The sequence below is a fragment of the Argiope bruennichi genome, chromosome 11 (genome assembly GCF_947563725.1).
Source record: "Argiope bruennichi chromosome 11, qqArgBrue1.1, whole genome shotgun sequence".
Classification (NCBI taxonomy): domain Eukaryota; kingdom Metazoa; phylum Arthropoda; class Arachnida; order Araneae; family Araneidae; genus Argiope; species Argiope bruennichi.
Window position 1 is genome coordinate 13,492,710 of NC_079161.1, and position 515,550 is coordinate 14,008,259.

The 515,550-nt window shown below is 31.0% G+C and overlaps 3 protein-coding genes across 3 annotated transcripts; 1 reads left to right on the forward strand and 2 right to left on the reverse strand.

Annotated features, from left to right (window-relative positions):
* Window positions 1-32,794: 32,794 nt before the first annotated feature.
* LOC129957325 (potassium channel subfamily T member 2-like) lies at window positions 32,795-398,410 on the forward strand (the record flags this gene model as incomplete). Its single annotated transcript, XM_056069596.1, has 29 exons — window positions 32,795-32,889; window positions 137,911-137,990; window positions 174,500-174,599; window positions 211,980-212,063; window positions 257,169-257,217; window positions 283,027-283,086; window positions 285,179-285,253; window positions 306,704-306,787; window positions 311,027-311,121; window positions 321,334-321,517; window positions 326,308-326,472; window positions 330,459-330,595; window positions 336,194-336,257; window positions 339,380-339,488; window positions 339,583-339,691; window positions 349,430-349,579; window positions 353,597-353,823; window positions 359,868-360,162; window positions 368,600-368,705; window positions 377,435-377,607; window positions 380,604-380,675; window positions 381,680-381,814; window positions 383,553-383,664; window positions 387,651-387,752; window positions 389,515-389,598; window positions 392,110-392,241; window positions 393,512-393,632; window positions 395,885-395,969; window positions 397,818-398,410. Coding segments are annotated over 29 exons (3,537 nt in total), but the record flags the coding sequence as incomplete, so codon positions are not given.
* A 14,333-nt stretch (window positions 398,411-412,743) lies between these two features.
* Window positions 412,744-424,428, reverse strand: LOC129957191 (putative aldolase class 2 protein RP493). The gene is made up of 4 exons (XM_056069390.1): window positions 424,045-424,428; window positions 423,772-423,934; window positions 421,231-421,475; window positions 412,744-413,482 (listed from the first exon to the last, which is right to left on the reverse strand). The coding sequence occupies exons 1-4, from the start codon at window positions 424,294-424,296 to the stop codon at window positions 413,339-413,341; spliced, it is 804 nt and encodes a 267-aa protein (XP_055925365.1). The 5' UTR covers window positions 424,297-424,428; the 3' UTR covers window positions 412,744-413,338.
* Window positions 424,429-432,951: 8,523 nt separating this feature from the next.
* Window positions 432,952-459,271, reverse strand: LOC129956917 (cysteine dioxygenase type 1-like). The gene is made up of 5 exons (XM_056068953.1): window positions 458,878-459,271; window positions 443,842-443,959; window positions 439,923-440,046; window positions 437,684-437,853; window positions 432,952-433,124 (listed from the first exon to the last, which is right to left on the reverse strand). The coding sequence occupies exons 1-5, from the start codon at window positions 459,102-459,104 to the stop codon at window positions 433,077-433,079; spliced, it is 687 nt and encodes a 228-aa protein (XP_055924928.1). The 5' UTR covers window positions 459,105-459,271; the 3' UTR covers window positions 432,952-433,076.
* Window positions 459,272-515,550: the final 56,279 nt, after the last annotated feature.

The following is a 515,550-nucleotide window of genomic DNA, read 5'->3' on the forward strand; positions in this document are numbered from 1 at the left end:
AAGGGAATATGTAACAAAAATAAAAATAGTTATTTATATTAATAAACCAATTGTTCTTGACAAACAGAAAACAAGACACTGATATTTCTAATGCCATTTGTCGAATTATATGGATAAATAGTAATTTTGACATTTTTCAATATTAGAAGGTTATAACTTAAATCGATAACGAAAAAAAGTAAAATTACTACCCAAAAATAAAAATAAAAATGAGTTTTAGATACGTCTTTTAAAATTCCTTATTATAAATAAATGAGATAAAAATAAACCATTATCTTTCTACATAACTAAACTTTGAAATGGCGCCAGAATAGAAACGAATAAGGTATTTCTAACAAAATTAATGCCCAACAACTTATTTCAAACAATTCTTCAACTTGATCGATTATTCCATATCGCATGTTTTATGCAATGGCATGATGCCACGGCGAAAATACGAATCACAGTTGAGGATAAAAAAGAAAGAAACTAAATCGTTTTCAGGAGACCCATATGTTTTCCTTCGGTCAGAACAAATTGCTTCGCGAGCGAATTTCTGTGTGCGTTATCGACCCATACAGTTCTGGCAGTGAAACTCGAAAAATGACTCGGATTGGCGGTGATTCTTATTTTGTATGAAATTGTTATGAATCGCTCAATTGCATCTGAAATAAGATATATTAATCTAGCGGTAATATAACCGTTTATTTTTGAAAATGAAATTACTTATTGAAAATTGCACTACAAAATTTGATCTTTGATATATGTGTTTTTCCCCAACTCAATAATATATCTAAGAGTGTAAATAACACAAATGTTGCATAAAATAAATCCATATTTTAATAACTTCTATTCATATTCTTCTCTGGTTTATTTCATATTTTGTTTTTCGCACATATGGATACGTACAACAGAAAATGCACGAATTTGCGCGAGACATGAACTTAACAAAGCTGATCTCCGTGACTAAGAAATAAATGGGTAAGAATAACTTTTTATTATGCAGGGTTTACAGGCTCCAGTTATGGGGCTCCTAGTAGGCGGCTCAAGCGCAGAAAGGGACTGATATATGTTTGCCACAATTTCATAAGATTCAGACATTCCATGCTTGGCTATAAATTGCCATTTTAGCGTCCCTGCATTTTTCTTTTTCACTGCGTATCGTATTAAGATGGTGGATATTTACACAAAGAAACATGATAAAATAAAAAAAGGGTCAACATACCGAAATTTGGAAAACTGTAGAAAAGAAATGGCAAATAAAATGTAAAAGAAAAAAAAAACACAACCTCACATTAGAAAGAACAAAGAGCAAAAAATGTCGGAATTAATCTATGATATCAATTTTTACCCTCCTAAGAAAACCACCAAATTCTACAAACGCATGCGCAGTAAAATATAATACAGCGGCATGTTGTTGTCCCGTTGGGACAATTATTTGCAGCATTTTTCAGCCTTTCTACGCATGCGCTGAATACTGGCCGTCTTATAACAAGCTGAGTGTAAACCCGACGTTACATTTGATTATAATGCATTTCTATTATATAATTCGACTAAAAAGAGTTTTTGTAGTCGATAGGTAATTTAAATATTGTGCTTAAAGTTTTATTTCATGAAAGCCATGTTGACATGATAGATATTGGTTTATATGCTAATTAAATTGCAACAAATTTTGAATTTTCCGGATTTGGAATTTACAAAATTGTATCAAAACAAAACCTCATTAGATTTGAAAAGCTGCTATGAAAAAAAAAAAAAAAACTTTTTGAAAATGCATACAAAATTTATAAGTGATAAGAGAATGATTTAATTTAATTATATGAGCTTTTGATATTTTTTTTAATGACTTCGATCGCAAATAATCAAAAGCAACTTTAAAATTGTAAAATCTCAATTATGAAGAAATACTTCAAAACCAAAATCACCTGAACATATCATGAAAGTTTCTCCTGGCATCTTAAATTTAAATAGGACTTATTAATTTTATAAGTACTCCTAAATTTAAACAAATTTCATTGATTCTGCGTTGATAAAAAATTATAATTGTTATTATTGCAACCGATGTCATGTATAAAAAATGTATTAAGTATCTGCATCATCATTCCATAGGAGGGCCGCGGTGGCCTGGTGGTAAGGTCGGAGTCGGAGGGTTTCAGGTTCGAGACCCTATTCCACTGAAGAACCGTCGTGTAAGGGGATCTGTTGCACGTTAAATACGTCATGACCAAACGTCCTCCCGCTGGTGTGGTGTGGTGAGGTGGGTGGCAGCTCAAGTGTCATCCTCGTCATCTGACCACGGTTCAAAAAGACGAGGTCCGTCTCAAAATAGCCCTAGTGTTGCTTCAAACGGGACGTTAATATAACTAAACTAAACTAAACATTCAATAGGAAGTATGGAAGTTCAGTTAGTTCCCTTTTCTCAAATTTTAGTTAAATAATGGCAATCCATTTTTCAAAGCATTATAATTGCCTTGCAATTGCTGCATGCCATTTTTAGCGAATAACATGATACCGTGTAATAAAGATGCTGATTTTTAGTTTTTACTATTGAGCGAACCATTAGCTGATGTACTTACACTAAAACTGCAGTATTACGGCGCCGACGTTACGCCGTTCTTATTTTGTTGGTGTGGCGAAATATCTCTAAGGAATAATGAGTGCAATAATTATGCTGCTTTTTATTTTTTCATTTTCACTAAGGAGCGAACCATTAGCTGAGGGTACCATAAAGTTTTGGCGTGAAATCTGCACTACTATTTGGCCAAGGTGCTGTTGGTATTGTAATGATTCAGCTTCTTCCCTGTTTGACCATGGTGACGTTTCTTTTCCCACGCTCCATAATTAGCATCCAGACAGCAATAGCAGCAATGGCGACGCCCTACCGCAGTGTAAGTGCTTCCAGAAGTGCCAGATGGTCAACCCCTTTAAAGTAAGGGCATCTGGGCAATTAGTGCGAGTCCAGATAAGGGACCCCACCTGCATTGTATTTGAAACAGATGTAAACCTGCATTCATTGTATTTGAAACAGATGTAAACCTGCATTCTTTACATTGTGGAGGGTGGCTCCCCAACGCATTCCCACGGTCGACGGTAGACCAGTGAAGTTGTTGCTGAACTATTCTTGGATAACCGGGAAAATGGTCCGATGTGAATGAGGGTGGGAACAGGATAAAAGTGCGAGGAGATTGGAAGAGAAGAATGGTGGACACTGAGGCAGAAAGCGGATTGTCCGACGAGAATTCCACCCGAAAAGATTCGTTGGATCCCTGGAGCTACGCCTGTTTGCGAGAACGCTACGAGTCGGCTAGCTGTTTCCTTAAGAGGTTTCTCCGAATTATTCGAGGAACTATCCTTGTTGTGTCGAATAAAAATCATTTAACCTAGATGATGAACTGTAAACTTATGTAAATAAAGTTGTAAATAAAGAATTTGATCATAACGCTACCTTTTATTGGATCGAGACTTTACAGTACGGATGAACAGCGAATAATATAATAATTGGTATAATAAATATGCAGTTTTTTACTTTCTCATATAAGTAGTATAGAGAAAGTATAGCAACAGTCAAAAAATTCGAACTCGAGATTTTGACGAATCTCCACGTTTTAGAACTACCTGAGTTCGAAAAACCTATTTTTGGAAAATGTCCGTCTGTCTGTCAGTCTGTGACAAAGATAATTCAAAAATGCTATGATCTAGACGGTTGAAATTCGTAATACGTTATAACAAATTTGCATATTTCTGTAAAAGTTTTAGTGAAATATGACGGGGAGAGTCCATCTGTCCGACTGTTTGAATATATAACACGATGACTACTACTAGAAGGATAAAGTTCGGTTAGCAGATTTATACAAGTATATTGTAGACACCTAGCAAATTTTGAGCCAAATTGAACAAGGAGTTGACTTTCTGTCTGTTTGGATTTTCAGAAACCTGTAAACGCCATACACAAAACCGAAGAAAGGAGGGATACGAACAGGTTTGGTTGGTTGATGGAGTTTATTGGCGCAAGACCCATTTTTGATTAAACTGCGCCAAACATACGGTAAGAGCTAATCCTATTTTAAAAGTTTAAAAATTTCTTTCTAAATTGCATCATTTTCCTGAACTTGTCAACCTGTAAAATCTACAAAAAGTAATAGCATGGTAAAACAGAAATTAAGAGTTATTTAAGAATCAAATCGAAAAGTAAAAGCCAATCATTTTTTAAAAGGTAAAAAAGGTGGGGATGGGGAACTTTATGAAGAATATCTTTTAATTTGATTTGAGGAGATTGAAAGTAGCGAATTCGTTCATTGTTAAATTGCGGACATTCTATTAAAATGTGAAGAACCGTCATAGTACACTGACATACTGTACGTCGGGGTGCGGGTTCCCCCAACAGCAAATGTTTATGTGTGAGCCGTGTGTGGCCAATTCTTAATATGGTAAGAATGGTATCAAATTTTCTACAAGGCCAACAATCGATTAGATGTTTTATTCTTTTAAGTTTATTTGCCTCTGTAAGATCCCACTGGATTTGCCATTTGAAATGCAAACTGGATTTAACGTGGTTTTTTATATCGATTAATGGAATAGGAGATTTTAATATACTGGTAGCAGATTTCGCTAGATTGTCTGCTAATTCATTTCCCCGTATACCAACGTGAGAAGGAACCCAGCAGAAAAGAACTTTGAACCCCTTGCAAGTGAGATTATCATGTAGTTCAAGTATGTTAAAAGTCAATGGATGAGAGAAACGGTGGAGTGATGTCAGCGATTCCAAGACACTTTTTGAGTCTGAATAAATGATATAGTTATCAGGTGAACTATTTGAAATGGGAGATAATGCATGAAGGATAGCAGTAATTTCTGCAGTAAAAATAGAACATGAAGGGTGAAGTTGAAATAAGATGGTATCCTTGATAAAAACACAAGCAAATGAAGTACATGAAGAACCTTTCGAACCGTCTGTGGATACGGAGAGAAGAAATTTGTATAGCAAACATGCGGGGAAGTCTTTTACTGGTGTACGCGAGAGATATCGGCTACGTAGACCGAAGAATCAGATGACATTGCATGCACACACGCGGTTGCTATTGCTTCTGCGCTTGTTGTGTGCCGCACACGTATCCGCTTCAATGCGATCTTCCTTGTGGTTTCAGCATGATGGAGTCTCCTCAAATTATGGCATTGACGGGCGTCTCCATTTCAGTGCAACGTATGGTTTACGGGGGATCTTGCGGAACGGTATAGTTCAATGGCTCGCTTGTACAAACGCATAATCCACGATTTTTGGAATAACAAAAAATATTGTTCCAAATATCTGTTATTTCAATCATATTATTAATTAAAAATTATTACTTAATATTAAATATAAAATTTATTAATTGTAATTAATACTTAATTTACTAATTTAATGAACGTGTGATTGAATTCATTTATCTGTTTCAGCTTACTTCTTAAATTTTTTTTCCTTCAAAACTGTTTATTTAATTTATTTATTAGAGTGTACCATTTTCTGGAAAAGATGAGTTAAAAATATATGTCATTTCTTTAAAATGTTTACTTTAGTCCTATATTCTACCAATAGATGGCGCAAGCAGTAAACAGAGTACATGTAATCAAAGTCAATGATGTCACGAGCAATTAAAAATGATCTGTATGGAATAGTGCATCATCAAATACGAATACCGGTCACTCCCGTAAAGTGGAACGGTGACTTCGCACTTTCCAGTGAAGCGTCGCACTTTCCGGTGAAATCACCGCTCCTATAAATTTCAGTGATATGCAATTCAATGATACGATACGATAATTCCAATAACCGGTCCGTTCACTTTTCAATCCAATCACAGATTTCTTTCGAGAGCTTCCATTGGACAGATCGTATCGATTGTTACTTTCCATTGAAGTCACCGCTCCGGCAAATTTGAGTGATATCGTATCGATTGTTACTTTCTATCGTGATCCAAAACCTGTAATCGAAATATCATCAGTAAGATCGTATCAAGGATTTGAATCACACCCCTCTTTGAAAAGTATTGATCACTTGTATTTGTGACTTTTTGACATTGGTTACTTAATAACCGCTCTGAAAATATTCGTCAACCCTACTCGCTTGATCGCAAGACTTCACTTGCTTTAAGTACTTCTTCTGGGGGTATGTCAAGGTATTGGTGTATAAACTCCCGTTAACAGTGCTCAGAACTTTGTAACACGCATTATAGCAGCTGCTTGGGAAGTCCAGGTCACACCTGGTATTGTCACTAATGCTAGATCTTCAATGAGCCGGAGATGGGAGTCCTGTATCACAATCCAGGGTCATCATTTCGATCACCTTCTTTGATGAAGATGTTTGTCTCCTTTTTTCTTAGTTTTTCTTAGCTGTATTAAGAATAATAAATATGTTTTCTCATCTTGTTCGTATCCTTCCTTTTTTGTGTTTTTTGTCGTCTATGCCGCACTATGAAAGCATTTTCAACCATGCATTGCTATGTGATTTACCATCATCTAGGGGTATTATGAAAGTTTATAACCACTATACTGATACACCCTATATATTATGCCCCAAAGTGATTTTTTCATATAACTTTTGATAATGACTGTTTTGAAAACAATTATCAAAATGATTTTTTATATAACTTTTGATAGCGACTGTTTTGAAAACAATTATCAAAATGATTTTTATATAACTTTTGATAGTGACTGTTTTGAAAACAATTATCAAAATGATTTTGATATAACTTTTGATAGTGACTGTTTTGAAAACAATTATCAAAATGATTTTTTATATAACTTTTGATAGCGACTGTTTTGAAAACAATTATCAAAATGATTTTTATATAACTTTTGATAGTGACTGTTTTGAAAACAATTATCAAAATGACTTTTTTATATAAAAGTTACTGTTTTGAAAACAATTATCAAAATGATTTTTATATAACTTTTGATAGTGACTGTTTTGAAAACAATTATCAAAATGATTTTGATATAACTTTTGATAGTGACTGTTTTGAAAACAATTATCAAAATGATTTTGATATAGCTTTTGATAGTGACTGTTTTGAAAACAATTATCAAAATGATTTTGATATAACTTTTGATAGTGACTGTTTTGAAAACAATTATCAAAATGATTTTTTATATAACTTTTGATAATGACTGTTTTGAAAACAATTATCAAAATGATTTTTTATATAACTTTTGATAATGACTGTTTTGAAAACAATTATCAAAATGACTTTTTTTTTATAAAAGTGACTGTTTTGAAAACAATTATCAAAATGATTTTTATATAACTTTTGATAGTGACTGTTTTGAAAACAATTATCAAAATGATTTTTTATATAACTTTTGATAGCGACTGTTTTGAAAACAATTATCAAAATGATTTTTATATAACTTTTGATAGTGACTGTTTTGAAAACAATTATCAAAATGACTTTTTTATATAAAAGTTACTGTTTTGAAAACAATTATCAAAATGATTTTTATATAACTTTTGATAGTGACTGTTTTGAAAACAATTATCAAAATGATTTTGATATAACTTTTGATAGTGACTGTTTTGAAAACAATTATCAAAATGATTTTGATATAGCTTTTGATAGTGACTGTTTTGAAAACAATTATCAAAATGATTTTGATATAAATTTTGATAGTGACTGTTTTGAAAACAATTATCAAAATGATTTTGATATAACTTTTGATAGTGACTGTTTTGAAAACAATTATCAAAATGATTTTTTATATAACTTTTGATAATGACTGTTTTGAAAACAATTATCAAAATGATTTTTTATATAACTTTTGATAATGACTGTTTTGAAAACAATTATCAAAATGACTTTTTTTTTATAAAAGTGATTGTTTTGAAAACAATTATCAAAATGATTTTTATATAACTTTTGATAGTGACTGTTTTGAAAACAATTATCAAAATGATTTTTTATATGACTTTTGATAGTGACTGTTTTGAAAACAATTATCAAAAGGATTTTTTGATATAACTTTTGATAGCGACTGTTTTGAAACAATTATCAAAATGACTTTGATTATAGTAAGCAGATTAGCAGTGATATCATAAAACTTTATATAAACTTTAGTCAAAAAACATTTATGTCAGTGATAAGGTGGCTAGGTGAGAGTGAAACGGCTTGATACGGAACACCATCAACAATAGGCATCCAGAAGTTGATTAGAGGGAAAACTACATATCTTGCAACTTGATGGTAAAGGAAAATATAATGATTGCTTAATGAAGTTAATGGAGAAAGAAGAACTATATATTTTTATGAAACGTGTAACAGAGAACCCATTCCTTCATGTTTTAGATTATTTCAAAAAATACCATATTTTAAAAACTTATAAATGATTATTTGGAATTCACATATTTGTAACACATCTTCAAGAAACAAATCATTTCTAACTAGAATGTTATTCTTGTAATACTGAAAATGTCTAGCATATATATCGAAATAAGCTACAACCTAATGAGAATCAGTATAAAAAGCTAGCTTATTCATTTTTGTTAGAAATTAATAGAAAAATGTTGTCAAACTGCATTTATTTATATTATTTTTAATGGAAGTGTATATGCATATTAATTTCAAATACTGAATGAATAATATATAAATTTCCATATTTTCAAGTATAAAACCAATCAAGTGAATTAAAAGCGTGGATAAACAAAATCTGAAACCTTTCAGACCAAAGACATCGACTGCCATTTTCTTTCTTGAGGAGAAAAGTCGGAAACCTGACCTTTGCGAAGATATCTCGCGAGGGGCATTTATTTAAATTTCTTGTTCAGAGTCCTGCGGACGATTAAAGACTCTCTCAGATTTCGCAATGACAGACGAGACGGTGATGTTAAAGGTAACGCACCGGAATGACTGCACGTGGAACTAAAGTGCCATTGGATCGCACACTCTTTGTTTGTTTTGAAGAAAAGTTCGGGGAAATGTCGGAATCATTTGCAGAGTGGAATAACAGAAATGATATGGAAGTCTTTGGAATATTTAAATTCTTTTATGTTACTTGTGTATATATGTCTCAGAAAAATAAAGGTTGCCTCATAGCTATGTGATATATCAAGTAAGTTGATAAAGAAATATATGTATGAAAAATTCTCAAACTTGTCTCTAGTGTTGTAAAAAATCAAATGTGTTGCCGGATTGACATTTAATAATATATTTTCTGAATAAACTGCATACCTCTATCTGAATAAATTATATACAGTGGTGGCCAAAATGGCGGACACTTTTGAAAATTGTTATGTTTTCTAACTTTGTATGCTTATAGAAAATGTAACGTTTCACAAAATGCAAACTCTTACATATCATTTTAAAGAGAATTTAATGCTGGATTCAACACGAAAAGTAAAATTCAAATATTTGCGGTACAAAAAAAAGTTGAACGGCAATGATTATCGAGCTACAGTAGATGCTGATGACTGCAGTGAGTTATCAGTATTTAGTTGGGTAGAATTTATTTTTTATTACATCTTCACACCGATGTTTCATTGAGCTGACGAGAGTCCTATTCCTTCGTTATTGCATGATGCCAGGAAACGATTATAGTCCCAATTAATTCTTTTTTATTTGATGAACGCTTCATATGTCCAAGAGTTTTCAAACGGTGCCGTAAGTTCTCAATAATTTTGAGGCCAGGACTGTTTCCTGGCCATGATAACAATTTAATGCTCTTTGTACTAAACCACTCATTCTATATTTTTGCTGTGTGGCAAGGAGCTGAATCCTGCTGAAAAATAAATGATGCTTTCTTGGGAAACAGATCTCTGAAGGAAGGTGTAAATTTTGGCTCTAGAATAGTGTCAATGTATTTTCTAGCATTTAATGTCCCGTCGATAAAATCAAGGAGACCAATACCATCTGCTGACATGCATGACCAAATCATAAAACTGAATGAGTTCTTCATAGCTGCCTGAATGCACTCAAATTGTAGCTCTTCGCCTATTCTATGTCTTGCATATTTTCGCTATAACTCCCGAATAAAAATATCTGTGTTTCATCACTCCGTATAACTTGTGACCACTGATCATCTGTCCAATGAATGCGTTCCCTTGCCCACTGTAATCTTTTTATACACTGCTGTAAATTGAGATAAGGATTTTTTTCGTTGAATTCTACCTCTTAGTCCAACATCTAATAATCTTCTGATTGTTCTTCAACTGACAATTGTCAGCATCATTCAATTGACTTCTGATACCCGCTGATGACATTCTTCGATTTTGGAGATACAGTCTTTTTATTTTTCTGTCATCAACAGATGTGGTGTACCCTTTTCAGCCATTTCCTGCTTTGATTTTTATATTGAATTCGTTTCCAGATATCGTAAGCAAAACTTTCGAACTCCAGATGTAGTCACTGAACCACCCACCTGTCTTACAATTTCAGCATAGGAAAGACCACATTCATGTAACACAATAATATTAGTTCTCAGTTTAGGTGTCCAATCTACTCATTTGTTGTCATTGTTTCTTGACTAAATAATAGAAATATTTACAAAAATTCCTACTATATATTAAAAAGTTTAACAAAATTTCACATTTGCATTTTGATTACATAAAAACCAGTTTTCCTCCTACAGAAAAAAGCACAATTATGACTTGTTATAACTGTAAATATGATGTCAGCTTCGGCTAGCAGTTATTAACATTTGATTGGTTCCCAGAACAAGAACAGTGAATTGTCAGGAAAGTTAGAAATTACCATCCATTTCATTACTGTGTTTGTTATTCAGATTAAAGTAAGAATAATTTTTTTTTTATATTGCAAATATTTGAACTTTTCTTTTAGTATTGAAATCAGCATTAAATTCTCTTTAAAATGATATGTAAGCGTTTGCCTTTTGTGAAATGTAACATTTTTTATAAGTATACAAATTTAGAAAACAATGATTTTCAAAAGTGTCCACAATTTTGGCCACCACTGTATGTGCAAAAAAAATAGGCATAAATAACAAAAATGCACAAAAAATTATTACAATCAGGGAAAATTTTGATATTTCAAGAATATTATTCATATAGCAGGAATTTTTTCAAATAATTACTTACACATTTGGAATAAGTTTTGCATAAGCAATAATAAAATTCATTAAAGTTTCACATGTCAGATAAATAAAAATGTAGAAATTTCAGCTAAGAGATTTTTTATAATTATTATTCATTTATATTGCATTTTTTCATGTTTTTAAGTTTACACAAGACTTGGAACTCCAGCACAATACAACTCAGCATTTGACATGAGAAATTATACTTCCTCGTTCGAATTAAGACAAATTCGAATCTCTTCGAAAATTTTTAAAATATATGCAGAACTGAAAACTGAAATATGATCAGTCGATTGTTGATCTTTAATTCCCAGAAATGGCTGCAATTTCGGCGAAACGTGTCATTGCTCCATCTTTGATTCATCAACCCTGAATCAATGATTATGCCAGAAAACTGCTTTGACCTGAATTTAAATCTTCCAAAATTTTGAAACATTATGTTGTTTTTGCTTATGGCAATTGTCATAGACAAGCCCGCTGACGAAGGCATTGATTTTAAGCCGAGTTTTAGCGTCTCTTGTTTTAGTTGCGCCCTCTAGGGGCAAGAGTACGTCTTCGCTACTCATGCGTCACAGCTCTATTCTCGGGGCGGACTTCATTCATACATTTGATTCACTCAACCACAGATCGTAATTTAGACCTGAATCAAAGAACGATCACCTCTGATCCAGTATCCCCAGGGGTATTGTCAGATTTATACTTGCATAAGCCACCATAAACCAGGAAATTTAAACATTACATTTGGTTCTGATTATTAGAACAGATTAATTCCCACATTGTGCTAAAGTGAGTTAGTCATTGTATTTTATAAATATTAAAAATGGATTTATTGACAAGTATACAAATTCATATAAGCTAGCTAGAAATGTTTTGAGGCAATCTAGTTTTAATCGAAACAGCTTTTCTTAACGATGCATCGTTCGATTTACTGCAATTTTCTGTTTATCTTTTATTGTTATCAAAGCTTCGTATATGAATCATACTGAAAAGCGGCTCTTTGATGTAAAACTCACATTCTTTAAAGGCACATTTGTTAAATCATATTAATATAAATATGTCTAATATGAATGACGCACCTATTCATTTTGTATCCACCCTTGTCTGTACTATATTCTCAAAGTAATGAGCGTGCGAAAAATTTAATGAAGCATATTCCAGCTATGCGTTTTTATTTTTTTCAGTCATAGGAACAGAAATAAACGCACACAATTTTTATTATAAATGAATATATTCATTCAGTCGCCAAATGAGCTTAAAAAGCTGAAATTAATGAATTAATTATTTCCAGTAGGAACTTTTGCTATAGAATGACAAACTCAAAAGCTACTAATCATAATGAACTGCCACTTGGCGTGACTTTTTCCACAATACACTTTATGAGATTTTCGCTGAGCGAATTCTTAGTAACAATATGCAGAAATGGGGATGAATATTAATTAGAAGTAGAACACTTGCTATTACAATTTTTGGCACGATATATAGTGCTTCATTCTGGCTTTTCTCTTAAAAAAAAAAGAACCAGATAAAAACGAATTCGAATCAGCCAATTATTAAAGGCGAAAGCGTGTCTTTTTAATTTATATTAATCTACTTTCGTTTCTTTGGGGAAAGAACTCCAACATAGACGAAAATAGCGATTCCTTTTTCAGCTTATCTTGTTTGTCTGGCTTCGTAGTTTAAATTGGTTTTATTTTAACCATATGTTCGAGAAAAGTGGAAACTCTATAGGGAGAAATTGAGACAGAAGCAATGGTTTTGTGCTGTCTAAAGGAGTTAAATTATCTTCATAAATCTCATATTGTTAACTTTTTTGTTTTCTTAGCCGATGGATTAAACCCAAATCACCGAACTTTTTAACGAAGGGTTGATTCTTAGAAAATAATGAAAACTATGAAGCTCAAATCACTGAAATTTAAAACGAAAGATTCTTAACGATTAATAGAAACTATAAAAAACTGATTACTGAAATTTTTAACGAAAAACATCTTAATAGATAACGGAAATTATAAAATCTGATGAGTGGAATTTTTTATGAAGTATTCATTTTTAAAGAATATCGGAAACTATGATGCTTAGATCACTGATATTTTTAACGAAGAATTCTTAACGTCTAATGGAAACCGTAAAAATATGATTATTGAAAATTTTAACAAAGGATTCATTCTTAACGAATAACGGCAACTATGAAACTCAAATCACTGTATTTTTTAACGAAAGACATCTTAATAAAGAAAGGAAACTATGAAACACATGTCACTGAAATTGTTAACGAAAGATTCTTAACGAATAATCAGTATCAAGCTCAAATCACTGAAATTTTTAACGAATAAAGAGAACTATAAAAATCAAATAACTGAAAAATTTGATGGAAAGATTCTTAATGAATAAGGGAAACTTTAAAACTCAAATCATAGAAATTTTTAAAGAATTTTAAATGAATGAAGAAAACTGAACGTTGTTTGTTATATGTAATTTTTTATTCTTTTTTATTTGAAAAGTGCAAAGCTCTAAAGCGCTGAATATGTGTAAATTAATAATCCATGATAGAACTGTAATTAATTAAAAAATAACACAAAGGTAATATAGAATTTAAATTTTAAGTGCTGCAATTTGTTTCTGGAGCCAGGAATATTTTGAATAAATGATATTAGGTCCTTAGCTGAATGTGAAAAATGAGGTTGAAAGATTTTCTCATCATTCGTAGTGGTTAACGATAAGTTCGTAGAAAAAGTAGTTTTCTTTTGATGACAAAACATATCAAAAACAAGAAAAGAACAAGGAGCAGAATCCAGATCAATTATTTAATAATTATTTATCGAAAAAAAAAACATTTCCTCTTAAATTCACGCTATTTATTCTAAACTAGCCGCCTTTGGCGACCAGCCGGTTCGCCAATCTTAATGTTCGTTTAAATTTTAATAATTAAATAGGTTGAACCGGAGTTTAACCCCCTTCTTCGCCAAGTTGCGATAACGCGCCAAAGCTGGCAATCTTTATTATGCACTATAATTGAACATCTGCTCCTTTGCTTTTGAACATTTCGCTAAGCCGTTGTTGGCGATTTTAAAAAATTGTGCCAACCAGGGGGTTAAACTCCGGTCGCACCATTAAATATTTTACGCAATTCCAACTTTAATAGATTCTTCAGCAAAATATTTTAAAACTTCAAATTTTGATAGTCATATAATTCACTCATAATATTATAAAGGCCTTCAGTCATAACGTGATATGTATCTCTCTCATTTTCTGTTACCCCTCGTAGAATTTATGCTTTAAATTAAAGTATAAATGATTAATCTCCAATTAATATAATAATCTTTTTTACTGAAACAAAGCATTTTTTTAATAATATGATTACTGATAATAGAGTCACTGAGCGTTTAAACTTTTTGAGCACTAAAGAATATCGTTCTTAATTTATGTAATATCTCAAGAATTTGTCAACAAAATTTTCTCAGATTCATCATGAACAGATCAATTCATTTTAAATGCATCAAACACTAAGAAAATAAAATGAATCGTTTAAAATAATCGGTCGAAAACAGGTTTAAAAAACTACTTAAAAAACGATGTACTTAAAACTATAAGCATATACAAAAAAATATATAACTAACATAAATACAATTTACTTACAAATGCATGCAACTAACCTAAAAATAATTTAAATCGTCCGTTGATAATGGTTGTCATGGCAACAATCGGAACAGAATGCGCATGCGTGAATTTTTTTCGCCAATTACGGTAACGAAAATGCGTGAATTTTTCTACGCCAGTTGGGGTACCGCTATGCAGATAATGCATTTTTAATTTCCTTTATTCTGTGTTATTTTAATTCAAAAGTACTTCAGAATGAATCTGAAACATGGATTAATTAACAATGTTTACTTTTAAATACATCAAACATTAAGAAAATAAACAGAATCGTTTGAAATAATCCGCCGAAAAACGTTACCCCTAGCTTCATTACTGTTGGAAGAAAAAAAAATACTGAAGCCTTACTCATTTGGCGGTGGAGAAAATGGAAGATTTTTTTGGTGGGAAAGTTAGTTTTTAATTAATAATTAAAATTCTAATTAAAATTTCAAAAAAGGGACCCCATGTGCACATTCCCGACCTCTAGGTTAACATGTACCAAATTTGGTAGTTGTATGTCAAATGACCTGGCCTGTAGAGCGCCAACACACACACACACACATTGAACTTTATTATAAGTATAGATTAGTTAAAAAAATTAATTTTATCTGTTATAATCATTACAAATGATACATTTACTAAAATCCGAATTATCGTTAAATATTGTTCAATGACTCTAAAATAAGCAATTTGGCCATTCCGAATAAGACACAAAAGGACGTATTAAAAACAATCACTTGAATGAATTATTTATTTTCATATGCAAATTTTAATTCGCTCAACATTTATCACTATGAAACTGCATATTTATTTAAATATGATAAATAAATAATGGCCAGTAAATAATAAAAATGTATCAAGCTAATTTAACATTCCTTTACAATCTCTCAAATAATGAATGAGATTTAATAATCCTAATTTCGATGAATAAATTATAACATATTCTGAAATATTTTGTTTAAGGCAGTGTCTCGCTGTAAATGTAATTATCGTTTGCATGCCCTGTTGACGTTATCTCGTCTGGAAGCATTAATAATGTGTCCACCTTTTTATTTGAATAGAGATGGCAGCGGTAAATATCTAATTTATCATTTATTTAAGTTTCGTCGCCATCCTTAATGTTCGGAACCGAGAGACTGCATGCGACATAAAGGATGAAAGAGGGCCGCTCTAATTCTTTAATAGACGATATAGTAAGTTTCTTTAACCAATTCGACGAAAGGATTGAAATAAATAAATAAACCGAGCTTAGAATTTTTTTAAAAAAATATTTTGTAAATTCAGATTAGTTTAATTTCTTTTGTTGGAATTAAATTATTTCTTTTAAATAGCTCTAATACATTCATTTTGAGATTCATGACTGTAATCTTCAGGTATTGTATACGCCTTATTGGATATTCTTTTCTACTTATATTTATGTTATTCAATTTTTTTACCTTAACCAAATATACACTGGCCATAGTATCATTATATGTGCTTCAAAGTCGTTTCTTTGACCAAAATTCGAATTGTCAGTGTAGCACCGAAGAAGGATCTATAAATCACATGATCAAAGCCTGTGCACTATGGCGGGAACACAGACTCAGATGGCCAAGAAAGTGGATGTCTCTTGAAATCGAAGAACTCATAAAAATTCCAGTCATTAAATCTTCTATTAGGGACATTTTGTCAAAGATTTTATTTGCTTTAGCTCTCTCGTAATGTAAAATGTTAACTCCCATTTAATATATTTTATGCATTTTTAATGTTTCACAACTTAAATGCTAATGTAAAATGTAATATTTTTTCAACATTATTTTTCTGTACTTATATGCGTTTTCTCTAGAGGATTTTTTATTGTTTGCAAGGGCATGTCATCAAATATAGTTTGTTCCTTCGTGCTAGGTGGGATTACTCTAGCACACCTAGTAGGCGGCCCTATCAAGTTTCTCGCATGACCTATAGTTAGGTCAGGGTATTGCACAGTATGACATGAATATATTCAGGACAGCTTCAATACTAGTGCCCAATGAGTTAATTTCTAAACAGTTAGAGATAACTATAGAGTTCTGACTGTAAAAATGCTTATAGTGACGTTGTACTATTTCAAATTTCTATATATTTTCTCCTTTTAATCAAGTTTCATGAAGGATTCTTTTTCAGAGAATATTTGCGGTTCATCTTTATAATATAGATTTAGACCTAGCCTTTGATATAGTATTTTTTTTCTTTTTTAAATTGTATATAGATTGTCAATTCATATAGCTACCAAACGGTTGGCTTCTAAACCATCAGAAATGGACAGGCTTTAAATGACGTAAATGATTATATTTTATAATGCCTTGAGCCATTATAAAACATAATTTAGTCAAAGTTTTCTATATTTTTGAAAGGCTACTGAAGTCTTGTAGCAAACTTTACAATAATAATTTAAAGTAATAAAAATGCATTGTTTATATTGAGAATTCATTGTTTATGTGGTTGCCATGGAAATGTTTTGCTCTATTTATTATTTCGGTATGCAGTTGCCAAACTTTTTCAGTTTTATATTTCACAAAAGAATAGTAATTTCATTTTCAGTAATTTGTAGTCTTTTAGTCTATCGAAATTCGAAATTGGACTGAATCTAAACCAATAATTTCATTTTTTTAGATTAAAGAAAACATTTTACCCTTTACCTACACTCTATAAACATGTTGAGGCTTTATTTTAATTATTGTTGGTAGTATATTTACGGAAATTCTACCATGCAATTAATAAAGCATTTTGTTATTTAATTTTGTTCTCACTATCAAATCCCCCCTCCAAAAAAGAAAAGAAAAGAAATAATTATCTGGAATTTCATTACAGATCACAAATCTTTCTTTCATATAAAAAAGACATTCATTCAAATCCTCTGAATAAATAATGCTTCATAAGAAACAAAATTCAGAAAAACTGAATAAAAACTTCATTAACAGCTTTTAAATTAATGAACGCTATTTAATTAAGTTAATTTCCGAGGATAAATTATCGTTCAAGCGAATTGTTTTGCTCAAGTACCAGTGTTTATACCTACCACCTACGCTAAATCCAATTATCTGTTGCACACACTGTTGATTCTACCTGGTTTTCAAGCACCAATAATTTAGCGGTTATTTAATTTTACAAGAACTGGCAGTGAGGAATATCTGATTCATCATTCATTTCAGCCTCCATCATTAGTTATTTTTAGTTTAAGAGGATCTTCACATGAAACAAATTGGTCTTAAATATTCACTGAGGCAGAAAGGTAATAAATCATCATTTCATTGTAAACTTTAAATGCCTGCTTTTTTAAAAAAATGCTTCTAAAAGAATTTTTGATTCGCATTTCTTGACTAAATCATTCTTTATATAAAAATAAACTCTTAAAAATATTATTTAGTTTCAAATATGATATATTGTTAAGAAAAAGCTTGTCTTTACTTTTTAAGTAGAGGATTTTCAATTTAAAATTGTATAATAAGGTATGATATTCTAAATCACATAAACAAAGCAGAAAGAAAATGCGGTTGCATATGAAAAAATCAATTTTTTTTTCAGAAAAATTTATACTTTAATGTACAAGTTATATAATTTATAAAATAAAATTTTTAATGTCTATTGTATTGGCAACAACAAAGGCATGGGAACTTCCATTTTACTTTCACAATATTGAAATTATGAAAGTAAAATTCTCAGATGAAATTAGGAATGTTGCTTAAAAGTAACATTCTGTACTTAAAGATTAATGGAAATGATAAGTAAATAAAAAAAGTTGTTGACATGTTTAAATTCATATTCGATTCTTTTGATATATGTCGTATATTTATGCATTTCAATGTTAATATGTATTATAATTATATATTGAAATATAATTGGTATATTTGACGAATTAAATTACAGAAAATACTTTTACATAGAAAAACATCTGAAATGGAATCTTTTTATTTTTAAATTCGCTTATTTTGCGTAATTTTTGGTTGATAGTTAAATTGAATTATACTTGAATATATTCTGCTGAATATCATTACTATATTTGCTTAAAAGTGAAAAGGTATTTCACAGTTCAATATCGTGACAGTATTTCCAAATAACAATTTTCTAATTTCAAAAAATTTCGAGCTCAAAATGTTTTTTTAAAATTTTGGAAATAGTTTCAAAATACCGAATTCTTGCTATTTAATGAAGGAATAATTAATTTTTTTATATTTATAATTGATTATGAGTCATAATTCGTGATATTTTTAGAAAACACTTTTATTTATATTGACTTTTTTTATTAATTCACTCAGTTCGTAATTTTCAAAAATTCCGAAATTTTCTACATTAATGTACATATTGTATAAAATATATCATTTTAACATTTTCTGATTTCTCAGCTAATGATAATTAAAATTAAATTTTGTTTCATTAAAAGAGATGCCATCTGGTGGCGAATTTGAGAAAAAGGAGAAGTCAAGCTTAGAAAGTGGAAAGTAATTAAAATAAAAAGAAATGTTGTTATTTATTTTTTACGTAAGTTTAAATAAGTACATTTGAATTAAAATTTCCATTACTAGTCCCAAATGTATATAAAATAAATTGGAACACCAGATAAATATACTTTATGCATAAGTTTGTAATGAAATTTTTTTATATTACTATATTTTATAATATATATTTTATATAATATAATTAGTTTTATATTTCTATTTTCTATAATAATAATATATTACTGTTTTTTAATTATATTTGATCGCTAACCATATTCCATGGTTATTATAAAAAAGAAACTAGTCGTTGGGAAAGAAAATAAATAGTTTTCTATCAATAATCGCTAATGCGTTGTATGTATTATAGATCACAAATAGGATCCCTCATCTTCCTCCTCTCAATATAAAATAACTAACGGAAAATCAAGATTTACATTCTACGAAGCATCATTATTTTCATTTTTCTTATCTGATTACTACAGAATACAAAAGAAACTGAGTTTTCTATTTTGCGCTGTAGTATTGCAAATATTTATCACTTTTTTTTTAGTCCTTTGAATTACTAGAATATATTTTCTATTCTTAAGAATATAATTGTATGAATTACAATATGATAAAATAATACAACTCGTTGTACCTCCAATTTTAGAAAAATCGAATATTTTCTATTTAAGTTTTATCGAATCCCCTTTTATTAAATTTCGATACATCAAAAATCAAAACTTATTTGAATATTTTTCTTTGAGTTTTCTTTAGAAGGCGAGTTTCTATGTATTGAATAATTTTTTTAATATCAAACAATAAGCTTTCTTTAATAAATTATGCATACCTATTGCAATCAAAAAACACTCTTGGGTTTCGCTCATAAAATACAATAAAAATTAAATAAGAACAAAAACATGCTTCACCGATTCTTATTTCAGTAAAATTCCTGAAACATCAAAAAATTACCTACAAAAACATATAAATGCTTCCCTTTGAGTGAAATGGTTTTTCAAGGTCTGCTTTATGAATGAGTTTCCTAGTTTGATAAAGAATTTTTACTTTAAATTAAGTTTCACTTGAGATAGGGTACAAGTCTTATAAACAAATGTCTTCAAGTATTGGTAGAGAAATTCAGCTTGATAAGAGGAAAATGAGATAGAAAGAAAGTTAATAAAAAGTTAGTTAATATCAATTAATATCGAAAGTTAACATCGATAAAGCAACATCAAAATTAGCAGAAAACGATAATTCTTTAACTCTAAACATTTAATATGCATATTGTTTTTAATTAATAAATGAAGAAAACATTGCAGTATGTGATTCCATTTTTCGAATTTTCTATGCATGAATTTTTCTCCATGATTCTGCAACTTTGATTGTATTATTACTACGGCTTTATTAATAATTCATATTTTACGTTTTGATTTTGAAAATATTGCACTAAACAAAGAAAAATGTCTTAAAACAAAGAAAACGAAACTAGAATTAATATAAAAATTGATAAATAATTGAGATTTGAATTATGAACAAATTTTTAAGAGCTGAATTTGTATTGCGTTTCCTATTTTGTTGAGGATAATGTACTGTATTTACATTTTGACTGTCGGTTGAAAATTCTTTTTCCTTTTAATATTTTTTCTTAATTCTTTTCTTTCATTCCTTTTTTTCAAAACAATGCATTACATACTTTTTACTTTCTAATTGCAATAGTAAATGTATCTATCTGTTATTATATTCCGTTTTGAAAAATTGACATGGAATTACACTATAACTAAATTTTGAGGAATTTTCTAATTAAATATTCATTCAAAATTATTTACTTTATTTATTAACTTATACTCATTATTTTGTCCAAATTTACAGTTGTAATTTATTACTTTAAATTATATGTTCAGTTTCTTCGGAAACTTCAAATGAAATCTATTCACAGAATGTATTCACATTATACGATTTATATTATTTTGAATGAATTTTTCTGAGTAATATGTATTTAAGAATCAAATCAGATAAAAAAAAGACGGAACTCTTACTTGAATTAGTTTTTCAAAACGCACACAAGCAGCTTAGTTTGTTATTTTAAGCTGCAGTTCTTATACGTTTCCCAGTGAAACATTTTTGTGAAAAATATGTATTTATTTCTGCGCAATACCCGGGACACCAGCTGCTACAGAAAGTGTAAAAAAGAATTTCTTGCCATTTTAAAATTCTAATATTTTCATTTCAGAGATATGATTTTTACTTTGAAATCTACAAAGATTGTTGTTGCAAATTCTTATACATTCGCGAACTACTGATTTTTGGAGTAATATTTTAAATTATATGAAAGAAAAAAAATACAATTTTCATTTCCTCCCGAACAAAATGGAATTCTGATATTTTGTGTCATTGAAAAATGTTATGTGAATTTTTCGCATTCACAAACTGTGCTTGACTGAAAAGCATTGACAAATTTGAGTACGGTTTTTTTTTCTTTTTTACTTTCTATGCAATTATTTCTAACTGTTTCATTCGCAATTATTTCAACTTATTTTTTCCCGTTGAATTCGTAATTAATCTCTTATATGTTTATTTCATTTCAAACCAAATTCAACGTGAAATTGATAACACGATGAGAAATTCCGCAACTGCAGTTTGCAACAAAGCGAAACCATCTTCCAACGCAAACAACTATCCGATTGTCGAAACGCAGTTTTCGGCTTCCAACTCACTCTCTCAACAAGTTAGAGGAATTCTCTCACCTTATAGTCTCGAAATTCGACTTTTCATTCGCCCAAGACGACAAGTGAGAATTGGATTTTTGCACAGATGAAACTTTTAACGAGGCCACTTTTGCCATTTTTCGTTTACGCAGTTCAGGGTTACCATATTGGCGATTATAGGGCCAAATATGGGAAGACTGAACTTTATTTGAAGATTAGAAATGATACCAAACGAAGAAATGTTGAGAAATCACAAGAATATGTTCAGTTTATACTGGCCGTAGAAATGATCACATTTGGGAATTATAAGGCCAAATATGGAAAGATTTGACTTCATTTGTAGATTAGAAATGATACCAAACGAAGAAATGTTGAGAAATCACAAGAATATGTTCAGTTCACACTGGCCGTAGAAATGATCACATTTGGGAATTTCGACAGATTTTGCAATACTTGAAGCAACGTTTTCCAATATTTTCATTTGGACAAAAGTATTTTGGCTCCCACTATTAAAATGTATAAGGAAAAAAAAATTTAACACATATATGCAGAGTTAATATATATAAATAAGCGATTTTTTTTAATCCGGTCAATATTCATGAAGTTCTGTTATTTGTATTTAAAATGTGTTCAATTATTCATATGGTAAATTGGATAATTAATATTGTAAATATTAATTAGCCAAGGACGCTGCATGTATTCTCTAAACCATAAAGTGTGAGAGTGAGTGGTAGCACTTGGTTTGTTCTCACTTCGGTGTTTGTAGTGGAATAAACTGGTGCAACTAGGCATAGCTATGTGTCATTATAAATATTAGTTGTTTTTCATCCATGTTTGTGCGAGATATCAAATTGCAAAAATAAATAATAAAAGGCAACCAAAAATAGTAATAGTAGTAATTATCTTATAGGATTATTTCAAGAAAAACGTAAGAATATTGTTACGAAATTTCCAAGTTCGTTTGGATAGTAGGAGTTATATGGTGTGGAGAACACTCAATTAGCAGGCGGCAGTAGAAAATGAAACAACGACGTTTATTTACACGAAGACACACAGGACAGCACAAAGACGACAACTATATACAGCACAAAAGACGATTATCTTCAGTCGAGATGTGCAGCATACAACAGCTTACACAGCAGCATACAAAACAGCATAAACAGCAGCATACAACAAATCTCTACTGTAGACAATAGCGCACAGCTTAGTTCAGCACTAGCTTCACTCCGTCGCTGCTCCGCTTATCTCTGGAAGGCCAGTTCTTTACCGTCGATCCCGACTACGACGACGCTGGTAGCCGCGGCCGCCTCCTTTTATAGATCTCCGGAGGCGGGGCTAGAAGCCTCTCAACCAATCAGGAACGTTCGAGGCGTATCTCGGTTCCTACTGGACGGATCGGGAAAATTCAAGACGTTTTGGGTATAATCTATTTTGACGCCAAAGTCACCAAATTCGTTGCCAAGTCGCCAAATGGTCGCCAAGTTTGTCGCCAAGCTCCGGGACCTCCAAAGCGACGCACGGACTCCGTCCAATAAGGATGACTGTAAAACATTCTTTCCGATGGTGGAACCAACAATGCTGGGAAGCAGCATTACAGATTCGTAACAATATTAAGAAGGTTATCTTCCAATAAGATGGGAAATCCTGCCCTCCCCATAATCCATTTGGTTTGGTTTCTCGTAGGTTACCAACATGAAAAACTTTCACAACGCTGGTTTGGACATGCGGGTAATGCTTTTCTGACATGGCATCCAATATTCCGAGATCACGCGTATAAGGACTTCTTTTTATGGGCTTTGTAACATTCCCCGTTTCCCAGTACTGATAAGACATTTGCAGCCAGCTGTGTCGTCGCTGTTACTTACTAAACTCCTCGAGATAGCCAGATGGTGGATCTTTTCACCTGGGTGGTCTCGCATCTGTTCATAAGCGACTACAATGAAAGACCACATGTGGAATTCCTCGTCCAAGAGGTATTGATGGTACCTTCAAAGAGAAAGGGGTGTCCAAACATCTGGATGCTAGATGTTTCCCTTTCTGAAAGGACCTTCCCACGACCCACTGGCGCCGCTGAGAGAGCATATGGCTGAACCCCGATTGGCCGAAAGAGAGCTCAAATGACCAATGTAAATTAAGAGGCGGAGATGGTCGCCGAAATAAAGTGCGGATATTTTTTTTTAAGAGGAGAGAAGAAAGGAATTGCAGGAGACTGTTGGACTACTTCCACGAGTTCGGAGTCCGTGAACCAATTGAGTTTCAAGAAAGCCTTCGAATTCGACTGTTGTATGTCCTACTACAGGTGTAAATAACTATTTATTTAACCAAAATTAGAAAAAGTTGTTCTTTCGTATATATAGGGCTGTAAAATAAAGAATTGTCTGGAAATTCTGCTTCGTTATTTGATCAGTCAAGATCAAGACATTACAGTTTAAAGGTTGCGTTTATAAACTCCGATTGCCGATGATAATCAATGAACTTAAAGAATGCATTAATGCAGCAGTAAGCATCCCTCACAGTATGAAACTTCAAACTGTGTAGAACGTGTACACACACACGCTTTCAATTCAAACTTAAAAACCTCTTCTCAGTTGCATGGAATGCCCTACCTCACGAATGTAATAGTGGTAACTTTAACTATTTTAAATTGTTATCTGAGCACTTTTTTTTTATTTTCGATTCCAGCGTCAATCCCAAATAGAGAAAGTCCCTTTTATGAAGTATTATATCGCTGCGAGCTTGCTTTTTGGTCCTCGTTTTCTGTTCCTTTTTTTCGTGGCAAGGCAACACAGTACTTCTGTTAATGGGCAAGGCTTGGACTCGTTGACAATAATATAAATCACATTTAAATCTGTTTTATCGTTGATGTTAGAGTAACGAAATCATGGCTTTTTATCAACGACTGTCATTTCTTTTAAAACTCTGTTGAACGATATCTGTTAATCATGATGCACACACTTATATGCCAACAATTAGAAAAACTTATTATAAAGGAATTAAAACTACATTGCTTATAAGACAAAAATTTGTTACTATTTAGACACCACATTGCAAGAAGACTGAATGGATAAATCAAACTTAATGATTATGACTTATTTATGAATAATATGTGTAATGTACTTAATTATATGAATAATGTATGTCCGGCATGCAAAAGAAACATCTATTTCAGATTGCGAGTTTCAAGATAAAAATTATTCAGTTTTATGCTTATGAATTGTGGCCCAAAATACTTCTAGCGTGTAAGTATGGGCGGAAATAAAAAAAAATTACGTATTTTTAAAAGGTCTAACTGTATTTTAAAGTTCTAAATAAAAACGATCCGGCTAATCTTTTTTTCTTAAGAATTAAGTAGAAATCGGATATAACAGAAGTATTAACGCATATTTAAGAAATGTTTAAAATTGCTACATTTAACTTCCATAAAAATAATAGGTTGAAAAGGAATTTAACTGAAGAACATGAAATATTTACCCATTGAAGCAATGTGAGCTCATTGAATATCTTTCGTATATTATTTTCAACAACTTATTTACCAAGCATTACTTGGATTTTTAAAATGTGCCTAATTCTACTCTTAATGAAAGCCATTAATATATTTTAACGTCCTGAGACTACAGTCTAGTACCTCTGAACAGAAGGTAACAAATTGATTAAAAATGTTATTAATTTAGTTCCAAATAAGTAAAATTACAAATTATATGAATTATAAATTATTGCGGCTGTAACGGGCATTTGTAATGAATTATTAAAATCATTATTAAATAAATTCATGCATAATTAGTTATATGAAATTAATAATTCTTATTTTGACAGGTTATTTTCTCTTGACACAGCCTATAAAATCATAATTTTTAATGTTATATTTGTTCGAAACGTATTGTTTCTTTAAAAGCTCTCAGTATAATTAAGTGATTTTACACATCTTTATGTTGTATCCATTCTTTAATTTTACCAAAATAATTTTCATTTTATCAATTTTTCCCATAGTATAAATATTTGTTTCAGTAATGCCGGGGTGGTCGGCTGTACATAAGTTTAAATATTCCTTAAGTTGTAAACCATGGTTAATTTTTCCAGAATTTTATTACTTTCCCTATTATTTTCTCATGGTGTTGTATATATTCGTTAAGTTGTATGGATAATTTTTCCAGAACTCATTTTAGCTATCCTTCCCATGGTATAAATTAAAAAATATAAATATAACATATTTTTATAAAATTAGTAAATTAAAAATAATAATCAAAATAAATCGTAAACATGTTGATGAACATTAAACCTACTGCAGGCAGACAAATGCCCATTTCTCAAAAGCAGTTTCTCAAGTAATCGGTGAAATGTTGATATATTTATTGTTTAGTTAAAAATGTTTTGAACTAGTAGAATTATATATTAAAAAAGGACCTCATAATGCGGACTGGCCAAGATCACAATGTGGTTAAATCTGCCACTGATGAAAGCACAACGAGGAATCAACAGTCTAATTAAAAATTAAAAATTTGGCTTATTTTTCCTTTTGGATCTAGCAGTCGCACTCGAAGCACGCAGCAAAACAAGCTAAACGAATACCTAACCAGTATACTGAGAATGAAGAAAACACAACCGCGAACGTCACCTAGCGGGAGAATTTGAAATCTCATTCCGGTGAGCTTGCGTTGCTTTCATTTCGAAACTCATTCTCCGCGGAAAAGACGCGCGTTCGAAGCTGCTTGTGCCATATGCTTGGATAGTTTGTATCTATTCATCAACTAATCGCTCGGATTTATATTTTCTCCAAAATGTGCGCGACATTTTTAACTGTGATTGTGACGCATTTCTTTTGGATTTACACTCGGTAAACAAGATGTAGACACGGAATTTTTCTCCCCCTGTTCTGGTGTGTTTATCTGTTTTCTCGAACCGAAGTTTCGAACTCTGGAGTCCGGAAAGGAAGCGAAGTATTTTTAGGAGGGTGGACCACTAAAGAATGTTGTTAAAAGCATCCCCGTACGGTAAGGGCAGGCGGAGAACGTTTCATTTGTTTTCCTGTGCGTCTGGCCCCCCTTACCTTCTGTGGATATGTTTTTGGTATAAATGTTCGTTAATGTTGTATCCCGCGCATGCAACTGCTTTGCATGAATTGTTGTTTTATTTTTGCATGCACTCGTTTTAACATTGCATGTTGAGTTTTTGCATTCATTCGACTTTATTTTTGTTGCATTCTTAATTAAATTACATTGACGAGTGAACTATGCATGATTATGAGTGTTTTCATTGGACACTTCTAGAAGTGCTGAGATTTGATCCTCTGTCTTCATGAACTGAAATATTTCCATTTATTTTCTATGAATTTTCGGTGCATATAAAAATAAGAAGTTTTGGAATAAATTAAGATGATCAAAGGAAAGAAAAAAATGAAAATAATAGGATGGACTAGGGATAATTAATCATTAGAACCTTTAAAAAATATTTATTACATTTCTAAACATCTTATAAGGTTATTATTATTCTAAATATCTTATGCAGTTTATTATGAAACCTTTATTACAGTTCCAAATATCTTATACAGTTTATTATAAAGCCTTTATTACAGTTCTAAATATCTTATTTGAACTGTTATTAAAGTTTTATCGAATAATTAAACGTTTTTGTATAAATAATTTAAATCTTTTAAATAGAATTGCCACCTTTTTTATCAAGAATTTTGGAGGTTATTCAAATTTACAAAAGTAAAATTTAGCAAAATTTAGAGTTCTAGGATAAAGATTAAGTGAGACACAATTTTAACTTTTATTTGTATTCTAATATAAACTTTTATTCTGATAATTAAGCAAAATAAATATTCCATTTCCAATTCAATATTTCAAATAGAATTGCCAACTTTTTTATCGAGAATTTTGGAGGTTATTCAAATTTTCAAAAGTAAATTAAACTTTGAAACTTAAGCAAAATTTATAACTCTTGGATAAAGATTAAGTCATATGCAGGTTTAAGCTTTAATGTGTATTTTAATATAAACTTTTAATCTAATAACTAAGCAAAATAAATTTTCTGTTCCTGTTAAATATTCCATATAAATAACTACCCCAACATATTTTAATTTAATTTATCGCAATAATAATAATAATATATATGCATATAAAATTTATCTTATAGATGATACTTAATTTTAAAAAAAATGTACTTAATTGAATGGAATATAATACATTTCTTCAAGTATGTTTTGATGTTTACAAATCTATTAAGAAAATCTATTAAACAAAATATACAATGGAAAAAAATACTCGCCTTATCAAATTATATTTATACAAAGCATTACATGAAGCTGATTTCAATAATTTTTTTGAAACGAATACTTTTATTATTAAATGAAGGTATTTCTATAATCAAGAATCATATCTAAATAGACAATTTGACATAGCAATTTTTGCAAACAATTGCAGAGGAAACTTCGAACGCTACGCAGTTCCAGAATTCATTACAATTTTATGCTTAGTCTATAATGAAGAAAATTGAAATTCCTGTCCCTTTTTCATAGTACATAATTTTCTAACTACGCACTAACTAAAGTTAAACCCGGAAAACTTAAAACTATAATCCGTTGTCGAATTATATGTCAAAGTACGATTAAAAAATTGAATTCCTTTGAAATAAGTGAGTAGGTTTTAACAAATAGCAATATGCATTTAATTAAAAGTTGTCCAGTTTTTAGCAAAATAATACGTGTGAAAAGCTCGTAAAAAGTGAACTTTGAAGGTGAAAATTATCTGCATTCATTATGCTGTTAATGTAAGAAATAGTATGGTAAAATGTTTAATTAAAAAGATAAATAAATTTTTAATTTTAAATATATTATTAGCTTTTATAGTATAATTAGGAACTTCCGATTAATATAATGTCAATAGTAATTATAGATATAAAACTTTGAAACATCTAAGCTCATTTGACTGAATAAAATGGATAAAATATGATTCAATGAAGCATGCTGATTTATGAATTTAATTCTTATGATAAAGTTTAGCCCTATCTATATTTTGCATATTTTATAGTTTTAAAAAAACGAAATTATTTATTCTTTTTCTAGAATCCAAAATATTTCATTTCAACCTATGGATAATTATTATAAATTTCAAATTAAACAGTTCACAATATTTTAAATCGTATTCAACTTTTAAGATGGTATACATAGGCAAAATAATATTATTAAAAAACTTAACACAATTGCCAAATTTTCCATACAACGTTTTAGCCAAATATATTGCTAATCCATTGCTTCAAATTAATTTTTATATCTTTTGACGCTATGTCTTAAAAAAAGAATTTTATTTAAAAATCACGAATTACAAATATTTTTAATTTTTATTTTAGAAATAATTTGTGATTTTTTTAATTTTAAATGCTTATAATTAATTTCTGCCTAGTAGATATTGTTACATTCAAAACATTATATAGAATTTATTTATGCATATTTACTATATTCAAGAATATACGTTATACATATTTTATATGCAGCAGCCAGACACAAAATAAAACTATCCAATCTCTAATTTCCGACACGTATTAAAGTAAATTCATTAAAATAGTCGTTACCGTCAGAAACACAAATTCATAAATCTAATTTTCGATAATTCATTTACATGTTGAAATCCTGAGAATGAGATTTAAATTTCTGGGAAATCACGAACGATAAGCCATGAATATTATTACTGAAATCCAATTTAAATGGGAAAATCGAATCGAATATTTTCTGCTCTTGCCTTAATAGAAAAAGAATACAATGTTTTCCACAGCGTACAATTTATTCATTTTATTCGTCAATCTGATTCCCTTTACAAAATAGAATCCTTATGGAAGGCTCGCTTTGAAAATGCATTTCATCTATGAGCATTACTTGAAAGATGTTTGGAATGCAAAATACGTTATTTTTCAAAAAAAAATATTTATTAATGCATGTTTAGACAGTCTTGTGTAGTCAGTACACATTTCTGCATGTGCATGAAAAGAACTACATTGCATGTGTTGTTGTTTTTTTTATTAGAAAAAGTGTTTGATTTTCCATTTTAATCCCTTATATTTCAAATAATTATTTACAAAGCATATATATTTAACAATAGTCGTGATATCTAAAGAATAGCAATCTTAAACCCACATTCGAAACTGAAATTTTAAAATATATTCACATAATTGATTAATTTAAAGCAATTTTAATTGAAAAAACATTTTATTGTGAACTCAAACCGAATTACTTTACCAAGTAAGAAATCATTTTATATATTCAAATATTATTGTACTAAACAAAATTAATTATGACAATTTAGATCATAATTTGAAATCAAATACCTGCTTTGAATTTATTAAATGTACCTATATTAAAATTAATTAAATAATATAAATAAAATGAAATAATTTAAATAAAAATAAATTCAGTTCAGTTTTGAAAGGCATTGTGTAAATAAATAAATGAGGCAATGCAACGTGTTGCATACATCAATTATAATTAAAAACCAGAGCTGACTCTTGCAGTTTCCACCTTTTTCGCCCTCAAATCGCTGAAATTTATGAAATAGCAATAAAATGTAACAAAAAAAACAACTTTTATTGATTTTCTGCCTTTTTTTCGGACCGCCTATCTAATTAGAGAACTTTTCTTTGCTATTTCTGAACTAAAACAGAAAATGGGCCATCCAATTAGAAAGTAAATGTGCATCACTGTTCATTCACGTGGCAACTAACGTGTTGACGTGTCTTAAAACATTAAAAAGATGAATCCTATATCAAAGATAAATTCAAATTCTATAATCACTGAATGCATTTCTACAATTATAGCAATACTTCAATTTTATTATTTCCTATAAAAATAAATTTAAATTTACTCATTGCCATCTAACGTGACTTTTGAATTACGCGATAATAGAAATTTTCTTCTTTCTTCGAATATTTCTCATTTTAGATTAATAAACTGATGCAAAATGCGGTAATAAAAAAAATTATATTCATTTTTTAAATGTGAGTCAATAACAATGCCAAAAACTGATCTAATTAAGAAGCTAAATAAATTCTTATGTCAAGGGGTTAAGACATATTACAGATTATATTCATTTAATTTGCGCCTATGCCAAAATTTCGGGTATTAATGCAGAGTAAAATTGCTATAAATTCATTCCCTTATAAGCATTAAAACATTTTATCGTTTTTTTCCTAGTCAGAATCAGCTCTTATTACCTTCCATAATAGTAAACCTATGTTGTAGAATTTCCAAGAGTATATTTTGGATCCTTCGTATGAGTCCGTCTGACATTAATCATGCGTGAAAGATGCATAATATTTCTTTTCTTTTGAAATATTTGCCGATTTCATCTTCTAATATATTTCAGCAAAAAAAAATGAAATCCAGTTATAAAAAGTGCGATTTAACCACGTGAATTTTAAAAAAAGTTATTAAGACTGAAAAAGCTTGCTTACTGAATGATTTAGTATTACTAAAATTAAATTTTAAATTTTACTAGGCCTTCTAAACCTTGAAATAAACTTGCCTATTGAGTGACTATTAGATGAAAGCAGCTTATGACGTAGCATAAAACATGACGACATTTTAAAATGAACTCACTTTTTTTAAAAATATTATTAAATTGAAAATGGCTATCTTAATTTTTTAGCTGTAAAATAAAATTATCTTTTGAACAATAATTAATCTGTTGATAGTTCAGAATCAAAGAATGATTTTAAAACAGTTTAAAGTTAATTACTCGGATAATTGAGTTTGTAATTTGTATTTTCGCTAATTTGCTTTATGTTGCGCCAAATATATGATAGAAATAAAACTCACTTAGAACGAAATTATAAATAAAAAAAATGATGGAATAATAGCAATTTAATGTCCTTCAAAATGTTAAAAATTTTTTTAACATGATTAGTAGATCTTAAAAATATATCGGACGCAATTAAAATCAAAATGATTTTAAAATCTTAAATAAATTATGGTGTGATATTGTCACAGGTAATATAAAGGGAGAAAACGAAATTATATAAAAGCATAAATATCGGATAATATTCGGAAGTACTATGTCAGAATATATTTCAAAGGCATGGCATAGTTTCATAAAATAACAATGTGGTTGACAGTCCGAGAATTAGATGATGATTAAAAAAAAATCATTCGCCTAATGCTTCATTTATTCCTGATTTTAAATATGATATTTTAGTCTGCAGATTTTAATTTTCTTCATTCACTGTATGTGTGAAATCAAAATACGAATTAAAAAAAAAATTAAAATCGTAAAATATATTCTTTGGAGTTATCTCAAATATTTATAACATTGACGAATACACAATTAAGATAAATATTTGCAATAGGTATGTTAGATGTTGCTTGTTTTATCCCACTATTCTTATCGCCCTGCATGCTCCACTGTTGCATGATTTTGGTGATGAAATATCCCATCTTCCTGCACTCCCATTTTGAGTCACTCTTAAGTTATGCTTATACTGGATAATCGCTTGCCGATTTTGGAAGCTACAGGATTCGATTCCTTCATGATAAATAAACAATCTAATGATTCGAATACGCATGGGCATAAAGGATCAAATGGAATAGCTTCAACCATTGTCCTATTCTTATTCCTCAATTTTTATCGTCAAAATATTAGCACCATTTTGTGTTCCTGGCTTTAGATTGGCGAATTCCCAATGATATTCACATAGTTATGTAGCTTCCTTTTAAGGCCAGCGATTCTCCCAATGTAAGCGCAGCTTTACTTAGTACTGTGCCGTCTCCTCTCCTTCCGTGAATAAGCAGATTTCTCCTTCGGACTCCTTCAGGCCGATGTTATGTCCAACCGTTGGTTTTTCCGTCGCCAGAACAAAGACCAACTCCGCATGACCTCATCGCCTCCAAAGTGGATGGTGGACAACACCGCATGCAACAACCCTAATGCTGACAAGAAGGCGAGGGAGCGTTGCCTCCCTACTAGCCTCCCCAGGATTGAACTAACGGCTTCGAGCCCTACGGCGGGGCATGTACCCCCACTCTCCCCTGTTAAAAACCTTGGGGTGCCTTCTCTGGTGTTGCAGACGGCGGACAGCCTGGATAACATAGCTCCGCATATTCCAAGGTGGGATTTTCTTTTGTGATTTAGAAAACTACAAAAGCCCTTTGCGCTCGAGAAGTGACTCATGGTCATCATTCAAAAGGGCGCATCATTTTGATGTTTTATTTATTTATTTCAATTTTGATTATACCTACAGAATGGTAAAAATATGTAAATTAACTTTACGGGGCAATTCAACTTGAAAATATTATATGTATTTATTTTTCGGAACAATAAGCAAGTCCTTATAATAGGTGAATGATTTTACATCGAATTACTTATCCGAGTGCGAAGGGTTAATATAAGCAATCGTTTATAGTACTTCAGTGCTTGTGACCAACGCTGAGCACAACTTGTTTCCAGCAATTTTGAAGTCTTAGAATACCTGAAGCTGTATCTGTTGATGAGTCTGAATAATGTGTTCTATTGCTTTAACCACTTGGGGTGGGAAAACGTGCCTAGTACGTTGAGAAGCTTTTGCCACAAAATTGCTAATGGCATTCTATACGCGTCAGCAGGCATTTCACACATAAGTAAAAATCATGTCTGCAATCTAACGACTGATATTGTTAACCAGAACACATTTCACAGAAATACAGTTTTCAATCGAACATTAATTCATTTAGAACAGTGATCTGCAAACCATGGTTCGCGATCCACTGATCAGATTGAGGACGTTTTTAGTAAAAGCCAGCCCAAGAGTACCCTAATTAAGTGAATAACAATATACTTACCTATAGAATTTGTTTAAACAAGTGTGGCTCTAAAAAGAGATTTCAGTCACTGAACTGTTAATAGAGCGTCTGCCGATTAATAAATTTGCCGACCACTGATTTAGAAGATATTCTATAGCGTATCGAATACTTTGTATGGCTTCGCTGCCAGTTTTAATGGACTGTTTTGGCACAAGAATCTGTGAACTTCTACCGCAAGTTATTAAGATTCTCTGGAATATGTCGGTAGGGAATGTCACGAATAGGTTCATTCCTTATTAGAGTCAAAACATAATTATAAGGGTGTATAAAGATTTCTGAATCTCTCTGGAGTTAGTCTCCTATTAATGGCGAACCATCAGCAGAAATAATTCAAGTATTCTATGACTTTCGCATCACTGGAAACATGTTGAACATAGCACTGGTGACTACATTAAAACATTGTAAGCATTTAAAATGAGTCCTTATTTAACCCTTAACTGGGGAGGTCAAATTTAGGACTTAACTAGAGAGGTGCGGTCTAAGAGATCGCATTTCATTTAGACTCAAATTAAATTTTCTAATGAATGTGTTATTATGAAAAACTGCCAATATATTTTACAGATATTTTTCTTGATATATAGATATGTTTTAGAAATTTTTCAAAATATATTGTCATTGAAAAAAGTAAATGCATTGGAACATACATTTTCTTCTCAAATGACATGTTACAATAAATAGTATTCTTTAAAATTAACATATTACTTTTTACTTTTTAAATCATATTAATTTTTACAGTATATGAAGGTATATAGGAGACAATATAATGTAATATTCAAAAATTATATGAAAAAAAAAATGAAAATGGGTAAAATTGACCCTTTTTTTATCGGCTTGTGTGACTTTCATAGCACTGTTTTCTAACGGATTTTAAACATACAGGTTAAGAACTAGTATAAAAATCAACCTATAAATTATGTATATATATCTCTTGGTATATTAATGTATTTTATACATTTTTCAAAATACATTATCACTAGAAAAATTAATTATGTTTGAATTTACATATCAAAATCAGTTGAATGCGAACTTTCATCAAAAAACTCTTCTGTACAATTATCCTTATGACTAAAATCACTTTCTGCTTCGTTTAAAAGTGTCTGGAGCGCTGCTTCATAATAGGATCAGTAAACTGGATGATATTTAGGGCCCCAAGTTTTAACGCTATCTGGTAAGCCTTGTTTATCACTGGGACCCTAACAGGGAGATGCGGTGTTAGAGACCGAGCTCGAAGAAATAACTGAATTATTTTAAAAAGCATCTGCTGAAATCGGTTGAAAAAGTGCACTTGTATTGAAGGTCATAAAACAGGAAGGTACAGGGTCAATCCATTCCATTGAGCTAAAAATAGAATAGGGGTGATAGAAAATCTATCGCTAGCGGTCTCACAGACCGTAGTCCCCAGTTAAGGGTTAAGATAATTATCATGTTGTCATTAATTAATTTCCAGTCTTTGTACAAGGAAATAGCGGATAGATGACTCGCAGCAATATGTTATTTCAAGCAATTAATTAAGGTTGGATATGCTTACATGGTAAAAAATTATTATAGATATGTTAAAAAAATTATTGATATATTTAAAAGTATTGAGTTTTAAACACTAATTTTAGATATTCTCTGAAATAAATATTAATATTCAACTGTTTCTGATTATAAGTCAATAGAGTTTAACTGTTTGAAGCATAAAAACATACAACGCCATCTGTCGGCGATTCTTCTGCGTGTTACTTTTGATTATGACATTGTTCAATACAGATTGGCAACAATTATTCAAATGCAGCAGAAAGGAGCGATCATATTTCGCAAATATAAATTTTGCAAAATTGAATTATTATTTAAATGAATAGATATAGACATGCAATACAAGGATTATGGTAACAGTCTAATACAGATGTAATGTTTCAATTTATCATACATAGTTTAAATTGCTTTTTTATTAGCCAGTCACATTATAACGAAAACAGACTATATAGTTTGTAAGCAAAAATTCCTATTGAGAAATATAAAAATTTTATCTTTTTAAGTGAATGAAAAGGTATTCTTTCCATTTCGATCATCTAGATGTAGGTTTGCTATATATGGGATTGCCATCGTATTTCACTACTCAGTCACTTATTGCTTGCCATTTTTATTGTTCTTTCCCTCAGACAACTATGAGAATCTATTCAACCAGTTTGTTTATCTAAAAGATTATTTAGAAAAAAAGAATACCAAGCAAAATTGAGAAGGAACTATGAAAACGAGAAAATTGGTTGAAGGGTTTGTAGATACAAAGTATATTGCTCAGAAATGCCTAACAAATCAAAGTGAATATATATTTGCCATTCAGGCAGTTGTTTATATATGGAATAGGTTTCTTAACATCAACTCAATGGGCGAATGAAATAAACATTTTAGTAGTGGATATAGCTAGGGATTGCAATACCGGTATACCGGGATACCGAATACCGGTATTTTGAGCCATTTGTACAATTTTGTAATACCGGTATTCACAAGTTTAAATACCGGTTTTTCGGTATTTACTAGAAATTTTTTAAATTGTCTCCACTATATGTTCAAGGATCGCCAACATAGCAAAATTGTATAAGTTTTTGTATTTACGTCCCCCTAACGGGCGAAATTAATAAGCTAATGAATGGCTTAATTAATTGCTTAAATCTAAATTTGCGCAACATGGATTATCCCTTAAAGAAGATATTGTAACCATAACGACTGATGCAGCAACAGTTATGATAAAAATTGGAAAGTGGATTGGTGCAAATCAGCAATTGTGCTATGCTCATGGAATTCAATTAGGAGTAATAAATGTATTGCACCAAAAAAATAAAGAACGGAAGAATCCAAACACTGTAGATATAGAAACTTCGGATTCCAACTTTGAAGAGAGTGAGAGTAATATTGACAATGAAAATAATGACAACGTAATTGTTGAAGAAGATATTGCTAATGAGGATGAAATATTAACCCATCAAGAATTGCTTCCTATAATTTATGAAGTTCGAAAAATCATTAAGATATTTAAACGTTCCCCTATAAAAAATGACATATTACTAAAATATATTCTAACTGAAAATAAAACAGAATATATGTTAATATTAGATTCTAAAACATGTTGGAAAAGTTTACTCCTAATGATGGAACGATTTTTTAAACTGAGAAATCGTATCCAAAAAGCAATAATCGACTTAATTCTGTAAATTATTTTTTCAGATAGAGAATTCGACTTAATATCCAGAACTGTATCAGCTCTACTTCCAATAGAACTGACTATTGAGGTATTATGTCGGCGAGATTCTCATTTATTAAAAGCTAATGCAACAATAAATTTTAGGTTACAGTCACTGAAAGAACAACACACATCACTATCTGAAGAATTATATATTACATTGAAAAATCGCACAGAAGATAGGTATACCGAAATAGAAAATGTCTTATGGTATTTATATCATTATAATGATTTTAAAAATGTAAATGAAAAAGAAGAAAAGAAAATAACCAATTCAAATCTGATTAAGTTAATAGTAAATTTTCTTAAAATATTTTACCCACAAACCTATCCATCTGCAGAATTCGGTTCAGTTATCGAAGATCGTGATGACACTAATGTCGATAATGAAAAGGAATTGTCTCTTGAAGAAAAATTAGAATTAGCGATAAATAAAAATAAAATCAACGAACCAAAATACAATACAAAAATCAGCTATATCCAAAGCCATACGACGAGAAATCGATTTATTTGAAGATGAGGGATTTAGAGGTAAATACTTGGAAAAAGTACATCGCGCATCGCTAACAGAACCACCAACTAGCATAGATGCCGAAAGAGCGTTTTCGACAGCTGGTGATTTTTACACAAAATTACTTTTCAGGTTTAATGACAGTATAATTGATGCATTATGTTTTTTAAGATCACATTTCAAAAATTTGTTATAGTACCACAGACTGAATAGTGATAATTACACTTTTTTTTGTGTTCTTTATATACTGTTTGTTTCTTTACTTTTTTGATTCTTTATATACTGTTATAATTTATAAGTTACAAATTATTTTTGTGATATTTACACTCTCTAATAAAACTGGCAAATACAACAAAGAAACACCTGTGTTTCCTTTCTTTTTCTAAAATTCCTAATACCGGTATTAAAACCGGTATCCCGGTATTAAAATCTAAAAAATACCGAATACCGGTATTGAAATTTTGGTCCGGTATTGCAATCCCTAGATATAGCTGAAGCAACTTTGATTTGTCACTATAATTTTGAAATGACTTGCTGCCAATTATAAAGTTACATGAAGAAAGAAAATGATATAATTAAGTCAAAGTTCGTCTTTAAAGTATAACTGGATTTAAAAGAATTACCTTTATTCTTTTTTATTATTTACTAGCCGCCTTTGGCGACCAGCCGGTTCGCCAATCTTAATGTTCGTTAAAATTTTAAAAATTAAATATTTTATGCAATTCCAACTTTAATAGATTCTTCAGCAAAATATTTTAAAACTTCAAATTTTGATAGTCATATAATTTACTCATAATATTATAAAGGCCTTCAGTCATAACGTGATATGTATCTCTCTAATTTTCTGTTACCCCTCGTAGAATTTATGCTTTAAATTAAAGTGTAAATGATTCATCTGCAATTAATATAATAATATTTTTTACTGAAACAAAGCGTTTTTTTTTAATAATATGATTACTGATAATAGAGTCACTGAACGTTTAAACTTTATGGGCACTAAAGAATATCTTTCTTAATTTATGTAATAACTCAAGAATTTGTCAACCAAATTTTCTCAGATTCATCATGAACAGATCGATTAATGAACAATGTTTCATTTTAAATGCATTAAACACTAAGAAAATAAAATGAATCGTTTAAAATAATCGGTCTATAACAGGTTTAAAAAAACTACTTAAAAAGCGATGTACTTAAAACTATAAGCATATACAAAAAAATATATAACTAACATAAATACAATTTAATTACAAAAGTAAGCAACTAACCTAAAAATAATTTAAATCATTGAAAACAGGTTAAAAAAACTACTTAAAAAACGATGTAATTAAAACTATAAGCATATACAAAAAATATATAACTAACATAAATACAATTTACTTACAAAAGCATGCAACTAACCTAAAAATAATTTAAATCATCCGTTGAAAGTGGTTGTCATGACAACAAGCAGAACAATGCGCATGCGTGAACTTTCTTCGCCAGTTAGGTAACGCAAATGCGTGAATTTTTCTACGCCAGTTGGGGTAACGCTAGGCAGATTATACATTTTTAATATCCTTTATTCTGTGTTATTTTAATTCAAAAGTACTTCAGAATGAATCTGAAACATGGATTAATTAACAATGTTTAATTTTAAATGCATAAAACATTAAGAAAATAAACAGAATCGTTTAAAACAATCCGCAGAAAAATATTAACCCTAGCCTCATTACTGTTGGGAGATAAAAGAAACGGAAGCCTTACTCATTTGGCGGTGGGGGAAATGGAAGATTTTTTTTGGCGGGAAAGTTGGCGGTGGGGAAAATGGAAGATTCTTTTGGCGGGAAAGTTAGTTTTTAATTAATAATTAAAATTCTAATTAAAATTTCAAAAAAAGGGACCCCAGGTGCACATTCCCGACCTCTAAGGTATACATGTACCAAATTTGATAGCTGTATGTCAAATGACCTGGCCTGTCGAGCGCCAACACACACACACACACACACACACATTGAGCTTTATTATAAGTATAGATGTTCCTTTTATTAGAAAACGCCTGTATCAAAGAATAATTATCATTAAATCTTATAATTTAAAGTGTTTTTTCATTAGAGTAAAATAATGATAACCTATCCACTCTTTTCATAATTTTGTCAAGCTTTTAAGTGTTCGCTATCAGTATTTATCATATATGGTAACCCTTTCTATACTGTACCTTAATGCATTCTTTCGTCAGTAAGAATTGTATGTTATCGTCTGTCATGTAGATATGAACTTAGAAGGAATTAGGAATGGAATTTGCCATGTTAAAAATAAGCATTCCTTACTCTGTGCATAGAATTGGTCTTTTTCAATGATTCGTCATGTTTCCTTCTGTAAAACTATTAAGACTTCCCAGAAATCAATAGATTCATAACGATTTTCAAACAATCGATTGTTGTTGTTGTTGTTGTTCTTGCTTATGACACTTGTCAGAGGTACGCCCTCTGTCCAAGTCAGCGATTTTAAGCCGAGTTTTAGCGTCTCTTATTTAGTAGCGCCATCTAAGGCCTTGAGTACGTCTTAGCTACTCATGCATTTCAGTCCTTTTCATGGAGCGGACTTCATTCACTCATCCACGGATCGTAATTTCGACCTGAATCAAAGAACGATAACTTCTGATCCAGTTGCGCCAGTGGTATTTTCTTGACTTGGAGGACTTTGCGGCGACGAGATATTTATACGTGCACCAGCCACTACGTACACGGAGAGTCTTCGGCCGGTAGGTGCTACCTTACAACCCAAGGGATGCGAATTCAACGCCTGTCAATCAGGTTATACCGGACCCAATACAATCGGTACAGATCTTTATCGCAAGTCCCTGGAGATTTATCTAAAGGGAAATTATTTTCCTGTTCTTCTGCCAAATCCTTGCTATATAAGGATATATTTGCTTTTTATATATTTATTGAGTTTTAATCTGTATTGATTTAAAGGTCAATTATGTATAATGGTTTTGATTTGTTATTATAATATTTGGTTTCGATGTTAGTAATCATCCGTTTAGGGGAAAAAAAAATGTATCAGGTTTTAGAATTTTCCTGGTTTTCCAAGCTGTTGCAGATTCTGCCTAGCTCGAAATACAACGATTCTGGTCTCAGAATTAATAACTTTTATCTTAGGGCAGGCGAATTTTTCATTCTAATTTGAAAGAACGAGCCTTGTTACCGTCCTGACTACTTTTGTGCTTGAAATTACAGCAGTATTCTGTAAATGAGCTTGCCACTTAAATTTGCCTTGAGAGTTGTATTTGATGACAGGTTATCGCAAAGCAAATGTAACTAACACGCATTTTTATTTCAATCAGGAGGGAAACTTCATGGTAATAGAGTAAAACGTTTCCTCTTATTTTAACATTTAAGATTTTTAATTTCATTTCAGAGTGAGGATTAAGTTTAATAAGAAAAGTTTAAATTTTTAGCCCTAAAGAATTTATTCGAGAAATCTGTATTACATTTTAAAATTATTTAAAAGGAAAACGGAAAAATTTAGAAACAAAATTTCTTTACTAATTTAAAATGCAACTACTAAAATGAATGAATCTAAAATTATTTATCCTTAGTTTTTAGAGATTCCTCCAAGCAGATTTCTGGTCTCGGCTTCGGAACCGGAGGGTTTCAGGTTCGAGACAGACCCGATTCCACCGAAGAACCGTCGTGTAAGGGGGTCAGTTGCACGTTAAATCCGTCCTGACCAAACGCCCTCCCGCTGGTGTGGAGAGGGGGGTGCCAGCTCAGGTGTCGTCCTCGTCATTTGACCGCGGTTCAAAATGACGAGGTCCGTCCCAAAATAGCCCAAGTGTTGCTTCAAAGGGGACGTTAATATAACTAAACTAAACTAAACCAAGCAGATTTCCTTTACCACACAATGCATTTGCAAGCATCAGAGCATTTATATTTTGAATATTAAGCCTAATTTTCTACTTTTAATCCGGCAAATAAATATATGACATTAGCAATCATTCACCTAACATCAGATAAAAAAATTCGAGTGATGTAAATCTGAATATCATGTGATATAACCGTGATTTGAAATTCTTTCATACAATTAACAGGAGGTCACCCGCATAGCTCAGTCTATAGAATTCTAGGAAATAACTCTATTTTGAAAGAATATTTAGGAAATTTCTTCAGAATTGTGGCAATGGAAAAAAATCACTGTTCCTGATTTGTTTGGGGTTTTCTGGCGCAGGAGACATGAAAAGAGATTTGAAAGTCTTTCATACAATTCACAGGAGGTCACCCGCATAGCTCAGTCTATAGGATTCTAGGAAATAACACTATTTTGAAAGAATATTTAGGAAATTTCTTCAGAATTGTGGCAATTGAAAAAAATCACTGTTCCTGATTTGTTTGGGGTTTTCTGGCGCAGGAGACATGAAAAGAGATTTGAAAGTCTTTCATACAATTCACAGGAGGTCACCCGCATAGCTCAGTCTATAGGATTCTAGGAAATAACACTATTTTGAAAGAATATTTAGGAAATTTCTTCAGAATTGTGGCAATGGAAAAAAATCACTGTTCCTGATTTGTTTGGGGTTTTCTGGCGCAGGAGACATGAAAAGAGATTTGAAAGTCTTTCATACAATTCACAGGAGGTCACCCGCATAGCTCAGTCTATAGAATTCTAGGAAATAACTCTATTTTGAAAGAATATTTAGGAAATTTCTTCAGAATTGTGGCAATGGAAAAAAATCACTGTTCCTGATTTGTTTGGGGTTTTCTGGCGCAGGAGACATGAAAAGAGATTTGAAAGTCTTTCATACAATTCACAGGTGGTCACCCGCATAGCTCAGTCTATAGAATTCTAGGAAATAACTCTATTTTGAAAGAATATTTAGGAAATTTCTTCAGAATTGTGGCAATGGAAAAAAATCACTGTTCCTGATTTGTTTGGGGTTTTCTGGCGCAGGAGACATGAAAAGAGATTTGAAAGTCTTTCATACAATTCACAGGAGGTCACCCGCATAGCTCAGTCTATAGAATTCTAGGAAATAACTCTATTTTGAAAGAATATTTAGGAAATTTCTTCAGAATTGTGGCAATGGAAAAAAATCACTGTTCCTGATTTGTTTGGGGTTTTCTGGCGCAGGAGACATGAAAAGAGATTTGAAAGTCTTTCATACAATTCACAGGAGGTCACCCGCATAACTCAGTCTATAGGATTCTAGGAAATAACACTATTTTGAAAGAATATTTAGGAACTTTCTTCAAAATTTTGGCAATGGAAACAAATCACTGTTCCTGATTTGTTTGGGGTTTTCTGGCGCAAGAGTCATGATGTTGACCATGCTGTGCTAAACAATATGTAAAATTATATTATTTTAAAACAGTCATTGAAGAAATGATGAGGAGAAGCTAAAATGTAATCAAGATTCAAATAAATGGATAAAACTTTATGAACTTTAAAAATAGAGAGTTATCAAGCAAGGAAGATAATGGAGTGTAAGATTTTTGAAAAAAATGTAAACATTGAGTTATTGGGAATTTAACGTTGAGTTAAAAATTTTGGGCATTGGCATTCTGACAATATATGTTGGAAAGAGATTTAACAAAGACATCTCGAACACAGAGGCAGTTATTCACCTAGCAATAAATGAATATGGGTGAATCTAATGTGTCCAATGAGTAAACGAGTTAAAACAGTATCTGCTTTTCTGTTCGCTAATGAGTGCCAAGGTTGCACATGGGGCTTGATAAAATGAAGTTTGTCTCCAGGTCCCACAGCCATTTAGAATAAAAAAGCATTTTAATATGTTTATTTATATCGCTCACAGGAATATTAGTAGCTATTGAAGTAGTCGCCAATTTGGCAGCCTTGTCTACCTCATCGTTGTCCAAAATTCCAACATGGGATGGTACCCAACAGAGTAAAACAGTATAACTGCGAGATGTTAATTTATCAAAAATATCTAAGGCTTTTAAAACCAAAGGATGAGGATGGGGATGACATGATTTTAGAGAAAGTAAAACGCTCAGAGAGTCAGTATTAGTTCCGTAGCCGTTCCTAGCTATAGTTCTTTAACATTAAATAATTTTTGTCCTGAGTCCAAGATTTTGTCAACTTGTATTATTTGCTACAAAACAAATATATAGGGTGTTCATTAATTATTGTCGGGGTTTCCGTACCTCATAACTTTCGAATAAAAAATATTACGCAAAAACTCATTACGTATTCGTAAATTACAACTCAAAGAATTTTATTAATGATATTAAAGTGTAAAGCTTGCACAATTTGCACTTTGTAGGCATTCAGCTGAAGGCGATTATGTATTCTTAAATTCGCTGAAAAAATTTTGACTCGAATTGAGGATGATGAAAATTACCTTCGGAAATGGTTCTTCAGTGACGAATCCACTTTTTATGTGTCAGAAAAAGTGAATAAACATAACTGTAGAATATAGGTCTCGGAGAACCCGCACGATTATCAAAAGTCAAAATTTGTTCATTAATAAAATTCTTTGAGTTGTAATTTACGAATACGTAATGAGTTTTTGCGTAATATTTTTTATTCGAAAGTTATGAGGTACGGAAACCCCGACAATAATTAATGAGGGCTGGAGGGTACACTGATAGGCGGGAGATCTGACTCCTCCCATCGATGACGGGACGTACTTCCTTCGGGGAGGGTTGTACTGTGGCCGGTGACGGTCCTTAGGACTCAACCACAGTTCCCTCCAATGTTGCTGTTGCGGCGGTCTGGTCATTCAGTTTTTATGGTTTAAATCCGTGTGCCTTCGTGGCGGGTCGGAGAGTTAGATGGCTGACTTACCCCTCCTCATTCTGAACAAAATGAAATTTTAACATAATTCAAGTTATTTTATTCGCATTATAAGAGAGTGCAGTAAATATAAGGATTCTCTGCTTTTTTCGCATGCAGGAAAAGACTTTGGATTAGATTTTCTAGAATATTCATAATTTACGTTTTGTTCCGATTCTGAATCATAATCACTTCACAAAATTTTAAAAGTATCTGAGAAAGTTATCTATCATCATCTGCACTATCAGTAAGAACATTTGCAAGAAAATCTGAATCTCTTCTGCTCTTTCTTAAGTTGTCATAGTATTAACAGTAAAAGATTCTGCATTGCTAGCACAGCCAGAATCAATTTGACATCATTACTCCGGTAAAAAAATGAAATGCATTCTTTCATTGATTTCTGCTCTTCTAATATCCATCTTTTAGCTCTCCTATGAAGTTATAGAAAGTAACAGGTGTAAACTTTTATAAATTTTTAGATTCCATAAACAAAAGAGAAAGGACGAGCTCGTAAAGACTCAATGCACATGCTGACGGTTTAACATTACTTTGAAACTTTTAATAAGCCTAAAACTTTTGCTTAGGCATCCTAGCCAATTTTTCAGTTCAGGGAAGCGATAAAAACCTTTCGGCTCTAAGCCGTATTCTCCCTGAAATGTGATAAGAATGCAATATTGTTGAGACAACAGATTTCTTTCTAAGAATTGATCAAGTCGTTCAAAAGAAATTTGGGAATTTCAGCATGCCAAAATTGCGACTTAGGAGATTGAATGTTTAGACTTTCCTGCATCATATTCTTTCCTTAAAAGAAAATTCAATAACTTCCAGAGTAATATGGGACTTCAAAGGACCATTAAGGCCCGTCCCACGTCACTGGCTGCAACATCCTTGGAAAAGTTGATCAAAAATCTGGTCTGGTCTTGGTCTGCCCCACGACAACCTGCCTACCCAAAAGGTTGTAAGAACTTGAAGGTCGCCGGAGAGAAAAAAAATTATTTATTTCTTGACAAGCTTATAAACATCGCCAGAATATGGGGGGTGATTAATAGTATACATTATAATTCATTTGACTAAAAAAAATAATTAAGCACTTAACAAATCAATTCTGGGTTCAAGAGACTAAACTGAAAATTACATAGAGAAAGCAGTAACACACAACAACATAAAAATAATATCAGAATGTCCAAAGGATGGAAGATATAGTATTGTAATGATTCAGCTTCTTCCCTGGGTGACCACTGTGACATTCCTTTTTCCCACACTCGATAATTTACATTCCGGGCCATTCTTCATCAACGAAACTCCCACAGTGTTAAGTGCTTCCAGATTGCCAAATGGAAGACCCTCCTTTTAAGTACGGTCATCTGGCCAATTAGTGCTAATCCAGATAAGGAACCACACGTGCGTTTCCCAGGGAAATAAATCGTGTCTTTGAAAGGCGAGAGTGTCAAACACTCCAGATGTCCACATGTCCTTCATTTTTCCCATTGTGGAGGGTGGATCATCAATGGACATTTCCTACGGGCGACCAGAGACGATTCAGGTTGTTCTGAACGGTGATTGGGTAACAGGGAGTTTGAGAGGAAAATAAAAGGTGAGATTTTTCGGAAGAAGAGAGGAGAGAAGCTTCGTGTGAACTTCTGAGTAAAATTCCACCCGAAGCAAATTCGGTGGATTCCGAGAGCTACCCCTGGAGTAGCCTAAGACGCCAACAGCCTGTTAGCTGTTCTTGTAAAGTTGTTTTCTTCGAAATTGTTCGAGGAACTATTCTTGTTTAATGTTAGTGTTGTAAATAGCATCATTCATTTAACCTAGATTAGAAAGAGTTGTTTTTATGTAATAAAGCTGTAAATAAAGAATTTGATCATAACTCTACCTGTTATGGGATCGAGACTTTACAGTATACTGATGAGAGATGTCAAACTACGTACCAATATCTACCTGGTCCATCTAGAAAAATGTATTTATGACAGTTAAGCAGAAAAATATGATTGCACCTAAACTACCCGTTATATATAACTTTTGGTCATTTTTCTTCTGGAAACTTCACTTTTTTGTGGCTCATCGATGCTTCAAGAAAGGCACTCGTATAAAATGCCAGATATTTTATATGCTTAAGTAAAACATATAACATATTCAAAAAATTCCCATATTTAATATTTTTTTATAATAAGCATTCTATAGAATTCAAGCATTTTATGTAGTTCCTCTGACATATATGACTAAGATTTGTATTTTAGCCAACTTCATAACGTAAATGATGTGGAATAAATGTCTTCTGCTCTAGACAGGTATCGAGGTTGGGCGTAAGCAACCGGAGGGTTATAAAAATATTATGCATATTTTAAATCGTCTGCCTGTCAACTCTTCTGTCTAACAGAGACTATCCGTTACGCGACCCATCCAAACTTCAGAATCAACATAATAAATTTGGTTTTATGCCCGCCCGCTCTGGGGCAAAGCTTTTTCCGGTTGATACGCCCTGTTTTTCTCTGAAAGGGAAGAGTAAAATCTACCTGGAGGCAAATAACTTTGAAAAGAAGAAAGACCTCATTTAGATATATGCCTAGATTATGAGGTATGTCGGTTCTCCATTTCTTCGGAAAAGGTGGTTGTCACGATTGTGGTGGGAAGCAGATTATAGAGATTGCCATGAAATTATCGGGTTTTTTTTTTAACTATAATATAGACATATGTTGAAAATATTTTTGAATGTTGTCATGTCAATGTTGTCTGTTTTATATGACAATCTTATTTGCTGCTTAGAGTTAATTGTACAGAAACTAGAAATCAAAAATATCATCGAATTTGGGACATTTATTTTAGTAAATTATGTTTCTATCTAAATAATTAAAAAATATTGACATGAAAATATTCCTTATCAAATGTTGTTTAAAATCACAATCCGCAACGAAATTCTCTATTCAACCTTTCAGTCTTTCTTTTTTTAACATTTGTCATTTGTCAATATTGGGAATGATTTTTTTTTCTTCGTTTCTTGTTTGTAATGTATTTACTCACGGCATTTCTTTTTGACATATGTCATTACTTGAGTTGCCTTACATCTCAATCAATGTTAATAATCCTTAATAAAACTATTGTATCTCAATAATATATTGTAATTTAGTGTAAAATATATCATCTCTAAATTTTTCTATTTACCCATAAAGATAACTCAAATGTACTTTTTATATTTTCTTTCTAATGCTTGAATGTTCAAAGATATCTTTTTACCTCGTTCGTTGCTGGCTTGATACTTGCCAAATGCGTCATATCAACATATTTTAGAGTCCACTGCGCGTCATGTTTGTGATAACAATAAGATACCATCACAGCATCAGTATATACTGTATCATACAGCTAAATTGGACGATATACACAAATGCCTTTCACTGACAATTCACATTGGTAACTCGAGTATTCATTATTTGGCGAACACAAAGTATAATGTTAATATTATAGGCAACGTAATTTTTTTGAATGTGATCTACTGCATGTGGTAACTTATTTTAAAATAGATGACTACGTTGAAAAGTTGATGTTTAGGGGCGGGGTGGGGGGAAACAGGAATATGACCTACTGCATGTGATAACTTATTTTAAAGTGGGGGGCTGGGATAGCCTGGTTGGTAGGGCGTTCGATTCACGTCCCTTGGGTTGCGATTTCGAACCCTACCGGCCGAAGACTCTCCGTGTGTGTGGTGGCTGACGCACGTATAAATATGTCGTGTCACAAAGTCCTCCATGTCGAGAGTAATACCACTGGGGATACTGGATCAGGGGTGATCGTTCTCTAATTCAGGTCTAAATTACGATCTGTGGATGTGTGAATGTAATGAATGAATGAAGTCCGCTTCATAAAAAGGGTTGTAAAGTGTGTGTAGCTAAGTCGTAATCTTGGCCCTAGATGGCGCTACTTAAAAACAAGGGGCGCACCCTTGGCTTAAAATCTCTGATTTCTAAAGTCAGTGGGCTTGTCCTTGACAAGTGCTATTAGAAACAACTTATTTTAAAGTAGATGACTGCGTTGAAAAGTTGATTTTTTTAGGGGGGGGGGCAGGAATTTATTTTGTTTAATATTCCTTATGTTTGAACAGTTTTCTTTATAAAAAAAGAAACATTTGAATTTTATGTCTAAACCCTTTTTTTCGGGGGGAGGGGGGTAGTTACACTGATTTTTATATTCGCATTCATGTAAATTTTAATGTTATGTTATCTTTTTGAATGTTTTTTTCTCAAATTTTAATCTTTGGTTGAATATTTCTTATGAAACACCTCATATATGAAAACCTAATGGATATTTTTTTTCAAATTTAGTATAATAATTTATCCTAACATTTTCCTGAACTAATGAATAAGTAATCTATTCATTTAGAAATATTTTATAATTGTTCAAATGCTTCATAAACCGAAACAATTTTTTTTTTAATTTCGTGTTGGTTATCAGTAGTACCTGAATATCTCAAGAGTGGATAGAAATAACATCTTATCTTTTAGTTCAAAAACCAGTTAATATAGTTTTTAAGCTATCTGCAAAATATTACTCATATTATTTAATATACTTTTAAACTAAAATATTTGTGCCATATATCTACTTCTGTTTAGCCTGAAAAGCGCTTTTTTCAATTAAAAAAAGTTTTAATTATTTAGTTTATTTTAGTTTCATAAATATTTAATAGAATTAAATAATTTATTAATATAATGTTAATAAATGTTTAATATTGAAATTTAATGCGAAAATTAAAAAGTTTACTGTACAGAGTAGTACAGTAAAAGTCCAGAGTTTTTCAAAAAAATTCATCCCGAATATAGTCACATATCAAAAGAACAATTATCTTAAGTAACACATATCAAAAACCTACTGTCTCTACAATGTTCTGCTGTGCTAAATTTCTCGAAGTATAATATTTATTAAAAGATTTCAAATTCTACTGTAAGAAAAATTATTCAGTTAGTTAAGATTTTTTTTCAATAAACATTAAAAAATAATTAAAATTAGGCAACAGTACAAAGAAGATATTTTTTCTTAATATTTATTTTAATGAAGAAATTTTCCTTCAAATTTTAATTCAAAGTATTGCGAAAAAAAAAGCTATGTGCTTCTTTATAAATATATGGGAATTTTTGAATGGTTTTGAATAATGTGATTAATATACTTTAATTTAATATAAAAATACTAATTTAATTTTTATTTTAAAGAAATGTATTAATCATGGAATCTTGGATACATAACTGGCGTTGAAAATTCACGCATGCGCATTGAGTTCTGATTGTTGACAACTATTATCAGCGGATGCGGACTTGATTTAAATTACTTTTAGGTTAGTTTTATGCTATTGTAAATAAACTGTATTTATGTTAGTTACATATATTTTGTATATGCTTATAGTTTTAAGTACGTCGTTTTTTAAGTAGTTTTTTTAACCTGTTTTCGACCGATTATTTTAAACGATTCTGTTTAGTTTCTTAGTGTTTGATGCATTTAAAATGAAACATTGTTAATGAATTGATCTGCTCATGATGAATCTGAGAAAACTTTGTTGACAAATGCTTGAGATATTACATAAATTAAGAAAGATATTCTTTAATGCCCATAAAATTTATACGCTCTGTGACTCTGTTTTCAGTAATCATTTTATAAAAAAAAATGCTTTGTTTCAGAAAAATATTTCATTAATTCCAGATTAACCCTTTCCACTTTAATTTAAAGCATAAATTCTACGGGAGCTAACAGAAAATGAGAGAGACACTTATTACGTTATGACAGAATGACTTTATAATATTATGAGTGAATTATATGACTATCAAAATTTGAAGTTTTAAAATATTTTGATGAAGAATCTATTAAAGTAGAAATTGCATAAAATGTTTAATTATTAAAAATTTAACGAACATTAAGATTGGCGAACCGGCTGGTCTCCAAAGGCGGCTAGTATATAATAAAACTTATAATTAAAGATAGAGCAATACTCTTAGCTTATATAGGATTATAGCTTGATTACTTCATGAATCAAGTAAACGACTATTCAAACTCAAAACACCGCAAAAGCTATTGTACTTTCAAAACCGCAAATTGTACTTTCTTTCAGTTAACTGGTTTATGTAATTGGTTTATCTCTTTCAATACTGAAATGCCCGAGATGCATGTTCAGTCAAAGCATTACGACCCTCCAATATCTTTGTCTGATATCCAATATTTTAGTTAAGGATTTTTGTTTTTCTGTTCGATTTGAGTTCTTTGCTCTCTCTAAAAGTAGGAAAGGTCGAAATGTTTCCTTCTGCAAATCCTCCTAGTAAAGATTAGGTAGTCTTCTTTTTTATATCAGACCCTTTAAAGTACGAGCTATCATAGAGGTTTTCTAGGAAGGCCTTGAATTTATCTTTGAAGATAAATTAGGGTGTTTTTCTACGTTCTCATTCCGAAGATCTTACTTAGTAGTCAGAGGGTTAAATGGAAAATGCAGGTTTTCTTCATTATGTTTTGTTAATCGTTCGAAATTATGAATATTTGGGAAGCTGAAGAAGTTATTATATCTGTTTTACCTAATACATGTTATTATGATAGTGAAATTAACTGGCTACCTAATACCTGTTATTATGATAGTGAAATTAATTGTCTACCTAATACTTATTATTATGATAGTGAAATTAACTGGCTACCTAATGCCTGTTATTATGATAGTGAAATTAATTGTCTACCTAATACTTATTATTATGATAGTGAAATTAACTGGCTACCTAATGCCTGTTATTATGATAGTGAAATTAATTGTCTACCTAATACTTATTATTATGATAGTGAAATTAACTGGCTACCTAATGTCTGTTATTATGATAGTGAAATTAATTGTCTACCTAATACTTATTATTATGATAGTGAAATTAACTGGCTACCTAATGCCTGTTATTATGATAGTGAAATTAATTGTCTACCTAATACTTATTATTATGATAGTGAAATTAACTGGCTACCTAATGCCTGTTATTATGATAGTGAAATTAATTGTCTACCTAATACTTATTATTATGATAGTGAAATTAATTGGCTACCTAATACCTATTATTATGATAGTGAAATTAATTGGCGAAATAGATGCAGTTGCTGATATTGAAAGTTCTTTCAGAATTTTGTATTGAGAAATATTTTTAAAAAATGGAGATTTATAGAGGGGTAGAAGATGATTGCTAACGTATTTAGGCGATCATAAACTTTCGTGCAATTTAAAATTGAAAAAAAAATCGGGTCACTGTTTGCGATTGTGGACTACTTTGGGTTTTTTCTTTTTCTAATTGTATTTGAGCAAAATTTATCTAGTTGCTGGTGCTAGAGACTGCTATTTTGTTTCAAAAGTCTGTGGAAGACTCTATTAATTAATTTTGAAGTCACGCATTTCTCCTCAAATATCAATCGGCTGTTAGTGACTGCATGATGTAGATGTCGTATGCGATAATGTAAAAATAAAATGTGAAGTGGCATTTATTTTTTTAAAATTTATAGATGCTAGATAAATGAAATTCGGTGCAAACATTTAGCATCTTAAGTGAAATTTCATACCTGAATCTGAACTGTATATGGGTAGGAGTCTATACATTCGCACAAATGTAATTCATAAATGCAACGACTTAATGAAATTCCATATATAATTTTATTACTAGAACCTGTCATTTTTTTTTAATTCATAAGTTTAAAAAAAATATTATCAAAACGCATTTTTAGATTTCTTTAATAAACTACGAAGTACAAAACTCTCATGTGTGGTGTTCTAAAGATAAAAATTTGAATATTCAAGACATCTTCTCAGCTCCACAATTTTATGCGGAACTTATTTTAAGGAGGATGGATTCAACTTCATCATAGAGATTAGGAGAACATTTCTTGAAGAACACTCCCGCTTCTTCTAAAACTCTTCATTGGGATGGAGCTGACAGATCAATAGATAAAGAATCCATTAAAAATTCATAGATGGTCTTAGTATATTCTCTTCAAAAATCAATACCTCTTATGAACTAAATTTTAAAGGTTATTTTTTTTTATCATTATCATAAAGCCGGTTATAATCTAAACGAGAACTTGTTTAACTCTTGAGATTTAAAAAAATTAAACGCTCGTAATTCAGTTGTAAATTGTTTTTAGAGCATTATTTTTAATCGGTGACCTTTAAATACTTTTTCTAATAAAATATGTTTACCTTTATAAAAAATAAAATATATTAAAATGTTGATTATAAACAGAAGAAGAGGGTATAAAAATGTAAATGAATGTGTTTCAAACGAAAAAAAATTAAATTATATTAAAAATCATTGAGCTAAAATAAATTCACTAATTTGTATAGCATAAAGTTTTAAGAAAAAGTATGCGTATCTATTGTGCTAAAAATAGGATATTTTTTGTAACTTTTTTTGCGTACTTATATTTTAATAAAATAGAATTGTAAAGTAGTGCACTTAGCATTGCATACACTTTAAAAAAATTAAGAATTTTTCATATATTTAAATAAAAATTTTAAAAAATATCCACATAAGGCGACTTTTTAAAAATTTTCCTGGACAATTTCGTTTTTCAACTTTTTATGATGAAAAGCTGCTTCAGATTTCAAAATAATAATTCTAAAATAAAACAAATTTGGAAAAACAAAACATTTTTTTCTTTGAAATTAAAATAAAATCTGCATCCATTCTTTTAAAAAATTAAACGTTTCCTTAAAAAAAGTAGTTAATAGAACGTCTCAAATATTTTACCTAGACTTGAAAATCTTTTAGAGATTTCAGAATTCCAGTCATTTTTCCTCATTCATTTATATAAAGATAAATTCGAACCTCAAGCTTCAAGCAGCGTAGCAGAATAGTATATTAGATTTCATTTATTTTTTTATACGTATTATTTTTAAAAATATATTTATAAACATATTGAGTAGAAATATATTTAATATCATGGCAGAAACACATGTAGCACACCCATAAGTGAATGAATTAAAACAATGAAAAGCATTATAGTAAAATAAAATATTTTAAAGCTGTTAAAGAAAGCTCTTGTATTGAAATGAAATCCATATGTAAGAGAAACTCTCGGTTTAAATTTTAAATTGGAGTACAAATAAATTTTATATTAAAATAATACGCTATGTATTTATTGAGAAAAAACAGTACAATTTCGAATAATTTTTAAATAAAAATCAAATTGAAATTTTTAAAATCCTTAATTCATAAGCAGCTATTGTCCAAAAACTAATTGCTTGTTAAATTTTGTATATCTAGTTTTATCGATCTGTTTTATGGAGGATTTTGAGGAACTTCCGCTTTTTGCAATTTACAAATGGTATTCAATTTATAAACAATATGTTTTGAAAAAGGTTTTTGCAAATATCTTTATGTATTTCTATTACTGCAACAGGAACTGAAATGACCGATAAATCAAAATTCCTGCAGTGTATTTGTCATTATAAACCGTATTCATCTCTTATCTAATTTGTTTGGATGAAATATTGCTTTCGTCTCCATGGTGATCAATCTTTTCAGTTCTGACGTGACATAATAAATTGTTTCTGCCTTTTATATTCCGGAAAAGGTTTACATTGCGATTATCATCCATTTTTTAGATAAGAAATATAAATATGCCATTTCTTAGTGATTAATGATTCGCTGCATTTCGGATTTACTGCTTGTATGGACCACTTTTTAAAATTAGTGATTTATCCCTGAGGAAATGGCAGTTTTAGTGGCTCATTATGTTTGAAATAAAGCAACTGCTACAACATTAATATATTTAATAACGCACCAGTAACCCTATTTCATATCTCCCTCAATTCATAACGTGTTGTGTTATGTGTGTATAAAAATTATAAAAAAAAGGCAAAATATCAATGTTAGTTTATTGATTTTTATGCATCTAAAATATCTTTTCATACAATATTTAATGTCTGAAATGAAACTTCTTGAATTTTTTTTTTCATGTTTAACCATAATATTGTTGCGAATCTGTAATATTGTTTCATTGTGCAACTTGCCTACATTTTTTAATAAATTTGGTAACAAAAATGAAGGTTCTGGAAAATGTGAGAATTGTGACTCTATTCTTATTAGGAACCGAGATCAGAGGATACTTCCAGAAATTCCATACCCTATTGTTGGTAGACTTTAAAAGGCGAAGCACTCACATGAAGCGTGGTTAAATGTTAGGGGTATTATCCTATTGCGAGCTGGTGGGCCAAACGCTGTTGTGTTATTGCCGTTATTTAAATAGCAATTCATTGTTTATTTATGTGTTGTAAATGTATACTAGTTTTTTTTTTGTTTCGTTGCTTCGTGTTTTTTGTGAAATAAAATGCGACTTGCTATTATGCAATTTGATGTACGGAATTCAGTGTACACAAATGGACGATTATTATAACAATATTAATAGATTTTGCAACTGTTGAAAAGAATATAAAAGTTATGGGGCATTTTTAGAGTAGATCCATAAAACAGAAAAAAAATGTTTGAGGATTATGCATGTGCATGATTTATGAAATCAACAAAGTAAGACTTTTTCATAAAAACAACTGCTTTATTGTGAATTATTTATTTCAAAGTATTGTAAATGGAATTTATAACTGTCTTGCTAGATTCTCACGGTTTGATTTGGTTTGGTTATATTAACGTCCCGTTTGAAGCAACACTAGGGCTATTTTGGGACGGACCTCGTCATTTTGAACCGTGGTCAGATGACGAGGACGACTCCTGAGCTGGCACCCCCCTCTCCACACCACACCACACCAGCGGGAGGACGTTTGGTCGTGACGGATTTAACGTGCAACAGACCCCCTTACACGACGGTTCTTCGGTGGAATCGGGTCACGAACCTGAAACCCTCCGGTTCCCAAGCCGAGACCTTACCACCAGGCCAACGCAGCCCCCGATTCTCACGGACACAAATTGTTGTTGGTTTGTTTGAAAATGCGAGACTAATTAGATCTGAGAGCGTTCTTCTTCACGATGTGCTCTCATATCTTTAAGCATATTTATCGAAATGGTGAAGATATCCTAATATTTCTTTAATCTTAAATTATATACCCGCACTTATTGATGCTTGCGTTGGCCAACATGTGTAAAGCCTTATACTATTTGGACACTAATTTGGCCCTAGCATGAAGGGAGTATGATATGTCAGAAATATGATGATATGATAAAATATTCTGATACCTTATTCATCGCTTTATTTTAGTGAATAAGAAGATCTTGGCGTTTGAAATAGTATACAGGATCATTGAATTACAAATTGGATATTGAGATCGCAGTACTTTTTTTTATTAAACTATTTTTTTTTAATAAAAAGTAGTTTAGTAGTTGTCAAAATCTTTTCAATATAGGCAAGGAGTTTTGATGAAAAACTTCATGTCTAAAAAATTACTTAATACGTTCTTTTACTTATATCTTATTAATCGCTATTAATTTGTTTTAGTTTAGAAGAAGGCATTACCAGCATACATAGTATATTGGATCATTCAGTTGCGAATTGGTTATTGAGAACGTACTACTTTACTTTTTGCACAAGCAGAAATTTTTCTTGTTGCCAAAAACTCTTAAAGATGGGCAGAAGTTTTGATGAATTTTCACTTTTAACAAATTACTTCATTACTCTTTTTTACTTTCTTCCCTTTTCTGACTTAACGCCAGGATACTGAATTAAGCGAGTTGGCAATGATAAAATATCGTGAACTATAATGCAATGGTCGGCACCTTCTCCTGCACAAAATTCTGTTATAGAAGATTATTTATCCTCTATCAGGAACGTTGTCAGTAGAAGCAATTGTCATATATATACCTCTTATAGAAGCGAGAACTAGCTTCTTATTAGATAACATCCCATCCCAGCATTCGTGGTATTCTTATTCAGTTAAAGCATTTAAATTAATTCGTAAACTTGTGATACCTTCTAATCATCCGGAGGGATGATTCTCTTCTTTACAATAGTGGAAAACTGAGAATGAAGAATTATTAATCATATCAAACACAAGTGACAGAAATATCCACCCACATAAGAATGGAGGTAACTCGAACCCACATCATTATTACACCCTTCAAGAAACGGGAGATTTGTTTAATTACACAGTGTTAAGTTTCTTTTATCAGAATATCTGTGCTTTGACCGTCCATTATCGCAGTTTGATGCAATCACAAAGAAATCGTTCCACTTGCCGAAACATCCAGAGTAGTGAAATGATAGTAGCCACATCAGTCGGAGGTTTGAACTAAGGTTTCCTAATGGTCATCATCGTTCGCGATATATACACTTCAGTAGGAGTTAGGTCCCATAATTAAAATGCAGATAACTCGAACTCAAAATTTAGTATACCCAGTAGGACAGCGAGAACCAACCACTAAATAAAAATTTTCTTAATCCTATATCTAACCGTAAGTTCAATAAAATATAATCACAAAGAATTGTTCAATCCCGCCATGCTATCATCATGCGATATTGTTAATCACTTAACTGTTTTATTTTCTTTACTATCTAATAAGATGGCACCTTCTATTTTGCGAATATTTTCTTATTTTGATTCAAATGGAAATCCATTGAATTCTTGACATATCTATGTATTGGAAGTAATTTTAATATTGAATTATAATCGTTATGAATGGTTTATTTTTTTGCTTACAACTATCAAAATTCGATAAATCGATAAATACGGGCAAAATAGTCTTAACGATCTGAACGCGGCAACAGCAAGGAGATGGGAACTAAAGTTGAGTCCTAATCGTCATACCGGATACGGTACAATCCTTCCCGTAGGAAATAAGTACCGTTCATCTGAGGCGGAAGGGTATAACAACTCCACTCAAATGTTATTACATCCTCAGAGTGGTAAGAACCAACCGCCAGAATAGAAGCTTATCGTCTCCATATATAGGGTGGCCCTGCCATGCGAGTCAAGTTAGTATAAGAAAAAAAAAAATGACAAAAGTAAATAAGATAGAGGATTTATTGAATGCACGTTTTCTATTTAATAGTGCTAACACATTCCTGCTTCCGTAAATACGTTTTGAAAATCCTCAATGAAAAGGGTATCCAGATACAAAATATATTGAAACAATAACGGTAAAAAAAGAGGGAGTGACCGATCCATGTACCAAATTTGATATATTTAAGTCATTGCATTTTTAAGTTGTCGCATTTCACATATTTCTGAAGGGACAGACAGACAGACAGCTAAACTCTGTTTTGGAATTGGCTCAAAATTTGATAAGTATCAACATTTTAGATATTAAGTGTACCGAATTTTATCTATCAGCTCGTGTTTATTTACCGAATTTTATCTATTTTCATGTTAACTGATATTCGAACAGCCGGACAGACAGACAAGATTTCTCTCAACAGATTTTGTTCAAAACCTGATAACAATCAACATATTTGGTACGAAGACCATATACCAAATTTCATCTGTCTTGCTCAAAGCGTTTTTGAATTATTTTTATTACGGACAAACAATTTTTTTTTCAAAAATGTGTTTTCTCGTACTCAAAGAAGACAATACCGTAACGACTCGTCTAATCTCGATTTCTAAAATTTTACGATTATAATACTTTTTTTGTACTTCGTAAATGTGAAAATAGAACTGTTTTTTAAAAAATTCTAATTTTTAAAGTAATTGGAAGTTTTTTTTTATCTATATTTTCAATTTTATCGCGTTTCTAACTGCCGGCATTAAAAAAACACGTGCAAAATAGCAACAACCTAAACAACTCAAACCAAAAACGAAACGAATGTATATTTGAGATTTAAAAAGCCTGTTTCAGTATTCTATTGCAATGAATTAATAATTCGCAGAATCAACAGATACAACGAGAGAAAAATTATTTAGTCTAAAGTCATTATTTCAGCATGTAATCAAAAATGCAAATTAGCAACATGAAAATTCTAATTAGGCGAGAGGATTACGAGACAGGAAGTCAAACTCTCGATATTATTATTTCCTCTCGCGGTGCCTGCAAAATAAAGAACGCAGGCACGATGCCTCCCTAATACTCGCATCCGAGCGAAAGTAATTAGTTCTGGCGCGCATAAATGGGTCGCAGAAGTCCTGAAAGTCAGTTAATAAATGAACTATCGTAGTCTTCTTTCTTTGGTTATTGTAACTTATTTCATTATCTTTAGTGAAAAGACCAGACGATTTTGATAGGGATTATTTATAAGTTGTCGGGAAGGGTGTTGTTCCGAAAGAACAACAATATTTTAAATCCTCAAATTTATTTAACGAACATATTAGAGAAATTTAACTTCCCCGCACACGAGACATATACAAAGAAAAATTTTGTAGACACATCGATTACGTGAGAATTTATCTCAACCTCAATCCAAAAAAAAAAAAAAAAAAAATTCTTTGGAATCTGTTTGTTTATAAACACTAAAGCACATCTAACAGGTATGGTCTTCCTGAAATCTTATAATAAAGATGTCATCCTACACGCACAATATTGTTACAAACCTGTAAATTTGCTTCCCAGTACGACTAGTGTCATCGTAAGAAACACAGGATGTACGATCTGTCCTGTGCGTGCTGAGTGTCAATGAATTCAGAGCTTGGCAACGAACTTTATTCCTTGATTTTTGTGTTATCTTCAACATGGCGACCTTTTGGTGACGTGGCGATAATTTGGCGACTTTGGCGACAAAATGGATCATACTGGAAAGTTCGAGAAGTTTCATGATCCATCCAGTAGGAACCGAGATACACCCAGAGACGTCCTGATTGGTCTGGAAGATTCTAGACCCGCCCCCCGCAACTATAAAAGATGGGCATTCTCAGTCTGCAAGGGTGGTGGTTTTTCTAAAGATCAGAGTTGAAACCTACAGAAAAAGAAACAAATCCACTATGTGCTACAACTGTGCTGGTTTTTATCATAGTGCAAGAAACTGTAAATGCACCCCCAGATGCATCAAATGCAACGGCAAGCACCCTACAAATAGATGTGACATAAGATAGAAGAACCTGTCTGTATCAACTGCCACCAAGCTGGACACCTCGCCTCTTGGCGTGGTTGCAAATCCTACCCAAGGATCAAAATTAATCCGGAGATAAGAAAATCCTACGCAGATGCTGCAAAAAACAAGTTCAGTAATCATCAATCGATCGCTCCTGACCCACCCAAACAAGGAAACCCAACCACCCCTGAAAATATGCCTATTCAAAATCTCTTGGATTCACTAAGAGAAATCAAGTCTATGCTGGCGGAATTTCCTGGCCTTCTCAATGCAGCGAAAAAGATCAAAGTGGCTAAGACAAAAGAAGAAAAGAAACTTATCTTAATTAATGCTCTGTTAGAATAATCACCCAGCTCTTCTCTCTTGCAGCGTTGTTACACCTCCCTTAACCTCGCCGTCTCCTGATTGGTCCTGACAAGTTTCTCCCAGTATCCTGCACCTCATTGGCTCCTGGCTACTAATCTGAACCCCGAAAACCAGTGCTCCCTTCTCCTGGCCTCACTCCTGTGGTGTCATCTTAATAATCTCTCATCATCTACTAGTACCTTGAACTAATAAGAACATTTTTATTCACCCCATAGTTTTATTTCTTGTTAGATTTACGGATGGTGGGGCCTGCGGCCCCAATGAGCCGTAATCCCTCTCAACAAGGAAGGAAGAAGGGGTGGTGGTGTAAGTGAAGTCGAATGAGAAGAAGAGAGTCGGCAGCTAAAGCGAAAATGTCAACCATTGGAGAGACGGTAGAGCGAAGCTCCTATGAAACCCTCTCCTGCTGGATTCTGTCTATCCACTTCCTGTGCTACTGTCGTCTACTGTTGTTCGTCTCTGCTGTATATAGTTGTGGTCTTTGTGCTCTCCTGTGTGTCTTCGTGTAAATAAACGTCGTTGTTTTTTCTACCGACGCCTGCAGATTGAGCGTTCTCCACACCATATCACTTCCACTATCCAAACGAACCCGGAAATTTCGTAACAATATCTTGGGTAAGGGTTTGAAAACCACGAATGCCCAGATTTTGAGTTTCGGAATACAGCACATGAAAATTTTGTGCTATACCTTTTTGCTTCACGGACGATACCAAAATTTGTCACACGCATTACAATTTTAATTAAGTCTGACGGGGGTGGGGGTACTGTAATTAAGAATGAGAAGCTTCAGGTATGATGATTGGTTCTCGCCACCCTTCTGGGTACACGAAAAGGTAAATGTCTGGCTCCTCCCATAGATGACGGGACATAATTCCTTAGATAAGTGTTGTACAGTGGCCAGTGTTGGCCCTTAGGACTCAACAACAGTTCCCACCAATGTTGCTGTTGCGGCTGTCCAGTTATTCAGGTTTTTCAGTGTGTCTTCCGTCGGTTCCCTCCCGCTGATGTGACTTGGTGTGGAGAGCGGGATGCCAGCTCAGTTGCCGTCCACGCCATCTGACCGCAGTTAAAATTACGAGACAAGGGCTATTCCATAATAGCCCTTGTGTTGCTTGAAACGAGACGTCAATATAACTAAATTAAACTAAACTAATCCGCCGGCTCCGTGTGTTTAGTTTTCGGTTATAATTTTAATAATAAGTTCACATACCGAATTTCATTTGTTTATGCTATTGCGTTTATAGGTTATTGACATAAGATGTTTGTGATTAAACGGATCAACAACGGTCAACGCCTTGTCTTTATAATATATCCTTAACATAACTTTAATCCTCGAAATATCTATATGAATTGTTTTTTGTCTTTGAAATTATCATATTATATCGATGTGATAAAATCTTAATTTGCTTGTCTGTAAAGCATATTTCACCTGAATCGTGCTCAAAGAATGTACTTTAAAATAAAATCCATCCCCATTTCTAGAACATCTTATTTAAAAATTATACGATGTTTCAAGCCATTAAGAAAATGCACGATCATCCAATTAAGAAAATTCGTGAATATAGTTTTTTTTAATAAAAAAGTCTTCTGCAGCTGTAAGCAATTAAACTCACAGCTGTGTGAATCTAATTAAAAAATGCGCATCTCCATTTTCGTTCATAAAGCGAATAAATTGCGATATTTATATGATAACCAACTAAATATAGCTCTTTTAATTCAAGTAAATTTTTAAATTATGCACGATGCTTTTAAGATAAAGTTATATTCGATAGAGATAATCCAAGAAGGATGCATTATATGACAATAAAGTACAACTTTCTCATTATGCATTCTGAGAATCTACGGTATTTTAAAATAACAGCTATTTTATCGCGTTCTATACGCCATTGGCTGTAATACCTTTCCATTTTGAAATGAGTCTCCTTAATTCCATGTTGCTATTCTTTTAAAGACGTAATCATAGAGATATTTTTTCTTTATTGGTGTTTATAGGAAAAAGCTCTTCTTCCGATTATTTCTTCTTCTAATTTAATTTGAATAAAGAGAAATTCTCTTTCTTGTCGGAATATCTGTTCTCTTCATTTGTCCCCAACTAATTGAATCTTAAAATTCCTTGTATTTTTCGAATCTATCTAAACATCCTCTCCTCCTCCAAAAAGAAAAAAATAAAGACAGATAAAAGTTTATTGTTTTAACTATATCTATTTGTCAGTGGATTGATCAATATCATAACTCGAAAAAGAACAAACTATTGAGCAAAATCCGGTATGTTATCTTTACGTCAAAATTTGAGACACGTATAAAAGTTTGGATTAAATCTCTTTAAGATGGATTTTTTTTCCTTCCACGGGCCCATGAAAATGGTAAATTTAATCTCTGCTAAATAGAACGTTGGAATTTGAAATATGTTTTTATTTATCACTAGCCGTCTTTGGCGACCAGCCTGTTCGCCAATCTTAATGCACGTTGAAATTTTAATAATTAAATATTTTATGGAACTCCCATTTTAATAGCTTCTTCATTAAAATATTTTAAAACTTCAAATTTTAATAGTCATATAATTTATTTATAATATTATAAAAGCATTCAGCCATAACGTATAATGTATCTCTCTCATTTTCTGTTAGCTCCCGTAGAATTTATGCTTTAAATTAAAGTGGAAATGAATAAACTGCAATATATATATATATATATATATATATATATATATATATATATATATATATATATATATATATATATATATATATATATATATTTTACTGAAACGAAGCATTTTTTTAAAAAATATGAGTACTGAAAACAGAGTCGCTGAGTATTTAAACCTTATGATCACTAAAGAATATTTTTCTTAATTTATATAATATCTCAAGAAGTTATCAACAAAATCTTCACAGATTCATCATGAACAGATCGATTCATTAAAAATGTTTATTTTTAAATGCATCAAAAACTAAAATAAATAAACAGAATCGTTTGAAATAATCTGTCGAAAACATATTAAACGTTCAAAACCAAGTCCGTATTCGTTGAAAATACTTTTCAACAATCAGAACGCAATGAACATGCGTGAATTTTCAACGCCAATTATGGTAACGCAAATGCATGAATTTTTTTACGCCAGTTGGGGTAACGCTATGCAGATTAGACATTTTTAATTTCCTTTATTCTGTGTTATTTTAATTCAAAAGGACTTCAGAATGAATCTGAAAGATCGATTCATTAACAATGTTTCATTTTAAATGCATCAGACATTAAGAAAATAAACAGATTCCTTTGAAATAATCTGCCGAAAATTTCTTCAGCCTATTCTTTTTAGCGTGGGAAGAAAACTGAAGCCTTACTCATTTGGCGGTGGGGAAAATGAAAGATTTTTTGGCGGGAAAGTTAGTTTTTAATTAATAATTAAAATTCTAATTAAAAATTCAAAAAAAGGTACCCCAGATGGACATTCTCGACCTCCGAGGTATGCATGTGCCAAATTTGGTAGCTGTAGGTCGAACAGTCTGGCTTGTAGAGCGCCAACACACACACACACACACATTGAGCTTTATATAAGTATAGATAAACGAAGTATAGAGAAAGTATTGTAATCGGCAAAACATTCGACATCGAGAGTTTGACGAATTTTTATGTTTTCGACTCCTTCATTCCAAAAACACATTTTTTGCATTATGTCTGTCTGTCTTTGTTAAAGATAATCCAAAAACGCTTTGAGCTACACGAGAATTTTGTATACGGTCTTCACAGCAAATTTGTATATTTCTATCAAATGTTGAGCAAAATCCATTCAGAGGAATCTGTCTACCCATATATTAGAATTTAAGTTAATACGGCAGCCACAAAAAAGAGCATAGCTATATGGATAAAATTCGGTATACAGATTTAACATCTATAGAGTAGACATCCCTCAAATTTTGAGCCAAACCCAATGAGGGATTGACTGTCTGTCTATCTGTTCTTTCATAAACATGCAAGCATGATAATACAGAAACGAATGACTTAACCCTATAAAGGGCCCATTTTTTTCTAGTCATATTATGTTAAAATATTTTTAGGCTTGAAATTAGAATAATAAGAAAAGGGCTGCATTTAGCTTATTAGATAAATTTAATTTGATTCATTAATTAATTCGGTTCATTAATAATTAACAAACCAAGGCACGTCATTTTGTGTGAGATAAAGAACTGAAGCATCTAAGTTTCTGTCTTTCTAAAAAAATGTGCCAGAACTGATGCCAATCTACATAATTTCATACAAAGATTGTTAAATTTGGTGGGAAGCATACTTCCCACGGCCTTAGAAAGGGTTAATAAATGAAATTCGCTATGTGATTCGCTATGTCAAATTTTGGTTTTAACTGGTTGTGAAAAGATGATTCTAAAATACAAATTCGTTATTCTTAAAAAATATGCGGGATTGTGGTAGGTAGACGACTCCACAAAATTTGATTTAAATTCAGTTTGTCCCCTATGCTTTACTTTAAATTAGCGTAAATAATTTCCCTTCATTCTGCTTTTACTGATGCACAATATATTTTATCGTTCGCAAAAGGAAAATCGAATATAAATTTTGGATGCTTTATTTTTTTACTAATTCAATCCAAAATTTGATAAAGGTTTCCAATTTTGGTGACAAAATTAGTGAAACAAAATTCTGCTATCCTAATTAGCTAGTTAATCATATCTATAGTCACATGAAAATGCATAGTGTTTGTTAATTAATTTTGGTCCAAAATCTGATATTGATTTCAAAAATTCTGCAGTTAATCTCAAAAATGCAGTTGCTTAAATATATCTAATTTGGTAAGTGATTTTGTAACTGTAATTTTAGTTCTGTGTCACATTTTTAAATCAATCGGTTTGAGAAAACGCGTCTAAGACATAAATTGAATTTTCGGATATAATTAATTACATTGCAGGGATTAATCGCCAAAGTAAATTCAGTGAAAACGCCAAATTCACGCCAAAGTTCATTATTTCATAACTACTATACGCCAATATTATGCAAACTGTTATCTGGAATAATTTGGGAAGATCACACCAGCTGGCTATTTTTATTATAATTGAAGGTATTTAAGTAGTATCAAATCCAGTTCATGTATCTTTGAAAGCCACAATTTAAAAACACAACAAACCAGATGGATGAATTAGTATATTTTACAATGACATTCGAAATTATATATCAGTTTTAGATTTCCGACAAAATTTCTCAAAAGATAGGTGTTTTCCTTTCTGTGCACTTAAACAAAATACCACCAAAAGCAATGAGTCTGTAGACTCTTGCTTTACAAAACTACAGAAAGCAAAACTACAAAAGCAAACAACTACAGAAGCAAACTACTACAAACTACAACTACAGAAAGCAAAACTACTACTTTACAAAACTACAAAAAGCAATGAGTCTGTAGACTCTTGCTTTACAAAACTACAGAAAGCAAAACTACAAAAGCAAACAACTACAGAAGCAAACTACTACAAACTTCAACTACAGAAAGCAAAACTACTACTTTACAAAACTACAAAAAGCAATGAGTCTGTAGACTCCCCTCGTCTACAAAACTGTAGAACTATTTTAAATTTTAGCCACAAACAGTAAATGGGGAGAAACCTAAAGTATTCGATGTTTTTCACTGTACAGAGATAACAAATACAAACTGCGCAAAATATTGAATGTATATGATAGATTAAAGAAGATTTCATTTCCGCTGATTTTATATCACACTAGACAAACATTTGCAGTAATAAACTTTTACTTCAGGAAGTAAACTTTTTTTCTACAGTAATCTTTCTACAACACGAGGATTGTTTAATCCAACATATATAATAATTTCAAATTAACTACGGTTTTAAAAGGATTTCTTAACTGCTCAAACTTTATCTCTACTGTAACTTTAACTTCGGAGAAGCTTGGGTTGTTAAATATCCTTAGGAACGCCGAGGTCTGCAAATTCCTTCCAAAATTATATGATCAAATTCTTTCTCAGGATTACTTTTTCATCTTTTCGGCTTACCTCTGTATTTGCCATTTTCCTTTGGCCACTTCTTGGATAAAGAAATCTTCACAAAAGCGCTGAGGATCCGTGAAATTCTGAAGAATAAAAAGGGTTAAATTTCTTCAATCCAAGTTTCATATATATACACTAAATTCTAATTAATCTATATTCTAAAAAAAAATTCCTATTCATTCAAAACCTGGTTTCACTGTATCCTTAATTTCTGATTTGTAGGACCATATTCTTTTCCCACGGAACAAACCACTATGTCGGCAAATTCTTTTCTGAAACTATACAAGTTCAAGATACTTCCTAACAGTCTCTTTTTCGCGATTTCCGCTGTTATAGTCAGTTTTTTATCCTGAGCTCATCATCGTGTTTAAAAAAGAAACACTGACAGACAGCATATAAAAATTAAACTGTTTTGTTAAATCATGAAAAAAAATTTCAAAACCTTCATCCATGTTTCTTCAAAGTATGTTTCATATAAACATACTTTATATATATGTGCACTTACACTAATATATATATGTATATACAGTACTGCTAATACAATAATTTTACTGAGGAGAGTCTAAGATACTTTCATAACCTAAAAGATAAGAAAAATATTTTACAATCTATGATAATTTTTCTCTTGTAAAGGCTAATTTAAAATGCTTTTCTTACATAAAGAGAGTGACGAAGAAAGGCGTTGCTATGGTAACTGTCTAGCTCCCGATTATATTAATGTTTTCAGTTCGTTTGTGAAAGTGCATTTTCAAATTGTATAAGATATATATTGTCTAGAGAGATATTCTATAAAGCATTATATATTTTTTTTTCTTTTGGAGTACAGAAATTTGAAAACATACTATCCAGTTTTCTTTACCAAGCATTTAAGAAGAAAATTGGCGAACTACTTTTTAAAATTACAGAGTAATCATATGAATTACTTAAATTAAAGGAGTATTACTTTTTCCCAATTTGAATTTATTTTCAACATTTTCATTTTAACTATCATCTTTTAAAGAAACCGAATTGCTATAGAGACACAAATCTATCACAAATATTTGATTTGAAAACAATTTGAAAAGAAAACGTGAGCATATTTACAACTTATAATACTAGTGATTATAAATAAATATCCCAGTTTTACAGGGCTATTAAAAGGAAATAATGCAAAGTACAACCTTGCTGTTCGTCCGGAAACACAAAAAAACTGTTTAAAGTTAAAGCGCGGTGGCCTGATGGTAATGTCTCGGATTGGGAACCGGAGGGTTTCATTACATTATATTACACCGAAGAACCGTCGTGTCAATGGGTCTGGTGTACGTTAAATCCATAGAGGCAAAACGTCCCACTCCAGTGTGGTGTGGAAGTTTGGAGAGTGAGTACCAGCTTAGGTGTCGTTCTCGTCATCTGACCGCGGTTTAAAATGACGAGATCCATTCCAAAATAAGTCCTAGTGTTCCTTTAAAGTGGGACATTAATATAACTAAACTAAACTAAACAGTTGAAAGTTTAAATTCAATATAGTTATAAGAATTTCATTATATAGAGTATAAGTTATAGAAGTTTTTTGTTCAGCACAATTTTAAGTGTGTTCGATTTTGTAAGTCCCTCCAAAAATATGAACAATATCAATGCGATACGACAGTTCGTACTTTTGAGCATATGACGTTTTGAAAATCTTCATATATGCATATCTTAAACCTGTCAACATCAGTTGATACCGGAAAAATAAACATTTGCTGTTTGATCTAGCTCCTCCCCTCTCCCTCCCAAAAGAAATCAAATATTGTCAGACACGCATATCTGCATCAATTCAAACCTTCACACCCTAAGTATGCAGAAAAAATTGTGGGGTTAGTTATCGCAGCACTTTTATATCCTTCGCATTTCTGGAGACATTCGCACTAAACATTTATAACTTCGTTGAATTTATACTTTCAATTATTACTTATGATTTCCGATAAACAGCAAGGCTATAGTTTGCTTTGTTTTCTTTTAACAGATCTGCAAATGAGGCATATTTATTTATAATTGCCTCATTTGCCATATTTAGTTTGCCTCATAATTAGTTTGCCATATTTGCTAAGTCATATGAAGGTATAGTTGAATTTAGTGACTTTTTAAGATAAGCGATATAGAATTTATTTCTTATGAGTATATAGAGCAAATGATTAAGTTTTTCCGTCATAGAAGGTCATTGAAATGGCAGTTTTTAATGGGAACTATCTTGTCATTTAGTAAAGAATGGCTGAATCTGATGGAATGGGATTCATTCGTGGTATGACAATGTATTTTCCAGAATAAGTAAAATGAACAAGGTCAATGTATTTCTGGGAGGGTATAAAGAACATTTTTATTCTTTTGATCAAACTCTTTGGAACATTTTAAATTCTGATCAATATGACAAGAATATTAATCTTCAAAATTAATTTACTGGTAATCTTAGTGTATTTAATTTATATAAAAACTAGCCGCCTTTGGCGACCAGCTGGTTCCTAGGGATTAATGGACGACAAAATTGTCAGCTAATTATTTCAAGTAACTTGATATTAATGACTTCTTCAGAAAAATAATTTAATCTTAAAATTTCGATAGTCATATAATTTATATTATTTTGAAGACTTAAACTTTTTTGTACTATGCATTTCTTTACTTTTGTGCCATTTGCCAAAAAATTTCAAATATATGCAATTAAACTTCTATTACATTTTTTATCGAAATCTTTATTTTCTTACAAATATCATTTCAAATTTATTTAATTTCATGCAGACACGTGCAAAAAATATTATTTTTTTAACATTTAATTTGTAGTCAGAATTAGATTCTTAAACTTTTAATTTGAATTTTTGTCTGCGTGTTGGCAACACGTTGGTGGAAGCTAATTTTGACACACAAGGATAATATGCTCAAGAAATATTTATTTTTTGCGATATATTTTGTTAGGAATTATATTTAAAACCTATTTAAAGATGAATTAAAATTAAAAATAAATTATAGCACAAAATAATACATATCATTGAAAAGATCATTTAAAAAATATTATCATGATATAGAAATTATTTTTGTATTATATCATTTTTGGAAGTTATCACGTTAAAATGGCAAAATGTTGTATCATTTTTAATTAAAATTCTAATTAAAATTTCAAAAAATTATCACCAATTTGCACATTTCTACTCTCCGAAATACATACGTACCATCTAGTTAAGCGGTCTAATCTGCAGAGTGCCAATATAAACACGCATTCATCTTTATTATTAGTAAAGATAATAGAATAAAATTTGGACAATTTCTTCATCATATTATGTGGAATTCCAGCTGCAATAGGCTTCGTTATCTATTGATTTTTACAATTCATTCCTTGATTTTTGCGTTATCTTCCTTTTCGGAGGCTTTGTTGATATAATTTAATTGGAATTGTTTTAATTTCTCTTAAAACATAATTTTCATGTAAGAATAGTGTAACACAAATTGAAATACTTTATCAAAAGTTAGAAAACTCTTATCCACAAATACTTTAATCATCTTTGTTGTTTTTATTTAAGTTAGGACTAAAAATGTATTGACAACACTGTAAATATAATTTTATGTAATCAATACATTGATCATCTCAGCTTTCTCGTAAGTTTTTGATTGTGACTGAAAGTATTCTATTCCCTCATAATTCGAATATTTTTTCAAGCGATAGTTGGCTAATATTTTCAAGCCCACGAAATTTTCTAAGTAGTCTTAAAAGCTAAAGCGCTAAAAGATTGCAGCCATTTTAATACATGATGGAATTGCTTTTTAACTTAAATTCCGGAGCAAACAATATGTTTTATCGCAAATAGAATCTACTATCATTGAGTTTGGCTAAACATTGACGTCCTGTCCATTGATTACTTATTCATTATAAGTCGGGACGTTCACAAATGGAAGGCTATTTAGAAATTGCCCAGCACTGCACATTTCAGTTGCCTTCAATGCGTACTTAAACTATAGAGACTTTATTTATAAGGAAGCAAAATAAATTTATATTTTATCCTGCAAGAGCAAACCCTGTACTTCAGGTTATATTTCGGGTCACGGTGGCCTGTTAGTAAGGTCTCGGCTTCGGAACAGAAGGGTTTTAGGTTCAAGACCCGATCCCACCGAAGAACCGTCGTGTAAGTGGGTCTGGTGCATGCTAAATTCGTTGGAGCCAAACTTTTCCCCGCTAGTGTGGCGTGGAAGTTTGCAGAGGGGATGCCAGCTCATGTGTCATCCTCGTCATCTGAACGTTGTTCAAAATTAAGAAGTCCGTTCCAAAATAGCCCTTGCGTTGCTTGAAAACGGGACTGTAACATTACTAAACTAACGCAGGTTAAATTTGATCGATAAAAAAGCTAAATTAAGGAATATTTCGTGCGACTGTCTAAAATGTAAAGCAAAATTTCATATATTTACGATTAATATGTTGAATTTGCAATTCTGAGTTTATTTTTCACAATTTCGTTTCCTTTATGGGTTTCATTTAGAAAACGATTAAAAGTAAGTGTGTATCCTTTGAGCACATCATACCTTGGTTATTATGAAAACAATATAGAAAATAGCAAATTTCGTTGTCTCTCTATCCATTTGCTTGATATATCTTGCTGAACGATACTATAATCCAACTAAATTCAACACATTTAGAAGACATACATGCCGTTTACAAGGATTATACAAAAAAAAACTATTTAGGGACAATTAATGGAATAAATATTAAATAAAAACGTAAACGCTAAAAAAATATTTTTTTAAGAATTCCAACTTTAACCACTTAACTGTTTCGACCTCTTCGGAAAATGTGTATATAAATTGTCATAAACTTATAGATATATAATAATTATAAATTTAATAAATAAACAATTATTATATAAATATAATAACTGTCATTGAATAAACTCGTTATAACACAAAATGTACTTTTTCTATGACGAGTTACTCGTCAAAGACAGGTAACTGGTTAAATAATAGATAAAATAAATTTGTTTGATATCTGATGCTTGAATTATGCTTATTGATCCAAATAATCCACCTTTATAATCCAAACATATCTACAAAAAATAGTACATTAATACAATTTATGAATCCAAAAAATATTATTAAAAGAATTCGTTTTTAGAAATATCGACACAATTTAATGTTTTTCCCTTTTTGCAATGTTATTAACATTGCAATGTTATTTAAATACTGACCCATTGGAAACATTACAAATAAAGCATCTAATCATCATATTCCGGTAATTTACAACTCGAGAGAAACTGCTTTTACCAAAAACGTATTTCTAATATTCTCCAATCCAAAATTAACTGCTTTATAGCGTCATTTAAAATGCACTTCTTCATTCCATAATGAAGAAATTGGGAAATAAATGTTGCCATAGAAACCGTCCAGACCTAAATTGCTCCAGCATTTTCAATCCATTTGAAAAAATATATTTTTACGTTTGTTACGATGGATTACGACGAAGAGAAATATCATCTTTAGAAATATTATTTTTAAAAAATGATACTTTATTTCTTCAGGGGTACATTGTAGAGAATGAAAAATTCTCCCTTTATTAGGCTTATTTTAAATTTACATTTCTTAATTTGACGATGTATTTTTTTAGATTGTTTTCGAATAAAGAATATTATCTCAAGCTCTTTATAAAATGGTTTCCATAAATATATAAGTGCAGTTGTTAAATATTATAATTCGTATTTTTAGAAATATTTAGTTGTTCATTAATTTTATTCCAAGGATAAATATCGAAAAGTTTATAAACATTTAAAAAAACTCGAAAGGCAATTGTATTTTATATTGTTTTGCATTTTACAGAATTTACATTTTATACATATTATTTATTCTTAAAAAGTAATATAATATAAAAAAAATAGAAGTGAAAATACTACTATGGAATTAGTGATTGGTAAAAAGACACGATTGAATATTTTGACAGATGAGTTTGAATTCTAACATAGCATTTAAACGGATGGAATTTCAATTTGCATTAAAACTCTTATTAAAGGAAAAAAAAAATTGTGCGAAAACAAAACTGATTACATTAAAATGATAATTTTTTGAGTCTGAACAAAAAGTCTATTTTTGTAAGATAATTGTTTTGAAAGATATGAAAATCAATTTCCATAAGCAAGTCATTACATATCTGGCAATGTTTAAGCCTATTTTTATGCTTGATTAACTTTTCTGTTTGAAATCTATTTCTTGATTTCTTCTTTTTCTTCTATCCTCTGACTAAAGTTACGTATCAGTGATATGGGGAATCATCCCCACATCATTTTTAATTAAGTTTTGCAGCTCCATTAATTAGCTAAGCAAAGCAGCTGCAAAATAATTTAATGGAGGAGTCTGAAATTCATACCGTGGCTTGTTTTTGCATTTAACTGTTGCCATTCAACAATAAACAATAGGAGCGATTTCTGTGCCCTGTATGTTAGCAATTTATACATATCGATACTTTTCCTCCTTTTTTTTCTATCTTTTGGATGCAAAACCAATACCAAATGTAAATATCTTATTAGAAGTCGGTTAGATTTCTTAAATCAAATTTTCTTTTTTTTAATTGAAAAGCGAATAAAGTAAATTTTGGATTATCGGTGATAATTAGCTTTACGGATTATCTATCGTTTTAAATCCAAAATTGGGTTACCAAGAACTTCAATCGAAAATTACAAAAAAGTGTTTTAAACGTCAAAATACAAATAAGCAGTTTTTATTTTCACGAAACCAATTTTTTCAATAATTCTGTGCGTATAAGACTATTGTTCATTCAGTCATATATATCAAAATGCCCTCCTATATTAACCCTTTCTAGGGCCGTGGGAAGTGTGCTTCCCCCCAAATTTATCAATCTTTGTGTGAAATTATGTAGGTTGGCATCAGTTCTGATACATTTTCTTAGAACGACAGAAACTTAGATGCTTTAGTTCTTTATCTTACACAAAACGATGTGTCTTGATTTGTTACTTAATTATTAATTAACCAATTAATTAATAAATCAAATTAAATTTATCTAATAAGCTAAATGATACCCTTTTCTTATTCTAATTACAAGCCTAAAAACATTTTAAAATAATTTGACAAGAAAAAAATTGTCCTTTTAAAGGGTTAAATAAAAATTGTTTAACAGCATTTCCGTGTTTTTTTCGAACCGTTTTCCAAATATCGGCTGAATTCACTTTTATACAGATGACGTGCCCACCCATCTTCCACGGATAATCGGGGATTTAAGGCGCATACTTTTTATTTTAGTCCCTAAGACATATCCAAGCTTTATTGAAATGTGACATTACATTCTCTTATACTGCAGCAGATAAATCTATTCATACAGAATTCTGCATTTTACATTCAACTTCATATCTTTAAGACGAGATTTGAAAACCATTTGAAACCATCTTATTTGACTTTGTAAATTTCAAAATAATATTTAATACTCGCTTTTTGGCGACCACCTACCTAGTTATGCTTAAACTTTAATTTCAAATATTTAAATCTCTGTAATATAATAGATGCAACAAATAATCATTGTATATAATATGTAATAAATAAATAATTCCCAAATAAGTACTATTTTATATTACAAAACAATGCTATTTAGATCTTATGTTGGTTGAAGCACATGCATATCTAAAATGCTGTAAAAAATGGCTGTTTGCTGTCTGTATGCTGTAACCAATCAGAGTGCACATTAAACGAGGCGCATTCTGATTGGTTAATTATGATTGCAAAATTGTTAATTAAATTGACAAAATCGGTACAAGTCTAATTTTTATTTGGATTTGGCGACGACCACTGGAAATGAATAAATCTTAATCTTTTATATGAAACCTGGACCTTTTATAAGGATCATGAACCTTCATATGAAATGAAAATGAATGAAATCTATTCAATGGTTGGGACTGATTCTTTGGTATTGCCAATTTCATTAAAACAATCCAGATGTTGATAGTTAGTAGCTGTTTGGTACACTTTACAGTCAGACCTGCAAGAAATACTTTTTTTTTTCAACATATTCAAAATGTTGACGAGTTTTTCTTTCATTATCGAAAATTATTTTTATTCTGCTTGAATTTATAACTTTGGATTTTGTGATTTCTGCAGCGGAAAAAAAAATGTAATATTAGTCTTCGGTGAAAATGAAAAGAACAGCCTTTTTCCCATTGAATATTGCATCCAAACTGTGCATAATATAATATCTAAGCAAACAATTACCAAAAAGCTTTTAACTAAAAGTTTGCTTAACTGTACGAGTTTAAGCAAAAGTGATTTCATATATGGTTTAAAATGGAATACTAAAAAGCCTTTGCTAAAATTTCCTCATAAATACGTTGAAGTATAAAGAGATTTTTAAGGATTAATTATATAGTTAATCAATTAATTATATAATTCATGTTTTATTAATTAATAATTGTTTACATTTATTAAAATCCATACATTTATCGCTGCCATTTTTGTTAAATGAAAGTAGCATCATAATAATATTTAATAGCCTTTGAGTTGCCACTCACAGTATTTAATCGAAGTTTATATCATTATAAAAAAAATTATTAAAAACTTATCTGTAGTAGCTTTCAGAAACAGTGAGATATGTTATATTATTTAAAAAGTATGAGATTTAAAAATGGTTTGAAAGGGAACATGCTTGCATTTTAATCTATCTATACTTGTATAAAGCTCAATGTGTATGTGTGTGTCTGTGTTGGCGCTCTACAGACCTGATCGTTCGACCTACAGCTACCAAATTTGGCACATGTATTACTTGGAGGTCGGGAATGGGCACCTGGGGTCCTTTTTTTTGAATTTTTAATTCGAATTTTAATTATAAATTAAAAACTAACTTTCCCGCCAAAAAATCTTTTCGTTTCCTCACCGCCAAAGCAGTAAGGCTTCAGTTTTTTTCCCCCACACTTATGAGGATAAGCTTAACTTATTTTCGGCCGATTATTTCAAACGATTCTGTTAATTTTCCTCCTGTTTGATGCATTTAAAATGAAACATTGTTAGTGAATCGATCTTCCAGATTCATTCTGAAGTACTTTTGAATTAAAATAAGAGAGAATAAATGAAATTAAAAATTTCTAATCTGCGTAGCGTTACCCCAACTGGCGTAGAAAATGCACGCATTTGCGTTACCATAATTGAAGTGAAAAATTTACGCATGCGCATTGTGTTCTGATTGTTGACAATTGTATTTTCAATGGATACGGACTTGGTTTTGAGCATGTTTCCGACCGATTATTTCAAACGATTCTTTTTATTTTCTTAGAGTTTCATGCATTTAAAACCAAACATTCTTAATGAATTGATCTGTTCATGATGAATCTGAGAAAATTTGGTAGAAAACTTCTTGAGATATTACATAAAGTAAGAAATATATTCTTTAGTGCCCATAAGGTCTAAATACGCAGTGACTCTGTTTTCAGTACTCATATTTGAAAAAAATGCTTCGTTTCAGTAAAAAAATTATTATTAGATTAATTGTAGTTTAATCATTTCCACTTTAATTTAAAGCATAAATTCTACGAGGGGTAACAGAAAATGAGAGAGATACATAGTACGTTATGGCTGAAGGCCTTTATAATATTATGAATGAATTATTATTATGAATCAAAATTTGAAGCTTTAAAATATTTTGATGAAGAATCTGTTAAAAAAGGAGTTCCATAAAATATTTAATTATTAAAATTTTAACGAGCATTTAGACTGACTAACCGACTGGTCGCCAAAGGCGGCAAGTTAAAAATAAAATTATAGATTATAAAAGTATTTCATACATTATATTTTAAATGGTTGTATTTTTATAACCATAAATTATATGTATTTTTTAAAAAGAAAATAATGCTGTGAATATAAGTTCAGCCTAACAAGAAAAGGCAATATACGAGACATAAATCTGCTGATGAATATGCAGAAATTCAGACACGTCTGTAATTCATACATCTGCACATGATGACTGAAGTGCTACTTTTCTTAAAATTGTCATCTCTACTTCTCATAAAAAAAAACTATCAATACCTTCATGATTTGCACATGACATGATGTGTGTCTACGAAATCCTAACTACAATAGTTCACAAAATATGAATGAAAAAAGAAATAATTTATGAAATGAAAAATTTTTTAAATTTTATAGCCGTGAAAAAAAAAACTATTTTCACAACTATGAAATTTAATAAAAAAAATGTTGTTATGAAGTGAATGAAAAAAGGCATTATGTTGAATTTTGCGAGTTCATTTATGAATAAAAATATTGAATTTTGTTATATTTTTCTTAATTTGCTTCTGGTGAACCAAAGTCAAACTATAAAAATAATAACAAATAGTTGAAAATGAAGACGCGATAAAAATGAAAACTGAGCTTTAAAAAAATAATTTTCATGATTCTCGGTTCCTTAAATGGGTCCCATGGCAAAGAAGTAAAATTTCTCCCCTACGGAAAAGCTGACATTTTTTTTTTGAATTCTTAAAGAAATAATATAAGATAAAAGCAATGAATAAAACTATTTTTTATCAGTTTTGATGTAAATTAGAGAGAACTCTCAAAAAATTTGAAAAAAGCAGACAGAATCAGAATGTGGAACACAATTTAATCAATACTCGTACACACGCAACAAATGCTTGTTAAACGGTTGAGCACTAAACAGGGTGTCCACTAAAGTCCATCTATCTTATATTAAATTGAAAACGGCAGACAACTATTGTCAGAAACTTGGTGTCTATAAACAGTCATATGACCCTGCGCTACAAGGGGTTCGAACACAGTACCACTTAGCGGCAAACCTATCTCAGAAATGGCACAAAATACAGGTGAAAAGTGAATTACGAAATGGTAGAACATCTTCGATTTACTATGAAAAATATCTTGTCCGCAATAAGGATGAAGAGCCAAACGTGTTAAACGCGTATTAGTTTGGTCACGATTTTCAACACTTTTACGTCAGAAAAGCGTTAGAAATATAACAGAACAATTAGATATCAGTAGACACTTTTATATTGATCTTGCGATAACTACTACGCCAATGGGTAGATTTTTATTAACCCTTAACTGGGGAGGTGCGGTCTACGAGACCGCATTTCATTTACACTCAAATTAAATTTTCTAATGAATGTATTAGTATGAAAAACTGCCAATATATTTTGCAGATATTTATCTTGATATATAGATATGTTTTAGAATTTTTCAAAATATATTATCATTGAAAAAGTAAATGCGTTGGAACATACATTTTCTTCTCAAATGACATGTTACAATAAATAATATTCTTGAAAAAGCATATTACTTTTTACTTTTTAAGTCATATTTATTTTTACAGTACATGAAGGTATATAGAAGACAATAAAATGTAAAATTCAACATTTATATGAAAAATAAAAAAAAATTGACAACGGGTAAAATTGGCCCTTTTTTTATCGGCTTGTGTGACTTTCTAGGGCATTTTAAACATATAGGTTAAGAACTAGTATAAAAAACACCCTATAAATTCTATATATATATCTCTTTGTATATTAATATATTTTATAAATTTTTCAAAATACATTATCACTAGAAAAATTAATTATGTTTGAAAATACATATCAAAATCAGTTGAATGCGAACTTTCATCGAAAAACTCTTCTGTACAATTATCCTTATCACTAAAATCACTTTCTGCTTCAATTAAAAGTGTCTGGAGAATTGCTTCATAACAGGATTAGTAAATTGGATAATATTACGGGACCCAAGTTTTAGCGCCATCTGCTAAGCCTTGTTTATCACTGGGACACTAACAGGGAGATGCGGTCTTAGAAACCGCACTCGAAGAAATAACTGATTTATTTTAAAAAGCATCTGCTGAAATCGGTTGAAAAAGTGCACGTGTATTGAAGGTCACAAAACAGGAAGCTACAGGGTCAATCCATTCCATTGAGCTAAAAATAGAATAAGCGTGACAGAAAATCCATCGCTAGCGGTCTCACAGACCGCACGTCCCGAGTTAAGGGTTAATACTATCAATGCAAAGGCCGGAAACATCCTTTAGAGCCCACCCTAATCGCCTGAATATCAATGCCAATTTCCTCTTTCTTTCTTTCTTTAGTAGGATTCATTACTCATGGCGTCTTCTTTGTTCAATAGAGACACTCGCCCAGATGGTTTTGAGGGACTTGGAGGTTTTCTATGAATACATAGAATTTCGAGCATACATTTACTTAATAGCCATGAGCTAAGCAGAGACCTATTTTATATAACAACTTAAGAACAAGGATTATGATTGGGTATTTGTGGGTAGGTGAAGATTTTTTCTTACTTTTGAAAGATACATTCAGGCATTGCAGTATTCTGTGATATCTGATCTAAAGTGATCGATCGCTTTATCTTACACGATCGTAAGATCTTAGGAATGAGATGGATATTCAAAGGGTCTTTAAAGTTTTTGAAAATCGCAACCATACAATTGCGCATTTTACAAATTTTACTCTTAGTATTATTGTACTCAAGGTATGTGTACTAAATCAAAGAAACTCTTCAAGTTCTTAATTGATTTCTTCCTTTTATTGTGTACTGTTTTCTAAATAGGAAGTAGGTAATCCCATTGTTTTTCGCCATGTGGCGCTGTGACCAATCTCACTGTGCAGCGCGTGATCAGATTATTATATTTTAATATGTCTAGTTTAAAGCAGTGTAATGGCTCTTGACTTAATATAGGGAAGATGGACTTGAGTGGATGTTGGGTACATCATTAATACTTCAATAGAAACATTTCTAAAAAATTATAAACAACTTCTAGAAAATATTGGTCACAAGGCATTCATTTGTTTCGTGCCTTTATCGACATGTTCATATGACTTTTTAAAAAAGTGCCCAGTGTGTCATCTGTCATGCCTAGTCACCCTGGTTACCTCTTCTTCCGAAATATGCATTCCAGGAGAATAATTGCTTTTTTACTTATGCATGCTATCATTTCGGACAGCAGCAATCACCGGGAAGAGTGCCAGGAAATAACCTCAATACGTGACTGCTTTTTGCTCGGGGGGGGGGGGGGGGTGCTCAACATCATGACTAACTTATCATGACTTTTTCGACGGACGTGAGAGGAATGCGATTGACGAAACATCTTCCGATTGTAGGTATGCTTATATATAAGTAGGTTAGGAGCGTTTTTACTAAATATGAAATGCAGGCGAAATGAGGATTATAATTAGGGTTGAAATGTAAAAAGGGTTAAATATTCCACACATTGGACCAGTTTTTTATTCCAAAATGGTAATGACTTGTCATAATATTAATTAAATCTCTGAAAATGCCCTCAAAGGGATGCATCACATATATTATTATATATGTGATGCTATGCATTCAATAGAACTATGCATTCTATTGAATGCATAGTTCTATTTAATACAGCATTCAAAATATTGCATAGCATTATCCATTATCATTGCACTAATTTCATGACTGTGGACACTTTCTGTGGGATGCTTAGAAGTAACGAATGTACAGAAAAAAATAATCTATACTAAAAGGATTTTAAAAACACGATTTTATTAATGCCGAAGTAGAAATGAATTGCTTAATATATAATATGCAGATTTAAAAATCAATAATAAAAATTACTATGATTAAAATTCAAAATTGCTTGTATCATTTTTATTGTAAAAACTAATAAAAATGCTACAAGCAAATTAGAATTTTAATCATAGTAACTTTAAATTATTTTATGATTTTTTTTGTAATTTATAATTTTATATTTTACTAGCCGCCTTTGGCGACCAGCCGGTTCGCCAATCTTAATGCTCGTTAAAATTTTAATAGTTAAAACTTTTATGTGATTCCTACTTTAATAGCTTCTTCATTAAAATATTTCAAAATTTCAAATTTCAATTCACTCATAATATTATAAAGACCTTCAGTAATAACGTAATCTGTATCTCTCTAATTTTCTGTTAGCTCCCGTAGAATTTATGCTTTACATTAAATTAAAGTGTAAATGATTAATCTGCAATTAATATAATAATATTTTTTACTGAAACAAAGCATTTTTTTAATAATATGATTACTGATAACAGAGTCACTGAGCGTTTAAAATTTATGGGCACTAAAGAATATCTTTCTTAATTTATGTATTATCTCAAGAATTTGTCAACAAAATTTTCTCAGATTCATCATGAACAGATCGATTCATTCACAATGTTTAATTTTAAATGCATCAAACACTAAGAAAATAAAATGAATCGTTTAAAATAATCGGTCCAAAACAGGTTTAAAAAAACTACTTAAAAAACGATGTACTTAAAACTATAAGCATATGCAAAAAATATATATAACTAACATAAATACAATTTAATTACAAAAGCCTGCAACTAACCTAAAAATAATTTAAATCATTGAAAACAGGTTAAAAAAACTACTTGAAAAACGATGTACTTAAAACTATAAGCATATACAAAAAATATATAACTAACATAAATACAATTTACTTACAAAAGCAAGCAACTAACCTAAAAATAATTTAAATCGTCCGTTGATAATGGTTGTCATGGCAACAATCGGAACAGAATGCGCATGCGTGAATTTTCTTCGCCAATTACGGTAATTTTTCTACGCCAGTTGGGGTAACGCTATGCAGATTATACATTTTTAATTTCCTTTATTCTGTGTTATTTTAATTCAAAAGTACTTCAGAATGAATCTGAAATATGGATTAATTAACAATGTTTTATTTTAAATGCATAAAACATTAAGAAAATAAACAGAATCGTTTGAAATAATCCGCCGAAAAACGTTAACCACAGCCTCATTTCTGTTGGGAGAAAAAATAAACTGAACTCTTACTCATTTGGCGGTGGGAAAAATGGAAGATTTTTTTGGCAGAAAAGTTGGCGGTGGGGAAAATGGAAGATTTTTTTGGTGGGGAAGTTAGTTTTTAATTAATAATTAAAATTATAATTGAAATTTCAAAAAAAAGGACCCCAGGTGCACATTCCCGACCTCTAAGGTATACATGTACCAAATTTGATAGTTGTATGTCAAATGACCTTGCCTGTAGAGCGCCAACACACACACACACACATTGAGGTTTATTATAAGTATAGATTATTATTGTAATTTTAAAAATATTTTTAATTTTAAAATGAGTTTGAAAATTTTTTATATATCCGTTCTTGTTCAATATTTTTAATATTATTTCTGTGTCGGGAACTCCCCCATATTTTAATGAAAAAATATTTTTTACTTTTATATGAATTCTTGAAAGAATACTTTAAAAATAATTTTTCATTTAGTTATTTAAAACTTTACTTTTACTTTTGGTTCTCTGATATATTTCATAATTAATTATTACAAATATTATTAAAATTTTTATGCCTTTTTTCTCTAATTCACTTCCAAATGGTAACTTCAGATACTAAACTTCATATCTCATCATGATTTAATTAAATTAAATCTATTAACAACTGTCCAATTTTTAAAAAAATAAAATTTTGATTTGTCAGCGAAATCCCTTAGTTATTTAAAATTTTAGAATTCCATCAAATTAGAAATAAAATAACAAGATCATTTGAAAAATTTCATCATGAAAAACATGAAGTAAGCAAAGTTAAATTAAAGTATGTAATAAAGCATATGTCTGAAATATAAAAGAGCTTTGTTTATTTACCGTCACAATGGTGTTTATTTATGCTAAATTGTTTCTGTGATTGGTGCTTCAGAAAATACCCTAGAATTGCAAAATAATCATTAAATTTCTATTCAAAAGGCAATTCATTTATTTATTTTCAATTCCTCACAGCATATTAAAGAAGTTGTATATTGAAAATAAAAACCGAACGAAATAGAAAGTTGACATTTCAATGTTTATATTGGTTGCTTAGTAATGCAGCTCTAAAATTAGAAAATTTGGAATAAAATATCAAAAAGTTGTGATGATGCAATATTTAAGCTAGGAAACAATAATGAAGTTAGTCTCCATTTGTTTTTTATAAAGCATTATTTGCATAATAATAGCATGTCTATAGAGATTAAGCATACAAAAATTAAATTATTAGGTTCCTATTTCTTATTCTTCTATTTTTATTATTTATTTATTTATTTTTTCTTTGTCTCAGACAAAATTCGCCGCAGAATTATATGTACGAAAGTTTCATTTCTTTAGGGAACAGTAAGACAACAGTAAATAAACGAATTCCGAAAAAAATCCACCAGCCGAACGAAAATTAAACAAATCACCACGAAAAGTCTTTTGAAAGATATTTAATTCCAGTAAGTGGAAGAAGTGCACAAGTGGGATTTAATGAACATTGGATTTCCTTTTGAATTCTCTAATTTGATGAAATCCGAATTTAATTCTATTAATTAGACGTTCTGTTGAAAATTCAAGATTTACAATTTTGATAAAAATCGATCGTTTCTTTCTCTTTTTTTTATGTAAAAACAACTTTATCTTTTAACCCTAACTATAATTATACTATTACAGTTATCTTATTTCATCAGTTAATTAAAATAAATATTAATAATTGAACTCTCCATATCAACAAAAACTAATAACTTTGACAAATCAACTTTCACATTTCATTGGGCTGCGGTGGCCTGTTGGTAAGGTCTGGGCTTCGAAACCGCTAGGTTTCAAGTTCGAGGCTCGATTCCACTGAAGAACTGTTGTGTAAACGGTTCAAGTGCATATTAAATGAGTCGGGGACAAATGTCTTCCCACTAGGGTGGTGTGAAAGCTTGGAGAGGTGTAGCCAGCTCAGATATAGTCCTCATCATCTGACCGTGATACAAAATTACAAAGTCCGTCCTAAAATATCCCTAGTATTGCATTGAAACGGGGCGTTAACATAACTAAACTAACACATTTCATTAATTCTGCATTTCAAATTCAAATATCGTATTTTTACAGATCATTTGAAATGTCACGATCCATTAATTAAAACTTGTGCTTTTGTTTATTAACATAGTATATTCTGAGTATCATAAATTAATAAATATCTATACAAAAGTGAAAATATTTACCACCACATTTTCGTTTGTTTGAAGCGTTTTTATAATAATCATTTAATATTTTGACACGTTCAATGGATCATTCATTCTGTTCCGTTACACTAATACCAACACCGCAATGTGATATTCCAAGAGAATAATTGCATTTTCTTTTATGCATGACCAACATTTCGGACAATGACCGTTTTCAGGAAGAGAGGCAGGTAATAGCCTCGGTACGTGACTGCATTTTGAGTGGAATAATCAACATCATTACTTTTGGACGAATATGAAGTGAGTGGATAGAAGGAGATGACTGTTCCGTTTTTGACTTTTAGATTTGAGTGTGTTAGTATGCCGTGGTGTATCATTCAGCTATATATATTTTCTTTCTTTCATGTAGTGGAAGCACTCCAATTTTTCGATAAAGTATAATTAAAGATATGAAACATAAATAAGAAAATTTGTGTAAGAAATAAGAAATTCCGGTTTTTGGAATAGTATCCAATGGATTTGGAAAACGAGACATAATTCCATTTTTTTTCTCATGCAAAATTATTATAGCTAAAAAGAAAGATAATTTGAAAGATATTGAATTTTAAAACTACCAGAAGGGGCCTGCTCTCACCCTCCCCTCAGAAAAAAAAATTGAAATATGTCTGCGTTTTCAAGTTCATCAGAACATAATTCAAAACCCAATAAGGATACAAGAATAAAATTCCCTATGACCTTGACAACTGTCTTATGGGACAATATCAAATTTTGGACAAAAATCTATCAAATGGAATCTTTTTTGTCATCCTTTTATTTATATTGTATGTTATTTCATATTCACTTCAAAATCAAAAAAAAGTTGTCCAACTTTTCAATAAAAATAAAGCTCAGTAAAATGATTTTATTTTGAAAAAGCTTTTAAAAATACTATTGAATTATGAACAGCGAACTGAGCTTTTGAAAAGTCTAATCAAAGACAAGATTTGAAAATTTTAAATCAACAATAAATAATTCAAAACAATTTTTATTATGTGAAAACAGGATGTTGTTTTTGTTTAAGGTTTGTGAAGCCACGAAATGCACGGGCAAATAATAATTGACGATTTCGCTTTTGAGTCCTCAATTTTTCTCTTTTCGAGTTCTTAGAAAATGATACAGGTTGTCACATTCGGCGACTTATCGCCAACAAAAGTTACAACTTGGCGCGAATGTCTGCCATGGACCTAATTCTCCTGTCTCCCCAATAAAGGGCAGGGTCATAAGAAGTTATCCCCCAAAGAAGCAAAAAAAAAAAAAATCGAAGGGTGTATATATATATATATATATATATATATATATATATATATATATATATATATATATATATATATATATATATATATATATATATATATATATATATAACTTTTTTTTAAATTTCATTTTTAATTTTTCTATCATTCGAAATTTCAGATTCATGATTTTGCGAACGATTTTGAGACGGAGAGAAAAAATACAATTTTTTCTAAAAATTAATGTACATTAATAATGTACATAATCATTCCAAAACATTTTAAATCAGATAATTGCAAAAAAAAAAAAAATGTCCTTAAGAAAAAGTTTCGAAGCTTGAACGATTTTGAGAGGAAACAAACCGTGGATTTTTTAAATATCGAAGCATGCGTAATCTGATAGTTAGTGATTGTTTAAAACCGGTTCAAACTAGTTAATGACTTTAAAAAATAATAATGTTCTCACATGATGACTTGAAATTTACGATAGCAGATTTCAATTGTATATATTTTAGTTTAAATTATTATTTTTTGTAGAAAATGAAATGGATGGGCATTTGTGGAAATTATGATTGATTCTAAGAAACTCTATTTTTTAGCCAAAAGAAGTTTAAACTCAATAAATCGATAAATATTTTAATGCTTTTCAACCCATCATATCTTTTCAAAGGTAGGTTTTCAATGATTCCTTTATTAAAAGTAAATATAAGAATAATTTTTAATTCTGACTTGATATATGCATAAAATGAATGTATGAATTATAGACATAGAAATTGGCACAATGAAACAGGCTTAGTCTTAACACTAATCCTTCCATTATAAAATAAATTTATAGCATTTGCTGATTTACATCATACTAAACTGTTTATTATAGTAAATATGCTTTTATTTTATTATGGCTAACACTTTTCACTTACTAATGTAATTGAATAATAGCGATTTAAAATGTTAAATTCTTTAATCATAAATACTCCATTTAGAATGCAATAATTTTTGGAAAATATTTTTAAGATAGTACTTATATTTTTTTAAAATTATTTATGTAAATAAAAATTAATATGTTCAAAATCACTTATTTAAATCCGCATTTTCCTAACCTACTGTAACATGAAAACAGAATCTGTTATACGAAAAAATGGAACTCGAAATAAGTCTCGTATATTAACTAAACTTTTATGCATATTTTTACACTTATTTTAATCACACCAACTACTACAAGTGTCAAACTTTCAATGCATGATGGCAACCTGATTATAATTAGTGTTAAAGTCAAACTTCACTTTCGTGTCAAAGCACTGGAAGTAATCCAATACCATTTTTTTTTCTCCCTCTTCTTCTAACATACTGATCGCGTTTCACTCTTGAGAGCTCTTGCTTTGTGCCTGCCGCAAGTTTGATACTGTCCGGCATTTTAATGTGGTGCCATAAAATTAATTAAAGTTCCCACTTTTAGTAATACATATGCTCATTAATTTTGCATCCTGAACAATGACGCAGCTTCGATAATTTTCAACATCTGCGGCTGTTAAAGTTTTAATTAAATAGAAATGTATTCTATATGGCTCACTGGATTAGCATTATATGTAAATATGAAATTTAATGTAAGAAATACTAGTCACCTTTGGCGATCAGTTGGTATACTAACAAAAGTGCCTGCCAAAAATTCTAATTAAATTTTTTAACGGTATTCTTAGCAGAAAGTTTTTAAATTTCAAATTTTGGTAGACGTGAAATTTAACTATGAAAGAAATCTTACGTCTTTTTATTTATTACGCTAATTAAGGAATAAAATATTATCACTAAATTTGTATTATTTCATCTAAAATTACAAACTTTTATTGAGAATGTGACTTTAACTATATCTGAAGATAAATCTTATTTGTAAATACAAAAATTTCAAAAATTTATAAAAAGCATGCTTGATTGAAAACCTGCAGAATTTTAAAAATAAGCCGTAACTTCATACCATCATCAACAAAAATTCTAGATGAAATATTTGGAGCAACAATGAAATGAAACTCAAATAGTTTTATATAATGAAATATATTATTGTAAAATAAATTTAGAAATAATTTTAATAATTTATTTAAAACTACTCGCCTGGAGTTACCAAGTGGTTTGCTGGGAATAGTGGTTATATTTGATTTAAGATAAATAGTTTAGATATAACTTCATGTACACGATTCCATCAGATTGTCTGATATTAATGACATATTTTAATTCTCTTAATTAAATTTTATTTATTGGGTACATGAACAGTTTTAATAAAGACTAACTCGTAACACAATTTTCTATTAAAAACATAAATATACGGTTCATTTATAGTCAAACATTCGGTGGTATTATAATTTTCTTAATTGCTTTTTTTTTCATTCTTATTTCTTTTACCTTTTTTATTAAAGTAATATTTCTATTTGTCGAACTAAGAATTTTTTTTCATTCACCGTGTAAACTGCGTAGATATTAAATGGAATCTTTTGCTTTTAATGATGAAAAAAATCATGCGATTCGGCATTTAATGAAACAGTGAAAACAGTTTGAATTTCAGGCCAGCAATGCATTTTTGGAAATCAGCAAAAAATTATTTAAAAAAAAATTCAGCTGAAATTCGCTTAACTAGTAAAAGCTAGTAGCTTAACTATTAGCTTAGTAGTAGCTTAACTATTTAAAGTAACTGTTAACTTGTAGCCTAACTATTAAAGACTTTTTTTAACTTTGTAATAGTGTAAAATTAATTTTTGTTTAATCATATTGTCGGAATTACTTAAAATTCTAATTGAAATTTCAAAAAACTCGCTCCAACGTGTATAATTCCGTCCTTCAGATTATAAGTCAAACCATCTATCCTTTATAGTACCGATACACACTCACAATACACCCATTCATATGTTCTATAAGAATCGATGGAGATAAAATAGATAAATCGTGTTCGGTTTTAAGTCAAGAATAATAATTGTGCAATGTGGATGTTTAACACTTTCAACGGTAAAGACGAGATTTCTCGTCTTTCAGATACTTCCTATTACAGCTTTTTGTGGGATAAAATTTGTCTCTTATACCAGTTTAGACTTTCTAATGCATATCTGAAGATTTAGCCCACAGTCAATTTTTTTAAATTTTTTTATTTTTTATTTTAGTCAAATTTTAGCCCACAGAAAATTGTAACTGGAAGTATCTGAAAGACGAGATATCTCGTCGGTAGCGTTGAAAGTGTTAACTACTAATATCTTAGCAAATGAATAGTTCTTTGAAATCAAAATGAACTCACTATTAAAATATTATTGATGAGAATATCTCCTTTTCGATTTCATAATAAAGCACAGTACTCCTGGAAAACGTCATTGAATCGAAATGAAAATCTATCATGTATTTCGGAAAAGTCGTTATCCCTTTTGAAGGATTTAATTTAAAATATAATACATTTCGAAAATTTCGATGGGTGGAAACGTTAACATACTGAATTTTATGCTCCATGACTATTGAGGTTTTAGTTTCTCGTGAATGAAGTTTATGAAGGGAAAGTCGAAAATCTCGATGATGTTTTTAATGAATCTCTCCGATGACGTTTTCATTCTCTGTTCCTGACTAACTCTTAAAATTTATTCCATTATTGAAGCGTTTCATTTAATAATTCAATCTCTTCTGGCATTGCTGACGGCTAGAGTTGAGTGAAAGTGTAGTTTCTGTAAGCATATGTGAACACTCTGGTATACGTCAAATGTTATTGGTTATCTTTCATCTTTTGTATATTTGCATGTCTTTTATGTTATTTGCATTATAATCCATGTATACGATATCGTAGTACATGCATTATAATGCACTCATGAAAGTGAATTTTGAAATTTAAACCGATTCGTGCATAAAATATAGTTTTATTAATGTTATCGACCACCTGAATAAGCTATTTATGAAAGTACATTCCATTATAAATTTGAATTAGCGTTTATATCAGATATTAACCACTGTTTTAACGTTCCATTATTATTTTTTTTCTATAAGTATTTAAGAAAATGCAAAATGCATATATTTTTATGTCGTATAGCTTCCGCATTGTTATAACTCAACTATGTTAGGTATAATACATTTTTGGGATGAATTGTTTGTAAAATGTTCTAAAACTTGAATATAAATACAATATATAAGCTTTTCCGATTATAAATTAAATATTTTCAAAAAAAAAACATCTATAAAAGCAAAATATACCAGTAAAGTGCCAAAAATTAGAAAAAAGGGCATTTTTTGGCTAAAAAGAGGTATAAAGCAAACCTCTTCTAGTTTAGAGGTTTATTAAATGATTTGCGTAAAATTTTACAGATAGCTTAAGCAATCTATTATATTATTCCTGAACTAAAAAATAAGCTGTATCCCTGTCCATTCTTCAAATACTGGCTTTCGACTGATAAATAATTCGAAATTTTCATTTTTTTTCACATAGTTAAAGCACTAAAACAATCATAAAATATTTCTAAATGAATAGAATTTTTAAATGAATAATTATTTACTAATTCAACTGCAGAACATATTGAGAAATTAATATACCAAATTCCAACAAAATGTATGCTTTATATTTTTAATCTATGAAGTTTTTCGTTAAAAATTTCTATCATATTTTATATTTGAGAAAATATCATCTAAAGTTGTAAAACAGCATTAAAACGTAGATATATGCACATATGAAATAAATGTAACTTCTCAAAAATATGGACTTAGAATCAAAATTCTAAAGGTTTTATAAAGATACCTGTTCAAACATTAAAAATATTAAATTTTAAAAAGTTCATTTTTTTTTTCAAAAAAAAATCGCTTTTTCAACGTAGTTGCCTAACTTAAGAGATGTTTGGATTTTAAACTCTAATTAATTAATACTTTAAAACCTTCAGATAAACGACTCTTCATTTGTTTCACCATTTTGGACATGTATTTATGGATTTCTTGGAATTTTCATTTTAAAATATTCAACATATAATGAGTTGTGGGAAAGATGTAGAATGTTTAGGTTGCAACCAACAATTTTAAAAGTTTCTTCAGATTTATTAATCTTTATTGCAGAAGCTAAGCTAACTGAATACTGAAAGTTTTGAAAGTGGAACGGTATATCATTCGGTATAAAAGGAATGAGAGTGTAAACGCTCCTTTCTTCACTATCACATGTAATAATAGTTACATGAATTCCAAATTGGATATAGTCTCCAAACGTAAATTCTTGCTTCGTTACAAAATTGGATTGAGTATAAATTAGGATTGGGTTGTTATTTGAGTTTGCTGTATCAGGTTCAAGATAATACCGATATTCGGTTGTACTTGAAACTTTTATCTATTTCTCTTACTGATACTTTTATTTAGTATATCGTACCTGATACAGCTATCAACCAATTCTTTTCCCGTCAGAATGAATAACTGATGGGGTATTGGTTTTCACATTTGTGCCGAAACCTATATATTTGATAATGATATAATAATTATTCCAAATTGGGATTTCGTCTTTTCGTGAATACAATTGACAATGCTCCGATGGCTTTGGTTCTTAAAGTGATTGACGAGTGATTAGTAAGTGAAAAGGAAACGTTTTGTTAATATAGTTAGCATAGTTATAATAGAATCAAGGGACTCTTTTGTAGTATTGCACCGTTGCATGCTGTAAAGGGCAATAATGGTTGGGGATAAAAAATATACAGTTAAGAAACATCACAGCGTAACCAAAAAGGACAACGAATTAGGCTATATCAAGTCGAGTTGATTGCACCGTTGCATGCTGTAAAGGGCAATAATGGTTGGGGATAAAAAATATACAGTTAAGAAACATCACAGCGTAATCAAAAAGGACAACGAATTAGGCTATATCAAGTCGAGTTGATTGCACCGTTGCATGTTGTAAAGGGCAATAATGGTTGGGGATAAAAAAATATGCAGTTAAGAAACATCACAGCGTAACCAAAAAGGACAACGAATTAGGCTATAGCAAGTCGAGGTGAATTTATACAGATAAAGTTAAATTTATACGTCATAAAATTTCGTAAAAATGGCGAAAGATTTTCTGTGTGCACAGTTATTGAATGAAGAGTTATATTTTATACAGCGTGTAGATTATTTATCGGAAGCAGATTTCAAACAACTGTAAATAGAGAAATTCCAATTTCGATGCATAGCAATATTTCAAACTTGCGCTTTTGGAAGTATGGAATTTCACTTCTTTCATTCTATTAATGAGATTCATAATTTGATGCACCTTTCTAGAAATAAACTAGCTCAAAGAAGTAGAAATGAGTCAATATTTAATTTGCATTTTTCTAAAAAGATAAGACTCACCCAAACATTATTCTTCAATCATGAGTACTGTTTTCCTTTTTATTAAAAGAAGTTTGTAATGAAGTGAATTAAACAGCAGACGATGTTGGATCATAAGTCACATGCTGAGTATTGATGCAGAATCGAGATGATGCTAAACATCCTCGATCGTGAAACTTCATTTTCGCCGAAGAGGATTAGAATTTTAAAAAAAAGAACTTCCGTTTGCATGAGGATTTTTACTTCTTTATATGCCGGAAGTCACATGAAATAGAAAATTTAAATTAATAAACGAAAAAGAATGCTTTAGGGTAACCTTGTAAAATGGTGAAAGGAATTATGGTATATAACTATTGAAATCGCAAAGAAAATAAATGACAAGAAGTGCAAATAGGCATATCAGAGTTTGATAGTGTTCGGATTTGTAACGTTGCTTCTCAGAGTATTTAGTCTCATCGTAAGAAAGACAGTTTTACGCGTAGCAGTTCTAATGGATGCTGAGCGGGTGCATATGTTACCGTTAAATTATGAAATCCGTTATTTTATAGAATACTTAGTTATTCCATGAAATAACTGATCGTGTCCGTTAGAGTGTAAAACTCTCTTGTATTTACTGGTTTAACTAGTTATTTCATAGAATAACGATCTGCAGCCCGCTAAAGTGTAAAATAATCTATATCATATATCTCGCACGGCAAATACATTTACCTTCCACCCCTACTGCATTTATGAACTACAGCTCAAAGTTTAGGTACTGGTCAGGGATTTAAAAAATGTTCGTGTAAAACCCAGTGTGTCAACAAAAAATGTTTTTGTTTTAGAAATAATGTTCTTTGTCATTCCAAGTGTCATTTTAGTAATCCTTGTTATAACAAAATGATTTTATGGTACGTTTCCATAAATACCATTTATACGCTGCATAAATAAGATAAATGGCTTCTTTTTCATTTTAATTGTCTATCATTAGTTTAGTTTCATTTTAGATAAATTGTTCATTTTACACTTTAACTGTCTCTCATGAGTAAATTTATAGAATACCTAGTTATTTCATAGAATAACTAGTTAAAGTGTCAAATGAATAACATATTACACACTTTTACGGACACGATCAGTTATTTCATGGAATAACTAGGTATTCTATGAAATAACTGCATTATATACTTTAACGGTAACATATATATAATCCTAACGTACGTGGCATATAAATAGAGCTTATTATTAATTGTTGAATGACAGCAATTAAATATAAACAAAACATTATACGAATTTCAGACGAATTCATTCACTGAACATTTTTACATCTGTACCGAATAAAACGATTCGCTTAGCTAATTCATGGAGCTGCAATATATTATTAGAACTGTTCTGAATATTCTTCACAATGTCACCAAAGAGGACATTCAGTCAGAGGAAAGAAGATATAAAAGAAATCAAGAAATAGGCTTCAAACAAAAAGTTCAATCTAGCGCAAAAGTAAACAACCATTACTTGTCTAAAGTAACCGTGCTGAGATTTAAGATTAATGCACAATTTTTCGCCACGCATGTCAAAATCGTGCCAATCGTCCAAAAACTCTCTAAAAGTCTGGTTTATAACAGAAATGTTAACAAACGGTTTTTAAAGTTGCAATCAAAAATTGTCACGATTATATTTGGCGAGAAATCGCTCAATAATTTTTAAGTTTTGGCAACTCATAGCAGTAATCGTTATGACTTACCTTTGGAAATGGATACTCATATCTTCCAAAACAATTATCTTATAAAAATTGCTATTTGTTTTACCTTAAGACTAAAAAAAAAAAAAAAACCTCTTTTATGACATAAATTTCTTTATTTTAATTCTGCAATCTTCATTTTATTTTCAATCAAGACAACAAAGTACCATTTTGTCATATTCTGATAATAAATCTAGTAACAGTATCCATTATTGCAAGGTTTATGTATTAAAATTTATTTAAATATAAATAAAAGTTCTTGTGATTATAAATACTTCCATTGTTGTATGTCTCCTCCTGAACAACTGGAACAAATTCAACCAAAATTTGTTCAGTCGTTCTTTATAACAAGAGAAAGAATACTGTCTCCTTTTTTGTTTCAAAATGCAGAAGTTAATGACATATTCAGTTAGTTGGAAATTAACTGAAATTTCACCATTTCTCCACAGTAATTTCTGGGCAAATTATTTAAAGAATCTTAAAATTTTTTAAAGAACTTTTTAAAGAATCTTAAAATTCAAAAAAATGATTTTTTTTCAATTTTACCAATTTCATTTCAGTGTCATTTTATCTTTCCCATTTTTATAGTTTTCAACAGCAAATTGTAGAGTAGGCTTCGAACTACTCTATTACTATTTTTAAATTTTTCTGTATTTTATTTTTCAAATCTTTGTGGCAACATCTTCTGTTGGTTTGAAAATATAAATATTTGTTGCAATATAATTTTGCTGTTGAAGAACAATCAAAGAGCTCTGACCAGAAAACATAAGCATGATTCTGGAAGAACACTAAAGGAAAAGTTTGAAAATAGACGATTAACTATTTATATCAAGAACAACTCATTCATTTGCTTTATTGATATTGATAAAATGAGCCATCGGTGATTTTTAAAACTCTTCTGGTACAATCAATATTTTAATTTTAATTTTCTTAAAACCGGTCTGAAACTATAAAAGTATTTCCTGTATTATAATATTTTATACAAATGTAGTTTTAACATAATAATATGACACACAAGAGTATTTTACGCATTGGCAACGCCTGGTATATCTGCTAGTCCAATATAAATAACCTAAGTTAATGATAATATTTAAACCCGACATTATTGAATAAGATATCCAAATTCAAGAATAATTGCTCCATTTAATGACCATCTCCCTATTCAATGAGTTACCTTATCTGTCCTTTTAGAGTGCAATAAACAGAGAGATAAATTCGGCTATCATCCAGTTGACGAGACGCGTTTGCTCCACTAATTCATTTTACGACATCAAGAGTTTAGCTCCACTGAATCACCCGCACTGTTCGTTGTATTATTGTGCGGCGCATCAATTTGCGGACGAAGGCCATAATTCCGGATATGATTTGGTGACTTGTGGTTAGGGTGGAGCCACCCTGGGTGGTGCTTTTGTTAAAGCCGAGCTATTTTTAATGCCTTTATGACCACTTTGGAAAGGTGGTGCTAAAATTGACTCGACTTTTAGCGGTCGTTAACTGGGCCAAAGAGTTTGAGATTATTGGATTTCTATGTTACTATTTTAAAGAAAGCGCTTAACAGACTGTGGGGTGAGCTAGCAGACTCGATTACTTGAATAAAGAAAGAATGAAACTATTATTATAAATAATTGATATTGTTTTGTTGAAATTCTTTCTTTTCATTATACATACAAATTCTTGTACTTTAAAAATTAACAGCAAATTATTGCTTCCTCGTAAAAGACACCATTTTCCTACCAATGCTCCACCGGAGTTCATGAAATGATATTAGAAAGCAAAAGAAAAAAAAATGATGCAATGATGGACAAACATAGATAAATAGAACATAAGAAAAAAAAGAAAGAAAACTTGGTATTTCCAATTCAATTAATATTTAATTATGAAAATTCAAATAAATAATTTGAATTATAGAACACATTTAATTCAGAAAAATGTGAATGTTTTAAATATGAATCTGAAGTATTAGTACCTGCTGAAAAGAATAGGAAGGATTGACCGCCATTTGTCAATGATAAGTATATTTCTTTAATGTATACACAAAGAAGGCTAGTAGATGCTATTTTTTGTAATAAAATTTTATATATGTTAAGAATCTGTGCTTTTCTTGCGTTGCGCATTTTATATATTTTTAATTTAATTAAATGTGTATAGTTACTAATATAAAAAATTTTGCATAATTGGTAAAAAAAAGGTTTCTACATACTTGTGCTATTGATTGTAGCAATTATATATGTAATGATATCGATTAATTTAATTTAAATCTTAAATAATTTGCAAACTTTTATCTTGATGTAGCCCATATTACTTATTATTACCATATTCTAAAATTTTCTCTTATTTCCTAATCCCTTTTTTTTATTATTTCTATCACGCGCTCTAATAAATTGCTGACTCTATAATTCTCACCCTACAAACGAAAAGATAAAAAGCTCTAACACCCACGGCATTCTTTCCAAAGATATCTAAGATTTTCTATTTTCAATCCACACTTGTCTAAGAAATCCCTATAAGAATATTTCAGTAAAATAGCAAGGGGGAAAAATTTCTGAGACTTTTATCTTGTGCCCCGGTACGAACAGACGTATCCCACCGTTATTCCTTGTGTTTCAATTATGCCCTCCCGTGGAAAAATAAATTGAAGATACATTTTCAGTTTGTCTTATTGTTGGAAACAAATCTGCAAATTTATGTTACATATATATTATGGAGTATGCTTGGATTCTTGACAATTGGTCTGGCGATGCACAAATAACAAAAAACAGAAGACGTTTGAGAAACATTAGTTTAAGAAATACAGAATAAGAACAAAATCTTGCTCTCATTTCAAAATATTAGTACGAAATAATCGTTGAAGTGTGTAATAAAAAACTCTGTCTTGTCCTTTTCTTCATTTTCTTTATCTTTAAACAAGTGGCGCAGCTAATGGATGCCTGTAAAAGTTAATAACATTTTGAGTTTTAACGAAATGGAATGGAAAAAAATAGTGCAACTGTTTTTATTTTCTCATTTATAATAAAGTCATTCATTCTGTTCATGGAGAATTTAGATGTTTTATGGATGCTTACCTAATGCTAACATATCATCTGATCTCTCAAGTGTTATATATTAACAAATATTGGACATTATATAGCCAAAATTAGAGTAGCATCTTGACATTCAGCAAACTTCAATAGGAGCACACGCTAAAATTTGCTAAGCCAATTTGTCTAATTATAAATTTAATTAAGGAATTTACATTCTATAAAAAGAAACAAGCCAATAATAATGTCTGCGTAATAAATTTTTATAATTAGGGCTAAATCCTATGTACAAAGCAAATATAATCAAAAAATTCCACCTCACTGTATGAATAATCTTCTCGTTTTATATTTCATTTAATACGATTTTTTTCCTTTGAGAATTAATTGATTTATGAGGATAATAATCAGATTGCATACAGAAAACTGTCTATAAAATAAATCACTTCTTTTCGTTTATCCTTGACATCACAAATTCAAAACAGCATTAAATAAATAGTTGATAAAAATCTACATATAAGTCTGAATTTGAATTATATTTTAAATAGATGCTATTTTTTCTTGTATAATTAAAAAAAATTTCTTATTGTATTATCTATTGTAACTTGATTTCCTCTTTGTATAATTTCAGTGTGTCCCACTTTTTCGAATTTTTTTCCACTGTTTTTTATTATTATTATAAAAACCTTCAACAATTAAATACATTAATAAAGGCATGTATTTTTAAAACCTTTTGCATGCTTAGAATTTTTTAAGGGGTTAAATAAATTTTATTATTAATTCGTATGATCCTTATGGAATCTTATAATCGATATTTTCCAAATTCACTTCTTCATGACTCCTCTTGTATCAAATAGAAATAGATTTGAACGATTCATGAATAATAAATGAAGTTCTGGAAATAATGGAATATTTTATTGTCATCGAGAATAAAAATTCGAACGAATATAAAATTTCTCGCCGTCTAAATGACAGGTATTCGATTATATTAATCCATCGTTACAAATATGACACAAGCCAAATTGAATAAAAGCATGCACAAACCCCAAGGAATCGAAACTAAGCACTCAAAGTTATGTTAGTTCTTTTCTCACCCTTTATAATTTGAAACATATGTTGTTCTTGTTACTTATGGCACTTTACAAGCCGACTGATAGATTTGTCAGCGATTTAAGCCACGTGAACGTCTCTTGTGTTTTCAGTATAGGCAACTAGGGCCAAGCATACAACTTAGCTACTTCATGTGTCACATTCGCTTGCACGATCCCTTTTTACCTTTTCACACACCTCACAGATAGAACACAGAAGAAGAACACCCATACCCGAACCGGGACGCCTAGATCACGGGGAAGACGCGGTACCCCTATGCCAGGATGCCAGCATTTGAAACATATAGATGGTGAAAGAATTAAAATTTATTAAAACGGCTTATCATCTGTTTAATCAACCAAATTAACATTTTTTAAATATATAAAATTTATTCCAAAGAGCCAACGTTGGGATTTTAATATTGGAATATTAAAATATATCGGTAGACTCAATGTCTTTTATATTCTTAAAAGTCGCAGTCCTATTTTATCATTTTCTTTCACATCGGCATGAATTATTCATTTTTGACGAAACTAGAGCATACTGTTTTTCAAACTTTTCACATACCCTGGAAGCTGTTTGTGGAGCATTTTTTTAAATTTTGTGATAGAAAATTGTCAAACTTTTGTACGGAACTTTCGCCTTACACAAATATAAATACATTCATAAATAACTTTTGTTTTGAAACTTTAAAATTTCATTATTTCTAATTTTTATAGGTGGTGTATTAAAATATTCAGATTTACGGATTGTATGTCAAATAATATTTAGATCAAAAGTTAATAATTTAACGTTGAAATATATTAATTATATTCTGCATGACTAAATTCAAAATATCCTATATTAGACACAATCATTTTTTTTTTTTACGCTTACTGAAAATTCAGTATACATTGAAACATATGATATTTTCTGAGAAATTGATTGTTAAAAATTTTTAATTTTAACATTTAAAGAAACATTGAAAAAGCAATGCGTCCTTCTTATTCGTATTTTAAGAAATTGAAAAAAAAATAGCAAATTCTAGATATCATTCAAAACTTTTCAACTCCAAAAATCATAAAAAAAATGTAGAAAAATATTTAAAATTTTCAAATTTAATATTTAAATCTTCAGAATTCCAAAAAACTTTATTACATTAATTTTTTGTTATAATCGGTTCAAAGAGGGTTGAAATACGAGCAGAATAAATGGCAATTTAAGCAAATTAATATCTTGAAAGTCTACTTAATTTTGAGATGTATAGATCTTTTTGAAAAAAAATCATGTATAATTTTAGTGTTTGTAAAATATTATGATTGTATTCGAAACTTTAACCCCCAATGGCAATCGTAAATTATCCCAATCTTCATATAAATACCAATTGCACACTGCTCATACTTTGTATTTGAGAGATAACTTTAAAAAGTAATCGTTAGTTTATGAAAACAAAAAATGTTTTATTATTTCGTACACAAATGTAAAAATTAATTAAAAGTTTAGACTTTTTGCCAGCGGTTGAAAAATTTTAATTTCCAATAAATGTTTTTGAATTCTAAAATACAAAGAAAGGATGACTGAGATTTTAATGAATCTCCGAAATTTTTTGAAACGTTGCCTTGTTGTGAAAATGGCGATACAAACACGGTTTGAGCTAAACATATGAAATTTCGTATGTAGTCTTTATACCAAACCTTCATTTCCTTACCATCTTCAAACATTTGCACATATTTCTTACAAATTTTTTACAACATCCATCAAAAGGAAATCTGCCTGTTCGTATATGTGTGAGCATATAACTGAAAAACACTTTGAAATAGACTGATAAAATTTGTCCCATATTTTTTCGTGAGAGTTGTAGAACTGCATTGTATATTCTACAAAATCTATCAGGATATGCGCGTGTGTGTGTAATGATATTTTAAAATTTAATTTAAACTTAATTAATTTCCTAATTTTTAGCTTAATTTAGCCTATATTAACTTCATCATTCTAAAATATTTCCTGATCCCATTCCATTTTTTCTATTTAATTAATTCAATGCGAGTTCTAAAATGGCTGAATCGGCTAAAAGCCGACACGTTCTCACACTCCGAGTGAAGGGATAAAATATTGCTGATATAAACAAATTCCACTAAAAGATCCCTATGTTTCCCTTGCTTGTGATTGACACATGTTAGAAATCCCTATTAAATCTCACAGTATATATTCACAGGGATAAAATTTTCATCAGCTTTTAGTCATTTCGTGTTGTTTCGTTCTGTGTTGTGCTCGTCGCTTATGCTTCTGCAAGAAATCATGGCTCCCAGCACGGAAATGAAACAAAAAATCGAAAGTCTCTTCACTGTCTTCGAAACTGTCTTCTGCTTCAAAACTTATATATAGATGTGTGTGTGTGTGTGTGTATATACACACACACGCACACATATATATATATACACACACCCATACACACACACACACACACACACACACACACACACACACATGCACACATATATATATATACACAGGGTGGTCCAAAAAAAACTTCCCCTATATATGAAAACCTAGCGGCCTATCCGCTCAACCAATCGAACCAAAATTTCAGACATGGTTGTTTGAAGGTATGCGCTGGAGATTGTGATGATTCTAAACAACACTGGGTTCCCGGTTACGGTTACAGTGAGAGAATTTTGAAATTTTCGAATGGCAACACCCAATTTTTCCTTGCGCAAATTGATCAGCGTATTGAAAAACCACAAATGGCGGTGGAACGATTAGCGTGTGACGAAAATTGCCGCCGTAAAGCATTTGCAAAGAAGAGCATTATAAAGGACTAATGACAACACAGAGAGGAAAGAGAAAAAAAGTTTTTATTGGAATGGTAAGTTATAATTACAGGTTTTCAACGTGTTCATCTTCGCAGGCGACAACGCATTGCATTCGGGAGATTGTGGACAACAATGCCGAACGTAACATAAAAGGAGGAATCTGCATAACTTCTCGTGTTATCGCATCTTGCAATTCTGACACAGTTGCAGAATTCCGTTATTCCTGAATTGCAGCAACGAAATGTCATTAGGGACATTGTATGGATGCAAGATGGGGCTCCTCCACACGTCACCCAATGTGTTCAATCAGTGCTGTAACAACACTTTGCTTATAGAGTCATCTCTAGTAACTTTGCAGTTCCGTGGCCACCGCGATCCGCCGACTCATTCCTATGGATTTCTGGTTCTGGGGTTATTTGAAATCTAAGGTGTACACGCCTGGTCCACGAGATGTGTCAGAATTGCAAGATGTGTTGATCTCTGCGTTGTCATTAGTCCTTTATAATGCTCTTTTTTGCATATGCTCGTCAATTTTCGTCACACGCTAATCGTTCCAACGCCATTTGTGGTTTTTCAATACGCTGATCAATTTGCGCAAGGAAAAATTGGGTGTTGCCATTCGAAAATTTCAAAATTCTCTCACTGTAACCTTAACCGTGAACCCAGTGTTTTTTAGAATCATCACAATCTCCAGCGCATACCTTCAAACAACCATGTCTGAAATTTTGGTTCGATTGGTTGAGCGGATAGGCCGCTAGGTTTTCATATATAGGGGAAGTTTTATTTTACCACCCTGTATATATATATATATATATATATATATTCTGTGTGACCAATTTACAGATCAAGCGCCATAAATATGATTACAAAAAAAATTGAAACAAGAAATGAAAAGAAGAAGGTGTCTCCTGGCCAATCAAATAAATTATTAACTAAATATCGCTCAATATAATATCATTTAATATCATATCAATGATCCTGATCTATAAACGAGGAAGATGGAAGAATTATGGAAATATTTTTAGGGGGAACTAAGATTCCTTATGACAAGAAAAAAATCCTTTCAGAAAATTCCATATCAGAATAGAAGACTGTTAAAGGCGAAGAATCCAGCTGTCTATTTGGAGAGTTACAACATTTGCACATGGGTTCGCTCGTCGCTATTGTGCTGTTGTTGTTATTATGTAGCAATTGACTATATGCTTTTATGTTCTTAATTTTATTCTACAGTTGTTCTAAAGAATCTCGGCTGTGCTTTCGTTGACCGTGTCTCTCGTAGAATAAAGCATTGCTTGTCATAAACCGGATTGATGTATTAAATTCCTCGTACAAGTACCGGACATTTGTCATAAGCAATATAAACTTGTTGTAATAATCTTACTAAATCAAAAGTTAAAGAAGTATTTTTGATAGAACTATAATTTAATAATAATACAATGCTATCAAATGAATTAAATGATATAAAAGCCGTACAAAATGTAAATATTTAAGGTAAATGAATAGTAAAGAAATGTAGATATATTTCTTAAAAAATGATATAAGGCACGTGTATGGCTTCTTATCACTATAAAAATTTTAAGAAATAAAATACGGACTGTTATTCCACTCTAAGAGGTATTGTATTTCTTTTTTTTTCTGCGTCTTTTTTGTGATTCAACAAAACTTAAAACGCTAATTTACTTCGAAAATAGTTTTTAATTCTGGGAAGAGTTTTCTTTTTCTGTAATCACTCTTATATTTTTTTATCAGCTTTTTACTGCATAAATTTTAGAAAAAGCACTATAGTTGACATGGGAATAAAAAAACATTAATCCAAAGTTATAAATCATAATGAATTTTGTAACATTTTATTATAAAAGCCTTTTTTCGAGTTTTTTTTTCTTTTTTTTTCTCTCTGAAACACCATTGTTAATATTTTTTAGAATTTTTTTTTTTTTTTTTTTTTTTTTTTTTTTTTTTTTAACATTTCACTCCAAGCTGTAATGTGTCTCAAAAATAATACAAAGCAAAAAATTGATTTTTTTTTTGCATAACTTTTTTTTATCTCTTTTTTATGTATTAGTCATTTCGGAGTTTTTAAGTAACTATGCTATTAATGAGAAGGAAATTTTTGCTTCCATTAAAATAGAAAAAAAAATGAATATTCATGAGCAGTTTGAACTTATTCTACATTTTTGTGTGAGTGCTAAGCATAATAAATCCATATCTAAATTTTTCAGAAAATATATCACATTTATTAAGCATACAAATTATGATCTCGTTTGTTAACTGATGTTAAACACGTGCTTTGAGATATAAATAGGCATGAAAAATTATGTATAAACAGTACAAATTGAATTTTATGGCATTAAAATCCATGCACTTTTATAACCTGATTTTATTCCATTACCTAAGGGGTCCAACTCAACTTAAAATTTGTAGACCGCACTGTGGTGTGGTGTGAGAGTTTTGAGAGGGGGTGTACTAATTCAGGCATTGTTCTCGTCATTTAATTGTGGCACAATTTTTGAGATACTTTTTTTCAATATAATCGTTATGTTGCATCCAAATAGAAAATTAATATAATTAAAGTAACCTCTAGTAATATCCTTATTTTTATTTGAAAATAAATTTACTTAAAAGCAGAGTCAAACTTTTAAGTAACAATCTCTAGATTATATATATTAGCACTGATATCCTAAGGATATGATTTATAAAATAATAATTGAAGGTAATAAATACAAAATGAATACATGTTGTTCAAAACTATACAATAAATACAATGTATAAACATTAGTCATAAATTAATTACACTTAATTAATTCACTTAATTACTGCCTCCCTGTTTTATTTGGTTTGGTTTGGTTTAGTTATATTAGTTATATACCGTTTTAAAGCAACACTACGGTTATTTTGGGACGGACCTCGTAATTTTGAACCATGATCAGATGACGAAGAGGACGCCTGAGCTGGCACCCACACTCTCTAAACTTCCGCACTACATCAGCAGGAGGGCGTTTTGCCCATAAGGATTTTAACGTGCACCAGACACTCTTGCATGATGGTTCTTTGGTGGAATCCTGAATCCCTCCTGTTCTGAAACCGAAACCTTATCACTAAGCCACAGCGGCCTCCTGTTTGAAGGCATATGAGATAATTGAATGATCTGGATATAGCGTCAACATTGGCAGAAAATAAATTTGAGTCTGAAAGATCATCACCGACTACAATACAAATCTTTCAAAGGAAACGTGACCCGTCCCTGGCCATTTACCCCCTCCGATGGGATCTCAAACATGTGAATAAGCCCACCTGTTATTATACTTTCCAAGATGGCTAAACTTAAGCACCATATATCTGAGATACGAAGATCCATATCTGAGATACGACGCAGCAGAATATGCATAAACAATAAATGAAGACAATAATTAAAAAAATACAATAAATACTTTATAAAAACATATACCTTATATATTGCATAGAGAGTATAACAAAAAAACGCAGATAGTACCTAGACATAGTAAGGAAAACGCAATTCTGCAGAAAAGCAATATTTGTGTAATTAAACCCTCGCACCTAATATGAAATATTTAAAAATCTATTAAATTACCTTTTATCCAGAGTTCTGCAGTAATGAAATCTAGCATAATTTGATTAAACACAGCTCTCGCCAATGATTTAGTATCTTAATCAGATGTCGCATTTAATTAGTATTGAAAGTATCCAAATCTGAACACACTTTACAGATTTCTTACAGACGATTCACTTCTTTTCAATGTAATTTTGTCAGTTCTGCGCATCAGTTATAGCTCTACTGTTACGTTCAACACGCACTTGAAAAAAAATTACTTTATTAAAAAAAAACCAAATATAACTTTTTTTATCGTATCTTCTAAAGAGTATCTACCCATTTATTTTATTTTCTCTCTATGTTCATTCAAAGCTGCACATGCGGATTGCAAAACCCCTTTTCCCAAATCCTTTATTGCTTTTGTCATTATACTTCTTCAAAACTTGAAAATAGTTGCCTCTTAAAGAAATCCTACGTTATAAGACGAGATCGAGAAAATAAGCTGCCTCTAAAGAATATAATGTTCGGCTGGATTTGAGCCCACAAATTACTTCAATTGGACACCTACTACTTAGCCTTTCTAAGATTTAGTCACCTCGTATCATCGAATCATACAGACGCATTAAAACTTCATCCTTTTTATCGACTCTATGTCCATGCCAAAGAGATTCTGCCAATAGTATACCATTGCAGGAGAGATGGTCTTAACATCCTAAAACCTCTTCATATAACCTATAATAAAGGTTTTATCCAAGAGAAAGTATCTTGTATGACATTGGCATACAAAAGTTGCGAAATGTTAACTTCTGGCGAAAATTTAATAATTTTACTGAATTCATTGTGCCATCCTAGGATACTGTTTTCGCGATTAATCTATGAAATGTTGTTAGTCATATCACTGACTCTTTGACCCACCCGAAGACATACGGATAAATAATACTGAATGACCGGACCACCTCAACAGCAACACTGGTGGGAACTGTGGTTGAGTCCTAAGGGCCATCACCGGTCACAGTACAACCCTTCCCGAAGGAAGTACGTCCCAGATCTCCTACCTTTTTGTGTACCCTCCATGGTGGCGAGATCCAACCACCATACCGGAAGCATCTCATCCTCATTTCGAAGTGCGCCCTGGGGGTTTATGACATGTGGTTAATAGTTACCATAATTTGAATTTGTGTTTTAGACGCATTTTTTTTTCGACTGATTGCGACCAAAATTTGACACTGAACTTCACCCGCAATCACAAGCATACATACCAAATATTTGATATATTTAAGTTACTGATTTGTCGAGTTATCGCGTACAAATGTTTCTGACCGACAGATGGTTAATTTCTTGTTGGATATGACTCAACATTTGACAAGCGTCTAGACTGTAAATGTTAAATCTGTGTATCAAATTTTATCCATCTAACTATTGTTACAAACTTGTAATTTGCTTCCCATCACGGCTAGTATCACCGTAAGAAAGACCCTTTGTAAGATCTGTCCTGTGCGTCAATGACCTGTGAGCTTGGCGACCATTTGGCGACTAAATGGATACTACTGGAAAGTTCGAGAACTTTCACGATCCATCCACTAAGACCCGAGATACAGCCAGGTACGCCCTGATTGGTCTGAAGACTCTAGCCCCGCCTCCCGGAACTATAAAAGACAGCACCACTCAGAAGCTACGAAGAAGTCGTGTCGTGTGTATCGGAAGAAGTTGTGTGGATCGTCAAAAGTTGTGTGTGTGTGTGAGAGGAGTCGGAGTCGCCGACAAATAAGAGAAATTAGAGGATGAGACAGCAAGAAAGCTGCTGAACTAATGAACTATTAGAGATTAAATGCGCTGCGTCATTAAGATTAATTGACGGTATTTGTAGTAGAAAAATAATTTTGTAACACTATCTTCGCTTTGCTATTATTGAATTAACTTACATTCGAATTGCTAACAGACAGATTTCCTCGGTTGGGATATTTCTCAAAATTTGATAGAACTTACACATTTGGAATAAAGAGTTTATACTAAATTGCATCCGTCTAGCTCAAAGCATTTTTGAGATGTCTTTATCAGCTACAGATAGATATAATCTCAAAAATGTGTTTCTCACACTCATGAGATGTCGAAGACGTGGAGATTCGTCAAAATCTCGAGTTTGAATTTTTTCGATATATTTTCTGTGTACTTCGTCTACTAGAAAGTAAAAACTACTTACAAAATATTTCTTTGAAGTATCCAATCCTTGTTTTGATGACATGGGTTTTCACATTTTAGTATTTAAGGCTGCGTCATTCTTTATGAACTTTGTATACTAGAAAGGTGAAATAAAACTTCTATGTGATTTAATAAATGTTCTTCTTTTGAAATATAATGTCTTATTATTCATTTTACATTATCGGTATTTCTATTAACACTTTAATCGTGTTAATAGAACACATGTGAGTGATAGCATGAACTTTTGTTAGGGTCATACACATCAGTTTTGTATTTTGTGTATGTTCGCTCATGTTGAACTTTTTCGCCAATTTAAAAACAGCTTTTTTAATTTAATTCTTCAAACATATTGCCGGCCCCTGGCGACTTTTAACTGTGTAGATTTGCAGCCATTAAAGTATTGTTACGAAATTTCCGGGGTTCGTTTGGATAGTGGAAGTGATATGGTGTGGAGAACACTCAATCAGAAGGCGGCAGTAGAAAATAAAACAACGACGTTTATTTACACGAAGACACACAGGACAGCACAAAAACGATTATCTTCAGCCGAGACGTGCAGCATACAACAGTATGCACAGCAGCTCTACTCCGTCGCTGCTCTGTCAGTCCCTGGAAGACGAGTTCTTCACCGTCGCTTCCGACTACTCTTGGTCCACGACTCAATTCACCGTCGGTTCACAACTACGACGACTCCACTGGTCCACGAACACTCTTCTCTGTCGCTTCCGACTACTCAATTCACCACTGGTTCACAACCGACCGGCAGCGGCAGGACTGCTTCCTTTTATAGGCATCAGGAGGCGGGGCTAGAAGCCTCTCAACCAATCAGGAACGTTCGAGGCGTAACTCGGTTCCTACTGGACGGAACAGGAAAATTCTCGATGTTTCGGGTATAATCTATTTTGGCGCCAAAGTCGCCAAATTCGTCGCCAAGTCGTCATATGGTCGCCAAGTTTGTCGCCAAGCTCTGGGACCTCCCATGGAACCAACTATGCTGGAAAGCCACATCACAGGTTCGCAAGAGTATTAATATCCCATGTTTTTATCTGACCCGAGTTAGGAAAACTTATACGGTCTTCATTCCCACATTAGGGTTCTGAATTTAATTTTGGATAAAATTTTTCAAGGAAAATAATTCTGTCTGGTGTGCAAAGTCTGTACGGAACAACGTAATAAAATGTGTGGCAATGACATAAAAAAATTAGTGTTTTAAATAACTAAATTAAACCTTTCTAGTCTCAACTTCAAAATTATAGACAGAAATAAATACTTGAACCAGATTCGTCGAAAGATTTAATGACTGCATACTTTGCTTATCCGTATATATAGAAACTGGGAAACTTCAAATTTGTATATAGATAAGTCAACATTAATATATAATCTTTATACTAAAACTGAAATCTTCATAAAATTTGGGAGAAAATACACGAAGGGAAGACCTGCATCATGAAACGCTTGCTGTTGTTGCATTAATTAACCTTCAACTAGCTCAACAGACAGATTTTCTCAGCAGATATTTTACTCAAAATTTTATAGAAGCTACAAATTTGGTTCAAAAACTGTATGCCAAATTTCACCTGTCTAGTTCACAGCGTTTTTGACTTATCATTGACAGACAGACGAACAGATAGATATAAATCCAAAAATGTGTTTTTGGATTTGCCCTAGCTTGTCGAATTCGGTAGATCATCTATAAACGGAAACCTGTATCAAATTTGGAGTAAAATCGGCAAATTGAAGATGATATGAAGAATATAAGCCCTAAACTTGTGAAATTTGGCATTTCATATGTAAACGAAAATTGAAATCATATCAAATTTAGGGTTAAATCGGACAATGAAATATCTTTATCATGCTACGCGGATAAGCCCAAAACTTGTCATTTTGAAGAATATATCGAGAGACGAGGATTTCATCTGCAGCGCTTATATCTTACAGCGACAACCATTTTTGCCCGAATAATTTTCAGCATATTTTCGATTATGTCCAACGAAGAACCAAGCAAAAAAATATTCTGGAATATTGCGATATAAGTTTTTCACATAATTGCATTTACCGCTTCTTCGCAACTAGAAAAATTTCAGAAGGGTAGTTCGTTTTATCCACTTAACGGAAGAAAGCACTACCTATAGTATCTTGGAGTGTACTTTGACCATTAATTCTTAACTTCTTGACATTCCTTGTACACCCGATGGTTAAAAAAGGATTACCTCGCGTCTATTCCTTCAAAGAAAAAAGATTTTAGTTGGGTTAGTTAGGGGTGGGATTATTAATAGGGAGGAAAATAACTATTTTGTAAAAGCGTTTAGTGAAATTGAATTTTGAAAGCGTCTGTAAAATATATATACTTACAAGCGTAAGGATGGTTTGAGGTGTTGAGATATTAAATTTATTTTTGAATATTCATTGACTAGAGAAATATTTGCAAGATGCATTGTGGGAATTTTCGTCAGACTTTTTAACACATCTGATTATTTCTTATCAAGTCTAAAGTGAATATATATATATATACAGGGCATCTCGAAACCCTTGACCGCGGCTTTAATTCCTTAAATATTGATCATAGACATATACTGTAAATTACAAAGTTGCGTAAAAAAAAGGTTTCAAATGTTATGAAATCGGTTAAAATTTTCAGGGGATTAAACTTTAAAAAATACAAAATTTAAATTTTTATACGGACCCCGTTCGAACAAAATCCCAGTGAGTAAAATGTATCCCATCCTGTAGTAAGGTCATGTTCAAAATTTCAGAATTTTATCATGAAAACTCTCAAAGATATGTTAAAACAAAGTTGGTGAAGGGTCAATCGCAAATTAAAATGCAAATGTTTACAGCTTCAGTGCAGATGACGCGACGCAGGAATGTATCATAAGGATATAAAATATGCTTTATATCTTTAGTTTTAAAAACAAATTTTAAAATCTATGCTTCTTGAAAAATACTTTAAAATTTTATATCATCAGTTACAGAATATAAGAAATAGCACAGTCAATGAACTTGTAAAAAAACTTATGTAATATTTCCTTTAAGTTATGTAATCTTTCCTTTAAGTTATTATTTCTACAAATTTTTAATACTTTTTAACCAATAAATAGCAAAATCATTACTTTCTTTGTTAATTTGTGTACGACCCCTAAAACACGAACATCCGACATGATTTTTCCTTCTTTGTGAACTCATATCAAGCATCGAAAAGGGGCTTAAATCAGCATTTATGTAGTTTCAGACCTTTGAGACTTTTAGTGATAAACTGCTGAAATTTTGTAGATGACCTTATAAGAGGTTGGGGCACATTTTACTCGCTGGCAATTTTTTTTTTACAAGGTCCGTATAAAAATTTAAATTTTGTATTTTTTGAAGTTTAATCTCCTGTGAATTTTAATCGATTTCACAGAATTTTACACTTTTTATTACGCAACTTTGTAATGTACAGTATATGTCTATGATCAATACTTAAGGAATAAAAACCGCGGTCAAGGTTTTTGAGGCACCCTGTATATATATAATACTATTTATAAATTATTTATAGCTTATACCAGGCACACACTTTATTATATGTTTGTCATTACTTATTAGCAAATCCTTATAATCTATATGTAATCGTCTACCGCCTTCTGTAACGCTGGGTGGAATTAAAAATAGCCCCACCTTTTTGGCTATTTCATTATCATATTTGAAATCCCAACTTCTGTTTTGGCATTCAGCAACTGAGAAAGATTTTTTTTATCTCGTATTTGTTTTTTGTCATGTATTAAAGAATAAGGATTCTATTTAATAACTGCCAGCCTTAAAGGACAGTTTAAAAAATGTTAAGTTACAATATCACGAAATTTAGAAGATGGATTAACCGGATATTTATGTTTTTAACGGCGCTATTATATCGTGGGTATCTATTAGCAAGGTTCATGTTTCTAATAAATTGAACTCAAGTAAGACAAAATAAAACGAATTTAATATCAGACAATCCTGGACATGAAGTTTTATCTAAATGATTAATCTGAAATTAAATATAATAAATATTCCTGATGAACAGCTGGTGTCCTGAAGTAATTAGTAGATAATATGTGCTATTTCTATGTCAGGTGCGTTAGAATTTTATTCACATAGATATTAGATAACCTGGGATAGCTTGATAGGTCTAGATAACCTTTGTGGCTTGATAATTTTCAAGCTACAAAGCGAGCCCCTGTTAAAATGAGTTAAGACATGTGACTGCGTTCGGGATTAAATGCTTGAAAAATGGTCGAAAATGATTATATTTTTCAATATTTGCATTAAAAAGACTGAAAAAACATCTGTGAACCCAAAATACACCAGTTGTGGCAAACAAGTTTTGAATATTTGGGGAAATGATCTATTTGGGCTAAAAAGTGATGTAAAGCAAAAATTTTCCAGTTTTGATATTTATCAAATGATTTGTTTAAATGTTTGAAGACAGTTTAAGAAATATATTATCTAGTTCCTGAACTAAACGATAAATTGTATTCCGATCCTTTCTTTAAATATTGAGGTTCGCCGGCGTCCTGGCATAGGAGTAGCACATCTTCCCCGTGATCTGGACATCCCGGGTTCGAGTCCTGGTTGGGGCATGGTCTTTCTTCTTCTATGTTCTATCTGTGAGGTGTGTGAATGTACCGCCCTCCTGTAAAAAGGGATTGTGGAAGCGAATGTAACACATGAATTAGCTAAGTCGTACTCTAGGCCCTAGTTGGCTCTACTGAAAAAACAAGAGAAAAACAAGAGATCGGCTAAATTCGGTCAACGGCTCAAATCAACAACGTCTTAAACAGCTGACAGATAAATGTCAGCGGGATTGTAAAACGCCATAAGTCAGAACATAACAACAAAAATGTTGGGGTTTGCATAATATATATATTACATTCTGAAAATTCCTAAAACAATTATAAAATATTTCTAAATGAATATATTTATTTATTCTCTAGTTCAGGATCTGTAGAACATGCTGGAAAATTCCCATACCAAATGTGAACAAAAAAAGGTGCAGTATTTATGAGTTTTTCGTCAAAGAATTCTATCAAAAATTAGAATTTGAGAAAATGGCATCTAAACATGTAAAATAGCGTTAAAATGCATGTAAGTGCTCATATAAAAATCAGTGTCACTTCCCAAGAAATGGACTTAGAAACAAAATCCCAAAGGTTTTTATAAAGAAGCTGTTGAAACATTAAAAATAGTACACAAGAAACATCATAATTCCTCAAAAAAAAAATCGACATCTGAAAGCCACCTAATTGGTCTAACTGAAAATTAAATAAAAAAATTTACAACTGAAAAACTCTTGTCTAAATATAATAATTTTTAAATAGAAAAAGTTTATAATGAGTGCGAAACTTTTATGTTCATTCTCTATTTCATATAAGATAAAACGAAAACGGCCATGGTTTGACAAGTAAAATTTTGTATGCTGTTTATGGAATTTAAACATCCTTCTTGAAATTTAAGATTAAAACGGTAAATGAAGAGAGATCTCCTCTTTGTGCGACAAAACAAAACCCACATTTGTCAAACCTGCTAAAACACTCGCGACTTCATCTACAATTTATATCTTATAGCGGCAGGACTTCGATTACAATTTTAAGATAGCATTCAACGCACTTTCAATTATGAACCTATTCGTTCTAACAAAAATCCGAAGAAAACACTTCATATGGAAAATTGCGATGCGACAAGATTTCTCACATAATTACATTTGCCGCTTCTTCAGAGCCCAGAAACTTTCGGCCGGATAGTTCTTTTCTTTTCCACTTAACGGAAAAAGCGCCACCTACAGTATCCTGGAGTGTACTTCGACCATTAATTCTTTACTTCTTGACATCTCTTATACGCCAGGTGGCTTAAAAAAGATTACTTCTTTTCTTCCTAAGGAAAAGATTTTACTTGAGCTAGTTAGTGGTTACAGTTATTAAGAGGAAGGAAATAACAATTTTATAATAGCCATTCGCTGAAAATGAATTTTGAACGCTCAAACCTGCCGGCGCATAGCTGCGGGCATTTAATATATTTTCATTCAGGCCATTGAAGATGTTGGAAAATATTTCGATGTGAAATTCATTTTCGAATATTCTGCGATGAGGGGGATGTTCGCAAGATGCGTTTGTGCAAGTTGTTGTAGGATGTTACAAAAATTCCTGACGATTTGAATTTTGAGATAAAAGCGTGGAGTTACCCGTCATTTTAATAACGCGTTATTTTTCTTCATAAAATGCAAATCATTTAATCATATATAATTTTTTATAAAGGTGACTCATAGTAAAATCTGAGAGTGTCGACTTTCTTATAAGTTCCAATGAAATTGTATCGTTTGTGTTGAACTTCATCGAAGAAAATTGAAGATTGATTTTACTATCTAACTTTCGTCTATCTAATTAACACTATCTAATTTTAGTCTATAATTCTGAGATAAATTTCATTTGTCTAGATCATTGTGATTTTAATGTACGTGTTTCCAAACATTTGACTAGGAAAATAACTTGTCTAACCTATGGCAGATTTTTTTCAAATATTTGATTCATTCATCATAGAACGGATACACATAGACAAACTAAAATGCTGGCATATACTCAGAATTCCAAAATTGTGTTCTCAAGGAATTCTAAGGGATGGGAACTAAATTCATCTATTAGCAATCATTTCCTGTATATTTTATCTATATACTGATAATAAAGCTCAATGTGTGTGTGTTGGCGCTCTACAGGCCAGGTCATTTGACATACAGCTATCAAATTTGGTACATGTATACCTTAGAGGTAGGGAATGTGCACCTGGGGTCCCTTTTTTTGAAATTTTAATTATTGATTAAAAACTAACTTTCCCGCCAAAAAACTTCCATTTTCTCCACCGCCAACTTTTCCGCCAAAAAAAATCTTCCATTTTCCCCACCACCAAATGAGTAAGGCTTCAATTTATTTTTTCTCCCAACAGTAATGAGGCTAGGGTTATTGTTTATACATTGTTAAACATACATTGTTAATTAATGCATGTTTGAGATTCATTCTGAAGTACTTTTGAATTAAAATAACACAGAATAAAGGAAATTAAAAATGTATAATCTGCCTAGCGTTACCCCAACTGGCGTAGAAAAATTCACGCATTTGCGTTACCTAACTGGCGAAGAAAATTCACGCATGCGCATTGTTCTGATTGTTTTCATGACAACCCCTTTCAACGGATGATTTAAATTATTTTTAGGTTAGTTGCATGCTTTTGTAAGTAAATTGTATTTATGTTAATTATATATTTTTTGTATATGCTTATAGTTTTAAGTACATCGTTTTTTAAGTAGTTTTTTTTAACCTGTTTTCAATGATTTAAATTATTTTGAGGTTAGTTGTGTACTTTTGTAATTAAATTGTATTTATGTTAGTTATATATTTTTTGTATATGCTTATAGTTTTAAGTACATAGTTTTTTAAGTAGTTTTTTTAAACCTGTTTTAGACCGATTATTTTAAACGATTCATTTTATTTTCTTAGTGTTTGATGCATTTAAAATGAAACATTGTTAATGAATCGATCCGTTCATGATGAATCTGAGAAAATTTTGTTGACAAATTCTTGAGATATTACATAAATTAAGAAAGATATTCTTTAGTGCCCATAAAGTTTAAACGCTCAGTGACTCTATTATCAGTAATCATATTATTAAAAAAATGCTTTGTTTCAGTAAAAAATATTATTATATTAATTGCAGATTAATCATTTACACTTTAATTTAAAGCATACATTCTACGAGGGGTAACAGAAAATGAGAGAGATACATATCACGTTATGACTGAAGGCCTTTATAATATTATGAGTGAATTATATGACTATCAAAATTTGAAGTTTTAAAATCTTTTGCTGAAGAATCTATTAAAGTTGGAATTGCATAAAATATTTAATTATTAAAATTTTAACGAACATTAAGATTGGCGAACCGGCTGGTCGCCAAAGGCGGCTAGTATAAAATAAGGTAAAAATATCAAATTTCGTCTTTCTGGTTCATGCTTTTTAGAATAGTCGTGTTCACATATCCAGGAATGACATGCGAATAAAACACATTCAGAATTCTAAAATTGTGTTCTAAAATGAGAAAACAATAAATTCTAAAATGTAAAATTAATCAAATTTTTTGGCGGTACAGCTCTTTCTAGAACTTGTACAAAATAAGCTTCAAATATCAAACGTGACATAATTATATTAATACATTATATAGAGGGTGATCAAGAAATAACAGGAGGTGGTCGGAGTTCTGTAGCGTGTTATGTACTGGACGAAATATAACAAAATTCGGTCACCATACACATTAAAGTATGCGGTTTTGGTTTATCAAGAAAAAAAGTAGTACCAAAAACCGCCGATAGGGGAAATCCTGGCACTGCGAGCTCATAATGTGAGAAAAAGTATATATAACTGCCAATGGAAACAAAAAATAACAACACACCAAATACCAATAAAAAACGTTTATTATAGCAACTTACAAATTTGACTCAAGGTGACCGCCAGCCTGATGTTCCAGTAATTAATTGCATGTGGTACACGAGGTTTCCGATGGTGGCTCGCAACATATCCGCATTTATTCGTTTAACATGTAATGTTATTTGTTCTTTTAAAGTAGGAATGTCAGGAACATGTCCTAGATACCCAACGCTTTTCGTGCTTTCAAGTAGCCCCACAACCAGAAATCATCCTCGGCCGGGTTGCACACCAAGAATTTCTGTTGTTTTAATTCTTTCTACCATTGTTCGTAAGTTAGTTTTGGTCATCGGTTCTCTTTGTAACTGTTTTAACCACCGGTATTCACGAAGAGCAGCACTGGCAGTTTCATCTCGCTGGTAAAACTACTTGACTAATAAGGCACGTTCACGTAATGACAACGTCATCTATGGGCGAATTCTTGCACAATGACTTAAATTCCCACAACCCTTTCTTTTATTTTCGACTAGCCGCCTTTGGCGACCAGCCGGTTCGCCAATCTTAATGTTCGTTAAAATTTTAATAATTAAATATTTTACGCAATTCCTACTTTAATAGGAATTGCGTAATTTTCGTCATCAAAATATTTTAAAACTTCAAATTTTGATTGTCATATAATTCATTCATAATATTATAAAGGCCTTCAGTCATAACGTAATATGTATCTCTCTCATTTTCTGTTACCCCTCGTAGAATTTATGCTTTAAATTAAAGTGGAAAGAATTAATCTTTAATTAATATAATAATATTTTTTACTGAAACAAAGCATTTATTTTTATAATCTGATTACTGAAAATAGAGTCACTGAGAGTTTAAACTTTATGGGCACTAAAGAATATCTTTTTTAATTTATGTAATATCTCAAGAATTTGTCAACAAAATTTTCTTAGATTCATTATGAGCAGATCGATTCATTAACAATGTTTCATTTTAAATGCATCAAACATTAAGAAAATAAAACGAATCGTTTAAAATAAACGGTTGAAAACAGGTTTTAAAAAAACTACTTAAAAAAAGATGTACTTAAAACTATAAGCATATACAAAAAATATATAACTAACATCAATACATTTTAATTATAAAAGCATACAACGAACCTAAAAATAATTTAAATCCAGTCCGCATCCGTTGATAATAATTGTCAACACAATGCGGAATTCAGAGCACAAGGCGCATGCGTGAATTTTCAACGCCAGTTACGTAACGCAAATACGTGATTTTTTTTCTACGCCAGTTGGGGTAACGCCATGCGGATTAGAAATTTTTAATTTCCTTTCTTCTGTTTTATTTTTATTCAAAAGTACTTCAGAATGAATCTGAAGGATCGATTAATTAACAATGTTTAATTTTAAATGCATCAAACATTAAGAAAATAAACAGAATCGTTTGAAATAATCCGCCGAAAAATACTAACCCTAGCCTCATTACTGTTGGGAGAAAAAAAGAACGGAAGCTTTACTCATTTGGCGGTGGGGAAAATGGAAGATTTTTTTTGGCGGAAAAGTTGGCGGTGGGGAAAATGGAAGATTTTTTTTGGCGGAAAAGTTGGCGGTGGGGAAAATGGAAGATTTTTTTTGGCGGGAAAGTTAGTTTTTAATTAATAATTAAACTTTCAAAAAAAGGGACCCCAGGTGCACATTCCCGACCTCTAAGGTATACATGTACCAAATTTGATAGCTGTATTTCAAATGACCTGGCCTGTAGAGCGCCAACACACACACACGCACATTGAGCTTTATTATAAGCATAGATAACATGTCACAAGGTACCCGTACATGCAAATTACATAATGAAGTTTTCGATCGCAGAGCCAGAATTTTCCCTATCGGCGTATTTTTGTACTAATTAATTTTTTCTTGATAATTCGTAACCGCATCCTTAATATGTATGTGGACCAAATTTTCTTATATTTTGTCCAGTACATAACACGCTACAGGGCTTTGAACACCTCCTATAATTTCTTAATCACCCTGTATAAATGAATTTTTAAAAATTTACCAGTATTTTCTCCAATGCTGACTTTTTTATGGACGCTACCACATACTGTATCAATAAAACGAACTTTTGCTCTGATGTATTATAAAGTATAACATTGTGCTATTAAACCCTTCAGATTCCTAGTCTTGCACATTCGATATTTATATGGCTCTCAAATTCCCTTGTTCATAGTTTTAATACGTTGTCCTATTCTAATCTTTCCTTTGGATACTCAGATATCAGATGAAAAGCAAGTTTCATCCAATGTCAAATACATTTCAACCACTTATTCTATCAAAAAATCAAGCTTAATGTTTTGAAAATTGTTGAATTTTAACTGACATTTGAGATTTAGAAAAGAATATAATACATTAATCTGCAACTGTCATTCTATAGATGCAAATGTAGTACCATCTGGAATCTCAGGCGCCATCTCCTTTTATGTTCGAAAAGTCTTTTCTCTCCACCAGCGGTTGTGATCTCCCAAGATATTCTCGCGTTCTCTCAAACAAAGGTGAATTTGCGTTTTAGTCGTGTCTTTTCTCCCAACCAATTGGAAGCAAAATTTGACACTGATCTACAATTGCAGTCAAAATATCATGTACCAAATATGATATATTTAACTCTCTGCGTTTTGAAGTTTTCTTATTTACATACATCTGAAAGTACAAACCGACAGACGTTCATTCCCTTATTGGATTAGGCTCAATGTTTTATATGTATTGTAATGTCCTGATCTAAACTGATCAAATAACGAAGCAGAATTTCCGGAGAATTCTTTATTTTAAGCCCTATATATACAAAGAACAACTTGTTCTAATCTTGGTTAAATAAATAGTTATTTACACCTGTAGTAGGAGATACAACAGTCAAAGTCGAAGGTTTTCCTTGAAACTCATTTCTCCATCACGTCAACACGACCACTCCAGGGGTAGTTTCTCAGACTCCGAACTCGTGGTCGTAGTCCAACCGTCTCCTGCAATTCGTTTCTTCTCTCCCCTAAAAAATATCTCCGCACTTTATTTCGGCGACAATCTCCGCCTCTTAATTTATATTGGTCATCTAAGCTCTCTTTCGGCCAATCGGGGTTCAGCCATATGCTCTCTCAGCGGCGCCAATGGGTCTTGGGAAGGTCCTTTCACAAAGAGAAACATCTAGCATCCAGATGTTTGGACACCCCTTTCTCTTTGAAGGTACTATCAATACCTCTTGGACGAGGAATTCCAAATGTGGTCTTTCATTGCAGTCTCTAATGAACAGATGCGAGACCACCCAGGTGAAAAGATCCACCATCTGGCTATCTCGGGGAGTTTAGTAAGTAACAGCGACGACACAGCTGGCTCTAAATGTCTTATCAGTACTGGGAAATAGGGAATGTTACAGTATCTACAGTATATATGCCAAATCTGTGTACAAACTTTTTACCATTTGAACAGCCGGATAAACTTCTTCTGAATGCATTTTGTTCAGAGAAATCTGCTCATTTAGTATACCAAATTTCATCCATCTTGGTAAAAGCATTTTTGAGTCATCTTTGACACAGATAGACAGACAGACATTTTATCGAAAAAGTCTGTTCGAGCTCAAGAAGGCCTCAAACGTGGAAATTCTTCAAAATTTCGAGCTTGAATTTCTTGACCACTATAATATTTCTCTGTACTTCGCTTATGAGAGAGTAAAAATATTCAAATCGCATCCATGTTTGCTTTCTCGGTATGTAGATGAGACAGAATGAGTTTTATTCTGTAATGCTTTTCCTTCCAATATATTTGGCTTTCCCAGTCGTCTTGTAAAAAACGTTATGTTTCCCAGTCAACAAATGCTCCGTGCCACGCCTCGACAAATGTTTATTTTCCAGTTATTTCATTCAATTCTTGTTCATTGCAAAACATTTCTTCTCGTTCACGCAGATCACGTGTCTTTTGAAATTTTCTATTCCTGACTTTTCATTGGTGCAATATAAATATACGTGTTTATATTCAAAAGCGATTTACCTCGTTATTGGTACTGAAATTACACTTGTGATGTTACTTTCTTCTTCAACAATTTGAACAATTCATTTTCACGCCATCTTTCTACACAAATGAAATCATTCCCACATCATTCGTTTGTGAATTATTAACTCTTTATATTTCATTGTAAATATTTGAGTTTTAATGTTTCTCACACTACATTTAATAAAGTCAAAAATTATTTCCACGGATAAGTCATACTGAAAAGGGAATACAAATATTTTTACAGTTATTCTAGCGGCTTTTGGCGACCAGCTGTTCAGCGAGGAATATGGGTATTATTTGATTTCAGTTAAATCCCCCATGCGACTTATCATAACTTTATTCTCATGATTCGCTCAACAAACTATTTTCAAGCACTCATTGGCTCTATGCCGTGTTAGATTGAAATCTATTCTTCTTCTTATTGTATTGTTACAAAATTTTTTTCTTCTAGAATAAATACCGCCGATAAATCGTAATAATGCAGCGCATTTAATTGCTAACCGTTCATTAGTTCAGCAGCTTTCTTGCTGTCTAATCCTCCAGTTTCTCTACGTGTCGGCGACTCCGACTCCTCTCACACCACTTGCGACGATCCACACGACGACTACAACTACGTAGCTTCTGAGTGCCCGTCTTTTATAGTTCCGGGAGGCGGGGCTAGAATCTTCTGACCAATCAGGGCGTACCTGGCTGCATCTCGGTTGTTAGTGGATGGATCTTGAAAGTTCTCGAACTTTCTGGTACTATCCATTTAGTCGCCAAATTTATCGCCAAGCCGCCAAATGCTCGCCAAGTCTGTCGCCAAGCTCTAAGTTCATTGATCTCAGCACGTACAGGACCGATCGTACAACGGTCTTTCTTACGATGACTCTATTCGTGCCGGGTAGCAATATTATAGGTTCGTAACAGTATTGTATTGTCTTCGTATTGTATTTAAATCTGTTCTTCTTATTGTATTGAAAGTTTGCTGAAACTTTCGTATATCGATATGTCCATATTTGATTGCTGCCATTCCGTAATAGTTTATATATAGAGATGTTTTTGTGTTTAAATGATAACGCTCTTTTTTCTACGACTTATACCTTTTTTCGGATTCATTTCAGAAAATTTCAGCACACATTTAATTATAAAATAATTGCCTTTTCTGAAGGTGTAGCGAAAATATTCCGTACGGAAAGATTTTTTTCCATAATTACATTTACCGTTCCTTCGCCCTCTAAAAAGTTTAACCGTGAATTCATTCTTTTCCTTTTAAAGGAAGAGAACGACACCTGAAGCTTATCGTACCACCATTAATTCCTTACGTCCTGACATATCTCGCGCTTCCGGAAATCTTTACACAAGATTACCTCACTCCTTTCATTATTTCTTCTTTGTTATGAAGAAGGTGTTTGTCTAAGTTCTTTGCGTTGCTGTAATTTATAAAAGACTGGGTAACATTTTAATAATACTGTTTACTGAAACTTAATTTTGAATATTCGGAATAAGATTCACGGTTGTAAGCTTTAGATGTTTTTCTTCTTCTAATGTGATATAAAAATATATTTCGAATTATACTTTGTAGTATGTTTTTAATAAATTCTAAAAACCTTTTTTATTGGCATAGAGAAAAAAAATTCTATATATAGTCATTTTAAATGCAGGGTGATTCATAAAGAAGTATACAGTTACAATGCACTATAAATCAGGAACAATGTTCATATTATATGTCACCTGGAACAGAATTCGTTGGGGTTGTTTTGAGTTTTGTTAGATGTTATATATGTGACACCTAAGAAGAAGCAGTACACTTTCGTTCTAGAGAAAATTTACAGAAGTTTTAAAAATTTGCACATTTTTCACAGAGCAAATTTATCTTAGAAGAATCTTGCATGTGCTGCACTGTGAATCTGAGATGATCTCTTGTCCAAAAATGAACATTGTGCATACCTTTTCACTGACATGTAATATTGCTACATCGACAAAAACTAAGTGCCTTACGATTTATTTAGTTCGTGTCTTTCATTGTTACTGCTTTACAGCGTCTAGAAAGTGTATACTTCTCTATGAAATACCCTGTATAAAGTCTTTAGAAAAAGTATTCATATTGTTACGAATATGTAATGCTGCTTCCCAGCATAGTTGGTTCCACCCTCGGAAAGAATGTTTTATTGTCATCTGTACTGGACGGAGTCCGAGATCACGTACGAGGTTCCAGAGCTTGGCGACAAACTTGGCGACTTCGGCACCAAAATAGATTATACCCGAAACATCGAGAATTTTCCCGGCCGTCCAGTAGGAACCGAGATACGCCTCGAACGTTCCTGATTGGTTGAGAGGCCTCTAGCCCCGCCTCCTGGGACCTATAAAAGGAGGCGGCTGCAGCTGCTAGGGCACAGTAGTCGGAACCGACGGTAAGGAACTGGCCTTCCAGAGATAAGCGGAGCAGCGACGGAGTCAATCTAGTGCTGAACTAAGCTGTGTGCTACTGTCTGTAGTAGAGTTTTGTATGCTGCTGTTGTTGCTGTACGTCTCGGCTGAAGATAATCGTCTTCTGTGCTGTATATAGTTGTCGTCTTTGTGCTGTCCTGTGTGTCTTCGTGTAAATAAACATCGTTGTTTTATTTTCTACTGCCGCCTGCTGATGGAGCGTTCTTCACACCATATAACTTCCACTATCCAAACGTACCCCGGAAATTTCGTAACAATATCCTTTTATCTTCGAATTTCAGCTGTTAATTTTTAAATTCTTAACATTTCTTACGCAAAATTAGATTTGGATTATTTCGCATTTTTTTATATCCGTTTGAATGCATAAAGAAATTTGTTATTTTAAAAAGCAGGTCTCTACTAGAAATAAAGTTAATTATAATTGTTGTTGAACTTAAATTTTGAATTACTGATATATCAATTCGTAGGAAATACATACTTGAAATTTTACGTATAAAAACATGACAACAAAGTTTTACGAAATTTTCCGGGGTTCGTTTGGATAGTGGGAGTTATATGGTGTGGAGAACGCTCAATCAGCAGGCGGCAGTAGAAAATGAAACAACGACGTTTATTTACACGAAGACACACAGGACAGCACAAAGACGACAGCTATATACAGCACAGAAGACGATTCTCTTCAGCCGAGACATGCAGCATACAACAAGACTCTACTCCGTCGCTGCTCCACTAGTCCCTGGAAGACGATTTCTTCACCGTCGCTTCCGACTACTCTTCGATTCCACTGGTCCACGACTCGACTCACCGTCTACTCCCCGGCAGCTGCAGCTCCTTTTATAGGTCTTAGGAGGCGGGGCTAGAAGCCTCTCAACCAATCAGGAACGTTCGAGGCGTATCTCCGTTCCTACTCGACGGATCGGAAAAAGTCTCGATATTTCGTGTATAATCTATTTTGGCGCCAAAGTCGCCAAATGGTCGCCAAGTTTGTCGCCAAGCTCTGGGACCTCCTATAGAACCACTATGCTGGGAAGCCGCATCACAGGTTCGTAACAATAGGCATAGTGTGTCGTAAATCATTTGCATTCTGACATCTTTCAGTAACGATTTTTTTTTTGATTAAGGGTTTTTTAAAGTCTTTGCATATCTATCCTTAATTTTTTAAAATCTTGACATTTCTTGAGCTTTCTTCGTTTCGTTCGTTCGTTTCTTTTTATATCTTTCACAGTGTTTATACAAGTATATTTGTAAGCTAGATAGTTACCAAAAGATGATTTGGCTTGTTTTGGTTTCTTTTAATACGTTTTAAAAAATATATTGCTTTAAAGGACATGCTTTTGCAAAAATCCGAATTCCCTGTCGATGTCATCGTTTATTAAAAATTAATTTTGACAATACTTAGAAAATAGTGTACATTTTCAAATTGTTAGGCTCAATATACACAATAATTAAATATGAATATTGTATAATAAATAATTTGCACCCTAGAATATTTCAGCGCAGGATTCTTTTTTCTCTTTAGCGCTTTCATAACTTCGTCGCTTTTCGAAAATTAATTCTTTACTTCTTGGCATTTCTTTTGTGCCAGGTAATTAGAAAAAGATTACTTCATTTCTTTTGATATCTATTAGTGTATCTAAAGAAGTATGTTGTTTCTTTAGTGTTAGGTAATTAGAAGAAGATTACTTCGCCTCTTTTAGTTTCTTTTCGTTCTTATAAAAACGCCTGCTGTTTTTAAATAACACATTTTGCTGCAAACTGGGCTGTTAATTTAATAATAATGATTTATTAAAGTTAAATTTTGAGTTACATTGATAAAGATTCATAGAAGGAACATTTTGCGCGATTTAAGTAAGAAATGATTAATAGTTTTTTTTTATTAATTAAAATAAATGAACATTTATTATTGAAATATTATTATTATTATTATTATTGAAATATTATTATTATTATTATTATTATTATTGATAAAAATAATTTCAATATATAAATATTGAAATTATTTTTATTATTTATTATTGAAATAAGTTATATAAGTTATGAAATTTTAAGACATAATTTTTATTGTTTATTTAATATTTATTCAATATGTTTTTAAAAAATTGAAATGCCGTATATATATTGAATATTTCATAACTTATATAACTTATTAAATCCATTGAATATTTCAAAATTATATTATATTTTGTTAATAATGGGTATTTAAAATTTAATTTTGAGAGTATGCCGAGATTATTTTTGTCTTCAAAAATCAATTCTGTTATAGAAATTCCTTGCTGCAATGTATAAAGAAAAATAGATACATCCCTATTGCTTTTATAGATTGAAAAGCTTCATTTTATAAGGTCACGAAGAAAAATATTATTCTCTTCCAGAAGAAAATATTTTCCTCTTGAATACGCTTTCCCGAACAATGTCTCAGAATTTTATAAGAAGCGGCAAGAAATCTTTGGTGAATTGAAACTCCGATTGGAAATGACAGAGATATTTTCATGCATTATGCAAAGCTAAAATGCAGTATCCTGTTTGCGAATTGAAATGTTGCCAGCTTTTATTAGTAGAAGTATATTTTACATACATTTTAACTCATTCGAGATTTTCTCTAGCTGTTGTAGAGTTTATCTAATGCTCTTGAATTGAAGTGATACAAGAAATATATATATACACACAAAGAAGAAATTCACTATTTCATAAATGCAGTTCCGATGAAGTATGAAACGCACACTGCTTGCTTCATGGAATAATTCATATAATAAATATATTGCCATGAATATTCTCAAAAGGGCTTCAGTAGAAATTTGCAGTTTTCGCAAAAAATTACCCACTGGAGGTGCCCTATTTTTTCAGCTTCTCTGTCAGTCCTACAAATCTTACAATCATCTCACACTTGTAATAGGGAAAAATTGACGATAAAAGAAAAGATAAAAAATGTAAAAACTATGATTTGATTAGAGTTGAAATGGGTTAAAGCCCATATTGGAATATATAGTAATGTAAAGGCGGATCAATATGCAAAGTTGACGGCACAGAAAGAAGCACTATGCTAAAGAAAGTATTGATATTGGAATATATAGTAATGTAAAGGCGTATCAATATGCAAAGTTGACGGCACAGAAAGAAGCACTATGCTAAAGAAAGTATTGATATTGGAATATATAGTAATGTAAAGGCGGATCAATATGTAAAGTTGACTGCACAGAAAAAAGCACTATGCTAAAGAAAGTATTAATATTGGAATATATAGTAATGTAAAGGCGGATCAATATGCAAAGTTGATGGCACAGAAAAAAGCACTATGCTAAAGAAAGTATTAATATTGGAATATATAGTAATGTAAAGGCGGATCAATATGTAAAGTTGACTGCACAGAAAAAAGCACTATGCTAAAGAAAGTATTGATATTGGAATATATAGTAATGTAAAGGCGTATCAATATGCAAAGTTGACGGCACAGAAAGAAGCACTATGCTAAAGAAAGTATTGATATTGGAATATATAGTAATGTAAAGGCGGATCAATATGTAAAGTTGACTGCACAGAAAAAAGCACTATGCTAAAGAAAGTATTGATATTGGAATATATAGTAATGTAAAGGCGTATCAATATGCAAAGTTGATGGCACAGAAAAAAGCACTATGCTAAAGAAAGTATTAATATTGGAATATATAGTAATGTAAAGGCGGATCAATATGCAAAGTTGACTGCACAGAAAAAAGCACTATGCTAAAGAAAGTATTGATATTGGAATATATAGTAATGTAAAGGCGTATCAATATGCAAAGTTGACGGCACAGAAAGAAGCACTATGCTAAAGAAAGTATTGATATTGGAATATATAGTAATGTAAAGGCGGATCAATATGTAAAGTTGACTGCACAGAAAAAAGCACTATGCTAAAGAAAGTATTAATATTGGAATATATAGTAATGTAAAGGCGGATCAATATGCAAAGTTGATGGCACAGAAAAAAGCACTATGCTAAAGAAAGTATTAATATTGGAATATATAGTAATGTAAAGGCGGATCAATATGCAAAGTTGACGGCACAGAAAAAAGCACTATGCTAAAGAAAGTATTAATATTGGAATATATAGTAATGTAAAGGCGGATCAATATGCAAAGTTGATGGCACAGAAAAAAGCACTATGCTAAAGAAAGTGTTGATATTGGAATATATAGTAATGTAAAGGCGGATCAATATGCAAAGTTGACGGCACAGAAAAAAGCACTATGCTAAAGAAAGTGTTGATATAACTGTCCCCAAATCAAATAGTGTCTTAAAATGGGAATTAAGAGAAGAAATAAAGTTGCAATGGTTTGACAGATGGTATATATCCAATAAAAGGAAGAATAGCTTATGGCTTTCTTTCTAACCCAGAAATAAAAATAAGAAAATAGCGTCCACTGGTAATCCAAATTATATCAGCACATGAGAGATTTTCAGCATATTTACAAAGATTTGGAGGAATGCAGGAAAATAAATGCATCTGTGGAGGAATGTGTACTGTTTACCATTATTTGAAACAAATGCATCGAAATCTCTGAATTAAGAAAAAGTCTGATTGTTGAAAATGATGACTTAAGTATAGTACTGATGGTATGAGATAATCTTAATACACTGAAGGACATGATATTAAAAATGGTCAGTTTTTTACCAACTGTTTGAAAGTTTGAATGTGTTTGAATTTTTTTTGTTGTGAAAAGAGAATTTAGAGGAATATTGGGAATTACGAGGTGATTTTCTTTTAGGGATGGCCTGCTTCTTTTTTAATAGGCAGACAGGTGAACGGGAAGATTTGGGGGGGGGAGGTCCGTGATTGACCACTTTCTGGTTAAGGGCCAACTGCCGCAAAGAGAATGTCAGTTTGGTTAATTGGTCAGTATTATGGACGGTCTATGCTAAAGATAGCAGTTGGTCACAACAAATCCTGCCAATACTGCTACGTTCAGTGGTGGCAGGCCTGTCGGTTGTACAAAAGAAAAAGAAGGACTAGATGTATCCTTGTATTAAGGAATGGAACAGGAGTGTCAAGCTCAAATTCTACCTTGGTCGAATGAACAAGGTTCATGTATATGTAGGTGACAGATAAAAAATTCTCTAATATTTATAGGGACATAGCATTATTTCACAAACAATATACATAAAGGAATAAGGACAGTGTAAAGTTAATATTTTCTCCTTCATACTTGACGTTTTCTTCTTTTTTACCATCTCTGGTATTTTGAAGAATATCTTGTTCGTAGTGGCTACATTCAAAACTGAAGCAAGATGAATGTCAATAATCGTGGATCTGACAGTCGGTTTATTTCCGAGAAATAATTTAAAAAATAAAAGTAACGACTTAAGCTCAGTAATAATGGTGCTAGAAAATCTTAAAATACTGAAAGACATGATATTAAAAATGGACAGTTTTTTTGTCAACTATTTAAAAGTTTAAAAGTGTTTTTCTTTCTTCTATTGTGGGACTCACATTTGGAGGAATACAGAAAATTTTTCAGAAGATTTTTACAAAGCATCGATCTGCTGTTTGTAAAACAGGATGACAAGTGTAGAAGATGACGAGGAAGGTCAACTATTGACCACCTGTGGCTAAGGGAAAACCGCCTCGAAGAGGATGCCAGTTCGGAGAATTAGCCAGTAATATGGATGAATTATGTTAAAGGCAGCAGTCGGCCTCAGCAAATCCTGTCGATACTGCCATATTCAGTGATGGAGAGGAGGTCGGCTGTGCGCAAGAAGAAGTCGGTTTATTTCCTTTAAAAAAATAAAATTATTTTTTGCATTAGTAGTTCCTTCCAGACAAGACAAAAAATTCCAAAGTCAGTTTCTGAGAATTTTCGAATATGATAAGGAAATATTTATACAATTCAGTCGTTCCAATTTCATTGAATCTTCATTGAATTCAGATGCAATAAAACCAGTTTTCCCTTCAAAGTAGCTTAGTAAAAAATAAATTCAGCTTTTGAATTTATTAAATAAATGAATCTCAAAAATCTTACATTATCGTTCTTATGTGTGTTTTATTTTGATCACAGCTCTCCATTTTTATTCATTTCTCACTCGATTTCGAACATCCCGATTACACCAAATATTGAAGGAGAAAAAAACAAAATAGAACGCTAAAAAATTTGCATTAAAAATTCAATTCCGAATGTGTAAGGGTTTTTTTGGGGTTTCTGGAAATGTTTTTTTTTCCCCTATCTGTAACTACTATCTAGCCAAATAACATAAAGTGAAACGGAGAACAAAAATACTAAAAAGAACTTCAAAGTTAACCTTGTTGCCAAACTGAAGGAAAAAGAAACATAGGCTAGCACAAAAAAAGTGAAGGTTCTGCCGTAGCTTAACTCTGTAGCTGAACTCAAAGGGAAACTTTATCTTTCTTTTCAAGTTCTGCGATTACTTTTTCCTGGTGATTCTTTTTTGTTGTTGCTGTTGGTTAATTCTTTCGGTTCCTCGTGACATCTGCTCGGATTCACCGGACATTTTTTTATTATTATTTTTGCCTGGAACATTTCCAGGTTTATTTATTTTTCATATATCTATTTTTTTTTCATTCTTTGTTTGACTTCTTTGATAACTAGACGTATCAAAGTGTATGAAGCAAAATTAATCGTTCATGACTGAAAGTATATGAACACTCGATCGGTCAAGTTTTTATGAGAAAGGAATCGATTTTGCTTCTGATCGATATAAGAGGTAACACTTCTCCAAATTTTTTCGCAGTGGATTATTAAGACGCAATTTCAGTAGTATAAAAATAAATTTCACTGGGTCATTATTTTTTATTTTTTATTTTATAGAAGAATTAATGCATACTCAGACCTATTTTTGTGCATCGTATAGGTTTTGCGTGAAACAAAACACTTAAAAGAATATTCTGAAATTTTATAAGTAGCTATAAAATAGAATGTTTTCAATATGTTGATGAATTTTATTTATTTATTTTGAACTGCATAAAAAGTGAAATATGGAAAATATTTGAAAACCACCTGATATAAGTAAAAATTTATTTTTCGAAAAAAGAACAAAATAAATCATTCATTCAAATATATTTATTGTCTTAATTGCCTGCATATTAAACTACATGGATGAAAATTTTAAAATGTCAATATAAAAAAATTATTATCCGTACACTTCTAATACTATCAAAAATGAATGTGTATTTTGGTGCTCTACAGGTGAGACGGTTTGGCCCACTGCTATCGAATTTGGCACATGTATAACTGAAAAAGTAGAAATATGCGCCTCGGAACGATTTATTTGAAATTTTAATTAGAATTTCAACGAATTCAAAATTTATCTGTATTTAGTTTTTCGGCAATAAATTCCTGAAATATTATTGTTCAAAAAAGAATTTTACGCCGTTTTAATAAATAAAGTAATCTTTATAGTAATACCAATTTAATAAACATGAAAATTTTTGTAAAATTTCAACAATTTTTAAAATAATATTTTTTCCTACTTTCCAAAAATACATTATATATAAATGCAGAGATTATATATATATATATATATATATATATATATATATATATATATTATTATATATATTTTATTTTTGTATATTTTCATGCTCATTGATAAGTTTGGGCATCATAATATATTTTTAACAATCAACCCTATTTTATAAAATAACCTTAACTTCTGATACAAATATAGCCTGTCTCTGAAGAGTGTGACGTAAAAATTGCGTAAATTCAGATGAATCAAATTTTATAAGTTATATTCTGGATCAGAGTTTGCTAGATTTGGCTGCAATATATATATATATATATATATATATATATATATATATATATATATATATATATATATATATATATATATATATATATATATATATATATATATATATATATATATATATATATACATATATATAATGGTATTTTAAACTATTAATTTAGACCATAGAGTAAAATATTCTCTTATTTCGTGATCCAATTCCACTTTCGGTTTAGTTAATTCCTCTGTAAAAAATAATGCACCATCAGAACTACATTTCAATTGAAAGTGATACATCGGTGCCCTTGAAAAGGTGCCATAGGTCAACACATGTATTCCATTGGCGCGTGGCCGGAAATCCTATATTATATAAGACTAGTGATCATTTGTTCATCCCTTTTTAGCCTCTTCTTACTTCTGCTTTTGTGCCGCTTGCGTCTTCTTGTAAATAAAATGCTTTCACGAAATGGATATTAAAATAAATTTTAAAATATAACATGTCTCTTCAACGTCTTCGAACCTGCATTCTGCTTCGAACAAAATATATATATATATATATATATATATATATATATATATATATATATATATATATTGAATATGCAGTTATCGTTATTGTCATCTGTTCTCTATAAAAATTTATTATAATAATCAATCAGTAAATTAATTAAACAATTCCGAAAATAGGTTTAAACAGATGTTTGTGAAGAAGATAATGAGCTCACGGACCATAATGTAAAAACGGCGAACATTACAGAAGTAAGCATTCCGGTTATATAGTCTTATTGCAAATCCAAACTGAAAAGAAAGATCATAGAAGACTGGTGAAGATATTGGTTAAATAATGCCTCAGAATCCTGAAGATGAAAGAATTCGTTAAATACGTAAAGGATTTTTTTTAATTCAAGATAACATACTTTTGAAATTCAACTTAGTCCATTTCCTAATCATCTGAAGTGTTTTAAAATTCCTGATTTAGCACCTCTGGATTATTTTTCTATAATTTTGAATTTAAATAATCATCGCAGTGTAAATTTACAAAAACGGATAAATATTCCTTAAATCATTTCAAACTAATCAAAACAATATTTTATACTAGTAAATTCGAAATCCTACTATTAATTAAATTTAATACATAATAAAAGTAGTTAATTAAAAATTCGGGGGGAAATTTTGACTTAATAAACATTTATATAGGAAATTAGTGTTTCCAAAGGTGCAAAGCTAATTATGCTATTATGAATGAAAAAACTATAAATTACTCGTAAAAATTATATAAATAAGTTACTTATAAAAATTCTATAAATTACTTCTGTGTTTTTGAATATTTGCTTAAGATATATTTAAAAACACTCGTATGAGGTAAAAATTAATTGAAAACCAAAATTGCTTTTAAAATTGATAAAATATAATAAATGATTGGGTAAATATAAGTATAAAGAAATAATCTTCTAGTTGTGAAATATAGCAAATTATTTGTTAAAAGTCTGCTAAGAAATTTTACCTGACTTCTTAACCTTTATATAAGTTTTATTTCTATCCAATCTTTAAACACTGAAATTCTTATAAGTAATATGTTGCTTTTATTTTTAAACATTATGAATAATTAAAATGCAATTTTTTAAGAACAATTAGATTGCCTATTTTATATTTTATGTACTATAAAACACAGATGAAATAATTATACGAAATTTGAACAAAAAATATTCATTATAATTTCATTTATGAAGTTTCGCATGAAAATATGACTAAAATTTTTAATTCTAAAAAAATAGCGTTCAAACATAAATTATGAAAGTATAAAAATGAAAATTTATCTTATTAAAAAAGGAATGTAGAAAATATATTTGTAAAGAAAACTATTGAGAAATTAAGGTTATTAGATAAAATAATATTCAATTTATTAGCCAAAAATCGACTTTCCTACGAAATCTCCTTCCTTTAAAAGATGAAAATTCTTTACATTCACTAGGATAAGATAAAGAAAATTCACGATATTTATATAATCTAAGAACGCTTTAATATTTTCATCGTGAATTTTTTAATTGCCTGAAAATTATTATGTATTTAATGCAGAGTTCCTAAACAAAACAATTTCGCGAATATTAAAATATTAACTGCCAGGGACATCATGTTCGAACTTTAAGTATAACCAGCGCCCATCTCATGCATATTCATCTTCTCAGAAAGCATCTAGGGGGATTAGTTAGACGCAACAAATCGTTTGTTATTTTTTGAAAAAATCTGGATTATTATCTAAAATCGTTATAAATGCAGCAAACGCACTGTGATTTGGATTATCTTAACTATTCCAAACAACCATTACTTTTTAATACCATATTATGGCAGAAAACTGCCAATCTTGCAGTCTTTATAGCTTTCTGAAGTTTAGAAGATTTATTTAAGGATTATAGGATAAGAAACCCTTCTTTGTGGCTTGAAAGACACCGATATTATAAATAACTGCTTCCTAAAAGTTCCAAAAATGACATGAAAATTTATTTAAAATAATGTTTAAAAATTCAGGTCTCAAATAACAAGGTGCTTTCGCTTTCAACTTAGATACAAGAAATGATATGCATAAGATGTTTATTTTAAGTTATGTAAGAACGTCGAAACAATTTTTAATGAGAGGAATTTTTCAAAAATTTTCTTTTTTTTGGATGATTTTGCATCATAGGAAGAGAAACATTGCCGATGTAATTATATAGGAATTGAAATTTTAACTGACTGAAAAGAAAATTTTAGGAAAAAATAAAATCAGCAACTCTGAACCAATGCTCACTATCAAATTAAATTACAAAAAGAGGAAGGCAATTCACGAAATATCGTTGAAGGCCAGATAATTGTGGGTGGATTTCCTTCCTCTTATATATATTTTAAAAAATAAGGTATATTTTTAAATTAAACAATTAACTTTCTTAACATTTAATTCTCCAAGGATTTACTTAGCTTGATATCCATGTATTTTTCATAACTTTTCATCCCAAAATCAATTCATTCAGAATTGCTACATCATGCAATTTATCTTTTAATAGAGATTACATTATCAGTTTCTTCCCAATTCCACATTGATTGACTTTACCGGAATCGGCATTAAAATGCATCAACTGCTGAACAGTGTGTGCTTCGAACTTGCAGTGGTAGGGTTCATAGTCGAGCCACATAACCACTAGACAAAAGTGATCACTCCAGTCCGGAGGTTGTTATCTGGCTTATGAAGTTACCACCACAAGTGCATTATCGTGTAAATAAACCAGTGGGCATTGTCTCCCCAAAATGTTCTCTCATATTCTCTAATTAAGGTGTAATCCCTCATTCCATGCAAAAATTTATAAGCCTTGGGTAAGACAGAGAACGCCTTGCATGACATTGGTGTTTAATAGTTACGAAATATTAACCTTTGGTGCGAATTTAGCATTTTCGCTGAATCTTTTGCGTGATCTTTGCCGAGTATATTGACGAACAATCTCGGATATGCGGTTAGTAGGTATCCGAAATTTAATTTGTGTTTTAAAAACATTTTTTCCATCCGACTGAAATCAAAATTTGGCATACAATTATAACTGTAACCATTAAATCATACAATCAAATTTGATATCATTAAGTCATTTCATTTTTAAGGTATCGTGTTACATATTTCTGAAAAGAAAGTGTGGAATATTGCTCGAATTGCTCGAAATTTGATAAGTTGTACAGTATAGATGTTAACCCTTCGCACCAAAATTCATCCATCTAGCTCTCTTCGTTTTGTAGTTATCGTGCTAACTTACATTCGAGCAGCTGTACAGACTTCCTCTGAATGCATTTTGTTCACTGTTTATTAGAAATCTGCTAGTTGATTGAAGATCAAATACCGAATTTCCTCCCTTCTATCTCAAAGCGTTTTTGAGTTATCAAAGACAGACAGATGGACATAATGCCAAAAATGTGTTTTTTCCAACTCATGGAAATCTAAAAATGTAGACTCGGAAATAAACATTCCATAAAAAAGCTACAAGGCGTCAATGAGTGAAATCAAAGCTATTCGAGCCGGCGTACTGGCACAGAGGTAGCGCGTCTTCCCCGTGATCTGGGAATCCTGGGTTCGAGTCCCGGTTTGGGCATGGTTGTTCTTCTGTTGTTCTATGTGTGAATGTACCCTCCTGTTAAAAAGGCTTGTGCAAGCGAATGAATGATACGTGAGTACCAAAGTCGTACTTTTGGCCCTAGTTGGCGCTACTATAAAAACAAGAGACGCTTCCCCACCGGCTTAAAATCGCTGTCTTCGTAACAGCGTGCTTGTCCATGGCAAGTACCATAAGAAACAGCAAGAACAACAACAACCAAGCTATTCGAATCTTTTTCTGAGAGCAGTAATTCGAATCGTTGCTGGGGGCCGCGGTGGCCTGGTGGTAAGGTCTCGGCTTCGGAACAAAGGGTTTCAGGTTCGTGACCCGATTCCACCGAAGAACCGTCGTGTAAGGGGGTCTGTTGCACGTTAAATCAGTCATGACCAAACGTCCTCCCGCTGGTGTGGTGAGGGGGTGCCAGCTAAGGTGTCGTCCTCGTCATCTGACCGCGGTTCAAAATGACGAGGTCCGTAACAAAATAGCCCTAGTGTTGCTCCAAACGGGATGTTCATATAACCAAACCAAATCGAATCGTTACTAACATATTTATACGAGGTAAATATATTGCCTATTCAGTTGCCGATTAGTTTCGATTGAAGAAATAAATATGAATGCATAAATGAAGTGAAGTGATGAAATTAAAGTTATGGCTTGATTCAAAAAGATGATGACGCGAAGAAAGGTGTATTTACATTATTTGAATGAGTACAAAACGAGTGAAGGAAAATGCTTTGCCGTTTAAAACAAGAACGGAAGAAAACCATCTTCTGAAGTTTTATACGGAAAGAAACTGTAAGTTATTTCATAACAATTCTAATATTACTTATAATAGGGATCAATAACCGTTAAAGATCTTTTTAAATCTTTTATAATTATCCATAAATCCCGCTGTTTGTTAAAAAAAATATAATTATTAATAATATAACAGAGCTCATTAATTTTTTTAGAATTATCAAAAGAATGCTATAATAAAACTTTTTCTACAATTATCAAAACAATACTATAGTTTTTGTATTCTTTTAGAATTATTTTTAAAAAAAGTGTTAACATTTTTTAGAATAATCAAATTTTCATAACTGTGTTTTTTCATCAATATTCAATAATCAAAATTCCGAAATTTTTTAAAGAAAAAATTACTATAAATTCGATGGATAATCGATTTTAGAAATTTATAAAATTTTCAAAATAAAGTAAAATATCAAAAAATAAAGTCTGTTAAAAATTTTACAATTGTCAAAAGAATATCATAATTTAGTGAAAAATGAACATTCATATCAGTTTTTGCTGTAATTTTAAAATATTAGAAGTAACTAGCATTAAAATATCCTATATCCTCTATACAAAGAAATGGCAATTATTTATTGTAAAAGCGTTAAATCTCGAAGAAACGAATGACGGAAAAAGGAAAAGTGAAAAGAATAGATCTTGACAAAAATTAAAATTGATTATATATGAACTCTCTATTTATTTTCATGTTTTGTGCGTTTAATCGTAAACAATGAATTAGTAAAACTCCTATTGGAGACCATATTTATTACTATTTTTTCTTTTATTATTATTATTATTATTACCTTTTATTGGGGGCCTTTATTATTATTTCCATCTGTATAAGAATCGAAAGTTAATTTGACATACTTTAGAGAGACCGAGTGAATTTGTCTTCAAAATTTATTTTTTTATCTGAAAAGCGGACATAAGTATGGAATACGGTCATTCGATCCATAAGTCAGAACACGTGAATTTTCGATAGAAAAAATGAACTGTAAATTTGAATTAACCCTCTGCACTCGGATATTTCTTATAAGGCACCATTCAAAATGTTGCATGATTTCGATATTTTATTGATTTATTTTTTCAATTGTGATTGTTAAATATATATATAAAATGGTAAAAAGACTAAATTAATTTTTAAAATAAATTCAACTTAAAACATATATATACATTTTACAAACATAAATATACATTTACTTTTTCGAGTAATAAGCATGTTCTTGTATTAGGTGAATAATCATGCATCAGATTACTTTTCTGAGTGCAAAGGGTTGATCGAACAATAATATTGAAACAGCTTGCTCCCCAATTACCGATTTGATCCCAAATTTGATACATTTCCATAATTTTGATGCACAGTTAGACTGCTATTAACTGTGTGCAGCTGGTTTACAAATATTTTTTGCATCACTGATCGCAGTGATGCAACGAATTAATTAATTGTTCCTCTGACCTCCCTCTGGCCATTGCTGAAGAGACTCGCCCTGAAACATGACAGAGCATTGCACTTTAATGTCGCTTATTGAGGACAACTAATTTACTACTAATCGTCTGATGAATCGAATTTGAATGAATCGAATAAGAATTTTGAAACGATTTGTTTTAGTATTTACCAATTTGATCCCAAACTTGATGCAAATCTACAACTTTGATGCGCACTTAGTTGTATGCAACTGGTTTTTTTTTTGCATCATAGATTTTAGTGCTGAAATTAATTAATTAATTAATTAATTGTTCCTATGATCATAGCTAGCATTTGCACAGACGATTTTTATTCATTTTGAAACATGATAGAGAATTACACTTTAACCTTTTGACATACGAATTTGTTTATCTTCTTAATAAGGTGACGCATCCTATTTGGAACAATTCCTATAATACTGTAAGGGCATTTGAGACACTGAAGCACTTTTCAGGGATTTTTGCATTTTAAATTACTTAATACTTTCACTTCAATTCAGATTTAAAATTAACTATTTAATAATTCAATGCATACAATGCGAGAGTCATTGTTATGTACCATCACTAAATTTCATCTATTTAGCTCAAAGCATTTTTTAACTCTAATATTTCCAAACAAATATTTTTTTTTAAAAAAAATTCGGATTCAGATGTTCTGAATCGTGGGTGTTTCATCTAAATCTCGAGTCGATTTTTTGCCGATTACAAAATTTCCCTTTGTAGGCTAATTACTCATATAAGAAAAATAAAAAGTGAATATTTTTTCACTTTATGTGATACTAGCAGTCTTTGGAGACCAGTTGGATCGCCGAGATGAATGGCTGCTAAAAATTTCATTTTTTTTTTTCAGCAGCAGATTATTTTTAAATTTAAAATTTTGATAGACATATGAATTACATTTTTTTCAAAAGCCAAACACAGTTCTGTTCATTCAGCTTTACATTCTTACCTTTATACATCTAGTTATATCTGAGAAAGAAAGCAGTACTAGTTTAAACTGCAGACACTTCAAATTTTTTACATCAGTGCTTAATGCTGACTTTGAATTTGAATTTCTGCATGAGGCATTTAAATATCAAAAAATAAATATCTTCACATTTAATATCATTACTGCATTTAAAAATCAAAAATTTAATAAAAACAGGCCTTATAATGAAACTTACTCAGCATGGAAAAATATCCCGAATTTCCATATCTTGATAAAAGGGAGGGGTAAAAAACAGGACAAAATATTTGAAGCAACAATTTGAACGTTTTGACTTTCACTTTAACAATGAAATATGTTGTTCTAAAATGAGATTAAATTATTAAAAAATAATGAAAATAATAGCACAACTGAAAAGATAATTTTTTTGAATTTTAAGACACTGTAAAAATCATTTTTATATTGCAATAATTTTGAAAGTTATCATGAAAAAGAAACCCAATTTTTGTTTTTTTTGTAATTAATCAAAATTTCAGTAAAAAGCTCTGAAATACATATTCGCAGCCTCTAAAGTACGTATGTGCCAAGTTTGGTGCTCCAGATCAAAAGCCTGTCATTTAGAGGGCTAAAACACACACGCGCGCAAACGCAAACACTCATTAATCTTTATTATAAGCAAAGATGCATGCATTGAATATTTAAAATTTGCACCGAAATTCTATATCTTTCATAACATCAAAGATTACCAAACTCAGTTACATAATTCATCGGGATACATTTTAAGCAAACCACTCCATATTCAGAGCCAGACCAAATTTTTGGTGGAAGTATAGTAAACTCCCATTCATATTCATAGCCAAAGAAGGCACCTTTGGGAATTTTAGCAGAACATTGTAGGATATATTTTCTGATAAGCATAGTTTTCGCATTTTTGAGAAGATTCGAACAACTCCACGAAATCCAGATATTATCTCCTTTCATTATAAACGTGACATCTCTATTGCATCAATTTCGAACAATCCTATTTCAGTAGAGTGACGTTTATAGCTTCCCGATGTATAGTAATGTCGAGATAATGTCTGTTTTCATAGTCTCGATAAGATTAAGATCCGATAAAATTATTTGAAATTTAAATTTTCTATCTTCGAAAGGTTTCTGCTTAAAATACAAATGCCCTCCAAAGAGGATAAGTATGCTCAAAATCCCATTTTGCATAAGAGGGCATACATGTATGACGGTAATGTGTCTGTTTCTCTTTATGGGGAGATAAGATTTCGTTTATTAGCATCGTAAAATGAATCGTTTGGTTGACGTCATAAGAGATAAAATTGAATTTTTTGAAAATTTCTCTTTTGCAAAAAATTAAAATTGAAGGATTGATATAGAAAATTTTATGCATCGATGGACTTTTATTTCTCGTATAAAATGAGATATTGCAGTTTGCAGAAACCTTCGACCTCTATGGGTAGACGATTCTCAAAAACGCGTTTTTAGAACTATGCCTATCTTGTTGGGAACACTGTAACTAAAAAATGCAATAAACCTGAAGGATGCAATTTTTTTAAACAAATTTGTAGATTTCTTTCAAATTTTGAACAACATCCCTCAACAAAAAAAAATTGCTTCTCTAGCGCATTCTGTGAGTAGCAAGATAGAAATACAAAGAACAAGATGGATGAAATTTGGTACAAAGTTGTATCATTAGAATTATAAGTGTGTGTCATGCTGAACCTAAATAAGTCAGTCTGTATTTTTCTCTTATATGAAAACTATAAATAAAAGAGTAGAACTGGTGAGATTTCCGAAACTTTCTCGAATTCTCAGTCTTAAAGATACAATCCACTCTTACTCACCGCACAGAAATGTCAAATCTTATAAAATCAAGAATTATCATATACAAAACTATAACCCACCAGGGATTTGATTTTTATTTTCAGAGACCCATGTGAGTTCTTTGTGCCTCTTAGAAACCCGAATTTGTATTTTAAACACCTTTTTCCTACTTCTTGAAACCTAAATTAGATGCGTAACTATATTTTCAGTTAGATCTTATACAACATTTATTTTGGTCGTTATTCTTTCGCATTTTTCATTCGTCTGAGGAGCACATTTTTCACTTATCTTTTTTGCATGCATAAATACCAATATATAGTCACTTTCTTACGGATTTGGTTCAGAAATTAAATTTTTGTAAGCAGAATATATACTTTTATAAATTGAAATTGTGCATCAAATGTTGTCTAAATGATTACATTTTGTAGTAACCGCATTCTCTTTCATGTGTTCAAAGAAAACTGATTCATTCTGATGATTGGATTTTGGATGATTGGATTCTTTCTTTGATTGGATTTTGTTCATAATTTTATGTAAAATTTTATATAATAAAAATAAATTTATGTAAAAATTTTAAATAGAAATTATATAAATTTTATTTATATGAAATTATGCAAAATAATAATTTTTATAAATATAAAAAAGTATTTTATAAAGATACGCGTTTTGTTTCATCTGTTTTACAGTTATCGTACTTTTTAATACTTTTAATTTCTATACTTTACGAGAAAATAAATACTTATATATATAGAAAAGTTATATAATCTGGTAATTGAAATTATAGATGTAATCATATTTTGAACTCAACTGGTAGAAAGGAAAGAACTCAAAATTTATATTTTGTATTTTTCATTATGTTCCTAAGCACGAAAAGCGCCATCTGGATCATTAATAAATTAAAATAGAAAGATAGAGAAATATTGGATCCAAAATGTGGAGATTTGGAAAATTAATAACATTCCATGGTTTGTTAGAAATAATGACATTCGTAAAGATCTCAGCTTTCTTACATTGAAAGATTTCCGTAATAAATTATGAACAAGATTTTTTGATAAATTAAAATGACAACATCGCTATCAAAGAAATTGAACCATGGGGCCCCAAGCTTCCGACGAACGTCAAAAGACCCCATCGCCTTATCCATGTTTAAAGCCTAATTTTTACTTTACTTCGCCCGTTTGATTCTGGACCGATTTTGCCAATTCCCTACGCAAAATTCTAAATTTATTACTTTCTGTCACGAAATATTATTAATAATTATTTTGCTGATCAATGTAATTGTTCGTCACATGCATAATTAACTTCAATACCAAGTCAATACCCATTTTTTTTAATGTCCGGAGACTTAGAACTTCGAATTCAAGAATTCTCTAAAATCGGCAAACCACAAGATATTTTGCAGCATCCGAGATCATCAGAGGTATCGTTTCATGTCTTCACATGTTTTACATTAAAAAAATGCATCAATTTATATAAATTCTAATTATATTCTTAAATAAAAAAAAGATGCAACATTACATCGTAAAGCAACGTATAGATAGATGTGAAATGGATGCTGAAGTCCATAATAATGTAACATAAATTGAATATATGATTTTTTTTTTCGTTTCGCGGTTCGCAAAATACTACTTTGTAATATATTTTCATATTTTATGCATAAATAAATATTCTTTCCTATAAAACAAATGAATTGGTAAAATTTGCAATTTTGTCAGTTCATTCATTTCAGTTTCAAAATATTCAGTTTTGTCTCTATTATTTACTCATTACTTTAATATATTTTTAAATTTAGGAATCATTTTACATCATAGTTTCTGAAAATAATAAAAAGTATGACGATATAAAATTTCAATTTCGAACGAATAAATCATACTTGTGCTTTTTGTTTTTCAGGGTTCGAGTCGAGTTCTATGTGAATGAAAACACATTAAAAGAGCGCTTACAGTTATTCTTCATTAAAAACCAAAGATCAAGTAAGTGTCTTTTTCCATTCCATTGCATGACTGATTAGAATTTTGTTTTATCAATAAGTCGTATATTTTTTTTTTATCTTGACATAATTAAGACGAATCTAAATTCAATTTATCTTACATGATGCAAAAACCCTCAGGGTGGGGGGCATCTCGAAATGAAGATGAGACGCTTCCGGTATGGTGGGTGGATCTCGCCAGCCTGGTGGGCACATAAACAGGTGGGAAATCTGACTCCTCTCCATCGATGACGGGACGTACTTCCTTCGGGAAGGGTTATACCGTGGCCGGTGATGGCCCTTAGGACTCAACCACAGTTCCCGCCAGTGTTACTGTTGCGGCGGTCTGGTCATTCAGCCTTATGGTTTAAATCCGCGTGCCTTCGTGGCGGGTCGGAGAGTCACTGATATGACTTACATGATACGAAAAATTATTTTGCTCATTTATTGTTATATTTCTTCGATTATAAGCGAAATAAAAACAGTCTAGAAATGATGCTTTCAAGCCCACAATGATTGCTTATCTGTTGCTTTATCTCAGAATTAAAAGAAGAAAAATCTTGACTAAGATTCCTTATCTATTTTTTCAATTACTTTCTCTTGGGAAAGTTACTTAAAAATTTATGTTCAAAAAGAATTATGTCGTTAATTGTTTAGTTATTCCACCTGCATATTCTTAACCAGCTGTATGAAACTATGCAATTAGAATTTAGAACCAAACAGTGGTATTCCAAAACATTTCTCGTATACTCTTAAATAAAGATGAATTTGTGATTTAAACAAGTTTTTTCTTCAATCGATTGAAGCCAAAATCCCACACCAAATTATATTTGTGGTCGTAAAATCCCACACCAAATTTCATATATTTAATTCACTGCGTTTATCAGTTATCGCGTTTAGCTGCTACTGAAAGGACACATCAACAGAGGTCCACCAAGTTGTTGGATTTGACTCACAATTTGATATATATCTATACACTATAGATGTTAAAATCTATATACCAAATTTTATATATCTAGCTATCTTCGTTTAGTAGTTATCGAGTTAACATTTATTCAAACAGCCAGACGGACACACTTCCACTGAAGAGATTTTGCTCAAAACGTGATAAAAATCTACAAATTTGGTGTAAAGATCATATACCAAATTTCAGCTGTCTAGTTTAAAGCGATTTTAAGTTATATTTGTATTTTTAAAATGTGTTTTTCGAACTCGAAAAAGTCTAAATTGTGGCGAATCGTCGAAATATCTAGTTCGAATTTTTTGATGATTAAAATACTTTCTCTATATTTTTCCTTTGATTACAATATTTCCTCTCTTTAAAAAAATACAGAGTACAATTTTGAATTAATTAGAACTAAGCGTTACTGTATCTGCCAATAAACAATTTAAATTATTTAAAATTGATCTTAAATATATGAAAAAGTGGTGCAAGTAGCAAGGTTATTAACATTTAATTTGACATAACCTTTAACTAATACTGTTATTAACATTGAGGGCACAATGCTTAACATTCAGTTTCATTAAGGAATGAATCTTCCTAAAAGACAAATTAAGGAAATCATTAATATTGTTTATCATTGTTTCATTATTGTGTTATTGTTTGATCAAAATTTTAAAAGATTCGACGTAATAAAATGCCAAATATTTTCATAGTTTTACAATCCGCATCTGATTCTAAACAAGAATACCAAACGATTTCGATATTAATTTCTTCATAAACAATCTTTTTTTTCATCTGCAATATAAACAACTCTAATATAAATAAACTTATACACTTCGTCAACAAATCTGAAGTTTGTGAAAGGAAATTTATTTTTATTACTTGCAGCTGGCTGCTTCTAATATAACGATGGGAAAATACCTTAAGGAAAAATAATTGCTTACCTAGCTATAGATCTTTTTTTTTTAATTTCTAAATAATTTCGGAACGCGCGGGCTTCAAAGTATAAAGAAATAGTATTTTTATCTATTTCTTTATGGAAGAAAAAGTACAATGGAGAAAAATATTTTCTTAAAGTATATTGTTGTTGCTCGGAGACCAAGTTTCTTTACTATTCGTTAGAAAAAGATTACATGTCTCCATTTTATATCGAAATTTTTTTTAAAAAATGCTGTTAACTTTGTAGACAATATAGGTCTTGACTAAAAATTATATAATTTATTTTTCATGATATTTTATTGGAACATTTATACAGAATTTTATCATTCTTTTAAATTAAAATATTACAATGAGGTCAAAAATTCTATTAAATACTGGAAATATGTTTCTTATAAAATGCATGAACTATTACTAATTCAATATTGTATTTTCCGAATAAGAATAGCCATTATTTAATTGGGTATGGTGTTTTCCGAATATGTTTCTATCGAACGGAACAGGGATATAAATTGCATTAGACGTTGTTGAATCGGATGTAGTGTTTTCCGAATACGTTTCTTTCGAACAGAACAGGAATATATTATAAATTGCATTAGACGTTGTTGAATCGGATGTAGTGTTTTCCGAATATGTTTCTTTTGAACAGAATAGGAATATATTATAAATTACATTAGACATTGTTCTATCGGATGTAGTGTTTCCCGAATACGTTTCTTTTGAACAGAATAGGAATATATTATAAATTGCATTAGACGTTGTTGAATCGGATGTAGTGTTTTCCGAACATGTTTCTTTTGAACAGAATAGGAATATATTATAAATTGCATTAGACGTTGTTGAATCGGATGTAGTGTTTTCCGAATATGTTTCTTTTGAACAGAATAGGAATATATTGTAAATTGCATTAGACGTTGTTCTATCGGATGTAGTGTTTTCCGAATACGTTTCTTTCGAACAGAATAGGAATATATTATAAATTGCATTAGACGTTGTTGAATCGGATGTAGTGTTTTCCGAATATGTTTCTTTTGAACAGAATATGAATATATTATAAATTACATTAGACGCTGTTGAATCAAATGTAGTGTTTTCCGAATATGTTTCTTTCGAAAAGAATAGGAATATATTATAAATTACATTAGACGCTGTTGAATCAAATGTAGTGTTTTCCGAATATGTTTCTTTCGAAAAGAATAGGAATATATTATAAATTACATTAGACGTTGTTGAATCGGATGTAGTGTTTTCCGAATATGTTTCTTTCGAACAGAATAGGAATATATTATAAATTACATTAGACGCTGTTGAATCGGATGTAGTGTTTTCCGAATACGTTTCTTTCGAACAGAATAGGAATATATTATAAATTGCATTAGATGTTGTTGAATCGGATGTAGTGTTTTCCGAATACGTTTCTTTCGAACAGAATAGAAATATATTATAAATTGCATTAGACGTTGTTGAATCGGATGTAGTGTTTTCCGAATACGTTTCTTTCGAACAGAACAGGAATATATTATAAATTGCATTAGACGTTGTTGAATCGGATGTAGTATTTTCCGAATACGTTTCTTTCGAACAGAATAGGAATATATTATAAATTGCATTAGACGTTGTTGAATCGGATGTAGTGTTTTCCGAATACGTTTCTTTTGAACAGAATAGGAATATATTATAAATTGCATTAGACGTTTGTTGAATCGGATGTAGTGTTTCCCGAATATGTTTCTTTCGAGCAGAATAGGAATATATTATAAATTACATTAGATGTTGTTGAATTGGATATGGTGTTTTCCGAATATGTTTCTTTCGAATAGAATAGGAATATATTATAAATTGCATTAGACGTTTGTTGAATCGGACGTAGTGTTTTCCGAATGTTTCTTTCGAACAGAATAGGAATATATTATAAATTACATTAGATGTTGTTGAATCGGATGTAGTGTTTTCCGAATACGTTTCTTTCGAACAGAACAGGAATATATTATAAATTGCATTAGACGTTGTTGAATCGGATGTAGTGTTTTCCGAATATGTTTCTTTTGAACAGAATAGGAATATATTATAAATTACATTAGATGTTGTTGAATCGGATGTAGTGTTTTCCGAATACGTTTCTTTCGAACAGAACAGGAATATATTATAAATTGCATTAGACGTTGTTGAATCGGATGTAGTGTTTTCCGAATATGTTTCTTTTGAACAGAATAGGAATATATTGTAAATTGCATTAGACGTTTGTTGAATCGGATGTAGTGTTTTCCGAATACGTTTCTTTCGAACAGAACAGGAATATATTATAAATTGCATTAGACGTTGTTGAATCGGATGTAGTGTTTTCCGAATATGTTTCTTTTGAACAGAATAGGAATATATTGTAAATTGCATTAGACGTTTGTTGAATCGGATGTAGTGTTTCCCGAATATGTTTCTTTCGAACAGAATAGGAATATATTATAAATTACATTAGATGTTGTTGAATTGGATATGGTGTTTTCCGAATATGTTTCTTTCGAATAATAGAATATAAATATATTATAAATTGCATTAGACGTTTGTTGAATCGGACGTAGTGTTTACCGAATACGTTTCTTTCGAACAGAATAGGTATATATTATAAATTACATTAGATGTTGTTGAATTGGATATGGTGTTTTCCGAATATGTTTCTTTTGAACAGAATAGGAATATATTATAAATTGCATTAGATGCTATTGAATGCAATATGTTTTTTTTCTAAAGTAAAATTTCGAAGCGCACTGTAATACAATGTTTCCACTTATACCAATAAATGATCTAAGGATCATGAACTAGCAATGAATACTGCTAGTTCATGATCTTATCGTGCTTTGGACAGTGTTTGGACTTACATAGAATTTCCCTGGTTTATTTGAAGCCTTTACTAATGAACTGAATCGCCATTTCCGTGAATTTGATTTTAAAAGAAGAAACCAAAATCAGATATATAGAATTAAATCCACATTCCATAGAGAAAGCAATATACAATTATTTATTTACTGGGACATATACTTCAAAACAAGCAGGGAAAGTGCCTTTTCATAGTGTTTACAACTGTACTTGACATAGAAACATAGCTGAAATGTGGAAAACTTATACATTACGGATGATTTTCCAGTTAGCGGATGATACCTTGTAGGCTCGTAGTTTACCAATAAGCTTAGTGATCTGCACATTAGAGAATTTTAATTTAAAAAAAAAAATAATTTGTTTAACACACTAATGAGATGGTTAAATTTTTTCTTCAGATTCAGGATTAATTTTCTCTCATATTTTATTGAAATAGTAAGTCTTTCTAAAATCAGCCCCACACATTGCAAATAACCTTGATTCAATTATTTAATCCAACATTTCAGTCAAAGGATCCATTACTTGATAGACAAGTGTTTCTGCTGCATGATGCCTTAATGTTTGATCCAATTAAACTTTGTATAAAGTTTAGTATTATTAAAGGGCCAGTTGATGGGGGAACAATAAGTTGCAATTGTTTTTGCCGCAGTAGTTGCATTTTCTTGTTTCAATTTGTCACTTTAAAAGAAGATTTTTCGACATGGTTAATGGCAAAATGACTCACTCCATGTAGACAAATTTATGCAAATATTCGAAAATACGAGAATTAAACTGTGAAACTTAATAGTGTGCCAGTTGATGACGGATTAATAAGTTTCAGTTACTCATACTGCAGTGGTGGTATTTTCTTGTTTCAATTTGAAAATTTAAAAGAGGATTCTTTAACTGTTTGATGGCAGAATAACTCGCATTGTGCAAAACAATGGCTTCTGTGAACATTCGAGATATCTTTGCCTAAATAATCTTTTAAAAATATAAAAGACTCGTCGTTATCAGAACATCTTTTAGTATGAATGTTCGATTCTTGACAATGGAAGCTCGTGAGATAAAGATCAGGTACATGATACTACTAACTACCAAGCGTCAACATTGGGATTTGTTTGTAACATCATATAGCTCCGTTTTAATGGTTTCTGCTGTATTACTACTATTAATGGAATCTTAAGAATTTTTGATGAATTCTAAACTAAAAGGAATTAAAAAGTGCGTCAGCAAGCAATTTATTTTCTCAAGCGAAATCTATTTTCGTGTTCTTTTCTTTTGGAAACATTTAGTAGAAGCACGCAACATGAAAAATCTAGCAATTTAGACGAGAAAAATGAAATATCGGAAAATTCAAGATTGTTAGTGATATCTCTATAAGGAATCGAGAACTGCAGAACCTACTACAAAATTTCATGATTTATTATGGAAGCAGTGAATTCACACGAGCATCAATTCTTTCTTTGGAATGGTGATCGCAAAGCGAGCCCTCTAAACGCTAGAGCGGTTTTTTTATCTACTTGCGGTGTGAGATAAATACGTGTGTTTTTCTTTCTATAAGCCACTATTAAATTTTTTTGTTAGTGTTTCATGCTTTCTTGTGGAATAAAGGGTCATTTTCGGTCATCCAACATGTTCAACTTATTTCATCGTAATATTTTCTTAACAATACTAGGTAAGAGCGGGGGTTTCGTTTTATGAAGCTCCGAGATTCACCAGAAGCACTCCAATTTAGGAAATGTTTCCGAATTGTAAATAAAAAAAACCCAGTAATGATACGAAAAAAACTTCCACTAGAACTCAATTTCTTCTCTCCTCACAGCTGAATCGGAAGTAAGAATTGCAGAAGAACATTTACTTCCAAGAGAAACGGCTCTTTTTATGGCTTGAATCACACAAAGTCACATAAAGACCCTGCACGGGTTCACTCACGGCTCCGGAAAAAAGACACCGAACCTCGTTTCTATGGCTGAATGACCCAAGTGAATTATTAAGCAGATGGCATTCTGTAAAAGCAACCTAATAGCGTTGATTTTATTGCAGCTGGAAGTTTTGTTTAAAGAAAGTACTTTTAATTGCCTTTTATAAATATCAGATTACTTCTCTAAGTGCTCTTTTTATCATAACTGCAAAATGCAGATGAGTTTGGAATTTCGTTGCGTTAATTGTATATTCTTTTATGACACAACTCTCAATAATTCTGTCTTTGTTTAACCATAAAAGTTAAAATTAAATGAAAGCAGAAACCTTAACAATTAAAAAAAAATTCAGTAAGTAGATAATTTAAAGGAATAATAATAAAAAGTAATTTACATAATTTCATTAAAACTATATTAATTATTTCTTTCAATCTGGTTACGCAACTGTATTTTATCATGTACGAAGTACATTAAGAATTGCATTTATTAAATGATTCTTTTTTTAAATTTTGATGAATCTGCTTGTTTTAAGATATCTCTGAGGACATTGGCAACACCCTCCTCCCCCCCCCCAAAAAAAAAATTCTTCCAGATCTTCATTTTTTTTTCTGTCTGAGTGTGAATGCTGTTTGACTTAGCCAGCCCAATTTGATGTGTGGTTGCCCCAAATTTTTCTCGCATCTCTTTAATAAAGGTCTTATTCTAGGAAGTACCTTTCATAATTACGAAATGTCAACCACTGGTGTGTATTTAACATTTGTTCTGAATATTTGTGTGAATCTCGCTGAGTTTCTGGCAATGAATCCCTGGCACGAATATAATATTATCTGATAATCGAAATTGAGTTTTTTTAAATGTTTTTACCAACCTATTGAAACCAAAATATGACTAGAACTACACTTGAAGACACAAAATCGTATATCAAATTTCACATATTTAAATCATTGTGTTCATGAGATTTCACGTTTACATGTTCATGAAATAACAGACTTACAAGCATTGAATCCCTCACTCGATTTAGTTCAAAACTTAATAGGTGTCTACAATGTAGATCTTAAATCTATGTACCTAATTTTATCTATCTAGCTCTCCTCGTTTTGTAGTTATTGTGTTAACTTCTATTCGAACAGCCGAAAGACAACTTCTTGAACAGATTAAGATTTGATATAAATATACAAATTTAGTATTAAAACTATATTCCAAATTTCACACATCTAGCTGAAAGCATTTTTGAGATTTCTATATTACAGACAGACTTATAGACGATTGCAATATTATCTCTATATTTATACGAGAAAATAAAAACGAGAATGAAATTTACCATGTTGCCCTTACGCCAGATTTTCAAATTTCTGCCACTTTTTATACAGAGTCCGCTATTGGGAAGTGTGCATGTTCGTCCACCTCTAACCTTGTGAAAATTCAAAGATACACCTAGTGACATCAATGAAATCAAATATATATTGATTTATCGTATTAAAATTGTAAATGTTTTTGAAAGTTGGTTTCAATGCGTCAAAAAACTTACCGTCTGTCGGTCCCTAACTTTGCAAGTATATGAATGATGTAATTAAAAACTATAAGGACTTTAACAAATGAAATTTTATATATAATCTTTAGAAGTGCACAAAATGCCCGCCCTTGAGTCATTTGCGTAATTGAAGAAAATTGCAGTTATACCGTAAAAGCGTTATTTTTTTTACTATAAACTCCATATGATATTTAAAATTAAAAAATATTTTTTAAAGTTTTTAGCACAAATTTAGATTGCATCCAGAACCATTTTAAACTATTATGTACAAATCTGCGAAAGATAGATCGCAAAATGAGACCGTCACATTGATGTCAAGTCTATTTAAGGTGTACGTACACACTAGAAGATTTTTTTTTTAAATTTTAACTTTAAAAATACAGTTTTTTCACAATAGGTCATTTATATATGTTTAAACTCATTTCAGTCAAAAAAATCATATTACACTAATTATTAATATTTAATGAGCTAATTAGCATATTTTTTGAAACATATCTTAAATTCCAATTTGTACAGACACACAATTCTAGTTGGAAATGATGCCTACTATTAGTCTTCATGTTGTCTGCCTCAATCAAGTTATAAAATTATATAGTTTTTTTAACAATTTTTTCATCAACGATAAATAGAAAAAGCGAGATTTTTTGTCATTTTAACATTTAAATAGCTATTAAAAATTTATTTCTATAAATATAACTTTGATGGAGGCACAAAACATTCGCTATTTCATACAGATTATTTTGATATATAAATAATTGTATTTGGTTCATTTCTTGTTGAGTTATGATTGTTTGAATGAAGCAACATAATGGTAAAATATCATTCTTCATAATATGAGTTTAAAAAAAACCGTAACTAGAGTTTTTAATGAAAGTGCCTCAAGAAAAAAAAATTATAACTCGAGAAATATTTCGAATATTGACAACATCTTAGTATCGTTTGAAAGCTAAAGGATCAGAGAAATTATTAAACAATAAAAAATATATTCGATATTTTGAACGATTTTCGAAGTTTCAGGTGTGTACATACATCTTAATAACTTTTTAAAGGGGAATACATTTAATTTCGAATACCGTAGATAATAAATAGTTTGCTCAACGTTTTCCAAATACTTTTGAAGCGCATGGAACAATTTTGTGATCTTATTCAATGACTTAGTTCCTATTGTTTCAGTATGAATTATGAGATTAAAAATAATTCATGGCATGTATACAGTAGCTGAAAAAATAAAATTTTGATCACATTTCGTCTTAAAACTTTTAGAATTATTTTAAAAATCTTCTTTTTTTATTTTTGGAATTTTTTTTCTACTCATTTTAAATTTAGTGCATTATTTTTCTTTCTATTTTTTCTGCTTTTGTGAAATGAAAAAAAAAAAAAAAATGCGACTTCTTATTTTGTACTCTTTTTTTAACAAAATACGACCGACAGATTTTTACAAAAAATATTTTTTCGAAACTTCCTTTGTACGTTTTGAACTCAATTTACCATTTTCTTATACGTAACCGCAATAGGAACGAAAAGAATGTCAAACTGTATTTTTTTTCTCTGAAAACTTTCTTTTAATCCATTCGAAAAGTTAAGAATTCTCAGGGGAGAAGTAAGACAGAAGAAAGAATTAAGACTCACTTTCTTCGAAGAGAAGATTTGTCTCCGTCTAAGAAAGATAAAAATATATAAATAAAACGAAAACGACCAACATAATTGATTTCTTTAACCCTGCGGTCGGAACCTTTTCATTGCTTTGTGACTAAAGAATTCTTGAAATAGACTATAGGATTAAAAAATACATTAGATTTCTGGAGAAAGAATGTAACACACTACAATATTGCAATCATAATTGAAATACAATGAGCTAATGTTGTTATTTGTTTCTTGTACATTGAGAAAAAAATTAAAAAAATATTTCGTACATATCTATAGAAAGAAAAGTATAAAAATTTAAAAATATTTCCTTGTCAATTAAATTGAATTTCATTTTAACCCTTTCTAGAGCCATGGGATGTATGCTTCACACCAAATTTATCAATCTTTGTATGAAATGATGTAGGTTGGCAACAGTTCTGACAAATTTTATTAGAAAAACAGAAACTTAGATGCTTCAGTTCTTTATCTCAGACAAAATGATGTGTCTTGATTTGTTGCTTAATTATTGATGAACCAAATTAATTAATCACATTAAATTTATCTAATAAGCTAAATGAATCCTTTTTCTTGTTCTTATTTCAAACCTAAAAATATTTAAACATAATATGACTAGAAAAAAATGGACCTTTAAAGGGTTCATAAATCATAAGTTATCTTTATTATATAAGCATTTAAGAAAATAGATTCCAAAAAGTAAAATGCAAATATTTGATTGTCATAATGATGCCTATTTTAATACACATCATTTTTTAAAATTTTTCTATTCCTAATATCGCAACTAAGAGAATAATTATTTCACAGGATTTCTTTCAGAAGTAACCAATTTCATAATCAAAAATTTATATTGGGAGCTATTTGTTTAAACATAACATACTTAATTAAAATGGCATAGAAAAAAAAGCAAAATTATATTTTGATTATGTGCAAACTTAAGTTTATTGAACAAGACAAGCCTCCTTGAGAATCCCTTGATATTCCTGATATAATATTACTACATTTACTGACTTTAAAGACTAGTTTTGAAATCCATAGTTTGGACGATTGCCTTTTAAGGGACTATGGACTTTGAAATAAGCAAAAATGGACGAAATAAAATTTTATTTTTATCATTTCATCACCAAATAATGTTTATATTCAACTAAAGTAGTGTTATGAAATGTATTTTTCAATAAAATAAATATTTGAAGGGTTAAGAGGGAAAAAAGTGCATCTTAATGGCTTTTCTCGAAATGATGTTGTGATTATTTAAATATCTTTGAAATGTTTCAGTTGTTTTAAATTTTGAAGAAATGAAATAAAATGGATAAGATTTCGGTTAAATATTTAAATAAGATAGAGTATGCGTTTTATATTTCGAGTCATTTTAGAGTCGAGTCGTTTTTAGTTCAGTAAAACATAAAAACTCTATAAAAATTCAGTAAGTGTTCATAAAAATATTTCTAAAAATTAGCATTTAATTGGAATTACAAAATTATACATAGTGTTGTCCCAAATGATTTTACTGGTAATAATCATACGGTAATGGTAATGGGTAATACGGTAATGGGTAATAAGAAAAAAATAATAATAGAAAAAATTTGAAAATTAAATCGCCTGGAATATTTTGTAATTTTAAAAAAAAAATTATATCTTAATCTTTTCAAAAACAATGGCTTTTGTTTTAGAACCGTTTTAAAGAAATTTGACGAACTTATATTTCATAATCTAATTTCATAATCCTAATTGATTAATTCGCAACAGTGCCTATAAGAGTCCACCGTCGCTTGTTGAGCTTGCACCTGTTAATATTCGATAACTCGAAACTTGCTTTTTGCATTTTTATTATTTTTAAACTTTTCCTTCTTAATGTAGAGGGAGACCATCATTAAAACTTAGAGGTTTAAAGTTGAATTCTGAAAAAAAAAATGACCGAATACGACTTCAATTCATTTACATACTATTATTGACCTCATGAAAACGATTTATAAAAAGAGAAATAATTTATATTTTACCACAAGGATCAAAGATAGCGCTGTAAGCTGAAATTAAACAGTAAAAGCTGGTGTAAAAATAAACATTTTATGTGATTAAGTAATATTTAATCGAGTATCGCGTCAGTAATCTCAGAGCTCGGCGACAAACTTGGCGACATGGCGATCATTTGGCGACTTTGGCGATTAAATATAAATGACTGGACAAATTTAATTAATTAGCATTTGAAAAAAACTGTATTAACATCAAGTGTCGTCCAATACAAGTTTAAAAAAATGTATTTGAACTTGAGTGGATGAATAAAAAGTATTTTATTAACGATTGAAAAATTGAACAAGATATATAAATAAATCTAGGGAGAATGTGAACTAACAGAAGGAATTGAAAAACGTAGCTATTGTTCCAACAAAGATCTTATTTTTGCTTTAACGAGTGCTTTATAAGTAGTGCAGATTACCTAGATAACTTGAGAAATAAAATAATTTTCTGCACTTTAACTGCTTACTCTAGTTAATGTGCAGGTTAGCTACTTAATCTGAAACTGATTTCTGCAATTTAGCTTTAGCACATAAGCAGCATGAAGAAGAATTTGGCATATGTTTTCTTTTTAATTCAATTCGAAACATCAATTCTTCAACTATAAAACATTTTTTTTTCATTATTTATTTAGATTGAGTAGAATAAAGATTAGTTATAATTGAAAAATTGTATGCTTCTAAAACGGAAAACAATATTTTATTTACTGTCGTCAGCTGGGTTTTGTTGTTAATGAACTAGTAAAACTCCATCGGATTTACAAAAGTCCTAGATATATCGTCTGAAACAATTTTTTTTTTGTCAACGTAAACGAACGGTGAATATTTGCATAAATAATATCCTAAAACAAAAATCCTAGATATATGGTCTGAAACAATTTTTTTTTTTTTTTGTCAAAGTAAACGAACGGTGAATATTTGCATAAATAATACCTATTTGTAATAACTAACGGCAAATAAAGGAAGTTCAAATAGATAAGAAAATAGTATGCAATTTTGTGTCTGGCGAAAAAAAAACTATTTTCATTCGAAATGAAAGATTAACGAATGCCATCCATGTTTCAGGTTCAATAAATCTTTTTGAACCTGAATAAATACTTTTTTGAACAAAAATATTTATTAAAATGTTTACTGTAAGTCTTAATCTTATGAATCGTGTAAACATGTTGACGATTTGTCTCTATGTTTGCCATTGTTAAATTCTTGAACTAAGCTAGAAATAAAAAGATTTTCGAAATGTAAAGTTTCTCCAAGTTTACTTCTAACTTATTGTCTCGAGATCTTTGGCATAGCAGAAATAATCAAGTGAAGAAGTGCAGAAATCAGTGATTCGATACGAATCTGTCTTTTTTAGTGTATTCAAAGACGAATTTTGATAACCAATTCAATGTCTTGGACAGTGAATCAAATTTCAAAACATTTTTTTCTTAGTATACAAAGTATTAAAAAAACACATATATTTCGATCTTCAGAACATTCGTTCTTGAAATTTAAATAAATTTTTATACTTCAGATCTCCTTGAATCAGAAAGTGAATGCCTGTTTGTCAGTCTTTGAACATATCTTTCAACGTAGCTAAAGATTCAAAATTTGATTTATGATTTTATCGTCAACCTTATAGGTCTTTATGAAATTCCGAGTGATCTTCATCTTTAAGAAGCCAGTCTCTATGTATATCCGCATTCATGTAGACACGAAAGCATGTAAATACTGTTACGAACCTGTGATGCTGCTTCCCAGCATAGTTGGTTCCATAGGAGGTCCCAGAGCTTGGCGACAAACTTGGCGATCATTTGGCAACTTGGCGACTAATTTGGCGACTTTGGCGCCAAAATAGATTATAACCGAAACATCGAGAATTTTCCCGATCCGTCCAGTAGGAACCGAGTTACGCCTCGAACGTTCCTGATTGGTTGAGAAGCTTCTAGCCCCGCCTCCTGAGACCTATAAAAGGAGCAGCTTGCAGCTGCCGGGGTGGTCGTAAATTGAGTCGTGGACCAGTGGAGTCGGAGAGTAGTCGGAATCGATAGTAAAGAACTGGCCTTCCAGAGGTAAGCGGAGCAGCGACGGGGTGAAGATAGTGCTGAACTAATCTGTGCGCTACTGTCTGTCTTGTTATATGCTGCTGTGTATGCTGTTGTATGCTGCACATCTTGGCTGAAGATAATCGTCTTCTGTGCTGTATATAGTTGTCGTCCTTGTGCTGTCCTGTGTGTCTTCGTGTAAATAAACGTCATTGTTTTATTTTCTACTGCCGTCTGGTGATTGAGCGTTCTTCACACCATATAACATCCACTATCGAAACGAACCCCGAAAATTTCGTAACAATACATATAGCTGGTATTTATTTATCAATAAACTAAATCTGTAGCAGCCTGAATTAATTTCCCTATTTATCATAGGTTCGATGTCTATCTGTCTCTGTATTTATGAGTGCGTGAACGTGGTAACTCAAATACGCTATGATTTAGTCAAATAAAATTTTGCATGTGGTCTTTTTATCAATAGCTATACAAAATTTATCTATCTATTTATAAATCTATTTTTTTATCAATAACTATAGCACAAATACAAGGAAATGCATATAAAATGCATAAGGTGAAAAAAGAAAAAAAGGAAAAGCATTCAAACTTCTTCATTTTACTATAAATTTCTATACATGCCATATTGTGAATCGTATACGAGAAGTCCTGCCTCCCCCCCCCCGTTTTACCGGTTTGCGAGAATATTTATTGGTAATTAATGGACTTGTGAATTATGTTATACCCTGTTTTGAAAATTACGAAAACTCTGAGTAATTTTAAATCCTACTTCAGATACCAAAGAATATGTATCTGTGATACAATTCTTTTCAAATTTCAAGCGAGCTAGCGTAAGACATTTCTATCTCGATAGATTTAACACTATCAATATTGAAATCTTCAAACAACTGTTCAATGACACTCCGATGGACCCCTATTCGTCTGAATGTCCCAGGAAAATTCATCCTCCTTTCTTTAAATATGATTGACTGAATACTTGGGGCGCGTGCTTTGCTCTTTAGAGACGCTCGCCGATATGGATTTGGAGAGAACGTAAGTTTTCAGAAAACACTCAAATATTGTTCCAAGAATATATTTGCTTAGTAGCAATCATTTGAGCGGGATCTCTTTTTTTTTTGTTATATCAGCCCCTTCAGAACTAAGACTATCTTTGCGATTCTTATCATTTTAAATAGACATCCGCAACCAAATTATTAAACTAAAAAGATCATTTCCCGCCAAAGATCAATATTTCGTAAACATTCTTCACTAATAAATACCATACAAAACATTCCCAGCCTTGCCTATGGTCCCCAGTTTTAAGGGGGGGGGGAATAATCTTTATTTGAGAATTTTGGGGGAAATTTTGGAGAAATCCCACCCACTGTGTTTTTTTACTTTTGTCTATATGTTTTTATTAACAATTAAATTAATTGTATTCCAATTTATTCGCAAACTCTCTGGAATTTCAAATAAAAAACTTTTAATCTATTTAGTTTTCTACAGCCAGCTACGGTTATTTATCTATTCCCACAATGTATAAAAATAAAACGCTAACGTATGAAGCACAGGATCGAGCTTATTACTAACTGTCGAATGGCAACAGCCAAATGTAACAAAACGCCGTGCGAATTTCAGACAGCTTCATTCATTGAACATTTTTACAGCTGTACGATATTAATCGATACACTTAGCTAATCGATGGAGCTTCAAAATATTATTAGAAATATTCTGGAGATGGTTCGCCATATCACCAAAGAGAACATTCAGTCATAGGAGAGAAAGTATAAAAGAAATCAAGAAATAGGCTTCAAACAAAAAGTTCAATTAATTGCAAAAATAGGCTTAACTGTTGGCAGCGGCAAGACTTAAGATCAGTGTACGATTTCTCGCCAAATATGTCAAAGTCAAACCATCTTCCTAAAACTCGCTAAAAGTCTGCAATCATGGATGTATACCAGAATTGTTAACAAAAGTTTTTTAAAGTTGTAATAAAAAATTGTCACGATTTTATTTGACGTGAAATCGCTCCAAAATCCTTCAGTTTTGGTTTCCGTATATTAATCTTAAGTCTAGCCGCAATCGTTATGACTTGTCGACGGAAATTGATACTCATATAAAACAATTTAATTTTAAGACAATTATCTTTATAAAAAGGCTTTTTGTATTGTTTTAAAAATTTATCTTTTTAATCATATTGGTCACCAAGGGTGGCTAGTATGTATATATTCAATACAAAATAAAGAGAATAAAATCATATTATAATGAATAGAAGTTTCCTTGAACAACTGCCTTCCATTTGATACTTTTTTTTAAATTATAAGAAATTCGTTAGATGTTTACACAGATTCCAATGACTGCTGACAGTGAGTTCGTTCACAACTTCTAACTTAACGCAGCTTCCTTTGGAGGAAAAGTAAATCTGAATTCCCTTTCATCCAAATAACTCTGAAGAGAGTGAAACGCATCGGTGGGCGAATGGGGAAGCCAGCGAATCGAAACTCGAGGAAATCAAACTTGTTCCACGGCTTCGACTTCAAAGGCCAAGTCAGGAGATCTAGTTTCTAGACAAAGATGGGTATAGGTAAAGAACTGAGAATATTTTTAGAAGTCAGAAAGGCCATGCCAGTGCTGCTTCGATTTGTGGATTTCCTCATGCTTGTATTTAACTTGTTTAATATTTGCAAAGATGAAAATTTGTAATTGTTTTTTCGCTACTCATTTTCTGTGCTTCATTTTTGACATTTTATTTAATTGTATACTTCTGATGAATATATGGTATGTAATCGATATCTGTTTATTAATTAATTGATTATTTTGAATTAATTTCCGATTTAATATAAGATTTGAATTTGCCACTATTCGTGCAGTAAAGTGTTGCCAACCCTATTTAAAAAAAATCTTTTGTCCAGTCATAGTTTAGGGTTAGTAAAAATGGAGCGTTAGTGATAGAGCAATGTGTTTTCATTATTGAACAATATTTCAAAAATAATGAAACGTTTGACGGTTTTGAGAATTGGCCCTCTAGATCGTTTGATTTAACACCACTGGATTTCTTTTTATGGGATTATTTGAAATAAAAGGTCTACGCCAACAAGCAAGCATGCATTGAAGGAGGAAATTCAACGCTGCATCAAGGAAATTTAGTCATATATATGCAAAATGGTCTTGGAACATTTCGACAAAAGAGTGCTTAAATATCAACAAAGCCGTAAAGGCCATTTGTCCTGTGTGTTATTCCATACATAACCCTATCCTGTGTACTTTACGAATCAATAAAAATATAGCAATTTAAAGAAAAAAACTGTGTTTTTTTTATTTATGAAATCTTCAAATCTTGCGCTAACATGTATCTAACCCTAACGCTTTTTTCTAACCCTAAACAATCAACTGTTTTTAATAGGTGTGCCAATACTTTACTGCACAAATAGTGGCAAATTCAAATCTTGCGTTAATTTTGGGACACCCTTTAATAGAAAAGCGCCATTTGGTTATTTATTTCAGAAAAAAAAAATCTAGATAAGATTTTATAATATTTATAATGACGAATTTCTGGATATTAAAATTTAAAGAGCACAAATAATATAAATGGAAAAGTGTTTTGTATTTTATTATTTTAATCGCGAATTTTTTAATCCAACGTCTGGAGGAAGTAGCGACTTGGCTGCGCAAAATCCAGAAGTGCTGTAAAAGATATTTCTCAAGGTCTGAAATACGTTATTTTTCCAACCAAGCCGAGTTTTCTACCTTCGCTTCTTTGCGAAAAGCTACACAATTTGACACTTTTTGTGTTTAACTTTAATTAGTAAGAAGAATTCGGTATTTCTTTTTGCAATTCTTCCCATTTGGTCCAAAATTTATGGTTTTCACGTCAAAACTAAGCAAAAATAACTTTTATCATGCTACACATGCACGCACGCACCCACACACACGCACACGCACACACATGCACATAGATATATATAATATACGGACAATCTTGATGAATATGGTGAGAAATCAGACTTTTCCACAATAATTCATATATTGAAGATCATATACTAAATTCACTTATCTAGCTTATTTCAATTATGAATCATTGCGTTCATATATGAACGAATAATAAATTGTTTGGGAGACAATCCCTTGTCAAACTTAATCTTTGATATACAGCTAGAATTCTATAAATAAAAACCCAAAGCATAATTTCATCTATTTAGCTCGCTGCGTTTCTCACATACGCTCAGGGAATGTAGACTGTGTATGCTATAAAACAATTTAGGGCAAAATATGCTGGACATAATTTTTTTCAAAGATTGCATACCAACTTTCATCCATCTACCATGAAGCGTTTCTAAATCATTATAATCACACAAGTTATTTATTTAAAGAATTTGTTGATTCATAAAACTTTTGAAGTCGAATTCTTCGATGATGCCAGCTCGGTCTTCATAAAAAGAAAATAAAAATTGGCTTTTCACTTGCTAAATAAAAATTTGTTTTTATAACATGTTTTTATTTGCATTTTGGAATTCAATAAGCGGCGTTTAATGTTTATCAAATGCTCAAATTATAACTATATCTAAGCGACAGATTTAACAAAACAACTTTACAGGAATATAGTATACAAATTATTCATATATTCTTGTTTTCACATAATTATTTATTCGCTATTTCCGTTTTACACAAACAAAACAAAGAAAAACATTCAAAATATGTTTATTTCCTTTTTTTAGTGAACAATGATTAAAGATATAAAAGAAAAAAAAAAGAAACTTTTTACTGTTGAACTTGTTAAACTGAAAACGATTTCTTCATCCGAATATTAAACCGAAATAAAGAAAAAAAATTTTGCTTGATTTTTTTTTTAATAAAGTGATGCAAAGTAGCTAGGATAAAAAGGTAAAAGAAAAATGCCATTTTGTAATTTATCCTGTTAGACATAGGCAGTTCTCATTGTGACTATAAATTTTCCTCATAGTTTAGAAAAGCTTCACAGTGCATACTGTTCACAAATTCGGAGCCGAAAACCTGATAGCCCATGGTTTTAATTTCCAGAATCCGTGACGTTTCTGGAAATGATAAATGGTTTTCTAGTTTCGCCTTTACTGCCATTCTAAAATCCAGTTAATGAATGATTTAATATGCAATCGAGTCAGAATTTTGTTTCTAAATCGTTTTCTGAGATTCTGAAACCCTTCGCGCTTTTGGGCATGGATTAGGAATAGTTTATTTCGTCAAAAGAAGGGGGCCGAGAGGAAATATGAAAGGAAAGGTATTTATATTTAGCAATAGTGTCAAAGATTATTCGCTGAACTAGGAGGCGTAACAATCGCTTAGTGAAATGCAAGCATAAAAGTGCTAGTCTCAGGATCTTGAAACATACAATATTTGGATACCTGTTTTATTCTTTCAAATGGCTTTGGTAGCACTTACGACATTCATCAGGACAGTTGTATGTAGGTTTAGCAGTGTTTATCTCAATGACGACACATACTGGCACTGCTTTCAAACGAGTTTGTTGCTGTTGCTTTGTATTCTCAAGAAAATGCTTTGTACTCCGCTCTCGTCCGTTTTTCAACTGAAAAATTGATTTTCTCAACTATTTGACGCACGTCTTTAAGCTGGAAATTCCGGTATTACCGAAACGTATTTACAAAATTGATCGCATCTAAACTGATTATAAGAAACTGGAGACCGGAAATATGGAGTAGGTGCTAAATTGTAAATTTTGTATGATGGGGGTGAGGGGAAGCCAGGCTTCAGGCCATAGAAAACAGTTTCACACCTGCTGTCTTTTTCAGTTTCGTAATAATTCTCCCCCTCGTGCCGCTTCTGATGACATTTTATACATATTCAAGCTATGTATTGCGCTACTTATTATATCATTGACAACATAAACCTCATTACTTTTCAACGTGTACATTTTCCAGATTGGAGATCTAGTATTTATTACGTCTTGATGTAACATTCTATTTACTTTCTCTTGTACGGAGCATCGACAAAAGTATTATAATCGCCAAAGAGTTCGAAAAACATATTTTTAGAAATTGTCTATCTATCTGTGACAAAGATAACTCAAAAAGGCTTTGAGCTATAGAGATGAAATTTGACATTTCTTTACGTTAAATTTGTTGTTCCCTACCCAACTTTGAGCAAAATTCATTCCTAGGAAGTCCATCAGTGTGACTGCTGGAATATAAGTTAACATTACAACAACAAAACTAAAAGAACTAAATAAAGAATATTTTCGGTTCTCAAATTTAACATCTATATTGTAGACACATATCAAATTTGGAGCTAAATTTAACAAGGGGTTGACCGTCTGAACCCAGAAACTCAATTATTTAAAATATATTAAATTCGGGATGTGATTTTACGTCTACAATTGTAATTCTTCGTCGAATTTTGCTTTCAAGAAAAACATGTCTACAGCACAATCTCGGTTTTTGGATTATTTTAACTACATGAGGGATTAAACGTCAAAACATTCGCCAAGGATGGCGAACTAGATTCATTAAAACTGCTAAATTTTAGCCAATGATTAATGCTTCGTAATTATTGTATGCCGAAATCTTGGCGTTCTCTGGGATACCACTTTTTTTAGAAAGTATGCGAGAAAGTTTTAACGAGACCACTCCCGCTGGCTTTATTTTGATTCTGCTCCCTTAATTGTCAATCACATTTGCACAATCACTTTATTTATCCCATTAAAAGATAAAATTTATAAACCGACGTAAACAGATTTCCATAAACTTTACATTATAAAGTTAAATAAACTAAATGGCATACATTTCAAACTCAAATGTTCCTTTTTTGCTTCACGGTTGGAATAAATGAAGTGCAAGCCCAAATAAAATCAGCGGAAATCCTTCGAATGAATGCTCCAGTTACTCAGTTGTAAGGAATATTTTCTTTCCGCTCCACGTAGCTGTCAGGGTATTTGACATGGTTTGCTTTACCATTTTTCATAATCATTATCTCGAGCTGGTTTTAGGCAACGAATCGTTCACTCTCCTCGTTTGAGATGAAATGTGACAGCTATTATATTTGTTGAAAGGGATAAACTTTTCAGATACTTTCGAGAAATTTTGTTATTAGTGCTGAGAATTATTTTGAATATGTATGTCTTAAGATAAGAAGCACCTAATCTGTTGTCATGTTTTTTTCTTTTCTATTTTAATGTTTAATGAGTCTTTAAAATGGAAGCTTTGCTTTTATTTGTTGTAAAGTAAAGATTTAATAATTTATAAAGTTTTCTCACTTCTGTCATTTCACAGTCTTTTTTTTTTCAGTTTATTCAAGCAAGATTATTTTATACAATGATTTACTTTTAATAGATTTCATAGAAAAAGTACATAACCACTACTATAAATTTCCTATTTTGCAGAAGTTTTATGCAATTGGTACTTTCCAGGTCTTTTTGTTAGATTTTTGGAATCTGGCAATATATAATAATAAAATGTGTGTGTGTGTGTGTGTGTGTGTGTGTGTGTGTGTGTGTGTGTGTGTGTGTGTGTGTGTGTGTGTGTGTGTGTGTGTGTGTGTGTTTTATAACTTCGGTTTATTTTATCCAGGAAGGATAATTTGTATAAAAACGATTATAAAAGATGTGTCAGTCTACATTACGACGCAAGAGCAGAAGAATAAGAGACGGAAATTTTTTCCTTGAGTGGTTTTACAATGAAATTAATAGATTGTGCTTCTATAGTATAGGCCGTGTGTTCTACAGTAAACAAATTTGTTTTTTTTATACCTTGGAAGGTGAGAAATGTGCACTTCGGAGATATTTCTTAAAAAATGTAATACAAATTTTTAATTAAAAATTAAGCTAAGTTTTAACGTTTTTTCTTGATAACTTGAGAAGATGTTACTTTCTAAAAAGACATTTTACATCTTTTTAAAATATATAAAAAAAATCTTTTTAATTATACCAATTTAATAATTATGAGTATTTTTGCGGAATTTCGGCAATTATAAAACTTTTTTTTGCCTAATTTTTAATCATAGACTACATTGTTTTCCTAAAATTAAACCCGTTAATCACGTAATTCTCTTCTATTGTAAAAAACTAGGGAAAAATATTTTTTTAATATCTGTGTTTGTGAAGTTTACAAAACTTATAAAAAATGTTAAGTTACAACATCGCGAAATTTAAATAATAGATGAATCAGATATTTGCATTTTTATAGTCTTATGACGTAATGGAATTGTCTCCATGTGGTCAATACATTGAACTAAAATAAAACTATTAAAATAACATATTTTTAATATCAAACAATGTGGCGAAATGATGGCTATAAATTTATATATAAGTGATACAAAATAGCAAAATAATCAAAAAAATATAAAGAAAGCAAATATGAATTGTCTCCTGACGCCGCAGCTATGCTAATAATAAAGATGAATGCATGGCCGGACCGTTTCGCCTAAAACTGGCAAATCGTGGAAATTCGGAAAGTGCATTTTTCAGCGATTTCTTTGAATTTTTAATTATAATTTTATTTAAAATTAAGCTGAATGTTGGCGTTTTTCCGCGGTAAAATGAGAAAGTATTATTGCATAAAAATGAATTTTGCATCTTCTTAAAAATTTAAAAACTAATCTTTTTTAATGATATCAAATTAGTAATCGTAAGAATTTTTGCTGGTTTTGAGTAATTTATAAAAAGAAATGCCTAATTTCCAGACAAACCATCTGTTCACCAAAGTCGGATAGTATTAAATAAGATTGAACAATTTTATTAAGAAAAATAAAGAATGTTGAAATAAAAAGCTGATATGTTGTCGATTATTTATGTTGCTGTAGTTGAAAGCAACAAATGAGTAGCAACAAAATATTTATATAGCAAGTTTGCTGTTACTGGAATATTCAGAAAAATATTATATGTGTGGTAAAATCCAATGAAAATAATGCAACTTGATATTCAAATTATATTCTACTATTCACAACGTATTTAAAAATACCCTGAGAAAAGCTTACAATTCTCATGAGTGCTGTTAAAAAGTCGTAAAAGTGCATTTATAAAGGATATAAAAAGGCGCTAAGTTGCGTATTAAAAGAGTGCGATAATTAAAACATGAAAAAGATCGAAACCTCGCTATTATTTCTGGGAGAAATTATTTAATTAAAAGTAAGAAACTAAACGATAAATTATACGCCATCTCAAGATGCCGAACATATGTGAAAATCTGAAAAGAATAAGCACTTTAGAAGATCCAGAACTATTCTGAATGAGGGGTAGTTAATCATTTAAAATTCCGATTTCGTTTGAAGAACCTTTAACATGTATGAAAAAGACGATAGCAACAGTGTTTAAATATGAACATTCTTTAAAGTATCCTTTTCTTTTCCTTGATGTTGAAGTTAAGCTTCTATTGAAATCACAACACAGTTTTAGAAATTTTTAATAGGCTTGCTTTACTTTAAAATGTACCATATTTGAAAATATAAGAAAAATTTTCTCATTTTGATCGCCGATCATGAAATGTAAAACTAGAATGAAATATTAGAAGTGTTAGATATTAGTTTCTTTAATATTCATTAAAGAAATGAAATGTATTATTAAAAAATGTTTTAAAAATATTTCTTAAAAGTAATTAAAATAGAATAACTATGCTACAATAAATTTGGTATATTTGTAAAGAAATCAGAATTGAGTTTCATTTATAAATAATTAAAATTTCAAAATTTTATTTTTAGAATTTTACTTAAAATTACGGAGAACTTGCACTGAAAAGCCTATTTTCCCATTGCAAACATCTTTAGCATAATTTTGACAGTAATTAAATTAATTAATAAAAATAATTAATTAGAATTTAAATTAAGATATATTACATATATATCCAAGTGTATGTGTGTGCGTGTGTGTGCGCGCGCGTGTGTGCGTGTGTGTGCGTGCGTGCGTGTGTAAAGGCGAGCGCACGTGCATGAATACCAAGTTTGATGGCTTTCCGTGTAACAGTCTTGTCTATACAGTGCCAATGTATGCACACACACACACACATCTTTATTATTAGTAAAGATATACAGAAAGTTAAAAGGATTAAAATATGAAAAGTCCAGATTTAGCAGACTTCCTAAAGAAACCATTCGCACGTTCAAAGATCTGCATAAGCACATCTGCACTTCCTACCCGGCCCCTCGGCAGGAAATTGTCTCTGTCGCAAGATGAGTTGGCATTTGAGCAGAACGTGAAAATAAACATAACACTTTCGGCAATACCCTTGTCTTGGATTAAAACGAAAGCAGAAGCCGATCCTCCCATTCCTATCGCGAGTCTCATCTTAAAATGTCGAACAATGCCCCCTCCCCGGCTACTTTTCAGGAAATTGAACATAAAACACATTCCTATCGATTCTGAGCCCTGGGGAAGGTTCCGTGTCAGCCGAGAATAATAGTTTTTTGGGGGGAAGACAGGATGTTTTCATTTTCAGCTGAATTGCCAATTTTCAAGTAGAATAAGGTGTGAAAATGGGGTAGATGCCAGCTGATCGTGCGTTCATTTCATGAGTTAGTTTTCTTTAATTTGTATTCAATTATCCTAACCACCTGTTAGAGTGACTTTCGATTCGACAGATTTTTCCCTTTACTTTTACAAGCGAACTACTGGCGTCTTGCCTTCTTCTATAAGCTGTAAAGTATTTAACCGCGTGCAATGTTTCTTACAAGGCCTATCTTTCAATAGGATGGTCAATTTAGATTCATGTTTAGTTTTAATTTTTTTGTTATTTATTCATTTTAAATTAATATTTTTATTTCATCAACTTTGTGACAATTTTATTTATCAATTGTGACTCTTGACTCTGCATTTGCGTTTGTACACAATAAAATTGACGTAAATATTCTTTGTTTATAAATATTATAATAACTATGATAACATTATAATACAAAAACGGATGACATAATGCCTGCTGTCTTTGCGCACAATTTTGGAAGACGATTCCCGCTTGTTGAAACTGGGGATTCTGTTAAGGTTTTATTTTGAGATATCTTTTTAAAAAAATAAAGGTAGGTGAGAGATAAAACTAAAAATCATTGATGACATATCTAGGGTCCATGAACTTTCATATGAGATATGAAATGGCGAAATCGATATTGTGCTTGTGGATGGAGAACTCATGATATTTTTTTAGAATACAGAATTTGCAGTATGTTTAAGATTTTTCTCGGAACAGGTGATGGTGAGTGGAAAGACAACCATTGATGACATATATAGGAATCATATAATTTCATGTGAAATAAAAATGTTCGAAATGAAATCATTCTTTCTGCTTGGTGACAGATTTGACAATTATTTTAAATCTGTAAAGGGCATCATAATGTATTAAATTCTGTCTTATTAACTTCACTGAATTTTCATTTTGTTTACATTTTAGAATAATTCTAAAAGTTTTAAGAGGAATCTCTTTTTTTGAAATTTTTTATGCTCGTTTCAAATTTAGCGCATCATTTTCCTTTGTATTTTTTTCTACTTTTGTGAAATTAAAAAAAAATGCGCCTTCTTATTTTGTATTCTTTTCAACAAAATACGACAGACAGATTTTTACAAAAATATTTTTTCGAAACTTCCTCTGTACGCTTTGAACTCAATTTACCATTTTCTCATACGTAACTGCATTGAAAACGAAAAGAATGTCAAACCGTATAATTTTTTTTTCTTCTCTGAAAACTTTCTTTTAATCCATTCGAAAAGTTAAGATTCCTTGGGGAAAAAGTAAGAGAGAAGAAAGAATTAAGACTCACTTTCTTCGAAGAGAAGATTTGTCTGCGTCTAAGAAATTTAAAAAAATATAAATAAAATGAAAAAGACCAATGTAATTGATTCCTTTAACCCTGCGATCGGAATCTTTTCATTGCTCTGTGACTAAAGAATTCTTTAATAACACTATAAGATTAAAAAATACAGAAGAATTTTTGGAAAAGAAGGTAGGAGACACGACAATATTGTATTAATAATTGAGATACAATTTACAATATGTTAATACTGTTTCTTGTATGTCGAAAGGAACATTTCATTTACAATATTTTATTTACAACTGTGGAAGGAAAAGTATGCACTTATCAACTGAAATTAATTGCAAGTTTAAATAACCATTTTTCTATGCAATTAATTCATAAACCTTTAATTTTTTTTATTTTTAATTGTTTCTTTTATAAATAAAGACCCCAATATTAAAATACAAAGATTTGATTGTCATTAGAATGCCTATTTTAATGCGCATCTTTTAAAATTTTACTATGAATAAAATCCTATATATAATATGAAAATTCTATTACTTTTATATTTCACATAAATTTTTTTGTCGGTTAAAATTAATATTTTAATTTAAAAGAATCGCAAATAAAAAATAGAAAATTATTTTGAATTATAAACAATTAAAAAATAATGCAAAGAATTAAATTACATGATTAAATATCTTCTGATTCCAGAAAAAAAAGTGAAATATTTTTGAAAAAAATTTGTAAGATTTAACAATTTTGGGCTAAATGAAATTAAAGTATTTACGAAATATTATCATCTGCACATTATTAAATAAAACGATGTATTAAATTATACATCGATAATAAGTTATCAATGAATAGTTTATTATTTAAATTAATGTGATATTCGAATTGTCAAGAGTAATGGAAACAAGTTTTTAAAAATGTTCTGAAAAAGATGTTACTAATGTACGAATTTAAAATATTATAAAAAATTTCTTAGCAAAATGCTAATAGTAAATAAATTAGATAAAGAAAGTTTTAATGAAAGATATTAGTGTATATTGATTCCTAACTTGCAATCTTTATAGTAAAACATAATTATACTATTTTAAACTAATCCTAACCAATTTTTTTAATTAAAAATTAACAATTAATCGCCCGAAGACAACCCAATCCAAGAACATTCGAAAGATAAATTCCGCAAAATCGCAATCTTGACTTTCTTAAAAGAGTAGTTACGTGACTCTATGAATAAATTAAACCGAAAGTAAATATGACCAATGTAATTGATTCCCTCAGCTTGGCGGTTCAAAACTTTATTGCTTCGATTCTAAAGAATTCTTTCAGTTGCTCTAAAAATGTTTACAATTCAAAATATTTCGAAACTTTTTTCTTGGATCACATCTAGGGTTTGCTTGCAATGTGTATGTTTTAAATGCAATTTCCAGGATATTACTTTAATGAATACAATTACTTTTTAAGAATAGAAATATATTTCAAAAACTAATTACAACGATTTAAAATTTTATTTAATATTCCATTGTTTTTAAAAAATTATCTAATACGTATTAATCTCCTATTCCAAAAAGTTTTTTTTGTCTAAATTTTTAAAAAGAATATTTCTCATTTTTTTTGTTTTTATTTTTTAATCTGAAATTGAAGATAATAATTAAACCGTCATCGTCTGCTATAGACAAAATCGTAGAATGTTGAAAAAATATTTAAAAGATATTTGAATTGTTAATTGAAAGAATTTTGAGTCTACATCATTTAGGAATTATTTAAAAACAATTTTCTGTTCAATGGCATTGTTACAAAAATGATTCTCTCAAAAAATATACCGTTTGCGTGTTTCCATGAATTTGTATGCTATTTTTTATTTGAAATTAATAAAGTTTTAGGATTTAATTAATTATTAATAAAAATTAATTTTATTTAAATACTTAATTTTAATATCTCAAATTCGTAAAAATGAAAAGACATTTCAAAAATATATAAATATTCTGACATAAAAATTATAGCAAACTAAAAAAATTATTTGATTAAATCTCGTTTGATAACTGCAGTATGGAGTAATTAAAAAAACACCTGTCGCCTAATTATGTAATTCTATATTACTTAAATTATTAATTTTCATTTTATTACGAATTGTTATTATTATTATAAAAAGCATTCGTTATATGCTATAAGCATATTCGAAAGAACGTTTCGAAAAGAATTCCTATATTTTCCCGCGCATTATTGAAAAATATGATAGTTTTGAATCATTGCAGTATCTAGATATTTTTTCATTTACGTTATAATATTTTACTACCAAGCACTTGAAAAACATATAAATTATATTTATGACGATGGGTGTTAAACTTTATTAGTGTGCCTCAATTAACAAACGTTTTCGAGCTATTTAAAAGAAGAAACATTGAAATCTATTAATCCATTTGATTCCATTAAAAAAAAATCCCAAAATTGAAAAATTCTAAAAACTAATTACAGTTTGGCCGAAAAAAAAAGAAAAGAAATGCTTCAATGACTAACTGCGGTAAAAAGAAGCACAAATCTCAGACAAAATATTGAAGGACAAGCAACGATATCGGCGACAAAATGTCTGCCAATATTCATTCAGACGACTGAAATCGTATGTGTGCAACTAGTCTTCCTAATTCTTAAGAGATTATTGGCTATTATTACGTATGTGTGAATAGACTCGATGTCGTGTTCTGGCAGTGACGTCACTTTGATTTCTGGCGCTGTTGTGTAAACAGAAAGGTCGTGTAATCCCGACTTATGTCTTTAATAAGCTTTCGTGAGCTTCTCGTTATTAAACTAATCTGCAACATTTTCTGCACTCACCAACAGATGCTGCAGATTTCTTCCAAAAATAATTAAGATGTTAATTTCTTGTTTAAGCGTGGTTTATTTCACTGTGCACAAAGAGAGAGTAAAAAGCAGATAGTGAGTATTTTTCACTGTCAAGAAGTTCTACTTTGAAATATTGAAAAATATCGACGTTTTGAGAAACATCGAAACCGAAGGAATTGATTTTTAGCTATGGCAGTGTGGGATTTGCATGATATTTGTAAAACATGTTTGAGCAGTTAGACATATTTGAACATAAAACATATTTGAGCAGTAAGAACATATTTGAACATAAAACATTTTTGAGCAGTAAGAACATAAAACATATTTGAGCCAAATAGAAGAAACTTCTGAAATTTTAAACTTTGATTTATTTCACCGCGGGAAGCATATTATGTATAAGAAGAGACGATGAAACTGACGTCCATTTACATCGCGATACAAGAGAAGAAGAGACCGAAATTTTCCCTTCGGTGATTTTATAATTAGATTTTAATACTGATTTCTTTGACACGTGTGCTCTTAGGAAAAGGAAGTTTTGGTATCCTTAAAAGAAAGTTGTAAACCTTAAGAATTTTTATCCCATCACTCGGAGAGTGGGAAAATATTGAGACTTGCAGTTTTATAAGCGTATCAAAAGTAATTAAATAAAAATAGAATTGGATCAGGGAATAAGAGACAATTTTAGAATGAATATGGGCTAAACTAGGATAGGAAATTAATCGGAATTTAAATTACATTAAAATATATCATGATATATAATTTTAACAAACTTCATCAAAAGGAAAAAAAAATTCCGTAAAATTCACATTAATTTCTTTAATGTGAATTCTCGATATCAATGTGATGAAAATGTGAATCTTAATGGGAATCACACTGATTTATTAATTTATTTAATTCATTCCACTGATTTATTTAATTCACTTGAGATTCAAAGAAAAAGTGAATAAATTTTTTAAAAAGTACGATCATGCATGTTGCTATTTTCATCAAATTAAAATATTATTAATTTGAATATGAATTATTAGAATTCTCTTTCAGTAAAGCTTTACGAACATATTTGCCTGTTTACACATGTTTACAATATATTTAAAATTATATCTTGATGAAATATATTGCTCTGAAATTATCAAAAATAATCTTAGAGCAAATTTTAGACTGATATATAATTACACTGTTTTAGTTTCGAAATGTATGAATAGGGAAATAAAGCACCTTTATATATATATTTTTTTTAATTTTTAATATTTTCCATGAAAAGAATTTTAAAATTAATGTAATCTTGACAATACCGACGACTTTTTTCGTATTTCTCTGAATGAATGTTTTTAAACTGATTAAAAAAAATTAATATAATTATTCTGTATTATCAGCATTATCTTTGATGTATTATTGCATTCGTTAATAATTTAAAAATTCTCTAATTCTGTATTATTATAAAAGTTCTAGCACATTTATTAATATTTATTATCCATTTGGATGTGGGATTTCTGACAGAAAATATTTAAGTGTTGTATAAAATAATATAACGTTTGAATTCGTTTTTCGTTGTGAAATGCAATCGAGTTTTATAGTTGAATATATAATATAAATAGCTCTTTCGTTTCACCGAATTAAATAAATAACCCGATAAAATTATACCAAGTAAACATCCACATAATATATTTTTTTATTTATCCGAATTTAAATTTAATTTTTTCTTGTTTCTCCACTTTTATTTTATTTATGCAAAATGAATCATTTCCTAGAATTCTCTAAATTGATTTCAAAGTATTTTTAATTTGTGGTTAGAAAATAATTAAGTTTCTTTTTTAGAGTGCCCAAACGACTCGGAGCATCTCAAATAATTGGAAAATCCCCAGGGCGATTCTTAATTGATTCAAAAATAAAAAAAAACACCCCACATCAACGGGTTCGGTGGTTAATTAATGTCGGCAGACTATTTTCTCAGTCTGAAGCTGACTGTTACAGATTTTTTTGAAAAAAAAAAATCATTTGAGATGCTTACACTCTTGACTTTTTTTTTTTTTTGATTATTTGCTAACTAAAATTTTATTTTATAATTCTAAAAGCGAAGAGAAAATTAAAATATCTAATATTTAAAATACCTGTTTGAAAGTAAATTATACCCTTTCTTTACAAACCATGTTGTTTTTTTTGCTTTGCTTATTAAAATAGACATCATTTCTAATGATTTTCCTAATGATGCAGATTAGTTATTACTTTTTTCTTTTATGCTTTATGAAGAGAAAATTTGGTAATCGTTAAAAAATTCGATGTCGGAATTTAGATGGAACTCACATTGCATACTTTCGTGATTCTAAAAAAATCATTTTTCAGAAATATGTCTGCTTTTCTGTGTACATGTTCAATTAAAATTACTTTGAATTATAGAAATGAAATTTGGTAAGTAATCTTTAAGCTTTATTTTTGTCAAATTTTGCACAAAATGTGGAGAACATTTAATTTTTTTAAAGATCTAATGAAGATTTATTGCTCCAAAGAAGATTAAATGTTCAAATGTTTCAAATTAGGGGGGGGGGGTATTGGTAAAATATTTATTTTTCCGCCATAACTTGCAAACAGTAGCCATACGGAAGGGTTGCAATATTGTTTTAAAATCTATATGGATTCTATCACTTGTCAGATTAGATCAGACTCACCCTGTGTTATAAAACATGAATATATGACTTTTTTATTTCTTCTGTGCGATAGATAACAATTTTTCTCTTTCTGAATTTTTTTTTATTATTATTTCTATAAATTTTGGAGCCTTTATTTTATATAATCTATATACTTATAATAAAGCTCAAAGTGTGTGTGTGTGTGTGTGTGTGTATATATGTGTTGGCGCTCTACAGGTCAGGTCATTTGACATACAGCTATCAAATTTGGTACATGTATACCTTAGAAGTCGGGAATGTGCACCTGGGGTCCCTTTTCTTGAAATTTTAATTATTAATTAAAAACCAACTTTTCCGCCAAAAAAAATCTTCCATTTTTCCCAACGCCAAATGATTTAGGCTTTAGTTCTTTTTTTCTCCCAACAGTAATGAGGCTAGGGTTAAGATTTTTCGGCGGATTATTTCAAACGATTCTGTTTATTTTCTTAATGTTTGATGCATTTAAAATGAAACATTGTTAATTAATCCATGTTTCAGATACATTCTGAAGTACTTTTGAATTAAAATAACACAGAATAAAGGAAATTAAAAATGTATAATCTGCATAGCGTTACCCCAACTGGCGTAGAAAAATTCACGCATTTGCGTTACCTAACTGGCGAAGAAAATTCACGCATGCGCATTGTTCTGATTGTTGTCATGACAACATGAAATGATTTAAATTATTTTTAGGTTAGTTGCATGCTTTTGTAAGTAAATTGTATTTATGTTAGTTATATATTTTTTGTATATGCTTATAGTTTTAAGTACATCGTTTTTTTAAACCTGTTTTCAATGATTTAAATTATTTTTAGGTTAGTTGCATGCTTTTGTAATTAAATTGTTTTTATGTTAGTTATATATTTTTTGTATATGCTTATAGTTTTAAGTACATCGTTTTTTTAAACCTGTTTTCAATGATTTAAATTATTTTTAGGTTAGTTGCATGCTTTTGTAAGTAAATTGTATTTATGTTAGTTATATATATTTTTGTATATGCTTATAGTTTTAAGTACATCATTTTTTTAAGTAGTTTTTTTAACCTGTTTTCGACCGATTATTTTAAACCCTTCATTTTATTTTCTTAGTGTTTGATGCATTTAAAATGAAACATTGTTAATGAATCGATCTGTTCATGATGAATCTGAGAAAATTTTGTTGACAAATTCTTGAGATATTACATAAATTAAGAAATATATTCTTTAGTGCCCATAAAGTTTTAACGCTCAGTGACTCTATTTAATCATAATCTAAGTAATCATATTATTGAAAAAAATGCTTTGTTTCAGTAAAAAATGTTATTATATTAATTGCAGATTCATCATTTACACTTTAATTTAAAGCATAAATTCTCCTTGAGCTAACGGAAAATTAGAGAGATACATATTACGTTAGGACTGAAGGCCTTTATAATATTATGAGTGAATTTATGACTATCAAAATTTGAAGTTTTAAAATATTTTGCTGAAGAATCTATTAAAGGTGGAATTGCATAAAATATTTAATTATTAAAATTTAAACGAACATTAAGATTGGTGAACGGGCTGGTCGCCAAAGGCGGTTAGTACCTAAATAAAGGAACGGCGAATTTCTCTAAAACTTTAGCCACTAAACTCACTTCATTGTATCGACATCTTATGAATACGATTACATAAGATTTGCTCAATGAATATAAAAAAGAAATTAAATCCTTGAAAGAAATATTTTAACCAAACGATTTTTTCGGACTCAATATTCATGACAAAGAAACATGACAAAGCAGATAATTTTTCAAGATTGTTTACGATGAATATTTGTAGTCAAATCTCTGTGTTCAATTTTCTCAATCATCTACGCTTTTGGAATTAGACTTTCTCTCCTGGAAGAATGGTTTCATATTCTATTAAATATCTTTCATGACTTCTTTTATTTTATCCCCTATTCATACAAAAAACATCTGTGGACTTATATATAAATAAAAACCTAATTTTTTAAAACAGTTTCGTGGCCGAAGAGAGAAAACTTTTGAATTTTTAAACTCGATTTATTTCATCTCCGGAGGCATAATTTATGTATAAAAAAGAAGGGCCAAAAAACGTTAATCTACAGCTCGACACAAGAGTAAAAAGAGAGAGAAAATAATCTCCCTAGTAGTTTTATACTATGAGATTCTGATAGAGATTTCTTTACAAGTTAGAGGTTTAGGAAAGGGAATTATAGGTATCTTTTAAAAGAATTCTTTTATTTTGACAGATTTTTATCCCTTCACTCGGAGTGTGAGAACTTGCCGATTTCAACAATTTTAGAACTCGTGATGAATTAATTCTATAAAAAGGATGGAATTGGATCAGGAAATAAGAGAACTTTTCAGAATGAAGTTAATATGGGTTAAATTGAGATAAAAATTAGGAAAATTGGATTTAATTCAGATATATATATAAATATGTAAGAATTATTTTATGTGAAGCATGATGCAGTTTGACGGCAATAAAGATACGTTCAACATTTTTAAATTCTTTTTAATCCATCGGGAAAGCATCATTATTTACAAGCAGAGACGCGGACAAGACGTCCGCCACAGTGCAGTACAAAAGCCGAAGTGGGGATAAAGGGCCGAAATAAATTATCCCTCGCCTTATATAACCTCAGATTTTGATAGGGAAAATATTTCTTTACAGTGCTAATATATTATTAAGATTCTAATAGGGATTTCTGACGCATGTCCATCACATGTAAGGGAAACACAGGGATCTTTTAAAAAAGAATGTGCTTACTGGACATTTTTTACCCCTTCACGCCGAGCGTGTGAAAGTATCGGCGTTTAGCCGATTCAGCAGTTTTATAAAGCTTCTCTTGAATGAATTAAGTAGAGAAAATGGAATTGGATCACGAAATAAGAGAATATTTTTAGAATGAAGTTACTATGGGCTAAATTAAGATAAAATCTTGGAAATTAATTAAATTGAAATTAAAAGTTTAAAATATCATTATATATATATATATATATATATATATATATATATATATATATATAATGTGGTTTTACATTCGGTTCTATGACAATAAATAACATTTCCACATGGTAATATATAATTCATTTACAGTATGAAATCTAAAATAATCTTGCTTTAATGGTTTTTTATTCCTTTTTTATATCTACTCATAACAACAATGAGAAATTAATTAATATGCGGAAGCATGGGAAGCAAAATTAAAATGTTTTTATTTTAAGTTTAAAAAATATCATCTCCTGTGTAATTTAACCGACCGCCATGAGTTACTGAGAGTAATTAGAGAATCCTCAGAGAATTCTTAATTGATGTGAAATTAAAAAACGGCTCTCAGGAGAGAGTTTTGGTAATGAACGTTCCACAGAGTAATTTATCAACTTAACATTGTGAATATCAATTTAGATGCCGTTGCAAATTTTGCTTAAAAAGAAACTAGATGTAAATATGGTGTCCGAAAATTAAATAATTTTTAAGTAAATAGTTTTTACCTTAGATATCTAAAAGTGGATATTGAGATTTTTTAAATTCTTATAAAATTCATTCTTTAGAAAATGACATATATTTAAAATTTTATTATTTTTTTTCACTGCTGACTTTTGGCGTTTTTTAAAAATTCAAGTTAAGAGTTAATTTCAAGTGAATATTAAAAATAATAATTTTTTAAATTTTTTTTTATGGTTTTATCATATTTTTATATTAACTATGAATTGATGCTTTTTCGGATTGTTTGGCGTTTATTTTAATACGCCAAATATATTATTTCTTTATTTACTATTGACTTAACAGGTTATCTATACTTATAATAAAGCTCAATGTGTGTGTGTGTGTGTGTGTGTGTGTGTGTGTGTGTGTGTGTGTGTGTGTGTGTGTGTGTGTGTGTGTGTGTGTGTGTTGGCGCTCTACAGGTCAGGTCATTTCACAAACAGCTATCAAATTTGGTACATGTATACCTTAGAGGTCGGGAATGTGCACCTGGGGTCCTTTTTTTGAAATTTTAATTAGAATTTTAATTATTAATTAAAAACTAACTTTCCCGCCAAAAAAACTTCCATTTTCCCCACCGCCAACTTTCCCGCCAAAAAAATCTTCCATTTCCGCCACCGCCAAATGAATAAGGTTTCAGATTTTTTTTCTCCCAACAGTAATGAGGCTAGGGTGAATATTTTTCGGCGCATTACTTCAAACGATTCTGTTTATTATCTTAATGTTTGATGCATTTAAAATTAAACATTGTTAATGAATCGATCTTTCAGATTCATTCTGAAGTACTTTTGAATTAAAATAAAACAGAATAAAGGAAATTAAAAGTTTCTAATCCGCATAGCGTTACCCCAACTGGCGTAGAAAAAAAATCACGTATTTGCGTTACGTAACTGGCGAAGAAAATTCACGCATGCGCATTCTGTTCTGATTCTTGTCATGACAACCATTATCAGCAGATGATTTAAATTTTTTTTAGGTTCGTTGCTTGCTTTTGTAAAGAAAGTGTATTTATGTTAGTTATATATTTTTTGTATACGCTTATAATTTTAAGTACATCGTTTAAGTAATTTTTTTAAACCTGTTTTAGACCGATTATTTTAAATGATTCATTTTATTTTCTTAGTGTTTGATGCATTTAAATTTAAACATTGTTAATGAATCAATCTGCTCATAATGAATCTAAGAAAATTTTGTTCACAAATTCTTGAGATATTACGTAAATTAAAAAAGATATTCTTTAGTGCCCATAAAGTTTAAACGCTGAGTGACTCTATTTTCATTAATCAGATTATAAAAAAAATGCTTTGTTTCAGTAAAAAATATTATTATATTAATTGCAGATTCATCATTTACACTTTAATTTAAAGCATAAATTCTACGGGTGCTAACAGAAAATGAGAGAGATACATATTACGTTATGATTGAAGGCCTTTATAATATTATGAATGAATCATATGACAATCAAAATGTGAAGTTTTAAAATATTTTGCTGAAGAAGCTATTAAAGTAGGAATTGCATAAAATATTTAATTATTAAAATTTTAACGAACATTAAGATTGGTGAACCGGCTGGTCGCCAAAGGCGGCTAGTACTCAAATAAAAATGCTTAAAATAGATGTTTACATAAAAAAAATTTCAAGCTAAAAATTATATGGTTAATATATCGCAAATTTTTTTAACTTATAAGAATAATTTATGTTAAACTGTGCGAGTTTAATTTAATTATTAAAATTAAATCGCAGTTTTAAGGACCGTAAATTTTAACTAATTTCTGCTCTGAAATGTCTGTAGTAAAAGAGTTGATTCACTTCTGTCGGCATTCATTTTCTTGCCAATGTCATACATAAAATGAATCCGAAATCTTAAATATTTAACAAAACATATTTTGGTTCTAAAATTTTGAAATGAATATGAAAATTTCATTTATGCTTGCATTTTCATCGCTTATTTTTCACTGATTTCTTTCTCTCTTCTTTCAGGTCTGAGAATCCGTATTTTCAATCTGATTGTCAAACTTGTCGCGTGCTTACTTTATGTCATTAGAGTCGTGCTCGATCGAGGCCCTTCCTATGCAGTATGGTAAGTGCAACAGAATTTATTCGTTTATTTTCCAATAACAAATAATTTTTCTCAGAAATTGAGATTGTAGCAAACTTTAATTAAAATAAGAATTGTAATAAATCTTTGGCAAAATTTCCCCACACATTTAGCTTCACAAAACGGAAGAAAATGTTTATAGATATTCTTAATGAATCCAGCATGGCAAATCTATGAGCACTGTCTTTAAAGATAGACTGGACGAGCATTTGGCTACAAATGGGATGACTTTTGGTGTGTGGGGGGGAGTGGGGGGGGGTGAAGATTCTGGAAAATGTAAATTTTGAGGCTATTTCTGTTAGGAGCCGAGATTTAAAGTTTCTTTCAAAGAATTCGGTATACCCTCTAGGAATAACAAATGTGCCATTAAAATCTTTGCAATACTCTCTACAAATGCAAACATAAAGATATCCTGGATTAAAGCCCACGCCGGATATGCAGGTAATGAGAAAGCGGATAGACTTGCCAAACAAGCTGCTGATTCAGACAGTCCTATCCAGCGCGAACCATACCCAATTTCATTCATAAAGTCCAGTCTAAGGCGAACCATGTTGGAAAAGTGGCAAACGGAATGGGACAATGGCGAAACTGGAAGACTCATCTATCAGCTTCTTCCAAAAGCCACTCAACAACTTACGCCCTGAAGAAGGGAAGAAATTCTCTTTTTCACAGGCCATGGCCCATTTCCCACCTACTTAAAAAGGTTCAATTTAGCAGACGAACCTTACTGCACCTGCGGCGAAGTGGGGTCACCACTCCACTACGCAACAGAATGCATTTTAACTACATCTTATCACCTAACGAAACCATCCGCTAACCTTCAACAGGCCTGGTTCTCCAGGGTAGCAGATAACTCTCTCAGCAGGGCCAAGATCAGAAAAATGGTTCAATTCCTGCATGAAGAGTCACAGCTGTTCAGATACTGACCGCCACTCCTATAACATCGGAAAACCCATCTCACCACCTGCACGACAAGACTTCCACCCAGGCCCGGAAACTCCAACCACCAACGCAGCGCATCCTCAAGCTAAGACAACTCCATTCAGTCCTGCATAGCCCATGACATCCCTGCTCCAACCCAACCTAAAACCAACCATTCCTGCTCTAACCCAGCCAAGTCAGCTCCTCACCAGTCTAACCGAATTCAGCTCGCCTACTCCAATGCAACCCACTGCAGCCTAAAAATCTTTAACCCAGCCAACTACAACTCAGCCAACATCAGCTGCACATCATCAGCCCAATCACCATTACCTCCACATCATTAGCTTAGCCATCTGCAACTCTCACTCTCCATGTCCACCCAACTGTTTAAATAATCGTTAAGATTATAGTCGCAGGGGCATGGAGAGGTGTTAAGGTATACCCTCTGGGGAGACTATATAAGGAAAAGTGCTCACACGAGTGCAAATTTTTTCTTTGGATTTTAATAGCAGATTTAATTCTCTAGCTGCACTTTGAATCTTATTACTGTTTTTTTTATCTGCTTATCTACAAATTTTGTTCTTTTTGTGCGTCTCAGCTGTGTTTTCATTCTTTCTTATGCAATAAAGCTTTGTTATCGAAGTTGCTCGACTTTTTGCCCTGTGCATCCCCCGGATAATTTCGGTAATGATATTTAATATTTGAACCGCCTTATTACTTCATTACTTGGTTGAGATACACCTTTTCCTTAATATACGTGATTTACGATTACAAAAAGAGGTCTCAGTTTCCAATCTGGAGGACTCCTGGTTTAAAACCTAATTTTTTTTAAAGATTTATCGCGTGTGTTATCGTGGTGCGTGTTAACCCATATATCGTGGGTCAAATTTCATCTTTAAGCTGTAAGGAAGCTTGAAAGGATTGTTCCATCTCGAGTGTTTTTCTGTACATTTGACAAGGATTCAGAATTACGAGGTTCTTCCCAAAACAACCCTAGTTTTGCTTAGTAGCTGAATGTTAACATGAATAAAATTCGTTTCGTTTAGTTAACGCCCGTTTTAAAGTAACACTAGGACTATTTTGGAATTGACTTCGTAATTTTGAACCGCGGTCAGATGACGAGGACGATATCTGAACTGGCACCATGAATAAACTAAATAGTGACGACAAAAAAATTCAATTGAAAACGCAATTTATATTCCATTTTTACGTAGAGGACGTAAATAGAGTATATATTTAGTATTCTCAAATGATGAATAATGATTATATCCACAAAGATTGATTTTTGTATTTTATGTTCAGTTTTTTTTTTAAGTCTGAAATTAAATATTATTATAAAACATAAATCTGATCTACGAAAAAGTTGTTTCACTACAAGTTAATAAAGAATTCAATGAAAATCGAACTTATGCAATATATGCTTTTTAAATATTTTTTTTAAATACAGGGTATTCCACAAGGTATGCAGTGTCTAATATCTATATATTCGGATAGAACACGCCAAGACGAGTATTTTGATGTGTAACTTGTGGGGTCCCCGAATATAGCGTCTAATTACACGTAGAACGTTAATTACGAATCCGACAGTTTCTATTCCAAATTATGATGCATACGACGATAGCACAATATGGAAGCATCCCTAGATGACTATGGTAACCTCAACATAAACGGTGGCACGACGATCAAAAGTACGTACGAAAGATAAGCGATTATTTGTTTATGCAAGAGGATGCTAGACCTCACTGCACTCAGCGAAACTTCGGTTTCTCAGCAGAATATCTTCACCATAAACTAATAGGGTTGGATTCCATTATGAAAACAGACAATTTATAGAGTGCCCAAATTACTCCTCGGATCTTAACAAATGTGACTTTTTTTTATGGGGACTTCTGAAAGGCACAGTGAAATTCACACAGCCCTCAATGATGGACGACTTGACAGCAGCAATTGAAACCGAGGTCAAGGAAATTGGAACATATGTGTTGCAGAAAACAATTGCAGACTTCAATTCCAGACTTCGCCATGTCATTTGTTCGAACGGCTGACATTTCGAAAATCTGTTTCATTGAAAATTCAATAAAACAGACATAACATTGATTTTCACTGGGTTTTTTCCCCCTCTCATTTGTTAAAGTTTTCATAACACAAGCTTCACACCTTAATTAGACTATGATGCTATATTCGGGGACCCCCCCCTGCTTTACATCAAAATACTTATCTTGACATATTATATTCGAATCTGTAAATATTTGACTCTGCATATCTTATGGGACACCCGGGGTATAATATATAGTACTAGTTGCAGTTTTTTTTTTAAATATAGAAAATCAAGGATCGTTAATGACTTTTCGCTCTCATGTTTAACTAAAACTTCACCTTAATTCTACCACCTTAACCGAATCAATGGTGAGAGTGTGACCCGACGAAGGTCGCATGAGAAAATTTCAATTTGTTATTATATGTTCATGTCTCCAGATTTAAGTCCTTTGTATATTTTTTTTCATATGGGTTTATATGAAAAATTATGCACATCAGATGCCCGGTATTAATTTATTGGTTTAAAAACATTGTATTAGAGCTGGTATCTCATCCATTGCTTTTATAATGCCTAGATTTAGTACAACTTGAAATTTGGTAGAGATTGGACCACTTTGCTGGACCGTGGAATCTCGCAATGAAACTCTTGTATGTTAGTTGTTTCTTATGGCACTTGCAACTGACAAGCCCGCTGTAACGAAGACAGCGATTTAAGCCTGAGGGGGAACGTCTCTTATTTTTTATAGCAGCGCCAACTAGGGCCAAGAGTACGACTTCGCCACTCACGCATCATTCATTCGCTTGCACAACCCCTTTTTACAGGAGGGCACATTCACACATCTCACAGATAGAACAACAGAACAACCACCATGCCCAAACCGGGACTCGAACCCGGGACGCCCAGATCACGGGGAAGACGCGCTACCCCTATGCCAGGACGCCGGCTGTATGTTAGTAAAGACATATTGTTTTTGTTTCACCTTAAATCAATTATCACTTGGACCTACTAGAGTAACACAACGACGCTTACTAACTTTAATAATCAAATACCTTCAATTCTAGAACACTTTGTATAAAATCGCATAGCTTGCGCATCTTCTAAAGATAAAAATTTACATTTAATGTATGATTGTCTCATCTATCGAAAATCGTTTTTTACTTACTACAACTCAACCATTTTTAACATGGTACCAAGTTTAGTTGTCTTTATGGGCCAATAAATGTAGAACTTAAACTTTGGCAGTTTTATTGTTACCAATTTATCCATAGAATCCAATTCCAAGAGAAAACTGCTTTTACGTTTTATCTCTTTCACTGCCGAGAGACAATAACAATTTCCTAAAATTGCTAGGGTCGCATCAAACATTTACATTTACCGAAAATGTGAACATTTTAAGGAGATTAGAATGTCTTAAACCAATAAATAATTGCAGTAGTAGGTTGAAGACTTACCATAAATAAAAGAATTCTGTTAATAACATAAATGATTTCCCGATTATTTTTATCTTGATAAATTCTTAAGGAAACTAGGATACTTTTGAAAAATGAAAATTGCCGCATTCAGTTGTAAATAAAGGGAATATTTTCGAAAATAAATTTTATATTTAACAGTAAATTTAAGACATATATGAGCCGTTTATTTTGAAAATGGGGCAAGTCCATTTTTTGTTATTGCGAGATATTTAAAGGTTTGCGCTTCAATAAATTTAAAAATATTGGTAAGTATTAATAGATATATTTTTTGTATTTTGTGGTGCCAGATAATGTAAGTTTGTAATCCAATAGCGTTTACAATGCTGATTAAAAAATAAGAGTTTTATTATAACTAAATGGACTTCTCTCACTTTCAAAATGAATGAATTATTGTAAACGTACATTTAATTGGGAAATATTTCAGTTGCATCAGCTTTTTTCTTTAATAGTAAAATACTATTCAAATTTTTATAAATATTTAATCATTTGGTAAAAAGTGAAACAAAACAAAGAATACTCTAGTAGAAAATATAACATAACAAAAAACAATTCAATTTTATTAGGAATTTTAATGAAATTATACATTTTAAGTTTATACTCAGGCATAATTAAATAGAATTTTATTCACGATTTAACATATTAAAATGTTCATGATGAACGGGAGGTATATATGGTAATAAAGCCATCATGTCCTTGTATTTTTCAGATGTAATAAATCTCCTTTTTTTTCTTACATAAAAAAACAATTTTTATTTCTGAAATTTCTTGGAATTATTTACCTTCCTCGTTGTGTTGTCAAATCGATAATTTCAAATTCAAAATCTCGTTCTATCGAAATTTTGTTGAACATTTTGTATGGTGTATCCCTTGTAAATCTGATCCAGCATATATTTAACCAATTCACGGTTTTTCCATTGGTATTTTTCTTTCTTTTTAAAACCGCCCTTCCCAGAGGTTGGGTTGAAAATAAATTTTCATGTTTCATTTCATGTACTAAAAATTTATTATGTTTTCGACAATTTTGTATTACTTTATATTTATCCTGGGGAATATGCAAGGAACTCTTTTCTGTATTGAATAATTACTGGACAGTTCCACTCCAAAATCACTATCGTTCGGTAAAAATGAATGCCCTGACAATAAAAGTTTGTGATCAATGATATTTATTTTGTTGTCACTGGACTGAATAATCGATGATGGAAGTAAACATTATTATCTACACACAAAATTAAGATATTAGAAATAGATAAATAGAATAATAGATGAAATAGATAAATAGAAACACCCTAGATTTCAGACATGATGTCAAACGGCCATATTTCCTTCGCCATAGAGCAACCGGGGCTAAATTTTGCTTAATATATTCGGTCAAATATAATTTCAATCTAAGATGGACTTGCACCACTTTCAAAATAAACATATTTTCAATACTGTTAAGAGCTAAAACTTCCATCTCCAAAATCCTAGAATCTATTTTTTTCTTTTTTACTATAAATTTTTTACTCATAAAAAGATTATAACAAGTTTTATCTATTACTGCCATTATCCCCATTTTTTTTTTTTGAAAAATGGACTTGGCCCACTTTCAAAATAAACGGCTCATATAATGAATGATTTATTTTAATTATAAAACAGTAGAAAATTATTTGTTTTTTAATGGCATATCGAATATAGGTTGGAATGCGATAGTTTTCAATTTCACCACAAATCGGTACGCTTAGAAAATAATAATTATGAGTAAACTCACTCCAAAATGAGCAGAATATATGAACATAGGTTTAATAATGGCAGTACACTTGTTTTTATTTAAAAATGCTAATCGTAAAAATTTTTAAAAAAAATAATTAATATTACGTGACTTGAAAATATAAAAACATATGATATTTTGCATGATAAATTCCCTCTAAATATTTTATACCATTCATCAAGAAAAAAATATATTTTACATTAGTATAATATTTGTGAATATTGTTACATAAATTTCCTACAATTCCAATGAATAGAATGCCTTCTATGCATATCGCAATTTAAAAAAACGTTTTTCTAAAATAAAGGCATAAATCGCTAGTACAGAAGCTCCATTTAGATTCCCCGTCAAGGAATAATTTATAAACTTTCGACTTTTCAGACGTATAAAATTATACATTTCAATAATCAGTGGAATAACCCACCCTATTTATTAAAGTAAAACTAAAAATCAATTTTTTTAAAGGTACAAATGTTTCCGATTCCCTTAAACAAGCCTTTATATTTTTTTTTTATGTATAGTTAAATCCTTTTTCCCTGTACCGACAAATGAGTTCATATCATATCCGTTTACCTGATAATTTTTATCCTAATCATGAATTTCAATCACGTATAGAGACATTTATACTTTTTATGTCCAGTTAAACCTATTTGCAATATTTTCATAGATATAATCTTCATAATTTCATGGTGATATGTTAACCCTTTAAAGGGCCATTTTTTTTCTAGTCATATTACGTTAAAATATTTTTTGGCTTGAAATGAGAATAAGAAAAGGGATTCATTTAGCTTATTAGATAAATTTAATTTTAAATAATTAGGTTAATTAATAATTAAGTAACAAATCAAGACACATCTTTTTGTGTAAGATAAAGAACTGAAGCCTCTAAGTTTCTGCCTTTCTAAAAAAATGTGTCTGAACTGATACCAACCTGCATAAATTCATACAAAGATTGATTAATTTGGTGGGAAGCATACTTCTCACGGCCAAAGAAAGTGTTAATCGATAAAACCGTTTATTGAATTTCCTTGCTGCTAATTATAATGTTACTGTACCGATATCGAAAGATAAATGGCATAAAGAGAAACAATCAGCCGTCAAGTTTTAGAGCTGTGCCGATTTTGTTTTTGTTCCTTGGATAGGTAAGAAATGGCAGATACGTTCGCCACTTTTTTACTAATTAACAAATTTTTTCTTGTAATTCGTATGTTTTCATAAACCAATATACAAAGCAATAATAATAATAATAATAATAACTTTATATTTTTCTGATTACATTTGTCATTTCATTTCCAAAAGCTCATTTGACTGGATTGAGGTGAGGTTTGTCCATTCCTGATTGAACAAGAATATTGTGATGAAAATAAGGAGAAAAAAAAAAGAACCAAATGGAGTGGTCTTCCCAAAATTTTCTCGCATACTATCTAATAAAAGATTATCCCTTACCCCTCCTCAAACTCCCGGGGGGGGGGGCACCTCGAAATGAGGATGAGATGCTTCTGGCATGGTGGTTGGATCTCGCCACCCAGGAGGTTACACTAATAGGTGGGGGATCTGGCTCCTCCCATCGATGACGGGACGAACTTCCTTCGGGGAGGGTTGTACCGTGGCCGGTGTCGGCCCTTAGGACTCAACCACAGTTCCCGCCAATGTTGCTGTTGCGGCGGTCCGGTCATTCAGTTTTATGGTTTAAACCCGTGTGCCTTCGTGGTGGGTCGGAGAGTTAGATGGTTGACTTACCCCTCCTCAAAATATTTTGGACTTTGGATAAGGCAGAGAATGCCTTTCATGGCATTAATGTACAATACTTACGATATATTAGGCGTTGGCGTCAATTTAGCTCTTTTACTGAAACTTTCATGTCATCCTTGGCCAGTTATTTGGCAATGAATCCCTGGCATGCGATTAAGAGTATCCAAAAATCAAATCGATTGAAACGCAAATTTGACCTACAAAACAACAATTCTAATCATAATGTCCCATGCCAAATTTGATTTATTTAAGTCCTTGTGTTTGTGAATTTACATGCTTATGAAAGTACAGACCGACAGATGATCAACCCGTCATTGAATTTGATTAAAAACTTGATAAATGTCTACACTATAGATATTAAATCTATGCACTGAGTGAGTAGTTTGCAGTTAGTGTGTTAACTTATATTCGAACAATAGGACAGACAGACTTCCTCTGAATGGATTTTACTGGATGGACAATAGAATCATGGAATAGAATTTCTTCTGAATGGATGATAGAAATTTATGAATTATGGTGTAAAGACCATATATAAATTTCATCTGTCTAGCTCAAAGTCGTTTTTGAGTTATCTTTGTCAGACGGACAAATAAACATAATACCAAAAGTGTGTTTTTAATTTCAAGCAGGTCTTAAAAAGATTCGAGAAAATACCGATTTCATTTTTTTTGGTGATTATAATACTTTATCTATGATATCTATGGTAAAAGTTAAAACCCAATTATGTCATTAATGAAATTTGTTATGTGTTGTTATTAAAATTTCGGTTGTGTATATCAAATATTGATTTCAAATATTCGACAAAAGAACGTCCAAAATGTATACTCGATTTGTTTACACTAAGTAGGAAACTTTCATTTGCGGAACTTTGAAATAAAAATCTGGGTATTCGTGTCGTTCATGAACTTTTCTATGTCGACAGCTTTATATGCGGATTTAGTTTAGTTTAGTTATATCAACATCCCGTTTTAAAGCAACATTATGGCTATTTTGAACCGCGGGCAGATGACGAAGACAACCCCTGAGCTGCCCCCCCCCCTGCTCAGGTGCCGTCCTCGTCATCTCGTTTTATATGCAGAAAGAACGGGATAACATTTGTATTGCAGAGTATGTGAGAAGATTTAAACACGACTACTTCCGTTGGTTTTGATAATTTTCTCTACGAATTATCTTAAAAGGGTGAAGTTTTATGTCATAACAATTCTATTAAAAACTTAACTAAACGGGCAATGAAGCTTCGAAATGGACACCATCTTTCACGATTCTGAATCTTCACTTTATTTCTTATATAAACTGTGTAGATAATATACTGAGTAATTGTTTATTTTTAAAGAAATCAAACAAATCAAACACTAAAAATACTAAAAAAAACACACAAAAATCTATTTTTGAAAAATTTACATATTTTTTTTTTAAACTGCTAGAAATTTAGAAAAAAAATTCAGACAATTAAATTCATGCAATTAAAAACACAAACTTTTCTTTCGTTTTAAAATAGTGAAGAAATCATTTTAAGCAGTAATATTTTTTTGAACTTAACATGGATAAACATCAAAATCTATTTCAAATTTTATTTAATTGAAATTCTAATTAATATTTTTATCAAAAAAAAATCTTTTGGTGGTTTACGTTTCTTTCCTTCAAAATGTGTCTGCGTGAAATTTAGTAATTCTAGATCAAATGATCTATTTTATAAGTCGTCAGTTATTAAAAATATTATTATAAATATTAGTAAAAATAGAAATGAAAAGTAATAAATCAGAATGAATCCAAAACGACATCCTCTGTATTCGCAAACAATGACACTGATTCGGCTCACTTTTATAAACATACATTTATTTCACAGAAAATCGAATCCTACAGTAAACATTTACGTTTGCGTATCTTTGAAATTGTAAATGCTTAATACAAATCTAATTCTTGAATATACTGACACTGCAAATCCTCTCTGTAGATAAACCGGGAACTATGCAAAAAGAAACCTCCGAATTCGGAATTTTGATAAATTTATTCTTGCAGGTGAAAGTTTCTAAGAATTCTTCCATCTCAAGCTTCGAAAAGGAAATAATCTTGATTTAAAATTTAAAATATTCATTGGATATATTTTTTTTTCAGAGAAAAGTTGACTTCCACCTCATAGTATGCTAATACGGATAAAGGTTTCGTATATTTGTTCAGCCTACCATAAATGGGAGTATTTGGGAAAATTTCAGAATATGAATACATAGTTTCAAAGATGAAATCCGTTCCTTTTACCATTTATAGGAAGATGGTTGAAATATGTAAATTTCGACACATTATTTTATTACTTTTTTTTTTCGAAACCGGGGAGATAATATAAGGATGAATGGTTTAACATTAATTCAAATCAAACTTATTTTATTTTGTTTTTTCGTGAGGAACATCATTAAATTTATTCCAGTATTCTGCATGTAAAGCTTGCTTATTGCAAGTATTTTTGCAAGTCAAATTTGAAGTTCCGAATTTTTTGCCCATGATAATGATGATTCTCTGACTAATTGTAGAAATTCCTTGAGCTCTGAGCAGTGAAAGACTAATTATTATAAGTAATAAAAACGCCTATGAAGTATTTACAACATAAATCGCTCTTGAGTCGAGACGCATTTTCGAAATTTTTCTTTGTCATCTTGTCAGACACCTGATAGACTTTTTGCCAATTACCAATATTCTTTGCAATTATATATCTTCAATATTTACCAATAAAAAGCACTATCTACTTGAATTTTTATCTACTAGAATAACAATATTCTTTGAAATTATATATCTTCAATATCTATCAATAAAAGAGCATTATCTACTTGATTTTTTATCTACTAGAATAACAATATTCTTTGAAATTATATATCTCCAATATCTATCAATAAAAGAGCACTATATACTTGAATTTTTATCTACTAGAATAACAATATTCTTTGAAATTATATATCTTCAATATCTATCAATAAAAGAGCACTATATACTTGAATTTTTATCTACTAGAATAACAATAGTCTTTGAAATTATATATCTTCAATATCTATCAATAAAAGAGCACTATATACTTGAATTTTTATCTACTAGAATAACAATATTCTTTGAAATTATATATCTTCAATATCTATCAATAAAAAGCACTATCTACTTGAATTTTTATCAACTAGAATACCAATATTCTTTGCAATTATATATCTTCAATATCTATCAATAAAAAGCACTACATGCTTGAATTTTTATCTACTAGAATAACAATATTCTTTGAAATTATATATCTTCAATATCTATCAATAAAAGAGCACTATATACTTGAATTTTTATCTACTAGAATAACAATATTCTTTGAAATTATACATCTTCAATATCTATCAATAAAAAGCACTATCTACTTGAATTTTTATCTACTAGAATAACAATATTCTTTGAAATTATATATCTTCAATATCTATCAATAAAAGAGCATTATCTACTTGAATTTTTATCTACTAGAATAACAATATTCTTTGAAATTATATATCTTCAATATCTATCAATAAAAGAGCACTATCTACTTGAATTTTTATCTACTAGAATAACAATATTCTTTGAAATTATATATCTTCAATATCTATCAATAAAAGAGCACTATATACTTGAATTTTTATCTACTAGAATAACAATAGTCTTTGAAATTATATATCTTCAATATCTATCAATAAAAGAGCACTATATACTTGAATTTTTATCTACTAGAATACCAATATTCTTTGCAATTATATATCTTCAATATCTATCAATAAAAAGCACTACATGCTTGAATTTTTATCTACTCGAATACCAATATTCTTTGAAATTATATATCTTCAATATCTATCAATAAAGGAGCATTATCTACTTGATTTTTTATCTATTAGAATAAAAATATTCTTTGAAATTATATATCTTTAATATCTATAAAAAAAGCACTATATACTTGATTTTTTTCTCTACTAGAATGAGGGTAAAATTGCGATGTCAAATCAATTTTTTTCTCATAAAGTAATCCATTCACATGTATAATGTCACTGCAATAAACACAATTTCTTGTATAATGCCATAAAGGCATTATGTACTTAAATGTGCTTATCTAGCTTCCTGTGGCAAACAATACTATATATTACATCATTATTTTACGTTATGAGATCATGTACATTTCATGCACAATAGAATCCAAAATTATATTAAAATGGATAAATTGTCAAGCATTATGGGGTGATGAATTGATTGGCTATCACATTTATTTTTTAACTTATTTAAGTTAGTTGTGTCTAATCAACTAAAGTATTACCGCGTTTTGATTCTATTTCATAAATATATGAAAAAATAAAAATAAAAACTAATTAACCACGGGCTGCTTTCGGTGAAAATATTTTCATTTTATATTTTGTAAATAGGAAATTAACTTTTTAAATAATTGTCTCGAAATTATCTCTGAGAGTTTTTATACAAGAGCAAAATTTGAAATACTTATGGCATAAACATAATAAAGTTTCGCATTAAAAATGATCTATTAAAGATTTTGAAGTGCAAAAATCACATGTTATAAACTAAAAATACATTTAATATTAACAGATGACAAAATGCCAACGTATTCATAAACATGCGCATTTTTTTAAAATTCTATTATTTTTAAATTAAAAATAAATTTTATAAAATATCGTCTTGAACGAAATCATCATATCGTCTGAAACTTAATATTTAATTAAAATGAGGATATCAGTTGTAGCAAACGATTTTTGCACTCAGTATCAACGCATATGCAAAAAAAGATATTTAAAAAATTTATATATATAAGCAAATTATATTTAATAAGCAAAACATATATTTAAATTTATATTAATATTATATATAAATAATATTACCATATTTAAATTTATATATTGTAATATAACTTAATATTTAAATGTATAATAATTTATGCAATATTTAAATTTATATTTAATAAGCAAATTATAAAATATCTTGAAACATGCACTATCTTATCGTTTGAAATTTAATATTGATTAAAAAACGAGAAAATAGAAAACCCTTTCAGCAAAATATTTTTAAATATCGTCTTTATCAACTTATGGACAAACATTGAAAGTAAATTTTGCCATGGTTTCTAAAATTTTTGTTTTATTTCTTTATTCGTAAATGACAGTTTCATAGCGTATAATAATGAGAAGGTTTTGCAAATTGGCCTATACTAGAACTGCAATGCATCACTTCATACCAAAGTTGAGGAGACATATTGACCAGCTCCACGACATGAAATGGTAACATCATTAGCGGACTCCTGGACAACCTCGTTCTCCCCATGTTTGCGATCAGGAATGAGATATGACGATTAAATAGCTCCGGAGCAAGGTTTGAGATGACAGTTGCTTAGATTGCAGGAGCATGGAATTCGAAAATCTCATTTTAATTCAAGCAAAATGTTCTTTTTTTCTATTGGAAAAGTCAGATGCCTTATCTCTTCAAATCACATTTATTTTTGTTTAGTTTCAAACGTATTACATTTGCTATGTAATTAATACAAAACACTCCATTTCAGCTAATATTTTGGGTGCTTAACTAATGCAAAATAATCTATTTTAGATAATATTAATTGCTATGTAATTAATAAAAACGTTTACTTTTTAGCAATATTTACTTATTTCAGACGACAATGCACAATCAAAAAGATATTTTTTGTGTTATTGCTAACAGTATTGTTCATATTAACAGTGCGTTAATATATTAATTGATTCTAGCAAAAGTATCGAAATACGATTAATAAAATATAATGTTTTTGTAAAAAAAAATATTTTTAGGCCATTTAACAGCAATTAAGAAAAGCATAATTCAGTCTATTATCAATAAAAATTATATTTGGCAAATATTCCTTAAAAAATAACGAGTTTTAATTAAAATCAAGCTAAATTTAACTTTTCTTTTGAATTTTCGTTTGTATTACGTAAGATTCAATATCATTTCTTGTTACTATCATATAGTCAGCAAGTCTTCTAGGATAGTTATTAGTTTACGTATTTCTAAAATTATGTAAACAATGGGTTTTTTTTTCTTTTAATAATTTGTCATAATAGTGATCAAATAAGTAATATGACAGTAATAAAATAAAAATGAAGTTTCGAGATACATTAAAAAAATGCGCATTCTTAAACTAATTTGTGAAATTTTCCATGATAATTCTCTATTAAGCTCTTATTTATCAAAGCTTTCCCGAATGGGGGGAATAATTTTCCTATCTAAAATTATGGACCTAGGATATGACTGCGAATACTTTGTTTGTTACGAAATGCAGTTTTGAATCCATCATTTTTACAGAATCTATGGTGCGAATGTGTATGTTGGATGCCGTATTTGCAGATCTATAGAAATCAAAAATTTTATAAGTCGCTAGGTAACATACAGAATTTCATAAATTTACGCCGTTCTGTTTATGAATTATTATACTCGAATACATGCGTACGTACAGACCGACAGATGGTCAATCCTTTGCCATATCTGATTTAAAATTTCATTAGAATCTAGACTTTAGATATTAAGCCAATGAACCAAATTCTATCTATCTGGATTTTTACTTTTTGTAATCAACGAGTTCACTTATATTTGAGCAGCCAGCCAAACAAATTTCCGCTCTATGTCTTATCTCTAAATTTGATAATAACCTACAAATTTGATGGAATTATGTCAAATTTCACTCCTCAAATGTGTTTGTAGAACTTAGGAAAGTCTAAAACGTGGAGATTTGTCCAATTTCGATTTTTTTTATAACAATTGCAATATTTTCTCTATATTTAGTATACGAAACAACTAAAAATGTGTTTTTCGTACTTACAAAGGTTTAAAACATAAAAATTTATCATAATGTTGCTTTTGATTTTTTTTACCTTGTTTTCTCTTTAATTTATATAATACAGAATTTTATTGATACAATTTTCCGTTTTTCACCTTGTAAGATTTTTTCATCATGATTTTCTCGCCAAATTTCTTTGTATACTTTCATAAAGCGAGGAATCAAAAATTAAAACAAAGTTAAATTTAATAAAGCTTCCTTTAAATGCCCTTTGCCTTAATTTAATACCAAGATCAGTATCATCGTCATCACTATTAATCTATTTCCTGCATTGCAATATGTCGATGATCAATTGCAAATTGAGGATGTCTGCGGCACCGTTTCATCGCTAAATGTTAACTCTCATAAGGTTAATTGATTTAATTGCTTGAGCAATTTGCTATCCAAATTTCTCTAACTAGATCATTATGGGGTATAGTTTAAAGCCATAATTTAATGTATAATATTGTGAACGTTAGATATTAAACCAACATACGTTCTTACATTCATTTGTTTGTAAATTCATTTATGTATTTAATTGGAACTTCTTCGTCAAAGACCAGTAATTCTTATGAGACAGGCATAAGGCAGATTTAAGCAGTGTAGGTCCATAGACATCTATTTTAATGCTTTAATGTATTCAACATTTCAAAGAATGTTAACTTTATATCCTGATAAGGATTTATTTTAAGTTAAATTTAATTTTCTCATATACAAAGAGATGTATTTATTACAACACAATAATTACATTACAATATCTTCCCTCAGTATGAGAGTAAATAATCGACAAAAAAATTCGATCTCGAAATTTTGAGGAATCTTCACAATTTAGACCCCTCTGAGTTCAAAAACCCATTTTTGTTACTATGCTGTGGCCTGATGGTAAGGTCTCGGCTTCAGAACCGGAAGGTTTCAGATTCGAGACCCGATTCCACTGAAGAACAGTCGTGTCAGTAGGTCTGGCGCACGTTAAATCGGCCGAGGCCAAACGTCCCTCATTTGGTGTGGTGTAGAAGTTTGGAGAGGAGGATGCCAGCTCAGGTGTCGCCCTCGTTATCTGACTGCGGTTCAAAATTGCAAGGTCCGTTCCAAAACAGCCTTGGTGTTGCTTTAAAATGGGACGTTAATATAACTGAACTTATTACTATGTCAGTCTGTTTCTCTGTGACAAAGAATGATTTGAGATTTGTTATATCATCATTTCACCATACTTGCATATTTCTATCAATTTTTGTGCAAGATCTATTCAGAAGTCTGTCGGGCCGTCTATTCGAACAAAAGTAACGCAATAACTGCAAAACGAAGAGAGCTAGATGGAAAAAAATTCAGCAGACTGATTTAACATCTACAGTGCAGATACCTATGAATTTTTTAAAGCCAAATCCGACAAAAGGTTGAACATCTGTTTTTCTGCGCCTTTAGAAGGATAGAAATAAGATAATTCAAAAACCCAATGAATTAAATAAATAAAAAAAATCATGCGATCTAATGACGAGAATTGCACTTCTGTATCAAATTTGAATTTCTACTGATCGGCAAAAATTGAAGTACAGAATACACATTCAAAAGCGATTCTCAGAGATTAATCGCCAAATTTAGTACATTATTAGCTCTTTTATAAAGCAATGGCAAATGGGTAATAATACACATGTACATTCTAATAGAAAGTATACGAGAAGTTTCGAGGAGGCTAATGTTAGTTAAAAACTAACATAACTAAAATTTATTATCTAATTTGTTATAAAGATTGTATACTTAGTTTCAACCTTTTAGGACAGTCATTGATCCGTCTTATCGTACTGCCATATATATATATATATATATATAATATAATATACAAAAGTATTAAAATCAAGTTAATAGGAAAATCAAATAAACCAAATAAAAAAAGAATCAGGCGTGAAGCCTTTTTCAAGGGTCGCCCTCAAGCAGGGATTCAAAAAAAGAGACTTTTTCTGTGAAAGAATGCAGATTAAAAAATCTAATAATAATTCCTCGTGACCCGAAAATCCCCTGAAATTAAGCCTAAGAGATATAGCATTTTAACAGAAAGGACAATACAAAACAACAAATTAGAAGAAAATAACCACTTATAAGTAAAAATACAATAACAAAATAACAATAAACAATTCTTCTAGTGTGTTTTTAGTGTTCATTGTTATTTTGTTATACAATAACAAAATAATAATAAACAATTCTTCTAGTGTTTTTAGTGTTTATTGTTATTTTGTCATTGTACTTTTACTTATTAGCGGTTATTTTCTTCTAATTTGTTGTTTTGTATTGTCCTTTCTGTTAAAATGGTATATCTCTTAGGCCTAATTTCAGGGGATTTTCGGGTCACGAGGAATCATTATTAGACTTTCTTGTCTGCATTCCCTCACAGAAAAAATCCCTTTTTTTTTAATCACTGCCTGAGGGCGACCCTTGAAAAAGTCTTCACACCGGATTCTTTTTTATTTGGTTTTTTTGATTTTCCTATTAACTTGATTTTAATACTTTTGTATCAATTCATCTGTGTTTTAGAAGTAGCTGCATTTGAGCTCTCTAAATACTATGAACTTTTTCCTGTTCCTTTTTTGGTTTTAGTTTGAATAAGAAATAATTTTTAGTTTTGATTCCGAAACTATTTCATTTCGTTTTCATTTTGGTTTCGTTTTCAAAATATTTCTCACTTTAGATTAGTTACTATATATATAGATTAGTTACTTATCCAGGAAGGTCTGAAATCTGAAAATTCGTCAAAATTCGATGTTGAATTTCTGGCGATCAAATGAATTCCTCTTTTTATACTTTGTCTACGAAGGATTCATTTATCGCTTCAAAATTTCGTAATATTGTTGTTATTTTGTAGTATTATCACCACATCTTTTGTTAAGCAAAGAAAGAGGAAATATTATAAAATTCCCTTCTTAATATTATGTAATATTCCGTTATAATTATAACATTAAATAAATTTTTATGATTGAAAATTGTGGTTATTTATCTAAGTTAGTAATAATTTTAAAATTAATACCAAGTTGAAAGAAATGTAAAAATCTCAAAAGTTGTAAAACTGTGAGTCACTGTTGCTTCTATTGATATAATTAAAATAATTTTTTTTATAGTTAAAAAGTATTTAGTCCATTCGTATGAACAAATTATTTAGGAATAAAATTATTCTTAGGTAGAAAATTGTTTAATTCTACTGTGATATTTAATGCATTTCTCATTATGTCTTATTCCCCTTATTGTTATCATCGCATTATCGTTGATAAGATAAACATTACATTAACGGTGATAATGATGATAGATGATGATTATCTTTCTTATCAGCTATAATGCCATTTTAATTATTTGTGTTAGACTTGGACATTGAATTTCATGCGAACTGGGATAAAATATTCACAGCTCTGTTTCCATGTGCTCTGTATGACAACGTTCAGAAAATTAAGGAGTCATTTGTATTCTCTTACAAAAACCATGGACGAATTTTTTTCTAGATTTTTGCCAACTAAAAAGCAAAAATCTGATTATAATTAATTTTTTTTAAATTGTTTCAATGTTTCAGTGTACGAATGTTCAATGTATTTTTTTAAATAATTAAGCCGAATTTAATTTTTTGCACATTTATGATATAAGAAAAAGAACGCTATCCATTATTCCGAGTGCAAAATTTAATTAAGTAACTGGATTAAAAATCGATCATAAACTTGTCATTATTTCCGTCTTAACGTCAAAGCAAATAACGCCAAAAATATATTTTACGACAACTTATTTAAAATGTTGCATTTTCAATCATACTAATTTCATTTCCGCTCATTTTTTTTAAGATTTTAAATATTTTTTTTAAAATTACATAATTGATATAATAAAAGCAAAGGATTTTGAAATAAGAAATTTCGAGAATAAGAATTATTCCGTGATAAACAGGCCTTTTTTAAGGTTGGAGAGCAAGAATACTTATGAAAGATTTTGACAAGAAACATTAGCAGAATTCTAGCAGAACACTAAAAGAAAAGATTAAAAGCAAACGATTAATAATTTATGCCAGGAACAAAAAAAAATTAATTTGATTTATTTTCATGTTTTTATTGCTGAAAAACCATTTAATTAATTGTCTCTAAATATTTATTAATTTTTTTTTCAGCAATTCTGAGCAAAATTTGTATTTTTATAATAAATGTTTATAATTTATAGAAAGAATTGGCAATCGATGAGTTTTAAAATTCGTCTGCTTCAATAATTATGTTAATTTTTATTCGAAAATATTTCAGACGATAAAAGGATATCGTTTAGTATAATGTTTTATACAAAAGTAGTTTTCACACTAAAAATATTTAATGTGAAAATATTTCAACCTAGAATGGCACCGAATATATCCGATGTTTTATTATAAAAATTGAATAATAAATATATGTAGTGTCATGCTATGGTTTTTTATGTATAATATATCGTACATATTTGATGCTGAAAAGTGATAAACGACAAAATTTCAGATGCCATTTTCCTCGCTAAAGTGTCAAATATGCAAATTTTATGGTATAAAAATGTGAAAATACGTGGAAAAATGATTTTTTTTACATAATTTATTCTTTCTACACTTATTGTAGCATTTTTGGTTCCCCTTTTTTAGAAATTTTTTTTTTTTTTCTTCTCAATAATATTTTAAATGGTGAATCTTATTTAGTCTAACTAGCTAAAGCCAGTGCCAGAAGATGCTACAAATACTTTCTAAGGATGGAAGTTTGATAGTTTGTAGCACCATGTAGTCGATCTTGAAGCTTCCATTGTGTAAACATTTGCGTTGGATGGTGTTCCAGTCATTATTGGCATTTCCCTATCCGAGTCAAAGGATATGGAATGAAGGAACTATGTAATGATTCCTCCAATTAAATCTTCAGAGCTTCAAGAAACGCTGCGGTATTTTTAACAGGAACAAGAGTAGATTTATTTTAAACTAGCCGCCTTTGGCGATCAGCTGGTTCGCCAATCTTAATGTTCGTTAAAATTTTAATAATTAAATATTTTACGCAATTCCTATTTTAGTAGATTCTTCATCAAAATATTTTAAAACTCCAAATTTTGATAGTCATATAATTTACTCATAATATTATAAAAGCCTTCAGTCATAACGTAATATGTATCTCTCTCATTTTCTCTTAGCTCCCGTAGAATTTATGCTTTAAATTAAAGTGGAAAGAATTAATCTTCAATTAATATAATAATATTTTTTACTGAAACAAAGCATTTTTTTTTTATAATCTGATTACTGAAAATAGAGTTACTCAGCGTTTAAACTTTATGGGCACTAAAGAATATCTTTTTTAATTTATGTAATATCTCAAGAATTTGTCAACAAAATTTTCTTAGATTCATTATGAGCAGATCGATTCATTAACAATGTTTAATTTTAATGCATCAAACACTAAGAAAATAAAACGAATCGTTTAAAATAAACGGTTGAAAACAGGTTTTAAAAAAACTACTTAAAAAACGATGTACTTAAAACTATAAGCTTATACAAAAAATATATAACTAACATAAATACATTTTAATTATAAAAGCATACAACGAACCTAAAAATAATTTAAATCCAGTCCGCATCCGTTGATAATAATTGTCAACACAATGCGGAATTCAGAACACAATGCGCATGCGTGAATTTTCAACGCCAGTTACGTAACGTAAATACGTGATTTTTTCTACGCCAGTTGGGGTAACGCTATGCGGATTAGAAATTTTTAATTTCCTTTATTCTGTTTTATTTTAGTTCAAAAGTACTTCAGAATGAATCTGAAACATCGATTCATTAACAATGTTTAATTTTAAATGCGTCAAACATTAAGAAAATAAACAGAATCGTTTGAAATAATACGCCGAAAAATGTTAACCCTCGCCTCATTACTGTTGGGAGAAAAAAAATTGAAGCCTTACTCATTTGGCAGTGGGGAAAATGGAAGATTTTTTTGGCGGGAAAGTTAGTTTTTAATTAATAATTAAAATTCTAATTAAAAATTTAAAAAAGGGACCCCATGTGCACATTGCCGACCTCTAAGGTATACATGTACCAAATTTGGTAGCTGTAGGTCAAATGACCTGGCCTGTAGAGCGCCAACACACACACACACACACACATTGAGCTTTATTTATAAGTATAGATATAGACAAAAAAAAGAACAAAACAAGAGGGATTAACAGAACAAGCAGAAGTAACTCTTTTGAGTTGGGAAATAAATATTAAACTTTTGCCAGTCAGATTATATAGTGGATAATGAAAGTTATTGACTGTACTTTATATAAGAAATGCATACCAAAGAAAATTACAGAACTATTTTGAAGTTTTGATTGTTTCGATGTTTCTAATTCATTTTCATTTTTAAATTTGTTCTGCACCTATGAATCACATTGCTTTTGAGAATCTTTCTCTAGATTGTGAGTTTCAGCTGTCATTATCTATAGTGGTTTATTTAGAGTATTAGCTAGTTTAAATATCAACTTTTTTTAACAATTAAAAATTAATTTTGACAATAAATCCAAAAGTTGACTCTATATGCGATACCGATATATAAAAACTTTGTTAAGAGGTAAATATTTTTTATTGCAGAAAAATGATCAATATATCAGAAAGGATTTTAAAAAATGTATTAGTTTTAGAAAGGTTTTGAGTTAATAAAGAAGGAAATGAAATCTACTAAGATTACTTTTCCAATAAGATAATTAAAAAAAATTCATATTAATGTATCATTTTAAGAATTTTATCTCAATTATTTTATTAAAAAAAAGTCTTGGTTAGTTTTACTTAATGTAAGTAATTTTTTTAAAAAAAAAATTTCCTTTATTAAAAATTAATAAAGCACATAGTTTCTAAAATACCTGCTGTTTGAACAGTACAATCAATTTGAATTTTTTAATAACTGAAATCGACCCAAATCTTTGAATTTCGTATTTCATCAAATGCAATTATTGTAGAAGCGAAAGAATTTTTAATATATTGATATTGGATTTTAAGAAGCATTTGTTTAAACAAAATTTCGTATTAATGAAAGTACTTTACAACAAGAAAATTCTTTTTCTAAAAGAATTTTAGAGCATTGCTTATGTTTCCAAAGCCCTTATTGTATTTTTATTCTTGTGTTATTGCACCTTTGCATTTCTTCAAAAACTTCAAACTTCTCAGTAAAGTTTATTTATCTTAGAACTTTGTTTACATCCGAAATCCGAACACATTCTTTTATTTTGTGAATACCTTTGACCTTTAAACAAGCGCAGCCAAATAATCAAAGGAATGGGAGAACAGTGTAAATAAAAAAATACAGTTTAGTAAAAATAAGTAGTGCGAAGAAGAGTTGAATTGTGCAGTTCCTGCTGCCATAAGGTGATGTTTTGTTCCGTTTTTCAGTTGAGGTTTAAATCTAATTTCAGAGTTTAACTCTTCGTCTCCCCGGTGCCCAGAATTTAAATCTGGTAGGCGCAATGTTTGTATATTTTTTTATTCATCTTTGGCTGAAAAAGCGCAGAATTTTTTGAAGTGCATGAATTTTTGTTTGTATATGCCTGAAAATATATTTAATATGACCTCATTGTATAACACTGCATTTTATTAGTTTATACCAGAGGTTCCCAAACTTTTTTTTCTCTTGGACCACTTTCAAAGTTTTACTATTTTCGGTAGACCTCCTGTTGCTACATTTCGACTATATTCCCAAAACTCCTAAAAAAGATCACCCTAAAAAGTGTTAAGAAGAAAAAAAAAGTAGCACATTTTCTTGTGTCCTATTTATTAAAATAATACTTGTGGTTATACAAAATTATAAACATTTATTATTACAAACAAACAACAATTGACAAAAAATCAACAATGAACTGTGAAATGGAAATCAACAATAAAAAATAGTCCTACTTTTAATGAGACGGATGTACTTGATGAATTGACAGCAAATTATCAATATTTGGCTTCAGTTTTCTAAGAAGTAATCTCAAATCTCCCAGTTCTGTGATGTTCAATCTGCTCCTTTTTTTTTTTTTTTTTTTTTGTCGACAGGTTGGTAACGGCACTAAAATTTCTTTCGACAAGATATGACGAGGGAAACGCTATCCAAAATTTCCTCGCAATTTCCCACAGCCCAGGATATTTTTCGGGGATTTCTGCCTGCAGCCAAAATGTTTGATAACCTTTTTTAAATTTCACTTTCAGTTCCTCGTTGGTGCTGAGCTCAAGTAGCTCCTCTTGTAATACACATTCGCTTCTTCCGTTTCATCAAATGGGTTTATGATCCATGGTGGTATTTCCATCGTCAGAATATCTTCAAATCTATTTTTGAAGTCATCATGTAGGGTATTTAAATGTTGAGCGTATGTCTGAATATCCTCATCAAGACATTCTATCTGTGACAAGTACAGAAACTGGGGGAATTCGCGCCGACTATTATTTTGCTTCATTAATTTGAATTTACCAAGAAAAGCCTTTGTTTACCAAGAAAAGCCTTTGTACACCCTTTGTTTTTATTAAATTAAGGCTGTCCCTTGTAACTGCAAGTTAACATCATTGAATTTTATGAACAAATCTGTTAAGTACGCAATGTCCGCTTTATATTTGATCAGATTTTCTTTTACATCTACGTTGATAGGTAAATCCAAGCCAAAATTTTTGTTCTTTATTATGAAAACCAGAATATTTTTCGTGGACCCCCACTTACAACTTGTGAACCCCTGTTTTCTTTTCACATCTACGTGGACCCCCATGTGGTCTTCTATGGACCCCTGGGGGTCCACCTGGACCACTTTGGGAACCTATGGTTTATTATGTTACTTAAAATGATAAAAACATTTCAATGCAATTTAATTGTTTTATTAATTAATGACGAAGAAATTGAAATTAAATCATTTTGTTATCTGATATCGGTGTATAACGCCAATTTCGTTATATAGCACTGTGAAGGCGTACTAAATTGAGCAGATGCAAGCATAAAAAAGATAATAACTTAGCATTTTCTGAATTAGCCAAAAAGTTTTCTTTTAAGTCTACTCGAAAGATTATTTTAACCCTTTGGGTACATTTAAGGTATCAGAACTTGCCGTATTTGTTTAAATTAATGTATCCTTTTTTTTTCATTTTTTGTAATTCTAATTAGCTTAACCCTTAACGTGGCAAGATTTCTTTTTTGAAGAAAAGCAAAAAAAGTGTATATAGGTAGCTTCTTTAAGCTATAAAAAACATCAAAAAATAAATTTAAAAAATCTAGAATGTCATGAGTTTAATAAAACTAAGTTAAAAATTATTTTATAGTGGTAGTATATTTTTATAAAGTTGTATGTATGGTATACTATACAAAATGAACATAAGGGTTAAGTCATCTCAATATCATGTAGCAGTGTATATTCTGAATAATAAGAGATAAAGAAATTCTTACGTAAAAACTACTGAAAACTAAATAAAATATGCAAAAGTCGTTTCAAATAAATGTGTTGTCAAAGGGTTAAGAAATATATGAAATTTTTGCAATCGTATTAAAATGAATTAAATCGTTTTAAAATTGACGGAACAATTCAGCATCGATAAAAAAAAGTGTTAACTGACTTTATTAAGTGGTAAAATTGTGAATTATTTATTCTGTCGCATTAATTAATTTTTTATTTTGGGTGGAAATTTAACGCTTCAGAAACAATGTTTCAACCCAAATTAAATGAAGTCCTATAAAATCCAAATTATGTGTTAAAATATTTTCAGTATTGCGAAAAATGGTATGGAAGTGCAAAACCCTACCCGAAGACAAATTATATCTCTAATATACTAGAGCTATTCACTTTATAAAACAAAAAGTGAAGAAATGTGATAAGATAATATATTTTGATTTTTAAAATACCATTCGAATTCAAATATATATTGTGGAATATATTTATTATAAATATAGCTTTTTTAACTTTTATAAAATATATAAATCAATATACCTTTGGAATTCTCGTTATACATCATTTAACGCTTAGCACGACTGAGAAAGTGAATCGATTTCGCAAGTGGAGAAAATAATAACATCGAATTAAATCTTCAAACGATGTCATATTGATAACCAAATTAATTAATGCATATTTTTATAAAAGATTTTACAAGGATTTTAATTATTAGTTTTTAAAAAATATTATTAAAAAAATTAATTTTTCTTCTTTTGTATTTGACTGTATTTGAAGTAACATCGCGTTATTTGATCTTAATTTTTTTATAAGAATCTCGTTTATTAAGAAATGCATGTCACTAGGTCCATCATGTCTATCCTTTTAGTTCTGGTTTTTAGATAGAAATATAAAAAGCCTCGTCTATATTTTTCATACCTATAGATCTACCTATTACAAAATTTCTAATATTAAGGTGTACGTACACACTAGAAGATTTTTTTTTTTAATTTTAACTTTAAAAATCGAGTTTTTACACAGTAGGTCATCAATATATGTTTAAACTCATTTCAGTGATAAACAATCATATTACACTAATTATTAATTAATTAAATAATATTTAATGAGCTAATTAGCCTATTTTTTGAAACATGATATCTTAAATTCTAATTTGTACGGACACACATTTCTAGTTGGAAATGATGCCTAATATTAATCTTCATGTTATCTGACTCAATCAAGTTATAAAAATATATAGTTTATTTTTAACAATTTTTTCATCAACGATGAATAGAAAAAGCGAGATTTTTTTTGAAATTTTAACTTTTAAATAGCTATTAAAATTTATGTCTATAAATATAACTTTGATTGAAACAAAAAACATGCACTGTTTCATACAGATTATTTTGATATATAAATAATTGTATTTGGTTCATTTCTTGTTGAGTTATGATTGTTTGAATGAAGCAACATATTGGAAAAATGTCATTCTTTAAAAATGAGTTTTAAAAAAACCGAAACTAGAGTTTTTAGTGAAAGTGCCTCAAGAAAAATAATTATAACTGGAAAAATATTCCGAATATTGACAACATCTTGGTATCGTTTGAAAGATAAAGGATCAGAGAAAATTTTGAAGCAATAAAAAAAATATTCGATATTTTGAACGATTTTCGAAGTTTCAAGTGTGTACATACTCCTTAATAACTTTAAGTTTTGATTTATTTGAAGTACTATTTGAATTGTATGACATAGTAGTTGCAACCGTTCTAATTTTATCCAACACATTGCCACACAACAGCCAATGTATTGCCACTATTGTAACTGCCTTTTCTGTTAATGATAGATTATACTAATGGATTTGTTGAGACAAACTCCCAGTGAGTCATTTCTGTAACATTAAACGGCGCCTTTTCATTTATAGTTTTTAATTATATTTGACTAATCTTCTGGTGAGAAAATGTTTGAATTCTTTACACATGTGAATTAATTAAGTCGAAATCAACAGGCAAATAATCATGAATGCCAGCCAAAAGTTTCGTTACATCTGATTCGATTCTTATTTCTGTTCTATGAACTATTTAAAAATTTTTTAGAAGATTTAGCATTTCTATTTTCTTCGATGTAGGAATCTACAAGTTATTAATTTTCAAAATTTTGTTTTAATCATTATATGTAAGAGTATGGGAATTCTATCTCTGGTTTCTGAAATAAATTATATTTATTTTCGATTGCCGGTAAATTTTTTTCCAATATGTAATATCGTTCCTCATTGTTGGGAAAATGCACTAAGAACATAAAAAATCATAAATATATCAAGTGTTTTAACACTAAAATATAAAAACTGGAGTTCATCGATTTGGTTTGTGAAGGTCTCAATTAATCGTGGTTGGTATCTCGTCTCAAGAGAATAAGAGATCTGTTTGAAGCATTTAGAACTATTCAGTATTCGCCTTGTAGACTCATTGTAAGAGAATAAGAGATCAATTAGAAACACTTAAAACTGTTCATTATTTTCAGAAACAAAACTTTTCAGAAGATAAAGATTACCGGAACGGAAACAATAAAATTGAAAATGCTTTTATCTGCAGCTATTAAAATCGCTTTGGCGGATACTTGTAAGAATTATCGGCCGCGGTGGCCTGGTGGTAAGGTCACGGCTTTGGAACCGGAGGGTTTCAGGTTCTTGTCCCGATTCCACAGAAGAACCGTCGTGTAAGGGGGTCTGTTGCAAGTTAAATTCATCATGACCAAACTTCCTCTTCTGGTATGGCGTGGTGTCCTTGTCTTCGTCATCTGACCGAGGTTCAAAATTACGATGTCCGTCCCAATATAGCCCTAACGTTGCTTTAAACGGGACGTTAATATAACTGAACTGAAATGAACTGTACGAATTCTCAAATTCCAATAGTGTTAATTCTGTTTTAACTCAATTTAACTGAAAATTTATATACCCACCAAACACATACAGGTTCTCAAATGGACAGATGCAAACAGAAAGTTGAGCTTTATTGATTGGTATATGGTAAAATGAGAAGACTATTGGGAGTTTAAAAGTGGATCAATTTGAGGAAAAGAATGTCCTATATTTTTATTTTCACGCATAAAAAATATGCAAAGAGAAGGTATTGTAATTGTAAAAAAATCGTAATTCGACGAATTTTCATATTTCAGACCACCCAAAATCCGAAAAAATAAATTTTTCGAATTGTATTTGTGAGAACGATAACACGACACTTTGAGCAGACGAATGAAATTTGGCATATGGTATTTATATCAAATTTAAGGATTTTTGAAAAATTTTATAACAGTTCATTAACACTAAATCTGACTCGCTTTCCAAGTGCAAATCATTATAATTACAAAATGTAAAGATCTATGGGGGGGGGGGGGTAAAACCTAAACAAGATTAGAGTCTAAATTGTAAATCGATATCAAATTTTGAACCGAATTTATCAAATTTCTGCCAAATTTTACAGTAATTTATTCACATAAAGTATATCGATTGTCCAAATACAAATCAGTATAACTGCAAAATACAAAGATCTGAAAGTATTTAATTAGGTACATTGATTTAGAATCTTAAATGTAGGTCGATATAAAATTTTGAACTAAATCCATCAATAAATTGTCCATTCCTTTGTACTGTTACGAATCTGTAATGCTGCATCCCAGCATAGTTGGTTCCACCATCGGAAAGAATGTTTTACAGTCATCTATACTGGACGGAGTTCGGTGTCGCGTCGGAGGTTCCAGAGCTTGGCGACAAATTTGGCGACCATTTGGCGACCTGGCGACGAATTTGGTGACTTTGGCGCCAAAATAGATTATCAACGAAACATCGAGAATTTTCCCGATCCGTCCAGTAGGAACCGAGATACGCCTCGAACGTTCCTGATTGGTTGAGAGGCTTCTAGCCCCGCCCCCTTAGACCTATAATGCAAGATTGGAGGTAGCCCATCTCGGGCGGGTACTCCGTTAATCGTAGCCATCTTTGCTAGAGAAAGTAGTCGGAACCTATGATAAAGAACTGGCCTTCCAGAGATAAGCGGAGCAGCGACGGAGGGAAGCTAGTGCTGAACTAAGCTGTCTGCTACTGCCTGTAGTAGAGTTTTGTATGCTGCTGTTTATGCTGTTTTGTATGCTGCTGTGTATGCTGTTGTATGCTGCACGTCTGGGCTGAAGATAATCGTCTTCTGTGCTGTATATAGTTGTCGTCTTTGTGCTGTCCTGTGTGTCTTCGTGTAAGTAAACGTTTTATTTTCTACTGCCGCCTGGTGATTGAGCGTTCTTCACACCATATAACCCCCACTATCCAAACGAACCCCGGAAATTTCGTAACAGTACGTACTTTCTTATGCATGTAAGCGTGCTAAATTTTAAAGAAAACGCAATAATTTAAATAAATGAATTTTGTTACACAATTTTAGCACATAAAGTACTGGTTATTAATAAAATTTGAACGAAATCTGTCGAAGAGGAAACTATCTGCAATTCTGTACTACGGAAGCATGTGAATTTGATCATTCAAAAACGTAGTGACTTAAAAATATTAAATTTGATATATGATTTTGTTGATAAAATTGTAGTTCTGCGTTCAATTTGGATTTAATCGATAGAAAAAGATGCATCAAATTGCATACTCGTTTGTTTTTCTATTGTACTATGCAGAGTCTGACTAAGACAGGGGCATACGGAGTAGTTGCCCTGGGCCCCCACATCAGAGGGGGTCCGCAAATCGAACTTTTTTTAAACAAATTATCAGTACAGTGTAAAATCTGTCAGTTTTATGTTAGCTTCTTCATTAATCTATCCTATGAGCACCAAAAAATCTATATTTCGTAAATCCATGGCTTTCTAGGACGGAAATCAGCAAACTTTTTCCTTTACCTTTCTTAAATAATGAAGTTTCTTTTGTTTGTATGCAATAAATGCAAGAAATAATTAACCCTTAACTGGGGAGGGGAAAGTTGAGGACTTAACTGGGGAGGTGCGGTCTACGAGATCGCATTTCATTTACACTCAAATTAAATTTTTGAATGAATGTATTAATATGAGAAACTGCCAATCTATTTCGCAGACATTTTTCTTGCTATATAGATATGTTTTAGAATTTTTTCAAAATATATTATCATTGAAAAAAATAAATGCGTTGGAACATACATTTTCTTCTCAAATGACATCTTACAATAAAAAATATTCTTGAAAAAGCATATTACTTTTTACTTTTTAAATCATATTTATTTTTACAGTATATGAAGGTATATAGAAAACAATATAATGTAAAAATTGGCAATTATATGAAAAAAAAAATGACAATGGGTAAAATTGGCCCTTCTTTTATTGGTTTGTGTGATTTTCATAGCACGGTTTTCTAGGGCATTTTAAATATACAGGTTAAGAACTAGTATAAAAATCAACCTGTAAATTATATATATATATATATATATATATATATATATATATTATAAATTTTTCAAAATACATTATCACTAGAAAAATGAATTATGTTTGAACGTACATATCAAAATCAGTTGAATGCGAACTTTCATCGAAAAACTCTTCTGTACAATTATCCTTATCACTGAAATCACTTTCTGCTTCATTTAAAGTGTCTGGAGCACTGCTTCATAATAGGATCAGTAAATTGGATGATATTTCGGTGTCCAAGTTTTAGCATCATCTGCTAAGCCTTGTTTATCACTGGGACACTAACAGGGAGATGCGGTCTTAGAGACCGCGCTCGAAGAAATAACTGAATTATTTTAAAAAGCATCTGCTGAAATCGGTTGAAAAAGTGCACGTCTATTGAAGGTCATAAAACAGGAAGCTACTGGGTTAATCCATTCAATTGAGCTAAAAATAAAATAGAGATGACAGAAAAACCATCGCTAGCGGTCGCACAGACCACACGTCCCCAGTTAAGGGTTAAACGCTCCTACATAAGAAAATAACTGTTGTGAAATTTGCATATTTTCAATTTAAAAATGCACTAATATTTAGCTTATGAGATTTAGGAATTTCTCTTATTAACAGATGCTTAAGATAGTTGTAGAAAGCATTCTAATATAAATCTTGCTTTAGCATTTAGTCAGATTGCATTTTAAATTTAATGGTTAAATGTGGTACTTCAGGTTAAGACTAAGAGTGTTTTTAGTTTTAAGTTTAAATAGCATTTTGAATGAATTAACGAAAAATACCATAGACAAGTTCTATGCACGGTTCTTTATTACTGAAGTAGTGTGAAGCAGAGGGAGGCCCCCAAAGAAGTTTCTGCCCCGGGCTCCAATTAGGCTAGTCGGGTCCTGATAGTATGTAGCATTCAATTATATGTGGGATGCTGAAAATAATAATTCAGGGCCGCGTGGGTCCTGCCCAAGGTTCACAATTTTTATGCGAAGGGAGAAGAATAACTCTTCTGTTATGGAATCTTCAAAAGATTATCGGGGAAAATACTCCCATTAGTGCCTTGCGGAATTTTCTCATCACTTAATTTCATGATGCAGAAGACGCAATTTAGAGTAACCAATCGGAAAAAAAATGTGTTGAAATTCCGAATAAAATGCTTATTAATGTGAGCGATTTTGTTCTACCTTAACGATCACTATAATTTTCATATACTTCGTTATAAACATTGAAAATTGTGTGACATAGAATAAACGCTTTTTGTACGACATCTAACAATGTTAAATTTTTAATAAACGGTATTTCGTAAACGATTCATTACAAAAAAAATCGCCTTTCTCTTTAAATTTGCATGTAACGAAGAATTATTTTGGATTTTAAATGAAAGTTTATTCAAGCTTTCAAAAGAATTTAAAATACCGAAAATTTCTTTGTTATTTGTATTTTCTTTTAATGACTTTAAATTACTTTTTATGTTCTTTTAATTCCCTATTGACCTTCAAAAATAACTTTTCGATCGCTATCATTAATAAACTTTCGAAATATTTTACGAAATTAATGGCATGCCAGTTATTTCTGAGGAACTTTAATTATTTTTTTTTTTCTGTGTATGTTTTATTTTTGTAAATAGTTTAAATAAGCTGCTTAATTCTTGGGATAAAGTTTGTCAAAGCAAAATCAAAACTTATTTGAATATTGAACATAGTTGAAACCATTCGACTTTTTTATTTGTTTGTAAAATTTTTACTTTTTATATCTTAAACAATAAATTTTGATGAATAATTTTAATGGAAATGTGAATTTTTATCCAAAAGCTTTAAAGTTAATATTAAAATGAGTTGAAAAAGCTTTTTTCTTAAATTAGTGGAGTGGTAAACAAAAGTTATCTTGATAAAACAAGAAAATGAACCTGAATTTCTTAAGTTTAAAAATGTCCTTGCATGGTTTTTTATAATCATAATGAATGTGATGTCAAACTACGCCTGAAAACAAAATTTTTATGAAAATACAAGGCCAGTTACTTCATAATAATAATAATTTTTTATTTGACTTCGAGTGATCATTTAAAAAGAAGAGAACTGCATATTTTGAAACTTTTATATTTCTGATCCAGTCTCATGAATAATAATTTCATGGTAATCATGCTATTTAAAAGATGAATTTTAACTGTAAATTGCAGAGAGAACTGTAAAAGAGGCATTCATGATTTAAAAAAAACTTCTAAAAGGTACTTAATTAGATCTCAAGTTATCTAATTCAACACATGTAAGAATGTAAATATCTTTAACATCCGCTAGACAAATTTATATATTAAATATTCTTTGCTATTTTACCATCTATTGAACGCAACAAAAAATTCAATCCATTTACTTCTTCATAATTCTGTTTTCAGTACGTTTCTCGGGTTCATTTGAAATCCAATAAGAAAGTATTTTATATTACGTTAGGATTATTTTTCAATGCAAAATCCTGTTTTGAAGAAAATACATTACATTTTCTCGCACAAAATCCTAAGATGAAGTAGGAATTTATTTATTTATTTTACTCTAAATAGTGAGTTCCTGTCACATTTCTCTCTTTTTTTTCAGTTTCAGACAATAGCTTCCCCTTTGGATTCTTACTTTTACGCGCATCACCCAATTCACTGGCCTTTTTCTTTTCCGATAAAGGCTAAGAAAAATGTTTATAAAAAAATCAGCTTGACGCAACCGTCAAAAACCTCTTTCGATCACGTTATAAGTTTTGTGCGAAACAAATGTTTCAGATGAGGCGCAAAGGACTTGTTTTCTCTCTGGTTCGGCACAAAGCTTTTCGCCTGTCACCTTTGAAGAATGCAGCCATTTTTATTTTTATCATCAAAACTGTGGAAATATTCTCCCTGCAACTTTATAGTATACTAACATAGTATAAAATAGTTTGTGCTTTGATGCCTGAATATGGATTTTAGATATTTTCTTTTCTCTTATTGAGTAAAAAATCTTCTATAAATCTACAGTATTGATGATAAGACAATGCAGTCATTTTTATTTTTATCTGCAGAACTGTGGAAATATTCTCCCTGCAACTTTATAGTATACAAACATAGTATAAGATAGTTTGTGCTTTGATGCCTGAATATAGATTTTAGATATTTTCTTTTCTCTTATTGAATAAAAAATCTTCTATAAATCTACAGTATTGATGATAAGACAATGCAGTCATTTTTATTTTTATCTGCAGAACTGTGGAAATATTCTCCCTGCAACTTTATAGTATACAAACATAGTATAAGATAGTTTGTGCTTTGATGCCTGAATATAGATTTTAGATATTTTCTTTTCTCTTATTGAGTAAAAAATCTTCTACAAATCTACAGTATTGATGATAAGACAATGCAGTAATTTTTATTTTTATCTGCAAAACTGTGGAAATATTCTCCCTGCAACTTTATAGTATACTAACATAGTGTAAGGTTGCCACTCAAAATATAATAAAAGTAAATATACACAAAAACATAATAAAATGAATATAAGCAAAAAATAAAAAGTTTACACAAAATATAGTAAAAGTAAATGTTATTAAAATACAAACATTGTCAAAATAGAAATACATCTAAACAATATAGATAAATATATGGCCAATCTTTTTACGAATTAGTTCCAAGAATTGCCAACTATCTACATGGAGAATCAGAAGAACTAGTACATCGACCTAATAGCTTGTAGAAATTCCAAGAACTCGCAGAAGTTCAGCAAAACAATATGGCATGGACTCGACTCATGCCCGATGTTACACTGAAAACAATTGTCATCATGAATTCTGCATGGTGATCCCCAATTTTATAGGAGTGCGATGTGAGGAAGATCTCTTAGAAACAGATCAGCATTACAGATATGTTCAATAATCTTAATATCTGGGGGTTTAAGTGGCCAATGGAGCCATAAGAATGTTCCTGGAGTCGCTTGATTGCATTTCTCAACTAGTAGGGTGTCTCATTGCCTTCCTGGAATTGTCAAAAACCATTGGAAGGCACAACGCACAAAAATAAGTGTAAGAGAAAAAAACAGGAGGTTAATTTACTTCTCATTTTTCAGATTCATCTCTAGGAATATCAGGAGTTTCATACCACGCTAACAGCACGCACTCCATACCATCCCAGAGTAGGCTCCGCCGATATCTTTTTGCATGTAAAGTCCATAGATTCATGAAGTTATCTCCATATCCATGCTTGCCCATCCACCCGATACAACTGAAAACGAGATTCATCAGACAAGGCGACATGTTTCGAGTCATCAGCAGTACAATAATGATGTTGGCAGTCCCCAGAAATACATAAAGCATTATGCCGTGCAATCTAAATGGAGCGCGAATAGATTTTTGGCTCCAAACGCCAACGCCGTCAATGGCTCTCCGTTGAATAGTTTGAACATTGGCGCTTGTTGACGCCCCAGCACTGAAATCCGCACTAATGTAATAAAAATATTGCGCATTTATTTCGTTTAAGGATTCTCATCTGTCGTCGACGGTCCCGTTCTTTCATGATCACATTCCAACCTCACCAATTTCAGAGATTTGATGTTTCACCGAATATTAGATATCTACGGTACACACGTGAATTTGGCATACGTGAAAATATAGATTAACGCAGTAACTACAAAGACAGCTTGATGGATAAAATTCGATACACAGATTTAACATCCATAATGAAGAGACCTTTCAAAGTGGCCGTTTCTGTTTGTACTTTCCGAAACATATAAAAGTGATAACTCAAAAAACAATGATTTGAATATATCAAATTTAGTACATAATTTTATGACTTGAATTGTAGTTTCCTGTCAAATTTTCATTCCAATCGGTTGGGAAAAAGCGCACCTGAAGCACAAGTTCATCTTTATTAGATCATTATTAATTTTTAGAAAGACTATTCCCGCTGTTTAAAGGTCGAGGTGATTAGAGATGCATAATCCACGATTTTTTGAATAACAAATAATATTGCTATTGTTATTTTTAAATATGCGTTCCAAATATCTGTTATTTCAATCATATTATTAATTAAAAATTATTACTTAATATTAAATAAAAAATTTATTAATTGTAATTAATACTTAATTTACTAATTTAATTAACGTGTGAATGAATTAATTTATCTGTTTCAGCTTACTTCTTAAATTTTATTTTTTTTCCTCAAAACTATTTATTTAATTTATTTATTAGAGTGAACCATTTTCTGGAAAAGATGAGTTAAAAATATATGTCATTTCTTTAAAATGTTTACTTTAGTCCTATATTCTACCAATAGATGGCGCCAGCAGTAAACAGAGTACATGTAATCAAAGTCAATCATGTCAGGAGCAATAAAAAATGATCTGTATGGAATAGTGCATCATCAAATACGAATATCGGTGACTTCGAACTTTCCAGTGAAGCCTCGCACTTTCCGGTGAAATCACCGCTGCGATAAATTTCAGTGATATGCAATTCAATGATACGATACGATAATTCCAATAACCGGTCCGTTCACTTTTCAATCCAATCACAGATTTCTTTCGAGAGTTTCCATTGGACAGATCGTATCGTCACCGCTCCGGCAAATTTCAGTGATATCGTATCGATTGTTAGTTTCTATCGTGATCCAAAACTTGTAATCGAAATATCATCAGTAAGATCGTATGAAGGATTTGAATCACACCCCTCTTTGAAAAGTATTGATCACTTGTATTTGTAACTTTTTGATATTGGTTACGTAATAACCGCTCTGAAAATATTCGTCATCCCTAGAGGTGATTATAAGAGAAACAGCAGTTGTTGGTAATGAAACACAGCATTATATGATTTTTTTTGCCTATTCGTTATGCCACAAACTGAACAAATGTTCAGGAAATGCGATATCAGACACGCCAATCAAACAAACAACGATCCTATGCTTATAACGCCTTTAATTTCTATTAGAAACATTGGAATCAAGATTTCAAATGTTCATGATCCATGACTGAAATTCAACATTCAGTATTCTCTAATTGTCGTGGGCCTTGTTTGCTTGGTGGTGAGATCTTAGCTTCAGGACTGAGATGAGGGGGGGGGGGGAGGGGGCGGTCAAGCTTGGGATTCTATTCCACCCTCGAAGTGTCGCGAAAGCGGATTTGATCCACGCAAATCCATTGGGACCAAATGTCTTTCCACTTGGTGTGATGCTGAAGTTTGGAGAGAGAGGATGTTAACTCAGGTGTTAACCTCGTCAATTGACTGCGGGTCTAAATTACGAGATCCATTCCAATGTAACCCTAGTGTTGCTTTAAAACGTGGAGTTAACATAACTAAATTAAACTCATTAATTCTTGTTCTTCAGTTACTCGCATTCCTTCAGCATTTGCATGTCTTTCTTGGAAATTCCATGTTGTCTTTGTACCGATTGCCTTTCAACATTTGACTTTTTTTTTTCATCTATTTTGCAGGTTTTTGTTTGTATTCTTTTCTCAACTGGATATTTATCAGAGGCAGCACGTGTCTTAGAAGACATAGTTCAAAATTCCCTTTTCTCTCTAGTGTCGAAGTACAGGAAGAGATAATGGATATCAATAATATAATGGCAATTATTTATTTAATCTTATTAAAAGAATCGAGTTAAATGTTTTTAACCTTTAACTGGGGAGGTGCGGTCTACGAGACCGCATTTCATTTACACTCAAATTAAATTTTCTAATAAATGTATTATTATAAAAAAAATGCCAATATATTTTTCAGATATTTTTCTTGATATATAGATATGTTTTAGAAATTTTTCAAAATATATTATCATTGAAAAAAATAAATGCGTTGGAACATACATTTTCTTCTCAAATGACCTGTTACAATAAATAATATTCTTGAAAAAGCATATTGCTTTTTACTTTTTGAATAATATTTATTTTTACAGTATGTGAAGGTATATAGAAGGCAATATAATGTAAAATTCAACATTTATATGAAAAATAAAAGAAATGACAATGGGTAAAATGGGCCCTTTTTTATCGGCTTGTGTGACTTTCTAGGGCAATTTAAACATATTGGTTAAGAACTAGTATAAAAATGAACCTATAAATTCTGTATATATATATCTCTTGGTATATTAACATATTTTATAATTTTTTAAAATACATTATCACTAGAAAAATTAATTATGTTTGAACATACATATCGAAATCAGTTGAATGCGAACTTTCATCGAAAAACTCTTCTGTACAATTATCCTTATCACTAAAATCACTTTCTGCTTCACTTAAAAGTGTCTGGAGCACTGCTTCAAAATAATAGGATCAGTAAACTGGATGATATTTCGGGGCCCAAGTTTTAGCGCCAACTGCTAAGCCTTGTTTATCACTGGGACACTAACAGGGAGATGCGGTCTTAGTGACCGCGCTCGAAGAGATGACTCAATTATTTTCAAAAGCATCTGCTGAAATCGGTTGAAAAAGTGCACGTGTATTGAAGGTCTCTAAACAGGAATCTACAGGGTCAATCCATTCCATTGAGCTAAAAATAGAATAGGGGTGAAAGAAAATCCATCGCTAGTGGTCTCACAATATTTTGATTGAACCAATTTTTCTCAATAAAAGCCTTTTTAATGTGAAGAAATGATCAAAATACATGCAAGCCCCTAATACTAATTCGAATTATAAATTCCGGTTTACTTGTCTATGTACTGAATTCGGTCTCGATGAGTCAGTCCGTCTGACAGTATATAATAACGATAAAAACGCCGATAACATAACACAGCCACAAACCAACTCTTTTATGTATTTTAATACAGTGTTTCGTCTATGTTTTTTTCTTCAATTCATGACTGATTCATGGATTATTTTTTTCTCCTCAGTTACGACTGTCCTCCCATCAACGTCACACTTCCCAAGGTATACGACGACGCTGCGGTGGACAGGCCTTCAGAACATATCTACTGGTAAGATGCTTCATTCTTATATTCTTTATTCTTGCCACTCTTCTGCAAAAACAGCTTTTTAGTTATGCAGAACACAGAATTTAAGAATACTATCTTCAAGAACCCACAATACAACTATGCCGATGGGTTTATTTATTAGAGTAATGGCTTTCTTACTATATACTGTTTTCAAGGACTCTTCAAGGATCCACAATACAACTATGCCGATGGGTTTATTTATTAGAGTAATGGCTTTCTTACTATATACTGTTTTCAAGGACTCTTCAAGGATCCACAATACAACTATGCCAATGGGTTTATTTATTAGAGTAATGGCTTTCTTACTATATACTGTTTTCAATGACTCTTCAAGGATCCACAATACAACTATGCCGATGGGTTTATTTATTAGAGTAATGGCTTTCTTACTATATACTGTTTTCAATGACTCTTCAAGGATCCACAATACAACTATGCCGATGGGTTTATTTATTAGAGTAATGGCTTTCTTACTATATACTGTTTTCAATGACTCTTCAAGGATCCACAATACAACTATGCCGATGGGTTTATTTATTAGATTAATGGCTTTCTTACTATATACTGTTTTCAAGGACACTTCAAGGATTCACAATACAAATATGCTCATATTCTATCTTCTAATATAGAAACTCCCAAACTATGCACTATTTCAAGAATAAATAATGCAAATATCCTTATATTCTATCTTCTACGGTAGGGGCTCCCAAACTATACACTATCTTCAAGAATCCACAATACAAATATGCTCATATTCTGTCTTCTAATGTAGGGGCTCCCAAACTATACACTATCTTCAAGAATCCACAATACAAATATGATCATATTCTGTCTTCTAATGTAGGGGCTCCCAAACTATACACTATCTTCAAGAATCCACAATACAAATATGCTCATATTCTGTCTTCTAATGTAGGGGCTCCCAAACTATACACTATCTTCAACAATCCACAATACAAATATGCTCATATTCTGTCTTCTAATGTAGGGGCTCCCAAACTATACACTATCTTCAACAATCCACAATACAAATATGCTCATATTCTGTCTTCTAATGTAGGGGCTCCCAAACTATACACTATCTTCAACAATCCACAATACAAATATGCTCATATTCTGTCTTCTAATGTAGGGGCTCCCAAACTATACACTATCTTCAACAATCCCCAATACAAATATGCTCATATTCTGTCTTCTAATGTAGGGGCTCCCAAACTATACACTATCTTCAAGAATCCACAATACAAATATGCTCATATTCTGTCTTCTAATGTAGGGGCTCCCAAACTATATACTATCTTCAACAATCCACAATACAAATATGATCATATTCTGTCTTCTAATGCAGGGGCTCCCAAACTATACACTATCTTCAAGAATCCACTATACAAATATGCTCATATTCTGTCTTCTAATGTAGTGGTTCCCAAACTATATATTATGTTCAGGGATCCACGATATAAGAATGCTTATATTCCATGTATATCATTTAATGCAGTGGCTCCCAAGATTTATACTATTCTTCAAGGATCCATAACATAAGTATGCTCATATTCTATCTTTTAATGCAGTGGCTCCCAAACAATACACCGTGTTCAAGGGTCCACATTATAAATATTCTTATATTCTATCTTCTAATCTAGGGACTCCCAAACTATACACTATCTTCAAGAATCCACAATACAAGTATGCTCATATTCTAGGTTTATCTTCTAATGCTCTTAAACTTTTAAACACTTTATGATTTTTAATCTTGCTCCCTAACTATTTAAAATTCCGATCAATATTTTTAGAAACTGACCCTATAGAAATATCCTCGATGCATTGAATTTTTCAGAGACGAATAGCTTACATTCTTTCCTAAAGTAGTTCTTTTAGAGCAAAAAGGAAACTTTGACGAAAAAAAAACACATTTAACGGAGCATTATTAAATATAATAAATATTTACACAATTGGTGACTGCAAATCCTCGAAATTAAGGAGTACGTAAGTTGAATTTAACGTTCATAATGGAAAAAAAAGACTTTCTTATTAGGTGACATGACTCTGAAATACAGCCCAGAAATGGCACCTTATGCGAAGACATAGATTGGAACAATAAATAAAGTGACAGATGTATCGTGTACAAAAAAACTGGTTCTTTACATATGCCATCTGCACGTTGAAAAGGCATTTAATTTATTACTTTTTTTACGCTTCGACACGAGTCATTTGCTTGCGTATTGCGTTATTTTTTCTATCTTAAGTCGTCTAAAATGCAATTCTGTAATCAAATTTGCTCTCGTTTATTTATTATCATATAGTTCTAACATTTACAATAGTTTCATATGCGCGATGGCAAAACAGCCTGTTTGTTCATTTATTAGATAATCTTTTCATTTCGATCAAATTTTATTGCATATAAATGGTGTTATTCGGTGGGGAAATCGATAAAATTTGAATACACAGATCAGTAGAATTTATATTTATCTAATATATAAAAATGAATTTTTGTTTGTTCGTATTTTATGCTCTGCCACGCCGTTCATTGGATTGCGGTAAACTTTGCCAACTTATTGCTTACATTTGCGCGAAAGTTATAAGCATAGTACAATTATTATATCTAAAGTAAAAAAAAAAAAATAGAATAAATATTATTTCTACTTCTCCTTTATATATCATTCAATTTCAATAAATGTATTCATTGCCAACAAGAAAATAAATACCATTCTTTCTATTATTACTAATTAAATAGGATAGTTATTTCAAATTTCAAACGATATTTCCAAAATTATTTCTTCTAGGGCAGCAACTTTCCGGGTACCAGATAGTAAATTATAAAAAATTATTAAGAAATAAAAGTAGAAAATAATGAAAATAAAAGATTTTAAAAGTGCGGTTTTATTAATATGAATTCCATTGTGAACTAAAATATTGAAACTAGTTTTATAAAGAAAATTGGAGGCTAAATAAAAACTCTTCAAAGTGTGAGGCATTATAAAACATTTGATTAAGAAAATACACATTAATTACAAATACAATTTTGATATACCAATTTCCTTGGAATATTTCTATCACTGTCTCATTTCTTGTATTTTTGTTTTAATGCTCTCATATCTGCTTGTATTTCGCTGTTACTTTTAAATTCATTTATAAAAGCGCGTTTCTAGAAAATTTATTTTTATTACTCTACTAGCCGCCTTTGGCGACCCGCCGGTTCACCAATCTTAATGTTCGTTTAAATTTTAATAATTAAATAGGCTGAACCGGAGTTTAACCCCCTTCTTCGCCAAGTTGCGATATCGCGCCAAAGCTGGCAATCTTTATTATGCACTATAATTGAACATCTGCTCCTTTGCTTTTGAACATTTCACAAGGCGATTTTTAAAAATTGCACCAAGCAGGGGGTTAAACTCCGGTCGTACCATTAAATATTTTACGCAATTCCAACTTTAATAGATTCTTCAGCAAAACATTTTAAAACTTCAAATTTTGATAGTCATATAATTCACTCATAATATTATAAAGGCCTTCAGTCATAACGTGATATGTATCTCTCTCATTTTCTGTTGCCCGTCGTAGAATTTATGCTTTAAATTAAAGTGTAAATGATTAATCTGCAATTAATATAATAATATTTTTTACTGAAACAAAGCCTTTTTTTTAATAATATGATTACTGATAACAGAGTCACTGAGCGTTTAAACTTTATGGGCACTAAAGAATATCTTTCTTAATTTATGTACTATCTCAAGAATTTGTCAACAAAATTTTCTCAGATTCATCATGAGCAGATCGATTCATTAACAGTGTTTAATTTTAAATGCATCAAACATTAAGAAAACAAACAGAATCGTTTGAAATAATCCGCCGAAAAATGTTAACCCTAGCCTCATTACTGTTGGGAGAAAAAAAACTGAAGCGTTACTCATTTGGCGGTGGGGAAAATGGAAGATTTTTTTTGGCGGGAAAGTTAGTTTTTAATTAATAATTAATATTCTAATTAAAATTTCAAAAAAAGGGACTCCAGGTGCACATTTCCGACCTCTAAGGTATACATGTACCAAATTTGATAGCTGTATGTCAAATGACCTGGCCTGTAGAGCGCAAACACACACACACACACACATTGAGCTTTATTATAAGTATAGATAGATTAAAACTGCTGCTTTTCAAGAACCCATAATATCCTCTACTTCTTATTCCAATTCTTTCAATGATTGATTGCTCGGAATCCTGAAATCGAACAACTTACTTCTTGTGATCTTGCAAATATATTAATTAACGTGTCACTCTATTCAATAAACACACCTTTTAACAACTCCTAATAACTCGAATATCATTGCCTCGTTCATTTCATTTGATATATAATACTTTCATCAACCTTCAGACATAACTTTCATTATGCCTCCTATCGATTACAGAATCGATATTCTCAAATCGATTATGTTACCTTCGCTTTGTGCCGAGACACCATTCGTAATGATATTATCAGGGTGTTTCATTATTTGATTAATAGTCTGCACTTCGATGCGATAACAATACAAGTGTCCCACGGCACTGCATTTGGTATTAGGAGCGTGCTTTTCCGGGAGGAACTGGAACGAAACAGAAACTCCTGAAAAATTAAATCATGTCTCAAACAGTACAGAATCTGCGTAAGGAAAATATGTTTCCGCAGTTTTATTTCGTTAGATACTTTGCTCGTCCGGGTAATATCATCTTCAGATAATGAATATGTATTATACAGTCACAATGTGCGGTATTTGCATGCATTATTCATTTTGTAGAAAAGAAATAAAAAAAAGCGGATTTTACTCATATACGCTATTTTTTATTTATTTATTTATTTTTTTCATTTCATTTTTATGCCGGTGTCCTTGCATAGGGGTAGCGTATCTTCCCCGTGATCTGGGCGTCCCGGCTTCGAATTCCGGTTCGGGCATGGTTGTTCTTCATCTGTGTTCTATCTCTGAGGTGTGTGAATGCGCCCCCCTGCAAAAAGGGGTCTTGCAAGCGAATATGTATGAGTTTCATGAGCTAGAAGTCAGACTTCTGCCCTCGGGTGCTCAGGGGTCTTTACCCTCAGAAGCTACTGCACCTCCTTTCCGTGGCAACGCGGACACGGCATCATCATCATCATTTCATTTTTATAATCGTAGAATTTAATTCATAGACAGATGGTGCTTAACAGTAATGACATTGAAGCTACAAACATCTTACAAATTTCAAATACAAATTGCAAAAGCAATAAGTAGCGAAGGATTTTACAATAAGCGCAAGTGATAACTTTAAACTTTATTTTATTTTTTAAGTAAGATTTAAGTAATCGAAGATTATAGCCAGCATAATGTACTCCCTAGAACTTTCTAACATATTCTCTAATGAAAATAAATTTGTTTTTTAGACGCGTTTCTCCCCAACCGATTGAAACAAAACTCTGATACACAAACAACATTTGCAGTTACAAAATTACATACCAAATTTTACACGTTTAAGTCATTGATTTTATACGCGTCTGAATGTACAAACCGACAGACATTTCACCTCTCGTTGGATTTGGCTTAAAATTTGCTTGTTGGCAAAGCTATGGGAGGCCGCGGTGACCTGATGGTAAGGTCTCGGCTTGTGTGCCATAGGGTTTCAGGTTCTAGACCCAATTCTACCGAAGAACCGTCGTGTAAGGGGGTCTGTTGCACGTTAAATCCGTTATGCCAAACGTCCTCCCGCTGGTGTGGTGTGGTGTGGTGTGGAGAGGGGGGTGCCAGCGCAGGTGTCGTCCTCGTCATCTGACCGCGGTTCAAAATGACGAGGTCCCTCCCAAAATAGCCCTAGTGTTGCTTTACAACGGGACGTTAGTAAAACTAAACTAAACTGGCAAAGCTATGGATATTAAATCTGTGTACCAAATTTTATGCATCTAGCTCTATTCATTTTATAGTTATCTTGTTAACGTATATTTTAATAGCTAGACAGACAGATTTCCTCTGAAATGATTTTACACAAAATTTGTTTTAAATTTACTAATTTGATGTAAAGACCCTGTACCAAATTTCATCCTCCAGCTCAAAGTGTTTCTGAATTATCTTTTTCACAAGCACAGACATTTTCTAAAAAATTGTGTTTTTCGGACTCAGGAAGATCTGAAAAATAGAGATTCATAAAAAATAGGGAGTTCGAATCTTTTTGACGATTATTATACTTTCACTGTACTTCGCATACATGACCCAAGGGGGGGGGGGACCTCGTTTTTGAGGATGAGAACCTTCCGGCATGATAGTTGGTTCTTACCATTCTGTTGGGTACAGAAAAGGTGGCTACTCCTAAAGATGACAGGACATACTTCCCAAGGGAAGGATTGTACCGTGGCCGGTGATGTCTCTTAGGGATCAACCACAGTTTCCGCTGCGGTCCGGCTATCCAGATTTTTCCGCGTGCTTTCGGTCGGTTCGGAGTAGCCACTCAAAGGTTGCGTTTTAGATGTGTTTTTTCTCAACCGCTTGTTATCGTGTTTGCATGCTTTTGAAAGTATAGACCGACAAGCATTTCACCTCTCTTTCGATTCGGTACAAAAGTTTATAGATGACTACGCTAAGGATGTTAAATCTGTGAACCGAATTTTATGCATCTATTTCTCTTCGTTTATTTAGATATCTAAACTAACAGATTTCCTCTATAGATTTTACACAAAATTTAATAAAAGTATACAAATTTAGCGTAAAAATCATATACTAAATTTCAATTTGTATCAAAATGTTTACGAATTATCTTTATCACAGGCGCAGACATTTTCCAAAAAAAATGGGTTTTTTCCGAACTCGGTAAGTTCTAAAATATGGAGATTCATCATTCCCTTTTTTTGGCGATTACTGTACTTTCTCTATACTTCTCATATACTAGAAAATAAAAATGAGAAGAAATCAAATAATTTTAGCCGGTTCTATGAAAATCTAATATTGGAGCTTGACGCCTGACCTTCAGGCATTCCCTGAATATTCGTGTTGGAAATGGTTGTCAGTCTTTACACAAAATTAAAGGTCTAAAACAATTGTTACAAATTCTTTATTAGAGTTTGCGAACAGTTACAGGTAAGGATCATTTTACCACCCTTGATGAAGTTGATTTTTTGATTTAAGAAATTAAATCCAGATAATTCAATCATCTGCAACTTCCTCAACTGATTCAATCAACCTGCCAAACGTTGAATAAAGTTTATTTGGAAAATACTTTCACAACGTCGTGCAGCAGAAAGTCAAATGTTTGATCACGTGTTTCAGTCAAATGTTTCGTTATTTGCAGAGACATACATTTCTGCTACACCATGTGGTGAATGTTGGGTGTAGTTAAACTTGATGGAATATTTCACAGTTTGAGTGGACCAGTTGGTGGAGGAAAAGGGAGTTGCGGTTGTTGTTCCTGCAATGATGGCATGGACTTTATTATTTCATGGGTAAATGAATATAAATACCTAGTGTTAGTTCTTGGAACAAAATGAACCTCCAATACCATATAAAAAAAGTGTATCTTACCAAACTACATTAATGAATGTTAAACCCAACAATTTGATTCTTCGATTGCTATCAATTAGGTTCATGTTTCTGCTCTTTGAAGTATAGTGTATGGTTCCCAAATATGAGGAATCTCTTATGCAGGTTACATTAAGAAGTTGTAAGTTTTTCAAAATAAATAATTTATGCAGACTGTTAATCCACCCCTAACCCCAGTGCGTGAGAAGGAAGTTACTTTAAAATGGCCTTCAAATTGAACCTTCTTCGGAATTTATTAATTAAGTTCTTTGGAAGATTTATCCTAGATTCGCAACCAGTTGCTATAAAAACCAGCCGTTCCCAGTTCTAGAAAAAGACCTAAAGTATATACAGGATAATGCATATATAATCTAGGATAATGCATGTGAATTGCATAAGGATTGACCGCATCGTTGCCAATCTAGAGGATTAAAGTTTTGTTCAAAATTATTTCTGTTATGAATATATATAGTTACGGTGTGCTAGACGTATGAAACTTCTGGAAATTTTTCAACCTTAAAAATAATGAAAATTAAGGAAACCAGACCTTAATTGAAAGATAAGTAATTCCATTAAATCCATCTTTCTCCCATGAGTAGTTTTTTTTTTATAATTTCAATATCAAATTTAATCAATAAATTCCGGCATTAGAGCTTTATGAGCTCGCCAAAATTACATTGATTAAATTTAAAATATATTTCAAATCATGATGTGTCACGTTGTGTTGATTTGTCACTTTGCGGAACTCCAAAACTTCATGATGCTGCCATTGCCATACATATAAATAATGTCACGAATGTTCGAACCTCCCATCGGCTTCTGTACGAAGAGTGACAAACACTGGAACATCTGCCAACACGAATGATCAACGCTTAACATCGGAAACTTATAGGTCAACGAAACGACAATCTATCTAATGTCCAATATCGGAAAAAGTTCTTGCATGTTGTGACATCAACTTCAAAACAATCAATCCTGAAAGTAACGATTTTGAAGGCAAAGCTGAACCCTCTTTATTTATCAGAAACTAAACGAATTTCCAAAAAAAAAAAAAAAAAAGACCCTGGAAGTATCGAATGGTGCAGTGGGCATCATCAAAAAAGATTATTCATAAGAAACATTCTGCTCTCCCTCCCTATCGCAACAAAATATCGTTCGATAGTTCAATGTTGCTCTGCGATATTCTGAAGGCAATATAGTATTGTGAAAATATTGTAATAATATAATCATATTGTTACGAATACTTGATTCGGCTTCACAGCATAGTGGGTTCCATGGGAGATCCCAGAGCTTGGCAACAAACTGGGCGATCATTTGGCGACTGGCCACAAATTTGGCGACTTTGGCGCCAAAATAGATTATACCCGAAACATCGAGAATTTTCCCGATCCGTCCAGTAAGAACCGAGTTACGCCTCGAATGTTCCTAATTGTTTGAGAGGCTTCTAGCCCCGCCTCCTGAGACCTATAAAAGGATTGGCCCGCAGCTGCCGAGTAGTGGTGAACCAGTAGTCGAAGAGTGGTAGTCGGAAGCGACAGAAGAGAGTAGTTGTGAACCGGTGGTGAATTGAGGAGTCGTAAACCAGTGGAGTGCGAGAGTAGTCGGAACCGACGGTAAAGAACTGGCCTTCCAGAGATAAGCGGAGTAGCGGCGGAGTGAAGCTAGTGCTGAACTAAGCTATGTGCTACTGTCTGCAGTAGAATCTGTTGTATGCTGCACTTCTCGGCTGAAGATAATCGTCTTCTGTGCTGTATATAGTTGTCGTCTTTGTGCTGTCCTGTGTATCTTCGTGTAAATAAACGTCATTGTTTTATTTTCTACTGCCGCCTGGTGATTGAGCGTTCTTCACACCATATAACTTCCACTATCCAAACGAACCCCGAGAAATTTCGTAACAATATATTTTGTGTTAATGAGGTTACTATGAAATCTAAAGGAATTTCCAAGCAAAAATGGAAATATTTTACAAAAATCGCCGCTTAAAGCATAGTTACCGGTACTCTTATCGGTAAATTCCTTTCAGTTAATATTTGTTCCGTTTTTCTCTAATAGCAACAAAACCATTCAGATGTGTTTAAATTTCCATAATTACATTTGCATTTTAATTTAAATGGTACCTAATTTAGTTTAATTCTATTGTAGATAATTTTAAGAAAATCAAATAGAATATGTTATTACTAAAATCCATCGCAGAAACTCTTTAATGTTTTTTCAGTAATATTCGAAATCTCGCGTGCCTGGCATTTAATAAACTGTTAACAATCATATTACCCCTATCATTACTGTAATCGTTTCAATTAGAAATGCATTTTGGACAAACGATATATATTATTTTCTCGTGCCTCCCACCATCGATTATGCAATCGATGTTGGACAATCGATTACTTCGCTTTTCCTTTGTGTGAAAACTCAGTTCCTAATGATATTATCACGGTGATTCATTGTTTGATGAATGGCCTGAGCATCGATGCCATGCATTATCTCGTGACACGAGGCCTGATAAGGGACCTTGTCCACCCCATCCCATTCCGTGAGTTGACCGGATTTACGTCGGAAACATTTTTTGCGTGCCCACGCAACCTGAAACTTAAATCACTTCTCGACAAATGACGCTGTTAATGTATGCTGTTGCCATTTTGTGCTTGGTTTTATTCCCGTTAATCAATTAGTTTTCTGTCGTAATATTACTCCGCGATGATGAATATGTATTGCGTGGGCGTGTTCACTATAATAACATAAATTATTCATTTGATATAATAGCGATCATTAACTAAATGATATTGTTTGAATAAATTTAGGTCACCCTTTTCCAATGCTGGAAAAAATGTATTGTGTCAAAATTGTAATGAAACTTGTACTAATTTGCGCAGACTGAATGATTCAGTGGTAGAATGCTATGAATTGAAAGCGACAATTCGTATCTGACTGCAGGCAAGTTGCCTAAAAATTATTTTGCTATTTATTTACTCCTGCTATTTCTCGTTTGTTCTAGAAAGTTCTTATAATTTCTGTATATTTCTAAATCTTGAAGATTCGAATCATTTCGTCTTGTGGATAGAAACAGATGTAAGGTTTAGTTGCTTGAATAAAGTCTCGAGATGAGATTAGTGAATGGTATCTTTGTTGTTGTTGTAGTTGTTGTTTATAATGGCACTTGCCATGGACAAGCTCGCTGACAAAGTCAGCTATTTCAAGCCAAGGGAGCGTCTCTTGTTTTAGTAGCGCCAACTAGGGCCAATAGTACGTCTTAGCTACTCACACATCACATTCGCTTGCACAACCTCTTTTTACAGGGGGGGGGGCACATTCACACATTTCACAGATAGAACAGATGAAGAACAACCATGTCCGAACTGGAACTCGTACCCAGAACGCCCAAGTCACGGGGAAGACACGTTACCCCTATGCCAGGACACCGGCACGGTGTCTTTGACTTTAGTTAACACACGGTTTATTTACGCTAATTCATCTGCGATACAATATTTTTCGAAAAGACATTTCACATGGCAATATTTTTTGGCATTCTTTTTTTCTTATTTTGATGATTAATTTGTCATCAATCAATTGCAGTTTAATGGCAAAGGATTAATAATAAATTCGTTCTGCCCATCTATAGTTCTTGGAGATTCTCTGCAAATATCACGGAAATGTTAGGGCCCATATTTTGTGGCATGGGTTTTGCTATTAATGTATTATTTATTCTTCGTTACTAGTTAAGTTTTGTTGATTAGGATGATCTGCTTTTAATAATATTACATTTATGCAATTACATCTATGAATCTATGCATAATACATCTATGAGATTTGAAACGTTGACGTAGAATCGCTCTTATTTCTTTTTGTCGAATGGCAACGTTCAAACATAAACAACCCATAAGACAAATTGCAAACCGATTCATTCAAGTTTTGTACAGTTACATTGAATTTAGTGCTTCGATCAGCTAATGAATGGACTTGCAAAATATTGTTAGAAATGCTCTGGAGAAGGTTCATCGAATTACTAAAAGGTACAGTCAGTCACAGGGAAGAAGATACAAGATAAATGATGAAATAGGCTTCAATCAGAAAGTTTAATTGAATTGAAAAATAAGACTTCAACGTCAACAAATGGTTAATCGCCATGATTTGTTTTTGTAAATTATGTTCATTTCTATATAACAAAAATCTTACAATATTAATAATATATTTAATGGCAATCTTAGGATAATACAAAAATAGTCTTTGTATTATCCTAACTTCTATTTTGAGAACAAAGCTTCGTTTAATATTTGTCCACGGTGGTTTGGTGGCAAGATCTTGGCTTTGGAACTGGAGGTTTTTCACGTCCGAGATTTGATTCCATTAAAGAGCCATCATGTAAGCGGTTCTGGTGAACGGTAAATCCGTCGGGACCGAATGTCCTTCTGCTGCTGTGGTGTAGAAGTTTGGAGAGGTGCCGTCTCATCATCTGACGACGGTTCAAAATGACGATGTCCGTCCCAAAAGAGCCCTACATTTGCTTTAAAACGGGATGTTAATATGATTAAACTAATTAAACTAAACCAAACTAACCTCGTTTAATAGTTGATGCTATACCTATTCTAAAACCTCCTTGTATTGGATAGAAGCAAGTTTTGCGCATATGCGAGATCCTCACATCTAAAAATTGTTAAAATTTATTTAGATGTTTTTTCAGTACATTTCATTTAATTGAATTAAAAAGAATGGAATATTTATGAGAAATTTCGGAATTTTTATGCACAGTAATATAAAAAAATTCTCTAAAATGAGCAAAAGAAAAGTCTGGATGCCGGATACGTATTCGAAATGACGGCCTTCGAAAAAAGTCGAAATACCCTCTCGATTATACCAGCATATGACAAACTCTTTGAGGGTCTCTCCAGATTTAAGATTCAAAGTATTACATTTTAATGATGTTAATTTCATTGCTATAAAACCGTTCCCTTAACTTTAATAATATATTTAATTTGATACACTGACTGTGACAATGTTTTAAACGCTTGGAGGAAATTCAAACTCATCTATCAAAGCATTCAATCATGCGTTTTTGCTAATTATTGACTACATAATAATATTTTCATTCCAATTTTATTTCAATATATATGTTACCGTTAAAGTATATAATGCAGTTATTTCACAGAATACCTAGTTATTCCATGAAATAACTGATCGTGTCCGTTAAAGTGTGTAATATGTTATTCATTTGACACTTTAACTAGTTATTCTATGAAATAACTAGGTATTCTATAAATTAACTCATGAGACAGTTAAAGTATAAAATAAGCAATTTATTTAAAATGAAATTAAACTAATGATAGACAGTTAAAATGAGAAAGAAGCAATTTATCTCATTTATGCAGCGTATAAATGGTATTTATGGAAACGTACCATAAAATCATTTGTTACAACAAGGATTACTAAAATGACACTCGGAATGACAAAGAACATTATTTCTAAAACAAAAACATTTTTTGTTGACACACTGGGTTTTACACGAACATTTTTTAAATCCCTGACCAGTACCTAAACTTTGAGCTGTAGTTCATAAATGCAGTAGGGGTGGAAGGTAAATGTATTTGCCGTGCGAGATATATGATATAGATTATTTTACACTTTAACGGGCTGCAGATCGTTATTCTATGAAATAACTAGTTAAACCATGAAATACAAGAGAGTTTTACACTTTAACAGACACGATCAGTTATTTCATGGAATAACTAGGTATTCTATAAAATAATGGATTTCATACTTTAACGGTAACATATATATATATATACACTTTTTAATTTGCAATATATGATATAATCGAATTCATGTTCAGTCATAATGAATAACAGGGTGAAATGTTTTTTTTTTTAATGTGCATTCTATATTATTCATTTAACAATTTAAAACGTCAGTAATCTGAGAAAAAAACTGATCGCCAAATATTGCTAATTTATATTTGTATGCATAAATAAAAACGCAATTCTTGTTAAAAAAATATAAGAATTTATTGGACAACACTTGTTGCTTTCCTTAGAAAAGTTGGGCCGCTGTGGCCTTGAGGTAAGGTCTCCACCGAAGAACCGTCCACCCGATTTCACAGAAGAACCGTCGTGTAAGGGGGTCTGTTGCACGTTAAATCCGTCAGGGCCAAACGTCAGCCCACTGGTGTGGTGTGGAGAGGGGAATGCCAGCTTAGGTGTCGTCCTCGACATCTGACGGTGGTTCAAAATGACGAGGTTCGTCCGAAAATAGCCCTAGTGTTGCTTTACAACAGGGCGTTAATATAACTAAACTAAGACTTAGAAAAGTTCATTTGGAAGTTACTATAGAAATAGTTACTGGCATATCTTTATATCCCATTCTTAAGGAATTAGAAATTCTGATGTTTCTGGCGTCAGTTTCAAAAACTTTTACACGAGACCGTCTTAAATTCAAAAGAATAATTTTCAGAGTGGTAGTGAATTATAGGATGTATCACAAAGTTTGTGGGAAAATAACAAAAAATGTGCCATTTTTTTCGACGTCGCATAGTAGTTTCGACAAATAATAAAGACGAATATGCATGTCTTTCTCTGTTTGTGTGCTGACTTTCTACAGACAAGACCGTTTAGCTTACAGCTGTAGAATTTGGAACATATATTCCTTCGAGAGTCAGAATATGCACTTCGGTGCTTTTCGAAATTTTAATTACAATTTTGTTTAATTAAGTATTTAGTAGAAATTGGACATATTTCCGCTATAACTTCCGAGGACATTCTTGCTTAAAAATGGACTATACACTGTTGTAAAATTCAAGAAATTTTCTTTTTAATGAAACTAATTTAATAATCATTAAAAAATGATTGATCATTTTTTTATATTATTTGGACTTTACTCTATTTACAGATCTATAATTTGAACAACGCTGTATTACTAAAGGATCTTAAATCGAAATTCATCAACATCTGTAGTTGTGTGGTCGTTTGTTAAAGATATTTTGTTTCTACACATTTTCTAATTTTTTTACTCAACATTGTAATGTATCGAGTAATTCTCGGAAATTCTATATTTAGAGATATCAGTTTAACTATCATAATCTTTTTCCTGAATTTTCTCAATAATTAGAAAATAAATGCTTATTTGTAGCTCCTTTTGTCGACTAGATAGATTATCGAAAATAACGTTAACGTTTACTTTCAGTTAAATCTTTTATTCAATATTTAATGTTCACGATTATTCCTAGGATATTTTTCATTATTAAATTGTGACAGACATCAAAGCTGCATTTCTTATAGCCTTGCACCTACTCTATTAACTGTTATATGAACCGTTTTAAGAGTGAAATCCTTTGGCATCATGATACTTTTAAATCTATAACTATCCGTGTAATCTATTATCTAATTTTTGTGAGTGCCGCTGTGGCCTGGTAGTAAGGTCCCTGCTTCGGCACCGGAGGGTTTCAGGTTTGAGACCCGATTCAACCAAAGAACCGCCGTGCAAGCGAATCTGGTATACATTAAATCCGTCAAGGCCAAACGTCCTCCCGCAGATGTGCTGTGGAAGCTTGGAGAGGTGGGTACCAGCTCAAGTGTCATCTTCGTCATCTGACCACGGTATAAAATTAAGAGGGCGGTCCCAAAATAGCCCTAGTGTTGCTTTCAAACGGGACATCATTATATCTAAAGTAAACTAATATAATTTTTGCATTATTGTAACTTCACTTTCTTTTTCCACATCAATAATGAAATATATTTTCGGGAGCTAGTGTGGCAAAATTACAAAAATCTCGCTTGATTTTTAAATAAATAAAATCTTCAAACACTGCTCTGAAGTGCTCATTTTCACACTCTGAAGTACGCATGCGCCCAGTTTGGTAGTTCTAGTTCAAAAGTCAACAACTGTAGAGCGCCAACGAGCACACATTCTTTATTGGTAATAGAGATTATTTACATTTTTAATCGAGCTACCAGATGAATTAAGTTTTGCTTCTAGTAAAAAGACTCTACAAAGTGTAATAATCTCTGTCAAGCAATTTTATCTTGGTATCGTCAATAGCACACAGTATTCGCATGCAGGTATTATTTTCTCGTAGCTAAATAACGGCATTATTCGCCTGGAAAATAGCTGCAATTTGACTGCTGCCATCTGTTTTGAATTAATGATAATTGCCATAAAAGAGACGTAAAAAGCGAGACAATGCTTTTAACTTCATCTCAATTATCGTTTGGCCTTTTAAACAACGGAGCGTTTCATGTCCCTCGTGTATTGTTCGAGATTCAGAAGGTTGCAATGCATTAATTAATGAGAAAATGTTTTATTTATTTAATCGTTCATTTTGGGTTCAGTACTGTTCGTAATTCGGGAGCTAAAATGAAATTAAATGTTCCCCGGAGAAGTCTAATTTTCTAAAAACAAATGTTGAATTTAATGGTTTAGTTTTGTGCTTGTTAATTGCGACTATTCAACTAATTTGCAGATCGTTTTGTTCGTGTTTTATCCCTGAACCATAATAAGTTAAACAATTTATAGGACGAAAGGGCATTACTGCCTATCCTATCTCCTGGGCTGTTATCTTTATTTAATATCGATTCTTGCCAAATATATTATATTTATAAATTTTATACATACATTGTTGACAATTGCTAAGAAACAAGTGATTTTTGCAAAATTGCGTCTCAGACAACTGACCAATAAAAGTAAATTCAAGTTGAAAGGGCGTGGTAGACCAGGACTCGTTATCTGTATAAAAGACATTGCATGCAAGCTCATGATTCATACGAAAATTCATGCCGTTTGATGTTTGACCGAAAGTAGTGCAGGATGTTATAAAAGTTTTTTCTCTGAAATTCTATTTGGTTCTTGCAATAATTAAGAGCAAAATATCAGAAAGACATCATCTGAGGGCCTACGATCGTGGACGAGCAGTTGGACGACTGGAAGCAGGTCAAAGTGTCACCACTGTAGCTGCTGCAACGGGTGTGTCAGAGTGTCATCTCACGATCAAAGAAGGCCTCTGAATGTGGAAATGCATTGCAAAATCATGCCGGGGGTTGTGGAAGAAACGCCACACCTTTAGAGGATCGTTAAATATCCCTAGTGGCAAAAAGGAGCAGAAATTTAACTCCTGGCCAGATAGCTGCAAACCTTGCAACAGCTACCGGTACGCATGTTTCTGCAAGAACCATCTCACGACGATTAAATCAAGGTGGTTTGTATGCACGGAAGCCCGTTCGTTGCATCCCGCTTCAATCATGCCGTCATCGTGAGAGATTACTCTGGTGTAAGAAACTTATTGGCTGGCATATCCAAAATTGGTCTATAGTGATGTTCTCAGACGAATCTCGTTTCAGTGTGACAAGTGATTCTGGCCACCAATTACTGTGGAGAGAGCGTGGAACACGTTATGCACAACAATTTGTTAGTGAACGTGATCGGTACGGCCCGGGCGTGATGGTGTGGGCAGGCACCAACACCAACACCGCTTCACATCTTTGAGCGAGGAAGCTTTACATCCCAACGGTATTGCAGAGAGGTTATTCTGGATCATGTTCGTCTTTTTAGAAAGGCTGTAAGTCCAGACTTTTTGTTTATGGACGATAATTCGAGGCCACACAGAAGCATTGAGGTATCGAACACACTGCAAAGTGAAAATATTGTCCTATGCAATGGCCTGCTTACTCTCCCGACCTAAATCCCATTGAACATGCCTGGGATGCTCGTTTTTCCCAAAGAACCATCCCTCTCCGAACAGTGTAAGAGCTCAAAATGGCCTTGAGAGAGGAGTGGGACAATATCCCCCAAGAACTCCTCGATAGTTTAGTGGAGAGCATGGAGAACAGATGCAAAATGTGCTTCAGTGTCCGTGGTCATCACACATCTTACTAAGGTACTCATGCCTGCATCATTCTGACCTGAAGATCAATTTTGTGGTGATGTCTGGAAATCATCCAAGGAGCATCTTTTTTTATATTTAAGTTTTTAATTCTTAGATGTGCCTATATTTGCACCATTTTGCACTATAATAAATGCACATATGTACTTAGTTCCATTTCTTCAATCATTGTATATACTTAATTATTCCGAAAACCGTAACTGTGCCTTAGCAATTGTCAAGCAGTGTATATGTAAAGATATTTTGGTATCTAATTTAATATAAATTAATTTCCTAACTTTTTGCCTAATTAGCCGGAAATCCCATGTTATATAAGGCTAGTGATCATTTGTTTCGTCCCTTCCTTACTTCTGCTTTTGTGCCGAACTGTTCTGGACGTGCCTTGTCCGCGTTACTGCTCGTAAATAATTTTGCCTTCCCGGGAGGGATTTTAAAGAGAATTACAAAATCCAAAGCGTTGTCTTTGTCTTCAAACCTGCCTCCTACTTTTCAGAAATATGCTTATATATCTTAATATATATAAATTACGTGTCACGTTGTTTGTCCGCGATGGACTCCTAAACTACTTAACCGATTTTAATCAAATTTGCACACCGTGTGCACTTTGATCTAACTTAAAAGATAAGATAGCCCTTTTTTGAATTTTTAATTAGAATTTTAATTATTAATTAAAAACTAACTTTCCCGCCAAAAAAATCTTTTCATTTTCCCCACCGCCAAATGAGTGTGGCTTCAGTTTTTTTTTCCCAACAGTCATGAGGCTAGGCTTAAGATTTTTCGGATGATTAGTTGAAACGATTCTATTTATTTTCTTAATGTTTGATGCATTTAAAATTAAACATTGTTAATGAATCGATCTTTCAGATTCATTCTTAAGTACTTTTGAATTAAAATAAAACAGAATAAAGGAAATTAAAAATTTCTAATCTGCATAGCGTTACCCCAACTGGCGTAGAAAAACTCATGCATTTGCCTTACCGTAACTGGCGTTGAAAATTCACGCATGCGCATTGTGTTCTGATTGTTGACATGGCACCCATTATCAACGGATGATTTAAATTATTTTTAGGTTAGTTGCATGTTTTTGTAATTAAATTGTATTTATGTTAGTTATATATTTTTTGTATACGCTTATAGTTTTAAGTACATCGTTTTTTTTTAACCTGTTTTCAACCGATTATTTTAAAAGATTCGTTTTATTTTCTTAGTGTTTGATGCATTTAAAATTAAACATTGTTAATTAATCGTTCTGGTCATAATGAATCTGAGAATATTTTGTTGACAAATTCTTGAAATATTACATAAATTAGGAAAGATATTCTTTAGTGCCCATAAAGTTTAAACGCTCAGTGACTGTTTTCAGTAATCATATTACAAAAAAATACTTTGTTTCAGCAAAAAATATTATTATATTAATTGCAGATTAATCCTTTCCTCTTTAATTTATAGTATAAATTCTACGGGAACTAACAGAAAATTAGAAACATACATATTACGTTATGACTGAAGGCGTTTATAATATTATGAGAGAATTATATGACTATCAAAATTTGAAGTTTTAAAATATTTTGATGAAGAAGCTATTAAAGAAGGAATTGCATAAAATATTTAATTATTAAAATTTTAACGAACATTAAGATTGGTGAACCGGCTGGTCGCCAAAGGCGGCTAGTATATATATATATATCCTTTAATAAATGACTTAAATTTTTTTTAAATTCAAAACATTTACAGTAAAATTTTACAAATAATTTCGATGTCAGGAAGGAGGATTTTTGACACTTATTATAATAGTAAAATAATTTTCATTTCACAAAATATAATTAAAAGTATTCAAATTTTCAGAAAATTATATAAAAAAAAGTAAGAACTATTTCAAATAAAGCGCAGGAACTTAAATTTATCGTTAGAAATGCTTGCAAACTGGTACTTGAAAATTAGCGAGATCGATTGTTAAAATTGGAAGCTCCGGTAACTTTTGATTTTGTGATATCTCACGAAACTTTAAGGGGTTGTAGTAAGTTGCGGATGAGGACAGGCAACCATTGATGACGTAATTGGAGGGTCAAGACCTGCACATATAAATAATTTTTTTTCGAAATCGATATATTGATATTACGCCTTGAGATCTCTGCAGACGATTTTCCCCATAAAAACTATACAATAAAGTAGTGTTTTCAAAACTTCTAGCAAAACTGGAAGATCGATGAAGGTATTCAATCGCTGATGACATATCTTGAAGTCATAAGCTTCCTGTCCAGCTTTCCCGCCTGTCAGGAAATGAATCGCCAAACACCTCACCAAGATTGGCACGATCGATTCAGTAAAATTCATGCCAAAAGTGAATATTTAGTAACTATTGCATGCCAGTGCCTCGTATAGGCGTTCTCTGGCTGTAAGTTCCTTAGAGAGTATGCAAGAAAGTTTGGGGAAGAACCACTTCCACTGTTGTTTTGTCATATATGAAGCTTAAGAAAAGTATTTTAGACCTCCATAAGTTCGAGAAACACATTTTTGTCAGAAGTATCTGTCTGCGATAAAGATGTTAAAAGAAGTTAAGACTAGACGGATGAAATCTGGTGAACAGTTTTAATACCAATTATGTAGGTTTAAAATGAATAAAATCCTTTCAGAGGAAATCTGCCTGTATATAAGTTGATACAATTACAAACCAAAGCAGGTTAAATCATTAAAATTCGTTGCATCTATTTAACATCTTACAGAGCAGACGCCCTTCAAAATGTGAGCTAAATTCAATAAGGGATTGATCGTCTGTCTGTCTGTACTTTCAGAAGCATGCGGACGCGATAGCTCGAAAACGCAATGAGTGAAATATATCAAGTTTAGTACATGATTTTGTGACTACAAGTGCAGTTTTATGTCAAAATTTTTGTTTCAATTGGTTGAGAAAAATGTATTTAAAACATACATTCAATTTTCGGATGCTTTTGACCTCATGCCAGGAATGAATCGCCAAAAAAACTCGCCAAGGGTGGCACGATAGATTCAGTAAAATGATACATTCCCGCCTGTGGTTAATATTTCCTAACTACATAATTCCATTATAATTAGGGATTGCAATACCGGACCAAAATTTCAATACCGGTATTCGGTATTTTTTAGATCTTAATACCGGGATACCGGTTTTAATCCCGGTATTAGAAATTTTAGAAAAAGAAAGAAAACACAGGTGTTTCTTTTTTTTATTTGCAAGTTTTATTAGAAAGGGTAAATATCACAAAAATAATTTATTACTTATAAATTATAACAGTATATAAAGAATCACAAAAAACGTAAAGGAACAACTTATTTATTTAAATCACAAAGAATTGTAAATATCACTATTCAGTCTGTGGTACTAATCCAAATTTTTGAAATGTGATCTTAAAAAAACATAATGCATCAATTGTACTGTCATTAAGCCTGAAAAGTAATTTTGTGCAAAAATTACTAGCTGTCGAAAACGCTGTTTTGGCATCTACAATAGTTAGTGGTACTGTTAGCAATGCGCGATATACTTTTTCCATGTATTTACCTCTAAATCCCTTATCTTCAAATAAATCGATTTCTTATCGGATGGTTTTGGATATAACTGATTTCTGTATTGTATTTTGGTTCGTTGAAATTTTCTTATTTATTGCTAATTCTAATTTTTGTTCAAGAGACAATTCCTTTTCACTATCGACATGAGTATCATCATAATCTTCCATAACTGAACCGAATTCTTTTGAATGTGGATAGGTTTGTGGGTAAAAAATGTTAAGAAAATTTATTATAAACTGATTTGAATTGGTTATTTTCTTTTCTTCTTTTTCATTTTCATTTTTAAAATCATTATAATTATGTAAATACCATAAGACATTTTCTATTTCGATATGCCTTTCTTCTGTGCGATTTTTCAATGTAATATATAATCTTAAGATAGTGATGAGTGCTGTTAGGAGTAAACGGTTCCAACGTGTTTTAAAATCTAATATTAACATATATTCTATTTTATTTTCAGTTAGTATGTATTTTAGTAATATGTCATCTTTTATAGGGGAACGTTTAAATATCTTAACAATTTTTTGAACTTTATTAATTATAGGAAGCAATTTTTGATGGTTAATATTTCATCCTCATTAGCAATATCTTCTTCAACACTTACATTGTCATTATCTTCATTGTCAATATCACTCTCACTCTTACTCTCTTCAAAGTTGGAATCCGAAATTTCTATATCCACAGTATTTGGATTCTTCTTTTCTTTATTTTTTTGGTACAATACATCTATTACTCCTAACTGAATTCCATGTGCATAGCACAATTGCTGATTTGCACCCATCAACTTTCCAACTTTTTTCATAACTGTTGCTCCATCAGTCATTATGGATACAATTTATTCTTTCAGGGATAATTCATGTTTCTCTAATTTAGATTAAAGCAATTAATGAAGGCATTAATTAGTTAACTAATTTCGCCCTTTAGGGATACATAAAAACAAAAACGTATACTATTTTGCTATGTTGGTGATCCCTGAACATATAGTGAAGACAATTTTAAAAATGTCTAGTAAATACCGAAAAACCGGTATTTAAACTTGTGAATACCGGTATTACAAAATTGTACAAATGGCTCAAAATACCGGTATTCGGTATTCCGGTATTGCAATCCCTAATTATAATGAGTCATCACATTGAAGGCAGAAGCAGATTCGCCGTGCGCTTTATTTTGAATTATTTCGTTTTCGTTTGCCTTTGCCATATAAGGCATTCTATAATATAATATCTTTATATTAAAATATTTTGGGGGAGATTACTGGTTTGCTTACATTTTTGCGTTTGTTCCCATCTGCCTAGGTCTTTGGATTTCGGAATTATCTTCTCCATAAACCACTCCTTATTTATCTATTTAAAAATTAATAAATAAAATTAAAATTTCTTATGTTGTTGTGGCTATGCATACAGTGCTAGTGCAAAGGATTAGAGTCCTCCAAATAATGCCTTGGTGACAAGATCTGCAAGTTCTGGAGCCTATGAAGGATTTCGATTGGGGGTGCTCCAAGTTAAAAGAGGGAACCTATAATGGCCTGGCAGTCAAAAAAATGATCTGGAGTTAGTTCCGAATGGGGACAGTACTTGCAGATGGGATAGGAGTTTTTAGTGGTTCGTGAGATCTTCATGCCTTTAAAATGTCCAGTACGTAGCCTAGCTATTGTAGAGGAAAGGTTTCTTGGGCAGTTCAGATCGGGGATTGTTGCCTTGCTAAGATGCTGGTTGTAGATCCTTCGCCTGGTGGCAGCATTCGCATCTGCACAGGTGACTACTCGAGGTGGGTCTTCGTCGCGTGCTTCCTTTGCAAGGGCATCTGCACATTCATTCCCCTTGATTCCAACATGAGCTGGGATCCACTGGAGAGTGCAAGGTATATTTAGTAAATGGAGAAGGGTATTAATTTCTTGCGTTATGGTTGTTTTACCGTTATTTATAGCTTCGAGTGCTGATTTTGAGTCTGAGAAAATCAATTTCTTTTATTGAGTCATTTAGAGAAATACAGCGAAAATTTTTACATAATATGCCGAAATTTTTTTATGTATACATAAAATGCCAATAAAATAATATGACCTTAAAGAGACCAAGAAGAAATTCATATTTTAACTTTTCTTTGTGTTGCTATTATTTTGAATTTATTATTCATCGCATGTTATAGAATTTTCAATGAGACGTCTATCAAAGGCAAACTTCCTATTTAAAAGAAATTTACATTTTACTTCCTTAGCTAAATAGTGACCATTTCTTTTACAGCTTTGTTTTACAAATCGCTATGTTTCAACTAACATACGTCACATAACTAACATATGCCATAGATTTTGAAAAAAAGCCATTGATATTTTTTTTATTTTTTTAAGTAATACAAGAAATAAGAAAGTAATCATAAATTCTCTGATATTTTATTATCATCAAAGAAACGTTTTAATCAATTACTGTAAAAATAGTTTGTTTAGTTGGCTTTCTACCAAGGTATTTTGATCATTTTTCCTTAAAGGAATAATTTCTTTTCCTTCGAAATCTTCCTGTCATATGAGAACATGGTGTTGTTTTGTTTTGAGGTATTTGAAGCCTCAAAATGCATGGGCTGAAAACTGGCGATTTATCGCTTTTAAAGCATCATTTTTTTTTCGCATTTAGGGTTATTAGAAAAAAGATAAAGGAACACATTTGGCGACTTATCGCCAACAAAATGTTACAACTTGATGGGAATGCCCGCCAGATCCCCGATTCTCCTGCCCAGCCAATAGTGCAGGATCGTCAGAAGTTATCGCCCAAAGCAGCACAGAGAAGAAAATTGGGAATAAGCACGCAACAGCGAGAGGAGATATCGAAAATTATTATTATTATTATTTTTTTTTTTAATTTTCGATTTTTGTTGCTGCCAAAAGTTTTTATTGCTGGAAATTTAGAGATGGTGGGAAAGAGAAAGAAACATCCCTTTTCTAAAATTTGACGACTGTCTAGTACAATAATCACATGAACATTCCAAACCAGTTTAGACAGGATTTTCGAAAAAAAAAATCTGAATTTGAGATAAAGTTTTGGAGCTCGAATGATTATAACTTGGGGGAAAAACCCATCGTTTTTCTAAATATCGAGATCATTATCTGATAGTCTCGTGATCATTTCAAACCGGTGTAAACTTCTTAATGACTTAAATTAATTAAGACAAACGATGACATAAAAATACTAATGTTCTCACATGATAACTTAAAATTTTGCGATAGCAGATTTCAATCATATATATATATAATATTATTTATCTTAATCTTCCTGTTCTTTAAGAAAATTAAAGGAAATCTATGCTTCGAATTAAATTGAACCGTATATGTTTCAAATAAATGATAAATAAAAATTCAGTTTATTGGCACAAAATGTGTCGCTTTTCCAGCAATTAAATTTGAAACAACGAAGTAATAATGAACAATTTTTTCGACCTTTTATCCTCTTTTGCCCGTGAAACTTTCAAAACAATTTCCATGCCATCACATGACGGAAATTTGCCAGGAAGTGTACTCCAAAGCGAACGCAACATTTTTTGGCAGTTCTGTCAGCACGTGACCACTCAACCCAGCAGGTGCTTTTACGGAAGCAGGAGAAAAACAAAACATCGGATAGCATCAGCGATGAAGCTAATGGATAAACAAAACTTCCGGTATCATAACAACAATAAGTTTTTATCTAGACCCCCCTCTGTTTATTAAAAGATATCGCCAGTCTTTCCTGTTCGGTTGCTTAATGAAGATATCTACCGGGAGATAGGTTCTTCTTCGCCATCTTTTTTATTGGCGAGATGCCAATATTCGCTCGAGACTAGATTGAATTTCTGGGAAAATATTTGGAGGGATTTCCGGATATAAAGTATCTGACACATAAACCAATATATCTATCAGGAAGTAGACCACCTGTTAAAGAGAACTGGAGTTTACTTATATGTAAAGATTGTATTTCCAGTGCCCCCTTGATTATGTGAGCTTCATTTCATAGATATTTTATTTACTTTTAAATATTATACTACGCAATATCATTTCAGAATTTATTTTCCTGATATTTCTTTCAGTTTCTAAAATTTTAGTAAATTTAATCATTTCAGATATTCATTGAGCAATTTCTGATTTGATGAAACAATTACGCAAAAATGGATATCTGAACGCCATTTATTAACAACCGAAACCACTTTGACCTGTTTTTGTTTCCTTGTGTATGAAGTATAAAATAATTGAAACAATAAAAAAATCAAAACAGAGATTTTGACGAATTTTTAAGCTTGGGACATTGCGTCCAGACATCTATTTTTGAAATTATGTCTGACACTATCACGATAATTGTAGATTTCTATCTCATTTTAGAAGAAATCCCAAGACAGACAGTTTGGGTATCTGGTTGTTTAAATTATTGAAATTGCAGTTCCATATATCGAGTTGGAAATATGAAATTTCAGAATATTCGAATGACAGTTCCATATACCAAGAATTAAAATATTCAAAGTGAAAATATATATTTGCCTTCCAAAGTAAGAAAAATATGTTAATGGCTGTTAATGAGCATATTTTTTCAACATCAATTCACTTTTTTCTTTAAAAGATAAAGATTTTTCACTATTCCTAATAATATATTTTTATTAATTTGGGACAAAGAGAATAATGGAGATCTTACACAAATTATTAGATACAAAAAATATGCAGCTTTAGCCTTTTTTATTCTCCTTCTTCTTCTTACGGACGCATTTCTTAAATCAAATTTTAATACCTGCACTTTTTTTTATTAATTCATACTTTTACCTTGTGCTGTTATTACTTTCTGCATCAACAGACCATGATACATTTAATAGCGACATTTATTATTTTTATGTGTGTCTTTAACGTGAGTAAATATCAAGGTTTCCAAATTCATACTTTGTTTTACTTCAAATATTGACATTCACTTCGTTTAAGGAACGCTTATTTTAAAAATAAATATTTATTTTTAAAGAAAATTAAATAATTGTTTTATAAGCATTTAGTATCAGTAATCCAATGCAAAATAAGAGATTAAAATATAATTGCTATAATCAAAAAATATATAATAATAATTTGAAAATTAAAAAAAAATTATTTAATGTTACTGTACGTATGAAAGAAACAAGTATACATTTTATTTGTTATTAATTTTTATTTAAATGTAAAGAAAAAATTTATAAGAAATTAAAACGAAATGAATACATATTACATTGAATACTTTCTATTCTATTACTTATGGTTCTTAAAACTATCCATCGTTTGAGAAAGAAGAAAATTGAATTTGAAATATGTTACCGCTTAATGACAAAGCATTGTCTGAATTAGCATTAAATACTTCGATCAATTACTTTTTTAAATTTAACAACGTTTGTCATTATTAATTTTCATAACTATATTCGAAAAAATCTTTATTTCCTTCCCTTGTCATAAATATGTTTTGAATTCTTATTATAATGCAGAAGTTTAATTGAAAATTTATTTAAAAACATAGAATGTATAACCTTTAGTTTGCAAAGATTTAAGATTTGCTGCAAATATTGTATACTAGCCGCCTTTGGCGACCAGCTGGTTCGCCAATCTTAATGTTCATTTAAATTTTAATAATTAAATATTTTATGTAATTCCTACTTTAATAGATTCTTCATCAAAATATTTTAAAACTTCAAATTTTGATAGTCATATAATTCACTCATAATATTTTAAAGGCCTTCAGTCATAACGCAATCTGTATCTCTCTCATTTTCTGTTAGCTCCCGTAGAATTTATGCTTTAAATTAAAGTGGAAAGAATGAATCTGCAATTAATATAATAATATTTTTTACTGAAACAAAGCATTTTTTTTTTTTGTAATATGATTACTGATAACAGAGTCATTGAGCATTTCAACTTTATGGGCACAAAAGAATATCTTCCTTAATTTATGTAATATCTCAAAAACTATTCAACAACATTTTCTCAGATTCATCATGAACAGATCGATTCATTAACAATGTTTCATTTTAAATGTATCAAACACTAAGAAAATAAAACGAATCGTTTAAAATAATCGGTCGAAAACAAGTTTAAAAAAACTACTTAAAAAACGATGTACATAAAACTATAAGCATATACAAAAAATATATAACTGACATAAATATAATTTACTTACAAAAGCATGCAACTAACCTAAAAATAATTTAAATCATCCGTTGATAATGGTTGTCCTCGCAACAATCAGAACACAATGCGCATGCGTGAATTTTCTTCGCCAGTTACGGTAACGCAAATGCGTGAATTTTTCTAGGCCAGTTGGGGTAACGCTTGCAGATTATGTTATACATTTTTAATTTCCTTTATTCTGTGTTATTTTAATTCAAAAGTGCTTCAGAATGAATCTGAAAGATTGATTCATTAACAATGTTTAGTTTTAAATGCATCAAACATTAAAAAAATAAACAGAATCGTTTGAAATAATCGGCCGAAAAATGTTAACCCTAGCCTCATTACTGAGTAAACACTAAGAAAGACACTCATTATGAGTAAGGCTTCAGAAAAAAAACTGAAGCCTTACTCATTTGGCGGTGCGAAAAATGGAAAGCTTTTTTGGCGGGAAAGTTAGTTTTTAATTAATAATTAAAATTCTAATTAAAAATTCAAAAAAGGGGACCCCAGGTGCACATTCCTGACCTCTAATGTATACATGTACCAAATCTGGTAGCTGTAGGTCAAATGGCCTGGCCTGTAGAACGCCAACACACACACATTGAGCTTTATATAAGTATAGATAGCACCACAAAATTTAACCGTTCCTAATAAAATGTTATAATCCATTTTTGTCACTTGATTCAGATGTTTTTTTTTATTATTATATTATCTTGAAATCTTTCCATTTAAATACTCGTAACTCCCTTCATTTGAACTATCTTTCAGAGTTCATGTTTACTTTACTGTATCGAAATATACCTATAGAAATCTGAATGCCAGATTTTGGAGATTCCCCTCCTTCAGACCTCTGAGTCCAAAAAATTCATTCTTGGAATTGTTTAAAATGTTTATTTATCAATATTGTTACGAATCTGTGATGCGGCTTTCCAGCATAGTTGGTTCCATAGGAGGTCCCAGAACTTGGCGACCATTTGGCGACTTTGGCGCCAAAATAGATTATACCCGAAACATCGAGAATTTTCCCGATCCGTCAAGTAGGAACGGAGATACGCCTCGCACTTTCCTGATGGGTTGATAGGCGTCTAGCCCCGCCTCCTGAGACCTATAAAAGGAGCTGCAGCTGCCGGGGAGTAGTGGTGAATTGGGTTGCGAACCAGTGGAGTCGAAGAGTAGTCGGAAGCGAAAGAGTAGTCGTCGTGGTGAACCAGATCGGAGTCGTAGTGGTGAACCGGTGATGAATTGAGTCGTGAACCGAACGGTGAATTGAGTTGTGGACCAGTGGAGTCGGAACCGACGGTAAGGAACTGGCCTTCCAGAGATAAGCGGAGTAGCGGCGGAGTGAAGCTAGTGCTGAACTAAGCTATGTGCTACTGTCTGCAGTAGAGTCTGTTGTATGCTGCACGTCTCGGCTGAAGATAACCGTCTTCTGTGCTGTATATAGTTGTCTTCTTTGTGCTGTCCAGTGTGTCTTCGTGTAAATAAACGACGTTGTTTTATTTTCTACTGCCGCCTGGTGATTGAGTGTTCTCCACACCATATAACATCCACTATCCAAACGAACCCGGGGAAATTTCGTAACAATATGATAACTGAAAGCTGCTTTAGCTGGATGCATGAAATGTGGTATGCAGTCTTAACATCAAATTTATAATTGTCTTAGCATCAAATGTTAAAATGAAATTTTGAATGAAAACTGTTTGGCTGAGTACAAGTGAATATGATAATTACAAAACTTAAAATGTTAAATGGGGAAAACTTTGAAACACATTTTAGCAGATAGAATGTAGTTATATATTGTCCTGCATAGCATTTTTACTACTTGTGCACAAAATTATTGATTCGTACTCTTAAAATTAAATACTAAAAGGAAGTCGTATATTACCATGCAAGTTCCATTTCCTGCAAATGTTCACATTCTTTAGTGAATGTCGGAATGCATTAAGCAATCGGTAAAAAAACCGAATATTTGCTAATTATAATTATTTCTCATTTAGTCGGATAAATATCAAAATTCAACCTATACATTAATGGTGAATATTTTTTTAATGTTAGAGAAAAATGCAATTCTTAAAACCATTTTATTTTTTATTGTTAGAACGTGTTAGGATGAATGTTAAATTAGGAAGAAACTTAAGTAACAGTGCTAACTGTTAAACCTAAAGCGAAAAGTATATTTCAAATAAGAAAAGAAAATAATACCAAAAATAAATTTAAATAGAAATCATGCGACTAACGTTATACAATTTTTTCCCCGCAATAATTCAAACAGTTATAACGCTTTGAATTGCATAACACTCCAGTATTGTTACAACTGCATTGGGTCGAGAAACACTTCCTTTTCCCATAATAGCGCTCATAGTACTACTCGAATTTGTTACATAGAATTTAATTTTGGATATAAATTACATTGCATATCGTTAATTACTTAATTTCAATGAAAGTTTATTGTTAGTTTGATTTTAGTCTCTTATTTTGAATGCACAGTTGGTTTTCGGTTTAAAAGTTTATTAGTATATGCAGTTATTTAAGTTTTCTCCTATTTTGACATACATCAGAAAATATTCTAATACTAAAATATTAGTAAGTTATTCAAGTTTAGTAATAAGGACGACTTTTGCGCCACATATATTAGTTATATAACTTTAACTGTCAAAATTTTATCTCAACCATTTTAAAGAATTTAACTGTATAAAAACTATTTTTGAACCTGTTTAAATTTCTAAAATTAGTATTTCAGAAATATCAGTTTTATTACCATAGAGTTTTTCTTAATATTAAATAAATTTAAAATTTTTATGTGATTTCTTTGTTTGACATACTGATTTCTACATCCACATTGTGACAACGTTAAAAACATTTTTCAAAACGTCTTTATAACGATAATAAACAATAAGATAAGAACAATATAAAAACAGACTAATCAAACATAAAATATTCTCCTGCTAAAGTGCTTTGTATTAAAGTCTCAAATCTCTCTCTCTTTTTCTCCTTTGCTGTAGAGTTATGAAATAATGACAGAGACTATAAAAAAAAATCTAAGAAATTCAAGACTGCAGAATGGAAGACGATCGTTGTTTTCACTAAACCATATATATATATATATATATATATATATATATATATATATATATATATATATATATATATATATATATATATATATATATATACTGTTACAAATCTGTAATTTTGCTATCCGGCACGGCGTGCTGAGCTTAGTGACCATTTGGCGAGTTGGCGATGAATTTGGCGAGTTTGGAGACTGAATGGATAACACCAGAAAGTTCGAGAAGTTTCATGATCCATCCAGTAATAACAGAGATACACCCAGGTACGCCCTGATTGGTCTGAAGTTTCTAGTCCCGCCTCCCGGAGCTATAAAAGACAGACCTCTGAAGCTGGAGAAGGAGTGTGTGTATCGGCGGAAATTGTGTGTGTGAGAGTGGTCGTAGTCGCCGACGAGTAAAAAGACTAGAGGATTAGCAAGCAAGCAAGTTGCTGAACTATTAGAGATTAAATGCATTACGATTGATCAACGGTATTTTGCTGTATAGAAAAATTTTCGTAACAATACATATAATATACTGACAAAACTTACGCCAAAATGACTCAAAGTATCATGCCCTGCAGTGTTTCTCACTAAGCCGAGGAAATATGGCAAAAAATGTCAAATATAGATAAGGATGCCTACACTCTATAATACTTCATCTCACGTTTTCAAAATATTTGTTGTCCTTAGAAAGAAGTATAAAATTAAAAATGTTAGCTATTTTTTTATTATTTTTTTCTCATATACGAAGCATACAAAGTGGTTGTAAATATTGTTATGGAACCTCAACACTACTAGTAAGTCCGTAAATTCACCGGGTTCACTTGTAGTGGGTATGTGGTGTGAAAACAATCAGCAGACCACAATAACGAACGACGACGACGTTTATTAAACACGAAGACGTCGAATACACAGACGACAAATATGCAGGACAGCACACAGCAGCACACTACAGAAACAGTAGCCCACATGTAGTAATCAACCACAGTTGCAATCAAAACGCGGCCAGACAGAATTCAGTAGGAGAGGGGATCTTCAGAGCTTCGTTCTAAGGTCTCTCCAAACGGCTGAAATTCTCCACTGTTTCCTCGCTTTAACTTTATCCAACTGCCGACTGACTACTACACGACTGGCTACTCCTTACAAGACTCGATGTGGCTTCCACAATAAACACCACAACTCGGCACACAGTTCAGTTCAGCACTCGCTTGAGCTCCACACAATGCTGGATTATTCCGCCGTTGCTTCGTTATACTCTCGACGACTCCTTTCAAGACTACAACTCCGACGATTCATTGCAGCTTGAGATTGAAGCCCTTTTATAGTTCTCGGGAGGTGGGCCGAGAAACTTCTGGGCCAATCAGGCGTATCTCAGTTCCTAATGGATGGACTGTTAAAATTCTCGAAGTTTCAAGCATTATCTATTTTGTCACCAAATTCATCACCAAATCCTCGCCAAGTTTGTCGCCAAGCTCTGGGATTACTTGCTCGGCACCTGAGCAGCATCCAATGCAGATGATTGTAAATCTGTCTTTCCAGTGATAGAACTAACCGTGCTGGGAAGCAACATTGCATGTTTGTAACAATAATGTAATCGTCAAAAAAATTCGAATTCGAGTTTATCTAAGTATCAGTCTTCCCTCAGACCGAAAAATATATTTTCTAATCACATCTGTGAGCACTAAAAATAAAAAAATTCTTTGAGCTAAAAGTATGAAATTTGATTTATATGGTATGTTTCCCCAACAAATTTGTAATCAAATTTAAGAAAATCTATGTACATAAAGTCTGTATTTCCGAACAAGTGACTACGATAGCTAAATAAGCAAGGGTGATGTTTCCACAACTTCCTTGCAGGCGGTCTAATAAATGTGTAATCCAAATGTATACCCAGAGATATAATTTCGTTTGAGAGTTTTATGCCTAGTATTATACACCGAACGACTTCTTATAACTATTCGTAACGACTATAAATCAGAATACGCCAATTTTTGACAGATTTTCCACGATCGATTGAAGTCAAAATTTGAACTACAATTTTAATAATAAGATAACATACAAAATTTCTTTTATTTAAATCATTGTGTTCAGGATACAGGATAAATGACAAATCGACAGGCAGTCAACCCGTGAACAGATTTGGTTCAAAATTAGCTATGGAATTACTCTTTGCATGATAAAACTATCTATCAAATTTTATCTATTTTGCTGTTAACGTTTTGTAGTTATTAAGTTTATTTATATTCAGAAAGACTTTCTCTAATTGGATTTCATTCAAATTTTGATAGAATTCTACAAATTTAGTGTAAATATCACATACCATATTTCATCCATCTAGCTCAAAAAGTTTTTGAGTTATATTCACAGACTGACAGACATAATTCCAAAAATGTATTTTTCCAAATCAAGAAAGTTTCTCAAAATTCATTCAAATCTCGATCTTGTCGTCAATAACAATACTTTCTCTTTATGTACTTTATCTATACTTATAATAAAGCTCAATGTGTGTGTGTGTGTGTGTGTTGGCGCTCTACAGGCCAGGTCATTTGACATACAGTTTTAAATTTGGTACATGTATACCTTAGAGGTCGGGAATGTGCACCTGGGGTCCCTTTTTTGAAATTTTAATTAGAATTTTAATTATTAATTAAAAACTAATTTTCCCGTCAAAAAATCTTCCATTTTCCACACCGCCAACTTTTCCGCCAAAAAAAAATCTTCCATGTTCCCCACCGCCAAATGAGTAAGGCTTCAGTTTCTTTTTTCTCCCAACAGTAATGAGGCTAGGGTTAATATTTTTCGGCGGATTATTTTAAACGATTCTGTTTATTTTCTTAATTTTTTATGCATTTAAAATGAAACATTGTTAATTAATCCATGTTTCAGATTCATTCTGAAATACTTTTGAATTAAAATAACACAGAATAAAGGAAATTAAAAATGTATAATCTGCATAGCGTTACCCCAACTGGCGTAGAAAAATTCACGCATTTGCGTTACCTAACTGGCGAAGAAAACTCACGCATGCACATTGTTCTGACTGTTGTCATGACAACCACTTTCAACGGATGATTTAAATTATTTTTAGGTTAGTTGCATGTAAGTAAATTGTATTTATGTCAGTTATATATTTTTTGTATATGCTTATAGTTTTAAGTACATCGTTTTTTAAGTAGTTTTTATAAACCTGTTTTCGACCGATTATTTTAAACGATTCATTTTATTATTTTAGTGTTTGATGCATTTAAAATGAAACATTGTTCATTAATCGATCTGTTCATGATGAATCTGAGAAAATGTTGTTGACAAATTCTTGAGATAGTACATAAATTAAGAAAGATATTCTTTAGTGCCCATAAAGTTTAAACGCTCAGTGACTCTATTATCAGTAATCATATTATTAAAAACAAAGCTTTGTTTCAGTAAAAAATATTATTATATTAATTGCAAATGAATCATTTACACTTTAATTTAAAGCATAAATTCTACGAGGGGTAACAGAAAATGAGAGAGATACATATCACGTTATGACTGAAGACCTTTATAATATTATGAGTGAATTATATGACTATCAAAATTTGAAGTTTTAAAATATTTTGCTGAAGAATCTATTAAAGTTGGAATTGCATAAAATATTTAATTATTAAAATTTTAACGAACATTAAGATTGGCGAACCGGCTGGTCGCCAAAGGCGGCTAGTATACGATAAAGTAAAAAAGTAAAACGTTTGTTATGTTTGATGTAGAGATTTAACATCAAAAATGTGGGTCATTACCAAATTTTGAATTCAGATCCTTTAAATGGCTTATGGTATGTCGGTCTGTATACTCGTATGTATATGAAAGCGAAAATTCAAAAATTCAATCTCTTTGATAAATGAAATGTGTCACTTATAGATAAATGAGTGAAATATGTGACAGATCTCATTTGACTGAAGAAGATATATTATTAAATTTTTAATTTATTATTGTTATATCGGTATGACATAAATTGAAAATAAGTAAAAATCCTTTAAAATTATATTACTATACAAAAGGTATTTTTAGCAATGATCGAGATACTGAATGCATATTAATAAATTAAAAACACGAATTACTCTTTAAAATATAAATATGACTGACATCTTTTTTTTTAAACATTCTTTCTCAATTTAATTGGACGCTACATGTAAATTTGTTCGTGTGCGATAATAAATTAAACAGTTTTTCTATTTATATTCCATTTTTCAATTTTCTCGATATTTTTCTTTCCAAAACTTGGAATGGTATCAGTTTGCAGTGAATTAAATATGTGTCAAGGTTGAATTTTTCATAGAAAAATAGTTAACATCAAAAAAAATTTTAGATGCCAACATCAGTCAATTATGTGTTTTGAAGAAATTTAAAAGGAGGCATATGTTACAGCTAACAAGCATAAATTCAAAAGAAATTGGGAAAAATTGTTTTACTTTAGTTATTTCTTTCTTTAATATTTTATTGATTTTAGAAAAGAGTTGCTTATTTCATTAATTACAAAGATAGAAATTTTTGAAATGCAAACAATTTACATATAAGTTTTTCAAAATGAAATATTTAAAAATTAATTTCATTCATCTTTATAAACTATAAATATCAAAAAAATTATGATCACAAGTTTTATTTTGAAAAGTTCACTGCATTTATTGTTACAGACTGTATCAAAAACAAATTTGAAGTAAGCATTTATTTTTATTTATAATTAATTCGTATAAAATCTTAAATAATTGCGCAATTAAAACTTAGCTTGTTTCTATTTAAAACAATATTTTTCAAATAAATTGCTATTATTTGCTTAACGTCTAAAGGAAGCAATAGTGAAAGTACTTTGCAGTTTTCATATATCTGACACCACTGCTCTTTTCCCTAATATGAGCAAATAAATGGCTGCATAAAAATAAATTATCATTCTTAAAATTTTAAGATTCTCTTTCTTTATCTAGTGCAACAAATTTGTTACAGAATTACTAAACAAACATTATAAAACAGTTTAGAAATTAAACGAAAAAATTGGTTTAACTAATTATTTTCCGCTTTAGACTAACATTTTAAGAGATACGAAAGGGAATATCGGGCTGCTAAGCAAAATAAACAGGTGTACGGTTTCTAAAATTACTTATATGTCAAAATTAGAACTTTTAAAACATTAGGTATATAACTTTGCTTCCGCTGTTCATTTTTTTTATGAAACTTTTGGCTTTATTCTTTAAAAGTGATTATCTATACATGATTCAAAGTACCTTTCGCTGCTACCTACTATTTTTCGCCCCTCTTTTGGCACTTGTCTGGTAACATCTCGAAAAACATGAGGCATCTTTAGAGGCGATACACTAACCGATCCATTTTTAGACTCATTAATAAGAGCGGAAATGTTAAACAATCGGGTGATTTGCAACCAATCAAAATAAATGGGAATCGGAAGGAGCAAGGTCTGGAAAGTAAGACAGTTGAGGTAAGATCTCTCCTTTTAACGTTTCTAAATATGTCTTGTCCGGTTTTGAGACCTGTACTCGAATATTGCCATCCTGGAGGATATTTTTGCCGTGTCTGTCTTGGTATTATAACCTTCAATGCTTGACTCAAACGCAGCACTTGCGTTTCATACGATCCCAACTGATTGTTTTAACCCGTTTAAACAGCTCATAATCTCTTAAATGGTTCCACCAAATGAAGAGCCTTGCTACCATAAATATTCGATACGAAATGTTGACCAAACGACATGTTCTGTCACCTGAAGCAGACTCACCATAAATATTTGAAAGCATTCCATGCGCCTTAGCTGCAGTTTTGTACAAATAGAATGAGGCCGGGGTGGCCTGGTGGTAAGGTCTCAGCTCGTGAGCCACAGGGTTTCAGGTTTGGGACCCGATTCCACCGAAGAACCGTCGTGTAAGCGGGTCTGGTGCACGTTAAATCATTTGAGGCCAAATGTCCTCCCGCTGGCGTGGTGTGGCAGTTTGAACAGGGGTGTTGACCTAGTCATCTGATCACGGTTCAGAATTACAAGCCCTGGTGTTGTTTCAAAACGCAACTAACAAAACTAAATTAAATCTACAAATTAAAAGGGGGTGGGAATCGAAACGTCCCACAAATGGCGAAGATTTGTCTCAGAAAAATTTGCTCGGGAATAAATTTAGGATGCAAACGCAAATTCATTAATGTGTTGCTGTCGTTCTGAGGACAGACGACCAAGAGTAATGTGTTGCTGTCGTTCTGAGGACAGACGACCAAGATTAATGTGTTGTTGTCGTTCTGAGGACAGACGACCAAGATTAATGTGTTGCTGTCGTTCTGAGGACAGACGACCAAGATTAATGTGTTGCTGTCGTTCTGAGGACAGACGACCAAGATTAATGTGTTGCTGTCGTTCTGAGGACAGACGACCAAGATTAATGTTTTGCTGTCGTTCTGAGGACAGACGACCAAGATTAATGTGTTGCTGTCGTTCTGAGGACAGACGACCAAGATTAATGTGTTGCTGTCGTTCTGAGGACAGACGACCAAGATTAATGTGTTGCTATCGTTCTGAGGACAGACGACCAAGATTAATGTGTTGCTGTCGTTCTGAGGACAGACGACCAAGATTAATGTTTTGCATTTTTTACTTGCCTATAACGACCTCCACTTACCACTTATGCCTTCTATCGAAAAATTACGGAAGCAGTGTTGTATACCTAATAAATTTTTTATTGGAGCTGTTCTCATGCAATAAACACTGCTATCCAAAAAGTGCCAAATGCGGTTACGAATTATAGATCTGATTTGCGAGACTACTAACAGTAAGTACATCAAACTTAAACTAAATCCTAACATAAACTTTTAGCAACGCCACAAAGCAGTTGATCATTTTGCCTACAGCACGAAGTTATTATAATACGATTGTTAAACTGAAATGTTTGCAATTAGAGCATTATGCGAGACGAGCCATTTAACGATTCAGTTCTAATACAGCAAACAGAATTATTGAAGTAATTTCCAAATCCTAAAAGGACAGTTCGGATATTTCCCGAACGGAATATAATGAATCGTCAAATTGTTTCCTGCAAATCTAACCAAATTAATTTCTGAAGCACTTTAGAATAAAGCACGCGTTGGCCTCTCATTCATTTCCTTTGGGCATTTGTTATTAACTTTGACACACAATGCCGGTTCAAATTTCCACAATTTCTAATGGATGATGATATTTCAAATAGGCATAAATGATGCATGCCTTCATATTTGGAGAACCCCATACTTAAAAGGGCACTGTTAATATTTAACGGCCGTATTAATTTACCGTATGGTGGGTGCTTCCTTATACAAGGTAGTTTAGGTGTTTAGTGTTTCAAGAAGAAATGTATTGAAGATTTATGCCGTTTATTTGAACATCAGAAAAACATCATCCGCTAAATCACAGCGTGAACGAAAGTATGTTTTGAATGAGCGTGGCAGACTGGACTCGTTGAAGAATAGGATTGTGTACTTCAAAGATTTTTTTTAGTTTTGAAATTTTAATTAATTAAAATTTAAGCGTGAAAAATTTTTGGCCACTAATATCATGTTATTATCATACAAAATTTATTTTTATACCAGAATAAAATTTTTTAAAAATTATCAGTTTGATTATATCAGAATTGTTGGCATGAAAAAAAAATTTGTCTTTTAGTCATCTAAAAAATAATACTTTTTGCAGTTTTTAACTATAAATATCCTTGTGGCACAAAGAATTCGTTATTTCAAAAAATTCTTAATCCCGTAAATTTCTTACATTTTTGAAAGCGAAGAAAAAATGATTATGTACTCAAATTTATAACAGGAATAAGAAAATGAAATGACATGATCGTAAATGGTAACATACTATTTGAAAACTATTAGCCGCACTTTTGCTTTTAATGGTACTGTGGTGGCAGAAAATGTCCCTCCATTAGGAAGGTAACAGAACAACAAGTAAAATAGGTGTAAAGCAATTGAAATAATACTGTAACACCTGTCAAAATTTGATGCTGCAAAATACTACTTTATCGAGAGATTCAAAATATTTTTGATTTGATCAAGTCACATATAAGCGATATAGTAAATAACCGCTATAATTATGACGATCAGATGATAGTTAAAGGCGGCTAGTATTTTTATAAAATAAAAATAATAAAGAGACATTTTCTTGAATATTGGAAAAAAACTATTAAGTTGAATAATAAATTAGTGCTAGACAGAAGTAAATGAAAATCTTAAGATTATATTAGTATTTAAGAAAATTAAAGCAACCAAGTACTTTGGTAGTTTCTGAAATGACAGGTTGTTACAGTTTTTCCATTTTCTAAATATGTGTCTCTCTGTTGATTTAAAATGAGCAATAGATTCCAAAATTAAATGGATGCAACATAGTTCACATATGTTAACTGAGCGTGAAGCGACACCGTTTTTTAAATCCCTACACATATTAGTTATTTAGACAATGTTTTCACAAATGCTAAAAAAATCATAACAATTGCAGATTTTATTATCAAACACATTTAAATTGCTACTTTCAATACGAACATTCACACAGATATATTAACTTCGCATTATTAGGATCTTTACTAACCAAACGATTCGCTAACAAGATGAAGGTCATTTACTGAACGGTGGTAACAACCGCTGTAATTCTAGTTAAGCTTAGTAGAGCTCTTTAAGCATTCACAAGCAGAGAGCAGAAATCCAATTTATTCAGTTTCAGTACTTCGTCAATATAAACTGTATTCAATTGGATGCGAGGAGTTTCTCGATTCCTTGTATATATATTTGTCCGAGTATTTTGTTGTATAATCAGTATTTGTTCTATGAAGACTTTATCTATCTGCAAAGATGATGGCAAAATGAAAGGATGTCTAGAGTTAAATCGAAACGAAAGCTGTCTTTTATGCTATTATGTTCCACAAACGACGTTAAAATGTGAAATTGGGTATTTGTTTCAAGAAATCTCGAATAAAAGTCGTTATAGTAAAGAATGGAATTTTCACATCTTTCTAAAAAAGTTTTGCCGAACATTCATTTTATTTCTCGTACTTGCATTTTGTTCTTAAATTTTAATTCATTTTTCAAACTTTCATAAATAATTGAATAAACGCGAGGGATTTTTAAACAAGGAAATATATACAGAGATATGTTATGCAACGTGGAGACTTTGAGCTTCTCTTAATTTATTTTTTAAAACCTCTATTTTATTTTTTATAATATTTTTAGCGATATTTTCTATTTATTTTGACCAGTTAACTGTTTTTCACGAGTATACTTGTCTTTACAAAAGTTTATTTGGCGTTATTACGAGTTTATTTAATGACAATTATTATATTTATATAATAATTGTTTAAATATTATATTTATATAATATACACATGCTTTTGGCAATTTAGATACGCATTTTCGGAACAGGTCGGATCAATTAACTGGTTAAAAGACAATTTATGCAATATTTGTTTTGTTGAAGGTCAGTAAAACCAATGAACGGCTTTTGTCAGAACATATTAGCAGAATTCTAGAAGTACATTAAATATAGTTTTTTTTCACAATATAATATTTATAATTTTTTACGTTTTTTTCTTACAAGAATAAAATTGATAGCATTTTAAAGAGAAAGCTATTATATAAACATTCACAAGTAATAATTTATAATTTCTGACATTTTTTTATTTTCTAAATACGCAAATACAAGGTAGGATATTACAAATATTTAATTTCATTACTAGTGCTTGTGATTTTCTTTTACACTTTAAAGGTCTTTAATGTGCTTTTCTTTTCTTCCTGCTTTTAATCTGTGTGTTTATGTGTTTTAATTTATGTGTTAATTATTTGAGATGTTAACCTATGTTATGTTAACCTATATGGTGGCATAACCTGGATACAATTCATTAAAAAATGTGTGATATTAATTAATTATCCGCTTGTAATTAGTTTAATTTTTCTAATTTCTTTTAATTTTTCTTTTATTAATTTTTTATATTGAGTTTAAGAGGATTAAAAGTAATTTATAATATATGAGTTTTGTCTTTTTTTTTCGTTGCATACGAGGTATGTAAAGAGATAAAAATTGAAGAAAAATACCGAAATTTTGGCGAATCGGCACGTTTCAAACATTCAAAAATTCGATAAGCACCTTTTTGTAATTCTCTCTACCTATAAATAGAACTTCTCTCCAAAATGCTTTGAGCTAGAAGTATAAAATTTGGTATATATTCTTATTTTCAGATTTGTAAATTTCAATCAAATTTTGAAGAAATCCGTTTAGAGGGAACTTTTCTATCAAAAATTAATATAGGCATACAATAAACATAATAAAACTGTATACCACATTTAAACTGCCTAGCTCTATGTCTTATTATATTCCCTTGCCCTGAAACAAATGGACTTCATGTAAAAGGATTTAATTCAAAATTTTACAGGAACTACAATGCAGTGATAAAACACCGCATACCAAATTTCATTCATCTAGCCCATAGCAGTTTTATCTTATTTACAGTAAGATAAATATATTTCCAAAATTGTTTTTATTTATTGGTCTCGTAGAGATCTGATGCGTAGAGATTTATAAAAGTCTCCAGCTGGATTTTTTTTTTTTTTTGACGATTTTAGTATCTTTTGTATTATTTGTATATGAAAAAGTAAAAAATCGAAAGGGCTTAAATGTGTATATCGTTTGATATGATTACAGACTGAAATTTTCTCATATAATCATTATCAGACCGCATCTAGTGCCATCTGTCTTATTCTCAGAAATTATGAAAAACTAAAACAAAAGTTTTGGAGTCGTGTTAATGATATATAGCATCAAAAATCCATTACTATTCCTATTTATATTTATATATAACTTTTTATGACGTCCGAGACTTCTCAGATAGCTTCTACGACGAAGTTGAACGCAAAACGAATTGCATTGTCTAAAAATATAAAAATCGAGATCAGATCAATTCTTGCACGAATAAACCATTTATTGATTAGAATTTTTTTAGGTGTATCATGTGAGCACGAATTTGCTAAAAAACATCATTTATTAGAATAAAAATCCAACAACAGAATTGTTCTTAAAAATAATGTTCGGAGCCCAACACAAATAATAATAAAAAGTATCTGTTTACTTCGGCAAAAAAAAAAGAAAGAAAGAAAGGCACAAAAAGATCGTGAGAGAAAATAAGATCAAGTTTCTTCATCGCTGCGTCGCATGACAGTTTTCATTTGGCTGCCACGACAATCCGCTAAAGTTTAATTCTCTGCAGATTAGGATTGCGCCAATTTCAGTCGCGCGATTAAGGTCATCGTGGCACAAACAGGAAAAGAAAATCGCAGTCTGGCATCGATTTGCAACAGCGTGTCACGCCAATGGCTCTTTTAGGTTCAAAAAAGCAAAAAGTTAAAAGAGCCCAACAAGTATTACACGTAAAAGTGAGACAATTATTCCAGTGATTGCCTCTGTCTTTTGGTGTACTTGGCGATCGGAAACACATTATTGGTGAAATTCCAACTTCTTAACCCCAATAGTTGGTAATGCTTGGGCTTTGAAAACTTGAAATCTTGTTTTTCAACTAGCTTTCATGCAAGTAACTGTTACTGGAATATACTTGTTCGATTGCAAAGCGAACTGGAGTATTAATGGGTTAGTAATGGACGGTTATCGCATGTCCTATATTTTCAAAATATTTGCTTTAAACATCACTTTTTTGCTTAAAATTTCATCTAATATTTCTCAAGTAAATATTTATTTTTACTTTTTGGTATATGAAATGTATAATGAGAAAATATTGTAATCGTCAAAAAATTTGAACTGATTTTGGCGAATTTCCAGTTTTTAGAAGTGTGGATTCTTAAAACATTTTCGGATTTATATCTGTTTGCCTAAGAGCACGACAACTCATAAACGTTTTAAGCTAGAAAAATGAGATTTGTTATATGGTCTTTACACAAAATTTACAGACTCCTGTCAAATTTTGAAAGTAATCCATTCAGAAGACATCTGTCTGCCCGACTGTCCGTATATAACTATGAAATGAAAAGTTATAATGAAAAACGTTTTGTACGCAGATTTAGCATTTAAAGAGCATTCAGCAAATCATTCAAAAATGGGTCGTCTGTCGGTCTGCAGTTGCGCAAACATGTAAACACAAAAACTCAAAAATGTAATAATATAAATAAAAGAAATTTGGTGCACATTTAATCGACCGGGAAGAAAGGCTGCTCAAAATATAGATTCAGTTTTCTGATACTTGCGTATTAACCGCAACCCACCGGTTAATCGACAAAGGGGACACTCTAATTATTGTTCACTAATGGCATGTAGTTAATTGTACACAAATAACTTTTATTAAAGGATATGCAAGAAAATTTTGAGGAGAAAACTCCTTCCTGGTTCCCATTTAACTTTACAGGTGTGATGACGTATCTAACTCGTATGTCGAATAATAGAATCTTACATTCAAACCTGCGATTAAATGACAGCAGCAATTAATATAAAAACTAATTATAAACCTTCGATAATTAGCTATTCTCACATCATGTTGTCAGTATTATATTTATCATACCAAAACACTTCGGTTGCTACACCTTAAAACAAATGAAAGTGCAATTGTTAATTGTACTTGCACAATAAATATGGAGTATTCTGATTCGTTCACTGTGCTTCATCTGCAAATCCACTATGGATTGGTCAACGTTTTGGGGGATACTTGCAAAGTGATGAAATTAATTAGTAAAATCAGTCAGAGACATTGACATTGCAAGTTTTTATTTATTTATTTTAAAATTCTCATTAGTGGACAAGAGACACTAATGACGCATCTACTAACTGTTATTTGTTATATGAAATTTTAAAAAAATTGAGGGAAACGGTATAAGGATCGGATATGGGGAATTTTGCTCATGATTTTTTTCCCTTTAGAGAATGAACAATCAAGTAATGTTTTGAGATTTTGAAAATAGGGGATATAGCGTCAGTATTTTTGTTTTCAGTTATAACAATGTTTTCGGTTTAAATGTCTCTTACTTTCTTGAAAAAACATGACGCCTTTCCTCCAATTTGATTTTTAACCAGTTAACTACTTTTGACGAGTATACTCGTCATGGAAAAAATACATTTTGCGTTATGACGAGTTTATTCGTCAGGGGTAATAAATAGTGGCAACTTGCAGTTTGAATTATGATTTTGATAAAAACTCAAACATATTCGTAAATTTCAATATATTTTTAGATCAAGTGGAAACCAAAGAAACTAATGAAGGATTATTACCCGTTAGATTACATGCTTTGCTCAATACCATCCCCTAACAGCAAATTAAAATAGTGAATTAATTTTTTATGCTTCTTTTCGTTCATATGCAACAACTGAATGTTACTTTAAATAAATAAATAAATTTTTTTATTGAAATAAAAAGTATAATTCCATTGCAACATAATTTCATGTTACACATACTCTGTGTTTGACGAGTTTACTCGTCATCGCTCAATTTTTGCGACACAATTTAGATACGCATCTCCCAAAGAGGTTAAAACAGTTAACTGATTAATACTTGTGATATGTTGCAATTTAGTTAACGGAACAAACGAAATTTTCTCTCTGCAAAAATGTTGGTATGTGTGTTTACCAAGATGTGCATTTTTATGTCAATCAGTCTCCAAGATTCAGTCATACCATGTGCCCACAATGAATCTCGCCATATCCTTGAGCGAAATAAAGAGCATTGGTAACATGAGGGGGAAAAAATAAAAATTTCTTCTAGAAGAAAATTCCCTGCACAAAATATTTTTCTCCGACCAGAAGCATATCGCCGATGTGGATCTCTTGCCACTACCCAAGACACCCACGGGGGCTACTCCTACAGGTGAAGGACTGTAATATCTTTATCAAGACCGATCAAATAAGATAGTAGCGTAACAAAACAATTCTTTTATTTACAGCCTTATATATGTACAACTTGTTCCCATTTAGATTAATATTATATACGAAATTCACATTACAGTGAAAGCTTAACATGAATTTGTTGCTATATCAAATCGAAGAAGAGACACTAAAAAGACGCTAACTGGCTGTTAGCTCTGAAAGGCTACTCCAGGGCGGTTCCAGAAATAAATCGATCTTTATCGGTTGGATTTTAACACAAAAGCCCGAATCACATGGAACTCCTCAAAATCTTCAACAATTTTTGAACATCCGAATTCTAATTCGAAGCTTTTATATTATTAATTTCGAAGCCTCTTACCTCGAAAAAAGGGAAATACCGCATTTTATTTCCATCAGACATCCACCTCTGGTTTCTCATCGCTAAACTTGAGTTCCCTATCACCCAATAGCTGCTCAGCAACGCCTCCTGAATGGTCTCAACTAGGTCGATGGAATATCTGTTCATCTTTATAGCCGACCGCCTCTTGAGCACATGATTATTATAATCAATTGACAGCTAACACCGGCTGAAGTGCACCTAGGTTTGACACTTATGACGATGGTTGCTGGTGATTGATCGTTCCGTGATGAGCTGCGAAGTCTCTTCATAAGGGAAAAATTGTTTAGCGTCTGGATGTTTTGAAGTTCCTCTCCCTTGAAAACACACTGAATCTATTTGAAACGGCAGGATATTCATCTGGATAGTAATAAATGACTAGACACAATTATTTTACTAGTGAAAAGGATCCACATCTGGCGGTCCGTCGGCGCTTAATGATGCGTGGGTAAGCGGTTGACGTTGCATCTGGTCTGAATGCCAATTACCATGAGAGGCGAAAGGGAAAATGTTACAAGGATCCCTTTCAATACACGTGGCCTTTCTATACATTATATAAAAATAATTTATTTCAATATTTTCAATCTATGTACTGTATTGTAATGCATTGATTTCAGTATCTCAGCTTCATATTCATTTCAAATAATCTCATTTACTCCTTTGGTTGCTAAATGAGTTTGCTTTTGCATTCTATTATTCACTGCATGTTCACTTATTTATTATTCTTGACATCTTTTCGTTGAGTATTTTTTTCCCTCTCTTTTCAGGAAAGCTATTCTGTGGGTTGACCGTCCGTTACCATTGTGGGTTGTTCAGGTATAGTTCAAAACTTGTCACTTTCCTATTCTCCTGTATACTGACTTTTAATATGATAATGTTTCTAGACTAACATATTGTTTGTAAATTGTGACATGCATGATGAAAGAAAATCGTTATAAAAGATCTTCAGAATAAACTATTGGTCCTAGGACTACAAAATTTAACATGCAACTGTTTCTTGAATAAGACAGAGTTTTTTAAAAATTAGATTTTTAATTAAAAATTAATAAAAGCTATTCTGTGGGTTGACCGTCCGTTACCATTGTGGGTTGTTCAGGTATAGTTCAAATCTTGTCACTTTCCTATTCTCCTGTATACTGACTTTTAATATGATAATGTTTCTAGACTAACATATTGTTTGTAAATTGTGACATGCATGATGAAAGAAAATCGTTATAAAAGATCTTCAGAATAAACTATTGGTCCTAGGACTACAAAATTTAACATGCAACTGTTTCTTGAATAAGACAGAGTTTTTTAAAAATTAGATTTTTAATTAAAAATTAATAAAAGCTATTCTGTGGGTTGACCGTCCGTTACCATTGTGGGTTGTTCAGGTATAGTTCAAAACTTGTCACTTTCCTATTCTCCTGTATACTGACTTTTAATATGATAATGTTTCTAGACTAACATATTGTTTGTAAATTGTGACATGCATGATGAAAGAAAATCGTTATAAAAGATCTTCAGAATAAACTATTGGTCCTAGGACTACAAAATTTAACATGCAACTGTTTCTTGAATAAGACAGAGTTTTTTAAAAATTAGATTTTTAATTAAAAATTAATAAAAGCTATTCTGTGGGTTGACCGTCCGTTACCATTGTGGGTTGTTCAGGTATAGTTCAGAACTTGTCACTTTCCTATTCTCCTGTATACTGACTTTTAATATGATAATGTTTCTAGACTAACATATTGTTTGTAAATTGTGACATGCATGATGAAAGAAAATCGTTATAAAAGATCTTCAGAATAAACTATTGGTCCTAGGACTACAAAATTTAACATGCAACTGTTTCTTGAATAAGACAGAGTTTTTTAAAATTTAGATTTTTAATTAAAAATTAATAAAAGCTATTCTGTGGGTTGACCGTCCGTTACCATTGTGGGTTGTTCAGGTATAGTTCAGAACTTGTCACTTTCCTATTCTCCTGTATACTGACTTTTAATATGATAATGTTTCTAGACTAACATATTGTTTGTAAATTGTGACATGCATGATGAAAGAAAATCGTTATAAAAGATCTTCAGAATAAACTATTGGTCCTAGGACTACAAAATTTAACATGCAACTGTTTCTTGAATAAGACAGAGTTTTTTAAAAATTAGATTTTTAATTAAAAATTAATAAAAGCTATTCTGTGGGTTGACCGTCCGTTACCATTGTGGGTTGTTCAGGTATAGTTCAAAACTTGTCACTTTCCTATTCTCCTGTATACTGACTTTTAATATGATAATGTTTCTAGACTAACATATTGTTTGTAAATTGTGACATGCATGATGAAAGAAAATCGTTATAAAAGATCTTCAGAATAAACTATTGGTCCTAGGACTACAAAATTTAACATGCAACTTTTTCTTGAATAAGACAGAGTTTTTTAAAAATTAGATTTTTAATTAAAAATTAATAAAAGCTATTCTGTGGGTTGACCGTCCGTTACCATTGTGGGTTGTTCAGGTATAGTTCAGAACTTGTCACTTTCCTATTCTCCTGTATACTGACTTTTAATATGATAATGTTTCTAGACTAACATATTGTTTGTAAATTGTGACATGCATGATGAAAGAAAATCGTTATAAAAGATCTTCAGAATAAACTATTGGTCCTAGGACTACAAAATTTAACATGCAACTGTTTCTTGAATAAGACAGAGTTTTTTAAAAATTAGATTTTTAATTAAAAATTAATAAAAGCTATTCTGTGGGTTGACCGTCCGTTACCATTGTGGGTTGTTCAGGTATAGTTCAAAACTTGTCACTTTCCTATTCTCCTGTATACTGACTTTTAATATGATAATGTTTCTAGACTAACATATTGTTTGTAAATTGTGACATGCATGATGAAAGAAAATCGTTATAAAAGATCTTCAGAATAAACTATTGGTCCTAGGACTACAAAATTTAACATGCAACTGTTTCTTGAATAAGACAGAGTTTTTTAAAAATTAGATTTTTAATTAAAAATTAATAAAAGCTATTCTGTGGGTTGACCGTCCGTTACCATTGTGGGTTGTTCAGGTATAGTTCAGAACTTGTCACTTTCCTATTCTCCTGTATACTGACTTTTAATATGATAATGTTTCTAGACTAACATATTGTTTGTAAATTGTGACATGCATGATGAAAGAAAATCGTTATAAAAGATCTTCAGAATAAACTATTGGTCCTAGGACTACAAAATTTAACATGCAACTGTTTCTTGAATAAGACAGAGTTTTTTAAAAATTAGATTTTTAATTAAAAATTAATAAAAGCTATTCTGTGGGTTGACCGTCCGTTACCATTGTGGGTTGTTCAGGTATAGTTCAAAACTTGTCACTTTCCTATTCTCCTGTATACTGACTTTTAATATGATAATGTTTCTAGACTAACATATTGTTTGTAAATTGTGACATGCATGATGAAAGAAAATCGTTATAAAAGATCTTCAGAATAAACTATTGGTCCTAGGACTACAAAATTTAACATGCAACTGTTTCTTGAATAAGACAGAGTTTTTTAAAAATTAGATTTTTAATTAAAAATTAATAAAAGCTATTCTGTGGGTTGACCGTCCGTTACCATTGTGGGTTGTTCAGGTATAGTTCAAAACTTGTCACTTTCCTATTCTCCTGTATACTGACTTTTAATATGATAATGTTTCTAGACTAACATATTGTTTGTAAATTGTGACATGCATGATGAAAGAAAATCGTTATAAAAGATCTTCAGAATAAACTATTGGTCCTAGGACTACAAAATTTAACATGCAACTGTTTCTTGAATAAGACAGAGTTTTTTAAAAATTAGATTTTTAATTAAAAATTAATAAAAGCTATTCTGTGGGTTGACCGTCCGTTACCATTGTGGGTTGTTCAGGTATAGTTCAAAACTTGTCACTTTCCTATTCTCCTGTATACTGACTTTTAATATGATAATGTTTCTAGACTAACATATTGTTTGTAAATTGTGACATGCATGATGAAAGAAAATCGTTATAAAAGATCTTCAGAATAAACTATTGGTCCTAGGACTACAAAATTTAACATGCAACTGTTTCTTGAATAAGACAGAGTTTTTTAAAAATTAGATTTTTAATTAAAAATTAATAAAAGCTATTCTGTGGGTTGACCGTCCGTTACCATTGTGGGTTGTTCAGGTATAGTTCAGAACTTGTCCCTTTCCTATTCTCCTGTATACTGACTTTTAATATGATAATGTTTCTAGACTAACATATTGTTTGTAAATTGTGACATGCATGATGAAAGAAAATCGTTATAAAAGATCTTCAGAATAAACTATTGGTCCTAGGACTACAAAATTTAACATGCAACTGTTTCTTGAATAAGACAGAGTTTTTTAAAAATTAGATTTTTAATTAAAAATTAATAAAAGCTATTCTGTGGGTTGACCGTCCGTTACCATTGTGGGATGTTCAGGTATAGTTCAGAACTTGTCCCTTTCCTATTCTCCTGTATACTGACTTTTAATATGATAATGTTTCTAGACTAACATATTGTTTGTAAATTGTGACATGCATGATGAAAGAAAATCGTTATAAAAGATCTTCAGAATAAACTATTGGTCCTAGGACTACAAAATTTAACATGCAACTGTTTCTTGAATAAGACAGAGTTTTTTAAAAATTAGATTTTTAATTAAAAATTAATAAAAGCTATTCTGTGGGTTGACCGTCCGTTACCATTGTGGGTTGTTCAGGTATAGTTCAAAACTTGTCACTTTCCTATTCTCCTGTATACTGACTTTTAATATGATAATGTTTCTAGACTAACATATTGTTTGTAAATTGTGACATGCATGATGAAAGAAAATCGTTATAAAAGATCTTCAGAATAAACTATTGGTCCTAGGACTACAAAATTTAACATGCAACTGTTTCTTGAATAAGACAGAGTTTTTTAAAAATTAGATTTTTAATTAAAAATTAATAAAAGCTATTCTGTGGGTTGACCGTCCGTTACCATTGTGGGTTGTTCAGGTATAGTTCAAAACTTGTCCCTTTCCTATTCTCCTGTATACTGACTTTTAATATGATAATGTTTCTAGACTAACATATTGTTTGTAAATTGTGACATGCATGATGAAAGAAAATCGTTATAAAAGATCTTCAGAATAAACTATTGGTCCTAGGACTACAAAATTTAACATGCAACTGTTTCTTGAATAAGACAGAGTTTTTTAAAAATTAGATTTTTAATTAAAAATTAATAAAAGCTATTCTGTGGGTTGACCGTCCGTTACCATTGTGGGTTGTTCAGGTATAGTTCAAAACTTGTCACTTTCCTATTCTCCTGTATACTGACTTTTAATATGATAATGTTTCTAGACTAACATATTGTTTGTAAATTGTGACATGCATGATGAAAGAAAATCGTTATAAAAGATCTTCAGAATAAACTATTGGTCCTAGGACTACAAAATTTAACATGCAACTGTTTCTTGAATAAGACAGAGTTTTTTAAAAATTAGATTTTTAATTAAAAATTAATAAAAGCTATTCTGTGGGTTGACCGTCCGTTACCATTGTGGGTTGTTCAGGTATAGTTCAGAACTTGTCACTTTCCTATTCTCCTGTATACTGACTTTTAATATGATAATGTTTCTAGACTAACATATTGTTTGTAAATTGTGACATGCATGATGAAAGAAAATCGTTATAAAAGATCTTCAGAATAAACTATTGGTCCTAGGACTACAAAATTTAACATGCAACTGTTTCTTGAATAAGACAGAGTTTTTTAAAAATTAGATTTTTAATTAAAAATTAATAAAAGCTATTCTGTGGGTTGACCGTCCGTTACCATTGTGGGTTGTTCAGGTATAGTTCAAAACTTGTCACTTTCCTATTCTCCTGTATACTGACTTTTAATATGATAATGTTTCTAGACTAACATATTGTTTGTAAATTGTGACATGCATGATGAAAGAAAATCGTTATAAAAGATCTTCAGAATAAACTATTGGTCCTAGGACTACAAAATTTAACATGCAACTGTTTCTTGAATAAGACAGAGTTTTTTAAAAATTAGATTTTTAATTAAAAATTAATAAAAGCTATTCTGTGGGTTGACCGTCCGTTACCATTGTGGGTTGTTCAGGTATAGTTCAGAACTTGTCACTTTCCTATTCTCCTGTATACTGACTTTTAATATGATAATGTTTCTAGACTAACATATTGTTTGTAAATTGTGACATGCATGATGAAAGAAAATCGTTATAAAAGATCTTCAGAATAAACTATTGGTCCTAGGACTACAAAATTTAACATGCAACTGTTTCTTGAATAAGACAGAGTTTTTTAAAAATTAGATTTTTAATTAAAAATTAATAAAAGCTATTCTGTGGGTTGACCGTCCGTTACCATTGTGGGTTGTTCAGGTATAGTTCAAAACTTGTCACTTTCCTATTCTCCTGTATACTGACTTTTAATATGATAATGTTTCTAGACTAACATATTGTTTGTAAATTGTGACATGCATGATGAAAGAAAATCGTTATAAAAGATCTTCAGAATAAACTATTGGTCCTAGGACTACAAAATTTAACATGCAACTGTTTCTTGAATAAGACAGAGTTTTTTAAAAATTAGATTTTTAATTAAAAATTAATAAAAGCTATTCTGTGGGTTGACCGTCCGTTACCATTGTGGGTTGTTCAGGTATAGTTCAAAACTTGTCCCTTTCCTATTCTCCTGTATACTGACTTTTAATATGATAATGTTTCTAGACTAACATATTGTTTGTAAATTGTGACATGCATGATGAAAGAAAATCGTTATAAAAGATCTTCAGAATAAACTATTGGTCCTAGGACTACAAAATTTAACATGCAACTGTTTCTTGAATAAGACAGAGTTTTTTAAAAATTAGATTTTTAATTAAAAATTAATAAAAGCTATTCTGTGGGTTGACCGTCCGTTACCATTGTGGGTTGTTCAGGTATAGTTCAAAACTTGTCACTTTCCTATTCTCCTGTATACTGACTTTTAATATGATAATGTTTCTAGACTAACATATTGTTTGTAAATTGTGACATGCATGATGAAAGAAAATCGTTATAAAAGATCTTCAGAATAAACTATTGGTCCTAGGACTACAAAATTTAACATGCAACTGTTTCTTGAATAAGACAGAGTTTTTTAAAAATTATATTTTTAATTAAAAATTAATAAAAGCTATTCTGTGGGTTGACCGTCCGTTACCATTGTGGGTTGTTCAGGTATAGTTCAGAACTTGTCACTTTCCTATTCTCCTGTATACTGACTTTTAATATGATAATGTTTCTAGACTAACATATTGTTTGTAAATTGTGACATGCATGATGAAAGAAAATCGTTATAAAAGATCTTCAGAATAAACTATTGGTCCTAGGACTACAAAATTTAACATGCAACTGTTTCTTGAATAAGACAGAGTTTTTTAAAAATTAGATTTTTAATTAAAAATTAATAAAAGCTATTCTGTGGGTTGACCGTCCGTTACCATTGTGGGTTGTTCAGGTATAGTTCAAAACTTGTCACATTCCTATTCTCCTGTATACTGACTTTTAATATGATAATGTTTCTAGACTAACATATTTTTTGTAAATTGTGACATGCATGATGAAAGAAAATCGTTATAAAAGATCTTCAGAATAAACTATTGGTCCTAGGACTACAAAATTTAACATGCAACTGTTTCTTGAATAAGACAGAGTTTTTTAAAAATTAGATTTTTAATTAAAAATTAATAAAAGCTATTCTGTGGGTTGACCGTCCGTTACCATTGTGGGTTGTTCAGGTATAGTTCAAAACTTGTCACTTTCCTATTCTCCTGTATACTGACTTTTAATATGATAATGTTTCTAGACTAACATATTGTTTGTAAATTGTGACATGCATGATGAAAGAAAATCGTTATAAAAGATCTTCAGAATAAACTATTGGTCCTAGGACTACAAAATTTAACATGCAACTGTTTCTTGAATAAGACAGAGTTTTTTAAAAATTAGATTTTTAATTAAAAATTAATAAAAGCTATTCTGTGGGTTGACCGTCCGTTACCATTGTGGGTTGTTCAGGTATAGTTCAGAACTTGTCCCTTTCCTATTCTCCTGTATACTGACTTTTAATATGATAATGTTTCTAGACTAACATATTGTTTGTAAATTGTGACATGCATGATGAAAGAAAATCGTTATAAAAGATCTTCAGAATAAACTATTGGTCCTAGGACTACAAAATTTAACATGCAACTGTTTCTTGAATAAGACAGAGTTTTTTAAAAATTAGATTTTTAATTAAAAATTAATAAAAGCTATTCTGTGGGTTGACCGTCCGTTACCATTGTGGGTTGTTCAGGTATAGTTCAGAACTTGTCCCTTTCCTATTCTCCTGTATACTGACTTTTAATATGATAATGTTTCTAGACTAACATATTGTTTGTAAATTGTGACATGCATGATGAAAGAAAATCGTTATAAAAGATCTTCAGAATAAACTATTGGTCCTAGGACTACAAAATTTAACATGCAACTGTTTCTTGAATAAGACAGAGTTTTTTAAAAATTAGATTTTTAATTAAAAATTAATAAAAGCTATTCTGTGGGTTGACCGTCCGTTACCATTGTGGGTTGTTCAGGTATAGTTCAAAACTTGTCCCTTTCCTATTCTCCTGTATACTGACTTTTAATATGATAATGTTTCTAGACTAACATATTGTTTGTAAATTGTGACATGCAAGATGAAAGAAAATCGTTATAAAAGATCTTCAGAATAAACTATTGGTCCTAGGACTACAAAATTTAACATGCAACTGTTTCTTGAATAAGACAGAGTTTTTTAAAAATTAGATTTTTAATTAAAAATTAATAAATGCTATTCTGTGGGTTGACCGTCCGTTACCATTGTGGGTTGTTCAGGTATAGTTCAAAACTTGTCCCTTTCCTATTCTCCTGTATACTGACTTTTAATATGATAATGTTTCTAGACTAACATATTGTTTGTAAATTGTGACATGCATGATGAAAGAAAATCGTTATAAAAGATCTTCAGAATAAACTATTGGTCCTAGGACTACAAAATTTAACATGCAACTGTTTCTTGAATAAGACAGAGTTTTTTAAAAATTAGATTTTTAATTAAAAATTAATAAAAGCTATTCTGTGGGTTGACCGTCCGTTACCATTGTGGGTTGTTCAGGTATAGTTCAGAACTTGTCACTTTCCTATTCTCCTGTATACTGACTTTTAATATGATAATGTTTCTAGACTAACATATTGTTTGTAAATTGTGACATGCATGATGAAAGAAAATCGTTATAAAAGATCTTCAGAATAAACTATTGGTCCTAGGACTACAAAATTTAACATGCAACTGTTTCTTGAATAAGACAGAGTTTTTTAAAAATTAGATTTTTAATTAAAAATTAATAAAAGCTATTCTGTGGGTTGACCGTCCGTTACCATTGTGGGTTGTTCAGGTATAGTTCAGAACTTGTCACTTTCCTATTCTCCTGTATACTGACTTTTAATATGATAATGTTTCTAGACTAACATATTGTTTGTAAATTGTGACATGCATGATGAAAGAAAATCGTTATAAAAGATCTTCAGAATAAACTATTGGTCCTAGGACTACAAAATATAACATGCAACTGTTTCTTGAATAAGACAGAGTTTTTTAAAAATTAGATTTTTAATTAAAAATTAATAAAAGCTATTCTGTGGGTTGACCGTCCGTTACCATTGTGGGTTGTTCAGGTATAGTTCAGAACTTGTCCCTTTCCTATTCTCCTGTATACTGACTTTTAATATGATAATGTTTCTAGACTAACATATTGTTTGTAAATTGTGACATGCATGATGAAAGAAAATCGTTATAAAAGATCTTCAGAATAAACTATTGGTCCTAGGACTACAAAATTTAACATGCAACTGTTTCTTGAATAAGACAGAGTTTTTTAAAAATTAGATTTTTAATTAAAAATTAATAAAAGCTATTCTGTGGGTTGACCGTCCGTTACCATTGTGGGTTGTTCAGGTATAGTTCAGAACTTGTCCCTTTCCTATTCTCCTGTATACTGACTTTTAATATGATAATGTTTCTAGACTAACATATTGTTTGTAAATTGTGACATGCATGATGAAAGAAAATCGTTATAAAAGATCTTCAGAATAAACTATTGGTCCTAGGACTACAAAATTTAACATGCAACTGTTTCTTGAATAAGACAGAGTTTTTTAAAAATTAGATTTTTAATTAAAAATTAATAAAAGCTATTCTGTGGGTTGACCGTCCGTTACCATTGTGGGTTGTTCAGGTATAGTTCAAAACTTGTCACTTTCCTATTCTCCTGTATACTGACTTTTAATATGATAATGTTTCTAGACTAACATATTGTTTGTAAATTGTGACATGCATGATGAAAGAAAATCGTTATAAAAGATCTTCAGAATAAACTATTGGTCCTAGGACTACAAAATTTAACATGCAACTGTTTCTTGAATAAGACAGAGTTTTTTAAAAATTAGATTTTTAATTAAAAATTAATAAAAGCTATTCTGTGGGTTGACCGTCCGTTACCATTGTGTGTTGTTCAGGTATAGTTCAAAACTTGTCACTTTCCTATTCTCCTGTATACTGACTTTTAATATGATAATGTTTCTAGACTAACATATTGTTTGTAAATTGTGACATGCATGATGAAAGAAAATCGTTATAAAAGATCTTCAGAATAAACTATTGGTCCTAGGACTACAAAATTTAACATGCAACTGTTTCTTGAATAAGACAGAGTTTTTTAAAAATTAGATTTTTAATTAAAAATTAATAAAAGCTATTCTGTGGGTTGACCGTCCGTTACCATTGTGGGTTGTTCAGGTATAGTTCAAAACTTGTCACTTTCCTATTCTCCTGTATACTGACTTTTAATATGATAATGTTTCTAGACTAACATATTGTTTGTAAATTGTGACATGCATGATGAAAGAAAATCGTTATAAAAGATCTTCAGAATAAACTATTGGTCCTAGGACTACAAAATTTAACATGCAACTGTTTCTTGAATAAGACAGAGTTTTTTAAAAATTAGATTTTTAATTAAAAATTAATAAAAGCTATTCTGTGGGTTGACCGTCCGTTACCATTGTGGGTTGTTCAGGTATAGTTCAAAACTTGTCCCTTTCCTATTCTCCTGTATACTGACTTTTAATATGATAATGTTTCTAGACTAACATATTGTTTGTAAATTGTGACATGCATGATGAAAGAAAATCGTTATAAAAGATCTTCAGAATAAACTATTGGTCCTAGGACTACAAAATTTAACATGCAACTGTTTCTTGAATAAGACAGAGTTTTTTAAAAATTAGATTTTTAATTAAAAATTAATAAAAGCTATTCTGTGGGTTGACCGTCCGTTACCATTGTGGGTTGTTCAGGTATAGTTCAGAACTTGTCCCTTTCCTATTCTCCTGTATACTGACTTTTAATATGATAATGTTTCTAGACTAACATATTGTTTGTAAATTGTGACATGCATGATGAAAGAAAATCGTTATAAAAGATCTTCAGAATAAACTATTGGTCCTAGGACTACAAAATTTAACATGCAACTGTTTCTTGAATAAGACAGAGTTTTTTAAAAATTAGATTTTTAATTAAAAATTAATAAAAGCTATTCTGTGGGTTGACCGTCCGTTACCATTGTGGGTTGTTCAGGTATAGTTCAGAACTTGTCCCTTTCCTATTCTCCTGTATACTGACTTTTAATATGATAATGTTTCTAGACTAACATATTGTTTGTAAATTGTGACATGCATGATGAAAGAAAATCGTTATAAAAGATCTTCAGAATAAACTATTGGTCCTAGGACTACAAAATTTAACATGCAACTGTTTCTTGAATAAGACAGAGTTTTTTAAAAATTAGATTTTTAATTAAAAATTAATAAAAGCTATTCTGTGGGTTGACCGTCCGTTACCATTGTGGGTTGTTCAGGTATAGTTCAGAACTTGTCCCTTTCCTATTCTCCTGTATACTGACTTTTAATATGATAATGTTTCTAGACTAACATATTGTTTGTAAATTGTGACATGCATGATGAAAGAAAATCGTTATAAAAGATCTTCAGAATAAACTATTGGTCCTAGGACTACAAAATTTAACATGCAACTGTTTCTTGAATAAGACAGAGTTTTTTAAAAATTAGATTTTTAATTAAAAATTAATAAAAGCTATTCTGTGGGTTGACCGTCCGTTACCATTGTGGGTTGTTCAGGTATAGTTCAAAACTTGTCACTTTCCTATTCTCCTGTATACTGACTTTTAATATGATAAGGTTTCTAGACTAACATATTGTTTGTAAATTGTGACATGCATGATGAAAGAAAATCGTTATAAAAGATCTTCAGAATAAACTATTGGTCCTAGGACTACAAAATTTAACATGCAACTGTTTCTTGAATAAGACAGAGTTTTTTAAAAATTAGATTTTTAATTAAAAATTAATAAAAGCTATTCTGTGGGTTGACCGTCCGTTACCATTGTGGGTTGTTCAGGTATAGTTCAAAACTTGTCACTTTCCTATTCTCCTGTATACTGACTTTTAATATGATAATGTTTCTAGACTAACATATTGTTTGTAAATTGTGACATGCATGATGAAAGAAAATCGTTATAAAAGATCTTCAGAATAAACTATTGGTCCTAGGACTACAAAATTTAACATGCAACTGTTTCTTGAATAAGACAGAGTTTTTTAAAAATTAGATTTTTAATTAAAAATTAATAAAAGCTATTCTGTGGGTTGACCGTCCGTTACCATTGTGGGTTGTTCAGGTATAGTTCAAAACTTGTCACTTTCCTATTCTCCTGTATACTGACTTTTAATATGATAATGTTTCTAGACTAACATATTGTTTGTAAATTGTGACATGCATGATGAAAGAAAATCGTTATAAAAGATCTTCAGAATAAACTATTGGTCCTAGGACTACAAAATTTAACATGCAACTGTTTCTTGAATAAGACAGAGTTTTTTAAAAATTAGATTTTTAATTAAAAATTAATAAAAGCTATTCTGTGGGTTGACCGTCCGTTACCATTGTGGGTTGTTCAGGTATAGTTCAAAACTTGTCCCTTTCCTATTCTCCTGTATACTGACTTTTAATATGATAATGTTTCTAGACTAACATATTGTTTGTAAATTGTGACATGCATGATGAAAGAAAATCGTTATAAAAGATCTTCAGAATAAACTATTGGTCCTAGGACTACAAAATTTAACATGCAACTGTTTCTTGAATAAGACAGAGTTTTTTAAAAATTAGATTTTTAATTAAAAATTAATAAAAGCTATTCTGTGGGTTGACCGTCCGTTACCATTGTGGGTTGTTCAGGTATAGTTCAAAACTTGTCACTTTCCTATTCTCCTGTATACTGACTTTTAATATGATAATGTTTCTAGACTAACATATTGTTTGTAAATTGTGACATGCATGATGAAAGAAAATCGTTATAAAAGATCTTCAGAATAAACTATTGGTCCTAGGACTACAAAATTTAACATGCAACTGTTTCTTGAATAAGACAGAGTTTTTTAAAAATTAGATTTTTAATTAAAAATTAATAAAAGCTATTCTGTGGGTTGACCGTCCGTTACCATTGTGGGTTGTTCAGGTATAGTTCAAAACTTGTCCCTTTCCTATTCTCCTGTATACTGACTTTTAATATGATAATGTTTCTAGACTAGCGTATTGTTTGTAAATTGTGACATGCATGATGAAAGAAAATCGTTATAAAAGATCTTCAGAATAAACTATTGGTCCTAGGACTACAAAATTTAACATGCAACTGTTTCTTGAATAAGACAGAGTTTTTTAAAAATTAGATTTTTAATTAAAAATTAATAAAAGCTATTCTGTGGGTTGACCGTCCGTTACCATTGTGGGTTGTTCAGGTATAGTTCAAAACTTGTCACTTTCCTATTCTCCTGTATACTGACTTTTAATATGATAATGTTTCTAGACTAACATATTGTTTGTAAATTGTGACATGCATGATGAAAGAAAATCGTTATAAAAGATCTTCAGAATAAACTATTGGTCCTAGGACTACAAAATTTAACATGCAACTGTTTCTTGAATAAGACAGAGTTTTTTAAAAATTAGATTTTTAATTAAAAATTAATAAAAGCTATTCTGTGGGTTGACCGTCCGTTACCATTGTGGGTTGTTCAGGTATAGTTCAGAACTTGTCCCTTTCCTATTCTCCTGTATACTGACTTTTAATATGATAATGTTTCTAGACTAGCGTATTGTTTGTAAATTGTGACATGCATGATGAAAGAAAATCGTTATAAAAGATCTTCAGAATAAACTATTGGTCCTAGGACTACAAAATTTAACATGCAACTGTTTCTTGAATAAGACAGAGTTTTTTAAAAATTAGATTTTTAATTAAAAATTAATAAAAGCTATTCTGTGGGTTGACCGTCCGTTACCATTGTGGGTTGTTCAGGTATAGTTCAAAACTTGTCACTTTCCTATTCTCCTGTATACTGACTTTTAATATGATAATGTTTCTAGACTAACATATTGTTTGTAAATTGTGACATGCATGATGAAAGAAAATCGTTATAAAAGATCTTCAGAATAAACTATTGGTCCTAGGACTACAAAATTTAACATGCAACTGTTTCTTGAATAAGACAGAGTTTTTTAAAAATTAGATTTTTAATTAAAAATTAATAAAAGCTATTCTGTGGGTTGACCGTCCGTTACCATTGTGGGTTATTCAGGTATAGTTCAAAACTTGTCACTTTCCTATTCTCCTGTATACTGACTTTTAATATGATAATGTTTCTAGACTAACATATTGTTTGTAAATTGTGACATGCATGATGAAAGAAAATCGTTATAAAAGATCTTCAGAATAAACTATTGGTCCTAGGACTACAAAATTTAACATGCAACTGTTTCTTGAATAAGACAGAGTTTTTTAAAAATTAGATTTTTAATTAAAAATTAATAAAAGCTATTCTGTGGGTTGACCGTCCGTTACCATTGTGGGTTGTTCAGGTATAGTTCAAAACTTGTCCCTTTCCTATTCTCCTGTATACTGACTTTTAATATGATAATGTTTCTAGACTAACATATTGTTTGTAAATTGTGACATGCATGATGAAAGAAAATCGTTATAAAAGATCTTCAGAATAAACTATTGGTCCTAGGACTACAAAATTTAACATGCAACTGTTTCTTGAATAAGACAGAGTTTTTTAAAAATTAGATTTTTAATTAAAAATTAATAAAAGCTATTCTGTGGGTTGACCGTCCGTTACCATTGTGGGTTGTTCAGGTATAGTTCAAAACTTGTCACTTTCCTATTCTCCTGTATACTGACTTTTAATATGATAATGTTTCTAGACTAACATATTGTTTGTAAATTGTGACATGCATTATGAAAGAAAATCGTTATAAAAGATCTTCAGAATAAACTATTGGTCCTAGGACTACAAAATTTAACATGCAACTGTTTCTTGAATAAGACAGAGTTTTTTAAAAATTAGATTTTTAATTAAAAATTAATAAAAGCTATTCTGTGGGTTGACCGTCCGTTACCATTGTGGGTTGTTCAGGTATAGTTCAAAACTTGTCCCTTTCCTATTCTCCTGTATACTGACTTTTAATATGATAATGTTTCTAGACTAGCGTATTGTTTGTAAATTGTGACATGCATGATGAAAGAAAATCGTTATAAAAGATCTTCAGAATAAACTATTGGTCCTAGGACTACAAAATTTAACATGCAACTGTTTCTTGAATAAGACAGAGTTTTTTAAAAATTAGATTTTTAATTAAAAATTAATAAAAGCTATTCTGTGGGTTGACCGTCCGTTACCATTGTGGGTTGTTCAGGTATAGTTCAAAACTTGTCACTTTCCTATTCTCCTGTATACTGACTTTTAATATGATAATGTTTCTAGACTAACATATTGTTTGTAAATTGTGACATGCATGATGAAAGAAAATCGTTATAAAAGATCTTCAGAATAAACTATTGGTCCTAGGACTACAAAATTTAACATGCAACTGTTTCTTGAATAAGACAGAGTTTTTTAAAAATTAGATTTTTAATTAAAAATTAATAAAAGCTATTCTGTGGGTTGACCGTCCGTTACCATTGTGGGTTGTTCAGGTATAGTTCAGAACTTGTCCCTTTCCTATTCTCCTGTATACTGACTTTTAATATGATAATGTTTCTAGACTAGCGTATTGTTTGTAAATTGTGACATGCATGATGAAAGAAAATCGTTATAAAAGATCTTCAGAATAAACTATTGGTCCTAGGACTACAAAATTTAACATGCAACTGTTTCTTGAATAAGACAGAGTTTTTTAAAAATTAGATTTTTAATTAAAAATTAATAAAAGCTATTCTGTGGGTTGACCGTCCGTTACCATTGTGGGTTGTTCAGGTATAGTTCAGAACTTGTCCCTTTCCTATTCTCCTGTATACTGACTTTTAATATGATAATGTTTCTAGACTAACATATTGTTTGTAAATTGTGACATGCATGATGAAAGAAAATCGTTATAAAAGATCTTCAGAATAAACTATTGGTCCTAGGACTACAAAATTTAACATGCAACTGTTTCTTGAATAAGACAGAGTTTTTTAAAAATTAGATTTTTAATTAAAAATTAATAAAAGCTATTCTGTGGGTTGACCGTCCGTTACCATTGTGGGTTATTCAGGTATAGTTCAAAACTTGTCACTTTCCTATTCTCCTGTATACTGACTTTTAATATGATAATGTTTCTAGACTAACATATTGTTTGTAAATTGTGACATGCATGATGAAAGAAAATCGTTATAAAAGATCTTCAGAATAAACTATTGGTCCTAGGACTACAAAATTTAACATGCAACTGTTTCTTGAATAAGACAGAGTTTTTTAAAAATTAGATTTTTAATTAAAAATTAATAAAAGCTATTCTGTGGGTTGACCGTCCGTTACCATTGTGGGTTGTTCAGGTATAGTTCAAAACTTGTCCCTTTCCTATTCTCCTGTATACTGACTTTTAATATGATAATGTTTCTAGACTAACATATTGTTTGTAAATTGTGACATGCATGATGAAAGAAAATCGTTATAAAAGATCTTCAGAATAAACTATTGGTCCTAGGACTACAAAATTTAACATGCAACTGTTTCTTGAATAAGACAGAGTTTTTTAAAAATTAGATTTTTAATTAAAAATTAATAAAAGCTATTCTGTGGGTTGACCGTCCGTTACCATTGTGGGTTGTTCAGGTATAGTTCAAAACTTGTCACTTTCCTATTCTCCTGTATACTGACTTTTAATATGATAATGTTTCTAGACTAACATATTGTTTGTAAATTGTGACATGCATGATGAAAGAAAATCGTTATAAAAGATCTTCAGAATAAACTATTGGTCCTAGGACTACAAAATTTAACATGCAACTGTTTCTTGAATAAGACAGAGTTTTTTAAAAATTAGATTTTTAATTAAAAATTAATAAAAGCTATTCTGTGGGTTGACCGTCCGTTACCATTGTGGGTTGTTCAGGTATAGTTCAAAACTTGTCCCTTTCCTATTCTCCTGTATACTGACTTTTAATATGATAATGTTTCTAGACTAGCGTATTGTTTGTAAATTGTGACATGCATGATGAAAGAAAATCGTTATAAAAGATCTTCAGAATAAACTATTGGTCCTAGGACTACAAAATTTAACATGCAACTGTTTCTTGAATAAGACAGAGTTTTTTAAAAATTAGATTTTTAATTAAAAATTAATAAAAGCTATTCTGTGGGTTGACCGTCCGTTACCATTGTGGGTTGTTCAGGTATAGTTCAAAACTTGTCACTTTCCTATTCTCCTGTATACTGACTTTTAATATGATAATGTTTCTAGACTAACATATTGTTTGTAAATTGTGACATGCATGATGAAAGAAAATCGTTATAAAAGATCTTCAGAATAAACTATTGGTCCTAGGACTACAAAATTTAACATGCAACTGTTTCTTGAATAAGACAGAGTTTTTTAAAAATTAGATTTTTAATTAAAAATTAATAAAAGCTATTCTGTGGGTTGACCGTCCGTTACCATTGTGGGTTGTTCAGGTATAGTTCAGAACTTGTCCCTTTCCTATTCTCCTGTATACTGACTTTTAATATGATAATGTTTCTAGACTAGCGTATTGTTTGTAAATTGTGACATGCATGATGAAAGAAAATCGTTATAAAAGATCTTCAGAATAAACTATTGGTCCTAGGACTACAAAATTTAACATGCAACTGTTTCTTGAATAATACAGAGTTTTTTAAAAATTAGATTTTTAATTAAAAATTAATAAAAGCTATTCTGTGGGTTGACCGTCCGTTACCATTGTGGGTTGTTCAGGTATAGTTCAGAACTTGTCCCTTTCCTATTCTCCTGTATACTGACTTTTAATATGATAATGTTTCTAGACTAACATATTGTTTGTAAATTGTGACATGCATGATGAAAGAAAATCGTTATAAAAGATCTTCAGAATAAACTATTGGTCCTAGGACTACAAAATTTAACATGCAACTGTTTCTTGAATAAGACAGAGTTTTTTAAAAATTAGATTTTTAATTAAAAATTAATAAAAGCTATTCTGTGGGTTGACCGTCCGTTACCATTGTGGGTTGTTCAGGTATAGTTCAAAACTTGTCCCTTTCCTATTCTCCTGTATACTGACTTTTAATATGATAATGTTTCTAGACTAACATATTGTTTGTAAATTGTGACATGCATGATGAAAGAAAATCGTTATAAAAGATCTTCAGAATAAACTATTGGTCCTAGGACTACAAAATTTAACATGCAACTGTTTCTTGAATAAGACAGAGTTTTTTAAAAATTAGATTTTTAATTAAAAATTAATAAAAGCTATTCTGTGGGTTGACCGTCCGTTACCATTGTGGGTTGTTCAGGTATAGTTCAGAACTTGTCCCTTTCCTATTCTCCTGTATACTGACTTTTAATATGATAATGTTTCTAGACTAGCGTATTGTTTGTAAATTGTGACATGCATGATGAAAGAAAATCGTTATAAAAGATCTTCAGAATAAACTATTGGTCCTAGGACTACAAAATTTAACATGCAACTGTTTCTTGAATAATACAGAGTTTTTTAAAAATTAGATTTTTAATTAAAAATTAATAAAAGCTATTCTGTGGGTTGACCGTCCGTTACCATTGTGGGTTGTTCAGGTATAGTTCAGAACTTGTCCCTTTCCTATTCTCCTGTATACTGACTTTTAATATGATAATGTTTCTAGACTAACATATTGTTTGTAAATTGTGACATGCATGATGAAAGAAAATCGTTATAAAAGATCTTCAGAATAAACTATTGGTCCTAGGACTACAAAATTTAACATGCAACTGTTTCTTGAATAAGACAGAGTTTTTTAAAAATTAGATTTTTAATTAAAAATTAATAAAAGCTATTCTGTGGGTTGACCGTCCGTTACCATTGTGGGTTGTTCAGGTATAGTTCAAAACTTGTCCCTTTCCTATTCTCCTGTATACTGACTTTTAATATGATAATGTTTCTAGACTAACATATTGTTTGTAAATTGTGACATGCATGATGAAAGAAAATCGTTATAAAAGATCTTCAGAATAAACTATTGGTCCTAGGACTACAAAATTTAACATGCACATTTTTCTTGATTAAAAAAAAGTTTTTTTAAAATTAGATTTTTAATTAAAAATTTATAAAAGCTTAATAATATATCTTAATATATATCTTTATAAAGCATATTTCACACAGAGTTCATTTTTACATCACCTTAAAATTCAAAAATTAAGTGTTAAATGTAATTAAAATATTTTCATAAAGTTCATGTTTTCACTTACACGAAATGCACATAGCTAAATTATTTCAGCCATCGAAGAATTCGAATGCGAGATCTTAACAAATTTCTACGCTTCAGACTACACTGAGTGCTATCCCGTGAACGCTATCAACTCGAACATGCTTTGAGCTAGATGGATGAAATTTGGTATGTAGAACATCGAATTTGCTGATATCTAACAAACAAAAATCGAAATCTATTCTGAAGAAATCAGTTTGGCTGGTTGAATGCAAACGAAGACGGTAACATCAAATCGCAAAGAGCTAGATGGGTAAAATTTGCTATACAATTTTAGCATCTAAAATGAGTATCTACTTCAATTTTTGAACCCAGCTGATATGTACAGCTCCATGTTTGGAACCGCTGTAACTCAAACTCAAAGACTTATATAAATATATCATCAAAGACTTATATATTTTGTTAATAAAATTCAAATTCTACGGCACGCTTTGTTTTCAGTTGGCCAATAAAGAGGAATCCAAAATGCATGCTCAATATTTTTTCATTTTTTTACGAAGCAGAAAGTGCTCATTGGCTATGAAAATAAATGTCTGAACACTTTGGGCTTTCACAACCGCGCTCGAAGAGCTTTCTTGCGGTTGGTTGGCTGAGTTTTCTAACGCAAGGGCTATCCTTGGCGATACTGCGCCAAACATATGGTTTGATTTTTTTTATGCGGAGTGAAAAGGATAAAACTTTTATCATTGAAAACGAAATCTATGTTTCTGAGAGACTACTCCTTATGGTTTTCTTTAACCCTTTAAAAGGCCATTTCTTTCTAGTCACATTATGTTAAAATATTTTTAGGCTTGAAATTAGAATAAGAAAAGGGATTCATTTAACTTATTAGATAAATTTTATTTGATTCATTCATTAATTTAGTTAATTAATAATTAAGTAACAAATCAAGACACGTCATTTTGTGTAAGATAAAGAACTAAAGCATCTAAGTTTCTGTCTTTCTAAAAAAATGTGTCAGAACTGATGCCAACCTACATAAATTCATACAAAGATTGATAAATTTGGTGGGAAGCATACTTCCCACGGCCTTAGAAAGGGTTAATTTAAAGAATTTTAAAAGTATGTTGACTGTATCTTACAAAAGTATATTTTATTCTTTTCATTTCATTGGTTAAAAGGTTACCATTAACTATGTACATTTTATCATTATTGTTTGTAATTTATCATTATATATTTTATTTTTAAAAATAACCTCTTCAATCTGGATGTCACTGTTAGGATTCGAAAGGCACCACTTGTTAAAATCTGTCCTTCTTCAATCGAAATAATTATATAAAATATAATTATTCCGATACTAAATAGATAATTATATATATATACTAAATAGATAATTATAACTTCAATTAATTTGCTGATAAATCGTAGGTATCATAGGTAAGTTTCCTATAAAAAATGCAAAATTTCGTTAAAAAAACTATCTTTTAGGGCTATGTAAGCTTGTCTTTTATCTAGGGAGGATGATATAAAGAAAGGTTATGTTTTAATAAATATTAAAACATAATTATTAAAACATAATTGTGGTATAAGTTTGAACTAGAGTTACATTATTATGGAATAATGCTAAAACATTATTGGGGAATAATGTTTGAACTAGAGTTACATTATTATGGAATAATGCTAAAACATTATTGTGGAATAATGCTAAAACATTATTGGGGAATAATGTTTGAACTAGAGTTACATTATTGTTGAATAATGTTAAAATATTACTATGGAATAATGTTTGAACTAGAGTTACATTATTGTTGAATAATGTTAAAATATTACTATGGAATAATGTTTCAAATAGAGTTACATTATTGTGCAATAATGTTTGAACTAGAGTTGCATTATTGTTGAATAATGTTAAAATATTACTATGGAATAATGTTTGAACTAGAGTTACATTATTGTTGAATAATGTTAAAACATTATTATTGAATAATGTTTCAAATAGAGTTACATTACTGTGGAATAATGTTTGAACTAGAGTTACGTTATTATTGATAGTTTAGTTTAGTTTAGTTTAGTTATATTAACGTCCCGTTTGAAGCAACACTAGGGCTATTTTGGGACGGACCTCGTAATTTTGAACGGCGGTCAGATGACGAGGACGACACCTGAGCTGGCACCCTCCTTTCCACAAAACAGACCACACCAGCGGGAGGACGTTTGGTCAGGACGGATTTAACGTGCAACAGACCCCCTTATACGACGGTTCTTCGGTGGAATCGGGTCTCGAACCTGGAACCGAGCCGAGACCTTACCACCAGGCCACCTCGGCCCCTACGTTATTTTTGAATAATGTTAAAGCATTATTGTGGAATAATATTTGTACTAGAGTTTCAAATCTCATGAAAATACTCTCTCGGAGACTTTTATTTCTTGTCTTTTGCCAATACCTGAAGTGGTTTCGACATATTTACAGTAAATAAATAAACAAATGCGAATTTAAAATTCAAATGGAACACTCTACATTTGTTAGTCAATGCAAGAGTTGAAAAGGAGAAAAAAAGCTTTATTTTGGCGCCGTGTTTCCCAGCCTTGTGTACCGAACGCATGAATAATAATCAGGCCCGTGATTGTGTGTCGAAAATCATTATTGTCAACCTCCTAATTATTCGATGGGTGTGGCGGCTGTTGTTGAAAAACTAATCACTCCCCTCTGCTCTATTTTTGTACACTGTTCCTGCATAAATCAGTGTTGCTCCGTCGCAGAGCCCATTAATCACGGAAGTTTCGTATCAACGTAGATGATTGGTGGATACGACAAATATGGAAACTGCCGTAATTATTTGATTATTTATTGCTTTAAATAGAATATGTAGAGTTTGGAGGTAATCGTAGAAGTGTTGGCGGAGGCGAATGCTATTCATTTACATTGTGATGTCATTGCGGATGAATTACTACATAAATTTCATTCTCCAAATCCGAACATTGTTTCGATAAAGACGATAGTTAACTCCTCAGTAACTTCAATAGTTCTAATTTTTGTTCGCTTCGAAAGATAAAGGATTTAGAAAAATGAAACAGTTTTAGCAAATTTGAGTCTCTTTTTTTCCCCTCGCTATATATTCTTATTGGACTCCCTCGTCATCTGACCGTAGTTCAAAGTTAAGACGTCCGTTCCAAAATAGTCCTAGTATTGCTTTAAAACGAGGCGTAAACGAAGCTAAAACTCTGATTGGACCCCAGAACTGCGTATGTGAATTGAATAACGAACATCCGAGTGCTTTTTTATACCCTCGGACTTAGGGTACATTCATTATGGTTTTTAATTTCCTTTAATCTGTTTTATTTTAATTCAAAAGTACTTCAGAATGAATCTGAAAGATCGATTCATTAACAATGTTTAATTTTAAATGCATCAAACATTAAGAAAATAAACAGAATCGTTTGAAATAATCAGCCGAAAAATGTTACCCCTAGCCTTATTAGTGTGGGGGAAAAAACTGAAGACTTACTCATTTGGCGGTGGGGAAAATGAAAAGATTTTTTTGGCGGGAAAGTTAGTTTTTAATTAATAATTAAAATTCTAATTAAAAATTCATAAAGGGACCCCGGATGCACATTCCCGACCTCCAAGGTATACATGTACCAAATTTGGTAGATGTAGGTCAAACGGTCTGGCCTGTCGAGCTCCAACACACACACACACACACACATTGAGATTTATATAAGTATAGATTTACATGAATCTTAAAAAAGTGAGGAACACTTTCTCTTCATTAAATATAGCATCTTGATGTTCACTTTAAATTCCAAAGCCACTTGCACACTGTTGTACGCCTAAACTTTGCCTCCTGTAAATGTAGATGATAAGAAATTTTAAAAATTAAATTTTTATGTGCCCAAAATAAGTGTCAGTTGGTAAAATGTTTTTCTTGCATTCTTCGATGCACACTTGACACTTTTATTTTTAAAAAATTTGCAAGAGATATTAAAAGGAAAATTTATTAGCTTAAATCACTTTTTCATTTCTTGCATGGATTTTAAACAAATCTTTCGTTGCACATTCCAGGTGATATACATATTCCTATAAATTATTAAAAGAAAGGAATCTGAAAATAATTATACATTTATTAACTCTTATTAAGTTTTAAAACTTGGTCAAATGGTACAGTAATTGTTTATGAAACTTGTTCTAAATGAATGTCTTCGACACATTTAAAAATGTATTTTCTTAACAATAAATGTAAACACATTAAATTACTTACAATTAATGTTCATTATAATTGATTAGAATATATATATATATCAACATCTCAAAACGTTCCTCGTTCCTGAAATAGGCCATTTTTGTAAAGCCTAATATCTTGCATACAGCTGCGAGCAAAGAATTGTACTTTTTTTCATTTATTTATTTTGTTTGAAAGTGTACTATCTCTTAAATTATCTATTTCTCAAGTTTCTCTGCTTTGATAAGTTGGAGCTGCAATTGTTGGCTATCAAAGAGGGCAACAATGTGCATTAAATCTGATTATTAAATGCTATAATACTAAGTAAAATATTTACATACAACAGTTTTTATTTATTAAATAAATTTTCATATCTAAAACAAACATTTTTATCTGAATTTCTAATAATTTCTTTTAAATAAAGAATTATATGTCTACAAATTTTTTGATAGGACAGGTTTTGTGGATACAGATGAATTGAAGAGAAACATTTTACTATCTGACACTTTCAGACTATGGAAGTCATTTAAAATGAAGGATCTCTTTTTTTTTCAACCTTCTTCTAGCATTTTCCTAGAATGTTTAACTTAATGTAATAAAATTCGGGATTTAATATTATATTTAGGTGCAATATTTAGGAAAATATACATTTGTTCAACTTTTTTGAGACATCCTGTATATATTAAATAAATTTTATTATATAGGCCGAATGATAACTATTTTCTTGATCATATTTTAATTTTTTTAATATTTTTTTTTATTTTAATGTGTAAAGTTATTTCCATTTTCTTTTTTAAAAATGTGTTGTTCTATTTTCATCTTAATCGTAAAGAGGGCTAATCTTTTCTTATACTATTAATACTTGTTTTTTTATTTGTTTGTTTGTTCTCTTCATTTTATAATTTCACAATTTTTAGATTTTTATCTCGTTCATGTATCATTCAAAGTCAATATATTATTAAAATATTTTGTTTTCATCTGTATTTTCTTTACAGTGTAATAAGTCAATGTATGACTATTATTGTGTAATCCTTAATAACACCGATGTTTCTTCTCCCATTTATTTTCATTGTAATGTCAAATGGCATAAAGCAATCAAATGTTCAATTTTAAAAGTTCAAAAATCACTTGATTATCTATTTTATATATCATTACCACATTTACTGTCCACGAACGTGTTTAATTTAAATAAGAACTTTGGAATTTCGTTCCATAAATATATTCTTAAAGAAATGAGTTGCAGCTTGAAAAAAAATAGTATTATTTTATGCAAATCATAACAAATTTACATCAAAACTATAATTTATATCAAATTGAATCGTTTTGGCCTATTGCAGAAGTGTACCGGAGAATTGTGGAGTACGGAATATTTCCCCCATAATTTGAAATGACATGTCTTCTTTAATTCCAAGTTGTTGGATTATTTTCGCCAAAGCGTTAACATCTCCCTGACAACCGTCAAATTTCTTCTTCTTTTTGTCTTTTTAAATTATAGTGATGGTATTTCTGGTGTACGTACACACTTGAAGATTTTTTTTTTAAATTTTAATTTTAAAAATCCAGTTTTTTCACAATCGGTTATTAATATATGTTTAAACTCATTTCAGTGAAAAAAAACCATATAACACTAATTATTAATTAATTAAATAATATTTAATGAGCTAATTAGCCTATTTTTTGAAACATGATATCTTAAATTCTAATTTGTACAGACCCACAATTCTACTTGGAAAATATGCCTAATATTAGTCTTCATGTTGTCTGCCTCAAACAAGTTATAAAAGTGTATAGTTTTTTTACACAATTTTTTCATCACCGATGAATAGAAAAAGCGAGATTTTTTTCTATAATTTTAACGTTTAAACAGCTATTAAAAATTTATTTCTATAAATATAACTTTGATTGAGGCACAAAACATCCACTATTTCATACAGATTATTTTGATATATAAATAACTGTATTTGGTTAATTTTTTTGTTGAGTTATGATTGTTTGAATGAAGCAACATAGTGGAAAAATATCATTCGTCATAAAATGAATTTTAAAAACACCATAACTAGAGTTTTTAATGAAAGCACCTCAAGAAAAATAACTATAACTCGAGAAATATTTCGAATACTGAAAACATTTTGGTATCGTTTGAAAACTAAAGGATCAGAGAACATTATTAAGCAATAAAAAAATATTCGATATTTTGAACTATTTTCGAAGTTTCAAGTGTGTACATACACCTTAATTCATTTGTATCTGTGCTGACATGTTGAAAAAATACTCCCTCGCACCACGCTTGAAACCATGTCACTTATGCATCACATGTTTTTTTATCTGATTCAATAAAATAAATTCTACAGTCCGCTACTAATTTGAAAGAATAACTTTAACGAATACAAATATTTTATATTTTACTGTTACTAATTTGTCATATTTCAATCAATACTAATATTTAATATTTTACTATTAGTAATTTATCATATTTTTACAAACCCTTTTCTATTTTGCAGGTGTCACTATCTGTAATTAGTTTACTAGAGGCCTTACTAATTGCTTATTTAGGGTATAAGGTAAGAATATATTCCATTATATTTTATTGTTACTCAGTATAATTTATTCAATTCAAAATTTATATATTGAATGTGCGTTTTTTTCTCGGAATATTTGAAAATGAAATGTTCGTGATATTTTTTTTTAATTTCTAAAGGCAAATTTGTAAAAAATTTCTCATTTATTTAATTTTTTAACTCTTTTTAACTAAAGCATTCATAATTAAAAAAATTTAAAGCAAATGTTTGAATTGGCTTTAAATTGCGAATTTCCTCTTACAATTTTAAGACACAAGATGTTAAATATTCAAACTGATTTTGAATTCATTAACAAGCTATTAAAGCATTTAATCAAAAACAATTAAAATTAAATCTATCATAAACAAATTTATTTAGATGTATGGGCTTTCAAAATTGGATATTTATTTTTTGCGTCAATTTCTAAGTTCATATAGAATATCTGAAAACTCTTGAAATACATTTAAATGGGTGACAGAGCAAATCTGAAGAAACTCTAACGACTAAACAATACATTAATACAAGTGTTTAAATGCTGGATCTGCTTCTTGTATTCTTAAACTTTTTCTTTTTTTTAAAGAAATTATTATGCTAATGAAATGACAATATAACAGTTCTCTTTTTGTAATACAGCTAACTGCAGTGCATTAAAATAATGTTGGATATTCAATGAAGAAGTGCATTAAAATAATATTGGATATTCAATGAAGATGTGCATTAAAATAATATTGGATATTCAATGAAGAAGTGCATTAAAATAATATTGGATATTCAATGAAGATGTGCATTAAAATAATATTGGATATTCAATGAAGAAGTGCATTAAAATAATATTGGATATTCAATGAAGATGTGCATTAAAATAATATTGGATATTCAATGAAGAAGTGCATTAAAATAATATTGGATATTCAATGAAGAAGTGCATTAAAATAATATTGGATATTCAATGAAGATGTGCATTAAAATAATATTGGATATTCAATGAAGAAGTGCATTAAAATAATATTGGATATTCAATGAAGAAGTGCATTAAAATAATATTGGATATTCAATGAAGATGTGCATTAAAATAATATTGGATATTCAATGAAGATGTGCATTAAAATAATATTGGATATTCAATGAAGAAGTGCATTAAAATAATATTGGATATTCAATGAAGAAGTGCATTAAAATAATGTTGGATATTCAATGAAGATGTGCATTAAAATAATGTTGGATATTCAATGAAGAAGTGCATTAAAATAATATTGGATATTCAATGAAGATGTGCATTAAAATAATATTGGATATTCAATGAAGATGTGCATTAAAATAATATTGGATATTCAATGAAGATGTGCATTAAAATAATATTGGATATTCAATGAAGAAGTGCATTAAAATAATATTGGATATTCAATGAAGATGTGCATTAAAATAATATTGGATATTCAATGAAGATGTGCATTAAAATAATATTGGATATTCAATGAAGATGTGCATAAAAATAATATTGGATATTCAATGAAGATGTGCATTAAAATAATATTGGATATTCAATGAAGATGTGCATAAAAATAATATTGGATATTCAATGAAGAGTAAGAATGATAAAATGTTTAGTAAGGTTTTCATAAGAAACTTGCCTAAAAGCCTTTTACAATACTTAGCTTCAATGTGTGTGAAAAATAATCAACAACTATGAGTGATATTCTATGTTTACATTTTAGTGAATTTTGACATATTCTTGTTCAGCCTAATTTCATTGTAGCATGTAGTTCTGTAATCAGAAATATTGTGTTAATATTAGTTTTTATTTCTTTTTCAAAAATGGCTTAAAACATGATTATTTTTAAAAAAAATATTTACGACTTACCTTGTTTCAGAATCTGTACCAAGAATTTTCAAATATTCTGAATGTGAAATATCTCCTATTCAATTAATATTTCAAAAATAGATGGTATTTTTTATCTGTGAATTGATGAATAAATTGTGTATCTATCATGTTATAGAAGTTGTGAATGTAGTGTCTTCTTTTTTATTGAAATTTTTCTCAGAAAAAAGTGAAAAACAAATGCTGATCAACTTATTATTAACCATTTCATTTCAGGGAAATGTTTGGCAACAATTTTTATCCTCCAATTTCGTTCTGGAGCTAGTGAATAACGTACCGTTTGTTGTCACAGTAAGTAACGATCCATTAATCTTTTTACTCTCTCCTCTTACTATTTTATGTGAATTAATAAATTTTTTTGAAAAAAAATTGATATAACTATACTGATCCAAACACTTCATCTGGCTTAATAATTTACCATTCTAAACTAAACATTACATACTGCTTTTCGAATGTATTTAATCATTTAATAATAAAAGCTTTATCGATTATTTAACTGCAATGAAAATATGTCGCTGAAAATATACAATTCGAATATATTCAGAATGTTTTTAATAAAATGTTCTAAATTTCATGTAATTTTTGACTAACAATTCAGTTTGTGCAAGTAATCTAGAGGTTGTGGTCTCGGCTTTGGTGCCTTGAAACTTCAGGTTAAAAACCTGATTCCATTAAAGATATGTCTTATATGTATCGTCGTATACTTTAAATCTGATGTCTTAGGTCAAACGTCACCTCGCTGGTATGGTACGGAAGATTTTGTAGGGGATGGTAGCTCAGATGTCGTCATAATCATCAGAAAGAGTTCCGTCCCCAAATAACTCTATCATTGCTTTCAAATGGGTTGTTAACCCTTTTCACTCGGATATCTACTCTCTGGCACCAGTCAAGACGATGCATCATTTTGAAATTTTATTTATTTATTTTCTAACTTTGATTGTTAAAAGTATCTGCAGAATAGTTTGAAGATCTAGCTTAACTTTTCGAGAAATTTATATTAAAACAATTATAAACTTTATTTTTCGGAGCAAAAGCAATTCCTGATAATAAGTGAATAATTGTGCATTGAATTTTTTCGAGTGAAAGGGTTAAATTAACTAAACTTAATTTTTCAAAATTTCTCTGTGGCTTACAAATACAAGCATTTGATAATTTATTAAAAGTAAATGATTACATTGTCTTTTAATAAATTTTTAAATGCTTGTTTTTAACGCCATTCCATTTTTATAACTTTCTACATTTTATGCTATAATTTTTAATTCTGTAATATAAAAAGTGTGGAATATTTTTTGATATTGCAGAATACTTCTAACATCACTCATTTAGAATTAAAACTAAATAATTAATTGATAATTATATTTTAAAAACATTATAAATTTGTATCATCGTTGAAAAGATGCCATTGAAAAAAAATCAAAATTTTAGTCTTAAAAGAAATGGGTGAAGAAAAGAATCAAATTTCCAATTTTTGCTAACATGAAATATGTTAAGGTAAATAAAAGTGCGTAATAACAAATTAAATACAAAAAATGTTTTCAAAATATAAAAAAATGGTGTAAATGCTTTAAGAAACAAAAAATATGTATTTTTTTATTTATTAAAGAGTATATTTTTTTTTAATTTTTATTATTTTCCACTTTTCTATTTTAAACTTAATAGTTTAGAGTTAAACTCATAGCGAAAATCTTCAAATGGTTTTTGCTTATTTGCTAATAGATGTCGGCACTGATACTTTATTAAAATTTAATTAACCCTTTCTAGGGCCGTGGGAAGTATGCTTCCCACCAAATTTATCAATCTTTGTATGAAATTATGTAGGTTAGCATCAGTTCTGACAATTTTTTTTAGAAAGACAGAAACTTAGATGCTTCAGTTCTTTATTTCAGACAAAAGGATGTGTCTTGATTTGTTACTTAATTATTAATGAACCAAATTAATGAATGAATCAAATAAAATTTATCTAATGAGCTAAATGAATCCATTTTTTTATTCTAATTCCAAGCCTAAAAATATTTTAACATAATTTGAATAGAAAAAAATGGCCCTTTAAAGGGTTAAGATACTTTGGTTTTTATTCAACAAATGTTAAACTATTGCATTTCCAGCATTCATAGAAACGTATTTTGAATTCCAACATTTCAGGAAGTCAGTACCATCTGCAATATAAGCATGAAACAAATCAATTTAATTAAAAATACATGAATTTAAATACACAAGATTTTGAACTGTGAAATCGCCATTTGATTAATGAGCTTCAAATGGCTTTGTTCACAAGTCAGACAGCCTAATAGGCGGCTCTTTGATCTATTCTCTCCATTTCGAACACAAAGTTGCCTTTTGAATGCCCCTCACGCCTTCGATATTTAATTAATTAACATCGATAAATCTTAACTCATAATTTCAATGAAATCTCTTCAAAGCATTTCGTATTTATTTGCATTAGTTTTTCACAGTCAGAAATGTGAATTTAATATGGTCTCAAATGTTGCAATGGTTTAATATTGTTACATATATTTGAAAAATGTTGCAATAGTTTAACTTTTCATGCAATTATTTAACTTTGAAGTTATTTCAAAGTTTTAAACCATTCTTTTTACTTCTTTATATACTATGAAACAAAATTGTAATTGTTAAAAATGCCACCTTAGAGATTTTCCTGAATATCAAAGATTTCTGAAAAATATTTTTAATTTGATGCTACTATCATGACCTTTCAAAAACGCAATGAGCTAGATAGATGAAATTTCGCATACAATCTTTACCCCAAAATTTAATAGATCTGTGTCCAGTTTGTTTGACGTTCATTGAAAGCCTGACGGTTTGTCTGTCTGTCTGTCAAGCATGTCCATATGAACATGAATCTCAGAAATGCAACAACAAACGATATGATGAATTTTAATATATGATCAATTTTCATGCATCTGTATGGCGGATTATTTTTTAGTATTTCCATCTTGTAAAAACTAAATGTTATTTCATATTTTCTTGCGTATAAGAACATGATAATTAAAAAACATAGCATGCTAGATAAATGAAATTTGCTGTGTGAACTTGATATAGAAAAATGCAGATGTTTTGAGTTATGTAATAATTCGTCACTATTTTTTTCTCAAATTTAAAAATGCATATATAAGTAAAACATACTGAAAAAGATTTTATATTATTTAATTAAAAATTTGATACTCTACAACGTAGTGCATTTAGATTTTTAAATTTTATTGATGAGTGTGCATTTCATAATCTTTGGAATGTTTTACAAATTGAATAAAATTCAAAATTTTTGTCCTATTTATTTTTTGTATTTAATTAACTTATTTAAAACACCAATGATACGCTGGGGATAAGTATTTTGACAAAAGTAGAAATAATGTTGTTAATTTTAGTGCTGTAATAAATATATATGCAATTCTATAATAAATATATAAAATGATATAATAATGATGAATGAATAAATAATTGACAAAATAACTAATTAAACAATCAAGAGTGATTAAACTAACTCTTTCGCAAAACATCCAGAGGATTATTTGTTTAAATAAATGTATATAAGTTGGAAATTTCAAAATAAATATTAAAAACATTCATGAATTTTTATTAAAAGCAATATATTGTTTCTTAAAATTTTCGAAGAATTCCTAAAATTGAATGGTGATTAACGGGTTCCATGCAGTGGGTATATTGTGAAAAAAGGCAACAGGCAGAATGAAAAATAAAAACATTTACAAACACGAAAGCACTAACACATAGGCAACAAAGAACACAGCCGAGTGCGCAAAAGAACGACTCTTATAGTATATAACAGCATACAAAGAACGAATTTGTAGGAAAAAAATCAATAACAGCACAGAACGATTAAAGAGAACTCCGCCGATAGAGAGACTTCACACTATTATTTACGTCCCTCAAACGTCTGCTATTCCCCATTGTCTGCTTGAATTGGTTGAATTTGACTGCCGACTCACTAATGACTCGACTATACGATTGGCTTCTCGATGCTACCCTAACACTTGACTAAAGGCCTCGGCGCATGACTCAGCAATCGTCTCTTAACTGATCGCTTGAGCTCCATTCAATTGATTGACTGATTCGAGTTCAAACTCCCGAGTTTTTATTGTCTCTAAAGCAAGTTCCAGAAACTTCTAGAAGAATCATTGTAATTTGAGCCTTAATGATCCTATCTTCAAAAGTTTTGTTGGTTGCAGAATCTTCCATTTTCTCGCCAAACTTGAAATGCGTCACTAAGTTAACAAACAATCGCCAGTTTGTTGGTATGCCCGGGTTTATTTATCCGTCATCCGTTTATCATCCCTTAGACATCTCCGTAATACTGTCCTTCTTATAATAAAAATAACTATGTTGGAGAGCAACATTACAAATGGTAACATTTTGTTAGAAATTTCAAGGGGGCTAAAATGCATACTCGGTTTTCGTTTTTGTCGACAATTTAGTCAAAACGTATCAAAATCCAGATACTTCATGTTTAATGAAACAAGAGATTTAAAAAATTTATTGAGGATCTAATACAATAATTAGACTGCAATCTACAATCCGATTACAATACCTTCCTTGACATTAATTTCAAATTCCTAACATATTTCCCCTTTCCAATACAATATCATCTCCGATATTTCCAGATCAATAAATGGACAGCTTTCCGAACACTAAACCTGTAACCTATCATTGCTAGTTAAGATAATTAGCACTCCACTTGCAATTAACCCTCAAGAAACCAGAAGAAAAAAGCCAATCTCACTTCCTAATGATTCACTCAATATCTACGATTCGTCTTCATGAAAGAAAAAAAAAATGAATTAAGACTGCTCCAAGTGGGTTTCTTCAAGGGCATTCTCAATCAATCGAATGTGAAGAGGAAACCTCCTTATTATCTAATTGGTGCTCCAATTATTCGATCGGATTCTAATTGCGTAATTATTCCGGTCAATAGTTAAATGCCTCGTTCGACCACATAGGGGTGCAAACATTGTAGAGGACCGTGCCTTGAATCAAATCCAAGGATAAACTGGTTGGTTTTAAGCAGTTAGAAAGAAAATGCATTCTTTTCAATTGAAACAGATTTAATAAATACTTTGCGTATTTCATTAGTTGAAATGTCACGTGATTATAAAAATTGACTTATAATAAACTAGTTAATATACTCGGCTTTGTTTAGAAGTATAATAATGCCTAATATTTTTAATATAAAAACCACAATACTTTTCTATATAGTATTATAATGTCTGAAATTTTTTTTTAATTCTGAAATGTTTTAATTAAGATTAGAGAGACAATTGAACTAGAAGATTTAACTGCTTTTAGCTCATTTTCTTTATATTAATAAACTAAATAAATAGTTTTTCCTAGTATAAATTAATAACCATCTACTTTGAAATATTTTTAAATCTTCTTTCAGAATTCTAATAATGTGTTGTGGCAACAGATCCTCATTTGTATTTTTATTTTGAAACAATAAAAATTATTATTGTAAATATTGCATAAATTTTCTTTTAAAACTCAATATATAAAACATTATATATATGCATATAATATTTAAAAATATATTTATTAAAATTGTATTTAAGAAATATTTATTAAAAGCATATATAAAAATGTATTTAAAAATAAAATTTAAATATAAGAAATAAATATAGGAAAACTCGGAGTTTCCATGATATCTAACAATAGATTATTTATAATTTTTTTTAAATTTTAAAATCACTTATCTATTCTTTTATTTTTTAAATTTTGAATATTTTATAAAAACTGAAGGAAACATTTCACCCGAATAAAACTGATACATTAAAAGGGAAAACGTTTGAATTTCAAGATGGTATAAAAATGTATCTTGAGGGATAATCCGACGTTACTGCAAAATAATAAGAATTTTGATTAATTTCTGATTAATTAAATGTTTAATTTATCTGTGTGCTTTGAAAAAATCGCATTTTGATGCATTAGTGAAAACGGGATGTTTAAAAAAATGTATATTATTTTCGAAGCAAAGTTTTATTGGAAAATTAAATCCATTTATTAATTATTGCATTCAGTGCAATGTGGATTCTAAAGCAAATATGTTTACCAGTCATTTGGTGTTCTGAAAACTGGCTACATAGGGTTATTTCTAATTTCCCTTGCCTTTTACAGAATTACATACATGAGATTGTGGCGGGTTTGCGATACGTGAGGATAGAACTTGGGACCTTGTGGTTCGCAGGCCAGTAACATGACCACAATACAAAAGCAATTGCCTGTGCAGCGTAGCTGTTAACTGGCTTATAAACTTTCACCACAAGATTCTAGTTTCTTAGCTAGGGAATATTTTGCAAATTAGTATTGTTTTTGAAAGATTAAACAAAAAGGTTGCCAACTTCTATTCAATTTTAACAAAACGAGTTGTTTCTAAAATCAGGTCACTGATCATCAATGTAGATGATACATATAAACATGCCATTTTTTGCTTTTTCATATACGAATTACCGAGAAAGTATTGTCATCGTCGAAAAAAATTCGAAATGACGACTTATCTCCGTGTTTTAGACCTATCCGAGTTCGAAAAATACATTTCTGGCAAATGTCTACCTCTCTGAGATAAAGATAACTCAAAACCATTCCCTCGCTATACAGATGACATTTGGTAAATGATTTTTGCAATAAATTTGTAGGTTCCTATCAAATATGTAGCTACCTTTATTTAAAAAAAAAAAAAATATGCCGGCGTCCTGGCATAGGGGTAGCGCGTCTTCCCCGTGATCTGGGCGTCCCGGGTTCGAGTCCCGGTTTGGGCATGGTTGTTCTTCTGTTGTTCTATCTGTGAGATGTGTGAATGTGCCCTCCTGTAAAAAGGGGTTGTGCAAGCGAATGAGTGATGCGTGAGTAGCAAAGTCGTACTCTTGGCCCTAGTTGGCGCTGCTATAAAAAATAAGAGACTTTCCCCTCAGGCGTAAATCGCTGTCTTCGTAACAGCGGGCTTGTCAGTGGCAAGTGCCATAAGAAACAAACAAACAAACAACAAAAAAAAGTATGTCTGTCCCGATCTTCTAATATAAGTTGTTGTTGTTGTTGCCTATCCCCATGATCAGCAGTGCTAGATCAGGTTCATGATACTGTGCACCCTAAAAAAAATCCAAAAGCTTCTGTGAACTGTTTGTTATATCCTGTCTGGTAAGCCCCAGCCAGGAAAGGATGTGTTCAGGTGAAGTCTGCACCTTAGAGCAAATGGTGCAAACATCAAAGCACTTGGAGCCACCAGAGTATTTTAATGATCTAAGATGACCACTGAGGAAGCGAGTGAGGGTGGTTTGATCGTGTCGGCTGCAAACAAGAGCCAGAGAGCCACCCGGATGATCACCTCGATATCAGTGGTGCACTAGTGGAACACACCAAGAAATTTTATTCCTGTTTTCAGCGATGGAAAAAAGCTCCGTAGAGATGCAGAAGGTATCAAAGCCTCTTCATCACCGGACTTGACCAGGAAGTCGGCAATCTCATTACCTTTGATATCAACATGGGAGGGAATCCATTGCAGATGTATCTGACGAATCGAGGAAAGGTGCTTCAATTTTTTAAGGATATTTACTTCAGTGTCATGTCTCTCTAATATAAGTTAATACGATAACAAAACGGAGAAATCTATATGAATAAAATTCTATATGTAGATTTAATATCTATATTGTAGACACATATCAAATTTTGAGCCAAATCCAGCCAGAGGTTAAAAGTCTATCGGTCTGTAGTTTCAGAAGCATGTAGACTTCACAACTGATAAACGAATGGACTTAAATATATGAAATTTTGCATGATATTTTGTGACTGTAATGATCGTGTTGTGTCAAATTTCGATTTCAATCGATTGGGAAAAATTTAAATCAAAATTTATTTTTATTAGGGAGTATTTTTGAAAAGAAGTTAGGAAGTCACTCATCAAAATTTGCATTGAATTTAATTTACCCCATTGGTTTACTTTAAATTAGCCTAAGAATGTTCCCCTTTATCTTGTCCTGTACTGATATACAATATATTTTATTGATCGCAGAATAAAACTGTAAATCGAATCAGAAACTTGGATTATATAATAGTAATAAAAACAAAGTTAATAGGAAAAAAGTAACAAAATTAAACCAAATAAAATAAGAATCCGGCCTGAAGACTTTCTCAAGGGTCACCCTCAAGTAGGGATTCAAAAAAAAGGGTTTTTTTTCTGTGAGGAATACGGACTAAAATGTCCAACAGCACTGATTCCTCGTGATTCGAAAATCCTCTGAAATTAGGCCTAAGAGATGCACCACTTTAACAGAAAAGAAAAGGAAACAATAAATTAGAAGAATAGGACCACTAATAAGCAAAAATACAATAACATAAAATAACCATATAATAACAGTGAAACCAATTATGAAAACAGAAAGGAAAGTACATACCAGCAGCAAGCAAAAATTTCTTTCTTTTTTTTTTTTTTGGTTTAATTTTGATACTTTTTTTCTATTTACTTGGTTTTTATTATTATTGTCTTGATTCATCTGTGTTTCAGTAGTAGCTGCATGTGCGCTCTCTAAATACAATGGTGCTTTTTCTGTTCTTTTTTTAGTTCTTAGTTTGAATCAAATAATTTTTTAGTTGCGATTCCGAAATAATTTAGTTTCGTTTCCAAAATATTTTTAATTTTAGATTGTTTTAATTATAGGTTTTAATTACATAATGATAATATTTTTGGTTACTATATATATAAATATATATATAATATCTTATTCACTCCAAAATTTGATGCAGATTTCCAATTTTCAGGACAAAATTAGAGCCAAAATTCATATCCAAATTTGTGATTTATCACGTCCACCGGCTTATGAAAATACATAGCTTTTGTTAGTTAGTTTTGCTGCAAAATTGAATGTTGACCTCTAAAATTGCAGGCCAAATTTCATTTATTTGGCTCATTGTTTGTTAATAATTATATTCACTTCCATATAGACAAACTTCCTGTGCATGTATTTCCAGCAAAAGATTGATACAAATTTACAATTTCAGTGCGAAGTTTTTGTTTAAAATGTTATTGGTTATTCTTTTTGCGTTTTTAAACTATCTCTTCGCTTAAATATGAGAGTAGAAATAGATATAATTGTGTGAAAGGTGTGTATATGTTTTCTGTGTATGTCTTGGGAGTAGAAATTCCTTTCAATATTCACGCAAGATTTCAGACATTTATAATACTGAAGTTCAAAGAGATGTTTTGAAAATTATCAAAATAAAATATAGGGCAATCTTTCAAACATAATGCACAATATCTGAAATTTCCTTATTGCAATAGTTTCAAGCTTAAGCGTATTTTCCCTTCCAAAGACAGCAAATGATTCGGAATTTCCCCATCAGCAAACAAATCTCTTCTCTAACGAAATCAACAATATATAATTCTAATTAAGTAAATTAATCCGCCGTTTAAAGCCATCGCCTTTTGTGAAACCAAACGAAACCCACTTTCGCCTGTTAGTGTACGCAAATCTACTCTAGGAGAAGAAAAGAACTAAAATGGTTCGATTTGGATAACTTCAAAGTCAACCAGTGTGTGAAGAAGAATTCCCTTCATTATCTAATTGGAGCTTCGGTTATTCGATTGGTTTTAATTATATAATTATTCTACTTATTTGCTAAATGTCGTCCTTTCACACAAAGGGAGTTCAAACATTGTTGAATTTCGGATTCTTGGGTAAATTGTTTGGCAAAACTTGCATTTATCTGTATGTTTTTTGAATTAAGTTTGCCAAAATGATTTAAAGTACATACATGCCCTTTTCATACGCCATTCTAGGGTCCATTTCAAGTCAGTTATACTCTTTACAGAATCTATACTTATTCCTTAATGTATTGAAATCCTAAAGGTAAATCATATCACTGACTCTCTTACCCGCCTGAAGGCACACGGATAATAAATATTGAATGACCGGATAGCCGCAACAGTAACTATAGCGGAACTGGGGTTGAGTCCTAAGGGCCATCACAGGCCACGGTACAACCCTTCCCTTAGGAAGTACCTCCCATCATCGATTGGGGGAGCCAGACCCCCCACCTTTTCGTAAACCCACCAGGGTGGCGAGATCCAACCACCTTGCCGGAAGCATCTCGCCCTCATTTCGAGGTGCCTCCATGGGGGATAAATCCTTAAAGTAAGTCAACCATCTAACTCTCCGACCCGCCACGAAGGCACACGGATTTAAACCATAAAACTGAATGACCGGACCTTCGCAACAGCAACATTGGCGGAAACTGTGGTTGAGTCCTAAGGGCCGCCACTGGCCACGGTACAACCCTCCCCGAAGGAAGTACGTCCCGTCATCGATGGGAGGAGTCAGATCCCCCACCTATTAGTGTACCCTCCAAGGTGGCGAGATCCAACCACCATGCCGGAAGCATCTCACCCTCATTTCGAGGAGCCTCCATGGGGGCACCTAAAGTAAATCCTTAAAGTAAGTCAATCATCTAACTTTCCGACCCGCCACGAAGGCACACGGATTTAAACCATAATACTGAATGACCGGACCTTCGCAACAGCAACATTGGCGGAAACTGTGGTTGAGTCCTAAGGGCCGACACCGGCCACTGTACAACCCTCCCTGAAGGAAGTACGTCCCGTCATTGATGGGAGGAGTCAGATCCCCCACCTATTAGTGTACCCTCCAGGGTGGTGAGATCCAACCACCATGCTGGAAGCATCTCACCCTCATTTCGAGGTGCCTCCATGGGGGATAAATCCTTAAAGTAAGTCAACCATCTAACTCTCCGACCCGCCACGAAGGCACACGGATTTAAACCATAATACTGAATGAGCGGACCTTCGCAACAGCAACATTGGCGGAAACTGTGGTTGAGTCCTAAGGGCCGACACCGGCCACTGTACAACCATCCCCGAAGGAAGTACGTCCCGTCATTGATGGGAGGAGTCAGATCACCCACCTATTAGTGTACCCTCCAGGGTGGTGAGATCCACCCACCATGCTGGAAGCATCTCACCCTCATTTCGAGGTGCCTCCATGGGGGATAAATCCTTAAAGTAAGTAAAGTAAGTAAAACATAATACTGAATGACCGGACCTTCGCAACAGCAACATTGGCGGAAACTGTGGTTGAGTCCTAATCGCCGTCACTGGCCACGGTACAACCCTCCCCGAATTAAGTACGTCCCGTCATCAATGGGAGGAGTCAGATCCCCCACTTTTTAGTGTACCCTCCAAGGTGGCGAGATCCAACCACCATGCTGGAAGCATCTCATCCTCATTTCGAGGGGGACCCCCGGGTGGTAATCCTTAAAGTAAGATAAACAAATCCCGATTAAGCCAAAGGCCGGAAGGATTACTAGATGCGCCGCCAAAAAGCAATCACACCTTGCAAAGGACCCAAGCAACACATATCGATACCGAAAATGGGAAACTCAAAGCCCTCTAGAGTCACATAACATTTAAGAGCAGAAATAAAGCTACAATGCTTTGACAGAGGGTATGTGTCCATAAAAAGGAAGAATGACTGATGACTTCATGCCTAACCCAGAAATAAAAATAAAAAGATACTATCCACTGATAATCCAAATTATATCAGTACATGGGAGATTTCCCGCATAATTTTCCAAAGATTTGGATGGACATCGTGTATATTTAGTTCACTTCCTTTGCGTTCAAGAAAACAATTTTTTAATAAAAAAAAAAGTTAAATACCTAATGTTTCAATTAGTTCGAATTTTTTTTTAAATTTCAAACATTTTTATATTTATTTTAACTGGATTTTTGTACATTTATTTAGATAGATATCCACACTCTTTGTTGAAAAATAAAATTATATCTAGTAAAGGGCAGATAACGCTAAAACTATTAGTTAATTTATTGCAAAATTTTAGTTAATTCACTGTTTAAATTAATATACGGAGCAATTACAAAATAATCATCTGTTTTTGAAAAAAATGAATTTGAAAATGGTAAATAGAATCTATGATACTAATGGAAAATGAAAAATATTTAAATAATTTTCACATATTTTTTTTTCGCTTTAGCATTAGATAACGCACAAATTTTAAGTGATAAAAAAATAGTTGCAGAGATGTCATATTCACTTATGTGATGTTGACAACTTACTCGTTTTAGATTCTTTTGAAACTCACCAGATTAAATGTTTTGCTATTTCTTCATTCGGAGTTATTTTAGACGTTTCAGAAAACTAAAAAATATATTTCTAATTTTTATTATTTTTTCCTTTTTTTTTTTCTTTTCAAAACTATGAGTACTTCAGTATTAAATTAATCTATAAAATATTAAACAACGGCTGAAGGTCATTGATGGTTATATCAGGGAAAAGCGAGTTATTATTACGTGAAGGTTAAATCAATGTAAATAGGATTTTAACGGAATTGCTCTAAAACAATGTAACAATATTTTTAAAAAGAAACATTGCCCTCAGCAAAATCTAATTAATTTGTTCTTATAATTAAAACCGGAAACTTTTGTTCTATAAAAATGTTGAGTTATGCAAGAATTAAAATATTATATTATAAACTGAGACAAAATAATATTTTACCTTAATTACAATAACTATTAAAAGATAATGCAAGTCATTAAATGTTATTATTTTTTCTCTTTATTAATGGAAAATGTTTTGCTAATAATTACATTATGGAGACAAATTATTGCAGACAAATTACATTCCATTAAGTTTATTTTTACTTTAAAACAGAAGATGCTTTTGGAAATTATGTCAAAGCAAAATTTCCCTAGAGCACCGTTTTGCGTCTTCTACATTCATTCTTTCTAAATTTCAATGAGTAAAAAAATCTTTATAATGTCGCAGATATTCTACAGTGCGTTTAACAAAATCATAGAAAACTCAACAAGATTTTTTTCTACTTGATATCTCCATATACATTGACGCAATCTGTTCAATATTCTTATCATTAATCTTTACTATGGTACGAAGGACACAATTCCCATGTGTAAATTTCAACACTCGTAGCGTTTATGGCCTGGTGCAAGGACTACAATTTTATTTGGAGGGAGGGGGGTAGGAAATATCTTTATTAGAGAACATGCCAGAAAATTTTGAATAAATCACTCTCGCTGAGTGAGCTTTCGCATTTACACATAGAGACAATAAGAGTTGAAATATGTTTGATATTTCGAGAACCTTCTCTGCCCTACAAAGAAAATTATAGAAAGCCAGCAGTCCAAGAAGAAGACAATCGTGTATTTGGTATAGATTCATATAGCGAGTCGAGGCGAATTAGTTGGATCAATCTAGCGAAGTGCAAGTGTTGAGTGGGGCTCAAACGATGAGAGAATAGAGTTATGTGCCAAATCTTGGAGTTTATTATAAAAGCAGCATCGAGTAGCCAGTCGTGTAGTAGTGATTCGGCAGTTGGATACAGCTAAAGCGAAGAGACTGCGGAAAATTGCAGACGTTTGAAGAGACCATAGAGAATAGCTATGTAGATTCCCTCCTCCTGATGAGTTCTTTGAGGCCGCTTTGTATGCTGTGGTTGTTGTTTTCTACCAATTACTACTTAAGGACTGCTACTTAGTCATTTGCTATTGAGGTCTGTTGATTGTGTTAAACCATACACCCACTACAAACGAACCGTTGACTTTTACTGACTTTGTGGAAGAAGTCCTGTAACATTATAGAAGTATAAGCGTGTGTTGTCTCTTTTCGAGACTTCGCTTCAGATCTAAAGTTACTAAATTGTGTATACAGATGTACTTTGGAGGGTAGAAATGTGCACCTCGGAGTCATTTTTTTGTCATGTTATAATTAAAAATTTAATTAATTAAGCAAATTTTGACATTTCCTCCCTTATAGTTACTGTAAATATTAAAGTACAAAAAAGAGTTTCAAGCCATCTTAAAGTTTGAAATAAAAATATCTTTTCAATAATTATCTTTTAATTTAATTCTCACTTGGCATTTTTCGACTATTTGTAATTAGTTTTTGAAAGTGCTTTAAGCTTATTTTATAACATTTTTTTTCACTATTATCCAGTTAACAGATATGACCTCTTCAGAAAATGCGTATTTAAATTGTCATATATATTGTTACGAATCCTTGATTCGGCTTCCCAGCATAGTTGGTTCCATAGGAAGTCCCAGAGCTTGGCGACGAATTTGGCGACTTTGGCGCCAAAATAGATTATACCCGAAACATTGAGAATTTTCCCGATCCGTCCAGTAGGAACGGAGATACGCCTCGAACGTTTCTGATTGGTTGAGGGGCTTTTAGCCCCGCCTCCTGAGACCTATGAAAGGAGCTGCAGCTGCCGGGGAGTGACGGTGAATTGAGTAGTTGCGAACCAGTGGGGAATTGAGTCGTGAACCAGTGGAGTGCAAGGAGTCGTAGTCGGAAGCGACAGGGAAGAGTAGTCGGGATCGACGGGAAAAAACTGGCCTTCCAGAGATAAGCGGAGCAGCGACGAAGTGAAGCTGGTGCTGAACTAAGCTGTGTTCTACTGCCTGCAGTAGAGTCTGTTGTATGCTGCTGTGTATTATGTTGTATGCTGCACTTCTCAGCTGAAGATAATCGTCTTCTGTGCTGTATATAGTTGTCGTCTTTGTGCTGTCCTGTGTGTCTTCGTGTAAATAAACGACGTTGTTTTATTTTCTACTTCCGCCTGGTGAATGAGCGTTCATCACACCATATAACTTCCACTATCCAAACGAACCCCGGAAATTTCGTAACAGTAAATATTTTGAAAATTTGTAATAATTATAATTAAAATTTAACTTTACTAGCAAGCAATTATGATTATTTTTAATTGCGTCTATTTTTAATCTGTTTAAGCCAGAGAGAGTTTCTCTTTATTAACTAAAATTTAATTACTTCGATCTTAGATTGAAATCCATAATTTAGCTGATAGAAAAATTAAGGAGATGCACAACACAAAGAAAAAAGCGGTATAAGGCTTCGGAAATATTAATTGTTGCGTATCTATCAAAATTTGAATCTTAAGAGCAAGATATAAAGAAAATTAAATTGAAAATTTCAGAAACTCTCGATGTCTGCGAACGAACTGGTCGCCAAAGACGGCCAGTGTTTTCAATAAAATAACCTCTTAAATTTCTTATCCATTGCAGCTACATTACCTAAAATATCGCTTTCTAAGTATGCCCCACTAAAACATGTATTAAGTATTGTTATATTATATTAGAGTGTGTGTGTGTGTGTGTGTGTGTGTGTGTGTGTGTGTGTGTGTGTGTGTGTGTGTGTGTGTGTGTGTGTGTGTGTGTGTGTGTGTGTGTGTGTGTGTGTGTTGGTAGTCTACCCTACTTCAATACAGGACAGACCGCCTAATCTACAGCTATCAGATTTTTTACAGATATAATTTGGAAGATGGTAATGTCTTAATCGAAACATTTTTTATTTTATTTTATTTTGAAATTTTAATTAATTAAAAAATAATTAAAATTTTGAAATATTTTTACCATAACTTCAATAAATATTAAAGAACAAAATCATTTCAAAAATCAAATTTTCAATGATACCCATTTAATAAACGTGAAAGTTTTTCCTGAATTTTGGCAAATTTTTTAAAAACATTTTTTGCTTTAATTTTTGACGTTGTTGCCCTGAAATTAAAACCATTTCAATTATTTAAAGAAATATTTACTATCATCATACCTTACTATCATCTTTTCCATTTTTTAGAGCTAAGGAGGAAGAATTCTATTTAACATATGCGCAGTTTGTTTCAAAAACGAATACAAAATTTGCTATTACGCCTTTATTTGCGCTATGAATATGATGTGATGGGATTGACTTCCATTAGGAAGGTTCATGTGCACAATGAGCAAGAACATGTGTTATACTATTAAACTTTTGTGTTATAATGACGTGTCTCAAACTTTGCATTGAAGTATTGAATTTTTAGTATTTAAATTAAGCAATTAAAGTAACTTAATGAATATTAAGTTATTAAAAACGCAATTATCACTTCGAAAAACTTCAATATTTCAAGTGTCCTTTCTGTTATTATAAGGATTTAAATAACAATAGATGTCCCTAATAGAATGTGTTATATAAGGAAGATATTAAATAAATATAGAGCGTGCACAATAAGTTAACTTTACTCCGTTTTAATGTTCAGGACAATTTGGTTGTTTAAAAGTAGCTTCTTGAAGAAATCGTGGACATGAGTTACATCTGAGAGATTTAATTGAAATTAAATTCACCTAAAATCCGTGACGAATCAAATTGATTACCAAAGATGGCTAGTATTTCATAAATTTCTCCATTTCAATGTGTTTTACAAAATTTTTTAAACTGTTCACTGCTTAAATTATTCATTAAAATAAAATCAATCTGCCCTTCTGCTTTGAGCGTGAAGTAACAATACTCAAACTTAATTTAATCAAAGTTTCTGAAAGAAATCATTTGAAAATGTTTTAGCATCGAAATAAATAATATTCCTGAAAGTTTTTAAGCGTGTCATATCTCGTAAATTTATGTTATTTCTTTTGGCAACCATAAAAAGAAAACGACTTCAATTTACTAAAACGGCACATTTCATCCAAAAGATCGTTTGCGTTTTTTTTTTTTTTTTTTTTTTCTGATGCAAATGGCCCTTTCTTTGCTTACGATTCTTATCTTAATATTCTGGAAAACATTCCGGCAACATTCGCTTATTTCAACTGGCATCAGAAATGCATTAAATGTGTGCGATTTATGGTGCAGGTAAATTAACTGATAAGAAATCTGCGCAGAGTTGCTCGCAAAAGAAGCGTCATCAATAAGAAGTTAGAACTTTTGGGAATTAAAAATTTTCGGTTACATCTGCTACTTCTGCGTTTATAATGGAAGGATGATTTTCCCGAATTCTTGCATGTTAAAATTATTTTTCAAATAACTATCAGAAATTCCCCGGATGTTGAATCGTATTTATAGTTAAATTAGTTAATATAACCGATGTTGCTCGTGTTTAAAAACCTTTATGTATAATGTTTCAACTTAAAACCTATTTTTTGTATAAAATATTGTAACATGCAAAATCTTTTTATCATCTGCTTTTAAATAAAATTAGAATTATCAGTTGGGCCAGAGAATTCTTATAAACCACTTATATAAGTTATCTCCATAAGTGCCGGCGTCCTGACATAGGGGTAGCGCGTCTTCCCCGTGATCTGGGCTTCCCGGATTCGAGTCCCGGTTTGGGCATGTTTGTTCTTCTGTTGTTCTATCTGTGAGATGTGTGAATGTGCCCTCCTGTAAAAAGGGGTTGTGCAAGCGAATGAGTGATGCGTGAGTGGCAAAGTCGTACTCTTGGCCCTAGTTGGCGCTGCTATAAAAAATAAGAGACGTCCCCCTCAGGCTTAAATCGCTGTCTTCGTAACAGTGGGCTTGTCAGTGGCAAGTGCCATAAGAAACAAACAAACAAACAATCTCCATAAGTTATTAATATTTGTTATATTAGTAACTGAATAACATTAGTATTGCTGCCGATTTTGTTAACAAATGCTAAGTATAAGAAAGGTTATCTTCAATTGAGGGTTTGATTTAAGCTTAGTTTCATGTATGGTTAAGTTATTGTTTTACGACTCATAAAAGTTTTATTAAAAAAGTATTCAAATAAAAAATTTAAAAAGTAGTGGTCTAGGTTCAAAATGTCAAAAAAGATCAAAGTTTTCTACTTCTGAATATGTCTTATATAATAAATGTGCAAAATTTGGTTGAATTTCGCCCATTTTTTTAGAAGAGGAAGAAAAACAAATTTGGAACATACTTACATACGTACACGCATGTAGTACACCTACAAACAAATATATAAACACGCATCAGGTATCATCTCCATATGCACCTGGTATTTTTCATGGCACTTGGTTCGTCGCTACCCTTTAAATTAAATCCAAATACAAACCAATTTTTAAAACTGTAGTGTCAATTTAAAGATAAATTGCTTTCTATTTTAAAGGTATTTAATAATAGTTAAGTTTATTTCACCAATACGTTGGTATCTTATTTCTTACTTGCCGCCTTTGGTGACTATCTCATTCGCCCAGATTGACTTTTTAGGCTGTTAATTATTAATTGGAATGCACATTTTTAGATAATTTCAACATGCTTTTTAATAAGACTGAAAATCATGAATTTGGTTGAAGAATTCTAAGAAAATTACAATGCATGAAATTTAATAAAAGCGGAAGCGAAAGCCATATCTCTGAAAAGAAAGCATTTTTTAAAAAATCTTAATTTTAACATTGGCAAAAGCATGAGATTTAATGTTTTCATTGATGAATTTGAATTTCATAATAAAAATTATTATAAATTTTGCATTATATTTAAAAGTTTGCGAGATAATATATTTGGTTGATAAGGTCATCAGATTCAAAAAAATATGCCATTTTGATATCTATCTAGCTATGATTAAGCCTATTTTCGAGCTTTATGGAGCATTTTTGATACCTAATTTTTTTTATTTCTTTTAGATTCTATTTCCTTTGAGTGAACAAAGTTTTTAGTGCATTATTTCTGAAGTATTTCTAATAATAATTTTAAGTTTCATTAAATAATAAAGCAAATACAGCTCTAAAAACGTTCATTGATGCGGTCTGAAATGCTTTACAGAGATTTGTTTATATTTCATTGTTTTTATTTGATAGAAACCAATAAGAGTGTCCTGTTAATCTGTGTCACATACCTCAGTGCCTTATATATATACTAGCCGCCTTTGGCGACCAGCCGGTTCGCCAATCTTAATGTTCGTTTAAATTTTAATAATTAAATAGGTTTAACCGGAGTTTAACCCCCTTCTTCGCCAAGTTGCGATAACGCACCAAAGCTGGCAATCTTTATTATGCACTATAATTGAACATCTGCTTCTTTGCTTTTGAACATTTCGCAAGGCCGTTGTTTGCGATTTTTAAAAATTTCGCCAAGCAGGGGATAAAACTCCGGTCGTACCATTAAACATTTTACGCAATTCCAACTTTAATAGATTCTTCAGCAAAATATTTTAAAACTTCAAATTTTGATAGTCATATAATTCACTCATAATATTATAAAGGCCTTCAGTTATAGCGTGATATATATCTCTCTAATTTTCTGTTACCCCTCGTAGAAATTATGCTTTAAATTACAGTGTAAATGATTAATCTGCAATTAATATAATATTTTTTACTGAAACAAAGCATTTTTTTTAATAATATGATTACTGATAATAGAGTCACTGAGCGTTTAAACTTTATGGTCACTAAAGAATATCTTTCTTAATTTATGTAATATCTCAAGAATTTGTCAACAAAAATTTCTCAGATTCATCATGAACAGATCGATTCATTAACAATGTTTAATTTTAAATGCATCAAACACTAAGAAAATAAAATGAATCGTTTAAAATAATCGGTCGAAAACAGGTTTAAAAAAATCTACTTAAAAAACGATGTACTTAAAACTATAAGCATATACAAAAAATATATAACTAACATAAATACATTTTACTTACAAAAGCATGCAACTAACCTAAAAATAATTTAAATCGTCCGTTGGTTGTCATGCCAACAATCAGAACAATGCGCATGCGTGGATTTTCTTCGCCAGTTACGTCAACGCAAATGCGTAAATTTTTCTACGCCAGTTGGGGTAACGCTATGCAGATTAGACATTTTTAATTTCCTTTATTCTGTGTTATTTTAATTCAAAAGTACTTCAGAATGAATGTGAAACATGGATTAATTAACAATGTTTAATTTTAAATGCATAAAACATTAAGAAAATAAACAGAATCGTTTGAAATAATCCGTCGAAAAATGTTAACCCTAGCCTAATTACTGTTGGGAGAAAAAAACAACTGATGCCTTACTTATTTGGCGATGGGGAAAATGGAAGATTTTTTTGGCGGAAAAGTTGGCGTTGGGAAAAATGGAAGATTTTTTTGGCGGGAAAGTTAGTTTTTAATTAATAATGGACTACCCCTAACATTTAGGGGGATGAAAAATAGATGTTGGCCGATTCTCATAGATACCGGATAAGCACAAAAAATTTCATCAAAATCGGTCAAGCCGTTTCGGAGGAGTATGGCAACGAAAACTGTGACACGAGAATTTTATATATTAGATAATGATATCTCTTAATCCAATTTAAATCCTAATTAATTTCATAATTTTTATGTTAACTTAGCTCATATTAACTTCATTCTAAAATGGTCTTTTATTTCTTGATCCAATTCCCATTTTTTTAATTAATTTATTCAGTACAGGCTCCATAAAACTGCTCTTTTCAGCCCTTGTATAAGTCTACATGTATAAAAAAAATTTCTATTAAAATATAAGTCTACATGTGTCAAAAAAATTCTTATCAAAATATCATAATAAAAACCACTGAAGGGAAAAATTTGGCTCACTTTTGCTCTTCTGTTTTTGTATCGCGATGCACACTGACGTATTGCTAACAGCCTTTTATCTGTATAAATTATGCCCCAGGAATAAAATAAACCGAAGTTAAAAATTTCAAGTTTTTTTCTTCTAGGCTATGCATCTGCTGAAATACGTTTATATAGAGAGAAATATAGATATTATTTCGTATATTCTTATTTGACCCAAAAGACAAATAATTTTGATTCATAGAAAAAAAAACTATAACTTATAAATTCGTTTTTCACCGAAAAGAACTCAGCTATATTTTGTAAATTCGTTTTTATATTTGCTCTTTTTTCTTTTTCAATTAAACAAAAATGTTTCCCCAGATCTACTTTTGCAGTTTCCTAGCATCGAATATCTTTTTTCCCATTGGCTAATGGAAAGTTACAAATCGGGAAATAGCAGATAAAATAAATGGAAGCCACTGCTATTTCCCGAAACAATCCGTTCCTTACAGCTAATTGAGCAAAGTAGCGGAAAAAGGGTTTTTTATTTGTTCCATTTAATACGTTATTTTTTTATCCTTTTCTACTTTTGATAATAGTAGAAATGAATTTGTGATGAGAAAAAAAAATGTTGTAATTACTTTCTGACACTGGATATTATTTCAGCAGTAGAAATAATTTATGCATGAAAATTCCAACCCATTACAGATATTTCTAATATCAACATTTCATTTTGCCCAAAAATAAATTTTAACTTTCCTGTATTCGAATTATATAGAGAATTAGTGAAAGTGGTTTTACGTTTTCTTATATGGAAAAAGTTGAAAACAATAAAAACTGTGGAAGACTAACTCATTGGTTTTGTGTCTTTGCACAATTCCATTATTATTCGTGAATTTTTAACCAAAAAAATCAAATGCGGCTTCGCAAGCTCCTAATTCACCTGATATGGCACCATGTGATTTTTCTTGTTCTTCGATTGAAATTACCTCTTCGTAGTCACCTTTTTGATTTCAATAATAAAAGAAATGCATCAAACTTTGATGGGATTTCACGATAACGACTTTAGGAATTTTTTGATGATTTAAAAAGTATTAACAGAAATCCATTGCAGTCATAGAGGAGGAGATGCAAAGAATTTTGATTAATGAACTGATACTTTTTGATTTATGCCACTATTGTGGGTACTTTCTGATCATAATAATATAATCAAATCTTATTTCATATCATACAGATTTTAAAATTTCAAATACTTATCGTTTTGTTTAAATGAGAAGATGACAACATAAAACTTATCGAATACTTTGATTCTCTTTTAGAAAATTTTAGAAAAAATAAAAAAATAAAGTATAATGGTATTTTTACAACATTTAAATGTATCTTAAAGATTTGTTACATTTAGGATAATGCTTTAAGATTTGCTATATTTTTTTTCAGCTCTTTTGGGCGCCCCTTAGAAATCTATTTATTCCTGGTTTCCTCAACTGCTGGCTCGCGAAACATGCTTTAGAAAATATGTTTGTGAGTATCTGAAACTTCATTTATTTTGTTGACAAATGTTTATAGATTTTTTTCTTTCCTATTTATGAAGTAAATAAGTATTATAGTCACAATTTTGTATATTTATGATTCATTTTATATACTATATTTATTTCATACACGTCACTTTCTATAATTTTCTACAGATAAAGAATTTTACCTTCATATGTTTTCATAGTCATTTGAGAGAAAAGTTACAGGACCGTGGTAGCTTAATGGTAAATTATTGGCTTCGGAACCGTAAGGTTCCAGGTTCGAGACCCGAATTCACCAAAGAATATATATTGTATAGGGTCTGATGCAGGTTAAATATGGCGCAGCCAGATGTTCTTCTGTTGGTGTGGGACGAAAGTTTGGAGAAGTACCAGCTCAGGTCATGTCGTCGTCTGACCGCTTTTCAAAATTCCGAGGTCCACCCCAAAATATCCCTAATATTTCTTTAGAAAATAGAACGTTAATATAACAGAACTGAAATTAGAAAAGATTTTCACCATCGGAATTTTGATATATTTGTATACCTATCTGCTTCCGCACAAAATGGTTTTTGATTGAATGTTATAATATCTATCCATGTGAACACAATTATCAAAGAAACGGAGCTAAATATATAAAATCCTTGATGTTTTCATATTGTCTAAATCATGGATTTGCTTGAAAATTCACATGAAATTCTTCAATAGGAACCTCTTTAAACGCATATAAAGTATATTCTTGTTAATACTTGATTCATCAAACATGTATATACAATTTGAATAAATCTTCGCTGATAGTAAAAAAAAAAGTTCGAATCTTTCATTGTTTTTGTCCAGTGTCTTCTTATGTCACTAATGAAATAACTAACATTTTTAACCTTTAACTTGGCTTTTGGGATCTCCTTTAAGATGATTAGACTACTTTTGAAATTATTAATTCTAGTTGGACTAGGATTTTAAAAATTTCATTTCGTATTTTCTCGCAAAGAAATACATCGGAAAATGAAATCCGATGTGTGTATGTTTATGGAGTAACCATTTCAATTCATCTTGAACTATCAAGGAAGAGTTATCATTAATCAAATAGGTGTAAATTTATTACAAGGAAGTATAAATCCGGTGGGAAGAAAAAAATGATTGCAATAGTTGAATTTAATAGGCTTTTTGGTGTCATTTAGCCCTGACAAATTTTTTTCATTTATCATACAACTACAAAATTATTTTTTAAATAAATTAAAACTGGAGCCGAAAAATTTACGAAACTAAAACTGAATCTTTAAAAAGGTTATTAGTTAGATTTTAAAGTGGTACAAAAATGGTTTTTGTGCTATATATATACCTCAGAACTATATTATACTATCCATGAAATGCAATATGTATGATTTAAATAAAAAATCGTTAAAACCCTTTTTAAGACAGATCGTGAAGAAACTGAATTTGACACGTATTTACTTCTTGGTTAGTAAATGCTCACTAAAATTTTACTTTAATTTTTAATCACTTCTTAAATTAACGCTGCGTTTACACTCTGCCAGTTATAAGACGGCCAATAAACAGCGCATGCGTAGAAAGGCTGAAAAATGCTGTTTGGTCGATGACAAGTAATTGTCCAGACGGGACAACAACACGCCTCTATATTGTATTTTCTCTTACTGCGCATGCGTTTGTAATATTTGGCTGTTTTTTTTTTTTTTTTGCGTGAAAAAATTCATTGCTTATTATAGATTAATTCCGACATTTTTTGCTCTTTGTTCTTTCTAATGTGAGGTAGTGTTTTTTTTTAATTTTATTTGCCATTTCTTTTCTATAGTTTTCCAAATTTAGGTATGTTGATCTTTTTTTATTTTATTTTACCATGTTTCTTTGTGTAAATATCTATCATTTTAATACTATACACAGTGAAAAAGAAAAATGCAGGGAAGCCAAAACGGCAATTTATAGCCAAGCATGGAATGTCTGAATCTATATTATGAAATTGTAGCAAACATAAATCGGTTCCTTTCTGCGCATGCGCTGCTTACTGGCCGTCTTATGAATGGACGAGGGTAAACATGGCGTAAGATTAATAAAACTTTTTGTATTTTTCATTTATATTCATTTTTGAAACCTTTTTATCGAATTTTCAATTTTTAAAAAATTTTTAATGTAATTTACAATAATGTTTTGTTTCATTTTTTTATTTACTGAAGTTATACGCATCATCTTTATATGCCATATTTTTTTTTTCTAAACTATATATTTAAGAGCAAAGATTAAAAATACAATAAAGATTGTTGAATCAAGTTTAAAATGTTATTATACGACTGTGTTTTTTTTTTCATAATTTTATTTCAGACTTAAACTAAATAAATATTCACTTTTAATATAATAATTTGTATTGAATTTAAATGAAAAACATTTCTCGAACTTTCATACATTTTTTTTTATAAATGTATTTTTTTAAAACATTTCTCTGCGATTTATTCATTTGAATTTTAAAATAAAAGTGTGTCGAAATATTAAAAGATTAATTAATTTAAAAATGATGAAGGAATTTATTCATGATGGAAAAATTATCGTCTGTTTCAGTCTTAAAACAAACAAATGAGGATATTAAACGATGAATCGATTTAAAATTCTCACGAATAAAATTATTATCGTCTGCTGATTTAACCTACGTAATTTCATCAATTAATCTACAAAACCTTCATGAAAAATTAAACAAAGGATCAAATACTTTATCTTGAAGTAAAGTCGTTTAAATTTTCTGCACGAAGGAATTAATGCACAGAAAATACTTTCTTTTGTAAGTTATACTTTAATATCTTTAAAACCTCCCTTCTTAAAGTTAATAAGGAAGGGAAAAAAATACCCTTCCAAAATATATTTATGATCTGAAATTATGTTTTAAAATTCAATTATTCTTTTCTTATTCAGAATTCTTTAATGAAATATTTTTAATTTTTGTACAACTAAAGCGCGTTATACGCTTTAAGCTCTTGCGATGAAAAATTAATTAGTTAATATGCATATCGATATAAGCCGATCATTTTCATCAAAAATTGCTTTAATGAAATAAATGAGGTTTAATGAAGTTAACTGAATCCATTAATCTCAAAATATATCTTATGTCATAAATTTAAATTTTGGAAAGAATTAGAATATTTGGAAAAGTAAATGAAGTGGTAGGGTTGATTAGATAGATTCATTTATTTTTAAACATAGAGAAAAAAAATAGCAGCTATTATGTTGCTTTTTATATCGTATTTAATCTGGGTTTCACGACAGAAAGATTTCACGATTTTAAATTAATTGTTGTAACATTAAATCATTAATGCCATTTATAATCGTTTGAGTTCGAAAAAGCAACATGATTTAATTTAGATAGGATATTTTTTAGATTTAAAATTGTATAATTAAAATTTTAGGTCAAACCTTGTCTTTTTTAAACCATTATTAGACTATGAGGATGATATCTAATCAGGAATATTTTGACATTAGAAAAATGATATTTGGCCCTGATGGATTTAATGTCCACCAAATCCATGTGCAACATAGTTATTTCTTAAATAAAATCGAATCTCAAACTAGAAATGTACCATTAACGCTGTGACTTATGAATTGATTCAGATATTTTAAGCAAAACTTCAGAGTATCAACCAACTCATGGAATTAGTCTATGAATAAATCAAATTTATCCGCTGATAATTTCAATCCATCACAGGTTTCAACTATCTAGAAATTCAGTTGACTACCAAGAGTTTAATCTAATTGAATTGTCGTGAAATTATCAAAATGTAGAAAAAAGTTACATAACGGCAATTTTATTAATATAAGCTTTTGGGATTATTATTCAAAATAGATCACTGTTTTTGGTAAACGGTTTGAACCCTTGCATTAATTAATAAAAAATCTTGTTGGTTTTCCTCTAATTGCTAATATTGTAATTAAGTTGGTGATCAAATTTGTATTCTCTATATATATTATACATTTTGTATGATGTATCCTTTTATTTGACTTAATTTGTTGGAAAAGAGTCCTTGTTTGAATCTTCGTTTGAGTTTTCCACCTATTATGTATGCCTGATATACCCTTTTAAATTTATCCCATGATTTTAGAAACACCCTGTTTATAGATTACACGAAAAGATAAATGAGCATTTTCAAAATTTTCATATTATTGTATTACAAAATGCAGTTCTCATTTACATTACAACTGACATTTGTATAAAGTGATTGATTGCTAATGGATGTTTTTATTCCTCTCTCAGAACGACCTGCACCGGGCCATGCAAAGGTCTCAATCCGCCCTTTCCCAAAGACTTATGGTCCTTTCAGCAACACTTCTGTGCCTCATCTTCACGAGGTGAGCATGCGCAATGGATAACAGCTTTCTGTTTTTATCTTTTATTGTCACAATTCTGATAGCAGAGTGCCAAGATAAATAATCCGCTTTTAAGTTATAACCAGGGGTGGTCTCCTTAAAACTTTATTGCTTATTTTCTAATAACAGTGTTATCTCAACGAACGGCTTACGTGATTTTGGCGTACAATAATTAGGAAATATCAAAGTTTGGCATGAATTTAGCATTTTCACTTCATCAATTGTGCATCCTTGGCGCATAATATTTAAGCTTGCATTCATATACAAAATAAAATTATTTTTATATGTTCTATACGGCATTCGTTTCTTCACACCATTTCAGTAACGATAATAATATTGAAAATGTATTTGAATTGTCTGTTTCTAGTAGCCTTTACTTCGCCAATAGCTGGTAACATTCTCTGCCCGTAGCGTTACTGAAAAATTCATTCAAATTCCCATCAAAGATGACTCCCACTGTATTAAATATGTCATTCCTTCAATAATCAATTTTCTAACTTAGGAGGTTAGTAATGGTTTGATTTCACTAACACTTTAAAACTAGTACTACTATAAGTATCCACACTAGTAGCTCAACAAACTTTTTAATAAGGTTTCTGTCTTTTCATAAACTGCATTAATGAAATATCCTTTTATTTCATTGCCCTCAAAATATTTGGTACAATAAGGCAAGTTGTTTTAAGGTTGGCTTCTGTTATATTAATGCAGCCAAAGAAAACAAATTAATTATTATCATCCTCTTGAGGAATAATAGTATTCACCTTACTTAGAAATGCACTTCAAATAGAAATTTAAAGGGTGATAAAATATTAGTTTAGCTTTTTAACTACGCGTAAAATTATGCACATATACGATGCCAAACACAATACCAGTGATAGTAATAAAGGTCTTTTTCCAGAGAGTGCTTGGCACGGATTAGGGTGCAATAGTTATGAAAAATTGACCTTCGGCGTGGACTTAGTATTTTTACCATACCTTTCGTGTATCCTTGGCAAGTTTTTTGGCGATTAATCTCTGGCATGCGGTCAAATTATGAGGAAATCGAATTTGTATTTTAGACGCGTTTTTCCCAAGCGATTGAAATCAAAATTTGGCACAAAACTTAACTTGTAGTCACAAAATTGCATATCATATTTGATATATTATTGTCACTGGGTTTTTGTGTTATCGCGTTTATGCGTTTCTGAAAGTACAGATAGACAGAACGTCAACTCCTTGTTTGGATTTGGCTTAAAAATTGATATGTATATGTACAATAGATGTTAAATCTGTGCACCGAATTTTTTCTGTCTAGCTTATTGTTCCAATTAACGTATATTCAGACATGCGAACAGACTGAACGGATTTAGCCCAAAATATGATAGAAATCGGCAAATATATTATAAAGACCATATCTCAAATTTCATTCATCTAGCTCAAAGCGTTTTTGAGTTACTTTTTTCTCAGGCTGATAGACATGATGCCAAAAATGGTTTGTTTGTTTTTAACTGGAGGAGATTTGAAAAAGGAGATTCGATAAAATCGAATTTATATATATATATATATATATATATATATATATATATATATATATATATATATATATTCGATTTTATCGAATCTCCTTTTTCATATATATATATATATATATATATATATATATATATATATATATATATTGATGATTATAATACTTTTCCTATACTTTTTATGCGAGAAGTACTCATTTTACTTTTTCCTATACTGTGCATGCAAAAAAGTAAAAATGAAAACAATCCGGAGTTAAAAATATATAAATTTGCTGATGGATATCTGGGCGTCTATTGGTGACTGCTATGTATAATAAAATGTAGCAAATATGAAACCTGGTTTTACAATCCTTAGAATGCGAGGCAGACTTGAAGTCGCCGATTGACGACAAGAAGTTAAAGGTTTAAATCAACAATAATTTTTTAAAGTTTGAATTTGGTTTTCAGTACTGCAGTAAAACACTGCAAACTTTTTTTTTTTTTTTGCCGAAAGTTGCGAAGTCAACGCAAAATTCGTAAAAAGATTCTAAGTACATTTCAATTTGCATTTGTAAAATTTTAAATTTTATACATCTTTATTTCTAAATCTTTTGACTAAAAAATAAATTACAATATCTGATAAATATTTTTTATAAAAATTTGATTGAATGATTAGTTAATAGTTATAATTAAAATACGAAAAAATTTATAATTCTATGTTATTTCGCAGACGAATCCTAACATTTAAAGACTGGATAGAAATATAACGTACCTTTTTCGTTCTGAAACTAAATTATGTTGCCTAGGCTATTGCCAAATATTTGGATAAATCATTTGATAAATTTCAAAACTGGAAGAATTTTGCTTCATACTCCTTTTACCCCAAAATAAAAAAATAATAATATTTTTTCAGAATTCTTTGTGCTCTTAACTGATGTTTTTTTCTCTCACAGGTGCTTTTATAATATATTTTATACAAAAATTCAAAAATACAACGTTTTTTTACTATTAATTACACATTTTTCCATCGCATAATAATCGACAGCCGAACAAAGAGTTTAATCTCGGAGAAAATTAAAATCGTCTGCCAGGTTTGCACTTGCTCAAAGATAGTCTGCTGCCGGTAATATCTTCTGCCTGCCGATGTAAGCCATTAAAAGTGTCAACATCTTTGGGAAGAGGGTGCAGGTGTTGAAAGAGATTTAATCTTTGTTCCACTTCACTTCTACTCCTTTTGCAGTGATTATTTTTCAGTGAAGGGCTCGTTCTTCAGGATAGGTAGTTAGGTAAAAGATTCGCGTTTAATGTCCAGGTAATGTGTGTCGCCTAATGCGTCTTGAGAAGTATTATCTTTCAATCGTGGATAGTTCATTGCTTTCTCGCATAAAAAGAGATTTATATAAAGAAGTAGGCGAAAATGTAAAAAGAGAATTAGCTTCAAAATGTTCGATCTGAAGATTTCAATGAATTCCTAAATTGTTAATAGAAAAATATCCTTTGAATTAAAAACAAAAAAAAAAACTCTTTTGATGTTATTGTCTGGATTTCTGTCTACCATAGTTGTGTATTTTCAACCAGGCAACTGCCTAAAGTTGATGAGCTGAATGAACTTCAGAAAGGTCTATTAAAAGATATTTTAACTTATAACAAATCAATAAATTCGTGAAAAACCGAAATTTATGAATTATAAAATATTAGTTTAATATAATTGGTCTGATATAATATGAAATATAATCTAATATATATTAAGCATAATTTCTCGGTTTTTGTCTGTTTTATTGTATTCATTTGGTTCCTTCTACATTTATAAACACCAAGCGTCTATTGTATAATAATTGTTCTATTTTGAATGTTACCAGACCTTACCTTGAATGTACCCACGGGGGTGGCGTACTTCCACCATGTCGGAAGCTTTTCATTCTCAATTACGAGGTCCCCCCCCCCCCTCGTGGGACTCCCATGCAAGTAAACAAGATGACATATGAAGGAAATTTTGTGTAAAAGTCGTGTTACTGATACTGTAACTTTGTATCAAACCATGGTTTCAATCTGTTGACAAAAAGTTATCAAAACGCATACACTGTTTTCTTGACTATTCTGCAAATCACAGAATGATCATTGGCGAGATTCTGAATGTTAAATTTAAGCTCTCTTGGCGTGAATGTAGGCGAGAAAGCTTTGAAAAAAATTACTTCCGTTGGCCTTCGATGAAAATGTTGTAATAACATTTTTCATTATTTAGTTTTTATTTATTTATCTTTTTTGTTATAAGAGACTGAACATTTCTGCCTTGTGACTATATATTGTGATTATAAATATTTATTTAAAATTAAAGATCCATATTTCATATTAAAATATGCGTAATTTTTCGGTTACATTGTATTCTTTCAGTTTTGAGTTGAAAGTGCGTTTCAGAACGCTTATAACTTCAAAACAAATCCTATTTTGAAGATAAATGATGAGAAACTTATTTTTTATTCCATCTCTTTTCCACTCTCGGAGTTCATTAATTCTGCTCGAGTCAAAATGATAAAGTGTTTCTTTGAAAAAATATATTTATCATTTGAAATAGAAAAGCCTTGCTGAAATGAAATGAAAGATAAACACCAATAATTTACACTTGACTTATTTTGGTAAGTCACGTGTATAAAACCTGAAATCTCTATTTTCGAGTCATGACTTGTTGATGTTTTCTCTCGAAAGAATTTTAGATTAATTTTCTTGAATTTAAAGAAGGCGTTTTAGCCGCACTGCTGCTAGATCTATCGCCTGAAGTATTACCAAATTTAACGAAAATATTTATGACAACATAAAATAATAAATGCATCAAAAAATATGCCAATTTATTTATATTAATATACTTAAAGTATATGTTTTGTTTCTTTGTTGTCTTTGAAGATTAATCCATTATTATAAACATTATGAATTTTTGAAACCATTTTCTTCTCAAATTTAACATCAGACGGCCCAAATGAGTCAGGTTTAATCAAAGTTTAACTAAATTCGTTGACAATTGATTTATAAAATCGTTAAAATTATGCGTTTTGATTGAACGTATGTATTAATGTATAAAATTACAAACTTCGGCACAAAAGAAAATATTGAAAAAGATGATAGAATTCCTTTTGTATAAACATCAATCAAATCAAGTTTTTTTAAAATTGAAATCATTGAAAATTTATTCAGTTTCACTTAATTCAATGAAAAATATTATTAAAAATGCTAGGATTTGAGCTCTCCGTATCACAGAAACTTACTTTGGGACTAAGAAAAGAAGACGTAAAAGAATTAAATATGATAGAAATAAGTCAAACAGAAGGTTTAATCGAACAGAAAACAGGTTTAACCATCACCAGATAGGCAATAACTATAACTTGATTATAGAAATTGATGTCCCTATTATCCTCTACTGTTATCTGACAAAAATTATTTGTCAGATAACAGTTGCATCACCTGAAAAATTACAACATTATGTTTTTACGAATATCAATATCATTTAAATACATTTTTTTTTCTTTCTTTCTAATAATTTTTAAACTTTAATTTATACTCTTTTCGCAATAATGTGTTCTATGTTATCATGTGATTCAAATTTAGCCATTAACATTCATTTGCGTGCTTTTGTCATTGTTAAAATTAAGTTTAAATATTATTTCATTGAACATTAACTTTGATTCTCATTTTCACTTTTATTTCGTAGTATTATATGTTTTTTTTTAATTTGCACTTATAGTAATTATAGTAAACTGATTCAATTAAATTCATGTTTTTCAGTCTTATCAAGTATCAAGGAAGAATTTTTTAAAAACTTCATATTGATATTTTAAAGCTTAAAAAGTCAGAAATCTAAGCAAACAAAACTGGTCACCAAATGCAGCTAGTTATATTTTTTAATATGTTATATCTGTTTCGGTTATCACACTAAGTAGAAAGATTGATAAAAAATCGATCCTAGACAGATTTCGCCCAAACTCTGCAACTGATATGATTATAGTATTAAAACCATATTACAAATTCCATCTATTTAGCTCGTTGTACTCATAGTCGTTATATTCGCATACATATGAGCGAACCAGAGGATAGATTGTTTTTGGATAGATTTATTCCAAACCTGATACTGATGTAAAGATAACACACCAAATTTTATTCATCTAGATCTTCCAGTGTATTCAATTATCACGTTTTTAGACAGAACGAAAAGCTGGCAAGAGATAAAAATTCCTAAAATGTTTTCTTTTACGGGCGAGGAGATTTAAAGCGTAACAATTTTCAAAATCTGGATGTGCAATTTTTTTTTCTTTTTTGATAATTGAAATATTTTTATTTTATATATTAACCCTTTCTAGGGCAGTGGGAAGTATGCTTCCCACCAAATTTATCAATCTTCGTATGAATTTATGTAGGTTCGCATCAGTTCTGACAATTTTTTTTAGAAAGACAGAAACTTAGATGCTTTAGTTCTTTATCTCAGACAAAATGATGTGTCTTGATTTGTTACTTAATTATTAATTAGCCAAATTAATTAATTAATCAAATTAAATTTATCTAATAAGCTAAATGAATCCCTTTTCTTATTCTAATTTCAAGCCTAAAAATATTTTAACATAATATGACTAGAAAGAAATTGCCCTTTAAAGGGTTAAAGTAAAAATTTATAAGCAAAATTGTTTCAACTTTTATTACTGTATTATAAATAGTTTGCTTTAATAGATTATTGAGCTTCGTTTTCAACAACAAATCAGCCATATACACCTAGCTATTTATAGTTTAACAGTTATGCTTTCATACGGGAATCAGCACCAAAAGTGCTAAATTCAACTTTTTTTATTACCAAAACATGTTCTTCGTTAGAATCTATACCGAATAATATTTAAACAAAAATTTGTGAGAAGAATGAATTACAGAAGTGTGTATTACATATATGTGTATTCATTCCAAATGCACATTACGAAACGAAATGAATAACTTACGCAGGAAGAAAAACGCAGGACAGTATTTGCTGCATAGTTGGGTCTATCAATGCAGTTCTATCCGAATATTTATATGGTATACCCAGAACTAATGAATCTGGAGTCCCAAAAGCACTCCTGTGTAACTTTTCGTCCCATGGGATGGCTGATTCGATATTTATGTAAGAAATATCTGCCTATCTGTTATGTCCAGATACTTAGTGATTTATTGCTCGGTTTATTCAAATAATGGGTACTGAGACTGAATTTAGGTATTTATCACAGTAAATTTGTTTTCAGCATAATATTAAATGCTCTGATCACCTGTTTTTTTGAAAAATTTGACTTTTCCTTCTAGACGTTTTGTACGAACCGCTGCTAAAGTTTGTGCCATTTCAAAAACTTTTCCCACGTCACTCTTTTTTAAAGTGCGGCGTGGATTTGACGTCATACTTCGAATTCATAATTCTTATTTTGATGAAAAATAGGTCTTACTAAAGAAAGTTATAAATATAATTCCAAATTTTTCTAAGTTATATTATTTTTTATCTTTATCATTTGCAAACTAGATAAAAAGAAATGCCAAAATAAGTATTGTATTCATGAAAAAAATTTGAAATCGAGATTTCAATGAATCTTCGCGTTTCATAGCTCTTTAAATGCAGAAAAAACATTTTCACTTTTTCGTCTGCAAACTGTAGAGCGATTATTGCAATTGTCAAAAAATTCGCGTTCAAACCAACATGTTTTATATTTTCCTGAGTTCGAAACAACTCATTTTTGAAAATGTCTGGCTGTCTGTAACAAATATAGCTAAAACACGATTTGAGGTACACAGATGAAATTTGGTATAGAGCTTTTCCACCAAATTTGTAAATTGCTATCAAATTTTGAGCAAAACATATTCAGAAGAAATATATATGTAATATAATTTGACACAACAATTACAAAACTATTAGAGCTAGATGGATAAAATTCGGTATACAGATTTAACATGTATAGTGAAGACACCTATCAAATTTTGAGCCCAATTCAACCTGTTGGTTGACCATCTGTCGGTCTGTACTTTCAGAAACATGTAAATGCGATGAATCGAAACTGAAAATATTTAAATATACCAAACTTGGTATATTATTCTGTGATTAAAAGTGTAGTTTTGTGTTAATTTTTTGTTTCAACGTGTCTAAAATATAAATTATATTTTAGGACACTATTAATCGCATGCCGCCGGCGTCTTTGCATAGGGGTAGCGCATCTTCCCCGTAATCTGGGCGTCCCGGGTTCGAATCCCGGTTCGGGCATGGTTGTTCTTCATCTGTGTTCTATCTGTGAGGGGCAGATACTTAGTGTGCCCCCCCTGTAAAAAGGGGTAGTGCAAGCGAGTTTCATCTTCATATGAGCTAGAAGTCAGACTTCTGCCCTCGGGTGCTCAGGGGTCTTTACCCTCAGAAGCTACTGCACCCCCTTTCCGAGGTAACGCGGACACGACATCATCATCATCAATTTCATGCCAGGGAATAACACCAAAGATCACACGATAGATTTAGTAAAAATAATAATTTTATACCAATGGTTGATATTTCATAATTATTGTACGCCAATCCCCTGCAAGGCGCTTTCTGAGACAACACTTTTATTAGAAAATATGCGAGAAAGTTTTGAGGAGATGACTCCCGCTGGTAGAAATTGCATTTTGCTGACTCTCTGCGTTTCTTAGGAAATGAAAACCCAATCAGCAACAGGTGTGAATCTCCAATATGTATCATTAATATAAAAATGACTGCTTTCTCTCAAATTTTGAAGGAAGTCCATCTAAGGAAAATATATTTGTTCGTCTTTTCACTTGTCATGTTGTTGCAAATGTTAGGTTAATTTGATTAATCGATGTTTATTAATCATAAGTTCTGTTAGTATTAACAATAACGGTCATGCGATCGATAAATCGATTAATCACTTTGACCAGTTATCTCTATTAGTAATAAAGGTGTGTGTGTGTGTGTGTGTGTGCGTATTGAAATAACATGGTTGTTTTAATAACTTTAAACTATTTAAGGTGTACGTACACACTAGAAGGTTTTTTTTAACTTTAAAAATCCAGTTTTTTACAGTAGGTCATTAATATATGTTTAAACTCATTTCAGTGAGAAAAAACCATATTACATTAATTATTAATTAATTAAATAATATTTAATGAGCTAATGAGCCTATTTTTTGAAACATGATATCTTAAATTTTAATTTGTACAGACATACAATTCTAGTTGGAAATGATGCCTAATATGAGTCTTCATGTTATCTGCCTCAATCAAGTTATAAAAATATACAGTTTTTTTTAACAATTTTTTGATCAACGATGAATAGAAAAAGCGAGATTTTTTCTGTCATTTTAACTTTTAAATAGCTATTAAAAATTTATTTCTATAAATATAACTTTGATTGGGGCACAAAACATCCGCTATTTCATGCATATTATTTTGATATATAAATAACTGTATTTGGTTCATTTCTTGTTGAGTTATGATTGTTTGAATGAAGCAACATAGTGGAAAAATGTCATTCTTCATAAAATGAGTTTTAAAAACACCGTAACTAGAGTTTTTAATGAAAGCACCTCCAGAAAAATAATTATAACTCGAGAAATATTTTGAATATTTCATCTTGGTATCGTTTGAAAGCTAAAGATCCGAGAACATTATTAAGCAATTTAAAAAACATTCGATATTGTGAACGATTTTCGAAGTTTCAATGAAATTAAAGGCTTCCAATAACTGGTCGCTAAAGACTGCTACTTAGAAATAATCGCATTAACTTTAATCTAAACACTCATTACCAGTGTCAAATTAAGATGGAGCAAATCAGAGCTTTTAAGTGTCAAAGATATTGAATAGCTAGATTGAATACATTAAGCGCATAGAATTATAATTAGAATTGGAGATGCGTTTCCAATGTTTGACCCAATCACACAAAGGGTGGTCCTCCAATCGGCTAATAAATTTCCGTGCCTCTCAACATAGTTAAATTGCAATAAAATGACAATGAAATTCCTTTCATAGGCTTCTCATCATGGCTGTAGGTATGTATAAAGTTACATCCCCTCCGTCATAGGATAGACTGTCTGTCTGTCTATATAAATGCGGGTTTGTGAAGGAGATCAGCCATACACAAAACAGCGACAACTCAATGTCTGAGATAAATGTTATTAAGACAACATATAACGAAACATTTCAATATTTACACTATTTACAGTTATGGTATAATATTTAATTAGGAGCAGGGTTCACCTGAGATCGGGACGCCAGACATGGCTAAGCTTAAAAGGGGTACGTAAAGGGAGTACGTAAACAACGTCAAACCTCACTCGCCCATTGCCGCTGGAAAAATTGAGTGTTTCTCTTTTGGGAGCCTCTTAGACTCTTGAACGTCATATACGCGTGAACTATTGGATGCCAAAACCTCGCCAGATCCGACCTGACATGATTGGCGCCACCATCTCTTACAATTGAAACCAATTAAATACTTCAATCAATCACCGTCCGTGAAACAAGTTTACAGCCAATATCACTTACTACATGTATCACATTTCGGATCCAGTCATTGAAAGAAAGAAACAAAAAATCCATGCTTAGTTTTCTCCAATCTGCTATGAAGTATTAAATCATTACATCGCGTTAATTTACAAGAGTCGAGGGGAGAATGTTAAATGTTGTCACATACTGCTCTGATTCGTAAATTTCACTGTGTTTTTCTCCTTTCCCTCAGTGTCTGTGGTTTCCAGCACTTCCAGCGGTCCGGCAACCACGAGGTGGACCTCTTCAAAAGCCTTTACTTCGTGGTGGTCACCTTCTCAACCGTCGGCTACGGCGACTACCGGCCGGACGTCTGGCCCTCGCAGCTCTTCATGGTCGTCATGATATGCGTCGCGCTCATCGTCTTGCCCACTCAGGTGAGCATGCGCAGTAACGCAACAAACGAAACCAAGTGCCCCTTCAAGGTCATTTTACTTAATAAAATTAAATAAATAAGTTTTTTATAACGCGTGCTCTTATTAATGTAGAAAATAATGTGTTTTTATCAAAACCTAACGGTTAAAATAAAATTTGTGAAACCATAGAGGAATTGTAGAAATATTCTAATTAAAAATGAATATCAATCGAATGCAAAGTTTTGTTTAGTTTAATTATATTAATGCCCCGTTTCGAAGCAACGTGGTGATTAATTTAAGGTTGAACCTCGTCCTTTTGAAGCCTAGTCAGTCATCAGAAATAAGACCTTAGTTGGCGACCCACTGCCCTTAGGTGCATGAAATACCTCCACTCTTCTCTTTCCTTTATCGATGCTCTTCGGCATTTAATATAGAAAAACATTTACAATTTCTTCGTATTCGAATAAGACCATCAGTCCTTTGCCAGTTCGAAACAAAATTGATACGGTTTCAACAAGAACAAGTGTTTAATTTTCTGATTGAATTCCACGAACGATTTCCACACTCCGAGTGCCTCATTAAGCGCTGTTTATCCAATGCGAATTCTTTGAAGTACGATTCGAACTAGAACAATCCTTCGTTTGAAGATTCTGGTAAGACACGTGGTGACATTTAATATTTAAAAACATTTACAATTTCTTCGTATTCGAATAAGACCATTAGTCCTTTGCCAGTTCCAAATAAAATTGATCCGGTTTCAACAAGAACAAGTGTTTTAATTTTCTGATTGAATTCCACGAACGATTTCCACATGCTGAATATCTCATTAAGCTCTGTTTATCCAATACGAATTCTTTGAAGTGCGATTCAAACTAGAATAATCCTTCGTTTGAAGATTCTGGTAAGACACGTGGTGAGATATTTTCCTAAGCAACATCTACATTCATTAGCAATTCTTTCCGCAGTTCCCGAGTTCTTTTTGGAAGAGAGAGAAAATATTCTTGTTTTGATAGCTTTCGTATCAGAAAGTCAAAAGAACCGAGGTGTTTTCCTGTGAATAGAAGCTTTATTAGTTTTGCAGTTTCGTTTGCTGGAAAAGGTCTAATTGACTGTTTTCTTAGAGATTGTTGGATGTATCGATAAAGTAATTAAAGTCGCAACAACATTTTTTAAAGTTAGTAAAAATAGAGTTGTTTCTATCTAATTGGGCATTTTGTTCCTCTGATTTTCCGAAAGGCTGGTAGGATGCTTGAAATGGAAAATATTTTACTTTATGCGTATGTCAAAGACATAAGGGCCAGTAGACAGTATACTGCAGCTTAAAATTAGAATTTAATTTTTCAATATTTATTATAAACTGAATAGTTTTATTGTATAATGTTAGATTTCGTGCATTATGTACACTATTGCAATGCGTTTCTTTTATAAAACTCCAACAATCGGGCAATCCTTTGGCTAGATATCTTCCGAACTACTTTAACCCTTTCCAGGGCCGTGGGAAGTATGCTTCCCACCAAATTTATGAATCTTTTTATGAAATTATGTAGTTTGGCATAAGTTATGACAAATTTTTTCAGTAAGTCATAAACTTAGATGCTTCAGTTCTTTATCTCAGACAAAATGATGCGTCTTGATTTGTTACTTAATTATTAACCAAATCAATTAATGAATCAAATTAAATTTATCTAATAAGCTAAATGAATCCCTTTTCTGATTCTAATTTCAAGCCTAAAAATATTTAAACATAATATGACTAAAAAAAAACGGCCCTTTAAAGGGTTGAAATATTGTAAGTCTTATCGTTATAATATTTTGCAGAGACAGTACAAAACAGTCCCGAGTATCCGACCTGATGTGGCGAAAGGAATGGCTGGATAACAAAAAAACCGGATAGAACGGAGTTCTATTAACTTATTTCTTTGCTCACCAATACCAGAAAATAATGTTTTTATATCAAACCTCACTATTTTAATACGTATTTTCTCACTTCTTATTGATTACTAAGCCCTCCATTTATTTCGAGCCACGTAGAATGTAAACGGTTTTTCACCCATTTTGAAAGTTTCACTGTGGTATACTTAAAAAAAAGCATTCAGCACACTCTAACAATTTGCGAATACGGTACGTAATGTGCAGTTATAATAAAGGAACAGCGGCAACAATTGAGGACCGTTACACACTGACGAATCAATGAACAACAAGCAGAACGCTGCTCTTTTCCTGTCACAACTTTTGCACACGACATGTAAGAGGATCATAACAGACGCCCGCTGCCAATGCCTTGGTAATGTTGACAATGCAATGTTCTGCCTTTTTACCTGTCTTTAATTACGATAAAAGAAAGCTAGGCCGGATAGTCACGAACCGGATTACTGCATTAATTTATATTACTGCAACCGGATTACTGCATTTAATGTTACTCATTTACAAATATTTATTTGAAGCGACCTTGTGTATTGTCCTGTAACTATATGAATTAGTTCTATATCCTAAGTACTGTTAAGAATACCCTGAACTTTTAATCAATAATTTTTTCTTGAGCTTTAACTTGATTAAGTTTTCATTAGATTTGATTCAATTTTATTCCATCTGCTTCATGACAATTTAATCGCTGGAAACAGTTCTATAAAGGAATAAAGCTACAATGAATAGGGTCAGGAAGAAAAATTCCAATAATATTGGAATGTGTGCCTTTACGATATTTTTATCTTCATAATTCTGTTTTAAAAATTACTTTCTTCCTTTCAATACAATAAAATAAATTTCTTTTATTTTCATTCAAATTTTCCAAAATTCTTAAATAACAAATCCCAACAAAAAAAATTTCGTAGAACAAATATGCAGAAATAAACTCTCACCCTTTTTCATCATTGAAGAGAATTGATTTCATTTTTCTGAACAAGTGTTTTAATTTTCCAATTGAGGTATGCAAAATGATTGCCACATTTTGAAATGCTTCTTAAGAGCTATTTATTCAAAACGGATGAAACTCCCTCGGCAGACGATAAAAGCTGGAACAATTCTTAGTTTTAGTATTTTTCGAAGAAATAATGAGGTATGATTTTCTTAAGAATCGCTTTCTTTTTGTGGTTGTTTCAAAGTGCCCTATGGGCTTTCATACGAGATGGATTTTTTTTTCCCTTTTTGTTCTTTATAAGAGATAAAGAAGCTTAAATGATTTCCTTTTCTTGGAGGCTTTATTAATTATTCCTTTCAAGGTAGTAACTTTTGAAAAAAAAAGGCAAAATGTTTTATTTATTCAAAAATTCTGAATGTATTGAATTCTTATATTAATTTGGAGAAATTGTACCTCTAGATACTTCATTGGAATAAAAATAAATCTTATTATGTTTGAATTTTTTATAATTCTTTGTTTGAATATTTGAGTGTTTTTATTGCTCGCTTTTATTAAACTGGATTTGTTTCCAATTTCTATAGATGATGTTCTTGACAGAGTATAGGAAAAAAATGGCTTGCTTTTCTACTGACATTTAAAGATAATTTGAGTTTTGGCAGATGTCTGTATTCTAATTTTTGATACGTTTCAATATATATTGTGTTTTTTATGTCTATTAGTTGTAGAAACAATTGATTGTGTCGTGAACGTAGTGAGCTTATATTGTAAAATCCAGGTTAAATATGAAAAATTGGAGACCGCAATGAAGAAATATGTTTTGTTATGTACTTAGCAATGCCCATTGGTTTAAAGTAGGTTAAGAACTATGTTTGTTAATGCGTTGGTTACCTTGAAAAAAGTTCGGCATAGAAGTTTATGATTTAAAATATGTTTAGACTTAAATTTTCACAGTCATGTTTTCATTAATTCATGATTGTTAGATGGGAACTGCAAAACTTTATCATATGATAATTAACTTTTTCTTTCGACCTACAAATGCCAATAAAAATAACAGTTATAATCGAATTCGTGTGCATATCAAGTGTCCACCAATATAGTGCCTATAATTAGCTATGTCCCTGAAACCTATAATTAGTTTTTTTCCAGTTTCGTTTCGCTTTTATACTTTCTTGTATATGAAGTAAAAAGAAAATATTGTAATTGTCAGAAAATTCGAACTCGAGATTTTGATGACTATCCATGTTTTCGAACTCCCTGAGTTCGAGTAATACATTTTTGACATTTATGTCTGTGTGTGTCGAAGTTTCCATCGTCACTGTTTTGTCAAAGTCTGTGTCTCTGTTTCCATCGAATTTGTAAATTGCTATCAAATTTTGAGCAAAATTCTTTGAGAGTAAATCTGTCTGTCTGGGTGTTCAAATATAAATGAACTCTATGATTACAAAAAAAATACAAATTCAGATAGATAAAATTTGGTTCACTGACTTTGTATTTAAAATCTAGATGGTCTTTACATCAAATGTATAGACTTTGATCAAATTTTGAGCATATTATATTCAGAGGAAGACTCTGAATATAATATGCTCTGTCCGAATATAACACAATAACTTCAAAACGAAAAGATCTAGACACGAAAAAATTCAGTACACTGATTTTACATCTATAGTGTAAAAGCCTATCGAATTTTGAGCCAAATCCAAGAAGGGATGGATCATCTGTCGGTCTGTACTTAGTAAAACATATAAGCGTGATAACTCAAAACGCAGTGACACAAATATAACAAATTTGGAATGTGATTTAGTAACTGCAATCGTAGTTCTATGTCAAATTTTAGTTTTAGTCGTTAAGGGACAAAAAACAAGTCTAAAACACAAATTAACCTTTATTAGAAAGTATGCGAGAAAGTTTTGGGAAGACCATGGTTTCTGTATGATTTGTTTTGCTTTCTTTCCAGTTCGAGCAACTCGCTTACACTTGGATGGAGCGGCAGAAGTTGGGCGGGACGTACAGCATGCACAGAGCTCAAAGCGAAAAGCACGTCGTGGTGTGCAACACAACACTCCGGGCTGACACTATCATGGACTTCCTCAATGAGTTCTACGCACACCCACTCTTACAGGTGAGTTACCTCTCTCATGAGTAAAATCACTATACTGTGGCAGCTTTCAAATATACAAAATATATCGCCACTGAACCAGATTCGTCTCATATCCCCATAACCATAATCTTCCTATTAATGCATGGTTTGATGAACATGGTACACTCCCAAGTATCCGACTTCCGAACAATCAGGCGTAGTTTTCTTTTATCATAACTTAATGAAGAAGACAAGGCGTCTATAAAGTCATCTATTTAGGATTTTTTCAAAACCCCAAAATTATAAATTTTGACTTTTATCTTAGGGTTACCTTTTCATACCTGTGTAATCATTTATCAGTGAAAAATAAAATCAATTTGAGCCAAATTTCTTAAGAATTAGACCTATACGTTAAAGCTTTGTTCATGTTTCCTGCGTTTAAGTTGGGCATTACAGAATTCATGTTAAAATGTGGACAGCTTATATCAATTAATTTACTCTTTCTCTAATAAATTCTTGAAACGTGCAATGCAATGCAGTTTGTAAGCATACGTAAGCTACCAGTGCGTAGCCTTCTATTTTAACTAGACAAGTTACCGGCAATTGCTTCTGTGATTCATTAAGTCGCGGCTGCGTTCATATTGAGATAAATGAATGGCTTATTACTCAGTAAGAAGTGAGAAAATATGTATTACAACAGTGAGTTTTGGTATAAAAACTTTGTCTTCTGGTATCGGGGGGGGGGCAAAGAAACGTGTTCATAGAGCTCCAGTCAGTCTGTTTTGTTATCCGACCTGCCCTTCAGCCACATTAGACATGATATTAGGGAATGTATTGCCTTAAACCAATATATAGAGTGATTCTTATTGAATGGAACAAAAAGGACGGTACAGTACGAATTCTACAATGATTTATTTATCTTGAACAAATTTATTCTGAAATTACAATCATATGAGGTTCCTGTGGCAAATTCTTCTTTTAATAGAAAGATTCGAATCCGTCGTTATCAAAATGGCGTCAACCATGCAGGAGAAAGCATTTTCTGTTTTGGAATATGTCAAAATATCGTCGTTTTTCGTCGTTCCGAGAGATTTTTGCACATTTGGTAAAGAACCACGGCTTGGTCACAACATCGAAAGATAGATGAAGCAGTTTTAGGACACTGGATTCTTACGAAAGAAACCAGTCCAGGACGAACACCCGCCAAACCGAAGTGGTTAAAAAAAATTTGTGAAGCGTTTTTTATGAAGTCTCAAAAAATTGACACGTTGTATTAGTGCAAAACTGAATATGTCTCACAGAATGGTGTGTTGCGAAGGCCTGGCCTATATTAATGGATGTATTAGGTTCATTAGCAGGGGTATTCTATCCTAAATATAACAGGGACTGGAATCGTATAGGTATTCGCCGTGTCACCGAAGAGACGCGCAGAATAGCTAATGAGACTTGGATCATTATAGTTTCACAATAAATTTGATTTATCAAAATAAATTAATTACAGTATTCACATATATGTTTCATTTTTATCTCATTCAATACAAATCACACTATATTTTCAGAAAAAAATATTTATAATTTGGAAAAAAAAGAGGGGGAGATTTATTTCCTATATTTCGGGATTAACAAAATCTACCCCCCCTCCCCTCACTATGCAGTATTTATATACCCACTTCTCAAAAACAAACATAATGAGATTATTGGCTTTAAAAACACATGCATCAGGTGTATGTATCATTGGTATTCATATCAGCTCATTCTATTTTCGCGGCGGTGGAATGTGAATACGAAGTAAACTTACCCAACTACTGTTTGTTCTGTTACGTGAAACCGAGTTTAGCTGCATCGTTGACATCGCAAACGATAGCATAATGTAAGTCAGCCCTTTTGATATCAATCCAAAACATGTTTATGCCAAACAGAGAATTAAAGGATATAATATTTTATGCAATATGGAAAGGTATTTATGAGTTCCTAAAATTAACCCATGTGGCTAAGTTCGGAATGAATTTTTTTTTGAAAAATGTAATAAAATAGATTCTTGAATTTTGCATAAAAGTGATTGAAAAATTATCTATATACCAAAAAACTAGCAGTTAATTCATATCATGAAGAGATTTACAGTATATCGAATGATTATATTGATATTAAAGAATGATTATCAGTGTAATCATTCGATTTACTATGCATTTTTATAAGAATGTTTAGTTTGAAAATGGTATAAAAAAGAAGGCTGAGTGTTCAAATCACGTCCGGGTCACCACAATTTTGCATGCCTTCTAGAAAACTACCCGTTTTCTTAAGCTTCAAACTATAGATTGTAGAGCATCTTAAATTCTTAAAAACTAAAATAATACTCCAAGCATTTTAGAATTCATCGGCTTGTTTATTCTTTCAACAACATACATTACAAACCATTGCCAGATTCCAAAAGATATACAATTGAAAATCAGCTATTATACAAAAAAAAACGAAATAATATTAATAAAATATATTTATCAAAGAAAAAAATCGTTTGCTTTTACCTTTTAATAATATTTTTACTGAAATAAAAATAATAGCAGTTATAAAATGTCTGAAAAGGAATCGTCTGCTAAATATCTATTAACAGATTTAGATTATGATATTTACTGAAGACAGGGACATTCAGGTTAGGAGAATATTAAAGGTTTTTTTTTAAATTTTGGAAATAACTTAATGTTTTGATTCAAGAACCAAATAATATGTTTATTATTTGTATTTCTATCTAATCTTTAAATACTATATTTCTATTGATAAATAATGGGGAAATTTCTTTTCCAAACATATGAAGAAATCATTTATCAAATTTAGACAAAAAAATTATGCCTTTGTCTATAATTTGCGAGTTTTAATTTTTTTTAAAAATTACCAAAATTTCTGTTCATGCTTCTCTAAGAAAATAACATTTAAAGATGTAACATAGAATTAAAACATTTATCATGCAAATATAAAAAGGAGTATAACTTCCGAAAAAAAGGAATTCAGAAACGAATTTCAAACAATTTTATAAAAAAAAAATCAAAATTTAAGAATAATGAATAAAAAAGTATTCTATATTTTTGCAAAAAAAAAATCGATTTTTAACATAGTCACCTATTTTAAAAATGAACATATATTTAAAAATATGATCATATTTATAGCATATTTTAATTATTAATGATATTTTTATAAGTCATATTTTTATAAGCCACTTACTCTTTAAGGATTCAGTTTTGAATTTCATATTTCTGATTTAAAAATCCTTTGAACTTTTTAGAATAAATATAAAAATGTTTTTATATAAAAAATATTTTTATTTGTTTCTCGTTTTTTTTAAAAAAAATTCATTAATGTATTTATTATTTCAACATTGTTATAATTATGTAATTTTAGACATCTTTTTAGAAAATCACTCTCAGATAGAGCACCCCATATGAAATTTGATGATCAATTTAATTAAAATTGATTGTGTTCTAAATTCTTAAAATATTATATTCTTTTGTGAGACAGATATAAATTCAAAATATCGAAGCTCTAACACTTTAGAGAAATTTCTATAAAATCGGTTACAAAATTCGAAACAGTAGGAATATTTTATTACTTTTAATTGCCATATCTTCATCAGAATTGTACCAGAAAAATTAGAAAAAATTCTAAAACTTAAAGATTATTATTATATAAATAATTCACTTACCTCTTTCATGCGTGATGGTTTATTTCCAGAGCTATTTATATAAAAGTTATACTTATTAAGCGACTTAATGAAATAATTGTATATTTAAAATTTAAAAATACATTTTCTTCATTGAGTAACTACAAAACTGAACCACCATTCTTTAAATACTTTGATATAAGCGGTTCAGGAAATAGATCACCACACTTGAAAAAATTAAAATTGTTCGCTGCAGATCAAATATGTTCAGCAAATCGCTTATTAAGAAAATGTTTATTTGCCTGAAATCATGTTATGTTTTATACTAAAAATTATTATGTGCACCTGTAACTTGAAAGTGTCCCTGATTTTCTTTCAGGACTTCTATGTTGTGCTGCTCTCCCCGTGCGAGCTGGATGCCACGATGAAAATGATTCTCCAAGTGCCCATGTGGGCCCAAAGGGTGATTTATATCCAGGGCTCAGCTCTCAAAGACACAGACCTGACTAGAGCTAGGTGCGTATATGTTCAGTGACTGAAACACCACTGAATTAAAAGTATTGGCCATGATTTGATTAAAAAATAGATTTTAACCATCTCTTCTTTGCAAGACAGATTAGAAAGACCGTTTTCTTGCTTTATGTGTAAAAGGGAAATTTCGAATACTAAAAAAAAAAAAAAAAAACAGAAAGAAAGAAAAACCCGGAATACAGAAAAAAATATTATTATAAGTACTAAAAATAATACAGCGGTTTCTGTTGGTATTTAAGTAGCTTATCCGTTTAAACTTTTCCTTTTGTGTTCGTATAGAATTCTGTTGATTGTTATAAAATTGAATTGCCTTGATTTGATTAAAAAATAGTTTTTAACCCTCTCTGCTTTACAAGACAGATTAGAAAGACCGTTTTCTTGCTTTATGTGTAAAAGGAAAATTTCAAATACTAAAAACAAAACAAAAAAAAAATAGAAAGAAAGAAAAACCCGGAATACAGAAAAAAATATTATTATAAGTACTAAAAATAATACAGCGGTTTCTGCTGGTATTTAAGTAGCTTATCCGTTTAAACTTTTCCTTTTGTGTTCGTATAGAATTCTGTTGATTGTTATAGAATTGAATTGCCTTGATTTGATTAAAAAATAGTTTTTAACCCTCTCTGCTTTACAAGACAGATTAGAAAGACCGTTTTCTTGCTTTATGTGTAAAAGGAAAATTTCGAATACTAAAAACAAAAACAAAAAATAGAAAGAAAGAAAAACCCGGAATACAGAAAAAAATATTATTATAAGTACTAAAAATAATACAGCGGTTTCTGTTGGTATTTAAGTAGCTTATCCGTTTAAACTTTTCCTTTTGTGTTCGTATAGAATTCTGTTGATTGTTATAGAATTGAATTGCCTTGATTTGATTAAAAAATAGTTTTTAACCCTCTCTGCTTTACAAGACAGATTAGAAAGACCGTTTTCTTCCTTTATGTGTAAAAGGAAAATTTAGAATACTAAAAAAAAAAAAAAAAAAAAATAGAAAGAAAGAAAAACCCGGAATACAGAAAAAAATATTATTATAAGTACTAAAAATAATACAGCGGTTTCTGTTGGTATTTAAGTAGCTTATCCGTTTAAACTTTTCCTTTTGTGTTCGTATAGAATTCTGTTGATTGTTATAGAATTGAATTGCCTTGATTTGATTAAAAAATAGTTTTTAACCCTCTCTGCTTTACAAGACAGATTAGAAAGACCGTTTTCTTGCTTTATGTGTAAAAGGAAAATTTCGAATACTAAAAACAAAAAACAAAAATAGAAAGAAAGAAAAACCCGGAATACAGAAAAAAATATTATTATAAGTACTAAAAATAATACAGCGGTTTCTGTTGGTATTTAAGTAGCTTATCCGTTTAAACTTTTCCTTTTGTGTTCGTATAGAATTCTGTTGATTGTTATAGAATTGAATTGCCTTGATTTGATTAAAAAATAGTTTTTAACCCTCTCTGCTTTACAAGACAGATTAGAAAGACCGTTTTCTTGCTTTATGTGTAAAAGGAAAATTTAGAATACTAAAAACAAAAAAAAAAAAAAAAAAAAAAAAATAGAAAGAAAGAAAAACCCGGAATACAGAAAAAAATATTATTATAAGTACTAAAAATAATACAGCGGTTTCTGTTGGTAATTAAGTAGCTTATCCGTTTAAACTTTTCCTTTTGTGTTCGTATAGAATTCTGTTGATTGTTATAGAATTGAATTGCCTTGATTTGATTAAAAAATAGTTTTTAACCCTCTCTGCTTTACAAGACAGATTAGAAAGACCGTTTTCTTGCTTTATGTGTAAAAGGAAAATTTCGAATACTAAAAACAAAACAAAAAAAAAATAGAAAGAAAGAAAAACCCGGAATACAGAAAAAAATATTATTATAAGTACTAAAAATAATACAGCGGTTTCTGTTGGTATTTAAGTAGCTTATCCGTTTAAACTTTTCCTTTTGTGTTCGTATAGAATTCTGTTGATTGTTATAGAATTGAATTGCCTTGATTTGATTAAAAAATAGTTTTTAACCCTCTCTGCTTTACAAGACAGATTAGAAAGACCGTTTTCTTGCTTTATGTGTAAAAGGAAAATTTCGAATACTAAAAACAAAAAAAACAAAAATAGAAAGAAAGAAAAACCCGGAATACAGAAAAAAATATTATTATAAGTACTAAAAATAATACAGCGGTTTCTGTTGGTATTTAAGTAGCTTATCCGTTTAAACTTTTCCTTTTGTGTTCGTATAGAATTCTGTTGATTGTTATAGAATTGAATTGCCTTGATTTGATTAAAAAATAGTTTTTAACCCTCTCTGCTTTACAAGACAGATTAGAAAGACCGTTTTCTTGCTTTATGTGTAAAAGGAAAATTTCGAATACTAAAAACAAAAAAAAAAAAATAGAAAGAAAGAAAAACCCGGAATACAGAAAAAAATATTATTATAAGTACTAAAAATAATACAGCGGTTTCTGTTGGTATTTAAGTAGCTTATCCGTTTAAACTTTTCCTTTTGTGTTCGTATAGAATTCTGTTGATTGTTATAGAATTGAATTGCCTTGATTTGATTAAAAAATAGTTTTTAACCCTCTCTGCTTTACAAGACAGATTAGAAAGACCGTTTTCTTGCTTTATGTGTAAAAGGAAAATTTAGAATACTAAAAACAAAAAAAAAAAAAAAAAAAAAAATAGAAAGAAAGAAAAACCCGGAATACAGAAAAAAATATTATTATAAGTACTAAAAATAATACAGCGGTTTCTGTTGGTATTTAAGTAGCTTATCCGTTTAAACTTTTCCTTTTGTGTTCGTATAGAATTCTGTTGATTGTTATAGAATTGAATTGCCTTGATTTGATTAAAAAATAGTTTTTAACCCTCTCTGCTTTACAAGACAGATTAGAAAGACCGTTTTCTTGCTTTATGTGTAAAAGGAAAATTTCGAATACTAAAAACAAAAAAAAAAAAATAGAAAGAAAGAAAAACCCGGAATACAGAAAAAAATATTATTATAAGTACTAAAAATAATACAGCGGTTTCTGTTGGTATTTAAGTAGCTTATCCGTTTAAACTTTTCCTTTTGTGTTCGTATAGAATTCTGTTGATTGTTATAGAATTGAATTGCCTTGATTTGATTAAAAAATAGTTTTTAACCCTCTCTGCTTTACAAGACAGATTAGAAAGACCGTTTTCTTGCTTTATGTGTAAAAGGAAAATTTCGAATACTAAAAACAAAAAAAAAAAAATAGAAAGAAAGAAAAACCCGGAATACAGAAAAAAATATTATTATAAGTACTAAAAATAATACAGCGGTTTCTGTTGGTATTTAAGTAGCTTATCCGTTTAAACTTTTCCTTTTGTGTTCGTATAGAATTCTGTTGATTGTTATAGAATTGAATTGCCTTGATTTGATTAAAAAATAGTTTTTAACCCTCTCTGCTTTACAAGACAGATTAGAAAGACCGTTTTCTTGCTTTATGTGTAAAAGGAAAATTTCGAATACTAAAAACAAAAAAAAAAAAAAAAATAGAAAGAAAGAAAAACCCGGAATACAGAAAAAAATATTATTATAAGTACTAAAAATAATACAGCGGTTTCTGTTGGTATTTAAGTAGCTTATCCGTTTAAACTTTTCCTTTTGTGTTCGTATAGAATTCTGTTGATTGTTATAGAATTGAATTGCCTTGATTTGATTAAAAAATAGTTTTTAACCCTCTCTGCTTTACAAGACAGATTAGAAAGACCGTTTTCTTGCTTTATGTGTAAAAGGAAAATTTAGAATACTAAAAAAAAAAAAAAAAAAAAAAAAAAAAAAAAAAATAGAAAGAAAGAAAAACCCGGAATACAGAAAAAAAATATTATTATAAGTACTAAAAATAATACAGCGGTTTCTGTTGGTATTTAAGTAGCTTATCCGTTTAAACTTTTCCTTTTGTGTTCGTATAGAATTCTGTTGATTGTTTTGGTACCATTTTGCATTCGTATTGTTTTTTAGTGTTCGTGTGTATATCGTCTGAATGTAAAACTATAATATTAAATATGTGGGGGTTTTTTTTCTTGTTCGTGCGCCAAGTTAAAATGCGATAAGACTAAGAACTGCATGAATATCGTAAGATGTAGTTTTTCCATTTACTGATTAGTGGAAGACGTGACTATTAGGAAAACAATAGGAATTAAAGCATTTCTTTTCTCTATATCATTTCTTACTTCTCCTCTGTTTTCTCACAAATGATGAAAAGTCGCAAAGATACACTTTATTTATTTTTTGAACCCATATTTGATGTTTTTACTGTCCTTTTTCTCTTTTTCTTCTTTGGCTAATTCCACTTTCCCTTCCAGTTTTATCAATTAGTGATTACGACGTTTTTTAAATTATTTATAAGTAATTATTTCAATATCCTTTGATTTAAAGGGCTCAATATAAACAATTGCTTACACTCTAATTTTTGGAATTATTAGATAAAATTAAAAACAAAAGCTCTTTAAGCTTTTTGTTAAATTAACTGATTATTATAACAAAATGTAGCCAAACAAATTTTCTATATCACTATATAATAATATATTTTGCGCTTTAAAACAATATAAGTACTGTTAGGCTTTTAAAATTTATTTGATTATATTTATATCTACACACTCATTCACCAGCTACGTAGAGCTGTTTATTAAAAGTTATATTACATTCATATTGTTATAACAAATTTGATCTATTCTGTAGTCCAAATATTTAATAGAATGGGATTGATAAATTATACAATCTAAGCGCCACTTCAAATTGACAACTCTTATTTATACTTTCATTTAAAAAAAAACGATTTTTTTAAAACTTAATATCACCATGTCATCATAAAACAATCGCCGATTTGGTGAAATATAATCAAATTAAAGAACAAAACATCAATTCAAAAAATCTCTACTAATTTGGTAATATTGTATTGCGACTAGTTTTATTCTTTTTTGTTAGGCGACTTGTTCTTAGAAGTCCATACTGAATCATACCATTCAATTTAGTTACAATTCATATCTTAATCAAGTTTTTAAAATATTCACAAATTTTTACATTTGCAAACATATTTTGACATATTAATATAGATTCGAACAAATTATTAATGAAATAGGATATAGATAAATTAATACTGCCAATGCAATGCAATACTTTGCTGTTACATTAGGGCCATAATATGATGATCATGAATTTTCTAGAGAAAACTCATTACATATCCCCATGAAGAAACGTACATTAAAATTAAATCATGACAAAGTAACGGTTTATGTTTTGTCTAGACTTCTCTTCAAATTACAAATACTTTCCAATTTAAATGTCACATAATCACAACTCCATCTCTTTTAAGACGTGAAAACAGCACTCAGCAAAACTGAAGTACTAAAGAATTATCTCCCAGTTTCTTGAATTATTGATCAGCATGCTAAAACAAAAGGTGGGGAGGGGGGGAGGAAAGAACAACTTATTTTTTACTTCAGTTTCCCATTTGCATATGCGCATATCTAATTGGTGCTGTGAATTGCAATATTATGCAAGCAAGAAGTCTAATGCATTTCTCCCTCTGATTTTTTTTTTCAAAAGAATAATTTTTTTTTTCCAGAATGAATGCAGCAGAAGCTTGCTTCATACTTGCAGCGAGAAACTATGTGGATCGATGCGCGGCGGTAAGTAGTTCTTCTAAATTCAATTTTACATAGCATCGCGGAAATGACAACAGAAGTTGGTTTGTTGTGTCAAGTACTGAATGTTTTTTTTAGTTAGCGATTAAATTCTTTTTTTTTTTTTTTTTTTGAAAAAAGAATAAATTAATTTAGAATACTGTGACAGAAATTTTTAATATAGTGAGTACGAATGTATAATTTATAATATAAAAAACATTACTTTGTGATTGTTTGAATGCAAATAACGTTTAATCTATTAAAAAATTAAATTATAATTATTAAAATTAAATTATAATTATTTTCTAAAAGTGTTGCCTAAAATATTTTTAATTATTTGAATGCAATGTACTTTTAATTTTATGTGAGATTTTAAAAATATTAAATTTATCATTAAAGATTATAACTTTAGTTTGTAACACTTTAGGTTTATTTCTGTTTTATAACTGCAACTTAACTTGAGTAATAACTGATATTTTAGAAAAAGAATAAAATAATATGATACTATTGTTATTTAAAATACTTGAAATCGTTTATAGTTAATATTATTAAAGTATTCCTTGAAAAATCATCTTTTTTATTGTGATTATTTCATTTCTTTATTTTCCCAAAGCATTCACATAATAAAAATATCATATATTAAATATTGCTTTTTGTTTGTTAAATCAAAGATATTCTTTTATTTATAAGAACTAGAATAATATAATTTATTGCAATAAATTGTATTTATTAAAAGATAAACGTATAAAGATGTCATATATTAAATATTGCTTTTTGTTTATTAAATCAAAGATATTCTTTTATTTATAAGAACTAGAATAATATAATTTGTTACAATAATTGTATTTATTAAAATATAAACGTATAATTGAAGGAAAAATTCATTTTTTTTCTGATATATATTAAATCATTTCTAGATGATAACATCTTAATATATCAGCTGAAGTTAAAATTAAGCATAATTGGTTGAATTGAAATAAAAATTTATGTCTCATTTAATACATATAAATTAATTTTTTTTGATTACGTAAATTGGATTGAATTGTATTCATTTTGCTGTACAAAAAATATATGACACAATTTATTTAAATGTCACAAATAAATGCCATAACTATTGGAATGACTGGATATTTTAAACAGCTTGTTGCCAATAAAAATTTGTAAAAACAGTTCTTCTGTTATTAACCAATTAGGTTATTGTTACTATCTCTTACAAACTATACAGTTTCATACATTACGTTATGTTACAAGCTGTACACAGCAAGATAGACACAATAACGGTAGTTGGAAACAATAGCAAAAAAAATGTATTTTTTTTATTATTATTATTTTTACGGCTTATGTGATAAATCGTAAAAAAAAGCAAACTCTTGCCAATTTGGCAATTGACAACTCGGCGCTGGTAACCTTAACTTATTCTGAAAGTAGCCAGAAATGCGATTATCTTGACGAAATGCCGCTTGGCGGTCTTGACGTGGTCTGAAAATCGCCAAGAACCTCGGGAGGCGTAAAAATAAATTGATACCAAAAAAAATACTTACTTTTACGTCATTCAAGGATTAATGGCGTCTCCCTCTTTGTGTTTGAAATAACATGTTATATAGCAAAAAATACTTGTCACTGTATGCCCCACTAGCCTTTAATGTTTGTATCATGATTTTGGAAATATTCTGTTGAGAAAGAAGATCATGATTGCAATAAATTTAATCATTTTAATTTCTATGCCCAGAAATCGATCTCAGATATCGCAATGTATCCGACATTCAGAATAACATTGCGATATGTGACGGGATCCATTCTTTTTCATTGTTACAAAATATTTATTTTTAAAACTTTTTATATAAAGCAGTTTCAAAGAATACTTCAACAAAAAAGTCAGTTAAAAATTAAAAGCTTTCAAAATTGAAAGAAATATGAGTCTTTTTTTCGCTAAAACATGTATAATGCAAAAACCTTTTATTTCAAAAGTTAATCAAATAATTTATTCGAAATCTTGCAGATAGTTTTAAAAAACACATAGCTTAGTTCTTGTACTGAGAAAAATCTGTATTTCTGTCCAATCTTTAAATGTTGAGGTTTATCTGATAAATGGGATTTTAAATTTGTCTTCTTTTTTGTATCGTGAAGCATTAAACAACAGTTATTTTTTTAAATAAAAAAATTGTTTATTCAGATGTTTAGGAATTGCTGAACATATTGAGAAAATATTATTCCAATTTTGGAAAAAAATATAGGCATTATATTTTGATTTGATGTTTTTTTTTCTTAAAATGTTTTAACAAAAATTTAGAAATTTTGAAAATGACACTTAAAGATATAAAATAATATTAAAAGAAAAATTATATAAATAAAAAATGAATGCAACTTAGCACAAAATTATATAAAAAATTAATTTAAACGGTTTTATATGAAAAACGTTTTAAAAATTTCAGAATATTAAATAAAAAATAAGTAGCCAATATTTTCAGCACAAACCGACTTTCTAATAAAGCCACCTACCTTAAAATGCTATATTTTCTGTAATACAAATTCAAGAAAGAAGAAATGCGAAAGTGTGGTTTTTCAAAATGGTTACTCCACTTAAAAATATTAATGCATATCATTAAATGCTTTTTTAGTTATTTACAAGATACATTCATTTGAATTTTAAAGATTTTAGATATGTTAATATTATCTGATATTATAAGCACAGCGAAACAATAAAATAAATAATTAATCATATTAAAAAGTAAGTAAACTTATTAAAATTGCTTCCTTATATAATGTATTGAAATTTTCTTTATTATATTATACATGGATTCCTTAGTGTATTTTTATGTGACAGTAAGAAATTCAAATTTCTCAGATTCAAATTCATCTTCTAAGAACTTTTCTGTCATATAAAATAGCTTTGCTTCAATCATTCCCAAATGTTCGTTTAAAAATTTATCAGAAAAAGTTGTTCTGAATTCGACTACTTTCCGAAAAAGTGTAGAACAAATAAATTAAAATTTCATTGCAGTAATTCTGCTTCAAACTTGAAAAAATGGCCCTCTGTCATCGGACGATTAAGGAAATTCTTTTATAGTGAACACAACTTGAATGTGTTCCACCAATCGAAAATAACCATCCACTCTGTTCTTTTCCAGGACGAGCACACCATTCTAAGGTCGTGGGCAGTTCGTGATTTCGCTCCTAACGTTCCTCAGTACGTGCAGATCTTCCGTCCTGAAAATAAAGTGCACGTTGCATTTGCTGGTAAGAGCGATCAGCTACTCTAATGCTGCTTTCTTTTTTTGGAGCGAACGTTCCTTTTCAAATTTAAACCTCCTTTGCTTTCTTTGTTGCCCAGAGCACGTTGTGTGTGAGGACGAATTCAAGTACGCGCTGCTGGCCAACAACTGCCTTTGCCCCGGCACCTCCACCCTCGTCACGCTGCTGCTGCACACATCAAGGGGACAGTAAGTATGACCTTCAGGATTTTTTGATGAACAACTTTGTGTTATTGTTTACCAATAGTTACTTTAACCCTTTCTAAGGCCGCGGGAAGTATGCATCCCACCAAATTTATCAATCTTTGTATGAAATTATGTAGGTTGGCATAAGTTCTGACACATTTTTTTAGTAAGTCAGAAACTTAGATGCTTCAGTTCTTTATCTCACACAAAATCCTGTCTTGGTTTGCTACTTAATTATTAACCAAATTAATGAATGAATCAAATTAAATTTATCTAATAAGCTAAATGAATCCCTTTTCTTATTTTCATTTCAAGCCTAAAAATGTTTTAACATAATATGACTAGAAAAAAATGGACCTTTAAAGGGTTAAAATAGTTATATTTTCGAATATATGCAAAACACGCATGAAACCAAACTAAATCTGTAAAATTACAAAAATCTTTGTAAAAAATTTGGGAAAAAGGCGTTTTTTGGTTAAAAAGAGGTGTAAAGCAAAAGTCTTTCAGTTTAGATATATATATATATATATATATATATAAAATATCGAATGATGTGCTTAAAATTGTGCAGATAATTTAAAAAATACCTATATACAAAAAACGCTATCTTACATGGCACAGAAACCGCTCTTATTACTTATTGTCGACTGGCAACAGTCAAATGTAAACAAAATATCATACGAAATTTAGACTGCTTCATTCAATAGATTTACAACTGCATTGAATTGAGCACTTCGCTTAGTCAATTGATGGAATTGCAAAATATTATTAAATGTTTTGAAAAGGATTCGCCATGTCTACAAAACAGTCAATCCTAGATGGGCCCACCTCTTGGCGACTTATTTGAAATCTCGCCAAGTTGACAACTAATTGAATATTTGTTATTATTATTATTTTTCAATTAAAAAACGATACTTGAAGGCCAGAAATAATAAAAATATATATATTTTAAATTAACACTTATAAATAATAATAATAATAATATAAGATAAATTAATTAATATAAGATAATTAAATAATAATAATATAAGATTCTAGACAGTTATCCTCCATAATCCGTCTAGGTTGCCACATTGGCGACGTTATCGATCATTTGGCGAGAATTCAAAAAGACGCCAAGTGATGGGCTGTGCTAGGATCCCGGGGAAAGAAAGCCAAGAAATAAGTTTCAAACAGAAAGTTTAATCAACTGCAAAAATAGGTTTAACCGTTAGCAAATGGATAATCATTGAATTGTTAAAATTGATGTTCATATCTACCACAATAATTATCTTTGAAAAATTCCCTTTATATCATTTTGAGATTCAAAGAATTAGGGAAATCAAATGGATTTCTTTAAATAGATATAATTTTTATTTCTAAATATTAACAATATCGTTTAATTCAGTTTGATGCACAATATTTTTTTAATGTTATATTTGAATTCAATCTGATCCATCAAAACATTCAGTCGCGCGATTTTGCGAATCATTAACTCATAATAGGATTTTCACTTCTGCTGTTATTTATAATATATATTATTTTTAATTTGCTCTAAATTGATTCAACGGAGTTCATGTTTTTCAGTTCGTAACAAATAACGAAGAGAATTTTAACAAATATATTCTTCATTAATCATTTAAAACCTAAAATAGTCTTGGGGAACCTAAACCTAAAAAATCTTGGGGAACTAGTGGGTTGCCAAAGGCAGCTTAAGTTGTATTACTTAACTCCTGAATTAAAAAGTATTTCTATTTATTCTTTAAATAGTGGGTTTCGACGGATAAACAAAACACAATTTTCAATCTTTTATTGTGAATTGTTAAAGCAACTAAACATTTTTAAATCAATTCATTATTTATTCTCTAATTCACGAACTGCAGAACTTATTGAAAAGTTATTAAATCAAATTTGAACAAAAAATATGTATAAAATTTTAATTTATGTGGTTTTTCATAAGACAATTTTGCGAAAGATAAGAATTTCAGAAAATGTCATTTAAGGATGCAAAACAGCTTTAAAATGCATAGATTGCAATTATAAAATTCAGTGCAATTTCTCAAAAATGGACTTGGAGACAAAATTCAAATGATTTTATAAAAAAAATTGTTTGAACATTAAGAATATTAAATAAAACAAATTCTTATTTTCACAAAAAAAGTGACTTTTCAACCTTAAAAATCCTTTCATATATAATAACTTTAACATATAATCAACTTTTGTATAAAATATTGTAATATACGAAGCTTTTATGTCATCTGAAATTTATTTTTATTTAAAATTACAATATCAATTCAACTAGAAGGTTTTTGGAATACGACATTTGCTATTTTTTCCCACAAGTTATTAATGTTCTTATTATTAATATTTGCTATGTCAGTATTGCAAATTTTGTTCACAGATATTGAAGATAAGAAAGGTTAAGCGAATGGCTTTAAACTCTCAAAACATGGTTAAGTCACAATTTTAAAACAAAACAAAGTATTGTTAGAAAAATATTTTAAAATAAAAATTGAAAAAAATAGTAGTAGGATAGATCAAAGTGTAAAACAGGCAAAATGTTGCTTAATTACTAATTAATTGAATATTCAATTAATCTTTGTATTTTGAAAAATTGATGGCCTTATTTCCCGTATCTTATTCAACCCTTTACACTCGGAAATATAATTCGATGCGTAATTATTCACTTAATACATGGACTTATTTATTACATCAAAAAATTAATATATGAACTGTTTTAAGTTGAGTTTCCCTGAAAAAGGAATCTACATCTTTTCAACATTCTATTGGTATTTTTAACAATCGTTAATCTATACTTATATATAAAGCTCAATGTGTGTGTGTTGGCGCTCTACAGAAAAGACCATTTGACCTACAGCTACCAAATTTGGTACGTGTATACCTTGGAGATCTGGAATGTGCACCTGGGGTCCGTTTTTTTGAAATTTTAATTAGAATTTTAATTATTAATTAAAAACTAACCTTCCCACCAAAAAGTCATTTCATTTTCCCCGCCACCAAATAAGTAAGGCTTCAGTTTTTTTTTTTTTTTCCAACAGCAATGAGGCTAGGGCTAACATTTTTCGGCAGATTATTTCAAACGATTCTGTTTATTTTCTTAATGTTGTATGCATTTAAAATGAAACATTGTTAATGAATCGATCTTTCAGATTCATTCTGAAGTACTTTTGAATTAAAATAAAGCAGATTAAAGGAAATTAAAAAATTTTAATCCACATAGCTTTACCCCAACTGTCGTAGAAAAATTCACGCATTTGCGTTACCGTAACTGGCGTTGAAAATTCACGCATGCGCATTGTATTCTGATTGTTTACATTTCAACGGAAGAGGACTCGATTTAAATTATTTTCAGGTTAGTTGTATGCTTTTGTAATTAAATTGTATTTATGTTAGTTTAAGTTCATCGTTTTTTAAGTAATTTTTTTAACCTGTTTTCGACCGATTATTTTAAATGATTCTGTTTATTTTTTTAGTGTTTGATGCATTTAAAATGAAACATTGTTAATTAATCGATCTGTTCATGATGTATCTGAGAAAATTTTGTTGACAAATTCTTGTGATATTACATAAATTAAGAAAGATATTCTTTAGTGCCCATAAGGTTTAAATGCTCAGTAACTCTGTTTTCAATAATAATATTACAAAAAAAATGCCTTGTTTCAGTAAAAAATATTATTATATTAATTGAAGATTAATCCTTTCCACTTTAATTTGAAGCATAAATTCTACGGGAGCTAACAGAAAATTGGCGAGATACAGATTACGTTATGACTGAAGGTCTTTGTAATATTCTGAGTGAATTGAAATTTGAAGTTTTAAAATAATTTAGTGAAGAAGCTATTAAAGTAGGAATGACATAAAATAGTTAATTATTAAAATTTTAATGAGCATTAAGATTGGCGAACCGGCTGGTCGCCAAAGGCGGCTAGTAAATAAATAAAATATCAAAATGATGCACAATCTTGAATGGTGACAGAGATAAAACGCTCGAGTGTAAAGGGTTAATAACTGTGCAAAGTTTTGTTGAATTCAGCCCAATTGTTGGGGAAGAAATGTAGAACATACTTATATGGGTAGTCACAATGAATCTTGTTAAGATTAATAACAAAGGCGAATATATGCCGTGTGTTCTCTTAGCACTCTGCGTAACACTACGGAATTTTGAACTGCAAAATTGAATCATAGATCACTATGTATACTTAGGAGATATTAAAATGTCAGTTAAATTATGGCGTATTTTGTGAACAAAAATCTAAAACATTATCTTAACTCAAAGTTAATTTTCAAAAAATTTTAATGATACTCATTTAATCGGCATGAAGTTTTTCTAAATTTTGACTGCTTAAATATTCATTGAAATTTATTGATCTGTGTTATTCTACTTCTTTTCATTAAAATTTAATAAAATGTTGACATATTTCATAAAGAATGCTGGAAAGAGGAGATTATTCTTCCTGAGATATATGGGTGTTACTTCTATTAGGTGCTTGCGTGTATTTTTTATCATTTTTTCATTTTAAAAAAGTATTTACTGAGAAAAATTGATACAATATACATCAATAAAAATAATTCTCATCATTTTCTACAACTTTCTCCCATTTTCGTCCAATATGTCTTGCAATTGACTATCTTGGAATTTTCTTGATTCTCGGGCCGTTCTTTGTCATTTACATCGAAATCACCGCTCTTAAGTCGTTGAAACCAAAACCGACCATCGGGATATGACGGAACAGCCTCACCATGAGTTTCTAAAAGTGGCTGATGGGCTTCGGCAGCAGATTTCTTCAAATCAAACACACAAAAAAGCAATCAATGTCGAAAACGCAATTTGGAGCGTTCCATGATTAGGGTCTTTATACACTGAGTAACCCAATAATACTAAATGGAACACTTTCAAAATGATAACAATAAAGTAATAGTAAATTGGTAAAACCCAAACCCGCTGTCGTGCGGTTCCTACAAGAGAACGAGGAATTGATTTCTCCAGACCCAAGCCCAGTATAAATTTTCGTTTCATTTCTCAACCAAGCTCTTCTCCAGAATATATTACCTTCAATAGATTTCATCTACTCATACTCCCCACCGAACACCTCCCTCATCATTATAATATTGCATATAGTTACTTTTTATGTGTATTGATGATATTTTATGTCTTTTTTTGTGTATATTGATTTTTTTTTGTCTTTTCATGTGTACAAAGACAATCGGAGTACAGTAGACTCCCGATTATCCGCGGGCGGGTTATTCGCGGTGCGGATTATCCGCGCCTGCCGCACAAAGTTTTTTTTTTTTTTTTTTGACTGATTTTTTTTCAAAAAGGTGCAGTTTTACAGTTATGCTTTTGTAATTACATAATACATTACAGTATTAAAACAGTACATATGTATTCATTTTTCTGTGTATCCTTGACGCCTCTCGTAAATACAAAGCACTTTTCTGTTTTCATTAACAAAATGCATTTTAGGTTAGTTTTGAGTGATATACTAAAATATTAAGCGTTAGTTAAACATTTCCTGCTGTTTATTTTACGTTTCATTGTACATAAAAAGATTTTTCAAAGTTGGAATGACTGTTTTCTCTTTTGCTATACCCGTTTTTAGCTTTTTTCGGATTATCCGCGATTTTTGTTATCCGCGGCGACCGCGCCACCCAATTCCGCGGATAATCGGGAGTGTACTGTATTTCTTTTATCTTAATAAATACTCCCACGTATATCCTTTCAACCGACAGGGAATCCTAGAGATTCCAAGTTCGGGGATATTCTGTGGCGAAAGAAAGAAACCCGTTGTCGTTTGTATAGATAAATTGCATATGTTTACCAATAGATGTCGCTGATTAAAAGACATGCAAGCACCTAATACATTCTATTGAAAATTTGGAATCCATTAATTTTTTAATTAATCAAAGCAGTGATTGAACGAAATTTGGTTAAAAAATGAATTTCCTGTATCGATATTCTTAGATCTCTTTTATACAGTACATCTCTAGATTTTCCCATCATGTGCGTATATTAACACAATTTTGAATTGAACTGCAGAAAATTTATTTAATATTTCAGTCATGTTTCGATAACACGGTTATCAGCCCCTCCCCACATAAACACATCTAAGAAATACGTTTCGTGACAGGGAGGATTACTCAAGCATCTGAACAGTATTTACCGAAAAATGACACTTCTTTCAGACTTTCGGTTCTGCTTACAGCACCGTCTGCTTGTTTATTTTTGGAGAATTTTGAAATATTTTTAAAGCTCGATTCTTCAGTATGATATATTTTTGCTCAGTTTCATTTTCTTTCAACAGATTGAAATGAAAGTAAAGAAAAATGGAGTATCAATGCTATAATGTTTTTAAACTTTAAAAATTTTCATATAGTAGGTAAACGTACACACTTGAAGATTTTTTTTTAATTTTTACTTTAAAAATCCAGTTTTTTCACAGTAGGTTATTAATGTAGGTTTAAACTCGTTTCAGTCAGAAGAAACCATATTACGCTAATTATTAATTAATTAAATAATATTTAATGAGCTAATGAGCCTATTTTTTGAAACATGATATCTTAAATTCTAATTTGTATGGACACACATTTCTAGTTGGAAATGATGCCTAATATGAGTCTTCATATTGTCTGCCTCAAAAAAGTTATAAAAATGTATAGTTTTTTTTAAATAATTTTTTCATCAACGATAAATAGAAAAAGCTAGATTTTTTCTGTCGTTTTAACTTTTAAACAGCTATTAAAAATGTATTTCTATAAATATAACTTTGATGGAGGCACAAAACATCCGTTATTTCATACATATTATTTTGATGTATAAATAACTGTATTTGGTTCATTTCTGGTTGAGTTATGATTGTTTGAATGAAGCAACAGAGTGCAAAAATATCATTCTTCATAAAATCAGTTTTAAAAACACCGTAACTAGAGTTTTTAATGAAAGCACCTGAAGAAAAATAATTATAACTCGAGAAATATTTCGAATATTAACAACATCTTGGTATTGTTTGAAAGCTAAAGGATCAGAGAACATTATTAAGCAATAAAAAAATATTCGATATTTTGAACGATTTTCGAAGTTTCAAGTGTGTACATACACCTTAGGGATCAAATGAAATATGTAACGTTTTTGATTACATTTTGGATAATGTTTTGCATTAAATAATTAGAATACAAATATCTGTTGTCAAGAGGACCACCGTTAGCTTCAAGTATACGAATTGTCAAAAAAAAAAAAAATGCAGCAGTGAAAAAAATTTAACTTCGAGTTGTTGATAAATCGAAATATTTTAAGTTTTTCTAAGTTCGAAAAAAAAAAGCATTTTTATTTTTTTGTATGTGAATTATAGATAAAGTATTGTTATCGACAATATAGTTAAATTGGATATTTTGGCGAATCGTTTAAGTTTTGGATCTCCCTTTGTTCGAAAAATATATTTTTGTAAATTATTTGTCAATGTGTGACAAAGATAACTGAAAAAAGCTTTTAGCTAAACGAATAAGATGTCAAAACATCTTTATGATGATTTTTTTTGACGATTACAGTACTTTCTCTTTGTATACTTCAGATAAAGAAAAATTAAAAATGATCTCCTATCCAGCAGAATATTCATTTCAAAGATTTGGTTTCCATTAAGTGGAAGTCTGTCTGTCCGGCTGATCGAATATAACTATACATCTACAAAAGGAAGACAACTAAATGGATGAAATTCGGTTAGCAGATTTAATGTTTTTAGTACAGACACCTTTCAAATTTTGAACCATATCCAACAAGGAGTTCACCGTCTGTCTGTCTGTACATTCAGAAACATGTAGGCGCGATAACTCAAAAACGAAATGATCTATATATATTGTTACGAATCCTTGATGCGGCTTTCCAGCATAGTTGGTTCCATGGGAGGTCCCGGAGCTTGGCGACCATTTGGCCACTTGGCGACGAATTTGGCTACTTTGGCGCCTAAATAGATTATACCCGAAACATCGAGAATTTTCCCGATCCCTCCAGTTGGAACGGAGATACGCCTCGAACGTTCCTGATTGGTTGAGAGGCTTCTAGCCCCGCCTCCTGAGACCTATATAAGGAAGCACCCGCAGCTGCCGGGCGGTGGTGAGTCGAATGGTGGACCAGTAGAGTCGAAGTGTAGTCGGAAGCGACGGTGAAGAATTCGTCTTCCAGAGACTAGCGGAGCAGCGACGGAGTAGAGCTGCTGTGTATACTGTGGTATGCTGCATGTCTCGGCTGAAGATAATCGTCTTCTGTGCTTTATATAGTTGTCGTCTTTGTGCTGTCCTGTGTGTCTTCGTGTAAATAAACGTCGCTGTTTTATTTTCTACTGCCGCCTGCTGATTGAGTGTTCTCCACACCATATTAACTCCTACTATCCAAACGAACCCCGGAAATTTCGTAACAATATAAAATTTAGTATTTGATTTTGTGACCAAATATACTTCTGTGCCAAAATTTTCTTTCAATTTGTTCGGAAAAATGTATCTAAAACACACTTCCGATTTTCTGCTATAAACCGCAAACTAGGGATAAATTGACAACGAGTGATCGGCCCCTTTTTCACTCGGTGTTCTTGCTAGCCTGATTTCATCTACAAAAAAATGAGTGATCCACCCTTATGTCATTAGGTTTTCTTGCTAGTCTGATTTCACTCCCTGATAATTCTAAGCACATGATAACCTGGTGGTAAAGTCTTGGATTCGAAACCGGATACCATCCAAGAACCACCAGATTAAATCTGTTGAAAGCAAAGTATAATCTCGTCGGAGTAGAGCAGAAGTTTCTAAGAAGTTGCCAGTTCATGTGTCTTTCTTTTTATTTAATCATGGTTCAAAATTTTGAGGTTAGTATCAAAATAGTCTTTTTGCTTCTTCGAAGTAGGACGTAAACACTATATCGAAATTGAATATTATTCTGAATTGAATTCTGGCCTTGAGACTTCTTAAAATGCCTCGTATGACATGAAAACAGTTCTCTCTGTTTATATTCACACATATTTATATTTTTAATTTTTTTTTTTTTATTATATGGCAATTGCATGATCTGAAATATTTATTGTTATCTATCCACTCAAATATTAAAATTTTATTTGTACAAAAATTGCCCACAAAAATTCGCGCTAAAGACACAATAACAGGAAATCTGCTTCTTCTGGTTCCAATTTTTGATATCTAATTTGTTTTCATTTAATGAAAGGCAACTAAAATTTTGTATAATTCAGAATAATAGAACCCCAAGAGTTGATTAAGATGAATTTGAACAGGCTTGTACATCTGAGACAGAAAATAAAAATTTGAAGAAAATAATATTTTGATGTCGTTTAATGGATGCTTGTTGTTATTGGTGAAATAAATGCCATTTCTAGCTCATTTAATGTTGTTTTTTTAAATTAAGAGACAGTTAACTTACATCGCGATAATCAATTTTCAACACGTCTGCCCACTGGTGGGGTGTAGAAGTTTGAAGAGGGCCCTGCCAACCCAGGTGTCGCCCACGTCATCTGACCGCTGCTCTAAATGGAGAGGTCCGGCCCAAACGTGTTGCTTTAAAACGGGACGTTAATATAACTAAACTAAAACCAAAATCTAAATTTCAACACGTCTGTCTACCGAAATTCATAGCGAGACACAATTTGATTTTACCAATTCTTGCTTTTAATCTTTATTTTGTTTTTATTTGTATGTGCTGATCGGAGAAAGAAGAAAGCTAATTATCGTTTGGATTTTTTTTCTTTACAGAGAAGGCCAGACCTCCGCCGAGGAATGGCACCGCCTGTACGGGAAGTGCTCTGGGAATGAGATCTACCACATCCGGCTGGGCGACAGCAGATTTTTCGGAGAATACGAGGGAAAGAGCTTCACTTACGCTTCCTTCCATTCACACCGAAAGTGAGTATGCTTGCAACGTTTCTCGCTGGTGAAAAAAGGTACTTATGATGGCACAGATTCCTTGGATTTAAATAGTTCAATTTGCAATGAAAATCCACTTATTCGAAACGAGTGAAGAAAGATTCTTATATAATTCAAATTCAATCGCAATAAATTTGATAGCATAACACGAGTCGTGGGTATCTCAGAGATCACTTCTGCCGATTTCAGTTAGTACAAAACGCTCGACAACATTATTATAATAACTTTCACTATATTCTCACGATTGTGGGCTGCTTCCCAGCGCAATTTGTTCCATCACAATGAGGATACTTTTACAAATAGCTCTGATGGATCCTGAGCGGATGGCGGATTAATGACCCCTGATTTAGCCCTAGTTTTGGTGACCATTTGGCAAAGAATTTCGCGACAAAATGAAAGATTCAAGAACCGACCGGAATTTTGGTGATAGGTTCATTAGGACACGAACTGAGATGATTTTTCTAGAAGTTTCAGTCTCTGCTTCATAAACTATAAAAACCCGCAATCCAGCTGCGTTGAAACAGTCAATGAAGTGCAAACTTTGAGGCAGTGTAGTCAGTTGAATTCAAGAGATTAGTGAGAAGTTGAGTATTAAGTCGTGTGCCAAGTTCTAGGGAGAAGTATTGAGGCAACATCGTATCCTATGCTGAGTAATCAGACTCTTAGTCTAATCAGTACTAAATTCAGCTAAAGCGAGTAGATAGTCGAGGATAATAGCAGATGTTTCAGGGTTGTAAGCAGTTGTATGAAATCTCTCTTCCTACTGAGTTCTGTCTGTAGCTTTGTGGTGTTATGGTTGCTTCCATCTATTCGCAATTTGTGTGTTGCTGTAAGCTGTAAGTATTGTTCTTATGTGCATATCGGCTGTGTTTTGTAATCTGTGTGTCTGTGTGTATTTAATATTGCTCAAAAGTATTATTAATTAAAATATTGAGCATTGTGAAGACAGCGTACAATATTTTGTGCAAGTAGGAATAATTCGGCTAACTGTGAAACAGAAATTCCAGCGCTGTTATTTGCCTTTCTTTATATTGGGAGGTCAGGAACAGGTTGTAAATTGATTTAATTGCATTTTCAGTATGTACCTTATTGACAACAACAGATCATTAGAGTTTCAATTTATTTTCATAATATTTTAGAAGTGAAAATCGTTTATTAGAAAACATAAACTACTAAATACTAAAAAAATGCTTAATTTCTTAACCAGAAGTGACTTTTGTTTGCATTTCAAGCATATTAAGTAATTAGCATGTGGTATTGGTAATTTAAAAATTTTAATGAATGTTGAAGTGGCAATTCTTCAAACGAAAATACGAGGCCTTACTCCATTACCACACTTGCAAATATTTTCACTTTCGTCTAATTCATTCGATTACAAATAGATCTTACAAGATGTATAGTATACAAGTATATTTATTCAACCAAAACTTATAAACAACGAATGGGAGAAACTGAAAAAAGGCGTATTTGAAGGAATGAGGAAAAAGTATATCAGTTGGACAAGACTGCCAGAAGCATAGCTAAGATATTTCAGCAAAGTTAACTTCAAAGGAAGCATGGGTTGATTTTCCTATTACTTTCTTGTATTCAAATATAGAAAAAATATTGTAATCTTCGAAAAACTCGAACTCAAGATTTTGACGAATCTCCATGTTTTGGCACTCTCCGAGTTCGAGATGCACCATTTTGGAAAATGTCTGTCTATCTGTGACAAAGTAACTCATAAGCAATTTGAGTTAGACGGATGCAATATGGTATATAGTCTTTATGCCAAATTTGTTAGACGGATGCAATATGGTATACAGTCTTTATACCAAATTTGTTAGACGGATGCAATATGGTATACAGTCTTTATAACAAATTTGTTAGACGGATGCAATATGGTATATAGTCTTTATATCAAATTTGTTAGACGGATGCAATATGGTATATAGTCTTTATATCAAAGTCTATATAGTCTTTATATTGCATCCGTCCAACAAATTTGTTAGACGGATGCAATATGGTATATAGTCTTTATACCAAATTTGTTGGACGGATGCAATATGGTATATAGTCTTTATATCAAATTTGTTAGACGGATGCAATATGGTATATAGTCTTTATACCAAATTTGTTAGACGGATGCAATATGGTATATAGTCTTTATGCCAAATTTGTTGGACGGATGCAATATGGTATACAGTCTTTATATCAAATTTGTTGGACGGATGCAATATGGTATATAGTCTTTATGCCAAATTTGTTGGACGGATGCAATATGGTATATAGTCTTTATGCCAAATTTGTTGGACGGATGCAATATGGTATATAGTCTTTATATCAAATTTGTTAGACGGATGCAATATGGTATATAGTCTTTATACCAAATTTGTTGGACGGATGCAATATGGTATATAGTCTTTATGCCAAATTTGTAAATTTCTATCAAATTGTGAGCAAATTCTATTGCAAGGAAATCTGCCTGTCTGACTTTTCGAATGTAAGTTAACAAGATACCGACAAAATGAAGAGAACTAGATGAATAGAATTCGGCACACATACTTTACGTTAGACACCTGTCAAATTTTGAGCCAAATATAACAGAGGTTGGTTGACCATCTGTCGGTCTGCCCTTTCAGAAGTACGGAAACACGATAACTCAAAAACATAAAGATTTAAATTTATATAATTTGATATGTAGTTTTGCAATTACAATTGTACCTGCGTGTCAAATTTGAGCTTAACTCGGTTGGGAAAAAAACATCTAAAAGAAAAACTCACCTTGATAAGAAAGTATGCGAGAAAGCTTTGAAGAAACCACTCCCGCTCGTTCTATCTATCTATCGATGAACAGTGCCCAGTTCAAATTCTGATGATCTTGGGGAGCTACTTCGGAAGCAATCCCAATCTTACTTATTATTTCAGTTCATTTCTTATTTTTAATACTGTATTGCTTTCTATTTTGATCATAGCCCTATCGGTAAGCAAATGAGATTATAAAAACAAAATTATTAGATTTAAAGATAATTTTAGCGTGGGCTGTCATCTTGCAAATATAATGGGCGAGTCGATAGGCACTAATCTAGACACAAATTGCTAACTGCAGAACACGAACGAGTCCAACTCTTGGGGACTTTATTGATATTATTGCCGGCGTCCTGGCATAGGGGTAGCGCGTCTTCCCCGTGATCTGGGCGTCCCGGGTTCGAGTCCCGGTTTGGGCATGGTTGTTCTTCTGTTGTTCTATCTGTGAGATGTGTGAATGCGCCCTCCTGTAAAAAGGGGTTGTGCAAGCGAATGAATGATGCGTGAGTGGCAAAGTCGTACTCTTGGCCCTAGTTGGCGCTGCTATAAAAAATAAGAGACGTTCCCCCTCAGGCTTAAATCGCTGTCTTCGTAACAGCGGGCTTGTCGGTGGCAAGTGCCATAAGAAACAAACAAACAATTGATATTATTTGCTTAATTGCTTGAAGTGGGCAATCACAACGTTTATTGCAAAAAATAAACTTATTCGACCAACTACTTTGCTATAGAGATCAGTAAGTTTGTTTATTAGATTTACTGGATTAATTTTAATTTTTTTAAATTATTCAATATGCTTATCATCGTGTTAATTATCATTACTAAATACTATTGAAGAATACAGTACAGATTTTTATGTAGGTTTTAATAATTCCCTTTGAATATTCAGAGTGTGCGCTTTTGATACCAGAGCCGTTAAGAAGGAACTTGAGAAACATTTTCGAATAACAGTTTATCTGTCTTTATCGCATTATAATAACCGAAAGTCTAACAATGCCTTATATTCTTTTAGGCAGAAGTTTGATAAAATGCTCACAAAGCGCAACACGCTAAAGAATGGCACTTGCTGAAATAGATTTATTAAATGATGACACTGACAGTTAAGTCATGACATGACTGTAAAACATGGAACGAATCTTTTATGAACAATTGATATAACTGTAAAATTTCATTGTTTACGGTCTCTATTAAGAATTTATCGATTTCGTACAGGTACGGAGTGGCTTTGGTCGGCGTCCAGACGGACATCCCGGACACGTGGCCCATCATGTTGAATCCCGGCCCCTCCTACCACATGCAGTCCTCCGACATCTGCTTCTACATGAACATCACGAAGGAGGAAAACAGCGCCTTCCTGCCCGCGGGCGGGGACGAAGAGGCGGGAAGGGCCAGGAGCCCAAATGTGTCCACGCTGCAGCTGCACATGAGCGAGTCCGGCGGTGAGTGAACGCCATTCTTATCTTTTTGAGGGTAGTCCCGCGCAGCGGTGGTAAGGTCTCGGCTAGTGAGCCTGAGGGTTTCAGGTTCGAGACCTGATTTCACCGAAGAACCCTCGTGTAAGGAGTCTGTTCCACATTAAATCTATCAGGGCCAAATCCTCCCGATGGTGTGATGTGGAGAGAGGGGGTGTCAACTCAGGTGTCGTCCTCGTCATCTGACCGCGGTTCAAAATTGCGAGGTCCGTCCCAAAATAGCCCTAGTGTTGCTTTACAACGGGACGTTAATATAACTAAACTTGAGGGTAGTCCATTGTAGAATATCGAATACATGTTGGTCCTATATTGATCCTAGATTGTTTTAAAAGATTATAAACTAATTAAAATATATTTATATTAATATATCTATTATCTAAACTATATGGTCTTTTCCAGAAAGGTAACTCTAAGCTATGCATGGGGAAATGGTGTGAAAACGATATAACGACAAGATTTCAGGTCAATGGCGTGAGGTTTCATTAAGGAATGACCTTCGAGATACTAATTATAATATCGTTCGTTATAATAAAATATATTAAATCTGCATCTACATTTTGAATAATCCTGTATCTGCGAATAAATTGTCTAGGAGGATTTTTAGACACAACAAATTTGAATTTCTTTTGGAGAAAAATTGGGAATACCTCTTATACCAATGTTCAAGTACGTATAAAGTATTTCCTCACTCATGATTTAGACAATTCCTTTGAATAGACTGAGGTTTTTAGAGTTGAAAATTGTCTTCTTCGTAACTGTATACTGTAGCATGAGACAGTTTAAGCAGGAAATTGAAAGTCGCTGAAAAGAGAGAATTGCACTATACCCCGACTATATGGCATTCTTTAAGCGTTTCATAGAGAAATGTTTACGCCAAAACGATATAACGCCAAGATTTGATTTTAGACAGGTTAGCGCATATTAGAGATTTGATTGTTCATAACAGTTATAGTATTTGCAGTTATACCCCAAAAAGATATATCATTTTAAAGGTATTTTATTCAAAAATGTAATTCCTTGAATTATTTTCAATTTTTTTTTTAAGTTATAGCTAAATGACCAGAACAAAGAACCCCACTTTCCTTAAGTTCATAAGACATAGCTTTCTTCATTTGAATGTAGTCAATAAGCAAGATTTTTTGGAAAGCCAATGAAGTAGTCTCGTGTTATCAATAAAATTTAGCAATTAACGCCTTATTTTGGAACTGAGAGAATGTTGTGCTTTCAGGTATCGTGATTTCTATTAAATCGGTCACTGTTCTTTGCTCTCTTCCATTTTGCTAATTGTCAAAACGCAAAAAAAAAAAAAAAAAAAAAAAAAATGTATTAAGGGTGACTGATTTTCCAAACAATTTACTATTGCATAAACAAGTCTTTCATTATAATGAAGGTAGCAATAAAATTGGTAGAAATCTAAACTAAAGATGGCATTTCTAAATTTTTAAAGTACCCTAAAGAAATCCAGTCGCTAAAAAAAACTAAATTGATAGAATCGAAAGAGGTGCACAACACCAGGTGATGATAGATTAATCAAAAGACTATGTCTACGTAATAGAAGAAAATTATTTGGAAGTGCACAAAGTGAAAAGGCGCCGTGCAGTATGCACTTGGGTGCTAGGGCCATTCGACTCGGTTTACAAGAATTCCAAGAGAAAAGGCATTTTTAAATTTGGACAAAGGTTGAAATGATTAAACTGAACAAACTCCCTGTTAATTGGACAGTGAGACAGTGCAATTTGGAGAAAAGAGACCAAAATTTCACTATTTTGTTACGATGGCATAAAACGCGTAAAGAGAAGAGAAGAAAAATATTTCCTTCCTGATTACATTACACAAATTTTAAACATCCGGCTAGTATTAGCATCTTGTGACAGCGAAATACATGGTAAGGATTAATGTAATTAATAGCAATATAAATATCCCAAAATACATAAATGAAGTACATATTCCTAAACTGCTGCCTCCCGCTTATTATCTTCATAGATTATGAAGAATTTAGATTTTAACATAATTCAATTCCATGCCATGTTGCCACTGTGTATAAAAATCGGTTCCTAAGTAATTGTATTTCACGAAATGGCTTGGGAATAACCTAGACCTTAACTTAATCGAAAATCGATACAACAGATTAAAGAAACATGTTGCACAGAAGGAATCCCGCAGTAAAACCAAATTAAATAAAACAATAATTCAATCATGGTATCACATTATAACAGCTGAGGGACTTAGCGCATCTGTGAATTTTGTGAGACGGCGTCGCAAGGTTGTATTTAAGTCTGCAGGTTACCCAACTAAATGTCAATTACTAACTGAGTATTTTTGTATACGATATTATGATATGATATATGATATTATGATATGATATATGATATTATGATATGATATATGATATTATGATATGATATATGATATTATGATATGATATTCTTTGCTCCATTTTGCTCTTTTTATTACTGCTATTCCAATATTTTAAAAATTGTTCTATAAAATTCTTTATTAAATAATTTTGGAAAATGATTTATAACTTTATGGTATTTCATTTTATAAAAAATTGCTGTTGCGAGCTAACATATCATAAAAATGCATTTTTTTCAAACGGTTTCTGCAATACTTTCCATTACTCTATGACTTCATGAAAGTTTAACACTGATGTACCACAAGTTGCTTTCCGATAACAATTTATAATATATATTTTTTTTTTCAATTGTATACCATTTTTTTACATTGAACCTATTTTACATAGCAATTTTATAATATTGAAGCCTAAATACATTATTTTATCTTTATTTCTTATTTTTTTTCTTTTTCAGGTACATATAAGGTATATCACTTTCATAGCATTTCATTTTTACAATACTCTTACACATATGTATAAATATAATGTATATTTTTTCATATTTTAAATACATTATATATTTTTATATTTTACGTACAAGGCGCACCAAACACAGTATAACGCAAAACAGATAAAACAGCACTAAAATTAAGCTAAATAGCGCATGCAAGTATATACATCAGGTAGCTCATTTCATTGCCGGCGTCCTAGCCTAGGGGTAGCGCGTCTTCCCCGTGATCTGGGTGTCGAGGGTTCAAGTCCTGGTTCGGGCATGGTTATTCTTCACCCTGTGTTCTATCTGTGAGGTGTAAGAAAGAGCCCTCTTGTAAAACGGGGTTGTGTAAGCGAGTGTGTGAGTGTTATCTACAGTGGTGGCCAAAAGTGTGGACATTTTTTGAAAGTTTCATGTTTTTTAACTTTGCGTGCTTATAGAATATATTCATTTTCACTTAAATGCAAATGTTTATATATCAAATTAAAGGTAATTTAATCTAAAATTTAATAACAAAAACAGCATTACAATATCTGAATTACAAAAAAAGTTACACTCATTTTAGTAAGATCTATCTTAGATTTGCATTTTTTTTAAAGTGATACTTACACAATCAATACTTAGTAGGATAACCCTTATTTTTTAAGACAGCTTCACAGCGTCTTTTCATCGAGTGAACGAGTGTTTGGAGTTCATCTTTCGTAATCACACGGTGTCAAGAATCAATTATAGATTCAATAAGTTGTCTTTTATTGGATGGACGTTTTTTTTCGTACAAGAATTTTCAAACGTCGCCACAAATTTTCGATTGGATTGAGATCAGGGCTGTTTCCTGGCCATGGTAATACATGTATGCCTTTATTTTGTGTGCATACTTTTGCTGTGTGGCATGGAGCTGAATCCTGCTGAAAAATAAATGGTGCTTTGTTGGGGAAGAAATCCCTGATGGAAGGTATCAATTTTGGTTCCAGGACAGTTTCGATGTATTTTTTGGCATTCAGGATGCCATCAATCACTTGAATTCAGCCCACACCATCTGCAGACATACATGTCCAAATCATGGCATTTTTTTTATAGTTGCTTCAATGCAATCAGGATGAAGCGCTTCACCTACTCTACGTCTCACGTAATTTCTACCATCACTACCAAAGAGCGATATTTTAGTCTCATCGCTCCAGATTACTTACTTCCGTTGATTTTCTGACCATTTAATGTGTTCTTTTGCCCACTTAACTCGTTTTTCGCGTTTCTTTTGATTTAAATAGGGTTTTTTTCCTTGGAATTCTAGCTTGTAGTCCAAATCCTGATAACATTCTTCTTGTTGTTCTTGAACTTATTGCAATACCTGCTGCATTAATTTCACTTCTAATGGCATCTGAGGAAATTTTTCTATCTTGATTTTTTTCTTTCGATTTTTCTTTCTTGCAGGTCTATCGGCAGTAGCACTTTTGCATTTTTTTTCGGCCTGATTTGGCCTGATTTTCCACTGATTTCGTTTTTTCATAACGTAAACAGAACTTTCGTACATCAGAAGAAGTCACTGAACCACCAACTTGTCTTGCAATTTCAGCATAAGAGAGGCCATTTTCTCTCAATATGACAATTCGACTTCTTTTTGTAGATGTCCAATCAGTTCTTCTTGTTGGTAACATTGTTTAAAATTAGTTTAATTAAAAAAAGGGACTTAAAAATATTCAAAAACAGCAATACTCTATTTAATTGTACTAGTATGCATCATTCCGCAAAATATTTCCACAACGATAACTATTTTAACATCCAAATAGCCTTAACTATACTTACAGACATTTGATGGGTCCTCAGAACAGTGTTTGTGATTGGCTAGTACGCTTTTATTACAAAACACGTCATTATTCAAAACGATTTGTTTTTGTTTGTTCTACTAAAATGGGCATAACTTTTTTTGTAATACAGATATTGTAATACTGTTTTTGTTATTAAATTCTACATTAAATGACCTTCAATTTGGTATATAAACATTTGTATTTAAGTGAAAATTAATATATTCTACAAGCACGTAAAGTTGAAAAACGTAAAACTTTCAAAAAATGTCCACACTTTTGGCCACCACTGTATATATGAGCTAAAAGTCAGACTTCTCCCCTCGAGTGCTCATAGGTCTTTACCCTCAGAAGCTATTGCGGCCTCTTTCCGTGGCAACGTGGATACGACATCATCATCATCAGCTCATTTCATTTATAAGCGCCAATTACAAAGGGATGGTTTACTTCAGTTCAGTTCAGTTGACGTTCCGTTTTAAATCAACATTAAGGCTATTTTCGGACGGACCTTGTAATTTTGAACAGGAGATCATATGACGAGGATGACACCAGAGCTGGCATACCCCCTCTCTGTAAGCTTTCACACCACACCAACGGGAGGACGTTTGGTCCCGATAGATTTAGCATGCACTATGCCCACTTACACGGTGGTTCACAAAGTGATGGAGCTATATATATTATTGTCAATTTAAATTTATTAATTGTTAACCAGTCAGTATTATTTTTTAAAATGCACGCGAAGAGTTCAATGTCATCACTTATCGTGAATTCATCGTGAACCTCCGGAATACGGGTTTTAGATAATCGTATTTTTTTAATAGTCTGGAAAATGATCTTCCTTCGATTCGTATTCCTCAACTATTCCATGCATAACTCACTTTCCCTATAATTGACTAGTCTTACACTTTACATATTCTGTTATTTTTTAAATAATATTCATCTTTCATTTGTGTAGCTGGGTGCATGTATTGAATCCAAGGAAAGATGCTTTCTTGTCTTTTTCTTATTTATTTTCGCACACACACATATATAACAATACACATGGACGATGATCACACGTATATAAGGTAACACATAAATATACATTTAAAAGAAGAAATGGCCGCTAACAAAGAGCGAGCGGTGCCTTCTTGCACCAGTTTCACAGCAACTCTCCAATTGAAGTGTTTACTACAAGAGCAGAAAAGCTCGAGTGCGCTTCACTCATATTCCAAACATACATATGGTTTAGAGCATACTGCGCCATCTATGTTCAGTATTAATTAATATTTACTATATGAATAACTATACAAAGAATAAAAAAATACAAATAAAATAATGAAATGAAAACAAAAATTACAAATCACATAAACTCATTAATTTATCTCTTTTCTTTCCTCCGAAGATTACAAATCCTTTGAGATGAGCCCTATGAAGTCGAAGTTCGCCTTGAAGCTGAAGCGCAAGTTCGGCAAGCACCTGGACTTGCCCAAAATGGACGGGGGTCCGGCGGACAGTTTCAGCTCCTCCCTGGCCAGGGGACGCAGGCCGAGCATTGCGCCCGTTCCGGCCATGTTCGGGCAGGACTCGTCCAGCTCCGAAGCTGAAGAGGAGGAGGAGGAGAGCAGCAAAGGGCAGCAGGAAGAAGAGGAGGAAAATTACCTTGACATACCGTGGATTACCCCGGCTGAGAATTGCGAGTGAGTAATTGTTGACTGCTTTGTTCTTTTTTTCTTAAACATATTTGCTCGCGAGATAAATCCATCAGTTGTAAAAGGATAACTCCGTCGGCAACGACTGATCGCTGAAATAACATCCCAAAATCGACGGCTGTCATTATCTCAAACCCGGAGACACATTTATAAAATTTAGATAATTTTTTACAACATTGCTTGTTATGTTTTTCGATTTTCTGTGTGTTTTTCTCGCTTCTATACCATGAGCAGATTGATTTACCATGGATTACTCTTGCTGAAAATAATTGAATAGTTTGCTCTTTTTCTGAAGTATATTTGCTCGCGAAATAAGCAACTGGAAAGGAAAAGCTCAGTTGATTCAGAAAAAACATTCTATTATCTCATTAACTGAGCCACATTTATCAAATTTAGATAATTTTTTACAACATTTCTTGTCATTTTTTTCGATTTTCTGTGTGTTTTTCTCGCTTCTATACCATGAGCAGATTGATTTACCATGGATTACTCTTGCTGAAAATAATTGAATAGTTTGCTCTTTTTCTGAAGTATATTTGCTCGCGAAATAAGCAACTGGAAAGGAAAAGCTCAGTTGATTCAGAAAAATCATTCTATTATCTCATTAACTGAGCCACATTTTTCAAATTTAGATAATTTTTTACAACATTGCTTGTCATTTTTTTCGATTTTCTGTGTGTTTTTCTCGCTTCTATACCATGAGCAGATTGATTTACCATGGATTACTCTTGCTGAAAATAATTGAATAGTTTGCTCTTTTTCTGAAGTATATTTGCTCGCGAAATAAGCAACTGGAAAGGAAAAGCTCAGTTGATTCAGAAAAATCATTCTATTATCTCATTAACTGAGCCACATTTATCAAATTTAGATAATTTTTTACAACATTTCTTGTCATTTTTTTCGATTTTCTGTGTGTTTTTCTCGCTTCTATACCATGAGCAGATTGATTTACCATGGATTACTCTTGCTGAAAATAATTGAATAGTTTGCTCTTTTTCTGAAGTATATTTGCTCGCGAAATAAGCAACTGGAAAGGAAAAGCTCAGTTGATTCAGAAAAATCATTCTATTATCTCATTAACTGAGCCACATTTATAAAATTTAGATAATTTTTTACAACATTTCTTGTCATTTTTTTCGATTTTCTGTGTGTTTTTCTCGCTTCTATACCATGAGCAGATTGATTTACCATGGATTACTCTTGCTGAAAATAATTGAATAGTTTGCTCTTTTTCTGAAGTATATTTGCTCGCGAAATACGCAACTGGAAAGGAAAAGCTCAGTTGATTCAGAAAAATCATTCTATTATCTCATTAACTGAGCCACATTTATAAAATTTAGATAATTTTTTACAACATTGCTTGTCATTTTTTTCGATTTTCTGTGTGTTTTTCTCGCTTCTATACCATGAGCAGATTGATTTACCATGGATTACTCTTGCTGAAAATAATTGAATAGTTTGCTCTTTTTCTGAAGTATATTTGCTCGCGAAATAAGCAACTGGAAAGGAAAAGCTCAGTTGATTCAGAAAAATCATTCTATTATCTCATTAACTGAGCCACATTTATAAAATTTAGATAATTTTTTACAACATTTCTTGTCATTTTTTTCGATTTTCTGTGTGTTTTTCTCGCTTCTATACCATGAGCAGATTGATTTACCATGGATTACTCTTGCTGAAAATAATTGAATAGTTTGCTCTTTTTCTGAAGTATATTTGCTCGCGAAATAAGCAACTGGAAAGGAAAAGCTCAGTTGATTCAGAAAAATCATTCTATTATCTCATTAACTGAGCCACATTTATCAAATTTAGATAATTTTTTACAACATTTCTTGTCATTTTTTTCGATTTTCTGTGTGTTTTTCTCGCTTCTATACCATGAGCAGATTGATTTACCATGGATTACTCTTGCTGAAAATAATTGAATAGTTTGCTCTTTTTCTGAAGTATATTTGCTCGCGAAATAAGCAACTGGAAAGGAAAAGCTCAGTTGATTCAGAAAAATCAGTCTATTATCTCATTAACTGAGCCACATTTATCAAATTTAGATAATTTTTTACAACATTTCTTGTCATTTTTTTCGATTTTCTGTGTGTTTTTCTCGCTTCTATACCATGAGCAGATTGATTTACCATGGATTACTCTTGCTGAAAATAACTGTTAATTAGTTTGCTGTTTTTTAGAAATATATTTCCTCACGAAATATATCAAAAAATTGCAAAAGGATAGTTCAGCTGACGATGACTGATCATTAAAAAAACATTCCAAAATCAAAGATGAATTATCTCAAAATCTGAGTATAATTGATGGTTTCTTTTTAATATTTTACGGCATTGCTTGTTATTACTTTTCTATTATCTGCTTGCTCTTCTTGCTGAGTTATGTCATGAAAATACTTTAGATTTCTCCTGCTGAGAATTGCGAAGGAGTAATTGTTGGCTGGTTTGCTCTTTTTCTGAAACATTTTTGCTCGCGAGATAATTTAAACAATTGTGAAAAGTACAGCTCCATTGATCCTGAAAAAACATTCCAAATCAATTACTATCTCAAAAACTGAGTAACATTTATAATTTCATTAATAATATTTTTACAACATTACTTGTCATTACATATAACGCTGTTTTACATTATTTGCATCCAATAAATGAAATACTTTGCTTTTACAATGGTCACGAAAGATTCGTTATTATGATAAAACGACTCATAAATGTGAACGGCGTATAAATGAGAAACATATAAATAGTGCTTTAACGTATTTCTTTTTATTATATTTTAGAAAAAAATTAAATAGCTCATTAATTTTTTTCGTGATTTGTTTTCTACTGTCTAAAGGAAAAGCATTCTCATGCCATTACAGATAGGGATTGAAATTGATTTTTTTTTAAAAAAAAACAGCTTTAAAAAGTCAAATACGTAGCAAAATAAGGAAACGAGGATTGTAAGAATCCGCCATTATTAAATTTCATTTCACACACCAGCTTTTTCCCCCAAACTTGAAAAAAAACACCTCGAAAGACAGCTAGCAAACATTGAATTCCTCTTACACAGATGGTGCCAAATATCGGTAAATATTGAAGAGAATTGGAATTTTTACGGCTTTTCGATATCAGGGAATTATCTTTCTACGCACTGTTGAGTGAAGATGTTTGAATCAGTGAAGGAGCGTCCTGACAACTTCACTTTCGCAGACGATATTGAAGAGAATATTCTAATTCATTCGGTGACTGGTTACCAGAATCGATTTGGCGGAATTCAGATTTTTTTTAAAAAAGATTGTTCTCTGATATTCTACGATGGGATCGTTTCTTGGGCTTTTATGAGTCGCTTTATTTCTTTCTTGCTTTTAAGTATTTTTTTTTCATACATTCTAACTCTATTCTAAAAAAATTCAACAAAAACGTAGACGGATTACAAAAGAACGAATACTTGAAATCCAATTACGAAAAAAGAAATAGTAAATTAAAAGAAATTTTAGTTCTGATAGAAGCAAGTCTGAATTTACATGACATTGCATTTCTAAAGCAGGTGATATTCTAAACATGCCTTTGCATGCTAAAACATTTAATGTGAATATGTCTATCATGAAGTTACTTCAAAATTTGAAACTAAGCAGGTGGCCACACGTTTCTTATAAGCATGAACTCATAAGTCTCAAGATTTAATAAATTCACTCTACGGTATGTTCGCCAAATTATAAACACATTAAATGATTCTTGAAAGATATTTTTTTATTTCCTCATAAACAAAACATACAACAAGAAAGTATTGTAATAGGACTCGAAAAATAGATTAGAGAAAAATACAACTCCCCACGAGAAAACGAGTTTCTGATCGATCGTCATGTTTCATGTGGGTCACGATGACCTGGTGATAAGATCTTGGCTTCGGAACCGGAGAATTTCAGGAGGAGACCTGATTCCACCTATCTTGTAAGCAGGTCTGGTGCTCATTAAATCCGTAGGGGCTAAACGTCCTCCCACTGGTATGATGCGGAAATATGGAAGTGTGTGCCAGCTCAGATGTCGTCCTCGTCATCTGATCTCGGTTCACAATGACAAGATCCGTCTTAAAATAACCCTTGTCTTGCTTTAAGACTAGGTTTTAATATAACAAAACTAAACCAAACCATGTTTATTTGTTCTGGTCGCTGCTTTGTTTGTTGAGCTGTGGAGGATCTTTGCTGAATAACCTTGGTGAAAGGCAGATCAGGCCTCCTCCAATCATATTCTTAAATGTTTAAATTTGACTATTTTTGGATGTATGAAACAAAATTGTCATTCACTAGCTCACTAGCCTAAACTAGCTGAGAATTGCGGAGGAGTAATTGTTGGCTGGTTTGAACTTTTTCTGAAACATTTTTGCTCGCGAGATAACTCAAACAATTGTGAAAATTTAGCTCCATTGATCCTGAAAAAACATTCCAAAATTTCCGAAAATAAACAAAAACCTCCGTTTTCTAAATAAATTCTAACATTTTCGTTTTTTCGAAGAGTATCACTAATCGAATTTTATTTCAAATAAATCCATAAAACCGGCTCTAGATCCTTCTGAATAGAATAACTACAGCATGAAAATCCTGCCTATCATCCCGCATTTTTCTAGTTTAGAAATATTTATTATGAATAAATCGTTTGTCATTTTCGAAGTCTGACAGACGATCCTCCCTTCTTTTAATGAAAATCCGAAACTTTTATAAGAATGTTCAATATAAAAAGTAACTCTCTAATGTGATGGGCAGGTTTTCTGAATCAAATGCTCAATTGCGAGCTATGAATTGCTTCGCCCTCAATCCAACACAGATAAATCAATTCAATTAATTTGAGATTGCGGCAAACGAACTCTCTTCAGAATCTGGCATCAGCTAATGAAGTGGCGTGTGGCATCGGTGAAATGCCGAACACGGAAAATCTCATTTATCAAGTTATAGGATACATTCCTTGAAACATTGGGTATGGGTTGTTGGAGCCAGTATTGTTAACGGTTCCTTTCTTCGACATTTCTCTTTCTAAAACAAATACGATTCGTCACATTCGATTTTTAAAGCGTGAAAGCTTTTTCGAGTTGAATTTTCAATGGTTAAAATGGTTCTTGTGTTATTTAAAAGACTGATGTTAGTGGTTGTCTGTCACATAAACTGAAAGTACTGTTAGCAGTTATCTGTAGCGAAAAGTAAAATAATACCGATACGCCACCAAAAGGTGGTATTAATTTGAAAAGAAGGGAAACCTTAAATCCTGATAGTCAATTTTATTTACTTTTTCAAATTCGAAAACAAATAATAGACTTAGCCATTGTTTCAATGCCATTTATAACTCAAAGTTTATATTTCATTTATATCTTTTCATTTCTTAAATAGAGTGGGTGCCTAGAGGGCTGTAATCCTCTTAAAAATATCGCTCATACATTATCACAGAATAACCTTAAATCCCGATAATCAATTTTATTTACTTTTTCAAATTCCGAAACAAATAACAGATTTAGCCATTGTTTCAATGCCATTTATAACTCAAAGTTTATATTTCATTTATATCTTTTCATTTCTTAAATAGAGTGGGTGCCTAGAGGGCTGTAATCCTCTTAAAAATATCACTGATATATTGTCACAGAATAACCTTAAATCCCGATAATCAATTTTATTTACTTTTTCAAATTCGAAAACGAATAATAGACTTAGCCATTGTTTCAATGCCATTTATAACTCAAAGTTTATATTTCATTTATATCTTTTCATTTCTTAAATCGAGTGGGTGCCTAGAGAGCTATAATCCTCTTAACAATGTCACTTATATATTGTAACAGAATAACTAATGAAAATTATCTTAGAAATCTCAGGCATATTGCATAGTGCTGAAGAACTTTTTAAAAGAAATTATTATTTATAGTACCATTCCAGGGTTGGTCACATTTTTATTGTTTGATTTTCTCTGACCTTTTCTTGATATTTTAAAGTTATATAAAAAAAAATCCTCTACCTTTTTATGGAAGTATCTAAACTCTTCAGAATGATTTTGTTTCCCTTTCTCTTATGTAATATATATTCCCTTTATGTACAATATATTCTTAACAGTATGTAAAAAATAACTATACTCTATCTTAACTAAAATCAATATGGAATTTTAAAAAAAATTAATAGTCAGAAAACAAAACAAAAAATCATTTTCAATCAAATCAGTATCATTTTTGTAAACATTTCTTCATTTTTTCAAAACATGCTAATCAACATTTATAGTATATTAAAAGACGGGCTTTCTTAGAAATAGTTTTCACAGATTTGCTCATGGAAGATGTAAACAAAAACACAAGCACATTGGCAAAGTATTTAAGAATAAAATGATCTATTTACTTTTTGTGGAATCTTCCTTATTTATATTGTTTACCAATACCCTAATTAAAAAGGAAACAATAATTCAACTACCAAGAAAAAAATTCCATTTACCAATAGTTAATGAAAAAGAGCTGAAAAAAATATTGGCAATTAATGATTGTAAAAAAAAAATCGCCTGCACCGTGGCTGAATGTTTAATTCATCGGTGTCAACAGAGAAGAGTGGAAATTGCTTATAATCACTAAAATTTTCTTTATTACGTAAAAAAATTCTTTTCATTAAAGATTTAAAAGGTAGGAATACATAAATTTTGCCTTTTTTATCGGTTTCAAATACTCTCAATCCTCAGATGCGGTAACCGTACTATTGTGTATGCGTTGTGAAGCGTTGATTTTATCAAAATAAGTGCGAAATTAATATGGAGAAGATATTTACATTATATTTAAAAAATACAATAAACCCCCATTATCAACGGAATTAGGAAGCATAGCAACCATGGATAAACAAAAACAAAAAAATTGAACTAGCAAAACTAACAATAAATAAACAAGTTTCATATTAAAATAGTGCAGATCAAAATGACAAGAAGAAAAATCAGAAATGCAGAAAATGCATCAGTTGGAACAAAAGACAAGGCCTAACAACGAATAATATTGAAATGCACTTATATTATTTGTTACGTATTTCGACAAGGTTAAGTCATAAAAAAATGATAGTCTAGGGTTTCTGAAACGACCAGTACATCAAAATGTACTACAACAATAATGCAATATTTATACTTTTTTGAAAAAATAAGAAATGTAGTTGAAATATGCACTTCTGTAATGTATCAAATAGCAAATTAAACGAACTTAACATATTTAGTATTATTTTAATTTCAGAAACATTTTACTTAATATAAAAAGAAGTTTAAAGATCCGCATAGTTTTAAAAAATAATAAAAATGGAAGAAACTATTGACAGTAACATTTGTGCAATACAATGTTATTTCACATATTTAGAAAAAGATTATATAGTTTCCAATTATCCAAAAAGAAAGAAAAAAAATCTACACAAATAAAAAAATATTTAAAGAAAATATGAGCAATAGCTTTCGATTCTTTCTAATTCATCAAACAGATCCCAAGGAAGTGGGAAAAAATAATTTAATTCTTGTTAGATTATAAAGTTGGGCAATTACATCTAGTTTAAAATAACTGAATAATAATAACATGAAATTCATATTTTGGCAAAATGCAAAAAGATCAAATTCATTCTTGAAAGAGAAATCAGTTCGTTCTCCCGAAATATTCTTGCATTTTTAAAAAAGGGAAATTCCGACTCAACCCTCATGAGATCCACGAGTGTTCAAATTTTTATTTTCAGAGTCCCGCACATAAGCTTTCGGTACTTTATAGTATAGTGAAAAAGAAACGATACGCATTTTCAAAGCTTTATTTCGATTGAAATAACCAAAATTTGCCACATATAAAAAAAAATACCGAGTTTTTAGGCTTCCGCCTAAAGATATGCAGCGTCTAGATAGTTGTCTGTCTTTTTTGTGTCTTAATCCATGAGCGGATAGCCATTGAAAAATTTATTCTGATAATGGGTCACAATTATAGAATATTTTTGCATTGTTTCGAATTTGTACTTAAAATCAAATTTGATTTCACATTTCACTTGAAAATTTAGTCATAACGTGAGATTGTTATGGAAAAACATTTATAAAGACAAAGATAACTGCTCTATAACGGTTAGAATGGACTTTTTTACTTCTTTTTATTCAGGAAAACATCCAAGCAGCATTCCGAAAAGACTGTGCTGAAATTAGTTTGAATTCATTTTTAATAAACATTTTTTTAGTTCCAGCTGAAATGAAATTTAAAAAGATGTTATAGGAAGGAAAAAAAGTAATGATATCTCTCTACTTTGAGTGAAAACATTTTAGACAATTTCTTCGAGCGAGAGACGAACAAATAAGTGCAAACAGAAATAATTTTTCGAAGTATGATTGGATTGTTTTGGGGCGCCATCTATATTTAAAGAAACATACTAAATATCGCAAACCAAATTCTACGTAAAAGTTCCATACAGGTAACGGTTTTCTGTTTTTTGCAGGATTGTGAAAGGATTTCCTCCAGTTTCTCCTTATGTCGGTGTAAGTCCAACGCTCTGCTATTTGCTTCGAGAGAAGAAGCCTTTGTGTTGTTTGCAGCTAGCTCAAGTAAGATAGTTTTTGTTATTTAAAGTAATCAATAATTTAGATAGTTTTTTTTTTTTTTTTTGCTTTGCATTGATTTTTTTTTTATTACATGAAATTCAAATGTTATCTGTGTTTAGAGTTCTTGGTAAAAATGACCTTTACTTTTTGAGACAGATTAGGCCTTAATTTGTCTATGTTAAGTTGGAAGTGGATTCTATCTTGCACTTTTATGAAATATTCATTTAGGATTATGAATTTTTTTCATGCGAATGTATTGAAACATAAATAAGTCAAATAAATTAAAAGAGACTCTTTGAAACGAAATATATTATTTTTTTTAAATTAAAAGTTATATAATTGTTGAAAATTTTAAAATATTTCAAGCGATTTAATTTTAATTTTTTTTTTCATATATCCCAACATAAATTTATTTGGAACAAAACTATGCATGATTTTGTAATACCAATTAAGTTCTAATTTTTTAGGAATATTTATATGTACACTTATTTAATTTCCATAAGAATTGTATGTTTTTCTGAATTAAAATTGGTTTTAATTATCTAAAAACTCGAAATATAAAATGCATTTCTAGTATTCTTTTAATGTTTAAAAAAGTCTTTATTAGCAATTGTAATTAATTTCCTCAAAAATTAAGACATCTGGAACATTTCAAAGATATTTAAATTTAATTAGAATATAATAGTTAGAAAAGTCAATTAAAATGTACTTTTATTCTTCAGGCTCTTCAGACATATGTATTATTGAAAGATATATTTTATAATACTATTTTAGTTGAGTATAAACATATATTTTTGGTCAAGAAACAGTAAAAATAATATTTCATATTTCCGTCCAATTTTGCTTCTTTCAAAGTACACTATTCCTTAAAGCTATGATTAAAAACATACTTATTCGTTCAGGCGGCATCGATATTTTTGGATGAAAAATTTTTGATTAAGAAATAACTGCCCAAATCAGATTGCACTATCTTTGCCTTTTTTTCCACAGTACGTTCGAATTTCAAATGCCTTTTCAATCGCTGTTCTGTGACAAAATATTTGAGATTTTTAAAAATATATTTGGAATATTTTCAACCCTTCATTTTGATTGCGCATGCAATATTCGGCCCTAATAAAAAACACGTGGAAACAGGCTTGGCTCTTTATATACTAAGGAATATCGCTACAAGGCTCAATTTTCTGCTAAAACCTAAAATTTCAGAAATTTAATGAATCACTGACATACATAACATCTCATAAACCTGTCCCTATAAACGCAAGACTCGTCGATATTTTTTGTTATTCTGAATGATAGACAATATTTTGTCAACACAGTAATAATGTAAGAGAGAATTTTGCTTTAGTTAATTGGGAATAGGAAATTTTCCAAATTTGTATATTAAAAGTTATAATACAACAACAATAAAATTGATATTTGTAGATGGTTGTGTGTATTTAAGCCAAGGAAAGATGCTTTCTTGTCTTTTTCTTATTTATTTTTTGCACACACACACATATAACAACACACATGGACGATGATCACACATATATAAGGAAACACATAATATTTACATTTAAAGTAGAAAATGCCGCTAACAAAGATCGAACGAATGATTCTTTTTGCCGCTAACAAAAGAGCGAGCGGTGCCTGCTTGCATTAGTTTCACACCAACTCTCAGGGAGAAGTGTTTACAAAAAAAGCTTAAGTGCGCCTCCCCCACATTCCAAACATACATATGGTTTAGCGCATACTACGCCATCTTTGTTCAGTATTAATCTTTACTGTATGAATAAATATACAAAGAATAAAAAATACAAATAAAATAATTAAATAAAAACAAAATATTATAAATAATAAAATCACATAAACAATATTAGCTTTTATTACTTTTTCGCATACGAAGCATAGAGAACCTCTTATAATCCTCAAAAACTTCGAACTCGAGATTTTGACGAATCCCTACATTTCAGACCTTCCTCAGTTTGGAAAATATATTTTTCCATAGTGGCAGCCTGTCTATGCCAAATATAACTAAAAGAGTGGGGATTCTTAACACGATAACTATAAAACGAAGAAAGCTAGATAGATAAAAATCCATACACAGGTTTAACACTTATATTATAGTCACCTATAAATTTTTGAACCAAATCCAACGAGTGGTTGACCGTCTGTCAGTCTGTGCTTTCAGAAACATCTAAACGCAATAACTCAAAATTGCAACGACATAAATACATCAAATTTGGTGTATGATTTTATGATAACACATATATTTCTGTGTCACATTTTTGCTTCAATCAGTTCAAAAAAACGCATCTAAAACACAATTTCGATTTCCGAGTACTATTAATCGCATGCCAGGGTTTAATCGCCAAAAATTTCGCCAAGAATAACATAACAGATACAGTAAGAGTACTAAATTCATTCTAAAAGTTTATACCGGGGTTTCAAAAATGACCGGTATATTTCAGAAATCAATAAAAACTAAACGGACAGGGATAGAACGCATCTAAAACACAAATTCGATTTCCGAGTACTATTAATCGCATGCCAGGGTTTAATCGCCAAAAATTTCGCCAAGAATAACATAACAGATACAGTAAGAGTACTAAATTCATTCTAAAAGTTTATACCGGGGTTTCAAAAATGACCGGTATATTTCAGAAATCAATAAAAACTAAACGGACAGGGATAGAACGCATCTAAAACACAAATTCGATTTCCGAGTACTATTAATCGCATGCCAGGGTTTAATCGCCAAAAATTTCGCCAAGGATAACATAACAGATACAGTAAGAGTACTAAATTCATTCTAAAAGTTTATACCGGGGTTTCAAAAATGACCGGTATATTTCAGAAATCAATCAAAACTAAACGGACAGGGATAGAACGCATCTAAAACACAAATTCGATTTCCGAGTACTATTAATCGCATGCCAGGGTTTAATCGCCAAAACTTTCGCCAAGGATAACATAACAGATACAGTAAGAGTACTAAATTCATTCTAAAAGTTTATACCGGGGTTTCAAAAATGACCGGTATATTTCAGAAATCAATAAAAACTAAACGGACAGGGATAGAAATATACCGTTTGTTGCAATATGCTTGGGACAACAGTAAATTTTCAGGCAGACAAACTTTCGAAATTAGTTACAATATACAACAACAGATGGCGCTGTAGGCTATTTGAAAGATATAGAAGAAAACGCAGTCTGAGTTCGCTATTCTGTAAGTCGTCTTTCTGATTTAAGCGTGTGCTGTTCACAGATTGCAAGTTTGTTGTGAAAAAATGGTTTATTCCTTAGAGCAAAGGATTTTTCTGGGGTTGGAATTCCATCGCGTAGAACACAGTGTTGTTGCAACAAGACGAAGATTTCAACGAAAGTTTAATGTCACCAAGGAGCCGAAAAGCGATACAATAAAGGATCTGTTTGAAAAATTTTGAAATCGCTAGACATGAACTCCTGCGACTTCTTTCTGTGGGGACACTTGAAAGATCAGGTGAACCGCCACAATCCAGAAACAATTGAACAACTGAAGCAATATGTCTGTTCTGCATGTGAAGCCATCCCGCCTGAGACGTTTATACGGGTTTCTGCTCATTTCCTTCTGAGACTACGCCATGTTATTGCTGCGCATGGTGGATATTTGGAAAATATCGTAGTTTAGACTTTTTTCCAGACTGCAGCGCTATCTGTTGTTGTAAATTGTAACTAATTTCGAAAGTTTGTCTGCCTGAAAATTCACTGTTCTCCCAAGCATATTGCAACAAACGGTGTATTTTTAACGCTACCCGTTTAGTTTTTATTGATTTTTGAAATATACCGGTCATTTTTGAAACACCCGGTATTTCATAACTATTGTTCGCAATGCCATACAAGGCGTTCGCTAGGATAACACCTTTATTAGAGAGTGCGCGAGAAAGTTTGGGGAAGACTCATCCCACTGGCTCGAAAGGAATTTTTTAAAAATGCTAATAAACGAATATATTCCTCGGTCACCTTCTTTCGAATAATTGTAATCCTTACCAATTAACCATCAGAATTGAGAAACCGCTCCCGTTATTTTCGCTTCGATATTTTCGGCTCAAACAAAGATGGCTAGACGAGATATATACTTTGTTTGACTTTCACACCCATTTTCACACGGCTTTTATTCACCAGCTGCAGTTTGGCTTCCTCATTCCTACAGCAGTTTAATCTTATCTTCAGGAACACGCTCACTATCCGAAATAACGACTCACTTGCGTAGAAATTTTGTTGTGTGCATTAAAACATATTGAACTGGTTTCATAGCATTTCGGACTTCGCAGAATAATATTATATGATAATATTAAATGAAGAGCGGATGGGTAAGATAAATATAAGTGAATTCAGTACTTCATAAGCAGTAGTACTATAGCAGCAGTACAGTAAGCAGTAGTTCTTCATAAGCAGTAGTACTATAGCAGCAGTACAGTAAGCAGTAGTTCTTCATAAGCAGTAGTACTATAGCAGCAGTACAGTAAGCAGTAGTTCTTCATAAGCAGTAGTACTGTAGCAGCAGTACAGTAAGCAGTAGTTCTTCATAAGCAGTAGTACTATAACAGCAGTACAGTAAGCAGTAGTTCTTCATAAGCAGTAGTACTGTAGCAGCAGTACAGTAAGCAGTAGTTCTTCATAAGCAGTAGTACTATAGCAGCAGTACAGTAAGCAGTAGTACTGTAGCAGCAGTACAGTAAGCAGTAGTTCTTCATAAGCAGTAGTACTGTAGCAGCAGTACAGTAAGCAGTAGTTCTTCATAAGCAGTAGTACTATAGCAGCAGTACAGTAAGCAGTAGTTCTTCATAAGCAGTAGTACTGTAGCAGCAGTACAGTAAGCAGTAGTTCTTCATAAGCAGTAGTACTATAACAGCAGTACAGTAAGCAGTAGTACTTCATAAGCAGTAGTACTATAGCAGCAGTACAGTAAGCAGTAGTTCTTCATAAGCAGTAGTACTATAGCAGCAGTACAGTAAGCAGTAGTTCTTCATAAGCAGTAGTACTATAGCAGCAGTACAGTAAGCAGTAGTTCTTCATAAGCAGTAGTTCACACTTTCTCTCATACTATAAAGAAAGTATTGTAATCGTCAAAATCTACAAAATCGAGATTTGGACGAATCACCGCGTTTTATACCTACCTGAGTTTCATAAACTCCTTTTTAAGATTGCCTGTCTGTTTGTGACAAAGAAAACTCAAAAACGCTTTGAGCTACATGGATGAAATTTGGTTTTTCGGTCTTCACAACTAATTTGTAGATTTCAATCAAATTTTGAACAAACTCTATTCAGAGGAAGTCTGTCTATCCGACTATTCGAATATAAATTAAACACTATAACTTTAAACTGAAGAAAGCTATATTCGGTACACAGATTTAGTATCCGTATTTTAAAGAGATTTTAGACCTGGATAGCCTGGTTGGTAGGGCGTTGGACTCGCATCCCTTAGGTTGTGAGTTTGAACCCTGCCGGCTGAAGACTCTCCGCGTGTGTAGTGGCTGGCGCACGTATAAATCTGCCGTGGTCACAAAGTCCTCCATATAGAGAGCTATTCCATTGGTACTGGTTCAGAGGTGATCGTTCTCTGTTTCAGATCTAATTTAAGATCTGTGGATGAGTGAAAGAAACGCATGAATGAAGTCCGCCCCTTAAAAAGGATTGGCCCTAGTTGGAGGTACTGAAAAAACAAGAGACGCTCACTCGGCTGAAATTGCTGACAGATAACTGTCAGTGGGCTTGTAAAGTGCCATAAGTCACAACAACGCACACAAAGAGATTTCAAATCATGTGCCAAATCCAAAAAAGGTTTGAATGTCTATTTTTCTGGCGGTCGTCTTTTTTTCAGAGGCATGTAAGCTCATAAGTATAACCTATTAACCAAAGAAAATATAAACTTAAAAACGTAATGATTTAATTATATCAAATTTTGTATGTGATTTTGTAACTACAAATGTAATTCAGTATCAAATTTTGGTTTTAATTTCGAATAAGACAGAACAGAAATTTGATATTCGTAGATTATTAACCGCATGTCTCTGGGATTAATTGTCAAGACAGGATGACACGATATATTCAGTGAAAATGCTAAATACACACCGTAAATTAATATTTTATTACTATAGTACGCCAACATTAAGCAAACCGTTCTTTGCCTTACTCAAGGTTCATAATTGTTTCCGGGGGGGGAGGGGGTAACATTTTTAATAGAGTGTATGAGAGAAAATTTTGAAAAGACCACTCTAGCAGGTTTATTTTCTAGTATACTATACCAATTGAGGGGAAGTATTGTAATCATTAAGAAATTCGATTTCGTCATTCGTCCAACATAACGGAATTATGCTTATTTGCGAACAAAGTAATTCAAAAACGCTTAAATTACACGATGGAAAGTTGTGTAGTTTTATCGACTTTAATTAAACTTACAATTTTTTATCGAATTTTGAACGAAATTCATTAACGTCTGTCTGTATGTCCAAGTGTAGTTGAACACGATATCTGCAAACAGCATTGTGGATAAAATTTCCTTGACACTCTAATCATCTAAAACGAATATACGTATCTAATTTTGAGTCAAATCCGTCTAAGAATTGATTATGTGTCGATTTTTAAAGCGATAGTTGCAAAAATGTAATGACTTAGATAAATAAAATGTAGTATGGTATTTTGTTATTAAAATTTTAAAGTATTTCAAATTTTGGTCTAAATGAGTCGGAAAAAAAAGGCGCCCAAAATGCATACTGGCTCTTTTTAACTCTATCACGAAGTATAAAATGCTTTGAGCGGTCATTTGCTCCAACAATTTTGGCATTTAAAATGAAGCTTTTTATCTTATTTTGAATCAAATCTATCAAAGGATTAATAGTGCACCAATCTGTATTTCATATGCATGCCAACGCATTAATTCAAAAATGCGACACCATAAGTAAGTGACATCTGGTATGCGACCTCTTGACTATAATGATTGCCTTTTGTCAAATTTTGGTCCGAAATATACACTATTTTCCAATAAGTATTTGGACACCCATGCAAAAGAGGATACCTGCGATCCTGATCTATGTCAAGCCTTCTATACTTAAATATCGTGTAGGAAACATCATTGACATGAGTCGCGTGAAAGATGCCACAGAATTCAGAGCTATCTGACTTCGAGAAAACTGTTGGGATGTCTGTTGGAAAACTATCCGACTGTTGGATGTCATAGAAATGGCCGATCCTTAAGAGACGCATCTAGTGAGTTAAACATTCCAAAATCGACAGTGATTAAGAAGTAGAAGGTGAGTGGTGATTGTCGGCATGTGCCAGGTAAACCGACGGTATTAAAAGACAGGGCTTGACGAGTGCCGCCCAAAGAAATTCTGAAAATCCACACCAAACCGATGGTTCACATACTCCATAACAGAGCGGTTGGATTATTGTTTCAATAAATGCCGACCTCAGGGAAGCAGATTTGCTTGGTTCCCATGGTCATGATGCTTCCCATAAGCCTTTGATTACAAAATTCAACCGCTCTGTTCGGTTGAAGTGACGCAAGTGATGCTCTAAATCGGACCGTGGATGAGTGAAAACACGTTTTGTGAAGTGATGAATCAAGGTTCAATCTCTACCAGTTGGATTTCAGATTCTGGGTTTGATGCCCGCCTTTTGCCAGAATGCTTTGCGATTACAGTAAAGTTTGGTGGAAATGGAATTATGGTTAGGGGTTGTTTCTTATGGCATGAACTGGGACTTCTGATTCTAATTCATGGTACGCTCAATGCTTACTTCTACTCCACTATTTTAGACAACAATATTCTTCCTGCGCTGAGGCAATTTTACGAATTGGATTACTGTTATTTCCAGGATGGCAGAACCACTTGTCATGTTGCGAGGCGCATAACAAGGCACTTGTATGATGAGAATGGGGTAAACCGACTGGACTGGACTGCTCAGAGTCCAGAATTGAATCCTATAGAAAACCTCTGTGACGTGTTGGATGGCCGAATTAAGTTGTACCGCAACCGTTCAAAATCTGTAAAAAAAACTTACATGCCTTATTCAAGCCGAATGGAAGAAAATGCCACTATCCATTCTCCAAACACTGGTGGAAAGAATGCCCCGGAAGATTAAGGCTGTAATTGCCTCAGGTGGAGGCTCTACTAACTATTGAATACGAATAATTTGCATTTATCTCTTTTACAGATGTTCAATTGCCTATTGGTAGATAGTGAATACTTGATTTTCTGATACTCATGTATAAACCAATCAATCGCCAAAAAAAAGTTCTCAAAGATTACACTCTACATTCAATAAAAACACCCTATTCATGCAAAATATTGATTGCCCGTATCTGCCATGCAATTAATACACAAATATTGGTTTCCTTTACTATACTATGAATTTTAAAAATCTCAAGTGTAGGACTCCGAAAATAAAAATTTTGAGAATTTATGGCGTTCACGACTTTGCTCAAGGTCTATATGTCTTATGCAGAAGTGGGCCAGGATAAAAGTTTTATTTGAGAGTTTGAGGAAGCGTTTTGAGGAAATACTGACTTTAGTTTACATTTAATGCATTGTCTTTTGCATGATTCAAATAATTTTTTTCTCAGTTCTACGAATAATGCCCTGCCTTTTTATGATTCAAATAATTTTATTTCGTTACACATAATTTTTTTTTATTTATTCAAATAATCTTACTTTTTTTGTCATCGTTTAAATTATGCTAATAGAGCCTCACCTTCCTTTTCCTCTCAACAGGTGTGCGTCCACTGCTCGTTCCGCAATGCCAAAGAGTACAACTGGCCCAGCAGGTGCATCATCCTGGCGGCCGACTTCGCTTCCAATGGTATCTACAATTTCATTGTTCCTCTCCGCGCTCACTTCCATCTGCCGCAGACGCTCAGACCAATCATACTACTGCTCGAAAGGAGGTAAGCACTTCCCATCATCGTACTCATTCAAAGTTCGCATAAAAAGAATCTGAAGGCCACTTTGACATAGTCCTTTAGAAGTCTTGTAGGCTGTGATGGCCAGGTGATCCGATCTCAGTTGCCGTGTAGGCGAATTTGGTACAAGTTAAATATGCCACCGTGGAACAAATATCCTCCCGCTGCTGTGGTATGGAAGTTTGGACAGGGGATAATAACTCAGGCTTCGCCCTCGTCATCTGATCGAGTTTCAAAATTACGAGGACCGTTCCAAAATAGCCTAAGTGTTGTTTTCAAACGAAACACTAATGTTACTAAACTAAACTATAAGGTGCTGTCGGAAGCCGCATTAGTGTATATGAATTAACCTCTTTCCTGGTTATGTCAGGTTTCCTGGTTAACTCAGTCGTCCAAAATGTGTCGAAAATAATCATCACGAGTTAACACGTTCACTGTCACGTGTCTCACCTGTGGTGCACCTCCATCTAATTGTACCGAGCCATTTTTCTAACTAGATGACCTCTTCTAGTCCCTCTTTTCTACTATAGTTAACATTTTAATGGCTATCTGTGCAATAAAACGTTTCCGGAGACTATCAGTGTTTTTGAAGAATTATTTAAAGAAAATTTATGTAAATTCATGATATAATTCAACATGTAAGAACATACACATATAAAATACCATATGCACTTATATTTGTATTTATATTAGTTTATTGTTATTTACTTTGTATATCGTATTTTTTACCTTAGATTTATATCGCTTTTTTATCTCTATAAGTTTAGCCTATTATAGCATTAAGAGGGTGCTCAGTTGTCATTTCATTTAATTGTCCACTATTATCTGCAAAAAGTATAATAATTCTTTTTAGTCATTGATTTCATCTTCTCATGAGCTCTGTTTTCACTTTATAATATTATAAAATTCTGAAACAAACTTCAAGCTAAAGACATAGCATCTTCTCATAAATTATGCAAAAATATAAGCACTTCTCATCTTTTTTACTTTCTCACACAGGAACTTATATAAAAAGAAAATATTATAATGATCTTTTTTTTAATTCGACTTCAAGGTTTTGACAAATCTCCACTTATCAGACCTCCAATAACTATATTTTTGAAATTATATCTGCCTCTCGCTCTATTTTTTGCAAACTCGATAACTTAAAAAACACTTTGAGCTGTGTAGGGGAAATTTAGTGTGCCATATTTACTCCAAATTTGTAGATTTCTATGAAATTTAGAATTATGTCTCTTCTTATGAATTTTGTGTGTCCGTTTATACAAATGTAAGCGAAAGCTGCAAAATGCACAGATCTAGGCGGATAAAATTTGGTACATAATTTTAATATTTAAAGTATATATCCATGCCGAATTTTTAATGAAATACGTGTTGAGGTTAATAGTCTGTCCGTCTATACATTCGTATGCGTGTAAACGTTCAAAATGTAAAAATCCGTAAAATAAAAAACATTCAATTCTAAAATGTAATTATTTAGATAAATAAAATGTAATATGTGACCTTGTTACTACAAGTATAAGTATCTTCTAAATTTTGGTTTTAATCAGTCGGAAATGATCTCTCACAATTCACATTCAGCTGTCTTTATTATACTACGTAATACAAAATGTTCATCTACGGGACTCTGAAAATAAAACAGTGAGCACCCATGCCCAAGAACTACAATGTTTTGTCGAGAAGAGGAAGAATGAAACATTTTTAGCGAGTATACAAAGTTTCGGGGCGATCATTCAAGCTGGTTTAATCTTGCTGTAAATTTGACATGATAAATACAGCGCATTCAATATATATATATATATATATATATATATAAAGGGTGTTTATAAAGTCTCGGACCCTTTTTGATGTTTAATAACTCATAAAATAATGAAGATATAAACAAACTTATGGCATTTATCGATGGAATAACTCATATATTTTCCTTTTCAGGTTTGAATATTTTTACTTTTGTAAATATCGTCTGCGCGTGTGGTTAATTTCAGATAATTTCATTTTCCAGCCTAAATATCTGTACTTTTCTAAATATCGTCTGCTTATTAATTGCATTTTTCTCTCTTTTGTTTTTGTCAACTATTGCAATGTTATGTTTACTTTTGATGTGTTTGTTCTATGTAGTACTTTTGTATGTGATGTTTTATTCGAGAGGATATTAAGGAGAATGCATACACCACAAGAGAAAGCACAGATTTTATGGTGGTTCATAGAAATGAAATCGATAGTGCAAGCACAGAGAAATTTCAGAAGAATTTACCAAAAAGATCCTCCATCCAAAAACAGCACCTTGCGGTGGAAAAAGAATTTTCTAGAAATTGGAAGTATCGAAGATAAGAAACGTTCCAGACGTTCTTGCACAAGTGATTTTGATGTTGAGCGTGTCAGAGAGACATTTTTACACAATCCTAGAATATCTGTGAGATCAGCGGCAACAGAATTGGATATGCCAATTTCGACGGTGTGCAAGGTTATTAAGAAAAAATTAAGACTGCATGCATACAAAGTTCAAATTGTTCAAGTTTTGGAACCGAACGATAGGCCTAGGAGGATGGCCTTTGCAACAGATATGCTAAGGAGGATAGAAGATGCTGCTGATTTTTTGAAGAACATAATGTTCTCCGATGAAGCATCCTTTCATGTTTCTGGCATTGTTAATCGCCATAATGTGCGCAAATGGCTCTGTGGATGCCGACATGCTTGTCGCTACCTGGCGTGAAATTGACTATCGACTTGATATTCTCCGTGCGACGAAGGGGGCACACGTGGAAGTTCATTGACAAGGGTCATGAAACTTTTTGAGTCTATTTAACCATTTATGTTATTAATTTAAATCTATCTTTATTATTTTATGAGTTATTAAACATCAAAATGGGTCCAGGACTTTATAAACACCCTGTATATATATATATATATATATATATATATATGAAACGGAGTATTTTGTTTTTACTTTATCTTTAAAATAATTCGAACATTTTTTTCAGGCCACATGAAGCTTTTCTGGATGCGATTTCTTGGTTTCCATTAGTGTACTGGATGCAAGGATCAATCGATAAGTGAGTATCTTAAAAATGATCAGAAGTTCTATTTGGAATACTCAGCCCAGGCATTTGAACTGCGGTATTTGGTAAGAAGTCAGACTTCTGCCCTCGGGTGCTCAGGGGTCTTTACCCTCAGAAGCTACTGCGCAAATAAACTTGGCTTAATAGTCACACGACAAATATATATAGATGCCGTTCTGATGACTAATCACTGAAAGCGGCTAGTAAATACTTTACATAAAATGAATACACCATAAATTCCAAAAAAATATGAAAATGAATCAGTTAAAATTGAATCTAACACTTTTAAAGAAGGTATGTGAATTTAATATTGATAATAGTTAAATTATAAAAAATAGGAAGACCATAGAAAAACTCAAAAACTTTATATAAGGGCTTTTGTTTTAGTTTATACAAGTTTTAATGGCTGCTCCTACCTCATATAATTTCACTTGTATCAACAGAATTGGAATGAATAGTGATATGAGTCAGTTCTGTGATGGTATTGCATATAATATTGTTACAAATCTGTAATTTTGCTATCCGTCACGGCGTGCTGAGCTTGGCGACCATTTGGCGACTTGGCGTTGAATTTGGCGAGTTTGGCGACTAAATAGATAAAACCAGAAAGTTCGAGAAGTTTCATGATCCATCCAGTAATAACAGAGATACACTCAGATACGCCCTGATTGGTCAGAAGATTCTAGCCCCTCCTCCCGGAACTATAAAAGACGGGCACTCAGAAGCTACGAAGAAGAAGTGTGTGTATCGGTGGAAATTGTGTGTGTGAGAGTGGTCGTAGTCGCCGACGAGTAAAAAGACTAGAGGATTAGCAAGCAAGCAAGTTGCTGAACTATTAGAGATTAAATGCATTACGATTGATCGACGGTATTTTGCTGTATAGAAAAACTTATACAAACAATATACAAGAGCTAGATAAATCTGGAACCAAAGTGAATTATCATTTCTATGTGCAACAACTTGAATGATTGTGAGACATTCCCTTTCAATGATTTCAGCCTGGACGATCTCTTGCGTTCCGGCATCAACCTAGCGGACAGCGTGGTGGTGGTAAACAAGGAATCCACGAACTCGGCGGAGGAAGATTTCTTAGCCGACTGCAACACAATTGTGGCCGTCCAGACGATGTTCAAGTAAGTTTTATGTCATGTTTATCACGTGAATGATTTTTCAAGTAAAACTTTTAATACTTTAATGATCGCACGTCTACGCAGTCACTTCCATCTACAGCAAGACATTCAGACCAATCATACTACTGCTGGAAAGAAACTAAACACTGCTCATCATCGTACTCTTTTAAAACTGTTATGAAGTAGGCAGAAAAAATGGGAACCTAAAAACCACTTTCCATTGCGACATCCCTATAACATGTTGCAAGTGGCCAATAACATGTTGTAATAAGCTTTCAACAATAATCTTTCGAGCCGGAGGGCATCAGCTTCGAAACCTGATCCCAGTAAAGATTCGCCCAGTATGCGGATATGGCGCACGTTAAATATAACGTTGTGGGCTAAATGTTGCCCTATTGATATGGAAATTTGAAAAGGGGGTGTCGTCCTCTTCATCTGACTGGGTTCAAAATTACGAGGGCCTTTCAAAAGTAGACATGGTTTTCCTTTCAAATAGAAAGTTAATAAAAACTAAACTATAAGATGCTGTAGGAACCTACATTACTCCGTATGAATGAACCGCTTAGTGCGAACAAGTTAGTGCGTTCACTGTCACGTGTCTCACCTGTGGTTCAGACTACTATCTAAATGTACCGAGCCATCTACCTCATTAAATGACACTTTTCTCTAGTCTAGTCAACATTTTAATAACTGCATGTCTACGCAGTCAAACGTTGCCAAAAGATCGGCTATATTTTTGAAGAATTTATTTAAAAAATTTATATAAATTCACGAAATAATTCAACATATAAGAATTTATGCATAAAATTAAAAAAAACAATAACAGCACATTTAATACAACAAATTTTACATTTTTCCTTTGTGTGATCATTTTAACTCTTTGCAGACGGAAATGTAATTGGATGCCTAATTATTCACTTAATACAAAGACTTGTTTACTGCTCCGGATAATAAATATATATAATTGTTTTCAGTAGAATCCTCCAGTTTAATTAGTTTTCATCATCTTACTACTCTGCAGGTATTTTTAACAATCAGAATTAAATAAATAAAACATCAAAATGATTCACCGTCTTAAATGGTGAGTGAAAGTCACCATCCGACCTGAAAGTGTGAAAGCCAGGCAATAAAATAATAATCACCTAAAGTCAAAGGCGTAGCAATGAAATAAGAAGCTAATAACAATATACACACCTGTTTAACCCTTTGAAGGACCATTTTTTTCTAGTCATATTATGTTAAAATATTTTAGGCTTGAAATTAGAATAAGAAAAGGGATTCATTTAGCTTATTAGATAAATTTAATTTGATTCATTCATTAATTTGGTTAATTAATAATTAAGTAACAAATCAAGACACATCATTTTGTGTGAGATAAAGAAATGAAGTATGTTAGTTTCTGACTTACTAAAAAAATGTGTCAGAACTGATACCAACGTACATAATTTCATAAAAGGATTTATAAATTTGGTGGGAAGCATATTTCCCACGGCCCTAGAAAGGGTTAAGTTCATCAATCGTCACACTGCGGCAGTGGTCAAGCATACCTTTGGTGGTAGCATCATACACATATTGTGAGAGCAGATACTAACGGATGTTCCGGATATCATACAGGTTGTATGACCGACCATTAAAGTGTTAATAACCAAAAAAAATCTTCATTTTTGGACTTAGTGGTCTTGAGCTACAGTTTCTTATAAAGTTATTGTTATTAATGGATTTTTTTTTTTTTTTACCTCAGGATGTTTCCCAGCGTGAGGATAATAACTGAGCTGAGTCAGTCCAGTAATATGAGGTTCATGCAATTCAGAGCTAACGACACGTACGCACTGCACCTATCCAAGATGGAAAAGGTGAGGACAAAATTTATATTCCAATTCTCTGTCAGATTCAAATACTTCTTTTAACACGATGGCATCATATCTGCAAAATTCAGACATCAATAACCTTATGTTCATTCCGTTCTTTCGTAAAAACGCTAAAGAAATTGTGTCACCTAGACGTGATAACTACAGAAACTTAAGCAAGAGAAGCAAGTTCACTCATTGCTTCTCTGACTTATTTATTTGTATTATTTACTAGTATTTACATATTTTTAAAATTTTTTAATCTAAATTTATTTTATTAATTATTTTTTAAAATTTATATTATATATAAAAAATATATTACTTATTGCCGAGTGGAAACAGTCAAATGTAGACAAACCATCATTTAAAATTCAGACTGAATCACTGAGTGCCCTAACGGCTTAGGCTAGGTCGGAGTTATATATCTACCAAAGAGTACTGACTTTCTCAAATCTCACAGCAAGTTATGTAGAAATCGATTATTCCTCGTTGCCCAAAAGTATGCATTTGAAATGACAGAGATTTTAATTCAGTATTTTCTTTATACCACCGCCTTTGGTGGCTTGTTTGCTCGATCAGATGACATTTTAGATTGTTAAATGTTTCATATAGAATGCATGTATATATATAACTAGCCGCCTTTGGCGACCAGTCGGTTCGCCAATCTTAATGTTCGTTTAAATTTTAATAATTAAATATTTTACGCAATTCCTACTTTAATAGATTCTTTATCAAAATATTTTAAACTTCAAATTTTGATAGTCATATAATTCACTCATAATATTATAAAGGTCTTCAGTCATCACTCATAATAATATAAAGGCCTTCAGTCATAACGTAATATGTATCTCTCTCATTTTCTGTTAGCACCCGTAGAATTTATGCTTTAAATTAAAGTGGAAAGAATTAATCTGCAATTAATATAATAATATTTTTTGCTGAAACAAAGCATTTTTTTTTATAATATGATTACTGATAACAGAGTCACTGAGTGTTTAAACTTTATGGGCACTAAAGAATATCTTTTTTAATTTATGTAATATCTCAAGAATTTGTCAACAAAATTTTCTCAGATTCATCATGAACAGATCGATTAATTAACAATGTTTCATTTTAAATGCATCAAACACTAAGAAAATAAAATGAATCGTTTAAAATAATCGGTCGAAAACAGGTTTTAAAAAACGATGTACTTAAAACTATAAGCATATACAAAAAAATATATAACTAACATAAATACAATTTAATTACAAAAGCACGCAACTAACCTAAAAATAATTTAAATCTGGAATCGTGAGTTGATAATATTGTCAACAATCAGAACACAATACGCATGCTTGAATTTTCAACGCCAGTTACGGTAACGCAAATGCGTGAATTTTTCTACGCAAGTTGGGGTAACGCTATGCAGATTAGAAATTTTTAATTTCCTTTATTCTGTGTTATTTTAATTCAAAAGTACTTTAGAATGAATCTGAAAGGTCGATTAATTAACAATGTTTAATTTTAAATGCATAAAATATTTTTTTAAAAAAATAAACAGAATAGTTTGAAATAATCGGCCGAAAAATGTTAACCCTAGCCTCATTACTGTTGGAGAAAAAAACTGAAGCCTTACTCATTTGGCGTTGGGGAAAATGAAAAGATTTTTTGGAGGGAAAGTTAGTTTTTAATTAATAATTAAAATTATAATTAACAATTCAAAAAAAGGGACCCTAGGTGCACATTCCCGACCTCTAAGGTATACCTGTACCAAATTTGGTAGCTGTAGGTCAAATGGTCTTTTCTGTAGAGCGCCAACACACATACACACAAACACATTGAGCTTTATATATACTGTCATTGATACATTAGTCTGTTGCAATAATTAAAAATTCATTTACAAAATGAAATCAGTTTCAGAAACATTTATTAAATAATGATAAGCATTGTGGCTGAAGTGAATGATAGCTGAGTTGATGATAGCTGACATAACTTGATACATATATGCAGTTTATTAGTAAAGAAATGAAGAACTGAAACAATTATTTTAACCATTTTTTATTATCATATCTTCAATAATTTATATAAAAAAAGATTAAATTTCTTTTAGCATACAAATGAGTTACTATTTTTTTATTATCCGATTAGAGGAACTTATTATTGGCTAGTTCACTTACCTTTTTTACGATATCCTTAACAAAAGAAATAAAATCATTTAATTGAAAATTCAATGAAGGTAACAAATGTTATTGCCGTACAACATTTTTCATAGTAAACAGTCAGATAAAGAATCGGAATTCATTCAAAACGAAAAGTAATAATTATCCGTGTGCACCTCCAAGTATTTTCCCAAACTTCTTTATAATTAAAAAAAAGCAGAATTTTAGTATGTTATATTAATCAGTGATCCGTTAAAACGTTTGTAATTAATCATTTTCAAATAAAATATCTTATTTCTGAGAATTTCCACCTTGCACAGTAATACAAAATTCAAACATAAGATCGTGATACTTTATCCGTTGCAACGTATCAAATTTATTGTATGCATTAAAAAATAATTGTGGAAAATGATATCTTATTCCTGAGAAACGTTTTCGGATAGGATCATAAATAATTCGAACATTCGGAATCGAAACGTAACGCAAATGCGTAGAGTTTTTCTACGCCAGTTGGGGTGACGCTATGCAGATTAGAAATTTTTAATTTTCTTTATTCTGTTTTATTTTAATTCAAAAGTACTTCAGAATGAATCTGAAAGATCGATTCATTAACAATGTTTCATTTTAAATGCATCAAACATGAAGAAAATTAATAGAATCGTTTCAAATAATCCGCCGAAAAATCTTAAGCCTAGCCTCATGACTGTTGGGGAAAAAACTGAAGCCGTACTTATTTGGCGGCGTTCCACCCCTACAACGTACACGAAGCACATCGTTGGTGGTACTTATTTGGCGGTGGGGAAAATGAAAAGATTTTTTTTTGGCGGGAAAGTTAGTTTTTTTGGCGGTGGGGAAAATGAAAAGATTTTTTTTTTGGCGGTAAAGTTAGTTTTTAATTAATAATTAAAATTCTAATTAAAAATTCAAAAAAGGCTATCCTATCTTTTAAGTTAGATCAAACTGCACACGGTGTGCAAATTTGATTAAAATCGGTTAAGTAGTTTAGGAGTCCATCGCGGACAAACAACGTGACACGTAATTTATATATATTAAGATATTAAAATGCATCTTGTAATTAAAAGTTTTGAATCCAATTGAGTCAGCTGACTACAAGTGAAATTGTGTATATATTACGAAATAAAAGTGGAAATGAAAATTGTACTACATAGTTAATAATTAATAAAAACATGTAACTGAATGTTTTAATTCCATAATAATATTTAAAACATTGTATCAAAAATAATATTAAAAGTAAGGTAAACACCACAAAAATGAAATTATCATCATTAAAAAAATAATTTTTTTGATTTTAATATAATTCAGAGACATTTTTTATAAGATATGAACATCCCTTTCCATAATTCAAAACAAATATTCATCTGGCGATGATTTAAAGCTTATTTTTGCTCATGCTTCACTCTCTGTTTGAAGTCTGCTTCTTGATTTCTTTTAAATATTTTTTCCTCTGCCTGAGTGAATCTGTGGCAACACGGCGAACACCCTCCAGAACATTTCTAATAATATTTTGCACTTCCATTCATTATCTAAGCGAAACATTCAGTGAAGCAGTTTCCAATTCGAATGATCGTTAGCTTACATTGACGGTTGCCATTCGACAATAAGTAATAAGATCGATTTCTGTGCCACGTACGTTAATATTTTATATACATAACTAAAAATCTAAGTACTTCTATTTTAATCATAGTCATCTTTTATCTTGAAGTATTTTTACTCCAATAATAATAAATAACGTAAACGTTTTACTACCATTTATCCTTTCTTTGTAATATCAAATATTCTGATATTTTTCCTATGAAGCTTCCGTCTTAAAATGCATTCGTTTTTCTTTAGAGTGAACGCGAAAGAGGATCTCACATTTCGTATATGTTTCGTTTGCCGTTCGCTGCTGGAAGTGTTTTCAGTGCCAGTATGCTGGACACCTTATTATATCAAGTAAGCATCCTATTTCTTTCAATATATTAAACATTATGAAAATGTAACATTTCTATGTGTAAAAGTCTATCTATATATTTGGAATGAAGTTTTTTTTAGTTTCTTTTTGCAATAATTTTAACCATTTTTTAATGTTAATTTCATGTCTTATCCTTGCCGGTGTCCTGGCATAAAGGTAGCGCATCTTCCCCGTGATCTGGGCGTCCCGGGTTCGAATCCCGGTTCGGGCATGGTTGTTCTTCATTTGTGTTCTATCTGTAAGGTGTGTGAATGTGCCTCCCCCCCCCCCTGTAAAAAGAGGTTGTGCAAGCGAATGTGGGAGTTTCATCTTCAAATGAGCAAGAAGTCAGACTTCTGCCATCGGGTGCTTAGGGATCTCTGCCCTCAGAAGCTACTGCACCCCCTTTCTGTGATAACGCGGACACGACATCATCATGTCTTATCCTTATGAATCAACAAAAAAAATGTTACTTTGTATTCTTGCTCTGCTTCTTAATTTATAAAACCAAATCTGTTTGGTAAAATCGTCTTAATTAATACAAACTGATTAAAAAAAATTATATCTGACTGGGTAAGTTAGCAAGTGTCATTCTTGCTATGTGCGTAGCAATTGATTTTATACGTTATTACCTGCGGAATTGCAAAATAATTTATTTTGTGCCAAGTATGAATAGGTGTAACAATAATTTAAAAAATTACAGTGATAGTGTCAGTAATGATTGTAGTTTTGGGAGAAGACATAAAAAACGTGTATCTTGCGAAGATTCAGTTGATGATGAAAGAAGTGTGGCTGATACATCAACATTTGAAAAGAAGGATAATGAGTGGAATTGAATTCCTGCCGGAATGTATCGAAATTAAACAACGCTTTCTTTTATATCTTTCATTTTTTTCTACATATTAATTCTCTCTATCTATAAATACTCTCATTATCAGGTATGAAGTGCTTTCTGAATACTACGTCAATATACCGTCATAAAATTATATGTATGCTTGTAATGATATTTTAAAATCTAATTTAAGTCTTAATTTAGCTCATATCAACCTCATTCTAAAATGATCTTTTATTTCCTCATCCAATTCCACTTTCTGTTTATTTAATTCTACCAGCGCTCTATAAAACTGTTCACTTCAGCAGGTTCTCACGCTCCGAGTGAAGGGATAAAAATTCTTAAGGTTTCTTTTAAAGATGCCTAAATGTCCCTTTCCTAAGACTACACGTGTCTAAGAAATCCCTATCAAAATCTCATTATAAAATCAACGAAGGGGAAAATGTTGTTCTCTTCTGCTCTTGTATCGTGATGTAGACTGAGGTATCTCATCGCTTTTTCCTTGTACATAATGTCTTCAGTAATGAAATAAATCAAAGTTTTAAAATGTCAAGAGTTTCTTCTATTCGGCCACTGGTCTGCTAAAATATGTTTACATGTATATAATATTGTATTTATATATCATAATATTTATGTATTATGTATTAATATATAAAAAATAAATGTAGCGGGAATGGATTAAACAATGTATTGCATCCCAAGTTACATTTTATTCTTCGATTTCGTTTTTCCAGTAAATACAATTATTTCTCTGATGTCCTTGTTTCTTCAATTCAGAAAAAAAGAGAAACATTACGCTGTAATAAAAGTGCTCATATCGTGCATTAATCATAAAATTTAAATAACCTTCCCATTTCATTGCAATAAATATTCGTTCACTTCACAGAAAGCTTGCCACAAATTCGATTTTCTGAATTTATTTCCTTTTTCAGGCTTTTGTAAAGGAGTACATGATAACGTTCGTCAGGCTTCTGCTCGGTATCGATCAGGCACCAGGATCAGGATTTCTCTCTTCCGTAAGTTACTCACTGTCTTTTGAATGCAGGCAATTACCTAGAAAAGAAAATACAATGTGAACGTTTGAATGTATACGCTAATATATTCAAAATTAAACGTTTGATGCTGAAATGGTTCGTAAGTTTCCGACTCTCTTTTGAATGTAGGCAGTTTCCTAGAAAGGAAAATATAGTGTGACCTGTCTAATTACATACGTTAATGCGTCCAAACGTCAACGTTTGATATTGAGATGATCTTTAAGATGGTCTCTTGAACGTAGGCAGTTTCCTAGAAAAGAAAATACAATGTATCTGGTCTGAAGGTATACGTTAAAATATCCAAACGTCAACGTTTCATATTGAGATGATCTTTAAGATGGTCTCTTGAACGTAGGCAGTTTCCTAGAAAAGAAAATACAATGTATCTGGTCTGAAGGTATACGTTAAAATATCCAAACGTCAACGTTTGATATTGAGATGATCTTTAAGATGGTCTCTTGAACGTAGGCAGTTTCCTAGAAAAGAAAATACAATGTATCTGGTCTGAAGGTATACGTTAAAATATCCAAACGTCAACGTTTCATATTGAGATGATCTTTAAGATGGTCTCTTGAAGTAGGCAGTTTCCTAGAAAAGAAAATACAATGTATCTGGTCTGAAGGTATACGTTAAAATATCCAAACGTCAACGTTTCATATTGAGATGATCTTTAAGATGGTCTCTTGAACGTAGGCAGTTTCCTAGAAAAGAAAATACAATGTATCTGGTCTGAAGGTATACGTTAAAATATCCAAACGTCAACGTTTCATATTGAGATGGCTACGCATAGCAATGTTAATATAAATAGGTATTGTTCCAAGTCTCGGCAACACATTTCAAAAATACACATTTATCTCGCAACTGAGGGTGGTATTCTAATTTTCAACCAATGACAGTTCTGTTTTCACATGACTCAAAAGTAAAAATGTAGAGACGCGATGTCTCTTGCGGTTCAGAATGAAACTGGTTCGATTCTGCTTTATAATTCATTTTGAATGATAGACTAGTTAATCATTTGATATATGCTATAATAAAAAACAAGTACCCCTATCATAATGATTATTGTCTTGATTTTTTTAACTTAATTCGTTTAAACATGCTAATGATGTCAGAACTATTGGTAGCAGAGATCAAAGTAATGGCATATGAAAATTCCAAAGATTTATTCAATAACCTTAATTAGCTTAGAGGATTTTTTTTTTTTTTTTTTGCCTGTATTGAAAATTAGGAAGCATAATTTATTACATTAAAGTTTTTTTTAAAAAAAACTTTGATTTGGTTTTACGACAAAAACATTGAAAAATTCAAATGTTTAGTTTTTATATTTATTAAAATAGTCCATTAACTTGAGGAATAAACTTTTTCCATGTGGCTGAAATTTGTAATTAAATTTATTTGGCTATATTAGTAACCATACTTTTTTTTTTTTACCTACTTTGGATACTTTTAGCTTGAGCGTCCTTTACCTTTAAGAAGGGACCCTCGGAGGGGGGGGGGCACCTCGACATGAGGATGAGATGCTTCCGGCATGGTGGTTGGATCTCGCCACCCTGGAGGGTACACTAATAGGTGGGGGATCTGGCTCCTCCCATCGATGACGGGACGTACTTCCTTCGGGGAGGGTTGTACCGTGGCCGGTGACGGCCCTTAGGACTCAACCACAGTTCCCGCCAATTGCTGTTGCGGCGGTCCGGTCATTCAGTTTTATGGTTTAAATCCGTGTGCCTTAGGGCGGGTCGGAGGGTTAGATGGTTGACTTACCTTTAAGAAGGCAGTGGACTATGAAATAAGTAAAAATGGATGATAATTTTTTCTTTTTATTGTTTCATCACCAAAATATATGTTAATATTCAACTAAAATTGTAAAACGCATTGTTAAATAAAAAGAATGGCGCAGAAAAAAAAAATACATGTTAATAACTTTCCCCAAAATTCTCTAATTAAATTTAAATATCTTGGAAATGTTCCAGATATCTTAACTTGCAGGAAATTAAATAAAATGGATGGTGGAGATTTCGGTCAAACATTAAAAGAAGTGCATGCATTTTATGTTTCCAGTTCTTTTAGATAATTAGGTCAATTTTTGTTCAGGAAAAACAGAATTATATTTATAAATATAGTTCTTATGGAAATTCAGTCAATAAAATAAAAGATTTGTAAAAAAATTAATTGGAATTACAAAATTATAAACAGTTTTGTTCCAAATAAATTTATATAGGAAAGAATATAATAAGGGAAAAATAACAGAAAAAAATTAAAAAATAAGTCGTCTGGAATATTTCGATTTTTTTTAAATCATGTATTTTTTTAATTTAAAAAAAACATTTTAAAATGCAATTAATTTTTAAGATATTTGATGTATTTATATTTTAATACGTATGCATATAAAAAAATTCATAACCCTAAATGAATAATTAACAGAAATGCCAAATAGAGTCCACCCTTCCTTTAAACAGGACCTATTTGAATCATTTACCAATTGTTTCGTTTCAGATGAAGATAACCAAAGAGGATATGTGGATTCGAACTTACGGGCGACTGTACCAAAAACTCTGCTCATCCACCTGTGAGATTCCCATCGGAATATACAGGACACAAATGGCGGGACCATGTGAAGCCTCCACAGTAAAAAAACACTTTGCTCTGATTTAAAACATTCATAGCTGTGCTTTTTCCTTTTACTTTTTATTTACTCTTCTTTGGGAATTCTAATATTTCGCACAATTCGATGTTTTTGTTTAAAACGCAACATTTAAAAATTTATCAGCCAATCGATGAATTTTGGTTCTATTTATAACAGTGTCTTCTGATAGTTAATTTCAGAGAAATTTATCACAAGATTTTGAAATAAGCAGGATTGCTTATAATCTTTTTATTAAAAAAAAAACAGTAAAAATAATAGTAGCTCAAGAGAGAAAAACTAAAGAAAAATGTTAAATTAAATACATATCAACTTTTAGAATGACTGAGGAATTCTGGGATGACAGAAGGAACGTCTGTCATCTAATCACTTTCTTTTAAACTGGAGTTGATTATTTGTATAATTATTTCATTCTTGTGGCAATACATTGTCTAAAAAGTAAATAATAATAAAAAAATAAAAACCTGCTTTTATTAGTGTACTAAAATCATAAGAGTGTGCAGTTGAAAGCTATTACTAAGAAGATATCAGACGAGAATGGATTTCACCTGAGGAAAAAAAAACTATAGAGTCATTAAATTTCATATTAACTTAGATTATTTCTATGAGTTATTTACTCTTTTACAATTTTAATACGACCTCCATATTTTTGATAATTTTTTTATGGACTAATATTTGGTATTTTTAGAAACTTTTCAATTCTATCATCTGTTTTTTCAGTTATTCTATTTTTCAAACAATTTAATGCAACTTTAATACCTATATGCATTGTGTAGCATCGCATCAAAAGACGTACAAAACCTTTCATATTATAAAAATAATTTAATGGAAACTATTTGCACATTACATTGTCCAATCAAACAACAACAACAAAAATTTAGAACTTTATCCACTGAAGAGAATATATATATATATATATATATATATATATATATATATCACTTCTCACACGCGAGTCCGCATCTCGAGTAAAAACATCAGTTTCTTGAAGAAAATGATAAAACCCTCCAGAGCTTGAACATGCTCGCTATGTCGTTCATCCATAACAGCCTCAACTTTATTATAGTCTGTTCCATTCTAAAAGGCAAAATAAAATAAATCTGAAATGAAAGATGTTTTTGAACTATTTTAAAATGATACTTTTTACCTTTGATAAGAATTACCTCATTGTTCTGTCACCAAAATGCTTTTTAAAAAAAAATGAAGATTCGAAATGCAATTGTAGCTCATTTCTTCTTCTGTATTTCTTTCCAGGTATCTTTGGAGTTAGCCGACAGTGAAAGGAACAGAATCACTTCCGATATCGAAAGACAAGAAATCAGCAACCTGGTCAAGAATCGGATGAACGATCTAAGGCTGCCTACAGAAGATTACGGTAAGAGCGTTTAATAATTTAAATGAAAACTACATTTTTGTTATTTGTTCCATGGTTAGGTCATAAATACTTGTGATGTGAGAGACGTCATAGTTTAGAAGTATTTCTAGAAATATTAAATTTGATGCAAAAGTGTCTCTACTTAATACAAATCAATGAGATTGATCTCCCAAAGACTTTCTAGCCTTAATTCATAAAATGGCGCTTTTCATATTGTTACGGAACTTCCTCTACTAAGTCTGTAAAGTCAACGGATTCGCTTGAAGTGGGTGTATGGTGTAACACAATCAACAGGTCTTGGAAACAAACAATGATTTTATTAACACGAAGAAACGTATACACAGACGAACACACGCAATACACAGCAGCACAATACAACAAACAGAAGACCATAAGTAATAATCTGTAGTAAAAACAACTACAGTACGCAAAGCGACCAGACAGAATTCAGCAGGAGGATCTATGTAGCTACTCTCTAAGGTCTCCACAAGCGCCTGCAATTCTCCACTGTCTCCTCGCTTTAGCTGTATCCAACTGCCGCCTCACTACTAAACGACTGGTTACTCGAGCTTCTATAATAAACTCTAAGATTCGGCACATAACTCAATTCACCAATCACTTGAGCCCACTCAACGCTTACGTTTCGTTAGACTGATCCACCTAATCCGCCTTGACTCGCTATATGACTCTATACCAAATACATGACTGTCTTCTTCTTGGACTGTCGGTCTTCTATAATTTCTGAAAAAGGGCAGAGAAGGTTCTGGAAAAATCAAGTGTATCTCAGTTTCTATTGGCTCTGTCGTCAATCGAACAGCATCCAACAAAACTGATCGTAAAACGGTGTTTCCAGTGATTGAACTAATTGTCCTAGGAAGCAAAATTACAAATTCGTAGCAATATTGATACGAATCGGTAATAGTGCATCCCTGCGCAGATAGTTGCACGGTAAGGAACAGAGTTTTGCAGATAATTCTAACATTGCTGAATATATACGAGTCAAAGAGTGCTTCTTAGAGTTATAAGCATTACCACTCGAGCTTGTTCTAGAACATTCGATGCTCTGTCGCGGGAGCAATAAAAAGAGGAGGTATATAAATGAGAAAAAGGGCGTAATCGATTCGAGGGAAGGTACATTCGAATGAATTCTCTCTTCAAAATGTTGAGCTGCAGCGAGTTCTCTCTGAACACCTTGTGCTGTTGCGGCAGTTTATTGCTGCTTACAACAAATGATGTTCTGACAATTTAACTGTGTTTTGCTGTTAAGTATTCCTGTTTTTGTGCAGAATGAAACGCCGTTATCTCTTATTGCACTTGCTAAACATTTATGGACGGATTTTTCCCCATAACAGTATTATAAAAAAAAAAAATCCAAAATGTATTTTATACCTCTTCTATCTACCGAATGAATCCCAAATTTGTCACACTGCCATTTTGATTAATTAAACTAATAACTAACTTGTCAAAAATTAATATAAAATTGTATTTTTTCTAAAGCAAATTTTATGTATTTAGTTAAGAAAGCAATATTTTTTTTTCTCGTACATCTTCTCACCCATAGTAGTTTAGTATGATTGTACTTCGACATAGAAAAAACCAATTACATAAAAGTTTTTTTTTTTTTTTTTTAAGAATGTTAAGTTGGCTGTCCAAAAAAAGTTCTTTTAAGTTTGAAACACGAATATGTTTTCATGTAAGAAATGATGTTGAAGAATCGGTTTTTCGCGTTTTAATAAATTTTAAAAATAAGTCACTATTGTTCGCTAGTGGTGTGCAGTTAACAAAAAGTATATTTATCATAGAGAATGCGAGAAAGGTTTGAGAAGAACACTCCAACTGGTTTTAAATTTATTTCTAAATAAATAAGTTATCATAACATTCTATAGCTTATTTTCAATTTTTTTTAAAAGACAAGATCTAATTTTACTTAGATTAATAGATTTTTTAAACCCGAAAATTCGGTGTTTTAATTTTTATCCCCCCCCCCTCACATATCCAATAGCATATCCGAGTGTAACTTCAAGTGCCTGTTTTAAGGATGGTCAACTCAACACCTTAAAATCAAGACAGTCAGTCAATCCATAAAATTTTTATGTATTTTTCTTCCCACTTTTTGGTACTTTCCAATGGCACTAAACGGAAGATCACAATAAATGTTGCCCTTTACACTGTCTTCCATTTTAAATACAAAAGTAAATTTATTTTTTCACACTTTTTTAAATTCTTTAATATCTTTGTTCTTTTCCCTCTAGATGACGTGTCTGAGAAAAGGAATGGCCTTTCTTACGTGATAATAAATCCTAGCTGTGACCAGAAACTGGAGCTAGGCGATGTGATGTAAGTAACCCACTTTCTGTACCCAGCAGAAAAGATTTTTTCCATCTACTTTATATACACGATAGAATGTGTTTTTAACCAACAAAATAATCAAAAAGCTTTAATGCGTTGCATTTTGAAAATTATTGCAAAAATTTAACATAACTCCTAAGAGTCTAAAAGTTCTTAATTTTCTTCGGTGCTTTTAAACAATTGTCAAACCAAGGCACTGCAAGTTCATAAATGATGAATACTCCTTATCTAAAAAAGTCGCCCTTCCTTTCGACCAAACCTAGCATAAATATTGAAAAGTGAGAAAAATATTATTCAGTATTGTTGTATACAAAATGTCTTTGAATTTAAAGGTAGGAAAAATACATATCAAGAAGCACTTTTTTGTATAGCAATATGGAGTCGCAGATGAAAAATGTGGGCGGAAAAAACGAGAAATGCTGAGAAAATGATTCAAAAAACTCTTTATTTACATGTTGTTTTTAGAGCAGACGATATATAAGTTTAATAATGTAGCTTTAATAAAGATGAATTTTAGGAAAGAAAATATTGAATAATTATTTAGGTTTATTTAATTTGCATTACCAAATCGTCTGCAATGCAATTTCTTAGAGTTTGAATGGCATTGCGCGAGCTTCAAACGATTATTTGCTGTTAGAGAATATTTTTGCGTCATGGAGCGATTTTTGCTCTCTGACAAAGCAGGCATTCGACTATATTTAAAAAGTATATTTTAGTGAAAAAAATTGATTTTCTGATCTAAAAAAAAAAGTCAAATTCTTAGATTCTAAAATAATTTTTAATTTAATTCTATTTAAGATAGAACTCTAGATCCAGTAAGTTTAATACAAATAGATTTAAAAAAAATATAATAATAGCAAAACCGAAAGTGTATGATTTATCATAAATTTCTCCGAAAATAATATTTAAAAGGATAATATCTTTCAACCTACTCAGCTTATTTCAGACAATGTTGTTAAAAAAGCTAGGAAATAACATTAATATTTAATATGTTTAGATCAAATTAATAAACTAGTGTATTTTTAATGCATTTTCTGAAAATAACTACAGTGTGTTTATAAATGAATACCCAACTTTGAAGATCTATTAAAAGTAAATAAAGCAAAGCACAACCTTGCTGTTCATCTAAAATGAAAACTAACAATTGAAAGTTTCAATTCAACACAGTTATAAATGTTTAAAGAGAACCCGTCAAGAAATGCGGAAGATATCTAAGCAGTACAATAACTTATTCCACATTTTTTGTTGTTGTTGTTAATTTGGTGTGAAGATTTGAAAAGATGCAGGTATGCCAGTATGGCATGTTTGATTGTTTTTGTTTTTTTTATTGGGTTTCATCAAACAACAGGTGTTTGTTTCAATGTTACTAAGTGATGACGAACTTCAGACATGCATATTTGCAGGCTGTCAAAGCGTCCGAGATACTGAAAAAGTATGGGATGCGTTATTGTATCCCTTTAATTTTATTTTTATTTTTCGAGGGGTTTACAATGAACTCTTATAACTGTGTTGAGTTTAAATTTTCAATTCTAATTTGTAATTTCCGATAAATAACAACGTTGTGCTTCATTTTGTTTTCTTTTGATAGCTCTGCACAATTAGGATATTCATTTATAAATACACCATAATCTTTTTATGAAAAATGTGAATCAAAAATAATGCAACGATAAAATTCGGTAACCTTTATGTTAACACCCTTCAACGGTGAGACAGACTGCAAATTTTGAAGTAATTTCATTTAGAACTATTTCACAGCCACTTTCAGATCAGAACGGCGCAACTTTAACAACAGCGCAGTAGTCTTAGAGTCATTAAACCGATTACCTTTTCTTCCAGATTTCTCATAAGGCCAAGTCCTATATCTAGTATCAAGATTTTCATGAAGAGGGGTTCGGTACGCGCCAAATCTGCGCCAAAACCAAAAAGGGAAAGAAGGAGAGGAGACACCTCGGAAGAATCTTTACAGGCTGAACCTCTGTTGGCCGAACAATCCCAACAAGAAAATGGCACCATTCTCATCCCCAACAAAGGTTCCATAGACGTCGAGATCACCCCACCGGCAGAGGGCGTTAGAGGAACGATTGTGTGATAAGGGAAAAAAGAAAATCAACTGCTGATTTATTTTTCACGAATCAGATCTTCTAGAAGAAAAATATATGAGACAGGTGCATTACACATATCTTGCAGTATTCGTACTACGTTCTGTATGAGTATATGTGTGTATATATAGAATAGTTGGACTGTACATTTTCACTACGTGCATGCCGGCGGCGTAACATATTTTCCACATAAAAAAAACTATACATTTCACTAATGTTCATTTATATTTTAGGTATTCAATGTGCTTGAGTTGCATAATTTGTAAATATGAACCTGTGTGATGTCGAGCTCCAGTTATTTTCGGAGATTTCATTTGCAAGTGTCAGAGTAACATTTAAGTTTGTTTTTATTCATAGATTCGCCTATTTTTCTCTCTTCATGGCGTATATTTTAATTACAGAACTGCTCAAAATTATTGTAGGGCCTTATGTATTTACCTTCTTCACCTAAGACAAATTTTTATTGGCAAAAGAAATAATCCATTAATCCTAGCATTTCTACTTTCAAATTTTCCATCTTTATCAAAAACGTCAATTTGAACTTCAAAGAAAAGGAAAGGCGCCAAGTTCATTATAAAATAAAAATAGATCTTATAGGAAAAAAGAAATATACCAAAATTTTTCAATGGAAATCCTGCAGTCTATTTAGTGGAAAGTACTCAAATATAATTTTAGTAAATAGCTTTAATACAACTTTTTTTTAAAAAAAATTACCATTTTTGATAATGCACATTAGTAATATATTTGGAAAGGATTTTCGATTCTTCATGATATTAGGTTCTAGAATAGCCAACGATATTTTTAAAGTTCTTTTTACAATAATGAATTCGCAAAAAATTAACTTCATTGATGGCTTACGAATGCTTACTATATAAAAAGTAATTTTCGATGTACTCTATCAGGACTTGATTATTTTCGCTCAATTGGAATTAATTTTTTTTTCATCCAACTTTATTAGAATATTGATAACTATCATAAAGAGAAATCGAATATCATTAGTTTTAGGAACATAAGACATCATCATTGGGAATAACACTTAGTTTTTCCGAAATCTACTGCATTCTTTTCAGCGTCCTCTTTTGTCTGGAATTTGAATTATTGGACTTTATGCTACTGACCCGGCCTAAACCTCAAATTGACGTTTTTGAGCAATATTATTTCTTCCAAGAATAAGGTAACAATACAGTTTTTCCAGAACTTTTTTATATTTAAAGCGGAAGGCTTGTTTCATCCGTTTCTATTAGAATAGAAGTGATAGCTATCGCGCCAAAAAATTATCTCGACCTCTACTATTCTTTTTTTCGAAATCGAATGCGTTCCTTTAAGCGCCCTCTTTTGTCTCGAATCTGAACTACTGGACTTTTTGCTACTGGCTCTGCCTCAAATTGGAACCTTTGAACAATCTTTCCATTTTTTCCAAGAGTAATATAAAAAAATATTTTTTCTAAAATTTATTAAAGTAGGAAGATTAAGAAGAAATTTCGATGCACATATCGATATTAGATCTTTGCATTCTCAACCAATTATTAGATTTTAATAAAATCGATTCTCAATATTTTCTGATGAGATTTAAACAACGCTTGTTCACTATAGATAGAAACGTTTCGCAAAAATGAAAGATAAAATGATTAAATGAGAAATACTTATCTTACAAGATTCATTTTATGGTAAATGGTCATAAAACCGTTGCCGTGGCATTCACTTCAGGAAATAATTTTTAGCACCTATAATTCTTAAGTTTATGAAGTATTAGATTACTCTAACAAAGACACACTAATAATTTACTAAAAAAAATGAAATTGTGACTCATTTGAATTTTAAAAAGTAAAACGAAACCTTCAATAATTTTGAATAGTTCTGTACTAGTTTAATATAATATTCTATACGCTACTTGAATTATTCTCTTAAAAGCTATGATAAAAAAAAATTATGGATTCTCTCCAACAATATCAATTAATAAGTTTAAAAGATGAATCGATTTTACAATACTAACTGTTAAAAAAATCAAGTTACGTTACTTATGAGAATTCAGTTTATTACTATTATTTTAATCAGATATTATGAAAATCAAAGTATAGATTAAATACCCAATTCATTATTTGTACTCAAACATTTTAGAAACATAAGCTGTAGTTTGGCTTTGAAAACAAAGAAAATAATTTATCCAGAACATATCTGATAGATGAAAATATAACTGTCTGTAAAGAAGAAAAAAAAAAAAACTTTTACTTTATTTTTCTCCTTTAAATATGTCTTGTTTTCGTTATTTCTTAACCCTATTTTAATTTCACAAATAAATTTAGCCTTGTTGCAGTGAAAGGAAAAGATTATAAAACAGTACTCATTTTATGCAGGAAAAAATCTAAGGTCCAAATATAAAAAAAAAAAAAAAGTACTATTAGAACATTTTATAATCGACATTTGAAGAATATTTATTATAAATTTATTAGATTAGATTTTCCTAAAAACAATTCGTGAATTGCTTTTACAGTTAGAGTTTCATAATTTTAACTATGCCTGATACCATTCATACAACAAAAATGATCAGAATTTAAGTAATCAAAACTATTTAATTATGCAATTAATAAATGCACAATTTTAACAAAATCTAAAATTACACATTTTAAACTATTCCTAAGGCAATTGTAGAAATCTTAGCTTTCTAATTAAACCGAATTACTTTCCTACTGTTAAATGTTTTAAAACCTCTTAGCTCCAAAGGGGAAAAAATCAGATACCTTAGAAAATAGCAATAAATGTTTGATTTCACAAAATTTAAATTTGGTTTAACTTTTTCAAACCATTTAACTCATTATGGCATAAATTTAAACATAAATAAAAAAAATTATAAAATTTTCAACAAATAAAATGTACCTGGAAGTAACTACTGGCATGATAAAAAACGTAATGAAGTCATTTGCGAGGTAGCTAATTTGTTTAATATTCACTGGCAAGTAGTATGTACAATATCATGTCCAGTTTTTTTCCAACAAATAGTAAAATTAACCTTGTCGACGAACTTGATCCGTATCATGTTAATCCACAGTGATTACGTTATGCACCATAACTGTTTAACTGGATGGAAAAATGTATCTCACGCTGAAAAAAAAAAAATATTTTTAAAACATTGACATTTATACTAGTTCGAAAGTGGATTCCTATGATAGAAATGAAAATTGAATATTCTAATTAAATCGAAAATACTTAAATGTATAAATGTACTTTATGTCAATTATGAAATAAATATTATATTACTTGTTAAATCAAATGGAATAAAAAGTTTAATTGCTTTAGAAAGTGTTTTATATATAAAATATAGAATAGCACAAATAAATATTTATTTATATAAATCGAGTCATAAATAAATGATTTTGGGCATGCTGACCTTGCTTTTTTAACTCTTTGGGTAATAATTCAAGAGAGAAAATTTAGAATTGGGTTTTCAAATAAAATTATAACTGCCTTTGCATTTTTATTAAATTTATATTTGCATTTATTAGTTTTTACGTTTTTTTTAAAAGACTATTTGGATAGAAAAGATTACATTTCAGAGCATATATATATACAGGGTGTTTATAAAGTCCTGGACCCATTTTGATGTTTAATAACTCATAAAATAATAAAGATAGATTTAAATTAATAACATAAATGGTTAAATAGACTCAAAAAGTTTCATGCTCCTTGTCAATGAACTTCCACGTGTGCCCACTTCGTCACACGGAGAATATCAAGTCGATAGTCAATTTCACGCCAGGTAGCGACAAGCATGTCGGCATCCACAGAGCCATTTGCGCCATTATGGCGATTAACAATGCCAGAAACATGAAAGGATGCTTCATCGGAGAACATTATGCTCTTCAGAAAATCAGCAGCATCTTCTATCATTCTTAGCATATCTGTTGCAAAGGCCATCCTCCTAGGCCTATCGTTCGGTTCCAAAACTTGAACAATTTGAACTTTGTATGCATGCAGTCTTAATTTTTTTCCTTAATAACCTTGTACACCGTCGAAATTGACATATCCAATTCTGTTGCCGCTGATCTCACAGATATTCTAGGATTGTGTAAAAATGTCTCTCTGACACGCTCAACATCAAAATCACTTGTGCAAGGACGTCTGGAACGTTTCCTATCTTCGATACTTCCAATTTCTAGAAAATTCTTTTTCCACCGCAAGATGCTGTTTTTGGATGGAGGATCTTTTTGGTAAATTCTTCTGAAATTTCTCTGTGCTTGCACTATCAATTTCATTTCTATGAACCACCATAAAATCTGTGCTTTCTCTTGTGGTGTATGCATTCTCCTTAATATCCGCTCGAATAAAACATCACATACAAAAGTACTACATAGAACAAACACATCAAAAGTAAACATAACATTACAATAGTTGCCAAAAACAAAAGAGAGAAAAATGCAATTAATAAGCAGACAATATTTAGAAAAGTACAGATATTTAGACTGGAAAATGAAATTATCTGAAATTAACCACACGCGCAGACGATATTTACAAAAGTAAAAATATTCAAACCTGAAAAGGAAAATTTATGAGTTATTCCATCAATAAATGCCATAAGTTTGTTTATATCTTTATTATTTTATGAGTTATTAAACATCAAAATGGGTCCGGGACTTTATAAACACCCTGTATATTATTGAAGTATTCAGCTTTTGTGAGGGGGGGAAAAAAACCTTTTAAAATCATTTTTTTCCCTTCATTTATAGGCAGAGAAACTGATTATATAAGCTAGAGCTAACACAAAAATAAATAATTTAATCATCCTAAAACTCAGATTGGTTCAGTGTCATGAAATCAACTGTCAAAAATATTCTGAGAAAAAAAATTGATTACAAAAAATAAAGTAAGAAATTCAAAACATATTTACGAATATTTTTAATTTGTTGAAAATTGAACTATTCTTAATCCCAAATAAATATTCCACCGATTATTCTAGATTCTACATTCGTTGCATTTATATACCCATCTTAAGCATTATGTACCTTACCTTAAGAATAATAATTAATAAATAAAGTAAAAGAAATTGCACTCTCACTTGCTACTTTGCAATTAAAGCAATTAAATGCAATATCAGAAAGATCACTTATGTGGTTCAAGAGAAATGTTATAATACATATGATGATTATTAAATAAAATATATCATTAATCAGTAAAGGGAAAATACTATTCGACGTTTATTTTTAGTTCGCATATTTTATTCTTTAATAAACATAATTTAATAATTATATAATAAACAGCAAAGATCTTTAAAAATTAATATTATTTTATGCTTTAAATATATTACATAAAAAATATAAAAATTAATATTTTGTTATTATAATATAATAACGAGTAATATTAATTAAATTAATATTACTCGTTTTTAATATAAAATTAATAATAAAAGTGTTAGTTTTAAAAATATATACTTATTTTATACAAATACTTATTACATTCGAACCAAAACATGTTTAACAGAATTCCGTTTCACTATGATACTAAAGGATTTCGTGTCTATTACCATTACGTAAATTCTACCCAGAATTATTTTCAAAAAAAGAACCCATATATTTTAAAATAATGGATAACTAGTTTATTAGTTTCATTTTATGTATCTTTTTTTAACGAACATGTTAAAAACTTGATTTGTAAGTTATCTTATTTTTCCAAATCTAAACAAAAAAGCTAAAAAAGCAAGGTCACTTTTATTAAAATACTATGCATAGAGTAAATTTTTGTAATCGAAAAGAATTATTCGACACATATCACCATATAGTTCTATCATTTTTCGTCTCTTTCCTTTTTTTTTTTTTTTTTTTTTTTTATTCATTAAGTAATACCAAGATCTGTACAATGCTGTGATAGTAAAATAATAGTTATGATACGATGTGATGCAAACGCACTATTCGGGACCCTAAATAATTAGCCTGTATTTTCTCGATAGTTCTGCATATTTTGCCGCTATTCGATGTCTTCGTTTTGAGGCGATTCGTTTCGTATGTCTGCATAGCTTAGTAAGGAAAGATTATCATATACAAGTATTTTCTACGGAGTAACTCTGGACGTACAGCACAAGTGCAATGATCCATTTAAAGTACTGATCACTTATATTTTCTAGTTAAGAATTTCACATTAAACTCCAACTATTCATTAAATCTTCTTTGAATTAAGTAGAAATTGGTAACATTTAAAAATTATTTTTTTTATACTTCCTGTTACGAAAAAACAAATTTAATGCATTATCATTACATTAAATTTGTACTAAATAAAATAGTAGGTTTAGCTTTTCGATTAAAAAAAATCGTTTCTATATTCAGAAGAATTACTATAAGATTTAACACAGTTTTCACTAAAACTTCTTAAATACGTTTTAAGCAGAACAAATGATATTTTAAAACTAAATCTTTGCATAATTCTCAACTTCTGCATTAAGAATCGTGGTTCTTATTCTTATCAGAATTTATTACGAATAAATAAATTGCTGCTCATGAACTATTGCTATATTCTAAAACATTCGTATTAAAATCTGACAAAAAATGCATGCATAAAACATTTTTTGTAACAAAATAGATGACAGTTAGAAATTAAATAATAATAAATTATAAATTAATTAATAATAATAAGGAATTTTATCATATATTCGAATTAAATTTACTCAAAATTAGTAAATGAGTGAAATGACCACTAATTGCAGCATTTAAAAATAATTTGCGATATTCTAATTTTGTTTATATGATTGTGATGGCTAAATACATTAATATAGAACACAAGAGAAGTTTTCTTCAAAGATCATATCAAGATACATAATTTACATTAAAATAATAAATAAAAATCATATGAACAATAATGATTTATACCTTGAAATCAGTACCAGAACTTTCGATCTTGAGCAACTTTGAATTCATAGAAGTCACTAATGTCAGAATTATTTCCCATTTTTCTGAATTTGCAATCAAAAAAAAAAAATGATTATATCTTTATCTCTTTAAAAAATGATTTATTTTCTTTTAAATGATTCTAATTTAAACAGAAAACGGTATTGTATAAATTAGACTGAATTTAAAAACTAATTTTAAAATTCCAAAAAGCTTAAGTTCCAAAGAATAAAACTTATAATCCCAAAATATATATAAATAATTATTTCAACATTCAAAAGAATGAGCAGCAAATGTACGATATACAATAAAATCCACATGTAAATTTGCACGGGCATCTTAAGATTATTACGTGCAAGCGATTTTGTTTGCATTATCAGAATAATCGTCTGCACAGAATATAAAAGAAAAAGATGAACTTTCAAAATTAGAGATTTAAATGCATCTCTCTAAACACCAGAACTCCATGTAAAAATTCTTTATAAAGCTATTTGCTTCTATAGTTTAAAATGGACGTTTTTGATGAAAACTTTTGTAATAAGCTGATTCGCTGATGATGATGATGACGCCATGATGATAATATCGGATTAGCATCTAAATCATTATACTAACACTTATTTCAATTGCATTTCACAATATACTGCAATAAATCCAATTTCTATATTTAATTCGAAAATTGTTTTATTTTATTGTATATTCTTATGCTATTTTGAAAGAAATATTTGAATGCACAGATTACTTGCCCAATATTTTTAAAAAAAGAACCAATGACACATTTCCGTAGGATGTTTATATAGGAAGATATTGTATATAAGCAAACTGCATACCTTTTTCAATTTGTATGAGTCAATATTTATGTATTATAATAGCATTGAACTTATATGAAAATATGTGACTAGAGTAACATTTGTGATTTCTCTGCACATTATGAATTTTAAAAAATAAACTATTCAAAGCAATTGTGTTCTGGTGTTTTTCTTGTAGATTATTATTCAAGATGAAAACATTTCGTTTCATTTAAACACTTCAATGATGGCAAATATTGAAAATACCAACGTAAAATGTATGTATATATGTGTGTGTGTAATGATATTACTTAATCTAATTTAAATCTTGATTTACTTCTATTTTTATCTTAAATTAGCCTATATTACTTTATACTAAAATGTTCTTATATTTCCTGATCCAAATCCTACTTTAATTATTTCTAACACGAGCTCTAAAAAACTGCTGACTCCAATTCTCAAACTGCAGGAATAAATATTCCTAATACCCAAGGCATTTCTTTCAGAGATACCCGCTTCCATTTCTTACATCAACACATGTCAAAGATATCCCTATACGAATCTCTTAATAAAAACATTGAGGGGAAAATTTCTCACTTTTGTTCTTGTATTCTGGTACGAACAGCCTTTGTACCCATGTAGAAATCGTACATTCCAGTAAAAAAATAATTTGAAGTTCATTCCAATTTGTCTTCTTGTTGTCTTCTTGTTCTCTGCAAAACTATATTACATGATATATTATATATAAAATGATAAATACAAAACTAGAAGATGCGTGGCCGCATTGGAATTTTGAGGATTTGGTGCTTTATTTCAAAAAGTTATTCACTGCCAGAAGTGATCTATAGCAATGCGCAGGAGTATAAAATTTCTTGGGATTTCATCTTTACCGTTATTAAATCCAGAGGAACATTCAGCAAGTTTCGGCATGTAATTACACTTTTTGCCTTATTCATTCGCGAATGCTTAGGATCGCAATGGATTATTAAATGGAACTCTGTTGGCGCTTATAGGCAATTCAAGATTCGTTCTCCACTATTTTCCATCCAGACTTCAAATCCATGTTTTTTTTTAATTGATATTAATTTAACCTCTATATACGCAGTTTTTAAGTAATACGTGTGAGGATAAACTAGAATAACAACATCTAAATGAAATTTACTTCTTGTGCTAGTTTCAATATCTCGCGTGCAAAAAAATTAAATTTAAAAAAATCAATTTATTTTTTTTAACAAAATGGCAGAAACCATTTGCCATTTGAAAATCAGAAAAAAATCGTAGAAACCATGTCCTAAAATTCGAGCAATACTTCATTTTAATTGAATATGTTCAAATGTGTTATCATAAAAAGTCAAAAGAACCACAAACTTAAATAACCTTAAAACACACACACAAAAAAAAAAAAATATCTATAGGTTGTCAAAAGTAACGAAACCCTTAGACAACTGCCTGCACTGACTAGCAGAAAGTGCAGAAGAATATAAAAGAAGTGAATATCTGTTAGTGAAAACCAACACTGATGGCTATTATAAATAACGATTTTAGGTTTTTTGTATCTGCTGGTATTGCTTTCAATATTTTACAAGCGAAATGAGACGAGCGGGTGCATTTTTACCCACTGTTGTGTTTACACCTTCAGCACAAGAAATAGAAAACGGTTTTAAAATGTTCCCATCATTTCTGAAACTCTTTCAAAGATTTAAAAAAAAAAAAAGTGTCAGAGATTTGCATTGTTGAAAATTGTTGGAATCGAATGATGCATCCTGAAGGGCTCCTTTTATTTGTCACTCATGTGACACAGAATGAAATTCAGGCCTGATGACACTGCCCCTTATGGAACAAAACAAGGAAAAAATAGTTAATAATTCAGGCATTTTCAATCCCTGCTTTCATCTCAATTCCGGTTGGAATCTATATACTCGGAGTTACCTCAAGGACAATGATCTCTTTGCTTGACATTAGCTGACAAGACACTCAAGAGGCTATTTATCGACAGAATTGATATAGCTGATGTGACACTGCACCATGTGTTTAATGAGTAAAAACAGTGAACCCGTGGAGGAAGGGGACATACTGTCTACGAGAAACAAAAAGCAAATAAAGTGGCTACATCATCTAACGGAGAGAGCTCTTTGCTTAAAGCCAAAAAAATAATGGAATAACGGTACCTTTGAAGGGAATAAAATTTAGGAAATAAGTTTTCTAATAAATTAAATCTGAATGAAATAAGTTTTTATGAAACTTAAATATAGGTTAAAGTATATACTGTGCATCTTAATATAAAATTACTTGTTGGAATTTTATAGAGAGTGCCATAGAGAATTCTTATTGGTTCGTTTATTGAATTTTATGATGCAAAAGGCAGTTTTGGTCACGTTGCACCTATAACATATTTGAAAATAAATTTTTTGCTTCAACGATGAGGATCTAAATACAGTACGTAATTAGTAATGTTTTGAATTTTGAATGCATTAAAAATACTGTAATTAAAATCTCTTTAATAAGGAACATAAATGTAGCCTATAAAGTTAAAATTACAATAGGTACATTACTACACACTTAACAATAATTTATACCATATGAATTTCCTATTCACTTAAAAAAAGAAAAGAGGAAATCTCAAAAATTTGTCATTTTTTCCCGTCCTTCCCGACATGTTCCTGCTGCGATCGTCCCACCATTTTTTATTGGGACTTCAGTGGGCACTGACTCATAACACTGCTGAAAAAAATACATGACAATCTAAAATAACAGCATATATATACGTCATAGTTTTTGTATTGTTTTAAAAGAAAATATCAATGTAAGTTAGAAATAGTAAGGTAAGAACCAAGCAAAGCATTCGATGATCATTTAATTTTCACATTAAAATAAATAAGGCATTTAAATAAAGCCAAATTCTTAACATAGACTTACCTCTAAAGTGCTTTAAAGCCATCATCAACTGTTCAAATGTCATCCAAGTAGAGATGGATATTTGATCAAGTCAACATTTAACCACAACATTGTTTTTATAGTTTGCAGAACTCCATGTCTTCGCATTCAAGTATTCCACACTGTATTTTTTGAATACATTTCTTATAAAAATACTGCCTAGTACATCTCTTATACGAAGACTGTCAATCAAGGTTCTCATTACATGACTTCAGAAAATTTTCTGCAGTTCTTCACCAATTGTAGTCCCTAGAGCCTAAAATTACTCTTTGCTCAAAAATAATTATATATATAAATATATATAAAGCTTTGCACATGTTATCTTGTGAGCAAGATAGCTGGAGTAATTTGTTTGATTTTAACCAGCTTGAAATATGTTGCAAGAAATGTAAAAACTTCAGATGAATTCGTAGAGGGATCATCTATATCAAAGGGGGTTGAAATGGTAGGGGTTAAAATTTTCATTTCGCTACAACTTCCTTAATATGGAAAATAGAAAAATAAATTAAATTTGCCAAATTAACCTCTTATTAAGACGAACAACGTTTGTATTAAAAGATTTTTGACAGCAGCAATTCCTTAAAATATAAGGGCCAAAAAGTGATTTTCAGCCCCTTATTTTAATGGTTTCTAACATCAATGAAATGTTTTCAGTTTTGAAATAATGGAATAAAACTTCTATCACTATTTCATTTCCATACTATGAACTGAAACTGAAGATTACAAACTTGATCAAGAATCAATTGCAGAAAGTACATATTGGCAGAAAATGTCATCTTTCCTGTTTTAAAAATAAGGTCCCATTAGAGACTTTTTGGCTTTTTCCAGCCAATGCTTACTAAAAATAAAGGATATGAGAATTGAAATGAAATCAATTGAAGATTCTCTCAAACTAAGCCAGTGAATGGGGCAAGCTTTAAAAGCGACATGAATTTTCTATTGCCAAATACCATCTAAATAAGTTCCAATGTTTCTTTTGATTCCCATAATTATAGCGAAAAAATTCAATCCATTCGGTTTACAAAATAAAATGTTTTTAGATTGGAGAGCTTTTAGGGACAACAAAATTAGAAGCGTTTATTTTTGTATAAACAGCAAACTGCACTGTTTCTGAATAACACAATTTTTCACAACGGCACTATGAAATATGGCCATAGTATCGGCGATTTCTGCCTACAGTTTGTTCACTAAAATAGGAAATGCAGCAGTGGGGTAATCGCATGGCCACTGTCAGTACAGAGGACTACTAGAGGAAAGTGGAGGCCATTATAGAAGCCATCTTCAACTGCAAAATTTGGCAATAGTAAGAATTCAGAACAAATGGCCAGATACAGACAACGAAAAGTATGTGTGGGCACATATAATAATGATGTGGCAACTTAATTCTAAAATATAATAAAGAAGACAGTGTTATAAGATATAAACTGTTCCATCAGTCGTTCACGAGAAATTGCATGCTCCGAACCCTGAAATGTAATATGACTGTAAAGTCGAGAAGTACGAGAAAAAGCAAAGGAAGCTATCCATTAAGTTACTGAGACCATGCTGAAAAATAGCAACAGAAACCAGCAAATAAATACAATAGATTGTGATCATATGTGACTTTTTACAGCCACAGCTTCTAAGAGTATAGAGTCTGAAGAATTTGAGTATAAATTAGTCTAGAGTATTTGGGTATAAATTAGTTACGGTGAAGGCACTTCAAACAAAACTGATTTCAGTACCAGTATCTCTAAGAACACTATTACAAGCACACAATTTTAGAGATTATCATACTTCAAAAAAATTACTTGAAGACCTATATAAAAAGGATGAAATATATTAATGATGTCCTTGCCATTTGAACCACATGCCAAAACAATTTCATAAAAGGAAAAGACAAAAACTATATTCATTAAGGATTTGATGTCAACAGAGAATCAATAGATGTGGTTGAATTAGAAAAACTTTGAGATGATAGACAAGATGAAAGGCGACAAACTTTTGGATATGAAACAAAATGTGGTCATTAAGTCTTTGTAGACTATACTCTACATATCAAATCCTAAATACAAACTTTGTCCGTTTGCAGTTTTTATTTAACTGCAAACTGACATTGGTTGAGAAAAGTCCTTGTTTCAAAAGTTTTAGTTTCAAAGACTTAGATTTTATATTCGATGTTTTGGACCTGGATACTTCTGGAGCCCTGAGCAGATTGATCAAAAACCGAAGATTTGGCAATTTGGGTTATGACAGGTATTGTTTGGTTTAATCTTTTAACTGTGGGTAAAATTATGCACATCTACAATGGGAAAAATTGTATTAAAGGTATATCAAAATAGAAGGAACATAAATTATTGGTGGATATCTGAAAACTTAGTGGCAATCCCTCTGCATCATAAGTTAACATATTGACTGACATATAACTCATCCTAATTCACACTCGAAGCTACTCTCTATTATACTGCGCTTCACACAATAAGCTATTCTCTATTATAGAGGCCATCTAATTAGATAGTTAATCCAAATCACAGGCATAAATCATAAATTGTTATATTAACAATCACTGGAATGAAATATAAACTTATTAAATTGCACGTCAACAACAGTCAAAGTTAAAAAATGTTTTAGTAACAGATGCCTAGCTCACTCCAGAACTTGAAGTAGTGTAGAACTCGCAGCATGCTTTGAGATAGGAAATTTGTTCATTAATTTTATGAACAGTGCTTTTTTTTTTTTTTTTTCAGTTGCCACTGTGCACACAACCAGAAATACACAGTATGATGGCTGCTGGAAATTCAAAAACTTTTCTGGTGTAGTGCACAGCTGGTTACCAAGGAACTTTTCAGCAGTGAGGGTAAGAGTCGACATCCCATGAGAGAAAGGATGGCGAATAGCTAAAATGCTGTGAACACCACCCTCTTCTAGAAATGGCCAAAATGCACTGAAAGCATTTCAAAAGATTTGGAATGCAAGATTAGATGACTAACAATGTAATGTATTTATCATAAATATATTCTGGTAATTTTGGGAAATCAAATGTAAGATGCGTCAAGGAGCTGCTCATTCTGCTATATAATGATTCAGTACATAAACATCACTCCAACCCTGCTTGGTTCTAGAGTTATTTCATCCAATGAAACATTCAATAATACTCCATTAATAATAACACATTTTAAATGCATTTTTTGCAATTTTTTTTGTTTGTTTGTTTGCATTCCAAACACTGATACAAATTAATATACTAAACTGTATTTTAGCTAAGTTTTTTAATTTTAATATTTGCTGGGTCTGCTGATGGGAAATTACTTCCATATTTTCTGACAGAAGTATTGAAAGGCATCTGGGCATCCTCAGCTTCATAATAAATTAAATATTCATCATAATAAAAACCAAAACCAATACACTGGAAGTCATCTCAGGGGACATAGATCATTCTTTATGTTAAGAACAAAAAAAAAAAAAACAAAAAAAATGACGATCCCAAGCAGATTAACCATTTAGGAAGATAGCAACTGTCTGAATTCATACACCAGAATCCACAGTGCATCACCTGTATAATGGATTAATATCCACAGCCAACATGTCGGATTTCTAACTATTCATGTGAAAAAAGAAGTAAATAGACCAATGAACAATTTCTTGCGGAGAGTTTTCTCTCTTGCTATCAAGAGATGGAAATAGACAGCAAAAGTCATATGAGAGAGAAAATATAAAAGGAATTAAGATCACTGGAAACTTTTAGATTGGAAAATGTGTATTCAACTAAAGGGGAATCACCCGAGGGGAGCATTTGCAAAAAAGAGAAGAATGACATAGTGCTTAAAATGTCACCTGTGGGTTTATAAATTCTAGGCAGATGTGAATTTACAATCAAAAAATACTTTTGTCAAAGTTGTGCTTTTCTACATTAGACCGTCGATTTTTTTAAAACTAGTTTCCTTAATTGAACAAATGAGTTTTAATGTTATTTTTTTCCTAATTAAATGTGTATTTTCTAAAATGTCAAATACATTGGTTTCAAGATAAATAGTACACTATAAAAAAAACCATAAAATAGTTCAAACAAAATTTATTAAATTTTATCTCACATTTTCAAGAGATAAAATGTAGATATAAATTACAAATTTGGCACAAATAGAAACTTTCAATAACTTTATGTATTCATTCAGATTCATATAAAATTTATATAAACCATTCAGTGATTAGACACTCTTAAAACACAGGCAAAAATTATATCGAAATCATGGCATATACATCATAAAAGGATCTAAAATGCTATATCTATCTAAATGCTTTAAAAAAGATTTTAATATTAAAACTTTTTCCCCCTCAGAAACTTTCAAAGAGAAAACTTTCAGAGCTTATAAATATCACTTTCATTGACTGCTTTCACAAAATACACATTTCTTGCAATGCAAAAATCCAACCACAGCACAACATGATTAATATATCACAGTATTTACAGAACTATATAAACATACCATAAAATGAACATTTCAATAAAACATTACAAATGCATCATAAAATTAAACATTCACAAAAAATATTTTTCTTCTTGCACAAAATATTTAACTTTGTTGAAATGAGCCTAATTATAACTTCAATATGAATGAAACAAATTAAGCATCATTTAACATTCAACAGTTTTCTGCAGTTAAGAGGGTTTGAAGCTATTTTATGCAAAATCCTTACGAGAATTTTAAACGTCTTACAACAGAGTCCAAATGCCTTTTTGCATAGAGAGGTAGAACTTCAAGAATTTGTTGAGATGTATGGGACACAACCCTTTCATCCATTTCTTTCACTTCTTGATTAGTGCTGTATGCTAAAACCTAGGAAATTAATACAAATACATCAACATTACTCATGTGGCTAATACATTTTTATAAAACAAAAAACTCAGTATCATTTATTTTAGAATAGTAAATATAAAACAATTTAGATCTTCATAAATATTTTTGAAATGTAAATGATTTATGTCATTTCTCGCTGAAAATGCAAAGTGTGTTGCATCCTTTGACTAGTCAAAACTGGCTTCATTCAGTTTAAACATGCACATTGCTTTTGCAAAGCTCATGATTTCAAGGAAGAGGTAGCATTTCAAACAGCATTTTTAGGAATAAAAATTTGAATCTTATTAAGAAAATCTTTCGTCAAAATTCTTCAAACATTTCAGTCAGCATTATGGTGAATCATTAATGAATGGTACCAGAGTCAGAGACTTCAATGTGAAAATCCCTGTAATCACCAAGACAAAATAAAAATTTTAATGTACAAAAAAAATCACTTAACCAACCAAAATTTACATGCCATAAATATTGCAGTAACTTTATATACTTTTACAAATTGCACGGGAAATAAAGATTGAAGATTTTTTTAAAAAAATCCAAAGTAAAGCTTTACAATCTTCAAAATATAATCCAATCATTCACCATAGAAGTATAAAGACTATTTTTGGAACACTACTTGATTAAAAACTGTCGAACAAATCTAAATCATAAATTATAGTGTTTGAAAATCAATTTTTCTTAAGCAAATACAATGTAGTAATCATACAATTGTTTTTAACATAACAAAATATCCTATTAACACAAACTTACTTGGCACCCATTAGCACAAAATTAATAACATTGTTATGATATCTTCATGATATTATCTGACCTTTAGAATATTAAATAATATCGTGGATACGCGATATAATATTTTGAATTAAAAGGTTATAAAAGATTTTATGAATTTCAAATACAATTTGCTTCATATAAAAATCAATATCTTATAAATAGGGATTGCAATACCGGTATACTTGGATACCGAATACCGGTATTTTGAGCCATTTGTACAATTTTGTAATACCGGTATTCACAAGTTTAAATACCGGTTTTTCGGTATTTACTAGAAATTTTTAAAATTGTCTCCACTATATGTTCAGGGATCGCCAACATAGCAAAATAGTATACGTTTTTGATTTTATGTCTCCCTAACGGACGAAAATAATTAGCTAATTAATGACTTAATTGCTTAAAACTAAACTAGCGAAACATGAATTATCCATGAAAGAAAATGTTGTATCCATAACAACTGATGGAGTAACAATTATGAAAAAAGTTGGAAAGTTGATTGGTGCAAATCAGCAATTGTGCTACACTCATGGAATTCAACTAGGAGTAATAGATGTATTATACCAAAAAAATAAAGAACAGAAGAATCCAAATACTGTGGATACAGAATCTTCGGATTCCAACTTTGAAAAGAGTGAGAGTGATATTGACAATGTAATTGTTGAAGAAGATATTGCTAATGAGTATGAAATATTAACCTTCCAAGAATTGCTTCCTATAATTTATTAAGTTCGAAAAATTGTTAAGATATTTAAACGTTCCCCTATAAAAAGTATATATTACTTAAATATATACTAACTGAAAATAAAACAGAATATATGTTAATATTAGATTCTAAAACACGTTGGAACTGTTTACTCCTAATAATGGAACGATTTTCGAAACTGAGAAATCCAATCCATAAAGCAATAATGACTTAAACCTGTAAATTAATTTTTCAGATAGTTAATATTCAGAACTATATCAGCTTTACTTCCAATAAAACTGACTATTGAGGCATTATGTACGAGAGATTCTAATTTATTAATAGCTAATGCAACAATAAATTTCATGTTGTAGTCACTGAAAGAATAGCTCACATCACTATCTGAAGAATTATATATTACTTTGAAAAACCAAAAGGCATACCGAAATAGAAAATGTCTTATGGTATTTACATAATTATAGTAATTTTAAAAATGAAAATGAAAAAGAAGAAAAGAAAGAAGCAACTCAAATCTGATTAAGTTTAGAGTAAATTTTCTTACAATTTTTTACCCACAAACCTATCCACATTTAGAAGAATTCGGTTCAATTATCGAAGATTATGATGTCACTACTGTCGATAGTGAAAAGGAATTGTCTCTTGAACAAAAATTAGAATGAGCGATAAATAAAAAAATTTCAACGAACCAAAATACAATACAGAAATCAGCTATATCCAAAACCATCCGACGAGAAATTCATTTATTTGAAGATGAGGGATTTAGAGGCAAATACTTGGAAAAAGTATATCGCGCATTGCTAACAGTACCCTCAACTAGCGTAAATGATGAAAAAGCGTTTTCGACAGCTGGTAAATTTCGGACAAAATTACGTTCCAAGCTTAATGGCAGTACAATTGATGCACTATATTTTTTAAGATCACATTTCAAAAATTTGTAATAGTACCACAGACTGAATAGTAATATTTACACTTTTTTTGTAATTTAAATGAATAAGATGTTTCTTTACTTTTTTGTGATTGTATACTGTTATAACTTATAAGTTACAAATTATTTTTGTGATATTTACACTCTCTAACAAAACTGGCATATAAAACAAAGACACACCTGTTTTTTCTTTCTTTTTCTAAAATTTCTAATACCGGTATTAAAACCAGTATCCCTGTATTAAGATTTAAGAAATACCGAATACTGGTATTGAAATTTTGGTCCGGTATTGCAATCCCTACTTATAAACAATATACTATCACAAACAAAAACTTAATAGTCTACATTATTGCACAATAGTCAGTTTTCTTTAAATAAAGAATTAGCTACAAGTAAAATGTTCTTTTTTGCCCATTTGCATAATAATTATGACTTTCATTCATTATTAAATAAATTTAGTAATGCATTCTTTAATCTACATTTCATTTACGCTTCAGAATCTAGTTTTGTATTTAGTACTGAAGAGTTCAATAATGAATAATTTTTATTGCCAACAACAGCAAGAGAAATCAAGTCTTCATGAATGCAATTTATAGTATTTGTTACCTAAACATAAAAATTTAATTGCTAATCACTTTATATCTACAAATTTCCTGCAAAATGAAAACGAGTTTAAAACTCTAAGGTTGTAAAATAAATACTTGCAAAGTCACTGATAAACAGAAGTTCCGATTTTAAATACAATAGCGAGAAATACAAACTAATCCCAGAAAATTATGGAAATAAAAGGCCAATAAAAGCATAAGTGCAAAAACAACCACTGAATGATTGATTGCATAAAAACTAATTACAAATTACAATAGAAAGCTTCCCTTTATTGCAATGGCTATCTTAGTTCAAGGCCATTAAAGAGTTCTTATCTTTTATTATTTCAAGTAAAATTCTTCCATGTGCTAAGATAAGCCTTTAGGATCTCTTAGGATGAGCTGCAGCATTGGTTTGTCCTATTATGATCTTTTTTCATATGGTCAAGCAAAGTAGGTTATAACTGGAAAGGATAAATAACCTTTCATTTAAATATAAAGAACCAATGTTGTTCTTCCCTTAGCTGCTCTGATATTCAGGTGCAAATATAGTGACATTTTTTGAATGACCAACCCAAATACTTAAAGCAATATATAAGCTGTTATGCATCTCTTCTAGATTGATATTTTTCATGATAATTCAGCTAAATAATCTGGAAAGAGTAGAATTTCAACTTCCGATAAAAAAAATGAAAGCAGGTTAGATATAGAATCCTTATTTAAGGAGTTGGAAGTCATTTTATTCATTCATTCATCTTTATGAATGGATTGAGAAAAGCAAAATATTTAATTGTTTGCAGGGCAGACATTCAAGCATTGGTTCTTGTAATGACATCAGATACATATTTCCAGAAAAATTCATATCATCATAACAATGAAAGGAATCCTTTCAGATATAAATTGTAATTCTTTTGTGAGAATAAATGTAATCTGTTGTAAAAAATATGCTATCTCTTGAAAATAAGCCTTACTATGACTTTGGGGACAAAAAAATAATATAAAAGAGGTTTAAAAAAATAATAATTCTTCAAATATCAAATTAAGTTATCAACAATGCTCATTAAATTGTGTTTTTACATTAGAGAAGTTTTAATAGCACATCCCAGAACAGAGGAAATACTTTAATTATATAATTTTGATTTTAAATGTTTCCCCCTTCAGAAGCTCTGTGCTACTTCCTGTCAGGATTAGACTTTGTAATATTGTAAATAGTATTAGAAGGGGAAAAAGTGGTACTTTCAAATACAATCAGGATATAAAGGGTTAAATATATTATTACTTTGTCATATATCATGACATTTACATCACATAGCAATAAACAGTCTGTTTCAAAAAGGATATCTGTAATCTTTTACTTGAATGATTGGGTATATAGCAATATAAATTATGTCACAAATACTCAAATTTCACTCAGAAATATAAGCATGAATATTTTATTGAAATTTTTAAAAAACTATTACAATAGAGAAAGCATTTAGAGATACATTAAAACTCCAAACCCCTTTTAGTTTTTATTCAAATAAATTTTGTTAGTATATGTCAAAGTAAACATAACGGCATGATTAATAGATATTAGCTGGCTATCTGTATAGGATACTGGCTTATTGCTTTAAACTACAAGTAAAAACAAGAATATCAAAATGATGAGTAGCAAAATTGGAAGCAAATAACATATTTAATTGACCATTAATTAGCTTATTGATCAAATTATATGATCAAACAAATAGACTGATAGGATAGATATAGAACTGATGAATCTAATTGAATTCTAAGATGCTCAGTTATCTTTAACTGTTCACAATATTTTTTGCATAGCAAATCAAAACTTTTTCTAATATATTTGGATGCAAGGGCATAATTTTTTCATTATAAGCGAACATTGTTGAGAATAGTATTTAAACTGAAAAATGGATCGACTTATATTTTGAAATTAATGATTTCTTTACAGGTATAATGGCATTCTGCTGAGTGATTTATTATTTCTGATTTCACAGAATGTCATAATTATAATTAATAAAACCAATCCTTAACTTTTAAAAAAATGCACTACATTATCACAAAAAAAATTGCAAACAGGATTATTTGGCATTAAGCAGGTATTTTTTTTTTTTATAATAAACAAAAATAATAAAGATAATAATAAAAAATTGAGAATATATTTATCTTTTAAAAAATTCAAAATATAATTTTTACAGCCATTTTTTTAAATCAAGCCTCAATGTGCTAAACTAAGGCTATTAAACTGCACTAAATTTAATAAAATCAACAATGTCAGAAACAAAGTTTAAATTGCTTCATAAAAGATTTGAAGTTTCTCTTAAGTAATAACCATCAAGATCCAATTATTCACAATATAAATATTTTATGGATTTAAAAATCAATAAATCAGAAATCCAAACATTTTAAAACCTGCATAGAGTAAATGATTAAAAATTTTGTCAAGTTATAAAAACTACCAGTTTATTAAGTACATTTGATAGTGTAACCATACTTTTTTTTTTTTACCCAAACACGATATTTTCTAAAAAAACTTTTTAACTATTATAAGAACACTTGCATGGTTATATGACATTGTTTATTCTATAGTTTCTAATAGTATTGTAAGATATTTGTAAATACAACTGTAAAAAAAGTCACTTGCATCTTCTGGGTAAAATATGACCCACATACATTTATATTGAAAGCATGTGAATAATGTTGCTCATTTTGTATCTGTGTTTTTAAATATTATAAATGCTTATATAAGTATAATACAGTTATCAATAAAGAAATTTATAATTAATTATATTTATTAATTGATATATAATTATTTTAACACAAATTTTACTAGTATATATGAATTATTATTTCTCCAATTTCGTTATTTTTCACATTTTATATAGGGTATATATGCATGGAACATAATTCAGTATCTTGGGAGACAACCTGGTGATACCTGACAAAAATAAATTGAGTTTTACAATTGTATGGAATGTCACACAGTTTGAAAGATCATAATATTATTAATATTATTACATTTCTCATGAATTTGGATAAGCATTTCTTGTAAGAAATATTGTGATGAATGGGACTATACAAGGAAATAAAACCTCAATTTCACTTGGAACCAAGTAAACTAAAAGTTATGACATAAACATATGAACCTTTGCCTTCACTAAGGACTCAATTCTTACATCTTATGTATCGAAGAACAAGTATGTATTATTACAGAATACATTTCATCAAGATGATTCCATTAGCAATGCTAGTCATAAAACACCAAGTATCATTCTTGATTACAATGCAACTAAAGGAGTAGTGGATACTCTTGATAAACTATTAGTAAATTACAGAATGAAAAGAAAAACTAACAGATGACCATAAGTTTTTTTCCCCCAATATATTGGATATCTCTTTATAATGCTTATGGTCGCTCTGAAACTCAGATTCCACCTTAACATAATACAATATAGAATTGCAAAAACTTTTTAGAACTAAGCTTTTCCATTGCAAAAATCATATGTTATAACTAGAGAACACTTGCTTAGAAGTTGGTTTTCAATGGCAAAAGAAGAAGACAGGAGACAAATGAAAAAAGCATTCAAGCTGAAAAGATAGACTCAATTACCAATAAAAGACATTGAGTATTGTGCAAAAGTGAAAAAAAAAAAAAAAAAAAAAAAAAAAAAAAACCTAGTCTGTCAACACTGCAATATGTGGGTTTGCAAAAATCATTCTAAAATCAGCATCATTTGTCAGAAGTGTATTTAGAATGTGATTGAGACATTTCATATTTAACTACTTATTATTATATTTACATGTAAAACATATTCATTGCATTTTTTTTTTTATTGTAAACATATAATTCGTAGCACATGAAATTTGCTGTAATATATAAATATTCTTTTCCACACATGGATAATATTGTTTTGAATTGTTACAGTATTGGTTTCAATATGGCTTGATTGATGTTAGATACATTTAAATTTTTAATCTGGGTTATTTATGAATCATAAATATATATTTTTAAATTAAAAGTCAGCTTTTACATTTACTTTCTGTACATCATATTTTTCAGTTTTTATTATATGTTATTAATTGTGCTACCAGTACGTAGATAAAACAATCCTGGGGTCAATTTTTCCTGAAATTTTTAAGTATAGAGTAAGTGAAAGATACAACAGGTTTAAAAATAACAAAGCTTATATGAGAATATACTAAAACTGAAGGAATCATTGATTTTTCTATTTGCATTCAATCGCACACTTAATATAAGGCATATAAATAATTGTACTACTCGTATATTCTTAAAATTGTACTATAGTTACTAAGAAAGTTAAATAGAATAAATCAATACATGATTAAAATATTTTATCAAACCAAACATTTGTTCTAACCACAAGAAATACGGTCAAAAAATTGTGAGATAGTGTTGAAATATATACTTCTTATTAAAAATTTATTACGATCACAGAAAACACTAACAAAATAGGTATGATAAAAAGTCATTGTTTCAAAGTAGCTAAAGAATGAATTTTGCACAATATAAGGGAAGAAACAAAAATTGAAAATAAATTAAAAATCCATTAAAATTTTGAAAAAAAAATCAAAGAACTAAATAAGAAGATCTTAAAGAACCAACAGAAGAACTAAATACTAAATAAGATAGTTCTTGTTCTAAAGATATACCCTAAAGAGCATTTTGATTATTTTTTTAATATTGTTATTCACATAAAATGCATACACTTCAAAATAATTAAAATTTTACCTGAACCATTGCTGCTCTTTCCAAATAATACATATCATCAAAAGCAACATCAACAGATTCTGCAGCAGTCAAGACTCCATGATTACCCATGAAAAGAACACTATTTTGTCCGAGGGCTTCTCCAAGACGTTCCCCTTCTGCAGCAAAGTCTCCTAAACCAGCATACTCGGTATCATAAGCTATTCTCTTATAAAATCGGGAGGAATTCTGGTGCAGCATCAATAACTTGGGATTCTTCAAGCAAGCTATATGAAAAGTAACAGCATTTAAATACAAAGTTTATCATGTATAATTGTATAATTCATATAATACACCATAATATAAAATCAAGTAGAATTTTGATACATAATTTAATAATTCAAGGAAATTTAAAAATAACAGATTTAATTATAAACTTAGTCATAAAGCATTTTTGTTTCATTTAAATGTCTTGAAGGCTGATGCAATTATTTGCCAAACAATTAAATACCTTCTATTTAATGCAAAATGTACATCCACATCCTTATACAATATTTTTACCAAAAGAGAAATCTTGATAAACTGTAATAATGAAGTAAAAAATTTCTAACTCCTAAATATTAACAGATACTATAATGAAAGAAAAATAAAATAATATCGATTAAATTTTAATAATTGTGTTCTCAATCACGATCAAAATAAAATTTAAACAGAAATCAATATTTAAATGTCAAATTACTTGTTGACTATTATAAATATTGTGATTTATCAATCAAGAGTTGATCACTACAGAAGCCAAGCAAATTTTAAAATACTTTTTTTTAAATAATAGTTACGATGTTGGAACATTAAATGGTATTGTTTTATAAAACAATACCTATTCTATAATTGAACTCCAAAGCAATTTAAATAATTGAATATAACCTTTATAATTTAATTGATCAAAACATATTTATATCAAAAGACAAATTATTATAAGTAATAAAACAATACAGATAAAAATATATGCTAAAAATAATAAATTTAGTATACGAGTTCCATAAATTATTTGCAATTAGTAAAACATACCAATTCAATCATGAATGTTTTCATTTCACAAAAACATTATGCATATTATATATATATTGAAAATTTCTTAAACTTTATTACAGTTTTTAGAAAAAGAGATTCATTTATTTAAACCATGTATACATAATTAAAGTTTATATTAATTAAACCATCTGCTTTTAAGTTTATGTTAACAACCTAACCATTGCATATCAGATCATTATTGTGTCACATAAAAATATGTTCTGGAGATCAGAAGAAGTTTTAACAATAGTGTGTATGTTCATTCATTGCAAGAAAAAGATACACAATTTAGTTTATATTATATATGTATATAATATAAACTAAACTCACACACACACTCGTATTAGGCAAATAGAAAATATATATAGTGAGTAATCATAATCTAAATTTTCATGCTAATAAAAAATTATTTTACTAACTTAATAAAAAAATTTTATAGATAATCTACAGTAACTTTTACTGTCTTGATTCAGCTGCTTCAAGATCTTTAAAATATTAAATTGGCCCATTCTTATCTATAGCATTCCAAAATATGATAATTCCTAATTTTGAAATAATAATAATAATAAAAATGTTTCTAAATGCAGCGTTTGTGCCATATAATATTCATCACGAATATGAACACCTTCATACAAATTTCTAAATATTCATACACAAAAATAAGCTAAATTTTGATTTAAAAAGTTTAAATAAATATATTTTGATTTTTAAAAGCTATGCAATTTCTATAATAAGAGATTCCATGCAAATAAACTCTTCCAAAGTAAAACATGGAGCACAACATCTTTAAGTAAATAACATTCCACTAGGGAAGATTTAATACCAAAGAGCTTTAACAAGCAATCTTTAGTGATTAAGGTTGGTATGAAGTTAACACACAAGAATCAATCTTTAAAAATGATTAAATAATATTAAATGCTCAAATGAAATATCTTGCAAGATATATGAAACAGCTAAAACGCTTGTTTCTTCATAGAATCTTAAACTGTCAGGTCTACTTGTCAATTTACTTAATATGCGCAAATAAATAGACAGAAATATAGGCTTATGTATCAGCAGCATTTTACATCAACATACATTTTATAGAAATCTATTTTATATTAAGAAATATAAATAATAGCATATGTATAAGAAGTAAAGGTATTTAAAATTACATTTTCTTTCATTACAATAATAATTAAGAAGCTTATTAAAAAAACTATAAAAAAAAATTCCAAGATATTTTGGTGGAATCTATACATTAGTATTTTCATATCAAAGAATAAAAAATAAAACTTTATAAAAGATAGAAATTAAGAATTTTTTTTACCAAAATTTAATTACCTACAGCTTTTAGAAAACAAAATCCACACCAAAAAATGGTAAACTTTTATTTTATCATTTAATGACATGCATTATGAAAAATCGTCAAGTAATTGAGTTTTCAAAATTTAAGGAAGCATTTTACGATAGATTTTGAAAATATAAAAAGACATTTATAGGTTAGAAAGCACTACAAAACAAAAATTTTACTCAGTGCAGTGGCATAAGGCATGTGAGTATGCATAATGGCTTTCACATCGGGCCGTTTCTTGTAAACACCCTGATGAATGCAGAAGGCAGTTGTTTCAGGCTTGCCTTCACCCACAAGGACTTCATTCTTTTCATTCACTTCAATCAAATTTGAAGGGTTGACCTAGAATTATCAAAGAATTTTAACGAGTTTTGAACATTATACTGAATAATTAGAGAAAAAAAAAATGAATTGGAACAAAATATCTCGCATTATTATTTTTTTTAAGTTACCTCGCTCCAATGTAAATGAAAAGGAATAATAAGCATAATATTTGCGTCCAAAATTGAACAAGGTGCAATTGCTGATAAATGATTGCAAACACCTTCATTTAGCCCATAAGAATCTAATGCCCTATAAGCAGAAGCTAAACGAACACGAATTTCTTTATTAACTTCTTTCCTTCGTACTGAAGACAAGTTTCGGCTACAAGAAAGACGGTAAATAACAGACCGGCATGGGCGTATAAAACTGATGAAAACCATATTGAGAGTTAGGACAGAAAATTTTCAGTCAAAAATTTGACAAACTTATTATTGGAGAGTTATCACTCTTAATTTTGATACCTCATAATCAGAAAAATATTTAAATTCTGTTCACTTTAGAGCTTCACGGCTTACACACTTATTGTCATTATTCGATTTCGGGTTTTTTTTTTTTTTTATGACTTAGTGGAATTCTTGCCAATAAAATAAATTGCACGATTATTCAAGCAAATAAATATATATAAAAAAAATATACGCTTTCATCAGTTGATCCTTCTATCAAAATTCTCAAAGAGACAAAGGCAAGCTCCTGTGCGACAATTATTAAACAAATTTTTGAATCTACATAATGCACAATTTTTTAACTAACTTATTTTTGCTTTTATTATTTTCAAATATCATTTATCAATATCACTATCAAATATCACTATTTCCCATTATCGCTTGAATAGGCAATATTTTTTTAAGTAAACGCAAATCTTTGCAAAAAAACTTTTTAAAGAAAATTCTGTTTTTATTAAAGTTTTGTAAAATTTGTTGCCTATTTTAAGTTTTATATGTTCTCAATAGATGGCGATACATTTAAGCTATCTTGTGAGGATTGTAGAATTGCGTAATAACTAAACCAAGAATATAAAAATCAAATAATTGATATTGTTCTCGGATTCAACTTAATTCAACCCTTCAATAAAATTTTGAGTCAGGACCTTTCGACCTCATAGCTGAATGAAGAATTAGTTGGACCTGCATATTCAACCCCCTACATATCGATTCTCTATAGAACTGCCCGTTCCCTTGATTGTGAATAATACGTCGTTTTTCGTATAATTATACCAGAGCCAAGAATAAAAGGGATTAAAAACAACTAAGTTGAAACATTATTTACCTTTGGAGGATCATTCTAAATTCAATCAAGGATGGCTATTTTCTTGTATATTTTATTGCAATTGCCGTAAGCAAAGTTTTTAAAGTTTTTTTTTTTTTTTTTTTTTTTCAATGTTTAAGATTGTAAGATATGAAAAATATCTATTTCCTTTAGAAAAAGAACTAAAAATTGTCTCTTTCTCTCTCTCTCTCTTTGTTTCTAATTATAGAAACTGACACTTTAGATTATATTTTTTCGAAATATTTTAGATCATAATTTTTCAAATAGTCAGTTTAAGTACTAAAATTCAAAAAAATAAATAATTATTAATAGAGATTCGAACCTCTCTTACATACGTGTGTTTTGTTTCACAGATGTACGAGTGTTTTAGGTTTCATTCGTCTATCCTGATTTTAATTTTTTAAATTTATTCTTACTCATATAACAGCAATAAGATGCATATATACACACAAAAAAAAATGTACTTTAAATTGATGAAACACGAGAGAGTGTAAATTTAGCAATTAACATTAAATTAAGCAATCCCTTCCTCTTTGGGAATGCTAACTACAGGGGATATTTTCATTGCGGAAAACTAGTAGCGAATTTCAAATATAGAAGGTGCTCCTTTCCTAAAAATTCTTTGAAAGAATGAGCGATTTCATTCTAGGAATGACGAATATTTTCAGAGCGGTTATTATGTAACCAATATCAAAAAGTCACAAATACCAGTGATCAATACTTTTCAAAGAGGGGTGTGATTCAAATCCTTCATACGATCTTACTGATGATATTTCGATTACAAGTTTTGGATCACGATTGAAACTAACAATCGATACGATATCACTGAAATTTGCCGGAGCGGTGACGATACGATCTGTCCAATGGAAGCTCTCGAAAGAAATCTGTGATTGGATGAAAAGTGAACGGACCGGTTATTGGAATTATCGTATCGTATCATTGAATTGCATATCACTGAAATGTATCGGAGCGGTGATTTCACCGGAAAGTGCGAGGCTTCACTGGAAAGTGCGAAGTCACCGCTCCACTTTACGGGAGTGACCGATATTCGTATTTGATGATGCACTATTCCATACAGATCATTTTTTATTGCTCGTGACATGATTGACTTTGATAACATGTACTCTGTTTACTGCTGGCGCCATCTATTGGTAGAATATAGGACTAAAGTAAACATTTTAAAGAAATGACATATATTTTTAACTCATCTTTTCCAGAAAATGGTTCACTCTAATAAATAAATTAAATAAATAGTTGCGAGAAAAAAAAATTTTTAGAAGTAAGCTGAAACTGATAAATTAATTCATTCACACGTTACTTAAATTAGTAAATTAAGTATTAATTACAATTAATAAATTTTATATTTAATATTAAGTAATAATTTTAATTAATAATATGATTGAAATAACAGATATTTGGAACGCATATTTAAAAATAACAATAGCAGTATTATTTGTTATTCAAAAAATCGTGGATTATGCATCTCTATTCCATTCTGTTTTCGCTGGCGAAAAACTACTCCATGTTTTGAGTAACTGAAATTCTCACATTAGCCAGACTCACAAAGTCCTTAACAGTTTTGAAAAAATTACCAATGAATCACTCTATTTACTACGATTTGCTGATTTTACAGCGATTCGAATAAACAGTGCTCCTTTTCCCAACTCAGGCTATTTAAAGCAGTTTAAAAAGTTTTGGGAAAGCGTCTCCCTTTCTCCTCACGCTCACACTATGTCTTTTCCTCTACCCAGGTAACATGCTATTTTGTATAATATTGTAAAATTTAGGAAAATAACGTACGATATTGGAAAATAGAGGAATTTTTCTATATTGATCAACATTGAGTTTCAAAATTGTAAATATTCCGAACATTTCGCAACATGGTTCTCTAATATTATACGAATTAATTCCTGGTACTATAAATGTTTCCCAAAATTAATTATAGGTTCGTATTAAATTAGAAAAAATAATTCTTTTATGGCATCTCTAGGTTATTTTTTGAGTTAAATTTTATGTGTGCATGTTTGTTTTTTTCACTTATTTTGAGATTCGAACCTGGTGGCTGCTGGAATCTTATCTACTGCGCCAATCGGACTTAAAATAAGAATTACAGATCATGATAATGGCGTGTTTCACTCGATAAAAAGTATCTTATATTTTTACTTTTAATTTTATAACTTCAGAGTTTATACAGAAACAATCCAGAGATACTGTAAAAGTTTTTATTAAACTTTTATAATCTAATAGGCAGTTAGAATTTATTTAGGAAATAACTATAATACCAGGAATTAATTGGCACAATTCTGGGAAATTGCATTTTAAAATATTGTCAAATATTATACATTTGTGGTGAACTTTATAAGCCAGATAACAGCTACGAGACATGAGTATTATTTTTGTCTTGTGGTATTGTTACTTGGCTGCGAACCACAAGATCCCAGGCTACATCCTCGCTCGTAACAATCCGCTACATTGGTGACCTCGGACGATGAACCTTCAACCTTCCTACAGCTCTTGTGGCGCCATCTGCCCACAGCAACCCAAAGTCGTCAGGCTCACTTGACGCAGCAACACAAAGTCTTCAGACTCGGCGCAACAGCATCAGCAATATCAACCACTCACTCACACACGCTTGCTAGAACGCTTGGCGCTACTCAAATGCTCAAATGGGTGCGGGCGCATTAGACTCAACAGCTAAAATATCACCACTCAACAGCCATATCGTTCGTCTCACCTCCGACTCGCTGGAGGGAGAGTACTATGGTGAATCTTATAAGTCAGATAACAACTACGAGACATGAGTAATTACTTTTGTCTTCTGGTCTTGTTACACGGCTGCGAACCAAAAAGTCCCAGGTTCTATCCTCGCTCGTAATTCCAGCTGGTGTGGTGTGGAGAAGGGTGTGCTAGATCAGGTGTTGTCCTCGTCATCTGACCGCGGTTCAAAATTGAGAGGTCCGTCCCAAAATAGCCCTAGTGTTGCTTTCAACGGGACGTTAATATAACTGAACTAAACTAAAACTTCGCTCGTAACAATCCGCTACAAATTATTGGAGCCCAATACTGATCTATTTAAAAGAAAGTCTTCAGTTTTACACTGTTTATATACTATATAGCGCGACTTTTCTATTATGACAAGGTAATACAATTTTATCATGATGTTCGATATTCTATCAGTCAGTAATTACCGTGAAGACATGATAATGTTATCGGACATTTTGTACTTATAGATTGCGCTCTTGACCTAAGTAGAGATGCATAATCCACGATTTTTTGAATAACAAATAATATTGCTATTGTTATTTTTAAATATGCGTTCCAAATATCTGTTATTTCAATCATACTATTAATTAAAAATTATTACTTAATATTAAATATAAAATTTATTAATTGTAATTAATACTTAATTTACTAATTTAATTAACGTGTGATTGAATTTATTTATCTGTTTCAGCTTACTTCTTAAATTTTATTTTTTTTCTCAAAACTATTTATTTAATTTATTTATTAGAGTGAACCATTTTCTGGAAAAGATGAGTTAAAAATATATGTCATTTCTTTAAAATGTTTACTTTAGTCCTATATTCTACCAATGGATGGCGCCAGCAGTAAGCAGAGTACATGTAATCAAAGTCAATCATGTCACGAGCAATTAAAAATGATCTGTATGGAATAGTGCATCATCAAATACGAATATCGGTCACTCCCGTAAAGTGGAGCGGTGACTTCGCACTTTCCAGTGAAGCCTCGCACTTTCCGGTGAAATCACCGCTCCGATACATTTCAGTGATATACAATTCAATGATACGATACGATAATTCCAATAACCGATCCGTTCACTTTTCAATCCAATCATAGATTTCTTTCGAGAGCTTCCATTGGACAGATCGTATCGTCACCGCTCCGGCAAATTTCAGTGATATCGTATCGATTGTTAGTTTCTATCGTGATCCAAAACCTGTAATCGAAATATCATCAGTAAGATCGTATGAAGGATTTGAATCACACCCCTCTTTGAAAAGTATTGATCACTAGTATTTGTGACTTTCTGATATTGGTTACGCAATAACCGCTCTGAAAATATTCGTCATCCCTAGACCTAAGCTCTACTGACACAAAATGCACAGTAATAATGTTACGATAGCTTCACGATATCATACAGCATTCAGAATATGGAACGATACTGAGGAGATATCTTGCAATATATGTTGCGCTTAAAGTCTACTGAAGCTCAAAAATATTTCATACCGTTACTCTTATGTATCATGCCATAAATGATAAATAGATTCCATTTATAAGTGGTAAATAAGTTCTATTCATAAATGGTAAATAAGTTCTATTTATAAGTGGTCAATAAGTTCCATAAGTTTCATTCCCTGAATTCTGCATTCCTTTTAGCGTTCGAAATTCAGTTTTGTGGATTTGAGGTCGAGTGGAATAAAGGGAAAAAAAATCAATATTCTTTTTATACATTATCATTGTATAAAAATAAAATTAATTTCTATGTGAATTTTATGTATATTTAATTTATTGATACATTAAATTAAATATTATAAAATTTTCTTTCAAATATTATAAACTTTTAAATGCAATTTCCTTACTTAGTATTCCATCTTTGTGAAATTCTTATTATTGATTATCATCTTTACATTAAATGTTCTATTTAGAAATTTAAACTTTTAATTGCATATTTGACAAAAAATCCATTTTAATTTCTGCTTCCTTGCGGCGCATGCCTTTTTAAATCTAAATGTAGGGATACTTGCTTCTCTTTGCACTTTTTGGATCGGTTTAAAAACTGAAAATATTGCAGAAAACATTCAATCGATTCCTTTTTAGGTTAATATTTAAATGTTATACAGTAAATGAATTTACATTAGTAAATTGCTGACTGCATATTGCCATCAAATAAAATAAATTCTTTTTTTATCTACCTAAATATTCTTTACAAAAAAATTTTAATGTATGTTTCATGAAATTTCTTTTCGTAAAATAGTAATCTCAAGAGATCGTGTACTTTTAATTACAATTTTTGTGTTTAAATCAGCATATACATTCATTTTAATGTCGAGTGAATTAAGGTTGCATTAATTTCATTAGTAATTTGTTTAAAACACATGAGCATTAGGAGTGCGATAGGAGATTAGTCAGAGTCGAAATGAATCAACAATGTGTTTTTTTAAGAAAGCAATAAAAAAAAACTCTTTCGTAGAATTGGCAGTGATCTTTCAACTGGATTACTGTTATTCTCACAAATTTTCACTCTCCCCATTTATTGTTTGTCAACAGATTTTAAAACCCTCCGCGATTTTGCGTATGCGTTAGGAATGGTTTAATTCGATAAAATAAGGATGAGAGGGAATATGAAAAGAGGAAATGTTTACATTTAACAGTTAAGTGAATTCCGAAAATGCGCACATCCTTAAGAGTCTCACCAATAAGTGAGACAGAATCGTCGAAAAGTGGTAGTCTCAGAATACTGAAACGAACAGCATATAACTTGACTTTTGGAAGAAAAGCTGTCTGGAATACATGAATAAATTTCTTTTTTTGAAACAACCGACTGCTTAATATTTTGCTCACGTGAATTGATTTGAATACATCATTTACGTAAATTTCTATACCATTTTTACTCGTATATTTTAAATTAAAATTTTTTGATTAAATTAATGTTCTTTAATTGTTTACCAAATTGCTGGCTGATATTTTTTTTTAAATATTTCTTGAGAATCGCTGCCAAATATTCATGATTCACTTATGACATTGTCGTAGAAAAAAATGTCATTTATTATTAGTAAAGTATAGTGTTTTAATTAATCATAATAATTGAATAATATATAAATAAGTCGTCTTTAAATCGTAAATTTTATATCATCATAACATTTTATAATTCGACAACAGTATAATTTGTATATTCATCACCAGATGTCCCCATTCATATGGACACAATTTCATTAAATGAATCGATTAACATTATTAGAATTTCAAAATTCAAATAGGAGTTCAAAAATTCCCTCTCAAGTCCTGCAGCCGCCTCATAGTGTGCTATTGTAGCCGACGAGGGGGTGTTCCTGGGCGGAACGGGCGAAGCACGTCGGGTGAGTATTCTCCTGGCAAGGTCACCCAAAGCGTGAAGACCGTTCCATTTTGCTCAGATAAGGTCTGCACGCATTTGGGGCTAAATCAGTCGTCCAACTTCGGTTCCCCAGTTCCACGGACCTATGGAAGCTGTTCACTTCCCTTTATCATCCAAATCCCTCACCTTCCAACACGGACGGAGGATCTTTGCTGAATGTCCTTGGTGCAATGCAGATCAAGCCTCCCCCAATCATATTGTTGCGAAATTTCCGGGGTTCGTTTGGATAGTGGGAGTTATATGGTGTGGAGAACACTCAATCAGCAGTAGAAAATGAAACAACGACGTTTATTTACACGAAGACACACAGGACAGCACAAAGCCGACAACTATATACAGCACAGAAGACGATTATCTTCAGCCGAGACGTGAAGCATACAACAGCAAACAACCAGACTCTACTGCAGACAGTAGCGCACAGCTTAGCTCAGCACTAGCTAGACTCTGTCGCTGCTCTGCTAATCCCTGGAAGACCAGTTCTTCACCGTCGATTCCGACTATTCTCCTCTGTCGCTTCCGACTACGACTTCGTCTACTCTCTGGTTCACGACTGCCCAACAGCTGCGGCTACTTCCTTCTATAGATCTCAGGAGGCGGGACTAGAATCCTCTCAACCAATCAGGAGCGTTCGAGGCGTATCTCGGTTCCTACTGGACGGATCGGGAAAATTATCCATGTTTCGGGTATAATCTATTTTGGCACCAAAGTCGCCAAATGGTCGCCAAGCTCTGGGACCTCCTATGGAACCAACTATGCTGGGAAGCCGCATCACAGATTCGTAACAATATTATTACTATGCAGCTCAAAAAACAAAACAAAAAAAAACAATGAAAAATGAATTACCCACATTTCTGGTAAATTGTTATATTTAATGTTGTTAACAGCAATAACCAAAATGCTCAAATGACATTAAAACGGAAAGAAAACCCTACTTTGAAATAGTCCCTGTCGTTGAATATTAAAGCCAGGAAAGATTTTAGAGCCCTGGGCAAGGCTCCTTTCCTTTCAGAAAAACTAGAATCTGTGAGAGAATAAATTATTTTTATCCAACTAAAAAATGATTTTCATACTGGATAGCAGAAAATATTTCAAATAACTGAGCGTTACACAAATTTTAAAGAGAAAAACAGACAACAGTTTTAGACTCTGATCATTTGGAATATTCTAGCTGCAAATATTGTTGGATCTATTTCATCTTTTAACAAGAATTTTCCCCAACTGGGATTTATACATAAATATATATCGCCAAATTCGTCGCCAAGTTTGTCGCCAAGCTCGGGGATCTCCTATGGAACCAATTATTCTGGGAAGCCGCATCACACATTCGTAACAATATTCTTAAATGTTTAAATTTTACGATTTTTGAGATTTTAAGGGATCCGCTATTGTTTTAGGACTTTTTAGGGATCTTTGGTTTCATGGAGGTGGTATAGCCCAACAACAACAGGATTTCGAAATATTAAATATTTGAAATATTATAGTTCTGCATTTTAAATTGGAAATGCACAAGTATGCAAAATTTCAGAATTGTGGTTTATTGAGAAAATAGATACAAAATCTATTATAAAACTTCATCTTTGCAATGAATTTAAAAGAAATGTTTGAAAAAAAGGGGGAGAAATAAGGGAAAACGTTCTGTCATTAACACATTGTGTCAGAATTTTTATTTGATAAGTTTATAAGAAAAATAACGGTACATATTCATTCGGACGATGATGAATAACTGGCCGAATAAACAGCTATATACAAGTCTTTATTTCAGTTGTTTTCATAATCTTCGGCATCCAACTTGGCTGAGATGGCACCCTGCAAACAAAACGAAAAAGTATATATTAATATGGAAATAATATATTCATATATATAAAAGTAATAAATAATATACATAAAAGTATGTATTAATATGGAAATAATATATTCATATATATAAAAGTAATAAATAATATACATAAAAGTATGTATTAATATGGAAATAATATATTCATATATATAAAAGTAATAAATAATATATATAAAAGTATGTATTAATATGGAAATAATTAATAATGGAGAAAATGACGGTTTAATCTACGAATATCTCGGAAGTCAAGTTCACAGAGATATACTCGCCAGAACAGAAAAAGTGAAATTAAGATAAGTATACTTGAATGCAAGAGAATTGGAAAGAAATAATTTCTTTAATAAAGAAATAATTTCTTTAATAAATTCTTTAAGTGATCTTTTAGCAAAAAAGAAAATACGACATTCTTTCGGGATGAAACTGTAAGGAATATTTATAAATATAATTGATAAGATGGCAGCATATTTATTAATTTAAATTTTTTTAAAAACATATATTATTTATTTGTTACGGTGCAAGTTCCAAATCAGAAGAATGCCGATGTTCTCTAGAAATCGGGCGTCCCAAAAATGACCACTACATTTTAAAAACCAATAATAATAAAACAAAAAGAAAAGAAAAAGAAGACGAAATGAAATAGAAATGTATCGTTTGACGCCTTATGCTTTCCAAATCAGAAAACACTATCCATCCCAATTTCCAATTTAGTTAACAGTGCCACCAACAGATGGCGCTGCAGATGATCAGCAACAGGTGAAGTTCATATGAAGAATTTGAGATTTGTAAATGTTTGCTTGACAGTCAGGAAAAGCTACGTCTTTGCTGCAAATCCGGATTACACTGGAAACACCGCTGTTTAATTTTTTGGAACATTTTTATGCTTTTTTTTTTTTTTTTTTTCCTGTTTTGCAGCACTTCCTGTTGGTAGTAATGATTACTAAATTTGCAATTTGGTTAAGGAAAATCCCCTGATTTCACATGCGTAAGGCTGCAAGCAATACATTTCTATTTCATTGCTTCTTTTTATAATATTAATTTTCAAAATCCATCTGTGTGTTTTTTTTTTGGAGGGGGGGGGGGAACTTGGTGAATACATTAATGTAAGACCAAATACTTTGTTATATTTTTGTACATTCGACTTATTAACTGGTGTATGTCAGCATACACTGATGATAAATGTTGAATAAAAAATAAAAAAAATAAATTAAAGTTAGGATAAAAATACAATTTTTTTAAATACAAATTAATCTTTTGTAATTAAAACATATGAGATATATTGAAATAATTGAAAGTTTAAATAACAGCACAAATAAACATACATTTGAGCCGGAAACGAGCAATAAGAAAAGAAAATTTTAAAAAAGTTAAAATGAAATCTACGATCTCAAATTTCGAGTTATCATGTGAGAACATTATTATTTTTAAGTCATTATCTGTCTTAATTAATTTATGTCATTAACCAGTTTAAACCGGCTTGAAACAATCACGAGACTTCTCTATATCTCTAATATATATAATGATAATTTTTTTTAAACTTTCATTTTCAATTTTTCTACCTGGCAAACAAAGTTTTGGAGCTCGACCGATTTTGAGATAAAATTACAGCTTTGATGTCATAGTTCTACATCAACCTTTAAAAAACGCATCTGCTGTCGAAGAAGCGTACGTAATAATAAATCAATACTGGTAAAAGCTGGTCAACCTTTTAAAAACGCATCTGCTTTCAAAGAAGCCTACATAATAATAATGCAATACTGGTAAAAGCAGGTCAACCTTTTAAAAAACATCTGCTTTCAAAGAAGCATAAATAATAATAATAATAATAATGCAATACTGGTAAAAGCAGGTAAAAAATTATATGCGATTAAAAGATGATGATGAAAATTGCCATTTATGCTTTATTCATTTCCTACATGATTTCGAACTTCAAAACCCCTCTAACCAAAACAACATCATGTTCTCACATGTTAATAATAATAAATTTACACAGAAATTATTTAATTTATTGCAAAACTTAAAGCAGCTACAATTCGTTTGAGATATCGAGAACAAGGCTATACAAGTTGTCATTGCAAAAAAGATGACCAAATGCAGATGTAAAAACAAGGTTTTTTTTTTTTTTTTGTACAATTTGAAATGCCATAATTTAAACTAGCATACATAATAATAATTCAATACTGGTAAATCATCAATACATGCTGAACATTCACCATCAATATATGCTGAATTTCGGCATTTGCCAGTGTGAGACATAATGGTATAACAGATTACTGTTCCTCTAGATGACGCTATTGAGTGTTGCCTTATATTGGATGTAAGCCTTTGCTTGTTTTGTGTGACATGCAACGGTAAGTACGGATAAAAGGTGCTAGGGTAGCCTATTAATTTATCCACAAAGCAAACTTGTAGTGTATATAGTTTCAAATAACTTAATAAGTAAATAATAATTAAAAAATTTGAAATTCATGAGCCATCGAACCGTAATAAATGATATTTAGCAAGTATTCGGTATTTCAGCTGCAAAACTGATACCGTTTTCTGCCAAGATTTAAACTTGCACGGTAGCATACATTTCCACAAAAAAAATTTATTGTCTTTCCAATAATTACGGCATTCACTTACAAGTATGTTTATCACTATAAAAATTACACTTTGTTTTTCCAAAAGCACTGATACTATTGTTATCAGAATATTAACCCATGCAAAAATCTTGATAACGAAATACAGTAAATTGAAGATAAAAAAAAATCAGGTAAAATATTTTTACGACATAGATAATCTCTATGAAGATAATGATTTTGATTGACCTTGAAGATCTGCCAACTATTCCTAAGCAGTTCCTCAGATTACTGTGATTTGCTAGGCAAACATTTTTCAATGAAAATGTTGCAAATTGAAGAATGTACATAAAAAAAAAAGATAGATACAAGTTCAAAAGCTTAGCAGACTATATAAAGGATAATGTCAAGCAAAGATACTTGCAAACATTTAAAGATGTTAAGTGTTTAGAGCTTATTACTTATTAAGAGCTTTTATTTTTATAATCTTCATTGAAATGCAAGATTTTACCAGTTAACATTACATTTTTATTAATCTTGATATAGTTTGCATTGAAGTTTATAATTTAGATAAGATCGCAGCAGTTATATAAATACTGTCAAATAATTTTCTGGCGAGGTTAATGGTGTAAAATATTTATGCCAAACAAGATCGTCTTGCGATATTTTCAAATAAATATTTACGCTATGAATTTTTCACTAAACACGCGCACTTTGAACACGTGCTTAAGAAAATGAGTTGATAGTGTTTTGGTTTTTTTTATTTATAGTTAAAATAAATTTCGCGGATTATTATTATTATCATTAAAGAAATTTCGCTGATACGAGCCAAACGATTAGGAGAAAGATGTTATTTACAAGGACTGTAGATATTTGTCAGATATCTATCTTAAATAATAACATATTTTGATTAATTCATTAATGCATGCTGAATAGCGGCATTTACCGGTATAAGAAAGGAATAAAGATTTTTAGCAACATTTTGGACAAGCGCCAAACGATTAGAGAAATGTTGACATTCGCCGGGAATATAAACATTTGTCAGGTGTCGGTCTTTCAAAATAACACATATTTTTGTCTGCCCATTTTTGTAAATATATAAAATATAGCAATGAATTTTGTTTTTCTTATTTGCTGTAAAAAAATCTCTTAGGTGGTATGAAATTAAATTTAAATTAATTAATAATGAAGTTTAAAAATATTCTATCGTTTTATTTTCTTTAAAATACATAGTTGTACTTTCACTTTCTCATTCATAACAAAGTGAATTAAAGATTAATAATTCTGAAGGGGAGTTTACACTCAACCAATTATAAGATTCCAGTCAGTCACGCATGCGCAGTAGGAAGATTGAACATGCGCTGAGAGTGGACAATAGCAAGTTCTTGTCTCGACAGAACAAGTACTTACTGCTGTACAGTTTCTGCGCATGCGTGGTTTTATTGGATGGTTTGTAGTTGGTTGAGTGTAAACCCACCTTAGCATTATATTCCAGCATTCATTAAATGAATAAAATAGTAATGACGAAATTCCAACATTGCAAATAAGAAAGACGTAAAGTAAAATCGTGTAATAAAATGAATTTAATAAAAAAAATGTTGAAACTAAATTTTATTAGCATTCACAAGAGAAGAACTTTTTTAATCTCTTATTTTTTCATTTGTTATTTATTAATACAAATTTTACTCATTTTAAATTAGATTATAAGAAAAATTTGAGTAAACAATGACATAGAATCTAATTTCATCAATTCAATTACTAATAATAAAATCGTTGAAAGTTAACAATATTGTAATGTCATCGGAAACACGCCATTGTACGAAATTCTGAAACGTCAGGAACTGAGAGAAAAGTTGATTACAAAACTGCATCTTTACAAACACTAAAAGAAAATTAAATTTGAGCGTGTATAAAAGATACAGGCAATAACGATGTTTTAAACGAAAATTAAACGCTGAAAAAAAACTTACAAATGGAGTTCTCTCTCCGTATTTGCTCCAGAAGGTGACTTTTCCCTTGGTCTTGTGGCCAGTGCGCTGGTCGAAGAGAAGCACGGACTCGAACGGCGGGCAGTACAAATGGAGACTCACTGCGGTCTGGGTATGGCTTGGGTTTTCCACTCGGTGGAGACCCAGCGAGTCTGAAAGGGAAGAAACGGAATTGTCACAAACCAGGAGTGGTTCTCTCCAGACAATTCAGGCATGAATTGAGCATTTTTACTGAATCTATTGTGTGATCCTTAAGAGGCTTTTGACGTTTAATACTTGACACGCACTTAATAGTATCCGATAGCCAAATTTGTGTCTTAGACGCATTTTTCTCAGCTGATTGAAACAAAATAAAATGATACAAAATCACACTTGTAGTCAGAAAATCGCATACTATTCAAAATATATTTCAGTTATTGCCTTTATCGCCTTTATATGCTTTTGAAGGTACAGACTGCCAACCGCTCGTTCGATTTTGCTGAAAATTTCATGGGTATAGATCTATGGGTTCACACTATCGATGTTGAATCTGTGTACTGAATTTTATTCATCTAGCTATCTTCGTTTATCTTGTTATCTCCATTAGAAAGGTTCATGTTCACGTTAGTTCCCTCCATTAGAAAGGTTCATGCGCACGTTAGTCCCCACCATTAGAAAGGTTCATGTTCACGTTAGTTCCCTCCATTAGAAAGGTTCATGTTCACGTTAGTCCCCACCATTAGAAAGGTTCATGTTCACGTTAGTTACCTCCATCAGAAAGGTTCATGTTCACGTTAGTTCCCTCCATTAGAAAGGTTCATGCGCACGTTAGTCCCCACCATTAGAAAGGTTCATGTTCACGTTAGTTCCCTCCATTAGAAAGGTTCATGCGCACGTTAGTCCCCACCATTAGAAAGGTTCATGTTCACGTTAGTTCCCTCCATCAGAAAGGTTCATGTTCACGTTAGTTCCCTCCATTAGAAAGGTTCATGCGCACGTTAGTCCCCACCATTAGAAAGGTTCATGTTCACGTTAGTTCCCTCCATTAGAAAGGTTCATGCGCACGTTAGTCAACACCATTAGAAAGGTTCATGTTCACGTTAGTTCCCTCCATCAGAAAGGTTCATGTTCACGTTAGTTCCCTCCATTAGAAAGGTTCATGCGCACGTTAGTCCCCACCATTAGAAAGGTTCATGTTCACGTTAGTTCCCTCCATTAGAAAGGTTCATGCGCACGTTAGTCCCCACCATTAGAAAGGTTCATGTTCACGTTAGTTCCCTCCATCAGAAAGGTTCATGTTCACGTTAGTTCCCTCCATTAGAAAGGTTCATGCGCACGTTAGTCCCCACCATTAGAAAGGTTCATGTTCACGTTAGTTCCCTCCATTAGAAAGGTTCATGCGCACGTTAGTCCCCACCATTAGAAAGGTTCATGTTCACGTTAGTTCCCTCCATCAGAAAGGTTCATGTTCACGTTAGTTCCCTCCATTAGAAAGGTTCATGCGCACGTTAGTCCCCACCATTAGAAAGGTTCATGTTCACGTTAGTTCCCTCCATTAGAAAGGTTCATGCGCACGTTAGTCCCCACCATTAGAAAGGTTCATGTTCACGTTAGTTCCCTCCATCAGAAAGGTTCATGTTCACGTTAGTTCCCTCCATTAGAAAGGTTCATGCGCACGTTAGTCCCCACCATTAGAGAGATTCATGTATACGTTAGTCTACTCCATTAGAAAGGTTCGTGCACACGTTATTTACCCCCATCAGAGAGCTTCATGCACACGTTAGTCCTCTCCATTAGAATGGCTCATGCGCACGTTAATCCTCTTCGTTAGAAATTCCCACGCACATGATAAACAGAATTTAAATAACACTATTAAAGTAACTTAGCTTTAATGTCAGACGATCTGGCAGAATCATAAAAATTCTTACTTCGCCAGGAAATTATAAAAAAACTAATTATCTGAAAGCAACTGTAACCAATACTTCCAGCGAAACAACTGGTCGTCTGAGACGATTAGTAAATAATAAAAATTCTTTGTTTTCTATGACCAAGTAAAGGAGAGAAAAGGACCTTAAAATCAGTAACATGGAGATGCAATTGAGTCATAAAGCTTGCAAACCATGAAAACGTTAAATGTCTGCCAGAATCTATCTTAGTGCTGCCCTTCTTCATAAAGTTTTCGTATAAATTAATAATTAATTCTGTACCTAATTCAAAAAGAAGAAAAAGAATGTCAGCTTACCATTCATGTAATTGACATCATTCGTCTCGAGGGTGGTCTCGGAAATCACTTCCATCTCCCTCTCCTCGTCAGGTGATTCAGGTGGCCAGGCGAAGCGGATCTCGCGCAAGGTGCCGTCCAAGATCTGAGAAAAGTCACAAAACGACATTCATAATTTTTACTGTCTATCATACGAGGTACACAAAGATAAAGCGTTATAATCGTCAAAAAATTCGGCTCTGAAATTTAGATAAATTTCCACCATGACTCTCCTGAATTCTGGGGAAGAATTGGAAGTTTATTTACTGTCAGTCTGCGAGTACAATAATTAAAATCAACAGGAGTGTTCACCCCAAAATTATCTCGCATATTCTGTAATAAAGGTGTTAACCCAGAGAACATTGGCATACAATAGTGGCGAGATATTAACGTTTGGCGTGAATTCAGCATTTTTACTGAATATGTAATATGACATTTGGCGACTCATACCTGGCATGAGGTTAATTGCATCCAATCCAATTTGAGTTTTTGGCGCTTTTTTTTAACCAATTAAAATCAAACACAAAGCTATACGTGTAATCACAAAATCACACACCAGATTGGAAATATTTAAGTCACTGCAGTTTTGAATTGTCGCATTTACATGTTTCTGAAAATACAGACTGATAGACAGACAATCAATCTTTTATTTGAATATGGCTGAAAATTTGATTTGTATCTAAAACATAGATGGTATCAAGCCTCGATTTGGTATCATAGAAAATACCATGTTTTGAATTTCAAGATGACGTCAAAATTATTTCTGTGCTATGTTAATTTTGAAAAATATAAGTAGGGAAAGTTCCAACATTTCGTTTCATTTTTAATTAAAATTTTGACTAAATTTTTTTTTAAAATGTCTGCAAAAACTCGCATATACATCTATACTATTAGCAGGAATGTAAAAACTGTTGCTTAATTTCTAACAATGTATTACATTGTTAAAATGAATTTCAAATCGTTTTCATTGTTTCATCAAATGTATAATCGCAGAATTTTCTTTCATTTTTAAAAGCTAAAAGAAAAAATATTATTTAATATTTGTTTAATTTTCAAGGCGTATAAGAAATGTACCACTGATTTTAGTTTAGTAATATCAACTTGCCGTTTTAAAGCAAGATTAGAGCTATTTTGCGACCGACCACGTCATTTTGGACCGCGGTCAGATGAGGAGGACGACACCTCTGGTACCCTCCTCTCCATACCACACTAGCGGAAGGACGTTTGGCCCTCACGTTTAATGTGAAACCAGGCCCGCTTACACGACGGTTTGGTTCAATCGGGTCTCAAACCTGAAACCCTGAGGTTCTGAAGCCGTGACTTTACCACCAGCTCATCGCAGCCCACATTTAGAGGATAGAACTGGACATAATAGTGCTATTATATCTTAAAACAGTCACCATTCAGAAAGTTAATACTCAACATAAACAGGACATATGTAAGACTAATAAATTAACATGGCTTTAATATCTGATAATCAACGGCCTTAAAATTTTTTCAATACGATTCGATTGAAAATAGATATAACTTATATTCTTGGCGTAGAAGCTGCTTATCTAAAGCTGCTAGTATATAAATAAATACAAATGCATATTCTCAGAGTAAATTAAATAAAATAATATTGAACTAAAATAAATCACAAACATGTAAAATAAATCATAAAAGTGCGTTGAAATGGGAAACTAAAATCAAACTAACTGACCATCTTATTAGAAGAGAGGCCTTATATTATGTACTGCTCAGGGTATTATAACCTGAGATATTATAATCTCAGGGTATTATATTATGTACTGCTCAGGGCTCCTTATATTATGTACTGCTTCATGTACCCATACTGTGTATTATAAACTTTAATTTTCTTATAAAGAAACATTGCTTCGTTCAAAAACATGTTACTGTTCCGGAGCATGAAGTTGATTAAATTTTTAAATATGAACACTAAAATTATTTAAAGCAATAAAGAGAGGAAACCTTCAAAAATGTGTTATTGTCATGGTTTTAGCTTCATTGTGCAACAGCTTGACCAATTTGACCTTTACTGTTGGAAAAGTTTGAATGTAAATTTCTTTTCACGCCAATTTGCGAGTAACCAGTTTGTTTCGAAAACAACATTTGCTTTTTCACAAAGCGAGTGGGCGTTTTGCCTTGAGTTTACTTTATTTTTATTATTAAACTATTACTAGTTTTAAAATGATAAGCGTATACTTGTAGCTGGGAAAGTGTTTTAAATGGAGTAAGAATTTTTTTTTCCATTAGTTAATGGACAGTTGAGAAAATTGTACGATATAAATTGTCACAGTCTTTCACTCCCATTAAATAATTTCATAAAATATTCTTGACTCACTAACAATGTTTCACTTTTGCAATCAAAATTAACAAAGTTATGACGCCTTTTATCATTTTTCTTTATCAAAGATCAACGACCGCCAGAATGGAAATTTTTTTAAAGATAGATGTTTTTCATCTCTTTAGTCAGTAGAAGTACTGATGAAAAAATTATTTAATTTGAGATTGTAATACGGTATCTCACTTTCGTTAGTAATATCTAATAAAATATTCTTAACATTTTAATATTTTGTAATACGGTATCTCACTTTCGTTAGTAATATCTAATAAAATATTCTTAACATTCTAATATTTTGTAATACGGTATCTCACTTTCGTTAGTAATATCTAATAAAATATTCTTAACATTCTAATATTTTATTTTAAATAAAAAAAAGAAACTTTATACTTCTGCGATCAAATGTAATACAATAGTGCTTTAAATTTTCATGAATTTTTGAAGCCTTTCTAGAACTGAGAAGAATTTCATAATTTTGAACCGCAGTCAAATGACGAGGATGATATTTGAGCTGACATATCTCCCCCTTTATTTTTGCACCAGATCAGAAGGATGGCATTTGGGCAGACAGATTTAACGTCCGCCAGATTGCTTGCATGTCGGTTGTTAGGCTTTGATAATGTGGATTTCTTTAATGGCTTGACTTTTTTTTTGATACAATCGTTGAATTGAGGTAAATTTGAAAGTGATTAAAAATAGTGATAAAGAAAGCTTCATAGCTCTGAGAGCTGTGATCGCAGACTTGCGAGACTTTTTTTTATATTTAAAATGTTAATGTTTCCAGAAATATTTTCTTAAATATGATTAAAGGATAGGAGATTGAAAAAATTTCTGATTTCGTGTTTTTTCTTCGATTGTTCATTTATTGATTCAAACAATATAAAATATTATCCTTTACATCATTTAAAGCGTTTTTTAGACTGGAAATCCATGCCAGTCTTTAATGATTGAGAGATTAACTATTAAGTCCTAATTAGAGCACTCTGCACATTTTTTAACCCTTTCTAAGGCCATGGGAAGTATGCTTCCCACCAAATTTATCAACCTTTGTCTGAAATTATGTAGGTTGGCATAAGTTTTGACACATTTTTTTAGGAAGGCAGAAACTTAAATGCTTCAGTTCTTTATCTCAGACAAAATGATGTGTCTTGATTCGTTACTTAATTATTAATTAATTTAATTGAATTTATCTAATAAGCTAAAGGAATCCCTTTTCTTATTCTAATTTCAAGCCTAAAAATATTTAAATATAATATGACTAGAAAAAAATGACCCTTTAAAGGGTTAAAGGGCAGTAGGAGAATTTGAAGAAAAAAAAATGAGCTCTTAAGTTGATGGCCGATGACAAGCACATTGACATTTAGTATGTAGCTATGAAGTAGCGTGAATTGACTCCATTAAAAAATCTCACACCAGAAACAAAATTAAGGTTTGAATTTCTCTAAGGTAATCTACATCTAATGATGGAAGTTTAGGAATAATTGTTAAAGTTTAGTTTTCTACTTCATATAACTAATTTAATTTATCAAAAATCGCCAATCAACTGCATTTTTCTACCTTCTGGAAGCAGTGGCTGTTGGCATGGTCGTGGATACTGCTGCCTTGACCTTCAGCCCAGGCCAGAAGCATCAGGTTGTATCTGCCATTGCCCTCGTCCACAAGATTGCGAGTGTATCTGTAAAAACAAAAAGACTACATCTATAAGAAAAGTAAAAATGTCTATCAGTTTGCAAGAACAATATGAAGAGATAAAAAAATGTCTATCAGTTTGCAAGAAAAATAAGAAAACAAAAAAAAAATGTCAATCAGTTTGCAAGAATAAAACGAAAAGATAAAAAAAAAAAAAAAAATGTCTATCAGTTTGCAAGAATAAGAAAAGATAAAAAAATGTCTATCAGTTTGCAAAAATAATAAGAAAAGAAAGAAAAAATGTCTATCAATTTGCAAAAATAATAAGAAAAGATAAAAAAAATATGTCTATCAGTTTGCAAGAATTATAAGAGAAGATTGAAAAAATGTCCATCAATTTGCAAGAACAGTAAGAAAAGATTAAAAAAACGTCTAACAATTTGCAAGAATAATAAGAAAAGATAAAAAAAAATGTCTATCAATTTACAAGAATAATAAGAAAAGAAAAAAAATGTCTACCAATTTGCAAAAATAATAAGAAAAGATTTGAAAAAAAAAATGTCTACCAATTTGCAAGAATAAAAAGAAAAGATAAAAAATGTCTATCAGTTTGCAAGAATAAGAAAAGATAAAAAAAAAATGTCTATCAGTTTGCAAGAATAATAAGAAAAGAAAAAAAAATGTCTATCAATTTGCAAAAATAATAGGAAAAGAAAAAAAATGTCTACCAATTTGCAAAAATAATAAGAAAAGATTTGAAAAAAAAAAATGTCTACCAATTTGCAAGAATAAAAAGAAAAGATAAAAAATGTCTATCAGTTTGCAAAAATAATAGGAAAAGATAAAAAAAAATGTCTACCAATTTGCAAGAATAATAAGAAAAAAAAAAATGTCTATAAGTTTGCAGGAATAAATGAAATTTTGCTATTTTTGTATTTAATATTTTTACAGGCTTCCACTAAATGAAAACTTGTCAGTTACCGTTTTGTTGATACTGAATATTATTTGAAGCAGCATGAGGAACAAATAAATAAACCGAACCACTGGTCTTAAACATGGCAGCTTAATAATATTTTTAGATAGGTTTGTCTGCTTAAACTTCATCTATAGCTTCTTTTTACTTTCTCATCAGCGAAGTATGCAAAGAGCATGTATCGTAATAATCAAAAAATTCCAACTCAAGGTGTTCGACGAATGTCTGTTTCAGAGCGTCCCGAGCCCGAAAAATGACTCTTTATTTAACGATCTCTCAGTCTGACTGTGAACATGACAGCTCAAAAACGCTATCAGGTTAGATGGATGAAATTTAGTAAGTAGTCTTTGCATCAAATCTGTGCATTTCTGTCACATTTTGAACTATTTGACCGTTTATCTGTCCGAATACGAGTGAATGTGATAGGTAATAACGTAAAGAGCTAGATGGGTAAAATTTGGTAGATAGGTTAAGAATCTAAAATATAGATATGTAGCAAATTTGAAACCAAATCTGTCAATGAATTGACCACCTGTCGGTCTGTAATTTTGCATGCATGTAAATTCAATATAAACGAAATAATTCCAATGACTCAAAAACATAAAATTAAAGTGAAATTTTAAGTAGGCTCGTGACTGCAATTATAATACTATGCTAAATTTTGATTTCAATCGCTCAGGGAAAAGATGGCCAAAATCCATATTCGTTTTTCTGATACATGTGTATTAACCACACGATAGTTATTATAACAAAACAATCGTTAAAGATCGCAAGCGAAATTCAGCCCAAAGATTTCGTAACAACTGTCCGCCAATGCTATGCAGTTATTCCATATGTAACTATTTTTACTATAATATGAAGTACATCTCTGAAAATGAAAGTCTGAGTACTCGTATGCCACAAAGTATCAAAACACCTCGAAATAGGATCAGTAAACAAACTCTAAAAGTACCACAATGTGTCATTTTTTAAAAGATTATTTTAATTTTATGTATTATGCATTATTATTATTTTGTTTGTTTTATTTATTATTGTTATTTTATTTAATATGATATTTTCTAATGATAATACTTAATTATTACGAGAGATGAAGCTTAGATAACTAAAAGAAATAATGAAAATATTATATATTCTTTTAATTTAACTGTCAAAAAAAAGTAAATAATGTATTTTATAGAGTAGCTTGTCTCCCCTTACGTTGAAGAAATTTAAATGTATTTTTTTTTAAAAAGTACTTAAAAAAATTGGATACAATTTTTTATGATACATCTTAATTTTGGTTGAAAATGACATGCTCTATTTTTTCTACATGTCTTCAAGCTTTCCCTTTTCATAAACACGAACAAGAAAAAGAAGGACATGTTGCAAAAATGTTATTTTTCGGACTTTAGAAGAATAAAAAAGGAGAAATACAGTTCTTGTTTTGGTTTTAGTGTGATTCTCGAGAAAGTTAACTCTGAAATTTTCTTCTCTAAGCATTTTTTAAAGCATCGAATTTCTTTACCGAACCGTTTATCATCCAATCCGAGATATCAGAAATTTGGCATAGTTATAGTTTGGCATAGTCTGTTAAGATCATTCTATGGTGGAATCTCTTATTTCCCACGATTGATTGTTTACTGAGATCCCAAGGTCATCAAGCTCTATAGTAAATAAAATGCCAAGATCGCCAAGCCCTATTGTAAATAAGATGCCAAGATTTCGCCAAGAAGATTACATCGCAGGTTTTATAGACAATTTTCAAGTTATATTAAGATAGCCAAGTTCTTTTTTACATAAAATATTAAAATTTCGCCAAGATGGTTGGCGCCGGGCTAGCATTTTTTGGTGATTTATCGCGAGAACTGTCAAAATTAACAAGTACTATACAAAATAAATACAACATTTCTCTTCATATATACTTAGTGTGTTTAATAAAATTAATAATATTCCTTTTCCAGATCCTTTTGAAAATTTAGATTTTCTTTCTTTTCGTTAATATTTTCTAAAGCAGAAATATAATAAATATTTTTTCCAAGATTGGAGTTCGATTTCCGAGGCAATCATAAATTGTTGTTTCATTTTTTTCCCGTAAATTTGTCTGATTAAGATTATCGCATTCTTATGTATAATTTCAAATATAAAGAGAACTCATAGAATTTTGTAGACTTCAGAACTTTGTATGCCTTGCCTATTTCGGAGAATAATCTTACACAAACAGGATTTCCTTTTCTTTTTTTAAGTATGGGAATTAAAATAAATGAAGCAAGAAATGTAAAAGAAAAGATTTATAAGTTTAATTATTCTATTTAATTTTTATCGTATTTAAATTAAATTGAAACAACGATGTTCAGTAAAAATTATCTTCTAAAGAAACCTCTTTTCCAAATAAAAGAAGCATAGTTAAGAGAAAAAAGTTCTAACAAAATACTAAATTATTGAAAATGACTGGGTGTTTAAAACTAAAAAAGTGGCATGAAAATAAATATTCATACGTCTGCAAAATACAATAAATATACTATTTGAAATGATAGCAAACGAGGCGAAATCTTATTTTCGAGGTAACTACTGGACTCAGAACCGTTTATAAAACGATTTAGACAAAAATCCCCAAAGAACCTCACATTAATTGAACATAATTGCCCTAGAAAACTCGGGAAATAGAATCTCCTCATGTTTTTTAGCCCCAGGGTAACAAACAGTAGGATGTAAACAACTAAAAGATTTCATACAAGAAAAATATAGTAGAGCCTGAAAAATAAGCGTTAAAGCAATGAAAACGGATGCGTCACAGTTGCTTAACAAGGGGTGTGCGGTAGATTGTGAAATGCCCGATTGTCTGTTATTACGTATCTCTAGTTCGTTTGTTTTTTGAATTTCGAAGAAATGGTTTTGAAATATAATGCGAAGGACGAAGATTTTAAGCTATTTTTTTTTCAAGACGCAAATAACTTGTGAATAACTTTCAAGTATTTAGTTTTTCGCCAACAGTCAACTGGTTTGAGAGAACTCGACTAGAATTTTAAGAATCCGTCGTGATAACATTGTATTGATACGCACAGTCGATTATGTTGCATTGCAGTAGTTGAAAATAACAAATAAGTAGTATCAAGTCATTCGATCATAAGTTTGCTGTTACTGAAATATTCTAAAAGCTGTTGCATATATGGTAAAATCCAATGAAGAGAATGATAGCTTGATTTTAAAAGTATATTCTAATATTTACAGCATATTTAAAGATTCTTTTATACACACAATTAGTAACAGAAAGGTTAAAATCGTATAAGTGCGGTTATAAAATATACAAAAAGACGTTAAAAAATAAATTATTAAGTTTACAAGTAAACTTAACAATTTAATTTTATATTTTTATATTTTTTTTATATTTTTATATTTTATATTTTATTTTATATTTTATATTTTATTTTATTATTATATTTTATTTTATATTTTATATTTTATATTTTTATATTTTAATTTTACAATTAAAATATAAAAAAGTTCAAAAACATCAAACGATATTCTCAAGATGACGCGAGGTTAATTAATTAAAAGTAAGAAACTAAACGATAAATTGGCAGCGCTATATGAAGGTGACGTCATTTTACAGAAACGCCGAACAATTGTATATTACCATAAACTACTCATTATTTGCTTAGTATTATAGCGATCTTCTATTGCAAATTTTAAAAAAATAAAAACTAATTAAATGTTATATTATATTTTAAAACAGGTAATATTTAATATTATCGAATAATATTTACTAAAGTTATCATAAATAAACACCAGAATCTCGTTAATTTTTAATTAAAATCCTAGCTCTAGGTCAAATGGTCTGCCCAGTAGAATGTATACTGACGCACGCACGCACGCACGCATGCACGCTCACACGCACCCACGAACGCACACACACACATTTTTCATTTTAGTAGAGAAAAGATTAAATTGAGAATATTAGTTGTAGTAAATAATTTTTTAATTACGTAGTTTCTCGAAATCTTACTAAAATCTCTCTCTCTCTCTCTTTACGAAGCATAGAAATGGACTGCAATTTCCAAGAATGTTTACATTCCAAATCTTCCAAAACCTCAAAGAAATATTTCTGGACTTATGTCTATCAGTCGGTCTATGAATCAGTCGGTCAGTATATGGACATGATTACTAAAAATCTCAACAAGATATTAGTATGAAATTTGGTATGGGATCTTAATAAAAAATCGAAGATTACTATGAAATTTTGAATGAAATCCGTCTGTCCTTCTCTCGTGTCTTGCATGAGAACACGATGTAAAAAATTCAAGAGCAAACAAATAAAGTTTAGTATATGATTTTATCATCAGAGGGTTCCAAGTTCGAGACCCGATTCTACCAAAGAACCGTTTGTAAGCAGATTTGGTGGATGCTGAAACCGATGAGGCAATGTGTAACAACGCCCCATAATTCCTTAATATATTAGAAAGTTAATGGAAGATATTTACCGCTAGTTATTAAAAATAATTTAAATATAAAAATAGGATTTAAAGCCTCCAATCTATGTAAAATAAGTATTAAGAATATAAAGCTTTAACATTGCATTAATGATTGGCATAAATGACTTTTTGAAGTATGCAAATTATTAACAATTTCAGAGCTTTTTCACCATCGGAATGGCTGCACGTACTTTTCTCCGTTTCGTAAAACAAAATTATGCTGTCAGTCAAAATCATAAAGCTGTGGCAATATTTACAGAGTCAGCAGGTTACTCGTTTTCGATGCTTAACCATGTAATAGTTGTTGGCTTATGATGTAACCTGGAAACTGTCCAAAGGAAATAAAAAATGTTCATGGGAATATGACAATTTTAAAGCAATTCAGCGTCTTACGACGTTTACTAAAGATACCTGCTCCAACTTGACTCAAACTAATTTATAGACGTAATTCAATATCTGTATAAATATATTTATAGCCTCAGTTTTTCAATAAAAATGTCAAATTAAAACATTTTTTTAGTACTCAAACATGTGATGGAATATATATATATTTCAGAAAAGAAAAGATGTTCGTATAGAATTGTCGCAAGATGTATAGTTATAAAATGCTACTTTACTTCATTTTTAGTAATTTTTTTTTTTTTGAAAAATTGAATTAAATAAAAGTTTCCGAATTAGTAAAATGAAAAAAGAAAAGAAAAGAATATCAACATGAGAAATTATTCATTCAAGAAAATATAGTATTATTTGACAAAAAAAAAAAAAAAAAAAAAAGAAAGGAAGGGGAAAAAAAAAAGGAACTGTCATATCGCATGGTTCATTATTATTGTCCGTAGATTGTTATTTTATGCTCAGAGAAGCATGTAAAAGAAATGTTGCGCGTTCAGTGCTTCGAAATAAAATGGAAATAAAAAAAAATGACATTTAGATACTTTTGTTTTAACGAATTAGGCCCAAAATTTTCCATACAGCTATAACATTAGTGACATAATCACATACAGAATTACAATTGTCTAAGTCGTTGAATTTTTGAGATGTCACATACACATACAAACGTACGGACTGACAGATGGTCCATTCTTTGTTAGTCTTATTCCAAAATTTGATATAGAGAAGCCATTTTAGCGACTTTTACTGATTAATAGATATTTGAAGTTAACCATAGTGCATCTGAATTATGGTTGTGAAGTGAAAATGCGCAGACAAATTTCATAAAAAAACTCACATGTTTAGACTCACATATGTCGATAGCCTGGTTGGTAGGGCGTTGGATTCGCGTCCGTTGGATTGCGAATTCGAACCCCGCCGGCCGAAGACTTCCCGCGTGTGTGGTTGCTGACGCGCGTATAATCCTTTAGTTTTCACAAAAGTCCCCCATGTTGAGAGTAATACCACTGGGGGTACTGGATCAGGGGTGGTCGTTCTCTGATTCAGCTCTAAATTACGATCTGTGGATGAGTGAATGAAGTCCGCCCCGTAAAACGGGTTGTGACGTGTGAGTAGCTAAGTCGTTCTCTTGGCCCTAGATGGCGCTACTGTAAAAACAAGAGACGTAGCCTTGGCTTAAACCCACAAATGACTTCTTAAAGTCAGCCGGCTTGTCTAGATAAAAGCCATTAGAAACTACAATGGCAAATGATTTAATTAATTTAATGACTTACTAAATGATTGTAGCTTGTTCTGCTTTGAGTTATGTTCACATACCGATACCAACCACCACGCGTAGTCTCCCCAAACCTTTCCCGTATACACTCTAATAAATGATTCGTCTGTCTTTCTTCTCCTCGAGAACCTTGCATGGCATTCATTGGCTTACAAGAGTTTCGAAATATTAACCTTTGGCGTGAATTTGGCATTTTACTTCATCTATAGTGTGATCCTTGGCGATTAAACCCTGGCAAGCAGTTACGAATATCCGGAAATCGAAAATATGTTTTTGGCGCTTTTTTTCCCCAACCGATTGAAACAAAAACTTGACACAGAATTCCAATTGCAGTCACAGAATAACATTCCAAATTTGATGTATTTAAATCAGTGTGTTTTTAAAGTATAGCGTTTACGTGTTTTTGATAGTACAGACCGACAGACAGCCAACTCCTTGTTGGATTTGGCTCAGGATTTGATAGGTGTCTACACTATACATGTTAAATCTGTATACCAAATTTTATCTGTCTCTTTTTGTTTTGTAATTATCGTGTTAAAGATTACTCGAACAGCCGGACAGATAGACTGTCTCTGAACAGATTTTGCTCACAATTTCCTCGAAATGTAAATTTTGGTGTAAAGATTGTATACCAAATTTCATCCGTCTAGCTCAAAGCGTTTCTGAGTTATCTTTGTCACAGATAGATAGACCAATAGGCATAACTGAAAAATAGTGTTTTTTGAACTCAAGGAGATCTAAAACATGGAGATTCGTCAAAATTTCGAGTATGCATTTTTACAATTTTGGAGTCGAATTTTTTAATGATTACGATACTTTCTTTTTTGTACATACATCGTATATATAAAAGTGAATATTAGGATAGTGAAAAAAAAATCTTCAAGTTTCGATTTCTTTTAATACAATATTTGCTGCATTTTTTTTTTTTGCATTATTTCTAATAAAAGTTGACTCAACGACCTCTAAAACTAAGATTACTGATGTAAATCCCTCTTAATGCGTAAATGAAAAAAAAATACCTGTAGAAACTGGCTCTTACCTATCTTAATTTTTTTATTATATTATTTGTCTCTAAAATAATAGTCAAAGAGTAGATCGTTCTGTCATTAGTTTAGTTACATTAACGCTCCGTTTTAAAACAACGCTAGGACTATTTTAGGACTGACCTCCTAATTTTGAACCGCTTTCAGATGACGAGGATGGCACCTGAGGTGGCATCCCCGCCACATTACACCACACCACACCACACCAAAGGCAGGGCGCTTTTCCCCGACGGATTTAATATGTAGCAGACGCGATTACACGATGGTTCTTCGGTGGAATCGGGTCTCGAACTTGAAATCCTCCAGACCGAGACCTTACCACCAGGCCACCGATCTGTATTGAAATTCACATGTTTAAAATAGATATTTTTGCAAAAAAAAAATTCTATCTCATGAGTATTTATTACTTAATTTAATGAAAAATAAATGAATATGGCAAGAAATATATATATCTAGATACTTACTCTAAGCTGAAATTGAAAAAAATAATACTCACGAATAAAAAAAAGAAAATTAACTATTTAAACACAAATAGTAAATATTTTATGCTGACGAAATCACTTTTAATATTTAGATGCATAATTTTAAACTCTAAACAACCTAATTAGATAAAACGCAATTTTTAAAAATAAAAACAATGAAAAGATATCAATTTTTGGATAAACATTCGAAACATAAATCTTTGGCTTAGAAATATCTTTTGTTGTAGACTGAGTGGGTCTCAGAATTGCTTGACGTCAAAAAGTATAGTTTATAGTTGTTCTGCGTATTATAAAATTAAATGTTATGTTTGTATAGTTAAATTCACCAATACTGATTTTTATTAAAACAATTTTTAATACTTAATTAAATTATGTCTGCTATCTAATTTTATATAACACTCTTAGTGTTTTAAAACATAGCATTATTAACTTTGAAAAGAGTTGGTTCTTTTTATTAAACATTTTTCGTGCAAACTGACATTGGCAGTTTTGAGTATATTGCTTAGAGTTTTCATTGATCTGCCCGATTCGAACGTTGTACGGTCTTTTAACAGGGCCAACTCAGCCACATCTACAGAGTACACAAAACATTTTAAAGGATTCCACAGACAAAAATCTGTGGTGAAAGCTTATAAGACAATTAACAGCTACGCTACCCGAGCAGTTGCTTTTGTATTGTGGTCATGTTACTGGGCTGCGAACCACAAGGTCCCAGGTTGTATCTCCGCTCATACCAACTCGCCACACACTCATTCCACCAGTTACATTGGTGACCCGGACGTGATCCTTCAACCTTTGTTGTTGTGCCATCTACCCACAGCAAACTAAAGTCGTCAAACTCCCTTGATGCAGCATCAGCAACCACTCACTCACATAAGCTTGCCATAACGCTTGGCGCATTAGAATCCACATCTAATACATCACCACTCAACAGCCATATCGTTCGTCTCACCTCCGACTCACTGGAGGGAGAGTCTGTGGTGAAAGCTTATAAGCCAGTTAACAGCTACGCTACCCGAGCAATTGCTTTTGTATTGCGGTCATGTTACTGGGCTGCAAACCACAAGGTCCCAGGTACTATCCTCACTCATCACAATTCGTTACAAATCCCTCGGATTTAGATCAGAAGAAAAATTGCTCAATTCACATTCACATAACTTTCATTGGGACAGCTAAATTATAAATGATGAAAATACAAATTTAACCGTTAAAAGATATTTGTGTGTTAAAACAACAATTCCATATCAATCAATTATGTAAAACATTTCTGTTTTTTAGTTTGCACGCCTATTTTATTATCCAAGTTTAGCGAAAAGAGCAACTTTTACGCTTTTTGGATTCTTTTTTTTTATGTATATACATATTGTTGTTTCTTATGGCACTTGCTATGGACAAGCGCGCTGTTACGAAGACATCGATTTAAAGCCAGTGGGGGAGTTCTCTTGTTTGTTTAGTAGCGCCAACTAGGGCCAAGAGTAGGACTTAGCTACTCACGCATCGCTCATTCGCCTGCACAACCCCTTTTTACAGGAGGACACATTCACACAACTCACAGATAGAACACCGGAAGAACAACCATGCTCAAACCGGGACTCGAACCCAGGACGCACGCGCTACCCCTATGCCAGGACGCCGGCCGTATATACATGTAGGACTCATGAACCACTACTATTTTAACTTTATGGACATTTAATATTATATTTGGATGGACAATTACACAAATCTAAATGATATGAACATTAATAGTATTTTTACGTTTGCCGATTCATCAGTTCCGTCTCATCTCCGTCTTGGCTCATCTACGTCTCATTAACGTCCAAGTAAAAAAAAAAAAAAAAAAAAAAACTAGCAACTTTTGTTCGCCAGCAGACGGCGCTCTTCATCTTAACGCCACACTATTTTGGGACGGATCTCGTCATTTTGAACCGCGGTCAGATGACGAGAACGACACCTGAGATGGCACCCCCCTCTCCACATCACACCACACCAGCGGGAGGACGTTTGGTCAGGATGGATTTAACGTGCAACAGACCCCCTTACACGACGGTTCTTCGGTGGAATTGGGTCTCGAACCTGAAACCCTCCGGTTCCGGATCCGAGACCTTACCACCAGGCCACCGCGGCCATCAATGATGTTGAAACATCGGGTATTATAGAAAGGATCTACGTGCCATAGAAATGTGCATAATTGTAAAATGCTTTGGGCAGTTGATGTGGTGCTACTGTGGAACGTATAGAGGTACTCTGCAAACGCACCGCGCCGGCAAATAAGAAATTACAACCGTTATTGGTTCGTCTCCGTGCGCCCTCTAATTCCTCAGGATGGTGTTTCCGTCATTTATTTCTAGGTGATAGTGGCGCTTTTTTTAATACCTTCAACCTTTTTTTAAAAGATATAATGAAACCATTTTGAATTGCTATTTTTGGGAAACTATTCATATTGAATAATATATAAAGTACACTCAGCAAAAAGTACACTCAAGTCCTAATTTCATTTGATGTGTTGGATGCCCACCTGTTTTAATTGGTACAATGGAATTTTCTGCAACAAAACACGCAATTTCAAATTTTGAAAAATGAACTTATTGCTAAATCATGGATAAATTTAATATAGTTGCGTAAATTATTTAATTTACATTCAATCAAGAATTTTAAAAACAACAACAAAAAAATAAATAAATTATGCAGTGAATATATAAGGTGAACGCTTTTAAGAAGATGCAAATATCACTTAAATGTACATACTTACAAACATAGAAACTTTTTTCGTCGTCTCTAGAGGGAAAATCAATGAAATTAGCATATGTTTTTAATTTATAGTTGGCAACGAATCAACAATTCCAAAACACCATTAAAATTATTTGGGATAAAATTGGCAACCTTTACCACAAAACACGTATGCTTGAAAGTGATTTTATTTTTAATTTCTAAGAACTATAAAAATTATTCCTTTTTTATAAACTCAATACGTAATAAAATATTTCAAATGATTTTACGAGCAATTTAAAAATAATTGAACTTTGTAATAGTTTAACTTACGAAATAGTTATATTTTGAGTTTTTGCACAATTTTATTTGACACTGAATTTCCTAAACGATATTATTTTTTTGCTAATTTTATTATATACACTTAAACTATGGAATTTTGTACAATTATTAGTATGGTGGCCGAACACTAATTTAATATTTCTGGAATTCAATTATTAAATAATTCTTTAGTTATTCAATACAACTGGTATTAACTAACAGTACATTTCAGCAAACATTCCATAATTTTCATTATAATAAAATAGAAATTAAAAACTAAAAAGTACAAAAAATATTTGAAATTCTATATGTTTATTAAAAAATAGAAACATATTAATTTTTAATCAAAAATTTAGATTTCAGAGCAAAAGTATTAAAATGTGGAGCACTGAAAATAATATCATACGAAAATGTAAGATATAAAGAATAATAAAAGAAAATAAATTACTGGGAACTCATTAAAAATTAAAACTTATTTTGAATAGGATTTAACTTTCAATTATTTAAAATATATTTGAAAATATTTCACGCTTTTATATTTCAGTTTAGACACCCAAATTTTTAATAAAAAATTATTTTTTACTTTAATCGTAAAAATGTATTTTTAAAAACTTTATTTTTATTAATATTAATAACTTAGATCTACATTTTCTATATAAAATTTAAGCTTGCATGAATTATCTTAATATTTAGTCCTCATTATTAATTAATCAATATAACTATAATACAAAAATGTGTTATAACTTTAAAGATCAATCAACATTTTTTTTGTAATAAAAAATCGACGAACAAAATAATAAAATTTACTTTTATTACATTTTTTATTCTTTAAAAATTTATTTAAAAAAAAGCAATACTAAAGGATTTACAACCAAATCTCTTTTTTTGTTATAAATGGAAATTCTTACATTAAGGTATAAAATACTGAATTATGATTTTTCCCAGGAAGGTTATGTTTCATGTTAGTTCACCTATCGATTTGAAATGTTGGCCTATATAACATTCAATTTCATAAATATCTATCGAGTGACCTTGTTTTTGTTCTTTTTTTACTCAAGTCAAATACGTAATGTTCGAAAGAGTCATCTGCTTTTTCATGGTATTTTAAACCGAAATTTCCTATTGATTTTACGAAAAAGTAATATAAATAATGATTAAATGATAATGATGATTAAATGGTGGAAACATATTTGTTCTATTACCTTAGCGTGCTGTTATAGAGTAACATTTTAAGCCGAATATTTCAATTATTTTTCGCAGATTTTCTAATTAGTGCAGTAATTTCCATATTCAAAATTAAAAAGATTCTCAAGATAATATATTAGTATTATGGGAATTCAATTATATATTTAATAGGGATCGACTGATTTGAATTTGTTTGCTAATTGAATCCTCTTCTATTCTTTTGAATTTATTATAAACATAATTTAAAAATGATATTTATATTTCGAATTTATTTTCTTAAAAGTTGAAGCCAAAAATGAAAATTTAGAGCACTATTTCATTTCTCAATTGATTTTGTTATTTAAATATGTCATCAACTTCTATTCATCTGCCAGTTTTACTTTATGTGATAATGTTCTAAATCAAGAAAGCAATAAAAATTAATCATTTTTTTAAAAACATTTTTGAACACATTAAATGTAAATTTTACCTTTTATTTTAAATTTTATTGCACTGCAAACCCGGTATTATCTATCTTTATTAAATTTACTTATTAAAAATATTAAATTTAAAATGACTGATTATTCAAATCACAATTATCAGTTTATATCTTAAAATTATTGCAGTATATTAATTAATCGAATAATATATTATTAAAACTTTAAATATTAATAATAATAGGTTGCCATTTTTATTCAACAATTTTTCGTTTCTATTTTGTCGTCATATCCAGAACTAATTTAGCTATCTAAAATGTTTGGATTAATCAGATTTTTATAGCTGTCTCGCGAACTTCGAATTAATCCAATTTTTCCACATCATATCCAACATTTCTAATTTTTTTTCAATAACACTTTCGTCTCTCTTTATGCATATTAATTTTGGTTAAACAGCCAAAGAAAAAAAAAATGAATTCTCTTTTTAAGAAAAAAGGAAGAAAAACGCTTTCTTCTTCCTGCACGTTTTATTCTTACACGAGATAAGTAGCCATGAGAGTAATTCTTAGCATAAAGCTCGAATTTTTAAACAAATAATGGAAGCCTTAAGTAAGGTCGTGAAATGTGATAAATGAAATATAATTCCAGAAAACGAATTTTTATCTCTAATTGTTGAATTTCTGAAATGATGCCTCTAGTAAGAAAAGAGATATAGAAATGTGTTTTTCCTCACATTTTTGTTGTTTTATTTTAGCAGTTTGTAATTTGATTATTTTCGTTGTTTATTATTTTTCTTAACAATAACACATAAAATTAATTTAATTCAATCTATTAAGAAAAATAGGAATATTTCAAATTTATACGAGGTTTTTTAACTTACGTATGTCCACATTATATTAGGACCTATTAGGACTCATTAACTATTTTCTTAAAGAATTAATGGCTTCTTTTTAATTTTGTAATATCTCTGAGACAGTATAAAATTTGAAAAGGGTTTATGATTTTTTTGGGCAAATTTCGCTTCCGGATTTTTTAGAAATAGTCTAATTGGGATTATTGCTATTGGGATTATTTATATTTTGTTTTCTTTATGTTATATATGTTTTTCTTTATATTTTGTAATATTTTGTATTATTCTTTGAGATGAACTATTTTTTTTAGAAAAATGGTGCCATTAGATTTTTTTAAATAATCTAATTCGGAATATTGCTTTTAATTTTAACCATGTTGCGTTTTTCTTTATATTTTGTATTATGTTTCGAGAAAAACTATTTTTCTCTAATTTCAACTAAACTTATTTTGTCTCCATTTTTTATTTTAAGAAAATATCCTCTTGATAAATATTGCTTTTAATGATATCTCTGTATTACTTATTAATAAACATTTTATCCTTTCTTACTAGCAAACTATTTGAAAATAACATATGAAAACAACCAGTTTGTAATTTAAGATTAATTTTCATCCAAATATTTGTACACAGAATAATCAATAAAACCTTTATTTCAACAAAATACAGAGAAAAATAAACTGTAAGAAACACTAACTGATATCAAATCTAGAACTTCACAATTTCATTATAACTGGGACACAATGAAGGAAAAAAAGATCATTAAAGGGATAATAAATCATAAAAACTCTCACAAGGATTTAAATGAAAAAAAAAACTCTTCATTAAGATAAAAATTAAGATATAATGGGGAAAAAAAATGATTAGAAAAAAAACTCACCGGTGGCGGTCAAACTTGGCATACTTCATCCAATCCCTAGGATTGGACTTATAAGCTCTCATCAAGTCCATAACTCGCTCAATGTTTACACGATCAGTAGCGAATGCTTCCCTCAGTTCCCTGATCAAATCGTCCAAAGTGTCTATCTTGGGAACGGTCAGCATGCGTTTCTGGACTTCAACATCTTGACCAGCACCGAAGCAGGAACGATAATCAAGTTCAGCCATGGGAAATAATTACTCGAAGAACAAACTCGACTTCGGAAGAAAAAAATCCAAGCTTTGCTGGAAGTAGAACGATGTGACCAGAATTGACAGGTGACGCAAGACAGGAACGCTAGAGAGGCGATGCGATCAAGTTCACAACCGATCACAAAATATGGGCAGAACGCGTCTTCTCCAAGCCGGCTTGGGAAAAAAAAAATCCCTACTTTTCCCTCTTTTCTTAACAGATAAGGCTTTCCGTAAGTGACAGCTCGAAGTCGTTTCGATACCTCCGTTATTGATAATAATGGCGCCAAATCCTATCGCCAAGATCTGACCCCAAGAAGTCAATCACTTATTTTTTTTCGTTCACCTTATTTTTTATTTATTTGGTTCAGATTTTCGTGTGGGAAACTCACGAAAGGTTCAGACGCTCGTACTTATTTTGTTAAATCCCTCTTTATCAGAATAACCTTACTACCCCAATTTTTATTTGTTTATTTTTCAATATCATTTCCTTTTAGATTAAGTTTCGAGTGAAATAAATAGTAAACAATCCGGATTATTTTCTTTGAAAAAAACGTGCGTTGTTGGTTTTAGATGATGAAATAGCTTTCATTATTTCGTCGCATAAGAAAATGCGATTGAAATGATAGTTTCACTTGTAAAAAAAATTCTACGACTACCGGAAGAGATACAAAAATTTATATAAATTAAAAATGATCTGTACCATTTTCTGAAATGATTTGTATTTTGCAGTTTTAAAATATCTCGCAATTTCTGACCTTATTAATGAATAGAATTAAAAAATGAGGCTATTTCTATAATTATTGACCTTAAATATCATATCTATAATAATTGACGTTATTTATTATAGAAATAATAAGTATTATAGAAATTAATAATTGACCTTAAATATTATTTCTAGTGTAATTGACATAAAATATTATATAAATAATAGGTATCAAAGAAAGTAATAATTTATCTTAATTATTAGAGAAATAATAAATATTATAGAAATTAATAATTGACCTTAAATATTATTTCTATAGTAACTGACATTAATTATTATATCTATAATAATTGACGTTAATTATTATAGAAATAATAAATTTATAGAAATTAATAATTGACCTTAAATATTATTTCTAGTGTAAATGACATTAAATATTATAGAAATAATAAATATGATAGAAATTAATAATTGACCTTAAATATTATTTCTAGTGTAACTGACGTTAAATATTATAGAAATAATAAATATGATAGAAATTAATAATTGACCTTAAATATTATTTCTAGAGTAATTGACATTAAATATTATAGGAATAATAAATATTATGGAAATTAATAATTGAATTTAAATATTATTTCTATAGTAACTGACATTAATTATTATATCTATAATAATTGACGTTAATTATTATAGAAATAATAAATTTATAGAAATTAATAATTGACCTTAAATATTATTTCTAGTGTAAATGACATTAAATATTATAGAAATAATAAATATGATAGAAATTAATAATTGACCTTAAATATTATTTCTAGTGTAAATGACATTAAATATTATAGAAATAATAAATATGATAGAAATTAATAATTGACCTTAAATATTATTTATAGAGTAATTGACGTTAATTATTATAGAAATAATAAATTTATAGAAATTAATAATTGACCTTAAATATTATTTCTAGTGTAAATGACATTAAATATTATAGAAATAATAAATATGATAGAAATTAATAATTGACCTTAAATATTATTTCTAGTGTAAATGACATTAAATATTATAGAAATAATAAATATGATAGAAATTAATAATTGACCTTAAATATTATTTCTAGTGTAATTGACATTAAATATTATAGGAATAATAAATTTATAGAAATTAATAATTGACCTTAAATATTATTTCTAGTGTAATTGACATTAAATATTATAGGAATAATAAATTTATAGAAATTAATAATTGACCTTAAATATTATTTCTAGAGTAATTGACATTAAATATTATAGGAATAATAAATATTATGGAAATTAATAATTGACTTTAAATATTATTTCTATAGTAACTGACATTAATTATCATATCTATAATAATTGACGTTAATTATTATAGAAATAATAAATTTATAGAAATTAATAATTGACCTTAAATATTATTTCTAGTGTAAATGACATTAAATATTATAGAAATAATAAATATGATAGAAATTAATAATTGACCTTAAATATTATTTCTAGTGTAATTGACATTAAATATTATAGGAATAATAAATATTATTTCTACAATAATTGACCTTATTTATTTGAGAAATAATAAATATTATAGAAATTAATAATTGATCTTAAATATTATTTCTAGTGTAAATGACATTAAATATTATAGAAATAATAAATATGATAGAAATTAATAATTGACCTTAAATATTATTTCTAGTGTAATTGACATTAAATATTATAGGAATAATAAATATTATTTCTACAATAATTGACCTTATTTATTAGAGAAATAATAAATATTATAGAAATTAATAATTGATCTTAAATATTATTTCTATAGTAATTTAGCTTAATTATTAGAGAAATAATAAATATTATAGAAATTAATAATTGACCTTAAATATTATTTCTATAATAATTGACCTTAATTATTATATAAATAATAAATATCATAGAAAGTAATAATTTACCTTAATTATTAGAGAAATAATAAATATTATAGAAATTAATAATTTAATTAAAATATTATTTCTATAGTAATTGAGGTTAATTATTATAGAAATAATAATACGATAGAAATTAATAATTGACCTTAAATATTATTTCTAGAGTAATTGACATTAAATATTATAGGAATAATAAATATTATGGAAATTAATAATTGACTTTAAATATTATTTCTATAGTAACTGACATTAATTATCATATCTATAATAATTGACGTTAATTATTATAGAAATAATAAATTTATAGAAATTAATACTTGACCTTAAATATTATTTCTAGTGTAAATGACATTAAATATTATAGAAATAATAAATATGATAGAAATTAATAATTGACCTTAAATATTATTTCTAGTGTAAATGACATTAAATATTATAGAAATAATAAATATGATAGAAATTAATAATTGACCTTAAATATTATTTCTAGTGTAAATGACATTAAATATTATAGAAATAATAAATATGATAGAAATTAATAATTGACCTTAAATATTATTTCTAGTGTAATTGACATTAAATATTATAGGAATAATAAATATTATTTCTACAATAATTGACCTTAGTTATTAGAGAAACAATAAATTCTTTTCGAATTGATTTAATTCAGCTGTAATTTATGGTAATTAAATTCTCTGAAATTAATCTTACTTTTTCGACTGCTACTTATATGAAAAAGCAAACATTGTAATCTTCAAAAAATTAAAAACCAAGATTTTGACACGTCCGGAAAACGCAATTATGTCTGTAAACATAATAAATCAAAATATATTTGAGTCAGACGGATGAAATTTGGTATTGACCTAATGGCATTGTATTTTAATGCCATTTAAATTTTAAATACCAACCATTCGAACGAAATCTGCTCGTACGTGAGTCCGAGTAGAAGCAAGCATAACTAGAAAAGAAAAAGAACGAGGTAGTCAAAATGTGTTACACATATTTAACATCTAAAATATAAATCCATGTGAAATTCGGAATGAAATCCCAGAAGCTAACGTTTGACGGGGTGTGCTTTCTCATGAAAGCATAAACAGATTACCCCCCCCCCCAAAAAAAAACTAACTTAAATAAATGAAATATTATTATATAGTCTTGTGATTGCATTTGAAGTCCTATGTCTAATTTTGGTTTTAAGCGATCGGAAAAAAATATGTCCAAAATACATATTAATTTTTCTGATACATCATTAGTAACCCGCATGCTAATGACTAATCTACAATAAAAAATATCAAAGATCGATATTTCGTAACTGTTATTGCTCGCCTGCACTGTCTAGCTCAAGCGATTTTGAATTATCGTATTCACAGACAGACAGATGGACATAATTCCAAAGCAACATGGAATTTGGAATATGTATTATGTGAATTGTTTGCATTATGTGAATTCGTCTGATCTCGAGTTCAAATATTTTTGCCGATGACAACACTTTCTCTATCATTTATATACGATAAAGTAAAATTGCAAAAACTTTGATGGATTCAACTCTCTAGTGCGGTATCTGAAAATAAAAAATTGAGCTAGCATGGTGTTCAAGTCCATCCCTAAGATTCAAAATTTTTATAACAGAGGAAGTGAGATAACGAATTTATCAGAAATTTTGCGAGATCGTTTCGGGAGGAACACTCCTGCTGGTTCTTTCAACTTTATTTAGACAATGCTCATTTTTGTTTTCATTCTAAATCGTATAATTATTTTTTTTAAACTTGAAACTATAATAAAACTATTTATACAGCTTCTAAACACTGATACACTTCTTTGATAAAAATTAAACATCTCCTCCTCTCATTTTCATTTCACCCTTATTTTGCTGAATTTAAAAGCAAAAAGTGCAACCGGAAAAAAAAAGGTTATTTACCGTAATTAAAAGCACACAATATTATCTATTTACTATTCAATTAAGTTATTGGCTATCATAAAATTATGCGTAAACGGTGCATTTCAATTGAATTTCTTATGCAAAATCTGATATTTAAGTTTCCCTGACAAAACCTTTTTAAACTTAAAATGACCTTCATCGGAGGGCATCTAAATATGAGGATACTCAGAGTTTTTTGCTTCCCTGGTGGACATATTAATGAACATGGGAAGGGGGGGGGGGAGTTACATCCACTTTCATGACGGGAATCATCTACTAAGGGGGGATTATATCCTGGCATAATGACAGGCATCAAGACTGAATATTAGATCACACCTCCGTGTCGTCGCGGCAAAGGTCATTCAGATTACTCCAAAAGCCTAAGCAGGGCGGGTGTAACTCCGTTAATGTATACATAAAATTATGACATACACTTTAGGTGCATTATTATTAATAGTTTTGCACTTCTGTTCACTGTGTACAAAAAGATTTCTAATGGGATCAAATGACATAAGGCAAATGTGCAATTTAATCTAAATCTAATTCTGCATCATTATTACCCATTTTACTTCCTTTCCCGTTTTGAAAATAGGCAGATACTTCCGATATTGAAATGTCACAGCACATTTTGCATCCAACAGGAAATTATCTAAAAAAAGGATGTAGATAAAAATAATTGGAAAATAACTAGCATAATTGTTTAGCTTACCGCATGTATTTCCACACATAGAAATTTTTTTTCAATAATTTCACAAAAAAATTTAATGAAATAAGATAGAGAATAAAACTCATTATGCTTTTATCAGAGAATATAGGAAAAAAGCAAAAGTAAAAACACTATATTCCTATCATAATACAATCTAAGAAAAATAGGTAATTAATTATTTGCAAAGTGAACATGCCTTGAATTTCATTGCAACAATGAAATATAATGCAGCAAATTAAAGATTAAAGTATTTTTCAAAAATTACTACAATTAGAGAAAAACCTGCATATAAACTAAATTTTTATTATTGAAAGAGAAGTTTTTTTTTTTCAGTTTACAGGTTATTAAAATTCCTTTTTGTAAAGTAATTTATAAACATATTATTATTAAAACCGATAAAATAGTGTTTAATATTAAATCAATTAAAATATAGATTAAAACTTGTAAAAAATTGCCAATGTTGATAATTCTAGGTTTAGTGTTGTTCCTATAGAATGGGACCGTTCTCTCGCACTCATATGTATATTCAACTTTATAAGCAGTAAAGATTTATTTGAAAACAAAAATTCTCACTGATTCATAAAAAAATATTGGCAGTGTTCGACTCTTATTTTTTGAAGGCATCGAGACGCTGTAAAAAATGAATATTAAATCTTCGAGTTTTCATTAAAACGAATTTTTTAAACATTTATTTAATCAAAAAATATTTTGAAGTAAAGGTGTCTAAAAACTTCTTTTCAATCACTATAATTACTTATCCATGATGTCAAAGCAACACACGTGGTGCTGAAACACATTTATAACAGATAAATTGGAGCATTCTAGATGCAATTTCATTCGATTAAGTTTGGATCCTATCTAGCAATTTTCTTTTCTTGGGGTCAATGATGTTAACAGAACTCTCTACTCTGCAACAAAGAGATTCATTCTTGTTAAAGCTTGTCTTCCTTTTCTCGAGTTCATTGAACTATAAATATCAAGACCATTCTCCCCGTGTTTATTCAAACATCATTTGCAATTTTCCCACAATTCATCCTCCTCTGCATTTACAATTACAAAAATAAATAAATAAATAAAATCCAAATTTAAAAGAAAAAAACTCTTTGATTTTTTTTATTAGTATTCTCTATGTTTAAAACCATTCCGAGCCCGAAAAATACATATTTAGAATTATGTCTGAGAACAGGATGACGCAAAAGCTTTGGAATCGGCAGTTGAAAGGTGGCACCAAATTTTTAGATATCTATCAGATTTAGAATGATTGCCCATTTAAAGGAAAGATTACGGAATTCTTGAACTCGAAGTTCTTAATCTCCAGATTCATGATATGAATATTGATATGGTATTGAAATACTCAGCAACTCACTCCCTTTACAACTAAAGAAATGTATAAAGATGTATTTGAAAAAAAAATTATAACATATGGGTCTGTTATTTGGTTTATTGGACAGACAGACAAATAAATCAGACAAATAAGTCAGACAAATAAATAAACTTCAACAGCTTCAATGTAATCCGTTACTTGCTATAACTAAAGCCTATAGCAAGGGTATCCACAGACGCACTTCAAATTCTCAGTGGTTGCCCCTCCGTCGCTATAATTATTAAAAGAGATTGGGAAGCGGCTCAGTTAATTAGGGAAGCAAAGAATGTAAAATATTCAGGCAATAGGCGCAACTTTGATTTTGAAGTATCTACCCCATCATGGCAAATCAAAAGAATTACATGGAGCTAGTGTGTAGATGTTATGGCTACACATGGATCAAAAATAGGTGAAAAAGTGGGTTGTGCTTTTGTATGGTATGAAAAGGAATAAGAAAAGGAATCAAGAAAAGTTATATTGAATGAGAAAGCAACTGTCTTTATGGTGGAAGTGGTGGCAATCAGAAATGTTCTAGAGTTTGACGTTCAACGCAATATAAAAGTGGCAAAAGATAATTTCTGATTCCAGATGGGCTTTATTGGCCCTTGATTCCATCGGTGAAACAAAAAAAAATAATAATAATATTGAATATAAAAGAAAAAGCTTCTGAGTTTGGAATTGAAATGATCTGGATCAAAGCTCATCGTGGGTATATTAGAAATGAAAAACCAGATACACTAGCTTATAAAGCTTGAAATTAGAAACCCAAGAAATATTTTTCCATGAGTCCAAAATCCAACTCAGAAATGAGACTAAAAAAACTACTAAAAATTAAGGATTAGCAGGGTAGATGGAATAACTCCATCAAGGGGTGAACAACCTATCAACATTTTAAAAACGCTTCTGTTAACCGAATTGGGAATGATTTTTATCTTAACCAAGTATACACTGGAAAGTCGTGTCTTTGACAAAAATTCGACTTGTCAGTGTGGCACCGAAGAAGCCTCTATAAATCACGTGATCAACGCCTTTACACTATGGCGAGCACACAGACTCAGATGGCCGAGAAATAGAATGTCTCTTGACGTCGAAGAACTCATAACAATTCCAGGCATTAAATATTCTGTTAGTGACATTTTATCAAATCTCTTGACTTTAGTTCTCACCTAACGTAAAAAGTTAACTGACATTTAATGTATTTTATGCATTTTTAATATTTCACAATTTAATAATGTTTTTTTTATTTTTTTTCTGTACCAATTTGAGTTTTCTCTAGAGGGTTCTTTGCTGTTTGCAAGTGTTCAATGCCATCAAATGTCGTTTTTTCCTTCGTGCTAGGTGCGGTTGCTCTACGGCGGCCCCATCAAGTTTCCCGCATAGTCTCTGGCTAAGTCGGCCCACTTGCATAGTCAGAAAGTGCTGAAAAGCAGCCTTATGGAGGTGTCTGGCAGTTACATTGATCAATAAAATAAATAGTAATAATATTGTGTGTGTGTGTGTGTGTGAAAGAGAGAGAGAGAGAGAGAGAGAGAGAGAAAGAGAGAAATTGCAGTGTTTTAAATAAGACATTTTTGACAAAATCAGTCCAGAATCAAATGGGAGAAGTAAAGTAAAGATTAGACTTTTCACATGGCTAAGTCAATGGGGTCTTTTGACATTTTTCGGAAGCAAAGGGTCGTGTGGTTCAATTTCCATCATAACGATGTTGTCGCTTCTGTTCAATTTGTCAAAGATTCTTTGTGATAATTTTTTATGGAAGTGTTTTAATGCAGAAAAGATGAGATATTTGAGAAGGCCGTTATTTCTGACAAACCACAGCATATTATTAATTTACCGAACCGTTACATTTTGCAATATTTCAAGTATTGTGATGTGGGGTTTTGCTGAAGTCGCCAATATAGGCGATGCAAAAGATGCTTATGCTTTATCACGGCGATGCATTTCCGTTGACGTTTGCGTGTGTTATTCTTAAAATATTTATTCTGATCTGAAGTATAAAATAATGAAAAATGAATTACTGTCAATAAAACATAGAATAAATAAAACCAAACCTATGTTAACATCAAAGGTTAGAATTAAAAAATACAAATATTTTCCAGGGAATGTAAGAAAACACCAGATAAGTCGATGAAAGATCAAATATTTGCTTATATTTCATACAATCGCAGATGTCAGTTGGCAAACACAGATAAATTCTGATGGAAAGAAAAGCAGAAGGCAAGAAAACGCAGAGTCAAAAATAAACAGAAAAGCAAGGTAACAGACAATCGGACATAATAGTTAAAATTGTTGCTATGAATAGGATTGTATAATTATAATCATATAATTCCTTGCATGACTTTATTATTAGTATTATTTCCTTTTCTCATTTAGAAATATATTTTTATGCATTTGTTATGTTATTTTCTAGCGCAGTTGGCTCAAACGCAAGAAAAAATAGCTTTAAAGAGAGCTCCTACGGTTCTTTATGTCAGTCCTTCAGGCAGTATAATCCACAAACCCCAAAAATAAAGAAATCTGGAAAATTAAAGAAGAGAAAGGTCAAAGAGATCAAATGGATTAGATTAAACAGGATTAAGACTCACATCGGAATATGAGGAAACGAGACAGCAGATGAATTTTCAAAAACGGCTGTACAGAAAGACCAAATAGATATTGTAGTCCCAAAATCATTCCAAATGCTAAAAAAGGAAATTAGGAGAGATGACCTTGCAGTGGCAGGATAGATGGATAATGTCGAGCAAAGGACGCTTAGCATATGAATTCATACTGGAACAAAAAATTATAAAGAAAGAGTATTTCGCCCGATGATAGTGCAAATTATATCGGAGTATAGAAAATCTCCTCAATACTTCTACAGATTCGGAAGGATGCAAGACAATACATATATATATGTGAGGAAATAAGCTGAGTCTAGCAATACATAACCGAATGTGTCGAACTCAAAGAAATTAGAGGAGGACTTATTATCTATACTACTATTATAAATGTGAAAGTTTGGATAGATGGATGTTTGTTAGTGAATCAAGCCAGAACGGTTGGACGGAATTGGATGAAATTTAGCACAGAGATAGATTATAGTCTGGAATAGGACATAGGCTACTAATTATTCCGGTAAATTGAGTGGATAATTTTTTATTAATTAAAAACTAACTTTCCCACCAAAAATCTGAGGCCAAATCCCACCAAAAATGAGTAAGGCTTCAGTTTTTTTCCCCCACACTAATGAGGTTAGGCTTAATATATTTTCGACCGATTATTTCAAAGGATTCTATTTATTTTCTTGGTGTTTGATACATTTAAAATTAAACATTGTTAATGAATCGAACTTTCGGATTCATTCTGTAAATTAGAGGAAGACTTATTATAGATAATAATTTTAATACATTATTACAACACCCTGGAAATATAAAAATATTAAAAGAAAGGATGGAAAAGTTTTCTAGCCTTTTACCCACAGTTTGAAAATTCTTTGAACTTTTGTTGACTGTTGTTTCCTTATCCAAAAATTTGGATAGTTAATGAGCATAACGACCAGTCACAATAATCCCTGTTTATACGGTTTAGTTCTGGGGTAATTGGGTGACGCTGTAATTAAAAAAAGCTCCTATGGTTACTGAACGGATGTCAGGTCAATGAAACCGAGATTTGGCGACAAAATTAATAACAATTTTGGCGACAGGACCCATAGGACGCAAATAATGCGGATTTTACTAAAAGTTTCTGTGCCCTATTTTGAAAAGTATTAAAAAAAATAGAAGACCCAGTTGAGCTTGAATGAACAGTTGAACAAGTTCTCTGAGCGCATCATGCTGACTATTATTGTTTCTCTGCTTATGTTCAGCTGTTATTTGCAACTGCTGGTATTGTATATGCTTCAGCTGAATTTTGCTGCCTGCATGTTCATGTTTTCTTGTAGAATAAAGCATTAATTATTTGTTGCTGAACTTATTGGGCTGTTTCTGCGTTTACACACTACACCAAAGAAATGGATTTTCCTGATTTTTGGAAATTTTCCGTAACAATATTCATTTTAGAATGGATAGCTGATTTAATAATTGATGTTACTTTAGCCTTTTTTTTATTTTGATATATATCATAGTACGTTAAAATAACGAAGTTGGATTTTAAAAGTTGGCAGCTTTTTTAACATACAAATTTTTTTCAACACTATCCGCGTATGGCAGTTAGCTGATCCGCCGAGTATAATGATTCTATTTAATAATTAATAATGCAGATAAAATTGCATATCCATGATTCCGTCAAAATGTCAGCTATTCATGTTGTGACGTTTTAATTGTCTTGCAATACATTGTACACATGAATCTTCCCGATGGAGACCAGTTCCAAGGAATCATAAATATTAAAAACATGCAATGCCAGTATACATCTAACTATCGTAGTACTGTAAAAATGATGCAGATTTTAAAAAGAATCCGTCAATTTTAGCGTATAATAATGGAAGAAAATCACGCGCTTAAATATTTGATGAAACAATAAAAATAGTTTGAATTTGAGGGCAACAATGTAATCTATCGTTGAAAATTAGTCAGAAAAAATTATCAAAAGTTAGAAAAAGTTGGCTGAATATATAATCAATATAATTGAAAAGATAATTTTGTTGATTTTAAGAGAACATAAAAATGATTTTTTATGCCGTTTGCATAATATATATATATATATATATATATATATATATATATATATATATATATATATATATATATAAAGTAACCAATCTAAAGTTAGAAATATTTTGAAAACGAAACTAAATAGTTTCGCAATCACAACTAAAAAAGAAGCCAAAAAAGGAACAGGAAAAACTTCATAGTATTTAGAGAGCGCAAATGCAGCTACTTCTAAAACACAGATGAATTGAGACAAAAGTAATAAAAACCAAGTTAATAGGAAAAAATCAAATTAAACCAAATAAAAAAAGAATCCGGCCTGAAGACTTTTTCAAGGGTCACCCTCAGGAAGGGATTAAAAAAGAAAGGGATTTTTTCTGCGAAGGAATGCAGATTAAACAATCTAATAATGATTCCCTGTGATCCGAAAATCCCCTGAAATTAGGCCTAAGAGATATAAAATTTTAACAGAAAGGAAAATACAAAACAATAAATTAGACGAATACATCCACTAATAAGCAAAAATACAAATAACAATAATAACAAAAATAACCATAAAATAACACTCAAACTAGTAATGACAACAAAAAGGAAAGAATATACGATCAGCAGGCAAAGAAATTTCTGCTGCTGATATTTTCTTTCATTTTTATTTCTTTCATAATTTGATTTTTTCTTATTAACTTGGTTTTTATTACTTTATATATATATATACGGGGAGAGAGAGAGAAATAGATAAAAATATGATATATACAAATTGAAACATAATACTTGAAGCAACATTAAATCTCACTGCGGAATTTATCTTGTGAATCCATTTTCTTTTACTTAATTGATTTCATGTAGCATAAAATAGGGATGACTAGTAATAAGATCTTTACCTGGAGATCAGAAGTTTCCAGATTCGAAACCCGATTTTGCTAAATATCAAACATGTATGTGGAGATAGTACATATTCAATTTGACAAATGGGCCAAACACCTGATGGTGCATTAAGGAAAACTGGAGGTGCCAACTCAAGTGTTGTCCTCGTCGTCTGACTGGGGTTCAATTCAGAAGTCCAACCCCAATTAGCCTTAAAATTACTTTTCATTTGGGCATTAATACAACAATATTAAATTAAATCCTGTAGCAGACACTCTTTTTTTTTGAGGGGGGGGCTCAATTATTTATTGTAAGCCTGATATACTCTTAAAGCGTGCCCGTTGTTTTAGAATGAATTTGTATATAAATAATATGGAAAAATTATAGTAAAAAATGGAACGATTCACGTCATTAGAATCACCAAGACTTATTATATTCGAAAATAAATTACTTAAGGATACAACATAAAAAGATGTGGCCAGCTTTTAAAGTATATCAATATTAGTTTTTTCTTTTTAAAAGCGAGAAATGCGTCTTCCAAATCTTCCATAAAAGTGTTATGTAACATGAAAAATAAAAAGTGTTAGATTTTTATGTTCCTATAAGTCATAAAAATCTTATAACACTATAAGATGTGTTTAAAAATAACCAATTTCACCAAAACATTTAAAAAAACTATTGCAAGTTAAAAATATAAATTCTCAACAAACTGCCAGTGGAATTTTTTTGGAAATAGAGAAAACATCGATTACTATATTTCAACCGGTATTTACGAGTTTTCAATGGTTTTGATGTATTTTCGATAAACAGTTTGATTTCATTTTTCGAAAATAAAAGGCACAACCATTTCTGAAATATATATGTTATATAATTTATGAGTGCTCAAATAGAAAAGTAATATTCGAAGGAATATAGAATCGAATGTCACTACAGTCTCATTTATATTACTAAAAGGAGAAATAAGTAAAAATTACAATTTATTATCCATATTTTCCAATAAAACACGCAATAACATACTGTTCAACTTCATCCAGGTAATCTGAAATCTAAATATATTATTTGTTTTGCATTTAAATTGGAAATTTTTAAGAGAAAATTTAAAGATGCAAATAGGGATTGCAATACCGGACCAAAAGTTCAATACCGGTATTCGGTATTTTTTAGATCTTAATACCGGGATACCGGTTTTAATACCGGTAGTAGAAATTTTAGAAAAATAAAGGAATTGTTTTATTTGCCAGTTTTATTAGAGAGTGTAAATATTACAAAAAATAATTTGTAACCTATAAATTATAACAGTATATAAAGAATCACAAAAAAGTAAAGGAACGCCTTATTTATTGAAATGACAAAAAAGTGAAAATATCACTATTCAGTCTGTGGTACTATTACAAATTTTTGAAAAGTGATCTTAAAAAACATAATGCATCAACTGTACTGTCATTAAGCCTGGAACGTAATTTTGTGCAAAAATTTCCAGCTGCCGAAAACGCTCTTTCGACATCTACGTTAGTTGGTGGTACTGTTAGCAATGCGCCAATCTTTTCCAAGTATTACAAGTCCAAGTTAGCTTTTTCCAAGTATTTACATCTAAATCCCAAATTTTCAAATAAATCGATTTCTCGTCGGATAGTTTTGGATCTAGCTGATTTCTGTATTATATTTTGGTTCGTTGAAATTTTTTTATTTATCACTAATTTTAATTTTTGTTCAAGAGACAATTCCTTCTTATTATCGACATTAGTGTCATCATAATCTTCGATAACTGTACCAAATTCTTCTGAATGTAGATAGGTTTGTGGGTAAAAATTTTTAAGAAAATTTACTACAAACTTGATCAGATTTGAATTGGTTAGTCTCTTTTCTTCTTTTTCATTTTTAAAATCATTATAAATATGTAAATACCGTAAGACATTCTGCATTACTAATTATCTTTAATGCTTACATTTCATAAAACCGCGAGTCTTCATTGTTAAATGTAAACATCTCCTCTTCATCTTTCCTCTCACACCTATTTTGTCGAATTAAACCCATCTTAACGCATGCGCAAAAGCGCGGAAGGTTTTACAATCCGTTGTCAAACAGTATCTTATCACTTCTCTTGATTGTAGGTTGCAACTTTGTATTCACAGTCTAATTCATTTCGAACGTTAGGGAGACATAAAAACAAAATCCTATACTATTCTGCTATGTTGGCGATCCTTGAACATATAGTGGAGACAATTTTAAAAATTTCTAGTAAATACCGAAAAAACGGTATTTAAACTTATGAATACCGGTATTACAAAATTGTACAAATGGCTCAAAATATCGGTATTCGGTATCCCGGTATACCGGTATTGCAATCCCTAGATGCAAACCTTTAGTCAGAAACATCAGAGCAAGAGGATGTTATAGGTTTAATTCGTCAATTTTTAATAATAGTTTCCTAGTAATAGATTTAATTTAATTTTTACAATAACATTTATATAAACTATGCATTTAATATTACCACAACCTTCGAGTGTATATATACATTAATTTAAACAATGAAAAGCATTATTGCAAAGTATAAATAAAATGTTTTCAAATTTTATTTAAATTAGAGAATAGAATGAACTGAAATTAAATCGGCATCTTTGAGTTTGATCTTGTTTGTGTTTTATGGAACGCGTTCAGCTTTGTTAATAGTGGTTGTGTGTTTATACAGCTCCTCAATTTTGTTTATATTTTGTGTGAAATTACGAAGAAAAATATACCATTTTTGTGTTTGATCAAATATCAAGACATTGCGAATCGATCGGTAAGGATAATTTTTAAGTTATTTTTGTCTACTTCTTGAAGAAATGGAAATTTAAACTTATGTATTGAGTGATACGCCTACTTGAATGCAGCCATTTTGTTTTCAAATGATCTATTGCGCATGCCTTGAACGAATTGAGAGAACCATTCTAAAGGTGAATTCTATCAATTAATTTATTTTCATCGGACCAGGGTCCTGTTCCAGCGGTATTAGCTGCAACATTTTTCTGGGAAAGTTACCCGAAATTTTTTAGTTTAATTATTCTTCAAATGAAATATTGATTTGTATTGGATAAATTATTAATATTCCCTTACCAATTAGCACAATAGCAACAACATGAATTAATTAATTTAGTAAAATCAAGAAACTTTAGAAAAGTTGGCAACGATAGCAACATCGTCGACCAAAATTTTACTTGTTATTTAACTAACCAACGGCGTCTCAAATTTTGACATGGCAGATGATCCAGAAGACTTCATCAAATCAGCAATTACTATCCAATCCTCTGTTTTCTCATTTTTGGAGACTATCCCAAAATTAAGCAAAGATAATAGTAAAAGAATCAGAGACTTCATGGAATCAGACTTCGTTTCCGTGGTCTCTAGACAGCAAGCAGTATTGCAGATGATAATAGGCAAATTGCATGAAAAAGTTGAATTTATCGATACAAAATTAGATTTAATTGGAACGAGGAGTATGGAAGATATGGAAAGAGCCACATACGCTAAAGTTGTAAAAACAACAAGACAGAGGAGAAGAGAAGAGGGAAGCGTCGTTCTTATTTATCCCAAAGATATGGAAAAGGAAGGAAATTTGAAAGAAAAACTACAATCGGCCATAAACCCTGCAAAAATAAAAATAGGAATTAGGAATCTAAGAAATCTAAAATTGAAGTTGCTAATGAGGAAGAAATAAAGAGACTGAGCGAAGAGATTAAGAACAACAATTCTTTGAAGGATGATGTCCTTATAAAAAGGCCTAAAAAGATGCCACCAAAAATAATAATTTATGAGTAGAAGAGAACTTCGATACCGAAAAAGTTGTTTGATATAAAAGTATTATCGAACAACTTAAAGAGCAAACTGACATATTAGCCGAAGCAGAAATACATCAGGAATACCTGATGAAAACAACAAAGTCAAATAATTGGATAGTGTCAATCGATCCAGCATCATTTAAAAAGATAATGAAAAACAAAAAAGTCAATCTAGGTTGGAAAAAACTATCTTTAAGGGAATACCTTAGAACGAGACAATGTTTTCACTGCTATCAATATGGCCACTTAGCAATTAAATGTCCTGATAAAGAAAAATATAGCATGGAGTGCACGAGATGTGGGGGAGAGGGACATAAAGCGGAGACCTGTCAAAACGACCTGTGTTGCCACAATTGTAAAATACATAACGAGAAATATAAAAGTAAATTTGATCTTAGCCATGACTCTAAAAGCAGACAGTGCGAAACATACCTTAACGAGCTCGAATTCCTTCGAAAAAAAAATAGATTATGGCCAATATTAGTTCTAATTTTTCTCATACGTGCAATTGTCCTCTTTCTTTGGCACTAATTAACTTAAATCATGCGCGGTCTGCTGCTCTTATGCTCGAACGGGACATTATTTTTCGTGAAGTTGACTGCATTTGCATTACGGAACCCTATTTATATGAAGAACAGTTGGTCGGGATACCAAACGGATATAATGGAATTTACAGCAGTGAAAGTAGAACAGCAATCATTATAAAAAACAGCATTAAATTTATCCCAATTCAAATTGAAAAAGATTTTATTGCAATCAACTGCTCTGGCGAAAATTCTCAAACAATAGTCATATCAATATATTGCTCACCTTCAGAAGATTTACACCCAAATTTAGAGAAATTAGAAAAAACGATTGCTAGATTTCCAAACTACCCTATTATTATCAATGGGGATTTTAATGCTAAAAGCCCCGCATGGGGAAAAGATAAACAAGACGAAAGAGGAAAAAATTTATTAGGATGTTTAAACCGCCTTGATCTTGACATTATTAACGAAATACACTCTCCACCGACTTTTGACTCTACTAGAGGAAGGAGTTGGATTGATTTAACATCAGTTAAAAATATAGCTAGGAATAAAATAATGGACTGGAAAGTCCACACTGACATATCATTAAGTGATCATAATCTTATCACATTTTCATTGGATAGTGGCGCCAAAATTAAAGTAACCCTAAAAAGGTGGTCCTTAGATAGTCTAAAAATCTTGGAATTTAGGAGAGATCTAAAAATGCTTTTAGACTCGATTTCTTAAATCAAAATTAATAAGGACAACTATTTGGAGATCTTGAAAGAATTGGATGAAGGACTGACAATAATCTGTAAACTAAATACGAGAAAAAGGAATTTTAAAATGCAAAAAGATGCCATTTGGGGGAACCAAAATTTAAACATAATGAGAAGTAAGACCAAGGCCCTAAGAAGAAGATATCAAAAAATAATGGAACCAACAGAAAGAAAAAAATGGGAAATTAAATATAAAAAGGAATTAGCAAAATATAAACACATGATTCCTATTGCCAAGAAAGATTGCTTTAAAGATTTTCTGAGCAATATTTTACAGAAAAAAATCATTTGGTAACGTGAAAAATATAATTAAAGATAAAAAAATGGAATTAAATGTTAGTCAAATAATTAAAGATAATAAAGAAATGACAAAAACATATAATGAAAGTAGAGATTATATTCTAAAGAAACATTTCCCGTACATTACGATTGATACAAAAGAAGAAGGTATTTCAAAGAAAGAAAGAAATATATTGGAATTTACTGAAACGGAAATAGAAAACGTATTAATAAGCATGAAAAAAAAGGGTGCCCCAGGATATGATGGCTGGAGAACAGAAATAATCCAAGAAGTTTTTTACGCCAATAAAAGATGGTTTTGTAATCTTTATAATATATGTCTAAATCAGGGATTCTTTCCAGAGAATTGGAAAATCGCAGATATAGTGCTAATACCTAAAGAAGACAAAGATCTAACAGACTACAAATCATACAGACCAATCTGTTTATTACCAGTTATGGGCAAAATATTGGATAAATTAATTACTAAACGATTGTCATACCAATTGGAAAAAGAAAATAAAATACACAAAAATCAATTTGGGTTCCGCAAGAATCGTGGCACAAACGACGCACTGAAAAGTATAATTAATTATATTAATGAATCAAAAAGTAATAATATGATAACATGTGTGGTTTCCCTCGATATATCTAATGCATTCAACTCCATTAGATGGGTGGACTTGAAGCAACTATTTAAAAAATACGATATGGAATATCGAATTCCCTCTGAATTTCCTCAGGGAATGATTCCATTCTTTTAGTAAATGATTGGAAGACTTCTTGAGAGATTCTACTAACTGACGGTAATAAATTGAAATATAATATAGGAGTCCCACAGGGATCTAGCTTAGGCCCCATCTTGTGGCTTTTAATAATTAATGAATTATTAATGGATGAAGATCTTAATAAAGAACCAGAAATTATGGTCCAAGCCTACGCAGATGATATTATAGTATTAATCAGAGCCAGAGCATCCTACCTCTTTACTGAAAAGAGCACCATAGTAATGAACAGATTGGAAAGTTGGGCAAATAGATATAATTTAACTTTTAATAGAAATAAATCTGTCTACACTATGATAAAAAATAAAAAATATATCACTCATTTTCCGGGTATTAAATTATATAACCAAAGATTAACATATTCAAAAACTATTAATTATTTGGGAATATTAATTGATTCGAACCTTTCATTTATGCCTCACTTAAATTCAATACAAGAAAAAGTTATCAAATTGCAAGAAAAACTACGAAGAATTGCTCGCCCAACCTGGGGCCTTAAACCAAAAGTTCTAAAACAAATTTATTTGGATGTAATAGAGAAGATTATAACTAATGGGAGCGAAATTTGGTATAAGGATCTTGTAAAGGTAAATAATAAATTGAACAGCATTCAGAGACAAGTTCTTCTAATTATAACTAAATGTTATAGTACTGTATCTAACGAAGCTAGAAGATTCTAACTTATGGGAGCGAAATTTGGTATAAGGATCTTGTAACGGTAAATAATAAATTGAACAGCATTCAGAGAAAGTTCTTCTAATTATAACTAAATGTTATAGTACTGTATCTAACGAAGCTAGAAGATTCTAACTTATGGGAGCGAAATTTGGTATAAGGATCTTGTAAAGGTAAATAATAAATTGAACAGCATTCAGAGACAAGTTCTTCTAATTATAACTAAATGTTATAGTACTGTATCTAACGAAGCTAGAAGATTCTAACTTATGGGAGCGAAATTTGGTATAAGGATCTTGTAACGGTAAATAATAAATTGAACAGCATTCAGAGACAAGTTCTTCTAATTATAACTAAATGTTATAGTACTGTATCTAACGAAGCTAGAAGATTCTAACTTATGGGAGCGAAATTTGGTATAAGGATCTTGTAAAGGTAAATAATAAATTGAACAGCATTCAGAGACAAGTTCTTCTAATTATAACTAAATGTTATAGTACTGTATCTAACGAAGCTAGAAGATTCTAACTTATGGGAGCGAAATTTGGTATAAGGATCTTGTAACGTAAATAATAAATTGAACAGCATTCAGAGACAAGTTCTTCTAATTATAACTAAATGTTATAGTACTGTATCTAACGAAGCTAGAAGATTCTAACTTATGGGAGCGAAATTTGGTATAAGGATCTTGTAACGTAAATAATAAATTGAACAGCATTCAGAGACAAGTTCTTCTAATTATAACTAAATGTTATAGTACTGTATCTAACGAAGCTAGAAGATTCTAACTTATGGGAGCGAAATTTGGTATAAGGATCTTGTAAAGGTAAATAATAAATTGAACAGCATTCAGAGACAAGTTCTTCTAATTATAACTAAATGTTATAGTACTGTATCTAACGAAGCTAGAAGATTCTAACTTATGGGAGCGAAATTTGGTATAAGGATCTTGTAAAGGTAAATAATAAATTGAACAGCATTCAGAGACAACTTCTTCTAATTATAACTAAATGTTATAGTACTGTATCTAACGAAGCTAGAGGATTATAATTTATGGGAGCAAAATTTGGTATAAGGATCTTGTAAAGGTAAATAATAAATTGAACAGCATTCAGAGACAAGTTCTTCGAATTATAACTGTTATAGTACTGTATCTAACAAAGCTAGAGGATTATAACTTATGGGAGCGAAATTTGGTATAAGGATCTTGTAAAGGTAAATAATAAATTGAACAGCATTCAGAGACAAGTTCTTCGAATTATAACTAAATGTTATAGTACTGTATCTAACAAAGCTAGAGGATTATAACTTATGGGAGCAAAATTTGGTATAAGGATCTTGTAAAGGTAAATAATAAATTGAACAGCATTCAGAGACAAGTTCTTCGAATTATAACTAAATGTTATAGTACTGTATCTAACAAAGCTAGAGGATTATAACTTATGGGAGCGAAATTTGGTATAAGGATTTTGTAAAGGTAAATAATAAATTGAACAGCATTCAGAGACAAGTTCTTCTAATTATAACTAAATGTTTCTAACGAAGCTCTCCAAATTTTAAGTGGATATCAAAATGAAGTATTCTAACCCAGTTTTTGAAGGGATAAAGAAACAAAAACTAAATGAATACCAAGAGGGAATAATTAACATCAATTATGTCACATTAATAGCGCCTTGGTACGCAAAAAAAGTAGATTGGACATACTTTAACGAAATGATGGAAGGAACACAAATTTATACTGATGGATCGAAATTAGAAGGAAGAGTGGGGTGTGCCATCGTAATTTACCAACAAGGATCTGAAACAGATAATGTAAAGCTCAGGCTAAATGACAATAGCACAGTTTATAATGCGGAACTCGTGGCCATAAATACAGCTGTTGACTATATTATACAGAATAAATGGATAAATGTTTCTATTATCTCGGACTCAAGATCAGTTTTGAAACTTTACATGCAACTAATGAAGATAGGAAATATATAAATGATTTAAAGACAAAAATAATTAACTCAAACTTAAACATAAGAATCAAGTGGGAGAAGGCCCATAAAGGAATTATAGGTAACGAAAGAGCGGATTACCTAGCAAAAGAAGCCACAAAGAAAGAAGAAATAGACATAAATTTTGACCCCTCCATCACACAACTAAAAACAGAACTAAAAAATAAAATAATCACACAATGGCAGGATAGATGGTCAAGCACAAAAAAAGGAGAATGGACCAAACAATTCATAAAACAAGTCAGGTTTTAGTAGATTATACGGAGATTTTTACATTAATCAAATAATTACAGGCCATGGGACCTTTAGGTCACATCGAGCAAGGCTTTTTGGCAAATCGGCTGTCTGCATTTGCGGAAGGGACATAGGAACAATCCTACATGTATTAAAATTTTCTGACCTCTGGAGTGATATCCGGGATCAATGGCCGAAGGAATGGAGATCTATGGAACTTGAATTTTTAATCAAAATCCCAAGTTTTCGTGTTAGTGCATCCCAAATCATAGCAAAATTGCAACAAATGGAAATGTCGGACATTGGTTGATTTTGCTCAATTTTTCTTTTTTCCTTTTTCTTTTTGTTTAATATTACTGTAAATATGTTGCTCTTTCTTGAATGGTCTTTATGGGTTTTTCTCTTAAGACTCACATCACGTACATTTAAATTTCATTAACATAATGTTTAAATAACTCATGTTATTTGCTGTATGTAGTTATTTGAAGAGCATATATTATTTCTCTTACTTATGTATAAACAATTGTTGTGTATTAATGTTGTAATGTTATACGTCTTAAAGTTAATACTATTATGTTGTATGTTAAAGTTGTATGTTATTATGTTGTATGTATGTAAAGTTATATTACTGCAAGGAATTGTACTAATTTAAGATATTTTAGCACTTTAACAATTTATGCATAGAATAGGCAATCCATGTTCAGATGGAAAGAGATAAAGAAAATTTCAAGAGTTAGTCCTGCGACATAGTGCTGAGTGGGGTTGCTTTGTGGCGGCCCATCGTTTTATCCGAATGGCTTCGGCTGGGGCGGATTGTAGGTATGCCTTGTTTGTGTTTTATGGCACAAAAGTCATCTTTGACAAAACTGCGCCAGAGTCATGAAATTAAAATATTTTTATCAATTTATAATAACATAAAAATAGAATGTCTAGAAAATCCAAATGTCGAAAATTGTAAAAAAAAATGTGAGTCAGGAAAAAGCGCAACAATGATGTAAGGTTTGATATAATATAAAAAGCGTGAATAATATTTATTCATGATTATAAAAACCAATATTTTTTTTTTAAGTTTGGAAAAAGAAGTTTTGGAAAAAAAAGTTAGAAAAAAAATTTTTTTGGAAAGCAACTTGCCCAAATCAGGGTGATATTTCTGAAAAAATGTGAGACGCTATAATGATATAATACTAAAAAGCGTGCCTAATATTTATTCATGATTATAAAAAAAATATTTTTTTTTTTAAGTTTGGAAAAAGAAGTTTGAAAAAAATTTTTTTGGAAAGCAACTCGCCCAAATCAGGGTGATATTTCTGAAAAAATGTGAGACGCTATAATGATATAATACTAAAAAGAGTGCCTAATATTTATTCATGATTATAAAAAAAATATTTTTTTTTTAAGTTTGGAAAAAGAAGTTTGAAAAAAAATTTTTTGGAAAGCAACTCGCCCAAATCAGGGTGATATTTCTGAAAAACTGTGAGACGCTATAATGATATAATACTAAAAAGCGTGCCTAATATTTATTCATGATTATAAAAACCAATATTTTTTTTTTAAGTTTGGAAAAAGAAGTTTGAAAAAAAAATTTTGGAAAGCAACTCGCCCAAATCAGGGTGATATTTCTGAAAAAATGTGAGACGCTATAATGATATAATACTAAAAAGCGTGCCTAATATTTATTCATGATTATAAAAACCAATATTTTTTTTTTAAGTTTGGAAAAAGAAGTTTGAAAAAAAATTTTTTGGAAAGCAACTCGCCCAAATCAGGGTGATATTTCTGAAAAAATGTGAGACGCTATAATGATATAATACTAAAAAGCGTGCCTAATATTTATTCATGATTATAAAAACCAATATTTTTTTTTTTAAGTTTGGAAAAAGAAGTTTGAAAAAAAATTTTTTGGAAAGCAACTCGCCCAAATCAGGGTGATATTTCTGAAAAACTGTGAGACGCTATAAAGAAAATCGGGAATATTCTACAAGAATGTGTAAAACAGAGATAGAACCGTTACAAATTGAGCAAAATGGTGCTGGTTTCCCCATCAATAAATGGCGTTGGGTGAATCGAATGTGACAAATCCTCAACCTAGTTAGTAATGCTATTTGAATTCTGAAGTGCAGCAAAAATGATTATAGTGCTATGATATATTCGAAGTTAATGAAAAAAAATCTTTATATTTTATTACATTTTTAATTAAAAATTTAATTAAAATGCAGAAATATTTTCCTTAATGGATATCAAATACACAAGAAGTAGCTAAGTATCACATTTTAGTTGCTGTAGGGCCAGCAATACGCCATGCAGAGTGTTTCGAACTATATTTTTGCATCATATACATCTCAAAAGTATCACTTTCACTTTCCGACCCTTATCACTGATTAATTGAAGCAAAAATAACAAGTAAATAAAAATATTTCTCAACCCTGCTCAAGACTTTGGAAATGACATTCTTTTCTGGGAAAAGATAGTCATTTGCATTGCTTTCTTTCGGTTTAGAAACAGATTCAGATTTCTTCTTTTAATTCATAAATAATTTCATTTTTCTACTCGGTAAACACGCAAATCATGTGAAAGTTCCAGTTACATTCATGAATTGGTAGCCGGAAAGCATGTTACCATCTAGTGATGAATCTATCGATACTGTCCGGTGATGAGAGACATCTCTAAACAATTTGTTACTGTCCTCCAATTAACTTTTTTTTCTTGAGCTTATTGAATGAACGATTAGTTGTAACTGCCATCTCTCTTGTTACTTCAATAATAATTTGGTGTAACGTGTCAAGTTTGTTTCTGAAGGGAAAACACAATATTTTTCTTTTCACTTTCTGTTATAAGAAATATATATATATATATATATATATATATATATATATATATATATGTGTGTGTGTGTGTGTGTGTGTGTGTGTGTGTGTGTGTGTGTGTGTGTGTGTGTGTGTGTGTGTGTGTGTGTAATGATATTTTAATACCTAATTTATTCCAAATTAATTTCCTAAATTGTTTGCCTAATTCGGCCCATTTCGGGGTCTAAAGTGTTCTCTTGTTTCCTGATCCCATTCCAAGCATGAAGCTGTGCAAAAATTAATGCGCAATCAGTTCTACGCATCAAGTGAAAATGGTCCCTCCGTTGCCCTTGTCAAAGATCAACACGTGTATTCAATCGCCACGTGCCCGGAAATCCCATGTTATATAAGACTAGTGATTATTTGTTTCGGGCCTTTCCTTCTTTACTTCTGCTTTTGTGTTGCGCTATGGCGAACGTGCCTTGTCCGCATCTCTGCTTGCAAATAATTATGCTTTCCCGGAATGGATATTAAAATTAATTTTAAAATGTAAAGTATCTCTTTGAACCAGCATTCTGCTTCAACCAAAATAAATTTATATATATATATATATATATATATATATATATATATATAAAGAACTGAAACTGCCAAAAAAAAGATCAAATGCGAAATGTTGACGTTTTAAATTTCCATGAGTCTCAAAATCATATTTATGGAATAATGTCTGTGAATATGATAGCTCAAAAAGACATGGAGCTGGACGGAGGAAATTTGGCATCGGAGTTAAACTACAAATTTATAGATTTCTTTCAAATTTTAAACAAAATCCAATGAATGCCGGTTGCTAAGGAACCAGATGAACAAGAAACAAAAAAGAATGAGATGAATTATAAACTATTCAACCATTGAATCATAAACAATTTTAGCATCTAAATTGAAGACAGGAATTCATTCTTGAAAGAAGTCCACTTGTTCGTTCGCGTCTACTTGCATGAAAATCTGTGCATTTTATGTACATTTTCATATGTGTATAAACGAAGGTGATTAAAAAACTTATATAAATGAAATAGTTGCAGTTCTTTATCAAAATTTGGTTCAATCTCATCAGCAAACCAGCGGGAGTAGTCCCCTCTAAATTTTCTCGTCTACAAATAAAAGCATTTTCTTTCAAAAAACACCTTGTTGACATTGGCATACAACAATTACGACATATTAATTTTTGGCGTGAATTTAAAATTTTTACTGAATCTGTCGCTTGATCTTTCACCAGGTTTTTTTAGCGATTGATTCCTGGCATTTGATTAAATGTATCCAAAAATGGGATTTGCATTTTAGACGAGTTTTTCCCCCAGCCAATCGAAACTAAAAGTTGGCACAAAACTACACTTATAGTCAGAAAGTTACATTAAAATTTTGATATATTTAAGTTATCGCGTTTAAATGTTTTTGAAAGCACAGATAGACAGATGACCAACTTTCTGTTGGATTTGGCTTGAAATTTTATAGTGTATATTATGGATGTCACATCTCCATCTATCCATCCACCATCCATCTAGCTGCCTTCGCTTTGTCGATTTTGTGTTAATTCATATTCGCACAGCAGGACAGACTGACTTCCTCGGAACGGATTTTGCTCAAAATAGGATAGAAATCTACAACCTTGATGTAAAGACCGTATACCAAATTCCATTTGTCTCGCTGAAAACAGTTTTGAATTTTCTTTAATACAAACTGATAGACAGACAGATATAATGCCGAAAATGTGCCTTTCGAACTGAGTGGATACTCGTCAAAATTTCGAGTTCGAGTTTTTTGACGATTACGATATTTTCTCCATACTTCATACACAAGAAAGTAAAAAAAGCCTCCAAAATGCAAAATCGGTTTCTTTTATTAAATTAAAAGGAACAAAACACACATGTGCGGGAATGTGAATGTAAAATTACGAACATTCTTGGTTCCAAATTAGTTCTTCGTGTAGTTCTAAAGTAAGACGTAAGTTTAACTAACCTCATCTTTATTGGACCATTTTTATTGGACCTTTCCTGCCTTTCTTTCGTCATTGCTGAACAAATTCAAGCCATTTCATCTTTCATTCACAAAGACATAGTCATCTGATTATAGAATAATAAGCTGCTTTTCATTCAAAAATTATTTTTTATTTTATGATCTGCAACTGCTCTTTTTTGCACGTTTTACTTACGCCTTGCGTCTGTGTATCCCTGTTTCACTGTAAAATAATTGTCTTTATGTGTTGGATTTTTGGTATTACATTCAAGTGGAGGATTTTCGGATGTTTCCGCAATAATATATTTTATGATTCATTTCTACTCTAAACATCAGCTATTTTATGTGTTGTATGTGTCTCATGCATAACAATTATAAAGCCTATAGTAATGAACAAGTTAATAGTGAAATCGAATTTTCATCGATTTCAGATATCGGCGTCTAACTGTTCAATCACCCTATTAATAACTCATTTAGACATGTCGATCTATTTAGATTAACTACATCATATTATAGACCAGCGAAAAGGGTCACCCCAAAACATTCTAGCATACCCTCCAATAAAGATCTACTTTGTCGGAATTCCATATACAAACATTCAGCCGCCTAACCCAAAGCGATTTTGAGTTCTCGCTTTCATTGGTAAACAGACATAATGCAAAAAATGTGTTTCTGCTTCATCGTCTGAAATGGGGAGATTCAACAAAATCTTGATTCAAGTTTTTTCACGATCACTAATCTTCGTATATGAGAAAATAAAAAGTGAGTGTGATTTAAAATAATAACTCCTCCTCACATTGATTAGATTCGCTTGGCGAAATCGGTTAAGTTGTTCAGACTGAAGCTCTCCCACTTGCAAGATTTGTCGAAAATGAGGGACGGTGGGAAGGTAGGCAGTCAATGGAGACGTATCAAGGGGTCATAAACTCACATACGAATAAAAAAAATTGTAGGAGTCGGACGGGGGGGGGGAGGGTTAGCTTCGCAGCTTTGTTGAAGTTTTCCTCATATAAAATGCATAATGAGGTTGTGTTTTAGAGATTTATCTAAAAATTGGAAAATACTGGCGAGTGGGAGGGGATATAGACTATCTCTGATGATGTATCTATGAGTCATAAACTTTGATATGAAATGAAAGTTGGCGAAATTCGGACATTGGTTTTGAATGGGAGTTGTTCTTTGTTTTTGCCATTTTTTTTTTAAATCTATATATTTTTTGTTTAAAATTTAAATCAAGAGAAAAATTAAAAAAATGACAACTAAAATGTATCAAAGATATCAATATTTTTATCAACATATAATGTCCAAAAAATGAATACTGCACAAAAATCAACGAACATATTGTGAATTACATAATAGAAATAAATTTTATATCTCACATTCTGACTTGACAACCAGCTGTAACCGCTAGGATTCATAAATTGTTTAAACTTGTTGTTGTTACAACATTACGGCATTTGTCACGGACAAGCCCGCTGTTCGAAGACAGCCGTTTTAAGCCTAAGGGGGAGCGCCTCTTGTTTTTATCGTAGAGCCAACTAGGGCCGAGAGTACGACTTGTCTACACGCACGTAACAACCCTTTTTACCGGGCGGACTTCATTCTCGCATTTCATTCACTCATCCACAGATCGTAATTTAGACTTGAATCTGAGAACGATCACCCCTGATCCACTACCCCCAGTGGTATTACTCTCGACATGGCGGACTTTGTGAGCACGACATATTTAAACGCGCGTCAACCACAAAGCAGGCGGGGAATCTTTGGCCGGCGGGGTTCGAACTCGCAACCAAAGAGATGTGCATCCAACGCTCTACCAACCAGGCTATACCTGCCTCTAATTAACATCTACAACATTAAATCATGTAGCATTATAAAAAAATTATTATAAAAATTGCTGTAATGTTGGTAGCTTTATGCACAATAATAATTATGTTTACACGTTTATTATTACGTTTATATAGTAAAGTTTTATTGTATAGCATATTATAATTATATATTGTTTCATGTTGTATACATAATGCTGTATTTCAGTTAATCATGAAAGGAAGTCAGTATTTACGAATAGTTTCCGGTACTGTAGGTCTGTGAATTGCATTTTAAGCCAAATGACATTGAAAGAGAAACCAGCTTGTTCGATTCAAAATCAGGAAAATTATTCAGTGTCCCTTTTAACTATTCCAGACTAGTCATTGGAGCAGTTCCATATCAGATGCCAAATTGTTTATCAGTGATTGTGACTCAGTCCGGGTTTCTTCAGTTCTACATGACGCCGCAAGTTGGATATTATCGAACAATTAAAATTTTAAAGGAAGAATAAATGATTTTTCCTTCTTGTAAACATTTGTCATTACATTAAAACACTTAAATGACCTTATCCAATGACCTCACAATGTACATACGTCATTTAACCATTTTAAGTACTTCATCTTTAAGAAATACACACACACACAAACAAAAAGAAACTGACTCCTGGGTCAATCTTATAATTTCTTTTGCAATTTGGAACACAGAAGATTACAAGCAGTTGTATCCCTCATTTTTAGAAAACTGAAATGATTTTTTTCCCAAAGAAAGAAACACGTTTCCCTATCTCAAACACGAGACTGACCACTGCCTAAAAAATGGCGTGGGAAAAGGAGAATTCATTTCTTATCAATTAGCTTGATGAGGGTGAAATTTTTCCCTCGGTGAAGTGACGTCATCGCTGTCGCGGAAATTTGGATATCACACTCCTGAATTCAGATCTGCCACGGATGCCAAATGCTATGTATTTTCATCTGAGATAGCACCAAATATCTATCAAAATTTTATTGTACTAAATAAAAATTATTTAAATTTCATTCATTTTTATTCAGAGTTCATTTGCGTTATTTTCTGATAGTTATTAACTGACGAAATCTCTTTTGCTTAAAATTTTTACAAATTTTTAGTTTGAGATTTTGAAAGAATCCATTAAACTCTTTCAAACAGGATGGTTTATTTGCTGAACCTTTTATAGCTAAATATTAATTGCATTATAATTTCGGTTATAGTTTTCCATTTAATGAAAAGTGAACAAAGAAAAATAGCATTCGAGAATGCATAAATAATTTGCATAGTAATTTAAACTATTGAGTTGAGCTTCTTCAAGTTCTGATCTCAAATGTCGTGAAGCATAAGCAAAAAAATTCGTGAGAATTAATTCAACATTTTATTTTTAATAAATTTAAAAATAACTTTACTTTTAAATTGTACTTTTATTTCTGTGGAGATTGATATTAAAAAGAGTTTTTAAAAGATTAAATTTTTATATATTTTTTTATGCCGAGCCAGTAATCCCAGTGCTTGGCGACAAATTTGGCGACCATTTGGTGACTTTGGCGACAAAATTAATAATACTCGAAACTTCGAGAATTTTGTCGATCCTTCCATTAGGAACCGAGATACACCTGATTGGTCTAGAAGCTTCTAGCCCCGCCTCTCCGGAACTATAAACGGCCGGCACTCTCAAGCTGTGTGTGTGTCGTCGTGTGAGTAGTCGGAATCACCGTCCAGAGTAATGAGTCTTCGAGAGGATAGCGAATCAGCGGCTGCGTGCCATCGTTGTGTGGAGCGAGTGCTGAATTGCTGCGTGCCGAATCCTGTTGTCTACTGTGGAAGCAGCGTCGTATCTTTAGTGTAGTAGCCAGTTGTGAGAAGTAGCAAGTCGGCAGCTAAAGCTAGAAGAGACAGTGAGAAGTTCAGCCCGTTGGAGAGACCGTAGAGCGAAGATCCGAGGAGCCCCTTTCCTGCTGGATTCTGTCTGGCCGCTTCGTGTGCTGTGGACGATTACTGCTTGTGGGCTACTGTCTGCTGTGATGTGCTGTCCTGTGTTCGTCTCGGCTGTAAATATTTGTCTTCTGTGTACTCCTCGTCTTTGTATTAGTGTCTTCGAGTAAACTATAAAAGCGAACCCGGAGGTGGAAGAATCCTTAACAATATATTTATTAATTCTTGATAACTATTAAAAATGTTAATACATAATATAGTTTTGGATTGGAAAAAAATAGACTTATTACACTTTTTATTACCACTCTCTATACAAGCCGAAGAGTTTTTATATAAATATGCACTATAATTAATAATCATAATGTAATTAATAATAATCCAATTTAATTTTCTGCTTTCAAAAATACCATTATTATAACATCGTTGACATTGCTTGTTACTTGGCATTTCGTCGTATAGACTTATTCCAGGCAATCAGCTGGTCCGCCGGTTATATAGGTTATATTTTATTTCAGATAAATTGTGTTCTTTTTATGATTTCATATTCATCGTTCCGCCAAACTATCTTACATTAAAGTGTATTATTTTAATTCTTTTAGTTATGTTTTATTCATAATACCCCCGGGGGGCACCTAGAAATGAGGATGAGATGCTTCCGGTATGGTGGTTGGATCTCGCCACCCTGGAGGGTACACTAATAGGTCGGGGATCTGACTCCTCCCATCGATGACGGGACGTACTTCCTTCGGGGAGGGTTGTACCGTGGCCGGTGTCAGCCCTTAGGACTCAACCACAGTTCCCGCCAGTGTTGCTGTTGCGGCGGTCCGGTCATTCAGTTTTTATGGTTTAAATCCGTATGCCTTCGTGGTGGGTCGGAGAGTTAGATGGTTGACTTACTGTGTATAACTTTCTAACGGAGACAATCTCCTAATATCATAGCTGTATTAAAAAAGTTCGTCATCCAACGTTAATCTTTATATAGTTCGTTTGTCGTCCAAATTTCGCGATATTGTAACAACATTCATTTTATTACTTTCACGTAACATAGCACAGAGAGAGTATTGTAATCATCAAAAGATTCGAACTCCAAATGTTAGCAAATCTCCACGTTTTAAACCCCCCTGAGTTCAAAAAACACATTTTTAGAAAATGTTTCCGTTCATCTGTCTGTGATAAAGATTACTCAAAAATGCTTTCAGCAAGATGGATAAAATTGGTATATGACTTTTTACATCGAATTCGTAGATTTCTATCGAATTTTGTACAAAATTCATTGAGAGGAAATCTATCTGTCCAGTTATTCGAATATGAGTTAACACGATAGTTACAAAACGAAGGGAGCTAGATAGATAAAATTCGGTACACAGATTTAATTGCTTTAGTGTAGACATTTATCACATTTTGAGATAAATTCAAAAAGGGGTTGACCGTTTCTCGGTCTGTGTTTTCAGAATCATATAAACGCGATAACTTAGATATGTCAAATCTGGTATCGGATTTTGTGACCACAAGTGTAGTTTTATGAAGAGTTTTTATTTCGATTTTTTCGGAGAAATGCGTTTAAAACACAACTTTGATTTTGGATATTATTAACCTCATGCCAAGGAATAATCGCCAAAAAACTCGCCAATAATAACATGATACATTCAATAAAAATGCTTCATTCACACCAAAGGTTGATATTTCGTAACTATTATATGCGAATGCTAAACAAGGCGTTTTCTGGGATATCAGCTTTATTAGAGAGCTTTACTTATTAGAGACCACTCCCGCTGGTTTGTCTTGCAAACTACAGAGATTTTAAACAAATTCCTTCTTTAGCTATCAACAACAGAAGAAAATCACGTGGTTAAGTATTTGGTAAAACAAAGAAAATAGTTTGAATTTCAGGGCAATCATGTCAGGGCTGTTTTAGGAAATGAAGCTACAAAAAGTATTTTTCAAAAATTGCCAAAATTCATCAAAAATTCGCACGAATTTTAAATGAGAAAAAAGATTTTTTTTTAACATTTTAAAACGGCACAAAATTTATTTTTGTGCAGTGACGTTTCCATAAATTATTGTAGAAAAATGGCTAATTACAGTCTAATTTTTAATTTGTTAAATTAATAATTAAATTTTCAAAAAAATAGCTCCTAAGTAAACATTTTCACCCCCCCCCCAAAGTAAATATGTCCCAACTTTGGTGGTTGTAAGCCAAATAATCTGGTGGGTAAAGCGCTAACACACACACACACTCGTCTTTATTACTAACGCTTTGCACTCGGAAAGATAATTCGATGCATAATTATTCACTTAAAACATGGATCTGTTTATTACATAAAAAAAACGATACACGAAACTGTTTTAAGTTGAGTTTTCCTGAAAAATAAATCTACATCTTTTTTAACATTCTGTAGATATTTTTAACAATTAAAATTTTAAAAAATAAATAAATAAAATGTCAAAATGATGCATCGTCTTGAATGGTAACCGAGAGAAACATTCCAGCTCAAAAATTTAATATATATATTTGGGTTTCAGTTTAAACAAAATTTGTAGTACTTTCTCAAATGAACTGAAGTAATGAAAAAAACATTCCGTTTTCACCATTAGCGCAATACTAAGATCTATTGCACGTTTTCCCACTTGGAGACGAGACAAATAGTTTAGAAATCTCTTTATTAAGAGATGATATTGCATTTTGAAAAAAAATTATAATTTGCCGAGCACGTGTATTCTTATCTCGTGTGCTTGGCAAATGGAGTTTATCTTCTGAACTGAATTCGATTGACGTAATCCACAATCCTTAACTATTTTTTAAAAAATTATTCGGCCTTTCTGACGTTGGTAGGAATCTCCGCGATCTCTCAACTCTTGGGTTAAGCATGAAAATGACCTCGGACAAGATTTAGAAGGAAATGCTTCAGATACTTTTTTTTTCTTCCTCATTCCTAAAGCTTTAATATGCATATGAATATCTTTTTTTTTCTTGCATACGGAATGCACAAAAAGAAAGTGCTGACATCTTCAGAAAACTCTAACTCGACATTTCGGAATTTCCACATTTCAGACTTCCGCAAGTCCGAAAAATACATTTTGCGATTGTGTGCTTGTCTGTGGATGACGTATCTCAACCAACGGGACTGGTCTCCTCAAAGCATTCTCGTATTCTGCCTAATAAATGTGAATGTATGTTTTAGACAAATACTTTTCAAATGTACTGAAATCAAAATTTCACAAAGGACTTAAATTGCCACCACAAAATCTCATACCAAATTTGATATATTTAAGTTGACGCGTTTTTGAATGATCGCGTTTACATGCTTCTGAAAATAAAAACCGACAGACGGTCATTGGCTTGAAAAATCTGCACTATTGGTGAAAAGTCTACGTACCGAATTTTATGCATCTACCCGTTCTTCCTTTTGCAGATATCGTGTTGACTTATTTTCGGAAATAATCTACAAATGCTTTGTGAGGACCACACACAGAAGTTCTAAACGTTTTAGCGTTATCTTTGTCACAGACAGAAAAACAAACATAATGCTAGAAATGTTTTTCGAGCTCGAAAAGCTAAAAACGTGAAGAAACAACGAAAAGTACTCGTGTACTCGATAAGTCAAAAACGCGAAAATCAGATGAATTAAATTTTGAATATGGCTTTGTTACTTGGTTCTGTAAAATGTTGCATTGAATGATTAGAATAGTGCAGCAAACAATTTCTATTTGTTGTTTTAAGGCAAACATTTTAGAAATAAAATTTAATTAAAATAATTTGATAATTTAGAAATAAAATTTAGTTTAGTTTAATGTTTAGAGATTCAATGAAAAAATTATCTACTCGACTTTAAAGTTTATTTAAAATATGTGTGTTAAATATCAGTTTCGATGTGCATTAAATGTTAATCGAAATGTGTTTAGATTTACGATGGAAAGGGAAAAATGTCCAAAATGCGTACTCATCTCTCTTCACAAATAACCCTTTATTATCCTCACGCTGGGAAACATTATGAGGACAAAAAAGAATCCATTAATAACAATAACTTTATAAGAAACTGTAGCTCAAAGCCACTAAGTCTAAAAATGACGAGTTTTTTTGGTTATTAACGCTTTAATGGCCGGTCGTATGACCGTTAGTATCCGCTCTCACATTATGTGTGTGATGCTACCACCAAAGGTATGCTTGACCACTGCCGCAGTGTGACGATTGATGAACTTAACCCTTTCTAGGGCCGTGGGAAGTATGCTTCCCGACAAATTTATCAATCTTTGTATAAAATTATGTAGGTTGGCATAAGTTCTGACTAATTTTTTTAGTAAAACAAAAACTAACATACTTCAGTTCTTTATCTCACACAAAATGATGTGTCTTGATTTGTTACTTAATTATTAATGAACCAAATGAATGAATGAATGAAATCAAATTTATCTAATAAGCTAAATGAATCCCTTTTCTTATTCTAATTTCAAGCCTAAAAATATTTTAACATAATATGACTAGAAAAAAATGGCCCTTTAAAGGGTTAAAATAGCGAGGTCTTACTCTTCTTCCTCCACATACAGCTATGCACTTTGGATAAGGCCACGAATAACTTTGACATGAATCTAGCATTTTTATTGAATCTATCCCGAGACTATGTATGCTAGACATCTTTTTGCCAACAGATGAATACCAAAATGTGCCACAAAACTACAGTTATAGTCACATGATAACATACCTAATTTTATTGATTTAATTTACTGTGTTTATGAGTTGTATTTACATTGATAGAAAGTACAAACCAATGGGGCGGCGTCCTGGCATAGGGGTAGCGATTCTTCTCCGTGATCTGGACGCCTTGGATTCGAGTCCCGGTTCGGGCATGGTTATTCTTCATCTGTTCTATCTGTGAGATGTCTGAATGTGCTCCCCTGTTAAAAGGGGTTATACAAGCGAATGTGATACGTGAGTAGCTAAGACGTAATCTTGGCCCTAGATGGCGCTACTAAAACAAAAGAACGCCCCATTGGCTTAAAATCGCTGACTTCGGCAGCGAGCTTGTCCATGGCAAGTGCCATTAGAAACTACAACAACAGACCGATGGAAAATCTAACTGATTGAGGAATTAGAATTTTATAAGTATATATATTTTAAATGCTAAACATGTGTACCAAATTTTATCTATCTAACTTATCGCTTTTATTTGAACAGCGAGACAGATAGACTTTCTGTAAATGGATTTCAATCAAATTTCGTTGATAGATCTCTACTTGGTCGTAATTCCATAAAACCAAGTTTCAGTAGCTTAGCTCAAAGCGTTTTTGAGCTATCGTGATCACAGATAGACATAATGCCAAAAATGTATTTGTGATCTTAGGGAGGTCTTAAAAAATGGAGAAATAAAAACTAGCATATTAAACCAGGTGCAGTTGTCTCCACAAAACTTTCTTGCATTCTCTTTCATATGATTTTGTTCAAAATTTGATAGAAATCTACAAATTTAGTGTAAAGATCATATGCCAAATTTCATCCGTCTAGCTCAACGAATTTTTGAGATACCTTTGTTACAGGCAGAGAAGTGGGCATGATTTTTTTTTTTTTTTTTTTTTTTTAGCTTAGAAAAGTCTTTGAGTGTAATCTTTGTTTAATAATTACAATATTTTCTCTATACTTCGTATTAGAGAAAGTAAAAAGGCACTGCATTGGCGAAATATATGTCAAAGTCGAGAGGAGAATATTCCTGCTGTATATTTATAATAATTACAATCGCAATTCATCTTTAAATAGAAGAAAATAAGGTTTTAGTTTATATATAAGTCAATAAGTCACCAACATTGATTCATTTAAAATAAAAGATAGCAGCACTGATTAATTTATAATAAATGTTGATTAAAATGTAGCAATTAATTATAAATACAAATTTAAAAAAATTACTCTGAAATGCAATTTTTTTTAATCCGATTATTGTTTTGTAAGTAAAAAAATATCAATGGATTTTTAGGCAAGCAGTCAAGATACGGAGGAAAGTACAATTACACTAAAGCAGATGGTAAAGAATATATAATCAGCTATGAACATATGCTTTTCATTGTATGTTGTACATTATACTAAAGCAGATGTTAAAGAATATATAATCAGCTATGAACATATGCTTTTCATTGTATGTTGTACATTACACTAAGGCAGATGTTAAAGAATATATAATCAGCTATGAACATATGCTTTTCATTGTATGTTGTACATTACACTAAGGCAGATGTTAAAGAATATATAATCAGCTATGAACATATGCTTTTCATTGTATGTTGCACATTACACTAAAGCAAATATTAAAGAATATATAATCAGCTATGAACATATGCTTTTCATTGTATGTTGTACATTACACTAAGGCAGATGTTAAAGAATATATAATCAGCTATGAACATATGCTTTTCATTGTATGTTGTACATTACACTAAAGCAAATATTAAAGAATATATAATCAGCTATGAACATATGTTTTTCATTGCATTTTCTAAATTTATTTTGTGTCTGCTATTTAAGAAATGTTTATACTTTTATGAATTAAAAAAAAAATATCAATATGTGAAATCAATTCTGTTTTTAAAAGCACACCTGCCAATGGCAACTACACACCTGCAGTCAGGCTGTCGCATTTTATAATGCATTTCAAGGAAGAATATTTAACTTGGGGCGGGCGTGTGTTTACAAAAAAGAAGTCCGCAGTGTGACCGTAAAAGTTGCACCTGAACACCATAAAATGAAATGCGTCATAAGTGTCAATGACTGTTAACTTCATATTTGATTTATTGCTATATAAAGAATAATGTAGAGTTAATGAGCTGCTTTAAATAATCTGGTCACTGTATATACATATGAATCATATATTCAGACCATAAATATCACAATATGATGAAATAAATCTTTGGTTCTTTGGTTATTCCTTAAAATAATATCATATTGCCTCCTACATAAGCCAAACATTGTCGATACGGTATTTGATTGATTGTGTTATTATTTTTTTCGTTTACTATGTAGCATTTTAATTTTTATTTGTTACTCTTTGAGAAAATTATTTACTTTCCTAAAATATAAACGAATAATTTCACAAGTATATAAGAAAACATTTTTTCGCAAAAAAACAACAAAAAACCGGGTTTTTTAAAGCATTTTATTTTATTACAAGTTTCTGAAGATGGAATTTTGTTATCAATTTTTCTCTCATTTTTACTTCTTTGTATACAAAGTGTGAAATATTGTAATCGCCAAAGGAGAAAAAAAAAAAAAAAAAAAGAACTATCCTCGCTTTAGACCTCTCTGAGTTTGAAAGATACATTTTTGGCATTGTGTCTGCCAGTATATCTGCCTGTCTAATTGTGGCAAAAATATCTGAAAAACTCTTTACGTCAGGTGCATGAAATTTGGCACACTATATTTACACCAAATTTGTTGATTTCTTTCACATTTTGAACAAAATCTATAAAGAAGAAATCTATCTGTCCATCTGTTCGAATATAAGTTAACCTGATTACTATGAAACGAAGAGAGCTAGATGGATAAAATTCAGCACAAAGATTTAACATCTATAGTGTAAGCACCCATCACATTTTGAGCAAAATCTAACAGTGAATTGAACGCCTGTCGGTCTGTACTTTCAGACTCATTTAAACGCGATAACTCAAAAACGCAATGACTCAAATATGTCAAATTTGGTATGTGATTTTGCGAATACATTTGTAGTTCTGTGACAATTTTTGGCTTTCCGTTGAGGGAAAACCTGTTTACAGCACAAATTCGATATACTAATAACCACATACCAAGGAATATTCGCCAAGATATTCAATAAAAAAACTAAATTCAAGCCAAAGTTTAATATTGCGTAAATATTGTAGCGAAAATTGCTCCTTCCGACCAAGCGCCGATGGCTTAGTCGGCTGAACGACGCACTTCATCGCGGGTTCAAATACAAGCGAGGCGAACAGTTAAAAATTGATTTTTAATTTCAATTTGCTTTATGTCAGACTTATGTTAAATATGCAAATTTATGTTAATTATTCTAATATGTTATTTATGTAAATTCCTGATTTTCTGCGGGACTTCTTTTCTGCGGGCCTTCAAATTCTAGAAGGTTCTTGAATAATCTTCTGTATATAAATAGTTTCCCAATCGGTTAGATTGGTATTAAACTCTTCAGTTGATCTTGAGTGTGTTCCTTTCTATTGGACTTGCTACATTCACTTCATCTATGTGACAATATTGTACACCAGTGCCATACAAGGCGTTCGCTTGCACAACACGTTTGTTAGAGAAAATGCGAGAAAGTTTTGGTGTGATCACTCCCGCCCGGTTTAATGAGCTACGGTTCTGAAATTTTGTACACTTGCGTATGTTTGTTGAATATACACTATTTTTAGAGCTCCATATTTAAATTATATTATATTTAAAATACTTAATCTCATACTTAAAATACTCAATACTTAAATTATTTTAATATATTTAAAATTTTATGTCATAGAACGGATATACAAAATTGTGAATTTGTGGAAAAATTCTTATTCCAAAAATAATTATGCCATCTATAATGTCTGTAAATAAAATATAAAATAAAAAATTTCACTTGTCAAGTCCTATAAATATTCTTTCTTTTAACTATACATTCGTTATGTCCATCCGTCATACTGGTATGAATTGTCACTACACATACTTATAAGCTGCAATTAAAGCGTTTGACTACGCCATGATTAAACCCTTTGCAGTCGGATAGTGCCTCTCACTCACCATTCAAGACGGGGCATCATTTTATCGTTTTACTTATTTATATTTTAAAATTTTGATTGTTGAAAAAGCCTACAGGATGGTAAAAAGATGGATTCATTTTTCAAGAAATTCGATTTAAAACAATTACACGTATTTATTTTTCAGAACAATAAACAAGTCCTGGTATTATGTGAATAATTATACATCGAATTACTTTTCCGACTGCAAAGGTTCAAAATAAATATATCGCATCATCACAAACATCAACGATGCTGTAGATTCTAAATTGAAAACGCAAGAGAAATGTAAAATGTCATCTAATTCGGTAATAAAAACCCTCGATAACAGTCTTCCCAAAACTGTCTCGCGTACTCTCTAATAAAGGTGTATTTATACAGGGTGTTTATAAAGTCCTGGACCCATTTTGATGTTTAATAACTCATAAAATAATAAAGATAGATTTAAATTAATAACATAAATGGTTAAATAGACTCAAAAAGTTTCATGACCCTAGTCAATGAACTTCCACGTGTGCCCACTTCGTCGCACGGAGAATATCAAGTCGATAGTCAATTTCACGCCAGGTAGCGGCAAGCATGTCGGCATCCACAGAGCCATTTGCGCCATTATGGCGATTAACAATGCCAGAAACATGAAAGGATGCTTCATCGGAGAACATTATGCTCTTCAGAAAATCAGCAGCATCTTCTATCCTCCTTAGCATATCTGTTGCAAAGGCCATCCTCCTAGGCCTATTCGGTTCCAAAACTTGAACAATTTGAACTTTGTATGCATGCAGTCTTAATTTTTTCTTAATAACCTTGCACACCGTCGAAATTGGCATATCCAATTCTGTTGCCGCTGATCTCACAGATATTCTAGGATTGTGTAAAAATGTCTCTCTGACACGCTCAACATCAAAATCACTTGTGCAAAGACGTCTGGAACGTTTCTTATCTTCGATACTTCCAATTTCTAGAAAATTCTTTTTACACCGCAAGATGCTGTTTTTGGATGGAGGATCTTTTTGGTAAATTCTTCTGAAATTTCTCTGTGCTTGCACTATCGATTTCATTTCTATGAACCACCATAAAATCTGTGCTTTCTCTTGTGATGTATGCATTCTCCTTAATATCCGCTCGAATAAAACATCACATACAAAAGTACTACATAGAACAAACACATCAAAAGTAAACATAACATTGCAATAGCTGCCAAAAACAAAAGAGAGAAAAATGCAATTAATAAGCAGACGATATTTAGAAAAGTACAGATATTTAGACTGGAAAATGAAATTATCTAAAATTAACCACACGCTCAGACGATATTTACAAAAGTAAAAATATTCAAACCTGAAAAGGAAAATATACGAGTTATTCCATCAATAAATGCCATAAGTTTGTTTATATCTTTATTATTTTATGAGTTATTAAACATCAAAATGGGTCCGGGACTTTATAAACACCCTGTATTTTAAACGGTTTTTTTCCCAACCATTGAAACCAAACTTTGACTTAGAACTACAATTGTAGACACAAAATCACAATTAATTTGATATATTTAATTCAATCCATTTTAGAGTGATCGCCTTTATGCTTTTAAAAGTACAGGCAGACAGACATTGCAGTCCTTGTCCGATTTAATTCAAAATGTGATAGGTTTCTTCATTGTAGATATTAAATATGTGTACGAAATTTTATCCATCTAGCTCTCTTCGCTTAGTATTTATCGTGTTAACTTATATTCGGACAGCCGGACAGACTGACTTCCTCTGAATAGTGTTTGTTAAGTGTTTGGTTGAAATCTGTGTTAAAACCCTATACCAAATTACATTCGTTCAAAATGTTTTCGATTAATAATTCCGTTACGTTATTCCAAAAATATATTTTTCGAACTTAGCGGTGGTCAAAAACGTTGAAATTCCGCGAGTTCCAATTTTTTGACGATTTCATGACTTCGTATTCGGGAAAGTAAAAAGTTAAGGAATTAATTTGGAGTCAGATAATTTTGAAAACTTCTGACTAACATCTAATCTGGAACAAACGCTTCAGAAGTTATCTCTATCTTATGTCAGACTTAAATTATTTCATACCTCCTTTCTGTGAAATTCATTCCAAATTTGACGCTGATTTACATTCCAGATATTAACTCTATTTATCAAATTTTATCCAACTAGCATTCTTCGTTTTAATGTCATCTTGTTAAATTATATTCGAACAACCGAATAATAGACTTCCTCTGAGTGAATGCTGCTCAAAACGTGATCAAAATCAAAAAAATTGCAATAAAGACCGTTGATGAAATTTCATTTCTCTATATTGAAACGCTTTTGAGTGTCGCGTTCACAGACAGACAGACAAGGAATTTCGAAATTTGTATTCCAGATTTAGGTCTGAAACGTGGAGATTCAACAAAATCTTGAGTGTGAATTCTTTCTTTATAATGTTTTCTCTGTGTATAGTTCGTACATGAGAAGGTAAAAATAAAATAAAACGATGCTCCTTATTTGAATGCTTTTAAAATAATGTTCCAGGCCATGATTTTTTTTGGAAGAGTGAACTAAAAATATCAATGTAATGTTTGTCTCAAACCTTACTTTTATTTAATACTAGCCGCCTTTGGCGACCAGCCGGTTCGCCAGTATTACCGCTCGCTACAATTTTCAATTAAATATTTTAAGTAACTGGTCTCTTAATAGATTCTCAAACAAAACATTTTTAATCTTCAAATTTTGATAGTCATACCAAACTTATACTGTTGTTTAGATTGTTTCGTTCAATTTACTATATATATTTTGCTAATGTGTTGTCATTTCCGGTAAAAACTTCAACTTTAATTTAAAGTGGAAATGTTGAAATTACAATTAATATAAAGATATTTTTTAATAAAACTAAGCGTTTTATTTTATTTATCATCTTTATTGTTATTTATTTATTATTATTATTATCGAATATGAGTATTGCAAACAGAATCGCTCGGTATTTAAGTCTTATGTGAACTACAAAATATTTTTCATAATTTATGTAATATCTCAAACGATAATTCAACAAAAATTTCTCAGATTCAGCATACAATTCAGTTTTTAGTTTTGCTTTCAAAAGGATTGAAATGATATCAATAATAATATTTTGTTCCGGCCTATAAATATATTTCAAAAATTATGAAATCTAAATTTAATGCATTAAGGTATCATATTCTGAGAAATATTCTGGACACACCAAATTTTAAATAAATGAATGAATGTTTCTATTTTCCACGATCAACTAAGACTTATTTATGAAGTTTTGAATGTTAAAAATTTTGAAAACTCAACATTTTCATAAGCTTAGGCTAATTAATCCTGAGAAACCTGCGCGCTGATTGGCGTATTTTCTTTGAAACGATCGATGGAAAATCTAAAATTATCCTTTTTTTATTGAATAGTGATGTTCAAATTTTCATAAATCAGTCAGTTTAGGTGATTGATTTAGTTGATTGGAAATTAACTCTTTTTATTTAAAATATTAGTGTTTCAAGAACATTTTGTTATTCGTGATTTCCCCAGCAGAAGCTTTATGTAAAATCAAAAATTCGTTATTTATTAAAAAAATTAAAAATGACGGAATTTTTTAAAGTTTCTTTTCTTAGTTTCCAGCATGTAAATATATACTGGAACCAACTAAATTTTTTTTTAAATATTATGGTTTCAGAATCCGAGGATAGACAGTCCATCATCTTTTTAGTTTTTCGTCCTCTCATCCTCTAAAAGGAGGGGGGGGGGATCGCAAAACCTCGAAGGTAAAGATTATCCGCAATCGTAACAGCACCTTTCAATTTCTTACACGTGTAATGATGAAATATGGCTCGTTTTGTATGCCGTAATATGATGAAAGAAACTAAATATGCAGTCTGCACGCCACTATATTTATCAAGGCGGCTTTTTTTTTCTAGTTGTGTATATACATGCAAAGGAATAAACTTACCGAAAAGTGGTTACCCCCCCCCCCTTCAAGAAAATTAATCCCAGATTTAATACGCATTTACTGTTCTGATGACAAATATCAATACCAAATTTCAACCATAAAGCTCTTTGCCTTTTGAGCTATCATGCTTACATGCACATGATCAGGCAAACAGATCTCTCTTAATCGAATTGCGTTTACATTTCGTCATAAATTGAGTGCTTATTTACCGAATTTCATCATTATAGATCAGTGTGTTAGTTACTTTCTCTATAGGAAGGATAGAAAAGGCACTATCAACGACAAGAAATTCGAACCGAGATTTTGACAAATATGTACGTTTCAAATTTTACTGAGTTCGAAAAACACACTTTTCGCATTTCATGAAATTTGCAAATGTTTATCAAATTTTGTGCAAAATCCATTGAGAGGAAGTCTGTCTGTCCAACTGTTCGAATTATAAATTCGAATTATATACGATAACTATATAATGAAGTCAGCAAGAGGGATAAAATTCGATACGCGTATTTAGAATCTGAAGTGTAAACACCTATCATATTTTTAACTAATAATCGGTTAACCATCTGTCGGTCTGTATTTTCAGAAATAAATAAACGCGATAACTCAAAAACAAAATGACTTAAATATATCAGATTTAGTATACGGCTTTGTAGTTCAGTGTCACAATTTTGTTGAAAAAAGTGAGTCTAAAATGCCAATTCAATTTTACGACGATTCCATTTTTTTAGACGTATGGCAGGATTAATCGCCAAATGCTCGCCAAGGATGACACGATAAATTCAGTAAAAACACTAAATTCACGCCAAAAGCTAGTATTTAGTTATTGTACGCCAATGAAGTATAAGGTGTTCTGTGAGATAACACCTTTATTAAAAACATGCGAGAAAGGTTTTGGGAGGCCAGTTCCGCTGGTTGAGTTAATATATTCACAGACAGGTAGGGTTACCACCTAAAATTTCTTTTCGAATTCGAGGTTGTCCAAAATGCTTAGTTACGTACGAATCTCGAGTTTATTTTTTATTTTTTTTATTGTTCTCCTTCTTTCTCTTCACATAAGAGAAAGCAAAAGAAATGATAAATGATAAAGGTGATTTTAGATTCTATCAAAGAATTTTATTAACCCGTTCGTCGTCCTCTCCTGTCCGCGAAAAGTTCTGTTTTTCCAATGTTTTTCGCCGTATTAGAGCAAATAAAAATAAAATCTCAAACAAGTAAACATTTACAAAGCGTTTTAAATGTTTAAAAGTTTTAAAAAGTAGAACACTTGAAGCGCGTTATGGCGGCCCTGCAGAAGTTTCACTTGAAAGCGCTAGACGTGTTACGGACGACGAACGGGTTAATATCAATCGATAAGGTTTTGCTTTATATTTCATACCCGCATTTCAATTATATCGCATGTTCTAACCGACACCATTTTGTGAAATTTGCTGAACGAAAATGTCTTGAAGGGAGCATGTCGAGTGTTAGCATTCGCCTTATCTGAGAAAATTAAACCTCTTGAGCCGACACTCATAATACCCTTAACATTATCTCAATGCTTATCGATTTTGAGCGAATCATCACTGAATGCCAAATATCAGCCGGCTTTTTATTATGCAGTTAATAAGCCGACAGCAAACACGCTTTCGCAAATCAGGAACTTCTGGAACTTTTCCAGTGCCTTATCAAAAAACAATTTAACAGGGGGAAAACGAAAAACTAGTTCCCCAAGGAGGATCTGTTGAAAACACAAGCGCGAATCGAGCTCAAAGCGCACGTGTGTTTTTTTCTTTTCATGCGCGATTATCAATTCCCATCTTTCGTGCTACCAATCAATTTGTTTACACCTTCTTCAGAGAATGACGTCATTAGGAATGATCCTCCCGACTGGCAAAGCAAAAGTCTCTTTTATCTAACGAGGCTGAAAAGAAGAAAAGAACAGTTCCACTTGTTTGGCATTCTTAAACTTGACCCTGTACTTTGTTTTTTAAACTTCCATGGATATCAGAATTTTTGTAATTAAAAAGAGTGTCTTAAAGGACATTTGGAGTATTTACATTTTATCTTTTCAATATAATAGGCGAAAAGAATAGTTGTTATTGTATTAAAATCATGCTCGGCGGGTAAGTAAACAACGGCTTTTTGAAACTGCGTAGAACATAATGCGAAGTTTGGGACTTCAAAAAACATAATGCGAAGTTTGGAACATCAAAAAATATTTTAAAAACATAATGTGTTGTTTGGAACTTTAATTTTATTTCAAAGTTCCACGTTTCAAGCCGTCCACAAAGTTTAAACGCTACACGTGCTTATCTATATTTTTAAGACAGTGAAATAATAAATAAAATATAACGAAGATGAATGAAGAATATATTGTAACTAGAATATGTGCTAGTCTAGACTGACTCAGAACGACTGTGACAAATTAATTAACGAAAGTTGCAATAGAAAAATCTTGTGCACATTCGCAGAATGCTTAATAAATGAAAAAAATTATTAAAATTTAATTATTTAAATAATTAAAATTGTTTAATTTTTTTATTTAAATTTATATATATGTGTGTGTAAATTTTTTAGCTTAATTCAGCCATTCTTAACTTCATTCTAAAGTATTCTCTTATTTCCTGTTCCCATTCCACTTTTTCTATTTAATTAATGCAACAGGAGCTTTGTAAAAACGCTTACATTTGTACTTTCACACACTCCGAGAGAATAGATAAAGAAAATTGTCGAGTTAAGACATTCTTTTAAAAGATCCCTATAGTTTCCTTACCAGAAATCGATCCGCGTAAAGAAATTCTTATCAAAATCTCACGGTATATAATCACAGGGATAAGTCTTTCATTAGCTTTTCCTCATTTCGTTTTGTGTCGTTCTGTGTTGATGTGCCTGTCGCTGTTGCTTGTACATAAATCATGCCTCCCGGGATGGAACAAAACGAAGTTAAATATTGAAAGTGTCTTCTCTCTCTTCGGCCACGATTCTGCTTCCAAAATTATATTATATATATATATATATAGTACACTTTAGATAATATCATATAGTGACATTAAAAGTTTTATTTGCTTGAAGTGGGATCTTTTCTATTCATAATGCTCTTGAATACCCACATCAAAACTAATCACTAGAGTCGATTTGAAAGAAAAAAATGATCCACTAATAGATAAATGCAATAAATATAAAATAATAAAAATTGCAGACCTCAGCTCCTTAACCTTTGCTATAATCCAGCATAAAAACTCCCTAGAGTTAAAGTACAGATAGAGATAACAAGAAAAAAGATAGGTATACAAATACAAGGTAAAGTATAGACAAATGGCTCCCCAAAAAATACGTATTAAATACTTATTACAGAATGTGGACAGAATTATATGTTTTCTTCCGCATCTCGGAGTAAAAAGAAGGGATCTCGATTGCAAACTGTAGATTTTTTCTGATCGATTCCTCAAAAATTTGATTAAGATCCACTGTTTTAGTATCAAAACCAGTAATCGAATTTCATTTCTCTAATTGACTTTTGAATTGTTCATGTTCATATACATACAAATAGATGGCGACACAACTCTTTAAAAGATCAGTTCCAGATTATGGCATAGATAATCATATACAAAAATCTAGGGATATAGCCATAAACGAAATTTCATCCAGTTAGTTTCTTGCGCATTTTTTATTAATCAATAAAAACGTAAACCAAGTTTATTTATTCTACGTTTGATGTATGCGTCTTTTCAATAATAATTATTAATTTGCGTATTTTTTTCAATTTTTTTAATCAATTTTTGAAAATTATAAGCATTTTTCATCAATTCTCAATGCAAACTAAACCTTAGAATTCATTAGAATTCTAATTAAAAATGGTTTTAATTAAAATTCTAAAGAATTAAAATTTTAAAGAATAATTTTTTAATTAAAATTCTAAAGATTTAAAATGTAAGCAAAATTTTGAAAACTTCTAGAGACAATTATTCAAAAATATTACACTACAAAAAAAGACTTTTACGTCATCTTAAAGCTCAAAAGTTTATCTTTTCAGTAATACCAATATTTTAAAATATAGCTTAAATTTCTATCTTTAATGAGTTTTAAAAAAATATTTTAATCATAGTTTCCAATAATTTATTTCTCACAAAATAAAAGTAAAATTTAATCATCACGAGCAAGTTACGCGTGCATTTGGAAAAAAGTAGCTTTTATCAACGTGTTGCCGTCACGATGACAAATCTCAAAAGATTAAGTTGACTCTTACTGCAAACTAAATCTAGAAAAATGTAATTTTCAACACGTGTCTGTATGATATGAAATGTGATTCTTTCTGAAAAAATAAACGCAAAGCCGGGTTTACACTCGACCAGTAGGCAGCGTATGCTTAGAAAGGCCGAAAAATGCTGTTAAGTCGATAGCAAGCAATTGTTACTGGCGTTTTGTAGAATTTGGCGTTTTTTTTTTTTTTTTTTTTTTTTTTTTTTTGGTGAGAAAAAAATTGATTACTTATCATAGATTAATTCCGGCATTTTTTTGAACTTTGTTCTTTCTGATGCGAGGTTATGATTTTTTTTTCATTCTATTTGCCATTTTTTTTCTATAGTTTCGAAATTTACGTTCATCAGTTGACGTTCTTTTTTATTTTACCATGTTTCTTTGTGTAAATATCCATTACTTTAATATGATACGCAGTGAAAAAGAAAAATTCACAGGCCCCAAAACGACAATTTATAGCCAAACATGGAATGTTTGAATTTATCTTGTAAAATTGTGGCAAACATAAATCATCCCTTTCTGCACATGCGCTGCTTGCTGGCCGTCTTATAACTGACCGAGTGTAAACTCGGCATAAGTTTAAGTTTCTAGTGACTTTTAAAATATCAAATATTAGTAATTCAATAAATCAGTTTTATTTAAGGCAAACACGATTTAATACATATAGGATATCCACTTTAATCAGGACCAAACAGCTAATTTCTAAACAATTAGTATTAGGTATACACATCTAATAGGGAAAATGGTTTAAATGAAGTAAAGAATTATATTTTAAGCAATTAGGAACAGTTAATATTCTGATGAATTACGAATTAAAATTTTTTTCAGATCTTCTGTCTTTTGAGTCGTCATATTAAATAAAATATTCTTGGGACACTAATATTCTAAATAAAAAAAAAGTTTCACTTCTTTGCGACTAAAACTGACTGAGTTATAAAAATATGAATATCTATTCTATAAAAGTAGGTGATTTTAAATATTTCCATCGAAATTTCTTGTATGAAACACGCCAATCAGCGCCCGGAGTTTTTCCAAGACTGATTGGTCTAAAATAATGAAATTGTTGACTGTTTTAAAATAATGGTATTCAAAATTACTGTAATCATATTTTTAAGAAACATGTTTGTTTTCATCAAGAAAATTTTTAGTTTTAATTAAAGTTTAACCACTTTCGCTTAAATTTGAAATTCATATTTTACTTGAGTTGATAGAAAATTAGAGATAAACCTAATACAACGAAAGAGCGAAAGGCTTCTATAATATTATAAGTTATATGATTTGATAATTTGATAAATTGAATTGAAATTTAAAAATATTTTACTGACGAAGTTATTAAGAGACCAAATTATATGAAATTTTTAATCCAAAAGTTTTAAAGGCGGCTATAATTAAAATAAACATATTCAAATCTGTATAACTTGGCCAGATTAGATCTCAGAAAATTGAGACATTTTTTTTTATTTAAAAGCTGGAATGTCAAAAATATTTTATTGAATATGATTCGTAGAATCGAAAGATTGAACAAAATTTAAAATTCATAATTTTTTTAGGATGTATTTATTAACTAAAACAAATTAAAATGTTATTAATTACAACGGTTAAATCCTTTTGAAATTAAAACTGAATTTTAAGATAACCACAAAAGGCTACCCCCCCCCCTCGCCTCGCCTCACCAAGATGGCATTCAAAGAAATCTGAATGATCGGAAAGCCGCAACAACATTGGCGGAATTATGATTCATTCCTAAGGGTCATCACCAGCTATTGCATAACCTCTCCCGTAGGAGATAAGTCATTGGTACAGTGCAGCCAATCCCACACCATTTTTGTGCCACCAAGGTGGTGAGAGACAATCGCAATGCCAGAAGCTGCTTGTCCTACATTTTTGAGCACCACCCCACCGGGGGGATTGGATTTTTTGATGAATCAGGAAAATTTGTATTGAATGTTTCTTTGGGATTTTGTATAAATTATATTTTAAAAATCTATCATACACTTAAGACTTCAATGCTCAACGATTGATTGATCCAATTTTTAAGGGAGACTAGAGAAAAGTAAAAGAGTGCACAGTACAACGAACAGCACGATATAAAGCTTCTAAAATAATGTGAGTTACTGAACAACCAAAAAAGACTTCATTGAGGAAGTCATTGGAACCCAGTTACATAAAATATTTAATTTAAAATTTAGCAACTCTTTATCCCGATGGACGACTGCTCGCCAAAGGCGAAAATAGTTCATCCTGAAGCGTGTGATCTTGTTAACAGACAAACAAACGTCATTCCAAAATAGTCTTTTCGGACTAAAAGTATCGAATAATAAAATGTACCGTATTTTCATAGGGACTATTGTCAACGACTGTGGAGGACGGATTGCCTGGGAAAAAAGACACTGATATACAGAATGCAACGTCGTTTGTGAATATATACTGTAAAATGTAAATGTTCCTTTTCTTTTTCTGCTTGCTTTGAATATCAAGGAGAGATAAGCATACAATCACTTTCGCATTGTTTGATATTTAACACAGTGGGACCAAAACCAACATACAGACATCAACTACATCTAATATTGTGGTTAAATGGATGGCAAGAAGCAATATTGATGATGTCGTTTCCACGTTACCACGGAAAGGAGTTACAGTAGCTTCTGAGAGTAAAGACCCCTGAGCACCCGAGGGCAGAAGTCTGACTTCTAGCTCATTTGAAGAGGAAACTCACACATTCGCTTGCACAACCTCTTTATACAGGAGGGCACATTCACACACCTCACAGATAGAACATAGATGAAGAACAACCATGCCCGAACCGGGACTCCCAGAACATGAGGAAGACGCTCTACCCCTATGCCAGGGCGCCGGCCGAAGCAATATTAAACTACTGAAAAGAAACAGAAAGGCAAAAAGAACTTCTGTTTTATGATTTTATTAGCCAATTCTCAATATTGGATATTAAATATTTGAATGATAGTATAAGATGCAATTTTAGACATCTGACTGTTTCCTGAATTGATGGTAGAAGGCAAACTATATATATAAAAGGCTAACATACCTGGCAAAGAAATCGAGTTTATTACTAATCGTCGAATGGCAACAGCCAAATATAGTAACCATTTATTCCAACGGACGACTGTTCGCCAAAGGCGGCTGGTAGAGTAATAAAAAATAGCTCATCCTTAAGCGGTTAGCTTTGTTAAGAATTAGACAAACCTCATACTAAAAATAATTTTTTCATGCGAATTTCAGACTGCTTCATTCGTGGAACATTTTAATAGATGTACTGAATCAAACGCTTCGCTTAGCTAATTACTGGAGATGCAAAATATTATTAAAAGTGTTCCGATGACAGTTCGCCACGTCGCCAAAGAGGACATTCAGTCAGAGAAGAGAAGATATAAAAGAAATCAAGAAATAGACTTCAAATAAAAAGTTCAATCAATCGCAAAAGTAGGCTTAACCGCTGTCAGATAAGTAATCGTAGTAAGACTTAAAATTAATGTACCGTTTCCCGCCAAGCATGTCGAAATCGTGCGAATCATCCAAAAACTCTCTAAAAGTCTGCAAACCTGGATATATATCAGAAAGACTAACAAAAGGCTTTTAAAGTTGCAATAACTAATTGCGATTATATTTGGCGTGAAATCGCTCCAAAATCCTTTAGCTTTGGTTCCCGTATATTAAATTTTAAGTCTAGCCGCAATCGTTATGACTTGCCTACGGAAATCGATACTCATATCTTTTAAAACAATTATCTTAAAAAAATGCTTTTCGTATTTTCTTAAGAATGAAAAAATACCTTTTTAGTTATATCAATTTCGTTTTCGTGTCATTTAGTTTTAATAATATTTTAAATTCAATTTGTTACACTGTTTGAAACAATGTTTTTATGGGATTCAAACTCTCCGTCAAAACATTCAATCATTCATTTATCAATCATTCATTTTATCAATCTGTTGTAGGATTTTCATTTAATATTACACTTCGTTATTTGCAGTAAACTGTTTTAATCGAATTCATGTGTTTTAGTCGAACCAAATTACAAAGTGAAATGTTTCTTCTGTAAAAGAAATGCATCCATATTAATAATTTAATAGTCTAAAAAATCAATTATCTAGGGTAATAGGTCAATAATCTAATAATAAAGAGCCAAAAAATGGATCGCCAAAGGCTGCTAGTATTAAACTATTGAAAAGAAAATGGAAGAGAGGAAAGAACTTCTGTTTTATGATTAAAGATTCATATTAAAGGTTTGAATGATAATACACAGTGCAACTTATTCATCTGATTGATTCTTTCTACCAAATTGATTCATCTGGGCAACAAAATTCTTGATTTACCTGCAGATTCGGATTAGTATTTGGAAATGTGACGAATATAAAGAAAGAAAGATAACGCTTGTATTTTCATGTCATGATGGATGATTATAATTTTAGGAACTTTCGTCATCTGAAAGGCATCTATTCTGTTTGAATGGGTCTGCCACAAGTGGGCATCTCACTGGCACATCGAAATTTCGGATCATACAAATATATCAAATAATCAAAAACGTTATTTATTATATTTTGACCTGCAAAATCTTTTAAGAAAAAGAAAAGAAAGCAGATTGTAGCATCCTTTGCAGCAGATAGAGTGCCTGTAACGAATCTTTTCATGCAACAGAAATTTATTTTGCAGGGCTATTGTATGTTCACAATCAGTAAGAAAATCTTACATTTTCCTTTTCATTGTATTTGGAGCTAATAACAGATCTTTCGACTGATAAGGTTCAAATATCTCATCAGAATATTCTCTTCGAACACCGGGAACTGCGACATGTAATATATTAATTATGATAATTTTACTAAATGCCATACAATTAATAATAAACTTACTGAGATTTGGAAACTCCTATCAGCTTCAGAGGTCGAATGATTTTCTGCAGAAAGCGACAATTTTTGGACGTTTATAGCTTCAAAAATGACTTGTTGGAAGAAATGATAAGTATTATAAAAACATATTTGTGTAAATCTAATGGGAAATATTGTCTAGAAGAAGAAATCTTATCAATTGTTGTAGTCGGAATCGAAACAACTCATAATAGTCATCCGTTTGTACATGACAGTGGAACGGATGATAAAACAAACGGTTTAATGCCGGGTTTATACTCGGCCAATAGGCAGCGCATGCGCAGAAAGGCTGAAAATGCTTCTCGGTTGATGGCAAATACTTGTCCCTACGGGACAATAATATGACCCTGTATTGTATTTTTTTCTTACTGTGTATGCGTTTTCAGAATTTGGCGATTTTTTTTTTCTGGCATGGGAAAATTGATCACTTATTATAGATTAATTCCGACATTTTTTGCTCTTTGTTCTTTCTGATACGAGGTTGTGTATGTGTGTGTGTTTTCACTTTATTTACCATTTTTTCGATAGTTTTCCAAATTTAGGTATGCTTATTTTTTTTATTTTATTTTACCATGTTTCTTTGTGCAAATTTTCTTCATTTTAATACGATACGCAGTGAAAAAGAATAATTCAGGGGCGCCGAAACGGCAATTTATAGCCAAGCTTGGAATGCCTGAGTCTATCTTATGAAATTGTGGCAAACATAAATCACTCCCTTTCTGAGCATGCAATGCCTACTGGCCGTCTTATAATTGGCCGAGTGTAAATCCACCTTAACTCTAGTGCATTCTCTCTCAAATCAAAAATGAACTTCAATTCCAACAAGGTCTGAAATGAAAAGTGTTACATAAACCAGAATTTCAAAACGCTTTAATGGATTCATTCAGACATCGAATTCAAGAAGAACATCAGCCTCGATAGTTGCGGAAACGAGGCATCTTCCTAAAGCTGAAGCATCTTCTTAAAGTTGATTGCTGGTCTTACTGGCATAGAAGGAATCTGTTAAATCAGATCGAAAGGAGGGAAGCGAAAAGTTGTAAAGGAAATATTTCTTGTCCTGATCCTCTACATAAATGTAGATCAGGGTGGGGGACAGGGCGGAGAAATACGGCTCGCAAAGTTTTAAAAACAGCGAAGAAATAGAGACTTAATAGCAATGCCTATGGAATATGTTGCCATATCGATAAAAGAAGTTTAACATTTTTAATATTTTGTTGAAAATATATCTTGTAAATAAATTCTTTTCTTTCTTTCATTTATATTTACTAGTATTCGTAGTATACAAAATTTTTTAGCGCGTCTTCCCCGTGATCTGGGCGTCCCGGGTTCGAGTCCCGGTTTGGGCATGGTTGTTCTTCTGTTGTTCTATCTGTGAATGTGCCCTCCTGTAAAAAGGGGTTGTGCAAGCGAATGAATGATGCGTGAGTGGCAAAGTCGTACTCTTGGCCCTAGTTGGGGCTGCTATAAAAAATAAGAGACGTTCCCCCTCAGGCTTAAATCGCTGTCTTCGTAACAGCGGGCTTGTCAGTGGCAAGTCCCATAAGAAACAAACAAACAACAAACAAACAAAATTTTTTCTCGTAAACGTACTTATAAATTTATTTCTCGTATACAAAGTATAGAGAAAATATAGTAATTATCGAAAAAAAATTAGAATTCATATCTCCACATTTTAATCCACGAGTTTGAAAAACACATTTTTGGAAAATGTCCGTCTGTCTGTGACAAAGATAACTCAAATACGCTTTGATCTATGTAGATGAAATTTAGTATACGGTCTTTAAACCAAATTTGTAGCTTTCTATGAAATTTTGAGCAAACTCCGTTCAGAGTCTGTCTGTCCGGCTCTTCAAATATAATTTAACATGATAACTACAAAACGAATAAGGTTTGATAGATAAAATTCGATACACAGAATTAACTTCTATAGCATAAACACCTGCCAAATTTTGAGTCAAATCCACAGAGAGATGGACAGTCTGTCGGTCTTTACTTTCAGAAACATGCAAACATGATAACTCAAAGACGCAATGACGTAAATGTATCTATTTCGGTATGGTATTTTGTGTCTACAATTGTAGATCTGTTTCAAGTTTTTGTTTCAATCGATTGGGAAAAACGTGTCTAAAACCCAGATTCGATTTTTGAAAATCATTAACTGCATGCTAGTATTTATCGCCAAAACACTCGCCAAAGATAGCACGATAGTAAAAATGCTAACTTCACGACGAAGGTTAATATTTCGTAACTATTGTACGCCAATGCCATGCAAGGCATTCCCCAAGATAACACCTTTAGTAGAGAGTGCGCGAGAAAGATTGGGGGAGACTAATCCACTGGTTTTAATATGTATTGAGTATCAAGCGGACATAAACAATTCTATTTTCTACAAAGGGTGGTCAAAAACATTGAAATTCTTTCATATTTCAATATTGGATTACACTGTTTTTTTATACATAATTATTTCAACAATTATACTTACACACACACACACACACACACACACACACACACACACACACACACACACACACACACACACACACATATATATATATATATATATATATATTCTATATATTTTTCCCGGATGATTTTATACTATGAAATTCTCATAGGGATTACTTTATACGTATCGATTTAGGTAAGGTAATTTAGATATCTTTTAAAAGAATTCTCTTAGCTAAGACAAATTTTTATCTCTTCACTTGGAGCGTGTAAATTTACTGATTAAAGCAGTTTTACAGAGCTCGTGTAGCATTAATTCAATTTTAAAAAAAGGTGGAATTGGATTAGGAAATAAGAGAACATTTTAGAATTAAATTAATATGGATTAAATTTGGATAAAAATTAGGAAATTAATTAGTATTTTTAACTTTTTACTGTATTTGGCTCAGATTGAATGGACTTTTTTACGAGGACGGCACAAACAAATTTATTTACAGTTATATACAGGTATTTACAAAGGAAAACGTCAAAGAAATCAATCCAGCAGTCAGCGACTACTAAGAGCGCAAATACAGATTTGCTCACGGTAAACACAGTCCGAAAAGACAGGTAAACGTACGCCGCAACAGATAGCTTTTCAGCGGCAGCGAACTCGAACACAGTGCGAAAGAACACTTCGCGATTCAACGCTCGATGTGATCAAGTTCATCTTCAATGATAGAATTCTCGGAGGAACACCCGTCCTTAGAGCAAAGGATTATCTCCTTAATAATGTGACTGTTAGGATTATTGCTTTTTGTAAACTGACATGAGCTAGGTAGATGCTTGAATAAGATGTGCTGAGACTGAATAATTTTTTGTGACGCTTGGACTGTGGTTGGTTGAGAGGGAATGAGTAATCAGAGACAGTGATGCCATTGGTTGCTACTGATGGTGTAGGTGCGGGGGTATGCTGCCGAAAGCAAATGGGGACTTTGCGATATTCTTGATGTGTGGGGAAGTTTGTGATGAATATTTATAACACTAGATGGCACCATGGGTATTGTTTATTTACTTTTAATTGAACAGGTAACTGAAGGGGTTGTGGTGGTTAAGCGAAAGGGTTGACAAGTTAAAGGAGGTTATTTCTAAGTCTTTTCATTCTTGGATTAGGTTCGTATTTGGGCATAATATTCATTGCTTCATTTTCGATATTTACAACGCGTGACGAGGTATATATAGAGGAGGGGAAAACACTAGGTGCCTCAAGAATCTGCGCGAAAAACATCGAAAATTCCTTTCGCCAAATCATCCCGGCTGTCGCTTAATTTCTCGACAAAACCTCGCCAAGCGCTAAATTCCCTCGCTCTGCGATCTTTTCAGTATATATTACTCTGCAAAAGTAAAACTGAAAGAAAAGATGTATGTTCCTTTCTTATAAACTGTTCTAGATAATTATGGATGTTAATCTTCAAGCGAAATGAGATATTTTGAATAAAATATCCAGCATTTTCTTAGTTTCGCAATTTTTTTCTAACACAAGCTCTCCTCTAACAGTTTCAGATGTCGAAAGTGTTCTTGTGAAAATCCAGAGTCTATCACCATCAAGAATTGCATTCGTTCTCTTCTAGAAAATTGTGAAAGTTTATCAGATTTTTGTTTTGCCTAACTGATTTCTGTTTTTACATTTTACATAAACTAATAGATAAGAAAATAAAGGGCACTATAGCGTTAACCCTTTCTGAAAAAAATATGTCATCTTGCAGTTTCATCACTTGATAAATCTTATCTTAAAGGAAAAAGAAATACTTTGCTATATTTTTTAATAATTCAACAGTAGGAGCAGCTTTCATCTAAAGTGATCTCTTATCTGTTGTTGAAATAAATATTTAATAAAATTAAGAAGAAAAAAAAAACACGCACGTCTGTAGCTAGAGTTTTTTGCGCCATCATGATAAAGTGCTGAAATTTTTATTCCAAATTATATTTTTGATTACCAAAATTTTGCCACTAGAGTTGCATATTTATCGAATGGGTTCTGTATCAGCATTCAAGTGATGCAATATAGGCATGTTTTGACGTCAGTTTTGTCATCTAATATATCTGAGTTATTCGATGCATCTTGATTTCTTTGTCTCTATGTAAAAACTGATTATGTAAATTGAGTAGGAAAAAAAACATGTGGAATATGAACATCAGAGACTGAAAAAAGAAAAAAAAAGAGCCAATGGATGCATCTGAAATTTCTTCTTTTCGGAGATTCCAACTTTTCCGCTTCTATCTTCAAATGATGGTTAGGGTCAGAGCAAATTCAAATACAAATAAAAACTTTTAATTGGATCATTGTATCGCACTTATCTGCATTTTCTTTTTGCAAAATGGTGTTAGTTAGAAAGAAAGCGAAAAATAAACTTTCGGGTATGGCCTCCTCAAATTTTTCTAGCATTCTTTCTAATGATGATGT

Excerpts from the sequence above, each read along its gene's own strand:
- LOC129957191 (XM_056069390.1), bottom strand. The coding sequence starts at position 424,296 with ATGGTTTTCATCAGTTTTATACGCCCATGCCGGTCTGTTATTTACCGT. Across the intron at positions 421,476-423,771 it reads GCCTTATGCCACTGCACTGA|CTTGCTTGAAGAATCCCAAG; the intron begins GTAAAATTTTTG and ends CTTTTCATATAG. Across the intron at positions 413,483-421,230 it reads AAAGAGCAGCAATGGTTCAG|GTTTTAGCATACAGCACTAA; the intron begins GTAAAATTTTAA and ends TTAATTTCCTAG.
- LOC129956917 (XM_056068953.1), bottom strand. The coding sequence starts at position 459,104 with ATGGCTGAACTTGATTATCGTTCCTGCTTCGGTGCTGGTCAAGATGTT. Across the intron at positions 443,960-458,877 it reads GCCAAGTTTGACCGCCACCG|ATACACTCGCAATCTTGTGG; the intron begins GTGAGTTTTTTT and ends TTGTTTTTACAG. Across the intron at positions 437,854-439,922 it reads TGATGTCAATTACATGAATG|ACTCGCTGGGTCTCCACCGA; the intron begins GTAAGCTGACAT and ends CTTCCCTTTCAG.